Source organism: Sceloporus occidentalis, unplaced genomic scaffold (assembly GCF_023333645.1).
Source record: "Sceloporus occidentalis isolate IW3139 unplaced genomic scaffold, rSceOcc1.0.p SCAF_9, whole genome shotgun sequence".
Taxonomy (NCBI): Eukaryota; Metazoa; Chordata; class Lepidosauria; order Squamata; family Phrynosomatidae; genus Sceloporus; species Sceloporus occidentalis.
Window position 1 is genome coordinate 1224833 of NW_028316989.1, and position 570383 is coordinate 1795215.

Below are 570383 nucleotides of genomic sequence, written 5' to 3' on the forward strand. Positions count from 1 at the left end.
CCTGGTTGTCTAAAACAAACTAGACCTCCCTGAGCCTGTAACAGTCCTAGAAGGGGACCATTAACTGACCTGGCCCCATAGAGGTTCATAAGGTTCGCATTTGCTGGCCTTTTGAGCTAAAACGTAATGGAGGGCAGCCTTTCAAGATCCTGGGTGGTAATATCCTTTCTTGAATCAGTAATATCCCTTTCTTTTTTTGCATGAAAGTGAATGGTCCTCTGCTGATGCGCGGTGTTTATTGTCATTGCCCCAGTTGAGTATTGCCAAGGAGCTCCGGAAAAGGAGGTGGTTTGCCAATAGCCTAGCCTTGCAGCTGGATATGAGACATGGCCCCTTGGCACCAGACAGAAAAGAGCATTTTGCTTCCTTGCCTGAGCAGCTTTTCATCCAAACAGTGAAGTGCACAATATGGATAGTGGCAATGCATTTTAGGATGCCATACTCAGGGCAGCTGCCTTCACAGGAAAATTCTTATATCAGCAATGGGGAATGTCTTGTTCTTACATGAAATGTGAGAGAAGAGCGTCTAGGAGCATCAAACCCCCCTTACATGACCTGGCAAAAAAATGAGGAGTTTAGAGAAGAGAGATGAGACTCAAATGGAACCAAAATGTGTTTTGTCTGTTGCACAATGCCACTCCAGGTCTGTGACTCTTGTCCTGGGATCGGATTCGGTTGCATGTTAACAGTTCTTTCAGTTCTTTGCTATCTTGATCCATCTTTGCTGCTGGTGAAACGCTTTTAACAAGGTGTCGCTTTGTTCCAAGTTCCTGGAAGAAAACCGAACTCTGTATTACCAGTTTTGCTTGTGATTATTTTTGGCAAAATAACATCAGATGTGGTGAAATATCAGCAAAACACCTTTTGGGACAATATTCCTTTCTACAGATGGAAAGAATACAGAGATGCAGAGAGAGAGGCTAGATGGGCTTGGAAATGCAATGAGTTATGTAATTCAGCGCTCTCTCTCCAAATCCAGTGGAACAAACACCTTGTATTTACAGTTCTCTTGTGGTTTATTTTAAAGGGATGCCGGAACAAGGCAAATCCTGTTCCAACCATTGCATCAGCCACCGTTTCCTCTCCAGGAACTCTCCACGCGTCGATCAGATAACATCCAGCCATTGTTCTCGGCTCTTTCTCTGACGCAGGCGACACTTTGGGTGCTTGGCAGGTGTGTCTGTGGCTGGCCCAGGGGAGGGGGCCATACAGGACCTTTGAGCAAAGTAGCCCAGAGGTAAGGGTTCAGAACGTGGGGAGAAGCAGGGTCCGTAAAACAGGGGTCCATGTTTGTTCTGGGCTGGAGTGGGTCCACTGTCTTTCTCAGTGCAGAAGCCACCTGGAAGTAATACAGCTGAGGCTCAGTCCTGGCCCATCATGCCTTGTCTGTATAGGATGTGTGTCCGTCCCAGTCTTCAAGTCGGAAGCATTCATAGCAACAAAAACAACATGCAAGAACCAGACCTTCTCCACTGCTGCTGATGCTGCCAGGCTTTTCCTGCCTGGTTCAGATGGAAAGGTGCCCAGAGCAAGAGGCAGAAAGGCCTCTGCTGCTCATATCCAGCTGCGAAAGCGGCCTCTTGGCAAACCAGCCCCTTTTCCTGGGCACCTTGGCAACACTCAGCTGGGGCAAGGGCAATAAACACAACGTGGTTGTGGTTGTTGTGAGCTGCCTTTGAGCCAACCTGGCCTCATGGCCACTCTGTGGAGGAGGAGGAGGCATCATCTGCAAGACAAGGATCCTAATAGGCCTTCTCTCATAAAGGGACCCTTTCCTGCTTCTCTCTCTGAGAGGAGGACTGCGGGGCCTCCTCCTCCTCCTCCTCCTCTCTTTAATAGGAATCAATGGCGCTGGAGATGCTGCAGCTTCTTCCCAGCCATTCATTCCCCCTCACAAAGGGCCCTTGCCTGGTTCTCTTTTGAGAGGAGGGCCCTGGGGCCTGCCTTTCCCTCCGGGGCCCAGGCGGATGAGGATGCGGCGGACCCTGCTGCCACGTCCCCGGCCTGGGCGGGGAAGGCCAGCCTGAGAGGAGGAGGAGGAGGAGGCCCAATGGTAGGCCGCAGCTGGAGCCTGGGCCCCGCCTAGGCCGCGCCCCGCCTCTGACGCGCCTCGCCCGGCCCCGGCGCCCACGCGAGGCCCAGGACTGGGAGCGGGAGGAGGAGGGCCCTCGACACTCAGCCTCAGTCCGGCCCCCGAAGGAAGGAAGGAAGGAAGGAAGGAAGGAAGAAGGCAAGAAGCAGGCAGGCAGGCAAGAAGAAGGAGGAGGAGGAGGCAGAGGCACCATGTGCGGTGAGGGAAGGAAGGAAGGAGGGATGGATGGATGGAAGGAAGGAAGGAAGGAAGGAAGGAAGGAAGGAGAGGGGGATGGAGGGCTGAGGGGGGAAGGCTCCGGGGAAGGCATGGCCCTCAGCGGCCCTTCTTCTCCAGGGTTGTTTCCTTTAGAGATAGGGGAGCCCTGCACCAAAAGGAGGTCAGCAAGCCTTGGGTATTCCGCCTGGAGCCCATTGCCAGGCTGGGCATTGCAAAGGCGGGCCATTGTGATGGTTTTCCATATCATCATCATCATCATCATCATCATCATCATCATCATCATCATCGAGCATCTTTTATTTCTCCTTCAATCCTTAAGTCCCTGTCCCTGGTTCATAGGGAATGGAGAGGCGCCTTCAGCCTTGAGAAGAAGATAGTCATTGAGATACACAGTTATGATGTCTGTCTAATGTGTATAATAGACATGTACATATAATGTAACATATGCTATAAAACTATGTCCATTTAATTTCTAATATATAATATAATATATAACACAATATATTATAAAATTATGTGTAGTAAATATCTAATATGTCTACAATGTTATAACATTGTTTTATATATAATGCAATATATTGTAAGTTTATGTGTGTTTAGTATCTAATTGTCACAGTTGCTGTAATGAAATGCCTGTTCTCTGCCTGGATTTTTGGATTCTTCCAAGTTGTAGAAAAGGCAGGATATTATTATTATTATTATTATTATTATTATTAAGCATCTTTTATTTTTTAAATTAGAAGAGCTATGGTGGTTTTAAGTAGCCCCCCAGGCCTATGGAAAGATATATATATATGTATGTATGTATAGGTATAGGTATATATGTGTGTGTGTATATAGATAGATAAAATTACATACATTTAATATCTTTTCCATATTGATTTAATATCTTTTCTATATTAATATAATATCACTATATTAATGTCTAATTATAACAGTTACTGTAATTAAATGCCTGTTACATGTTTGGATTGTTGTATTCTGCCTTGAGTGTTGGCGAGATGATGATGATGATGATGATGAATCTTATTTAATTAGAAGCGCTCTTGTTGTTTGAAATGCCTGCCCCAGGGCTGTGGGAAACCTATCTAATCTAGATGTCTAGTGAATGGTCACAGTTGCTTTCCTTCAAGGGTTGTATCAGGTGTACAGAACAATAACACCCCAAATGCACAAAATACCATCAGCATTGTTGTTGTTGTTGTCGTTCTGTGCCTTCCAGTCGTTTCCTGCTAAAGGCGAATGCATCCTGGGGTTTTCGTGGCAAGAAGATGCATGCTGGGGATTTGTCCAGAGGAGGTTTGCCATTGCCTTCCCTTGAGGCTGAGAGTATGTGATTTGCCCACAGTCACTCGGTGGGTTTCATGGCTGAGCTGGGATTCGAACCCTGGTCTCCAGAGTCATAGTCCAACACTCATACCCCATCTTTTTATTAGAAGGGCTGCTGTCATTTCAAATCCCTGTGCCTATAAAGTATTGCAGCACCCCAAACCCACAAGACAGTGTGACACCTTTATGGGGCCAACCCAAACGCACAATATAAACCTTGCAAGCTTTTGAAGCTCCATTGGCTTCAATGTGCATTTGGGTTGGCCCCATAAAAATGTGGCTGTTTTGTGGATTTGGGATGTTGTTGCACTTTTCCCCTGATGCAGGCACTGAATGAGAGTAACTGTGACCATTAATGCGATATCTAGATTCTAGTCTAGATTAACGCCACAATTGATACAAACGCCAGGGCAGCCATGTTGGCCATATTCCCTTCCTGGCGGTTTATTTTTCCCATTTGCTCTCATTGCTGCTTCTCCCTCGCGTTTGAGAAAATTACAATATGTTAAATGGTCAGAAGTGTAATTGGTAGCAAGGAGTCAGTAGAGATAACGGCAGCGAGTGCGAAATTGGACTATGCAGATTATGATGGAATGGCAGGTAGAAAGGCAGGTTCTGCAGGTGAGGATTTTCTCTCCTTGAGGTTTAATGCCATCTGCCTTTGTCACATCTTGGGTTGAAGCTGAGAGTTCATGATGGAAAATGGAAGTGGCGCTTCTGGTCTGGGGGCTTTTGCCCCTTTTGTGACTCTTCCTATTGCTGCTTTTGCCTTCCATACACTGGGATTTTAGGGGGGGGGGAATAATGTTCATTTTAATACCATTTCCCCCTCTTTGTGTAATGTCTGTGTGCTGATTGTAAGTCATTTCTTTCTTTATCACAGAAGCAGGGAGCTATGGGTGGAAGCTGCTATTTAAATGTTCTTCCGCTACATCACAGAAGCTAGAAAAGGGAATGTTGAAAATGAGAAACATCCCAATTAAACATATAAAAGACAATGTATATATACAGTAAGGTTACAGATACCCACTTTTAAAAACAAATTTAACTATCTAGCTACCTTAGAGTTAGGTGTTCCCATTAGTCCTAGCCATTGTAGCTGATGATAAGTCATGATGGGAGATGCAGTTAAAACACTTTGAAGGCCACAAGTTCCCATCCTTGCTTTAGGGTTTGGATAGATTCAGGCCACAGGAAAAGAGACCTTGGGGTCTCTTCCAACTCCATGGTTCTAGATAAATATGGTGCAAGGTAGTTTGGCCCCAAAGTATTCCTTCATCATCCTTAGAATAAATCATTTTGTCCCCCCCCCTTTTTTTTTCTTCCTCCAAATGTTGTTGCAATGGAGCTTTATTCGGAGTACATTTTGTCTCCCATTTGAGAGCGTTCTGGAAAGCACAGTGAAGAGGAGCTCTAACCACAACTTGCTTGTATATATTTAATGTTGTGTGGATTTGACTCAGAAGAGGGAAAGTGGGGCATTGCTAAGAATAGAAGAGGCCATTGTTGCTAAAAATAGTGTCTTGTGATTAAAGTACAGTTGTGTCTTTTTCCAAATGCAATCCTTGGATGCGTGCAACTTGCAGAGTCTATGGCAAGGATGAGAATTGTGCACATTGGAAGTTGCATGAGGGTTTTTAGAGAACTGTTGCGTTCCTTTGGACTCACTGAACCCCCAAATTCCTTAGGACCCCCCACAAAACTTTCAACTAAAAAACCCACTAGCTTGGAGTCAAAAATACCTACATTAGAAGACTGTAGAATAGCCTTTACAACCTGCTGAAAATTGGGCTAAACGGCAATCAGAGGTAATGGAGTGTCACTTCCGCTCAGGCAAAATGGCAGCCACAGCCATGCTCTGCAACCTGCCAACCTCTGGAGTTGCCTGTCCCTATTCCATCGTATGTGGGTTTGGGCCTGTAGGGTCCATAGCCATCGCAGCCTCACTTTTATCTTTACAGTTCTATGTCTGAGCTGCTTTTCAGCTGATTCAGTATAATTCATCTCTTGTTCTCAACAGCCAAGATAGACAACTGGTGGCTGGGTTTTGTGTCGCCTCCTTCCCAAAGAATAGGATGCAGCGACCAGACAATCTCAGCAGCTGACTCTACGCTGGGTTTTTAGTTGAATGTGTGGATACTCTGAACCAGTGCGAACTCATTGCGGTGCAAAAGAGGAAACACATCCTACAGGGTTGTTTATTAACTGGTATAATGTAAACATCTGGGGATTACTGGCATTTTTGCAAGGTGAATTACGCACATAGGTGTTCATAGAGAAAATGCCAAGGGTTGGCTTTCTGGTTAAGGTGAGATGCCAGAACCCTTTCCTGTTTAGCAGAAAAGAGAGTGGAACTGTGAGCTTTTCTCAATAGGTAACTTATTCTGGTTATGAGCATACTCCTGGCATACATTAAAATCTAGATTGGAGTTAGATTAAACACAGGGAAAAGTGTCAGTGCATTTAATGTAAGAACTGAGATGAATTCTTCCCAACTGTTGCGATTTACGAAAACTGTTTTTTACTGTCTTAAATCATTCAGCAAAAGGATATTTATGGCAACTAACAAATCCAGAGAGTATCTCCTCCTCTTCATTTTGGCAACCAGGATTGGTCCCAGGTCTAATGTTTGTGGTATGTGGGTTTCTGTAATCTTTCCTCCTTTTTCTCACATTGCCCTTTCTTTGTTTCATTCTGTCATCTGATCATATCTTGATGTCAACTGCTTCATCCAGTTTAGTTGAGGTTGGGATGTGATCTTTAGTTCCCAATCCACTTCTTGGAACAGAGCTCTACCGCTTCTCCTCATCCCATTGAACAGTTTCTTGTTCAAGAAAAAGGAGGGCTATGCCACTTGTTTGGCTTCCAGATTAGATTACTAAACTAAACAAAACACAACCCACCTCTTTTTAATCTGTGTTCTAAAGAGCTGATTTGCAGTGAGAAATTAGCTTAGCCGTTATTGCTTCCCATGGCTGAGCATGTTTGCATTTCTAACTTATGGTTTTCTAGCAAGAGTGGTACCCAGATGTAAGATCATTTTTGTTATTCTTGTGTTATTCCTTCTTTTTATCTTGTCCCTAGCTGGAAGTGTGTCACTGAGACATCACTAACCACTGTGTACTACTTCTGTGATCTCAAAGAATAGCCATGTAATTTGCTTTTTGTGTGTGACAATCTTCTCCATCCCATTGACTCTATGTGTTTTCAGCCAACTCCCTTGACCCTTCACTATCAGTTGGATCTGATGGGACTTAATGTCCAAAACATCTGGAAGACGTTATGTTCCTCCATAAATTCCAAATCAACGCACTGGCTCTTATCTTCTTTATGTGAAAAGCTCCATAGAACAACACTCTGGTGACTGTGTGTATCATACGTATCCGGCATTTAAAGACCAAAGAGACTAGATGCACACTCAGTTGCCATTTGTAAAACTGTTAAAGCTGCATTGCTGTTAGTGCAAACATCTTATAAAACAGAATTGTCTTGCTGAAAAACCCATCAGGAAAGAAGATAGGAATGGGACTGAGACTAAGGTTAATCCTTGTAAGATCAGCAGTATACCATTCTTGTGTTGCTGAGTGCTTTCATCTAGTTTCCAACTTTTGGCGACCATCATGTTGTGTTTCTTTCTTGGCAAGATTTGTTCAGTGGGGTTTCCCTTCTTCCTCTGAGGCTGAGAGTGTGACTTGCCCAAAGTGGTGGGTTTCCATGACTGAGCGGAGATTTGAATCCTGGTCTCCAGAGCCATGGTCCAGTGCTCAGACTCCTAGCCCACAGTGGCTCTTATCATGCTATCTCTGGTTTGTAAATGCCCCATTTGTTCAGCCAACTATGGCAAGCAATGCTTTCTCCCAGGCCATTGGCCACAGAGTTTTGACTTGCCAAGTGTTGGCTCCTTTTAAAAGGTCAACTGATGAAATCTATATAGATCAATTCGTGAGAACTTGTGTTGTCTTGTGATCTCTGGGGGTTTGTTTGCAAAGTGACTTTATCAGAGTTTATATGTAGAAGAGGCACTGAGGTTATGGACTATGATCTGGTTATTCATCTGCTGAAAGACTGGATGTGTTTCCTTGTGCCCTATTTTAACTTTTCCACTTCCTCCTTTCCCTGTGCCTTTCAGCGCTATGCCATGAGTAAGTGCTCTTTGGAGTACAGAGTGTGCAATAAGATGATACAACTCTATGGTCAGTCATAGGCAAGAATCACACTTTCTGCAGACTGATGTACTTGTTCTGTTATTTAACGCGGTGGAAATATCAAATGGATCAGTAGTGTGTCCTGTGATGTAGAGGTCCGAGTCTTGGACTATGACTCTTGAGACCAGGGTTCAATTCCCAGTTTGGCCATGGAACCCACTGGGTGACCCTGGGCAAGTCACACTCTCTCAGCCTTCTCAGGGGAAGGCAATGGCAGACCTCCTCTGAACAAATCTTGCCAAGAACCTACCCATGATAGGTTCACTTTAGGGTCGCCATAAGTCGGAAATGACTTGAAGGCACACAACAACAACAACAACGATGTCTCTCCTGGGGCAAGATTGTTTGCTGCCAGAAGTGGTTTTGAGAGTTTTGAGGCTCAGTCTGGATTTGAGGATAACAGACCTCTGTCTTTGAAATCCAGAATGGCTTCAGTCACGGAGAGACAATTCTAATAGAAGCACTAAATTGAAACTGTTTAAAAAACATATTAAAACATAGTAAATGACGGCGGAGGGAAAGGGGGCTTTGCTTAGGACCCATGGCCATTTGTCTCTTTGTATTTGGTGGCTCTTGGACAACTTTTCCAGAGTAAAAAGGGTTTGCTTTGGTCGCTGGGGCAAAGTTTCCAACATTTTGCCTGTGATTAACTGGACATTTCCTTATTGACTGCAGTTGGTAACCTTTTCGTAATCCTGAAGGACTGGCATTTTAAGAATGATTCATCTAGCTTTTTGTCCTCCTCCTCCTTTATTTGTCTTCCTCTTGCCATTCCTTCCTTCTCATATACCTTGCAGTATGTTGCAAGAGGCTGTGAGTTATGATGCCCTTTAGTAGAGGGGTTCCTGCAAGGCAGAGGCCATTTTGAGCAGGCAGTGCTATTACTTTGGTAGCTTGTTTTATTGTGGCCGAGAAGTAGAAACAACAGTGTTGACTGTAGTTTGTTCTTTCTGAGTTTCACTGATAGCAAACCTTGATGTCTCCTACAAATGGTTGCATGTGTGTTTAAAAGGTGAAAACCAGAGAGATGCCATCAGTCATGGCATCTGAAAAATGGAGATCCCAGGCTTCCTCCTAAATGGTTTTGGTGGGAAGGTTATGCTGCGGAGAAAGCTTAGATTCTGCAATTGTGAGGGGCAGAAATTCGAAATCTTAGCTAGATTTTCTAGGACTAAATCAAAGATATTGAAAGACTACTGAGCTTAATAAACCAGTTCTACTTTGCAGAGTTTGAACAATATATTGGAATATGTAGAATAATAATAGTGATGATGATAGTGATGGTGGTGTTTTGTTTATTTTTTTAAAAAGGTAATACTTAAAGAGAGATGTTGCAAAAAAGGTAACCATGATCTTCCTGCGTGCGGCTTGTGATGTTCTGTACAAAGAAAGGATGCACCATACTAATGGATATTGTTACTATTCGTTAATGGATATAATGGATGTGGGAGCTGGTACTTTTGTTACAATGGGAAGTAAAATTCACCTAATCCAATTTCTCTTTCCATTTTAAATTGACCTCACAGGCATCTTTGCTTACCTGAACTACCATGTTCCTCGGACAAGACGGGAGATCCTGGAGACCCTTATTAAGGGTCTGCAGAGGCTGGAGTACAGAGGCTATGACTCTGCAGGTAAGTGGCTTCCCTCCTCATTGGCTTATTTTGACTTGTAAATGTGCTTTTGTGCGTAAGCTGACAAAAGTGCTCTCGGTGGCTGCATTCCCATGCTCTAAACCAGTGGTGCGAATCATGCTTCCCTCCAGCTGTTGTTGGCTGGCAAGTCCAAGAGCACCTGGAGGGCTGACAGCATGCTATAAACCATAGTTTAGAGTTATGCAGATTTCTGTATTGAATCTTAGGCTTAGTTTAGTCCCAAGTAGAGTAGAGCTTTTCAATCAGGGTAACTTAGGCAAGTGCTGTCTTCACAAATTTCCATTGGAACTAGCAAGTGGATTTAGGTCATTTCTGGCTTTGAAACTTTCAAGGCCGTTAATGTATATTCAGAGACTCTGTACTTTTATTCTAGAACGTGGAAAAAAATTATAGCTGTCATGTCCTTAGAAAGCTGGATTGTTAATGCTGTAGCTTCTTTGTGTGTACCTGTGTGATCCATTGTTCTTACAACTTTCTATGTGTTAAGGAGTTGGAATTGATGCCGGTAACGATAAAGATTGGGAGGCCAATGCTGGCAAAATTACGCTCATCAAGAAGAAGGGAAAAGTGAAGGCTTTGGATGAAGAAGTGAACAGTAAGTACCCCATCCTCTGCCTTTCTTCTTTTGGTAGTCTCAGTACCATTCAGGGGCCATCATGCAGTGTATTGTGAAATACACAGACACACACCTCCTTCCCATCATACGTTATATCCATAAGTGTTTTAAATGAGAATTTTGTTTCTTTTCCTGGTTTGTTTTAAAAATACAGTTCCCAAGGGAAAAATTGTTGGTGGAACAAGGACAGATCTCATCCACACACATAATCAGTTTAATGAATATAAGAAGCTTCTTGAGTATAAGAAGCTGCTCAAGAGGTTGCAACTGAGTCTTGTTCCTCTGTTTAAGGAAGAGCAGAAAGATGCTTGTGTGTCTTCAAGTCGTTTCTGAGTTATGGCGGCCCTAAGGCCAACCTATTGCAGGGGTTTTTTTGGGGGGAAGATTTGTTCAGAAGGGGTTTGTCTTTGCCTTCCTCTGAGGCTGAAAGAGTGATTTGCCCAAGGCCCCGTAATGGGTTTCCATGGCTGAGTGGTGATTCAAACCCTGATCTCCAGAGCTGTAATCCAACGCTCAGATCACTACACTGTGCTAGTCCTGATAGATGCTTACTTTATGAATTAAAACTCTTTTTTCTCCACGCAGAGCAACAAGACATGGACCTAGACATTGAGTTTGATGTGCATCTTGGCATTGCCCATACCCGATGGGCTACCCATGGCGAGCCCAGCCCTGTCAACAGCCACCCTCAGCGGTCAGATAAAAACAATGGTAAGACATGGTTGGGCTCAGAGTCATTTTGGGTCGTGTGATCCTTTGGGTCATTGCTGGTTCCTTGGTGCTTTTAAAGAATTCAGCCAGTCTGATGTACTAATCTCTCTTAAACACAGTGTGAGTAAGGAAGAGGCATAAGAAAGAATTCTCTGTGGTCTTACCATTTTTATTTAGGGGAGGGCTATTCACAGGCTTCAGAGACAAAAGAAAGCAACAGTCAGTTGCATGCTGGGAAACAGAATTTAAGCCTTGAGTCTTAAACAGAAATCCTTAATCTTTAACAACTAGCCAAAATTCCCTCTGCATGTGCATAATGCTTACACATCACGATACTTTTAAAATAGCCTTTTAAACAAGCACATCATTCCAGAATAATTACAGATTAAATCCTTCACAAATATACAGAAATTTTCAGCAAAGCTTAAATGTGAGTACTCCATGATTTGATACAAATCTGTGATTTGAGACACAGCTATGATCGCTATAACATTCTCCTCTTAGTAAGCATTACCCAATTTACAAGCATGGGTTATAATTCCTATTAATCTGCTGATACTGAGCTTTAATCTGTCAAATATTTTAATCCTGAAGAGTCGTCATGACCAAAGTCAAACTGCTTGCTACCTTGTGTATTGTTAATACAGTCTCTTTGACACGGACATCCATCCTTTCTGGTGTAGCTAGGACAGAAAGCAATTTGGAGTAATGGTCCGCAGGGAAGATGGCCTACATTTTCTCTTACATTAGTAAATTGAACTGTAAATGGGATAAAGTACATTAATATTACAGTTGGAGCCAGCCGATGTTATTAAACTTCTCTAAGTCAAGTAATCAAGCAGAAAAGGTACTTAAGTTGAGTATCTCCACGTTTATTGAATGAAACCATCCACATATCAGGTGCTAGTGATTTGTGATGCCAGCTTGACCATGCAAAGGATGTCTTGTCTCTGAGCAAATCACTTCTCTTCTGTCTTTTTAAATGCTCTTGGAACCATTTTATGATTTTTAGCTATAAATGTTTTTCAGAATTCATTGTTATCCACAATGGAATTATCACAAACTACAAGGATCTGAAGAAGTTCCTGGTAAGTAAGGTTCCTTCTGTTGTGGGTTAAACCTCTAACATGGTTATATCTGCTTATAGCTTTATCGCTGCAAAAATCATGTGTCCTTGGTAATTTTATTTCAGAAGTATAGATCTTTGGAGAGTAGCAAGAGAAATACAGTTGCACTTTAACTGGTTCGTCAGACAGCGTATAAATATCTCTTTTAAGAGCTAAGCTGCTCATAAGGCGCCAAAGGGGCAGTTAGTTGGTAAATTCCTGAGGACAGAACTATCGCTCTCTCTGTTTTGCAAAGTGTCTGAGGAACATAGGAAGCTCTTTACACGGAGTCAGCCCTGACTCCTTGTTGTTTTCACTAAATAGGTACAGCTTTTTTAGGGTTTTGGATTGAGGTCTTTGCTAGCCCTGCCTAGAAGTTGCTTAGATTGAAACAGGGACCTTGCATAGAAAGCAAGTACTTTACAACTGACCTATGTTGAGTCATTCTTTCATGTATGCAGATAGTGCTAAATAGTAATACGGCCCCCTGTATCCATAGATTCAATTATTCACAGCTTGAATACACACACACACACACACACACACACACACACACACATCCAAAAAGCAACCTTGATTTTGCCATTTTATGGAAGGGGTATCATTTTACTACACCATTGTATATAATGGGATTTGAGCATCCACAGATTTTGTTATCCATAGAGGGTCTTTAAACCAAACCGCAGTGGATACCAAGGGCCCGCTGCATTATAACTGTGTCAAAGATAATAGTTGGAAGAGACCCCAAGGGCCATCCAATCCAACCCTCTGCCGTTTTGCTACAGATTTCATCTACATTAAAATGCCTTCTTTGACTAAGTTGCAGTGGTCACAATGTGGCTCTTCAGATGTTGCTGAACTGCAGCTCCCATTAGTTTGACCCAGCAAAGCCAATGTTGAAGAATGCTGGCAGAAACACTTTGCCCACCCCTTTATTAAGTGGGTATTAGTTAGTAGTGTGTAATAACAATTAAGAATTTTCAGGCCCATTGATGAACAGACCTGTAGCAGATACTATTTGCACTTATGCTGATGCTTTCATTTTATGAATGTTTGATCGAAAGGGTTGTGTGTACTAAAGCATGGAGGAAAATCTTTTGCAAGAGAAACCTAGCAGGCCACAGTTCATGGTTTGCTAAATCGGTCATTGAAAACATGTACTTTTTAAAAGACTTCAGGTTTTGTCTGTGAAATAAAGACAAACATTTTTGCAAGGGACTTCAAAGGGAGGCTACAGCATGAAGCTACTTTTAGATTTTTATCAGCAAATTTATTTCCGTTCACTTTGGTCTGACGTGGATTTCTGGCCTCTGCTCCACCCGGTTGTTAAATAAAGATCCCGGAGCTGGAAGGATAGTTTTGCTACAGTAAATACTGGTGTGAGTGGGTCCCTTAGTTTGCACTACTCTTTAACTTTTCTCACTCCTGAGCTTCATCTGATAAAAGATGGTATCTAGTCCACAAAAGGTTATGCCACACTAAATGCATTCAAGTTATAGAAGTCTTTTTTCGAGGCTTGCAGCCACAGGCAATAGGTTTTGTCCTGGAATTTTTCATGTTCTCTAGGAGAAGACAGAAAAGATTTGAGCTAATTATGGCACTAAAATATGCACTGCATTGAATGTCCACTTTCTGTAGGCAATTAAGTTGGGACTATCTGGCTTTATGATGGCATCTGATGTTTTCCCTGTGCATGATGTCTTAAAACAATTGAAGTTGGGCCAGTGTTTAAAAAACTAGAGCTAATTGTGCAGAGTCTTGGGAGCGATGGTCATTTTTATGCAGATAGTAGGATGCACTTTTTCTCATTGAGTGTTGGCAGTATCGCTTCGGTTCCTATATGTGCTTTGCTTGCGTGATCCTCTTCTTCGCTCCGGCAGTAGTAGTAATTCTTCATTTTCTTTCAGGAAAGCAAAGGATACGAATTTGAGTCTGAGACTGATACAGAAACCATTGCTAAACTTGTCAAATATATGTATGACAATCGTGAAAGTGATGATATCAGCTTCACCACTTTGGTAGAAAGAGTCATCCAGCAGCTAGTAAGTCTATGTTTTAGTTTATTGTATTGTATTTTTGGTAAAAATCATAGGAGACTCTTTAAAAGTCAAGATTTTCCCCCGCCAAGCATGTTGCTATTTTCCATTAGTGGGGCTTCAGTACTTGTTCAGTTGATTATCAGTGTAAACCTGAGTTTCCTCTCTGGAGCTCCTTTTGTGAGCAAAGGGCCACTTAGTCCTGGCTGGTGAGGGCCAGGGTCAACTTGATGCTGGGTTGATGTCAGTTCAGGGAGGTCACCAACCTGGGGGTGATTTCATTGTTTAGTTTAGAGAATATCATGATTAATGGTGTATGTTTGTGTCATAACACACAACATACTCCTCCAGATACAAGCTTTTACATATATGATAGCCTTGTAAAGTGGAACTAACTCTCTCAACCTCAACCTGTGGAATACGTGGCCCCAAGGCATCAATCAGTGCATGTTGAGAAAGTGGCAAAGCCTGTGTTTCCTCTGTCTCTGCCAACTGCCATTAGCTCTCATAAGGCATGCTGTTCTTGACTGAAGGAGGAACTTGAGTCTTCTTAGCTCACTGTCTTGCTGCTATACATCCAGTATGTGGTTACTATCATGTAAATGTGCTGGTAACAGGCTTTCTAAATTCACACAGCATTTTGCATTGGTACGCATATGTGCATGTTCTTGGATCTTTTGATAATGCAACTAAAAAGTAAAACATATGTTTGCTTTTTTTTCCCCTTGCAAGGAAGGTGCATTTGCCCTTGTATTCAAAAGTGTTCACTATCCTGGTCAAGCAGTTGGTACCAGGTAAATATTATCCCTATGTAATGGTTTTTAAAGTATTTATTTATTTAGCTCAATATGCTCTTTTAACTGATGCTATGTGCTGTCTTATTTGTTGTTGTTCCTCACCTTGCTATCTTCAGGCCAATGTTACCTACTCTTTGTTGTATAAGCAGTACAATAAAGGGTAGGTAACACTGGGGTTAAAAAAACCCAGTTCAGGGCAGAGCAGGTGAATTTATGCGACTGAACAAATCATCTAAATCCAGAATATTGTGCCAATTCTTGGCTGTGCCGACACTTCAGTTACTGCACAGTGGTTGGCTGGGATGAGCTGTAGGTCTGACCAGTTGACCACTAAATAGAATTACTTACGCCGGAGCAGCGTCTGCATCAGTTAAGAGCTGGATGTCCTTTTTTATTTCCAGAAGGGGAAGCCCTTTGCTTATTGGAGTGCGGAGTGAGCACAAGCTTTCGACGGACCACATCCCAATCCTTTACAGAACAGGTAAATGCCAAATCTGCAGTCCCCTTTCCCCTTTCTGAGAAGCTTCGGCTGGAAAGAATGAGTTATATTTAACAACTTTAATTGGAATCAATTACTTCTGAGGATAGCAAGAATGTAACAAAGTCACATTTAAAAAGTAATGAATGAATGTGTAATGGTTTCCAGCTGTTTTTTCAAATTTGCTTTTAATGCGCACTTTTAGGGGCATTTGGAGGTGAATTTTCCAAGTTTCATGCCGTTCTGTCCTCAGTCTTAAATCCGTTTAAGATTTAAATCTCCTAAAAATATGTACGAGGCCAGCCTTTATTGAACTCTGAATCCTCCTGTTCCTGCAGAGCTGATGGGACTGTTTCCTTCTGTCCTCATAACAGCTCTTTCAGGCAGCTTAGGCCTAAGACTGTTGAGAGGTTTGAAGCCGAGTCTTTTCAGTTCTAGGGTATCTCTATCCATTGTGCTGGCTTCCTACCTTTGCTTGCCCCAATCTCTGTGTTATGATTTATTACAAGATCTTGCCCAGCAACAGCTGATAGTGCCAAAGTAGCCATTGTTGGTGTAGGAAGGTGTGTGAAAGAGATATCCCGGCTTTTGTTGTGTACCTGCGGTCCCCAGCATCACTGTTCATGACAGGGATACACTTCTCAGAACTTGAATGCTGCATGTTTTGGGAACCCTGTTAAGACAAACCTTTTGCTTGTTTCTACCTCCAATTTTTTAAAAAGAAATGAAGTTGATGTTGCTTTTGCTGAAGTTCCTCTTGTTTCGTGACTCTTTAAAATTACCTTTTCACATTACACTTTCAGCCACACAACCTATGGATCATTCTTTTGATGGAATATCCATAAAGCTGAAGGAAGGTGCCTGAGACATTATTCTTAATTCTACACATCCTCCTGCATCTAAAAACAATCAATAAAAATCAGTACTGCCATTTTGTTAAATATGTACCTTCTTTCTTTCCATTGAAGAAGATGAACAGACCTCAGACTGGCACCTTTTACAGTTAAGGCCGTTTACTCTGAAGGAGAAGTTTATGTGAATGTATACCCTGTTGTGGCCTAGATCTATTCCTGTGGCCACCAAGTTGTGTCATTCTGTGTGTTTGTGTATGTGTATAGCAACTGAGGTGTCGGACTCCATCTTGTTTCGTCAATGGAAAGAAAAGGCAACATGATAAAGAGATGGCAGGGCATGGGCAATATTTGCATGCAATAAGTGCTCAGGGATTTTTCACTGCTCTCTTTTTCTGATCTCTGTCTTTTTTCTGGTTTCTCTGTCTTCTGTTGATTTGTGCTAATTTAAAAAGAACATCTACACTTGAGGATGTTTGGGTTATTGGCGCAGTGGCTGTCTTTGGTTTAAAAGTCAGTATCAACATGAAAGCAAACTATTTAATACCAGCTGTTAGACTATATTTAACATTGGTGCAATCAGTTAATGACAATACTAACAATTTTCTAAGGTATAGTGGACACTCAGGGTCAAAAGGAGAAACATTTGGACTGGGGTGGACATCATGCAAAGAAATGCAAATGCAACTCTTTTCTTCCACTCCGGTTGCCTTGTGTCTTAGTGGCGCTCGCAGCTGATAGGGGCCTCTTCTGCATCAGAAATAATGTTGGAGACTCTACAACAGACCATTCAACTACCCTTCTCTCTAGGAAGTACGTTCCTCTCCCTCGCCTTCCCTAACTGGGTGCCCACCATGTGTTTTTGGAGTTTTAACTCTCACAATCCTCTGCTAGCATGGCCATTCCTGCCTGGGGATAGTCAGAGTTGTAGCACCGATGTGCAGAATGCCATCCTAAAGTGTGACTCATAAACCATGTAGTTCCATTTTTTTCAGCAGTGTTATTCAGGCTTTGAGGTAAATGTTTCAAGGATAATAGCCATACAGTGCACCCTTTTTTTATGCGGGGATCCGTTCCGGACCCCCCGTGTAAAAAAACCCGCGTATTCTCGAGCCCCATTGAAAATAATGGGGCTTGTGCATGGCTCAGTGCATGGCGGTGTCCCTCATTATCCTTAATGGGATGTGCCGCCCTGTGCACTCCTGCGGGCTCCCTGGCGGCTTTCAGTGCATGCTGAAAGCTGCGTATGGTGCATCCATGTATGACGTGGGCGCACTGTATAAGGTAGCTAGAATTAATGGCAAAGGTTCCATAAAGGAAAAAAGAAAGAAACACATTTGTGTTTTTTTTGAATGCCTGCCTGTCTATACCTGACTCAAGCTACTGACTTAAAATGAATGGCATCTGTTGCTTTCCATAAACATACTAAAATAATAATAATAATAATAATAATAATAATAATTCTAAATGTGTTAGAAATGTTCTACGTAAAGACCTAAACTTGTTTATGTTTGTTAAACAGTGCTCCCAACATCAGCTAGACTGTCACTTTCACATGTCTTCCCCTTCCCTACTGTCAAAATCCATGGAAAAGCCTACTGCACAAGTTGCATTGAAAAGCGATGGCATCAGTGTTGCTCTTGCACATTTCCTATTTGCTTTTAGTGAGACGGATGAAGTTCTGTGCCAGTGACATTTGGCAAGTAAAGTTTCATGTTGGTACTGTGACTTGGTGACTTTGGGTGAATTTCATCAAAGGAATGAGATGTGTTTATTTGCTATGGATTGGTGTGTGCTGTTGTGACAGCTCATTGAGCTTTCTCTCCTTGTAGGAAAGGACAAGAAGGGAAGTTGCAGCCTCTCCCGCGTGGACAGCACCACTTGCCTCTTTCCCGTTGAAGAGAAAGCAGTGGAATACTACTTTGCATCTGATGCTAGGTCTGTGGCACCTCCATAGTTGAAGAGAGTGGTCATGTGGCTTGCTTCCCATACTCCATGTTGAGATGATGTGCACTGGACTACAATTTCTGGCATGAGCCCTTGAGGGGGGAATACAGTATGAGCTCCATATTTGTGGGATCAATAACCGTGGTTTCACTTACCTGCATCAGGAAAAGAAAAGACTCTCTAGGCAGCTGGAGGTTTTCCAGCACAACTCTGTGGTCAACCTCTGGTGGAAGTTGACCATAGAGTCATGCGAGATGCTTAGAGAAATCACTTGTCTACGTATCTGGAGGTCCTCCAGTGTGACTTTGTGGTCAACTTCAGCAGAAAGAGAGTTTGCCACCTTCTGCAGTAAGTCAGGGGATGGATCACGGATACAGGGATTGTACTGTATATCCCAAGATGAGGATGTTAGCTCATGTAAACATTAAGTCTCGAGATAATTTATATATAAAAATACAAGACAGTATGTTTTGCACCACGGTCACTGGACTGTTCTCCATGGGCTATATGCCACATACTATAAACTCCCTGGAATTAATTCGATAAATTGAGTTTTTTACAAAAAGGTCTCTCCTCGGTGACTTTTTCCTTCTCACAAATGATAACTTGTGAATTTGTTCATAAGTGGAAACCTGGAGGAAAAGGATATAAACTGAACCCTTCTCAATTCTCTTACAGTGCAGTTATTGAACACACAAACAGAGTCATTTTCCTAGAAGATGACGATGTGGCTGCTGTGGTGGATGGCCGTCTTTCCATCCATCGCATCAAGCGCACGGCTGCGGATCACCCTGGGCGCGCTGTTCAGACCCTGCAGATGGAACTCCAGCAGATTATGAAGGGTCAGTAGTTGTGCTCTTTCATTAAACAGTCTTTCAGGGCTCCTATCCAGCTCCTTTGTACCTCTTCTTTGCTCTCCTGGGGGGAAGAATAGAAACCCACTGCCTTGCCCTACTATGTCCTTCCCCTCCCAGCTGTAGTTTCTTCTCTTAATTGCTGTCCAAATGTTTTAGCCAAGTAAGAGTTATTTCCTTGCAACCTGTCCATTGCGTTTCCTTTCCCAGTGCTTCCTTGCATTCATTATTCCTTCCAGTTAAATCAGGAAACCATGTCCTTTCACTTGGGAGTTAAGATTTAAGACTAGGGCTGAATGCTGAGCCAAGGCCTTCTTTTTATTTTAGCTCACCCCTCCCGCTGGTCCCCAAAAAAGACTCGGATTCGTTTTTTGGCTCCTACCTTTCTAACCAAGCCTTTTCCAACATGGTTCAGTCCTGAAATGTAAATGTCTATTAGTTGCTGATTTAAAAATCCCTTCTCATGAACTTCACTTCCAGAATACTTCTGCTTTCTCAAAAGACTCTGTCTTTTCCTCTTCACAGCCTCCTATGCTTGGAACTGCTTCCTAGAGCACCTTTCTTACTTCCTTCACAAAACCTAGTTTTTGGGAAGCCATTGCCACAACCTCCTAGTTTCCAAGCCAAGACATGCAACTGAAGCCAATGCACGTTCCTTCTCAATTTACATCTGCCTCCCATTCCTATATGGCCAATCTGTCTTGAAAGTTTTGTACTTAGACTTGTGGGACCTGCTCTCCTGTATTTTGTGATGTTCTTTGCATACTAATGGAGGCCGGGGGTGTAGAAGGGGAAAGAGAAGAAGGAGAAATAAGCATTCACTTTCAAATCTGCAAAAAATGTTTTTTAAAACAACAAGAACAATATTTAGTTGGAGCTGGACTAAGGCTGCAATGCCATGCACAGTTACCTAGGAGCAAGTTCCATTGAACGCAATGAAACGTGCTCTTAGGTAGGAATAAATAGATTTATGCTATAAATTATTGAACTTGGTTTCCACTAAGATTAGGGAAATTGTAATTTCCTGTTGAAATCTGTCATTAATTGAGACTGGAATTCAGTCAAGTCTTTGGGACTTCATTTTAACTGACACACATTTACTCAGAGGTAAGTCCTAGTTACTGCCAGTTTAGTTCCAGATAGTGTGCATAAGACTGGTCCAGTGTGCTCTTTGTCTTTGTTTTTAAAGGTAACTTCAGCTCCTTCATGCAAAAGGAAATTTTTGAACAGCCGGAATCTGTCGTTAACACCATGCGAGGAAGAGTCAACTTTGATGACTATACTGGTAACGCAAATGTTAGAAATGTTATTTCTGTGTGTGTCTCTGTCTTTGTGTCTTTGTATGTGCGTGACTGCATCTATACTTGGCTGAGCATGATGGCCTTTATCCACAGAGAAGATATGTAGCCTTTTCTGAAAGGTGAAGATAACAGTGCTTTTATAACCCAGCCCTTTGTGTTTATTTTTATAACAGTGAATCTTGGGGGCTTGAAAGATCACATTAAGGAGATCCAGAGATGTCGGCGTCTCATCCTTATTGCTTGTGGGACTAGTTATCATGCTGCAGTTGCAGTAAGTGTCTGGCTTTGCATACTGCAAACAGCATTTGTTCACATTTTGAATGAATATATCACACCCTTATGCTGGAATATATATATGTGTGTGTGTGTGTGTGTGTGAGAGAGAGAGAGGGGGGGCATGACACAGAGGGATACTATGATTTGTTGTTAGGGTGGATGTATAGACTCAGGGGCCCTTTTTAATATATCCAAATTATAGAATTATTTTTCTGTAGTAATTGTGCAAACCCACAAAGTGTTTCATGCCGTAACAAAAGCCATGCCGAGTTATCTTATGACAAATATGTTAGCCCTCAAGATGCCACAGAACATTTTGGTCTTCTGTCTAAGCAGATATACTTAAACAGTACTGCATTTTGACATTTTATTAAATTATTTGGCTTTGCACTGATAGCAAAGAGTCAGTGTCATCCTCTTCCCCTGCTTGCTTTTAAAATGACAGAGAGGTACAGTAAAAGGCCAGAGAAGAGCTCTCCCTTCAGCTGTGCCATGCTGCTTTAAAGTGTGAGAAATGTAATATTTTTGCTCTTTCTCTCTATTAAAAAACCAGACACGCCAGGTTCTGGAAGAGCTGACCGAATTGCCTGTCATGGTGGAACTTGCCAGTGACTTCTTGGACAGAAACACACCCGTCTTCAGAGATGACGTTTGCTTTTTCATCAGCCAGTCAGGTAGGGCCTTCCAACTGGAGAGCAATGCTCTTTAAGATCCTCTGTACAAATCTTTCTATGGCATGAAAGCTAAACACACACACACACACACACACACACACACTGGTATATTCTTTTCTGGACACTTAATCCCATAGACTTGTCAGATTAGCCTTATACATAGCAAACTCCACATAGAACATTTCCATGGTACAACTGTTCCCCGGCAAATCCTGCAATATTCTGAGCCCAGCCAGCCCTCCTAGGAGCACTCACCATCCTCTTAGTTGTAGGAACGGAGGGCACCCCCTGCTGACAGTCCTAGGTAAACCTAGTGAGTGATTTAGTATCTCTCTTGGGATTTATCATTATAGGCTGAGCATCCCCAAGATGGAAATCCAAAAGACCTCCCAAACCTGAAATGTTTTTGGAATCTTTTGAAAATGGACTTTGGAATATAAGTGGCATAGCACATACCTGTACTTTATTATCTGCAAGGCTGGAAGGAGGCACAGCTGGAGAGAGATGTGAGGATCTGTTGGTGGCAAGAGTTGTGGCTATGTGCCAAGCACTATGCTTGGTTTCCCACCATTTCAGAGATCCCTGCATCTCTCTTAATTGCAAATGATTTAAATCATTTAGAAACAGGTATTTTTAAATAGTTCTTTTCCAAATGTATGAAAGTAATTTTTACTTCAGTTAGGATAACTGCGTTAGTTAACTGCCACAAGAATAGTTTTAATTATTATGTAACTCCCTCCCACGCACACAAAGATACACACGTCCAGATACATCAGTTCATGCATCACTGCCATCAGGCTAAGATAGTTCTTCATACAGTGCACCACTAAAAACTCTGAATCCCATGATTTCAGTGCCATTTGCTACCCTTTGCTGAAGGATATAAAGGACACACAATGATGACATTTGCATAGTTTACTTGCTATATCCTTGCATGTTGTATCTTTCCAAAAAAAAGCTGTCCTATTTGGATATCACTTACTGCCTGCAGGTCTTCTTCTCAACAGATGGTTGTAGTTCTCAGTTCTCACTACATTTCTTCTGCTCTATTTAATTACATGATTTTTGTAGCACCTTCCTGCTCCTCAGAGATAAAAGAGCAGCTAGAAATCGTAAAATATAAACCTACAATGAGAGGTAAAACCTCATATTTATTGTTGTATTGTTGAATCTGTTCCTCATGGGGAGCAGAAGGCCCTTTGTCTGATTAGTTGCTGATTTGGTTGCTTCGGTCACCTTCAGGGCTGCAGTAGAGTACTCTTACTATAACCATGTCAGGGATGATGGGAGTTGTAGCTCTTCACCTCTGGCTCAAACTCACCACCTTGTTACGCACCGGCGCTGACCAGTTTTGGCCAGTGGTTAAAGCTTTGCTCTAAAGCAGCAGAGTTACAGAGAATAGGCTGAAGACCCTGACAAACTCTCCAAGCCTTCTCACTCTTGCTTCCACAGAAGTCTTCCCACTTCTTCAGGATCCAGCTGGCTCTTGTATCTTCACTCAAGACACCAGACAACTCAGTAGTCTTGTATAAAAGATCTACTTTATTCTACTATATACAGCTCCAAAACTATCCAACATAACTCAAATAATACCCAACTACTACCCACAAAACACACTGGGATTCATAGCCATTATTATAGTCCTTGGATCATACCACCCACTCTTGTCAGTTTCCACCCATCCACTCTCATTGGTTCTCTTGTTTCTACCCAGAATTAATGATTTCATCATCTCAGCCTTGACCACTTAACAATTCTCAGGTGTGTTCAATTATCCACTTTGCATTTCTGTCCTTGGCATTTAGGACTTGCTAATCACATTACCTTTTACACCTGTGTGGCTCTTAATTGCTTCTGCTGAGTCACCCTGACTCTCACATACATGTTTTATTTCATTCACTGTATGTCCCATGTTGCTTTTTCCTTAACATGCCCTCGTTTCTTGGCAGGAGAGACAGCAGACACGCTCATGGCTCTTCGGTATTGTAAGGAGAGAGGTGCCCTCACCGTGGGAATCACAAATACCGTTGGTAGCTCTATATCACGGGAGACAGACTGTGGGGTGCATATCAATGCAGGACCAGAGATCGGTGTGGCCAGCACAAAGGTGAGGATGTCTTGCATGCTCAGAAACCTTTGTGCTTTGCCTCAAGAGAGCTCAGGTTTTGTATCTAAACCAGATAATATAGATAGCCACATTTCATAATAGATTTATCTATTCTGAACATCATACATGGGTGCATTTAGAATTTGGAACTTATAAAATGAAGGAAATAGTTTTTTCTTTAAGGCCAGGTGTACAAAACAAAATAATTTATTGCAGCATATAGCCAGCAGAACAGAAAATAAATACTGTATTATGTTTCCATACATACACTACATACAATTAAAACTGCAACAGTAACTGGAGGAAGAAGTATGGGAAATGCATTAACTAAATGCTTAACAATATTCGCTCACCGGCAAAAATTGGGATGGAATGTGGAAGGTTATTTCACTGCCTATGATGCATCTGTGTCCTTGGGTTTATGTACAAAGAGGTTTGTGCTGCACTCTTCCAGGTTAGCTTTCAAAAGCTACCTTTACTGCTCTTGTGCCCCCCACCCCTTGGCCAGGTCCACTTGTTTTGATAAGCCATGTTTCTAGATTGCATTTTAAATTGCATCTAAGAATTTGAGCTTAGGCCAGCATTAAAGTATTAGGTGGGAAAGGTAATGTTGTTTTATTGCCAGCTGATATAAATATTAATCTGCTCCATTGGTCATGGAACATTCCTGACGCGTTGGCGGGTTGCCCAGTTTTCTCCTTGTTTCCTTGAGGAACCTTTTCCAGATGTCTGAGTCTGCCAGACTACAATGTCTTTGGTGTGGGGTTGAGTTTGTACCACCCTGCTGACCTGTGGGTTCAGTTCAGAGGAACTCCTGGGGATAGGGAATAGGTTTATTGCCTTGGTTTATTACCCCAGGGTGCCCTTCCACCAGCATTCAGGAGCTGGAGCATAAAAAGGAAACACTGCCTGGGGAGCAGGACCACAACCCAGTGGGGTTACTGCAGGAATGCAGGAGGGCAAGAACCATCCTACCTTTCAGGAAGAGGAGAGGACACAGTTGCCTCTCTGCCTAAATTTCCTGAAGGCATCAGATCCTGTCTGATCTTGTCTCTGGGTCTCACTTTGTCTTCTCTGCTCAGTTCCCTCTACTCTCTAACAGGCTCCATGATGAGACTTTTTCCCCTTGAGTTTCCTCAAGGAGATCAAACAATTTCCCTTTCTTCATCTTAGGGATTTTAAGGGGTCTTTAGCCAGCGGCCAGCCTTGGCCCAGAGCTGTGTGCTAAGGTAGCAGCTGCTTGCTGAGAAGAAAATGCAGTAATCCTAAATTAGCTACAATGGCATGACTTCACTTGTTGGTACAGGTGTGTCAGGGGTGTTTGTTGCACCAAAGGTCCAACATATTTCAGTCTTCATGCACCTCCCCTCTTTAAAAGAAAATATTTGTATTACTTCCCACAAGGCGAGTTAAAAACAACAGAATCCATTTGCCTGGAAAGTAAAAAGCCCATGAGGCTTTGGCGATTGAGCCACTCCATGGTTGAGCCCTGCCACTCTCTTGCAAAAATACCAGAAAATAGGAGTATTGAGAGTTCATAGGAAATGGGGAGGTGTGAATCAGGCAAACAGAGACTCTTTTCTTACTGCAAGGGTGGAGGATACATGGATCATCATATTACTGGCATCCAGCTGCCATGAGCCCTAACCAGCATGGTCAGTGGTTGGGGATGGTGGGAGTTGATGCCCAGAAGGTGCTAGGATGGTGCAGGTTGACTACTGTTAGAATGGGTTAAAGCAGCGTCTCTGAAGACAGCAACTTGATTTAAAGAGCAATTGTTCACTGTGGCTTTGTTGAAGCTCCACAGCAGGGGTCACCCCACATATCATTTAGAAGTCTTGTCATAGCCTGTGGAAAGACGTGTCATAAGGTGCCATCAGGAGGCAGCTCGAGTTGCTTGGTTGTCCTTTCCCTGGGACAAATTGAGGAGAAAGGCCAGCCTCTCTTAAGTATATGAGTGTGTGTGTGTGTTGTGTGTGTGTTCTACCTGCCTAGGTTTGTTTAGAACATTCAGCCAATCCTGCAGTCACTTTGCCCCATTTGGCTGCCTCCTGTTCCTCAAGGACACTTTGGTTCTTGTTAGTTTGGTGTGGGAGAGTGGCATGCGCTGACTGGTGTTTGGTGATGCTCTGAGACGCGACAAACACCAGTATTTAAAAGTTAGGGGGCAGGACTTCCTCCAGCTTGTGCTCCTGAAACTATTGGCGGGGTCCCAGACTGAACAGATGTTGTTCATTACATTCTTCTCCCACTTGAGATTACATTGCTGGAGAATGTAATCACCGTTCAGGATAAGAAACCGAAGTTAACTCAGACAGCACTTGCTTGGGAAAAGCTGCCTCTCTGGATAAACCCAAAGGGCAGCAAAAGGAAATAGGGACAGACCCTTGTCAGGCCATGGCCACTGGACCCAAAATTAGAAGCAGCCACTGGACTGTGTATTGTACTGTCTGTGCCCAGCGCTGCCATTTTGCTTATTTGTTTCTTTGACAGATTTTGTTGCTTTGATGGGATGGAATTTGTCCCTTTTTCACATGCAAATGTGGGCATGTATGTGTGCATGTTTTAAATTGTGCATACTACCTTACTGCATTTTCCCATGGACTAAGACTAAAGCCACTGCAGGCTGCACTAAAGAAAATAGGGATGTATATTGGTTGAAGAGCTTCAGATTCTTTTGAGGAGCTAAAAATGGACTCCTGGGGGTTGCATTCTTGGACTAAAGGAGGGGTAGGAATCTCAGGGGTTAGTAGGCTGCATTGTCCCTCCAGGGGACCTCAGAGGGCTCACCCCATTGGGAAAAAGAAGAGCCAGTTCACTTACTGATGTAGTTCAGGGTGGGCTCTTCTGAGGTTCCACTATCTAATGTGGGAAATGTAATCTCTTAGGATGCCTGTAACCTTAGCCCTGCCTTCCTGTAATGCTTCAAGCCATGTATCATAGAAAATGTTAAGTATTTTAGAAAAGCATGAAGATAAGTCATAGGGATGCTTCTTTCTTGCAGGCCTACACAAGCCAGTTCGTTTCACTCGTGATGTTTGCCCTCATGATGTGTGACGACAGAATTTCCATGCAAGAAAGACGGAAAGAAATAATGCGAGGCCTCAAGTTATTGCCAGGTATGTAGCATGTGCCACAGTGTCATGGACTTTGAAATTTGTTGGACACCAGGTTCCATGCCATACAGATCAAGCCTAGTAATTTTTGAAAGCAACAATTTTATCTTGGCTCCAAACTTGCAGTGAAGAGAATTTGAAGTTCAGCTGAATAGGACAAATGACATGGCCTTTTTGGTTGCAGCACCCAGATTGCACCGCTCCTTGCTTGGGAAGTCTGCTTTACCCTTTTGAACTGGTATTTTATTGCCAAGTTTTTCCAGTTCATCATAAGGTTTTTTTTATGCTTTAGCTGCTTGTGTATTTTATTCCCTTTTCATGTTAATGTGTTGATTTTATTATGTTTGAGAGTTGATGATGTAAGCCACTCCTGGACCCAAAAGGCAGGGTAAAAATGTCATTAGAAATAAATAGATGAGGTCTGTCTAGATGAAGCTGATCAAGTCTGAAATTGAAAACAGTCATATCTCCAAGAGAACAAAACATTTGTATTTAAACCACAACATCCACTGCACATTTCAGTGTCTTTAATTGAGACAATATGTGCAATATAAATAATATGTCCTAAAATATGCACTATTTTAAGGGTTGCAAGAACTGTTTTCACCATTCTCTTTGGAGGATTTGGGAAAGAAATCTTCTTTCCCTCTTCTTTAGTGCTAAAGAGTTGTAGTGCTAACCACTTACAATTTCAGTAGGTTGCATTTATCTTCTAAAGACCCCGAGTTGTGCAACTTTGCTAACACTTTTATAAATGCCACAGATGGAGTTATTCCAAATGTTTGTTAACTGGCTGCATTCCCACAAAATACAGAAGAGAGAAAGGTTGAGGGTTTTATGTCACAGGCAGCATGTTAACTCACATAGTTTAAATGCACGCAACTGGCTCCGCTAGCAAGCAGGAGGGATTAAAAGAATAAGAAATTTTCCAGGGCAGAAAGCTTTGCTTCAAACTCCAACTGTTGCCTGTTGTTGCTTTAATATTGGATCAATAAGCCAGCTTCTGACCCTGGATTGAAACTCAGGCTTGTTAGAGGAGAGACAAACCAGTTCAGAGTAAGCTTTTCTGTTGGGAGTGCAGATATCTGGTGACTATCACCTGCTCTCTACTGCTTTTTAACAGTAAGCCAGAATTCACAACAGTTCTGGCTTATCTTTACATGTGAAGTCAGCCCTTGCTTCAGTGGAGAAGCAGTAGACTGTATGTGTAATTGTATCTGTTTTGTATGTTGCCTCCTTGTTGCTGCTCATGGCAGACTTGATCAAAGAAGTGCTGAGCATGGACGATGAGATCCAGAAACTGGCTACAGAGCTTTACCACCAGAAGTCGGTCCTGATCATGGGCCGTGGCTATCACTATGCAACGTGCCTGGAAGGTGCGCTGGTAAGGGGCCTCTTTTTCCTCCCATCATAAATCCATGGCTTTCTGTGCGCCCCACAGCGCTGAGTGCCAAATCTGATACTGAGTACAAACAGTAGAGAAGAGGGGCATTTAAGAAGTATATTTTTAGCCCATTGAGGCTGTGAGAAAAGGGTGAGACAGGGAGCAGAACAGTGTGTGGGCAAAGCATCACAAGATGTTGAATCAAAAGGGGACCAAATAGGATTTCTTAAGTTCAGGAAAAAAGGGCACGTTTCATTTCAGACATAGAAAGCTAGTGATTTGCCAAGCTGTAAATGCAGCCAACCAGCCATCTCTGCAAAGTGTTCATAGGTAGAATTTGGCAGTCTCAAACAGACAGCAGCAATAAGAAGTTTTCTGCAGTGATTATCTCTAGTTTGAGGGTCTTAAATTGTTGTAGATCTGATTTAATACTGATCACCTCCATCCTACTGCATCTGACCATTGAAAAACCTATTCTGTTGCCCCCAGTTTCTAAGGTGTATCTCACATAGTTCATGATTGGAGGGTTGTAGTCCCAAAAAGTAACTTAAGCTCTGAACTTAACTATACATAGACTGGCCTTTACAGGAGCAGTAGTCTGATGTTTTCTTTTCCCCATTCTGCCTACTGAACATTGGAAATCAAAATGATCTTTCATGTCATCTTAGAAAAGCCTTGACATTTAGCCCCGACTGCCATTTCTCCTCTTCTTCCTTTCTGTATATTGTCTCAAACTCACTGTGTGTAGATCAGAAGAAGAAGAGGGCAATGGGGAGATGAAAGCACTGACACTGAGCCTTTATAAGCCAAGGTGAAATGCTGACGTTTAGTTGGCTTGGCTCATGGATTTCCTAATGAGAAGAATCTCTTATCTCTCCTGTGTCACACACATAGTGCCATATGCATACTTTCCCTAGAATCCCATGAAGTGCCCAGAACAGAAGGGAAGATCCATGCTTTTGGCAGGGACCATGTAGAGCCACACTTACATGCTGCCTTTTCTCTGTAGAAAATCAAAGAGATCACATATATGCATTCGGAGGGGATTCTAGCTGGTGAGCTGAAGCATGGACCCCTTGCGCTGGTGGACAAACTGATGCCCGTCATCATGATCATCATGAGGGACAACACATACGCCAAGTGCCAGAATGCACTGCAGCAAGTGATGGCGCGGCAGGTGAGTGGGAAGGAGACTTGTGCCACATCTATAATTTTGCCCTTAGCTGTCCCAGTTTTGAAGGCATGTAATGAAAATATGAATTCATGTGCTGAGTAGCACATGAGGGCTAGGAAGTATATAAAGTTTATTTTAAAAATGGATTTTTTTGAGGTGGTTTCAGATCTTATTTCTTGGTACATAGGGAGCTGGGCATCTTACATCCAAGTTGGCTCTGAAACATGCAAGCAAGACCCTTTTTTGCCAGTACTAAATTTATGTTAAATGAAATGCATATTTATTTTGGCTCTTAACATTTTTAAGAGGAAAAAGGGGAAGAATAAAGGGGCAAACCTCAACAGGTGCTGAAGGAAAAAAAGTGTGTTTTAAAAGAGGTATGCTCTTCCAAATAAAACAGACCATTTTCTTCAGCAGCTTTCGAGGTTTGCTGCTTTGCTTTTTGTTCTGAAGCTGTTCCCCAAGTCAATCTGACCAAGGACTAGGGAAACAGTGATGGCCGCCTAGATGTACGCTTCTTGATCCAGGCACACTGTTATGTTTGAGAAGACAAAGTGGCATCGAGGGAATGGAACAAGGCAAATATAACTTATCCTAGATGCAAGAGTTGTGTAAGAAATGGTAGAAACAGGGTTTCAGTCATTAAGTAAAGGTATTACAATGACTGCACCAATCTGCACTTTGGTTTCTTTAATTTAAACGGAGGAAGAGTTTGGAAGGTTGAGCGTCAGTGGGAATGTCAGGGGTCTTTCCTCTCAGTTTCTCCTCTTTCTCTTTGTGTGTTGTTTCGTGACATCTATGATCATTGCAGAATAGCGGTCTATAAATAAAATGTATTATTATTATTATTATTATTATTATCATCATCATCATCATCATCTGTGATTCTTGCAGGGGCGGCCTGTCATCATTTGCGATAAGGAGGATATTGAGACCATCAAAAACAATAAGCGGACAATCAAAGTCCCCCACTCTGTGGACTGTCTTCAGGGGATTCTGAGCGTTATCCCATTACAACTCCTGGCTTTCCACCTTGCAGTTCTCAGAGGATACGACGTAAGCACTGCACTTTGAAAATAACATTGTTTCCTTACTTACTTCTGAAGGCTTCTTCCTCTTGCTTATCCAGAGACGTGCGTGTGTTGCTTTCCACAAGAGTTAACCAAAGACTTGCAAAATGCAAGGGAATATACTATGTTTTCACAAATCACTTGCCCTTTCCCCCGTTCTTCTTCTTTAGGGGGCTTGAGTGCAAAGCATGTATGTATTTATTTAATTTATATCCTGCCTTTCCCTTAATGTGGGAACCAGTGCAGTCACAATACAAATTAAAACCAAATAAAGTTTTAAAAATGGGTAATAACAATAGGCAAAAAGCAAATAACTATATTGAAAATATTATTTTGAAACAAGTAAACAGGCAGTTGAAACATAATATGATATAAATGGAGCATGCCCAAATTAAAAGGCTTTCTTCAGTGGCCAGTTAACCATCAAAGGCCATGGCAAACAAAGAGACCTCTGTCCCATGCCTTGCTTAGCAGCTTCCGAACCAAGCTAATCCTGAGAAAGTAGTTAGGTCTTAAATCTATAGAGTTGGTCTATACACTGAAAGTTTCTTCACAGTCTTATTCTAGTGTCCTCTTTATTTAAGTTTATCTCCTTTTTCCCCCCAGGTTGACTTTCCAAGAAATCTGGCCAAATCTGTTACAGTCGAGTAGAACGTTCTGTCATTCATGTTTTGGCAGATGTCAGCAAGAGACTCTCTCTTTCTTTCTCCCTTTCTCTTTCGGTACTGGAAGATGTGGATTTTAAAAGACCTTCTCTTGATGAAATGCTATTCCATGTGTACAAGAATCTTTATAACTTGTCGCATTTGTGACTGTTAAATGTTGAAACCCATGGGCTATGTTGAAAGCGTTGTAAAGTGACGATCATTTCAAAATATGTGCTCTTCCTCTTTCAAATCATCCTTACCCCCTCCATCCATGATTGTTTTGGACCTCCCCAGGGCTAAGTCGCTTTTCCTGCAGGACATTCAGGAAGGTAAAACATAAAACATTTCCAGGAGGTTGCTGAGAAACAAGGTAGCTAGAGAAACCCGAAGAACCTTGGGCTGTGTTTCAATTAAGAAATCAGCCTTCTCCCACAGGGACCTACTTTGACTCATGCCAGAAGGTGGGATCCATCTAGAATTGGCTGGTTAAGGGGCTGTCTTGCATATAACCTGTACTCCTCCCAGCAATAAAGTCTGGTGCAATTTGTCCCAAAAAGCACCCTGGTGTAAGTCTCTTTGCTATGACTGGCCTTTCTCACCAGCTCCGTTCTATGTGGATCCATTACACCTTGAATGCACAAGCCCTTAGACTGATGCCTTTCCTTCATGCCTTTGGAACTGCACTTAAAATGCAATGCCAAAACAGGGAAGTGGCCCTACTTTGACTGTCCTGCAGTGTCTAGACTGAGATCAAGGGCCAGTTTTTGTCGCCTTTTGATGTGGTCAGGTTGCCATTTGTGGCGTTTGTAATGGGGAAATTAAACCAGGCTGCTGCCCAGACACACTGACCTCTGGCTTGCAAGGAGCCTCTCTCCCAGCCTCTTATCGCCATGGAGGGATGCAGTCAGAAAAGAAATTGGCAGCACAGTGGTTTCAACAGTTTTAAAAGTCAGCTGAGAATAGCTCCAGATTTACTTAGCAGAAAGAAAATGTTACCTTTGAGCTCTTATGTGGATTTGTGTGTGGAATGAGAGAACAGAGATTGGGCCTATTTGGTACAGTTGCCACTGTTACCTTCAAGCCCCTTTGCAGAACCAGGAGAAGGGCATGAAATCTCTATTTGCTGTGGGGCAACACTCTTCAATTAAGGCTCCTGGTTCCCGAAATGTATGAAGGCATACGCCTCAGCATGTTTCAAGTGTGAAAGAAGAGTGGGGACTATGCATCTCCCTCCACTGAATGCATGTAAAAATGATGGGGAGCCTGGCTGCTGTTTTGCCTCATCTGTGAAGTGAGAGTGTTTCTTTTCAGAGGGGCAGATGTTGGAACCAGTGCTGAGCCAAAAAGGGAGAGAGGTAAGGGCTGTCTCTTTGGAAGGGCTTTTGCCGACTGCCAAAAGCACCTTTGATAGTGGCATTGTGGGGCTGAGGCACACAATGCGGTGCCAGACAGAAGGGTGGAGAAAGGTTGTGTTGATAACAAGAGAAATCTGTTTCCGCCCTCCACTCATCTCTTTGCCTGTAAGGACAGCGCATGTTGTCCAAGTGCTGGAATCACTTAGTAGCTGAAAGAGAAAAGCTGTGAAGAAGTAAACAGGACAGGTAATTCTAGAACGGTTGAAGTTTCCTCAAAAGTATACCTTTTTTTGCCTTGTGAATGATCGGGGCAGGGATTTGGGCAATGCTGTATATAACCATTTCTCCCTCCTGTTCGCTGATGAGCTTGCAAGCAATATATTCAACAGCTAACTTGAATGAATGTGTCCCAGTTTTGAAGACAGACCTTTCTATACAGAGCTTTGTTCCCTGATAAGAAGTGAAATAGTCTGTGATCCTATGGCTGGGTTTGGACATTTGAAGACCGGATGGGGCCTGACCTTGCATGGGACTTGCACCTCATTTCCTTTTCTCCTCCAGTTGTTGAAGAAGCCAGGATCTGTCTCTTTGTCCTAGCAGCAGAGCCCAGGTTAGTATTACTGTCCTCTAGCTTTGAACAGAAAATATTACTAGAAGTAGAACAGTCTTGTCTTACATTTTTCTGCTAGGCTGATATTTGTAGGTAGTTAGGATGGCTACAGCTATTTCAAATTGTGCATAATCGAGGTTCTATGTCAAGAAGGGAACATGCAATATAAATGAAAACAGGACCAAAGAAGGGCTGTATGAAGGAGCTGCTAGGCCAAATGAATGCACTAGGATTGTACAGCTATGAAAACCATTGATGACGCAAAGAAAGCCAAAATCTAGATTTTTCTCAAGCTGTTCCCCGACTTTTTTGGTCAATAGCCATTGGAGTTAGAGGCAGTAGATAAGTATCCCTTGGAAAGGCTACTTCCATTGTAGTATTTCAAGAATGGAGGTATTGTGGGTCGTGCTATCCTTTAAAAGAAAAAAGATACAAAATTGTTGCTATACAGGGTATTGTATTATGCATCCTTATTTACTGTTTCCTTGGAATAAAAACAAGGTTGAATACAAGGGCAGTTTCCCCCAGCATCCTCACTAATAGGAGCCTAGCAGATGGAAGGACAATGAAACGAGGCTGCAGTGTGTCTTTGGTGCCCAAAAGCTTGGAGCACCCATGTTCACTTTCTCTTGCACTCAACTGTAAAACATTGCCTGTCACTCAGCTACAGTTTTAACTTAGCCATTCAGTTACAGTTGAATACAGGAGAGTGGTGAAATTCCATACTGTGTAGAAAAGCCTTCTTGCAAGGGTCTGTGTTACGGTCAAGATATGTAGGTCTTCCTCTCCTCTTGGTGGCGGTGGAAGGACATGTATCTGAATTGCCAGTAACACATTCTAAAGGGAAGGATGATGGTAGAAAGCATCACTCCCACTTTGGTTTGTGCTGCTGGAAGTGCATTGGACGTATCCGTCTGGTGGAATGTGTCCGGTACAGAACACATAGCAATACCTGTTCTGTACATGGCTGAAAGTGGCACCAGCGAATGGAGGAGGGATCTCAGCATCATTTCTATGCGCGATGCTCTTTTTATTAGCAGGACACACTGGTGTGGTCTTCATACTTTGGCTTAGGCCAATGTATTCTTAACTGCAAGTTGCCTTGTGTGTTCCCTGTCTCCTGAAGAAGAGTGACATAGCTGCTAAAGGCCTTTGCTTGAAGGAAGAAATGAGTGTCTGTCTGTGTGTGTGTGTCAGTGTGCGTGTGTAAAACTGGAACAATTTGGCAGATGTTAGTTGATCCTTGATCTGTTTTTCCTCCCTTTATGAGTGTACGTATCTACAGCTTGTCTTGGTTATGGGACCACTTTGTACTAGGGTTTTGTTTTGTGGCTGTGTGCTATACACAGTGCAAACTTTTATCATTTAGGTTGTCATTTCTTAGCTGTTTTTGTATCTTGCTCTTTGAATAAAAACAAATGCCCATGACTTACTATGACTTTGACTTTCCTTATCTCCAGGAACTGTGTTTAAATATCTCCAAATCATATTGCCTTTGCCAGGTTCTCTACCTACCAACTTCCCTCTTTTTTGATGGTCAGTCTTGAGACAAAGGTGAGAATATGAACCAGAATCTACCTTCATAGATTTCTCCGGCACATTTAGCAGCAGCAACCTGACTCTCTCAGAGTGAAAACAGCTGCAAAGGTGATCCTCTGATGGATGGCACTAAGAATGGTGTCTTTTGGGCAAAGAATAGGTTAGTGTGCTCAACCCAGAATGTGAAATGGGCTACCAACGTCATTGTTCACTGTTTCTGGCCCTTGTTGTTCCCTTCAAATTTTGGGACCAAAATGTTGAAGTGGTGCGCCTGGCAAAATGCTTCTCTTGGGGCACCCTGGCTCCCTCCCATTCTTCTGGCTAATAATGTCTGCTTTCTATCTCCTCGCCTGTGTTAAAATATGCTTCAACATATTTCAGTTTAACTATCTCAGGGCTTCTTCCAACTCCACTCTTTTCAGACACTGACTCCCCCAACTTAAGGTTTTTTCTATCCCAATGCTTCTTGCCTCCCTGCAGTTCCTCAATGTTTTCTGCAGCCACCTCTTCTTCACCGGTCTTTTATTCCCAACCAAACCAACTGTCTTCCCTCCCTTTAAAGATTGCCAAGTTCCTTGCAAGTGGTGCTGGGGATTTGGCCACCACAAAGACGCTTGGGCACAGAAGAGAGGCGATGCATTTCACCTCTTCTGTTGCAGAGCTTCTCCCCCATCCCTTTGTGAAGGCAACATACAAAACCAGAAGTCAGATCAGTTCTTTAATGACATCAAAATTGACAGGTTAATGGCTTATCTAAAAATTGACTCATGCAAAACAAGGCAAGGGCACAGAATAAGAGTTGTTTGCTGGCTAATCAGTTCTTCATCTCCTCCAGCAAAAGAAGCCAGATCTACCTGAGAGAAAGCTCTTTTCTTTTTTGCATCCTCTGATTGGTTGCTAATATTCCTTTCTCTCTTCTTCTTCCAGTTATTTTCCCCCCTATTTCCATCAATTGCAGATCAACCACAATTTTTATTATGCGCGATGTGTTTAACCACTGGTTCTTGCTATTGCTAGGATATCCATGATTTCAGAGGGTACCAAGGTAGTTCATTAAGTTTTGGTCAAGTCTTGATAGTAGTTCATCACAACTGAGTCATTTGATTCGATTTCTGTGCAGAGATTGTTTCATATAATTTTGTAGGTTTTCATCCCAGAAATTGCAGAAACGTCATAATGCCATCCAGCTGCTTCCATCTTCATCATTCTTTTTTTAATCTATAAAAACCCTTAAGTCTCTTTAGAAATAAATGACTAGGTTTGGAATAGTCACAATAATGAGTTCCAAGGACTTTTTCTATTAAGAGAAGATAACATACACAATACTATACAAGGAATGTAGTACGCCGGCCGGCTCAACCTCGCCGTTACACAACATTAATTGTCACTGAAAATTTGATCTAAATTTAAGGTATATGGACACAATCCAACCAAAATCCCCATTGGAGAATACTCATCCGATTCTGTTTTCTCCCATGGTTCCTGGGAAGTGTTTAGTGCTGTATAGAGTCCCTAAGATATTTTGGTGCCAAGATGGCTGCCCTTCCCTCATTAATCTAATGCCAGGACATAATCTCAAGGAATGTTCTGCATAATCCTAACCTCAAAGATTGGAGAACAGAACTTGGAACCTACCCGTTCCTAGGATGGGTATTTAAGACATCAGTCCCCAAAAGAGCACCAGTTTGCATAAAAGAATACACATTATTTAAACAGATTGGTACTCTATCAGAAATGAGGTCTTCTTGGTAGCCTTTTTGGGGGCAAGCCTGGAAAAGAGGACGTGTGTCCATTCTGATCGTCCTTATTCACTTCCATGTAGGCTGTGCAAGGGACCTTGCTACTGGATTGGATTGGATCTCTTATCTCCTAAAGTACATCCCAGGCTTGTGGGATCCACTTGGTTAGCCCTCTGAGGTCCACCGAGGGGTGTCTGGTACAAAACCCTTGGGAACTTAAGGCACCTCATGCATTTTGTTTTCAGCAACACAACTGAACTCACAACCTTGTCACACACATGCACTGTTTAGAACAGAAGCCTTTATGTGGCTGCTCTTCAACAATCGGAGCTTTACAAACCTGAGGATCTGTTGCTGAATGGCCAGAGATTTTACCCGTAGATCCCAACCTATCTTTTGCCTATTCTCTTCTCTCTTGAAACCTATCCCTTCTCCTCTTGCTCCCTGAAGGCTGCCAAGAAACATGACAATTGTGCAAAAGTACTGCTTTGCTGGATTCAGTCCACTACCCTTTCTTACCATCTTCAGAGGAAGCAGCTCCATAACTGCTGTCTGCAACCTTTCTTAATGGTTTAAACCAGGGGTGGGCAAAATATGGCCCTGGGACACATGGGTTCCCCAATCCTCCAAACTCCCAGACTGCCATTTTATTAGTCCCCAAAAGGATAACTTGCCTCTCCACAAGGTCTTCAGTTTGCAGCAGTTCACCTTTAAATTTAGGCTGCAGGGCTCCTCTATAGTGTTTATTTGGCCATTTGTTGCTTTGGTTTTGCAGCATTTTGGAGCCCGGTCCCTGCCGCCGCCGCCTTTGCCGACCCCTGGTTTAAGTGGAAAGTGTCCTTGTGATTGCAATTAATGCTCTGTAAAGAAGGTACTCGTCAGTACAGGAAAATATTCATACATTAATAAAAGCAATACAACCATAAAGGGGAAAAAATATAATAAAAACAAAACAAGCACAGCTTGATACAATAACATGCCATGAAATATCATTGGCTTTATAATAATTTACTACAACGTGAAAAAAAAACCCCGAAAAGATCTTTTTATCCACACAGGATAGGAAATGCTTCCACTTAAAATATGGCAAGCACGCAATAATAATATATACACCACAGATCTGGAATGTTCCTTTTAACTCATGTGCAGAGCATTTTAGGGTATGTCAAATAATAAGAATAAACTTGGCCTGATTTACACTTTTTAATTCCCTCCCTCTTCGTCCTCAGATTTTTATGGTTTGAATTTAGAGATGGGGAAAAACAAACCCTTTTTAATAACACCAGATACGTTTTTAAAAATGCTTTTATTTGCCTTCTGAGGTTCTTGTGCAATGGTTACTGAGCGACTATGAAAAAGTATTGCAATGTTCATTTCAAACTTTGGGGTACCTTCCTGGATCTGAAACGAGTAAAAACCTACTCCCAAATGGGTTGGGACATGAATCTCCAAAGCGTTTTTCCTTGTCAGAGCACCATTTCTTGGGATGTCCTTATGGCTAAACCCATCAAAGTAATCTGGGCCCATCTACCTCTATGGGGCTGGTAACAAAAGAGGAGGATGTCTTGGTAGATTGGGCTCCCCATCTTCCAAAGACACTAAAGTCTGTCCAGCCAGATTGCATCCAAACCCTGCACGTTGGAGACCAGGTCTTCTCTGACCATCCCAAAGTCAAAATTTGACAGAATGGACCACAACCTGCCACCCAAAACTGTGGATACATCTGGAGAAGGTGCATCCCAAAGCAATAACCCAAGCAATTCTTTTAATTTCCCACAGAGCCGCTTTGTTCTGCCTGCAGACAAAGTCACACTTGCTCTGGCTAGGATGGTGTGTGTGTGTGTGTGTGTGTGTGTGTGTGTGTGTGTGTGTATATATATATATATATATATATATATATATATATATATAGTGTGTGGGGAGGGGGGCAGAGACCTATGGTCCAAAGGCCACTGAATCTCTCTGGGTGGGTCAACTATTAATAAATGTCCCCCTTTGAAATAGCAGGACTTTGAGCACCAGGAATGTTACATTTTGCATCTTCTACTCAACTCTTCTTTGGAAAGCAACCTAGATGTGTTAAGCAGTGATCATAATAATCCCTTTTTACAGTTCCTACTTGGTTAAATGGGTGCAAGGGAAAACCACCTTAACATTTTGAGCTCAGGTACCTGCTGGCACCACCGCGACGGCACACGGCAATCTCCTTTAAAATGCCGCAGTTGCTTCTAAATTGCAGCCTGACACAGGCAGCTCCTGCGGTGGTTTTGAATGTTATAACATGAAGCAGAAAACCAAATAAAAACACAACCAGGTAAGAATGATCCTTCACCAATAATCTGCCCAGGCCTTTTGAAAAGCTGTCCAACTGACTCACACATCTATCTGCCCTTGAAGAAATGCACATGTTCCATCAACACCTATCTGAACGTCCCAAAGTCTTACAGCATCATGATTCTCCCAACTGTCCAAAAACAAACCATTTTGACCTGCTAATGAGTAGCTTTACCAACACTGTTACCACCCTTGTATTGTCTAAGACACAAGCATCATCCCACCAGGTGCAGCCTCTTTTGACAACACAATATGCTTAGGAAAGTCCATGTATGGCTGGTTTTTCTGCTGCATGGCGTAACATGCAAAAACACCCTTAACCAAACTTGGGACAGGTTCTTTATGGTCTCAGACCACTGAAGTGGCCAAGCCTACACAAGGCCATTGGGCAAGCTATGGTCACCCAGTCTGGCCAAAATCAAGGGCACAATGTGTGCCCAGGAGTCCTCTTTAGCTGCACCTTTTCTTGCTCACCAGGAACATCTCTGCCCAAAGACTCATCTTGTAAGGTTGCACTTTTAAGGACACAAGACAGTTGGCATTGAGCACTCCTCAGTCCCGCTGAGTTTATTTCAGTAAAAGCAGGTCAAGCATGAGCATGTAAAGGCACTGAAGTCTTTGGGCTATTTGGGCTACAACAACCTCCTTGCTATCTGAAAAAAAGACATTGGTCAGCCCAGTATAGGAATCTTACTTAACATATTCCTCTGAGATGCATTTAAAACAACGAAACAACAACAGAACTGAGCTACAAGAGTGGCATGAAAAGACTTTAAAATCAGAAGGCATAGTTGCGTTTGGGGGACAACTGATAACCAACTGTCACACAGAAGGCTTTTAAAGAACTTCCTTTTAAAGATTTGATGATTTTTAATCTACTGCTAACACCTAAGCCAGGTCCTCAGACATTTTACTACAGGTTTATGATGCACTGGAAAGGCAGATCAACTCCCAGTTGCAAAGGGGGGGGGGGGGGAAGTGAAAAATGAAATGCAACCAGTGCATTTCTTGGGCGACTGAAGCGTCACTGTAATTTTTGGTCTTGCCCCATGATCTGTAAAGTGGCACAGCTAAGAGATGGCATCTGCAAAGCCTTGCTGCTCTTTGAGACCAACTGCTGCAAAGCTTCCCTACCCACCCATCCCTTGATCTTCCAATGGAGGAATGAAATATTCATTGCTAAGTAAGTCCGATTATGGGTCTAGCTATCCTAAAAGTGTCTGGTCTATTCGCACCGCAAAGAGGTCTGTTCCAGCCCTTTCGCTGGTGACAGAAAGGTAGATTTTATGCATGCAAAGCATGAGCTTTAAAACCTAGCAGGGTTTTGTCCCCAGAGTTGCTCTCTGCTTGAAGCTATCTAGCCATGAAGACTCTTGCTTGCAAGGCTGGGTTTTGTGCCAAATGGAGATGCACAGCAGCTCTTAAGGGCAGGCACTCAATGGCTGAGGAGCAAAGGGAAAGGGAAAGGAACGCAAACCAATAAAAGGAGGAAAGTCTATCATTAAGCACATGTTGGAAGGTAGACTCTCATGCCATGCCAAAGCCAAAACATGCCAATTTCCCCCCTTTTTAACACAAACTCATGTCACTCTAATTTGCAGCTGTATCACAACACCCACCTTTCCCAACCATTTCTATTACTCTTTATAGTCACAATAATTCCTGCTCTGGAAATGGGAACCGAGGCATTTAGAGGCATCATCCCAACCACAAACTCAGTCCCAGAGTCTATCCATCTCTTTCTCTTTCTTGCTTCCTTCCTTCCTCTTCCAGAATTCCCTCCGAACACATTTAGGCTGAGACTTAACACATCCACAACATTTTTTTGTTTGAATCTGGATTGCCTAACTCATTCTAGACCCGTCTCACGCTACTCTTTGCAAGACCACTTTGGCTTCTACAAATCCAATGAAAAACTCTACATACATTGACACCGACATGCGAGGAAACGGTTTGTGAGAATCTGTTTGCCAACTCCTGCTATTGAAGGGAGTCTCCGAAGACTTTGTCCCTATGGAGAGGGGGGAAAGAAAGTGACCATTCAAGGCATCAGGCTCATTTTAACTCTGCTACACACAGAAAATTCGCTTGGATCATCATCTCTACAGTCCTTGGGTGTTGTTTCCAAAGGTAGTCAACAGCAAATGAATACCTGAACTTTACCCAAACTGATACACACACTTTTAAAATCCATTGAGAGCCTCTTGGGCCAGTTTACCTTCTTCCACTGATTCAGCCCCACTCTTGGTGGGTTCAGATGTTTGAGAAATCTCAAAGAACAACACACACTTCATCTCTGTTGTGTTGGCAAAGCTGGCATATCCTTGATGCACAATAAAAATGGTTCATTCCCACCCACCTCCTACCCTTTGCCATCCTGCAATCCTTCAGTCTCCCCTTGTCATGTGAGGAAATGGTGACAGCTTGGCCTCCCCATTCCACTCTGCTTTCTTCTTAAGGATGAAGCCCCAAAGTCTCCATTCCAAATGAGTCTTGGCTTTCCAGCATCTGCTTTTCCTTTCGGTCCATTGATAACGTAGTTCATCTCACCAGCTGCCTTCCTTGTGGCAACGCAACAAATCCAACAAATGTATACGATTACCTTGCATGGCGGGCAAGAAGACACCCGCAACAGTGTTCATGGGAATGCCCTCAGGTTTTAGCTACCAGGGTTTTGGTGCTTGTGGCTTTGGTCTCATCCAGACGCACAAGGATCCATTCTCAGTCTGAAGAGGAGGCAACTGAGTTGGTGACTGTTTCAACAAAAATGTGCAGAGAGGAACCACAGGTGATGGAGATGTTCCTTGACAACCTTTCTTAGATGGCATCCTCTTCCTTCTTTCCTTCCTTCCTTCCTTTGTGATAAATGGGAGCGATTCCTTTGTAATTGACCATGCCACCTGAGCATCCCAGTTGGCCAAAGAAGCATTTGGCTTAAAAAACAGGATTGGTTTGCTCATCCCGTCCCCCGGGGAAAGGTCTTGAGATTGCCTCCTTGGGACAATGAATACAGTACGGCTGAAAATGGCTGAGAAATGCTTCTGGGACAGAGAAAGAGGAAAAGAGAGAGAAGGAAAGGAGGGAAGAGAGAAGAAAGGGGGGCCTGACCTTTAGACGGAAGGGCGGGGAGGGGGACGGGAAGGGGGTGGGGCCCGGTTTGGGGGTGGGGCATGAGGCGGGGGCGGGAGGGGAGGCAGCGTGGAAGGAGGGGAGGGGGTGGGGGGCGTTGGGGAGCTGGGGGGTGGAGGGGTGTAGATGGGGGCCGGGGGTGGGGGGTTGTAAATGGGGGCCGGGGGCGGAGGCGGAGGCGGGTGGTAGGCATTGTTGAGCGGGTACTTTGGGGGCGCCTGGGAGGTCTTCACCCGGGTGAAATTAATGCAGCGGCCCTGGAAAGCAAACAGAAAGGAGAAGGTTACTTATGGAGTCATGGAATCATAGAACCGTAAGAGTTGGAAGAGACCCCAAGAGCCAACCAGTTCAGGAAGACCCCATCAATGTCCTCCCTGGGACATCCAGCCTCTGCTTAAAGACAGCATGCAAAGAAGGAGACTCCACCATGCTCCAAAGCAGTGGCAGCATCTTCCACGGCCAAAGAGCTCTTACGGTCCAGAAGTTGTTCCAAATTTCGAGGCGCAATCTCTTTTCCTGCACTCATGGAAGCACCCAACTTTAACAAAGATGGCTGGAGGCACGCCACAATTCTGCACAAGTGCAGGGAAAGGAAAACATGGCTCAGGAAGATGACCCTGCAAAAGAAGGATGACTTGGTGGCAAACACTCACCCCCATCGTATCAGTCTATCCAGAGACAGTTGGAAACCAAAGCATATACATGAGCACATTGGTAATCCTTTGTTCCTGGGTAGGCCAACCAGCCCCTTGCGTATCTTAGTTAGAATCACAGAATCGTAGAGTTGGAAGAGACCAAAGGGCCATCCAGTCCAAACCCATTCTGCCATGCAGGAATTCTCAATCAAAGCATACCCAACTGACACTTACTCTCTTTTATGTCTCTGCTTTCAGACAGTAGGATGCAAATTCATCCATAATAAATAAGGCAGTGGGAGAGATTCCACTTTTTCCGCCATGAGTCTCCCCATCCGCTCCCACACTCCAGATCTGATAGAGAGGGATTTGTCAAAGGACAGAAGAGATGAAGAAGGAAGCCTGAGTGGTTTCCCTCCAGCTACCTAGACAATGACAACACAATTGCTTGCGGCTTCGAAGGAGCAGCTGCCGCCGGAGACTGAATGTCTTCAGCCTGAGGGAAGATGAACTACTAGACAGACCTGAGAAGGATTTGGGCAGACTCCCAATTTGGTCTGCGCTGAATCAGGCTGCTTTTTGACTCTCTGAATTAAGGATGCAAAGAATACTCATTGCTGTACTCAGTGGGAAAGCGTCTCCGAACATTGGAAGACACTGTTCAGGAAATGCTCAATAACTCTGACATTATTACAGTATTTCATTTTGTTGTTGTTTCAAAAATTGTTTTTAGTGTGTAAACCCCCTTCCACCAATATTTTGTGCAATATACACTCCTTGATATCCTCCATTGCCCTATTTTTTAATTACACATCTGAGTTGGAGATTAATGGCAGCGTTTGCTGCCATCCCAAACTTGCAACGTCTTGGAAACCTTTTGGTCGGGGTACTGCTTGGCTGAAAAATTTTGGTTTGGGGGTTACATTAAGCCATTAATGGCCATATATACATGAGTCCCCAAACTTACAAGATGGTAAATTTGCCTTATGATCTTATAAACTAATCAGAATGTCAGCCTACAGAGAGAGTGTGTGTGTGTGTGTGTGTGTGTGTGTGTGTGTGTATATATATATATATATATATATATATATGGCAAGAGCTTAGTCCATCCTGGGAGCACCAAAAAGAAGCATGGATCCTCTCTACTCTTCCATCCATCCAGCCTTTAGGATGAGCATAAACAGTTAATGTCTGCTGGAATTTTCTATGTTCTTTGGCATCATTGCATTATCCTTTACATCCTTTATTACGTGCCCCTAAGTTTTACCCTCGACTTATCCACGTGTCATATCAAAATCCATAATTTTGGCTCCAAAACCTGCCCCCGGCTTATATATGGGGTCGACATATAGTCACATATATACAGTATGTTAGTTTGCTGGAATGTCTACACAGAGAGAGACCTCTCCATGCTGTTTTCCCTCGCCTTGGTTCTTGCAATGCAGCTCAAGCGGTTTTTGACTATAACTCCTGCAAAATTTATTTTCCTTATTTATATCTCCAGGCTTTTAATAACAAAAGGAGGGAGCAGCCAGGAGAAGGTCGGCCAGAAATAAATACCTCTTGGGTTTTTTTGTTCCTGGGGGAAAATATCTCAGCTGGGATTGTAAGGATGCTCTAGGGATAGTTTTGGCTGCTTCGGCTGGAACCCAAGCAGAGATCCTCAATCAAAATCCAATAAAACAAAACTTACGGGATACAATTCTCTTTGTGGTTTTTAGATCATGGAAATGGGGGGGGGGGGGGTGAACGGTTTGAAATGCTTTACACTTTTGAATCCATTTTAAACAAGAGGGTTGAGGAGCCAGAAAATGGCCTGGGCACATTAGGGCCAAGATCCTATTGGCATCTTACACCTGAATGGTTTTACTCATTGAAGTAGATGGATGTGGAACATCCGCATCAGCTCAAGGTTGGGGAACCTTCGGAGTTGCACATATGGAGCCCTTGTGCATGCATTGTGAAATAATAATAACAACAATAATAATAATATCCCCCCACCTTCCTCCCGGTACAGGGATTCAAGGAGGCTTAAAAACCTAAAACAGTCCAAGTTAAAACACTATAAATATGCAGCATACATATGGTGAAACATACATCATGCAATGTGAAGGTGAAGGCTTTCACGGCCGGCATCCATGGCTTTTTTGTGGGTTTTGGGGGCTATGTGGCCATGTTCTATAAGAGTTTATTCAGATGCAGGTGAAACGTCAGGAATAAACTCCAGTTTCCCCCCGGAAATGCCAGAATCCGAACTGGGATCTCCTAAATTAATGGCAGCCCTGGCCTTCTGCGAACTTTGCAGGAACACATGACAAGCGAGGCATCCAAGGCACACACAAGAGCGAGTGGAAGTGCAAACGCATCGGAAGAGGAAACGCAGAGAAGGTCCAGGGCCTGGAACCTTTCTAAGGAATTAATCTCGGACCTTGTTGCTTACTCCCATTTACGGCTGGCCTTTCCCCCTTTGTGCTTTTCGGAGAAAGCTTCAACCGCCGCTGTTTTAGGATCTGCTCCAACACTCACAGGCGCAGACAGAAGATGCGCTTGGTTTGGTACATTTGGGATGAAATAAAAAGTTTCATGGCTGGGCGGGGAATTGGACCCTGGTCTCCAGAATTGAAGTCCAGTACTCAAACCACTACACCACACTGTCTCTGAACTGAATATCTTATACTGAAGAAGAGCTTGGAGTGCATAATGCAGTTTGACACCACTCTCAAGTGCTGCAGCTCCATCCTATGGAATCCTGGGATTTGTAGTTTTACCAGGTCTAGACTTCTTTGCCCAAGAGTGCTGGTTCCTCACAAATCTACAAATCCCAGGATTCTGTAGGATGGAGACACAACAGTTAAATTGGCCACATTCCCACTTGCAAATAAACTGCTTTGCGATCCGAATCGATGGATCGGTTCGGCAGCAGAGCATGGCTCCCGCTACATTTGCCCCGATCGCATTTTTTTGTTGCAGAATGAAATAAAGTAGCCCACTTGTGGTTCACATTGGCCGCCTAATCGATTCAAAATGGACCCACTCCAGCTAGACAAAGATCCACATCTGGTTCACACTTGGGCAGAATCGATTTATCCAAAAAGACAATTTATCCAAAAATCAGCGTCAAAAAGATGCGGGTGAAGTGGATCTAGCGCATGGCTGCCCCTGAAGCAATTTGGCTCATGTGTGAATCATGGTCATTTAGACTGGTTCAAACCGATTCGCAATCTAGTTTAAAAGGTAGTGGGAATGAGGCCAAAGTAGTGTCAAACTGTGTTATTTCTCCAGTGTAGATGGCCCCTAAGGCTGCTTAGATGCTGGGAGTAAGCTCCCTTGGATCAAATGGGACTTACTTCTGAGCAGAACAGTCCAGGACTCAATGGCAAGTGAATGACACTGAGCAGCTTGCTAGCTAACAACAGCCACCAATAGCAAGATTTCCTTTTGGGCATCTTTTGTCCTGGCCAGGATGCTTTGCCAGCATGAAATAATTCTGTTTTAAACAAAAAAATTAAGGGAGGGAAGGGAAGTGGTAAACGCCGTTTTCTGACAGCTTTAAATTTCCCTTAAGGCCAAGTTTTGAGTAGAAGCACATTTTTACGGCTGGCTAGTAAATTCCTGAAAACGCTGTGTTTATCATGGAAAGGCGAGAGGCGGCTATAAAAGGCCACAAGCGGCAGCGCTCTAATTAAAAGCCCCTTCGTTCTCCAGCCTCTTAATGAGCTTGTTGTAATATTAGCAGAGGAGAGAGAAATGGAGTCAACCTCAAGGGCGGAGGAGAGAAAACTGGAGGAGGAGGAGAAGGGGAAACTCCTGCCGTTCAGACGATTATATATAAAAATAACCTCATTAATGCAAGTTTGCAAAGTCGCAAACCTCCTCGTCCCTTCAGCATGTGAGCCGACCGCAGGCGTCCCACGTGAGCCGCCCTCCTTGCGCATGATTGCAAGCAGCTGGGCCTGATGGGAGCCTTGGCCCATTCCCACATTCGACAACAATGGGAAAGAAACATTTCACAGACTCTTTCGGTTCTTCCGAATGAACCGGTTTCGCCCTTGGCTTTGCAATGCAAAAGCTGCAGCAATGGATAAACCTCTGCCCCATCTTGACCTAAGATGGTGGCCAGGATCTACAGGACGATTGCAACGATAAAACCAAGCAGTGTTTTCCCCCCATGGCTTTCTCCTCCGCCCCCACAGTCAGGCTTGCCAAGCTCTTTCTTTGTTTCTGCAGAGCAGCTGTTAATAAACAGGGTCCAAAGGGGACGCTCAATGCAATGGGATCATGCGGGGCACAGCCATTTCCCTGGTCAAACTTCTCAAAGTGCAATGGCTCCAAAGCGCCACTCAGAGTAGTAACAGCTGGCAGTTTGCATGCCACTGTGGGGAGGGTGAATCAGAGTCTTAGTATGAATTTACAGTCATAGAATGAGAAGAAAGGGCCATCCAGTCCAACCCCATTCTGCCATGCAGGAACTCATGATCAAAGCACCCCCAAGAGATGGCCATCCAGCCTCTGCTTTAAAACCTCCAAACTCAGAGGCAGCATCTTCCAATGTCAAACAGCTCTTACTGCCATATGTTGAGCTGGAATCTCTTTGCCTGTAGTTTGAATCCATTGCTCCATGTCCTACTCTCTGGAGCAGCAGAAAAGAAGCTTGATCCCTCCTCAATATGATATCCCTTCAAATATTTAAATAAGGCTATCATATCACCTCTTAACCGTCTCTCATTAAATACAACCGTGCCCCTTATATAAAATGGCAAAAAGTTTGCTTTTTGGAATGTACATATTTTGGGATACAGTTGCCCCTTTGAACTCACGGGGGATTTGTTCCAGACCCCCCCCCCAGGAGTTTGAAATCCTACACATATTCAAGCACCATAGGCTTGAATGGGGCATGTGCATGTGGGGCGCGTGCCATGGGGGTATGCCCGATTCAGGTTAATAGCAGTCACCCCTCCGCAGATTTCCAAGTCCGCACATTTCAACTCCGCAGACTTGGAGGGCTGACTGTATTTTCAACCTGTGGATGTTTGATATCCGCATCCCAACAAGGTTCACTTTCTGAGCCGTGCCAAGAGTCTGCCTTTGTTGGAGGAGAAGACATTCACGTAAAACTCTCTCTGAGCTGCTGACAGCCATTTCCAAGGCATGCGCCTGCGCTCTCCTCATTCCCGATCTCAGCCGGCTCCTAGAGGAAAATTTATGGGCCACTGAAGGATGAAGATTTTTTGTTTTCCAAAGAGAAATCTGATCTCTCCTTCCCAGGCAGCAAAATCTCCAGAACGCCTCCAGCAGGCCTCCTCTTTCCTGCCCAAAGGAATTGGGGGATTCTTGCTGTAGGTTTGGGTTGACGTCTATGGAAACTCCAGGTCATTGCTTGCAAAGCAAAGGCCTCGCTTGGTCAAAGGGAGGGAGAAGTTTTGTGGCACCTTTGAAGTTTTTGGCAATTTGCCCTCGGAAGGTTCCTCAGCTGGGGGCTGCTGTTTAAACTAATGCTCAGAAGGTTTAATTCTGTGTGTGTTGTTAGAAAATATGATTAATGACGGCCGAGGGATATTTGTGTCTGGGTACGTGGGAGACGGGGAGCTGGCAAGGGGTTTGCGCATGTTTCCATATGAACTCCTCTAAGGGTCTCAAGACGTTGGCTGAGATCCAATATCAGGGTTGTGTGGTGCAAATCTCTACATGTAGAATTGCATATTTATTGGGCCACACAACACCGGTGTTGAATGGCAACGATACACAACTGAACCAAGACACCAAATGTGCCACCAAAGGCACAGCCAAATGTTCATGTGGATTCATTCCAAACCACAAAAATAGGCACACAGGTGTATAATGCAATTAAACTATGCACAGCTATATATATCCCACCACTTCCATAAGGACCTGATGCATGTCCAAGATACCAACTGGATTCCATCTTTGTGCTTTGACACCGGACACTGGCCACCCCCAAACTGGAATTCTTTTATGAACTGGGATGAGATTCTATTATTATTATTATTATTATTATTATTATTATTATTAGGCAGACCTGAATACCAGGCCCAAATGTCTAACTTGAAAAGTGGGATAGAGGAAAAGGGGTTTAAAGGGAAGCAGAGGGATGCCAGCCAAAGGCAGACACTGAATACATTTGATTAACTCTCATGGTTCAAATCCTACAGAATCCTGGGATTTGAAGTTTGGGGGCAGACTTGGAATTTTCTACTATGAATTCAGGGAAGGAAAGCACAATGCCCTAGCAGAGGATCCTCAGTCCCTACTCAAGTAAAAAATACTAGATGGAACCGTGTCAGTTTTAATGGTACCAACTTGCTATACCTTTGCAATGCAGATACAATCTCAGCTCCTAACCCACAATGAATGAATGCTCAGGAATGAATGCACAATGAATGTATTTCTCAGTGAACTGGGAATCATTCAGCTGGAAGGACCTGCAAGTGTTCAACTTGATTCTGCCATGCAGGAATACACAACTGAACCACTTCTGGGCAATATCTATCCAGTCTTTCAAGACCTCCAAAGTACTAATGAAGCGGGCATAATCCCGCCGTGTTCTCTGCTCTGGCATTTCCCAATGTGGCACATCATGCCTTCTCACTTGGAAGGCAGTATGTGTGTAGGCAAAGCTCTCCAACTCAAACGGATGGGATTTTGCACCTTGGGGAGAAACAAGACTTCAAGAAATACAAATGGACCCTTGGATTGTCTGGATTGTGTCCGCTATTTGGAACATTTGTGTAGAATAAATGACTAAAGGAGGACTGTACCTTGTCTCCCGGTTGTGGCCGCATCACAGAAACTCGGTCGTAGCCTTTCCTCAGCAGAACCCAGAGGGCATCCAGTTTTCCCTGCAATGGACACAAACACACAGATAGTGCATAACAACAACAAACTTAACACTCTCACGCAGAGAGCTCTAGTTCCTCCCCAAAACTGCAGCATTCCATAGGATGTTGCCATTGCAGTTAATGGGGAATCATAGTGCTATAAGTATGTACAAAGAGGTTTAGAGCTTGAGAGAGAAACATGTATGCCTCCCTCGCAGCTCCTTGCTCTTTTCCCATGACTTTCAGAAGAAAACAGAGAAAGCAAAATAAGAAAACTATGTAAACATGCTTTACTTTGCATAATGTATACAAGCCATGGAATCCAGTCTTTGTTGGCAGAGAACCAGGGTTTTTTTTTTTTTTTTGGGGGGGGGGGGTTTGGCTTGTATTTTATAATAGCACAATTGTGATAATCACACAGCAACGCCACCATGGCAGCCTCAGTCCGTGAGGAAGGCTTTTGACAAGCGTATGGATTCCAGGTTCCCGAATTCATGCGCTTGAGGGACAATAAAGATACAATTAGTTAATGGTGTCGGAATGAGAGGTCGGAGCCAAGGCCTCACAGACTCTGGAGAGATTTCTGCATTCCTTTTGGCAACATGCACCATTTCTATCCAATTCTGATTTAAATTGGGCGGTGACACAACACACAATGCAAATTCTGGGCTTTAAAAAATGTGCAAATGTGCTGATGGGATCCAAAAGATGACACAAGCCATAGGCAGCCCCATCTGCTGTTGGGAGACACATACATGCGCTTCCTTCCTTCCTTCCTTCCTTCCTCGGTGGCTTCTTAAACCTTCCTGTCCCTCGAAATAAGCCAAGTATCAGCTCTAACAAAGGACACGCTTCCTTACACACAGCGCTCGGATTTGACATGCTGTCAGTTTGCATTTCTGGAGTGAACGGCTATGGGCAGATCGAGCCACACTGGGATTTTACTGTACATAGTTTTACATGGACTGAGAATGCTGCATACACCAAGAGGGATTTTTTGACCTGACACTTCAACAAAAAGAGACATGCAATAAGATGCTTTGTACTGAATCTGTATCCACACTACATTGCTGTATCAGTTTCATAGTACTTGAATGGGCTGCATTCTGGTGCATTTCTGTGTCCTCTCCACCCACCAAGCAGCTTCTTCATTTTCTTATATTTTCCTCTTCATCCCCTCTTTCCTTACTAATATGCAGCAGCTGGAGGGGTTTGCAACTGTCAAACACCTCCAGCTGCTGCCTATTAGTAAGGAAAGAAGCGACCAGGAGGAAAATATAAGAAAATGAAGACGCAGCTGGTCTTGGCTTGGAAAGGAAAGAAATAAGGGTGCAATCACCAAAAGCCCTCCCTTCAGCCACCATCTTGAGGGAGAGAGATTGTATTGTATTGTGTTTTTGTACTGTACACCGCTATGATCATTGCGGAATAGTGGTCTATAAATAAAATTTATTATTATTATTATTATTATTATTATTATTATTATTATTATTAAGAGTGTGGCCTCTTTTTCCCTCCCCTGAAAGCCTAGGGCAGCCACATCTTCATGGTCTGTATTGCCTCTCTTATCTAGTAAACAGCAGAAGCAGCAGTCAGAGAGCAGAGGGAGAGGTTTAAGCAAAGGGCACCCTGACCAAAAAGGGACATGCATGCACATAAGCCACACTTGCATATGCATATGTCACCAATCCATTCTATGGACCAGAGCAGAATTGCAAATAACTGGCATGGATCTTTCCTACTTCTGGCAGCAATTGACCTCCTCATTGCAAATTGGAAAGTCCACACAGTCAGTCTATACTCAATGTGGCACTATACCAGCCTCAGTGAGCCCTTCCTCTTCCTTTGCCTGCCCTGCTCTTCATTCAGAAAGTAAATAAAGGAGTGAAGGATGCCATTTTAGAAGCTGCAAGCAATGTACCTTAATTGGGGAGTACCACTTTTGGGGAGAAGAGGACCTCCGCATGTTGTTGCCAAGATTCCGGGGCTCTGGGAATTCATATTCTTGCTCTGGCATCTTGACTCTGGCATTCTTTGCTTTCTCCAACTTGGCTCCTTCTTCCGTGGATCCCTTTTCTCCCCAACGAACCTAGAGCAAGATGAAACAAGAAAACCTCAGACTGGGTAATGTAACTGAAGTCTATGCTGGCATGTCCAATACCTCCTTATGCAGTGGCTGTGTCAAGCTGTGTAAGAGCTTCTGGATGGTGCCTGACACAGCTCCATTTCCTGTGCGCCAAGTGGCCATTGACTGGTTGTGGGGCTGCCCTGGGAGGGCTCTCATGCATCGCCTTCTCCCTCCCATCCCAGTGACCAGACCTCCATGTAAGCACTCTGACAAAATGTCATGCTCAGTAGTGTCAAACTGGATCCCCCCCTCTGATGATATTCACCTTTGAGGATTCCTTGCCGAAGAAAACCTTATGAAATCCATGGATTTGCCATAAGTCAACATTTGACTTGATGGCACATGCAGACAGGCACAAACACAATGAAGAAACAACTAGGTAAAGAAAGGACTAGCCACCTTGGTCCACTTTCATTCTGCATTCTCCACTTAGGTCAGAAATACAGCATGCAATTCTTTGCATTGGCTGAGTGGCCCTGGCCTGAGCTGGGCAGCAGGACTGGAGCCCTGAATAAGTCTTTACCTGGGAAAGCCCCCTCTGGGTATCAATCTGCTCATCTGGACCCATTTTTGTTAGCTTGGAAGCCGTGGAGGTTGGCAGCTTCTGTGTTAGTGGGGCCTTGAATCTGGTGTGGGTTTCACTCTGAATTTCCTCAAGTTGCTAAACCCTGTTCTGCAAAATAGGTCCATCACTTTGGGCAGGTCCTTAAAGGTTTAGCATAAACCCTAGATTCATCGCCGCATCGAAGCGGAAGCCATCTGCTAACACTTCATAGAAGCTGGTCTTTGCCTTACCTCCATTCGCTTAATGCCCCCAACACCTCTTCCGCCATAGTAGGAAGCATCTACTGTGGGCCACTTCTTCTTGGGAAGACCATCATCATCTTCTTCCTACAGAGAGGAGAAGAATCACCAAAGATGTTTAAAGCTTCAGGTAACAGGAGATAAAGGAAGAACTAGCTGCAACTTGATAGAAACCTTTGCTAGAGCTCAGACATTACCTGTGCTTACCTGTTATCCCTATGCTGCCATCACCCTGCCCTTGCCTCACCTCTCTGGAAGAGGAGGACAATTCAGAGCAGTTGGAAACCCATTGGAAACATATACAAATGTAGTTGACTCATGCCTCTCAATCCCTTTGCATACTCTGTTCTGTGTTCAACTAGATCAGTGGTTCCCATACTGTGGTCCTCCAGATGTTTTGGGATTACAGCTCCCAAAATATCTGACTGTTGGCCAAGCTGGCTGCATCTTCTGGGATTTGAGGTCCAAAACACCTGGAGGACCAAAGTTTGGGAATCGCTGAATGACATGATGGCAAGAGAGAAGGAAGCAGAAAAGGACAGTTCTCAAGCCATTTGTGCACCACGGAGGCAAGGCAACGTCTCCATTTCCTAGTTTCCCTTAAGTACTAGAAAAAAGCTGCCAAGCTCCGCCAGAGACGCTCTGCCTGAATGTTTCTGCCGGGATTCATTTTTGCTTTTTTGCTTGAAACCTGGGACGAAAGCCATCCAAATATTTTCTCTCTGCCTTTCTCCCCGTCTCTCCGGCATCCCCTCCTCTCCCGGATTTGTTGCTGCGTAGGCCAGCTTTCGCACAACAGGAAATACCAAAGCTTAAGCAATTCTCTGCAAGGCCTTAAAAAGCCTCCCAAGCCATTTCAGAACTCCAGGCCGGGAGAGAAAAGGGATAGGCAAAGCCCAAGAAGCAGCAACAGTTGGGTCTAAAATGAAGACGAAAGGCAAATGCAAGAGACAGAACGTCACAACTGTCTCTTGAGAGGATGGACACCAGGCCTTTTACCTGTCACAGGTGGGGAAAGTGGCATGCTTAGACAAAGTCAGCTCTCATAGCAAAAGTTACTTGCTGGGCCCCAGTCCCTAAGGCATATTGCTTCATGGAGCAACTCTGGCCCTGTACAGACCGGCGAAAAGTGCACCATTGGCACACGTCCATTTACACGGCACATACCATGACAATGCCACTGTGGTACAGCGCCCAAACAGCGCAGTGTGGAAGAGGCATCATCATGGCACACCACTGCGCCTATGACGCTCCTTCCAGGATGCTCAAAAGAAGCTGCTTTTCACTGCTTCTTTTTGTGTCCTCTGGAGGCTGCAGTGTGCGGTTGTTGCATCCTCGATCCTGAGCGTTCATTGGTAATGCACTATGAACCAAGAGTGCATCCATACTACACAGTTGTAGAAATTCAATACCGCTTTAACTACCATTGCTCCATCCTGGGATTTGTAGTCTGGAGAGGGACTGAGAATTCTCTGCTAGGAGCCCTAAACCCTTCTCTGGAAATATAGCAGAAAATACTATGCTCTTAAACAAATGACTAAAGATGTGCAAATATATATGTCTTGCTCTGCTAGGATTCCCAGCAAAGCGGGTCAGAATGGCTTGTGACCATCATTCCTAATACAGCCCATTAGCCATGTATTCTTGCTACAGGGTGTGTTTCCCCCCAGTTCCAACAGTTCAAGAGAAAGCATTAAGCCAACAACGGACCACCAGGCTTAACTGGTGCAAACAGTATTCCAGTTTGGCACCTCACAAATAGCCCAGGCCTGCAATAAAGTTCCCTTCCATAAGCTTTGGCCCAGAAACAGGACCATAGTTTCCAGAAAAGTGCACTTAAGGATACTAGAAACAGCATCAATAACCTCAGAATCTAGTTAGAAAAAGAAGGGGAAAATCATCCATGGCTTTAGCCACATTTCTTTTTAAAATTAAAGATAGAAAACAATGTTTGCAGCCAGAATTCTCTCGTCATAATTTCTGGATCTCAAAACATCCAGAAAGCCTCCTCGGTCTCCAGTTACAAAATTTGGAGGCATCCGCATCTCACCCCTGACCTCAAGGAGCATCATAAGTTGGCAACACCAGAACCATTTTGGCTCCAGAGTCGTTTGCCACATACGGAAAAACTAGGAACAAAACAGACGAGGAAGGAATTTGGATTTCTGTTTTCCTCCTCTTTGCCATCTTTCAGTTGCCTGAATTCTACAAAATAAGAGTTATTCTAGTTAAAGGGATGTTGTTGGACTGCAAGTCCCCACAGGTTTAGCCAGCATAGCCACTGGTGAAGAGTGCTGGGAGTTGCAGTCCGACAATATCTGGAGAACACATGATTCCCCTCCAATCTAGGAAGCTTCAGGAGTTCATCCCTTCTGGTTCCCAGTTTTTTCCCTCTTTCTTTTCTGTGCCATGAAGTTGCAACCATGATACAGAAGTATTATGAAAGCTAAGATCTTGCGGCGGTGATGGTGGTAACTCAGTTCTAGACAAGATCCTGATGTGAAAAGATATATAATTGATTATTGAAGTTGGGATTCTCTGTGCCATGATCATAATTCCCATTTGTATGGTTGTGAAATCTGGACAGTAAAGAAAGCTGATAGGAAGGAAAATAAAACTCTTTTGAGTTATGGGGCTGGAGATAAAATCTGAAGATACCATGGACTGCTAAAAAGACCAATAAATGGGTCCTTGGGATCAAGCCCCAACTCTCCCTTAAAGCCAAGATGGCTCAAATGGGTCTGTCGTATTTTGGGCTTATCATGTGAAGAAGGCATAAGTCCCTAGAAAAGGCAATAATGCTTGGAAAGGTAGAAGGCAACAGGAAAAGAGGAAGCTTGTGTTACAGATGGGTAAGACTCCATCAAAGAAGCCAAAATGTCTGCAAGACCTGACTGTCTCTCATTCATGGGCAGTTAACAACAATTCTTTACCAAAAGCTCTGCTAGTGCAGATATATGAATGACACACAACAGTAGGTAAGAAGAAAAACCTTTAATGGGTCCAAATTCCACTTTCTGGCCTTTAGTGTACGTCTCAAGCTGGGCCCTGGAAACACTAAGCAGTGCGAGAAAGGCTCTCAGGTTTCAGTTCTGGCATCCAGAGACTGGAAATATGCTATTTAGCACACTCCTTCTCTCCACAGAAATTGTTCCAATAAAAGAGAGGTGGGAATCTGGCGGCTCTCCAGATATTGTTGAACTGCAGCTCCTAGCATTCCTCACCCGTGGCTATGCTGGCTCAGGGGAGGGTAGGAGCTATAGTCAATAACATCTGGAGGGCTTTAGGATTTCCACCCCTGCAATAGAGATATAGGCTTAGATTGTTGCCTCTCAATCTTTGGTTCTCCAGATGCTTTGGACATCAGCTTCCACAATCCCTGACTGCTGGCTAAGTTTCCTGGGGCTTTAGCAAGATGCAGTCCAAAACACCTGGAGGACCCAAGTTGCCCAACTAAGGCTGGAGAAGATGGAGGCTTGTACTGGAGTATGTAACTTTTAGGGACATTGCAGGAGGAGGCATCCAATACACATAAGAATAACTCGGGGTGCACCTACAACGAGGTATGTGCAGGGAATTGCAAAAGTCAGTAGTGTAGGAAATTGGAAAAACCAACCTCCCTCCTCCAACTCCAAGGTACTTTAGAGTGCATCAAGCATACTCTCTGAACATCTTTTGCACATGGGCTTGCTTTTCTGGGATGCCATCACTTTAACCATTTTTTGGGATGGAAGCACACAGGGCCATATGTGATAAAGCCCTTAGTCTCTGGAGCAGCAGAAAACAATCTGGCTCCATCCTGAATATGACATCCCTTCAAATATTTAAGCATGGCTGTCATATCACTTCTTAGCTTTCTCTTCTCCAAGCTAAACATCCCCAGCTCCCTAAACCTCTCCTTCGTGGGGCTTCATGGTTTCCAGGCCTTTGTTGGAGAGGATGCAAGCTTGCATTTTCTAAATCAACAACGAAATAACATACGTCCGATCCTCATCTTTGTGGGCCTTCACTTGGCTTTTCTCACAGTAACATTGGAGGTCCAGGCAAATCACCCGCAGCCCTTCCCTCAAATCCCTGACTCTGCTAGAAGCCTCCTTTCCTCTTGGCCTACCCACAAGAGTAGGGTTACTCTGGGGTTACTCAGAAAGCAGGAGGTTGAAGCATGTGCAACCAGGGGAGCTCTGCCCACACACTCGCTGCAAGCCACCAGAGAATTTGGGGATCATAATACATTTCCGGCTTGGCTGAGCTCTGACGCTTGCCCTCGGGTTTATTTTAACATCCTTGTCCATGAGATCTTCCAAGAGAACGAAAGGGAAACAATTTGGGGGGGAAAGATGAATAAACAAGGATCAAAGCTACGCCAAGCGCTTTGCAGCGGAGATGGGCGGCTGCCAAAACTTTGCAGATTTGGAAGCGCATGCAGGTGCCAGAGGTGTGCCTGGCCTTAATTTTCCAATGCTTATTAAAAGCCTTTAACAAATCAGATACTAAGGGTCAAGCGGGCTCTAAGTAAATGCATGCATTTATGGGGAAAGGAACATCCAAATCTGGCAAAAATGCCAGCGTCATACGAAAGTGTACCCACATACAGGAATGGGGAAAGCGCAGCCTCAAGGCCACATGTACCGCCCCTCAGGGCTGTTCTTCCAGACTGGTCTGGACTGGTAAAAAGGGGCAAACTGCCTCTTCTAGAAGCCTTCAAAAGAATCACTTCCCCTTTTAAATAAGTTGCAGGGCTCTCCTGCATTTTCCAGACTTAACAAAAAAGCTTTTCAAGCTAGAAGTAAACTTCTATCCACTTTAAGTGCTTTGAGGGAGGCATCTTTGATGACACGCATGGCTCCCCAAAAGTCTTGACTTTCATCCCCAGTTTGCCCAGTTCCTACCAACTAGAACTTCATATCTCTAATATCATCCTTTCCATTATGTTAAGGAAACTGTTTTGGTTTGCTTTCAAGGATATTTTTAATCTTCTCATATCCCTTTGACCAAAGGACACCATGGACAGATGCTTCTAACTTTTGTATGTTTTTGCATTAATTTTATAATATTTTAACTAAAAAATCCAATTGTTTTAAACATTTTATTGTGACATTTTAATAACGTTGTCATCTTGTGAGCCGCCTTGGGTCCCATTTTGGGAGAAAGGGGCCATAGAAGTGAAATAAATAAATAAAATTTAAAAGGTAGCAAACTTTCCCATTCCTTCAGTTTTTCCAAGAGCAGGAGGCAGTCCAAGAGTTCCCAAACTTTGGTCTTCCAAATTTTTCGACTTCAGCTTCCCTAATTCCTGAATGTTGGCTGGGGCTTCTGGGAGCTGAAGTTCAAAAACACCCAGCGGATCAAAGTTTGGGAAGCATTGCATCTGGTTTGCTAAGCCGGCATCTCTTGTTGGAGGTAATGATCACCTTTGCTGAATGATGAGGATGCCGAACCATGCTGCCAAGACCTTACAAAGTGTGTTTGCGTTGCTGTTAAGTGGGCAAAAGGGCCTCAGATGTAGGCATTATCCAATTATGGCTTGGCCCCACTGCCCTGTGGGCAAAATCCTGCCGACGCGAGACAAAAGCCTAAAGCGCAAGGAAAAAGAGACAGGTCACGAACTGGACGGTTTGTTTGTTGGAAGCAGCAGAGGAGCTTGGACCCAGGAGTCTAATGACCGGGAAGCTGGATTTCATCGCAGAAGGTTAACTTGAGTCTCACCCAGACCATAGTTTCCTAAGTAAACATGGACAATTCAGACTGCATCGAAAATCTGTTTGGTGTCACAGTTCAGAGCAACAGCTGTGGATTTTGGAGCAAAGAGGGAATCATATCTGCAAAATCCAGCATATAATCAAGGCATGACCTACGCAGATGGAACAGTATGCAGAGAGGTCTTTTTGCAGCACCTTTGAGACTAACCGAAAGAAAGAAGTTGGCAGCATGAGCTTTCCTAGACTTCAGTCTACTTCCTCAGATGCATTTGGTACAGATGAGTTGAACTTGGAAGCAGCTTTGACTATGTGCAAAACCATCATAAATAAATCCAAGCCGATAATTGCTTTAACTGATCAAAAATGGCACAAAGAGTGGCAGAAAACCAATATGGCACTTACCTCGCTGTCTTCCATTGGAGGTGGAGGTGGCTCCTTTATAATCTGGAAAGAAAGAAAGAAAGAAAGAAAGAAAGAAAGAAAGAAAGAAAGTTAATCCAGAACCAGGATCTATGAGAAACGGCCAAGCGAGGGGAGACTGCAGCAGTTTGCTTTTGCCTTGAGCCCATTGGGAAGATTCAGACCCATGTTATTTCTTGGGGGAAAATGAAATTAAAGGGGACATCTAAGACTCAGAAAGCATCTGATCTAAAGGTCACCTCAGGATGGTCATAAGGTGGAAATAGCTTCAAGGCACATAACAACAAGGACAAAATTGCAATGTGATGCTGCAGCAAAGAATGCTATCTTGGCAAATGCTATCTTAGCTTGCATTCATAGAACCACAGTTTCCAAGTTAAGGTAAGTAATAGACCTGTTATATTTTGCGCTAATCGGGCCTCATCTGGAGTCCTATGTTCAGTTCTGAGCACCTCATTTTAAGAAGGACAATGTTCCTGATGCAAAAACATGGAGACTTCTTGTTCTCTGCCTCCAAAGAGGCCTATGGCCTCACTGGAATGGATTCATATTGGATTGTAAGAGAGGGGTCCCTCTTGAGATGCAAATGGCCTTTAAATTCCCTGGACTTTGCAAATCCCCCTATTGCCGCATGCCTGCAAAAGATATCTTCCCCATCATAACATCCGACCACCATCTTGAAGGGGAGAGAGGCAGGCCAGCAACAACAGGCCTCGCCTGGAAGAAGAAAAGAGCCCTCCTTCCGACCACCATCTTGAAGGGGAGAGAGGATTTTTGTTTAATTGTATGAGATCGCTGATGTCACTGTTGATGTATTGTATTGCTTTGTGACATGTAGCTTGTATGTTGTGAACTGCTTTGATCTGGAGGAAAAGCGATATACAAATAAAAATATTATTATTATTATTATTATTATTATTATTATTATTAATCATCTTTATTAAGGACTGACACAACATGCAGGCATCTGACTAACATCTCCAATGGTCTTTTTTCCTCCTGTTTGGTTTATAACATCTTGCCTGATGAAGAAGAAGCCCATGGAGTTTCAAAAGCTTGCAACAAATATGTTAGCCAATAAAGGTATCACTGATGGGTTTTTGTTCCCACAAAAAACCATGTCATTCTGCCATTGCTTGGATGTGAGCTGAGATTGAGACCTTGATACTATTATGGCTGAGAAGCAACACTCCCCCCAAAATATGCAGAAATGGAGCCTGATGGTTGCTGCTGAGACAGCGGAGCCGATCCAAATCCAGGAGGTGTTGCCCCAAACTGTCTTCCCTGTTTAGCTTCAGCCGTCAGAGATGAAGTCCATTCCCAGGGATGGACCAAAGACTGAAAAGAAAGCCCATGCAAAGACCCAAGGAACTGAGCCTCCCTCCGGATGATCCGGGTGGGAATCTCAATGTAGGAACACAGCCACAATTGGTGCGTCTTTAGGGACGTTTTTGCACAGGACAAAAATTTCCCCGATAAATTACAAGCCTGAGGTTTCAATTCCACTGCGGATCTTCCACTCCGATTATTTCTCATGATTGAAACTTTTCCTTCCTTATTAACAAGAATGGTTTCCTCCTCCTCCTTCTCTCTCTTTTTGGAAAGCAACCTAATAGGTTTGAGAAACGACGCTGCGCTTGGTTTCCCCAGTTGGAAAACAGGGCTGTCAAAGAAAGTTGAACCTCATTATTTCCTCTGGAAGGATGGGGAAAAAGTGCACGTTGCGTTTTAATTGTTCCTTTGGGGTTTACAGCTGAGGGCTCTCCGGCTTCATTCCCAATATTAATCAAGAGCACTTTCCCCACTTTAGCACTTTTCGCTATTTTCTCCAAAACCTCAAGACCCCGAGAGTAAATGTCTGTTGTTATGTGGCTTTAAGTCAACCCTGACTTATGGCAACCTTCTCATAGGATTTTCTTGGGAAGATTTATTCAGAGGAGGAGGTTTTCCATGTGTGTGTGAAGGAGAAAACCCAGAAAGCGACCCTAAGGACTCAATAAAGCAGAGCCGTGTAGAAGAAAACAGTTTCCTAAGACACAGAATAATGTTGCAAGCTCCTAGTGACTGCAAGTTAAACTGAACATGTACCGAACAACCTTGAGCTATGTTCCAAAAGATCTTGACATGTTCTGCTGATGTGAGGCACATGCGCCAACATTTGACGGATGAAATGTGTGGCCAAACAACATCAAAGTGTGGTCAAAATGGCAAAAGTAATTAACGAAAGGGAAGGGACAAGCCAAGGGAGGCTGCAGCAGTTTGCTTTGGCCTGAGCCAACTGGGAAGGGACCTATTTCTTTCCCTCTGCTGTGTGAACCGTTTTTGCACTTTGAGCTCAGTTTGCAGCAACTGAAATAACCTGAGACACAGGAATAAAGGTTTCGGTGTGGTGTCACAACAAATTCCAATTCCCAGAATTCCATAGCATTGAGCCATGGCAATCAAAGTGGTGTCAAAGTGGATTATTTCTGCAGCGCAGATGCAGCCAAAGTCCCAATGTGAGGAATGGAGGAAGGACTTACCACGGTGCAGCAAAGTGGCCAGAACCACCAAAGGAGAGCCAAGGCCAGCAGGAGGAAAAGGATCAGCAGAGCCAGGGCCAGGATTGTTCCGTCGGACTGCAAAGACAGAAGTCAAAACAGGATTGAGTCAGTGTGGCCCAGTGGTTAGAGTCCTCGACCAAAACTGCATGCCTGGTGAGCATTTCAGAGATGAACACCAGGATATATCTGGTGAAACAATATCAGAGTGAAACCAAGATGGCTAAAGTTATGAACAAGGATGAATACACAAACTAGGTGGTTGTGCAGTGGTTTGCTTTTGCTTGAGCCTACAGGGAATTGCAAGATTCACCCCTTTCCTCTCCTCTCCACTGAGTTAACTGAGGGTTTTGTTTAATGCAAAGAATTATTCCTCCTCACATTCAAGGATGAAGGGTTTGCACCCCAAATTCATGTGAATGTAGCTCCCATTTCTTGCCAGGAGCCCCTGCCTTAAGCCTTTTCTCATCCCTAAAATGTGCCCTCAATGACTGATTTCACATCGCTTCCAAACTTCTTCTCAAGTATAGACTATCCGCTTCCAGCAACCAGCTAATATTTCTGAGCAATTCCTGACTGGTGTCATCAGGCTTTTGGGATCAGCTTGCAGGCAACATTCGGTTTGGCTCCGGTTCAGCTCTGAGGCTTTGGTTTTAGAGAGCCAGACAGTTAAAATAACAAGGCAAGGGGTGGAAATGCTGCTGAATGACCACTTTGGAAGGTTCCTCTGACACAAGATAGTCTTCAAGAGCCAGGCAGATCCTATCTCAGGGCAGAGGAAAGGAAGACCTGAAGGCGATTCCGTTCAGGTTCTCACCTCCATCCAGGTCCATTACTCAGCACTTGGAGAATGCCAGCTGAACAGGACCATGCGCACCATGCAACATACATGCATAAGAATGGGCTCACAGTTCACTCTCCCCAATGCACAGGAGTAGGAATACCCATAGGATCATACACTTGGGTCTCAAGGGCCATGGAAATATAGTCTGAACAGCAACTTTTCCAAGCCCTGGGCATCTTCCCATACAACACAATGAGCTCACAATCCACTCTCAGCAATGCACAGGGATAGGAATACTCATAGGATTATAGATTTGGAAGGGGTCTCAAGGACCATGGGAATGTAGCCTGAAAAGCATTTTTCCAATTGAAGAGCCATGGAAGTTAAAGTGATGTCAAACTGCTTTGTTGTTGCAGTGCGGAGCTGCCTATGTGTATTTCTATATGGTCTTAAAACACATGGCTTTCTGCCATCCTCTCAACCGGTCTGGAAAACAAATGTTTCCGAGCCACCAAGATCTCTCTCCATCTCTGGTTGTTTCCTCTTTACTCTAGGCTAAACATGTGCAATTCTCAAAAGCCTTCCTGCCAAACTATTTATCATCCTGGTAGGTTCCTTCTCAATCGTTTCCAATGGGTCGACGCTCCCCTTCGAACCCAGGACTAGAAAAGGGGAGACGCTCCAGATGAGGAGAGCCAGGGGCACATCTGTCTGATTCTTTGCATTATATTCTCTGCACAATCGGAGGAGAGGAAAAGTCGGTGCGACTCTCAACTCCCAGAATGTCATCCGCGAAAAGAGTGGAAGATGCCACAGCTGTTTTCAATTAAATACAAACTGCGCCGAACTACGGCAAAACATCAGCCGAAAACATCAGCTCCAGCTTTGAAGGGATTCTGAGCACCAATAAATGTCTAAAGCCTAGTCGCTATTACAATATATATACATCTCAACTTTCTTCTTTCTACTAACTTTTTTAAAAGGGCTGTTACTTTTAGGCAAACGTTTGGAATGGATCAGATATAGCAGACCACATCTGCTGATGTTGCATTGTTTTAAAAGCGTTTTTAAACATCTTTATCTTTTTAACTGGACTTTATTCTTTTAACATGCTTTAATGCTGTAATAATTCAGTTCTATGTTAATGTACCATTTTGGTATGCTTTTAATTGGGCTGGTTTTTTAATATTGTAAGCCGCCCTGGTTCCTAGTTTTGGGGAAAGGAGATGATGATGATGATGATGATGATGATAAGTGTTGCAAGATATCTTCAGTTGCCAAATGATTTCAATAAACTCATACAGCCCAAAGAACCTGGAATAACTCCAGACCTTTGAAATCCCAATACAAGAAAAGCTTGTTCACTAACTTTGCCAGAGTAAAAGATAAAAGAGTTAATAGAGAATTTGGGGATTTGTAGTTTGTTGTGGCACCAGAGCTCTCCGGCAGAGAAGGCAACATAGCTCACAAAACCACAAATCCCAGAATTCCACAGCATTGAGCCATGTCAGTTAAAGTGGTGTCAAACTGCATTAAAGTGGTGTCAAACTGTGGATGCAGCCACAGCAGGTAAACTTGCAGAAACTGCAAACTGAACATGAGTTGAAATCATTCTCTTTCTGCCAGAACATCTAAAAAAGGCCAAAGGCTTTGCTTAGAGGATTGACGCCAGCTGGAGAAAATACGACAACAACAGCAACTGGCAGACATCAGGGAGCATAAATCAGCTTTCTTAATGGGACATCTTGCAGGATACACATTGGAAGCATATTTTTTATGTAGTGCATTCAGTGCTTGTAAAAGAACTCTGGACTCCAAGAAGTGTCCTCTTCTTATTAGTGTTACTCAAAAGGATGCAAGTGATGTGCAAATAACTGACGGAGAGGCAGGTAGGGAGTCCAACCCCAACCAGAAGCTGAGACAGAAAGACGCAAAACCAGGATTGATGCCAAGGGTCATAACTCACATCAGCATTGCGCAAAAGCAGGGGCAAACTTCTCACATCCCTTATGACGGATTTCACTATTACAAGGTGGGTTTGGGGTGGGAGTTGGGTCGCCGCATGGTCCAAACAGAAGTCTAACCTCTCCCCAACATTGTTGCTACACACCTTCAAGTCAGCTCAAACATACGGCAACCCTCTCCAAGGATTTTCTTGGCCAGGTTTGTTCAGAGGATGTTTGCCATTGCCTCCATTTGAGACTTAAAGAATGGGGCTTGCCTAAGGTCACCAAGTTTCCAAGGCTGAGAGAGGATTCGAACTGGTTTCCTAGAGTCGTAGTCAAATATTCGTATCCCTGCACCATAATGGCCGGCTCTGGGAAATAATGGGCTGCAAATATATATATATTTTAGTGCATGCGCATGCTTCTCTATCTCTGCCTTATCTCCGGGACCAAGAAAGTCAAGACACTAGAAACTCATTGTAGCACCTTCATGTGTTCAAAGCAATTTAAACCTATCTGTAGCCTGTAAAAGATTGTAAAGAGATGCAACCAGCCGCAACGCTTAAAAATACAGCATTAGAAGGAATGCTTCCACATTTTGCCCAGAACAGAACTTGGAACCAGATCTAGGTTGGCAGAGGAGACGATGGCCAGAAAAAATAATCAAACCAATGCATTTTCATGATGTTTCGGTCTATTATTTTGAAGCCTACCAGACAGGAATTCTTCATGGATTCCTGAGGGTAATTTTGCTCTCTCTCTGCAGCATTGAAAGTGTTTGGCTATCATTTTTTAATCATATATATACATATATATATATGTACAGGCCTTTTTTCTTTTTTAAAAAAGAAGATAAAATATAACTAGAACAATCTGGCCTTATAAAAGGGAAATTAAAAACCCAGGACTCCCTGCTAGATGTAGACTCTGGCTTACTTTGATCCTTGGCTTTTCTTCTGGCTTCTGGAAGAGCAGCCAAGCTTGGCAGAAAGGAAGCGCATAAAATGCCTGCCATGCGGAGCCAAAAGAGAGAGAAGAGATATCCTGAACAGCCTTATCTACCTGGTGTACATTGCTCAGAGGTTGTGGATTTTATGGAAAATGATATCGAGCAGAACGGAAAAAATGATGATGGTGATGATGATGATACCAAACTATAGCCAGTTGCCCTCTGAGTACCTCCCATCGCCCCTCCATTATTAATGCCCATTAATGCACTTGGAAACCGAAATGGAAGGAACGCATGTTGCAGAAGGAGCCATTCAATACCTCCTTTGCCACACCTTCAAAAAGGGATATCCAGACATGTAGCTCCAGACCACGTGTGTGTGTGTGTGTGTGTGTGTGTGTGTGTGTGTGCAATTGTGCAATTCACTCACAGGTCTCCAGTGCCCGCTTAAACATCTCTTTGCATGTAGGCACTTGCTCACCTACTTTGCACTGACAGCTTCCCTGATGATAAATTTCAAGGGTGGTGCCCATTGCAGCAGACTTCATCAGGTTTTGCTCCCAGCGTTGCCACAACAGGGAAAAAACACACAGCTGCTTGCCTTCCTTCATGCTCTCTGCAAAATCTCGCTTTTAAATTCTCCTCCGTGTCGGGAGTCAGAGTTTCCACCAGCGGCCATAACAGCTGCGGACATCATTAAAAGCAAATGACGGGAGCGTTGGTCTTGGGTGCACCCATGCGCCCAGGGAAACTGCCAGTATTTGATCAAATGTCTCTTGTAGTGCATCTTCCCTGGAAAAGTGTTGAATTAAACCCACAACTGAAGCACCATCTGCATGAAGGTGTGAGATTGAATGGGTGACAATAAGCGTTTGCAAGGATCTTTGAAGCATTGCTTCCCATACGCTATCCAGACATTTATCCTTTCTTATTGGGTTGGTTCGCTTAGGTAAAGTTTTGAGACTCCCTTTCCCACTTTTTAATTACTATTATTAAATATGAATGTTATGTATGGTATTTTATACCACTTTCATTTCATGCTACTTTGTCAGATGTGTTTCTTTTATTTTAGTCCATTTTGCATTTTAAGCCACCTTGTCAAACTTTACCATATGCATCTATTGTATCTCTATTGATCCAATACAGAGAGAGGCGGGATACAAATCATTATTATTATTATTATTATTATCATTATTATTATTATCTCATGCCACTTTGTCAAATTTCACCTCATGCTAAAAACTGTCATCTTTCCTTTTATGCTGATCGATGACAATAACAATTTAATTGTATTTTATAATGTTGTTATTTAGTTTATAATGGCAGGGGGGGTAAGGGGATTATATAATTTTTTTATTTATATATGTTTTATATTTGTTATTGATGTATTTTATGATTGTAACCCCCCTCGATCCTTCTAGGGGAGTCCGGCTATTATTATTATTATTATTATTATTATTATTAGAACCAATGTTCAGCCAAATGCTGAAGGAATTCAAGGGGGGGGGCGTGCTGTAGACCCATTTAACCTGTATCTTTTTGGATAAATCGATTCTGCACAAGTGTGAACTAGATGCGGATCAGAATCGATTTAAATTTGCCCTTTGGTCGGCTGGAGCGGGTCCATTTTGAATCAATTCGTTTGTCAATGTGAGCCACAAGTGGGCTATTTTATTCCATTTTTCAGCAAGAAAATGCAATCGGGGCAAATGTAGCATGAACCACGCTGCAAAACCGATCCATTGATTTGGATCGCAAAGCGGTTTATTTGTAAGTGGGAATGCAGAACTTCTCTAGTGAACTGCGACAGACGCGGGCGATAGTCCCTTTTGCTTGAGGGGTGGGAGGTAGTCCCTATTGCCCTCCCCATTCCCTGGCCCCACAGACCTTGGCAGGTGCTGGGAAGACACTCCAGGTGTCAAGGGACAGAGGACACATCCTTGCACTCTTGTTCAAAACAAGGCATCCATGTGCATAAAGCATGCACATAGCACAAACACAATGATGGCTTGGAGTTTGAGAATAGAAGATGGGGGGATTTGGCTCCCAGATGTGGCGCACCTTCTCAGCTGGAAAGGCAGCTACTCCTCCAAGATGTCCTTCAGATGTGATTGTATTTCCTGACCGCATGCTCTCCAACCCAACCCAACCCAACCCAACCGCTGACCGTACCCTTGTTAAGACTGCAAATATACATAAAGTCTACAGTCACCAAACACCTAGTAGCTCGCTTCTACTTGAGCCTTATCAGCAGGAAGATGGCAATGGCGGATTGCAGACTTCGCGGCACGCCAGCATCCAGCTGACAGGGAGCGGGGAGAGTGCCATTTCTAGGTTATACAAATTGCCCCAAGCATTCCAAGCAACAGGGACGCGTCCAAGACTTGGAGCTACGAAAGTTATTGAAATACACATTTCATTCATTCTTTTCTTGTTTTGCCAGACGGGACGTGCTTCCCTTTTATCCGGAGAGGTACACAGTTCGTGAGGATTGTTTGCAAAGCAACAGGGACCAGGCAGGCATTCAGGAACAGGGCCAGTTAGCACTCCTGTTGCAAGCAAAGAATAATACCTCCCAGCTCATCCCATCTGAATTCTGGTTGGAGTCAGGGGCCTCATTCCCACAGACAGATAAACCGGTCTCCAATCTGAATCGATGGATTGATTCGACATCGGATCATGGTTCCCACTACATTTGCCCCATCGCACTTTCTGTCATGAAAAATGGCCCAGGCCAAGTGCATGAGGATGCTCCATGCGCCCAAACTTATTTTCTTTGCCCCGGCACTGATCTCTAGCAGTCAGAAGACCTCTCCACAAACTGCCTCCAAACCACTGGCAAGTCCTGACTCATGCTGAAGGAATCACTGAAATTAAAGCTGCTGTTTCCTCCTGGAAGAAAGGAAAGTCGTCTTCATCCTCGTGATGCAGGCAGGACATTGTTTCGGTGCGCCTTGTGTCTGTGTGTGTGTGTGTGCGTGCAGGGAAGAAAACCCACATTTATAAACACACACAACCCAGCATCAGGGCATCCAAGGAGCATTACATAAGTCCTGGTCCAGGATGTGATTCAGGCCCTTGGAGCAGCAACGCTTCCTTCTGCAGAGTTCAACATCTTCAGTCCATTCAGCTAAAAAGCCCTTTGGTAAACTAAGAGCCCATACAGACAGGCCAAATAAAGCTGCTTTCGGTCACTTTGGAGATATGCTGCTTAAATGATGCATGCATCCTAAGAGGCTGGAAGCCGCTCCAAAGCCATGCTCCAGTCCTAAGGACTGGAATGCAGCTTCTGGCCTCTTAAGGTGCACGTGTCATTTAAACAGTATACCTCCAAAGTGACCCAAAGCAGCTTTATTTGGCCTGTCTGTATGGGCCCTAAGTTACAAATTGCTGCAAAGCAAGGCTGGGCACTTGTGGGGGTCTAGGGGGGCTGCATTAGCCTCCTGGGAGACCTTGGAGGGCTGCACTCCTCCTTCAAAATATTTTCTTTGGACCAAATGCCCCTGAAAGCACCTTAGGACATGTAAAGAGCATTCCCTCCAAGTGTGAAGACCTCCTTGGAGCCCTTTTAGGCTTAGGAAAGGTCTGGACAGCAACAGGAGGTGAGTGGATGGCACTTTTTGTCCACCGCATCTTTACAAAAAGGGCCTCTCTTGGATCTAAATTGGATTGGAGCGTGTGGAAAAACCGACAGAAAAGAACCACAATCCCTCCAGAAGGCATTTTGGGATTGCAGGAACAAAAAATATCCCCCCCCCCAATTAAACTTATTTTGCTTTTTTTTTACCCCTAGCCTAGGGGATCTAGTGGGTCCCCCAAAATGGGTCTGGAGGCCACCTGCAACCAGTGGGGTACACCTTGCTCGCCCCTCTTTTAAAGGTAGAGGAACCTAAAGAACCATTTATACAGGACCAATTATTTGTATTGTATTGTATTGTATTAGAGTTGTATTTTATGCGTGCATTGGTTTTTATTATTGTATTACTGTATTGTAATTTATTGTGCCTACAGGAAAGGGCAGGATATAAATAAAAATATATTACTATTATTATTATTTTTATTATTATTAACCAGATTGCTCTCCTCTCTGCGCCTCCTCACCAAGAGAAGACTGTCAGCGGTCCATATCCACAAATTCTTTATCCATTGATTCAACCATCCATGGCTTGAAAATACTCCAAAAGATATAAATGCCAAAATGCAAACCTTGATTTTCCCATGAGGGGCACCATTTGACTCTGCCATTGCATTTAATGGCACTTGAGCATCTATATTTTGTTATCCAGGCGGGTCTTGGAATCAAACCCCAGCAGATAACCCAGGCCCCGCTGTATTTCAAACTGAAAAACACCCAAAGAAACCTAAAATGAAAAAGCCTGTCCCATTCTGTCCACAGGGTGCTGGGGGGAAAATTTTGCCATATCTTTGGACCTTTCCTGAACGGTGAGTCTCTACGCTGGGCTTTATGCTGAACTTGAAAGCAGAGATCCAGAGGGCCAGATATATTCTCTAGACAGGGATCTGCATTTGGGTTCTTCTATTAAATTCAATCTAAAGCACAGAGCTTTACCATTCCCAAAGACACTGCCACCATGTACAAGACTATTGAATCAATGCTGAATCTTCCCATACAAACAAATAACTCACCAGGAGAAAAACAATTATATTCTGAAACTTATTTTTCAAATTCGAGATGAAGGCCCAATCGTTCAGACCTCTCCAGGTGAAAGAATCTGGTACTTTAAGATAATGCGCAGAGGTTCGACTCTTGAGAGTTGCCGAAAGGTGTGGAGGAAGGCGCTTCCATGATCCCTTTTTCTATTCATAAAACGCAAAGAGGTTCCTATAGTTTCCATCCTTTAGTGTAAGCCTGGAAGGAATGCTAATCTGGTTGTTGTATCGAGTTTCTCCTAATGTTTATGAACTGATATTTTAAGTCGACAAGATAAAAGGAGGGAGTTTGGGAGACTGCAGTCAAGGAAAACAAATGCACTGTGTATTTATAGTGCTTTTGCAAAGCCAGGTCGGAGCACATGTTTTGCATCCAAAAGGTCCCAGGTTCAATCCCCGGCTGCTGCAGAAACGGATGGCATGGCTCCAATCTCAGAAACCATGGAAAGCCAGTCAGAGGAGACGATACAGAGCTAAATGGACCCAGAGCATGAAAAATGTGGGCTTTTGGACTACGAATCCCAAACTTTGCTCTCTTCATGAAGACAACATCACTAGTTGGCCAAGGCTAGGGATTTAAATAGTAATTGTACTATTTGTCTCCTCGCAATGAGAATGACACTGAAAACTGCTATTTTGGAAGACAGTTTCCTTTTGGATAACTATTCTGTTGAAGAACGACATATGTGTGTTTGCATAGAAAACAGCACTTTCCGTGCAGAAATGTTCTGCGCAAGAAACTTATGAGTGCCACTGAAAATGTATTTTCTGCTCACAAGATGCTCTTTTCTATGCAATGAACCCCTGTGCATTTTGAGTGCAAGATAATGTTAAAGATAGAAATGCAAAGGCTCTTGGCTATCTAAGATTCTCTCTCTTGGGTTTTCCTAACACATGAAAAACCAATCTTTAACCATCAAATCAGAAAATGTTCACACTCACTGGGCCCTGATCCAACCTGGCCTTTTTGGTTTCCCTCCTTCTGTTTTCAAGACAGCCCTAGTTTTATGATACATACATGGAGAGTTCTCCTCTGACAAGAGCAAGTTACCAGCAAAGCGCTTGCACTGGATTACGAAATGCTTCTCCAGAAGAGCAAAATGGTGATAGAACAGCCTCTCCGCTTTGGCAAGCACCACAGAAAGTGATGCGCATGGCAGGTCTGGAGACCAATGTGCATCAATCATGTCAAAGATGCTGGGGATGGCAATCTCTTTCCCTGAGATTTTTGAAAAAGAGAATGACGAGGCACACTTCAATTTTCTCTAATCCCTGGGAATTAACATTCGGGGGCGGCAGCCCTTCAGACCAGCCGCAAGAGTATTATATAACTTGGCCTCTTTCGGGAAGCCACAAGCCAGATTTTGTTGGACAGATCCAGAAAAGGACAAGGAGGAAGGAAGGTGGCCAGTTGAGAGGACTCTGGCTGTTGCCACTTGGACCAAACGTATCCTGATCTAAAGTACATTTGTAACAGCAGCTTGGACCATTTTGCCTTGCCAGACATCCATGTTTGGCTCAGAAGGTGATGATGGTTGTAATTATTAACTGTTATTTATACTTCCTCCTTTCCTTTCCTAAAAACAGGACCTAATGGGACTTCCCAATTATAACGTAATTTTTAAAAGCAACATTAAAATGGCAGCAAAATAACGACAAGAGAGCCAGTTTGGCGTAGAGGTTTGAGCGTCGACTCTGCAGACCAGAGTTTGAATCCCTGGTTCAACCATAGGAACCCATTGGGTGACCCATGGCAAGTCACATTCTCTCAGCCTCAGAGCAAGGCAATGGCAAACCACCTCTGAATAAACCTTGCCAAGAAAACCCCAGGATAAAGTCGCCTTAGGGTCCCCATAAGTCAGAAACGACTTGAAGGCACACAGTATGCACAAACTAATGACAACATAAAAACCACTTTGAAACATCCAAATTAAAATTTTACAAAAGGAGCTTTAAAAAGTGGATAATTAAAACAGTGCAGCATATTCTCACAAGCCCTATCTTTAACATCCTCCATCTCTCACAAGCCTGGCAGAATAAAAACAAAAGGACGGCAAGAAGAAGAGGGCCATTCCAGTCTCCCAAGGAAGGCAATCCCAGCCACCAAGAAGGCCCCGATTTGCAGGAAACTTACTATCTAACCTGGATCTAGGACAATCACCAGCCTAAATGCATGATGCGCAGCAGAGACAGGCTGAAGTGACCTCACAGACTGCAATGCCCATCAGTCTTACGACAGCATCACAAAGTTTAAAACTCTCATTCATTACTCTGTTGCCCACAAGAAACATTTCTTGTGGTTTCAGTGACACATTGAGGTGCATCAAAAATGGGCACAGTAAATTTTCTTTTAGGAGCCAGTGCCTTGTAGTGGTTTGAGCCTTGGACTACAATTCTCTAGATCAGGGTTCAATTCCCCACTCAGTCACCCCCAGAAAACCCTATGATAGATTCAATTTAGGGTTGCCATAAGTCGGAAATGACTTGAAGGCACACAACAACAACAAGGAGCACATTAGTCCTGGACTCTCCCTAGAAGCCAAAATGGCCCAACGGAGGCTTTTGTACTTTGGACATGGACTCATTAGGAAAAAATGATAACAGTTGACAAAGTGGAAAGACGTAGGAAAAGAGGAAGACTGCATTGCAGATGGATAGACTCAATTAATGCAAGACTTGGGCATGGCTCTGGATGGCTGGGTGACTTGGAGGTCTCCCATTCATAAGTCAAAGCTGTCTTGATGGCGTTTAACAGCAGCATGTTTGCTTATCATTCAGCCATTGATCAAATGAGTTTACTCCAGAGGGGACAAACCTATAGAATTCAGCCTATGACTTGGTAGGGTTTTAACCGATTCCGTTTATCTATATCTCACCGCAGGTTTAACAATTCCACTCCCAAAATGGCCTGGACCCCTTTTTATTTTGAAAACAGATCTGTAGAAATATCAGTAGAAACCAGATTTGTAGCTCTGGGAACAAGGTATGTTCCTTGGCTCAGAGAAATAACTCATCCCTCAAAGAAGGGGATAATCACATGCTATTTCAACATACGGCCAGATCTGAGAATGCAGAACGGTCGGCCTCTGCATGACCTTCATATTAAAGTTAATGGAGATCTTCACGGCTGCGCAAGGCAGCGGCATTCGCATGGAGGCTCTGAGGCCATGCTCAGCTCTTCCAAAGGATGCATTTATTTCTAAGCAAAGCACTTACACAGTGTGTGCTGGAGATGATGACGGAGCTGGAGATGAAACTCAGGCCGTCGTTCATGCTGACCTGAAGAGCCGCTTCCCTGGAAGGAAGGATGAAAAATAAAGTCAATATCCAGACTGACAGATGGTACCCACAAAATATCACCCTGGGCCTCATTCCCACTACCTTTTAAACCGGATTGCAAACCCTGGTTCGCACTTGAACCTGGGTTTGTTCATTTAATATCTACTTTGTGCATTTTTGGCTGCGCACGCGGCTCGCAGAGAGTGCCAAGGGAGAACGCAGCTCCCACACTTCACTGCTGATCCTTGACATTTAGGAACAAAATTGTAATTAACACAAAATATATAGTAAGAAGGGATGAAACATAGAAATGGGATGAGTAAAAGTTCTAATGAACTTACATGCCAACTTCTCGTAAGACAGGTGCAGGGCAGAGTAAGTAAGTATCCTCTACGACAAACGGTTTCTCATCTGGAAAGAGAAGCAGAAAAGGTGCAGATTGAGCCGGTGTGAGTTTGAGAACGCAATGTTTGCGGGTAATTTCAGCTCTGATAATGACAGCTTTAGCATTTCTATATTATTCTTTGGTGAAATTTCATTGATGTTTCCGTGAAATTAAAAGGAGGAATGAAAGATCCCAAGGGAAAACAGTGCATCCATCAAATCAAACGTCAGGAAGCTATAGTTCCTTCCAGAAGGCAACCTGAAAGAAAGTTTTATTTGCAAGCCAGAATCCTGTTGGTGACTTAAGCATGCGTAAGCTCCCATATTGAACTGTTTGGGCAAGTTACACTGTTAGATCCTCCAGCATTTCACAAATGAAAATGTGGACACATGCAGCCAAGCAACATCAGAGTTATGGCAAAAGCCATTATTGAGGGAGAAGACACAAGCTGCAGAGTTTGCTTTTGCCTGAGATGACTGGGAGGGCAAGATTCAACCCTTACCTTACTAAGTGCAAACTGCTTTTACATTTTGAGCCCAGTTTGCAACAACTGAAATAAGCAGAGGATAAAGGAGGAAAATGGGGTATTTGTGGGACCACAAACCATTAATTGGGAATGTCTCTCTAAATCAGGGCAGTTGGAGGGTAAGCGCTCTCTCAGCTTCAGAGGAAGGCAATGGCAAACCTCAGCTGCACCGATAAGTCATGCAGTTTGACACGGCTTTAACTGCCATGGCTCAATGCTATGGAATCCTGGGATTTGTAGTTTGTTGTGGCACTAGAGCTTTCAGGCAGAGGAGTGTTAAATATCTCACAAAATTGCAAATCCCAGAATTCCATAGTTAGTCAGAGTCAACAATAGCAGCATCAACCCCCCTATTTCTGCCTTTGCTGCTGCACTATATCTAGGGAGTGTCACATCTGCTGTTATGGGATACTCTGAGGCTATTGAATATATTGGGTTTATCTATATTTTGACTCACAGTTTAACAGTTTCTTCAAAGGGTCTCCTCTAGTTACAGCTAGCAGGCAAGACGCCAGTGTAGACCTTGCAACCAAAGGCACACAAGCCTCTGTACGGCCGGTGGGACTTGGCTTGACTATTTTAGCTTGGATGCTTTGCAGAAACAACGCCAGGCTCTGCAACTGCGTGCATGTCCTTCCACTTGGCCAGACAAGCCAATGCCACAAGAATTCCCTTTTTGAATGACACAAGGGGCAATCTTCCCTCTCTTTTGGGGCCGCTTCCACCCCTGATGAGTGCAAAGTGGGTCAGAATCATGTCTCTGCTTAAATGGTCTCAAAAGATAGATCTGTGGATCCCTAATGATCAGGGCAGGATTCTTTCCTCCCGGGGATAAAGCCCTGGCTGCGTTGCTACACGGTTTTCTCAAATTAAAACAGAGAGTTTCCACTCCAGTTGAAATGCAAACGGTGCTTGCAGGAATCTAGCAGCACTTTTGTGACTGATACATTTTATCATGAGCCCTTGCGGATATCAATCCACTTCCATTGCAATTACAGGTATGCTAGATTTGCAAGGCTGTGCTCAGTGGCTGCATCTACGCTGCAGAATTAATGCAGTTTAACCGGGTTTTAACTTTCATGGCTCCATGCTATGGCATCTTGGGATTTGTACTTTGCTGTGAAACCAGAGCTATCAGACAGAGAAGGCTAAACATCTCACAAAATGATAGATCCCAGAGTTGCATGGCATGGTGCCATGGCAGTTAAAGCCGTGCCAAACTGCACCATTTCTATAGTGCAGATGCAGCTAAGGTTTCATAGGATACAGAAAGACACAAATGCTGGAGGACCTAGAAAATGCCTAGAGAAATGTTCTCTCTCGGTCCTCCAGTCCTCAATGGTCAACTTCCACTGGAAGCAGACTATATAATCATTCTGGAGGACTTAGAAAATGACTAGAGAGGACACTTTGTCATTGATCTCACATTACCTGATGCTCTCCACCTTCCTATGAGATAACAATAATATAATAATAAATGTATTTATAAACCGCCTTTCCAAAAGATCAAGTTCTCATTCCAGATCAGTTCTCTAGTCTAGTAGATATCGGGGTCTTCACTCCGGAGGGGTTTGTCTATACTTCCCAATCATAGCACTTTCATATTCATATTATTGTTATTATGATGATTAACATTTATTTATAGAGTGCTGTAAAGTTTGCATATCACTGCTCCATTCAACAGATTCCTGAGATCAATGGTTTGATGAAGGATTTCGAATCCCTTATGGAGAGCTCCAGTGCCTCAGACTCAACAGAGGAGTCTATGTATCTCACAAATCTACAAATCCTAGGATTCCATAAAATGGAGCCGCAACAGATAAAACTGGAGTGAAAGTCATATTATGGTGGTATACAAATGCATCCAATTCCTCATTGTGAAGAGACTGTTGGTTGCCACGATCTTTCAAGCCAAATCCCATAAAAATTCAAGGCAAGTCTTGGGCCGAATTGGAAAAGATCATAATATCTTGTTAACCTTTTGGCCCTAACCCTCAGATTTTTCGTGAAGAGCAGCCTTAATCCCACCTCGGCCCCAAAAGCCTGCTTTTCATTTCCTCTGCATTACGTCCGACACGGCTGCCTTTTTCAGATTCCCTGTTTGTGTTTCTCAATGCGGTTACGCAGGAACCCAAAGCATCTTGTAGTAAACAGGTCTGGATGAAGACCAGCTGGGATGGAGTTGAGGGATGGTTCTGCTCAGAAGCACCAGGATCTGCCTTTGAGCATCCAGCCTTTGCGTGTCAAGAATAAAAACCCACATGTGACACGACAGTTTCCATTTCCTTTGTATGGAAGAGTTTCCCTCTGGGGCATTTGCGAATAACAGGACTACAAAGCATAGCTTGCAATTAAGTTATTAGTCCATGTTTTAAGAATCCTTACTAGCCCACCGACTCTCCCAAAAAACACAATGTGGCTGAGCTTCTTTGTCAGGATGGTATAGAGAAATCAGGATGGTATATAAATCCATAGGGAGAGGCGGGCTATAAATATATTATTATTATTATTATTATTATTATTATTATTATAGAAATCTCCAAATCTGGAATTATGCATTGATTACATAACCCTTTATTACATTTATATGCCATCTCACTACCATAAATTAAAACCAAGTATAGCCTATATGATATAAAAGCTTTTATTAAAGATGCTTGTGTGTTTATGCACCTTCATGTTGCCTGTTGACCTATGGCAACCCCGTGAATTTCATTGAATTTTCTTAGGCAAAATGCAATTTCATAGAGTGTTCTTAGGCAAGGAATCCTCAAAGGTGGTTTTGTCAATTGCTTCTTCAGAAATACCACCTGCAGCACCTGGTCTTCCCATCCATGGACTAAACAAAGCTGACCTTGCTTAGCTTCCAAGATTAGACAGGATTTGGTGCCTTCAGGTTATTTAAAGTATGTAACAAACTAATACACTAAATTCATATTAGCATTTTATAAATGAAAACCGGGACACATGTAGCCAAGCAATATCAGTGTGGTCAAGATGGCAAGCTATAAATGAGGAAAGCAGAAAAGGCTGCAGCAGTTTGCTTTTGCTTGAGCTCCTGGGAAGAACACAGTTCCTCCCCTCCGCTCTCCTTCTGCTGAGTAAACGAAGTGAAAACTACTTTTGGATTTGGAACTTGGTTTGCAGTAACTAAAGGTAGTTGAGGACAAACGGGGAAAGTGGGAGGATGGAAGAGAAACTGGGACATTTTATAACCAGCTGAGAAAGTGGGATGGCAGAAGATTGCACCCCACAATTGAGGCTGTTGAAGGAGTTGCAAATTAAAACCAATTTTACCCAAGTGTTGAATGGCAATGTTGTGCAACTGAGTCAATACTTGAACATGAAACCAATGGACCTCCAAATGAATATCTCATGCACATTGAGTGGTCCATGTTTGGTGCATCCACAATGCTTCTACATGTGCAGCTCCACTTGCACAACCTTGAACACAAGATCTGCATTGGACAAAAAATGCCCAACCACTTTCATGGCGGAATTTACACATTTGTAACAGGATTCTGAACATTTGGTAATCCTTTTGGATCCATGCCACAGATAAGCAAAGATTTCCTTAGCACTTTCTTTTCTCCTACAGAGTCCAGCCACTGCCCACCTTTTAAAGTCCTGGCACCACGAAAGCCACTGTAGGACAAGCCTGCATCCAAAAAGGTCCTTCAGACTCCAAGAAGCTTCCCTGAAACATCTCCTCTTGCTCCCAAATCCCTTCTTAGGCATTCCATCCATAATTCTACCATTATCTCAGTATTCTGCCCTCTGAGAAACTTGTAAATGCCATTCGCCTTCTCTGTGGTTGGCTCAGAAAGGCTGAGATCACTCTTAGGTGATGGGAACATGAGCATATTTTCTCCCCCGAGCAATGGAAACCGTTCCTGAGAACGTCAGCCTGGTTTACTTTATTTTTATATCCCCTCCTCTAAATGCTCTGGTGTCTTAAAAAGAAAAATTTAGCAACTTATTTTCTATGACTTAACCTGCACTTTGCAATCTATAGGGAGCTGGCGGAAAAGCAGCTTTGGATTGCTTCACATCTCCTTGATCGCAACCGTTCTCAAATAATTTTGCATTGGAAGCTTTGAGGCTTCTCCCATGGCATCCCAGGAAGCATATTCAGGGGGACCACATTGGCCACACAGAAAAATACGACCAAATTAAAAATCCACATGACAGTGATACATTTATGGGGCCAACTAAAAGTGGCAGAATGCAAAGATATAGCTGGTTAGTCTGTAAAATCAGTATGTAAAGAGATCTTGTAGCACCTTTGAGAAAGAAGCTGGCAGCATGAACTTTCATGACTTAAGTCTACGAAAGCTCATGTTGCCAACGTCTTTGTTTCTGTTAAGTCTCAAAGATGCTACAAGATCTCTTTGCATAAAAAGCACAAAACACATCATGCAATTGAGGCTGTCGTACTTTGGCCACATCTTGAGAAGGCAGGACTCATTAGGAAAGAGAATAATGCTAGAGAAGGTAGACTGTAGTAGAAAGAGAGGAGGACTGCATGCCAGTTGGATAGACTCAGGGGCTATATAGATTGCCCCTAAGGGGTGGCATGCAGCCACCTCTTTCCTGACCGGATCAGGGCTGCAGCAACCTCATGCCATGGCCACAACCTGGCACCTGGAGAGTGCAGAAAGGAGCTGCAAAAAGCTCTTCTTTGTGCCCTCAATGCCCCTTTGGCACTGCATCATGCATGTGCCATTATGGCACCATGAGTGCAGAGTCAGGGCACCCAGCATCAGGACGCTGTGCCCTGGCTCTGCCCACAGGCTGGCGCTTTCTGCCAGTCTGTATAGGGCCTCAGTTAGGGAGGTCATGGGCCTGAACTTGTAGGACCTGAGCAGAGCAGTGGAGGACGGAGGCCTTGGAGACGTCTCATCCACCATGAGTCTGGGATGACTCAAAGGCAGCTAACAACAACACCATGCAAGCTTTCAAAGCTCCACTGGCTCCATCAGGCAAAGATGTTAAAAGTCACATAAGAAAAGTGAGAATGTTAGAGTGACATGCCTATATTTTGTTCTCAGATGTGGCTTCTGTTGCCAGTTAAGATGGTCTGGAGGGATCTCAATGGGGACAAAGGGCATTAGTAACCTTTGCCATCTTGACCGCAGCCTGCTGTTATTTTGGCCACATAGGTCCTGGCTTTTGTCTGTGACATTGTTGAGGATATGGTCCTCTTTGTCAAAGTCATGACTCAAGACCTTGTGCTTCCACTTTGGGAGATATATTTCGCAAGTTGGCTGTTTGTCTCCCTTGCATTAAATCTGCTCTTCTTGGCAATCCCAAAGGGGCACGGATTTAGACGGAGCAGAGGGAGGGCAAGGAAAGAGTTGCTTTCTGGGCAAAACGCTTTTGCTTGGTCACAAACAAGAAATGCTTTTCTGGGTTTCTCCCTCCCTTCTTATGGACAAACAAAAGATTAGTTTGCACAATTCCATCTGACTGCTTCCTGGAAAACCATGTTGTGAAACCAAAACATTCATCTGAAATAGGGATGCCAGATTTTTCTCTCTTTTATTTTGGAAATGTTGGTAAACAGTGAAGAGAAGGGGACAGATTTGGCCTCAAAGGTTTAGGCATACTCAAAACTTGCTGTCTGATTCTCCTCTTTTTCCCTATGGCATACTCTAGGATAGTGGTTCCATAAACATTGGTCCTCCAGATGCTTTGGACTTCAGCTCCCAGAATCCCTGAATACTGGTCAAGCTAGGTAGGGCTTCTGGGAGCTGAAGTCCAAATGACCCGGAGGACCAAAATTTGGGAATCGCTGCTCTAGAGCAAGCAGAAGTCATGCAAGCCTCTCTAGGCTTTTGTTTTGGAAGAGAGATGGACAAGAGAGAAAGGAGAGTCACAGAGCATTTCCTTAGTAGCAAGCAAGGTCCCATTGGTGACACTGAGAAGTCCGTTCCATATAGGACCTGGGGAGGTTTTAACCAGGACTTTGGATAAGTTAATCATGTATGGGATGTACTGAACATGCCCTCCAACATTTGGACATATGGCGAAGATGGCTAGAATGATAAACAAGGAAGGAAAGACAAGCTAAGAGAGGCTGCTCCAGCTTGCTTTTGGCTGAACCCACAGGGAAAGCATTCTGCCCCTTCCTCTCCTCTCCTCCCATCTGCATTAACTGAGTGCAGACCACTTTTGCATTGGGAACCTGGTTTGCAGCAACTGAAGTAATAGAAAATAAATCAGGAGAGTTGGAGGTATGATAGGACCTGGCGGCACATGGCCAGATCTTGGAAAGACTGGGCTTGCACAGAATATTAGGTCTGTATAGTCTATTAGGACTGTATAGCACCTGGGGACTCCTGATCAGACACCAGAAAGTCTAGTCCTGTGCAGGATGTGGTTGATCCCAACCAGAGCTGGGGAGAGTTATTTCCTCCTGGCCATGCTGGCTGGTGAATTCTGGGCTGATAGTTCCAAAACCAGAACCTATCTTCACCCTGGTCCTCATTGACCTGTGGGCAGTATTCAGAGTAATACAGATTGAGCCTTCCTTGTAATGCAGACTTCCAATAGCGTCCATTGATTTGCTCTGCGTTGTTGTACACAGTTGCTAGGTAGATTTTCCAAAATTTGGTTCTGAATGGTAAAGCATATGTTTGATTCAGTGCCAGATTGCAGATGGAAAGTTGACATCTGGACTGGCACTGTGACATTAAAGAAACTGCCATCTTCAGTTCACTGATGCCTCCATTCTTGAAAACTGGGGAAGTTCTTCCTTCACTGATACATCTCTTCTTTCATAGAGACCCACTGTTTGCTTGTGAGAACCATTCAAAAAATATCCACATATTTCTCATATATATATATATATATATATATATATATATCCTCCTCTGAACAAATCTTGCCAAGAAGACCCCATGATAGGTTGACCTCAGAAGTGCCATAAGTTGGAAACCACTGGAAGGAACACAACACATATACACACACCTATGAAATCTAAAGCTAAAGCCTTCTCCATGCTCTACGATTGCATTTTCTTTCCATATTTCATTCAATTTGGAGGTGTGGGTGGGTTGAGCCTTGAATCTTTCCATTTCATTGGCTTCCTTGCCATCTTCGCTTGCTAATACAAGGCAAGCCGCCTGCGAAGGATACCTTGGAAATCTCCGCAGCATCCAGAAATGTTTGCTTATCCTGGCTCAGATATTTTTCCAGCTCTAAGCCATAGCAGCAGCACAGAATTTTCCCTTTCTTCTGAAAACCTTGTCTAAAAGAATACTTTTCTTTTCTTAAAAAACTGCTTTGAAGCTCCTTTTGTGGAGAAGAAAGAAAGCAGAAAGAAAGAGAAATTGGCACATTGTCCAAGCCAAAAAAACAAAACTATCTCCTACTTGAGATTCCATCAAATGAGACAGGAGTGCTTTGCTGATGCTGTAATGAAAACCACACTGAAACCAGGCCATAACATCCCAGCTTTGCTATAGATCAGCTTTGTGCATATTCCAGTCGCCAAAGCTCATTACGGCAGCATTTTTGTTGGATCCTTGAGAATCAAGTTGGGGAGAGGAAAGGATGGATGGATGGATGGATGGATGGATGGATGGATGGATGGATGGGAGGAGGGCTCATAATATGGACAGCTATGTCCCAGGGATAGCTGTTTCGGCAGATAGGGAAAGGAACTGTGGAAGAAACACGAAATCCTTCCTCTAATGGCTTCTTCCACTGCCCTGCCTGCTCTTTTTATTCCTCCCCTTTTCAAAATTGACAACACATGTGTTGTCTTCAGCAAAACTTTGGACACATTTCCATGTGGAACTAAGAAAGTAGTGCCATTACTGGAAGGAAAAAAGCCCTGCTGGACGTGGATCTGTGCCAAGCCTGGGTATTCCATAGACGGAGGTGGTTCCATTACTCTCTCAACCTCACTTGGCTATTCAACGCTTTCACCAATAAAGAGGATGAATGGAGGAACTGGAAGAGCTGAGAACCATCCTGGCATAGTGGCCTGAGCACCAGACTAGGACTCTGGGGACCAGGGTTCGAACCCTGCTCAGCCATGGAGTGACTATGGGCAAGCCTCTGCCAACCTCAGATGGCAAACCCCCTCTGAACAAATATTTCCAAGAAAACCCATGATAGTTTGCCTTAGGCTTTCCATAAGCTGGAAATGACAAGAAGGCATGCAATGGTAACAACACCAACCCTCAGACAGTGGATTACACACAAGAGAGGTGGGCAGCGGGAGATTCAAATCTATTGGTACATGGTTTTTTCATCCTCGGTGGATCGGGAAAGCTCTTCAATCTTCAACTGCTTTGAGCAACAGGGATCATTAAATTAGACTCATCGGCATAAATCCAATTGCAAGTCCCAACAATTGCAAGTCCCCCTTTGAATCAATGGGAACTTAGTAAGCTCCAAGTCTTTAAAAAATACCCTATTTTCTCCATGCTCCCTTCCCTCTCAATTGGATTGATCTAAATCTAAAAGGACGCCTGGCTATGCCTTATCTGCCTTTCATTTAATCAGATGCTGGAAAGGACTTGGCAAACAATGGAGCTATATACGGTCCACATAAGGTTCCCATCCATTCCTAATTGGCTTCAACTTTGCTTTTTAAACCAGTGGCAGCCAAGAAGAGTCGCGGCACCATTTCAGGAATGCAGCAACGGAGGTGGTGCTCCAAGGTTAATGCGCGCCAAGGGTTCAAAGACAACGCAAGAGAAAACTGTGCTCCTTCCTGGCAGGAAAACAACAGAGCCCAACATCTTCATGAGGAATACTTTTGACATCTTCCTGGAAAAAAGCAGAGGCTTTTGCAGGAGAGCATTCAGCAGCCTCCTAACAGGTCGCATTGCCCTTTCCGGCACTAAATTCTCTATCTAGATTTACACCCATTAAAGAAATATAATCTTCAAAGCCTGTGATCTCTCAACCTGGTTCTTCAGTTCTGCATTAAATCCCTGAAGTTTCTAGTGAGCTGGTTAGAAAGCAGCTTAGAGAATGCTGAATCCAGAGTTTCTCTTGGAAGAGAAGAGATGGTTAAGGGGTGACATGAGAGCCATGTTTAAAATTTGAAGGGCCCCACAACAAACTCCAACTCCCAGAATCCCATAGTCTTGAGCCAGGGCAGTTAATGCTGTGCCAAACTAGGTTATTTCTGCAGTGTGGATGCAGCCTATGTTCCTGATAATGGCAGAATCTACCTGGGAAAGGGTTATAATGAAACGAACCTTTGGCGATTCTATGATCTCACCTTGCTAAGAACATGGCTCCCTTAACCAGGGTTTGCACTGAATGCAGCAGACAGCTAGACTAAATAGTTTTGATTTATTCCAGACTCCTTGGCATTGTATTTTCTATCTACAGAGAGTTTTTAGCTTCATCTTCTCAATTGTTTCCCATTAGAATCACCCGGCATCAAATGGCTATCCTTGGTCACTGGATGCAAATGTCTCTATGGAAAGGGACTGCTGTTGGAGTAGGGCCAGGTGTCTTTTATTCGATTGTTAGAATTAAAAGGCTTTGTTGTGTTAGTCTGGATGTGTAAGCAAAGGGATCTTGCCACACCTTTGAGACAAGAAAGAAGTTAATTGCATTAATGTCCGTAGACTAAGCTTTCATAGACTTACTCAAGCTTACAAAAGCTTTTAGCTATTATTGCTTTGAATCAATTGCAAGCCACTTTGGATCCCATTTGGAGAGAAAGGCAGGATATAAGCACAATATATAAATATATATTTTGTCCAGTTTTGGGGCGGATGCTTTAATAATCTTCATATTAAATGGAAGGCAAGCTCTTGAACTGAAAGACAACTCTTGAATTTAAAGGTAAAGGAAGAATCAAAGCAAACTCTTGAACTCAATGAAAATATACAAGGGTTAGCTGTGTTGGCCATTTAGTAAATTCAAACAAAAACCCACCAAACAGTGATACCTTTATCAGCCAACATAAATGCACAATGCTTGCAACAAGTATGTTGTGCATTTCGGTCGGCCGATAAAGGTATCACTGTTTGGTGGATTCTTGCACTCAATGATAACTCTTGAATCCAAAGGCAAAGGAGGAAGCATGGCAAACTCTTGAACTCAAATATGTCTCTCAAATTCAAAGGCAAAAAGGCAACCAAGGCAAACCCTTGAAACAAGACTATCATGCGCTTCAGTCCTCAGCCTATTTGGTTTACCTGGAATGCGCTCACCCGCCTTGCATCCTTTTGCAGCTTTCATGTCGGTTTGCCTATATCAGCAAAATCATTCCCTTTTCCCACAAGAACTGCAGCCTTTGGCTTTCTTGGGTCCAGCTGTTTTATGGGGGGCCAATGCCACCACAGACGAAGCAGGCGCTTCCTTTGCTAAATGATTCATCCCAAATGTTATCCTTGGTCCCAAATTTGCTTGTTTTATTCTCTGCTTTGAGAAAGGAGCTTATTGGTTTTTCTTTCTCCTGGGGGACTGGGTCAAACTTTCCAAAAGTGCTCTTTGGTGGGATTATTGCCTTGAGTTGGACTTCTGTGGAATATATTTGCAGAGGCAGGACACTGCTTTCTGTGCAAAATATTGTGTTGTGGGTTTTTTTGCAAGGGAATTTTTCATTAAACTAATCCCACAATGTTGCAGCTCTCACAGTAGTTGATCATTAAAAGAAACAGCCCCAATCCTTCTTGAAAGGACACTGACTTCTAAGCGGCCATAAATCCAAAGTGCTACAGGGCAAAGTTTACAGTAAACCAGCTGCATCTTCAGGAAGTCGCTGCGATAAATCAAATATCTATCCAGAACATGATGTTATAATCTAAAAGCCAAGGTTCATTTTCCAGCCTCCAGAAGCCCTTCTGTAAACCCTTGCGGTTGCGGTGGCTCTTTGTCGTGGAGCGAAGGCTTACCCATGTTTACTGTTACTCAAGTACACATGACCAAGAGCATGAAACAGTGTGCAAGTTGCTATTCCGTGCGCAATTAAGGCCCAACCCCTTCTCTTTTAGGGCTTTTGTCTGATTTAAAGTACAGTCAGCTTTCCATACCTGCAACCACAGATTCCACCACCCAGGGCTAGAAAACATTTAGGGGAAAAATCCAAGAACCAAAACAACAACAACAACAACAACATTTATTTCTTACTCGCCTCTCCCCATTGATCGAGGCAGAAAACAACAACAAATCAACAATAAACATGAATTAAACCACATTATTTAAAGCATGTTAACAGCTTAAAAAGGCAAACAAGAAATACACAAATTATAATAATGGTAAGAAGACTGGCACTTTTCGACACCGCCAGCAACAACAGCAAAACAAAAAGCGTACTCCTTGCACAACATGCCAAGAAAACCCCATGATAAGGTTGCTATAAGTTGGAAAAACCTTGAAGGCACAACAACAGAAGCAACAAGCATTGGCTATTTATGACACAAAGAGGTTTGGTATGCGAAAGTGAGCCATTTTCTCCTCTTTACTTCCAAGAAGACTTGCTGAGGCTTGCTCCGTTTTATATCTAAATAGGCTTAAATTAAGTTAGACCTGCATTTCGCCTCCACCCAAACTGCCTTTGGCCCCACCTCAGCATGGAATGAAGGCCCAAGATCTCTTCCGAATCCAAATTTGTCCCTTGGATTCAAACATAAAAACCATCCAACCCAACCCAGCCCACCTCCAGTTTATGGCAAAGGTGGGTTTCTGATGTGGGATTTTGAAAAACAGTGCAAGATGGCACCATGGGCACATTCTAGCAGAAGGAGAAGCAATGGGCTGAAACTTAAAAAAGAGCAAGAAGTCCATGGATGACTCAAAGGAGCAATTAATTAGGCTACTAATTAACATGTCAAGACGCGGCATGCACAACCTGCCCATCGAGATAGCCTACTATTAGACAAGAATGTGCCAACCTCCAAGTGTATGCGCAGCCGCACACCAGCAGACTGGGTTCATTGGCTTTCCAACTGGGATCCACACTTTGAATCCTCTTCTCATTCAAGCTTTAAAGGAGGTATCCATGGTGCTGAACCTATTTTGGGGGTGGACTCTAAAGCCCAGAGCGGAGTCAATGCTTGTGGCAGCAATGTAGGCAGGAGTTGTTGTTGTTGTTGTTGTTGTTGTTGTTGCTATTACTACAACTACTACTATTAATACTACTACATTTGGCCCTCTGCATCCAATGTGTTGGATGGGGGCATGAGAAAGAGTCTTCTTGGCTGTGGCTTCCAAGTTGCCAAATTCCGCCATAGCATGGTGTAGTGGTTTGAGTGCCGGACTACGACTTTGGAGACCAGGGTTCAATTCCCCATTTGGCCATAAAACCCACTGGGTAACCTTGGGCAAGTGACATGCTCTCAGCCTCAGGGGAAGGCAATGGCAAAGCCTCCTTTGAACAAATCTTGCCAAGAAAACCCCATGACAGGTTTGCCTTAAGGTCTCCATAAATCAGAACTGACTTGAAGGCACACAACAACAACAACAACAACAACAACAACAACAACAAGGCTTAATTGGATAACTGTCTGGTGCCTTTTAGCTGGCAGGCAGACCTCTCTATCTAGTCAGGCCTATGGATCTTAGCTTATTTCAACAGAAATAAATACACAAGTCTCTGCCTTGATCCTGAAATTTCTCACACCCAAACTGTGGGCAACAGGAGGCCCAGAGCTCTCCTGCTTTCTGCAAGGATCCACTGTCAAAAACCCCATCTCCATAGACGTGAATGCTGAAGCGCAAGGCAAGTACCATTAGTCATTCAAAGAGTGAAGGAAGATTGACCAAACCACTTACTAAGTGTGACCGACTCATTGATCCTGAAGCTGCAAAGGACTCGGTCCACGTTGCGGGCATGACGAAAGCCATTCCCTGTGACCACAACCTGGAATGATTCTGAAAGCACAAAACAAAACAATGGGTTGCTTCTCACATTTCTTGCTTTCTATCTTTTTTATTATTTAAAACAAAGGTTAAGTGATGCAAAGGATGCTCTCCATCATAACAAATACATGCAAAGATATACACAAAAACATCTAGACCAGAAAACTCTCCTCAGATTTATTTCCATCTGATGGACATTAATGAAAGCTGGCATGTCAAGTCCAAGTGAGCCTGAGTAACTTTTCTAATAGAGTCAGCCCTCCATATCCACGGGTTTTTTATCCATGGGTTCAAGCATCCGCGGCTTAAAAATATTCCAAAAAATATATAAATTCCAATAAGCAGAACTTGCTTTTACCATTTTATATAAGGGACAACAATTGACATGCCATTGTATTTAATGGGACTTGAGCATCCATGGTTTTTGGTATCCATGGAGAGTCCTGGAACCAAACCCCAGTGGATAGCAAGCGGCCGCTGTACATTTTAATTTTAAATGTGTAACATTTTAAACTGGTTAATATTGTTTTTTTTTTAAGCTTTGTATCTACATTTTAAGGCTTTGGAATTGTACAGTGGGCTCTTGATATACACTAGGGTTTGGGTCCAGGACCCCCCATAGATACTGAAATCTGTGGATGCTCAAGTCCCATTATATGCATAGTAAAATGGTGTCCTTTATATAAAATAAGGGGGAAATCAAGGTTTGACTTTTAATAATTTCAAGCCATGGATGGCTAAAAACATGGATAAAGAATCTGTGGATATGGAGGGACAATTGTACTGTTTTAAATTTGTTGTTCGCGGCCTGGAGTCCCAGATTGGGAGAAAGGTGGGATGGTATACATTAAATACATTTTAAAAAACGATTAAGCAAGCAACCCAGGCTAACCTTGAAAAGTGCTGCCTCCGAAACTTGATATGCTTCCAGGAGGGGAACGGATGAGCATGTCTCGAATAGGAGACTATTGTAACTACATTGGTAGAAGCCAGTCTGTAAGTTACACTGACATTTACATGTCTGTGTATGGAAACACACGCCTCCGGCTAAGAGAGAAGAGCACTCCAGAAAGCAGAAATAAATGCACTCTGGTGTCATAGGCAGCTTCTACAGAGCAGCTGTGAGTTTTTGTCTCTGCCTGAGCACATGAAACTAGACAAAGAGAAGTAAACAGGCCGTCAAGGAGTGCGCTGTTATCACTTAAAATGTCTTTTGCAAGAAAAAAGTGACCCCGGTTTCTGCTGAATCTGCAGTTTCATTAGAAAGGACGCCCACTGGTCCCGGCCGCTCTCTAACACACGCCTCGGGGGAGATGCTCCGCTCCGAAGAATACAAGTTGACTCAGGAATCTGGGCTTGGCTCCAAGACTCTTTCTTTCATCCCAAAAGGATCAGCTGCGCACCAGCCAGGCAAATCCGTCCCCCTTCCCTCCGGCTGCTGAGCTCGTCCGCGGAAACATGCAACGGCACCAAAAGATGCTCCATCCATGTGAGAGAGATAGGACCAGGGCTAACCTTTGGACATGTCACTCGGTGCACATTTCACAGTTGGATGGCTGAGCATCCAGGAGAGCCGGCCGTTGTAGGGAGACAACAATGGGGGCCCTTCAAGGCAAAAATCCTTCCAGCCAGGTGTCAGGGAACTGGAAGAGCCAATCCTCTCTTGGTTTCTCCAACAAAAAAGCTCCAAATTTGCTGTTTCTGGACTCCCAAGTTGGGCAGACATATGGCCCTGTATATCCACTGATATTGCACTAGGACACATGTGCCCAAGAAACATCTGAGAGTGGTCAAGATGGCAAAAATATTAACAAGGAAGGTCAGACAAGCAAGGAGAGGCTGCAGCAGTTTGCTTTTGCCTGAGCCTAAAGGGAAGGGCCAGATTCTGCCCCTGCTCCTCTCCCCAATCCTGGGTTAATTGCATGCAAAGTACTTTTGCTCTTGGAACTCAGGCCTCATTCCCACTAGCTTTTAAATCGGATCACAATTCAGTTTGAACCAGTTCAGACAACCCTGGTTCCCACTTAAATTGATTCTCTGAAGTGATTTGGTGAGCGGGGGGCATGCACCAGACCCATTTAACCTGCACCGTTTTGACACTGATTTTTTTTCTGCATCTTTTCCACCAAATAGATTCAATGCAAGTGTGAACCGCAAGCGGATCAGAATCAATTCAAATTTGCCCTTTGGCCAGCTGGAGCCAAATCGTTTTAAATTGATTCATTCGTGACTGTGAACCACAAGTGGGTTATTTTGATGCCAGAAAATGCGATCAGGGCAAGTGTAGTATAAACCATCATCCAATGTCAAATCGATCCATTGATTCAGATCGTACACCGATTTCTCTTTAAATGGGAACGAGGCCCCAGTATGCAACAATTGGAATAATCTGGGACAATGGAGAAAAGTGGGACGTAGAGAGAAAAGCTGGGACATTTTAAAACCAGCTGAAAAAGTGGGACGGCAGAGGATTAATCTGGGTTGCCTTTGCCAAACTGGGACAGTTGAAGGGCATGGGGCCTGAGGCTCTATGTTTTCACTGCCCATACAGATGTGAAAAGAAGTTGCACAACTGGTTGTGCATGAGGCTGTGCAAACAATCCTGTAACTGATCGCACAAACGAAACCACAGCTATAGTTGGGCAAAGTGGACCAGAAAAGTTGTGTAGCCCATTGTAGACCTGCTTTGGCAACTGAATCTGTAATCACTTGGGCAACTGGTTGTGCAAACACTTGCCCAACCTCTTGCACACCTGCTTTGCACACACATTTTCAAAAAAACAAACACAACTGTGGTAGCAGGGATTTCCATTCCACTAGCTTAAAGTGAATTTGGCCAATGTTTTCACAGGGCCTCAATGTTTTTGGATGATGCAATGTGATCAAATATGGCCTAGGTGATGAAATGGGGAAGGAGACGGTGGGAAAATGGTCTTGCATGACAAAAATATCCAGCAAATAGGCATTCTTAAGCCTTACAGATGATGCTTGCTATTTCATAGCCTGTCTGACCTAAATGAAAAGACCGAACAACACTCCTAATATAGATCAACTTCATGTAAGCAGACATGAAACAAATGGAATTTCTGAGCATTTCTATGCCAAGTTGCATCTGGAAAATTTCCCAAGGAGAGCCGAAAGATGGCTGAAAGTCCAGCATCTGCCTTCCCATGGGGAATGAGAGAGAAACATAGGCTGCATCCACACTGGAGGAATAACCCAATTTGGCACCACTTTAATTGCCTTGGCTGCAGGCTATGGAATTCTGGGAGTTGGAGTTTGTTGTGGGGTCCAGAGCAGAGCTTTGCTTGTTGAAAAGGGCAAGGAAGGCTGGAAGGATCGACTTTAAACTCACCTCCTGCACAGATTCGGGAAGGTTCTGCAGCCAGAATTTCAATGCATGACTTTTTCAAGATCTAGAAAGAAAGAAATTGGTGTTGACATTTCTGGGCAACCTCAGCCAGTTCCAGATGGACCAACTCCAGATCACTATTCCAACTCCTTATTGGATTTTTTAGTTGAAAAAGTAGGAAAAACTGGAAGTGGCAATGGAAAAATATAAGAGGATTAACAACCCAAAGGTAACTTGGAATGGAATTGTTAGGGCCTAACGTGATCTTGCTTGGAAGCATCCCTTCAGGCTGAGAATATTTAGGTGATTTGATCCACCAAAATCACTCTGGAACTAAGGAAATTGCAATGCAAGAGAATTTGTGGGTGTACATCATTCACACATACTTTCAAAATGTTTTATTATTCATACATACTTTCAAAATCCAGTGCCTACAAAAGCTAAAAATCCTATGTAGGTGTGTAAAGAATACTCACAAAGGTGGGTTACAGACCGCCAAAAAGTGGCGGTCTGCTGCCGCCGCCGATTGCAGCATCCAGGAACTGCAGCAGCCAAACGGCGCGGTTCCTGAACGCTGCAAAGTTCGTGCTCCTTCCTGGGCCCTGGAAGAGACGCTGCAAGTGCCAAAGTGCGTACTCGTGGCGTCATTTCTGGGGTGTGACGTGCAGACGCAGCGCGTCCGCTATGTCAAGATGGCGGCGGCCGTGTGGAACGGCTGACGCCATTTCGTACGGACTCAGTCCATGCTAGGGTTAGGGGCGTCTGGAAGAGACACCCCTTTCTAACCCTAGCACAGACTGAGTCCGTCCTAGGGTGCCCATCTGCAACGAGCCAAAGTTTCTCATCCTCATCTCCGCACATTGAGACAATCTGTCAACAAAATGGCCAACTACTATACGCTTTTATTGCAATTTGGGACTTTTTGCCATAATGACAAATCAGAACTGTTGGAGGACATGCAACACAAGGAACCAAAGGAAAGGAAAGAGTGGCTTGGAAAGAAGAACGTCTCTCCCAATGAAGTTAGACAGATAAGTTGGGTGGCTTTTCCATACACCACAAACACACCATTATTTTTTTTGCTTGAAAAATCCCTTGCCAATCTCTCATTTCCAGCATCTGCCTTTGATACCTGCCTTCAACTGATGCAGATGGAGCTCTCAAAATGAAAACAGGCACCATATATCAGGGAACTGAAGAGAAGATAGATTCTCTGACCCACCGAAGGTCTAGTGATAAACGTGAAGCTTGGACGAAGAAGGCAGGAGAGGCATCCAGAGACAAGCAGGGGCTGTCAGAGTAAGAAAAGCAAGCAAAAGAGGAAAGAAAAAAGAAAGAAAGAGAAAGGAGTGGTTATAGAAATAAAGTTTAGAAAAAGAAGAGCATGAAACTTGCACAAAAGAGAAGAAGGCCAGCCCTTTGGAGCACAATGGCTGGATCAGAGTAGATGCAAGAAGACAAGCTCCGCTGGAGGTTGACCAGAGAGTTGAACTTAACTTCTCAAAGATGTTTCATTATGCTTCTGCAAATATTCCAGAATCCGAAAACCTCTGAAAACCACAAAATCTCCAAGATCCAAAACACTTGTGGTCCCAAGCATTTCACATAAGGGACACTCAGCTAGTATGCCTCATTCCCACTACCTTTTAAACTGGATTGCAATTCGGTTTGGATGTATTCAAATGGCCCTGGTTCCCACTGAAGCAGTTTGGCAAGGGAGGGGGCATGCACCAGACCCATTTAACTCGCGTCTTTTTGACACTGTTTTTTCCCATGTCTTTTTGGATAAAAGTGCAAGTGTGAACCAGATACGGATTGGAATCAATTTAAACTTGCCCTTTGGCCGGCTGGGAGCACGTCCATTTTGAATCGATTTATGCATGAATATGAACCACAAGTGGGTTATTTTTGAGGGGAAAGTGCAATCAGGGCAAATATAGTTGGAACCACGCTCCGCTGTGGAATTGATCCATTGATTCGGATTGCACACCGATTTGTTTGTAAGTGAGAATATGAGGCCAATGTTATTTGCTGCCACACAACGCCTTTTCCTTGCCTTCCCCAAAATCCTTCCACTCTGCGATTTAATAGCTTCAGGGTGACCCTTCTCTAACCTGTCTGCTGTTATGAACCGAGGCAGCAGCCAACCAACCCAGCCCTGGAAGCTCAGTCCGAGATTAAGCTGCCCCTTTTAAAACCTCCTAATTTATTGCATGCAAGAACCATCACAAAAGGCAAAAATGAAAGAGAAATAGCTCTGGAATCCATTAAGAGCAGCTGCAAGGAGCATGCAAGTCTGAGAACTAAATCTCTCTTACAATCTCACAGCACCTGACACCCCTGAGAGCCTTTGGCTCGTTCAGTCCAGCTTGCAAGGAAACTTAGGAGAGGGATCAGGTTTGTCTCAGGAGCAGGAAAAGCAAGGGTATTCCCCCCCCCCCCACAAATTGTGTTTTAAATGGTTGAAAAACAAGGTTTCTCAAGTGTCAGGAAAATCCTAGATGGGTGAGAATTTTCACAGTTCGTGACTTCTGCACAAACAAATGCACATAGGTTCTTGTTTGTGCAACAAATGGCACTTTGTGTACAGAAAACTAGTCTCCTGCACAGAAAACAAGCATTTTCTACACTGAAAATAACATTTTTGCAGGAAACAACGACCCATGTTTTCTATGCAGAAAATGCCATTTTCTATGATTTAAAAACAACCTTCGAGATGCAAATGGACTCTGGAAATAGTGCAGTTCTTAACATCTGTCCCGAAGGGCCAAGAAGGACACAGAATTTTGGAAACAAACATGCAGAGTTTGGTCAAAAAAGAAAGAAAAAGGATGGCGAGGAAGTCCATAAGGCTGGTGCCTACTCACAGTATTATTTTCTGGGCATGATTTTGGGTGGAGTGGAAACTCATGTCCAAACAAGTCCTAATGGAATGAACCCTGATGCTGAAATCGGACCACAATGTTGAATGTGCCATTTTCCACTTGGGACCAGAAAAACCACAGAAATCCAAGGCATCTCTAGCATCGCCTTGTAAAAGATGTTCTGCTCTTGCTAAACAGTTCCCTTGCATTGCACATCCGACAGAGCGCTTCTCCACTATCTGATGGCGCAAACTGGTATATTTCCCAGTGTGCCAGGGACTGGTACCTATGTTCTCCAGGTCACAACTATGTCCCCTCCAACAGCTCACACATGAACATCAAGTCATGGGTAAAGAAACGCCACCAGAGTGTAGTCAAGACTGAAAAGGTATAAATGAGGAAGACTAGACAGGCCAGGAAAGGCTACAGAAGATTGCTTTTGCCAGAGCTGAATGGGAAAGGCAAGGTTTTGCCTCATCCTCTCCTTTCCTCTTTGCTGCATTCACTGAGTGCAAAATGTTTTTGCAATTTGAACTCAGTTGGCAGCAATTGAAGACAAAGGAGGAAAGTAAGCAGAGAGGAGAGAGACTAGGACATTGTGTATTTAATATTCATTGTAACCCGCCTCGATCCGTAAGGAGAGGTGGGATATACATAAATATTTATTATTATTATTATTATTATTATTCATTAAAAAGCAACTGAAGAAGTGGACAACGGTGGGTTAACTGGGACTGTCCCATTTCCTATACCATTTTCCACTGGGCACCAGATAAAATCAAACAAACAGAAATTGTGACCTCCTTGTGATAGTCTCTTCTCTCTCGCTACACAATTCTCTGCCGTTGCACACACACATCATCTAACAGTACTTTCTAATATAGTAGAACAGCATTTCTCCCCCTTTGTGCCAGGGACTGGTACCATATTTGTGCCATTGACTCATTGCAAGCCAGAAGCTAATAGTTTGTGGACCTTCATCTGTCTATGGGTGCCCACTTTGAGTCCTGTAATAGATGCCCCTTCCATCCGCATCCTGCCATTCAGCTCAGACCCAGCTATTGCATTCCCCAAACACAGAGGCCTTCAGATATCAAAATACCGACAAATGCATCCAGTTCCCTCCTCCCTTTTGGCACCAACAATGCTGGGTTTTTCTTTGCTTTGCTTTTTGCAAAGTCATAAAATGAGCAGAGAGCTAAGTAATACTTACAGAGTCTATAATCCCCTGGAGAGCTTCAAAGCCATCATTCACGGGGAAGACGTGATCCTTGCTGTCAGCGATTCTGGCCAGCTGGGAACAAGAAGGAAAAGACGCAGAAACAGTTGGACAAGTGAGTAAGCAAGCAATGCCTTAAGGATGCCCCTTACACAAACTCTTGGTCCAGTAACAACAGCTGCAAACCACTTTGCCATTTCACCCACCTGCCATCTTGAATGGCCAGCAGCTGCTGACCTAACTATTAACTGATGGCACTACATGTTGGAAACACAGCCCAAAATCAGAACTTGGCCATGTTGCCAGGGGGATTCTGGGACCTGTAGTCCAAAGACAAAAAAGCCTTAATTTCCCCAACTTTTGTTACACATTCACAGAAAGGAGTAAAGAAGGTCGATCTTGCCAAACTGTACTGGCAGGGATTGTTTTGGTTGATGCCCAAAGTTCACCATTTGGACTTCATGGACTTCATGGACTTGCCCTGACTATCAGCCCCAGTTTTCTGGGCTTTGCACTTTGCAATTCAAAGTTTGGGAAGCATCACATTTTTTCATGCCAAGCCTTGACCTTTATTTTCAAAATGGAGCTTCTTCTTTCTTTGGCTACCCAACATTTCTACAAGTTTATTTAAAAGGAACTTTTGGGGGTGGGAGGGAATGCTAACAATTGCAGTTGAGGCTGAGTTACCTGCGTTTCATTGAAATCTTTCACGCCGACACAGTAGACAGTTGCCCCCAGCTCCCTGGATCGGTTTGCCTGAAAAGGAAGGATAAAGAATTGGTAGGGGCCCTGGCAGATTAAAAAATATGTGTTGTGTGTGTCTCCAAATACACTCCAAGCAACGTTATCTGTTGGCAAAGAAAAACAAGAGGGAAAATGCATTCTAAACCTGGGGAGAAATGAGATTTTTAACACATTGGTGTCACATTTCTGTCCTGGAATGCTGTTTGACAAGAGCGCTGCAACCTGTCCGACAGCCGTTTGACGTTTTCGTATCCATTTAACTACCATGGCTCCATCCCATTGAATCCTGGGATTTGCAGTTTGTCTGGGGGTGCATCTACACTGCAGAAATATTGCAGTTCAGCCCCACTTTAAGTGCCTCAGCTGCATCCTATGTAATCTTGGGATTTGTAGTTTCACAAGGTCTTTAGCCTTCTCTGCCAAAGTGTGCTGCTGCAGCACAAAACTACCAACCCCATGATTTTGTAGGATGGAGCCATGGCAGTTAAAGTGGTCTCAAAGTGCATTATTTATACAGTGTAGATGCACTTTGGGAATTGTTTGTGAGAGAGCAATAACCTACTCACTTGAACTATAATTCTCAAAGTATCCTCAGTTCTCTCTCTCCATATACACACACAATAAAGCTACCAAGATCTGCTTACAATGCAACAACTAAAACCTAACAAACCCAATTTGCACATATTGAAAGGTCCAGACATGAAAAGGGAAGCCAAAAAAAGGTGGACCTCTTTCTTTCTTGTTAATGCAGACTTCTTTCCCAACGCCCATATTTTACTATCACTCTTGCTTCTTGCAATTCTTATTGTTTTACTAGATTGCTTTGAGTTGTTGCTCGACACAAGCTGCTTTTCCATTTGGCGACATAAGGCTCCGCATCCTTCTCCCGCTGGAAAGATAAAATTTCGTCAGTCCAGCTCCACTTCCATCACAGCTAATGAATCACTCCAGCGTCTGGCCAAAAGGAATCCGGCTTTTTTGCACCGCCAGGGGATTGGATTCCATCAATTCTCCGCTACAACATCATCCTCGCTCTTGCGCAGATACCAAAAACCGGCCTTATTCAAGGATTAAGTTCCTGGAAGGAGCCAAGAAATGATATACACGATGGGATCAACTTCTCACCCAGTCACTCTGGGTTGGAATATGTCTTGCAAGAAGTATCAGCCTCAATCTTGCAAATTAGTCCCAAGGAGAGAGCCATCATGGTATAGTGGTTTGGGTCTTGGACTAGGACTCTAGAGACTAGGGTTCGAATCCTTGTCCAGCATGGAAACCCACTAGATGACACTGGCCAAGCCACTCTCTCTCAGCCTCAGAGGAAGGCAGTGGCAAATCTCCATCTTGCCATGGAAACTCTAAGATCGGGTAACCATGAGAGGCAACGTGGCACAGTGGTTCGATTGTTGGACTAGGACTCTTGAAGACCAAGGTTCAAGTCCATGTTTAGCCATGAAAACCCATTGGGTGAGCCTGGGTAAGTCACACTCTCTTCGCCTAAGAGGAAGGCAATGGCAAACTTGCTTTGGATAAGCAACATTGCCAACAAAACCCTACTTTCTAAAGAGTAATCAAGACATAGTGGTTTTAGTTTTGCACAGTAAGTCCAAAGGACTTGGGTTAGAATCCCCATTGGAAAGCCACTGGGCAACCTAGGTCAAGCCCCACTCTCCCTATGATATATTTTCCATAAATCAGAATAAGACTTGGAAACCCATAGCAACAAGAACAGGAGAGTAATAAAGAGGGCTGTGTGACTTCTCCTGTCGCAGCATTACGGACGGGAGGAGTACAGTAATGCTCCCAAATGCAATAACTGCTGGCTTTAACTCTCAACTCCACCCGCTGAAAGCAATATTAAATCCACGGAGCCAGAGCTTTGGGCCTGGGGCAGAGCCAGTTGCTTGGCTTAGGACTCAGGAATGAGAAATGAGTGGCCAAAATGGTGTCCTCCCCCTCCCAAACCAGAGAATGGTGCAAAACATTGTATTGCATGGACATATATCCAATGCGTTATAAGACAGTAAGTCTGGGAAGGAACCATCAACTGATAATGCAGGCAGAGGCATCTTCAGAGAATGGCTGGTGTGAAAGAAAGTGGGGTATATATACTGTGGGTTGAGTGTGTGTGTGTGTGTGTGTGTGTGTGTGTAGTCTTTATGTCCCTAGACACCTCTCATAGGATTTTATCACACGGGGAAAACTGGAAGGTTAACCCAATGTCAATCCGGGGTCATCCATGGTATTTCGTAAGAGAATATCAAACGACGTCAAAAGCAAATGGAAGGCAATCCAAACACAGTCGCGAGGCATCCCAGGAATAGCTACATTCAGAAAACTATCGTATTTGTAAATCCCTTTCCACTGCAAATTTGCAGTCAATTTGCATTTGTGTTAGTATGAACTGCTACTCAGAGGATGAGAAAACCCGTGGCTATTCTTTATAACCCCAGTCAACGGAAACTGCTACAGTTTCTTAAGAGTTGCAGTCCATTAGGACGTTAACGTTTCCAAACTTGGGTTATCGCTCTGGTCCAGTTTTGTCTTTCCCCAAATGCGAGGGGCTCATGCGCGCACAACAAAAGCCCCATCATACCTTTGACAGGTTTATCTGTCCGTAAGCTGAACTCCTGAGCCGTCAGACGGAGGTTTGCAACGTGTCTGGACAAGATTCCCTGGTTTGCCCAAATCCCTTGAAAGCCATCAAAGCCCCGCTGTCAGACTTGCTAAAAGAACGTGCCAATTTCGACCACCAGACAGGCAGAGCCAGACAGAGACAAATATCATATTTAAAGGTGCAAAGATACTGCAGCCAGACTCTCTTCCTCTCCCCCGAGACAAAATGAGAGAGATGAATTGAGTTGTCATAAGGAGGCATACTTTTGCTTTTCTGGAGAGAAAGCAAGTGTTGGCTTTATCTGCAAAGAGAAAGGTAACACAGTCGGTCCTCCATGTTTGTTGGTTTGATTTTGCAGATTTGGTTGCACACTTAAACAACTGGAAAGTGCTGCAAACATCATTTGCAAATGCTCCAGTCTCCCATGCCTTGGAAGTGCTTCATTTAGGGAATGGCCAGGGTTGCATCTGCATTGCAGAAACGATCCAGTTTTGACACCACTTTAACTTCCATGGCTCAATGCTGTGGAGTTCTGGGAACTGTAGTTTGTTGTGGCACCAGAGCTCTTGGACAGAGAATTCCATAGCACTGAACCTTGGCAGTTCAAGTGGAGTCAAACTGGATTATTTCTGCAATGCAGATACAACCCAGGTTGGAAAGGTAGGTTTTTGAGAGGCATAGATGGTTATTCATGACTGTAACCATGAATCCTGAGAGGTTACAAGACTGGAAGTGCACCAAATGATCTCCTAACTGCTACAAAAGATGACATCCAAACATAACAACAACAACAAACATCAACGAGGTTGTATCACTTTCATCTACTGTGGCTTCCTCCCGCCAGCCTCTCACCTCGCGTTCTGCGTATATGAAAAAGTCCTCATGCAGCTCTCCGTCCGTCAATGCAATGATGACGCTGGCTGTCCTATAACCTGAAAAGAGAGGAGGAAATTCCAGGAATTGGGTTAGCAGCCGGGGAAAGTAGGGTGGGATGTCAAAGACGGAATAGATAGCAAACAAAGACAGCATCCAGACCATTCTGCTCAACTGCAGGACAAGTTCCTAATCTCCGCAGGCTGCCTTTACCCAACACCAAAACTTGGAGGGTCACTTCAATCTCTTGTTTATTAATTTTTCAGGTCACTGGATATTTATCCTTGTTTTAGTGGTTCCCAACCTTTGGTCCTCCAGATATTTTGGACTTCAGCTCCCAGAATTCCTGACTGTTGCCCATGTTGGCTAGGGCTTCTGGGAGCTGAAGTCCAAACGCATGGAAGACCAAAGTTTGGGAGTCAGTGGATTAATATGTTCTCTCTGGGAATCTCTAGATCCTCCATGGTGACTCTATGGTCAATGTCCATCAGAGCTTACACTGGAGGATCTAGAGGTTCCTAGAGAGAACATTTCTCTAGGCATTTGTTGGTCCTCCATTGCAATTGTATGGTCATATCTGGTAGATGTGGACTGCAGTTGTGTGCTGGAGGATCTAGAGATTCCTAGAAAGAACACTATTCTAGGCATTTGTAGGTTCTCCGGTGCAATTGCATGGTCAATGTATGGTAGATGTTGACCACAGATGTGTGCTGGAGAACATCGAGAGTCCGCAGGTGTCACATCTCCCTCCAGAATTAGAAGTGATGGATGGACAGGAGAGGCTCCAGACAGCTGGCTGCCCTTTTCGGTGAGGCTCTGCATTGACTCCCAGGTCTACGTTGACCCTAGTTTGGCCTTTCCAGGGCTTTGGAAGAGTCATGAACCTTGGGTCCATTTGGGAGGCATCCCCATTGTGACAGAATTGCTCATAAAAGCACAAGCGCCAAACCTATGATCATCCAGATTGCAGCCTGCCGAGATTTGCTGCCAAAGTGCATTCTTATCGCAACAAGGCAGCGATCTTTATCTTTGCACGGCCCAGGCTTGTCCTCTGCAAAGAAGGCAGCCCTCCCAAAGCAAAACCCATTAAAGATAATTTGGACTCTCCGCAGTCAATCCAAAAGGCCTCTGCGGAGGATCCCGAAGCTGGCGTTCCCCTTTCCATCAAAAGCGGAATGCAATCTCAAAGACTTCTGTCTGAAGGAGAAGGGTGAAAAAGCACACCCAGAAACGGAGGAGAAACATGAAAGCCTCCATAGTCATTAGCCTCTTTAAACCATCTTAAAACTGTCAGTGAAATCCAAGCCATGTACACACAGAGAAAACATACACAATGCATATAGACACAGATAAAAGCCACAGACACACAGAGAAAAACAGCTGCGGAGTTAATTGACTAGATTTCTGGAGACGGTAAAAAATAAGGAATCTTATTCATTTGGGAAATTTTGCTGCATTTTTGGTTCTGTTCTGCTTTGGAAAAGAAAAGCATTGAGTTGAACCACCATTTTTGGGGTTGGTTTTCTTCAATTTTGGATCAAACAAGTAAAAATTCCAGCAGTTTTTTGAGAACTGTTTATTTTTTAAAAGGGGAAATAGACTTTCCATAATGTGATGAATTTTTATTTGTTGTTCTCTTCTTTTAAATGGTTTATGTCTTTCAGTTAGTATAAAGTTTATGATAGTTTGATGTTTATTTTAATCTGTTGTTTGTATATTGTTGTTTGTATATCAATTTTATATTAGATTCTATTTTCTAGAATGGACGCCACTGGCAGGTTAATTTTATTATTTTGTTTTATTCTATTCCATTTTATGTATATTGCTGTGTAAACATACAGTGTTTTATAAATAGAGTTTAATAATAATAATAATAATAATAATAATAATAATAATTTGATTGCTTTTTAACTTTTGTAGGCGGTGAATCTCCTAAATATATATATAAATCTTTGTTTGAGGCTGCAGAAATAATCCAGTTTGACACCACTTGAACTGCCATGCCTCGATGCTATGGGATTCTGGGAATTGCAGTTTATTGTGGCACCAGACAGGGAAGGCTAAATGTCTTGCAAAACTACAATTCCCAGAGTTCCATAGCATTGAGGCATGGCAGTTCAAATGGTGTCAAACTGGATTATTTCTGCAGTGTGGATGCAGCCTTAACTGGGGCAAGCCACCTTGGGTCCCAATCCAGGAAAAGGTCTTATGGTTTCCATGTTAGTAAGGTGGACAAATGCAAGGTCCATTACATTTCAGACTAAACCCAAAGGAGACCAGCATTGAACCCACTAACTCCCACTGATCTTAGTATAATGAGTGAAAAATCCCCCGAAATGATTCCCATCTGAATCACTTGATTCTCCAAAGATGCCAAAGCCACAGATGCTGGCAAAACATCTTCTAGGACATGGCCACAGAAAACCCACAAAAACTATGATTCCCATCTATTGAGCCATACGAATTTAGACTTACCTTGGACGTTTTCATGGTAAATTTGCTCACTTGCCTAAAAAAGAGAACCGGAGAGGACTGTTAGGGGTAAGCGCATCGTATTTAGAACACAACGCCTCCAGATTGCAAAGAACAGATTGAGAGACAGGGACATTTTGGAGTCATGAAAAGGGTGGCAAGACCGGGAATAAGCCTCCCCCTTGTATGCTTTGCTCTTATTTACCCTTTCAAATCCCTCATGCATGTAAGTGTCTCCTCCGGGAAGGACTTTCTGGAGCTCCTCTAAGCCCTGGCGGATCTGCTCCCTGTAAAGGCAGAAAACATGCCCTTCTGTTAGGAGAAAAACCCTGGATAACATTGGCATCTACAAGATTTCCACCCACGTCTCCCCAAATTAGGGCCGAAATGAATTTGCTCATCAATTGAGTTTTGAGATATCCAGGTTTGCATGTGCGCAGCGCCTCTTGGATAAATAAAGAATACTTTATTCAAGTCAACCAATGCTGCACAGAATGGATGTAAAAGAAATCTCTTCCTCGTATGACACAGGATCCGGACATAGGATTTTATCACACTGGGGCTAATTTCGGCATTAAAGAGAGATTAAAGCACGTTTAAAGCATCCTGCAAATAAAGCGAAAATGGCAAGCAGTTGCGCGAATGATTCTCACATGCAAATAAGGTGATATCCAGGTCAAGTTTAGCAACTGCATTGTGTACAATGGTCAATCTTCTTGTTAGCTGAATGCTCCACAGGCGACCCTTCAACCCAATAAAACCAGAAACCTAGCTCTGCTTTTGAGAAACAGATTGGTAGTTTCTCATTGCATCAGAGCTCTCTGACAGAGAAGGTTAAATATCTCACAAAACTACAAATTCCAGAATTCCATCGCATTGAGCCATGGCAGTTAAAGTGCTATCAAACTATATTATTTCTGCAGTGCAGATGCAACCCAAGAGAGGCAAATTATCCTAATTTGGGGGCAAAATAGGGTGGAACAAGGAGTCTGCAGGGCTTTGGGGACCACAAAACCAGCCTTTGTCCATCCTTGCTCCAGGTCAACATCATGCTATCTCCATGCACCTCCTTTTGCATCATCAACAGCAAATAGTATGAGCTGGATGACAGGCACTATAGATCCCACAAGCGCTCCCTAATCTCCATGCTGGGATTAGTTGGACTCAGCTGCCCTCTCTGCTTCCAACCCAATGTCAAGACAAAATGAGTTCATGGGAAAAGACTTTCCAAAGTCCTTGATAACCAGTTTAATCTTATATATATATATATTTTAAAAGCTGTCAAGGACACTGACAGATTGAAAACAGGCTGAATAGGGAGGGCTCAGTTGCTCTTCCTCTCGGCTGTGAAAACCGAGTCCAAAAGGCTGTAAAGGCCAGATAGTGCCTTTGTCGGTCCAGGCGCTTATCTCCGAATGAGCTCATGTGGTTGCTATCAACATGGGAACCCGATTGCCATGCACAGCTGCCACATGTGTGGCCCTCCACAAATCCTGGAGAAAGCAGAAACATGTTGACATGTTCCCATTCCCCGATCCCACAATATTAGCACAAACTGCTCATTCCCCAAATTAGAGATTCGCCATCACTCTCTATTCAGGGACTGTCCAACTCTCTTGTCTTAAAGACAAACTCAGAGCAGCTGAACAAATATTTGGGTGTGGAAGGTTTTAGGGACTCCCTGGGCTGGAATCATAACTGCATTTCAGCCATTGTTTTAAAATAGTTGGCCAGGAGACTATACCGAGGAGGAGGAGGTGACACAGCAGTTGTGCAAATGGTGCCTTATTCATGAATCTGAACTCTGTACAACTAAATATGCATTGGTTTCAGATGTGCACGTGGAATGCAAATCCATATCTAATGCTCAAGGCACAATAAGTGTAATTATGTGCAATGCACATGCACATTCAGTATCACTTCCATGGAAAACAGAATCAAAAGTGGAATACCACTCCCTCAACCATGAATGGAATATGGCCATTCCACATTGAACAAACATGTCCAATGTCTTTCACAGGAGAACTGACACATGCGGAAGAAGCCAACAGGATTCTGGTTATTTATAATCCACTCTATCATTGTACAGAGTAGCACCTTCCAAGATGGTTTATGTCAAACATAACTGAAACAATAAAACAGGAATGGAAATGAGCCGGGACAACCGTAGGGGAGATCAAGATCCAACACTGAACCAAAGCCAGAGGCTGAATGAAATAAGATTTAGCCAACGCTGAAATGCCATTAGGAAGGGATCCAGGCAGATCTAAAAGGATGGATGGAAAGCAAAAGAGCTCTAAGTAGAAAGTAGGCTAATAGTTTGGGTCCCATGTATTCATCTCAGGTCCTACCCACCCCTGCAATGTAGTCCTCAAGGACTTTGGTCAGACCTCACCTGGAAGACTATGTCCAGTTCTAAGCACCATCATTCAAAGGGGTTATTGACAATCTGGAGCATGCCCAACCAAAATGGTGGAAGGTCACCATAAAGCCCTCTGAGGAACATCTTAGGGATCCATGTTTAACATGGACAAAAGAAAGTTAAGGGATGATACGACAGCCCTGTTTAAATATTTGAAGGGATGTCATGTTGAGGATGGAGCAAGCTTGTTTTCTGCTGCTCCAGAGAATAGGACACAATGGAGTAATGGATGCAAGATCCAGGAAAAGAGATTCCACTTCAATGTTAGGAAGAACTTCCTGAGAGTAAGAGCTGTTTGAGAGTGGAAGACGCTGCCTTAGAAGGTGATGGCGTCTCCTTCTTTGGAGGTTTTCAAGCAAAGGCGTGATGGACATCTGTCACAAGGGGTGCTCTGATGTTGTATTCATGCATGACAGAAGTTGGACTGGATGGCTCTTGGGGGTCTCTTCCAACTCTAGGATTACTCTAAAGTTGACTTTGACCCTCATCCGGCTGAAAGGGAGTCTCAATCCTTAGTCTACAACAGAGGCAGACAATGTGGACTTCCAGTGGAAGCTGACTATAGAACCAAATTGGCAGACCTAGAAATGCCTAGAGAGAACATATTTTTGGAGGCCATGCATAGGGCAGGGACAGTAGAAAATACAGTACTCCATGTATAATCAAATGCATGAATGCTTAACCTGAAGATGTGGAGGGACAACTGTAATCTAAACTAAGAATTACCAGTTCTAGTCTCACTTAAACAGACCTTGCCTGCAGATAAATTCCCCAAATGAGCCCCTTTCCTCAGCCCTTTCCTCCTTATCTGCTCCAAGGAGAGTTGAGCTTACAAGGCTATTACGGATTACCGAGAGGATGGAAAAGGATGCTCTTTGCATGTGCTGTTCTTATAAAAGAAATGCTTCTGTTTTCAGACACCTCGTGTCCTGAATGGAAGCAGAGAAGAAAAGCAGACCCACCGCGACGAACGGGAAAACTCTGCTCTGAAGAAACACAGAGCCGGGCTTCATAACCAACCGATAAGATCGCCCTGATACTAAACACTCTGCATGGGGCCTGCTTCCCAAATGAATTCCTGGCTTTGCTAAAGTACTTGCCAAACAGAACAAGAAGCCATTCTGAGTTTTAAACTGAGCTGCAATTGACCAACACTGTGAGTTATTTGTGTACTTTCAAGGGATGCTGAAGATTAACACAAATGGCCCTTCTCAAATAACTGCATTTCATAGGTGTTGCGGAGGGACAGGAGCCATGAAAAGCTCAACAGAAGCATGGGAATTTTACTCTTTGGACTTGGGTTGTTGTTGTTGGATGCCTTCAAGTCATTTTCGACTTATGGTGACCCTATGGCAAACCTACCACAGGGTTTTCTTGGCCAGGCATATTGAGAGGAGGTTTGCCATGGTCCTCCTCTGAGGCTGAGAGAGTGCAACTTGGCCAAGGTGACCCAAAGGGTTTCCATGGCTGAGGAGGGATTCGAACCCTGGTCTCCGTTGTCCTAGTCCAACACTCAAACCACTGTACCATGCTGGCTCTCTCCTACTTGGCCATCCAGAAAAGTGGCCCCTGGTCTTGCGATACTTGCCCTTCCCATCTTAAGGAGATGCTGGCAAGCAGCTAATTTGTGAACTCTCTCCATACACATTTTATTTGCAGGGGGAAGATCCAAGGGCAGGGAATCCAAGAATGAGCCTCTACTGGGTCAATCCCTCCTATAGTAATGCTGTTCCTGTTCTGATTTGGACATCAGAATGGAAGAGGCAGGGTTGTTCCCAAGCAAACCAACCACACGGAGCTGGTTGCAACTCCAGTCGAAACAGAACTCTTCCCAGCTCCACTCCTTGTTCTCCTCTGGATGTGCAGATGTGCATTGGCGGATCCGGCAAACAGTCTGAAGACTCCATCTGCATAGGTACCAAAGGCTTTGGAAATATATATATGGAGTCTCCACATCAGCAGGCTGGTGGTCTGTGGATTTGACCACCTGCAAATCACCATGCCTTATATCATTCAATGGCAGTGCATGCACATGGATGCACTGATGGATCCATGCGCATGTCGCTGCCATTTAATAATATGTGGCTTGAGCACCTTTATATTTTGCCATCCATGGGGTGGGGGTGTGTGTCTCTGAACCAAACCACTGCAGATGGGAAGAGTCCACCGTATGCTAATGGAGAAAAGCTATACAAGAGGGTTAGGATTCAAAGATATAGCCATGTTAGCCAATGGAGAGAGATCTTGTAGCACCTTTGAGACTAACTGGAAGGAAGAAGTTGGCGGCATGTGCTTTCGTAAGGGTTAGGAGTTGGTAAAAGGAGTTGGTGTGCCATTACTTTAAAGCTAAGTTTTATATATTGCCTGCTTTTCTAGAGTCCTTGTAGTCCTCTCCTTAGACTCAAGACTAAACACTCAAGACTACATGTCCCATGTGTCTTAGCCAGCATAGCCAATGGTGAAGGAAGACAATGGGAGTTCCTGGTCAACAACAGCCTAGGAAGAGTTCGTGGGAAACCCAGACCAAAAAGAAAGGCACAGCCAAAAGGGAGGAATCTTGGAAGTCACAGGTCAACAATAACGCAGCCAATGGAAAGGGCCAAGGAAACCATCGCCAAAGGGATCATGGGAATTGCAGCAGGTCCAAGCCCTCAGGGCAGTTCACAAAATAAAGGTTAAACCCACAATAAACTACAAAATCATAATAAAAATTGCAAATGTGAAACAGATCTAGTCTGAAATCAATTAAAGCATCTGCAGAATAAAAGCAAATGAAATCAACAGCTGGAGAGAACCAAACTTCAAGGATCTGCAAAGCAGAACCACATTTTTAAAAAACATTTAAAGCCTAATTAATGGTGATGGTGATGATGGTGATGATGATGATGATGATGATGATGATGATGATGATGATGATGATGATGATACAGGCTTGTTTTGGCATCCGCTCATTCAGTCATTTTCCCACAAAGTTCAAACCGGTTTGTACTAAACAAAGTAACACAAAACACCCAGCAACGAACTTTAAGAGGAACTGGATCAATGCAATCAATTTTTTGAGAGAATGGAATGTAGATCTTACCATTTCAATACGTATATATTTTTGGAAAGTCCCACCCACCCTGGAATATATCAGCAAAAATAAGTATAATAAAAAACTGCAATGAAAACACAAGCAACCCAACTTTAAAAACAAAAAACAAAAAACAAAAACCAGTATTCATTTGACTACAAGTTTCTCAAATACACACCTTTTTGTATGCAACGTTCTCTTATCACAATTCTAGCGCAAACTGAGAAATGCACCACAAAACTTGGAAAATTGTGACATTTAAAAGAAGGAGGATATAAATCTGGGAAGGGTGAGTGAGACCACTTTCCTTCAGAAGCAATGAAACCTCCGCACCATCCCGAAGCATAAGGTATCTGGAAATGGTGGCAGCTGCGCCAATGGGACAGTGATATCTGCTCTGGTTTTTAGTCTGAACTTGAAAGACATCCTTTCTAGGTTAGGTGAAAACCTGGAGGGGATTAGCTGCCCCACTGGCATGGACTTCGCCGGCTGCCCCTGAATCCCCTGCCCTTTTTCATGCCTTCTTACCTGTCTTCAGTGAGTCTCATGAGAGTTGAGCCTCTGGTTGAGAAAACGATGAAGGACATCCTCAGCTGGGGGCTGGAGAAAGACAAAACACTCAAGCTAGGATCTATGCTCGGTTTTTCTAGGCCTGTTTATTGACTGGGACTCCACTATGAAGCGTCTGAAGAGACCAGGGGATCATTCACATTACATAGTTATAGCAATATGATTCCACTTTAGCTGTCATTTGGCAGAGATTGGCACAGACGCTGCCCCTTTCCGCCCCAGATGGACTGTGGCAACCAAAAGCCGTGGCCTTTTGGAGGCCTAAAAAGAACCCGCTCCCCGGAGAGTTCTTTTTAGGTCATGCGCAGGGTGTCACTGGTGCCCTCGTGGACCACGACGATGTTGACACGGCACGGTGCTGTTTGGGCACTGCGCCACACAGATGTCATCATGGCGTGCCCCATATGGATGTCACCATGATGACAGCCAAGGTGCTCAGTAGGGTTGTAAGCACTCAGCTCCCTGCGCATCCCTAGTTTGGGCTCAGGCCAGCACAAAGCGCCCATCTGTACCTCCTGTGTTACCTCCTATGGTCATCCATTTGGCGTTCAGGGAGAGGTATTTAGGATTCTCTGCCAGAGACCTCTTGTGTATCCTCAGACTACAAATCCCAGGATCCCATTACCATGGCAGTTATAGCGGTGCCAAACTGTCCTATTTCTGCAGTGCAGATGCAGCCTGTGTGAGCCTCAGTTCTAGTTGGAGAGCTGTGGATCTTTAACAAATACCCAACACATCACAAGGCCACAGTTCCCTTTAGGGAATCCCATGGGAGCAAATAAATGTTCTAAGTGTAGGACCAGAAACATCTCATGCTTTACACCAAGTTAAGACCATGGATAAATAATAAAGGCTAATACCCTCAAGGACTGTGATATGGGAATGGAGCAAGCTTGTTTTCTTATGTTCCAGAAGTCTGAACCTGAACCAGTGGAATCAAACTGGGAGAAAGGGAGATTCTGGCTAAATAAGAAGAGGGAGATCTTGATGGTAAGAGATGCTCAACAGTGGAAAGGATTCTCCTAGACTTTGCTTCATTGAAGGTTTTCCAACGTAAGTTGGATGCCATCTCCTAGGAGTGTTTTAACTGAGCATTTCTGCATTACAGAAGGGGTTGGATAGCCATTTGGGATCTTTCCCAACTCTATAATTCAACGAATCTATAACTCTACACCTCTCCCTTCCCCAAAGATTCCTCGATCATGAAAACAGACAGTGAGAAAAACTTTATTTTGGATTCCTTGGCCATTACCTCGAAACAAATCTTCGATGAAGCATTGAAATCAACACTCCATCGGCCCCAAGGATTTGAAGAAATTGCTCAATTTGTTTTCCCCAGTATGATGTTACTGAGAACCAAAAAGACTTGGATCAAGCCAAAAAGTGCTCAAGTCTCCTCTGGTGCAGATATGGAAACCCAAAGTAGGATCCTTATGCATGTTAACCTTTAAGTCAGAAACAGCCTCGAATCCCATTTTGAAAGAAGGGATACAAATCCACCAAATAAAATTAAAAATGAGTAAGGCAACCCCTCTGAATGAATAGCAGGGCGCTCTTAATGGCCGGAAACATGGTTAAGGCCAACAAAACCCACCTTAGTTTCACCCCGAATTTCTGCTATCAGCCAGCCATAATTCCTTACCTTATAAACTTGTGGGCCAGATGTTCCACGAAGTAGTAGATTTCGCTCCAGTGGTGCAGGACACTTCCTGACCTGGAAAATAAAATCATCCCAAGGAATATTGGTTTTAATCAGATAAATGTTTCAGTCGCTTCTATTTTTATTACAGTTCACTTCCTCTGGGCATCTGCAGAGATCATCATGGGCAAAGCTGATCAACTGTTTTAAAAATGGCCTTTTGTGCGCAGGTGAGGTTTGAGCGTGGGGTGTCCATCTTTCATGTGCTGCTTTGAAAGGCGCACGCAGATGGTCCATGCGCCAGGTAAACTCTTGGGGACTGTTCCTCAACATGAAGTTGGCTGTCCTGGACTTTTAATGGGACACATGGCCTAAATATCCCAAAGGCACTGGATCCCATCAGATCTTGGAAGCTAAGCAGGGTCAGCCCTGGTTAGTCCTTGGATAGGAGACTGCCATGCATACAAGGTGCTGGATAGCAATAAACATCACCCACAACATCAGTGGTGCATTTACTTATTCTTTCTTGTTCTTCTTCCAATGTGATATATACCATCCTATGCCACCAGTGCCTTTCTGCAGTTTACATTGGACAAACAGGACAGTCCCTATGGATATTGGGAATACATCCTCTGAAGATGCCAGCCACAGATGCTGGCGCAACGTCAGGAATAAAATATTCTAGTACATGGCCACAGAGCCCAAAAAACCCACAAAAACCTATGGATGCCATCCATGAAAGCCTTTGACTTGACTCTATGGTCAACGTCTTGTGGATGTTGGCCATAGAGCTCTGCTGGAGGGTTTAGAGACTCCTAGGAAGAACGCTTTTCTAGCCATTTGTAGGTCCTCCATCACAATTCTATAGTCAACCTCCGATGGATATTGACCACAGATGGAGGTTCCTAGATAGTGGTTTTCCCATTTTCATGGGGGGGGGGGGGGCAGGTCCTGTCTCCCTAATCCCAGAGAATATGAAGGGTCCACTGCGCTTGCGATCCCACTCCTGTGGTATAAATACGTTTAATACCACTCAGTACTGCATCCAAAGAAGAGAGTTGATATCTATGAAAGCTCTTGCTGAAATAAGAATGGATTAAAAATCCATTCTCCTTTTCATGCTGCAAGAGACTAACGCGGCTACTTCTTTGGAAACTCCAGTTCTCCTTTGCCGAACTTTGCTGCTGCAACTTTGGTTTCCGCTAGACTAAGGTCTTACGTTTTTGGTGGCTTGGAAGCGGACCTCCTCAGTTACACACCACTTTTTAAATTGGCCACATAAGTATATATCTTTCAGCTTCTTCTTCTTCTCTCTCTCTCTCTCTCTCTCTCCTTGGAACAAGTATCCCAACGTCTAAAATTACAGCGCCTTTTTTGTTGTTTCCGTGGGACCTCCTTCCCACACAACTCTTCACATAGAAAAGTGCTGCCACTGCTGCGACGGATGCCAACACCAACAACACAACGTTGGTTTCCCCCTTTGCAAAATGTGCCCTTCGGCCCATTCAGAAATCCCAAAACGAAAGGAAAGGAAAGCCAAAGGGAGCTTTTCAAACAAAAATCATATAAAAATGCAGTGATCCAGGACACTGAATTTAAAGCCTAAGGATGTATTTTGTTCACAGGAGGAAAGAATGGGAAAGAAATGGGATCCCAGCATAAAAAGCAAAACCCATTTGCTTGGTTCCACCTTTACCACTTGAAGACAACATTAAAAATGTAGAGCCTGAATGGAGAGTTGCATCTACACTGCAGAATTAATCTGGTTTGACCCACTTTAATTGCCATGGCTCAATGCTCTGGGATTCTGGGAATTGTAGTTTATTGTGGCACCGGATCAGGCACCAGTTAAAAGAGCATCAAACTGCATTATTTCTACACAGCAGATGCACCCTAAGTTTCGCTCACTGCAGTGCTTGAAATCTGAAGGAAAATGCCATTTGGGGGGCAGGATTCTTATCTGTGGCTGTTCAGGAGTCCTACGTGGCTGCAAAGCTGTATATGAATGCTTTGAATAATAAACCAATCAATAAATCAGTTCCTGGAAAGCGTGTGTTTCTCGCCACATGCAATGACTGGGAGAGCGTCCCTGGAAATCCGCCTCATTTCCAGGGACAGAGGATGAGGGAAACGTTGGCAGACCCCCATGACGGGCACAGTGCCATCCAGTTGCTCAGCCCAGCTTTGTTTTCAAGAAACCAGAAACCATGGCCAAAAAGAAAGCTCAGAACCACAGCTATAAAGCGGATAAGTCACCTAAAAATCAAAATGGAAGTCAAGGAAGGAAGGAAGGAAGGAAGGAAAGAAGATGAGGTAGGATGACAATGAGAAGAAAGAAAGAAAGAAAACAAGGAAATAAGGAAGGAGGGAAGGAAAACCATGAGGTAGGATGACAATGAAATGAAAGAGAGAAGTAAAGAAGGAAGATGAGATAGGATGACAATGAGAAGAAAGAAAGAAAGAAAACAAGGAAAGAAGAAAAATAAAAGAAAACACGAGGCAGGATGACAATAAGAAAGGAAGAAAGGAAGGAAGGAAGGAAGGAAGGAAGGAAGGAAGGAAGGAAGGAAGGAAAACATGAGGTAGGATGACAGGGAGATGGACAGATTGGCATGAACCAAAGGAAAACTGAATGCCGGCATTCATCCCAAGCTTCCCAGGATAGAGGCAGCACTGTTCATTTTGGCCTTGTAGCTCACAAAGCAGACTTCAAAGAGCGATAGGCAAGTGGCATCAAGGGGACATTTAACTCTGAAATGAGTCATGTGTAAATGTCACTAATGTGACATCGAAAATGGAACAGAACCACGGCAAAACTGCATTTCCTACAGTCTATGGCCCAAATCTGCTTAGTGAGTTATGGTAATGCAACTGGGGGCATGCACTGGCACAACTACTCTTTTGAGCATTGGGCAAAGAGGGATCCAATACACACTTGTGCCATGGCTTTTCTCCAGTGGCGCTCACCAGAGAAAGATCTGCCTTCATCTAGTTTGCTGTCCAGCAAAGTCTAAGCAGATCTTGTATCTTCCATCTGGTTGGGAAGGATGCTGGGCTTGGGTTTGGCATGGGCAATGCCCCATTTGCCCCACAAGAATACCATCCCTGATTAAATTCTTACTCTCTGTTGGAAGGGATGCATGCACCCTGAGTTTAGTGGCATGAAACTATACACTGTGGAGTAAAATGGCATTTTAATCCTCCTGCCATTGACCCTTTGACTCCACCGTTCATCATGTCCTCCTTCCCTGCTGACTGAGGATAGCCCTCCATGTGTCTGGTGCCATGACATAAATAAATACACACATACACTTCAAAAAGTAACTGAATAGTACAAATGCCAAGCAGTACCAGAAGTAATGTTAACAAGTTATTCTTTGCAACATCTCAATGGTTATCCTAATGAGCAATGGAAACAAGCTTAATTTAAAAGCAACTTTCCAAGCTCTGTGCAAATCCCTGCAGAGTCGATTCTGCAGAGCCATTTTTCAAAGGAGATGCCCTTTTCATTGAACAAATCCATCCATGACTTGACTTGAAGACACACAACAACAATCCTCTTTCCTACTCATAGGATGCAACCCAACAACCCCTCCAGAGTTGTGCAAATGGAGCAATGTGCTACGCCAGCACTATGTAACCTCCATGCAGAATAGCAACATCGAGCAACAAGGCAATGACTGGACACTGTGGTGCAATGCACAACTGCAATGTCCCACTGCGATGTGCAATGTGCAACTGCAATGCGCAGCGTTGCTGTATGTGCAAACCTTCTTCCGCTTCTGTCAGCAGAATGCGCCCATTGCAATGGGGCTAAGAATTTCCCTGAAGGCATAATAGGGTGACTTAAGGCATGCTTACGTTGCAAACTAACAGGATGTGGGCCACAGTTTGCGACTTGCCAGCACCTTCGTTCCTCGTGGGACCCTTGGGGACTCTGTCCAGGGTTGGAAAGCAGAGCCTTCTTAAGCCTCTTATGCAAACACCTTGGCATTGTGTCAACTCCAGGGTAAATATTGTGAGTAAGCATTTTGTAGCATCTCTGGATGCCATTAGCCAGAGAAAGCGGCAAAAGGGGGAAATGTGCATTTCATTAACTGGGAACAAAGAAAAAAGTGACTCAGAGTTAAAGGGGGGAGGAATCGAACCCGCTGTATACAGACCTTTTTTTGGGTCATTAAAAAAATTCACAACAAGGCACTTTCCAAGAGATTGAGCAAGTCGGGATTTATTTTGGAGCATCTGCTAGACCCCAAGGAGCCTTTTGGAAGAAAATTATGCAAGAAGAGGAATGTTTTCATCTACTGAGCGGAGAAAGGAAATTGAAAATGGTTTGGAAAGTGGCTTGAGAAAAGGATTCAAGGACACTAAAGTATCCGCCAAGGGACTAAATACCCAAAAGGCACCAGATCTGGCCTGATCTTGGGAGCTGAGAAGGGTCAGCCCTGGTTAATACTTGGATGGGAGACCAAGGCACCGTAGGGCTCTATTTCAGAGGAAGGAACTGGCAAAACCATCTCTGAGGACCCCTTGCCTAAGAAAACACTGAAAAATTCACAGAGTTTCCATAGATCAACATGCGCACTTGACCTACAGCACTTTATGAATAAAGTTTAATAATAATAATAATAATAATAATAATGGCAAATAATAGACATAACATTTGCTCTGGGGGTTTTTTTGGAGAGGTTTTAGGGGTGCATCTGCACTGTAGAAATAATGCAGTTTGACACCACTTTAAGTGCCGTGGCTCCATCCTATGAAATCCTGGGATTTGTAATTTGGCGAGGCACCAGCACTCTTGGACAGAAAAGGATTAAAGATATTGCAAAAACTACAAGTCCCAGGATTCCATAGGGATGGAGCTACAGTACTTTAAAAGTGGCATCAAACTGCATTGTTTCTACCGTGTAGATGCTCCCCAAACAAAACAGATCAACTCCCAGCGAAAGAAAGATGGGGTAACATCTCTCTTTCCGTTGCCAGCAGACTGGATGGCCCTTGCGGTCTCTTCCAACTCTATGATTCTATGATTCTAGGAACTTTCAAGAGTAATTCCATTTGGATGAACTAATTGAATTAATGGATTGATTTCAAAACTGCTACTTTCTTTTTTTTGGGACAGACTGCTATGCTTCTTTCTTCCCTTTGCTGGTGATGGGGTTTTTAGGCTGCATCCGCACTGCAGAAATAATCCAGTTTGGACCCACTTTGACTGCCATGGTTCAATGTTATGGAATTTGGGGAACTGTAGTTCGCTCTGGTGCCACAACGAATGACAGTTCCCAGAATTCCATAGCACTGGGCCATGGCAGTTAAAGTGGATTATGCCTGCAGTGCGGATGCAGTCGGCTTGGCTTTTAATTAACTAAAATCCCAATCATTAAGAACACCGGAAACATATTTAAGCAATCAATACATTGTGGTTCCTAGGGAAAACAAGAAGGACCTTTCCAAATAACTTCTCTGAGTTGCAAGAAATCATTAAGTGCAAAATTTTGTACAACCATGAAAAGAAGTTTGATTTAAGAGGTTTTCATACAATAGCTTTTGTATCTTCTGATGTGGTTTTAGACTGCTCTTAGCTAACTTTAAACCGTTTTGAATTTTGTATTGCAAGTTTCTTTTGTAAAATGTTGCTTCTCTCTTATGAGCACCAACTTGGGTCCCTTTCTGGGAGAAAGGCGGCATGCCAAACTATAAAATGAAAGTGAAATAAATATAGAAATAAATAAATATTCAGAAAGGTAAAGGTTTTCCCCTTGATGCGAACGTCTAGTCACAACCTTGGGTCCCTTTTTTGGAGGAAGACTGCATGCAAATGAAACCAATCGATCAAGATAAATAAATAAATACATATAAAACAGGTATAGGTTTCCGCCTTGACATGAATGTCTAGGTGCAACTTTGGGTCCCCTTCTGGGAGAAAGACCGCATGCAAATGAAAGATAGATAGATAGACATAAATAGATATAAAACAGGTAAAGCCTTAGGCATAATGTCTAAGCAGAACTTTGGATCCTTTTCTGGGAGGAAGGTGGCACACCAAATAAATAAATAAATATTTAAAAATTAATTAATTAATAACTATGAAGTAGTGTCTAAACCTCCCAACCAAGATCCAGTGGAGGAAGCAACCCAGCCAAGAGAGGAACCCACAAAAGCCCTGGAAGCCTGGGAAAGCCATTAGCAGCTCCTTGGCCCTTTCTCCAAATGCCTTTGGCTCCTGCAGCAGCTCCAGCAGCTCATAGACAAAGCCAGGCCAAGAAGACTTACTTGTCCAAAATGAAGTAGAGGTCAAAGCCTCCATAGCAGGCCGCCCCTCCGTTGTCCGGCCGGGTGCCTCCTTGGTGTCCATCGCAAGTGACCATCAAGTTGGCAACAAAGAAGCACTTCAAGGCCAGCTGGAAAACTTTCGCCTTCCCAAGGGCCATGGCTGGATCCAGGGATAGCTAGACATACAGCATGTCTATCGGTGCCTCCTTCCACCACTTGAGCCGGTTTCGCCTTCTTTCCAATAGACTTTATTTTAATACCATTTGGGGGGTCTTTCCCAGCAGAGACCAAATCCTTGCCCCTCAAAAAAGGGTAATACAAAGGAATGCAAACCAAAACAAAGGACCCTCCAAAAAAACAAAGTACCAATCCAAAGTCCAAGTGCAGAGATTTCAGATTGCAAAATTGCAAGATTGCAAAATTTGAGAATTGTATTCCACTCCTTTTCCTTTTCTCTTTGGCTTTTCTTTTTTCAAAGGGGTTCCTGGCCTCCTTGGCTTTGCCCCCCAAAAAGTTCCCCAAAGGACCCTCCGCAAAGCAAAAGGCAGCTTCCAGGCAAGAAGGGTTTTTCCTTTTCTGCTTGGCTAGGCTTTGCTTTGCCCCAGATTTTGGAGAATGTGGGAAGGATCATCTCTGGCTCTCTCTTCCCCCAACCAATAATTGCCTTTTCTCTTCTTGGAAGTGGTGGGTTCTGGTCTTGCTTCCCATCCAACTCAGTTGCAAGGCTTCCCTCTTGTGACGGAAAAGGAGAAAGCATCGGCCCTGGAGAAAGGTCTCCTGGTCCTCCATCACCAAAGTCCCAAAGGCCACCAAAAACACACACAAACAGAAAGCAACCCAAAAGAAAGTGCGGGGGGACAAACCCAGAAAAGTCCAGAAACCCCCTTCTGCATTTGGAAAATGTGGGGTTTTTAAATCTTATGGGCCCTTGTCAAGGATTTTCCTTGCAATTGAAAATTTTGCAATTGTATTCCACGCTAAAGGTTCTTTTATTCCTTTTCTGTTTGGCAAGGTGACAAGATACCCTCCTTTTCCAGGACAGGCCCAATGTTTCAGTCTTCTGACTGGGAAGAATTCCCAAACCTTGTCCATCTTAAAAAACATACATTTATATTTCTGCAAGTGTTTTGAGCTCCGATTTGGAAATGTCCTACCTTTTTCTAGAATGTCCTATACTCTACAGTGGCTTGTCCTTCTTTGCAGGTAGGCCATCTGGTCACCTTGTCCTCTAGGCTTTCAGGAGAGGCCATTCATCCTCTTTATTTGCCCAGAAAACATGCAGTTCATGGGACTTGTGGACCGTATTTACAATCCAGGGGCCCTATGCGGCCCCAAGGCCACAATTTGCCCATCCTTGTCCTGGGTCACCAAACACTTACAAAAGCTGACTGGGAGGGAAACATGAACTGATAACACAGACAGAGGCAGTAAACTACCAGCAGCTGGAAAGCCTCCTTGCCTGCAGGAGTCCATAGGAGAAAGGCATTGGTCAAGCGGTCCGAGTCAAGGCAGGCGACAAGAACCCAGGTCAATATGGTCCAAGGGTCCAGGAAGACCAAAGCATGCAATGCAAGACTCTGGAAACAGGTTTCAGGGATAGAAAAGTTGGACAGAAAACAGACCAGTTGCTTGCAGCCCTTGCCTTAGGCAGACTCCACTCTGAACTGGCCTGAGCCCAGCTGCTCTGAATCAGAGCTTTCCTCTCCTAATTTTGGACTTAGGTCCCAGCTGGTTCCTCTCCTTCATCAGCAACTGAGTCTTGCTTTTGTAAGCTAACGCACAGTGCAAGGGAAACAGCTTTCTGCTTACCTCTCCGCATGCCCTCAAATCACCTCAGTTGTAAAAGCATCTCTTTTTCTTGCCCTGGGAAAATCTGTTTGGCAAAAGGGTTCTTTGTACAACCATCTCCCTCTGGAAGGAGAACAGAAGTGCCACAAGATCATGCGGAGGGGCAAGCAGAAAGCGGCTTCTCTCTTGCATGTATGTATGTATTTATTTAGACTATTGCCTTTCTCCAAGGTGGCAAAAACATACCCAAAAAGTGCAACCATGCACAATGGCACTGTATGCACAACTCTGCTTCCACAACCTTGGGCTGAATGCATCCATTTTGGATCAGGCAAAAATGTCAGCCCATTCTGTAAGGGAATTTATTCATGAATAAGACACCAACTGGGTTTCGTTCCAAGCGTTTCCAAGTTTCTTAGCACAATCTCATTATTATTATTATTATTAATATAGCGTTGTAGATTTATGATTTATCATTAACATTCCAGTTTTTCCATTATCACTCCAGAAGGACTAGGCACCCCTCTGTTTGGTTTTTAACTTTTACAATCAAAACCTGGGAAAATTACTTTGGGGGGACTACAAATCCCAGAACCTCCTCAACCAAACACAGCCTAACCATTGCCTACAAGCTGTTTCCAAGCTTTTGGAATGAGAGTGTGGTGCAGTCCTAGGAAATTGGACCCAGAAATAAAAGCAAAACAGTGACCCCGAAATTATACCTATGCTCTTTCAAGGCTGACATTTCAATGGTTCATTGACTTCCAGAATTATCCTTTGTTAAAATGAAATTTCTTTAAATTTGTAGACTCCAAAACAATGGACACAAAACCATGCGGGGCTCAAGAGTGACACCAAGCGTCTCAAATAAGGTTTGCCACAGTTACCATAAATCATGAGTAAATGTCATGCAGTAGAGTTTGCACTTGGGTTGAGGATGTCGGTTCTTATCCCTTCTCTCCCCAAAACCTTAAACACCTTGTGCATTCTTGGATGGCGCATAACTATTTGCCAGTCCCTTCAATATACCACTTTCTTAGCTGGGTACATTGGCAGAAACAACTTGGTTGCACAATGCTGGTACTCAGGGAAATGGTGGCATAATGCAACCACCCCATAACTACATGAACAAAGGTTTACATCTAAGTTAAGTTATGACAACTATGTTATAAGCCCACAAACACGATGTAGGGGCTCATCCCCTTTTGTTGTGTGTGTGCATGTTCCCTGTCATTTATGTAATCCCATTATTTTCACATTGGCCTGTTACAGACTGCCAAAATAAAGCTGCTTCGGGTCTCTTTGGAGGTATGCTATTTAAATGATGCATGAATCCTAAGAATCCGGAAGCTGCACCAAAAGCTGCACTCCGGTGCTTAGGAATTGAGTGTGGCTTTGGTGTGACCTCCGAACTCTTAGGACCCATGCATCATTTAAATAGCATACCTCCAAAGAGACCTGAAGCAGCTTTATTTTGGCAGTCTGTAACAGGCCATTGTTTTCTTAGGAAAGAGATACTCGAAGGTGGTTTTGCCAGTTCTTTCCTCTGAAGTACCGCCTGCAGCACCAGGTATACCTTAGTGATTCCCCTTCCAAGGACTAACCAGGCCTGACTCTGCTTAGCTTCCAAATGCGCATGAGACCAGGTGCCTTCATGGTACTTAGGCCTTATTGTTATTGCTATTGTTACTCCCAACTTAGGTTGATCTTTGAAACAATTAGATTTACCTTCAGAGCCCATTCAACAATTAATTCAATAGGTCTACACAAGTTAAGGGAAGCCAATGTGGTCTAATAGTTTGAGCATTGGATTATGACTCTGGAGAGCAGGGTTCAAATTCCCACTCGGCTATGAAAAGCCGCCGCACTTCAGAGAAAATCACACTTAGGTTTGATTTTTTTTTAAATGGCAAAAAGTAAAAGGATGCAAAATTCCTGTCCCTTTAAAGGTAACTTTTGAAAGTCACTAGAAACCACCACTTGCCATATCAAGAATATAGTTTCATTATTTCTCATTTACATTCAAAGTACTTCCATTACACCATAGTTATGTCAATTATGTCGTCATCACCCAAGAAAGTTAAGTAGTTACAGGTAGGTAACTACACTACTTGCAATGTTAAAAGACAGACTTAAGAAGTGAATTTTGAAATCAGCGTCTCACAAAAGAAAAAACCCAACATCATCTTAATGTTTGATTGTGTATTACTGCATGGCAGAATGGGGTTAGACCGGAGTAATTTTGTGGTCTCTTCCAACTCTGTGATTCTATGATTCAGTTGCAAAGTGGAAATGTTTGGACTTCAGGTTTATCTCCGTCTCTTCCTTCTCCAAGACTTTGGTTACATCATGCACATGTTATACAAAGTCAAAATGGGAATCCAGGTTTAAGCCTAAACTTTAATGAAGCTATCCAAGGGATCAAACTTATTTGGGGGGTTGCATTCAGCCCTTAGGCTGTCTCCTTTAAAGTTCACATTAAAACTTCCCCTTGGCCTGGGAATATCTCCATAGTGTCAGCAGAGGTTGAGTAAACCAATGTCCAGGATTGCGGCCTTCATCTTGACCACTCCTTGAACGAAGGGAGAGAGCAGCCATTTTGAGTGGAGTGGCCACTTGTAATGCATTTGCCCGCCCAGAGAAATGCAACCCACCCTCTCCTTTGCATTGCCAACCAGGTTGTGTAGTGCTTGGCAAATGGTGTGGATGTGAGAAGTAGTTTTGACTTCACAAATCACAAGTGGTCATAGTTGGTGGAGCTGGTGTCGGCGAGGCAATAAATCTGCTCCGGGTCGTAGTGCAAACATTCATGGAGTTCTTACTGATGCTGTGGCGCAGGGGTTTGAGCACTGGACTATGGAGCTGTACAGATGGGCGGCATGCAGATGGATTTTTGGTACCACAGCAACTGCAAGCAGCAGCACTGATCCACTTTCTGGAGGGAGCAAAAAGAAGCCACCTCAAGCAGATCCCTGGAAGGGGCATCATAAGCACTGCGGCGCAATGTTAAGACACCCCTTCCACACTGCACCGTTTGGGTGCTGCGGTGGAGGTACGTCATCATGGCACATGCCATCTAGAAGGGCGCACACCAAAATGGCACCTGGACAGTGGTGTAAAGGGTTGGAGTGTGCAGATGCTCACTCAGCACACGGATTGGCACAAAGTGCCACCCTGTATATGACCCCTATTAATCTGGAGACCAGGTCTTGACCATGCAAAGCCACTGGGTGACCATGGATGAAGACACTTTCTCAGCCTCAGAGGATAGCTACCGCAAATCCCCTCTGAAGAAACGTGCCAAGAAAACCCAAGGATAGGGTCGCCTTAGGGTTGCCATAAGTCGGAAACGACTTGGGGGCACACAACAACACCAACATCTCCCAAATAAGTCCACCACCTTTGAAAGCTAATTTAAAGTTTGGAATAAACCCTGGAGCAGATTCATTGCCCGACTGAGGTGGAAGCTGTGAGTTGCCAATGGACACAAGTCGGATAAGTTTGGAACAGAAGATCATGCAGAAAAGGATGAAGTTGGGAGGCATACACCTGATCTTGGTTAGAAGAGGGAAACGCCTCCGCATAAATCCACATTCAGAATGAGCAGATTTAGCCCAGCGCAGGCCCTGCCTCCGACTAAAGGATGTGGCCCTAAAAGTGGAAAAAAGGTAAAATCAGTCGAGAACCCAAAACCACATTCCCTCAAAGCAGAACTCGGGAACCTGCCTTTAAAAGTCATTAATTACAATCCTAAATCCTCAGAGATAATGGAGTTTTCCCCATGAAGAAAAGGGATTTAGAACAGGGAAATCCTACAAAAGTGGGGTCGTTTTCACATGACGTTATGTGCATTGAGCATTAATGTGAAAATAAACCACACTGAAAGTGGACAAAATTGGCTGTTTTTTACTTTCGGGATTCTCCGAAAGTAAAAAATGACTGATTTTGTCCACTTTCTGTGCTGTTTATTTTGGCTTTAATGCTCAATGCCCACGATGTTATATGAAAATGATCCCGCTTTTGCAGGATTTCTCCTGGATTTAAATCTCGTTTTTGCATAGGATTTAGGCACTTAGCCTCCCATGTGATAGGATGCATCTACATTGTAGAAATAATGCAGTTTGACACCACTTTAAGTGCTGTAGCTGCATCCTATGAAATCCTGGGATTTGTAGTTTTACACGTTCCTTAGCCTTCTCTGCCAAAGAGTGTTGGTGCCTCACCAAACCACAAATCCCAGGATTCTGTAGGATCTCAATAAATTTGCATCAAAATCAACTTGAAGTCGCATAACAACAACAACGACAAAGGCTTCCCCATGGAATCAATAAAAATGGGTCAATTTCCCTTATTGGTAAGAATGGCAATACAATCCTGGACAAACTCACTTGGGTACTCCGTAGCCCAGTAGGTAGTTAGTCCTCCACAAATGGCTTGGCCCGGTCCTCCAAGTGCAGCCATATTTGTGACCATCTTGCGAGAAACCCCATAACTTCTGTGAAGGGAATGCAGCGGTTGCCCCTATACGATGGTACAGAATAAGCGTTATGGGGAAGCGGGGTCTTTGCAGGTTATATGCTGTTTTGATGATGCCTGTAAAGTGCCATGCAAATGTATGGTGCTATACAAATAAACAACAACATTAATAGCAGACTTAATGCAAGATGCAAAGGAATGATGTGAGGATGCATAGGGGAGGGAAAACCACTTGCTGTTGGATTTCGCCACACGGTGGAGCAGCTTGGAAAGAAAAGGGCATTGTTTCCTATGCTGCATCTGGACTGCACAAATAATGCCGTTTGACGCCGCTTTCACTGCCATGGCTCCATGCTATGGAAGTCTGGGATTTATAGTTTTGTGAGGTATTTAGCCTTCACTGTCAGAGAGCTCTGGTGCCACAACATGACAAATCCCAGGATTCCATAGCATGGAGCCATGGCACTGAAAGCAGTGTCAAACTGCATTATTTCTGCATGATGCCCATAAAGAACTTCTGGGGAGCAAAGGAGTTCTTGACTCGTTCCTGTCCATTTTGACAGGAGGAATCATTTTGCCAGGGGTTTATTTTATTCCCCATATTAATTAGAAGGCAGCTTATCTAATTATTATTAATTAATTAGATAAGGTGCCCTTTGGGTTTTTCCAACAGGGCTTAATCCAACAGCAATTCTTTACCTCTGGTACATACCTCCTGAGTCATTTGGTCAAGCTGTGAAATACTGGGAAAGGTGTGTGGGTTCATCCGGGACACGACGCATATCCTTTTGTAGGGCATGTGGTAGACGATGATGCCCTACAAGACAAATCATAAAATCTTAATACAGTAATAAAAGACTATCCCCAATAGCCGAAATCCTATGACTAGAGTAGACCCAATGAGTCCATAGGATTGTATTCACCAGTTCATTCAATGGGTCAATGGGGAAGTACAAAATCATTAATCAAAACCAACACATTAAATGTTTCGTTGCCCATGAACCCCATTGTGGGAGAAAGGCAGGATATAAATCCTTGTAATAAACACAATAAGTAAATAATACCTAAACTGACTGACTCCAAGATGGAGTTACTCATCTGACTATACATCTGGTTGCGTATTCAGATACACTGTAGTTTACACAGTGTTGCCATTCAACACAAAAAAGGTCACATAGCACACTCAACACATTACTCCACAGGCAGAGTTGTGCCATTGTGCGCATGGACGCACCTTCGGTTATGCACTTGGCTGCACATTTAGGTATGCGTTCACTTGCACCACTTTGCCATTCAACACAACGGTGGCGTAACACAACCAATGCATAACTCCATTGGTTTACAGCCAGACAACCCCAATGTAAGATCTCAGCCACAAGTCAGAAAACAAGGGCACAACAAAACTGGTTTTCTGGACGCTTACACTGTTGTAGTCAACAATGGCATTGCTGGAGTGTGCTCCGGAGTAAATATTGAAGGCAGCAACGTTGGTGTTGTGGTTGATGTTCACCGTCTGATAGACCGTCCCTCCGTCGTTCCCTTTGTTGATGAGTTGGATCGCCTGGAGACAAAGACCGAGAGTCAGGCTCCTAAAGATGGAGGCAAGCCAAGCCCACAGCGCATCATGCGGTCGGTTGCGGCTGTCAGTTCAATGCGTGCTGAGCAGAAAACAAGCAGATCTAAATGACCATGCATATTAAGCTTCCTTGTGCCGAATCAGACCATAAGTCCACCTAGATCAATCTGCACACTCTGCCTTGCCATGATCCCAGGCAGAGGTCTTCTAAACCGCTTGAGGTCCGTAGACCTTGTTATGGTCTCCAATTGAACCAGGAGAACCTAAATGCGAATCCCAAACAGGAGCAAAACCATAAAGGGAGAGAAAAGGGGATTTCAGGACACAGCGCTTAGTGGGACCAGCTCAGGAGTTAATACAAAATGGAGACTCTAGTCCAGAAATCCAAAGGCTAAGACTGGGGAAAGCAGATAGGAAAGAAAGGGATAGATCCAGTCAAATGTGTATCACTGAATGTCAAAGTCAGGATCATGCAAGCCATTGCATTTCCGCTTTCTAAACAGGGCTGTGAAAGCTGGCCAGAGAAGAAAATGGACAGGAAGGAAATCAGCTCAATGGAAACATGGTGCTGGAGGAGAATTTGATGGATAGTTTGGTGTTGTGTGCCTTCAAGTCACTTCTGACTTATGGGTCTTCTTATGGGTTTTTCTTGGTAGAATCATAAAACCCCATGATTGGTTTACCTTACCATAAATTGGAAATGACTTGAAGGCACACAACAACAATAACAGCAGCAGCAGCAGCAGCAACCTCAGATCTTCCAAAGAAACGTGGTTCACAGACAGATGCAAATCCCAGGCCTCTGTTTTTTGGAAGCAAAGCATTCATGAACACAGAGATGGAGATTAGGACTAAGAGCGAGTCAGAGGAGAAGCTGAACTGGTTACTTACATTACTTGCAAAAACAGAGTTTGTTAGAAGCTCCAGGAAGCCAAGTACCAGGATCTTCAAAGTGGAAGGAAAACAAAGAGATTAATGCAAGAGAGGTACACTTGAGACAACCTTTGTTTTTCATGGGGATGAAAATAATCCCTCACCACAAACACTGACTCTTTTTCATTTCCTGCCCGTCTACTTAGAGAGTACTTTTGCAAATGAATCTCTTTTATATTGGCAAACTGTGGGTGCAGTCACAATAAATAATCGTTGCGTGTTGATATCACTTTAACTGCTGTGGATCCTATCTATGGGATCCTGGTGTTTGTCCTCGCTGACGTTTGGTTCCAGGACCCCTTTTGGATACCATAATCCTTGGATACGGAAGTCCCATTATATACAATGGCATAGTAAAATGGCATCCTTTATACAAAATGACAAAATCAAAGTTTGAATATTTTAAATATTCAAACCCTAGAAGGTTGAATCCATGGACATGGAGGGCCAACCATAGAATTCATTTCTGGAGTTGTGCAAATGATAATTAAATCCATATCTGAGGAAGTTTACGTCAGAATGGACTCCACAGCTATTAGACACACATAACCCAAAAATGTTATCCCATAATTGACATTTGCAGCATATATAATTCATTTGAACTCTTTCAGGGTAAAAAAAAAAGCAAACTTGGGAAATATGCTTCTAAATCTATGACACAACAGCATTGTTGAAAAGCTCATGCCTTGAGTTAGGATTGGTTTAAGGTGACAGTATTGGCCACCAAGGGCTGCAGCCACACTGCAGAAATAAAGTGGTTTGATACCATTTTAACTTCCATGGCTGCATTGTATGAATTTGTAGTGTGTGGTGGCACCAGGGCTCTCTAAATATCACACAAAACGACAAATCCCAGGATTGCACAACACTGAGCCATGGCAGTGAAAGTAGCACCAATCTGCATTCTTTCTGCAGCGTAGATCCAGCCTTGGAGACTCACAACCAGCTCAACAACGAAATACCTTGGTCACTCTTTGGTTATCCCAGGGCAACCGCAACGACAAAACCTGACGCTACTATAGCATGAGTTGACCGCCGGAACAGGCGGATATACTCACCAGAGTCTTCATTTTGCCTCCGAAGTGGCATCCAGAACTGCCAAGAGACGCAAAGGCTCTGCCTGTGGCTGACCTTTATATACGGTGCTCATGAGAGGATCCAAAGCCATATAGTCTCTTCAAATATTTATTTTTCTCCTTTCGGGTCTGATGGGAAGCTCAGTCTTTGGGGCGATGGGAAAAGAGAGTTTAGAAAGCTAAATATTTTCTTTGCTCTGTATTTACTTATGAGGCTACTCTCAACCCATCCATCTTGCTGAGGCCAAACGTGGTGACTGAGGGAGGAGGAGGGTTCGCCCTGGTGGCATCCATAATGGTTTATCTTCCAACATCCCTCTTGACGCTGTTTTCTAACGCCTTCAAGATTCGATGGGAGGTTTATGACAAAACCTTCCAGGCGCCAAAGATGACAAGGAGCATGTGTGACATTTGTATACAGGTGCTCGGGGAATCAAGCAACCCATGGGCCAGATGTGGCCCAAGCCTGGTTTTATGGCCCAAGGCTGCCAGATCAACCTGTCCCCAGTTTCAGGTCAAAGATTAGAATTTGGTTTAGGAAGCAGCGATTCCTCTTTAGAGAGAGGTACAGCCCACATTCTTTATTTTAATAGAAAATCCACCTGCAAAAATGTCCCTCTTTCCAGAGTGACCAGGCATCCTCCTTTTCCAGGACATATCCTTCATTCACCCTCCTGTCCAGGAGGAATTCCAACATGACCTCCATTTTGAGCATGGCTAAGAAGCATACATTTACATTTGTATAGTTTTTCCTGTGGGTTTTTTGGGCTCTGTGGCCATGTCCTGGAAGGGATTATTCGTGATGTTTCGCATTCTCTGATCTGCCAGTCACAGATGTTGGCAAAGCGTCAGGAACATGCTTTTCTAGAACATGGCCACATAACCCGAAAACCCACAAAAAACTATGGATGCCGTCCGTAAACGTCTTCAAGTTCACATTACATTTGTATTTTCTTAGCTTTTATTTTGTACCGTCCTACATGTTTCTTGAAAGTCCTCCGTTGTGCGGTGCCTGTCACAGCCTGAAGGTGTGTCCTGGAGGCGATGACAAAAGAGGGCTCTTAATGGCACTCCGCCTGAGAAGCTCTTAGGCCATGCTCAGCCGCATAGGAGCTCAGCCAATGTGTACCAAACAGTGTTGACTCGGAGAAGAAAGAGAAGCGTTGAGGGGTTTGTCTTGGAGGCGTTGGCGTCCATTTGGGCGATTCCACTTCGCATGATCCTTACTAAAGCCTCCGGCAAATATTTGACAGAAGCGTCAGGCTTATTTCGATTAGTTGGCCATGCTTTCTCCGGCCCTCTCCTCTCTATTTTGGCCACCATTTCCCCCTGACTGAAACGGACCTGAGTGGTGTGGCATTTTGTTTTTAAAAATCTCTGTTAGTAGAAGATTGAAGGTTTTTCCCCCTAGTCTCTAACTACAGGGTTTTTCCTTAACACATATTTCTTTCTAATTGATCTTAGGTGCACATGCAATGCCAAATTGAACTGAAGATCCATGGGGTTGGATCCCATGTGCTTTTATTGTTGCAAAGCAACAACAACAAAAACTCTAGTTTGGAAAGATAAACATTCGCCAACAGTTATTCGATGGTCAGATCTCATTGCTTCAACTATTTGTTGTTGTTATTGTGTGCCTTCATGTCATTTCTGACTTATGGCGACCCAAAGGCGAAACTATCGTGGGGTTTTCTTGGGGAGATTTGTGCAGAGGAGGTTTGCCATTGCTTTCTCCTGAGGCTGAGAGAGTGTGACTTGATGGATATTTATGGCTGAGCTGGGAGTCAGCTTTGTCCAAAGGGTTGAGTTCTTTCTCCTGTATCCTGAATAGGGACAAAGGTTTCTTCTTGCACTACATGTTGACCAGCTCCTCTATGCAAGCTTGTTGTGGGGTTTTTTATTACCACCCAACACTTGTTTATGATGAATATTTAGGCTGCTTTCTCTGATCTGAATCCTATTGTGAGTCTCGGATAGAGGAAACCCATGGGATTTTCCTATGTGTTGGTTCACCACTCAGCAATAGGTCAATATTAGTTGGGAATAAGCTATAGGATGCAGGACTTTATTTGCAGGTTTTATATTTCTCTTCCCTTTGGCCTTGCTGAGAGATTAAAATCAGGCTGCATCCACTAATAATGCATATTATGGGATTTGTAGTTTGTTGTGGCACCAGAGCTGTCTGACGGAGAAGGCTAAATGACTCATGAAACAACAAATCCTACAATTTCATAGCATTGAGCCATTGCAATCAAAGTGGTGTCAAATTGCATTAATTCAGCAATGCAGATGCAACCTTATATTTGGTTGAGAAAAGGTTGTTTGTTGTGAGGCCTGTGGCAGTCTGCTTACCAATGCTGGGATGTTCAAGGCCTGTTGCAAAAGCCATCACTTCCTGGCACCGTTTGCCTTTTCCATTCCCCCCAAATGGGCAACCCCAGCATTTGCTTAAATATTTACCAACTGAGGCTGCAATCCATGCATCGAGTGAGACAGGATGGACTCCATGAAAACTTAATTCCCATAAAACTGCCTTAATCTTTAGGGCCATAAGACTCTGGCTGGCCTTTTGTGGGTGTGTTATGCGATCTTACGCAAGCGGATGGATATTTTTGCCCAATGCAGAAGAGCTGGGTTCAGTTCCAAGTCTGCAAAAGTGGAGTTGTGCATCGGGTGCTTTTGTCGACATGTGCTGCATATCAGATTGTGCCTTGAGACAAAAGGATTCAGTTGCCCTTGCATCATTTGGTTGTGACATATTACCCTGCATTGCACAATGAGCGCATAACTCCACATCCAGATTGATTGATTGATACTCCACTTTTCTCCTATGTAGGACCCAAAGTGGATTTAAGTTACACAATCCTAACATAAGAGGGTTGGCCTCTTTGTTTTACTTTTGCTGCAGTGGATTAGACCAGGCTGGATAGAAAGTTGACCAATAAACCATTGACACGGACTTGTTTATTCTAGGGACATTTTTAATCGGCAACCAGCCTCACACCTTTGCAATTTTTTTCTGCGCTCCAAGCACAACGAGAAAAAGACGGAGGACTAAATCCAAAGCCGGAAGAGATTTTGATCTGAGGGAGGGACAAATTGCCAGGCGGGAGAAGATGGGGTTTCCTAGTAATCGTATTGCTCTCCACAATAGTGGATCCCCAGAAGGCAGAGGATGTTTGCATTGAAGCAGGATCCGGAGTAGTAGACAAAGCTCTTCCCTGCAAAGAAAGACGTTGGGACAATGGTACAGATCAAACTAGTTTAATGGTACCAGTAGTAATAATGGTGAGCCAGTGTGGCATCAACGTTTGAGCCTTGGACTAGGACTCTGGAGACCAGGGTTCAAATCCCTGCTCAATCCTGGAAACCACTGTCATGCACTTTCAGCCTCAGAAGAAGACAAAGGCAAACCATTTCTGAACAAATCTTACCAAGACAACCTTACAATAGGATTGTCATAAGTCAGAAACAACTAGAAGGCACACATAATCAACAACAATTTCATACAGTGTCAAACTGCATTATTTCCACAGTGCAGATGCAGCCCAAGTTATACTTAGGGTACTAAGTATAACTTGGGCTGCATCTGCACTGTGGAAATAATGCTGTTTGACACCATTTTACTTGCCATGTCTCAATGCTATGAAATTCTGGGATTTGTAGTTTTGTGAAATGTTTGGCCTTCTCAGTCAGAGGGTTTTGGTGCCCAAATGAACTACAAATCCCAGGATCCCATAGTATTGAGCAATACCTTAAAGAAATGTCAAATTACATTATTTCTGAAGTGCAGGTGCAGCCTAAGTATGGATCCAACCCACTGAATGCAGGAAACCTACTCAACCAGATAACCATTCATTCAGTGGAAAGAGGGTCAGGATTGTTTCCAAGTGGGCTGCATTGTTGTGTGGCTAAGATGGAGATGCATCTGTAGTCCTGGAGCAGAAACAGCTCTGCTGAATTTTGGAAACACCTCTGAAAAAGGAAAGCGGGGCTCACCTTTCACTTCGTAAGCAGGGAAGGTCGGGATGCCTCTGCACAAGGCTTCGATGCTCTTCCCGTACGGCGTCAAGTCTGCGATCTTCTTGGAGGAGATCATATAAGTAATCTTGTGGTCAGGTTCTTTAGTGCTAGCCTTCTAAACACAAGGAAACAAGGAAGCCTGAGTTCATTTGGAGACCGGTGGAGATAGACCAAGAACAGAAACAAAAAAGCCAGCGGTCAACCGTCTGCACCAAAGGTCTTCTGGATGGACCTTACCTGTTTTTCTTTGATGGCTTGAGGAAGAGTGGTGACGTCTGGCATGATTTCTGGATTCATTTTGGCAACGATGCAGGACTTTGTGGACAGGAACCGGGTTGCAAGGTAGCCCTGTCCAAGCAAAATAGTCTGAGTCAGCCAGATATGACAGCTCCTCAAATGAAATTGTGAGAGCAAGGGCTCTGGGCCTTTCTGTTCTGTTTTCTCAGACAATTAATTCTTTCGAGGGGGGAGAGAATATTCTCATAGTTCAGTTTCGCTTGGCATGAACGTATTGGGTGGGAATCATGGGATTTGTAGCCCAACCCCATCTGGAAGGGTTTGGATTGCGAAAGACAGACTTAAAGAGCTTGGAGCTATGTGCAGAGCTTGGAGAAGTTACTCCTTAGACTACAAATCCCAGAATCCCCAGGTTATAGGAGCTGTAGTTCCAAAAAACCCTACGTTTTCCAAGCATGTATCCCTTGAGGCAGGGGTCCCTAGCATAGCCCTTGGCTCCCAAGCCCACAATAGCCCTTAAACCTTAACCACTCCCCACTTCTTAGTACTAAACCACTTTTTGTAGAATCCTAGATTTGGAGGAGACCCCAAGGGGCCATCCATCCCAAGCTTCTTCTGCCATACAAGAAGATACCATCCAAGCGCTCCCTGGGGCAAATGGCCATCCAGACTCCAAATAACCTCCAAAGAAGGAGACTCCAGCACCTTCCAGGGCAGCGTCTTCCACTTCCAAACAGCAATTTAAATACCCTGGGTTTCTTAAATATGATATTTGGGGGGGGGGGGGGTGTCCCTAACTCAATGCAACAAAAAGCCCCCATTTTCCAAGAGATGAGTAATACCACATCATTTCTGATAATTGTTGCAACAGCGTGGCTGCATTGCTGCAGAAGTGCAGAAAAACAGAAATTGCAATAGAGCTGAAGGAGAAAGAAGTCAGGTTTGGGATGGTTAATGTTGTCCGCACACAGTTGTCACTATTGTGGAGAAGGGACACCTGGGTTCTCCTATTGTCTGGAATTTGGTGGCTGCTTCTGCCAAACCCAAATGCAAGCCCCATATTGCATTGCAATGTTTTGTCTCCAAGCTCTGCACTTTGCCTAAGCTATGTGTAAATGTCACAAGTCCTGAAACTCAGGGTGATTCACAATTTGAGGAACGGAATGGAGAATGGCATTTACCGGAAGAACACCAGAAGTGAAAAATGGAAGGAAGAGCCCCCCAATCTCCACTTTTTTAAAATAAATAAATAGATGAAATAGTGTGCATGCTCCTTACGCTCTTGTAATCCCAAACAGTGTTCCAGGAGTGCCAGCCGTTGTTATCGTCCACGTTCACCACCTGCCTTTGGTTGTCAATGCTCACGGACTGATGGGTATGTCCGCCGACATTTCCTTGGTTCCTTTCATTGATATTCTTGGGTGGAAGAGGGTTAAAAAAACAAGAGAACACCAAGAAAATCAGAATTCAAGCGTCTGTAGGGCTGCTGCCACACTGGAGAATTAATCCAGTTTGACAGTGCTTTAACTGACATGCGGATGCAGAATCCATGGATATGTAGGATCCATTTCTGCAGTTGTGCAAATGCTAATGGGATTCATATCTGAAGACATCCAAGTCATAATGGACTCCACAGCTATTCTAAGTCATTAGACACATGCAACCCCAAAATCTGCCCCATAATTGGCATTTGCAGAAGATATAATTCATTTGAATCCTTTCAGGGGGGAAAAAAGCATTATCCTTGCAAACTTGGGAAATATACAATCTTATTGAGGAAATGCTTCTGAATCTGTGTTAAAGACACATCAGCATTGTTGAAATGCTCATGCATTGGGTTAGGATTGGTTTAAGGTGACAGTATTGGATGCCAAGGGCTGCAGCCATCCTACAGAAATAAAGCAGTTTGATACCACTTTAACTTCCATGGCTCCATTCTATGGATTTGTAGTTTGTGGTGGCACCAGAGCTATCTGACAGAGAGGGCTAAATATCTCACAGAACTACAAATCCCAGGATTCCATAGCATTGGGTCATGGCAGTCCAAGTGGTGTCAAACCGCATTATTTCTGCAGTGCAGATGCAGCCCTATCTCTTCGAATTTTTATTTTTAAAAATCTCTATACATGTTTGTTCTTAAAACACCAAAATATAAGGAAAGGTGGACTTGCAACAAAAAAGGAAAAAGTTGGTGCTACTTTCATTTCCGTATTTGGTTTTGAGAATGTTTCTAATATTAAATTTCATTCATTAATAAAAAAGGTGTCGAAGTTGCATACTGAAATGCTTTGATGGGATCAAGTGATTTAATAGGTTTTAAATACTTACAACGGAGGCCAAAGTCGGGGCCAGGAAGGCTCCCAGAATTGCGATGCTCAGGATCTGAAATGGATTCAAAGAGGGAAAATATTAGCATTAAATAAAACCCATTCATAGTTGCTGTTGTTGCCATATGCCTTCAAGTCATTTTGGCCAAGTGGGGATTCGAACCCTGGTCTCCAGAACACTGAAACTCCAGCACCCTCCATCATAGACAAAGATTAATTTTCCATTTTGGACCATTTGGATCATTTTTACTCATATTTTGGATTTATATTGTAATTGTAATTCTAATTTTATTTACGGTCTTTGACCAAAATATCTTAAAGTTATAAAAACATTGTCAATAAATGCGCTCTTGACATGCTGAAGAATTAAACAGGAATTAGTTTGTCATTTTTGTGGCACAGGAAAACTGTTTTCTCTGGTGAAAATAAACTTCCTAAACAGAAATAAAATGTTTGCAGGAAACCTTTCTGCACAGAAAATATGCGTTTTTGCACACAAAAAGGCCATGCGTCTTCCTCTGCAAAATAATTCCTATACAACACTTGGATATGTTCGAATACTGGGCACATACTGCAAAGAAATATTAATTTTCTCTTGCAATGGGGAGAGGACTACCATTATTATTATTATGAGGCTGAGAGAGTGTAATCAGATTATATAGCATCAGACCATATAGACTGCGTTCGCACTGTGGAAATAGCTCAGTTTGACACCGCTTTAACTGCCATGGCTCCATGCTATGGAAATCTGGGAAAGGTAGTTCGTTGTGGCTCTCTGACAGAGGAGGCCAAATGTCTCACCAAAATGCAATTCCCAGAATGCCATAGCACTGATCCATGGGTATTCAACATTGTTTTACTTCTGCAATGCAGATGCAACCATAGATTAACTGGTAACGATAACAGATGCAATATTGAAATTACTACTCAAAAGGAAAATTGTGTTCTTCCATAAAGATTGTCAAAGTACAACCCTCCATATGTTGTTGGACTACAGATCCCAGCATGACTGGCCATTGACTACGCTATCTAAAATGATGGGAGCTGCGGTGCAAAAACACCTGGAAGGATGCACTAAGTCTGTCCCTAATTCAGAGAAACCATGCACCATTTTCAGTAGAAGGAAGTCTGAAACACATTGCAGAAATAATCCAGTTTGAGACCACTTTACCTGCCCTGGCTCAATGCTAGGGGAGTCTGGAAACTATAGTTTTGTGTACTATGTAGCCTTCTCTGTCTGGTGCCACAATAAACTACAGTTCCCAGGATTCCCTGGCAGTGAACCAAGGCAGTTAAAGCAGTTTCAAACTGGATTATTTCTGCAGCGCGTTTTGGACCGTAGACCTTCGGACCATTAAAATCAGAGGCGTCTCATGTACTTACAATCAGCTTCATTTTGTTGCTGGAGGCGAGACTGAAGACCAGCCAAAGCCGAACCCTTCTGCTTTATATATGTGGATTTCCAAAATCTAGGTGCGGACGGGTCATTGAGATATGATGCCTTTATCGCATTGGAATTGTTTCCCCTTAAAGCTGGGGCAATATTCTTGGGGCAAGGAAAGCGGGTGACACCCTAAAGATAAGCCCCAGAGAACTAGTAAAAAGATATTGTTCGTTTACTTTCCGATAACGTTCGATTGCGCAGAAGGAATGAGCAAAAGGGTGTCATTAAAGGGTGTTATTACAAAATATCTCATTGGAGACCATTCCCAGAGGGTTCTCTGTGTTAGTCTTTCAGGTGTCACTGCTGGCACCTTTCAAAAAATCAGGGCAGAGTTTCATCCCTCAAAATAAATACAGCTTCAGTTACCGAAAGCAGGTTTGCAAAATGACGTTGGGATTCGATTTCAAGGCTCATATTGATCGGGTTGGGCACAAAATTAAAGGATTAAGCATTTTATGTTCCTTCTCAAACTCAGTGAAATGGTGTGAGCATTAGTCTTTTTAAAAATGAACTGATTTTAAAGGAAAAAGGAATTTAACAACCAGGTGGAATATCTTGGGTAAAATCAGGCCGCATCCGTACTACAGAAATAATCCAGTTTGACACCACTTTAAACTGTCATGGCTCAGTGTTGTAGGATTCTGGGAATCGTAGTTTGTTGTGGCGCCAGATGAGAAATCTGTACTTAGGACAACAGAAATGAATATGGAGAAACAGAACGGTTCCCAATTTTGGCAAAAGGTTCAGACAAGGCTACTACCTTTCACTCCATCTCTTTTATGCGGAAAATAGTATAAGAAAAGCAGGCCTGGAGACTGAAGAAAAAGGAGTGGAGATAGGAGAAAGGGACATCCATCTAAGATGTGTGGATGATGCCATACAACTAGCGGAGAACATCATATCCTTGGAACAAGGTCAAGGAAGGAAATGCAAAGGCAGGTTTACTGTTGAACATAAAGAAAACAAAAATAATGACTATGGAGGATCTACATGAATTCAACCCAGAAAATTGAAATAGTTAAAGAGTTCCTGTACCTTGGACCAAACGTTGATCAGGAAGAAGAGTGCAGTCAAGAAACCAGGAGAAGACTAGGACTTGGGAAGGGCAGCCATGGAAGAACCAGAAACGATCCTAAAGAGTAAAGATATGCAACTGAGTACTAAAGTTAGAATCCTTCAAGCCATCGTATTTCCCATCGCTATGTACGGACGCAAGAGCTGGGCAGTGAAGAAAGAAGATAGGAGGGAAACCAATTCATTGGAGATTATGTGGGGCTGGAGAAGAGAGCTGAGGATCCTGCAGATGGCCAGAAAGACCAACAAATGGGTCCTAGAGCAGATCAAGCTAGAAATCTCCCTGGAAGCCAAGATGACATTTGAGGTTGTCATGCTTTGTGCACATCATGAGAAGACACAGATCACTGGGCAAGACAATAGGAAAGGTGGAGGGAAGTGGTAGAAAGGGAGGAAGACCACATGGCAGATAGTGAGACTCAATGAGGGAGGGCACAGGTGTACCTTAGCAGAGGGGTTGAGGATAGGAGGTCTTGGAGGTGTCCCATCCATAGGGTTGCCATCAGTCACAGTTGACTTGAGAGCAATTAACTGCAACGTACACTTAGTTAAGTATACTTAATTTGGCACAACTTTACTTAACTCAATAGCATCTCATGACCCAGTTTGCCAATCCTAGTTTGTTGGGCATCATCAGCTGCAAGGGACGGAAGTCTGTTCTCCTGTCAATCCAAATAAAAGGGATAAAAGTAGGTTAGGAATGAATTAACGGCAGCAATTCCTCCTCCTCCTCCTCCGTCTGCTGCTGCGTTTGTAGAATATGGTTGCATCAAAATCACTTTTGCGCAGAAATTTGTGGCCTTCACGTCACCAGAAATGGGTGTCACACCACAACAGTGCATGCTATCACCTATACGTTTGCTTCTCCTCTGTTTTATCAGTGTACACCCTACTTATGTGAAGGTGTGGCGAGGAGAGATTGAAATGAATGGAGGAAACAAAATACTCACTCAAAGGGTTCATAGAGTCATAGAGTCCCAGAGTTGGGAGGGGACTCATGGGCTATAGAGTCCGATCCCTTGCTAAATGGAGAAACTCCAGCTAAAGCAGGGAGCTGTCCAGCCTCTTTAGGAAAGTGTCCAGAGAAGGAGACCATGCCATCTTTATAGGCAGCTGGTTCCATTGTTGAACCTACCATCAAAAAGTTACCTCTAATGTTCAATTAAAATCTACCCTCCTATTATTATTATTATTATTATTATTATTATTATTATAGTTTATTTCTATAGCACTGTAAATGTACACAGCGTTGTACATACAGATAATCAAATCAATAAAAATATAAAACCTGCCAATGTGTACAATCTACAAAACAGATATAAACAATAGGTAGTAGCAAACCTTGGTTTTCCATTTTATACAAGGGACACCATTTTGCTCTGCCATTGTATTTAATGGGACTTGAGTATCCACGGATTTTGTTATCTCCTGGAACCAAACCCCAGCGGATAACAAGGACCCACTCTACACTATGTCTCTTGCTTTATTGTGAGGAATTTTATTATGGGCAATTTTGAATAATAATAATAATAATAATAATAATAATAATAATAATATTATTATTTCTATCCCGCCTCTCCAATAAAATCGAAGCGGCTTACATCAATAAAACCACATGCACAATAAAATAATCCCACAACCGCCTCTTCCTTAAAATAATGTATCTTGACTGAAGCCCTAAATGTTTGGAGTCTATGTTTGGACCGTAAGAAATTACGAATGACTGTACACTATGGGCTATACAGTGGGGTGGAAAACATGTCTTGTTGTTGTTACGTACCTCCACATTGTTTCCAACTAATGGGTGCCCTAAGGAGAACCTATCACAAGGTTTTTGGTGAGCTGAGAGAGTGTGACCTGCCCACGGTTACCCAGTAGGTTTCCATGGCAGAGTAGGGATTCGAACTCAGGTCTCCAGAGTCACAGTCCAACACCCAAACCACTAAGCCACTCTAAATACCCCCCTTTTAGGGTATTTAAGTCTCTGGTGCTGATACCCTTTAATAAAATGTAAAAGTGCTAGAAAGACAGATGGAGCCTGCACAAAGGTTAACCCATATTTGCCAAATGACCAATTGGGCATTTTTCACGGCTGACGAATGCGCACTCCAGGTATCAGGCCACCTTTATCTGCCTGGTTCCCAAACCTGATAAAGGCGTTTGCTATGGCGTGTCCCACAGATACAGAGCCACCCAGCGCACTGGGCATGTTCCTGCGCAACGTTCCCCACACCTACGGGCAAGATATAAAAGTTGGGAGTCTCTGGGGTTTTATTCCATTTGCTCCGCGGCCTCTTCCTCTTATCTGAAAGAAAAATGAACAGACTTGTGAGTATCGTTTTTGGACACATTCTTCTTAGCAATCTTCCCCTCCAACAAAGTCTGCCATTTGCACTACTCCTTGTAAGAAAGTGCAGGAAAACTCTGGTGATAAATGAGATGATGCCCATGTATTATTATTTGCCATGGTAAGAAAAGGATGTTTTCCTTGCCCCAAATTTAATAGGAATGTCATGGGGACTATTCTTTTCTACAGGAGAAGAAATAAACAAACTCATTTCCATAACCAGAGAATGGGTTTTTGAAGGCAGTTGGTTGGTTCTTCTTTGTGAAACCCTTCCATTTCTATTTTTTACAATTTTAATTGTACATTTTAATTGTTGTTGTGTTTTATAAATGTCAGCTGCCTTGGGTCCCACTTTGGGAGAAAGGCGGGATAAATAATAATAATCAATAGGAATAAGACCACAGTAATACTTGGGGGTTGCTCTCTATGGAGTTCATGGCGATCAGGAGGAATGGATCAATACATTGATTTGTGACTTTTTCACACTTTCATTGCTCCTAATTTCCATTTGGATCTATGATATATTTTTTAAAATGTATTCACACATGAAAGTTTGCATTCAAGTATGTCCTTTAAAATGTATCTCTGAGTGCATTTTGCAACCAATATGCTTTTTTCTAGACGACTGTTATCCAAACGTATTGATTTTAAACTGCCGCTTGAATAAAGTGCTCTGTTGCAAAACTCAGAGCAGCTTCAATCCACAGTCTGTGCGGAAAATGCAGACAGTAGCCTGAATTATTGTTGTTGTTGTGTGCCTCCAAATTGTTCTGTGTTTAGTGTGCATTTTTTTCCCTGAACTGTCAAAATGCTAAGATTTTCCTAATTCCTGACACTCAAGAAACCCAGTTTTTGTCTATTTTCTACTCCTAATCTCCATGCAAAAGATGCTGCACATTCGCCGTTGTTATTTAAGTCTTTTGGAAAAGTAGCAGTTGATGGCCACCATTTCAGTGTGGCAGTGAATTTTATTATGGATATTTATTATGAATAATAATAATAATAATAATAATAATAATAATAATAATATATTATGAATAATAAAGGCTTAGCAAGAGCCATCATGGTGTAGCTGTTTGAATGTTGGAGTATAACGCTGGAGATCAGGGTTTGATTCCTTGCTCAGCCATGGAAACTTACATGGCTACTTGCACCCTCTCAGCCCCAGAAAACCCTAGGATAGGTTTGCCTTATGGTTGCCATAAGTTGGAAATGACTTGAAGGCACACAACAAACAAAGGCTTAGCACTGGGGACAGTTCCTTTAAAGATCAGACAAAAGTCCAGAGTGTATTATTATTAAGTCACCAGTTGCCATTCTTCTAGAAAGCAGCATTAAATAAAGCACTCCTGAAAAATGTCTATCCCACTTCTCTCCAAAGATCTCCAAAGATGGAGAGTGCACCATTCTCTCTTCCGCTCTTACTGTCAAGATGTTCATCCTAATGTTTGGAAAAAATGTCTTTTCTTGCAATTTGCATCCACCAATTTGGGTTCTAGTCTCTGGAGCAGCTGAATATAAGTTGGCTCCATCTTCTACATTACGTCTCTTCCTCTTTTTAGAGATGGCTATCATGTCACTTCTCCGTTTCTCCAAGCTAAACGTACCCAATATGAATGTTGTTGTTTCCTTTTCCAGGCTGTAATCATCACTCTGCTGGGATTCTTCTGGAGTCCAGCTTTTGCTTCTTACGAGGTAAAAATCAGAATCTCATTCTATCATGATATACATGTAAATAAATCCTGTAACTCCTTTAAGACCAATCTGAAAAAGAAATGTCTAGCATAAGGTCCAGCTCATTGGATGCATTGCAGATGAGCGCCTTTCATTAGCAGGTAAACATTTGTAATTAAGATCTCAAGCAATTCTTATCAATTATGGCTCTTATTCTGTCTCAATGGAATTTTCCATGCCTTTGTGCAGCCTTCATATTATGTCTTAGTTCAACGTAATTTTGTAGAGATTTGCTGATGAACCTCTCTGAATTCGATGAAAGTTAAAGTGAATTGTGCATTTCCAAAGCAAGCATGGAATTAAATCAAAGTATTATATATCCCCCTCTAGACTATTTGTATCCCACTCTTCAGTTATCCAATGTACAGAGGTGATGATGTAAATAAAATATCTACATATGCCTTTATGTACATCCAGGTTTACAGAATCCCGAGCCCCAGTGGTGATTTTATCCAGCAATCTGTGACCATTGACAATACCAACCAAGTAGCCAATATCCATGTCTATGGAGGACTCTGCTCTTCAGATACAATTTTCGACTACAAACATGTAAGTGTTCAACCCGACTGACATAGCTCAGTTAGAATCAAACTAGATAATACACTTGGGACATTTTTAGGAGCTCCTTCAAGTGATGAAAAACACCTCTTTGTCTTAGTTTGTGACTTCCCTCACCTCTGTATCTTGCATCTACCGTGCTTTGCTTTGTGATCAATCACTGGAATGCAAACGACAGGCTTAGTTTGCAAGTCTCAGAGCGGAAGGATTTGTCCCTGAGGAAGTCCCACTGCAGAAGAGAAAACAGATGGCTGGAAATACAGATTATTTCGACGTGACTCTTATTAATCTCTTTTCTGGGTGAATGACAGGGATACATTGCCACCCGCGTTTTCTCCCGACGCGCTTGCTTCATCTTGAAGATGGAAAAGGGTTATGTTCCACTGCTGCAAGAAATTGGACGGTTGGCATACGAGAAACAGGTAACTACAGCTTTCATTGGAGATGATATCAAATGTATGTGAGGTTTATGCTCTTGAAACTCTAAGGTCTTTGCCCTGAGGATTGGACAGGTTGAGTCTCCCTTATCCGAACTGCTTAGAACCAGGGGCATTTGGGATTTTGGGAACAGCTGTATTTGCAGATAGGTACATAATGAGATATTTGGAGACAGGACCCAAGTCTAAACACAAAATTCACTGATGTTTCATATATACCTTATGCACCTAGCATGAAGGTAATCTTATACAAGATTTTATACAGTAATTTTGTGCATGAAATAAAGTTTATATATGCGTTGAATCACTGGAAAGCAAAGTGGTCACTATCTCAGCCACATCAGGAATAAACTCTTCCAGAACATGGCCACATAGCCCAAAATAACCCCACAAAAAGCTATGGATGCCAGCCATGAAAGCCTTCGACTTCACATCTCAGCCACCCATGAAAAAAGCTTTGGGAATATGAAGTCGAAGGCTTTCATGGCCGGCACTTATCATTTTTTGTACTTCTCTGTACTGGGGCTGGTAGGAGCCATAGTCCAACAAACTGGAGAGAGTCGGCCATGAATAACATACAGCTTTTAAGATTGCTGCAAACTAATACATCTTCTTTGGAAACTGCATAGTTTTTTAAAGCATCTTGTCTCTTTTAGATGATGAAAGAGATGATATCTCCCCAAAATGTGTGGGTGGAATACGCACCCAGCGACTCCTTCTTTGGAAGCATTGGGGAATGGCTTAAGTTTGGAAGCTCCATTGAACAGCTCTGCCACGACGTCCCCGTTTACACAGTGAAAAGAGTGGAAAGTGAGTATTCACAATCCCAATCGAATCCAGATTTGTTTGGAGGCAGTGCTTTGGGGTCTTCAATGGGCCAAAGGTACAGTGGGAAGACAAATTCAACTCGAGACAGAAATGGCTCTGAAAAAAAGGATGACAGACCTTCTAGGGAAGTAACTGGAGGTCTCTGCAGCCAACACTGCAAATTTCTAGAAGTATGTATCTCCAAATCAGTGGCCTAAATCTTAACTGGGACCAGTGTGGTTCAAGTGTTGGACTAGGTCTCTCAGAGACTGGGTTCAAGTCCTCATTCAGCCTTGGAAACACAGTGGGTCACCTTGGGCTAGTCACATCCTCTCAGCCTAAGAGATCAAGGCAATGGTAAGAATTGCCATTGGACAAATCTCACCAAGAAAACCCTCAAATAGGACTGCAAGAGCTGATGGGGTTTAGTGGTTTGAATGTTAGAACAGAACTCCAGGAAGACCAGAATTGAATCCTTGCTCAGCCCTGGAAACCCAGTGAGTGCCCTTGGGCAATTCACACTCTCTGGGCCTCATAGAAAGGCAATTGAGTGCATCCTCTACATCGGTCTGGCCATGAAAACACCTAGACTAGAAGTAGACTGCAGCTGAGCCCTGATGCTCATTCTGCGTGGATGTGGAATGCTAACTGATGTTCACAACACATGGATGCACAATTCGTTTCGTATTCAGTTCCAACTTCAGCATCTCAGTTCAGTTTCTCAAGGGTTGTGTAGCACAATTAATGTGCAACACTGCATGTGGAGGTTGAAGCTACACAACCTGATGTAGCATATAATCCATTAAGAATAATTTCAAGCACCTGGTCGCACTTCCTTCCTTCCTTCCTTCCTTCCTTCCTTCCTTCCTTCCTTCCTTCTTAGAATAAACTCTTCCTATTTCTTATTTCCCACGTAGAAGGCTTCCATGTCAGCAGCTGTGCCAAAGCTGGAATCCTTGGCATTTTGGGCATTACCGTGTGCAGCAGTCTCAACGTTTAAACCTACTCCGCCAACTTCTCTGGGTTCTCTCCAATGAAGACGTTCTCGGTCTCTTTGCAAACAATCAGAAATGTCCAGTCTTCTCTCCTGGCTTCTTTGTGCTTCCCTTGACTGCTGCAACCCAAGAGCTGTTAATAAAGAAAAGCATTTCCCCCCCAAACCCCATGACTTTTGATTTTGCATATCATTGAGAAAAAGAAAAGCTTTCCATCCGTCCCATTTCATTTCATTTCATTATATGCCACCTTTCTCCTGGATTGAGACCTAAGGTTGCTCACAAAAAGAATCAGCTAAATGCAATACAATTTTAAAACACAATTAAAACCAGCACATTTAAAATAACATGTTAAAAACAATATAAAATCATTTAAACACATACATTTATTTCTAAAAAATAAAGCACCTTTTTTCTCATAAGAAACCTCTCTGCAAGCAATTATAGTCAATGTTCCACATTTGCAGCTTTAACTTTTGCAGATTTGATTATCATGTTCTCTCTAGGAATCTCAAAGTCCTCCAGCGCAACTCTGCCAAAAATTGACCATAGAGTTGTGCTGAAGGACCTAGAGATTCCTAGAGGAAACACTTCTGTAGGCATTTGTAGGTCCTCCAGTTCAATTCTATGGTCAACAGCCAGTAGATGTTGACCACAGAGTTGTGCCAGAGGACCTAGAGATTCCTAGAGGAAACACTTCTCTGGGCATTTGTAGGTCCTCCAGTTCAATTCTATGGTCAACAGCCAGTAGATGTTGACCACAGAGTTGTGCCAGAGGACCTAGAGATCCCTAGAGAGCTGTTCTCTCAAGTGGCTTTTTATTTGCAGTTTTTCCACTTTCACGGAGGTCCTGTGCCCCTAACTCCAGCAAATGTGTATTTAGGATTACAATGGAAAGCTCTTTTCAAATCTGAGTGGAAACCTGGAACAGAATCGGTACCCCACTGACATGGAAGCCAACCATTTCCACTGGGTCCAGGGCATATTTTCCCATTCCCTTTCAAGGGAGGTTTTTACTAGCTATACTCCTCCGCATGCTCCTGGAGTTTCAAGCAAGGAGAGCAGGGCTGGGGTTTTTGGTGACCATCTAGCCATGCTGCTGGGTGCCCTCGATGATAGACACAAGCAAACATGGACATAGATTTTTGTGGGTTTTTTGGGCTATGAGGCCATGTTCCAGAAGAGTTTTTTTCCTGATGTTTCGCCAGCATCTGTGGCTGGCATCTTCAGAGAATTCAAAGATGCCAACCACAGATGCTGGTGAAATATCAGGAATAAACACTTCTAGAACATGGTCTCATAGCCGAAAAACCCACAAAAAACTATGGATGCCAGCCACGAAAGCCTTTGACTTCACAAAACATGGCAATGTCCAAGCACAAATGACTGAGGTTGGTATATTTGGATCGGTGATTAAAATCCGGTACTCTGCAGATTACTCCCATCAGTCTCAAGTAGTGTGTTCAGAAGTCAGGAATTTTGGTACTTAGTCTTGCCAATCCTACATTTAAATCTGGGTCTTGGAGTGTGAGCACCAGCATTTTAAAGGGATGCTATACAGTCTGTTTCTGCCCAAAGGCAGTCTTTGGGGATCAGTGGTGTCACCCCACTAATAAGATTGTCATCTGGTGTGGTCTACACAACTCACACACCCCAAGGGATGTCCTTGTCAGACTCTATACAGGATTGAGGTCTCGGAGAGGTCCACCAACCAGGTTCCCTGCAGGATTTTAGAAGTTATAAGGTGTTTGTGTACATGTGAATGTGTGTGTGTGTGTGTGTGTGTGTGTGTGTGTGTGTGTGTGTGTGTATAAGCACTGGAGTGAAGCCTGGAATAGAAAAATGTCAGAAGCAAATAAAAGAAGCAGAAACTCAAGTTTCTCTAGGTTGGAGAATACTCACAGCTGGATGTTTTATGAAGTTTGGCACTGCATTGTTAAATCTTACTTCAACCTCCAAGATGAATAAAGAGCCATTCGCTTTTGTAAAGGGGTTTCTTTTTTATTAGCATTGCTTAGCCACCGGAGTTTTAACAAAGAAATGGGACTGTAGATGGTAAAATAGGTGCCTGGGGATTTGGCTTTGAAAGGGCCATTGTGGTGCAAATAGAGGAGGAGGAGAGAACCAGGAATGGTCTCTGGAAGGTGCCAAGTAGACAGGATGACTTCTTAGCAACTCCGAGTGTTGCCACAAAGATAGATGCCAAATAGGTGTAGGATCCCCACATTCACACAGCCTTGGCTCAGAAGATGGAGGCTTGCCCCTGTGAAGGGAGGGAGTGGAATCAGCAAACCTGCAAGAACCCTTCCAAATCAGGCCTATTATTTATTTATTTATTTATTTATTTATTTATTTACTTACTTACTTACTTACTCTCGGAGGTTAGGGATTTGCATGGACTTCCCCCACCAGCAAACTTTGAAAGCCACCTCTCATTCCCATTTTCCAAAATGCACCTGGGGTGCATACCCTTCACCTTTTCCAATTTGGCAAGGACAGTCCCCAATTAACTCTCTGCTGTACCACTTTTCCAATGCTTTTAAAATGTCCCGTTTCTTTCTCCACCTCCTCTCACTTCCTCCTTTGTCCTCAGTTTATTCCAGCTGCTGCAAATGGAGTTTAAATTGCAAAAGCAATTTGCATTTAGAGCGAAGGGGGAAGAATCTTGCACTTCCTAGGAGAGTCAGGCAAAAGCAAATGGCTGCAGCCTCTCCCGGCTTCTGTGTTCTTCCTTTTTAATATTTTTTCCCTGCTTGACCACAATCTGATGTTTATCCACATGTATCCTGGTTTAAACCTGGGGAATATATTTCTACAGGGTAGCTGCACCCCAGGAGTGGTATTTGGCAGGTTTAGTCTACTTGGAGAGGTAACGTTTGCCTGGGAAAACTGGGGTGTGTGTGTGTGTGGTGTATGAGAAGGCCCCACTCCACCCTCATTATATATATATATATATATATATATATATATATATATATATATACACACACACACACACACACACACACACACACACACACACACATATATTTCTGCCCAAAAAAGAAGAACAATTTACTCCCCCACCAACCTTGTTCCTGGGATGCATAGTAGGTGGGAACCGTCCCACAGAGCTGCTGAATGGCGCTTCCAAATTCAGCCACGTCTTGGATGTGGGTCTTGCCAACCAAGAATATTGAGTCGTAGGTCGGAGGGGTCCCTTTTCCCAGCTGCATCAGGATCAAAATGAGAGAGATTGTGGGCAGCAGGGAGGGACAGAAAGAGAGAAGGAGAAAAAGGAAGAGAAAATATTGACTGGAAGCCATGGGGCTGAAAAGACCCAGCACAAGAAAGCTGTTGGACTAGGACTCCAGGAGACCAGGGTTCAAATCCCCATTCGACCAGGGAATCCCATTGGCTTAGCTTGGACGATTCACACTCTTTTGAGGAAGGCGATGGCAAATCTTCTTGGAAGAAATCTGGCCAAGAAACCCAGTTATAGAGTTGCCTTAAGGTCATTTTAAATTGGAAACTATTGGGAGACACATAGCAGCAACAACTAAGACAACATGGGGATGAATAATCCTATTTTTTGGTGGGGTTTTCAGGTTATTCTAGAACATGGCCACATAGCCCAAAAACCCCATAAAAAAATATGAATGCCGGCCATTAAAGCCTTCGACTCCACAATAATCCTATTGTTTGCCCCAGCTAGAATGGACCCACTGAATCAGTAGGACATACCTATGGATTGGCTCACCATTCAACAATGGATTTGATGGGTCTCCTCTTGCTAGATCTATTGTAAACCATAGGATCGAGGCCATGGTGCTGAAGGTCAAGTATGATGAAACATGTGTTCAATGCTAGCATTTCTGCCTTCACTCTCTCAGTGTGAAATGTCCAAAGCATGCAAAAGGTACCTTGGGGTACTCTTGTTTCCCAAATCCCCCACCGGTCCTACCTGCATTGTCATTTGTAATTGTCAAAAAGCTAACATTTATATCATGAAAGTCAGAAGCCATGGGCTCTTCAGCCCAATTCTGCCTCCTTGGCTGCACACCTGGAATCACCTGTGGACCTCACCTGTATTGATGGCTTGCTTGTTAGAGCGGTTGTACGGCAGGGTTGGGAGATGTGTGGGATGCAGAAACTGTGGCTGTTGCCTGATTCATGAACAGATATTAAAGCAATGGGGGGTTGCCTTCCAAAGTTGCAAGCCCCTTACCTTCTCTTTAAAACTGTGGAGAACCTCCAGACTTGGAAATACCTCTAAATCCATGGTGGCTACCACACAAACTCTGCTTCGAAGCAGCCTTGTAGCAAAAAGGCCCTAGGAAACACAACAAAGTCAGCCTTCATCCCTCTGGCTCTGTACGGTTTCCTCTCCAATCTGTGAGCATTGGAGCATTATGCATTCTTAGATTTTGCCTATCGGTTTTACAGTTACCTTCTGGTAATCCCAGATTGCATCCCATCCGTTCCATTCACCGTAGTTGTGGATATTGGCGATTCGATGTTCTTGGTTGATATGCACACTCTGGTAGGTCTTGCTATCAAGAGTTCCTTGGTTGTCCATACTGGAAACCTAACAAGAACAAAGTAACAACACAACTAAATCCACAATAGATTGAATCCTACCAGTTAGGACCAACTGAAGTCCACTCAGCGACGGGTTAACACAGATAAACTCCATTGATTCGGTGATTGTAATCTAATTGGGACTAGCAATGGGATGCAGGCCAATAAAATGCAATATTAAACAGATATTTGTGCCAAAACAACTAAATTACAAAGAATTTTAAAATCACACCAGTGAGGAAATGTACAATAATTTCTGTTTACCTGGGAATGAATTAACTGCACATCTTCTTTCTGTCCCTAATTGATTCCCACCTGCTCTCCAATTCCTTCATCTCCACACCAAGAAAACTAGCTCCACCATCTAAATCTTGGGGTGTCAATTTTTCAACTTTTATAAATCAGAAGGAAGAATAGCCTTTCCCATCATCCCAACTTTGCCAAATGGTGACTTACCTTGCTGGCTGAAGGGCAGCCTAGAAAGGCTTCCAGAAACAGAGCCAAAGTGACCTGAAGGAGAAATCAATTGAGTCCATTAGTCAAAGGACATCTCAGAGACACAAATAAAATACAACAACCAGGAACTTTTTGATGTCTTATGCATGTATAAATTCCTCTATGGAAGCTGTTGGCTTGTGCATAAGATCCACATGGGTTCAAGGTTGTGGAAATTGGTTTGTACATGCAGAACCCTTGTGCATATGCAGAACATGCTCACGATGAGATGTGCATGAGATGCACACTGGGTTGTCCATTTGGTTTACACCCAGCACACATTCAGTTGCACAATGTTACCATTCAACATAAGGGTTGCATAACATAACCATTGAATGCAGATTTTACTCTACACAGTCCTGAGGTAGGATGCTGGCCAATATCTGCCTCTGATTCCTGATTGTGTAGAATAGGGGTGGGAATCATTCCTCTTTCCATTGGACTGCAAGGACCATTGGTCCTAACAGTCACAGTGAGGAATGCTGGAAGTTGCAGTCCAACAACATCTGGAGAGTCACATGATTCCCATGGTGGCAAAACAAAAGTACAGAGGATAAGAAGATGAGCATGCCCTTAGTTTCCCAGGTATGCGTATGGGCAACGTCTGCCCAAACATGTAACATGTGCCAAGCTGTGGGTTTTTTCCCCTAAGAAAAAAGAGTTTGGCATAAATCCAGAACTCATGGCCATTCATATAGCTAACACTAGTATGTGTCCCTACACACACACAAACACACATTTACCCTTCTTGCTCCATGCTTTGAGAGTAAAAATTATTTACTGCAGGCTTAAACATATCCATGCTCACAACAGAACCGCATTAGCAGATACCACTCAGAAAGAACATTATAGTTCATAAAAATATAGTTTTTTGTTGAATCTAGAACTAGTACTTACAAAGATCTTCATTATTTCCACTTGATGATGTTCCCCCCAAAATTCAGAAGAGAGAAATCTCTGACTTTATGTATAAATATATATAGGGTTGCCTATCAGCAGTTCCAAGGTCCAGAAAGATAGGCAAGATTTGCAGCACTTAAACTGCGCCAGGCGGGCATTTATCCCGGCAAAAAGTTCTTGGCAAATATTTAATGTTTTGTTTTAGACTCACTTTTAATCCAATCCTAAATAGAGCTATTCTCAAGTAAATTTCGTGGAGTAGAATGAAATGCACTATTGTGCACCAATAAAGTGGTTTAGTTGTGTTAATCAACCAATTGATTGGTTGTGGGCCTTAATCAAATGAAGTCACATTTACACCGGAATAGTTTTGGGGTTCATCAACACCATAGAAATAATGCAGTTTGATACCACTGTGGTGTGGCTCCATATTATGGTATCCTGGGATTTGTAGTTTTACACGGTATTTGGCCTTCTCTGCCAAAGTGTGCAAAACTACAAATCCCAAGATTTCATAATATGAAGCCATGGCAACTAAAGTGGTGTCACACCGCATTAATTCTGCAGCATGGCAGCACTGGTCATCAGTGCCACTAAGTACAGGAAAGTCTTTACAGACTTTATTTAAACGGGCAATTTAAGAAAACAACAACCCAGTTTGCAATCCCAGGAAACAAGGTATGAATCGCAGTTTCCGTAGCCATTGTTCCAGCATTTCTGTGGCTCATTGTTACAAGCCATTTATCTCTCTGGCCCTTCCCTTTAGCCTAACAAGAGAACACAGCGGGGATTATGTGTTTTAGAGATAATTTCTAGGCAGGAACAATCGGCTATCGTATCGGTACGATTGCTGGATATTTCAACAGGTGTGCCACAATCTGAACAAGGTGGAAGAACCCAGAAGAATCCTTAGCCATGGAACGGGGGATTGCAATCCCACCTGGGCGACGAGTAAAATTAAGTGGCAACTGTTTTGCCAGCCTCGGTGCCCTTGTTGTTGTTGATGTGTGCCTTCAAGTCATGTCTGATTTATGGGGACCCTAAGGCGAACCTATCAGCAAAATTTGTTCAGAGGAGATTTGCCATTGCCTTCCAACGAGGCTGAAAGAATGTGACTTGCCCAAAGTCACCCAGTTGGTTCCATGGCCAAACTGGGAATCGAACTCCGGTCACCAGTCATAGTTCAACACTCAAACCACTAAGCCAACCTTAATCCATCCTGCCTTGGACCAAACCAAGCTGTTGATAATGCCTTGGGTAGCTTTCCACTGCGGAGCGACTGCTGGTTCCCAGGTGAGATCAACCAACAGGTACTGCCTTGAAAACTAACACAGAAAATAGCCAGAAAGTTCAATATTTGAAGTGTGTTCTTTTCCCATCACAGCTGGGAAAGGGAGGGAACACACCATGAAGCTAGAAACACTAAAGGGAGTTTCTCCATGCACATTATTTTCCCTTAATGTGAGACAAAGGAAATCAGAATTCATATACAGTGGGACCTTGGTGGGGTTTGATTCCAGGAGCCTTTGTGGAAAACCAAATCCATGGGTGCTCAAGACCCATTAAATACAATGGTTTACCAAAATGGTGTCCCTCATATAAAGTGGCAAAATCAAGGATTGCTTTTAGGAGTGTGTGTGTGTGTGTGTGTGTGTGTGTGTGTGAATATTTTCAAGCCATGCACAGTTGAATCCATGGATGTGGAGGGGTTCCTGACAGTTGGACAGGAAAAATATGGGAATGTTTTTTGAATTATAGCAACAACTGAGACTGAGAAAGAAAGCTCTTAAGGCTTTCCAGGAGCATTTAGGACTTTATCACACCAGCCTGTTGTCCCACCACAATCATGCTAGTTTAAGAATGGAAGCATGGTGTTTAGGCATCCTTTCTTATCACACTTTTCTCCATAGTGTTTTGGTGATCCATGGTTGTCTGATCCATCTTCCTTACTGCCAAATGCTACCTTCTGGGAACAAGTGATCATGGCTGCATCACCCAAAACCCAGCTGTTGTGTGAATATGCACACAGCATCCAATTTCAGGAAGGTGTTGACCATCACAACTGTTGAGAGTTGGATGGGGAGAGAGGAGCAGAATCACAACCGTTCACACCATGTGAGGGAGGGACTGGGGATATGTCATGTATATTTTAATGTTGTAAGCCGCCTCGGTTGCGTTGTTCAGAGGGGCGGGGGATAATAATAATAATAATAATAATAATAATAATAATAATAATAATAATATGTCTTTGCTTGAGAAGCAGATCTGCAACAGCAGGAACCTATTTCACAAAGGAAGTCATGGAATAACCGATTGAGAGCCTAATGATGGGTTTTCCCCACAATGAAAAGGGGCAGATGGAAAAGGATGGAATGCAAGGCAGAGGCACAACGGACACAACATTGTGTGATAAATACCTTCCAAAGACGCTTTTATCATGCTAAAATCCCACTTTTATAGCCTTGTATGCAAAAGTCTTTAGAACCATAGCATCCTAGAGCTGGAAGGGGAGCTGGAAGAGCTGCAACTTCAGCCAGAGCATCCCCAGAAAGTAAGATTTGGAAAGAAACTTTTGCTGCTGCTTTCTGATAACATTTCAAAAGAATTAGTATTGGGGAGCCCCTCTCTGCCCTTCGTCCTGACGGATACTCACATTTCTATGTTCCTTTTAAAGAGGTGAAGCTCAGGCCCAGGACTTTGTGACTTCAGCATCTGGAGAGACCTCCAAAGTTTTGACAAAACTCTTCTTTGGAATGACAACACACTTCTATGGATGCTTCAGTCAAGTCTAAAGTTCTGGCTAGGCACTGTGGGAAGAGGAGAAATGTTGTCACCGCTCTTTCACAATCACAACTGAGTGTATCCCACTAGGGGGCAATAGAGGTATAAAGACAAATATTTATTGTTGATGTGTCCCTCCAATTCATTTTTGATTTATGGCAACACTAAGGTGAACATATCACACCATTTTCTTTGCAAGTTTCTTCACAGCGGGTTTGCCATTGTCATCCTCTACGGTTGAGAGAGTATGACTCGTGCAAGGTTACCCAGTGGGTTTTCATGTGCAAGCATGAAATTTATGTAGAGGTGCTAAAAAAGCCTGTTAGGGGATTGCAAAGATGCATATTGGGAAACCAGCAAGAATACCCAATGCACATCTGGGCTGATGTACACGATGTGTGTTTGTATTGGTGCACTTCAATAAATTACACACAGAGGGAGAAAAAAATGGAGAATAGGGTGATGAAATGGCCATAAAACATAAGCAGAACAGCCAACGGTTGTTCTATGCAAAGCTCTCATATTTGCAAAGACAAGTACACAACATTCACAATAACTGATAAGAAGACGCTCTTCCTATTTTAACATTTGCAGCAGGACAAAAATAAAAGCCGCTTACTAAACAACCCCAATCAGACAGGAAATACCAATGCTTGGAACGTTGCTTTTTTAACGTAATTTCTTACGCAATTCATTGCAAAGGCAGAATGGGGGGGGGGGGAAAGAATAATGATTGGTGTTGGGAAATATGGACACAGTTTGTTGCCTTTAAAAAAAAACCCAAATTTTTAGAGGTATGATCCTGCATAGTGCATGAAAGTGCAACCACTATATATATGCAACTCTGTGCTCTCCATTGCTAACATCATCTCACCCTGGAAGCACCTGCACCTTGCCAATGATAGGAAAAACCCATCAATAATGTCAACCCCCTCTGAACCAACCTTGCCAAGAAAACCCCATGATAGGTTAGCCTTAAGGTCGCCATATGTGGGAAACAACTTGAAGGCACACACCAACAACACTAACAACATGGTAGGGTATATACACACTTCCTTTCATTAATGCGATCATGGCAGGAATGGAGGGATGGGTGAAGAAGTCTTAAGCTTTTTGTGGGTTTTTCAGGCTCTGTGGCCATGTTCTATTCCTGACGTTTCACCAGCGTTTGTGGCTGGTATCTTCTGGTGGAACATCAAAAACAAACTCTTCTAGAACATGGCTACATAGCCTGAAAAACCCACAAAAAACTATGGATGCATGCCATGGAAGTCTTCGACTTCACAAAGTCCTAAGTGCTAGGATTCAGACCAGAAATACATTTCTCTGCCTGAATAATGCGCCACAGGGAAACACACAGGTATCCTGTCCTTCAGTGGCAACCCTGCAGACTCTCATGTTTGCCCTGGGAATCTTTTGAGGTGTCTGACACCAGCGCATTAGCGTGATGTCCCCAGGGGCATTACTTTGAGAGTGAGTCCAGGGCTCTCTGCCACCCCCAGGAGATAAGTCCAGGCCTTTCGCACCAGAGGCCTGCGGCTGGGCAGGGAGAAAGGTTGTTCCATGTACTCAACAAGATAAGCTGCCGTCAGCACCTCAAAACACACTTGCGCCTGCCAAGCAGGCTTCAGAAAAAGAAGATGGAGTGAGCAAGGAAGGATAAGTCCCCAGTGCATGCCTCCATCCAATGTGCTGATGACGATCTGCAACATGCAGGGTTAAGACTGTGCCCATTGAGGCATGAAAAAGGAGTAATTCTCATGGGTGCACTCACTTGTTCTTTGGTTAACTCCATTATGGATTTCACCAAAGAGCAGCACCCATGTAAGGCTGCATCCACACTGCAGAAACAATCCAGTTTCGCACCACTTTAACTTTAACTGCATTTAAAGCATCCCGCAAATAAAGCGAAAATTGTGAGTAATTGTGCGAATGATTATTGCACGCAATTGTGTAAATAAAGCAATATCAGAAGTGCATTGTCGCTGAAATCCTGAAAGTAAAAAGATGTGCATTAATGCTTCTTTGTAACCACTTTAATGGCGGGATTTGTGCGATGTTGTGTGAAATCATTTTGCACAATTATGTGTTTTTCCCCCAAGATATTAATGGGATAAACTCCTGCTCTCCTTCTTGTGATAAAGACCACAGAGCCATGTTTTTCTAGCTGATTTCTATTTGAACGACTAAGTTTTTTGTTGCATGAGCGGACAGTTCTCCACCACATAAAGGCTGCCATTAACCACCAGATCAGTTTGTTTCGAAGCCAAGCCAAAAAGCCAACCCTTCCAAGCAAGGCACACCCGACAAGCGGCTGAGAAGGAAGAAATGAAAGGGCACCGCCTTGCAAGGAGCACATTCAGAAAATTGCTTCTGGGACTTTTGCCTCTTGAGAGTTCACAGAGTTTTCTGCTGGAATTCTCATTAAGGATAAGAATGTCGGTCTTGAAATAGCTCCGCAGGCGAGAGGAATCAAGAAGGAGAAGTCAGAAATTTGCGAAAAGGATTTGGGGCCATCGCCTTGCTTCTGTCAATGTCATGGGAGACACTCTTTTCTCCTTATCTGACACCCAAAGGAATACCAAACTTGCAATGGAAGAAGGGGCTGACAAGGGAGAGAATTCCAAAAATGTCCAATGAGAACTGCCCTCCCCTTCGCTGGGCGCAAGAGTCGCCTTGTTCGGTTGCTCCAGAGATCTTGAATTAATGGCAAAGAGCGTAAGCGCACACCGCCACCAGCTTCACACTAGTTTCATGGGATGCACTAAGCCAGGCGATGCACATGAGCAAAGGTCTCAATGCCTCCACTTAGGTGCAAATATGTATTCATTGTTTACTTATTCCAAGCATTTTGTGCTCTGTTCTTCAGCCACAAAGACTCTCAAAGAAGAGCACAAATTGCAAATTTGATCGTTTGGTCCATTTTGAATCCTCTTGTGGGCAAAAGGCGGGCTATAAACCCTCAAAAAACTCCTCAATTTCTGCTTCTGAATGTGTTTTCTTAAACAGTGTGATTTGTACAGAAGGGATGTAACACTTCATGAACTTTGTTCCTGCATGCAGTGATGGAAATAGAGATTTTCTCTCAGCTGCAACAAAGTCCTTGAAAACAGTACAGTTTTCAGGGAATATTCAGTGTTCTGTACAAAGACAAACTTTTTTGTCATAATAAAACAGCATGCCATTTTCTGGGCATAAAACATGCTTCCTGCACGTAAAAAACATATCTTCTTCTCTGAAAACAACATGCCTGTGCAGAAAATGCTATTTCCAACACACATGTGGGTTTTCTAATGCAGAAAAGGCTGAAATGGCATAGATTCTCATTGCACATTGTGACAGGCAGTTTCCCAAAACCACTTTTCCCCCATCCATGGATAGACTATTTTCAAATGGCATTTCTGTCTTTATTCTTCAAGTCTTCCAAACCATCACTTCCCCAAGTTTGTCTCTATATGGCCTCCTCCACATTTGCTTGCTTGCTATGAGTATGGCCTGGACTAGCAGAAACATAATAGGACCAACCAAGGTCCACAGGTTTTGAGCAATCCACATGTTCAGTTCAAAATGGGAACAAATTGAACATGCATGGTTTTAAGAAATGGTCCTTTGAGCCAAAAAGAAGCAGAGGAAGGGAGAACAAGTTCTTCCGCAAAAGAAGAGAGAGAGAGAGAGAGAGAAAAAATGGCCCTGTGTCACAGCATCCCAATGGAGGAATGTTTACAAAATGCTCATTAAGAGAAAGGCGGACTGTGAGATAGCAACCGAAATCTGGTGAACAGCTTACACTAGAGGAGATAAGAGAGCGAAAGCGGCCATAGGAGACGCAGAAGCCATGGCCAATTACTGAGACCTAGATGAAGGGGGTGGGGAGGGACAAGAGAAGGGCGGGCGTCCGATCACAAGCTCCAAGCAAAGACTTTCCAAACTTGACAACTTGTCTGTGACACGCACCGTATATATCCTTCATGCGCGGGGATCAAGTAGTCACTTCAGACGACGCCAGAGCAAAACCTGGATGCTTGTGGCCATTTCAAAGGAAAGCCATGAGATCGACAGTCTTACCGATCTGGGCAGCTCTGTCTTTGCTGGTCCGCCTTGGAGGCTGCAGTCCCATCAGGGGTCTGGATGCGCAGGAAAATGTGGCATTCTTTGACGAACAGGACCCCATGCTCCAGAATTTGCTGAAGGCGCTCAACCTCTCCGACATCCCCCTCCAAGAGACGGCCAAGGTGGACCCTCCGGAATACATGTTGGAGCTCTACCACAGGTTTGCCATCGACAAGACCTCCATGCCCTCGGCCAACATTGTTAGGAGCTTCAAAAATGAAGGTAAGATGTGGAATCCTCTTGTCGAATGACTACATGAAGGCTGTGTTAGAGGAAAGCAAGATCGAAGAGACAATCTATTAGAAGAGTGACCCAGAAGCCATGCATTAAGTTGGCTCACTTGACATTTCAAGAACTATGCATCATATTGGCCCAGCTTGTTGGCTTCCACATGGTTAGTCGGAAACATTTGCTGGATTTTACAGGTAGAGTAGGTACCCTTAGTATCCGCCGGGGTTTGGTTCCCGGAGCCCCTGTGGATACCAAAATTTGTGGATGCACAAGTCCCATTAAATACAATGGCCTAGAAAAATGGTGTTCCTTATATACAATGGCAAAGTCAAGGTTTACTTGTTGGAATTTACATATTGTTTGAATATTTTCAAGCCGTGGGTGCTTGAATCCGTGGATAAGAAATCTGTGGATATGGAGGGCCCACTGTAATAGGGACACATTTGGTTATGAAATTATAACTCTGTGTGTGTGTGTCTGTGTCTTGGATACTTTGAAAATTGGGTAACTCTTTGGGCATCTCTGTGGACAAAAATCTATTATTTAAAACATCAGCAGCCATCTTCCTCATTCTTCAGACAGTAAACACAATGGGCATGATCCTTTTGGAAGCTGTTGTGCAAAACACAATTGTGGTGCCATGCCATTTCCACTGACTTCAGTGGATCTTCTGTTAGATTTTGTGCTGCAGAACTTCCAAATATGTTATGCTCATGGTTTATTTGTTGGAATTACTTCTTGTTGGTATATTTGTTGCTGTCAATTGTTACCAGCCTTTTGCATCACTACCATTTCTAGTTTATGAATATAGTTGGCATGTGTCTTAACTCAATGATTCCCAATCCAAAGGAGTCAATAGGTTGGCTAAACTGTAGGATCAGACAGTGTACTTTTTCCCTCCAGATTTCCATCTTTCAAACTTCCAATGTTCAATGAAAACATTTATTTCTACCAAGAAGACTATTACCTATCACCAAGGAGACAACTAAAATATGCCATATCTTTTTGATTTCTGTTGTGTGAAAACAAATCCAGTCTTCTTCACACTTTTAGCAGAACAGCTATACACACACACACAGAGAGAGAGCATTTATCTCTACAGTGATGTTTTCTGTGAGCAGCATAGGCACTGGTGGAGATTTTGTTATGATCTATACAGGATAAACTGCTTTTGCACTCCTGATACAAACTGATTTCGTTCTTGTCTGTGAGATAAGAGCATTATTCCACACAGATGAGTCTGGATAAATCAGTTAGGCGGACATGATGTGGGAGCTGCTATGAAGAATCTGTTCTTTACGCAAGAAGGGTGTGTCCTGCTTTAGCCACAACAACATGGTTCTGGCTTGGACCAAGAGTTTAGCGCACCATGCATGTCCCATAGAGTTTCGGTCCAAGACCTTGGATTTAAAGCTCATTTAGTAATCCATCACCCTGGATTTACCTTAGAAGGAAATGGTTTGTCTTTACTGACCTATGAATTGGACTAGTAAATGTTCCTATATTCATCCATCCATCCATCTACAGACACAAACTTTTATGTACCTGAGTTCCAAGTATATCTGGAGATAGATCTAAAATTCGAGTCCATTGTAGTTTCTAGGCCATGAAACCCTGACTGCAGCAGATCAACATATCTACCCCTCTGGAATATGAAATAAAAGCAGCATCTAATCCACTCCTGTATATTAAAGCCAGGACTTGCATCAGTAAATCCTAGTAGGTTTTGAATGACACTGTTCTCAAATTAGATCTGCCAAATGGTCATCGCCAGCAGCATACGCCTGTTTGATCCATGCCAAAGGCCAAGTCTACGCTGTACCTTGCTGTATTAGAGTCTTGCAACTTTTCTACCTTTCTGTTCTCTTTTCCTTTTCCCAAAATCATCATTTCACCAGTTTAGTGCCACATGTTGTTGTTGTCAACAGTCCTCAAGTCAACCTGAACTCATGGCAACCCTGTGAATGAGGCATCTCCAAGACCCCATATCCTCTATCCAGGTGTCTCTTATCAATATGAGCATCTGGTGTGCAGTTTTCCTCTCTTTCTGCTTCTCTCTGTTTTTCCCAGCATCATTGTCTTTTCCAGAGATTCATGCCTTCTCATGATGTAGCCAAAGTACAACAGCCTCAACTTGATCATCTTGGCTTCCAGGCAGATTACAGGCTTGATCTACTCTAGGACCCATTTGTTGGTCTTCTTGGCCTTCTATGGTATCCCCAGCACACTTCTCCAGCACCACATCTCCAATGAGTAGATTTTCTTTCTATCAGCTCTCACATCCGTACATGGCGATGGGGAATACAATGGCTTGGAGGAAACTAACTTTAGTATTCAGTGTTATGTCTTTGCAGTTTAGGATCTTGTCTAGTTCTTTCATAGTTGCCCTTCCCAATCCTAATGTGGCCGTCTCCGTTATGATCAATGCTTGATCCAAAGTATGGGAATTCTTGGATATTTCATAGAATTGTAGAATTATAGCTGGAAGGGGCCATATAGGCCATCTCATCTTGTTGTTGTGTGCCTTCAAATCATTTCTTTGATATGGCAACCATACGGCAAACACATCACAGGGTTTTCATGGCCAGATTTATTCAGAGGAGGGTCTGCATCACCATCTTAAATGAGAATTTCCTTTTTATGTTATTGTAACATCAAACTTCTTATTCATTTCCTTTGGCCATGGCTAAAACATATACCCCAAACAGTTCTGGTGTAAAAAATCAGCTTTGAGTTCAATATCAATTAGCCAAAGGCCTTTTAAAAAAGAAATATAGCACTCTCATTAAACTGCAACACTCAGTATACTTGAACGATAGTCAAACAGAACTTAATCTGGTTTAAATCTAAGACATGGAAGTGCCCTCTAAGCATAGATCTTCCTTACTTGGTGACCATATGAGGTAATATCTATTTATTCTTTAATTTTCAGAACGGCTATCGCAGCCCATTTACTTCAACGGCATACGGAGGTACCCTCTCCTTTTCAACGTGTCTATCCCTCACCATGAGAAGATCATCATGGCTGAGCTGAGGCTCTACACCTTGGTGGAGGAGGACCGGATGCTCTATGACAGCCTTGACAGGAAGGTCACCGTTTTTGAAGTGATGGAGAACGAACACAGAGGAGGAGGAGGAGGGGAAGAGGAGAGGAAAAGGAAAGTGCTGGCATCCAGACATATTTACAGCACGGACAACGAATGGAAAACATTTGAGGTCACGGAGGCCATCCGGAAGCACCATCACGCGCACTCCGCCACTCTTCGCCTGGAGGTGCAGATCGAGAACCGAGGAGGAGGAGGGGAACCCAACGGAAGAGGGAAAGTCGATATAGACATCAATGCGGAAACCAAGCATGAGCCTTTGCTAATTGTTTTCTCGGACGACCAAACCCACGCCAAGAAAGAAGGCAAGCACGAACTGAATGAGATGATTGAGCACGAGTGGATGCAAGACCTGGAGCACCTGGAGAACGCAGAGGACTATGACGCCAGCCCCAGGGAAGAGAACCTGCTCCAGATCAGGTCCAACATCATCTACGACTCGACGTCCCGGATCAGGAGGAATGCCAAGGGGAGCAGCTGCAAAAAGACTTCCCTCCACGTGGATTTCAAGGAGATTGGTTGGGACTCATGGATCATTGCTCCACAGGGGTACGATGCCTACCAGTGCAAGGGGGCATGCTCCTTCCCTTTGGATGACCACCTGGCCACCACCCATGCGCTGGCCCGGGCCCTGATCCACTTGAACAATCCCGAAAAGGCCACGCCGGCTTGCTGTGTGCCGACCAAGCTGGCTCCCATCTCTCTGCTGTACTTGGAAAAAGGGGTCGTCACCTTCAAGACAAAGTACGAAGACATGTCAGTAGCAGAATGCGGTTGCATATAGTAGTTGGTGGGGTCGCCGAGAGATTGCTGGTCTTTGGAGTACTTCGTTGCCCCGTCTGTAAATTTGTACAGTTTCCATTTGTACAGGTTCCATGAGCTTATTTAATGAAATGTGTACAGATAATATAGATGTGAGAAATATGCAGCAGCAGCATAGAGGAAGTGCGCTATGTTTCCATCCCCTTCGGCATTGGACCCTGGCCAGTCTGGGTCTTGGAGCAATTGCACAACCGAATATTAACAACTGGGCCCAGGGCTTATTGACAACTATACCCAATATCCCCATATACAGCAGGGTTATTCACTTCCTGAAAAAGAGACACATCTGCACTGCAGAAGTAATGCAGTTTGATACCGCTTTAACTGCCATGGCTCAATGCTATGAAATCCTAGGATTTGCAATTTGTTGTGGCACCTGAGCTCTCCAACAGAGAAGGCTAAATATCCCACTCAACTACAGATCCTAGCACTCCATATCAACGAGCCATGGCAATTAAAGCAGTGCCAATCTCCATTAATTCTACAATGTGGTTGTAGCTTAAGGAACAATTGGTTTCCAAAATGAATGGCGGAGGGCAGGTGCCATTGGTAGGAACACTGCGACCATGCCATGCATCTCTCATGGCAGGATTCCTGCACCTTCAATGGTCACATCAGAAGCAGAGCATTTTTTGAAAGTGTAGCTTATAATTTTGGGCTGGGAAAGAATGGATCAACCCAATCCTTTCTCCTATAGACTCTTGGTTAAAGCAACAAGGCTTTGCACTCTGCCTCCTCCTTTTCAAGATGACTGTAAGTTGTGCAACAGTGTTGTGTGCTACTGTATGGTCAATTTGGTGTGTCCCCCTGAAGAGTTAGTTGTCTTTTCCCCCCAAAGACAAGACATTAATCTAAAGAGTTTTGCTTTCTAATTGCTCACTTTGAAGGGATGCAATTCAAATCCTGGGGCCCATTTCATTTTGCAAGTGAGAACCACATTTTCTTGCACAAACTATCTACTCTGTGACTGTTGACAGAGTTAAGATCAACACAACAGCGGCTGGTCCCAATCTGGCTGCATCAATATCTTTGTTAGGATTCTGTTAAGGCCATGGGGAAGATAGTAACAGTGTGCTCAAAATCCCAATGGAATAATAACTCACCAAACAGAGAAAGACTATTTTTTCTCCTTTATGGTGGAGCTGTCAGTTCACAAGACCACCCTTTACCTTGCGCTCTCCACTTCAACAGTATACGACGGAGTCACATGTCATGTTTCCGCCACTCTTCTCCGACAAATCGTTGCGATAAGGAGGTGTCGGAGTCGAGAAACAATAGACCCGATGCTTTATTTATACTAAGCTGGAGATTTGTCAGATTCTTTGGAAAGTGTAATTGACACCGGCTCCGCTCCTGCTCTGGCTGCAACCGACTGTACTGTCCCCTGCCTCCATTTTACGCTTTTAAGGCAAGGCAATCTTCACTGCAAGAGATAAAGGACCTCTTTCTTTCGGAGGAGAAGGGACTAGATGCCTTCTTTTTTTGCAGGGAATCAACACCAAAGGCATTGTCAAGGGCTATCTCCAACCAACTTCGCCTTCAACCCTGCACTTACTATTTATTGATCTATTTATTGACTGTTGGCCTTGTAAGATAATGTAGAATACAAAACGGTTTTATTTTTGTGCTTCTCAGCAGAACGCATTAGGATATTCTTGTGTACTGAACCATATTGTGGATTGTATTGGGTACTTTCTTGGTTGTTCTCCTTGTATATATTTATCAACATGTTCTTTTTTTAAAAAAAATTAAGTGTAATATAAAATATAGTGACAGTCAATAGAGAGGCTTGTGTGCGTGTGTCTGTTTTGACTAGAGCCTTGAACTCATTGAAGAGAAATGAAATCTATGCACGCTTCCCTGGTTGATTTAATTGAAATCAAATTTATTTGAGTGGCTTCTCTGAAGGACTCTGCTTTAGTTATTTGAATCGCAGTTTAAATCACAAGTGAGGAAGGTTCTGTTTAAACATTATTTTTTGAGTAGAGGTACATTTAATATAACCTTAATATTCATTCAAGGGTGCAGGTTTCATTAGAAGGAAGATATTCAGTGATCAATTACTCTGAAATTTTTATGGAATCACTTACATTTATATTCCAGACTCCTACTTCTTGTTCAGATCTGCCTCTTCGCCACAAATCCTCTATTGGTTGACCTTCTCTGTCATTGCACTGGGAAAGATGGAAGGCCTGCAGATAGAGAGAGAGAAGAAAACAGTTAGATAGAAAGACAGACAAGTATGCATTTCTTACACACCACCAACAAAATAGGATCGGTCAGGATTATCTGCCATCTCCATATATTGCTGTTAACATATTTATAGGCCATAATTAGAAGTTCGTAGAATCACAGAAACATAGAATCATAGAAGAGACCACCAAGACCATCCAGTCCAACCCAATTCTGCCATGCAAGAATACACAAAGCACTCACTGTGACAAATGGCCATCCATTCTCTGTTTAAACACCTCTGAAGAAGGAGACTCCATCACACTCCAAGGCAGCATCTTCCGCTATCAAATAGCTCTTACCATCAAGAGGTTCTTCCTAATGTTTAGATGGAATCTCTTTTCCAGTAGTTTACATGTATTGCCCCAGGTCCTAGACCACAAATAAAACTCACAATATAATACATTTTATTAGGTTGTACATAGCCATGGGACTCTCTGTGGATTATAGGTGGATATTCTGATATCCCGCAACACATCTATCAATGGCAACTGACTGACATTAAGAAAGAACTAGCATGCTGAATATTTCACTAGTCTTCCTTACATTGTAAGAATATTATTTGCAACTGAAACACTCTTTCATTGGGGAAAGTGCTCGAAGCGTGTGCTTGTACCTGATCTATGAATCTATTCTGTACAGTCATCAAAGAAGCACTCCATAATAAGTGTCTGGAGATGCTCTCATGGTGTGTCAAGGAATAGCTGGCCAGGTACAATGAATTTATCACACCAACCTACAGTCCCACCACAATCGCGCTAGTTTAAGATCGGAAGCATACCAGTTTGGCATCATTTCTTATCACACTTTCCTCCATGATAGTGCTTTGGCAATGCATGGCTGCATGATCTGTTTTCTGCACTGCCTTGGGAAGCCAAGGTTGAGAGTCCATTGACAGGTTCATCTGCCAATGAAAAGGTGCACTAAAGTAACAAATGGATGGCAAGGCAGCAACCCTGGGACTTTACAGGACACAACGTCCTGTAATAAGTACCAGCCAAAGACACTTGTATCTTGCTAACATTCCACTTTTGTAGCCAGCGATAAAGTCCCAGGTGTGTTGGTTTGAATGATTTATGCAACTGACAAATACCCCAAGAGCGGTTTACAAATATTAAATTGTCGCAAATAAGGATGGATCGGCCAATTCAATACTGAGATCATAAAAAGAATTATGGTACAGCAGACCAAAGGACTATCTAGATCAAGATTGGAACGTATATTTTAATGTTATAAGCTGCCTTAATTGCAATGCGCAAAGAAGCGGGGTAATAATAATAATAAATAAATAACATTCTGCTCAATCATCTGAGAAACCCAACAGCAGAACATGAATGCAATTGCATGGTCCATTTTGCATTCCTCCCAAAAATGTTATGCAGAGGACACTGGAAGCCGCACTGAATAACATTTTGGGAGAAAGGCAGGATATAAATCCCATAAATAAATAAAAAAAACATTGCCTCGGATACTGGAAAATCCATGGATGCGGAATCCGTGACTATGGAGGACTGACTATATTATTCTCGGGTTTTTTCTTTTCTTTTAAGCTTTGCTCTCAGCCAGTCTGGGTCCCATGTTGAGAAAGAGGCCAGATATCATTTCAACCACTCAACCAATCCGTCCGTTTGCCCAGGATTAATTATAGGGCAAAAAGGTTGGGGAGAAGAGGTGCTGTTTTGATTTGGCTACCCCCAGATCTTCGATATCTTCTTTCCATTGCCGTTTCCAGCCCAAATGTCAGTGCCCTCTGTGCAGATGAGGTTAAGCAGGGCTGGGAAGGCAAGGAGGGTGTTGAAAGGCTCTCCGGGGAGCAAAACGGGGAGGTTTAAGTGTGGGGTCATCTCCCTTAATCCCTTAAGCACAGTAGCCCATTTGCAACCAACCACCGAACATTCCCAGCATCCATCGCTCCCAGGTTGATGTTGTCCTTTGCTGTGGCAACTCCTTATCTTGGCAGAGATTAGAGCATTTTCAAATCAGGACTTGCAAGGATTTATTGTGGGATCCATTTCCTGAGCTGTCACCACCAGCAGTGGCTAGAGCCAAGGCAAAGCTTCAAGTGGGAATTGCAACACGCACATTAAAATAAGGCAGTCCAGAGCAAAAAGCCTCCTATGGCATTGCCTAAATTTTAGATGCACTATCAATACAGTAATTGCAAATCTACATTGCCAACTCTACCCCTTTTGACACTTTCATACTACTATTCCCATTATCCTAAGCCAGCTCACAGTGTGCATCTATGCAATTTGACATTACTTTAAGTACTATAACTATGAAATCCTGGGATTTGTGGTTTTACAAGGTCTTTAGCCTTCTCTGCCAAAGAGGGCTGGTCCATCACCAGATCCCATCTGATCGTGGAAAGTAAGCTGGGTCAGCCCTGGTCCTAGTACTTGGATGGAAGAAGGAACTGGCAAAACCAACTCAGAGAATTCCTTACCTAGGAAAACCCTATAGAATCCACAGGGTCACCATAAGTGGATGGGCAACCTGAAGGCACATAGTATGTGACTTGCCCAAGATCACCTAATGAGTTTTTGTGGCTGAGCGAGGATTCGAACCCTGGTCTCCAGAGCTGTAGTCCAACACTCAAACCACTACACCTCGCTTAATACAATGCTGGAAATCCTGAAGAACCATTTCATTTAGGGAGAAGAATTCTTCTTTATAGGGTCAAGGGTCTCTTCTCCCACATAGCTATATCACTGTCTCACCATCACCTTCAATGGCACAGTCCGGGATGATGGGAACTGCAGTCCAACACACCCAGAGTGCAGTTAAATGGAGAAAGGCTGGTGTGAACCACTCTGGCGTCTTATTCCATTGCAAACGTCTGGCCCATTTAATTCAGCTCCTGAGGTCTTCCTCTTTAGCCTTGGAAGCAAGGGAAGACGTGCGCTACATGAATTCACACTCCCAGGCTCTCCATGGTTAGTTGTTGTGTTTCCCCCAACACATACAATTGGGTTCAACATTCTTGACTCCAGTCCAAGGTGGCTGGCAACCCACCCCTCACTGCACCCTCCCCAAGTTTCCAAACCTTCGTTTCCGAATGTACCCGAGGGTGTTGCTGACCTCAGAGCAACGGCAGCACTTGGTTGTAGCGGATCACAAGCGGAGCCTAATACTCAGCCTTATCTGGTCATTTCCAGCCAGGACGCTGTTCTGGAAGGATGCAGGAAACAGGCCTCCTTTTGGAAGAAGGTACAAACAGAACTGGAGGATTGAGAGAGATGCTAAAAGTCATGTAGTCTGACCCCTTGCCCAGCTAAAGCATTTTGGAGAGATGACCATCCAACCCCTGCTTAAAGATCTCCAAAAAGGAAAGTCCACTCTTTCCATCAGGAGAGCCTTCATAACATTATTCCAAAACCTCTTCTTACATATCGGTTGATTCTGGTCTTGTTCTTTGGTGCAACAGAAAACAAAGTTGTTTAATTGTCTACACATCAGCCCTTTAGATATTCATAGATACTGGCCAGAATCCTGTTAGGGACTTATTTCTTTGCATAGTTGCATTACATCCATATCCAGCAAAGGACTGATGATTCATAACTACCTAGCAAAGCTGGCAAAGTGACAGACGCGCAATTCGGGCACTTTTGCTTTTGCCCTATCTGCAATCCAGGAACTAGGTTTCTTTTTAATGCCTCTGCTAAGCTTGCTCTATCTTCTCTATCTTGCAGAAGCCTTGAAATACATACCAGGGAGAAAGGTTTCACCCGAAGGGCTTTTCCCCAAAGGGCTATTTTTCCATGTTTGGGGAGACTGCCTTTTTCTTCCTTGCAGGGAGACAATTCAAACCATTGCACAGGTTAGGAAAATCAAACCTCATGCATGCAGAAACAACTGGCCCAGTTTCCTTGGTGGGCTGAGGCTTGGGGAAGGTGCCACTTTGCGTACAGGACTATCATCTGTTACAGCTGGTGGGGCTTGTGAAAATCTGACTTATCGCGTGTAAAAGGACGGTGCGCCAGCTAGGCCCTTTTGACACCATTGTCTTGATAACAGGAACTGGGCACGAGGGCACAGGCGGCTCGGGTGGCCTCCGCTTGCCTTGCCATTGCTGCATCCAAAGATGCTATTTTCGGCCCGGCTGCTTTCTCAGGCCGAAGAACAGCTGGAACGAGGAGGAGAGGTGGCAAGGGCTTTGTCTTATTAAAGAAATTGGGACACACGTGAGGACGGATCTGGCACCACGTCCTGAGAACAAGCGCTGTTAATTTCCCCACCTTCCATTGCAACCTTTCCAATGTCTTCAAAAAGCCAAATGGGTGGGTTTATGGGGCACTGTATTTTATTGTATTTTAAAGTGTTTAACATTGTTGTAAGCCACCTCGATCTCATTGGAGAGGCGGGCTATTATTATTATTATTATTATTATTATTATTACTGCAATGTGGCAGCATTATTTTGCTGGGACGACACTGAACCTTTAATAAGTGGAGCCATGGGCACATATATAATCTCAACCTCCAAGTGAAGATTTTCAGCATAGAAACCTTGGTATTGAATCCATGCCAGGTTCTGGGCCAAATTTTAAAATGAGACGTCCAAATTGCTTGGCATCCAAAATAGGTTCAGCACCTTGGATGTTTCCTTGACATTCGAATTAAAACATGGAATGGATTCACTGCTCCACTGACATGGAGGTCACAGTCCTCCACTGCTTCCACACAGTTTTTCCAAGCAAATCCATCCACTTTGTCCAAACACAATAATAATTTATTAACATAGTTGTTTAAATTTTACGACTCGGGGGACCATGGGTCGATTCTGGCAAGAAGTCACACTCTCTCAGCCTCAATGGAAGGCAATGGCAAACCTCCTGTGACCAAATCTTGCCGAGAAAAGCCCAGGATAGGTTTGCCTTAGGGTTGCCATAAATCAAAAAACCTGAAGGCACACAATGTGGGGACATAGTAAAAGAATGAGCCATTGTGGTTGGAGTTTTGGATTCGGACCCTGGAGGGTTCAAGTCCACATCCAGCCATAGTAGCACTCTGGGGAAAGTCATACTCTTTCAGCCTCAGGGCAAGGCAATGGCAAGCCTTCTCTGAATTAATTTGTGCATGAAAGGTTTGGCGTTTGAAGCCTAGGAGTTTGTACTGTGAGGCCTGGTTTGGCATTTGAAGCCTAGGAGTTTATAGAGTGAGGCCTGGTTTGGGACTTGAGGCCTAGGAGTTTTTACTGTGAGGCCTGGTTTGCTGTTTGAAACCTAGGAGTTAATAGATTGAGGCCTGGTTTAGCGTTTGAAACCTAGGAGTTAGTAGATTGAGGCCTGGTTTGGGACTTGAAGCCTAGGAGTTAGTAGACTGAGGCCTGGTTTGGCATTTGAAGCCTAGGAGTTAGTAGACTGAGGCCTGGTTTGGCGTTTGAAGCCTAGGAGTTAGTAGATTGAGGCCTGGTTTGGGACTTGAAGCCTAGGAGTTAGTAGACTGAGGCCTGGTTTGGGACTTGAAGCCTAGGAGTTAGTAGACTGAGGCCTGGTTTGGCGTTTGAAGCCTAGGAGTTAGTAGATTGAGGCCTGGTTTGGGACTTGAAGCCTAGGAGTTAGTAGACTGAGGCCTGGTTTGGGACTTGAAGCCTAGGAGTTAGTAGACTGAGGCCTGGTTTGGCGTTTGAAACCTAGGAGTTAGTAGACTGAGGCCTGGTTTGGCGTTTGAAGCCTAGGAGTTAGTAGACTGAGGCCTGGTTTGGGACTTGAAGCCTAGGAGTTAGTAGACTGAGGCCTGGTTTGGCATTTGAAGCCTAGGAGTTAGTAGACTGAGGCCTGGTTTGGCGTTTGAAGCCTAGGAGTTAGTAGATTGAGGCCTGGTTTGGGACTTGAAGCCTAGGAGTTAGTAGACTGAGGCCTGGTTTGGGACTTGAAGCCTAGGAGTTAGTAGACTGAGGCCTGGTTTGGCGTTTGAAGCCTAGGAGTTAGTAGATTGAGGCCTGGTTTGGGACTTGAAGCCTAGGAGTTAGTAGACTGAGGCCTGGCTTGGGACTTGAAGCCTAGGAGTTAGTAGACTGAGGCCTGGTTTGGCGTTTGAAACCTAGGAGTTAGTAGACTGAGGCCTGGTTTGGCGTTTGAAACCTAGGAGTTAGTAGATTGAGGCCTGGTTTGGGACTTGAAGCCTAAGAGTTTTGTTATTATTATGTATATGGATTACGCTATTATTTCTTAGATTGTACTCCATGGGCAGGTTTTCTTTATCCATTTTATTGTCTGTATGTAAAGCGCTGTGTAAATCTACAACGCTATATAAATAAAGCACAATAATAGTTCGAAAACTATATGTATAAAAGTGACACTCCAAGACTTTTGGACAGTAACTTTGAAGAACTATGCTACGAAGACAGAGATCTGGCCTATAGCCACAGCAGCTGTGAGCGTTCACTGGGAAAAGAGGCACAAGGCGCACACAATACATCATGCTCGGAGGGCATGTTTTCATCTCGCCAGATGTTGTGGTGCATGTTTGAGGGAGGTCATTGCCCCAAAGCGATGGCCTCTCTCTAAATATAACCATTAGCAGCTCCATTTCCATGCTGACTTGACCTTCAGGCTGCAAAGCAAAGCTCCCTTTGCGCCTCGCCTTCTCACCAGCCCTGCAGACTTTTAAATGAGGAGCACAGAAAACCATTCAAGGAGGCGGGTTAGAAACCAGAACGATTTGACGCAAGTCTATCTACAAAGGAAATGAGGAGATTTCTAGTTTAGGCGAAAATATGGACACCAACGTGGCCTGGCCTCAGATCCTTTGGCAACTCATCCAGGCTGACTCCCATCATTTAAAAAATGTGCTACTGTTCTTTCCAGGAAAACATTTCAAACATGGAAACAGAACATACTTGTGGGACTTTCCACATCTGGGCAAGGAAATTGAAATGCACAAAGTTGAATGGGTGACACTTGGCTTGAAAGCAATACATGTGAAAAGGATCTAGGGCCTCATTCCCACTTACAAATAAAGCAGTTTATGATCCGAATTGTTGGATCGATTCGACATCGGAGCGTGGTTCACACCACATTTGCCCTGATCGCATTTTCTTGCTGCAAAATAAAACAAAACAACCCACTTGTGGTTCACATCGACAAACGAATCGATTCAAAATGGACCCGCTCTAGCCATTCAATTTAAATCGATTCCGATCCATGTCTGGTTCACACTCGCGCGGAATCAATTTATCCAAAAAGACACGGAAAATCAGTGTCAAACAGACGCGGGTTAAATGGATTTGGCGCATGGCACCCCTCTCAAGTGATTTTTCAAAACTTGCAGACCTTTTTGCGAACATTTTTCCACAAGAAAATGTTTTGTTTGCAAATATATTTTGTAGTTGGTTTTTTTGTTCAAACACAGTTTCTGCCAAATTCAGAATTTTTGGAGCTTTAGACATTTCTGAAGTTACATTGGAAATAGCTCTGTTTAAAAAAAAGCCTTGAGAGCATTACAGGCCACTGGGCTTTTTTTGTTCACAACAAAATGTCCATCAATTGAGCACCTTGAGATGTATATCCACTTTCTTCTGGTTGGATTTTATTGGGTGCTCCTTAGGTTTTGCTACCTTTGTCCTTGCTTGACTGCACAATTAAAACATGACACAGAAATAGCAATTTTACATGTCAAAACCACATGGCTAAAATTCTTACCAATGTCGTATTCTTCCCATCTAGGTTTCCCAGTCTCAGGAAACCCACTTTTCGACCAGGAAAAGAATATCATTTACATCCTTACCAACCATGTGTCCCAGTGTGATAATTCTGCAAAGGAAGAGCAGCCACCATGCAATGGCATGCCAACATTTCCCCAAATGGGAAACGGCTAGTTTAGACCCAGAGAGGCAATCCTTCTCTTCAGTTTTTTTTCGCGGACTGGATCATGGACTTCAAGGAGTCCTCTAGAAGCTTGTTTTTCTTCTCCATGTCATCCCTGGAAGACCTGATCTCCTGAAGCATCCGCTCCAACCCTGCAGATTTACTCCTTTCTTTCTCAGTCTCTTCTTTGAGCTTCACCACTTTCGCCCAGACTTCGTAGTTTTCCTTTTCAAGGCTGCAAAAGAAACAGAAAAAGGCATCAATAGTCCACTCTAATGAAATGAGGTGCATCTAATAATAATAATAATAATAATAATAATAATTTATATCCCGCCTCTCCGGTTCAATCGAGGTGGCTTACAGCATAGGCAAAAATACAATATAGAATAAAATCCATTATCCCTCCCTTACAATTGTGGAGCGCTCTCTCCATCCCAGATGCCCAGTTGGCACTAACACTGATTGCCACCAAATTGACTTCAATGTGGAAACCTACTTAGCTCAACAGGAGGCAGCAAGAGGGCTTTGGGTAACCTTAAACTGGGACTTTCAGCCTATGTATATCGGTTCCAAACTACAAGAACTCCAGAGTTCAAATGTAGTAAGCAAACATTCACAAAATTTATTGGGAGAGAGATAGTATGATTTAGTGGTTTGGGTGTTGGACTAGGATGGAGACCAGGGTTCAAATCTCTGCCATGGAAACCCATTGGGTGACACTGGGCACATCACATACTCTCAGCCCCTTTGTAAACCTTGTTTACAAAACCCTAAGAAAGGATGGCCCTTTTTGTTGGAGCCAGGGTATTGTAACGGTTTGAATTTAGGACTGGGACTCTAAGCCCTGCTGAGTAAATCTTGTCAAGGAAACTCTTGAAGAGAGTTGCCATAAGGTCAACCTGAAGTCACATTTAGTTGGAATTAGGATTGTTTCTGATGCAAATTTGGAACAGGGAGTTGCAAGGATGTCAAGTTTGAAAGACAAAGAGAACCAGATACCTCCTAATTTGCTCCTCATAGTCTTTTCTCTGTGCCTCCATCTCCTCTTTCAGCTCTACAATCATCTTCCTGAGTAACTCAGGGTCTTCTGGGTGGCAACCCTTGTCTTCAGGGTCAGGATCTGGATCCGTGGGACCATTTTGCCCAGGACTGACCGTTTCGCTCGGCTGAAAATCATCTCCTGGTTCCGCGCTTCCTTGAGGCAATGGACCCTCTCCCTCTTGAGTCTGTTTCTTGCTTTCCTGCACAGAACAGGTGGCATTTGACGCTTGAGGGAAATGCAAGAACTTGGAAAGCCCTTGTGACAATGTCCTCTTGTGTCCACCTCCGGAGGAAATAGGACCGGACTGGACCAGGGAAGATGTCGATGTCCAAAAGCTGCTGTTAAAAATGTCGTTTCTGGCTATGCTTTGGTCCCCTCGGTTGGACGAAACGTCCCCAAAACATTTCCGGTTGGGAAGGGTCTGAGTCCTTTTCCGAGTCTGGCTGTTCCAGGAGTCCATTGCCTCTTTGGGTCGGAGTTCCCCATTATCTTCTGCCAATGGATCTCTCCTGTCAGCCGGTTTGGAGCTGGAAGATTCTAGATCGTCTTTCTGAAAGCAAAATTGGAAACTGTATTGAGTATTTCATTTACCTCTTGTCTTTATTCATTCCAGTATGGGACCTAGGTAGCATAGATAGCTCAAACTCCTACACCACAATGGCTCTTTGTGTACGGAAGCTTACACTTCCATAAAACAACAACAGTGTGCCAGCCAATATATTTTCACAGGAATCAATATATTTAAACCCAATATATTTTCACAGGAATTGACATATTTCACCCCAAATCCCCATTTTCTGAGCAAGACAACAGGTGTAGTGGTTTGAGCATTGGACTACAACTCTAGAGACCAGGGCTCAAATTCCCGATTAGCCATAGAAACTCAACTTGAGTAAGTTACACTCTCTCAGCCTCAAAGGAAGACAAAGTCAAACCCCCTTTGGAACAAATCTTGCCAAGAAAACCCTGTGATACGTTCGCCTCAGGGGTGGTCCTAAGTTGGAAACGACTTGAAGGCACTTAATAGCAACCCATTTTCTGGCCCAAAATATGTTTTCTGTGCCAGAAAAGGCCAAATAATTTTTCCATAAAGGCCTCCTAAAGTATGAATAGTGCTCAAAAACTGTAAAGAAGCCCTTGCATTCTCACCGAGTGGAGAGAAAATGGATGAGGTTATTGAATGCAGGAATGAAAAATGAGCCAAGAGTTGCATCCCTAAGGGACACTCACCGCTTCCCAAAGGGTCCGAATCTCACTCCTGGATGTGAGTGGCGTTTGCACAGCATCCCAGCCGACCGTGTTACGTGGCACCGGAGATTTCTTGGAATCGTTCTTCTGGGGAGGTGGGGAAGGCGCCGTGTCTTTGGAAGGGGGAAAGAGCTTTTCATGCTCACTGATCATGGCTGTCATCACTTTCTGGATCTGTGGGGTACCTACAAAAAAGGACAACAACACAAGTCCACATTAAAGCGAAGAGGAGAGGGAGAAATCAAGCAGCAACTTTAAGACTAGCTGATTTGTATTTCAACATGTGGATATCAATTCAATTCCTCTGATATTAATATTAAAGTGATATTAAAGCCTTAGGTTATTAAGCATATCTATATTGTTATGGGAACGGGATAGACTGTAACAGAATGCAGGAACATGCAAATCATAACTCTCCTTCCAAGGGATCTCTTGCGCAGTTGCAGAGAATGCAGCAGAAGTTCTCTTTAATGCAAACAGGTTGTGCACACTTTGCTACAAAATATAGCACCCCTTTAAGCAACCACAAGCTCTGAAAAGCCTGCTTGAAGAAAGCCATGGCACCTTTCATGATGGTCACAGGATCCTCCATCTTGGGCCTGATGAGGTTGACGCCAAACACGGTCGCCAGGTTCTCCACGCTCATCTTGTTGGTTGTTGAACACAGCTGGATTTCATTCAGGAACCTGCCAGAAAGCAAGGGCAAAAAAGAAGGAAAAACTACTCTTACAAACTGATAGGATATATATTTAAAACACACACAACACACAACCTCCTAATATTGACCTGTGCAAAGTCTGGAAAAGTACTGTAAAATGTTTTGAAACTACAAGTCTAAAGGAGTTCCATCTCCCTAGATATGTCAGATAGAATAATCCTTTCATTTCACTGTGATCTGGAAAGAGACCCTTAGCTAAGATTCCTGTCTTAGTTTCCAAATAGGAAAATACATTTTCTTTGTCTATCTTTGTGTTTGAAGGACCAGCTGTGAGCAATTGTGGCTGGCACTTAATGCATAATGCCATTCCTGGGTGCCAGAAAACCCCAACCTTGATTTAGGTGCTTGATGGGGAAACAGGATGCAAGAAACACAAGTGAGAATTGCAACTGAATTGTTGCCATACAGAGTTCCCAAATTTAAAATGGCCAGCTATGGAGGAGGCATCAGTGAAGAACCTACCTGCAGATATAGCTGAGAAGGTTGTAATTGTCTTGGGGTAAGAGCGCCAGCTGCTTCGCCAACTGTTCATGGCCCTAGAAGAATATCAAGATGGATTTTCAACGGTCATTAAACATGTGTGCCAGAATAAAATATCATCAGCGTTGTATTTTGGCATTTCCTCCTGGCATTTTAGTGATATCTCCTGACACTTGTCTAATTTCTTTGACTAATCTCTTTATAGCTGTCGTTCCAAGTCCATCTGGAATGTGGTCCTCCTTTTCCCTTACTGTCTTCTACCTTACCAAGAATCATTCTCTTTTCTAGGGAGTCCTGTCTTCTCGTGATATGGCCAAAGTATAACAGTCACAGTTTAGTCACTCTGACAGCTTGATTCGCACTTAGACCTATTTATTTGTCTTTTTGGCACTCCAAGCTATCTGCAGAACTCTCCTCCAGCATCACATCTCAAATGAGCTTATTTTCTTCCTATTGGCTTTCTTTGGTGTCTTTTGGAGCTTTCACAACCATTCATTGAAATGGGAAATACAGTTGTCCTTCTGTAGCCATGGATTCTTTATCCATGGATTCAAGCATCCACATCTTGAAAACATTCCAAAAATATACAAATTCCCAAAAGCAAACCTTGATTTTGCCATTTAAATCAGGGACCCATCTTACTATAAGGGAACTATAGGGCAATATGGATTTTGATATCCACGGAGGTCCTGGAACCAAACCCCATTGGATATTTAAGGTTTGCCGTACAGTCGTATTGTGTCTTGGCTTATGCTTTTAATGCACTCTGTTGAATAGTGCTATCTATGTGCTAAATTTTTCAAACAAAATCCAAAATGGCATGCCCCTTCCTCACTTTATCCATCGCTCCATGAATACAGATCTTGGGGGAAAGTTGGAAGTGTGCCATCAATAGAGGATTTCATTGGGCCCATAAGCAGTCAGAGAAGGATAGGTTATCTAATACCTTGGCCTCATCAGCCGATAGAAGTTGTCCGCACAAAAGGAAGTCTTCGTATTGTGTACAAGGCACAACTGGTTCAGGAAGTTCCCGGAGATAAAGTTTGAGCAAAGAAGCCACTGTGTGAACATCAGTATCTCTGCAAAAGGAAAGGATGCATTAGGTGTGCATAGTATCCATAATGAGTTAGATGGAGAATAAGAGTTACATATCCATTTCCCCCTTCTTCATCAGATTAAAACGTAACTTGGGAAAAAGGGACCATTTTTTGGATTACAGTCTCTAGGAAGAAAACGACTGCCCAGCTGCTGTGCTGAACTTGCCGGAGCCTCCTTCCATAACCGTGAGAAAGATGCCACCTACTGGTCAAAGGAGGGCCTCTGTCCGTCGTCAAAGGCGTCCCGCAGCTGCTTCACAAGGTTGTCTTGGCCGGGGAGCCGGAAGATCCCTTCTTCCTTAAGGCCATGCGTCCTGATGAACTCCGCACATTTCTCAACCAATATGGGAACAGGATGCTGACCAAATCTCTGCTCGTAGATCATGGTTTCTACCAGCTGTTGGCCAAAAACCACTGCACCCAAAAAAAGAAGACGTACAAGAGAGAAAAACTAAGATAGGGTCTCAAAATGGTCATATCCTAGAAATGTAATATTTAAACTTCAGCTTGGAAACAACTACAGTGGGCCCTCCACATTCGCTGGGGTTAGGTTTGCAGGGTCCCAATGAGATAACACCTCTCTAGGAATCTCTAGGTCCTCCAGTGCAATTCTGTGGCCAATATTTGGCAGACGCTGACCATAAAATTGCTCTATTATTAGAGAAGTGTCTCCTCTAGGAATCTCTATGTTCTCCAGTGTGAGGAGAATGATCAACATTTGGCAGAGTTACATTGGAGGACCTAGAGGTTTGTAGGACTTTATCACACGGGAGGCAAGCGCTTGCATCCTATGACTAATTAAATCCTGTAAATATCCCATGAATATTCCGCAAGAGTGGGACTGTTTTCAAATGACGTTGTGCAACTCTGCCATTATTCTGGCATTATCCCATGAATAAGGCAGCTTTTTATTCACGGGAAAATTGAAAAGACTAAATGTTGTTCTTTCCAAATTTATTTTGGAGATTCGTCCACAGCTTATTGTCTTCTTTTGCACATTTTCTTTCCTGTGCACACAAAACCTGCTTTTGCACAGTTAGTCTCAAAGGTGCCACAAGATCTCTTTGCATACCATTTACTATTAATAACTTCCTAATATCTGGTTCAAGTCAGGATTAGAGGTAAAGGGTAGCCCTCCAATTGTCACTGGACTGAAACTCCTATCATCCACAGGCACCATAGCCCATGAGGAGGACTGTAGCCCAATATTAGTTCCTCAGCCCTGATTTAAACTGAGCTTCAGTCTACAGATTAGAGGCGAGATCTGAACCAGGGACCTGCCTCCTGGGATCCCACAACTCTGTCTCTTCATCCACAGCAGAAAGCATGCCAGCAGATTTCCGCTTATCTCAGTGCATTAGTGCAAAAGGCCATGATTTATAGTTTACTTTCAGGACTTGGCCGGTAGATTTCTCCCGCATGCAGAGAGTGAGTCTTGCTGCATTTTTCCTGCATTGCTGCAGCTTCAGGATTAAGGAGGTTTTGCACAGCAAAATCTCGGGGGGATGATTAGATGGGATCCAGAGAAGACAACACCGGTCCTAAAACTTTCACACACCAAACATGCAAGTTCTCACACATGTATAAGAAAGTGGTGGTACCTGTCCGTCGGGGCAGAGGTTTCCTCTTCCTGAACTCCCAGCAAAAGAACATCCCTAGAAGCGGAGAGCAGTAACACAGCTCCCAACCCTTCATCTGGAGCTCAGGAGGTCAAAGGATGGGCAGAGAAACCCACTTTCACCCAACAACTTCTTCTGAAAAGGACACCAGGAAAGTGATCCTCCTGAGCCTCCTTTATGCCTCTTTCCTCTCTCCAAAGTGGCATCCCTTTTGCACATGCTTTTCATTCAAGAACCTCAAAAGCCTGGTCAGCCCTTTCTATTTCAGGTCCAGTGGAAAGGAGGAACAGGGAGGGACTGGAGGGCTTGCGCACAACAGTCCACTTTACTGAGAGCAATCTGGGCTGCTTTTAGAGAGCCATCATAAACCTGTCAATGTGCAAGATTAATGGCTCCTTTCCCAGGCTCCTTGCTTCACATCTACGGCTCCCTTTCAAGCAGCAAATGCCGACTGGGAAAAAGAATAAGAGCTGCTCCTTTCCATGCCATTTCTTCATTTCTTTGGGCACTCGGCGAATAAAAGAGGCCTGTTCCGGGGGGGAAATTGGGCTGCGTGACCCGAGATTGCTCCTCGCTATGGGCCCCGAAATCACGGCACAGCCTTGAAAGGAGTTTTGATGCAACCGATTGCGTGGTTCTAATGTATACAGCTCTCTGCAAAAAGTTAACATGTTCGGTGGCAGGGAAACCAGAGGTTGAAGTTCTCTCCGCTGAAGTGCCACAGCATCCGTGGTTAAAATCCTGATCGCTCTTAATCCGAAAGCCCCACGCCTGCGATTCATTCAAGGCCCACAACAATGAGTGACTGGTAGATCCCCTTCTCAATGGACTCTTCATATAAGCGTCTGGGGAAGTCTGGGCCACCTGCCAGTATCAGGAACGTGCATCTCGGTGGCAACACATCAGGGCTCCCTACTTGTGTAAAGCACTACGATGGCCTCTCCTGGCCAGGACTAAACTCATTACAAACCATGTCTTTTCATTTTTAAGGTTCTCAGGGTGCTTCCAGGCTGGTTTACATAATTGTGAGTTCTCCCAATATGATTCCTTGGGTTTGCCAGTTGCAAAAAAAGCATGCACTCTCACTTAAAGAATAACCAACAGAAGATTTTTGGAAAGAATGGAGGCTGTTTATGGACTTTTTGAGCAAGAAGAATAGTAATGGTGAAATAATTTGGGGTTGGGGTACTATGGTAGAATTATAGAGGGCATGTTTACATCAACAGGAAAATTTATGTTCAGGTTACCCCAGTTTGCAGAACCCATAGACTTGTCTACATACACCGAGATGAATTTGAGAGACTTCCTGGGTGAACTTGGGCTAGTCACATTCTCTTAGAGGAAAGCAATGACAAACCTCTGGACAAATCTTACCAAGAAAACCACATAATAAGGTCAACCAAAACTGCCAGTTTTGCATTTCTATGGCTATTCATACAGTCTGATTATAAAGATTCTTCCTGGGCAACACTTCACTCCATGCATCTGAGGAAAGAGACCAAGTCTATGAAAGCTTATGTTCAACTTCTTTTGTATAGTTAGTCTGAAAAGTGCCAAAGATCCCTTTGCATAGGGTCAACCTAAGTTTGACTCAACTTGAAGTCACATAACAAGTTGTTAACAACATTCTTCTTTACCTCCCAATGAAGATCCCACTGCCCTGCGGAGGAATTTGACCCACTCCTCCATGTCAGTCTGGGAGCTGGCCATCAGGACGCAGGAGTCTTGCCCAGTTCGACTCTGGTCTGCTGAGATGCCAAAAAGAAGGGAGAGAGAAGGAAAATAAAAGATACATTCAAAGAGCAGGAGAAAATGCCAAGTATTGATTACTTTCTCTGCTAAGTAATATGTTTTCCCCAACAAGCTTTTATCTCTTTGAGAAGTACGGCAGAAGCTCACTAGAAGAGACTCCCACACCATTTCCAAACAGATAAATGCACTTCAATAGAGATAATGGGTGGCATCATGTTGTCAGGGGCTTGCACATGTGTAAGCTTCCTTACACATGTGGCTGGCCATTCCATAACATCTGTCTTCAGCTGAAAGTTTTGGAGGCTGAGCATGTGGTGCCACTGCACATGACACATGCAGATGTTCACTTAGCATTGCCATTGTGCATTTCCCATTTCTTTGCATCTGAACAGGGCTCCTCTGTGCTGCACAATACCAACTGAACCTGTTTTTCAGTGCCAGATGTAGCCAAAATTGTTCCAGACCCGACCTCTAATCTTTTCGTGCCACTAATTGCAACAAACCTGGGATGATTTCAAAGATAAACTTTCCAACTTCATCCAATGTGGCTCCCACTTCTTTGATGGTGCTGCCATGAAGTTGCACTAGACCCTGGGAGCAAAAAGTAGCAACAACTGTGAAACTGCCACTGAAACACAAATTATTATGGCTTGAATTCTATGGGATAATCCCAAACAGAGCAGCCAATGGCTCCCAACATATGTTCAAGTTTTTTAATTGAACATTTAACATTCATTCATTTAAGACGGCATAAACACATGAAACGATCCTACGCTGGATCAGGCAGAAGAAGGGGCAAGATTCTCAGAGGATTTTTATATCAATCCATGGCGAGAGGCAGGTAAAAAATAATAATAATATCTTTGTTTACTGTCTCTACTTAGTAATTTAGCATTTTGCATTGACTATAGAGGTATGTGATCAAAGATGATAGATAGATAGATAGATAGATAGATAGATAGATAGATAGATAGAATTTTGCACCAACTGTGGTAGTGAGTGTGCAATGGCTGACAGACAGGCAAAAAGACAGATGTCCTGTGTATTGTTGGCACATTATGGTAGACTTTGCAAAGTTAGCATCCCACTTGGAGAAGAACACTTTGTGAAACTGAAAGATATAGCGGCGTTGGTCTGGAAAATCAGTCTGCAAAGGGATATTTGTAGCACTTTTGAGACTGAAAGAAAGAAGTTGGTTGCATGAGCTTTCCTAGACTTGAGTCTACAAAAGCTCATACTACCAACTCCTCTCTTTCATTTAGTCTCGAAGGTACTATGAGATCCTTTGGACCCTCAGAGAAGTAGCTTACCACTTTCCCACATTAAAGCTGCAGCACCAGCCATTCTCAGCTATGGGCGTCATAACCAAATATGTGGGGCAAGGACTATGGGGAGAAATGTGTCGCAGCCACAGGAAGCCTTGTGGGCAAAGTCACAGAAGAGAGGAGGAGTGGTTGAAAGAAACTGGCCAAGGCAGAGCCATGTGGATGTGGGGAAAACTAATGAGAAGAAGAAGCGAAATCAGAAGAGAGGAACCAAATCAGGATGTAAAAGGAGGGTGGGGAGTCTGAAACACGGAGGCTTCAAGTCAATTGCAATGAGTTGTCCTTTCAGGGCATGGTTGCCAAGCTTTTAGAGTTCACTGCTCTTGTGCCTAATGCACAAGACAGTTGCTTTTTGGAATTTATACTTTTTTGGGAATATTTTCAAGTTGTGAATGCTTGAATCCATGGATAAGAAAATCCATGGATAAAGAGGGCCAACTGTATATGAATGAAAGCTTGGAATCTGGGGCAAACGATGATCCAAACTGGTACCAGTCTGCATGCCAAGAATCCAGGTAAAACCTGGCTATCCAGGCAATATGGCAACTCTAATCTAGGAGACCCATACAAAAGACGAATCCAGTCATTGTTTGTAGAAAAAGCACAGCCCAATTGCAGTAGGGAAGAAGGTGACAATAAGAGGATGAGGGCCACATTTGGCCCCAGGGCTTTACTTTGCCGATCCCTCCTCCAGTGTAAGAAGAAAAAGGAGTATAAACAAGGGGTAGGGATAATGCAATGTGGTTGACCCCAAGGAGGAGAGAGAAACTTGAGCATCCAAAAGCAGTGGGGAAAGTGGGATTGCGGAGGATTAACTGGGGCTGCCAACTGGGGACAGTGGGAGGATGGTGCCTCTCCTGTTACCTGTGGCTTGAGGTCGTCTTCATCCTTGAAGTAATACAGGTGTTGCCCTTTCAAGACAAAGTACCGCTGCTGCCAGTTTTTGACGATGGAGCGCTGCTTCTTCAACCATCCGGCTTTGAGGGGCCGCTCCAGTGTCTTGGAGGGAAAGAACCACGTGCCGCCGGAGCCCTTCGCTTCGACCGCCATCATGCTCTGAGAGCGAACTAAGGAGGGGGGAAATGGAGTCAACTTGAGCAAAAACGATTCTCGCCAAAGCAAAGGAACAGCTGGAGCAATGCAGCAAAGACTTAAAGGAGGGATCCCTTGGTCCCCAAGCGCCTTGCAAGCAGAAACAGATCCACCATTGCTTCTCCAAAGCAAAGCAAAAACGAAGGCGTCGAGAAAGAAAAATGGAGATCTTCTGACAGCTGGGCCCAAGTCGCATTTTTTTATTTTTAAAAGAAAGGAAATGATCAAGAGATTTGGCCGAATGGACTTCCTTTTTCCTGTGGGGGCGGCATCCTTTTGCAAGCAAGAAAAGAAACCAGAATGGCTCCCCAGGGGCTTTGAGACTTCGATACCGAAAGTGGGGACAAACAACTTTAGCCGGCTTTGGAGCCAAAGCAGCTCCTGGGGAAAAATAAATTGTGATAATACGTTAATATCCAAAAATTATAAATACCCGAATGGTTGAGAAACCTCACTGTCAGCCCCTCTTTTGTTCAAAGGGGAACGCAGCGTGTATTATTTCCAATCCTAAAAGCTGTGGTTGATTTGTTTATGAAGCCTCTGAAGCAACATCCTCTCTGGATGAAAACAGACTCATTATAATGAGAGCCAGCAACAGTGGCTTGACTGCTGGAGGCTTTCTTTTTTAATCCAAAACTAATCCCCACTCATTTTGACTGGTAGAAATCAAAGACACAGCCCCGTTAGTTTGGAAAATCAATCTGCAAAGGGATCTTGTAGCACCTTTGGGACTAAATGAGAGAAAAGAAGCCGATAGCATGAGCTTTTGTAGACTTGTGTCTACTTCTTCAGATGCAGGGAGTGGAAGCTGGCTGTGTGTGAGAAGGACAATTGAAATGCAAAACTTTGCAGCCCTGGAAATGAAGTGACAAGTTCAAGTTTTAACCATGGTTAGTGGAGGACAAAGGCCGGAGGAAGGATGTTGCCTAAAGCCAAGGAGAGTAGATAACCATAGGAATGGATATTGATAACCAAATAGAGATGTGATGAACTGGTCAAGGGTGCCCTTATGGGGATGAAGGGTTAGATAGTGTTGAAATGTGAGCCATGTGCCAAGAAACCATTATTTCTGTTCAACCCACGGTTGACAGACTGCAGTTTGTGGATATATTCCCATTCTGCCACTTCTCTTTCCAACCTTCCTTTGCAGGTCTTTTGTTGGTTCTCCTTGGCCACGGATTCTTTATCCACAGATTCAAGCATCAGCAGATTGAAAATACTTTGCCATTTTATATAAAGGACACCATTTTACCATGCCACTGTATTTAATAGGGCTTGAGCATCCACAGATTTTGTTATTCATGAAGGGTCCTGGAACCAAACCCCAGCAGATACTAAGGGCCCACTGAAGTAGTAGTAGTAGTAGTAATACCCTATTATACATAACAGGGTTTGAGCATCCATGGATTTTGGTATCCATTGAGGGTCCTAGAACCAAATCCCAGTGGACACCAAGAGCCTACTGGGGTAGTAGTAGTAGTAGAATAGTAATAATATCCCATTGTATATAATGGGGTTTGAGCATCTATGGATATTGTTATCCATGGGGCCCAGGAACCAAACCACAGTGGATACCAAGGGCCCACTGTAGTAGTAGCATTATTAATAATAGTAATAATACCCCATTGTATATAATGGGGTTTAAGCATCCATGGTTTTTTGTATCCACAGAGGTTCCTGGAACCAAACCCCAGTGGATACCAAGGGCCCACTGTAGTAGTAGTAATAGTAATAATAACAATAATACCACATTGTAAATAATAGGGTTTGAGCATCCATGGATTTGTTACCCACGGGAATCCTAGAACCAAACCCTAGTGGATACCACTATAGTAGCAGTAGTAATAATAGTAATAATACTGCATTGTATATAACAGGGTTTGAGCATCCATGGATTTTGGGGTCCAGAGGGTCCTAGAACCAAACCCCAGTAGATACCAAGGGCCCACTGTACTAGCAGCTATGCAGAGCCAGGGAATGTCCGCTGTGTTGCTCATTTGCAAAATTAATGAGCAATAAGAATAATAAAAAAGCTCCCTGTTAGAAGAATTGGAAGCAGAAACCCTCCAAATCTGCAATACTATCATATCTGGTGGCAGATGAGCAGAAATCACAGGGTTTGAGTGTGTCCCAAATAAGGAAACTCAGCACCAAAAGCGATCAGGAGATCTTGCACGCATGACTCCTCTGGGGCGACAGCCCTGTAGACAAATGTCTCTGGGTCAGTAGAGAAAGTTTGCATAGGGCACCAAGAAGGGGTTTCATTTTGGAGAGGTTATTATGAAACTTAAACGGTATGCCCAGGGCATTAAGAAGGAGCGGAGGTGGCAAGGAAGGAAGCGGTGACACACAGACAGATAGTGCTTAGTGCTGGACAAGGCCCAGAGGAAAGATCTGAGTTCAAGATCTCTTCCCACCCATGCATTTCCCTGGGTAGCTTTCTCCCCATATAACCTCTCTTTGCAAGAGGATTCTATGGGAGTCAAGGGGTAAGGGGTCGGGATAAAATAAAACGTAATAACGGCAGTACCTATTTTGGACATGTCCATCTTCAGGCTGAAGTCCCAGCTCCGCGGCAGCTTGAGAGACATCCCAGCTCCACCTGCGAGAAGAAGGTCTTTGTGGCCACGTCCGAATTACGGCTCTTGTTCACAAATCTCGCCGTTTGTGCGCAGCGGGTGATTTTTTAAAACACATTCTTCTCTGCTCACTTGGGGAAAGAAAAGGCAAGTCTCGTCGGTTTGCCACCAACTTCCTCTTCACCAGCGTGTGATCCTTCGTCGGAAACCCATAGAAGGACTTCTTTCTTTTAAGATATATATATATATATCTTGCTCTTCCAAATTTCGGTTCCTTTGGCGATTCCCTTAGTCCTCAGCAGCCTTTCAGGATGTTGCCAAGATGCAGAGTTTTGCATGCATTGTTGTTGTCATTTTACAGACCCAAATCCACTCTGAACACTACAATTTGCAGAACAGCCTGGTACTTCTGCCTTAATGCGCAAGGAAGTGGGCCTCCTCTTGGTGCAGATGATGTGGTTGCACACACACAAAGGCGCACCAAGCATTTCTGCCCATCTACCTACACTTCCAGGAAACAGCTAAAAAAAGTAGAAGGGTTTTCAGATTTGCAATGTCTCGGTTTTGTTTGGAGGCTGGTAACAAGGGGCTTTTGGCATGCATACCCTCCAACATTTCTTCTTCCTCCTCTTTTCCTCCTGCCTTCTGCTTTGAGTCTTTTCCTCTTTTCTAACAAACTATGCATCTCACATGAGGTCCAAAGGACAATGCTCTCTGTTTTAGTCATCTGGCCTTCACAGCATGATTTTTGTAGTGAGTTTGGCCTTTGCCAGAAGGCAGATGGGTTTTGGAGTCCTTGGCCAAACAGGAGCAGCTGTCCTGCGATACAGAAAGTGTGAACTTGGATTAATGACTTTGTTAAACACTTTTTCTTTTTTGTATTAGTGTGGCAATTTGAGGCTGGGAAAAGATATGAATGGTGAGAACGGACCATTGTGTTGTTGTGTGCTTTGATGTTGTGTGCATTCAATGCTGAAAGCCTAAAAGTCAATTGACCACACAACTGAAAATATTTTCCACGTTCCACGCTGCCCTGAAGAACAGTTTTGAAGAAATAAACGCCTACGCGCCCAATTATCGTAGATACATTTTTATTTAACAATAACATTACAGTATATAAATAGGGTAAAATACCTTTGTACAATATTTCACATTCTGACAGTCAAAAGAAAAAAAGAAAAGCAAAACCAGAGGCAAGCCTTCGGTGTCTTTGCGGTAACAATAAAAGGAAAATAAAAATAAAAATTGAAATAAAAAACACAATCCCACCGACGTCCCTCAGTCAAAAGCGACAACGCACAGAGGAAAAAGCGGATGGGGTGAAATGAACAAATGCATCAGATCTAAAGAAGAGGAACTGGGGTGGAGGAGGAGAAGGAAGGAAGAAAGAGACGTCACAACGACAACAGAAGCGTCAGCACAAAGTGTGTTTTCTGGAAAGGCTCGACACGCTAGGAGTTCACAATTCCTCACTGGCACGATGCCGGACACCAGTAATGGCCAGTCATGCCAGTCCTGAGCTACTGGGCACTCAACTGGGCACTCTTGCTAAGCTATTTTTTAATCCCTTCCAAATTTGAGAGAGCTGTTAGCAGAAGGAAATGTGGATGGGCAGCCCCAATATCAATGGAGAGGGAGGTACGGTATATCTGCTCCTGGTTTTAGTCTGAACTTTAAGGGAGCTGCAAAAGGTGCAGAAACTGTTCCCGCCATGAAAACACCATGGGTGCCTCCTTTAAAGCTTGGACTGGAACCCAGAGTGGATTCGACACCCGCTCCGGCCATAATTGCGGAGGCCAAGCAAGGAATCGGTCATCGAAAGCTGGTTATGGAATGTAGAAAGGGACAGAGCCCCTTTTGAGGAGCAATAGGACTTCCGCAAACAGTAAGAGTCAAGAGTTCCCTTGAGAAACCCATGAGAGTGTACCCCAAAAGTTGTCTTCAGGAGCAACAGGGCTTCTGCAAATAATAGGAGAGTAACAGTTCTTTTGAGAAACCTTATGAGAATGTACCCCCAAAGTTTTCTTTGGGACTCCTTTGGGTAACAATATGTCTTCTGCCAATAATGGGGGAGCAACAGTTTCCTTGAGAAACCCATGAGAGTGTACCCCAAAAGCTGCTTTCAGCACTGGCTTGGGGAGGAATATGACTTCTGTAGATAATAAGAGACTGTTTCCTTGAGAAACCCCTAAGAGTGTTCCCCAAAAGTTGTCTTTGGGGTCATCTCCTTCAAGCGCAGGCGAAAAAGGCAAAGGGGATTACAGCTGTCACGACTCCAGTTTAAAACCACTCCATAACTGCTACTAGGCAAAGCATGCATGGGGGGCTATTAATGGGGCAAAGATGACATTGGGTCAAACCCAACCCAGATTTCTGTATCTCTTTTTTCCATCACTGCTGCCCTGCTCTTTTCACCAACCTTTCAAATCCTATTAAAAACCCTGACCCACTCCACCGCAGCTCCCTTGAACTCAGGCCCCAACAAACACTACCCTGACACATCCTTTTGTCACCTTCGGTCCTCTTACTATGTCTCCCCCAAACCCTAGGAAGGTGAAATACTGCCCCATCTTTACAAGGGTATCTAGTTAATAGGAGTTTGATCCCATTTTAACTGAGGTGGTGGGATGTGTAGTTTGGGGAGGGACCTATAAACTTAGGGAAACTCCACTCTCTATCCAGGAGTGCGGACTACAACTCTCCAGCAGAAAATCCTAAATTCTCGTTCTCGTGTTTTGTGATTCGAACGCAGACCTTTCCAAAAGCTAACCAACCACATTCCTCTCTGGACTGTCCAAAAGTAAGGAACTAAAAGAAGGTCTTCAAAGAAAAACAATGCTGTCACTTAATGACCAAGAGCTGGGTTCAAATTCTAAATACTCATGAAATGAGCACTGATTTTTAAGTTGGGAGCCACACCAGCAATGCCTCTGAAACTGAGATGCTAGTATTTGGCTTGAATAATACAGGACCCAGGCACATTATCAATAAATTGCAAGTTCTGGTATCTGGCAGCAATTCTTCGGTCTTAATCCTGATCAATAGTGAAGCTGAAGTTATCCAGTGACTGAGAAAATACCTGCCAACCATGAATGACCAATGTCACCTTCCAAACACTGCGGGGAAAATACTATTGGGCAAAACTAATGGGCTTCAAAGGCTACTTCTTGAGACAATTATTCAAAAGTCTTAGGCAATGAGAAAAATCCATTTGCAGGTCATAAAGCTGAGTCAAAGTGACTTTAAATCACTTATTAAAACCCGAATTCTCTTGGGGAACCCCAACTTAGGCAGACTCACTAAATCAACAGTGAGTCAACTCATAACTGCAAATCACATTGACTCAATGGGTCTGACTTTAATTGGGTTGTCAATAGGATTCAGGCCTATGAAATATAGCAATGCTATAAAATTAAATAGACAGGGCTTAGCATATACAAGGTCAACAACTCTATCTCCATCCTGTGTTTGTCATTCTTATTACAATCCACCTCTTAGCCATATTAATTCCTTCATGCAACACATTCCCCTAATTCGGGCCCACTTGGCTTTTTGCAGTTTTTGCAAATCTTTGTATTGACTAACAACGGCTCCAATTTTTGTGTGGTGTTTGTGTGAAATGGAAGAACATACATATCCAAAAGCAAGGGAAATGTCATACAGAAATGAAAAACAAAACAAAACAAACAACTCCAACACAACAGTAACAAAACCAGTGCACCAGCTGAGTTTTGGGGGGAAAGGAGCGCACCTCTTGAATGCATGGCTGCTTCTGAGACTGATTTATTCCTTCCTCTGCCTCACTAATAAGGTTTCAGAGCTTTGCATCTTTGTGTTGGCATTAACCACGTGTTGCAAAGACCAGGTGCCCTTTTGCAACCAACTACACAAATACAGCACTATGGTTTTACTACCAACAGTCATGGCTGCATCCTATTGAATTCTTGGGATTGTAGTTCAGTGAGTCATTGGTGTCTTCCCCTCCTTGAACTGCCAATCCCAGTCTTCAATAGGATGGAGCCATGGGCATTAAAGCAGAATTGTAGGTAATGCTATCACTGTGTAGCATGAAAGTGAGTGAAGCTTGGGGATGCATCCTGCAAGAAGGTCCCCCCATATTGGCACTCATCTTGAGTCAATCATTGCAGGATGGAGTTGAACCCAGAGGAAGAGGCCCAAAATACATTTTACACACCAAGACATTCAGACCAATGGAAATTCCCCATTCCAAAATCGACTCCCTCGTTCCAAAAATGGTGGGACATTTTATTATTTTAGAAGAGGGCATACTATAAATATCTAGCACAGTGTCCCCATCCTCCTTCTTCTAGGCCTTTCAAAACTAAAAGGAAAACAGAACCCAACAGCAAGTGACAATTGTACTTCATATCCTCTTAGCTTCCTGCATTTCAGCGATCCACAAAGAGAGCAGATGGGATGCATGCATTTCCCTCTGGGTTGGAGCAGAGAGCAAATTCTACCCTTGTCTGCCTGGAATACTGTTGTCAGAGAATGGTGTCAGAACAGATGCTTGGAGACAAAACTACAGGACCCACCTTTCTTTGCAAGGACTGCAGGGGGTTCTGCTACTCCTTGCAAGTCCTGATTCCCAGCAATCCAGCTGACCCAGAAGTGAAGACTCCTGGCTCCCATTTTCCTTTGCAGACTTTGGGCCAACTGCTTACACAACCAGGAAGGAAAGCAAGTGAGCAAGCAACAGAACAACCCAGCCGTCCCTTAACATGTATGGGAATGCACTTAATGCCAAAGACTGATAAATGGCAAAAAGGCTGAAGGACGCTACATCTTATGTCCAGGTAAGTTGTGCACTGCATGGGGATGCAAGCAGAAGGAACCCCCTTTCATAGTGAGCTGGACACTAAATTTAAGCACCTGGTCTGGAATCCTTTGGATAAACTCTGTTGACATAGCTGGAGGTTAAGCCATCCTAAGTACTTTTGCCAGTGTTGCACTGTGGGGATCTCTTGCAGCTGACTGACAGCTGTCACTCTCCTGGACCTCTTCAGCAACCATGCACAAGGAGAATGATGCTCCGACAGAGGCAAATAGGGACCTGGCCTTGAATGCCATGACCCAGTACAGCCACTCCGTCAAATGCAACTTTGCTCTGCATTTGCCTACAGTGAAGGTGAAGCTGGGTTGGTGGAAAATGAGGCGCATTGTTTCACAGACCTGCACTACAGAGACTCAGTTCTAAATAGGTCTAGTTCTATGTTCTCCTCCTCTTCCTCCTCCACCGATGCTACCAAGAGAAAGCAGGATGAGACACATGCGGCTCTATCCACACAATGAGAGGCTGGAACAGAAAAACCAACTCTCAGATCTTCAGCGGAGGTTGGAGAGGATGCAACCAGGTTTCTTTCCTCCACGCCACAGTTCGTTCCAAACTCAGAGCTCTTGGTGGTTTCGCTGGATGCCACAGCCATACAGATACATATTTTTAAGAGGGCAAACCTTTTGGATAGAGAAGACGGAAGTGAGGGAGGCTTGTTACCATCCTAAATCAGGCAAGCTAAGAGAGGATTTGCTGGGAGAGGTGGGGTGGGATCTGGTGGTTGAAAGAGGGTCCGGGAGGCTTGCCCTTGCTCAGTCCCATCCTGACGCCAGCCTTCGATGCCTCCTACGCCTCCTCTGGACCGGACAACACCCCCTTGTCCACCAGGTGTGCTTTTAACGTGTTGAAGATGTTCAGCTGCTGATCTGGCCGCAGGGTCAGCAGCTGCTGGATGAGTTTGCTTGGGTTGGGACCCCTGCGACAAAGGAAAACATGATAGTTATGCCAGCAGAAAGAGGTAGCAGTCATTTCCACGCATCGTTCCCACATTCCACCCCAAACACACCAGCTTTCCCATCTCATTTCAGAAACTAAGCAGGCTCAGGCCTGGCTAGTATTTGGATTCACTAGGTCAGGGGTTCCCAACCTTTTTGACTCGCAGAGGCCTTGTTTCTATGGCCAAGCCCCTAAGAGGCCCACTCTATGTCTTACAAGTAAATGGTGTATAGGAGTATATATAGGAATATATTCTTAGTCTTTAATTTCATTCAATGCTTATTTCTTTCATTTTCCTGGAGCGATCGCAAAGCACTTGGGAAGCACAGGATGGGAACCCCTGCATTAGGGAATACCAAGTATCTCCCAGAAGGACTGAGTAAGAATCCTGCCTCAAATCCTAGAGAGCCATTGCAAAAGTCTTTCCAAGACCTTTTGGGCAAAGGAACTTGGTGCCTCATTTTAAGAAGGATATAGGAGTGGTCTAAGCACTGGACTACAGCACTGAGGGAAAAGGTTGAATCACCACTCAGCCACGAAAACCCACTGGGTGACCTTATTTATTTATTTATTTGGTATGACCTTAAGAAAATCATACTTTCTCAGCCTCAGAAGATAGTACAAACAAATCACCTCTGATCAAATCTTACCAAGTAAGCCCTGTGATAGGGTTGCTGTAAGTCAGAAACAATTGGAAGGCACACAACGACTTGGACAAAATTGCAGTGTGATGCATCAACAAAAATGGCAAATGCTACCTTAGCCTGCATTAGTAGAATCACAGTTTGCAAGTCGAGGGAAGTAATAGTCCCACAATATATTCCAAGCCAGGGCTTGGAGAAGACAGAAGAAGGGTGTCAGGGGGTGATAAAAAGGATACCAGCACCCCAGCCCTGGCACCAGCATAGGCTTTTCCTTTCTTTCAACAGAGCGTGCAAAATCAGCCTCAACTTTCCCCTCCCTGCTTTCATTTTAAGGGTTTTAGTTTTGCTCCGACGCTCATGCTCTAGCCAAGAGACACTTGAAAAGCTACCTGATGAAGCTGGCGATGTAGACGTTCACAAAGGTGGCCATCAAGTACTGACAGTCAAACCGGTCCATGATGCCGCCATGCCCCGGGATGGTGTTGGCAAAGTCCTGCGCAATAAGGTTTTTGTTAAAAACAGGACAGCCATTTTACAGAGGCAACCCAAACTTCAGTTTTTTGGTTCTTGCATCAACTTCAGTGTGGTGTTTGGCAGCTCCCTTGTCACTGAAGCAACGAATCCACTCCAGGCTCTAATTTAGATTTGAAAAGATGGAATACAATCTGGAATGGACTCAGTGCCCTGGTGACATGGAAGAAACACCCACAACTGGTAGGTTCTAATAGATGGGGGTAGCTTTGGAGATATTTTAACACCCATTTACTAACTGATCACTCCAAAAGGACCCCTCATCTAATGACTGTCTGCTTTCAGTCCCTTTGCACCTGTTTTGGGCACAAATTTTGGGAGCAAAAACATGGACATGGGGATGATTCCTGATAGAGACTTGCCATCGCTGCCATGGCATAGCAGGAGTGTGAAATCACGTGGCCTTCCAGATTATTGTATTATTTACTGTAACATTTATCTACATCCTGCCCTTTCCCCAATCTGGCTCTCAAAAGACTGAAACAGACACAGCTTTAAAACTCACATCAAACAAAAATGTTAAAATATACAGCTGTCCCTCCACATTTGTGGGTTAAGCGCTTGTGGATTTGATTATTTGCACATTACTGTATTTTGATCTGCCACCAAAAATATGTTCTCTCTAGGCATCTTTAGCTTCTCTACACCTCAGAAGTGATTAGTTCTCCCTGGTAAATCATGTTCCATTTACCTTCTTTCTTTAGACCGTTACATATCTATTTATTTTAAATATATATTTTAAGGGTTTTAGTTTTGCTATATATTTTATGAAATCTAAAATGTTTTCCCCACTTCTTGTTGTTTTAGCCCATGGCCTGCATTTAAAAAATAACAACAGCGCTCCCTTGTGTATGAATGGCAGGGAAGCAAGATCTATTACAGCAGAAGACACAATTGCGGCACTACCTTGATTACAAGCAAAATGGCTTCAATTAGCTGCATGCCGATAATTATCTTTTTGGATGGCCTTCCTTTCTGACGGCGTCTTACCTTGATTTTGAAAGCCCTTTTAAATCCGCTGGCAAAAAATCCTCCGAAGGGACCAATGAGAGATGCAAAAGTGGAGAGCGCAATGCTGTGAATCTGGAAGGGATACATGCGGACTGTTTTCTGGAGAGAGGAAAGAGGTGTAATTGTAAGTTCTGGAAGCAGGCTATCTCACATTGTTATAATATTATTACCACTGTCATCATCATTATTAATTTTATTTATTTATATCATGCTTTCCCCCTAATATATGGACATAAAGAGACTACCATGCTGGTAGAAACAAGAGTTTGGAAACATTCATCACGCTTACTGCATTTGGGTCTTAGGGATACCTACCCAGCCGATGACAGACTGAAGCACTAGTGGAATATTATATTCCTGAAGCTGAAAAAGCTCAGAAGGCTCACAGTCCACAGTGAAGCTGTTGCTGTCGTTGTTGAACTCCACGGGGCACACGAAGCATCTGTATCCGGACATGACGTAGGAAAGCTTGGTTGTTTGCGGGGGAGAAACAGAAGGATTAAGAGCTGAATTCCTTCCAGGGAACACTGATCTGCAAACACTCATCACGACCCATCAGATGGTCGGGACATTGGACCAGCACCAGGACAGCTCTGGGCATTATTCTCAATGTACCTCCCAGCCATATCCTTGGGAATGGCTTGGGAACTCCATACAGCTACTATTATCTTCAGCTCATCTTCTCATGGACTGTCGGTCCAACCTCAGTTTTTCCTCCCTTTCCATATCACCCAAACTCCCTCCAGGCACCTTGGTTATCTCCCCTTTGCATCAGGACTGGCCCACCATTTTCTGTTCTGCTCTTATAAAGAAAAGCCAGCATGAATGCTTACCAGGAGGCCAAAAACCACGGTGGCAAAGAAGCCTCCAATGAAACCTTCCCAAGTCTTCTTGGGGGACAGCTGCAGAAAGAGAGACAAGCAACAGCATTACAAGAAGGAAACTGCTGGAAGAACTATGGAAGTTGTCCTAGAGTCTATGAAATCTGGGCCCCTTTCAGTACGACACCCTTTCAAAGTGTTTTAAATATACACTGTAGTTGTACAGTATGAAGGACCTCTTGAGGTAGGAGAGAAATTCCAGCAATATAATATTAACGAAATACAAAACCATCATGGCACTTGCCTAAGACATCCCCACCTTCACCCCAAATTGCTGCTTTTGCTAGGTCCAGCATCAGTCCCTAACCTGATCCCCAAGGCTGCTTTCCTTTAAAGCCGTTTAATAATTTAATGGCTTGAACAAACCTTAATCAATGGGGTGCGTCCAAAGAAGAACCCAAACATGTAGGCCATGATGTCATTGCAGATGACACAGGAAATAGGAACAATAAACCTAGATGGCAACAGAGAAATCACTTTAAGGAGAGGTTGGGATTTACAAAGAGGCATGTTAGGCTCTCTGGCTGAATCGTGCATCAGAGAGAGAGCTGTGATTCAACCTGAGATCAGCTGCAATTGCTCCCTGAAAGATGTTGCTTTGGCCCTTGCATTAATGCATGCATTTGCACTGGCTGCCAAAGGGATTGGTAGCCAAGAGGCCCTGCTTCCAAACCAGCAAAACTCTTTTTTGGTATATTGCTTTTGGAAATTTACTTTTCAATATCTCAACAACCAGTACAAAGCTGAGACCAGAGGACCATTTGCAAAGGAAGTAGTTAAATTCTGGGAAGCAGATATTTTGACTTTTTTTAAAAAAAGAAAAGGATGTACAGGTTGAATCTCCCTTATCTGGAATTCCAAAATACTTCAAAACCCAAAATTGTCCACATGGGTGGCAGAGATAGTGACACTTTTACTTTCCGATGGTTCTGTCTTTCTGCTGAAGATGGAGCATCCAGCACCAAGGATGCTTAGGTAGCCATTGCTTCCTATTTTATGAGAATGCACACATTCAGGCATAGCAAAAACAGTGCAGAGAAGCCCTGAAATTTTTAGCAAGGACTTTCTCAAGCTGGCAATCTCCCCAGAGATCTTGTCATGCGGAAACCACCCACCACCGCCACCATCGCAGAAGGAGCATGAGTCAATGGGGACCCATGAGTCTGGAAGCCAATCCCTTCCACGGTTGCATCCCCATGCAAACCATGCCAAACCCTTCCTCCGCAGAAGCCCCTTCTCTCCACACAGCAGAAGTCTGCAAAGCGGTGGCACCAACTCACCAGATCATTCCTTCAAAGAGGTTGTGAATGATGAGGTGCGACTGGGTGACAACTATTAGCAAAGTCACATGGGTCCAGCCAAACTAGAAAGAGAGAACATGCAAATCCAGTTTGCAGGGAGGAAAAAAACAACCGCCCCACATTTCTCAAAGACAAGCCAAAATGCTGATTATGAATTTATGAGTGAGAGAGAGAGAAAGTGAGAGATAGACAGAAAGTTAAAAGGTTGGGGGAAATGACACACATGGTCAGGCTCAAAAATTTGGCATGCAGGTATGGGCACAAAACTGACGCGCGCGCGCACACACACACACAACCTTGGCTCTTTCTTGTAACAGAACCAGGGCACCGGAGAGCTATTCCCATGCCTTTGTGCAAAAGAAACTCTAATGAGCAGGACCAGAAGAGCCACAAAACCTCCAAGGCATTTGCACCCAAATATTTCAGGTTCGTGGGCAGTGAACTGGGTTTTAACAAGGACAACTGAGCAAAATTTGGAGCAGAGGAGGGAATCCTGTGGGCCTTTTGTGGCCCCAAGGGCTCCTTCCATTATGTCTATTTCTGGAAGCCTAGACAAGCAGCGATTTTACCTTAGAATGAGATAAAGTGAGATCTAAAATGAGATTCAAAAAAAGGATTTGCTTGCAGTGGCCAAGCAAGCGGAACTTAGGACACTCGCATTTTACCATACCATCCACATTGCCCCCCAAAAATGTAATGGGGTTTTAACTGTAAGGCCCTAAATGGTTGGGGCTGGGATGCTGGAAGGACTGCCTGCACTGATATGCATCTATTCCTAAACTCTGGTCCACCAGGCGTTTTGGACTTCAGCTCCCAGAACCCTCAGCCATCTTGGCCAATGGTTTGGGATTCTGGGAGTACAAAACATCTGGAAGGCTAGAATTTGGGAATCACTGCCTTAACAATAACAACAACAACAATAATAATAATAATTTTTATTTATATTTCCCGCTTCTCCAAAGATCGAAGTGGGATTACATCATATTAAAAATACAGTACAATACAAATATAAACTATAAAATAGTGGGCATGGCTCTTGGTCTGCTGCTAAGGACAGACTTGGCTGGCAGGCAAAGGAGACGGAGCCTTCTCTGCAGTGGCACCAGTCCCTGCAAAATTCCCTCACTGTTCTATGGCTCTCATCTGCTGACTGGTTTTAAACAGACTCTAAAGAAATGTTGTAGACATCTGCTTTTGTCTGACCACAATGGCTGCTGGATGCATGAGAAAGGCATCAGCCAAGCATGAGCTATGCTGCAATCCTAAATCCTGCCACGGATTTTACTTCTGATTTTGGGATGGAGAGTTTTTCAGATGGGTTGTTACTATGAATTTCATGTCTGAAGTCCAACAGGTTTTGTGACGGACGCTGTGGTGTCATGAACTACTATTTCTGAAAGGCAATATACTAATAATGCAAATTTTGATTTTCCCACCTTCTTTCCCAGTTTCCTTCTCTTCAGTTTAATTTTTTCTGGACACAGTGAATTTTAAGGAAAATGTTTCATCTTTTCCAAGCATTCGCTGCACATTTTTTCATGCATTCTGTACTTCCCAAGAGAAGGAAATCCATTTCACACACATCCAAATAAATTTGTGTATAGGTTCATGAGTATGTTTTATGGGATGAGGAGTCCATAACTAGATTCTCCAAGGAGATTGTGGAAGGGTTGAGAGGCAATGCATTACTCTGATCACAAAATGAAAGACAGGAAGGTTTTAAAAGATGTGTGTGTTTTTCTGAAACCAAGACGTGAATCGCCTTTTCACTTCCACATCTCTCTCTTTCTCTTTCTCTCTCTTTCACAAGCAATTAACTCTGAAAGCCCAAAATCCATTTGCTTAAGCTTACCATGTAGAACTGGAGCCGATAATGCTTTTTGACCAGACTCAACACAAACATGCAGAAACCTACAAAGGGGGGAAGGGAGAAGAGAGGATTAGCGGGGAAACGCAAGGGCAGACATTATATTTCCTTGCGCTCTGCTCATGCACAGACAATATTTTTCGGAGTCCCATTGGCATGCCTTCTTCAGAGGGGCTAGCATTGCTCTGTGCTTATTTCAATGATGCAATTCAAGTTTTTAAACTTCCTCACTTCTTGCAAAGGCAAGAATCACAGCACAAGGTGCAAACCTCACCACTGCCTCCCTTCCAGAACAAGGGAATGTGAGCAAAGCATTGTCCCTGAGCCACATGCCCTCCTTTCACCAGCAGGCATCTTTTATTTAAACAGGTTCTTAAAGATTAATTAATTGCAGGGAGATTTTTATAAAGGTGCGTGGGCTGTATTTCTTTAAACTTTACTGTTATTTCAGTCTTTTCAAAATTTAATGGCATTTCAATATGATGACTGTTTAATTATGCTTTAACTTTTTGTGATCAGGTATTTAGCAAGCCACCATCGGCTGCATATGTTGGGAGAAGCGTGGCTTATAAAATGAAATCAATATAATATAATAAGAGTACTCTGTAGATGTTTCTCTATCTTGCTTTTTAGCATTCTAACAGAGAAGTTCTGGCAGTTGGGGGAATTCGCAAGCCGCTCGTTCCAAGCACCAGAACATTCATGCTTAAAGAACATGAATCTATTTGGCATACCTGTCAAATAAAGGGCAAAGGAGATGAAGCGGTGGTATTTGCTAAGGATCCTCAAGGGCTCTTCCCGCTGGACCAGCGTGAAAAAGTAATCCGTCGCTGTTTCGCCGTAGAAGAAGTAGTTCACACAGAGAAGGAAGTACCTGGGGGAAAGGGGAAATAGACACACCTGCACTTTACTCATTCCTTTGCTTCACCTCTTCCATGAGCAAAACATAACCTCTTGCAAAACACCAATCTCTCTTTCTTTTGGGCCAAGATTTGTACTGAGGGTTTAAACCAACATTCAGCCAACAAGACAAAAGGATGGCTCAAATATAGAACATCCAAAGGCTTGGGAAAATGCTTTTCCTGCTTGAAGAATTTCCTCCTACAGATTGTGATTCTTTTTCTGGGAACAAATTCCAGAAGACTCTTAAATTATGAAAAAATAGTGCTGTTTTTATTTGTATTTCCCCCCACTTTTCACGGGGGTCCTGCCACCTTAACCCCAGTGAATGTGGAGGACCCAATGTAGAAACAAGTTTTAAAGGCAGCTGATGTGGTTGTGTTAACTAAAAGAGTCCCAAATCTGGCTCCCCTTACCAGCTGAGGGTCCTGAACCAGGGCAGTTCGTAAGAATGGTAAACGTTGTAGCCGATGGTGATGATCTCATGGAAACACTTGATCTGGACGCACATCACCTGCAAGGCCAAGACATCCCTTAAGACACTGTTTCTCACCCACTTTGCCTCAAGCATCTGCAGAATGGTTTGAATGGTTCAAGGTGTTTCATATACTTTCCTTTGCTCTTGCTGTCATCCTCCCAACAACAGCAACCAATAAGAGGGAGGGTAGGCGCACACAATGTGGCCTGTGGAACATCTTCAGCTCTTTTGTGGCCTCCCTCCAAAGGATGAAAACATGCAAAAATACCCCCATATCTCCACAAGCAAGAGAGAGCCAGAAAGGACTTACAATCATCATCAACACCATGGGTCCCAAGTAGATGATGATGAAGAAAAAGACGATCATGGCCAACGTCAGGATGCCTCTCACCCACCAGTTCTTCCATCTGCACCAGAAGGAGGAGAGGGTTAAAAGTTAGGAGTCTACACAAGGTGAAACAAGAGGGTTTCTTTGCTAATATCTCAACTGCTCCTCCACAATTTCCTTTTTCTTTTCTCTGAAACACAGTCTCTCTTGTGATGCAAGAATATGGCACTGGAAAGCTCAATGGCACAGTAACTCTGGGAATACATGCCACAGCCAATTCACTAACTGGATGAATTATTAAAGGCTTCTGAGATCTGTCCCTGATGGGAACATGGGAGAAAGGGTCTTCTTGATAGTTGCCCCCAAGTTGTGGAAGTCCCTTCCTAGAGAGTCTGGATTGGCATCCTTCCCTGTTCTCCTTCCAAAAATGGTGGAAGACTTTTTTGTTTCAGCAGATCTTTGAAAACCAATTACTTAGGAAAAAAGCCCTTGCAAAATGTGTTGCATTGTCAATTGGTTGTTCTGGAAGGAAGCAGCTCATAAAGGAGGCCATTCTGTTGCCTTGTTGTTGTTGTTGTTGTTATGTACCTTCAAGTCATGCCTGACTTATGGCAAACCTATTGTGGGTTTTTCTGGGCAGAATTTGATCAGTGGGGGTTGCTATTGCCTTTCTCTGAGGCTGACTGTGTGTGACTTGCCAGAAGTCACCCAGTAGGTTTCCATAGCAGAGCAGGGATTCGAACCCAGGTCTCCCAGTGTCTTAGTCCAACACTCAAACCACTGCACCATGCTGGCTCTCTCACAATGGCCCCACAGCGCTGCTATCTAGGGCAACGTTGAAAGGATCCAGAAAGCAGATCCATAAAATCCGACACCCAACCCCTTCCATTTTCAGGTCTAATGACTCTGAGAATTAGCAGAGAAGAGCAGAAGCTTTCCCTGCGGGAGTTTACACTCCAAGAACCCATTGCTTCAAAGACCAGCTCCCTGCAAGCATTCACAGGTCTGCAACAGTTTTCCTCAAGGGTGAGACACAGCTGCTATTTCTAGCCCCGGCTGCTTCTCGAAAAGAACACAGCACACAATCCCCAAGGCAGGGTCCATTTTGGAGGAACATCATGCTCCAAACGCTGCAGGAGAAGCGAAGGACGGGAGCAGATTAGACTGCAAACCCTTAGGGGACAGCACTGAAATGGCACCATGGGATCAGAGGAGATGGAAAAAGCAGCAAAGTGAAGCATGTAGCCCCAGGTTGGGAATCATGTGGCCCTTGAGCCCAACTGTAGCCCATGGGAGACTATGCAGTACTTGACCTCCTGGACTCTTCCATACCAAAAATTTGGCTGAAAAAAACTCTCCATTCAGCCATAAACAGCCTCTAGAGCAGAGATGCAGGACCCATGTTGCTGGACAAAATCTGCAAGGTTTGCAAAATAAAACGTGGGGAAGTTGGCAGTTGAAATACTGTTGGTTGCAACCTTAGCACCATCACTAACTGGCTTACCTCTCCTTCTCTGCTTAATGATAAATTGATGGATAGCTAGAGATACATCATCAACAGGAAGAAGAAATGGAGATTGTGGAAGAAGGCTTTGGTTGGGGTCCACACTACCTTGAGGACAGATTGGACAGGGCCCTGTTCAGGACCTCTGGAGTGTCATCCATTGGGGCGGCCGGAGCCACTTCGGACTTGCCCTCGCTGTCGGAAGCGGTTTCACCATCCACCTTGCTCTCCAGCTCCGAATCCTGAATGACAGAGAGAGAGAGAGAGAGAAAGGTTTGACCACAAAAAACAGTACGGAAGATGTAGGCTTCCACATTAGCTCTTCCAAATGAATAATATATATCTGCTCCTTGGTGGGATATTAGACAATCCAAGGCTGCACTGGTCAAACTCTGAAGCCAGCATATTACAACCTCCACTGTACTTATAAGGTTTAATTTTATATCTATATATTGAGATATATCTGCACTCTCTCATTATGAAGTCTGAATCCCCAATAACTTCCATGAAATCCTGGGATTTGCTGTTGGAGAGCATTCCCCAGTAAACACTATCATATACTAAAAATAAAACCCCACCACATCAATTGGGGGGCTAAAGAACTCTCTTTCTTCTTGCAAACATTAGGCTGGCAGCCATGTGAGCATGCATGGACCGACCTCATTCCCTAAGAATCACAAATATTCCTTGTTTATCAGCCAAAAAGATGGAAGGAGTTTCCTTCTTTGGAGGTTTTTTAACAGGGACTTGGATTGAATATTTCTGTACAGCAGAATGAGGTTGGATTGGATAGCTCTTGGGGGTCTCCTTCAACTCTAGGACTCTATGAAGGCACATGCCAATCCTGGCAATAAAACCTGGAAATAAATACAAATACCCCCCCCCCCCCAGCGATGTGTCCAAAGGCATCCTCAAGCCTTTGGGTGGAAGCAGTGGCAAGGAGCCAGAGGGTCATGCTAGCAGTGGGAAAGCCAAGTTCCTGGGACAGTGTATTTATAGCCCTTTCTATTGTCTCTGTGACCAAAAAAGAAACCATTTCCCGAGGGGAGCCAACAGTCCAAGTAAAAGCGGTCATGCTAGGGAGCAAATGTGCGCACATGAGCACAGGCGCGCATTGGGAATGGGAGAGCAAACCCAACCTGTCGTCCTTTGCAAATATTATGGGGCAGCCTGACTCAGTGGAAAAGATAATAATGCTCAGTAAAGGAGAAAGCTAAAGGAAAAGAGGAAAAGCGCACGGCAGATGGATCGATTCCACCAAGAAAGCTGCAGCTGCTCTGAGTTGCAAAGCTTGAGCAGAACAATTCATGACCTCTTGGAGGTCTCTCATTTAACTTGAAGGCACGTAACAGCAACCATTATCTATTATTATTGTTACTATTATTATTATTAGACATCCCATCAAATATTTATAGATGGCTACCATGTCATCTCTCAGTCTTTCCTTTCACAAGCTAAACATCCCCAGCTCTTTAAGTTGTTCCTCAAAAGATTAGGTTTCCAGGCTTTGGTCATCTTACGGTGCAAATCATTTCCAACTTATGGGGACCTGAAGGTGAACCTATCATGGGGCTTTCTTGGCACGATTTGTGCAGAAGAGGTTTGCTTGGTTAAGTCACTCTGTCAGCCTCAAGGGAAGGCCATGGCAAACCTCCTCTGAGCAAAGCTTGCCAAGAAAACCCCATGACAGGTCTGCCTTAGGGTCGTCATAAGTCGGAAATGACTCTAAGGCACTCAACAACAGCAGCCAAGGAAGACAAAGCCAAAGATGAAAGGTTTGGAGACTCTGCAGCAAGGGCTACTTGACTTCCAAAAACATTTGAGTTAATTGCAAGGGATGTGTGTTTGCTGGAGGAAAAGAAATGGGAAAGGACTGTGGAGCTGGCCCTCTCTCATCCCTTGGGCACATGGCAGCTGCCCCTTTGCAAATTGCCAGTTTGGGCAGCTGCTCAGAAAGGCTGGCTCTCCTCTCTCAGCATCACTGCTGTGTGGTACCCAGGTCCAAAGGGGGAGAGGTCGCCATGGCAACCGTCTCCTGCTGCATCGCCTTTTCTCACACACTCAGAGGCAGGGATGCTACACTGCTGCTTCCATCACTCCTGGCAATTCTTGTTCAAGCTCCGTGACCCTGTCTCCAACCCCCTCGACCCAAAAAAATCTGTCACGAATTGCGGTGCTGGAAAGAACCATAACAACCATCTTGTCCAACCCACTTCTACCATGCATGAATATGCAACTAAACCGATCCTGAACCAAGCCCGCCTAACCTCTCTTTTAAAGCTCTCCAAAGAAAGAGAACCTGGCTTATCAATATCCTTCTTGAATCGGACACACAATATTCCAATTGAGGTCTGAGCAAACCAGAATGGATTTGCATTACTACTTCCTTTGATCTGGAGGCTAGATTTCTGTTGATACAACTCAGAATTGCATTGATTATTTTGGCTGCAAATAAATAAATAAATAAATAAAAATCACATCAATGACTCATATTTAGCTGGTTTTCTATGAAGGCCCCAAGATCCGCTTTCAAGCCAAATGTCACCCATCCTACATCTGTCCATTTCATTTTTCCTGCCTAGTGATGCAGTAGGAACTTACATTCTCTCCCTGTTGTAATTCAATTTGTTAGTTTCTGACACATCTCTCCAACCTTGTCGAGGAGATTTTGAATTCGGATCCTGTCCTTTGGGGACATGGGCTTTCCAAGATAATTTAGCTATCCGTGAAAATTTAAAGATGATGGATTGTTTTTAAAAAGGAATTTAAATTAACCCCAGAAGCAGAGAGAGAGAGAGGCTTTCCTCCTGAAAATGGGCAGCTGAGTGGCAGAGGAACTGCTTCGGAGGAAAAGGCTCAAGATGCCAGCCTCCCAGGCATTGGACTCTTCATTAGCTTTCTCTTCCATGGAAGCAAGGAGTAACTTTAGCAATTTCCTTCTTGGTGCAAGAATGTCTTCAAAAACCTCAAAGAATTGGGACTCATTTGTACATGGAATAACTGTATAGCAGAGATCCAGCACAGTCTAGTGGTTTGAGTGCTGGACTGTGAATCTGAAGACCAGGGTTCAAATCCTTGCTCAGCCATGGAAACCCATTGGGTGACCTTGTGCAAGTCACACTCTCTCAGCCTCAGGGGAAGGCAATGGCAAACCTCCTCTGAACAAATCTGGCCAAGAAAGCCCCATTGCAGCTTCATCTTAGGGTTGCCATAAGTCAGAAACGACTTGAAGGCATGCAACAACAAGAGCCATTATCGCGCAGAGAACGGCATTTTTTTTGCATTTGCTGAAAATGCTGGTCTCTGTGGAAAAAATAATGTGCAAATTCTGCACAGAAGAAATTCCCAAAGAGAGCATCTTCTGCAGAGAAGAATAATACTTCTGCACAGAGTTTGCACAGAATAAATCCCAAACTACAAACAGTCGCCTTTTTCCTAGTTTGGGACTCAAGGTTGCTTATAACAGGGTTTTTTAAAAACATAGTTAAAAATTCACAAAATAGAGAAGTTAAAAAGCGATTAAATGATTTAAATGAAGCCCTAAAATTAAAAATCTAAGCCATAAGAAGCGCAAGAAAATTAGCAAATAGAAAATCCAGCGCATTGTACAAGGTCTGTCCCATCTAAACCATCAAAGGATGATCAAAACAGAAAAGTCTGGAGCTGTTTATGGAAAAGGAGGATGTCAGAAATAATTATTAATACAAAAATGAACATAAAGCTTGGTTTGGGCCGATGCATCCCTAAGATTTAAAAGTAAAAATGTTTGACATTTACCAAATGGGGATGGAGTGGAAACATGCCATATTCTTCTGTTGGCTGATAATCCCATTCAAAGTTATCACTTTCATTTGCAGAAAGAAATTAAAAACAGCCCTGAAATTAGACAACTCTAGGCCTATCTGTTTAGCACTTTCAGCCAAAGAAAACAAAAGGGAATTTCCTTATCTTATCTAAGTCGGTGCGTATTAACAACCCAAGAAGAGCCAACTCTGCAGACCTTTGGCAAGCCTTGCACAACTATGGACACGTTGGAAAGTTTGGATACAGACAACAAAACACACACAGATGGGGCTAAAGTTGTCTAAAAGGTGACCCTGCTCCATCTTCTCAGACAGAAAGTGATAAATAATACACAAAACAAAAGCATCCTCAACATCCAAAGTCAATGAGCAAACAATGCAATGCTGACCTTTGCATTAGTGCGCATATCATATTTAGTTTCATTATCGTTAGTTTTGTCTTGCAAAAGTGACATGGTTTATTTCTTGACTTTGCATGCTAACAATCCCCTTATTTTGCGTATTGTATTTGGGTTTGGTTGTTTTTAAACCAAATCCATCACAACATCATCTGAACACATTTGTTTTCTCTGCGCCTGGCTGAGTATTTTCCAGCAAAAGGAAGGAGGGGGGAAACTGTTCCAGCATTTCCATTTCTGTTGCCTTGTGTCTGACCAGCATCCTTTCATTGTGCGTGTCTGGAAAAACGCATGATGTTTTTAAGCTTACGCAGACCAGGGAAACAGGGACCGGGTCTCTTCCAACTTTATTTATACACACACACATATCAGGAGGAACAGAAACACAACCCCCTAAAAGGAAAAGCGTCCCCAGAATGCAGAGTTGGGATCCAATGTGAGTCTGGTTGCAAAAAGACAAACGGCACAATCCTGAATAAGAGAAACAACTGCAAGGCAGCCAAAGGGAAGGAAAATGCAGGCAGACATCAGATGTTTTAAAAGGGGCTCCTGCACCATTAAGTTTGGTCACAGCTGTGACAGAGGTCCAAAACGTACTGGAGAAATAACCCAGATTGAGCCGTCTCAAACCGGATTATTTCTGCAGTGTGTTTTGGACCAGAGTGAAAGTAACTGGAAGGGCAATGCAAATGTGACCTCAAAGACTTGCAAAACTAATAGTTGTGTGTGCATGCAGCAATTGTGCATGCTTACTGTTACAAGGCTGCGCATGCTTCACAGCTACATCGATGTGCTAAAATACTGGGCACACAAATCGACTTCTTGCAAATGCAGCTGTTAAGGTGAGAAAGGCAATGCTGGTCAAGAAGTAGTAACTTGAAAGCATACAGGAAGTGTCTTAGGAAATCCCAAAAGCACCGCAGAGGAGCGCAAAGGAAGATTTCTGCTCAGGCGTATTTCACCCTTGACTGGGACAGAAGCAGGAAACAAACACAAACACACAGACACAAAAAGTCCTCTTTTGGTGGATGCACAAAAGTACTGTCTCTGGAAATGACCAGATGAAAAAGAGAGAGTGACTTGCCCAGGGTCACCCAATGGGTTTCCATGGCCAAGCCGGGATTCAAACCCTGGTCTGTAAAGTCAGAGTCCAACAAACCACCATTCCACTTTGGATCTCCTTCACTGGAGGACTCTAAACGGAAGCTGGATGGGTCCCTCTCAGAGATGTTTGAGCCGTGGGTTCCTGCATAATATTTGGGATGGAGTAGATGGCCCTTGGGGTCCCCTATGACTGTATGGATGCCATGCTCCGATCCCCTAAAGAATTACAGAGCACACGGAGATTGTGAGACATTGATTTGCACAATCCGTAATGGATGAAACCACCCTGGAGTGCCTTTGTAGGAGCAGAACATATGAGATGCGTCACCCCAAATATTCCATGCTTCCATATAATGCACAGAGACGCTCGCTGGCTGTCTGTTTCCATGAAGGAGCAACCTTATTTCGGTTTAAACCTGGCTAATTTTAGTCGGTCACAAAGCAGATTAGAAAGGCCGAACCCCAGTAAGCCAATTTTAGAGCAAAACAAGCACTGCTAAATCCGTGCAAGAAGGCGGCAACGCCAGGCAAGGAGAGCTTCCCTTCCAAAGTGGCCTCCGCTTTTTGGACACACTTGCATCTGGAGACCCAAAGCCACGCAAGAGCTGGGCCAGGTCTAAATCCAGAGTGGACACGCTTCGAGAGCAAATTAAAACCTGGCGCTCAAGATGACTTTGAGACGGTCAGAGTAAATGAACGCCAAAAACAAACAGTGCACCAGGTTGGATCCATACTGCAGAAATAATCCACTTGGACACCCCTTTAACTGCCATGGCTCAACGTCATGGGATTCTGGAAACTGTCATTTTGTGAGCTATTTAGCCTTCTGTGTCAAGTGCCACAACGAACTACAAATCCCAAGATTTCATACAATTGTTGTGTGTCTTCAAGCCAGTACTGATTGTTCATTTTATGTTTATGTCTGTAGGGTGTGGCCCACAGGCTTGAATTACCTTTTATAGATCGCATGCTTTGTATTTTAACATTTTTTAAAATACATTCATTGCATTTGAGTGCAACACACTGTTTAAATAAAATTGCCGAGTGTCCATCTCCCCTAAACTTTTTGCTCATTCACCTTCAAGCCGTTTTCGACACGGTGACTCCATCATGGGGTTTTCTTGGCAAGATTTGTTCAGAGGAGGGTTGCCATTGCCTTCCTCTGAGGCTGAGAGAGTGTGACTTGCCCAAATGCATCTCTGTGGCTAAATAGGGATTCCAACCCTGGTTTCCCAGCATCCTAGTCCAAAACCACTATAGCCATATTCAGCAGTAGAGAACGATATTTGGAAGAGTCCAGAGCGACAAACGGAGCTCTTCCTCGGCTGATGCTCTGTTTGCTGTGAGTTATTTCGGGGGAAGCCCTGCCCTTTAAAGGGCTGCTTTCTCAAACCGGAAGACAGACGCTCGCATTCGAGGCTCCAACTCAATCCACAGAGGACTCATCACAATAAAGCCAAAGACACTGCACTTCTATGGCAAGAAATTAAGCATTTCTCTCTCTCCATAGAAATAAAAGGCTGCAAGGCCGCCCTTTCCACCAAGACTCCCAACTCCTGTCAAAGGGCTTCTGCAAAGCGCAGCTTCAAAGGCCATTGCCAAGCGGAAAAACCCTTTGTTTTTAATACACATTTAGAGGGAAAACAATCTTAGTAATGCCACCTTTGTCCCACAACTCCTTCTTTGGCTGAAATAATAGCAATGCTCAGACAATGAGGAATCCAAGTCAGCAAAACGCGAGGCTCCATTTCGCATCGAAAGAGCTGCCAGCCAAACCCTGAAGCCACTTTGAGCCATTGCCCCGCATTCATTGCAGTTTCCCAAGGGTCAGGCTCCAGAGGCATAACTGACTAAAGGCCACTGAAATTGATTTGAAGGGAACATTCATGGGACTTGGATTCAAAGGAAGGGATCACAAGGCTTTTTGGATGTTGCCGAACTACAGGTCCCAGCAGCCTCAGCCAGTGGTCAGGAATGATGGGAGGCGCAGTCCCACTATGACCAGGAATATAAAAATCCTCTAGTGCCCTTGCAATGCTGGGAAATGACTATCAAACCAGACATACCCAAAAGCAAGGCGTTGCTCTGGCTCTTTGATTTTGTCAGCCAAGCCATTAACAAAACAACCATTTCTTTCGCCAAATGCCATGAAGGCCTTCGGACTCCATCCGCAAAACAACCAAAGCCAAACCCATCAGTGCTCAAATGGAAATGCAACTGCGTTCGGCTAAAATTCGCTCTCAGCGGAACGCAAGAGGAGCAGTCCAACCTTAAACTTGGATTGCTGACCCAAAGTCACGCCAGCCGTGATAAAAGCAGCGTGGAAAAATCTCAGGAGACGTTTGGGCTCAGCGTCCGGACGGAGAAGATTCCGGAAAGATATACATTGCAAAAAGCAAACCTTGATTTTGCCGTTTCATGTAAGGGACGCCATTTCACTGCGCCGTCGCAAACAATGGGACTCAAGCATCCATGGATTTTGGTGTTTAGGGGCTCCTGGAAAGAAACCCCTGTGGATACCAAGGGTCCACTGTAATAATAATAATAATAGTAATAATAATAATAATACTATCCCAGTGTATATCATGGGACTTCAGCATCCAAACCTCAGCGGATACCAAGCACCCGTTATCAGATCAGATCAAGTTATAGGCCCCAGCGAAAGAACAACTCTCATCCTTTTATATCTATCAGATCGCAAGACTTGTTTTTCCATCCCCATAAAAATGTGTGCACTGCATTTGTTGTTACATAAGCATTTGTTTACACAACTGCCTCCGACACAGACGTTCTTGTGCATGTTCCATCTTCGCTGTGTGTTATTTGTATATTTCCCCGCTTATATGTATATACATTTGAGCCGCACACATTTCCAGCGGCATGCATGCTTTTGCATGGCCGAAATGACTCACAAGCCTTGCGGATGTGCCAATCCCAAGAGGCAAAAAAGGTGTGCTTTTGCTTCGTGACACACCTTGGGAGGTGCGACAAGACACAACGCTGGTGGGAATCTCAGAATCAAAGTCCCGGCCTTCAGGGCAAAAAGACACAACAGTTGTCTAGATGGCCTCTGCAAGGCATTTTATGCTGTGTTTTAATGGTCCTGAGAAAAGTTCCAATGCATTTCCAAAAGGCATCCAAAGCAGGAGGGAGGCAGGCAAAGGCAACCCACCCCTTAAAACAAATAGGGTTGCCAAAAATCACAAAATACACAACAACAACAACAACAACAACAACAACAACAGATACACCCCTCTTTTTGGAAGCAGTCTAACATCTGTCTTTTCAGATGCAAGTCCCACTGAATTGCATTTGTCTCATTCCTGAATATAGGACCGCACTCTTAGGTCCAAAACACACTGCGGAAATAATCCGGTTTGAGACTGCTTTAGCTGCCCTGGTTCAGTGCTAGGGAATGCTGGGAATTGTAGTCTATTGTGGCATCAGAGCTCTCTGACAGAGAAGGCTCAATGTCTCACGAAACTATAGTTCCCAGGATTCCCCAGCACTGAGCCAGAGAAGGTAAAGCGCTCTCAAAGTGGGTTATTTCTGCAGTGTGTTCTGGACCTTTACAGAAATAGATATAAGGCAGGCAGGCAGAGACCCATAGATGACAGCACTTGCCCACAGGGAAACCCTATAGGGAATCATTGGGGAATACTTGCCCATAGGGAAACCCTATAGGGAATCACTGGGGAATACTTGCCCATAGGGAAACCCTATAGGGAATCACTGGGGAATACTTGCCCATAGGGAAACCCTATAGGGAATCATTGGGGAATACTTGCCCATAGGGAAACCCTATAGGGAATCACTGGGGAATACTTGCCCATAGGGAAACCCTATAGGGAATCACTGGGGAATACTTGCCCATAGGGAAACCCTATAGGGAATCATTGGGGAATACTTGCCCATAGGGAAACCCTATAGGGAATCATTGGGGAATACTTGCCCATAGGGAAATCCTATAGGGAATCATTGGGGAATACTTGCCCATAGGGAAACCCTATAGGGAATCATTGGGGAATACTTGCCCATAGGGAAACCCTATAGGGAATCATTGGGGAATACTTGCCCATAGGGAAACCCTATAGGGAATCACTGGGGAATACTTGCCCATAGGGAAACCCTATAGGGAATCACTGGGGAATACTTGCCCATAGGGAAACCCTATAGGGAATCATTGGGGAATACTTGCCCATAGGGAAACCCTATAGGGAATCACTGGGGAATACTTGCCCATAGGGAAACCCTATAGGGAATCACTGGGGAATACTTGCCCATAGGGAAACCCTATAGGGAATCACTGGGGAATACTTGCCCATAGGGAAACCCTATAGGGAATCACTGGGGAATACTTGCCCATAGGGAAACCCTATAGGGAATCATTGGGGAATACTTGCCCATAGGGAAACCCTATAGGGAATCACTGGGGAATACTTGCCCATAGGGAAACCCTATAGGGAATCATTGGGGAATACTTGCCCATAGGGAAACCCTATAGGGAATCACTGGGGAATACTTGCCCATAGGGAAACCCTATAGGGAATCACTGGGGAATACTTGCCCATAGGGAAATCCTATAGGGAATCATTGGGGAATATTTGCCCATAGGGAAACCCTATAGGGAATCATTGGGGAATATTTGCCCATAGGGAAACCCTACTTTCCCATAGAAAATCATTGTGGATTACTGTCCCATAGAGAAACATTGGAGAATAGTTGCCCATAGGGACCCATTGGGAAATACCTGCCCAATGATTCCTTAAGGGTTCCCCAATGAATTCCCCAATGATTCCCTATGGACAAGGACTGCATTCTCTTATGACCCCCTATGGGCAAGTAGGGTCTCCCTATGGGCAACTCCTAACCCAGAGATATATACCTTGAGTCCCTGTATTGGGAGAAGAGCTGGATAGAATAAAGTACCATGATCATAGGAATAACACCCAAAGACCCTTTTAAAGGGAGGGAGCTCGGGGCTTCCTTGGGGGCTGGAAAGAAGGGCTTCGAGGGGATGCCCCTGGCCTCCCTTTCCAAGCCTCTTCGGCCAAGGGAAGCGCCCTTCCAAGGAGCCCTCTCTGCGGAACGGATGCGCTTCGACAGAGGAGCCTCAATGCCTCCCTGAAGAATGCCAGCGCATGGAGCCATTAAAGCGGTGTCAACGCGGATTATCTCTGCAGTGCGGATGCAAAGCCTTCCCAGCCCTTGCCTTCCATTGCATTGCATCGCACTGCATGCCTTACCTTCCCCTCCCGGGAGTCCTGCTGCTGCTGCTGCTGCCCCCCTTCGGCCTCTCGGCCCGTTCTCTGCCTCAGTTCGCTCATCTTGGGATGCCTCCGAAGGAAGGAAGGAGAAGGAAGCCACGCAGAGCCTTGCAACAAGGCGCCAGCGGCGGCGGCAGCAAGAGAGACAGACAGACAGCTCCTCACCAAGAAGCCAGGCCCGGGGATTAAGGCGGGGCCAAGGCACGTGAGCGGACCAATCGGAAGGCCAGGGCTCCCGGGGGCGGGGCCGGAACGGTTTCCCCGCCCTCCGCTGCGCACAGAGAGACGAATCGTATAGAGGGGAACCAGGCACTCCGAAGACGCGACTTCAGGGTATATTGTGACCCAGAGAGCTTCCCTCAAAGTAACACAAGGGAGAAACAATATATGTGTATATATATATATATATACACATATATCTATATCTATATATACACACATCAATATTATATGTATGCATATATAATATTATATACATATACACACAAACACATATACATATAGAATTATATGTGTGTGTACATGCATACATGTGTGTGTTTTATGGCTGGAGGATTCTGGGAGTTGAAGTCCCAAAAAGACAGACTCTTTGTAGGGGCACCAATAGTCTTTGGCAGAGGAAGGCTGGAGACTTTGCAAAACTACAAAGCCCAGGATTCCATGGGAGGAAGCTACAGCATTCAAAGCGCTGCCAAACTGCATTATTTCTACAATATAGACGCACCCCTGTAACTTCTCCAAGTTCAATGCATTGAGACAAGCCCAGGCAAGGCTCAGGAGTAGGGACAGCCTCCCCTTGAAGGCGATTGGACAATCCCAGTGCCCAAGAAGCGATGCTGGAAGGCGATTGGCTCAAACAGTGGTGACGTAATTGCGGGACCCTGGTGGAAAAGGCGCCATGGCGGGGAAAGAGGCTCGCGCATGCGCAGCAAGGCGCGCGCTGCTTCCTGTTTCCACGCCCACTTTGCAAGCGAGGCTGGCCATTGGCTCAGGGAAAGTGGGCGGGGCTATGAAGGCATAGGCGGTATAAAAGCGGCCGCTGTGCGCGCAGCTCCGCCAAAACTGTTTGCGAAAGGGAGGCGGTTGTTTGTGTGGCTGCGTCCTGTTTTGTTACCGTCTTTCTTTGGGCCACGATGTTCGAGGCGCGTCTGATCCAGGGCTCCCTGCTGAAGAAGGTGCTGGAGGCCCTGAAGGACCTGATCACGGAGGCCTGCTGGGACCTGGGCTCCGGCGGCATCAGCCTCCAGAGCATGGACTCCTCGCACGTCTCCCTCGTCCAGCTCACCATGCGCTCCGAGGGCTTCGACACTTACCGCTGCGACAGGAACATCGCCATGGGCGTCAACCTCGTCAGGTAAGAAGAGTTACAATGGTAAATAGTAACAATTAACGCTGTTTCTAGCTAATGAGGGCGGAGGCGGCGCTGGGGCTGTTCAACCATCCCTTCGCGCCCTTTTCCTCTCCGGTGATGACGTCACGAGAGAGGCCTTGGCGGGAAACCGAAAGGAGTAGGCGTGGCTTCAATTTACGCGCGCTCTCCCCTTTGTCCCCGCCCCTAGAAGCCGATTGGTCGCCTCCCGGGCCCTTTTTGCCTTAGCTCCCACCTGATTGGTCCTCCCGCTCCCCGTGGGCGTGGCTACGCTGTGGCTCTCTCTCTTTTAAAATGGAGGATGGAGGGCTTGGCGCCCTTTGAGCGAAAGAGCAGCGGTTTCCCAGAACTGTGGCTCTTTATGGCAATGTCGGACTTCAGCTCCCAGCATCCCAGGCGGTTGGCCCACATGGCTGAGGCCTCTGGGAAATGAAGTCCAAAGAGTGCTTTAAAGATTTGGAGACCATTCAGCTAAACAGTGGCATTTGCTTGGCCAGGTTGGTTCAGAGGGGACTTTTCCCCATTGCCTTCCCCAGAAGAGGCTGAGACAGTGTGACTGGCGCAAGGCTCCTCGGTGTTAATTAGCCCATATAAGAAAGATGTATCATCATCGCTGCTTCTTCAGAGCAGAGGTTGCCATTGCTGCCCTCTGAGGCTGAGAGAGTGTGACTAAACAGGGATTCAAACCCCGGCCTCCAGATTTGCAATCCAATGCTCAAACCATTACGCTGCTGAGTTCCATAGGGACCCATGAAATGAGTAAACCCTGGGGTTTGGGTTGCTAGAGGAGTTCAAATCCATAAAGCTGTACAGTATCCAACACCGTCCTGGAATGAGCCTTATCCTTGTCTTTCCCCCCTTTTCCAGTATGTCCAAAGTACTGAAGTGCGCTGGGAATGACGACATCATCACGCTGCGCGCAGAAGACAACGCCGACACGCTCGTCCTGGTCTTCGAAACACCAAGTAAGTGGCTGATAACCCTATTTGGGCACTCTTTATTTGCGGAAGTGCAACAGCTGAGAGTGTACCTTAACCTCCAGAGCTGAGGTTCTCAAGCCTTGGTCCCCAGGTGCTTTGGGTTTCGACCCCTGGAAGACCCAGCAAGCTTGATCAGTGCTGAGGGATTCTGGGAGCCGAGGTCAAAAGATGCGGAGGAGCAACGTTCGAGAACCTCCCTTCAGCAGAGGAAAATCAAGACTAGTTTTCGGAAAGCAGAAAACCACTCCTATTCCAGCTCCAAGCATCTCTCGCCCTCCCTGCGGTTTCCATTGGCCATTGGAGCAGAGGTTTGGCCATTTCCTCTGCCCTTTGCGAGCTGGGAGCTCCCCTTTTCTGGCTTAGCTTGAAGAGCCACTTTCAGACAGAGAAACATTAATGATAACCCTTGCCACCGTTCTCATTTTCTCTTAGATCAGGAGAAGGTTTCCGATTATGAAATGAAGTTAATGGATTTGGACGTAGAACAGCTTGGAATTCCGGTAGGTCTACTTTCAGAGCATCAAAGGCCATGTAATTAAATGAGTTAATGTAAAAATTGGCTGTTTTTATTAAAATCACACTGCTTTTCCTAACCAAGTATGCAGCTGATAGTCAGCCTTTGTAAAATGCCTCTCTTGACATTGCTTGAATTTAGAAGTTCAATGGTTCTCTTTTGCCCTTCCAGGAACAAGCGTACAGCTGCGTCGTGAAGATGCCCTCTGGCGAATTTGCGCGTATCTGCCGCGATCTCAGCCACATCGGGGACGCCGTCGTCATCTCTTGTACGAAAGACGGGGTCAAATTCTCTGCCACCGGAGAGCTTGGGAGCGGAAACGTCAAACTGTCCCAAACCAGCGATGTGGATAAAGAGGAGGAAGCTGTAAGTCGTGCAGTTTGAGGATTGAAGGGAGGCTTTTAATTACCAATTCAATTTCTCTACAGTCCCAGTTTCTCTCTCTCATGTCAAGGAAGCAGGATTTGAACTGCGCCTGATTCATTTGCTGGCGTTCCTTGTGAACTTTAGAAGCGGCATACAGTTCAATGCATGCTTCTTTTCCCTATTGCAGGTTACAATAGAGATGAATGAACCCGTGCAGTTGACGTTTGCTCTGAGATACTTGAACTTCTTCACCAAAGCCACCCCATTGTCTTCAACAGTTACGCTCAGCATGTCTGCGGATGTCCCTCTAGGTACGTGGAGGAATAGTACTAATAGTAGTAGTAGTTAAAATGTTAGTGAGAAGCTTTAATAATAATAATACACTTTATTTTTACCCTGCACCTCTGTCAAAAGACAATCGAGGCGGCTTACCATTTAAAAAATCCCTACAAAACCAATATCAATTAAATAGACAAAACAAGCAACGAGGCTATTGATTTATTTATGCTTTCTAAAAGGACCTGGATGTGATTAATCCTCCTGGGTTTTGTTGTCTTGCAGTTGTGGAGTACAAGATAGCCGACATGGGACACTTGAAATACTACTTGGCTCCAAAGATCGAGGATCAAGAAGAGTCTTAAGAGTTTGGGGGAGGAAAACGAGGTTTTGTGGAAGACCAGCCTGGGCTGAAGCCTTTTCGATCTCTGCACTTAGGGCCCATTTGTAGATACTTCTCTGTAAATACCTTTTTCGTTGGTTATGCAAATGCCTTTTCTCTGTCTTGTCTTTACTTTTTAGACCCTGTTTTTATTACTAAATGTTTACTCCGTTTTGTAGGAGAAGGGAGTATAATATTTAAAATGAATGACTTCCACAGTGATCTTTTTGCCGGGAGGCTGCTGTCGACTTCTAAAAAGTAATAATGTTGGGAGGAATCTTCTTTTAATGACTTTGTCTTGAAGCGGAAGCCTTCAGAAAAACGAACACTTGTTAATAAAGAATTGCTGAGTTTTCTTACCTTGTGTTTGCCTTGGTCTTCTTCAATGAAGGATGTATAATAAGCATTTTCAATTACTAAGCTGCTGCAATTGGGCAGCAGGAGTTTTAACAGTTAATGTTAATAACAATGAAGGCTGAGATGGTGTGACTTGCCCAAGGATTTCCATGGCTGAGCAGTGATTCGAACCCTGGTCTCTGGAGTCCTAGTCCAACACTCAAACCAGGACCAATGGTAACCCTTATTTAAAAATAAGAAGAACTTAAAAACGTAGCTGTAGAAAAAGTATGTAGAGAGACACTAGCGCCTTTGAGACTAACTGAAAGGAGTTGGCAGCATGAGCTTCCAATAGACTTGAATCTACTTCCTCAGATGCATATTGTGAGTTCAACACCAGCAAAAGGGCTCAGGTTTGCATCCTTTGTAGGTCCCTAAAATTAGTACCCAGCTTACACTTTGTAAATGGTTTAGGAGACACATAAATGGTATAGAAAGGCACCTGCTATTGCTGTATTACAAATACGAACTTGATATTCAGGATGCTGAAATGCTTGCATTGCCTACAAAGGGAAGCCCTTTGGGAAGCCAACCTTTAGCTAAGCCCCAAATTAATTCAGTGGAGCCTATTCTATGTAAGTGATTTTCACTCTTTTTCTTCAAATGTATTTTATTTTGTTAACGAGTGATTAGTTTTAATATTGCAATATTCTGTTTTTAAAGTCACTTTTGTGTGCTTTTAATGGCACTGCATTTAAAATGTCCCCATTGTCATGCAAAGGGTAGGAAAGAAAGATGGGCTGCAGGCAGCACCCCTTTATATTTGCTATAGATATATATTGCAAAAGCAGACGTTTGCAAATAAAGGGAAATGTTTGTTTGCAAAACAAGATTAAAGAGTTTACTATATTGAATGGGGAGGAAAGCTGGGCTGCAGTGCCCCATATATATATATATATATATATATACACATACACTTTTGCAAGCAAACCTTTTTCTTTATTTGTAAACATCTCCTTTTGTTGTGTGTGTGTATGTATGTATCTATGTATATGTATATATAAATCGCAAAAGGAGAGGTTTGCCAATAAAGGAAAAGCTTTTAGAGTTGAATGCATTGAATGGAAAGAAAGGTGGTCTGCAGCGCCTCCCGCGGCCGCGCGCAGAACAGCAGCCGAGGCTTTCCAGCGGAGGAAGGGGAGCGTTGACCCGGAAGCGCCTTTGGGCGAAGAAGAGTGTCAACTTCCGGGGTCAAGAGCCTTCTGCAGCTGGAGCAGGAGGGAGGGCAGCCTCTTCCTGGAAGGAAAGCATGAGCAGGTAGGAACTGGGACGCTGCACGTGGGAATGCGTGCATGGTGACACGTGTAGGAGGCTCATGCTTAGGGTTTGGGGAGCCTTCTTCGCAGCTGGGGCTAGGAACCGGAGGATTGAAGTTTGGCGCTTATTGGGAAGGGGATGAGCCATGCTTTAATAGCAACAGTAGGATTCATCATCATAGGAATGATCATGGATCGATAGAATAATAATAATAATAACAACAACAACAACATTATAGTAATCCAGGATTATTCCAGGGTTGGAAAAAGTGTGTCTGAATGAACAGGACTCTCCTTCTCTCTGTTTTCCTGAAAACTGGGGCAATGAGGGCCTTTTGGACTCCAACTCCCAGAATCCCCCAGCACTGGAAGCCAGGCTGGATGGCTGGGGATTCTGGGAGTTGGAGGGAAAAAAAGGTCTGCCCACCAAACTTCAGGGCACATCTTCCTTGTGGAACTAATGCCCTTTGGCCCCACTGGCATCCTCCAGAACCACAGAGCCCTAGATTTGGGAGAGACCCTGATCCAGTCCAGCTCACTCTTGCCATGCAGGAACTCCCCCTTAAAGCGTCCCTGGGACACAGGGCCCTTTAGCCTCTGTTTAAAGACCTCCAAAGCAGCATTTGCTTCCGCTGTCTAACGGCTCTGACTGCCATCCTGTTGAGCTGGAGCCTCTTTCCCTGTATCCATTGAGATGCTATCTCCTATTCCATCCTCCATATGGCACCCCTTCAAAGACCCAAACAGGCTCTCATCAGATCACCTCTTAGGACCACGGAGTAGGAAGAGACCCAAGGGCCACCCAGTCCATCCAGTTTTAGCCTCGACTTAGCCATGGCTCATATAAAAAGCCATACTTCTGGTCTCTAAACATGTCCTCAAGTTGCACATGAGGCTGATATATTGTTGAGTATATATGGCAATGATGATACAGTCGGCCCTGTATTATCCACAGATTCAAGCATCCACAGCCTGAAAAGACCTTAAAAACATACAAATCCCCATAGGGAAACCTTGATTTTGCCCTTTTATATAAGGGACCCCATTTTGCTATGCCATTATATTTAATGGGACCTGAGCATCCATGGATTTTGGGATCCACGGTGGGTCCTGGAACCAACCCCCAGCAGATACCAAGGGCCCTCTGTGTTTCCTATGGGCGTTCTGCTGTTAGTTTGCTCTTTACACAATGAAATAAAGGCAGGTGATTCATCAGACGGAGCCCTTGCAGGAAATGGGGAATTGGTGTGGGATGGAGGCGGCATTGGCTTCTCATGAGGAGTAACCCTTGGGCACTGCCAGTGCGTTGCCAAGCTTGAAGGCGTTGGGGGGCATGACGCAGCCTGTGTCTTTGTTTCTGGGAAGCCAGCCCACAGAACAAAAGGCTCTTGGTCCAACCTCTGTGGTTGCAGCCTTCGGTGCCATTTGCCGATGGCATGGAAACCACAAGGCTTCAGTTCCCCAAAGGATGGAATTGCAGGGCTTGCAGAGACACAACTCCAAAAAGGCCGAGATCAAAGTGGGTTGCACTATTTTGACAAAGAGATTCCGTCTCATGTTTTCTCCTTATCACTTGCTCCTGTGAGCTTCCTTTGTCTTATTCATTGCTTCAGCCCCTCTATTTTGGCTTCCAAAGGCTCAGAGGTTGACTGCAAGGACCACCAAGTCCAACCCCTTGGCCACATCTGGGTTCCTTTTCCTTGATGCCCATCATGTTGTTCTACACACTCTTCCCATCTTCTCAAGCATTGTCTATGTCCTTTTCCCAGACTGTAGGTGACTGCCGGAGAAGATGCCGTCCCGAACGAACCTGGCTGCTTCCATCCCAAGCAGCAAAGTCAAATATTCCAAGCTCGCTTGCACAGATGAAGGCTACATTGACCTGCAGGTAAAAGCCCAGAGCGGAAGGATGCTGGGGCCAGGTGCCAACTTTGCACATTCTAGTTAGGGTTAGGCCACCTTCCTTTGGCCTGCTTCTGTGACACTGCAAATCCCACCCACCAGAGACTCATTCCACACGGATTCTCTTCCTTTAGCATGTTTTGAGGAGGATGTCTTCTGAGTAGCAACAGCAACACTGGGAGCTGCTGACTCTCTGGCAGTTTTTCCTTTGAATATTGGAGAGAGAATAGGGTTTTTCCAGCTCTACTATGCTTGGGATTCCCATTGTGAAGTCAAAGGCTTTCATGGCCGGCATCCATACTTTTTTGTGAGTTTTTTGGGCTCTGCGGCCGTGTTCTAGAAGAAAAATGCCAGCCACAGATGCAGGCGAAACCTCAGGAATAAACCCTTCCAGAACACCGCCACAGAGCCCGAAAATACCACAAAAAACTATTCCCATTGTTGTTGTTGTTGTTGTTGTGTGCCTTCAAGTCATTTCCAACTTACAGCAACACTAAGGTGACCCTATTATAGGGTTTTCTTGGCAAGTTTTGTTCAGAGGAGGTTTGCCATTGCCTTCCTCTGAGACTGAGAGAGTGTGGCTTGCCCAAAGTCACCCAATGGGTTTCATGGCCAAGCTGGGAATCGAAGCCTGGTCTCCAGAGTCATATTCCAACATTCAATCCACTATGCCATGCCAAGGAAGCAAGCAACAGATTTGAGACATAGGCTTACAGAAATGATTCCTTGCGTCTAAACTCTCTTCTGGGTTTGTTTGTTTTTCCCTTTCCTTTCCTTTCTCTTCCTTCCTTTTTTAATTTCTTTTGTTGTTGTTCCTCCATTTTCTCTGTGTCTCTCAGGATGGAGCACAGGTTGGTCACCAGGAGGCAGCATTGCCATAGCATCTCTTTACTGTAGAGCGGTGATGGGCAGAAGGCAGAGTTTGTGGTGGTTGTTTGTGTCATTTATATTACTCAGTTTTTACACTTTGTAGTTTTTGTTCAATAAAAAATAATATAGAAAGAGGTTGAGTCTCCCTTATCCTTATTATTCCTTATTGGAATATTTGCATGTATTTAATGAAATGTTTTGGAGATGGGTCCCAAGTCTAAATATGAAATTCATTTCTGTTTCATATCCGCCTTTTACACATAGCCTGAAAGTAATTTTATACACATTTTTAATCATCATTTTGTGCAAGGAGCAACGTTTGTGTGCATTGAACCATTAGAAAGCAAAGGTGTCACACTGTCAGCCATCCATGTGGACAGTTTTGGATTTTGGAAGTCCAGATAAGGGAGACTCAAGCTGTATACAAAAAAGACAGTGTCCAGTTGCAGAGCACCATAGGACCTTGCTAATATTTGACCTCTCTTTCCTCTTCCTCTTCTGTTCCAGTTCAAGAAGAGCCCCCCCAAGATCCCCTACAAGGCCATTGCGCTGGCGACTGTCCTCTTCCTGATTGGCACCCTTCTCATTATCATTGGTGCCCTCCTCCTCACAGGATACATCAGCCAAGGAGTAAGTTGCCCAGTTCTCCTATAAAGGGAGGGCACCTTTGTCCTGGGTTTCTCAGACAAAAGTCTGCAGGTGTAGCCCTCAGAGCAAAAGCACACTCTTGGAGAATATACAGAATGCACTCAGTCTATGGAAGTGCTTCATATTAGAATTTGGAGGAGGCCTTTAGGAGTGTGGCAACTTGAGGATTACCAAGGTGCCTCCATTTTCTTCTCTTTTCAAGGAGCTCATAGCAGCTTTGCTTGGGTCCCCATGTCATCTTCCATCCATGTGTATATTCTGTGGGTATGTGCCTTTCATAGGGATGTGGTGGATTAGTGGTTAAGACGCCAGTTCTGACGATCGGAAGCTTGGCAGTTCGAGGCCCGAGTGCTCCATGATGGAGTGAACTCCTGTCACTTGTCCCAGCTTCTGCCAAACTAGCAGTTTGAAAGCATGGAAATGCAAGGAGATAAATAGATACCACTTCTCAGTGAGAAGGTAACAGTGTTGGGTGCAGCCATGCTGGCCACGTAGCCACCAGAGTCGTCTTCGGACAACACTACCATTTCAGACAGGCAGTTGCAGAGCATTGCAGGGGAAATTGTGATTCTCTTGACATGTCACTTCAAACACAGTGAGGTTGGTTCACACTTTCAGCTGCCAGCTACTGGGTATATGTTTAGGGACTCAACACACATGTGTGAAGCAGCTCTTACTCTTCTGTCTTCCAGGGAACAGATCGCGCAATCCCCGTCTTGATCATTGGGATCCTTGTCTTCCTGCCTGGCTTCTATCATTTGCGCATTGCTTATTTTGCGTCGAAAGGTTACAGGGGCTATTCCTACGATGACATTCCTGATTTTGATGACTAGAAGAGGGAAGAACATGGATCTTTCTTAAGAGGGTGCTATGCAACTTTTATCACCAACTGGCTCCAGGAGGAAGAGACTCAGCATAAAAGAGTCACATAACCTTGTCATTGGACAACAAAAAATTGCAGCTTTTGTCCAGTCTAGGGTTTGTTTGTTTTTTGCAGGTTTTTTTTCCTTGATGAATCACAAAATCACGTGAAGTAGCTCTTGTAAGCAGCTCTCAGGAGAAACCATTTCTCCTTTCAGAAGGGAAGTCCTTTGGGGCCACTGGTTTCCAGCTGTGCAAACCCAGAAGAATATGTGAGCGTGGGCCAGTATGATTGAGAAAAAGAAACTCAGGCTTTTAAATAACAGCCATCTTCTTCTTCTTTGACCTTTTTTTATGTCTAGCGCAGAACACCTGCAAAGATCAGCCTTGGAACAAATGACTTAAAATGAAACAATAGCAAAATCTGTCAAGGCAAATGGGAAAGTATTGGGTATCTGGTTGAAATTTAAAGAGTAGTGAGGGTGGTTTGAAACACTACATTTAACATTATATTTACCAACTGCTCTTTATCAAGACTTGGGTTTACTGTTAATGGCTTCTCCCAAAATCTTTGCAGAGTTCATTCAGGAAAAAGGCAAAGTTTTAGGTATTCCAAGGAAATCTGGCAAGGCTGTGAAGTGTGTGGTTTAATGCTCAGGCTGCAACCTAACAAGCCATGCCTGGTCAGGGTCCATTAGAAGAGAAAACAGCTTACTGTTTATCCTGCTCTGGAAATTGGTTTAGGGCAGATATAAAAAGTAAACGGTTACACACACAAAATGGCAAAATGCTGAAACATCCAGAAAACTAATTCCCTGGCTTAAAAAAGACTATGACCACATACCCAATGGCTTGAATTCTCTTGGTAGCCCCATATAGAATAAGCCAACCCCATCTACTCTAGTTGGTACCGCTGATGGCTTGCATTCTGTTATGATATATGCAGTTCTTTTTGGTGATGCTATTGTGGAGGTTGGCATCTTCCTCTACAATGACCAAAGTGCCCTGACTTACCTTTCAGTCACTGCAAGTCCTCCATGACCATTCAGTGGCTGGTGAAGATCAGGGGATTAGAGAAATGTCTGGCTATCTCCCTGTAGCCAGATGCAAAATGATGGTATCATCCACTGACATCCTGGATGGTCTCAGCAGATGTTGTCATTGGTCTGCATCTGCTACAGGGAGATAGCCAGATACTTTTCCAGACTCCCTCTCCACTTTCTTCCAGCCGCTGAGTGTTGTCTGGTGGAGATCCGCAGCAATGAAATGGAGTCCAGGGGAACTCTGAGTGAAGAGATGTAGCATAGTTCTGTCCCTGGGACAATTATGCTATACTGTGCTGTACAGGATGTCAACCAATATCTGTTCCCTGCTTCTCAAAACAATGTGCCCAAGAGGAGGAAAGCACTTCGCCAGATCATTGACCCCACTGATATGAAAAGGCAAAAGCAATACACTCAGTTGGCCTTCTGTCTGTGGCTGACAAAATGATAGTATCAACTAGTTGGAGGTTGCAAGCATAGGAGTGTGTCACTGTGTGTTCCCATGATAGATGATACTGTTCTTCAGGTTTCCACTGAAGTGGCCAGGCATCATTCTGGCTAAGCCCAGAACTGAACACAACCTTTGCTGTGAAGTCTGTTTTTGAAAGGTGAAACTGCAGTCTGGATCAGATTGTGAACTGCTGTGGCAAAGGTTCCTCCTTCTGGTCTCCCTCCGCTCCAGTATTGGGCTTTTCAGTGACCACAATTTGGTGAAACACAAGTGTTCAAAGATGCTTCTGTTGTGTATTCCGTCCGCTGGCTAAACACTATGCAATGTTAATGCGCTGTATATGTGCATACACATGAGCTCTTCATAGGCATTGATCTTTTGTTTTCAACATATATTCATCTCTTTAAGATTGCCAGTTTGTGGAGTGTTCAAGAGGGCACAAATAATGCCACGAGAAAGTAATTTGCAGTTGCAGAAATATGTATTTAATATGAATAAAGCACATAATGGTATTTTACCTTCATTTAACGTACTTCTTTCAAGCTGACACACTATGATGATGATGATAATAATGAAGAACTGTTGATTGTTTGGAAAAATCTATTGGGTGTTGTGGCCAGTGTTGGATGAGGTTAATTTGGATGGCTGTTGAACCAGAGAGAGGGCAGTGCTGGCAAAATTGCCTTTCTCCCAATGCAGGGTCCAAGGCAGATTAGAACGGGTTTCTTCAGCCATGTCTATTTGGCCACTGTCAGCCAGTGGATAGGTTGGATTGTGGGTCTGCCGAATCAACACAACCTCCACCTTGCTGAATCCATTAAAGCATCCTTATTCCTGTTTTCTGCACCTTCAGGAAGTAGAGGAGGACATAGGTTGCTCCTTTGCTGCATCATGCTGACCTATTTTCTTTCCCGTTCCAAATGCTGTCATCTTTCACCCATCTAATCTCAGGGCCAAGTTTCCAGACACTTCTGCATTACTGGCTGTAAAATTCATTGAGCAAAAACGGCTTCTGGAACTGGAGCTGGCAAAAAAAGCAAGCAGCCGATCACAGATGGATGAGTCAGTTGTCCCATCAGCATTTTGTGCCGGGATGCATAACTTTCGCTTCAGCAGAGGAATGACTCTGGGGAAAGTCGATCTTGAAGGTGAAACACTGGAAATGGGAGGGATGGGGCTGGGAAAGTGGTAAGAACTCATGCAGCATCTAGATGGGATTAAAATGCATCCACTTTTGCTTCTGTTTGCCACATGAAGAGGCGAGGAGGCTGCATTTGCTTCCATGTAGCTTCATTCTGAGCAAAGAGCATGAGCCATGGAGGTCTAATTACTGTTCTTATGTGACTGGCCATTAGTCAGATGGATCTTCGCTTGCCATTGAGTGGCTGAGAGACTCGTTGCTATATTTATAGCTTGTCTAGGGTTTTGTTTTTGCTTTGCATAAATATGGACATAAAGACCTGGAGGAAAGGCAGCGGTGACTTGGCACTCCATCCCTGTCTCTCCTAGTCCGATTTCAAGCCATGCCTCTGGCCTCTTTCCTTCTTGCCTTCCAGTGGTCCTTCTTTCTGAGGGCATGATGGGTAACATTTGCTGGAGCCTCTGCAACTGCCTGCCCTGTGGACTAAGGCTGTTAATGAGAAATGCAGACACTCCTAACGCAAGCGGAGGTTTTAATCTTTCACGGCGGGCTAATTTCTTACACATATGCCCCTTTAAACCTGTCAGCTACCAAGGAAAGACTTAAAATGCATGCACTTGAAGAAGTAAGGGCATCTGGCCTTTCCAAAACTGCAGGCAGGGTTATCTACTCACTTGTCTTGCCAATGGCAGCAGGAGGAGAGAATTGTCGGCCTTTTCCTGGTATAAAAGCGGAGCCCTGCATTCAAGGCGTTACGGATTTTACAGAAAAAGTAGAACTGGGAAATATTGTGGATTTTTTTCCCAGTGCTCTAGATAACGTTCTCTGATTTGGCACATTTGGTTTATAATATATCCAGGCCCCTTGAAAGCTTTGTGTGGAAATGATTTATTGGAATAGCATAAAGCAAAGAGCATATATTTAAGAAAAAATGATGGTACTTGGAAAAAATACAATTTTTAGGACATATACCTGAAAAGAACTGTAGCTGACATCTGCCTTAATTTCCAAACAGAAAAATGTGTTCTGTAGGGATATGCGAAAGCCAGTGTTGTGTAGTGGTTTAAGTACTGAACTACAATTCTGTAGACCAAGTTTGAATCTCTACTCAACCATGGATACTCACTGCATGACCGAGGGCAAGTCACATTCTCTCAGCTTCAGACAAAGGCAAAACCCCTCTGAACAAATTAATTGCAAGAAAACTCTGTCATAGGTTCGCCTTAGTTTTGTCGTAAGTTGGAAATGCCTTGAAGGCACACAACATGTGCGTGTATGTTTCCCAATGGCAAACCATGACTCACTGGTTGACACGTCATGCAAAATGCTTAAAGCCATAACCAGGAGCCACACTTAGGTCTCCAATTTTGGCCTGGAAACCTCAGGGCCTGAGATTATCCTGGACTAACACCTCTAACAGCACCTCAGCTAACTCTTGTTAGTACCGCACATATGAAGGCAATGCTAAGCCACCCTGTTGTGTCTCATACATATAAAATCCTATTATGAGTGAACAAAAAATAAAGCAAGCGCTGTTCCTGGACTCTTGTTAGAAATGTGGTAGGAAATTTGGGGGTGATGCGGGGTTGGAAAGAAGCATAGAGAGCAGAGGACCACTGGGGTACACTGGAAGCATGTATAACTAACTCATGGCTGCCTCTGAGTGATGGATGGCTTCCCTCCCTTTGCCAACAAGTCAGATAGGATGTGACAGCTCTGCTTCGCCACATCTCCAGGTCTGGGAGGACTTTTCACATCAGATTCTGCTCCGTCTAACCCAGCCTGACTGACAAAACAGCGGATCCACCGGCAGCACGTCTCTGGGTGCCTTTGCTTGCTTGATAAACTTACATCCCTGCACCTTTTACTTCCCCAGGAGTTCCCAGTGCAGCACGCAAGGCAAATACCATCTGGACTCAAACGGCCGCTCACTATTTTGCGCTATTTCAGTTGGCCTTAATTGGAGGCATTGCCCAGCTGTGGGTTTTGGCATTTTTCTGAAAGGCCAAGGTAGCTTCCTGTGCTTTTTGTGCGAAGAGGAAAAGGGCAACGCGTGTCCTGGGTAAAACATCTGAAATGCATCTTATCCTTGAGGACTGTTACACAGCTGCAAAAAAGGACCCATGGTACAGTCAGCATCCTTTGGATTTCCAGGCTGAATTGCAGATATAGTTCTATACAGTAGCATAGAGTTGCACACATGCCTTCGCTTTCTCACACTGACCAAGCCCAATAGATCTGCTTGTCCGGAAACGTTTTGTTGCCATTGTCATTGCAACATGCGAGTGTGTCAACCCATCAGACATAAACCCCTCTACTCCTCCAAATCCTCTAATCCAATTATTTATTGCAAATGCCTTAGCGCTCCCTGCTTTTCCTGTTTATGGTGCTGTCTTCTTCATCTGACCCGCTTGCTCTGTAGGGTCAAGGCAGTGCCGTCATGAGCAGAGTCTGCTATTGAACTGAAGGAATTATACCAGTGAGTCATTTTTATCAACGGAGCCAACCACGTCATCCTGGGGCTCTGATGTGCAACAGAAGGCGCTGTGTGTGCAAGAGCCGTTGTGTGCGCGTGTTTTGTACCAGAGCATTATCCAAAGGGATAATTGCATTGGGGAGAAAAGCAAAGGGGAGGCAAGAAAGCATGCGTCCTAACCTTTCAATTCAGTGCCTCCCTGCATTTTCCCTGGCTATAAAGTGGCAATGGCACATGTAGCCATCTCATAATTTATATTAATAAAGGCTAGTCAAGCTAGCACTAAAGGCTATAAACTGAGTATACAGCTTGAATGAATTACTTGGAATCTAATTAGAAAATCTGATTTAATTTTAACTCGGTTTTAATGGCACATTTCATTTTCCCCCCTTACCTACCTCTCCAAAACTTTGGGAGCAGGATGGATGGAGAGGTGGTTATTGTTATTCTGTTCCCCATCACCATTTTTGGATATGAGAGCTGGACAATAAAGAAGGTGGATAGGAAGAAAATAAATTCACTTGAATTTATTCATCCCCTCCTTATTCAGATTTATTCCTTATGAATAAATTCATCCCCTCCTTATGCAGATTTTTCAGGGGGGGAACCCAATTGTTCTTCATTAGGAGGAACTTTATTTCAGTCTTTAAATGCAATTTCTAAAACACTTGCTCACAGCAATCGGTGTGTTGACTCCAGTTCTGGTCCACCTGCAGAAGCCAGTCCTAGATGTCCCACATAATGCAAGAGAAGATCTACGGTCAGAGGCTGACTTCGTAAGATCAGGCATTTAGCAAATGGAGTGCGCTCATAGCAAAGATCGTTTATGTCTCTTCGATGGTGAGTTATTTTGCTCTAATGTAATTGAAGCCGCTCTTCCACTGAGCACTTTGCTGAACCCTGAAAAGCCTTTGTCATCCACAATATATCACCAGGAGGTTATGTTCACAAGTGAGTTGCGCCACTCTATTTAAAATCCTTTTTGAGAAGAAGAATTTAAATTCCCAATATGGAAAATGCCTCCCCCCCAACTTTAAATGGAGCATAGGAACGTGTTTAAATGCACATAATGACTTGGCAGGGACTGCTCCAGTGAATCCTCTGTCTTCCCTCTTTTCCGGTGGCTTTTAAAATGTCCTGGTTTCTCTCTCTTTTCACTTTTTATGAGGAAAAAAGCAGAACAGCAAAGATCTTGGATTAAAGGCTGTGGTTGCCGCATAAGCATGTGTGGTTTAGTGCATGCACCTTCGCACGAAAGGTCTACCCTAATGGGCAGAGCAAGTTCTATCGAATTAGGAACAAGGTAAGAAAAAGCACTTGTACTTTCATAGGAATCCAAAAGCCAGGCCAAGAATATGTGCCTCACCTGTCCAAAGAAATCTTGGCTTATTCCCAGCGTCTTCCCACAGTTTTTGCAAGGTTACTTTACTGGAAGGTCTCTTGTATTATCTCTTGTTATGAGAGATTCAAGGATGCTCCAAGGCTTGGCTCATTAAGAAAGGAATGGTTTCATCCATTTTGGGAAGGAACCTGTCAGCATGCCAATGCAGCCTCAGATTTGGCCATTAAAACATGTATATCCCACTCTCTGTCTAAAGACCTCAGGGCAGTATAAAGCAAAACCATTCCTATTTTTTAAAACAATGAAAACGATGTAAATTATTTTCAAAGCTATGAACATACTAAACAACTGAACACATTAAAAGGAGAGATTAAAACCAGTTAAAATAATTTAAAACAATTAAAAACCCTGCGCATAGGAAGGTTTGGGTAATACAAAATAGCTTTAATGAATCACCATCTTTTCACACTTCTAGAGGCTTACCTCTACCATTTTTAAACATTATTTTACTTTCATCATCTTAAATAAATCTACCTCCTTATTACTCGGTTTCTTTGCTTCATAGAGAGCATTAATTTTAAACCAGCACCTTGTTGTGGTATTTCTGATTTCTTGATATGGATGTGAAAGCTGGATAGTGAAGAAAGCTGATAGCAAAAAAGCAACTCCTTTGAAACTTGGCTGGAGGGAAATTCTACAGATACCAAGGACTGCCAAAAGACAAAGGGATCCAGGAGCAGATCAAGCCTTAACTCTCACTTGCCTTCAAAATGACTAACCTGAGGCTATCATTGTACTTTGGGTGGATCACAAGACAGCATGACTCATTAGAAAAGATGATAATGCTTGGAAAAGTACAAAGCCATAGGAAAAGAAGAGCTCCACAAGGCAGGTAGATTGAGTCCATGGCAGCCCTGAGTTTGCAAGACCTGTTCATAACCAGGTCTCTTGGGAATCTTTCATTCGGAGGGTTTTGTCCTAGGTCAAAGCTAATTTTGATGATGCTAAAGGACAACTTTGCTGTGGTGATTGTTCCTGGAATCTGAGGGTTGCTTTTGGTTTGGGACTCCTTGGAACTGAGAGCGCAAGGATTAGCATCTTGTGTCAAGAAACCTCAAAGGACATCTGTAAGGTCTGACTTGGACTGAATCAAGTTAGAAGATACAATGGTTGTCTACTTTGCAGGGTTGTGCCAATCTGGTATAGGCTTCACCTGCCAAGAGGAATGCCTTTGCTCTCCTGATTTGATGTCAGGTTTTCAAATGCTTGAAAATGGCAATACAGATTCTTAATCATTTTCATCCCAACTAGCACTGGCCTTTCTAGTTTTCACGCTTGCTTTTTTTGAAATGATTTCTATGGTAAACTGGATGTCAGACTACCTTCTCTCTTGCCATTTAAACCAGAAATAATGACTAAACAGAAATGTCCGATTTGGCAGGGACACTTCCCAATAATCCTATCATCCCACTATTTCCACTGCTTTAAAAATGTCCCAGTTTCTCTCTCCTCCTTGAGATCAAAAGTAGTTTGCACTGAATTATCTCGGCCGAGGGGAGAAGGGACAGGAATCTTGCACCTTCCCAGGAGATTTAGGCAAGCTGCTGCAGCCTCTCCCCATTAACCCCTTTTGGCATCTTCACCACACTCTGAGGTTGCAGGGCCACATGTCTCCTGGTTTGAATCTGTGAAATGTTGGAATGTGAAATGTTATGCAAATGCTTGTCCAAAAAAGAAAAAGTTCCTTCTGTGAATTTATATTGCTGGCACTGTCCACAGTATCACAACCCTGACCCCCTGCAGCCATGGCATTACAATTTATGGTTTTTTAAAATATCAGTAGAGAAGCAAAGGGCAAACAGTCTAGGCAACTGCAGGCCTAGACAGCTCATGACTCACCAAACTCAATGCGATAATCGAGTTGCTTGGAACCAGCTCAAGGTGACCAGATGTCCTCACCACAAAGGAGGACAAAGGGTTGCAAAATGTAGGACATTCAAGAAAAGACTGTAGGACATTACAGGGGGGAAAAAACAAAGGTCTCATATAAATATAAATTCGTGCTACTTAGTCGTGCTCAAAATGAAGGGCATTTTGGAATTCCTTCTGGCCAGAAGGCTGAAATGTAGAGCATGTCTTGGAAAAGGAGGATGTCTGGTCAACCTGGGAAAGAGCTCTCTCTCTATATATATATGTGTGTGTGTGTGTGTGTGTGTGTGGCATATATATAATGCCTTTTTGTCATGCTGCAGAAAGAGTTCATCAGAGCGACCAACAGCCTTTTCAGGACATACAAAGTTCAAGTTTTAGGGTACACTTTAATTTAGTGTCTTTTCATCACATCATTTTGCTTTAATGGGACTCAGTTGTTTCAAAGGTAATTATATTTCGGGGGGGGGGGGGGGGCTGTTGCTTCTCATAACTTCCGTCATTGAGGACACTGAGCATATCTGTTCAGTCCTAACTGGGAGGAACTGCAGACCATCCCGCAAAGACTGGAAAACATCTTAATGTGGAGCAAAAACCCACTGCTTTTCATAAACTTTCTTTACTAAAGAGGCATGTTAGAAATGCAGCCTTAGGGACACCCTGAGAAGGAAGAGTGACATTTGCACTGAATTTGGCTGCTGGCGCTTAGCAAGGATGTGGCCTGGAGCAGGTTCTGCCAATTCTTGGGATGGGTGGGGGAGAAGATACCATGGACAGAAGTTCAAAGAGCAGAAAAGCTTTCAGGGCAGGAAAGGAAATACCATAGACTAAGGGACAAGGAATTCAAGCACAAGTTCCCAGTCTCTTGTTATGCTAAAGCAATGTCTCTGCCTCACCTGGGATCTACCTCTGTGACCTTTTCCTATGATTTTCTTGGCAAGATTTATGCAGAGGAGGTTTGCTATTGCCTTTCATTTTGAGAGAGTATCAGGATTGATCCTCTGTCATCTCACTTTTCAGGTGCCTTTAAAATGTCTCCAGAGCGATAGTCCAATGCTCAAACCACTACACCACACTGACTCTCTAGTTTCCCTCTTCTAGTCTTTCTTCTTCTCCTCTAGTGTCTCTCTTCTCCCTCCAATTCCTCCCTTTGTCCTCACCTCAGTTGCTGGAACATGAGCCGGAAATGCAACAGTAATTTGCTCTTATTTAAGTTAGCATCAGGAGAGAGGAAGATGGGGCAGACTCTTGCCCTTCCCAGGAGGCTCAGGCAAAAGCAAACTGCTGCAGCCTCTCCTACCTTGTTTGTTCTTCCTCTTTAATGACGTTTGCCATCTTGACCACGCTCTGATGTCACAGGGCCACATCTGTCCCATTTGATCCATGAAATGTTGAAGGGTACGCTACCTGGGGCTGGGGCTGGTTGGCTGAGACACAAACACATCCACACAGAGACGTTAATTGGACTTGTTGGATGGCAAAGATTTCCTTAGAAACGCTGATATCTTACAGTCACATAAAACGGAGAAGTTGCTGGAAAGTCAAATTGATGTGGCAGCTGTTTTGTACAAATGCTAACAGAGCCCAACTTGCTCCATCATGATGTCCATGATGTTTAGAAAGAAACCTAGATGTGGTTTTGTAACTTTAATTGTACTTCTCTGGTTACGCAATCGTCAGCACTCTGCCGAAATCGGCGGCATTTACAGCCAAGTCAACATGTGCAGATAGAGAAGTATCATTTGCGAGGAATTAATCACGTATGGAGACACAACACTCCCTGAAAGAGACCTATCATTATGCCCACTTATCTAATCCAGTATTTCTGTTTTGCTTGTATTTATAGCGGGGAGAAACATCTGTTTCTTTCTGTCCATAAATCCAGCTACATTCTGATTTATCCCTAGCAATATGGTCTCATTCTTCCTCCCTATGGAAGCAGCTAAACTATTTTGAGGGGGCTTGAAAAAGCCATTTGACAACTACCCCAGAGTAACATTTTAGACAAAACTGCAATATTTCAAAGACTTAATTTTTTATTATAGTTTTTAAAATGTTTTCTTAAACAAAAGACCATATGAATTCATTTTGGATGAAGATGGTGGACTGAAAGAGATGTAAGTGTTGCAGATGGTTATAAAGTATGGAAACAGGACTTTACAAAAACATCTAACTTTTTTCTTTCCTCATATGCCATAATTCGAAAAGGAATGCAAAGAAAACCAAAAGTATACTCTAAAAAGCAACAATAGCACAGAAACATCAATGGGCCTGATTTGAGCAATACATTGGTTCAGACTAATGTGGCAAAATGTGAGCCAGAAGGTTTTGAAAATGTTGTGGGAAATGGTAAGCAGTGCATTTTCCTGGCACCTTTTTCACTAAGTAATTGCACCAGCTTTCAGTCCAGTAGTAGTAATTCTGTCATTGCTGCAAGTTCACTCTGGCATAAGGCTACCCACACATTAATCTTACCAATGAACTGTACATGGCATGTGAGAGGTGGTATTTGCATAAACGCGTGGTGTGGGTGTTCAAAATAACATTTCCCATAAAAGAACGCGGAGGTGCCGGCAGGGGAGAGCTCCTGAGCAATGGAAAACAAAGCACCTCCAGCCCCTGTGGTTGTTTAAATAGAAGCAAACAGCCAGGTTGTGTAGATTGCAAACAGGTAATGCAAAAATAGTAATCTGTTGAAATGTGCCTTAACTGTATTGTAGCTTTGAATAAACCAGCCCCACAGCAACTGACCTCTCTGGTAGAATCCTAGAGTTGGAAGAGACCCCAAGGTCCATTCCAAACCCATTCTGCCATGCAGGAATACACAATCCAAGAGCCTTGACCGATGGCTATCCAGCCCCTGTTTAACAACCTCCAAAGAAGGAGACTCTTATCCCCCTCAGAGGCAGCATCTTCCACTGCTGAACAGTTCTTACTGTCAGGAAGGTCTTCCTAATCTCTAGGTGGGATCTCTTTTCCTGCAGCTTGGGCAACATTGCTCCATGTCCTGTTCTCTGGAGCAGCAGAAAACAAGCTTGCTCCATTTTTAATATGACACCTTTCAAATATTTAAATATGACTATCATGTCCCCTCTTAACTGTTTCTTCTCCAGTCTAAACATACCCAGCTCCTTAAGTCACTCCTCATAGGGTTCAGTGGTTTCCAGGCCCCATCACCATTTCGGTTGTCTGGACACGCTCCAGCTTCTCAACAACTTTGTTGAACTGTGTTTGGCTATCTATCCTTCCTGGACTGGAAATGAAAGATCCAGGATTAGATCCAGCCTGGAGAGTCAAAAGAGTCTTCAAATGAACACTTCTCCCACTTTCCAGCTTCTGAGTCACTTTTAAAAACTTCTAATCATACAGAGAATTATGAACCTAACTGTTCTGGATTTCCCCAACAGCAGACTCTCCGATCCCTTGTATCATGCGACCCGATAATTCAAATCTCAGTCAACATCCAAAGGCAGTGATAAGACAGAGCATGGCATCTACTATTCAAAGTGCCCAAAGGCACAGGCCCTGATGTGTGTCTAAAGCTGATCTTTGGATCTCAGCAGAAAGTGGACTACCTTCTTGCTTTTATGGCCGATAAAAGTACTGTATGTGCCTTCAAGTCACTTGTCAACTGATGGTAAGTCCATGAATTTCATACACTGCTTTAGGCAAGGAGTAGTCAAGACAGTTTGCCAGTTGCCTTACTCTGAATATAGCCTGCAGCATGAGTATTCCTTGGCAGTCCCTTTTCCAAGTACTAAGAAAGCCTGACCCTGCTTAGCTTCCAAGATAAGGCAGGATCTAGTGACCTCGGAGTATTTAGGCAAGTATCTTGTAGTGTATGGAGAACCAGCATGGGGTAGTGCTTTGAGTGTTGGACTATGACTTTGGAGACCAAGGTTCAGGTCCCTGTTTGCTCACAAAAACTCACTGTGCGTTCTTAGGCAAGTCACAATCTCTCAGCCTCAGAAGAGGGCCATGGTGACAATCCCCTCTCAACCAATCTTGCCAAGTAAGCCTTGCAATGCGTTCACTTGAGGACCCTCATAAGCCAGAAACAACCTAAAGACACACACACAACAAATCTTGCCATCGTCAGTACTATTCATCCCATAGCTCTGGGTGATATAAACTCTGCCCCACAGATGTGGGGAGAGGGGGAACTGTCATGATAAAGCAGTGAAGAAATGTAGCCCGAAACATTCTAACTGGTCCAAAAGGTCACCCGCAATCTTTGTGGCTGAGCACAAGGCTTCGGATGGAGAGGCCTATGCTGTTCTGCTGAATCTGGCAAGGCTGCTCCTTCACAACTTCTATGTCCAAAGGCCTGGCCATGGGGATGTTTGGGGTGGGTCATCACACGAGGCTTTGCGTCCTTCTGTGCCGCATGTCCTGTAAACACATGTACATATCAAGTTATCATTCTCTGTGTTCTCCAGGCTCCTTGTATTTTTTCTCAGGCTGCGAGAAATCCAGTCCTTTTCTCTCTTTTCTGAAGGAGCTGAACAGCAACTACATACTGAACTGAGAGTGACTCCCTGCGTTTCAGGAGGTATTTATCCTGCTATGGCAGATCCACACTGGCGACTCTGACACAGCCCTCTGTGTGTTGTGTGCTTTCAAGTCCTTTCCGGCTTATGGCGACCCTAAGGCCAACCTAGGATGGGGTTGTTTTTGGCAGGGTTTGTTCCCATTGCCTTTTCTGAAGCTGAGAAAGTTTGACTATAAATAGCTAAGCGAAGATGCATCTGAGGAAGTTGGTTCAAGTCAAGGAAAGCTCCTGCTGCCAACTTCTTCCTTCCAGTGAGTCTCAAAGGTGCCTGTGCCATAAGATCCTTTGGTGCACTAAATATGAATATCAGGCAACCTTTGAAGGAAGGAAGAGGAGGAGTGAAAGGAGGGTTTTGCTGGAAGGTGTTTCAAAACACAAACAGCAACAAAGGGCCCAAACACACACTGCAGAACAATAATAACAGCCCAGTTTGAGGCCGCTTTAACTGCCCTGGCTCAGGGCTAGGGAATCCTGGGAGTTGTAGTTCTATTGTGGTGCCTGAGCTCTCTCTGGCAGAAGAGGCTCAAGGTCTCACTGGACAAGTTCCCAGAATCCCCTGGGCAGTTAAAGCGGTTTCAAACTGGATTATCATTTCTGCAGCCTGTTTGGGACCAAAGTGTCTCACACAGAACTCCAGTTCCCAGAATCCCCAGCACTGAGCCAGGCCTCTAAAGGTCCACATAGCCACACACTCCCTTAAATCGACTTTGTACCTGTTTTCTTTTCTTTTCTCCCCTCCATGTGTGTATATATATATATATATATATATATAAGCAACCCCACCCCTTTTTGGGCGACCTTTCGTAACTGCGGCTAAACTAGGGCCTGTGTTTGTAGCCTACAGAGAATGGAATAACTGTGATTTACAGATATCAGTGAAAACTGTTACTGTGATTTTAAAATACCTGTGATTCAAAACTGTGATTTCTGTGATCTGTACACTATGTTGGAGCTCAGTAGCAGAATGAATCACAGTCACTGAAAAAGTAGCAGTTCTGTGAAAATCAGAGTTTGGAGCTCAAGAGCAGAATGCGTGGCTGCATCCACACTGCAGAAATAATCCAGTTTCAATCACTTTCAGTGCCATGGGATTTGTAGTTTGTTGTGGCACCAGAGCTTGTTGTCAGGGAAGCCTAATGTCTCACTCACAAAACTACAGTTTCCAGAATTCCATAGATAGCACTGAGCCATGGCATTTAAAGTGGTGCCAAACTGGATTATTTCTGCAGTGTGGATGCAGCCACAGTCACTGAAAAAGTAGCAGTTCTGTGATTCTATTCCATTCTCCAGCCTATGGATAGTGATACCCTCCTCCTCCTCCTCTATGGAATCCTGGGATTTGCAGTTCGCACCAGAGAGAGAGAGAGAAGGAGAAATGTGTGAGAGGACTACATTTCCCAGGATTCCCTAGCATTGAGCCAGGGCGGCTGAAGCGGTGCCAAAGTGCATTAATGAATGAAGAGTCCAAAGGGAGGAGGAATGGATGCTGCTGAGGGCCTGAGGAGGGCCGAGTGAGGAGGGGGCTCTGTCATGGCGCCTCCCTCAGCGGCGGCGGCGGCGGCGGCCATCTTGTGAGGAGGGGCGGCCCTGCCTCCTCCTCCTCCTCCTCCTCCTGGGCCTGCCTTCCTCCTCCTCCTCCTCCTCCATGCCGCGGCCGGGGCTCCTGGTCGCCCGGGCTGCAGCCTTCTCCGCCTCAGACGCTGCCGCCGCCGCCACGGAGCACGAGGCCGAAGCGCCCGACGGAAGAAGGCCCTCCGCCGCCGCCGCCGCCATTTCCCCTCTTGGTTCCTAGCCATGGCTGCAGGTGAGGAGGAGGATCCTAAGGATGAGGATCTGAAGGACCTTAGCGGGAATAGCGGGGCATGGAGGGTCCTCCTCTCCCCTCGGGAGCCTTGGCTGCCCCTCTGCAGCAGCTCCGCACCTGGAAAGAAGCAAGCCAGGAAGGGCGCCTGGCCCCCCCGCAGCCATCAGGCAGCAGGGCTTGGCTTAGACCTAGCTCTGGGGCTCTGTGGAGATAGATAGATGTGTGTACACATATACAAATATATACCTATCTATATATATATGTGTGTGTCTCTCTCGAACGAACGAACGAACGAAGATTCAGGAAGGACTCAGCCTGATATTATATATATATATATATATATATATATATACATACATATACATATTTATCTCTCTCTGTGTATACATATGTATCTGTGTGTGTATCAAATATATACATATTTATCTCTCTATATATATGCAAATATATATGTGTGTTTCTGTATATATATATATATATATATGCAAATGTATACATATTTATATAAATATATCTGTATATATATAAATGTATGATATGTACATATTTATATCTCTGTGTGTGTACATATATAAAATATATACATATGTTTGTGTAATATGAATACAAATATATACATATATATGTGTGTGTGTTTATGTGTATATATACATGTATATATATGTGTGTGTGTATGTGTATGTGTGTGTGTGTATATATATATATATATATATATGTAAGTGTGTGTGTCTATGTCTTGGGTATGAATTTGCAGGACCTGAGCAGCGCAGTGGAGCATAGAGAGTCTTTGACAGGTTTGCCATGGGTCAAGATCCACAACAACAACAACAGCAATATTTATTATTATTATTATTATTATTATTATTATTATTATATCCCACCCTTCTCCCAATATAGGGACTCCAGATGGTGTGTGTGTGTGTGTGTGTGTGTGTGTGTGTGTGTGTATATATATATATATAGCCTTCTGGTGGGGGGAGAGGACCCCCGCCAGGTGAGTGTCCTCTGGGCCAGGTGGAAAAGGGTCAGCCATGACTGAGGAGGAGGAGGAGGAGGAGGAGGAGGACCCTCGCCATACAGCCGACTGAAGCCTTACAAAAGCTGCTGCTGCCTCAAAGGTGCTGCAAGGTCTCTCTACGGACTGATTCCACAGACTAACACACACACAACACTTACATAATCTCCTGAGAAGCCTCCCTTTCCATCCCTCCAGCATCCTCTCCTCCTCCCCCCCAACAGCCCTATATCTTTGTAAGCAAAAAGGAAGAACCCCCCCCCCCCCAGGTTTCCAAAAAGGGGCTGTATCAGTCTCTTTCCTTATAGAAGATCATGGGGAGAAGGGAGGAAAAGGGGGCTCAGGAGGGAAAGACCACCAGCAGCAGCAGCAGCAGCAGCCTTGGAGCCTAACTCCATCCATCCTGCCAAAGGGAAAGAGAGGGCCTAATACACTTATTTCTCTCCTCTTCCATGTCTTAGCCTTTCTCTCTCTTCCCAGCATCATCTGTTTGTCTGTCTATCCATCTGTATCTATCTGTCTGACTATCTATCATCTGTCAATATCTTTCTCTCTCATCTATCTATCCTCATTTCCCCCTCTCCATGTTTTAACCTTCCTTCCTATTCCTAGCATCATCTCTATCATCTGTCAATATCTATATATCTATCCACCCACCCATCTATCAATCACCTGCCAATAGCTGTCTACCCATCTGTCTGTCTGTCTATCTATCTATTTATCATCTCTCTCTCTCATCTATCTATCCTCATTTCCCCTCTCTCCATATTTTACCCTTCTTCCCTATTCTCAGAACCATCCTTCAATCAAGTCTGTCTGTCTATCTACTCTCTCTCTCTCTCTCTCATCCATCATTCCTCCTCTCCCTATTTTAGCCTTCCTCCCTCTTCCCATCATAATTTCTCCCCCTCTCCTATCTATCTATCTATCTATCTATCTATCTATCTGATTTCCCCCTCTCCATATCTTAGCCTCCCCCCTTCCCAGAACCACCCCCCTCTCTCTCTGTCATCTATCTATCTATCTATCTATCTATCTATCTATCTATCTCATGATTTCCCCCTCTCCATATCTTGGCCTCCCCACTTCCCAGAACCACCTCTATCTATCTATCTATCTATCTATCTATCTATCTATCTATCTGATTTCCCCTCCATATCTTAGCCTCCCCCTTCCCAGAACCATCTCTCTCTCTCTCTCTCTCTCTGTCATCTATCTATCTATCTATCTATCTATCTATCTATCTATCTATCTCATGATTTCCCCCTCTCCATATCTTGGCCTCCCCACTTCCCAGAACCACCTCTCTCTCTCTATCATCTATCTATCTATCTATCTATCTATCTATCTATCTATCTATCTGCAATGACCCCACTTACTCCCAAATACTTAGGGGTGTCTCTGTGTACGGAGGGGCAAAACAGCTCCTTTGCTGCTCTCTGCTTCCAGGAGTCCCCCTCTGTCCTCCATTCCCTCCCCTCATCTTTTCTTGCCTTTTTGGGGAGTATGTATCATTTTCTCTCCTCCTTTTTGAATGTAGGTCTCTTGCTTCCTCCCTGCTGCCCTGGGTCAAATGGTGTGCTTCCTTTGCTTTGTGTCCTTTGCACACTCCCTTCTTCCAAATACAACATAAATTGAGGGGGGCATTTTTACTGTCCTTTGGGTGGGCTTTATGGACCGTCAGGTGCAGTGCTGCAGGTGCTTCTCTTGCCCAGCTGTCACACCCCTCTCCGGATCTTCTTCTTCCCGGTGTGTCTTGGGGTGAGTGGTTTCCGTACATGGGAATACCCTCCTTCCCTCCGGTTGCCTTTTCTTCTCCTCTTCCCACGGATCAGATGCCATTCCCTCCTCTGCTCCCGGTGCCATGATCAGGGCAGCCTCCAGACCCACGGAGAGATATAAATAGAGATATATTTCCCTCTCATGGCGTGTCATATCCTTTCCGACAATATTTTCTGAGATAAGCAGATCCTTCGCTCGCTCGCCTTTCTTCTGACTTCCCTCCCCGCGATGTATAATTCTAGCTTTCTACTTTTAGCCACTCATGTCTTACACCCACAAGCACTTTGGGTCTATGCCGTTCATTATTAACGTTAACTCAGTGTCCCTGTATTTTAATAATGAGCTAAAACTGGCATCTCCTTTGAAAAAACCAAAACTGATCATTTTAACATCAACTCATGGATGCATTCCCCTCCTGTGATCCACCCTCCAGTTTCTCTGAGCATATATATGTATGTTACCTTGACCGTCTGATACATGTCTTGATAGCCTCTGATCAATGTCCTTTGCTCCCACGTTGTTTGTCTGTTAGTAGCATTTGGGCCGTTCCTTGGCTGATACAGGACTAAAAATCTAGTTTAACAACAGCAGGATTTTGACTTCCAAGTTGGCCATTGACAAGGGTAAGGGTATTGAAATGGGTTAGTGTGTTGGGAAACACAAAATGTGTCCCTACACACAGGAGAGCCTTTGGTGGGTGTGACGCCTCTGGTTCACTTGTGCATCCATTTTTCTTTGAAACAAAATGGGGGACAGGCATGTAAAGCTTGTAAATCAATTGAAGAATTGAGATTATTTCGCTCACAGTCATGGATGCCTTTCTCTGTCCGGTGCTTTTATCACGAGGCTGACGTGAAATTAATGCTGTTTTTCTTTCCCTCATCCCAGCATGTATTTCCTGTACACTTAAATAATCTTATCGGAGGAGAAGGAACTAAATTGGATCTCATTCAGAAATTGGCATAATTAAAGTCTCGGCTTGAATGTAATTCCTAAAAACTGAATGATATAGATACAGTTCTGTTGGTGTCGCTTCATTGAAACAATTGCTCCTAAGAGGCAATATACACACAGACAGGAATGCATATGTTCATTTGTTATCTTTTCGTTTTGCAACTCACATAGTAATTCCCTGCTCTTCAAAGATAAGCGCTTAACACAGCCTTGATCTGCTCCTAAGGCTTTCTTTTGCTTATGGCATCATAGTGAGGCAAGTAACTGATACAGAGGATATAAGGAGACTCTACGCAAGGTCTTTTGATAGGAACAAAATCCTGAGGCTAATGTAAAGCAGAGTAGGCAAGTCTGTAGTAAACATTCCTACTCTCTTCTTTAAACTGCTTTTTAAAGGATAGCAATTGAGGTTCCTTAAATGCATTGATATACAGGTCTTTCAGTGCAGGGCTAACCTGTGCTCTCATGTTCCAGAATGGCTATTTCATTGCTGTAGTATTCTCGCCTGGCAGTTCTTGAGCAGGTTTTTTTGTTCTATCTTTGCTAAATGCTGAGCCCCCTCCAGAAAAGCAAAGGCTGAAACAATAATCTGGGCTTGAATTTGCCTGGGATGACTGCAGTAATTCCTTCCCTTGTCAGAAACAATTGCATCCTCTTCCAAGGGAGCCAGATCTTCTCTGGTCAAAAGAGTTTTAGTTGTTGTTGTGAGCTGGCTTCAAGCTGACCTCGACTTATGAGGACCCACAATAATACTACGCAAGGCGGAGGATAGAAGAAGGGGAGGAACACTCAAGTGTGCCACAAGATCTCTTTATATGCTACATACTACATACTATAGTATTTGTTGGCCGCAGGGCTGGGGAGTAGTAGTGATTTTGGGGTTACTCCTTGTCCTACTCCTGAGTAAGATATTTTTTCTTAATGTTACTCCTACTCCTGTAAAAACCTCTTACTCCTTACTCCTTGTTCTTACTCCCCAACCCTGGGAGAAAGCCCTGATTGTTTTGCAAGGCTGGTGTGTGTGTGTAAGTGTCTCTCTTTGCCTCCCAGTCCCTTCCCCAGTGCAATGTAATAAAACTGTTTTTTGGTGTTTGTATATACCATATAATATATTTTGCTACTCCTTATCCCTACTCCAAAACCTCTTAATCCTTTACTCCTTACTCCTACTCCCCAGTCCTGGTTGGCAGTCTCTCATCCAGGTACTAACCAGGGTTGACCCTGCTTAGCTTCCAAGATCAGGTGGGATCTAGTGCCTTGAAGGTATTTAGAGGCAGCAGAGCAAATATCAGTAGAGTTGAAGCAGCTAACTAGTCCTTGGGAATTAACCAAGGCTCATTGGACACTTGGTGGGTCATGTCCTGCTGCACCTTGAAGCCCAACTAGTTTGTTTGTTGACAGTGTTGCTTTAGACTCATTTTTCTGAATGATCCTTTCCAGCAATACACAATGTGCAAAGAAAGAAAGAAAGGATTTTGGCCTTGTTAGGTCTGGCAATGACTAGCCTTGGCCTTAATGGCCTTGGCTGGAGAGCGGGGTATAAATAAATTATTATTATTATTATTATTAATCTAGCTGGTTAATTCCAATTATAGTAGACCAATTGAGCCTTGAAGTAACACATGGGTAAATCCTATTGATTTAATAGGTCTACTCCAGTCAGGATTAACTGTAGGATTCAGGCCATAGTGGGCAGGAAGATGAAGCAATGTATGCAAGCTGCAGAAAAGAGATTCCACTTCAACGTTAGGAAGAACTTCCTGAGAGTAAGGGCTGTTCAACAGTGGAACAAACTCCCTCAAAGTGTAGTGGAGTCTCCTTCCTTAGAGGTCTTCAAACAGAGGCTGGATGGCCATCTGTCAATGGGGATGCTTTGATTGTGATTTCCTGCATGGCAGAATGGGGTTGGACTGGATCAGGGCCCTTGCGGTCTTTTCCAACTCTATGATTCTATGACTTCCAATAATCCTTAAAACAAACTCAGTTTCGTAGCTGTTGAAGAAACATTTTGTTTCTTCTTATTGAGACAGTATATTTTGCAATCAACAGTGGCATTTGGTTTAACCATATATAAACAAAGGGATTTCCCAAGAAAAAAGGCAAGGAAGGGTGATGCTTGGATTTGTCTTTTCAACTCTAACTCAAAAGAATATAGAGGTACTACCTTAATGACAGCAATGAGTGCTCACCTTCGTATGCGCTCTTTAATGGCTATTGAAGGATGACAGTATTTACCAGAGTTTAGTACCAAATACTCAGAGCCTCTTGTCCCAATTTGTTCTTTCCTTTTGCCTAATAATGCCCAGTTGTAACTTCATTTAAACTGAATCCCAGGAGCATCACAAGCCATTGTAAGGTCTTCGGCATGTTGTTTTCAGCCAAAACCACTCTTCTCTTTGAATGCGTTTGGGCAAGGATTGATAGTGCCTAATAAAGAATCTGTGATGGAAAAACAAATGCTCACCAAGTTGATATATACTTTTTCTTCTCCTCAGAATCTGTGGGAAGACAATACTCACAATCAGCCTAAATATGGGAATATCCATCATGATGCAGTGAAAGGTAGGAATAAGATAAAAATGTTGGACACAGCCTTCAAAGCCAGGATGGGACATGGTTGCAATGCAACCATGGCTGGGTACAGACAGGCCTTGTGGCACATCTTGATGACATGCTAGGGTTGCCTTGGGGCATCGCTTACAGATGCTCTGCAACCCTAGCACGTCTTCCATACATCAAAATGGCGGTGCCCTGTACAGGTGGGCGCCACCGTTTTGATGCGACGGACGCCTAGCGACTGCACATTGTGGCATCATAATGATGTCACGAGTGCGCCATTGGTGCACTGGAGCGTCATTATGGCGCCGCAAAAAGAACCCGCTTTTTGCAGGTTCTTTTTGCTCTGCGAGGAAGCCGCACGGTTTGTCTGCTGCAGCTTCCTTTCGGAGCAAACCAGGGCGCCGGCAGACCGTCCTTTTTGGGCGTTCTGTACCAGGCCCATGTCTGGGTCAGAAAATCTCTCCAATTTTGGTAAAATATTTATAAAAACCCAGTCCAGTGATTTTGTGCTGAAACTGCAAAGTTGCAAGGACATTTACAGCAGTAAAGTTCATCTAGCCGCAGATTATTCTGACATTGCTCAGTTTACCCAATCGATCAATAGAGGCTTGTTAGGTTAAAAATTCCCCTAGTATGTTAACATGGCAACACAAATGGATCTGACGTTTCTAGTTTGGACTTTTGCGTCTTTGCTTCAGTTTCAGTTCCTAGTTTATCCTGACTTATTGTTGGGCCATTATGGTGTCTTAAATAATAATTTCCCAGGCCTTTGGCTTTCCCAGAGGTTGCATAAGTGTGGTCCCTAGTCCAGCCCATCGTTTTGCAAGCGCACAGACAATCCTCTCTCATTCTGTTGACTTAGTGAATCTGGTGGAAATTGACAGTTGCAGAGTGGATGATCTCCACTGTGATCTCAAGGCTCAAGCCTCTTGTGCAGCTGGTTGTATAACTGGGGTCCCACATACCCATATTTGCAGACAAATACAATGTGGTCGGATGTGTCAGTTGGCTAATCTTTTGCCCATGTTTTATTTATTAGATTTATACTTCACCTTTCTCTGAGTATCTTCCGCAGCCTTTCCCCAGCCTAGCTAAAAGATGGGTTTACAGAATCGGTTGAATTTAATTACAGAGATCTATAACATGCTTATAATTTGCCTATTTGGATGTGAGTCAAATACTGAAATTGGCATGTGCCTTTTGAAATATGCAAATACTGACAATGCTGTGTTAATTCAAATGTGCCATCTCAAAATGAAGTTCCTTGGCTTCTTAAGTAGGTTTCCGCATTGCAGACACCACTGAACACATCCTCCAGTGATGCTTTGAAATGCTTTTTGTACATTCAAGACGTCGTATAAAAACAATGTAAATTCTTTGATTCAAACCTGAAGCGTGATGATTCCTCAGCAAGTTAACTAGTTAATTGGTCCAAACCTACTTGGAATGGCTTCAGCCCCGGCTTTGCTCCGGTTAGCCAAATAATCTGCTGTTCCAGTGCCCCAAAGTGATCTTGCGAGCGTGGGTCTCTTTTAAACTGGATTAAATTGGATACAGATTAAAATCTTCCTCCTGGCAAGCACTTTGTATAGCATTATATCAGATGGGCATGAACTACATTTTGATACACTACTCATGAGCTTTAAATAGTTTTCATTGTAAATTGGAATGTAGCTCCATATATCTTACTGTATATTTGAAAACTTTATATTATTATTATTATTATTATTATAATCTACGTGTAGGTTGAATAACAGTGTATAAAAACACAATGCAAAATAAAGAAAAACGTCAGCCTTTCCTGCAGGATGGGCTTGGTTTTAATTCAAAACGATATATGTATAATTACCCTGGAAACAAAGCTAATACTGTATAAGTAATTGTTTTATATCAACTTTTCTGTTTTTTGTAATTCATGCCTTTTCTGAACAGGAATGCATACTGTGTGACTGCTGTAGCAATTACTGATTTGCAGCTATTGGTTTGCCTTTATTCTATCTAGGAACATATTCTGGTCATGCAGCCATTTGCTTTTTGCACTACACAGCGATAGGCTTGGTCTGGATGTGTCTCCTTTCTGTGATGAGGTTCTTTGGTTGTCATTTGAGACCAGGCTGTTCTTGTAAAAGGTGGCGGCAGGCTGTAGTGGTCAGAAACTAACACAAACCATGATTTAGTGTCTGAAATGTGTGTGTTTCTTCTCCTGTTTGAAAGGGGTGTGACTAAACAATGGGAGAATGTCTAGTTTTGTTTTAACTTCAAGTCTCTGAGATGCCAATATGAATCAGTTCCTGGCCTGGCTTGTATGCATCTGCTGCACTCTGGTTATTGGTGTGAAGACCTCCAAGGCTGCCTTTTGATGAGAAGAACTGAATTGTGGCTCTCCTTGTATAAATGATTCATGCTTATCTGTTGGGGAGTATTTAGTTATCTATCTGTTGTTTGGAAGAGCTGAAGATCTTTCAGTCTAGCTTTATATACAAGGACTGTTTGTTAAGTTTGTTTTGTTATTTGATTAACTTTCTGTATGATTTACCCGAGAGCAATCTCATCAGTCTTACAGGGAACACATGGAAGTGGGCATATTAGATGCTTAATGGATACTCAAAATATATTTGTATTCAGGTTGTCTTTCCTCAGATCTCTGTTTCTAACAATATCTGATATCTTTCTCCCACTATTTAGCCTTTTTTTGCCCATTACATGATTATCATATATGAGAAGATATAACCTACTGAATGTGAATGTGGAAAAGCTGCAATTAAAAAACAAACAAACAAACATGTTTTCTCCCTGAGAGGGCACCTCTCTAGGAATCTCTAGGTCCTCCAGCGCAACTCTGTGGTCAACATCTGCCAGAAGCTGACCATAGAATTGCACCAGAGGACCAACAAATTCCTAGAGAAGTGTTCTTGCTAGGAATGTCCAGGTCCTCCAACCTGACTTCTGGTGGACTTTGATCATAGAGTCATGTTGGAGGACCTAGAGATTCCTAGCGAGAACAAATTAACCAAATCCGTGAATAATCAAACCCGCAAAAGTCAAAACGTCAAATGTGGAAGGATGACTGTATCTCTAGTATGGCCATGCTGCTAGATCTCAGGTGCTATACTCACGAAATGGTCTTTGCGGTAGTGGGTCACCCTCTCATTAAAATAATCTGAATGATGGCGCCAAGCTTCTTAACAGTAGTAGAATAAGACTCAAATCAGCAGCGAGAGGATAGGTTTAGAAAGCAGCTTGGCTCCGGAAGGGATAGCTATAAATTACACTTACTGGATTCTGCCAGAGAGAGATTTATACTGATCTTCCATTCTTACTTCGTTCCACCCATCACTGCTCTCCTCTTTCAAATGTAAATGTATTCGGAAGCACAGGCGTAAATCTGGCAGTATTTATGAGTACCAATAACGCACTTATAAACTGTGTACAAGCCCCGGTGAAAAGAACAGGTGTTGTGCAAGGGCCTGATGGAGCTCATGCATCACGTTTATTTCTGCGTAATTTGCTCAGGAAGACTTCCTAGTGAATTGTGTGTGTCTCAGATCTGTGTCACCTGTATTACTTACCTTCGACGGTCGCCAAAATCCTCCGCTTGAGGCAGCTATCTTATTTTTATCTCGCAGTTCAGGGCTGCCCTTGTTGCAGGCCAAGCTTGCTGGAGTTGATCAAATGAAGGGAGATCTGTTATGCAAGCTCTTTCGTGACTATTTTGACTAAGAGACGCTCAGTCTCAAATCTGAGTTGTATAAGAAGAAAACACAAGTCGCACATTTCTTTTTTCATTTTTGGGGTATGTGTGTGTCTGTGTGTGTCTTGCTTTGGTTAAGCAAGATGCCTGTCCTTCCTTGAAGGGTGGAGGGCTTGCATAATCTTTCTGCAATGGGTCAGTGGCTCTGGCCTCAGTTTGAAAAGGTCTGATGTTTGTTCTTAGCCCCCCCCCCCCCAGGACAGAATCAGGGCTGCATGGTTCCCTCCCGATCAAGATCATTCTGGATGCATCCTTCATTGCTTCTGATAATTTGTGGCATCGAGGGGGGAAAAACCTAAGGCAGAAAGCCAGGCAGCTTATAGATGCTTGCATCCAAAGCCATGTTTGACCTTGGCAAAAGATAATGAATGGGTTCTGCTTGGAGCTCTTGCTTCAGCTACGGCTAAAAATGGACAACCATTGTGCAAGAGCGATGCCAGGTCAGACTCGGCAGAGGATGTTTAACATAGGCTTTGGGGGGATCTGCCAAATTCTGGGGAACCTGCGGTGCTTTTTTCAAGCTTTCTGCCTCAGATCTGTCACTTGATTCCCACTAGATTTCCTAGATTCCACGCAGACGCTTGTTTCCCCTCTCCGCCCTTCATTAAACTGAGCTTTCCTTTTAGCTTCACCTCTGCACACAGAAGTGACCAGCCAGCAGGTTGCTATGGTACTCCACCTTGCATTTAAACATAAGAAGGGCCCCACGTAATCTGAGCAAAGGTCCATCTAATCTAGCACCCTGGAAGAGCCAAGTGGGAGCTAAAACCCAGTAATCTGGCATATACCCCTTTCCACTGAGTTTGGCAGCTGGCATCTTGGCAGGGAAAGACACCTGGGTAGATCTGTAAGCAAAGTGATCTTGTAGCACCTTTGAGACTAACCGTGGAAAAGATGTTTTATCATAAGCTTTTGTAACTTGGTCTGCTTCCTCAGATGCAGGTAGACCTGTGCGATCCAACTTAGATGCTGTTGAGTGTTAATAGCTTTGGTGGCTGTTTTTCCAGGGTACGTTTCAACTTGTTCAGCCTGAAGATAAGGAATGGATTCATGGAGAGATGAGGCCAACTGCTTCAGTACTCAACTCTTTTCCCATCTTGGTTAAGAAGAGCGTTTAGAAGTGGACTGCTTGAGTAGTTAGCGGAAGTGATCATTAATAAATCCAACAAAACTCTACCACAACCCTAACACTTGAAGCACTGGAGGTCTTAGACTTGACTATGAATAGGCAATGGAAGGCGAACGGGAAGAGATGGGAATCCTCCATGGGGTGCACAGCCAACTTTGTTAACCAGCTTTGTTCTCTTGTTAAGCACCCTGAAAATGGATCGATAGGACTGGTCAGGTCAGAGTTGTGCTCTTTATAGTATAGAAAGTCTTTCTAAGCACCTGTGTAAATAGCGCATGGAGTTCAAGGGTGTGTAAACAGGAAGCAACTTTTGCACCTAAAAGATAATCTGAACTGAAAATTCAGTGCCTCCTAAGTGAGCCTTCTGCCTTGTATGAGTTGCTTTCTCATTATAAAACTTTATCATGTTTTACTATCTGTAATTATTTATCCACATTTTACAATTATAACCTACTATGAGGTAGAATAAATATGGGGATACCTTCCTTTTCTCTGATTTCAGAATCATAGGTCTGTGTTGTGGCCTGAAACCTGGCTGGACAAGTTCCAGCGACTGAAGAATATGTCTTTGTGGGCGTTATGTATTGCTTACTATGCTGTCATAAATCAAGTTGTAAATCTTATATATGTGTGTGTATCTTCAAAGTTATGGTGGCAGGTATTCTTTTGTGCGTTGGAACAGGGCAAAGGAATAAGGGGCCTCCAGTGGTTGTGTGCCTTTGGCTTTTCTAATGGCTGAATGAGAATCTTTCATCACGATGCCATTCTCCTAAAATGTAATTTGCATTCATTATGGCGCCGGCCCTGTATAATTATATGCTCAAGGGAATATGGAACCGACAACAAATTAAGTTCTCTTTGAGATGTTGATCTGGGAAGATGTGAGCACTTAGTTGTCTTGGTGTATTTTTCCCGAAAAAATGGAAGTTGGACGCAAGTCTGCGTACATGACTAAAATATGTTTACGCTACGGGTTAAATTCTCGAGTGGCGTGCTTTGGACAAGAAGTAAACAAATGGAGGGCTGTGTTTGTTCGGATTGTTCCCTGACGTTTTTGGCCTGTTTTGTGTGGTGCTCATTATCCTTGGATACTTTAAATGTGTCTCTCGTTTGAAAGTAAGTAAAACATCACGTACCCATAGAGACGCTTTCTCTCCCCTCCCCTGTTTCAGAGTTAAGATAATTGAAAGTTTGGTCCAGTCTGTTTGGTAAGAATGGTGAGTCTTGGGTGGGAGGCTAATGCCCATAACCCCTCCATTAAAATAAAACCAAATCCTTCCCATCTCTTGCATGTCCTAAAAAAGAAAAAAGAAACCATTCGAACGTGTTTTATATCGTCTGTGTTGAAAAACTTGCCCGAAAAACGTACCCTTGTCTCTTTAGTTTGGATGCACTCATTTGTCTCTCCAGCAGCAGAACTTCTTGCACCAAGGTTTTCAAAGTGCTTTTGTTTCCAAAAGTTAATGGATATGGATAGATCTTTCCATGATCAATCAAGGGTGAACATTCTTCACCTCCAATGATCACTTTGTTCTTTATTTTGTCTAGTGGATATATAACGTAGGGAGAAGCGCAGATGGAAGCTAGGTGGCACTATTGGATTGGATAGTTGGCCTTTAGAAGTCAAGGTTCAAACATGATTAAAAAAACAACAACGAAAACCCTCAATTAAAATCTGTGGATGCTCAAATAAAACTGAGCTGTCTCATTCTGTTACCATACCGAGATGAACACTGAGTCGCCTACAAAGGTTAGTGCTCCTTTTCCATTATTGCCGCCTTCGACAGAGAAGGTCAGTCTCAAAGCTTGCAAGACCTAGTTTGTTTTTCCCTTGAACCCTGAGAGCCTCTACCTTATAAGTGCTACCCAAAAAAGCTTTTTTCCTACAGTTGCCCTCCTCATTCACAGAATTTTTGGGGTTCCATCAGCTGCTGTTGTGTGCCTTCAAGTTGTTTCTGACTTATGGCGAACCTAAGGGGTTTTTCTTGGCAAGATTTGTTCAGAGGAGGTCTGCCATTGCCTTCCCCCGAGGAGGCTGAGAGAGTGTGACTTGCTCAGGGTCACTAAGTGGGATTCATGACCAAGCAGGGAATCAAATCCTGGTCTCCAGAGTCAAAGTCCAACGCTCAGACCTCTACTCCATGCTGGCTCTCTTCCATCTGATACCTCCTCCCATTTGTAATTATTCTGTTTTTCTCCATTTCTTACCAGGACCAAAAAAAAAAAAATCTGTTGAGTAAAATACAGAATAGCTGTCTTTGCTCTGGACACACCCCAGAATTATAAGATAACTCTCCGTCCATGAATAGTTTTGATGACCAAAAGTGAATAGAGCTCAGTCCTCCCACTCCTTATTACCCCCCATCCCTGGTTTTCCTATTCAGCAGAAGAATTTAGGTTTAGTTGTAGTGCAGCTAATTGAAGAGCTGGGAATCCATGCCAGAGATCCCCAGTTGATCTCAAGCCTTAGGGTGACCTATGGTTTCAACAGCTACCCTGATCAATTGAAGGAACAGAGGTATTTTCCAGTGGGGTGGGAGCTCTTCAAGTTTGGACACCTCCATGTTGAAGGACTTGGTTTAATCCTTCCCAGGTTTCTGTAGTACGTAAAGTTGCTCAGGATGCCTAGAACAATCCGTGATTTTAGTAAACCAATAGCATTTGCTAACAAGGAACTGAGCGTTATTGTGGTCACTGCAGTATTTACTTGGGGTTTTGTAGTTATGTCAGAGGCATTGTAGTTATGTGAGAGGCACCTTGTGACCATGTGGTTTGCCTTGGTATTTTTTTAGTAGTTGTGTAATATAAAAACACTTCCTCTGATTGGACAAAGTACAGTTATACAATGTCTTGAATATAAAATCCTTCATTACGACTCTGTTGTCATAGAATAAGCTCTACTTCAACCAGCCGCTAGCAAGGAAAGAAACGAAAGCGTTTTGCATAGGCTTCTGGTTTTTGTGCCGGTTTCTTGAGGTAAGGTAAATAACAGAATGAAGTTGCAAATGAATGGAAAATTCAGCTAGTGACATACTGACTCTAGTCTATATGCAGATGACATGCTAAGCTGAGCCTTCGATCTTTCAGATGAGGTTATTTACAAATGTTGATCTTGGAAATAATTGTCACTCCGCATATGATTGAATTTGGATAGCTTAGGTTTTTCTTCACTATTGTTGAGAACACTATCACTTCATTTGCTGTGCGATGTTAGGGAAACTTCATGCTCACTCTTTTTCTGTCTTTAATAGAGATAAAATAATACCGATTGAGGCTTAGAAATGGTTAAAGTACATGAAATGAACACCCTTTGTAAGATACTCAATTGGCGTTGCTAAGTTAAGAGTGCAAGGTGTCACTGTTGGATACAGATAGGATAATAAATGAGATCTGGGAGAAAAAAATCATTTTGAATATATGGGGGAAATGTTAACACTAAAAGAACAATACATTTTTAAACTACATTGACCTTAGGTTTCTCTGCAATGTTCTCTATAGAAGGAGGGTCATAAACTCTTAGGTTTCTTGAGACGGCACCAGTTGTAAAACCAAGTCTTACAACCGAGTGGCCAATTGTGATGCCTATGATCAGGTACAGTAGCTGCCTTTAAAAGAAATAAACCATAGATTTGTCATCATCAGTTTACCTTTTGTGATCCATGCAAACAAACTGAAAGAAGGATGCAGGTTGAGGATGAGCAAAGCCCTCTCTGCCAACGCTGCCAAGAGGTTTACAAAGAAAAGTAGGAAATTGCTCAAGCAGATTCTTTTTCAAACCATTTGATCGGAGGATGTTTAAACTGTTGGCACTGTGAAGTAATTGTGTGTACACACACTGCATTGCGATGCGTTGGAAATAGCCGTTTTTGCATGTCTGGAAAGGGACGGCCTTTTGCTAAGGCTGGAGCAGGGGACATCTCACCTAAGAGGTTTCTGAGAGGCATTTGACTGCTATAGATATACTGGCTTTATGGCATTCTGTCAGCTAAATATTTTGGGGTAGCCTTTTTATCATCCCATAAGGGACCCCAAGTATTTCTGTACCTGCCTCCTATCAAGACATGTAGTTAATAGAAACAACATAAGAAGGCTTTTTCAGGCTATCCACTCTGTCAGGATATTCACATTTTTGATCGCATGTTGACAGTGTTTGGTTTAAACTTTGGTCTATTGGTCAGGTAATATTTTTCTCCTGCTGTTTGTTTCTCTCCTTTTTAAATAGAGCCACAAGAAATCATAGGGATTATCTTCCAGTTTTGTACTTCAGAAATTTACTTTGTTGTATTTTAAGTTGCTCTGTTTTTGAACTAGAAAGGTGGGATATTCATACTGCTAATATATAAATAAATGTATAGTTGATAGAGTTAAAGGGCAACCCAGGATAGATGTACTACCTAGGCTCTGGTTGTAGCTAGACACTCCTCAGTCTACTTATGTCATGAACATTTGTTGAAAAGAGCATGGAATAGTGTGATGGGAAGCCTTAAAAAAGAAAAGTAACTTCACTGAAACTGTGGAAACAGCAGCTTTCAAAACAAGCATGACTTGACTTGGTTGGTCCCAAGTTACACTTGAAGATGGCTCTTGGATCTTGTTCAGGGACTGAGCCTTCATAAATTTCCATAGTCCAGCTTGGGCAATATTAATCTTAGGTCAGACAGTGTCCTCAGCAAGGGAGCATCTGGAATTGCACATAATATGTCAAGACTGTATTGTAATGTCTCTGTGTAAAATTGATAGTGGAGAGTTGTGAGACTTGTGTTTGCAATCCTTCAGGTGTTTCTTCTCAAACGCTGGAAGGGAAGATGCCGAGAGAGTGATAGTGAATGAACACACCTTCAGCAGGAGACCCAGTCCTTTGCTTCCTTGTCACTGGTATTCCCTTTCTTGATGCCTTGACAGATGAACTCAGATGAACCAGAGATGCATCCTTGCAGCCTTTTGAATCCTAGGCTCACTTCACATTATCTCTCTTTATAGGCAGCACCAGTCTGAGGGAAGCGGAGGCTTGTGTTGCTTCTCCAGTGAAGCTTTGCCTTTGGTCCTGGCCTTGTTACATCACTCCTGACACATCCAAACGTAGGGGATCATATCCCCCTTTTTGTGTTTCATGTACCCCCTTTTAAAATAAAGAATCATCCAGAAAGCTTTACAAATACAGTAATCGATTCACAACCCCCTTCCATTTCGCTTGACCTCCTGGCCCCTTAAGCTGGTCCTTCCTATTGCCCAAGTGCATTTCCTTGTTATGAAAAGAGTGTTTGAACTGGCTTTTCAGCTGGTTTCATTGACAGTCTGTGCTGCTAAAAATACTTTCTGTGTTTCAGCTTCCATGCGTTTTGACTCCAGTCTTCTGTGCGTGGAATTTTCCAGCGAAGAAGACTAGGGCTGTATGGCCAACAGCTGGGCTTAATCGGTGATGCTCCCAGGTTTCATGGAAGCATCTCTATGTGTGTCTCTCCTGCTAGAAGAAAACCAGACTCTCTTGGTGTTACGGACCTGGCTGGTGCTAAAAAAGACACTCAAGAGCTAATGTTCTGTAATGAGCCAGGCGTTGCCTTTTGCGCAGAACGGAGGCTCTGGGAAGCAGTGGCTCTGCCATCTCACCATCCTGGCTAATCCAGCCTTTGCCAGAGTCCTCTCATTATCTGCTTCACTTGTTTAGAATACTCAAAAGCCTTCTTGTTTTGCTAATCAGGACAGTCTGTGAATGACTTTCTAAATGTTCCTGGTCTGCTGGCCAAGCTAAACCGCTTTTGATGATCAGCGCAAGTTTCTTCTTGCCTTTCTCTTGTTTCAGTAGTCACTGTTGGTAACCAGTTTAGTCCCAGCCCACTCCCTTTCTCTATTGACTCTCTCTAAGAAGGTGTTTCAGAGTCCTAAGGACTCTACTTTCCTTATCAGTGTTTCTTCTTTCAGATTATTGAAATATAGTTCTGGAGCTTCTCTAGTTAGCTGGAAGTGTATGTCTGCTAACTAGACCTTCTGCTGTCATGAAAAGCAGAAGGGAAAGATAGAAGCTGTAATCTTGTAAGGATGGATTGTGTTAGGATCCTGTTAAGCTTGGCAAATTTTACTGTCCCTCTATGACAGGCTGTCACAACTTTTAAGCCACTAAGATGAGTGCAGTCCATAGATATCCATAGACACGATAGCCAGACAAGCGTTTGAAAAGTAATCTTATCTTGGATTCCCGGTGCAGCCTTGGTCAAGTGTCAAGAGCTGGAAGTTCATTGACCTGCTGGTGTGCTGCATTTGTAGAAATGCGCACATCTGGGGGAAGCCAGAAAAAAGTATGGGAGCATTACAATTTGAGAGCTGGGTTTCTTTTTCTCAGGTCTTTCTGTGCAACTGACTGCATTGTGCCTGCTTGATGCTTTGGAGAACTAGCAGAGAGAAAAAGTGGATGCTCTGTTTTTACACATCAGGTTCTGTGGAAATTTTGCATCTCAGATTGTATGGCCCATCCCTCTCTTGTTGAAGTATTTCTTGGCTGTTGTCTCCTTTGCTGTTTCTACTTTCAAATGGCTCTTTAATCATTCTTCCCAGGCAAGCTTTTGAGAGAACAGAGAAAACACTCCTTATTTTGTTGGGATTTTTCATGAGATTATCCAAGGGCTTATTTCTCATGGTGGTTTCTCAATGGCCATTCACTGCCTCTTACCTCAAGAATTTAGTTGGAAATGCCACCGACTTAGCTTTTGAGTTCATGCCAGTGAACATCGGTTTTAGACTCTTGATTGCCTTTTTAGAATAAATCCTCTTTAGCGTGCCTTTGGAATAAAGCATTTCCTTATTGCTATTTATGGCTTCGTGATTTATCATATGCTTTTTTCCCTGGGCTCCAGACCTGCTTTTGTTAGCTCCTTTCAACCTGCAGGTGTCTGTTGATAGGATTTCAGGGTTAAGCAGCCGAGTTCAGTTGCTGGCTGTCTGCCATGCTCTGGAGGCAAAGGAGGCTGGCATTGGCACTGCCTTGGTACGCCTCACTTCAAGGGGTAGCAAAAACCTGTACACAGAGTTGCTGTAACATATAAGAAGGAAAAGAGACAATTAGTTATAACCTTACTGTCTTTGGAGGGGGAATGATAAAGTGGGCCCTCCACATTCACTGAGGTTAGGGCTGCAGAACCCCCATGAATAAAAAACCACTGTCCTTTTTACCTAAGAGAACACCTCTCTAGGAATCTCCAGATCCTCTGGCGCAACTCTGTGGTCAACATCTGGCAGAAGCTGACCATAGAATCATGCTGGAGACCCTATCAATGCCTAGAGAAGTGTTTTCTCTTGGTCTTCCATTGTGATTTTATGGTCAGCCTCTGGCAGAGTAGGGCTGGAGGGCTTACAGATTCCTAGAGATAACACATTACTCAAATCTGTGAATAATCATATCTGCAAAAGTCAAAATTGCAAACATGGAGGGCCAGCTGCATTTACAAACCAAGGGACAAGCACCTTAGTAGCCCTCTCCTTTCTGAGGAATACTTTTTCATATCTTACTAAGGAGCCCAGGGAGTGCAATATTAACCTCATTTTGAGTTCATTGAAAGTGGGGCTGTCTGTGCCTTGGCACTCTAACCTTTGTGGGCATTGGAGCCGTTATTGCATAAAGATCGTAACTAGTCAAGTAGGAACAAGAAGTAAGAGACCATATCAAGAGATGCCAACAGCTCTGGGTGTTTTGCAAGTGGTAGCCCTTTAAAGGGCATGCTATAATTACAGGGTTGAAGCTGTCTGAAGAAGAACAACTGTGCAAACTTGAAGTCTATGCCCAAGTGTAACAGCTGCATATAAAACAAATAATGGAATGCTGCTTAGCCACTGGGGCTAGTTTGTATATTATAATTGCTCAGACCTGGGCTTGCATAGCTACTTTGTGTGGGAATTGAGTCAACCTTGTTCATTTCCAGAAGGCAAGATCTATGTGCATGTTCTTTCAAGTCACCTGTCGACTTATGGCAATCCCACAAATTGGATAGGGTTTTCTTAGGCAAGGAATCCTCAGAGGTGGTTTTGCCCATTCCTTCCTCTGAAATATAGCCTACAGCGCTTGGGATTGTTGGCGATCTCCCATCTGAACTAACCAGGACTGACGGTGCCTAGCTTCCAAGATCAGACAGGACCTGGTGCCTTTCTACACAGCTGTAATTTTTTATTCACCTGAAATATTCTCTGCTGCCTATATTTGATTTGTTCCATGGCATGAGTGAGACTAATTTTAAGTTGACATGTATATGTTATTTCATGTCTTTGGGCTTCAACCATATGATCTGTAGTTTTCTTCATCGATTCTAAATTCCATAGGAGAAAGCAATAGAGGAAGAAGGTGGAAGTGAGGGCAAACAGAGGAGAATGTGTTCATTTCAGCACTTAAGTTTATTTTTAGAAGGGAGTTAAGACTAAGCAGTTATGCCCAAATTGTCATGGGAAAAATGGGTGAAATATGGCTGAATAAAAACATTTCAGATTTCTGTGACTACCTTCAAAATGGGGTTTTTTGGGGGAGTTTCCAGCTGTTGAGGGTGTTTCCTGTTGGGAAATTTTGGATGAAATTCTGTGGTAATGAACTTGCCATAACTTTGACTCTCCATGAAGTACTTATGGATCTTTTGTGGGATTATATTGCAGACTGGTCTTTATTTCTTCCTTTTCAGACACCATCGGAGTGTTCTTTATTGGACCTAATGCTCCACAGTGAATGCCTGCGAAGTTCTTCTGACTTCTGAGGTGCTATCATTTTTAGGGAAAACTGATCTCCTGCCCTGATAACTTCGTGACCACGTCAATTTCCTCAACATCCCGGAAACAATGGGGATTGGCAAGAACACCACTTCTAAATCCGTAGAAGCTGGAAGTCCAACCGAGGGAAAATATGAGGATGAATCCAAGCATTCTACTTTCTTTACATTGCCAGTAAGTTCAAGGCTCTTTAAAAAGTTAAATTAGTTTTCTGGATTATTTGTGGGGTCCGTTTTGATGACCTAAAATGTCTGCTCCAGCATTACTAACTGGCACTTACAAGTGGTGTTGTATTATTTAGCCAGGTATATCTGGGAACCAGTTCTCCAAGGAGTGGCCCATAGTAAAATTGGAGGCCCAGTTCGCGCCGTTATTGTCAAGTATGTGCATTTTAATGTGGTGGAACTTTGAAATGGCATGAGTTGATAATGACCTGCCATATGCTTCCTCTGATGTCACAAACACTGTCTGGATTTTGCTTCCTTTGTACGCTTTGCTGTTACTCAGTTCTGGGGAAGAGGTTTATTGTGAAAGCTGTCTTGTTAAATTAAGTCTATTGAAAGAAAGTGCTAGATGTATTTTCAGTACAGAGCGGAGTTCAAGAGAAATGATGCTCATAATTCCTCTTATGAATTACTCCCTTTGTTCAGAAAAAGAGATTGGATTGCTCAAGTGAACAGGTTCTTATCTCACCAAGTGCCATTACTAGATAGAGTGGTGGTTTTAAACTATTGTGTGATGACATAAGATGGCTTTAAAGCACTGTACATCATTTGAGTTTGGCTCACTACCCCTCATGGAATATAATATAGAGTTAAGTAAGGTGAGGAAAAATGCAACCAAGGTGATGAAAAGGCTGGAACAATTCCCTGGTAAGGAAAAATTATGTGTAGTAGTAGTCTATCTTAGGGGGAAAAAAGGGGGCAAGGAAAGTATAATATGGTAGAGATACATGAACACCTTTACAGAGGGATTAGACAAATTCATGGCGGATAAGGTGATGACTACTAGTCATTGCGAACAAGGCATGATGGCTGTATATTACCTGCAGTATCATAGTCAGTATGCCTCAGAATACCATCTTCTGGGAAACATGAATAATAAGTGGCCATTGCATCAATTTCTTGCTTGCTGGCTTCCCAAGGGGCAGCTGGGTGGCTGCTGTGGTAAAAGGATCCCAACCTAGATATATTTTGGTTTGATCCAGCAGAAGCTCTTGATTTGGGCTTAAGAGGATGGCTTGATATTGGCCTGCTTCTAAGTAGAACCACAACCTTCTACACTACAGTCATGTTAGCCTGCTTCTAAATGCTAGGTTTGGGTTAGCATAGTCATGTTATGCTTCTCTCCTTCTCCTTAACACTCTAGTTTGTCTCTGAGCTCTTCTGGGGAAGACACCTCTTTCTCATGAAGCTGCTTTATTGCAGCTGATAAATTCACAGCTGTGCCTACAAATAATATGAAATGCTTTTCCTGGAAAAGTGCTTTTTAAAAACAAATTCTTCTTCTCCATTTGAAAGGTGCTGTAATGATGCTGGGTGGGCAGGGTATGGTCTGCAAGCCTCATGTAGCCTCCAAACCCTTTCGTGCATACCTTTCTCTCTGTTCTCCAGAGATTATGGGGTTTTTTCTTTAAAAAATGCTATCATGATTTGCACAATTGAGCCTTGTTCATATAGCCACATTGCCACTCACGTGTATTTAGGGATGTACTGGACAGCCCCTAACCCTAACTCCCCAATGTTGCCGATATGATATCTCTCCCCTCCTTGTATTTATATGTTGCAAATAGTGGAGACATCTGCAGCAGAGAAATCTCCTTATGTATCCTGCCTCTTTATGTATATGAGCATGTATAGATATGAATGCTCATATAGGCCTTTACGTATCAGCAAGACCTGGTTTCAGTGTCAGAATTATCTTTTGTGTATCTTCCAGTTTGCCAGCTATTCAAGAATTATATTTGTTTCTCATAAAATAATTCACGACTTAATAATGTTGCTGTGCTCCTTGCAGAGAATATAATTTAAATGCTTGCCCAAGCGGTTATTAGTTTAATACTCTAGGAACTGTACACATTCCTTTTTGTTTTCTTAGGTTGTAATAAATGGTGGCGCAACATCAACCGGTGATCAAGATACGGAAGACACAGAGCTGATGGCAATCTATACTACAGAAAATGGAATTGCAGAAAAGGTACTTTAGCGTTCTGGAGTAAATTAAAAATGGGTACTCCATCGCCAGAGGTGTGAATATCAGTGAGGATCTAAGACAGTCCCCTGCTAGCAAGTTGGTTTTTGTTGGAGGGGACTTTTCTGAGACTGTCAAGAAGATTGGATGAATTCTTGTAGTCTCTGGAGATGAGGAGTAAGAATGAAGAACTGAGATGAGCAGAGCTGTAAGAGAAGTGAAGATGCAGTCCTTTATTCTACCCCTTATTTTCTGGTTTATGGCAAGTAAAATAGTTATTGGGAAGATGGAAAGTGCTGGGGGACTGCTACCATTGATTGATTGATTGATTGATTGATTGATTGTTACCCACTTTTCTCCAAAGAAGGGATCCAAGGTAGCTGGATCAGCCACTTGGAAAGAGAACATATGGAACAGCATTGTTGAGGGCTGTTTGTGATGAACACAAAAACTGACTCACACAGGCTTGTTTCTTGTCTCTTGCTATTCTGTGATAGATGGGTTATTAAAACGGCCATTAAACATCTAGGAATAATACTGTCTTATCACATCAACAACATCCGTCGATGCTCAAGGCAAGACTTATCAAGGAATGCCCTTTGCAATTCACTAATCATTACTTTGATAACCTTTATAAGCAATCCTCAACAATGTCCTCTAACAAACAATGCCAGCAAAGCTGTTGCCTCTTGTTCTCTCTGTCTCTTCTCCTTCCTCCATTTTGGTATTTCCACTGGGTTTTGCCTTTGATTCCTGACATTCATGCCTTTGGTTAAGGCTCTATGGCCATGTCTCGGTTGTAGTAAAAGCTGTCTATACCTCTCCCCTATATTTTGCTTATAGAATGAATTCTGCTGCTTGTGTAGTTTTCCCATAAATGTGCTGAGTTTACATTGCCATGTTGGGATTTTGCTGAGTTGAGAAGTAGATAGCAGGTTTTATTTCATAGAACTTTTTTTTAAATGAACTTGTGTCTTTAGCATTTCCTTTTGCTATCACAATTTCAAACTTCCCCTTGCAAAAAAGAATCACACAGTCTTTAAAGTGAGGAGTGTGATGATCAGGATTCCCACAAGATCTGCAGCATTCAGAAAAGTGTCAACTTGCCACCCTCATCTTAGGTTATATGACAGATTACATTTCACCTTTTCTGTGTATATTGTACACATATCCAGAATTCTGAAATCCATAGTTCTCCAAAATCCAAAGCTTTTTGAGCTACAATACAAGTACCATATGCGTTTGTGAGGCTGGAGAGAGACACGAGGGTCTGTGTAATGGCAGGAGTACACACTTCCTGCCATTTCACAAATCCTCAGTCTTTCTGAAGCCTCATTGTGTCTCATTATGTATATGCAAATACAGATTTCAAAACCTGAACATGGAACACTTCTGGTTCCAAGCCTTTTGGTCAAGGGATACTCAGCCTGTAGTTTAGAAGAGCATTGCATGTTAAATTAGAGGGATGTTTGATGTGAAATGAATCCCCAGAAGTAGTTCTTTAAAAAAAAAATGAAGTTTTTTATGTTTTGAGCCATAATAATTTCCCAATAGATTTCAGGATTATGCTGCCTTTTACACAATTGAATGCCAAAGTAAACACTTTGATACTCAGCCTCACAGTATCAGCAGTTGTCTTCTTGCACAAAATCCCTTTTCCCCCCCTGCCAGAGTCTAGCTGTAAACACTAAGCTTATTCATGGAGGCGAAACGCCTGAGCATTTCTGTTCCTAATACCACCTTTGTTTCAGAGATTAATTTTGGCAGCCAGGGAGTTTGCCAAACACTGCCAGCCCCGGACCACCTAGATTACTTCCAAGATTGTAGATGGTAGCAATCATAAGGGGATTAAGTGGCTGCAGCATGCTTAACTAATAGGATGAAGTTATACAACTGGGTCACTGGGCTCTGGATTCCAAGATGTATTTTGACTTTATAATCTGTCTAATGTACTATTTTTCCCCCTTGGGTCTTCACTCTCTTAATTCATGGGGCTTGTGGGTAGGGCTGCTACCTCTAAGAGTGAAGACAAAGACATCCACCCTTTTCTCCATAGGATCATAGTGACTTATGTCATTTTTCCTTACATCGGTCTTGCACTTTCCAGTCCAGTATTGTGTCATCTCTGTCTGTTTAATGTCAGTGGGGCACCTTGGTCCTGGTTATGTGATGGGGGGGGGGAGATTTTCCACTGCTGTATTTGTGTGTGTGTGTGTTAAATATTTTTCCTGTTTTGGAAATGAATTGTTTTCATAAACTTCGCTGGTAACATAATGAATTATTACAGTACAGTTTAGACTGGACAGCTGGGAATGGATGCAATACTAATCAAAGTTGTAGTTAACTACTTCCAGGAGAGTTTGCCTAGGAAGTACAAGAATCCAAGTATTTTTAAGCAGGCTGGAATTAATATCTTAACAGTTTTCTGCCTACCCTAAGGAGAGTTTGAACTGTATAAATTGACACAAGTATTCCAGTAACATAAGTTCCACGTGAACTTATTTAAATATAACATTTCAAAAGACATTTTTTCCCTAAACAAATACTGAATTCCTACTGCTTCTCATGATTTATACAGCATGCAGAATTGATGTGATATGTTTTTATTTTAGACTGGTTTGCCAGTTTAATTTAAGCCCACGAGATCCGATACCTTCCACTGATGTAGAGTAGTAGGGGACTATGTATTTCCGAAAATCTCTGTCACTGCCCATGTCTTCACCCCCAAAAGATCCCTGATATGGCCACACTCCTCATATAGTGATATTCCAAGATTGCTAAGGAGGCATCTGTTTTTGAGGGTGAGTTCTTTGACTTGCCTTGTTCCAGCCTGGGCAGTCCTTAAAGGAGCAGATTGCAAAGGCTCTGTACATGCCTTCACACTGAATTGGCTAATAGTGCTGACTGCATTTTTCTTATGGCCTTTTGCTTCTCTTGCCTCCCTCCCTCATGGGTCTTTAAACTGAGGTGTGGGGCTGCATCCCACTTGTTCCTATTCTTTTACTCCCCATAAGATTCCCAGGTCCTAAAGTACTGATAATAAACCGCTGAAATAAAATACGCCTCGGAAAGGCTTCATAAGACACTCTATTTACATTGCCTTTATCGCCATTCTTATATAATAAGAATTATGGAGGCCGTGTTCTTGGAGGATTGTTTTACTTCTGTAATCTGAATTTGGCAGCTTTGGTCCATTTGTGTCCCGAGGCTTTGGGATGAGCCAAGCTAAACATTCAAAGAAAGAATCTTTACTAGCATGACACTCCTCTATCTTAATACTGTATGTTCTCTCCCCTCGCCCACACCTGAAAGGCTGTAGCCTTTAAACACATGCTGCATGCTCACGAGTTACTGCAGATTTTTAAGATAAGTGTTTCTTTTGAATGAAGTATTTGCACAGCCCTGTCCTGTTAACCATCACTCAGCCCTCGGTTCTGCTTTGCTGCTTCACTTCTCAGCAAGTTGGGACAGCTTCTAGCAGCTGTGGCTTCCCACTCAAGAAAGTCCTCATTCAGCCACACCTCGGTTCATCTTCGTGGTGAGAAGCAGAGAGGGGATGCTATGGGGAAAGAAATCTGAAGAGCTAGACTTCTGCAACCCCTCTTTGCTTTTGAGGATTGTGTCCTGGCATAGGGAGGAAAGGGGCCTCTCTCCCTGCAAAGATGGGGCACAGAAATAATCTGGTGCATCCTTTCATGTAAAGGGAGAACAGAGCTTCCCAAAATGTTCATTCTTATCATTCGTATTATGAGCTGTTTTCTACAGAGTCATGACGATTGCCTGCATCCCACTTAACGCATAGAGAACAGTTTGGGGGAGCCAGGGTTCATGCAGTTCCACTGGCATTGGCGGTAGTAGGTTGTCATTATATTTAAATCTGACTCTCTTATATATTATATTTACATTTTGCTTAGAAAACTTTAGGAGGGCAGGGTTGCTGTAAGGTAGAGTTGACACCAGTTTTAAACCCCCCCCAGAACAACAAGAATTAAAACTATTTCAAACTTCACTTTGGGCCCAAACATACAGGCCAAAATAAAGCTGCTTCGGGTCACTTTGGAGGTATGCTGTTTAAATGATGCGTGCTTCTCAAGAGGTCGGAAGCCACGCCAAAGCCATGCTCCAGTCCTAAGGGCTGGAGTGCAGTTTTGGTGCAGCTTCTGGCCTCTTAAGACACATGTGTTATTTAAGCAGCATACCACCAAAGTGACCCGAAGCAGCTTTATTTTGGCCTGTCTGTTCGGGCCCTTTGATAAAAATCAACAAAACAGCACATCATTAAAGGCCCATTTGCAACCCAAAAAGCCCTTCAGAACAGAAAATGGTTCACTTTCCAGTGGAAGGACAGTGAGATGAGAGCTGTCTTAGCCTCCCTGGACAGGGTTTCCAAAGCCAGGGAACAGCCACAAGAAAGGTTCTCTTTCTTATTCCTCCCAAACAAGCCTAGGAATGTGGTGGGACTATGAGAAGGGCCTCCTCCAAAAGTCTTGGTCCCAGGCAGACCCATGTAGGAGCCATGCTGGTGCGCAAGGATAAGTTGTGAGGTGCTGTGGCTGAAAGGACCACAGCTGTATGGAGCACTTGCATGAGTATTCCTACTACAGCAAATATAAATACAGTTGGCCCTTCTTATACACAGATTTTTTATACACGGATTTAAGCATACACGGTTTGAAAATGTTCCAAAAAAGTATAAATTTACCTTGATGTTCCATTTTTTATTAGGGACACCATTTTGCTATGTCATTATACTTAATGGGACTTGAGCATACACGGATTTTGTTATACACGGGGGATCTTGGAACCAAACCCCAGCGTATAACAAGGATCCACTGTATGCACAACTTTACTTTCTCTATTCCATTTTACAAAACGTAACATGCCCAGGGTGTACAGTACACTGCTATTAAATCGGTGCTGGGTTGGGAAATAGCTGTGTTGTTCGACTTTCATTATCCTCTGTGATATGAAGCACAGCACTGGCGCATTGAGAATGTGAGGTGATGTGGCACATTTAGAAAATGTGTCAGATGTGTGCCTTTGGGTCTCAGGAAATTGTCTTGTTCGAGAGCAGGATATTCAGCCTGACGCTAAGTATGGATTAATCGGAACGGAAGTTATATAAGTCCTTCTTTCTACAAGGTTCGAGACTGGTAAATTAAATTTGTCCTTTTTATGGACTGCTGCCAATAAAAAGTGTTAAATGGTGTTTTTGCTTTCGTACAGCTTTAATGCTTAGGTGATTCAAGTTGGCTGCTTATTAACAAAGATATAAAACTACCTCAGTGGAGACATATCCCAGTTTAGTTCTCTTGACTCCATCCTGCAATACGAGGTTGAAATCCTAATTTATACATGAGTATATCACTTCTGTGGATGCGGTGGACTGCCAAAATGACCTTGCAGATTAAGCCAGGACTCTCCCTAGAAGCCAAAATGGGCAAACGGAGACTGTCAGACTTGGCCCACATTATGGGATGACCTGATTAATTCAAAAAGATGATAATCCTTGTTAAAATGGGAGGCAGTAGGAGAAGCAAAAAAGATGCATGACTTTAAAATGGACTTAATGAAGAAAGCCATAGCTGCTCTGAGTCTGGAAGATCTGAGTAGGGCTGTTCATAACAGGATCTCTTGGGCTACATTTGTACTGCAGACGTAATCCGGTTTGACATCGCTTTAACTGCCACGGCTCAGTACACTTCCCAAAATTCCATATCATTGAACCATGGCAGTTAAAGCGGTGTCAGATGGGTTTATTTCTACAGAGCGGGTGCAGCCCAAGTGGGCTCTCATTCCTGGGGTTAACCATAAGGCAAAGCTGACTTGGCAGCTGTTAACAACTATTTATCACCTCCCTGGCTTCACTGCCTTTTGTCTTTCTCCCATTCCCTCTCCAAAAGGTGACTGTACTACTATCCACATTGCTCACAGTAAACAAGTGATGCACCAGTGTTTTACTACAGATGTAGTGATTGCGTACTCTTTTATTTACCCTTCCTTATCTGGCATCCATTGGAATAAGAAGAACAAAGCATTGAATTGGAGATGCCTCATGAACTCGAAGGAACACAGTCACTGTTGTGGTAGATACAAAGACAGATATTTAGTTGCTGATCTTTCACATTTGCTTCATGTAAATCCTATAGACACCTAAACTTCAATAGACTCAAGACAGTGTTGACTTTGGCTTTGTAAATTGTTACTAGGTCTTGTAAAGTGTCAGCCAGCTATCTTAGTTTTGTCTGCACCAGTGCTATTCCGATGGTTGGTCCATGAACTGGTGCTGGTCCATGAGCCCTTGGCTATCAGTCCATGGCACATTTCCAAATGCGGTACCAGGCCCTGGCACTTTGGAGTGGGGAGATCTGCCAGTCCTCTGCTTTTAAGAAACACTGCTCTATGCTACTGATATGACACCGGTTCTTCAGGGACTCATACAGGAAGGAGTAGTTCTCCATTCTGCTTGGATAGGCAAGGGATTGAATTTAGGTGTGTTCAAAGGCTGCACTGTTTCACTGAGGCCCCCTCCTGCCTTTCATTTATCTGTGTTTCAACCTTTGGCAGTTTTTGTACAGTGCTTTCAAATGCCAGTGAGGTCTAGATAGTGCTATCACATTCGCTCTGCCTATAGTGTGCATGGGCAGACTTTGCATCTCATTGTGCCTTGCCTGGATTCTCATATAGCCCTGATTTGAATCTCATTCAGTTGTGTACGTTGGGGGGGGGGGAACATACTCAGTTTCCAGTGTAGGAGCATAATAGTGAATTGTGAAATCTGGATCTCTTATACAAGTTTAGCTACTTTTTTTTCCATACCCATTATTGACTGGTGGGTGGTTTGGTGATCCTCCCCACTTCGTGCAAATGAATAGGTCATCCTAATCTTCATTTTGGCAGAATGTACAGTGGTTATATCACAAGAAGGGAATAATGTCTCATTTATCTTCCAGGGCTGGAGGTTGGTTATATGAAAGAGGGAGGCTGTGCATTTTCCTTGCATAGGTAGAGAAGCTGAAAGTAAAACGTTTTCCTTTTTGACCTTTCTTTCCTTCAAAACAGGACACAGCTGTCATGGAGGGTGTTCAGGTAAACCCATGGTGGATCGTGCTGAATTTGGTACCCCCGTTTGTTATTTTGAGTGATTCTTGATTTAATTCACTCCAATTTTGTTTTTGACAGAGTTCTCTGGCAGAGACACTAGATAGCAGTGGAAGTTCAGACACACAAAGGAACGACATGATCTACACAATTGAAGATGTTCCCCCCTGGTACCTCTGCATATTTTTGGGGTTACAGGTACAGTTAAAGCATACTGTGACAAAATATTTCGGCTTTCAGATTACTCTTGGTGAATAGTAATTAAAATTCAAAGGCTTCTCCTTTGATGTGTATTTTCAGGAACTTGGAAATGATCATTTTGGATCATTTAAATTGAAAGCTGCATAAGGTTTTAGTAAGAGCTATGGCATATAGAAAGGCATTTGCTCCCTAAATCAGATTTAATTGGTAATTACAATACATTAAACTTAAATATATGCTCTTGGGCTCCTTGAAATGACAGAAACAAACTCAAGGTAACAATATATACTGATTGCTAATAGACCACGTCTTTGTACTTGCAGCACTACTTGACCTGTTTCAGTGGGACTATAGCCGTGCCCTTCTTGCTAGCAGATGCCATGTGCGTTGGGTTTGACCAGTGGGCTACCAGCCAGCTGATTGGGACCATATTCTTCTGTGTTGGAATCACAACTTTGTTACAAACAACCTTTGGATGCAGGTGAGTTTAATGCTTACTATTTAGTAAGCTGCCTATCTAGTAGTATGCTTACTATTTAGCATTACCCCCCAAGCTACTTGTCATATCTGATTTTTCTTCTTGATGCTTTCCACATATTGTACAAGTATTCCCCAAATCTTCAGTCATCATTGAGAGTTATAGTGCAACACATCTGGGTAACTCTGGATTGGGGGAAGCATTGCTATATGTACTATAAAGAGTAAAGCCAGAGAAGAAGGAAGAAAAGCTTCCCAAATGCCAACAGTATATATTTATAAGTATATATTGTATGTACAGCGCTGTGTAAATTTACAGCACTTTATAAATAAAGGTTAATAATAATAATAATAATAATAATAATAATAATAATAATAATAATAATCCAAGCAGCAGACATCCATTTAGAAGTCTGTTTGGATTTGTTTTTTTGCAGCCCCTTTCCGAACAAGGTTTGTCCCCCTTCCTACTTCTTCCTAGCCATTTTATCATGATAGCAATGGACCCACAAGGGTTGGCAGCTGCTGATAAGGGTGCAATACAAGGGTCTAGTAAAAAGCCCCAAGTGCCCTGTCCCAAACAAGGCATATGAGCTTATAATCTTGAGTTGCACTTGCATAGGTGAAAGACAGGATTCTGGTCTTTATATTATGGGCAGATAATATGAATTATCTTGTGATTGTGCCTTTCTGAAATATATGTTTAACTCTCTCCACCTTCCTCATGTTCAAGAATTATATTTTAAGCACAGAATGATTTTGAATACCTTGAACCTTGGGGATTTGCTTGGGTGGGTGGTCCCTTCATTGATACAGGTCACAGCTCTTACATACTCTCATTGTGTTATTGTGGCCAGTTCATTATTGGTGACCGGCCTTCTCTTGGCAACAGGGTTTTTAGTATCTTTTGAGCATTCAGAAAATTGAGGTTTCGACCTAATAAGTATTATTCTGTACTTGACTAGCTTTTTTTAAATTTAAAAATTGATTTTCATCTTTATTCAAGATCCAAAGTATGGTGAGCAATGTTCTATATCCATACTCTTCCTGCGTGGAACAAGAATGAGAAACAAAGTGGAGAAATTGTTGTATTAAACTTGTGTCAGTTCCAGTTATTCCAGTAATTATAAATGTTGGAATCTTTTCCTCAAAAGTAGAATATATTTACCCATGAAACAGAATATTGGGTGGAGGAGAGTAGCTCAGTCGGATAAAGAACTCAAGCCAGTATAAATAACATTGTGAAGACAGTTGAAGAGAATCCTCCCAAGGAAAACCCCGAGCCTTGTGCAATAATTATCCAGGTTTCCTGAATTAAAGTCGAAGTGATCTGTTATCTGTTTTTTCTCTTTTATAAAATGCACTTTTGTCCTTTACTTTCTCTTTACCTGCCAAGAATACTTCTGCTTTTCCTTTCTTGAAATACAAAGGTGTAGGCCACTCTCCTTGGTTTTCTGGAAAGAAGATCATATTTATTATTCCTTGCAGATTGGCTAATGCTTTGTTCCTCTGCCTCTTTGAACTGGCCTGCCCTGCCATTAAAATGAACCAAACCCTAAAAATGTTTCTTCTCTAATCTGGAGTAGGTCAAAGTGTGCCAGATGCACACATAAAAGCCACCATAAAAAAGAAAGAAAGAAAGAAAGAAAGCTAGATGAAATTGTGCTGACTTCTGTGTTTCTCCTTGCAAAAATCCAGCCCTAAGTGTGGTTACAGCTCACTAGGAGTACCCAGACACTAAGATTTGCTAATTCACTTTAAGACCTCCTTTCAGACTTTGCCATTCTCGTCAGTGTTTGCATGATAAGTGGTGCAAAAGCAAACCAGGAATGGGAGCAATAAGAATTGCAGAGGTCCTCGCTGCACCAGATCTGCTGACCATGATTGAGAGATTGGAATACTGCATCTGAAACTATCCACAGTGATAGTATTTCCTCCCCTTTTTCTTCAAATCAATTTTACAGTGCTTTCAAACATCAAATTCCATTGTTACAAAAATACTGTTGGTTACCTGGAGTGGTTCTGGCAGCCTAGCATCCATTTGGATTCTAGGATTGAAGCACCAGCACCTTAAAGATCCGGAGGATGAACTCTCACAGTCTGGAAGGACCAAAGTAAAAGTTGAAGTTGCTCTGTATTGCATCAACTCTTTGAAGGAACTGCCACTGTAATTTTAAAGACTTAGTGTTCTTTCACAGTATGTCTGTGTGAGCACAATAATTTGCATTTCAGCTAGCTGAAGTAAGTGTTGAAATGTTAATTACTGCTTTTGCCAGCCAGATGATCTCATGATGTGCAGCGATGCAGATGCACATTAGCAGAATGTGAGGAATTTGAGAAAAGATGAGTTGTTGTATACTTGAGTCTTTATTTTTCCAGCTCTCTGTTTCACATGAAAGCCAAATATACTAATTAGCCCTGCATTTTATTATTATTAGCCCTGTATTCTATATGAAGTTAGGACAGCTTTCTGCTTGGGAAGGCAATATATAAATGCATTAAATACATTTTGCAGAGCAAAGTGCTTTAGTGTGTATATATGGAGCCTAGCTGAGGTTTTTAGAGTGGAACATGCTCTTAGAGCAGTTCATAGTAAAGTAACATTACTTGCCTGTCTCATTATATTAATATTATTTGAAGAATGTATCTGTTGATCTGATGCAAGAAAAATGGGCCAGTAGAATATTTCCATTTTACTGATGTTGCTTGTTGTTGTTGTGTGCCTTCAAGTCATGTCCAACTTATGGCGAACTTCCCTCTGAGGCTGAGAGTGTGTGACTTGAGTGAGGATTCGAACCCTGACCTCTCAGAGTCCTAGGCCAACAACACTCAAACCACCACACCACACTGGCTTATTTTATTGACGGGTTAATATAATTGAGAGGATGGTGTGTCCAGAGTCACTGCCTCAGTTAGTAGATAATCTGAGATGTGTATCTCTTCCTTGTTATTTCTCTTTACCTAAAATCTCTTGTAATCTTATCAAATACAAATACACCCAAGATGGCCCTTTTTTTCGACCTCTTAGAAAGATTTTTAGGCAAAGCATGATGTCGTTGCAAAAAGTGTAAGCCGTTTTCTCACCCTCCCTCCTCTTCTTCCCCCAGGTTACCTTTGTTCCAGGCCAGTGCATTTGCATTCTTGGCTCCTGCCAGAGCTATTCTCTCCTTGGACAAATGGAAATGTAATAACACAGGTGAGCAAACACCCTATTCAATGGACAGGGGAAAGTTATCCTAATTCTCTTTTTAAAAACAATTAGTGGTTGTGTTGAATTTTGAAAATCTGGGGGAAAGTTCTGTAGCCTCACCTGATTTTGGGATAACTCAGGGGCAGATCCTGCCCAATATGTGTCCAGTGTTGGGCTCTAGCAAAACTTGGCTGTAGCTAGTAAGTGAATGCCGGAAGAGGCGGGCTTCATGCTGGTGCTAAGAAGGGGTAATTCAGTATATGAAGACTGGCCAACTCATTTCAATCCCAGATTTTGATTTTTGTTTTGGACTAGTCTATCACAAGATTTAATTTTACAGAATAAAAAAGCGAACATCTGCTGTTGGCTGTGAGATGGGATGCATGAAGTCCCTTGGTTCAAAGGCAGTGCTGGAGGAGCGGTAGTGGAAGAAGACTGTCTTTTCATGTCCCAATTTTTCTTGCTTTCTCAAACCCATCAGGTTGCCCACTGTGGGAAACAGAATGGCAAACAATTAGTCTGGTCCAGCAGGGTTCTTGTTTAAGTTATTTTCACTTGGGTATTTTTAGGCAACATTTGTTTTGACAGATGTACTGGAATAAACCACAGTGGCCTTTGCAACTCTGGCTTGGCGTTATAGGGTAAGCTGCAGCAAGTCTTGGGCTGTGACCCTCTGTACCCTGCCCCTTCTGGTGCGACCATGAGAAGTTCGGTTTTTAAACTAACCACAATTTAGAATTATGTTCAAAGCCTAAAACTGTGGATAATCTTAGTTGTGATTAGTAAAGACAGGCTAGCTACCTAAACTGTGGGTTCACAGTGGCTTGTTTTCAGTACTCATTGTTTCAGACATCATGATAAGTCACATTTGGACTATAATGGAAGCAAAAGCTTTTTAATGCAAGGCATGCTTGAAGAGGAGTGGGGAGTGGATAAGCCTGACATTTGCTGTATCTGACTGTTGCAACACTTGACTAAACCGTTGTTTAGCGTTAAGTACATATACATTCATAAAGATCCTTTGACCCTAAGTTTCTTTTCTGAAAGACAGTCTTCCATTGTTTCTGTGTTGTTTACATGGTGTTTTGCAGAGTAGAAAGTGCTTCTATTGTTACTTGCTAGCCTCAACACCTTGAATACAAGTGTAGGTTAGTGTAACTTGGTCAGTTATAGATAATCAGGTAGATAATTATGGTGATGTCCAGGATATCTGTTAGAGCAAGCGAGTATAAAATATTGCAAAAGTGCTTTTGCTACTAATTGATATCTGTGAATGACAAGAGAGGAAGACCCAAACTGTTGCTTAAGAAGGCAGATTGATCAAATCCTGATGACTCAGGGCATCGTGCCTCAAGTTGCTTTGATGCATTCTTTGAATTAAAATCTCTATCTGGTTCCCAGGAAAGCCCAACTAGATTTCAAAGATGATTGTATGGAAACTATTCCTGAGCTGAAGGCTTATCATTAGATGCAAAGTGTATTAGGGTTCTTACACCTTGTCTTCCAAGTAGCCGCTCTCTGAGAGAAGCCGGTATTGTCCTCATTTTGCAGAGGGAGAAACAATGAAGGATAGTGGCTAATAGATAATGATACAGCTGCTTTCAGCTGCCTAAGCCCAGGGTTAAACTGAGATGTGGACTTTGGTACGTGTCCAGTCTTACACATATAGCCATCTTCTCAGGTTGGATGAAGTAGTTTGGCAGCATCTTAAGAATTAGTATCAGATGTGTGGGTTTCTCCCCTCCCTCCCCAAGTGTAGCTGGAAACCCTTTTGAAAAATACAAAACCTTGGAAAGAAATAATGCACCAACATTCTTTTTATCTTATTCAAGAAGACTGGTTTTGGGGGTTTTCTTTTGCTAAGTAAATGCAGCTGGACAGGAAATGCTCTTTTAAAAAACCTCAACATTTCCAAACATCCTTACATATTTGTAGCCATGGCCAAAGTTTTTCTACTTTGCAATTCAAAAATATTAAATATGTGGGGAGTGTGTTATAAATATTTCCCTGGTTGACTTGCCAGTCTTAAACTTCATGCCCAGCCGTTTGTGATATTTTACCTAGTTACTTCACAGTGCTCCATATCTTTTCCTCCAGCCATCTAATAGCAAGGGAGCAGGAACTTTTTACAGAGCCAGAGTGAACCACATTAAAATTTACGTACTTTCAGGAACTGGATGATGTCTGGTTATAGAATCAATTTTGTTCCTTTTGCATAGAAGTCTAGACTCTCACAGGCACAGATTACACTGAGCATGTATTATTATGTGTTAACTGCTGTGCATTAGGTCAAATAGTCTGACTAGATAGATCAGTCTGATTCCATTCCTTCATGCCTAAGGGGCTATGCCCTGATATGTGGAAATGACTCCGGAATCATAAATATAGACTTTTTTGTTTCTTGGAAGAACCCTTGTTCTGTCTTCCTTGACCACTTCTAACCTTCATGCAGCATCAGACAGGAACTGCTGTGGCTGTCTAGCCAGGAAAATTAATAGGCAACCCAGTTGGAGACATAATATGCAAACGTCACATTATTGGTCCTGTGAAGTCGTGCACATGCCAGCCTTAAGTAGATGTCGTCCGAAGTAAATGCTTGGAGTTAGCCACTCTGGTATATTGTGTGACAATAATGCTGAGCCCTGGAGGGATTAAAGTATCAGTGCAATGCTTACAGCCTGTTTCATTAACAGAAAAAAATGTGCTTCTATAATATGTGTGGAATAGGAAAAATGTGAACCAGAAGCAAGAGTGGGGTTGAATTTAAAAGATTAAATCATACCATATTGGGGTGGGTAAACCTGTCCATTGAAAATCTGAACAATTAACTCAAACCACCCAGAGTAAAAATGTTAAATACTGGGGGAAATAGTCCTGGCTACAAGAGGGGCCCATACGAATATCCATTTTGCCTGGGCCAGCGTTTCCAACAACAGCCAGCAACCATAACTTTTGGCCACTTCCAAACAGAGCATGCCCATGGGTGCAGGCGTCACCCTGCCTTTCTTCCTAGCAACTGTAAGTGGCTTTGTGGTCTTCTTTCTTTTTCAGGAAAAGATTGCCCAGGGTAGGTTTGCCTTAGGTCAACTCCTGGGGATTAGGTGGCTGCAGTGTCCTCTAGGGTCCTTAAGAAGTCCCCTGCAAAAAAAAAACCCAAACACAGCTTTTCTGCAATGCCATCAAACTTCTAGGTCACAATTACCTCTGTGGGCTTTTGAGGGCCAAAGAGTTTTGAAAGGCCTTGGGGCCATAAAAGCAACCTTCGGGGTGCACTTCCCCTACTCCTGCATTGAGTAAATTATCCAGTGTCATAGTTTTGGGTTTGCTGCTTCTTTTGTCCCTGTCTTGTTCTACATGGAATTTAGTGATGAAGGGTGGAATGGGAGAATTATTTATGCAAAATGTTGGTTTTTCCCCCCTTCCAAGGCATAACGGTTACAAATGGAACAACGGAGCTGCTGCATACCGAACATATCTGGTACCCAAGGATACGAGAGGTAACTCGCTTAGTGGATTCACTGCTGTTTCCTCTCCTTCAGTGGATGCTCCTCATCTGGATGGCTCACCACCTCTGAATTGTTAAAATGGTTGCCCTCTTACTTTGCTTCTTTTTTGAAAGTGGCTTTGTCTACATGTTCACACCATGCAGATTTTAACCTTCCATGTGTGTTCCTTTGTCACTGCAAAGCTACAAAAACCCAGGGAAGCGTATTACGCTGTTGGTGAAGGCATGCTGTCATAGCAGGGAGTTGGCATTCTCCATTTTGTGACATGCAAGTGCTTCTCGACACTCATAGCTAAAATAACTAATTAATTTTTAAAAAAAAACCCCCACTGGATTATCTTGCTCAACTGGGCATCCAACTGCTTTGCAAGAGAATAATCAGCACGTTGTCATTGTATTTTTGTTTCAGAATGCCATCTACAGTTGGGAGCACTGCCTAGCTTTCCCCAGATGATTTGTTTCCCATGCTCAGTTTCTCCTTCCCCTCTAATACCTAGTCTTTAGATGCCAATGTCCTTTATCCTTAAGAACCCAGGACACTTGTCTCACTACAGGGGAGGGAAACATTAGTATAGACCTCCCCCCCCAATTCACACGTGTGTCATGGAACTTTTCTCCCATCCCATTGTTTTGGGCTGCCAGTTGTTCCTCAATTTAAAACATCCCCTCTCTCTTCCCCATCTTCAAACCATAGCTCCATCCTGCCAAGAGGCCTGCAGCCAAGGGGGGGCTGGCAGTCTCCTGAGACCACTGCGCTGCTCTATGCCAGCTTCTAAAGAGCACGTGTGACCAAATGCATCATACACTCTGCCCCTAGGAGCTAAGAGCATCACCTCCGTGGCGCCACCAGCCCCTGCCGGTTCGATCTGAGAACTTTAAAGGTTAGCTTGGAACCCAGGTCTTCCTGTATGACAGTGTGATGTGCTATTGACACAACTGCCAGGCCAGTCTAATGACCCTGTTGTGTGTTTTAAACCAGAGCAACGTGCTTAAGCAGTAAGAGGAAGAGGAGGACGTTGATAACCATTCTATTGAACCGGCTTCTGTCGGTGTCATATAGAACGTACCTCTAAACTTCAGATATTCTTTCACCTGGAAAACTTACTGCATAAGCACCCAGTTGAATGACACATGCCATTGCCCAGTTCTGCTTAGTCAATGAAATCTTTGGCTTGCAGTTCATGGCCCATTCCAAACTCTGCACAGATACATAAATGAAAGCTTTTTTGTTTTTGCTTTAAAAAAAAATCTAATTGAGATATTTCTTTTTTCTCTGTGTTCAGATCCAAGGTGCTATTATCATGTCATCTTTGATAGAAGTGGTAATTGGGTTCTTGGGCCTGCCAGGAGCTCTCCTGAGATATATTGGGCCTCTGACGATTACGCCGACTGTGGCTCTCATTGGGCTCTCTGGCTTCCAGGCGGCGGGGGAGAGAGCGGGGAAACACTGGGGCATCGCCATGCTGTAAGTATGCCTTGCTTTTCCTTTCAGTGTTGATGCTTTTTAGTTCTCCCTGGATTAGCTGCCAGGGCCAGGCAGTGCAGAGCATTGCCTCTGATCCCCTTTATCTAGTATCCTAAATCGAGCCCAAGTGGGTAGCCCACATGGTGATGCCGCAGGGCTCCTCCGCTGATTTTAAAGTGCCTCTTTTTAAAGAGTGTGCTGCTTTCCAGATGCTTAACACTGCTAAAAACATTAGTAAGAGTAAAAACTGAAAGAGTAAGAAATAAACAACATCTGGATGAATGACTTCTTGAGGCCAGTGCAAAAAGGTTCTGCTTTGTGTAACTCCCTGAGTCAAAGGAGAGGGGCTTAGCCAGACCTCCTTTGCTAAAGTAGTTTTGGGAGAACTGGTGTGAATGCCTGCCCATCGCTGCGACCAAACACAACATTGTGCCCTTTTTGCCTGTGTTCTTTTTGGCAAGATTATTTTAAATGGATTGGTTAAGAATCATAGAGTTGGAAGGGGCTGCAACGGGCATCTACCCAACCCCTTCCATGAAGGGATAAACAATTACAGCACTCCTGAAATGTGGCTGTCCAGTCTCTGTTTAAAGACCTCCAAAGTCCACCACGCTCCAAGGCAGTCTATTGAACTATTAAAGAATATTTACAGTAAAGAAGTTCTTCCTATTGTTTAGATGGAATCTCATTGATTTGGTTCTAGTCTCTGGAGCATCAGAAAACAAGCTTGCTCCTACATGACTTCCTTTCAGATCTTTTAAAATAGCCATCATATCACCTCGCAGTATTCTATTTTACAAGCTAAACATAGCCAGTTTCCTAAGTCATTCCTCATAAAGCTTGGCTTCCAGACTTTTGATCACCTGGACATTTTTTAGCTTGTTAAAATCCTTCTTGAATTGTGGAACCCAGAATTGGACACAGGATTCCAGGTGAGGTCCGAACATAGGGGGACCTTTCTTGATCTGGACATTGGAAGGCTGCCATGCAAGAGAAGGTGGAGCAGACTTCTTCTCTGTTGCAGCAAAAGGCAGGATTTCCAGCTGAGGGTGGAAATGATGGGGATGTTTCTACTGGGCAAATGCCAGTAGAATATCAGAAGAAAAGCCATAGCAGTTGAGCTGTAGAAATGACGATGTGGGAGGCAGTAGGGTTTCCTTTACTGGAGCTATTTATGCAGAGGCTGGATGGTCTCCTGTCAGGGGTGCTGGGGCTGCATTTTGCACTGCAGAGTTTGCCTTGAAGGTTGACTGCATTGCTTGTAAGGTAGCTTCCAACTTTAAGATTTTGTGATAATTGCTAGGAATCACAAGTGTTTATTTTGACTCACATTTACTTGTTCTGTTAGCCAGTGATGAATGGATTAACCTATTTTTCACTTTCCCCTCCCTCTTCAGAACTATATTTCTAGTGCTGCTGTTTTCTCAGTATGCCCGGAACGTCAAATTCCCTTTACCCATCTACAAATCCAAAAAAGGATGGACTGCATACCGGTTGCAGCTCTTTAAAATGTTTCCTGTGAGTAATGGTTTGAGTTCTCAGTTTACTTGAGCTTTGAAATTGTAGGAGGCTGTAATTGATTTTTCTCCAACCATATCGCAAAACGGTTGCTGACGACAAAGTAACAGGATAGCACTGCTTCACAGTTGTGTCCTAAAGAGTTTCAGCCTTTTCAGGCAGTGTATTTCCTTAGAGTCCTAAGGCAATCTTGATGAACCTCGTGTTTATTGCAGAAACCAAAGCTGTCATCAGGGATTATTAAAAAAATGCGGTCTTTATGAAGACGGGCAGGATATAAATCAAATGGATAAAACTTCACTTCTGGGGCGACTGCCCACATAATTGGTTTTTTTAAAAGCTTGACTAAATCATTTTAGCTAGCAGGGCTCTGTCAATGGCTGTCTGCTCTAATAACTGAGTCATTTGGTGACGTTAAGGCAAACCTGTCACAGGGGTTTCTTGGAAAGATTTGTTCAGAGGAGATTAACCTTTGCCTTCCTCTGTGGCTGAGAGAGAGTGCTTTGCCCAAGTTCATGTAATGAGTTTCCATGGCCCAGTGCGGATTCAAATCCTGGTCTCCAGAGTCCTAATCCAGCTCTCAGACTACTACACCATGAACTTCTGTATTCAGAAGTAGTATACCTTTGGTGATTGTATGCAGAGAACTAGCAGGGGATAGCCACCTCCTTGGCTCAGCCCTGCTTGTGAGCTTCTTTTTTGGCTCATCTGTCTGTCCACAGCTGCATACAGTCTGCTGTCCTAGAAAGTATTTCTCATGCGATTTAGTGTATCAGTGCACCTCATCCGCCACATTGATATTGTTAATCGTCATCCATTGCCACAGGTGCTCTGCACATTATGCTACATCACCTTCCAAAAATCCCCTTTTTTATTCTTCAGTTTGTCCTTTGGGATGTACTGCCTTCGTTTTTTGTGAGTTAATCAGTATGCGGAATGTTTAGTGGATCCAAAAGATCAATAGCAATCTCTTAAGTGCTTCTTTGGAGACGTTCCTGGTTTGGGAAACTGTATGAAAGATTGCATTTAAAATGAGGAAGGTCTTTTTTAAAAAAAAAGAAAGAAAGAAAAGGTTTCTAAAGTTGCTGCTTTTTTGAAGAGTAGCTGATAGCATTCTGTTTTTAATTCGGATATTGTGCAGAGTTTGTAATCAGATTGTTTTTGAGCATGGGTATTTTTGTCGCCATATTCTAACTATTTTCCTCTGCCTCGCTGCAGATTATTCTTGCCATTCTGGTTTCCTGGCTGCTGTGCTTCATTTTCACGGTAACAGATGTCTTTCCACCTGATAACACTAAGTACGGATTCTATGCACGCACCGATGCTCGGCAAGGAGTACTTCTGGTAGCACCATGGTTCAAAGTCCCTTATCCATGTAAGTACATTTAGCAAGGATTCGTGGGTACTTGCATTTTGCATTTGAAGTGATTTCCCCTTAAGCTTTGCATTATCTCAGGCATATATTAATACCTTTCTTACTGCACTTTGCATAAGTTAGAAAAACAAACTACTCCCTCACTGGGAGTACCCAGGGTCTAAAAAGAAAGAATGAGAATAAAACTTTGGGTTTGTTCAGCTTTCATTGCCTTGTAGAGGTGAAATGGCACCAAATATTATCGAGCTTCTTCAAGAAACCAGGTTAAACTTAGATGATTGGGTCGATATTGATTTGGTAAGCAAGTGCCAAATGTTTTAATGGCTAGGGTCCTTTTGGTGATGTACAGGCACTGTGTGTCCTCCTTTTGAATGTTACAAAGGATGTATTCTATATCTCTTTGCACGATATCTACCTTTTAATCCCTCCAGCCATCTTTAAAGAGCCGGGATCCACTGCCATGAGTGTTTGGGGGCCTTGGGAATAATGAAACAAAGCGTCCCTTGAACTAAGAGACTTGGAAGCCATTTTGTTTTAAAAGAAATGAAGAGAATTCATTGTTTTTTGTCTTCACAGTTCAGTGGGGATTGCCCACAATTTCAGCTGCTGGTGTAATAGGAATGCTCAGTGCGGTGGTTGCTAGCATCATTGAATCAATTGGCGATTATTATGCCTGTGCAAGGTTATCTTGTGCTCCTCCTCCACCCATCCATGCAATAAACAGGTGAGCCTCCCAAAAAGACCTTGTTGCTTTTGCTCCCTATTTCTTCATTCCTGCCATTTGAGAACCATAAAGTCATAAATGCTCTTTGGCTGAGCTGGCCGATTTTGTTTTCTAAGATGTTGCATAATTTTTTTCTCTTTTCAATTACAGAGGTATTTTCATAGAAGGCCTTTCCTGTGTATTGGATGGAGTATTTGGTACTGGGAATGGATCTACTTCTTCTAGTCCTAACATTGGAGTCTTGGGAATTACAAAGGTACCAGATAGATGCAACCAAACGAGTGTCATGCTTTTAGCAGCACTTTTGAGATTAATCACAGTTGGAGGTTTCCACAAGGGTTCTTGAAGAGAGGAACTCAAGGGCAGAGTAGGATTAAAGTTGGAGTACAGTCTAATTGCTGGGGAAATGTTTGGGAAAGACATTACTCTTTCAATACATTTTGATGAACCATCTGTACTTACAGTCAGAGTAAAACTGTGCCATCCATTCAGAGTATGTTTTTGAGTCAAGTGGACATTTACAATAGGATGCTCATTCTAGCAGTGTATGTGAGATGCACACAACTGAAAAACCACTTGTAATCCTGTTCTTTTTGGTGTGGTATGTTCAGGAATGTCTTCAGGCCGGATAAATGAGAATGAATCAATGCAAAAAGTCCTTTTATAATAGCCCTAAAAGCTAACCTCACTTCAAATAGTTCATCAAAATTCACTGAAAGAGGAATGCCTTTTAAAAACATTTTTAATGTGCCTTCAAGTCACCTGTCAACATACGACAACCCCATGCATTTCATAGGGTTTTCTTAGGCAGGGAAGACTCAAAGGTGGTTTTTCCAGTTCCTCCCTCTGATAGTGAACCTACAATAATGAGTATTCCTTGATGACCTCCCATCCAAATACTCCTGCAACTTTAATCCAACTCTGCTCTTGAACAAGCCCTTATTTTATTCTTCTGTTTTGTACTTTAAATTGTAAACACTCCTCCAAGCCCACTTTGTCTGTGAGTGGGGCAAGCATCTCTTGAAAGACCCAGGTCTGCAGAGTTAAGCAAAGTCTGGTGCTTAATCACTCCTTATTCTCAATTAGGTTTGAAACTCTAAATGCAAACACTGCCATCTATTGGATGCATCTCTTTAAACTTTTAAGGGGGGAAATATTTAAAGAGTATGTACCTCTATTTTTCATGGCCTAATTTTACATTCTGTTAGGAAATATACACATATATGTGTACCCCCCAAATCCTAAAGGCTGAGGTTTCATACAGTGGTGTATTTAAAACCAAAGAGAGATGGGAAGAGAGAAAAAGAAAAGGAAGCTATCCAGAATGCATCAGAATTGAAATCCCATTTTCTGCCCTAGCTAAATACTCTCCCACTCCTTGATACTAAAAATCAGTTATTACATTAAAAAAAGGTGTGAGAGTGTACAATTGTTTGTTGGAAAGCAGTGACAGAAAGGAAAGGAGTCAAATAGGCTGTTGCCGGATTAGTACTATGACATGATCTCTGTATATAAGACATTTCTCAGCTGGCTGAAAAGGTTCAGGTTTTAGACAGTAAGTATACTTTCTGTTTTCTTAAGCTGAGGTCTGCCACCAATATATCACTTGGCACATTAATTTTGTTGTGTGCCTTCAAGTTGTTTTTGGTTTATGTAACCATAAAGCGAATCTGTCCTGTGGTTTTTGCTCAGAATAAATTGCCTTTGCCTTCTTCATAGATTTAATTATTTTTAAGCCAGAGAGTAACAATGCTAAATGTTAAGTGTTTTGATGGGGATTGGTGGAGGAGACAAATGATATCCAGACATTTGTAGATTTTTTTGGTGGTGGTGGTAAGGAGTAAAATGCTATTTATTGTATTGTAGTTAATGAAATAGGAGCATAAGCATTTTTAGTAACACATTTTTCTGTCTAGAAAGCAATCTTCTGTCTTGTCAGTGCAGGCTTCCTTTGTACTTGACCTTTCCCAGTTAATAGATAAAGGCTAAAACAATAAAGCAAGGAAGAGTTTTGTGAAAGAGGCCTTTGCTCCATGGACTGTGAGTGTCACATGGACTCTGATGCTTCTGCAAGAAACTGCCAGCACAAACCCTTTTTGAGAAGTGGATTGGGGCTTCTCCTGAGAAGCTTTGTCAGAGTTAAAGCGTCCTATTATTCAATTAGTGTAGCCTCAAGCAATGGACATTACTTTGCTTTATTCTGGTATTTTTTTTCCAATGCTGTTATGTAATGGTATAACAATAATCTTTTTGAACAAAAACTCCCTTAAGCCAAGATGTAAATGCCACATCTCACATTCAGCCGAGGTGCTAGGCATCAAGCCCTTTGATTTTAGTCAGCTTGCCTCAGTTGAATCCTGGGACCACAGGAGAACAGGACTCTGTCTGTAACCATTGAATTGTAGCTCCTGTGATCATATGATAAATGTAGCCATATGGATTTGGCCCAAAGAGATTTCTTTTAAGGGATGATACTTCAGGGTGATAGTGGTCATGAAGTAAGTCTGTTTCTACCAAATCGAATGAGAGGTAGTGGTTATGTTCTTACCAGTAATGGAGGTACTTATCCCTATCCTTAGTTTTCCATGTCCCCTGCTGAAACATCTTTAAAGTCTCTTAATTTTTTCTTCCCATTTGTGTGCTTTGTAGGTTGGGAGTCGAAGGGTTATTCAGTATGGGGCAGCTCTCATGCTATTGCTGGGAATGGTTGGCAAGTTCAGCGCTCTGTTTGCATCCCTCCCTGATCCGGTGCTTGGAGCTCTTTTCTGTACTCTTTTTGGTATGTAGTTTTTCTCCACATATATTTTGCAGTTGATGAAATGCAGAAAAGATGTAAAAGCACCTTGCATCCCCTCCCAGAGGAAAAAGGAGTTTGGGGATTTTAAAGAACTCAAATGCAGAGATGTACAACATCCAGCAGCTTACTAGCAGTGAGAAAGGGAGGTTTGGGACTTTAGAAAAGAAGAAACTAGCAAGATTTTGTTGACTAAATTTCAGAAACAAAAACCAGTTTCCAGTGATTCATTACTTTTGTGCATCAGTTTCATTTGAGGAAAAAAGTTAGAGGAAATTGGCACACACACCATCCTTCAAAAGCCTAATTGAACAGCTCTTAAGATTGATGGAGTGGTTGTCTCTGAAGCAGGTTTCGGAAGTATCAGGTGACATAGAAAAACAATGGGTTTCATATCAAACATGGGAGTGTAAAAGCACATGGGGCACATATGAAACGTAGCTTGTATTTACGTCTGCATTGGAACAACAAAAAAATTTTTAAGACACTGGTTAATGCACAGAAATATCTTTTGATCTGTTTGTAGCAAGTACCAAGATTGGGAAAGTTTTTTGAACTTCAAGATGTGCCATATTAAGTTTTCAGTGCTCCAGTGTAAACATAACTGTAGCTTCATCCCACATTTTTCATGTGCCAGTATGTAAAATAGGTCATAATATGATGGTGCTATTCAGACAGGAAAGCCTTCTGTAAAATATTAGTCTTTGAGTTATCACAGTATATTTAAGCATCATTCAGTGGACAGTCGTGTCTTAGTGTCTGCAAAAGTTTACATTGGCTTCTTCATGGATGGCTTTCTCTTCTTTTTTTCTTTTAGGGATGATTACAGCAGTTGGACTCTCTAACCTGCAATTCATAGATTTAAATTCTTCCCGCAACCTTTTTGTCCTGGGATTTTCCATTTTCTTTGGGTTAGTCCTTCCAAGTTATCTCCGACAAAATCCACTTGTTACAGGTATGATTTTCCCCCTTGGTCCTACCCTATTTATTAAATATATTCATGCTGAAACAATTGCTTTGGAATAGAATAAGTTCTGTGAAACATCTGTTCATCCATGTAGGAGTGGGTTTTGCAGAAATACCAATCTGGGCTCAGTCAACTGGTGTGATTAATCAGTTAAGCTTTGGCTGCACACTAAGGTTGTGCTTGCCATACTTGGGGCTCTCAAATGCTCCATAGGACAAACCAAGACTTCAGTTCCTCATCAAATTGTATTTAATGAAAAGTACCGTTCCAGAACATGGATCTTCCATGGTTTACTGTTTTTCAACTTGTTTGGGTATGGCAAGCAGAACTTTTGTTTGTCCTGTGCAAAGTTACCTAGCCCAGAAGATGACAGAGAATACCCTGTTGGGGTATTATTATGTTATTTATTATTATATTTATTTATATATTGGGACTCAAAGCATCTTATGCTTTAAAAGAATACAATTTAAAACATTCAAAAGTGAGCATTAAAATAGTTTTGCACTCAGTACTTTTCTAAGCGCTAAAGGACACAGAACAAATTCCGTCCTTGAGAAGCCGCATGATGTTTTACCGTGAGACACACACACTATTGTTGCCCTGGCTCTCTGTTGCTCATTTGATGGTTAGAGGTTTTTCTTTTCTAGCTCATTTAAGTGAAGATATAGGGGAATGAACCTGGAACTTTTGAGCCCTGTTTGGGAGAATTGTAGGATATAAATCCCACCAATGAATATATTCATTCGGCATTAAATTCATTCGGCTTTCAAAGCCATGTGCTTTAGCAATGAACTATGGTGCTTATGTGGTCTATAAAACCATGTGAAAAATAGTTTTATGGGGCCTGCCACCAAACTCTGTAAATAATCTGGGGAGAGCTTGCCTGCACCACGGATTTTTGTACAGTGTGTCCAAGTGCGGTGGAGTGGGAACATCTGTCAGGTGCTTGAGGTTGCCTGCTGAACTTGTAATGCATCAATATGACACCTCTTCCTTTTTAAAATCTGATTCTTTTTGCACCTCTCTCTCCTGTTCTTGTAGGAATAGCCAGCATCGATCAAGTACTCAATGTTCTACTCACTACGGCCATGTTTGTTGGGGGCTGCGTAGCCTTTATTTTAGACAACACAATCCCAGGTCAGTCATACCGCATGCTGCCCTTGGCCTCCTCTTGGCCTGCCCTCTTCCTCCCAAAGACAATGAAACACTTGAAGCAGAACTTCCACCATGACCTCACATTAACATCCCTCTGGGATGTGTGCTTCACTGAAACAGAAGGGAGCATAAAATAGGAGCATGGCATGGAAAAGAGTGTATTTCATTGGCATGGAAGGGAGTGCGCTACCTTTGCACAGTTTCCATTTACTTTATTGATGGAGTTCATGCATCAGGAGCTCCTGATAAAATGTGGGGCATTTTTGTGAATATAGTTGTACATATTTACACATTTTATGAGTAGGGACACTGCATCATTCTGTATGCTCACCGGATGGTGCCGCTGTTCATTTGCAGATGACAAATCAGAGACAAATGATCCCATCTCACTTGGCACCCTGTCTTCTTAATGAAAATGTGAAGGAAACTTAGGGGCTTCTGTCTCTAATGTTCATATCTTAATCTGAACTTTTCCTCGTTCCTTTTAAAACCCAGGAAGCCCTGAGGAGAGAGGAATCCGGAAATGGAAGAAAGGCGTGGGCAAAGGCAGCAAGGCCATCGATGGCATGGAAACGTATGACTTGCCTTTTGGCATGGAGGTGGTGAAGAAGTACAAATGCTTCACTTTCTTACCCATCAGCCCCACTTTCATGGGCTACACATGGAAGGGCCTCAGGAAAAGCAGCAACTGCCGGAATCCAGAGGAAGACTCTGAAGCGAACGTATAGCCCTGGCCAAAACCCGCGTCTAGTAGCTCTTCATTAACAGACACATCTGCAGTTCCTTGCTATTTTATCTTATTTTATTTTGTATATCTGCATTTTTATTCTGGAACCAGAGCCGAGACATATGATTAAAAAACATAGCTTTCCTATTGTGGATGGTGATTGCTATCTATAAGGTCTCTCTTTAGTTACACTATGTCTTTGGTTGGGTTTTTTTTTACAAAACAGTTACAGTTGTTTCTTCCTGATTTTTGGCACTGCTGCTGTTCTGCTGAAAATGGAAACCCAGGTCCCACTGGGAAGCTGCATGTCTGAAGGCGCAGAACTCAAACAAGCCGTAGCTTCTAGTGTTCCCTCTTCCAGCTGATACATTCCAGGTTTTGTTTATCTGTCTGTCAGTTTGGGGTTAATTTCTTTGGTGTCACTTGTTGATATGGTTCTGGCAGATTAGAGGAGAACTTCCCACACCAGACGGAGCTTTCCCAGAGTTCTCCAGTATCCAACATGGAAAGGCTGTTATGCCAAGGGTTGCCTTGGCGCAAGAAGTGACATGGATCTGGAGTGCTTAGAGATGAGGCAGAGCAAGGTGGGACATCTCAGCCTTTAGCTGCCATGTCCTTCAACCAAAATAAAGCCTAAGCTATCCATTGTCTTGTTGCACCTGCAAGTTAGTCCTTATACATACATACATATTTAGATATATATATATATATATATTTAGTCATAACAATATTTATTAAGCGCCAATGGATTATTTAAATTAAATGGTCAGCTTGTCTCTGTACTTGTGCCAGTCTGTTTCCAGACGCTTCTGCCAGTCCCCAAAGTGGCCTAGGTTTGGTCGTTGCCTTTTTGTTTTCCTCGCCTTCGTTTTTTTCCTGAGCTGGATGCAGGGCCTGTTTAAAAATGGGAGAGAGAGAGACTCTATGGATGGCATCCCTTTCCACCAGATGGTTTAACGGGTATTGGAGGCTCCCTGTGGGTGCCATTCAGACTCTTTATTTTTGTTCCTGTACAAGTCTTGGCTCTGGCATTAAGTGGCTGTTGACTCTCATCATGCATCCATAATTATAAGACTTTATTCCTGTTTAATGTTCTCACTGTTGGGAGTTAGTTTTTAGATACGAGCGTTTCCTTCTCCTCTCCTTTTTTATTTCCCTGTCCCCTCTCCTGCCCCTAATGCGGTCCGGAAGGTTTTCTTTCTTTTCAAGCTGTGGAAAGTTTTGTCAAAGAGGCATTAGGGGTAAGTGTTCTCTCAAGGCCAGTATGCTCTTTTTAAGGTGCTGCTTTTGTGTTTTGTACGTCATTTTGTAAAACAAAGCAGATACTGTAAATTGCTGGTCAGTTTCTCAAGTCTGGCTACTAGAAAGAGGCACAAAAAACAGCCCTTGTTTGTCTCTGAGGCTATTGCGGATGAGATGAGGAAAGGTGAGGGATCAGTATTGAACGGTGAAAAAGACAACAAGTGTAGCTATTGGTGGCTGTTCCTGCCATTTCTGCAGCATTTTCCTTGTGTAGCTTTTTCACCTTGAGCCAATTCCCACTTTCTGGAGGTCTTTCGTTGGTTTTTGCTGCCTTGGGATCCAACCAGGTACCATAGAAACCACCAAAAAACATTGATCCCCCCCTTTTTAAAAAAGGGATTGCATCAGGGCTGATAGTCAGCCATTTCAGAACCTGAGAAGTCCTGTGCCCTTGAGGAATATAGGACACTAAGGCTATGGTCCTATGCAACCTTTCCTAGAAAGTAAGTCCTATTCAAAGGCAGAGGAGCGCACTGTAAAGCTGCATCCCTAAACATGCTTTATTGGGATTAAGCTCCCTTGAACAAAGTGGGACTTACCTCTGAGTAAACTTGCAAAGGATGGAGCTGCCTGCATGTTCTCCACCTAGTATTTTATGAGCAACCAAAGAAAAGGCAGGTGGAAAGTAACACATCCGTGTACGAATGGCAGTTGTAATGATAAGGGATGCCAAAGCCCATTTGTTCTGCATACATTAGAGAAGCAACAGTTGTGCATTCATATAATATTGGCAGAGTTAGCAGCGTGTTCTTGTTTCGGTCATGGTCAGCCTCTTTATTTTTCCCTTTTCTTATGCTAAAGTGTCAGTTGCTTGTTAAAGCAGAAATGAAATGTCAGTAAACCTGATGCACTACAGTCTTGTTTCCTTCAGGAGGCTTAAACAGAAGTGGATTGTGCTCAGCACAGTAACCAAGAAATGTGGCAGGCCACACCGCTTGTAAGACACATGTGTCTTGAGCACTTTACTGTTAGTGGTGACATCTGTGAGAACATAAAACCCTTGGACTCCCCTTTATTGCACAACCTTTTTTCCTGAATCTAGGAGGCAGTTCATACATCCCACAGATGCGAGGCAAGAAAATGTTCATTTGATGCGCTTGCCTAGTCTCATCTCTGCTTAATGTGCGCTCAGGTGAGAAGTCCTGTTTTTGTGAGGCCCTTCATCCCCAAACGTAAGATGGTAAAAGATGTTAAAAAATGGTTTCCTAGGATCTTGGCTAACTTGGAAGTCTTTCTTCTGACTCAGCTCTGCCTAGCTAATAATAGATAGCCGAAAGCTGTTGGATGAAATGTTTGCTGGAGGCTTGCAGCATTTACAAAACACAGTCTGGTTTACCAAATGCTTCCGGCACAAAAACCCTGAGTTAACTTTGCCTTTCCAAGTGGTAAAAGCCAAGGCCTTGTCTTTTGTGGAAACAGCCACAAAAGGGTATTCTCCCTGTTTTTAGGGAAAGGTTTTAATAGCCTGCATGCTGGGTTGTGGGTCTGAGAACGCCTGGGACATGAGCCATTTCTGCAGTTGTGGTGTAAATATCATGAAAGACGCTTCTTTGTCTTGAGAAAAGAGAATGCTTTTCTTTCCTTTTTGGTGTGTATGTGTGCACATAGATTGCAAACTGTGTGACTGTTAGAAACAGCCCATCTCTTGTAGCAAAGCAGAAGAGGACAATTTGGTTATCATTTTCAGAGGGGCAAAAAGAAAGACAAAGTGTGATCTGCACAAGTGCTATGAAAAACAAAAGAGCACAGTGCTGCTCTTGCATTGCTCCCATTCATTTCAAGGTCTTGAATAGGTGAATTTCTGGCAAACAGTGCTCTGGGCTCATTTGTTGGAAAGAGTCTAAAGCAGTTGAAGCACCAAAACCTCAGGCCTTGGTGCTTGTCGTTTGTGAAGAAGAATTTAGCGCATTCATTTCTCTGAGCATCATGTGTGAATCTTACTGATGGTGTCTAGGATGAAGGATGGAGGTCTCTTGGGCAGCATATGAACCTCAGCTGCTGACGGAGGAGTTTTAAATGTTTGTATGCTGCGTTCCAAACGGAAAGCAATATCTTGGGAAAGTGGAGAGCAGAAAGGTTGCACTCTTATAGTTGTCCCTTGGCTGTGAGCAATCCTGAAATTTGTGAACCTTGCTTTTATATGTAGATATATAGGACGGTGCTGTTAGGTGCATGCATCCTAGCTGGAAGAGAGCAAAAACAAGGCTGTGAAGTTTTGAACTGTTTCTTTACCTGTAGCCATGGCTTTCCTATCATCTAAATTTTAACAATGCGGTCTTGGAGAGAACACCTAAAGGGGAGGAAAATCACTGACAATTTTCAGTTAGGAGAAGCAAAAATGTGTGACAGATGTTACTGCGTCCTGTCAGAGATATATAAATGTAGGCAAAGCAAAATAATTTGAGAGCTTTTGTATTTAAAATAAAAATTATGTTGATTTTTGTTGTTGTTGTCGTCGCTGTTGTTGTTAAATTAAGTACTCTGGCGAAAGATGTTTGAATGTGTCTTATAAAATAATGATGCCTCTTGAATTTATATTTAATTGTTAATTTTATCTGCGATCGATAAAAAGAAAACAAAACAATGTATTAATCAGAATAAGCTGCATCAGGGAAGGCGTTTTTAAATTTACACAGTCCATTTGTTTTACACCGTTTAATACAAACTTTCAATACGGCAAACTTTGTACATGAATATTGCAGTATTTTACTTCCATAGAGTTAAACATGGAGGGGAAAAATAAGTAATGAAATAAATAACAACACCCAACAAGTAACATTTCCTCCCAGGATAAAGAGATATCACAGGCGTCCTGGGCGGGAGTGATATGATTGTCATGACAATGTCATGTGTTAGAATTTCTTCATTGACGAATAATTGCTAGCGATTGTGTATACTTTATTTACCCATGCTTGTGTTCTTCAGTGGAAAAGAGGGAGAGGGTTCTAGGTCTCCTCTCTCTTCAGACCATTGGTACTGGCAGTGTAGCTTTAGTGTTTGCGACAGAAGGTCTGGTCCAAACCCAAGACAAGGGTTGATTCTGGCTACTGTTACGGAGCAGCAGAGGGAGATCCTGACCCATAGGATGCGGTTCATGGGGAGGTTCTCTGATGCGAGCCGCATCTGGAGCAAGTGGGAGCTACTGTACCTTTGCAAAGCCCTTGTAGATGTATGTGTATGACTTGTGAAGAGGAATTCTTTATGCATTGAGCCATGTCTTGCTGAGTTTGGTTGTGTTGAGGATTAGAAAGATTTGCCAGCTGGATGTCAAGATTTGTGCAGTCAGACCAAAACAAACATGTCAGCTTCTCACAAGTGGCACTGGCCCAGTCCTGAGCTTCTCCCATCAGTCAAGTGCCAAACTCTAACGGTGTAACAACAGGCTGCTTCCCATGTTGTGGATTAAAGTGATTGGCGATCTCAGACACAAAGGCCATGGACCCCCTTTGCTCCACCTCGCTTTCACCCCAGTCCTGGCCATCCTTTGGCTATGAATGGAGATCCTTGGCAAGGCACAAAAAAGTTGCTGAGGGGATCGGAGGAGCGGAAGAAAGATCACAGTGGTGCAAAGCCGCTGGTTTAGAGATGATAGCTGAAGCTGAGCCCACTTGGCCTCCTAAAGTGTGTTTTCCTTATATGGGAACACTGTTGTAAAGCCCCTTCCTAGTTGTGTTGCTTTTGCCGACCTAGGAAAAGGATGGCCCAAACCTGCTGTGAAAGCTCACCCGAGAGAGTGTGAAAAGTTGCACACGCAGATGGGGATTCTTGATCATCTCACCAACTGATTTTCAGTTTGGACCTCCTTTTTCTTCAGAAAGGATATGCAGCTTACCAGAGTTCATCTGTCTGCCCTTGTTTATATACAGAGGCAGAATCCCACAAGTGGTTCCCCTCTCGGAGCCATGCACCCATCTTTAAGCAAGCTGAGACATGTTCGGTGTTGCCAAATGTGGTGGTGGCTGAATAGACACTACAGATCCTCTTGCTGAACCAGGTTCTTCTCCTCTTCAAACCAACCCTTTCACATCTTTGGGTTCTACTCCGTTCCAGATGCCTTCAACTACACCCCCCACCATCCCCAGCTATAGCATGGTTGTGGTTATGCTAGAGATGCTGGGAGTTGTAGTCAACATATCTGGGAAGCCCTTGTATGAGAAGGGAGCCACTTTAAGCCACAATGTGGGGACGCAGCCCTTTGCCGTTGGACGAGTGCCTCCATTCCAGAGTGATGCAACTCACAACGCCTCAATATGCATGACAGACCGGCACAAAATGTTTCTTCCCTACCTACCCCTGTCCCACTTTTGTTCTTCAGTGGCCTTCTTGAACCAATTCAAAGATATAGCTGCGTTAGTCTGTAGAATCAGTGTGGAGAGAGATCTTGTAGCACCTTTGAGACTCACTGAAAGAAAGAAGTTGGCAGCATGAGCTTTTTTAGTCTTAAGCCAACTTTCTCAGATACATTTGGATCTGAACTTAGGAATGCATCTGAGGAAGTTGACTGAAGCCTAGGAAAACTCATGCTGCCAACTTCTTTCTTTCAATGAGTCTCAAAGGTACTACAAGATCTCTCTCCATACTTCTTGAACCAAAATAACCCACCGTTGAACAACACTAAAGAGGAGATGTGGGGAGCCACAAGTCCCATATATAATATATGCTCACCGTTTCTCATTTGTTTTATTTATTTTATTGCATGGTGCATGTTGCATATCTAGAGGATCTCATGCCACTTTCTTGGATGGAGGATGACGGTTGTTGTGCCGGAGGCTTCATATTTCACCGTGTGAATCCTTTGCCTTGTGTGTCTTGTAAGGAGGCCACGCGTTGAGCTTGCGTTTAGCTTCTGCCTCTTGGTTTCTTTACCCTTTGATAATAGTGCTGGGCCGCTTTTTAAGTATTGAGAATTCATCTTCCGCAACATCCGAAACATTCCTGTCGAGTTACGATTTTAATTGTAGCTGTGATTAGTCATCAGTACATATTTGATAGCAGAGAAGTCCCATGTGTGTATAGTCTGGCATCTTTCCGAGTGAACCATCTCACCGCCGATTCAAACTGTTGTGCGTTTTCCTTTCCTTTCCTGTTCTTTTTGGAGATGAGGGGGTGTCCTCTTCATAACAACCTTTAGATGTAACAAACCTTTTGACTTTTATTTGTTCGTTTGTTTTTAGTCCGTGGGGATAAAGAATACCTTTTTTATTTTATTATTATGATTTTCATGAGGTTTTCGTGAACGACTTTGCACCGCAATCTCATGTTACCAAGTTCAGGATGGGGTTTGTTTTTTGTTTTCCTTCTCTTTTCTTTCTTTCTTTCTTTTTCTTTTCTTTTCTTTTTTTTTTTTTTTTTGAGATGTGTAATTCTTTTATTGAGATTTTTATGGATTTTGTTGTGTTTTGTCGGAGGGTGTTTGTTTTTTTTCTAACAATTGCTTTATTAAATGTTGAAATATTTAAGAAATATGTAATATTTGGACCAGATGTTGTGAATAATAGTAGATAATAAAAGCTATTTTATTCTGTATTTTTAAAAGCTGTTCAGTATAAATAAAAGGTGACATAGATGCAACTTTGCAACTGGATCACGGTGGTTATTTTTTATTGTATTTTATGTTTCAGATGCTTAAGAGTCTGTATTAAAACCTTGATTCCCAGCTGTCTTCTCAAAGCCTTATGATCCCAAAATGGCAGATGAGAGAGATATTGAGTGATTCCTCCAGCCGTGAGCTCTTCTAAAGTAACCCTTTTAAGACATATACGTAGAGTATTTATACCCCATATAGTCATATATAACACACATTCTCACAAAAGCTCCTTGGGTTGGCATGGATTGTTGCCTCTCTGTCTACTTACTCTATTCTTTTGGGGGCTGAAGCCATTTCTTGGATCTTCACTCACGCTGATCCAAATATTGTTTTAAAGTAGCTCCTTTTCTATCGTTGTCCCGGGCGAACCTTCTCCTCTGCATTTTTTAAAGACACTCTTTTTATGGTGCATGCACTTTATTTCATTGATGCATTTTAGCACTAAAGCTCTTCCTAAACATTTTTGAAAGAGGAGGAAAAGAGAAGGGACCGCTCTTACGATCGGAATTAAAAAGAAAGGTAGAACCGGTGGTTCTGGGAATACCCAGAAAATGACGGCAATAACATTATTTGGGTATTTATAAAAAGAACTTTGAAAATTATAGTAATTAATGCTGCTGCCTCGGGACATGTTTGCCCCATCTGTGGAAAAACCCTTTATTGTTTCAATGGAGCAGAGACTTCCTCCTCCTTTCCAATACCTGCGTATTTCAGTACCTTGGACAGTGAGATATGGCAAAGGCAGGACTTCAGTGTTGTGCCACATCCGACTCTCACAACTCATAGGTTTAGGACCTCAGCTGTTGTCCCCTGGCCAGTGAAAATGTGACTGGCCTTTGAAGCGTCACGTCTACTGAACAAACTAACATGGAAACATAACTTCTTCCTGTGCTTTAAACCTTCCAAGACAAATGACAACTTGATGCTGGTGTTCTTTTTCCCTATTGGAAATATATGATGGCTGAAACTTTATTATTCTCCGTCTATCTGAGAACCAGCATGGTATAAAGGTTTGAGTCTTGGGCTATGGTTTTGGAAACCAGGCTTCAAATTCACGCTGAGCCACGAAACCCACTGGATCACCTTGGGCAAGTCCCACTCTCTCAGCCTCAGAGGATGGCAATGGCAATGGAAACCTCCCTTTGAAGAAACTTGCTTATGGCAACTTTAGGGTTGCCATAAGCCAGAAATGACTTGAAGGCACACAGCATCTATAAACAAATCAGCCTGTCATCCATCCACCCATCTGTTTTTCAAGTGAAGAAACTGGGCCACAATATATCCTCAGCTGGAATATGATGTTCAGTTCTGGGTGCCTTGTTTTAAGAAGGACATAGGGAATTTGGAGCAGGTTCAGAGAAAGGGAACAAGGATGGTTAAGAGGGATGGAAAACAAAACCTACAAGAGGCTGAAGGAGCTGGGCATGTCCAGCTTGGCAAAGAGAAGACGGAGGGCGACATGCTTGCAGTTCGTCAATATTTCAACAAGGGGCTGAACAACAGGGAAGGGTGCGGGTTTGTTCTCCGCTGCCCCAGAAGGTAAGACCAGGCCTAATGGTCCAAAACATAAGAGTAGATTTTGGTTGAACATTTCCAACTCTTGGACTCTCTTTGTCGTTTCCCCCTTTTGTTGTTCCGATGAAGGGCTCCTTATCCAAAGCACCACACGGGGGCAGCTTTGCAACGCAGATGTAATCTCATCTTTTCCAGAAGCACATTGCTTGGCTCTTGAGCGCATTCTCTGGGTTCCTAAACACTTTCTTGGTCTGTGACTGATTTGGTTGCAGCTATTTATTTCCAAAAAACATCAAATCAGTAAAATGTCAGACACAAAACCCAAACAGACAGATGGCTTCACAAAATTCTTTTTGACGCCCAAGAAATAGATGCCAGGTTAGAGCAAAGAGGGAAAGTGTGTGCAAGGTAGTGGTTTAGGTGCTGGACTACAATTCCGGAGACCAAGGTTTGAATCCTGTAGGATGGAGCCATGGCAGTTAAAGTGGTCTCAAACTGCATAATTTCTACAGTGTAAATGCACCCTGATGTGACCCACATTGCTCTCCAGGCCACATCTGGTGGCAATGTGTGTCCCTTTGTTTTTTGTTGCACTGCAATGCCCATCATCCCTTGCCGTTGCCAACAGTGCTGTTGAGGGCTAGTGGAAGTTGTAGTCCAACAAGAACAAGGGTCCAGGAACCCCCTGATTTCTGATTTGGGGATCAGATGACTGTTGTGCCTTGTTTCTGTGTCCTTCTCTTGCCCTCCTGCCTTTCGGTTTATTTTTCTTTTATACAAAGGCGTTGCATAATATTTTACTGCAGCTGGAATTTATTCTGTTTATGACATTTCTACCAGGCCTTTCCCTGAAAACAAAGAGAAATGTGCATCCCAGGCCAGCCGTCAACTTCACTAGCTGATTCGAAACAAATTAAAGCAAGATTAAAAGTAAATTAAAAGCAGATTAAGGCAGTGAAAAACAGCGGAGGCCATACAACCGTAAGCGCCACATTGCGAAGTGTGCAGTTTGGGCAATTCTTCCGCAGATCTTGGTTACAAACAAGTCGAGTTTGGGGAACTGTTCCTGTTTTTGTATCTTTTCTTATTTGAAAGCAAATGTCTAGCCCCTTGTGAGATGGAAGAAGTCCATGGACAGGGCAATGTGGGCTGTTTTTTGGAGGATACTGGAGGATATTGCACATCTTTTCTTGTTTCAAAGCAAGTGTCTAGCTCCTTGCCAGATGAAGCCCAACGGTAGGAGGCACACAGTGCAAAGCAATGTGGGCTGCTTCTGCGGATGCTGGGAGTTGCAATCCATCTTTCATCTTTTTCCTTGTTTCAAAGCAGGTTTCCAACTCCTTTGGAGAGGAAGAAGTCCCTTGGCAGGGCAATGCAGGTGGCTTTCCTGGATGCTGGGAGTTGCAATCCGTTTGTCACCTCTCCTTTCAATGCAGGTGGCTTTCCTGGATGTTGGGAGTTGCAATCCATTTGTCACCTCTCCTTTCAATGCAGGTGGCGTTCCTGGATGCTGGGAGTTGCAATCCATTTCTCCTAAGTTCCTACCTCCTTGCAGCCCTTTGGGCAGGGCAATACCTGATGCTTTGGTGGATGGTGGGCATTGCAACCCTCTTTCCTTTTCCTTGCAAAGCCTTGCTCCCTCCCAGCCAGCTGCTCTTGCATTGTCCTTCTGGAGCCCCCCCCCCCCTTTGCCTGGCCCTTCTCCTCCTCCAATGAGAGCCCAGGATCCCGAGGCGGGGGCAGGAAGGAGCCCAGCCATTGGCCCAGCTTCCCTCCAAAGGCGGTGGCTCTGGTGCCCCCCCCCCCTTCTCTCTGTGTGTCTCTTTCTCTTTCCTTTGGATGGAGCTCCGGAGGGCTCCCTTCTGCGCTGGATCTGAACCCAGGACCCTTGCGCAGCCATTGCCACCAATACTCCGAGCATCGCAAGGTAAGGCTATCCACTGCGCCCCACAAGCAAACCCTCTAGACTTTGCAAAACAAAAGGGCTAAGGATCGGGGTCCCTACTTTGGGGTTTGCAAGAATTAAGGTCCCTCTTTGGGATTTGTAAGTATCAGGTCCTTACTTTGGGCTTTGAAAGATTTCTGGGAGGGATCCTGTCTCCTAGCCTCCCTCCTACCTTGACCTTCTTTTTTGGGGGAGGCCTTTCTCCTCCTTCAGCCTCCCCCTCTCAACCTGACTTGGAAAAGAAAGGCCAAGTGTGTGTCTTGGGGGGCAAACCCTTGGTACCTTTGAATCCTGGCATCCTAAGAGCTGGAAGGGTCCCCCAGAAGCCATCCAAGCCAACCCTCTGCTCAGTGCAGGAGATCCAGCTGGAGCATCCCCAAAAGCTAGGCTTCCAGCCTCTTTCTGGTTAAATGTGGAGGTGTGGGTCCTGCAGAGAAAAAGGGTCACTTGGGTTAGAAACCACTGAAATGTTCATCTCCAGGAATCTTTCTTGGGGGAGAAAAAAGTCCTTTCTGTAGTGGTTGAGGATGATGGAGAGTGTAGTACTCTTCAGAGAGGCCTCCTCAAACATCCTTCCCATCCCTTGACTTTTGGAATAGGTTTTGGGACTCTGGAGAGTACATGGGAGAAGAGGCTAGTGGTGAGAGTCACAGGCTTTGTGGCGTTGCTGTGTGTTGCATGCCTCCAAGTTGTGTCCAACTTATGGCAACCCAAAGGCGAACTGATCCTGGGATTTTCTTGGCCAGATTTATTCAGAGGAAGTTTGCCCTTGCCTTTCTCTGAGGCTGAGAGAGTGAGATGGCAATGGTAGCCATATATAGATATATAGTCTTTGGAGATATATGGTCTCTGGAGGGCCCAGCCAAGTTGGGGAAGGTTTCTGAGTGCTTTTCATACTTGCTTTTTCTTCTGTCTCTTTGCCTCTGACTTTCAAGTTCTGCTGAAGCAAGAGAGGAAGCAGAAGCATATCTTTACACCATTTGATCATTTTTGAAGATGGTGCAATACTCTTCCCTCTTCCTTTTCTGCAAAAGCTACAGCCTCCGAAACCGTTTCTTCTGCGGTCGATGGTGATGTCTCCTTCTCTTGCCGTCCGCTTAATCTCTTGCCATAAGATCTGATCTTCATCCAGACAACATCTGGAGCCTCACATCGCTTTGTACTCTGAGCCTGCCTTGACTTAATACCATTGATTTAACCATCCAAGGCCTTTATTTATTGCCTCCTGACCCACCGGAGCAAGGCATGATGGACAAAAACACTTTAAAACCTTACATTTGTTGTCGCTTTGTGCCTCCGAGTCATTTCCAGTTTATGGCAGCCCTATCGTGGGATTTTCTGGGCAAGATTTGTTCATAGGCCTTCCAATGAAGCTGAGAGAGTGTGACTTGGCCAAGGTCCCCCAATGGGTTTCCATGTCCGAACAAGGATTTGAACCCTGGTCTCCAGAGTCTTAACGCTCAAACCACTACACCACACCGGCTAGTTAAATCCAAATTATATGGAAACAGTTCAAACTCCTCTATAAAAGTAGTTCCAAAACCAGGCATTTGTTGCATGCCTTTAAGTTGTTTCCGACTTATAGCGACTCTATAGTGGGCTTTTTGTGGCCAGATTTGTTCAGAGAGGGGTTTGTCCTTGCCAGCCTCTGAGGCTGAGAGAGTGTGACTTGCCCTGAGCAGGGATTCGAACCCTGGTCTCTATCTATCATAGTTTTCCTCTGTGCAATGTTGGAACAGTTGCAAAACTGGGTCAGGGATTGAAGAGAATAAAGGGGGATTTGTGCACAAAAGGAGGTTTTTCTTTTAGGGTTTAAAACAGACCAATTTCAGCAAAGCCCCAAAGTTTTCAAGTCGGGATGAAGCGTCCTCAAGGCCTTTCTTATCTGAAAGAAGCCTGTTGCATCCGAAGGCAAACAATGAGGGAGAGGGTCTTGCAAAACCAGCCCTGGGAACCGAGGAGACACTTTGGGTGAAACAGTAACTCACTTCTCCTTGTTGCACAACAATGGAAACCTTTCAACTTTCTGGGATTTCAGATAACAAAAGTGATGTTTGTGGCCTTGCGTCGGATTGGGGGAGAAAAAATGGAGGGAGCAAGGCACTGTTTTTCATGCTCTGTCTTCAAGACTATCACACTGGGGCAGATTTTGACATTAAAGAGGGATTTAAGCGCATTGAAACCATCCTGCAAATGAAGCGGAAATGGCAAGTAATTGCACAAATGATTATCACATGCAATTGCGCAAATAAAGTGATATCAGAAATGCATTGTCACTGGACTCCCAAAAGTAAAAAAGTTGCATGTGAAGATGCCATTTGGAGCCCTGTAATGAGAAGCCCTGGTTAAATTAATGAGATAAGTTTTCTATTTTCCCCATCTCCAAGGTTAGTGTAGATGTGCCCACTTTGGAACAATAGGGCTTCTTTTTGCTCAGTGGACCATGTTTGGTTTAGCATCATTAGGGCTGCCATAGATCTTCGGTCTGGGGTTGAACTATTCTTCCAAAGAAATGAATAACGATTCCTCTGTCTTCCCAGGGTTCCAGCGCTTTTGCCATAATTGGTTTCGTGGCACGATTTAACAGCCATCCCTTGTTTATTTCATGACCTTCCGGTCTCGCCTTTTGCCCATCACTCAACCTTGGGGGCAAAATTGGGCATTCCTAGCAAAAAACCATAAGTATTCCCATGAGCCTCCCCTTTGGTCCCCAAATTTCTAGCATCGCAGTAACTTAAAACTTCAGCTGAGCTTTTCAAAATGGAAGGAATGACCAAAAGGGAAAGCTAAGGCTGCAAACAGAAGGTTCCTAGGCATCCGTTTTTCCCCGTGTTTCTGCTATGCTAGAAATTTGGAGACGAAAGGAAACTTTCCTGGGGGAGGCTGAAGGATCCTTCGTGGGAATTTTAGAGTTTAACTAGTTAGCTACATAACTTGCTTGTTATTGTTGTGTGTCTTCAAGTCATTTTTTGGAGTTATGGTGACCCTATGGAGTTTTCTGCTTGCCAAGAAAACCCCACGATAGTTTTGCCTTAGGGTCACCATAATGACCATTCGTGCAATGACCAGTCGCACAATTCTAGCCATTTTTGCTTTATTTGTGGGATGCTTTAAAAGAGCTTTAATCTCTCTTCAATGCCAGCATCAGCCCCAGTGTGATAAACTTCTTAAACAACATGCTGTGCTGGCATCCATAAATTGCTAGTCTTTGTTATTGTGGCTGCGACTGTTTATACGTCTACCTGTCTAAATAATACAACTCTGTTTTCTACAAAATCTGTGCTTTCTATTTTCAGCGGTTGTTTTTCCATGTTGCTTCTCAGGTGGCAGTAAATGAGAGAGATGTGGCTAGACAGCATTGGTCGCATCAGTCTGCAACATGCTGCCATCTCTGCCTTATGATACAGCTTTATCATCAAGTTGGTAGTTAATGGCAATAAAGAGCACCTCATCTTTTCCACAATGCAGAAGTAAAGCAGTTTGATAACGCTTTAACTGCCATGCCTCCATCCTGTGGAATCCTGGGATGTGTAGTTCGGTGTGGTATTGAGCCTGGTACTGTCAGAGAGGTTTGGTGCCTCACAAAACTACAAATCTTCTGTAGGATAGAGTCATTGCAGTCGTAGTGGTGTAGTGGTCTGAGTGTTGGACTAGGACTCTGGAGACCAGGGTTCGAATCCCAGCTTAGTCCTGAAATGCACTGGGTGACCTTGCACAAGTGTCACTCTCTCAGCCTCAGAGGATGGCAATGCAAAACCCCCTCTGAACAAACCTTGCCAAGAAAACCCTATGATAGATTCACTTTAGGGTTGCTGTAAGTCAGAAATGACAACAGCACCATATAAGCAATAGGAACCTGAATGGCCGGATCCAAAGGCAGCCATAACCAAAACACATCTTGCTTTCATTTCATATAATCACTCTCAGGGGACCACTGACGCCTCCCTTCCCCCCAAAGACCCCCATAATCCAAACTAAAAATATCTTTAAACCATTTTCCTGATCCCAAGAAACCCATCTGTTCTGCAAAACTAGCAGCTGCTACCCAGATGAAAACAGCCACGCATGGTCAGCCTAATCAAGACCTGCCCTCCAGGGCACATGGGACCCATGCGCTGAGCAATCCTAGGCCAGCAGGAGGGCAAAAAACTAGGACTGTCTATTGACAAATAGCACACATGCTTCAAAGAATCCTTTTGTGGTGGCTGCCTTTTAGCAATTTGTCTATAAAATGGGACCTGGGAAGAAGAGGCTTCCTCTTATTTTGATGTCTGAGAGTGTTCACATTGCACACAGTTGCAGCCGTTTGTACTTGGGGTGCACCTACTCAGTGGAAATAATGCAGTTTGGCACCACTTTAATTGCCATGGCTTCATCCTACAGAGTTGTGGGGCTTGTAGTTTTGTTGGGCACCAGCACCTTTTGGCAAAGAAGGTTTGGCGCCTGGATCACCGCATTACGAAATGCGGCTGGGGAATTGCATGAGGGTCATGGTTTGTCCACCTGCGTGGGAGACAAAAGGAAAAGCCTGGACTATTGTCAAGGAGGCAAAAGGGCTCTCTTTGCTTCAGCAGCCTTGCAGGCGTTCCAGCTGTCCCTGGAATGCATTCATTTTCAGGCTTCATTGTCCCTCTTTGGTTTGCCATCCACCTAAAAGCCTCCCCTTTTGGAGCTGCTCCATTTGCAGCTGTAGAGCTCTCTATCAGCTCAATCCTAGAAGGTCAAAGCAGACATGAAGGTGAATGCTTCGGCCCTGCGATTAGCGTGGCTAACCTGTTTCCCCTCTCGAAACAGTGGGATGCCCTCAGAAATGTTTGCTTTGGTTGGCAAACTGAGCTCCCACTTACTTTCTGACGACAAATCTCAAAGCAAAACTCACTAAAAGAAAGATACGGATGTGGCAACAATCACATGTTATGACAGAGACATTTGGGGGGGTTTACCCTCAACAGAGGAGCACCATAGTCTGTCTTCTTCATCCTCATCCCCATCATCTTCCATCTTCCTTTCTCTCTCCCTCTATTCATTTCTTTATCCCTTGTTCCTCTGCAACCAAGTCTGCTCCCATTAAGGAGATGGATGGCCCTGTCTCTCAGCCAACAGGGGAGCTGATGATGAATGGAAGGAAGGAAAGGAATTTGGCAAGGAGAAATAGAAAGATCCCTGATAAGAAAGATGGAGCACACTGAAGCCGAGGAGGGGAACCCAGCAGGAAGGGGAAAAGACATATTCATGTGATCATCTGGGAAGGGAAAAGAGTTGTAAGTTTGCCACCTGATGTTGTGCTACAAAAGGGTGGTGCCCTATCCGTGGGTAGCTGTGTTGGCCATGTGGCAAAGTACAATAACATACAAAATCCTCCAAACAGAGGTACCTTTATTGGGCCAAACCAAATGCACAGAATACATGTCGCAAGCTTTCGAAGCTTCACTGACGCCTTCACCAGGCAAAGATATTAGTCCTAAGCCTGCATGTTGTCAAGACGTGGTCTTTAAACAGAGATTGAATGGGCATCTTTTGTGCTTTGGTTATGTATTGCATAGCAGGGGGTTGGACTAGGTGGCCCTTGTGGTCCCTCTTCCGGCTTTTTCATTCTCTGAGTTGCTGTTCATGTTGGCTGCTGGGAGTGGGGCAGGCATCTTGTCTTTCGCTTCAGGCCCCAGACTCTCTTGTTTGGCCCTGACATCTCCAAAGGCTCAGACAGGAGGAAACGCGTTCTTCAGTGGCTGTGAAATTTGCATTGCAGGGGCGGTTATGAAACCGAGAAGAGGAAGGGGAAAAAGGATCAGGAAGCGTGGAACTTGGGCAGCCATTCTGTTGGTGGCTTGTGATATTCTTAGTGCTTCTGTTCTGCTTTTCTCCCCATCCCCACCCTCCTTTCGGAGAACAATGCAAGGCGGATGTGTTGCTGCCTTTACACTTCTGCGTTTCCTGCTGTGCGTCTTTCAAAATAACAGCTGTCTGTCTGGGGGACACCTGTGGTGTTGCTAAAGCCAAACCAGCCTCCAACTGCAGGAGATTAGAGACGGAGCTTGTACTGCATCTGGAGAAGTGGGTTTATGTTCACCCAAGATGGCCTGCTGAGTTTTCATGTCTTCCAGGTCACCGAATCAGTAGCTCTAATCACTCTGCAACATTGTCTTTCTCACTGCCTTTTCTTTCTTTAAATGCAGTCCTCATGTCCCAATGAATGACTTTTCACAAGAATGGACTACATCGGAGATGCCTCCTTGGTCCCGTGCAGCCAAGACAAATACATCTCCAAGTAAGTAAACTAGAGTGTGGCCTAGATTATATTGTTGGCATAGGTTCACTATGGTATGCATTAACTCTGGTGCTGCAGAATTGGGACAGAAGTCCAATCTTGTCATGCCTCCCTTGAGAGTTCAGCTGGTGGAGATGGAGCAGGTGTTGGATCCCTGGAGGACGGCTGTGCCAAGCTCTTGGGGCTGCATCTGGTGGTAACCCATTCTCAGTGTGCACCTTTCTGAATCTCTTTCCACTTGAACCCTTTCAGAACTGAACTACTGTTACACTTGAAGACATACAACCTGTACTATGAAGGCCAAAACTTGCAGCTGCGACATCGAGAGGTAAGAGGGAAACTCCCCAGAGTCAGATGGGAGAGAGGATGAGATGCAAGACCCGGGTGCTGTGTACTGCATGGGCAACTGCATATTGTCTAGGGCCCAGGTCTATGTCCTTAAGGCTTTCTGGGCATTACAGGTCCTTCGTAAAATTATAAAAATAGTGGAAGTGGCCAGAAGAAATGTCTGGGTTTTTAAATTCGGGAAAAGGAAAACTGCTACTCCTGGAAATTTCTTCAGAGCGCAGCTCAGGGCCCTGGACTTGATCTTGTTGCTGTGATTGTGTGCCTTCAAGTTGTTTCCGACTTATGGTGACCCAAAGGTGATCATGTCACAGTTTGTTTCTGGGGCTGAGAGGGAATAATAATAATAATAATAATAATAATGATGATGATGATGATGATAATAATAATAATAATAATAATAATAATAATAATAATAAATTATTAAGATCAGGGTTCACATCCTCACTTAACCATGGAAACCCACCTTAGGCAAGTTATACTCTCTCAGGAAAAGTTAATGGCAAACCTCTTTGGAATAAATCAAAGGCCCAATGACAGATTTGCCTTAGGGATGCCATAAATCAGAAATGACTTGAATGCACACAACAACAATCTGCTGAAACAATACTCCTGTGCAAAGACCATGGAGGTCTTTGTACAGCATCCTTGCAGCTGGGCAGTTTTGGGGGCCATTCAACAGAATGTCTTTCCTTCTCTCCCTGCAGGAAGAAGGGGAGTTCATTGTGGAAGGCTTGCTCAACATCTCCTGGGGTTTACGCCGGCCGATCCGACTGCAGATGCAGGACGACAACCAGCGCATCCGCCCCCCGCCTTCCTCTTCCTCCTGGCATTCGGGCTGCAACCTGGGAGCGCATGGGTTGGTACAAACATGACTGCTCTTTACTTCTCATAGCTCATACTCTCTGAGAGGCACACTGTGTAGGCTGCTGGATTCCATGTCCGTTTACCTGCTCTGTATTTTAGTCTGAACTTTTCCAAGGCCCTGGAGCAGAGATAGTCTGAAGGGGAAAAGGCTAAGCAAAAGTGAGGAGAAGGAGTGGATGTGAGGATGAGGACTGAATGAACAGAAAGGGGAAAAAATGAGAGAGGAAAAGAGTGTCTTCCTAAATGTTTTAAGAATTAGAATTAGGGTTGGTTCTGGAGGTTGGTGCTGGATTTGAGTCCTGCCTTTACAACTTGAATGGCAATAGTTTTTTGTGGGTTTTTTGGGCTCTGTGGCCATGTTCTAGAAGAGTTTATTCCTGATGTTTCACCTGTATCTGTGGCTGGCATCTTCAGAAAATGGCTATCCTTGGCCCAGAAAGGAAAGAGCAGAGGGTTTGAGCATTGGACTATGACTTTGGAGTCCAGGGTTCAATTTCCCGCTTACAAATTTGTAAGCAAATTACATTCTCTCAGCCTCAGAGGAAGGCAAAAGCGAATCCTTTCTGAACAAATCTTGCCAAAGGAACTCCATGATAGGATCACCATAAACAGGAAAAGACTTGAAGGTATACAACATCAATCAAAGTCAAGTAAAACTTACTGAATTGGCTGGCATTCCTAGTAATAATCCCTTCCATCAGACCACACTTTGGGAGACATGGAGAAAACCTGATTCTTGAGTTGCAAGCCCTGACTTTTTGTGTTTTGTCTCTTTTGATGCTTAGGTCAGTCCTAAAGCCCACAACCTTACCAGACATTCAGGTCACGGATGCCGAACCCTCCTCGGATGGTGATGGAACCGATGGTGGAACCGGTAAGGATGGAGAGATGTTGGCAACGGGGTACAAAACAGAGGGCAAAAGGAGTTGGCACTCAATTCGCTGGAGCTGGAAGAGGAGTGGGGTGGATTCTTGCCCTTCCCAGTTGGGTCAGGCAAATGCAAGAAGCTGCATCCTCTCCTAACTTGTCTGTTTTTCCTTATGAAGACCTTTTGCCATCTTGGCTACACTCTGATGTTGCTTGGCTGCACATGTGTCCTGGCTTTTACCTTTGAAATGTTGGTGGCTATGCATTTGCACTATGTAACTGGTGAAGCTAGTGTGCAGTAGTGGTTTGAATGTTGGACTACATCTCCGGAGACCAGGGTTTGAATCCCTGCTCAGCCACAGAAACCCGTGGGCAAGTCGCACTCTCTCAGCCTCAGAAGGAGGCAAAAGCAAACCACTCCTGAACAAATCTCGCCCAAAAAATAAACTCACGATAGGTTCACCTTAGGGTCGCCGTACATTGGAAATGACTTGAAGGCACACCACAACAACAACTGATGGAGAAGAACTCAGTGTATATACTCCCTTCCGTACTGGAGGCCATATATTTCAGCATCCCAATTGCTGGGATGTGCAAAAAGGGGCTGTTTTCCTGGCTGTTAGGCTTCTCAGTGGCATCTGTTATGGGGTTAACTGTGGGAAACAGGATGTTGCATTGGGGCTTTCAGTCCGATCCAGCAGGGCTCCTCTTAGGAGTTCATTTCGCACGTGACCAGCCTGAAAAACAAAACACATGTCCACTGCATCGTGTGAGTTTTGATTCTTCTTTCTTTTCACCCTTGGCAACGCCAGCCCTCTTCTCTTTCCAAAAGCCACAAGAGGAGTCATTGTTAAGCAGAGTTGCCATGGAGAAATCAACATTTCCATAATGGGCTTACTCTCCCTCCCTGCGTCCCTCCGAGAAACATCAGCCTTCCTGTGGAAGAAGAGAGGAGAGATTTTGCCCTTTGAAGGCTTTCTCATCTGAAAGTGAATAGAAATCAGTCCGACCATTCTAGATCCAAGCTGTCCTATCTGTGCATGCGCTGAGAGATTCACCCATGCGCGCAATGAGAAATTCAAAGCACGTGAGGCAGTGAGTTTCTTTCTCTGTGGTGCAAACTTTTGAGGTGCATAGGACTCTTCTCTTGCAGGCTGAGCAAAAAGCATCCAGGTGTATAGAAACATGCAACGCCATCGTGAGCACTCCATCACAGTTTCCTATTTGTCCCTTTCCTGTTGAAGTCAATGTTATAAATGAGATTATTCTCCCAGGAACTTGAATTAGGGCAAAATAAGAGTAAGAGTGGATTGCTATGGGTACAATTACTGAAAAATTAAGTTCTTGCTCTGTGTGTGTGTGTGTGTGTGTGTGTGTGTGTGTGTGTCACAAACCACCCCTTTCCATCTCTTTGCTGACACAGGTGTCCATTTCTTTTGCCAAGAATATTCAATAGCTATATGATTTTTGCTGTGCCAGGTTGCAGGCCCCAATAAGCCCGGTGAATGTCTATTTGGATATTTAAAATAACCAGCGACTTTGGGTATCTTGAATCTCTTTATGCATCCAGGTTCTTTAAACACAGCTTTCTCCCCTCCTCCAAAACTCCTTTCCAGATGACCAAGACCTCAAAGCCCAGCAAGAAGATGCTCCTCAGCTGATGCGCACAAGGAGTGACGTCGGAGTGCGTCGCAGAGGAAACCTCCGCACCCCCAGTGAACAGCGGCGGATCAAGCGCCACCGCTTCTCCATCAACGGCCATTTCTACAACCACAAAGTGAGCCTTCCCTTTTCCCCTCCTCTCCATCGATTCTCTATCAGTGGCCATTTCTACAATAAAGTTGTGCATGAAACAAAGTTGGTGTACACTGAACCATCAGAAAGCAAAAGTGTCACTCTTCAGCCATCCATGTGGACAAGATTTTGGAATATTTTGGATTTTGGGATTCCAGATAAGGGAGACTCAACCTGTCTATGATATGAATATTAATTGTTGATCAATCTTCAAAAGTCTATATTTCTTTGCAGCCTTGTCACTGGATCATTGGCTACATTTTCACTTTCTTTCCCCAGTTTTAGTCCCTACAAACATAGGCATGGCTTATTGGGCTTGCTTTCCAAATGCGTGGCTAATACAACTCTCTGCAACTCACGAATCCTCCTGTCTCCTTTTTCTTTCTCCCTCCCCAGTCCCTACAATCATTCCATATTCTGATAAGTTTTTCTGCTTTCCCCCAGACATCGGTTTTCACGCCGGCTTATGGCTCCATCACAAATGTCCGGATCAACAGCACCATGACCACCCCCCAAGTGCTGAAGCTCTTGCTCAACAAGTTCAAGGCAGGTTTGGTGTTCATTCTTAATTTTTTGTTTTGGGCAACACTCTTCTGATTTTGGAAGTAAAGCAGGGTCAGCCCTGTTCAGTACTTGGGTGGGAGACCAACAATGAATATCAGGCGCTGTAAGGCTATATTTCAGAGAAAGGAACTGGCAAAACCACCTCAGAGGGCTCCTTGTGTGTATACACACATGTGTATGTGTGTGTGTGTGTGTGCGCACACACATGCCTTTAAGTCACCTGTTGACTTATGGCAGCCCCATGAATTTCATGTTTTTCTTAGACAAGGGATCTATAGAGGTGGTTTTGCCCATTGCTTCCCCTGAAATAAGAATACCCTACAAAGTGCATGGCGTTGCCATAAGTTGACTGGCGACTTGAAGGCACCTACTCACACACACACACACACACACACATATGTGGGCAAAAGTGCATGGAAATGATCTCTGCTCTCTTTTTCTTTTCTTTCATATTTTCAGATTGAAAACTCAGCAGAAGAATTTGCGTTGTACATTGTTCACACCAGCGGAGGTGAGTGAGTAGGCTGCTAGTAGTGGTCTGGGTTGAGTAGAACAACGGTTTATTGAGCTGAGAACCTACAAGTCCATGGGTCACATCAGATCTGGGCTACCAATTCACAGTATGTGTGTTTGGGGAGTCAGGTTGTTTCCATATCCTCCACTTCACTTTCTGACATCTAACTAGACCTGCTTCTGGAGGACCACATTTGGGTCACCCCAATGGGGAGCTTTCTTGAATGATTTAGATTTATTTGCTCTTGCTCCAAATATTGGTGACACTGTTCCCTGCGGATGAAGGTGCAGAATGCATCGAAGGGACCCCTGATTCTTGTCTTCTTCTGCTCCTCATCCTTCTCCTTGTATGCAGAAAAACAGAAACTGAAGGCCACCGATTACCCGTTGATCGCGCGGATTCTGCAGGGACCGTGCGAACAGGTTTGCAAGGTTTTCCTGATGGAGAAGGACCAGGTGGAGGAAATCACGTATGATGTGAGTCATTGGACTACTAAAGTTTGCAGGAGAGGTCTACCGAGGTGCCTTGGCACCTGCCATTTTTAATTCCTTCCAGCCATAGGGCAACATGGGAGGGGTGGGATACTGCTTCTGGTTGGGGTCCTGCCATTGCAAGGAGATGAGCCATTTTGATTTCTTGGATGAGTCACATAGGTGCATTACAAACACACCTATAGTATGTATCCAGTATGTACTAGGGTTAGGAAGGGGCGTCACTTCCTGACGCCCCTAACTCTAGTACGGACTGGGTCTGTACAAAATGGTGGCGCCCGTCACACGGGGGCTGCCATTTTGACGTTGTGGACGCATAGTGTCCGGACGTCGTGCGGCGGAAGTGACACCGCGAATGCATGACTAGTGCCTCGTGGCGCCACTTCCAGGCCACAGAAAGAAGCGCCATTTCGGTGCTTCTTTCTTGCTACGCCCGGGAACCATGTGGTTTGGCCACTGCGGTTCCTGGACGCAGCAACCGGCAGCAGCGTAAGACCGCCCGTTTTGGGCGGTCTGTAATGCGCCATACTCTCAGGCCCAGAAAACACTGTGATAAATTTGCTTTAAGGTCACCAAAAACCAGAAACCATTGGAAAGCATACTACAACAAAGGATAAGCCTCCATTTCCTTTCCTGCCACACCAGACCAGAACCTCATTTCCAGTTTTCTGATTTTGGCCATTTGAGGCCCATTGGTTTTAGCATTTATTCCATTGTTATTCCTTGACCCCTGACATTTGAGGCTTCTCCTCTTTTGGTTTTGGTCATCCTGCTCCCCCTTGACTTATGGATCAAGCCTCAGGGTGCATCTACACTGTAATAATAATAATAATAATAATAATAATAATAATAATAATAATTTATTTTTATCCCGCCTCTCCAACAAGATCGAAGCAGCTTACAATCACAATAAAACTCCTGCAATATAAATAAATCCCGCTATTCCCTGCTTCCTTACATATAAAACCTAACAATACCAACATAACAATAATAACATGTAAGTTAAATCATTAAAACACTTAATTAAAACGATCCGCAATGGGATCGTTGGGACCATAGCAATAATGCAGCTTGACACACCACTTGTAAGTGCTCTTCATTCTATGAAATCCTGGGAGTTGGAGTTTTATAAGGTCTTTAGCTCTTTGTGCCAAAGAGTGCTGGTGCTTCACCAAACTACAAATCCCAGGACTCTGTACAATGGAACCAAAGTAGGTTCTGTGGCCCTTGATCTCTCCAGTCTTCCCAGTTCACCTTTTCTGGGCTTCTCCCAGAAGTGAGTTTACTACCTTGCTCCCTTTTTATATGAAAGGCAGAAGTGGGTTTTGGCTTGGTTATGGATCTGTGGGTCTCCCTCCCATTCTGGGACAGTTTTGTCCAATTGTGCACCCGCACAAGACAAAACATTGACTGCCAGATGTGCTGCGCTTGTGTTGCACAGAGAGGTGAGATATAATAATAATAATAATAATTATTATTATTATTATTGTCCACACCAATTGTTCTTGGATGAAAACAGCATGGCGAACCTATTCTCGGGAGTTGTGTGCGTCTTGCAGGAACGTCAATTCCTCTTTTGCTTGTGTCCCACCTTCCCAGGTCGCACAATATATCAAATTTGAAATGCCAGTCCTGAAAAGCTTCATCCAGAAACTCAAAGAGGAAGAAGACCGCGAAGTGAAGAAATTACGGCGCAAGTAAGTCCATCTTTTTCTGGGTGTCAAGAACAGGGTTTTATAGTCCTCCGGAAACAAAGGCTTCTGGTACTCAAGGCTTACCATTTCATGAGTATTGCAAAACGTGAGTATCCATCCATCCATCCATCCATCCATCCATCCATCCATCCAATTATCTAGAGATAGAGATAGATAGATAGATAGATAGATAGATAGATAGATAGATAGATAGATGTTAAATATTGTGTGTGTGTGTATTGTACACCACTTTGAAATCTTTGGATCTTTGTCAATTATAGGTATTCATACATTTATTTTATTTTATTTTTGTCCCGCCTTTCTCCCAAAAAGGGACCCAAGGCAGCTCACAGTATAAAAACACATTAAAACAACAGTTTTAAAAACAATTAAAATTGCCTAATTAAAACAGAAAAAAAATTAAAACCAATAAACGTTTTCCTTGCAGGTATTCGCGCCTTCGCGCCATGATTGAGCAGCGGCTGGGCGAGATCTGCAAAGGCCCAGCCGCCATCTGAAGCGCTTGCTTTCCAGAAAGGGACGGAGCCTGGAGAAGAGAGATACTCGTTGTTGAATCTCTGTTTACGCGAAGAATGCAAAGCTTGTTCTTCCTCCCTGGAACTAAACTTGAACCCAGAACCAGCCTGGAGCCCACTGCCTTCCTTTCCTCCCTGGTTACTGAAGGTGAACTCAATGCAACTCCTGCCTATAGGAGAAGTATACCTCTAAGCCCCAGACAGACGTCCGTCTTGGGTCCTCCTGGCTGGCTTCCCTAAAAGATAAACTTTTAGATTAATCCATCAATTTTTACATTCTTACTGCTTTATTAAAATAGGTGACTGTGGGCAAGTCACACTCTCTCAGCCTCAGGGGAAGGCAATGGCAAACCTCCTCGAAACACATCTTGCCACCATGATAGGTTTGTCTTAGACTTGGAGTCAGAAATGACTTGAAGCAACCACAAAGTTGGCTCGAATTATGACTTTATTCTTTGGGCGGTAGCACACAAGAGGAGTTATTTGCAACAAAGGTAGTCTTTCGAACCCGCTGCCTGACTTAGCAATAACAAATGTCGATCTAAGAGGGAAGTATTAAGCTCCTGACCTGCTTTGCTGGCATAGCTTTGCCCTGGCACTCTCTGCCCACCTAACCAACCTTTTCCCCTACCCATTCCAGCAGCTGCATCCAGTTACTTTTTTGGGAGGTCTAGGTCATCCCTCGACTTGGGCTTAGCCCTCTTGTCTACCTCTTCTTGCCGCTTTGGCCCTTCCTTCCTCTTCCTCTTGTTTTTCCAAGCGACGCTGACCCATGACATTTTGCTGCCTGAGGCTTATGCTCATCATTGCATTATACCCAAAGCCGGTCCTCTGTATCCACAAATTCCTTATCCATGAATTCAAGCACCCACGTCTTGAAAATATATATATATATATATATATATATATATATATATATTCTGAGCACATTTAATGGACTGGAGCCTCATTCCCACTTACAGATAAATTGGTCTCCAATCCAAATCGATTCGAAATCGGAGCATGGTTCCCACTACATTTGCCCCGGTCGCATTATCTGGCATGGAATCAAATCATAATAACCCACTAATGGTTCCCATTCACAGTTAATTGATTCAAAATGATTCGCTTCCAGCCAGCCAAAGAGGAAATTTGAATCGATTCCGATGCGGTTCTGGTTCCTACTTGCGCAAATGTGATTTATCGAAAGAGAAGTGAAAAAACCCAGCGTCAAAAAGATGTGGGTTAAATGGGTCTAGAGCATGGCCTCCCTTTTGGAATTGCTTCAGTGATTCAGATTAAGTGGGAACCATGGTCGTTTATACAGCTTTGAACCGAATCACGAACCGGTTTAAAAGGTAGTGGGAATGAGGCTTGGGAAGCATCCCACCAACAAAAGTGGGTTTTGGTTCCTGCTGCACAATTGCGACATAGTTTTATCTTTCTCTTCTAGCTAAACCCCTTCTCTAGATGTCTTCACATCTAAATTGCACTAGATTAATTATAGCTATATTTTGCGTGTTGTTGGGTCTTTTTGAAAAGCGAATCCGAATCTCCGACTTTTTCCCTCTCCTGTTTCGTATTGCTCTATATGCCAAAAATCACATGTCCAGGAAAGCAACAGCAATAATTTATACAAGTGGTGTTATTGTGTGGATGTTTTTTGGAAAGGTGTGAAAAGCAGAGCCCCGCTGTGTGTCTTTCGAGGGAAGTGTTTGTGGGCCAAATAGCACAAACCGACTCGCAATGGCGACTCTTGTCTGTACAGTTTTGGTTGCATTCCTTCTCGAGTTTATAGCTCTTCTTCACAATTTCCTTCTACATGTCTTTATTTAATACAATTCTGTAACAGCTCAGTATATAATATGAAGCACATGCAACTAGATTATTTTGTTTTAATTAAAAGCACTTTGTGGATAGAAATGCAACTGCGATCCCTGAGTCTTAATTGCTAGAAGGGATGAGATAAGGATATAGGTAAGTGTAGAATTTGGCGCAAGTCCTGAAATGTTGCAAGGTTTGGGGTTAAATAAACAGGCACTAAATCATTTTATTGGAGGTGAACTATGAGATCTATCTTAGAATTTGGAAGCCAAGATTTATGACTAATATTGTTAAGTCAGGAGCTAATAATAATAATTGGCATATAGACGCCAGGAGCTAATATTTAATATTGCAACTCCTTGCTTTTATTGGTAAGCAGAACTCTGCAAAGTTTCGCTTGAAAATAACGTAATGAAAGGAATAGCAGAAATTTTTGGCCATTTGTATAATGTAAAATACAGACAGAATGGCTGTCAATCAGTTGTCACTTATGTGTGTATGATAATGTTACGTTTTCTAATGACTCACGTTCACAAGGTCACCATAAATCAATGGCCTTTGAGGTCTCCTCCAACTTTATGATTTTATAAGTTGAATTCGATAACATCACAAAGAGGATCAGCAAACTGAGATGACTTATGTCATAAAATCCCCAAAAATAGCTTTGTATGCTTGTGTGTTTTTTGCCCCCAATGGTGGCTGGGACATCAATGGAGGCAAACAATAGCATGGTGTGACCCTCCAAGTCATGGAGCATGTGCACCCCTGGCTTCATGCGCACCTTGTGTTGCAACACACAGTGATCTGTCAGGCTTTTGATCAATCCCTGGGCCTGTTGCATGTCCAGGAGGAATGGAGATGGACTTTCTGAAGGCCATTCAGAGCCTATTGACTCCGGTGGGCTGTGTTTTGGCCTCGTGGTGTTTCCCATTATGAGCCCAATGGTCCAGCAGAGAAACAATGCGCTGCCTGCTCCAGTTATCTGAGTCAGGTGATGGGGCTTTTCATGCTTTTGTTCTCCGCTGGAGAGGGACTTCTCTTTGTCGTTTTCTGTCCTTCTGTCCTCGGACATCGCATGCCGGGGGATGAGGACTCTCCGCAGCATCTCTTAGGCAGTTTCCACCCGAGGATCCCCTTCTGTTGGTGGTTGCTCCGAAGAGGAGGTAAGTGAGGTTGACTTCTTTAACTACTAGGGATTGCAGACAAGGGTTTTTCTGGCTTTGCTTGGCAGCTTTGTTGGGATGCTTTGCTTGCAAACAGCTTTCCGAACGAGTTTTTTTCTGGGAACAGTATTACCTTTGACCATAATAATCAGAGTGATGTAGTGGTTTGAGCATTGGACTATGACTCTGGAGAGCAGGGTTCGAATCTCCGCTTGGCTATCATAGAACCATAGAGTTGGCAGACTATGACTCTGGAGAGCAGGGTTCAAAAATCTGCTTGGCTATCATAGAATTGGAAGAGACCCCCCAAGAGCCATCCAGTCTAACCCCTCTTCCATGCAGGAACTCACAGTCATAGCACCCTCGAGAGATGACTATCCAGCCTTTGTTTAAAGATCTCCAAAGGAGATCATGAAACCCACTGGGTAACCCTGGGCAAGTCACACTCTCTCAGCCTCAGAATATGGTGGCAATGGCAAACCCCCTCTGAACAAATCTTGCCAAGAAGACCCCAGGATAGGTTCACCATCAGTTGGAAATGACTCTAGGTCTTAAGGTCGCCATAAGATGAAAATGACTCAAAGCCCCACAACAACAAGATAGCAATCAATGCAAAAAAATAGTAGAGAATAACAACAACAACAAAAAAGGAAGAGCAATAAGATAAAGGAAATAAAAGCAAAGTTCAACCCCAAAATCAGAATGTTATGTGACAGAAGCAGAAACATACTGCAAGACCAAGAAGAAATTGCTGGATGCAATATAAGAAAAGTTCCTCTCCAAAACCAGGTGTATTCCAACGGTTAACAGGGGTTTTTTGTACCTGCACCCCTGCTTTTTTAATTTAGATAATGTACTGTGAAATTGCCAAATATTATTCCATGGATCTTAAGGATCCCTTAAGAAAGTGATCTTAAAACTGCTGGAGAGTGCCAGCCTGGTGCAGTGCTTTGAGCTTTGGACTTTGGGAGACCAAAGTTCGAATTCCTCAAACTCTCTTATCCTCAGAGAATGGCCTTAGCAAACATTCCCCTACGAATGCAGCTTGCCAAGAAAACCCAGTCTTTTCAGCAATAATGTGGAGTACAGATTCCACCGAAACATTAGGAAGAACCTCCTGATGGTAAGAGCTGTTCCAGAGCGGAGGACTCTGAGCCTTGGGGCATGGAGGAGTCTCCGTTTTGGGGGTTTTCAAACAGATGTTGGATGGTCCTTGGGAGGGTCCCTTCCCAGGTCTGTGATTCTATGACCCTAGTGGTTACAGGGGTCCAAAAGACTAGGGTTCGAATCTCCGCTCAGCCATGGAAACCCACTGGGTGGCCTTGAGCAAGTCAATGTTAATGTTAAACCTCTTCTGATGAAATCTTGCCAAGAAAACCCTGCGATAAGGTCACTTTGAGTTGCCTCAAAGGCAACTAATAGCAACAACAAATGTCTGACATGACTGAGCATCTCTGATCTCCTTCCATGTTGCACTCTTTCTCCATCCCACTTTTCTTCCTCCATCTTTTTGTGGCTGCAAAATGTGTGTGTGTATCATTGTTTTTCTTTCCTGGGACTCAAATGTTTCCATGAAGTGGTTATGTCAGCAGCACAGAGTATGTGTGTTTGTCCCCCATGAGTGCGTATGCATGGGTGTGCGCATGTGCATATGTGCACGAGGAGCGATAACTCAGCAGTTCCCAAGGCTTTTGTTCAGCTCTGGTTCCCAGAAAGTTCTGCCTTGTCATGAGAGCCCCTGATGTGCTTTTGTCTGGGCCTTTCTGCTCACAAAGAGCTGCCTTGGAGAGCTGCCAACTGGCAGCAAAGCCTCCATTCTCCCTGAAAATCCAGTTCTTAAGCTATTAACCATCAAAGTCCAGATTCTATTAAGACAGAGTCAGGCAAAGTGCAGTCTGTAGGCCATGGCTGGTCCCAAAATGCAACCTCTGAAGCCTTGCAAGCTGTCTAAAGTCCCCAGACCCACTTTTTTAATGTTCGGATTTTCAAGCATTTTCTGGTCTGAAAACTAGCCCAAAGCATCTAAAACCAGGCTTAAATGCAGTACTTTACATTCCTGGCCCCAAAACCTCCCCCCCCCCCCCAAAAAAAAAAATCCCTGGGGTAAATGGCCGCCAGAAGTAACATGACTTTTCTTCTGGCACACTGGAGTTGATCACACAAAGGAGATTGGGAGCTTATCCCACGGATATGAATGCATTTGGAAGGGACCACACTGGGCATGAGCACAGATGGCTTAAAGCAGGACTGGCATTTGGGGAGCTTGTTTTGGGACCAGGACTGTCTGGTGGGATGGGGATAATCCTTCCCTTGCCTCACCTGCCATTTGGGCTATGGAAAGTTTTGGAGGGTTCCAGAGTTTCCAGTCTGCTCAGCCCCCATCTCTCATCCCCATCTTTCTATTCCAGGATCATCACCATGAGGAAGACCTGGGCCACCTGGACCTGGATCTTCATGCTCCTGGTGGCCCTTTTCAGTGAAGTCGCCTTTGGCCGCAGAGGCGGAGGTCGAGGGGGCAGCAGCAGCAAAGGACGAGGGTCCGGGACTTCTTCTTCATCAGCTTCCCGTGGCGGTTTCCATGCCCTGCCAAGGAAGAGCACCAGCAGCGGCCAAAGCCAACCGGGCGGCTCCAGCGGCAGCAGCGGTCGTGGGGCAAAGATGGCAGGGGCAGCTGCAGTTGGGGCTGCGGTGGGCTATGGCCTCAGCTCCCTTGGCAGACCCCGCTATTCCCGGGGAGGAGGGTACGGCTCCTCGTCGGCCAGCAAACCAGTGGCCCAGCCTGGCTTCCAGAACCCCAACTGGTCCGACCCCATGATGGAAAGCGAGGTCTACAGCCAAGCGTCCAAGGAGCCCTGTGGGGTGACCCTCCTCACCTTCTCCCCTGTGATCTGTGGGGTCACCTACCTGCTTGCCCAGGGCTGAGTCTGATGAAAGACTCAAGATGAAGGAGAAGACGGCGGAGAGGAGTCGCCGATCGTTCTTTGCTTTGCTTTTGCTGTGAAGGCTGATGCTTGCTGGGGATGATGGGAAACTCCATTGAGAGGGACCCACCAAAAGCCACGACCTTTCCAAGGAGTTTATCACATGAAGGAGATTGGGAGTTTATCCCATGAATATCCCGGGAAAATTCACATGAAACGATTTCACACGGTGTCGCACAAAACCCACCATTAAAGTGGTCACAATTAACGCGTATCTTTCTACTTTCAGGATTTCAGTGACAATGCATTTCCAATATCACTTTATTTGCGCAATTGCATGTGATAATCATTCACACAATTCCTCACCATTTTTGCTTTATTTGCAGGATGCTTTGAATGCACTTTAATCTCTCTTTAATGCTGAAATCTGTAAGGGAGCCAGATGGGGTTTCTCAAGATCAGGAAGCGCATGGCTTGAAACTGGCTGTGCAAATCTCGGCTTATTTCATGTTTGCATGAAGCACTTAAAAAAAGTTTTATACCCATTGAGTGAAATTATGAAATCTGCACAGTTTTAGGACACATTTGGAGACTTAGGTTTACAAGAACAAATACAATTGGAATTATTTATGAGATGCATAAACTGCCTTTGGGGATAAATCCTCCCCGAGGAGCACTAAGAAACTGGGCGAGACGCTGGCCTTTTGGAAGCTTATTTGCAATATTTGCTCTCTTGCAAGGTAGAGGAGGAAGCTTCATAAGTATTGGTATTCCTTTAATACTTTTTGTTTGCTGTTTTAAAGGCTGGAAATGATTGAGCAACAAAGCAATAATGAAAAAGGCTCCTTCTGCTCTGCGATCTGCAATAAATATGTAAGGATGCAAGCTTTCTCTTGATTGACTCTTGGCCTCTTCTCTTGCTCCTCTTTTCAAAAGTGGTAATAGCTCAGTAATCAATCAATCAATTAATCCAATCAATCAATCATTGCCTTTCTCCCAATATGGAACAAGGTGGATCACAATATAAGTTTGTTTGTTTTAAAATCTACAGGTGGCATGGAAACCGTGTAGCCCTCTTGATGATTTTGGATTGCATCTCCTAACATTCCCCAGTTTTGGCTATGCCAGGTAGGGCTGATGGGAGTTGCAGTCCAATAAGACTAGCTGGAAGGATGCCTGATTCCCATCCCTGATCGACCGGTTCTTCTGATCCAGCTCTGATCGTTGCAAGCTTTATACCGTAATAAAATGACGCTGCTCACGATGATTAATTCAAATGCATTTATTTTGAAGGAACTTGCAATGGGAGTCCTATGACTACAGTACAGCGAGGCATGGAAATCCTATGTACAAGGTTGCCCTCTGCTGACACAAAGAGGCAGATCTCAACACATTTCAGGCAGGAAAAAAGGTGATAGGTGATATCTCTTTGGGTAGATTTGCTCCTTTTTATTTTTTAATATGTCCCTGCTAGATAGAAATGCAAGCATGTCAGAGAAAAAATGGCTAGGTTAGGCCCTTTCTTTCTTGCACATAATGTGCTGCATGGACTTTGCTTGCCCTCATTTGGTATGGAAAAAAAATTACAGTTGGCCTCCCACTTCTGAGTTTTGGGGGTTTGGTTATTGACGGATTTGATCAATATGTTCTCTCTAGGAATCTCTAGGTCCTCCAGCGTAATTTCTGGTGGATGTTGACCATAGAGTCCTTCTGGAAAGACTAGAGATTGCTAGAAAGTACACTTCTCTAGTCATTTGTATTCTGTGACCCTGCCCCCCCCCCCGAAATGTTTGTATGCCTATTGTCCCATTGAGACCAGTCTCTTTGACCTGTCCATTGCCTCCCAATGAGTGCTATCCATTTCCCCTGGTGTTTTCCCAAACTTTCTGCATGCCAAGAAGAGAGAATCCCTTTTAGGAAAGATGCTGCCCTTCCATCTGTTATTCCCTGTCCTTTGGGACAGTGTGGCTGCCACATTGCATTAGTGCAAACAGGGCTCCTATTTGTATTTACTTATTTAAGCACTCTCGTGTTTTCCTTTTCTCCAGCCAGATGCGATCTTAACCCGAAGAAGCAGAAAGGTGTGAAGAAGGGAGTGTCAGGATTGCTGTGCAAACATTGTCCATAGGCTGCTGGGCTGACCAGTAAGGAGGAAAAGGCTGCCAACTGGGAAGTCCATCAGTCTCTTGCAATGGAGAGATACTGGAGATCCAGCAGCCAGGGAACAGGACGACACAGGTATAAAAGTTGAGGCAATAGCCAGGAAGGGCAAGAAGCAGTTTTTGGAGTGGAGGATTTGTCCTCTCCAGTTTTGGAAGGCTGCTATGGAAGGAGGCAAGGGCAGAAGGAGAAGGGAGAGCCAGCAACTTGCCCAAGAAGCAAAGATTTTCTTGCTTCCTGAGCTCCAGCTTTGCCTTCTTCCAAAGTCCTAGAGCAGCGGTTCCCAAATTTTTGTCTTTCAGATGTTTTAGACTTCAGCTCCCAGAATTCCTGATCATTGACCATTGACTTTGGCTTCGGGAAGTTGAAGTCCAAAACACCTGGAAGACCAAAGTTTGGTCATCACTGTTCCAGACAGTTGGAGGAGACTCCTCTCTGGAGCTTATCACACGGGGCGAATGCCGTCCAGAAATTCATTCAAACTGAAAACAACCCACATTTGCAGATTGTTTTTCATATGACTTTCGCGGTTAATCCAAACAGAAAGCTGAAAAAAACCCCTCATTTGTGGGATGTTTTTCAGACAATGTTTGCATGAAAGAGAAATAATGTGAAAGTAAGCTGAATGTAAAGTCATCCAAACCAACCCCTTTTTTACATTTGCTAAATTCTGAAAGTACAAAGGAGCTTTCCGTTTGGATTAATTTCGCATTATTTTTCTTTCATGCCACGCATCTGACAAACAGATATTAAAATCCCATTTCTGCACGGGTTTTTACCAATTCTCCCTCCGTGTGATAAACTCCAGAGTATTAACAAGGGCCAGTCTACTATTCTTTGAAAGACTCTGCAGCCCAAATCTGGCCTCTGTGGTAGCTTATATCAAGACAGAGAGACCAATCTGGAATGGAAAATAACCCATTCTGCAGATATTTTGGGACGGCTTCTTCTCGATTGCATAGCCAAAAAGCAGCTTCTTTCCTCCCACCCCACACTTTCCCAAAGGCTCACGCTGCCCAGGTCCTAGCTAGAGACATTAATAGAGTCTGCAACCAAAGGAAGCTCAAGCCTTATGCCTCCTGCATTTATGCTTCCCATTAATGCTCAAAGCTCTGCTTGGTCTGGATCTTCACTAAGTTGGCTGTGCAACCCAAACTGGAGCAAACCCCACAGCAAAGCCACTCAGGAAAGGTCCATGGAGACATGATTCCTGGTCCGTCTGGGTGAGAACCATCAGGGACATGGAAATGTATCTTCTGCCATGAGCCTGCAAGGCAGAAAGGGAAACATGAGGAGTGGTCTCCTGAGCCTCTTCCTCTGTATAAAAAGGGCAAGCAATGGCAGCAGTGCCTATTCTTGAGGGTCAAACAGAACATCTCCTGCTGCCTCCTTGATAATGTTGTCCCCGTCTCACCCCAAGTTGTCCCTCCTTCCCTTGGAAAGGTCTTTGGATCCCTAAAGTTTCAATGCGCTATTTGATGTGGCTACCTTGGTATCTTGGTATCAGTGCATTTAAGGGTTGCATGGTGCCTCCAAGGCCTGAATGCCACACAGTTCTCACCCTTACTGTAGATAGACCTGGTCCTTGTTCACAACTGTCTAATGTCCTTCTTCACAACTCACCTTTCTAAGCCCAGAAGATGGGGACATGGCTGCAGAGGATGTTAAGTGTGGTTCCCAAGCTGGATCGATCCACCAAGGCTCTAAGGTGCATGCCTTCCTCCTTCTGTGGAAGAGACCTGAAGGATGACTTAGCCTGTGCCAGAAGTCAAAGACAGAGCCTTCTTAGTCTGGAAAGATCAGTCTGCAAAGGAATCTTGTAGCACCTTTGAGACTAACTGAAAGAAAGAAGCTGGGAGCATGAGCTTTCCTAGAGTCTACTCCAAGCAGGCTGAGTGCGAGAATAGCAATAGAAGCGCAAAACCTCTGAGTATGGAGATGAGGTGACAAGTCTACAAAAGGGCGTACTACCAGCTTCTTTCTTTCAGTTACCCTCAAAGTCGCTACAAGATCCCTTTATATATCTATGCAAGAAGGCAAGAGAGATGGGACTATTCTGCCTTTCTGCATGAGATGAATCCCATGAAACTGGGCTGGGGATCATGCAGCTTCCAGATATTGCAAATCCCAACATTGGCTATATTGGCTAGGGCTGATGGGAGCTGCAGTCCAACAACAAATAGAAGGAAGCACAACTCCTGACCCAGCCAGACTGGACTGGACCTCTCTTAAGTAGCTCCATCAGCTTTTGAGAGCCATGTGATCCCCACCTTTATATTAGAATATATGCTTTGTGCACATATGATCTCATAGATGTCTATTCCTCAGTTATCTGCAGAGTACTTACTACCTTTTTACTACTGGAGTACCTTCTTACTATTAGAACCAATATCTTTCATAGTTGGCCAGGTTGCAGTTCTTACCTGGAATTCATTGAAGATATTGTCCAGTCCTTGCACTTTCTCCTTATCCATCCTTGTGATGTAACAGGCGTCTCCATGCCAAGGTTTATAGCCAATCAACAGCTATGTGTAGACAGAGAGTTTGCAATTTAATCTGCTTTGCCTAAGTATACATTTTGTGAACCAAGTTCAACATGTGAAGAGATGGAGAACTTCTTTTCAAGTTGATATGAAACAAGGAAGGTGATAACTCCTGTAAAGCTATCAGTGCCTTGGATAGCTCTTGCAAAGTCTGGACCAACATCCAGAATGGATTGACTTCCCCATTGATACCAAAGACAACAACCACCACTTTGAGGGCAGTCCTTTGAGAGGAAAGTTTGTATTCCAAACTTTCTCCACATTCAACACTTTGGAGTTAACATCATGATTCACTATAGGTCAGTTTCAACACCTGGAAAAGTTCCTTTAATTTGAACATCAGTACCCAGAATCCATGGACACCTCAGCCACAAACCCCCCAAATGTTCAGCCTGCACTATAGGCACCTGTTCTTGTTTCTCACCTTATTAAAGTCATAAGTGACTGCAGCAGGGCCACGGATTCCATCATCCACCTGGAAGGTGGCCACTTCTTCCATATCTGTGGGCAGATCCAGCCAAGACTCTTTCCCTCCATGGCCTTCAATGGTCATTTGCAAAACCTATGAATGCAGTAACAGAAAGAGGCCATGGTGCAAGGGATTGCCCTTATTTTCAGCAGCCATCGCTGCAGGGCTAGCAATCCCTGCAGTGAGAGAAAGCACACCACTACAGGGACAGAATGCAACATACGACAAGGGACAGAAGTAATCCCAAGGCATTAAAACAGGGGTTACCACACTTTGGAGTTACTACACTGTTGCAGGAGAGGGGAGTGTTGGATGATGTGCAAAGGACTACAGAATTTTTTGTTGTTGTTGTTAACTGCCATCGAGTCAATTTCAACCCATGGCAACCCTGTGGATGAGACATCTCCAAGACTCCCTGTCCTCCACTGCTTTGCTTAGGTCCTGCAAATTCATACCCATGACTATAGGGTTCAACTATCTAGCATGTGGTCTTCCTCTCTTTCTACTTCCCTTCACCTTTCCTAGGATTATTATCTTTTCCAGTGAGTCATTCTTTCTCATGACTTGGCCAAAGTATTGCAGCCTCAGTTTAGTCATCTTGGCTTCCAGGGAGATTTTTGGCTCTGCAATAGGACCCCTTTGTTGGTCTTTTTGGCTGTCCATAGAATAGAATAGCACCATCCAAAAAGAGATATATGCATGTGTGCTTACATGTGCACACATCGCTAATGGTAGTCTGGCCACCGAATCCTGCTGATCAGGCCCACCACTAGCATGGAAACATTTGCCCAAGAAGTGTCCCCCAGCCACAGCTGAGCATCCTTGCCTGTTCTACTCACCGTCTCGGTATGCGCCTGGGTGACATACAACCCCATCAGGAGTACTCCCACAATGATCACCACAATAAGGACGACGACAATCAAAATGATCAGGACTCGCTTGATGTGAATTGGGCAGCCGGGTAGCTTGGGCAAACGGCAGAGAAGTTTGGGCAGATTGCAGGGCAGGCAGCAGCACATCCGGCAGCAAGTGCCACAACCAGGGCAGCAGCAACAGCCTGGGCAGGAACCGCACCCGGGGCAGCAACCGCCGCATCCAGGACAGCAGCCTCCGCAGCCAGGGCAGCCGCCTCCAAGGCCAGGTATTGATGGACAGCTGTCGCAACAGCCGCAACAGTTGCAGCAGCTGCAGCAGCCGCAACAAGGGCAGCAGCCAGGTTCTGGAGGTTCTGGGGGACGATGGTCCTATGGAGGGAGAGAAAATGGAAGAGCAGAGAGAGAAATCATCTCTTGTAGCAGGAAAGAAGCAAGAAAGCCACTGGCTGGTGAGAGAAAGACAGTCTGTAGAGTAGCCTGTAGAGCAGTGGACTTCTTGTTGCGTGTCTTCAAGTCATTTCCAACTTATGGCGAACCTATGATGGGGTGTTCTTGGCAAGATTTGCTCATAGGGGGTTTGCCATTGCTTTCCCCTGAGGCTGAGAGACTGTGACTTGCCCAAGATCACCCCATGGGTTTCATGGCCAAGCTGGGAGTCAGACCCTGGTCTCCTGAATTGTAGTCCAACACTCAAACTACTACACCATGCTGGCTCTCCATGTAGTGGACTACAAGCCCTATCCTCCTGGGTTTTCTCTGCCATTGGTTGATTCCCCAGCTTCTTGACCTCTAGACTGCTCAGTACCCTTGTGGCTTCTCTCTTCTCCCAGTGAATGAAGGCAATGATATAGCACTAGTTTTTTGTCTACAAATAAGGTGGGCCCAGGTGCCATTTTTCTTTCTGGGAACCAAGTGGGAGGTGATGATGGCACATGGACTGTCAAAATTACCCCCCCCCCCCAGATGTGGCAAAAATTGAATGAACCCAAAGTCAGAAGTGTCCAGAGGTCCTCTTTTAGTTTTACAGGAACAAACATTAAAGAAATAAACTAATCAAACCATGCCTTTGCAACCAAGGTGTTGTACACAGAGGTAGTGCACATTGTGCAATGAACTTTTGCTGGTGTACTTGTTTGGTTACACAAGAGAAATGGGATTTTGGTTTATGGGTCCTAACCGCTCCATTTCGTTCTGTGCTTATTTAAAATGACACCCAGAAATCTGGCCAAGGAAAAAGAAATGAAGAAAAGGAATTGTGTCCAAACAGGGAGAAGGACTCACCATCACCGTCAGTGGTTCTTGAAGCAGCATCTGCTTTGTGACGACTTCCATCTCCTCCTCCTTCTCCATGGTCCAAAGTGTTGCTGCGTTTCTGCCCTTGCTGCCAACTAGTTCTCCGAATGGAGGGTGCCAGGTATTAATATAGCTATATATACATCCACGGAGCCCAGGTAACATGGCATTTCTCCATCTCATTGGCTCAGTGACGCCTTCTGGATAGAAGCCAGGAATGCCCCTTTGCTTTTGTTACCTTTGAGGAGTCGTTTCTCCACCTGAGCTCCCCACAGCCATCATTGCCAACTTCTCAAGAGGTCTTGGCTCTGAAACTGAGGACACTTGTCCCCGGAAAGGCAAGCCTTGTTGGCCAGAAGTTGGCAAACACTGGTCACCTGAGAATCCTTATGACAAGAGGAGATTTTTGGACTATGAAAGTGGTCATGTTCCCTCCCCTTAAGCACCTGCTTCTCCAGGAGAATGAAATGGTTCACAGTAACCTGAGAATCAGTCTTGCCTTATGGGGACCTTCATGCCAGCTGCGTAGGTCAGGGATTGTCTTTTTGGTGCCACTTCCAATAAGGAAGCCAATTCTGAATATTGGGCACTCCAATCAATCAATCAATCAATCAATCAATCAATCAATCAATCAATCAAAGCCTAGGGCACTCCATTCAATGAGCAATTCATCTAAGAAAGCCAGTGTATTGTAGTGGTTTGAGTGCTGGACCAGGAGTATGAGAGACCAGGGTTCAAATCCCTGCTGAACCATGATCCACTGGGTGACTTTGGGCAAGATGTACTCTCTCAGCCTCAGAGGAATCATGGCATCATAGGGTTGGAAGAGACCCCAAGGGCCCTGATCCAGTCCAACCCCATTCTGCCATGCAGGAACTTGCAATCAAAGCATCCCTGACAGATGGCCATCTAGCCTCTGTTTAAAGACCTCCAAAGACAGAGACTCCTCCACTCTCCAAGGGAGTCTATTCCTCTGTCAAACAGTTGTTTTGGATTATAATTCCCTGTAGCTATGCTATTGGGGCATTTCTGGGAGTTGTAGTCATAAAAAGCAACATCTCCAAGCTTGGCTCACATGGCTTCACATTTTCCTTGGCTCTATCTTACTTTAACCTTGTACCCAATGTCTGATCGTTCCTTTCCTTTCCTTTCCAAAGACACCAAGTTCTTTATTGCAATTCTGTCACCAAAGAGCTGCGTCATTTAATTTGTCTCAGCATCCTGAAGGGGAATTTGCATGTTAAGCTGAGAGAGTAGTGGGTTTATCATGGATTTATCCTGGCTGATGGACTAGGCATTCAATAGAAACTATTTCACACGCTGGAAAATGGGGACAATGAATGTGGCAGGTGCCTCCTCTGTCAGTAGAGTGGAGAATCTGCTCCGGGTTTTACTCTGACATTTAAAAGAGGGATCCAACATGCTAAGCCAAAGAGGTTTGACACTTACTATTTTAAAACTTGGAAGCCACCAGCTTCCATTGTCAAGCTCACCTTTGCCTTGACAGTTTAATGGCTGCTTCTTTTCTCACACTTTGACTTTGCAACCACAACCTTAATGGAGCCCCACTAAAAGCCACCCATAATGGCCCTTGAGGCGTCAGGTGCATTCCAGGGGACTTGAAGAGCCATTTTCTCCCCAAGTTCCCACCTCAAGGGTTCAAAGAAGTATTTGCTTTCCTGACACTTTAAGCCACTGTCCTTAGAAAGGTACAACTGGATCCCTGTGCGTTCTTTTCCCCAAGTGTGCTTCTGCCAGGCCCTTGACAGCATTGTTTTCTGGCCTGACGCTATTCTCTCTTTGCTTTGGCAGATGTGACTTTTTAAGGGGGAAGTCAATATAGCCCTCGAGGAGATCTTTGTCTTCGGTTGGGGGTCTTTATGAAACCCCAGCTGTGTCAACAACACTTCAGTGCACCTTCTCCTCTTTTCTATGGCATGTTTCCTCAGTCACACAACAGAAAGAAGGGTTGAGTTGGGCAAGGGCTCCACTGAAACAGTGAAGATGATGATGGTGGAAGAGCGGTTTCCATCCATTCTCAGCATGCCTTATGACTTGGACATCTATATCATGACAGTGTAATGCTTGTTCTTAGTTGTGGTAAAGAACATATGAAGATCCTTATTGGATCAGACCACAGGTCTGTTTAGATCAGTGGTTATCAAACTTTGTTCATCCAAATGTTTTGGACTTCAGCTCTCAGATTTTCTGACTATTGACCAACCTGGCTGGGACTTCTAGGAGTTGGAGTCCAAAACACCTGGAGGACCAAAAGTTGGGATCCAGACCAACGTTGTCTTCTCACAGTGACCAGTCAGAAGGACACAAAAAGCCTGCTACAGACTGAGTCCCCATTATCCAAAATGCTTGGAACAAGAAAGGTTTTGGATTCTGGATTTTTTAAAAATATCTATTTTGGGATATTTCCTTATACACAATGAGAGATCTTGGTGATGGGACCCAAGTCTAAGCATGAAATTCATTTACGTTTCCTATATACCTTATACACATAGCCTGAAGGTATGTGTTTAAAGGGTTTGAATCCCCGGTCGGCTATGGAAAATGACCACTGAGTGACTTTGGCCAAGGGTCACTCTCTCAGCCTCGGAGAGGAGGCAAAAGCAACTCCCTCTGAACAAATTTGGCCAAGAAAATGCCACAATAGGGTTGCCTTAGGGTCAGCGTAAGTCAGAAATGACTTGAAGGTACATAACAACAGCAACAAGATGTCATAATTATGGCCAAGCAAACCATAATGTCTCTGGACATTCTCTCCTTGCCTATGCTGGAGGTGGTCTGTCATTTTACACATCTGGGCACTCAGGGGGCATAAAAATGGACATTGCCAGAGGCTGGACCCACAGTCTTTGGCAAAGTGGCCATTGATAGGCATTCTCCTACGGTAGTGAGCCCACCAGCACTGCCTTCCAGAACTCAGTGATGGGCAAACACTGGGGGTCTTAAAGCTTTTATTTCGGTATTCCAGTATATTCTTGCTGCATTGCATTCTGGGAAATTAAAATGGCAACTGGTTCTCATCCCCAGCCACTTGGTATAAGGGGCATCCCAGGGCAGGCATGAGTCCACCAGAGATCCCTGCCGGAATGTGGAGCCATGGCCATTGCCCAGGGATGCTGTGTGTCGATGCCAGACCTGAAGGTGCCAGTGGAAGGCTCTTGGGGGTGATGTCTGTAAGCTTACATCTGCATGTTTGTGGCCTTTCCCCTTACAGTAAGTACCAAATGTATAATTAAAAGAAGGAAAAGGAATCCAGAGGTTGTTCCATGTGGTGGGCTATGTGTGACAACTTATGAATTGAACAGCTTGCCCTCTTCATCAGTTTCTATCCCCAGAAGGAGGCTCAGCAACAAATGGTTCAGTCATAAGGAGCCCAGGTTAAATGCCAGTACTGCAGCCACAAGGTTGTGAATTTGATCCCAGGGCTCCAAGCTTGACTCAGCCTTTCATAGGTTGGTAAAAAAAAATAACCAGCTTGTTGGGGCCAATTGGCTTACAGATTGTAAACCACTTAAAGAGTGCTGAGTTCACTATGAAGCGGTATAGAAATGTAAATGCTATTGCAATCATTTGGCTTTGTCCAGCAACAATCACCAAGTTGGAGTGAAATCTTATTTCCAATCTCTGTGCCCTGTTCTTTTAGGAGTGATGCTTTCCTGACATGTGCAATGCAGCAAAGGAAGGATGGAGATGCGGGAGAGAAAGGCTGAAACAACAACAGGAAAGTAACAGCCGTGGGGAGCACTTTGGGTGCATATACACAGTGGAAATAATTTGACCCCATTGAGAGCCAGGTCTGCCACCTTCTCCATTTGCCTGCTCTTTGTGCCATACTCCAGACAGACCAGGAGTCTAGGAAGGGGGCATGGCAGCTCCTGATCATTAGCACAATTGTTGGGGTGTGAAAGCACAGACCATAGTTCAATGCGTTGTAAATTATGCATGTGGCCTGGATTTCACCTTTGTCAGCAGTGCATTGTGAACAGCTCTTGCATACTGACAAAACGCTGCTCTTTTGCACCCAGCAGCAAACTGAAGGGACATCTATCATGTTTTGAAAAAGAAAGTGGGTATCCTCTGGATTTCAGGTGTTCTAGTTTTCAGGCAGTAACTGCAGGTCCTGAATGGATAACTTGGAAAGTGGGAAGATAATTGCCATCTATATAATTTCTTCTTAAATCCTGTGATCCATTCAGTGGAAGTTGGTAGCTCCTACTCTTTGGAGCAGCAAATGACCCTGTGTTTAGTTTAAAACTGAAAGGAACCCTATGCAGTGCTTGATCCTATTCCGGAAATATATTGAGCCCCATGGATGGATGGATGGATATATGGGTGTATGTGTGTGTTTGTGTTTATGACAACCCCATGAGTTTCAAAGGGTTTGTAAAACACCAAATCCCAGTATTACACAGAATGGAGCTACAGCACTTAAAGTGATGCCAAATGCCATTATTTCTACAGTGGAGATGGACCTTAGGAAGAGCAAATATTTGATAGTGATATGAAGCATCCCGCTCGCCCTGCACACAGTCACTCAAATTGCATTTCTACACATTGTTTTTTTATTATGGATTTAACAAGCAGTATTAGAAAAGATAAGAAAAATCACAGCTGCAGATCATTACAATGGATACAAAAATCTGCCTGGGTGATTTAATCGGCTGCTGAATCTGAACAGGGTCAGTCTGAGAGTTGTACAAAAAGGTAATACAACAGTAAATCAGGTCTGTTTTCTTCCATTGCTCTGAATTCTTGATAGACTTCAGATTCATTCCACACTCCTGGTTCAGAGCCATGTGTGCAAATGACAGACCGAAAGATCAAATCCCATTCCCTTGCAGAAACAGAACTTTTTGCACACCTAGGACTAATGTATTTGGAAGACGTTTGCAAGATATCTGACATAGGAACCTTAGGATGCTTTTTGGTGTTTAAATAGAGGAGCATTCAAATAATGCATCTTTCATCCCCAGCCTGAACATTAGAGACTCTTGTAACAAATGGGATCACTGATCCATTTGGCTCAAGAACGATCCCCAAGGCTGCTTTTTGCATCTCCTGGCCTTCCTCCTCTGATCTGCTCCACCGCATGTTCTTTTTAGGAAGAAGAAGAAGAAGCCAACTTCTGTTCCTAGAAGCTTCCTGCAGCAGCGATCATGCGATAAAGCAAAGTACAAGGCTTTTCCAGCCCACCCAAATGACACTGGACACTGGGTTATTTGCAATTTCATTTTCCAACCCCCTTTCTGCATTTTGGGGACTGCTACAGCCTGAAGTGGGTCCTGAGGGCTAGAAAATTGCCCTTGCCCCAATGCCCAGATTGTGCCCATCTATGTCATTGTTATTCACTTATCACAATGGTTGTTAAAATTTTCAGATGGGGGACTTTCCCAGCTGTGGGATTTGAACTCAGGACCATCGAAGCACTGAGCAGCAGCTGAGTGACAATTGGGCCCCTCAGCAAAACTCTGGCACATGCTACCCAAGTGCTGGCATTATGGTTTTCTTTGCGGGGAGAAATCTGAGAAGGGGTTGACAGTTCAGTTTGTACCTAGAAGCAAGATTGGAGTGTTTTGTTTAAAAATCCCCAAAAGCTTTCTCCATGTTTCTGTGTGTTTTAGGAGTAAGGCACCTGAAGGCTTGTTCCAGGAAAGTAACTCTCTTTTGGATGGCATGATTTTGTTGTTGGAAGTTCTGTCGATGGAGCTTGCGGAGGAGTTCAGTTTGGTTCGTAGCCTTGATGGCCGCTGGCCCTATTTATCGGCCATCTCTCCATTAAGCCCAGTAGATGGGGACGCTGCTGCAGAGGATGTTAATGGTGGTGCCCAGCAAGGAACGGTCAGCCAGAGGCTCAGGGTGGCCTTCCATCATCTCCTCCTCGCCTTGTTGGAAAGGTGGCATGATAGGCTTCATCTATAAGAAAGGTCAGCGAAGAGATAAAGAAACAGGTACTTACTTACTCCTCTAAGGATTCTTCCAGTGGGAGCAAATGTTCCAGAAAGTGCAGGACTTCTCATTGTTTTTCATTTGTCTGCTTGTTTGGACAGCCACACAACTTTTCTGTTGCCCCAAGCCATTTTCTAGCAATTCCCAGATTTTCATTTTGAAGCTGCCCCAAGTCCCAAGTTTGGAGAAAAGATGGAATATGAATCATGGAAGACTGACATCCTCCTTAACAGTCCCAATATCATAAGTTGGATTTATCAGCCTTATCGCATTATTAAACAAAACTGGCAAGCAAATAAAGAGACATGCGTTCCCCCCCCTCATGTTGTTCTCTTCCAGTTGTGAAATAAAGGGTTGTAAAAGTGGCATAAAAGTGTCCCATTTGCTAAGCTGAAATAATTTGTTCGGCAAAAATGACGCTTTTGCCATGCTCTCCCAGGCTTTGACAACCTGAAGAGAATGAGAGTCAGGTGGAGGGAGGAAAAATGCGTCTTTTCATTTGCTTGCCAGGTTTGTTTAATAATACGATAAGGCTCTATAACTGCCTAACTTGCTGGGGATTCACATTTATGCTCATGAATGACTGGAAGTGACCCCCAAAACTGGAGATTGAGGCACTGGGAAATGACGTCTGCAGGATTTTCCCAGTCACAAGATCCCTTGAGACAAGCAATTGTGACATACCCTCCAGCCACCTCAATTTGGCAGGGACAGCTGGACAGACAACAAGAAGAACAAGAGAGGCCAGAAATAGCTATCCCATCGTGTAAATTTGTGTCCCCTGGCCCCAAATTCAAGAAAGGACTGCCCAGCCCACCAAACCGCAGCACCGTTTCTGTGCCCAGCCCTCTCCTCGTCTCACCTGGACTTCTTGGAACACCTTGACCACAGCGTCCAAGCTTTGGATGTCCTCCTTATCCATTCGGGTGAGGTAGCAGGACTGTCCTCTTGGCCAGGATCGATAGCCAATCACCAGCTGCGTAAAGACAAAACTGGGACTAAATGGGGTTGTGGAGTGTAAAACTTTGCATACAGAGTTGCACTGCACTGACTGCACCAGCTGTAAAATGGGAAGAATTACTCATTCTCCCGTTACTATCTGTAAATGACTCACTGCAGGTACAGTTGGCCCACCAGATCCACAGATTCCTTGTCCATGGATTCAACTATCCATGCCTTGAAAATATTCCAAAAAGATATAAATTCCAAAAAACCAATCTTGATTTTGCTGTTTTATATAAGGGACACCATTTTTAATACCCCTTTGTATTTAATGGCACTTGAGCATCTAAAGATTTTGGTATCCACAGCAAGTCCTGGAAGCAGGGCTGGGGAGTATTGGTGATTTTGGGGTTATTCCATGTCCTACTCTGGAGTAAGATTTCCCCCCCTTAATGTTACTCTTACTCCTGTAAAAACCTCTTACTCTTTACTCCTTACTCCTACTCCCCCGCCTTGTCTAGAAGTAAACCCCAGTGGATACCAAGGCCCACTGTATAACCAAGCCAAAAGACTACACAGCACTATCCAAATGGAGAAAGCATGATACCTGAAGCTCTGGAACCAGGAGGACCAGAAACCCATTCTCAAAGTGAGAGCTTCCAGTCCTAAACAGGCTTCAGAGAAAGAGCTCTGCAACAGCTGTGATAAGCATAAAACCCTACAAGATTTTCATTGGGAAGCAGTGAACCCCATGCTTACGTTACTGAAGTCGTACACCACCGTTGCAGAAGCGTTGGCCTCGACGTGGACGTGGAAGGTTGCCAGCCTCTCCTTCCGGCTCATGGAAAGGTGCTGCGGGGAGCCTTTGCCATCCAACCCTTGGATTGTCATCTGCAGGACCTACAAAGCAAAAGAGGAGAACAGTAGCATCAGTAGCATACAGGAAAAGAGATTCCACCTGAACATTAGGAGGAACTTCCTGACAGTAAGGGCTGTTCGACAGTGGAATGCACTTCCTCGGAAGGTGATAGAGTCTCCTTCGTTGGAGGTCTTTAAGCAGAGGCTGGATGGCCATCTGTCGGGGATGCTTTGATTTGGATTTCCTGCATGGCAGGGGGTTGGACTGGATGGCCCTAGTGGTCTCTTCCAACTCTACGATTCTATGATTCTATGATTCTATATGTGGATGTAAATAATTATTATACTTGCAATGGTACAAAAAGTCCAGAATTGTTCTTTCCTGAAGAAGAGCACTGAGGAGGTTGCAGTGGATTAACAAATATAGACCTAAGCTGCATCTGCACAGGAGAATTAATGTGGTTTGACACCACTTTACCTGTCCTGGCTCCATCCTATGTTAATGGACTAGGACTTAACTCTTTGAGGTCTTTACCTCCAACAAAAGTAAGACTACAATGATGAGTTTTACCTAAACAGCACCTAAAAGTTTTCCCAGATGTAACAGTACAGGGACTTGTTGAGAACTTCTATGTTCTCTGCCCAAGAAAGGACCAATTAATAAATAGAAAAGGAAGTTCTATTTTTCTGTTGTTAATGGAGCTGAAATGTTCGCATTTGTCTTTTATTGTCCTTTGTCCCTGGTCCCACCATGGCCAAAAAGGATGTTCAATAGGGAGTCAGTTTAGGCTTCAGGAAGGAAAATAGTCATGGCATTTTTGGGGGCATATGTGCATGACCATGTAGTTGACTCACCATCTTAGGAGATGGCCTCCTACTACACTTACCGTCTCCGTGTGCTTCTCCGTGATGTGCAACCCCATCAATAGGAAGCCCAGGACAACCAAGACGATCACGACCACAACTACGACGATGATCAGGGGCTTCTTGCAAGGGAGTCCAGGGAGCCGGGGGGATGCTGAGTAGACCTGTGGCGGCAGCAAAGAACCAAGGAAAGGCAAAAAGGATGCAGATCTTCATAGGTCTCACGTATGAGTACACGCTAAATCTCCCATATCTGAAATGCTTGGGCCTAGAAATGTTTTGGATTTTAGAATGTTTGCATATACATAATGAGATCTCGTGGATATGGGACCCAAGTTAAACATGACATTCATCCTACATCTTACAGCCTGTGTCTTCAGACTACATGCTGAACCAATGCTGGTTTGAGCTGTTTTCAGGTACCCTTAGGCTCCCATTAGGAAACTGTATAAAGGAATACAGTACTAGATACCTCCTTGTCTAATGTCCAGTAAAATACTTAATGCTGTTGCCAGGAAGAGCATCCCAGCAAGACTGACCTGGCCCATGGGGTGCCATCCGTTGGGACGTTCTCCTACACAACCCTCTATGCAATGAAGAGGAGCTAAGGAAATGCCCAGAGAGTCTCTCTTCCTGCAAGCTGGCCCATGCTAAACAAACAAAGGGCTGAAGCATCAGAAACGTTGTGGGCTGCATTGGCTCTCTCTGTTTCTCCGGCTAATCCCTCCCCATGGATTCCATTGCAGCCATTACCTTCAGGAGCAAAAAATCTCTCCCCGAGGAAGGAGCGAGACTCACCGGTGGTGCATCAGCCATCAGAGCCTCTTTGCTGGTGCTGCCGCCAGCCTCCATCTTGTGATAGACCTCCATGTTGCCACTCAGCTGCCCTTGCTGCAGTCTTGCTCTCCGACAGCAAGAAAGTCCTTCCTTATATAAACAGTGTGCCACACCTTGGCCGGTGAGTGTCCCAGGTGATGTGCCAGCTGCTCCTTGGTTGCTTTCCAACTCCTCTTGGCTGGTAGCCAAGTTTTACCTTTGTCTTTAAAAAAGTAATTGATGAATCAAACAAGTCTTCATTGAAGTTTTGGATGAGTGCCTCGGAGTCAAGTCAAGAAACTCTTGAGAAAAGCATGCTCATCACCACAAGGGCCTCTCCGGAGTCAAAGGGCCTCTTGTTCTCCTGAAAGCCAAAGTCAACTTCTTCTCCAAGGTGCAATGTGTTCTTTTATCAGGACTTCCTTTCATTAGTGCAGAGAGAAGGTTCTTGAGATGTTCAGAGAAAGAAGGCAATGGAAACCTGTTTCTTTTCTAGGTCGTGGGAAACAGAACAGAGAGCGTATTGAGGTTGGGAGATGCCCAGTTCACCATGGTCCCTGGGTTGGGAGATCAGCCAGCCCTGCAGATGTTGTTGGACTGCAACTCCCAGCAACTCCTGCCAGCATAGCCAATGGGGAAGAATGGTGGGAGATCCAATCCAACAATATCCAACATAAGAGCCTGTCCAGTTTATAGAGATCATCTGAGGAGGGATTTTTCTCAGTCCCACCGCCTTCACAGGCACATTTGGGAAGGACAAGGGAAAGGGCCTTCTTGGTAGCTGCTCCCAGGCTATGGCCCTCCCTGCCACAAGGGAATAGGCTGACCCCCTTCCTTCTCTCCATTGACCGGCAGGTAAGACCTTTTAATTTATAGATGGATTTGGATACTGAGTGACTATGTGAGAAGGTCTTTCAGTAGTGTGAGGGTGTTTCATTTTTAAAATGGTTCTTGATATATTTTTAATTCATCATATATTGTTTGGCCATGGAAACCCACCAGCTGATCTTGGGCAAGAGCAAGGCAATGGCAAGCCTCCCCTGAACAAATCTTGCCAAGAAAACCTTGTGATAGGTTTCCCTTTAGGGTTGCCATAAGCTTGCAATGACTTTAAGGCACACAACGGCAACAACAATACTTTTAAGTAGTAATATCCATTTTGAATTCATGGTGCGTGTGGTGTGCCTTCAAGTCATTTCCAACTAATGGTGACCCTAAGCTGAACCTATCACAGGCTTTCCTTGGCAAGTTTCATCAGAGGGGGTTTGCCATTGCCATCCTCTGGGGCTGAGAGAGTGTGACTTGCTTGAGGTCACCCACTGAGTTCTCCAGAGTTGTAGTCCAATGCTCAAACCATGATATGTGCCACCTTGGGAAATCAATCAGTCAATAAATTCAGAGAAATCAATCAACTGATCAATCAATCATTATCTGGAGAGGCACATGATCCTCAGCCTTGCGACAGGAGTTCTGAGAGGTATACCAGATGCTTTGTTGGAGATTTCCTTCGTTCATTGCATAAAATGGTTGGCACTCTTCTAGGTTCAGAGCCACTCAGAATGGCTTCACAAACACCAGTCCATCTCCTCCTCCTCCTCCTCCTCTTCCTCACACTTTGCTCTTTGTTGTCTGGAACACAGCTGTGCCTGGAACGAGAGTTGTTTGTGGCCGTGCCACACGCAGCAATCGCAGCTCGTGCCCGCTGTCCATTGTCTGAAAACAACATGAACCCCCCAAGGAGCAAGGCATGAAAGGATGAGTTGCACCAGGCAGGCGATGGAACAGTCTGGACAACAAGAAGAAAAGGCCCAAGGTGTGGTGAATTAATTCATATTCCCATGGCTGCTACTAGAGTGCCCAGATCCCAGAATCACCTGGGCTCTCTTCTCCAGACAGGGAGGAATCTCCAGCCAAGAGCATGGTCCCAAAAGCGTACATTCCCAAGTCGGTATTAGACTTGATTTTTTTAAAAAATAAATGAATTGCACCCTCTGAGCAACTACGGTTTATGCTTAATCTGCAACATCACTAAGGGCTGCTGCTTTTCACATCACCGGGATCCATCCCTTGGTCTCAGATTTTTGCCTTGAAATCCCAGGGCAACCTTGAGAGAAGCGGCCAGAAAAATGATGCTCCAGAGAGTCTGGAGACATTGGGGGCCAAAAAGCAGCCTCATGGGACCACATTAGGGTTGTCAGGTGTAATAAGGGACACATCTATTGAAATTCTCTCTTCTACACTATTACAGGTACAGGGACCTTGTCCTTGATTTCACTTGGCAAGCCTAGATCCCACTTTGCCCACCTATGGCTTATTCCATCAACATGTCCAAAAAAGTGAACTGCAATCTACAAAAGTTCCTGCTAGAATAAATCTGGCATTTTTCAAGGTGCCACCAGAACTCCTATTTTGGATTTTCCTGTTGTCTAGCCAGTGCGGTGTAGTGGTTTGTGTGTTGGATTATGACTGGAAACCGGGTTCGATTCCCTGCTTAGCCATGAAACCCACTGAGTGATGTTGGGCAAGTCACATGCTCCCAGCATTTGGGGAAGGCAATGGCAAACCTCCTGAGGATGAGAGTGTGTGACTTGCCCAGTGGCTTTCCATGGCCTAGGTGGGAATCAAACATTGCTCTCCAGAGTTGTAGTCCAAAGCTCAAACCACAGCGTCACCCTGGTTCTCTAAGGGTCACCTTAGGGTCTCCATAAGTCAGAAATCAAGTACATCTTCAAGTACATCAACACCAACGAAAAGCATCGGCACCCCAAGTGGCTGCTTGGATTGCATGGCAGGGTCCCAATGCATGCCCTGCATGGACGATTTGCCACTGGCTCTGGGGCCTCTGCAGATGGACTCAGAGATGCTCCAGCCTGCTGTGCTCTCCTTCATGTGCCGCCTGCCTTTTGTTCCCACCCCAGGGACAATCCCACAGCTGGGCCACCCCCTTAGCCATGCTTTCATCACCCTCCCTGCTGGTCTGCCACTGGTCCTTGCTTTCTTTCTTGCTCTCTTTCCCTCCTCCCCATCCGTCATGCCAGGCGTGGAGGAGGGCAGCTTTCTGCAGAGCTGAAAGAGACAGCAATCTGCCAGTTTGGCTTCAGAGGCAGGCAGAGAAAACACTCAGGCACTGAGGAAGAGAAGGAGACCAGCTGAAAGCATCTCCTTTTGCTGCCTTTGGGACCATAACCTGCTTCTTCTTCTCTCTGGAGTAATTTAACAGGGGTCTCCAAATCTTGGTTTGGAAACAGCCATGGCTGAGATGCCTTTCTCCCTGGTGCAGCTCCTTCTCCTCTGCTTGCTAGGCCTGGCCTGCCTTTGGTTGCCTCTGGCTGCCTCTCGGAGACCCCCACGGCCTCCACCGTGCCCCCCGAGCTGCTCTTGCACCCGGGACACCGCCTTCTGCGTGGACTCCAAGGCCATCCCCAAGAACCTACCTCGAGATGTCATCTCACTGTAAGTGACACGGGTGGGATGTGCTCCAAAGGGCGAAGGTGGGCAAGCTCTCTATAGCTTTCTCTCTTGGGGAGCAGGTATCACTACCTAGCAACTAAACATCCCCAGAATGTGTGTGTGTGTGTTAAAGATGAGACAGGGGTCCAAGATTGTCAAGCAAGGCATGATGAGTTTTGCTCATTTGCAGATGGGCTTTGATGTCCGAATCACATCCCCTATGGTTTTTGTTTTTAAAAGCCTTCATGTAAAAATAACACACTCCTGTGTGTGTCTCTCTGTGTCTAACATTCCCTCCCCCCCTCTCTCTCTCTGTGTATAGAGTGTCCCCTCCCCATTTCATTCCTAGGAAGGCTCAATTGCCATAGCAATCCCAGTCTCTTTCGTGCTGTGTTTGAGGGTCTTTCAAAGCATGCTTGTGATTGATCCTCCTTGCAATATATAGATTTATTATGATCAACTGATCAAACATCACAAACATAAATCAACAAACAAACTCTTTGCAAGAGTTCATGTCCCCCAGTGCATTGGTCCAATTTTGGGCTGGGAGATGGGTGGATTCAGCCCATTATAATAGGGGGATCGCCTCAACTCTCCATTGTGGGATATATTTTAGCATCTATCAGGGATCAAAGCAAGGAACTGAACCTAGCCAACTGAGGGACCAGTTAGAGTGCAAATGCAAAAAGGGAGTGTAAGGCCAACAAGCGGAGAAATGGGTCAAGATTAATGGGCGAATCTGTGTGAATGTCTTAGAGGAGCAAAGGGGCAAAGGGTTTGGAGAAACATAGGGTCTTTCAGTGGATGAAAGCCCTTTTGCTGGCATTATACTGCAGCTGGTGATGGTTGGTTTGCACCTACAGAAAGGGAAGAGGTCCTTCAAGATGCTCAGGTGAATACAGCATTTTGCATGAAAAGGCCATAGGCAAGGTTTCGGGTGGATTCACGCTTGTAGCTAAACCACCTTTTCTCTCTGGGGAGCAAGACTTCTCTGCTTTCAGTGCTGTTGACTGAACAGCTGGATCCATGAACCTGCTTGAGGCCATCCCCAAATTTCTCTCCATGGTTTGGAGACCAGGGGCATGTGCTCATGCTTAGCTTCACTGGTGGCTGCTGTATCCATAAGCTGGTGGTGAATTTTTTATCCCCCAAAATGAAGGACTTGGAGTAACTGGATCTCTTTGGAAGAGGTCAAGTTCAGCACGTTGGGATAGCGCCTTTAAAGTTCAGAGGAAAATCCAGAATGGAGTCACTGCCTCATTGGCATGGGAGACACAAGCCGCCACATTATGACATGTCTTGATGGGGCAGCATCACCAAACTACAAATCCCAGGATTCCACAGAGTTCTCTAGCTGATTATTCTAAGTACCCTCCCGGAACTACACATCCCAGGATTCCACAAATTGCAGCCATGGCAGTTAAAGTGGAATCAAAGTGCTATAAATGCATAGCATGGAAGACCAGTAGTCTATCCCCCTGAATTATAATTCCCAAGGTCTCTTGGCTGAGTCCTCAGTCCCTCATCTCAGGGTGTTTTGGGAACCTTAGTTCAGGGCGTGGATTAGATCTCTCTAGCAGAGGATGCTAAATCCCTCCCCAAACTACAAATCCCAGGATGTCTGTCTGTAGGGTGCAGCCAAGACAGTTAAAGTACTATTGGAGTACTGTAACTGGGCAGTGCAGTTCCCAGTTTGTAGGACGCTTGCTTTTGGCATTTCCCTGGTGCTTTCTGCCAGCCTGGTCTGTCCGAAGGCCAACCTCAGTATCTGCATTGATTTGTTTAAGTGGTTTCCCGGCCCTTTTGCAACCAGCCGCTGTTAATCACGGCAAATGGAGAGATCTTTAAATACATCCTTTCTGCCCAGGGACTGCCAGGTTGCTATTGTTCTTGAGCCACGTTCAGTTCAAATGGGTGAAAACAGTGGCCTGTTACAGACAGCCAAAATAAAGCTGCTTCGAGTCACTTTGGAGATATGGTATTTCAATGATGCATGAGTCCTAAGAGTCTGGAAGCTTCACCAAAGCTGCACTCCAGTCCTTAGGACTGGAGTGTGGCTTTGGTGCGGCCTTTGGACTCTTAGGACGCATGTATCATTGAAATACCGTACCTCCAAAGTGACTCGAAGCAGCTTTATTTTGGCTGTCTGTAACAGGCCAGTGGGATCTTACATAAATTACAGCTTGGGTCTCCCTTATCTGACATGCATGGGACCAGAAACATTTGGGATTTTGGAATTGTTTCTCTGGGTTTTTGGAATATTTGCATCTGCATAATGAGGTCTCTTGGAAACGAGACCCAAATCTAAACTCAAAATTTATTTGTTTTTAGTATATGCCTTGTACACATAGCCTGAATGTCATTTTATGCATAATATTTTAAATAATGTTGTGCATGAAACAAAGTTTGTGTACACTAACCCATCATAAAGCAAAGATGTCACAGTCTCAGCCACTCATGTAGACAATTGTGGATTTTGGAGTATTTGGGATTTCAGAATTCCAGATAAGGGAACTCAAACTGTATAGGGAAAGTAATGAAATTTAATAAATTATAATAATAATTATAATAATTATTATTTTTAGTTTTCTATAATCAGCCTCAAAGGCAAAGACAAACCCTTTTGAACAAATCTGGCCAAGAAAGCGGCCAAACTACAAATCCCAGCATCCCTTAGCATTGAGCCATGGCACTTAAAGCAGTGTCAAGCTGCATTAATTCTGTAGTGTAGATGCGCCCCCAGACAGCCATTGAGATGTTGCAATGCCAAGCTTTGCCCAGGCTGGCTAGGGCTGCTGGGACATGCAGTCCAGAGGTGCTGTATTAACCCTCTATGCATAACCAATACTCTATTTATCTGGTTGCTAGATGTTCCCTCCGGACATTTTGTGGGCATCTGATCTACAGCCTGCGCCGTCAGCCTTTTGTGATGTCAAAGCGCATCCTCCTGCCAGGATATCTCTGATCATCTCTTTTTACTTCTCTCATCTCCTTGCAGGACCCTGATAAATGCGCACTTCAGTGAAATCAAAGAAGCTTCCTTCGCTCACCTTCCGTTCTTGCAGTTCCTGTACGTCTGCCTGCCTCTTTGTCTGGCTCTGGGGGTGTCTGGGGCCGAAGCAGACCTTGCTTTTGCCATTTTAATATAAGGGACCCCATTTCACTACCCCACTGAAGAGAATGGAACTTGAGCATCCATGGATTTTGGTATCCAGAGGGGGCCCTGGAACCAAACTCAATCAGATACAGATCAGTCGTAAATACACCCTCCTTTGCTATTTAAAATATAGTAATGCTAGCAAAGAGTGGGCAAAGTGCAGCCTATTGATTCCATCAGGCCTTTGGGACCCTCAAGTGCAGCCCCTGAAGCTCATCCAAACCCCCACAGACTAAAGAAATAATTTAAAAATAGGCCAGTTTTCCCAAATTTATTTGGCCCCCGAACCATCCAAAATAAGCCCAAACCATTATTTGCTTTCCCTGACCCACAGTGTCAGACACCCTCCTTTTCCAGGACATGTCCTCCATTTCAACCTTCTGTCCAGGAGGCATTCCAAAAAGTCCTCCATTTGCAGCCTGGCATAGGAGCTTATTGCACCCAGGCTGGTTTTGACATTAAAGAGAGATTAAAGCGCATTTAAAGCATCCCGCAAATGAAGCAGAAATGGCAAGTAATTGCATGAATGATTATTGTGCGCAATTGCGCAAATAAAGTGATATCGGAAATGCATTGTTGCTGAAATCCTGAAAGTAAAAACATGTGCGTTGATGCTTCTTTGTAAACCACTTTAATGGCAGGTTTTGTGGGACATCATGTGAAATAGTTACACATAATTACGAAATTTTTCTGGGACATCCACAGGACAAACTTTGTGTGATAAACTCCTAAGAAGCATGAACTTAGATTCCTATGAGTGTTTTCAGCTTTTCTTTTGTAATGTCCTCCGTGTTTTGGTGCCTTGTCCTCCTTTTGCAGTCACCCTGCAAAGGACCCTCCAAAGCTCCCAGAACCTCCTCACAAAGGAAATCTTTTAAAATGTGCTGAAAATTGGTCAAAAATTGCATCACTTTGGGCATGCCAAAATGGTGCAGCCCATTGGGTGAGCGAAGTTTGGAAAAACGCCCCCCCATTCCCTGCCCAGTTGCCCACCCCTGCCCTAAATGAGCAGCCCCTATTAGCATCCTATCTCACCAATTCTAATCATGTGCCTTTTTTCTTTGCAGGTTGTTGAACTCCAACAAGTTCACCATGATCCATGACAATGCCTTCATGGGGCTCTCGCACCTGCAGTACCTGTATGGATGCATGCATGCATGCATGGGGTTGCTCTTCTTGGGGTCCCAGTTTTAGGGCAGAGGCAGGTGGCAGAATAGCTATCAGGGGGAGGCAGAGGTGGAATTGGGGCAAGTATGACAGTGGAGCTTGTGCATCTATCCCATGCCATTTGGGGGGTCTTTCCACTCCCCGAAACTTTGAATCAAAAGGATTTATCTATGTATTGACTCACCTTGCAACAATGGCCTCATTCCCACTTACAAAAAAAGCTGTTTGCAATTCGAATTGATGGATCGATTCAACAGCAGAGCATGGTTCCCACTACATTTGCCCCACATGTTTCCCTGTAAAACAACCCACATTGACGAATGAATTGGTTCAAAATGGACCCTCTGCAGCCGGTCGAAGGGCAAATTTAAATTGATTCTGATCCGCATCTGGTTCACACTTGCATGGAATCGATTTAGCCAAAAAGATGTGGAAAACATCAGCGTCAAAAAGACGTCGGTTAAATGGACCTAGCACATGCCCCCCCTCTCCGAATCGCTTCATTGAATTGATTCAAGTGGGAAGCAGGGTCATTTGAATTGATTCAAACCGATTTGTGATCTGGTTTAAAAGGTAATGGGAATCAGGCCAACGAATGGAGTAGTTGGGGCTGACGTATATTTATGTATGTATTTATTTATGATTTTCACAGAGCTCAAAAAACCTTTTTGAGCAGCATCCTGGCCTGATCAATGTTAAAAAGCATTTGCCTTGTTTTCCCTCTGCAGGTTCATAGAGAACAACGAAATCCAAGCCCTATCGAAAAACACCTTCCGTGGACTCAAATCCCTGACGCACCTGTGAGTTATGCCTTGCACATAAACACATGTTGCAGGTCTGGGTAAAGTGGGCCTTGCATGTACCTGAGAAGCTAATATTGCTAGGATAGGAAGATTCAGGTATCTCCGTAACCAGAAATGCGGGATACCAGACTTGGGTTTTCTAATTCCATAAGGGTTCGTATTGACAGTGGTGAGGAAGGTTGGTCTTTGCAATCCAACTGAAGCTGGATGTACGTTTTCCCACCTGCCACTGAATACACTTGGGTGAAAAAGGTGAACATTTGCATGTTTCAATCCCCATGAAAAAAAATTATGTTGTGTTCCTTCCTTCTATGAACTCATTTCAAAAACAAAGGAGAGAAAATATTTAGCACAACACCTGGAACATTACTTTGATGGCGTTTCAAATGTACAAATTTTCACCTTTTGCTGGATAACCTAACAGCTCAACATCTCTTTCTTCTTTTATTTCAGGTCTTTGGCCAACAACAATCTACAGACGTTGCCAAGGGATCTCTTGAAGCCCTTAGACATCCTCAGTGACTTGTAAGGTTTCTTTTTTCTTCGTTGTTGCTATAAATCTTTGGGAGGTTTTGGAGAGGAGATAGGGTGGTGATGGATTGCAATTGCCTGGTGATCTCTACTGCATTGCAACCCACTGCATCCCACAGGTTTATGACAAGGCAGAACAACATCACAAAAAAGAATGGGCCTTTATAGCCAAAGATGATTTGCAGACTCAGCAATTGAGGTGTGAAGGACTTGGAGAAAATGGAGAATCCTAGAGTCTTGAAATTGGAAGAGACTCCAAATCATTTTTGTCTAGGCCTGGTATGCAAGGATACAGGACCAAAGCCCTCCTGAAAGATGCCCACCCAACCTCTGCTCAGGGGGGCAGTGAATCCAGGTTATGATTAGCTTTAATTGAGGTTTCCAAGGGTTTGGACCTATTTGGTGGAAATTGTTCAGCACCTTTAAGGTGCTAAAATATAGAGAGGATTCATCACCCCATCAAGATGGGATCCACCAGCCACCATTGAGGTCTAAGCTTCTATTTCCATAGTGAGGTCAAGTTTGGAACCAGGCTTCCAGTATCTGCTTTGGGATTGCACTGAAAGGAAGGACTCCATGTGCTGAGTGGTTATTCCTGCATTGTCTGCCTCCAACAGAGACCTCCGTGGCAATGCCCTGATTTGTGACTGCAACACCAAGTGGCTGGTAGAGTGGATGGAAAGCACCAACACCAGCGTCCCAGCCATCTTCTGTGGAGGTCCCCCGCGGTACCAAGGCCAGAAGATCCGGGAACTGCCACTCAAGGAATTTGACTGCGTCACGACTGGTAGGCAATGGCTAGGATTTACAAGACCTTTTTGGAAATGGGATTTTAAGCAGAAATGTCTATGATGAGTAAGCGCCAAAGATGCTGCATCAGGAGAAGATAGATTTCTGGCATTTATTTGCATTACTGAGTCTTATGTCATCTATTTCCTCTTTCCTTTCATAAAAAAAAAAAATCTGGCTTCTAATCCATAGAGCATTGAAGATTCATTTGCAGACATCTTCTGCAAAGGGCTCCAGAGTTGGGCGATTAACATTTCTCCTTTACCTTCTACATTTGCAGGTCACACTTTCCTTGCTGTCACATCTGTGTGGTTGCCATATCAGTGGAGCATTAAATCCATGCCAGTTTTGATTCCATATTTTAAAGGGGATTTCCAAGGGGCATTTCCCAGAGTAGGGATGCCTCTACACTGTAGAAACAGTGCAGTTTGACACCACTTTAAGTCCTGTAGCTCCATCCTATGGATTCCTGGGATTTGGAGCTTTACAAACAGTGCTGGTGCCTCACAAATTGCAGGATTATGTACAATGGAGCCATGGCAGTTAAAGTAGTGTTAAAGTATATTGTTTCTCCAGAGCAAAGATGCATCCTAGGTTCAGCATCTTGGATAGTTTCTTTAAAGTTTAGACTGTTTGGGAAATGCCAGTTCTCAGCCAGCTGAGGTTTTATGGGTGATGAACAGAAACTGATGGACGGACAATGTCTCTCTGGCTTTTTCCCACATCAGATTTTGTCGTGCATCAGGTCCTGCCTTTCCAGTCTGTGTCTGCAGAGCCCTTCTTGTATGCCAGCGATCTCTATGTGGCTTTGGCCCAGCCTAGCTCCAGCAGCTGTGCCATCCTCAAGTGGGATTACGTTGAGCGCAAGTTGCGGGATTTTGACCGTATCCCCGGTAAGGAACAATCACTGAACCTAATGGGACACCCATAATTGTTAGGGAGAATGTGCTTAGCTCTAGAGATGTACAATTTCAGAAAATTCTGAAGCCTTGAGGGGGGAAAAGCCAGGGCTGAGATCCTGTTTTGAGAGATGCAGCTACAATGATAGAGCTCCAATTCTTCCTTCAAAATCCAATCTTTGAAGCTAGACTGTCCCCCCCCCCCGCCCCACAAAAAAGAAGGGTTTCCAAAATGGGGCATTGGGTGATTATGTATCCAGCCCTCTGATGTCTCTGGCTTTTCCATTTTAGCCCATTCAGCTGTCTATTGTAAGCCGATCGTAGCCGAGTCCCAGCTGTACGTCGTAGTGGCCCAACTTTTCGGAGGCTCCTATATTTACCGCTGGGACACCAACATCGACAAGTTCATCAAGATCCAAGACATCGACAGCCAGAAGATCCGCAAGCCCAACGACATTGAGGCCTTCCAGATCGAAGGCGAATGGTTCTTCGTCATTGCTGACAGCTCCAAGGCTGGTTCCACCAGCCTCTACCGCTGGAACCAGAATGGCTTCTATCCCCACCAAGATTTGCACTCATGGCACCGGGACACGGATGTGGAGTATGTGGAGATCGATGGCAAGCCCCGGCTGATCATCTCCAGCAGCTCCCAGGCCCCCATCATCTACCAGTGGAATCAGGCCCAGAAACAGTTCATCCACTTGGGCGACGTGGCGGAGGTGATGGATGTCCAAATGGTCAAGCATTTCCGGATCAAGAGGGACAACTACTTGTGTCTGAGCCGCTACATTGGGGACTCCAAGGTGGTCAAGTGGGAGGGCCAGCGCTTCACGGAGGTGCAGACCCTGCCTTCCCGGGGATCCATGGTCATGGAGCCTTTTCGAGTAGCTCAGCGCCAGTACATGGCCCTGGGCAGTGACTTCTCCTTTACCCACATCTACCTGTGGGACGAAGAGAAGCAGAGGTTCAACAAATTCCAGGAACTCTCCGTCCAAGCCCCACGCGCTTTCCGCCCCATCCCTTTAGAGGACATGAATATCCTGCTGGCCCCAAGCTTCAAGGGGAACACTCTGGTTTACAAGCATATTGTGGTAGACCTCAGCTTGTAAGCAAGTGGGACATTGCCCTTCCTTGCACCCCACTAGACACCCCCCGTTCTTCCACGAAAGGTGTCCTCCTGCATCGAATGGCACCTTGGCACTATAACTGCTTGGAGCAAGGCTGCTTACTCACTGTCCTCCCCGAATCCCTTCCACTTGTATATCAGGGGTAGTCTTAATGATGGGGCCAATGGAACACTGCCAGCCTAATCTACAACACCTTTGCAAGGGAGACCTTGCAAAGGAGTAGGCTGGGTAACACAGTAGATGGAGTGGGCTCCATCTCAAGTGACCCCTTGGTTAAGCCTTTGGGGACTTTGCCTCCCAGATCCCAATGTGCATCAGCAACCACCTTCTCTTTATGATGCACAGTCTTCTGCACTGTATGAAACTGACCGAATATCCGTGCTCTCTCCTTGTTGGCTTGGCTGTGTATGCAACAGCACCCTGCTCGATGCCTCCGTGTTTTTGCACTACAGACTGTGTTTTCTTGGTCGAACCGTGTTCAGATCTTGCTGCCCAAATTTGAGCTGTGGAATATCTGCACCATCGCAGCCAGTGCTTGGAAAGGTTACATTTTTTTAGTCTCAACGCATTTCCCCAGTTAGTAAGGATGGTGACTATGCTGGCTGAGAAGGTTGTGGAAGTCATAGGCCGAAAAAGTAACTTCTCCAAGCTTTGCCGATACCTGGTTGGACAACCTTGACATCGGCACAGATGGATTTTGGAAGTGATCCCTTGAAACAGCATTTGGGGATTCACAGGCCTGGATTCCATTAACAGTGAAATTGATTGTGTCCTTAAAGTGCATCCACAGCAGACGTTTATTCTGGAATGGACACTTTTTGCTCACTCACTTTCGCAGGAAATCTACACAACAGTGTCACCAAAGCTTTCATCGTCTGTCCTTTCCCCCACATGCATCCTCTCTGTTTCCTTGCAGACCTTCATAAAATCTGAGGACTTTTATCACACAAGGCTGCCAAAGCAGAATTACAGCAGGACAGTAGCATCTGTGGCCATACCTTATCACACAACATTGTGTCCTGTAGCTGCTTCGTCTTCCATCCATTCCTGGATGAGTCCTTTTCATTGATGGAAAAACCCATCAATGCCTTCCAATCATGCTGCTTTCCCACTATTGATTAACTTGTGATAAGTTCTTTCTGCTGCAATTCCAATATGCAGGCAGTTATATGATGCAAGCGGGCATGACTCTGCTCCTCTGCCCTTTCCTCCTTTCCATTTGCAAACAAGATGTTTTTCTCTCCCCCAAGTTATTTTCTTTTTTCTTTTTATTTAATCAATTGCTGTGGCTGTGCAATTGAAAAGTTAAAAATACAGGGCAAAAGACATCCAAGGAAGGTCACAGGGAAGGAAAGTAGGGCTACAAAGGCTGGCATGGAGAAGATAGAGCCTAGGACCATAGCAGCACCATGAAGAGCTGTGTGAAAACGTCTGTCTCCAACCCAGTATGTTTGTGTTTCCTACACTAATGGGATTGTGGCATCTTAGCAGCCTGGTGTGATAAAGTCCTGTCTGTTTTGGAGAAGGAATTAAAAGAGCAGTGGGGATGCCACAGTCCAAAGCACTTGATGACACTGTGCCACAATCCTGTCCCGAAAGCAACATGGTTCTGATGTGTGCAGTGGTGTTTTGGATGCATGCTCTCTATGGCTTCCCCCTTTCACATCAACACACCTTCACAACCACCTTTCCAGTCACTGCCATTTTAGGAAAACCCTTTCCCCCCAAAAAAATCACGTTTTAATTTGTTCTAAACATTTTTTCACTGACATCAGCAATGATCAAAATAACGACTCAATGGCACTTAAATAATAAATAAGGGGTAAATTAACTCGTGTGTATGGGTGTGTATGTGCAAATTAAACACTGTTTTAATGTTCACCCCTGTGACTTGACTTGTGAGATGGAAACCCCATTACGTTCACTAGGATTACACACAGGTAAATATGTACAGAACTGTCACCAGGCTGCAACCTTATGAATGCTTGACCTAGGATTAAATCCCATTAAACTCAATGGGGCTTCCATAGCTCCCATATCAAATGGAGGCAATGAGTCTATTCTAGGTCTTCATTAGCTTTGAAGCTCTTGGAAGCTGAATCTATTTAGGAATCAAGTCCAGAAATGTGAAGAACCCCCTCAAAGGTAAATTGGTGTAATCGGTGTAAAGAATAAAACTGGTTGTTAGGTTTCCTGAAACAACCCTAAATGTACTGGGAGCAGGATATCAGGATAGTGGTGGCAGATGGCTTCCATATCATTCTGGGCTTCTGAATTCTAAAGGCGCTTTTCCAGGTACTAAACCCTATCCTTCCAAACTAGTTCAACACCTTAGATAGCTCATTTTACATTTGGTTTCACTACTCCAGTGAATTATTATTTTTCATTGTTGCATACAGGGGATAACTAGTTGAAAATGTGCATCCCAAGTGTGTGAGCTATTGCCTGTCTGGTTGGACTGGCATTGAAGGAACGTATGCATTTTGTACAGCGCAGCTCCTGATAGTCAGAAATTGCAGCAGCCAGAGGACTCCAGAAGGTGGTGCCAGATCCACACTTGCGAGGAACTTGGTATAATGAATGGAGGTGGCAACTCCTCTTCATTTTTACAAGCTGGATTGAAGGGACCCTTCCTTATTTATGAAACAAACACCTGCCTAAGTGCCCAAAAGGCACCCGATCCTGTCTCATATTGGAAGCTAAGCAGCTTCATCCAAGGTTAATACTTGCAATGGAGACCATCAACAAATCCCAAGTGCTGGGGGCTCTATTCCAGGCAAAACCATCTCTGAGGATTCCTTGAATAAGAAAACTCTATGAAATTCACAGGGCTGCTATAAGTCAGCAGGTGACTTGAAGGCAGTTAAAGTGGTGCCAAACTGGGTTATTTCTCCAGTGTGGATGCAGCCCTGGTCCAAAGACCTTTGGCTGCACTCCATCCTTCTGGAAGTCCCAGTTCTGCCCTCTGCTGAACAGGAAGAATTTGAGGTATTCAGAAGAGGCATCCTGGCATAACATCCACTTCCATATTATTAAGTAGGTGAAATTTTAATTTTATTTATACATAATGCATTTTTCCTCCTACAAGAGCTTGCAAAATAGTCATAGCTGCATCCGATCATTAACGCATGATAGTGTGGTGGCATATATCAAGACTTGCAGAAGCTTCCTGCACCTGCTTTAATATTCCAGTCTTCAACCTGAGTCCCATTGCCACAGTTGTTAGCTCCAACTGGACACAATCCATTGAATCACCAGGGAGCTTAAATGCCAATACTGCAACCACAACGTTGTGAGTTTGATCCCAGGGAGGGTTACAAGGTTGACTTAATCTTCCATCCTTTCGTTGGTCGGTAAAATGAGTCCCCAGCTTGTTGGGGGCAATTGGATTTGCATTGCAAAGCAATTTATTTATAAGTGGGAATGCGGCCCAGGAAAGAAGCTGCATTGGCCATAGCCATCACACAACAACACAATGCTGCTTTCCATACATTGCTTACTAACTTTATTTGGAGTCTCTTTTCCTCGCTCCTAGTTGCGGCTGCCTCTAACCTACAGAGGAAGCCAAAGAGCTGCAGAGGAAGAAACAAGGAAAACAACCACCAGGTCTTTTAAGGTTGGTTCCAAAAATGGACTGGATGTGAAATGTAAGTGATGCTCTTTCCGTGCCACAGAAATAGCAAAGCAATGAGGCAGAAACATGCTATAGTTTAGGGCTCTGAGGAATCCTAGCTAGTTGATGTCTGAAAGCACAAGGAGGAATATAGCTAAGTAATAATGGATCATTATGTAGAGCATCTGCGATCGGAAAAGAGATGCGCAAGAGCCACAGACAAAGGATTATAAAAGTGCGTTGTGGCTCAGATCCACACGGCTGAGCACTTACTATGACCCACCATTGCACAGTGATAGTCTCCCTTATTATTATTATTATTATTTCCTCCTCTTCAAAAAATAGGGGTTGAGGAACTGACTATGGCTACTCTCAATGGACATTTGGTTCTTATTAGTTTCCATACTGCTCTCTTGAGGCATTCAGAGTTTTCTCAGTTTCTCATCTATAAAACTAGTACTGACCAGACATGTCCTACATTCCAGCCTTCTGTCTAGGAGGAAATTCAAAATGCCCCCCATTTTGAACATAACTATGAAGCATGCCTTTACATTTCTACTACTGCTTTTAGCTTTTATCTCATCATGGCCTACATTTTGTGGTGCCTTGTCCTTCTTTGTGGTTAGGATAACTGGTTACTCTCCTTATGCATTCGAGACCAAGGGCCTCTATAGATGGGCAGCTCAATGCTACCCCTTTGAGCCCCAGATGGAGGCCGGGGCAACCACACACTGCAGCCTCTGGAAGGAGCAAAAAGGGGCTTCTTTTTGCAACCTGGAAAGGGCTTCATAAGTGCCGCGGCACGGCATCATGAGCCCCTTCTGCGTGGCACCATTTGGGTGCTGCACCCAGCATGTGTCATCATGGCACGCACCGTGTGGATGGGCACGCACCATGATGGTGGCCAGCACTAGTGCACGTAGAGCCCCCAAGTTGCTTTTGCCAGTGATGGCTCCATCTCACATGTGCTGTCTATGACTGTAATAAATTATCATTATTGTTGTTGTTGTTGTTGTTGACTCCATCTCACTAGGTGAAACTGTCTAGGCAGGCATTCAGCCGGAAGCCTCTCATGGTTCATCAGAGCTTTTCTCCTGCAAGTCTGTGCTAGCATTCAGGAATGCCGAAAAGTCTCACCTGCCTTTTTCTCCTCCAGCTGCCACACCAAAAGGCTTCCATTTATAGGCTGCAGCTGGGCAAGGCAATCCTGTTTTGCATAGGCAAGAGATCTCTGTCCTTCCCTTGACTTGCCTGGGTTGCTCAGGGCCACCAAAGAAAAGAGTCACCCAAACCCTAATCCATACAGTATATCATATCTGTTTCTTGAGAAAGATGTGTTTTGAAAAGGTGCAGAGTTCTGGGCATGTATATCTAATAAACAGATTTCTAGCTTTCTCATAACTGCAGTTTAGTATATTAGGCCTACAGTTTAATAAATGTCTGGTTAAAGACTAGTACTTTTCAGCTCCGAATGGTCCTTTTTGGATTTGACTGCCGAATGGCCACATTTGCTGAATATTGCATTTGCACTGCCGGATTTTGCTTTAGCGCGAGGTCAGCCCCGGGCCAAAATCCAATAATACATTTCCCCAGACAACCTTTCCATAGAAACAGAAGTCAAAGCTATATAAAAACATCTTTTTATTATGATTTGATTGTGTTCCTTCTTGGTCAATTTGACCTATAAACCAGAACAGAGTAGAGAGATAAATCTTTATCGTTTCTCATGAGGAGGTATAACTCTTCCAGTTTTCTCCCCGACGTGGGATAACATTAATATGGCTGCGTATCCTGAATTGTTTCATGAAGTTATTCCAGGCATGGTTTTCTTTATGCATGAGAGTCATGGTTTTGTGCAAACCCTTTGCAATTTGCATGCAAAGAACACAAAGATTCTATAAATTCAAGGAAGGGGAATGTTTGTGCAAAAATTATGCATTTTATTAGTGTTTTATTGACTGTATTTCTATACTATTGTATCATTTTTATTGATGTAATCCCGCCTCGATCCTTGGGAGAGGCAGGAAATATAAATAAACATTTATTATTATTATTATTATTATTATTATTATTATTATTATATTTTTTGTAGAAAATCTGCCACCTTTCCATAAAAACACCTGCATTTTTGTTAACAGGTTTTGCATTAAAAATGTTTTGCTTTTCTTATATTGAGCAATATGAAGCATTTTGCATTGGGAGGCATAGTCCCCAGGAGATGGCTTTCTCTGCTTCCTTTTCTCTCTCTATACATACTTTAAAAGAAGAAACAAACTCCATCTCAGAGCAAGAGGAATGCCATTTCGTATGTCATAGTAAGGAACATAAGACCAGATGTTGGAATCATTACTTTTTTGGAGCTTCTGTAACCTCCAAGCCGACATGACTGGGTTGGTGAAAGGAAAATAATATCAGTGAAAATCCTATGTCAGCTATTTAGTTAAATATGCCTAACTGTTGTTGTGTGCCTTCAAGTCATTTCTGACTTATGGTGACCCTAAGGTGAATGTATCATGATGTTTTCTTAGCAGAATTTCTTCAGAGGGGGATTGACTTTGCTTTCTTCTGAGGCAGAGAGAAAGTGACTTGCCTAAAGTCATCCAATGGGTTTCCATGGCTGAGTGGGAATTCACACCCTGGACTCCCAGCGTCTTAGTCCAACACTCAAATCACAGTACTGCACTGGTAACTAGCGATCATGAAAATGGAATAGTCATCAATGAATAATATAGGTACCTGTTTTGTATTCACATGCATTTGCCACATGCATTTGCACATGGAGAAACTGAGCATTGGTGGCAGGGAAGGGGTTGTGTGGCATTGTGCACATACCTATGGGTTCCCCAAATCCCACATTGGGTATCCTCCACCTTCTGTGTGGTGAGAGGTGCACCCATGAGAATGACACCGGGAGCCATATAGGGATGACAGCCATCCTAAAGACAACATTACACACCCGCCATGCCAGTGTAATGGCTTGCAAGCCAGTTGCCACATCTTATCTCTCATGCTTCCGTTGCACCGAGTCGACATGCCACACGTGCCTGGTGGCACAGAGGGTCAGACAGAGGCAGCGTCAGTTGTTGTTGTTGCTATTATTATTATTACTACTACTACTACTACTATTTCTTGCCTGCCTCTCCCCATGGATCAAGGCGGGGAACAACAACTCTGCTGGGTGTGCATTCAGATGAACGAACCATGATGGTCACCATCATGGTTCGTTCATCCAAATGCACACCCAGCAGAGTTGTTGTTCCCCGCCTTGATCCATGGGGAGAGGCAGGCAAGAAATAGTAGTAATAGTAGTAATAGCAACAACAACAACTGGCGCTGCCTCTGTCTGACCCTCTGTGCCACCAGGCACATGTGTGGCATGCCGACTCGGTGCAGCGGAAGCGTGAGAGATAAGATGTGGCGACTGGGTTGCAAGCCACTCCTGGGAAAGTGCTTCCTCCCCTTGACTCTTTCCTCGGCTCCTCCACCCATTTGGCCTGCCTCACCCCATTTCCATCCCACATACAGGAAAGCAAAGAGGAGGAGGAGGAGAAGGCCTCTGTCTCTGAGAGGCACCAAACTAGTCCAGCCGGTTTGGGGCCTTTTTTGATTTTCCCTGCGCAGAGGCACCGCGGCTGCAGACGGGGCAGATCAGCTGGAAAAAGAAGGCGCAGCGACACCCCATAGAAAAGCAACAATGCCCCCTTTCCCTTCTGTCCCCTGCTTTGCAAGCTGGGCTTTGGAGCAGTGAGAAGACAGGACCTTTCTGAGGGAAGATCGGCCAAAATCCTGGGTCTCATTGCTTTTCCAGAGCCTCCTCGGTTGGTGCAACATTGGTGACTGAGGCCCATTTCAAGTCAAGACTTCTGCAATGGGGTATCTGCTGTTCTTCTTCACTTTGGCTTTGGTCTTCCCGGATCCTGCCCAGCTCCAGCCGTGTTCCTCTGAGAGCCCTTCCTTGGTCCTCCGGTTTGAGGATGTGGGGGCTGACCAGCGGATTCTGGCCCATCATAGATCCCCCGGTGCCATGGACCCTCTCTATAGCCTGGTCCAGAGCTACCTGGATGTGGTCCAGCAGAACTCTTTCCCTACAGGTAAGTCAATGGTTTTGTTCCCATGTTATGGACCAGGGATAGTCCCCAGTGGCTAGGAAGCCAACCAACCCAGCATTAGATTTTTGTGGGTTTTTCGGGCTCTGTGGCCATGTTCTGGAAGAGTTTATTCCTGACGTTTCGCCAGCATCTGTGGATGGCATCTTCAAAGCCATCATTGACCAAAGTTAGGTGATCTTCCTTCTTGTTCTGGGGGAGATTATACCATTCCTCCAGCCTTTTCTGGTTAATTCTCTCTGTTTTTCTTCACACTTAGGTTTTGTCTGTTGTTTTCTTGTTTGGCGACGCGCATCCTGTGTATTTTTATCCTTTCTATTTTCTAATCTGCACCTCGTTGAACTGAATCTGGATAAACAGTAAAGGGACTTTGCATGACAGCTGTAGGGATGGCTTTCTGGAATTGTAAGTTCTTTTTTGGAATTAAAAGGAAACTAAACTCAAACAAAACAACAAACAAAGAAAAATCCTAATCTTATCCAGACAATTAAATCAATAAATAAGAATCCAAAACTTCCATCGAGTGCCTTATTCAGCCTATAACTCCCTTGAAGAAACAGTTTCACTGGCTACTGGTCCATTCCTGGCTGCAACCTACAAAGGCCTATGGATTATTTGTACTTCTAGAATGCAAGGAAGGCAGCAAAGGACTCATGCTGCATCTACACTGTCATAATATATAGCAGTTTGACACTATTTAAACTATAGTTTTTAGTGGGGTTTTTTGGGCAATGTGGCCATGTTCTAGGAGAGTTTATTCCTGACGTTTCGCCTGCATCTGTGGCTGGCATTTTCATGGCCACATAGCCCCAAAAACCCACAAAAATCTATGGATGCCAGCCATGAAAGCCTTCGACTTCACAGTGGAGTTTGACTCCACTTTAAGTTATGTAGCTCCATCCGAACAATTCTTGGGGTTTCAGAGGAAGGCAATGGGAAACCACCTCTGAGCATCCCTCATTTAAGAAAATCCTATGAAATTCTGTTTTAGAGAGCTCCGGTGCCGCAACAAACTGCAAATCCCAGGCTGGCAGCATGAGCTTTCGTAAGGTCTACTTCCTCAGATGCTTTAGTCTCAAAGGTGCTACAAGATCTCTTTAGATACTGATTTTGCAGACTAACACAGCTATATCTTTGAATCCAACAAATCCCAGGATTCCATGGGATGGAGCTATGGCTGTTAAAACCGTGTCAAACTACATTAATCCTGCAGTGGTTGAAAGTTAAAGAGACAAAATAGGGACAAAATGGCTGGTGAGTTTTGTAGAAGCAAAGAATTGGCTTCCTGCTCTTTCATCACCTCCAGGAGACATTTAAAAGGCTGGAGACGAAAGCGCTTTCCTTTGGAGGGAGCAGTTCATTTAAGATGTTTTATTTAAGAAGTTATTTTAAAATCAATTTTGTAGAAGTCTGCAAAGCTGCTGCTGAACCAGCCATTTAGCTTGATACAGAGAGGAGAAACATATGCATTTAAGGGATGGGGGCTGGTTTTGTGACAATATGTTTAAATATTCTGCAAGTACCGGTAGTTTGTCTTGTTCCCCAGATCTCTTGAGGGACGCCTTGAAGGACCCACCTTCTGCTAGCACTTCTCAGGTGAGAGACGTCGGAAAGAGAAACCGTCACTGTGAAGGGGGAATAAAACCAGCCATTTTGCAGGATCCATGTTGGATATCAATACTCAATGCAAGTTGGGCAAATGTAGGAGACTGGAAGCTGCATTAACCCACTGCAGAATGAAAGCAGTCTGACACCACTTTAACTGCCATGACTTATCTTACCAAATCCTGGGATCTGTAGTTTGGTGAGGTACCAGACAGACCAGGCTCAATACATCACCAAACTACAAATCCCAAGATTGTGTAGAATGAAGCCGTGTCAGTTAAAGTGGTGCCAAACTGCATCATTTCTACAGTGTAGATGCTCCCCCAGAGAGATTGCTCAAGAGGCTGGGTTCTCCCTTTCCCTTTGGAGAGGGAAATTTGAAATATCCTATGGCCTCTTAGATGTCCTTTTAGGAACTATAAGATTGCAATCAAAGGCCAGAATTCTGTTGCTGGTGTAACCCCTGCTTAAGAAATGTAGGCTTTTGCAACATTCTAGGGCTACTAGAAATGAAAGGAGGTGGATTCTGGGGGCATAGAGTTGAATGACTTGGTGACTTTTGGCTTCCTTACTCTCCAGATCCTCCAGTATCAAACAGGATACATAATCTGTGCCACGATAGCAGTTGTCTATTTTGTGTCCGTACCCATGATCGGGCTGAGCATCTGCTGCTGCCGGCGGCGCAGGCGCTGCGGTGGGCGCATCAAGGCCTACCGCCGTTCCCTCATCTGCAAACGCAACCTCCTCATGCTGTGCCTCCTCCTCACCACTCTTTTCAAACTGTAAGTAAGGAGCAGAAAATGCGACTTGTACCCTCCAATTGTCCCAGTTTGGCAGGAACAGTCCCGATTAATCCTCTGCCATTCCACTTTTTCAGCTGCTTCTAAAATGTCCCAGTTTCTCTCTCCTTCTCCTCCTTTGTCCTCAGCTTCCTTCTATTGCTGCAAACTAAGTTCAAAGTGCAGTAAGTCTCAGTAAGGAAGAAGCATGCTGCTGCAGTCCCCTGCTTTATGCATGCTTCCTCCTTCATAACTTTTGCCGTTGTGAGCACACTTTGATGTTGCTTGACCACATGTGTCCCAGGTCTCACCTTTCTCCAGGTTATGCCTCTACCAAAAGCATCAGGACAGGGAATAAAAGTCTGTTTAATGCCTGGTAATAGGAGGGAAAGAGTGGACCATCTTGAGGTGGCTGGTGGCTTCCAGGTTGGTGGGTTCATGGATCTATTCCAGGTTCTCTGAACTTTATCCACTGTCCTGATCCCTATATGGTCTGGGCCTCTGTGCATGTGCAAAGCCAGTTTAGAGGGATCCCTTGTGCTCTGCTATTTCCTGCAGGGCTGGCATTATCTGTGCTTTTGCAGCCAATCAGAAGGTGAAGGAAGAGATGGAACCGGGCACCCGAGATGCGCTGCACACCCTCCAGGCTGTGAGGCACCATGTGAATGGCATCCCACAGGTGAGCGGATGATACTCCTTGCCTCTTCCCTCTGAGCTAGGAGAGCAGACAAGTTATTCTTGCAAGGGTGTGTTGTCCCTAACAGCCAGATGTTCAGGGGCATGGGCATGGGATTATGGCTGTTAAAAATGGCAGTAGGGTGCCTAAAGAAGCCCTAGGACCTCTAAGCTACTTCTGAGAGTCCCGTTCTTCTTGTCAAGCAAGTCAGAAAGGGGTTCCATTTATTTTGACAGCAATGCCCTGCCATCCCTAGCTAATGCTCATGATGGCTGCATACCCTCCCAGTGTCCCCACATGCCTTGAAGTGTGCGTGTGTGCGTGCGTGTGTGTGTGTGTGGTGGGCCCTTGGTATCTGCTGGAGTTTGGTTCCAGGACCTCAAAACCATGGATACTCAAGTCCCATGAAATACAATGGGGCAGTAAAATCGTGTCCTTTATATAAAATGGCAAAATCAAAGTTTGTTTTTTGGAATATATATGGTTGAATCTGTAGATAAAGAATCTATGGATGTGGAGGGCTGACTGTATATATATTCTGCATTTGTTAGACATAGTGTTTCAGATTTGAAATGTATGTTCTGTGCAGTTGTGGTCAGTGCATAATAATATCACCAGGGCTACCTTTGCCACATCACTTTTGCGAAATCATTAGGGCCTGCCTTCTGTGGCACTGCCATGGCTTGTCTCTACTCTGAAATTTTAGGGCCTGAGGTGCTCCTGACCTAGCAATATGATGGATTTTTTTAATCTCTCCAATCTGAATGTCGGACTAGAACTCTAGGAGACTAGGGTTCAAGTCCTTGCTCGGTCTTGGAAACCTTCTAGGTGGCCTTGGGTACATCTCATTCTTTCAGAGGAAGGCAAAAGCAACCCCCGTCCTCTGAACAAATCTTGCCAAGAAAGCCCTGAGTGATAGTGTCTCCTTAGAATTGCCCAAAGTTGGACATGACTTGAAGGCACACAACAACCACCAGACTGTGCTGCATGCTGTGGTGAGTCAGTCACAAGCTTTGATGCAGAGTTGTCCTCCCCCTCCTTGGTCTTCTGCTGCTATTAATGGAGGAGATATTGCCTCTTGCAAAACTTGACATTGCTGGCTTTGGCCACCCTTCCATCTGGCATCTGCTGCGACTGTTGCAGTCAGGCTCCTCAAAGTCTTTCGTGAGTTAATGCGAGCCGGCAGGCGGGTGTCCTCCGAGACACAAATCCAGGGCACTCCGAAAGCAGCATGCCGCTGCTGTCTGTGATGTGTGCCCTTTGCGAATGCAGGGAAGAGGCAGAGGAATAGCTCTGTGGGTTGCCCAGAGTGGAAAACAGGCCCCTTGCGGTGGAGCACACTGCCATGGCAAACATTGCTCCTCCAGAAGTGGGAAAATGGAGGAGGCAGCTCAGAGTTAAGCTGTGTGTATATGTGTGTGTGTGTGTTGTGGATGTGGATCTTTTCTAAAAGCTGTAGCATTGTGAATACAACAGTTTCCTTCTCCTCTCTTCTTCCACAGGGAGTTCAGAGGGCAGTGGATCAGTTTGCCGTTCCCAAAGAGCAAATTCTCCACGACTTGAACAGTGAGTTTTGCCCTCCCCGGGCATGTCTCCGAATCACTTCACACATTGGGACTTTTAGATACGTATCTCGAATACCTGTAAGGTGTACCTCCAAAACATGCACGGTATACGTGCAACAACTTTGCATAGAGGCAGATGCAGCTGTCAGGGCATTCGGATTAAGTTTGGCTTCTTCTTCAGTAAAGATTTCATACAGATTGCATGGGAAACAAAGTTTCATGTGGGGAAAATATCAGCCGGAGTGGGGGAATTTAATCTGGACCCTATCAAGGATTGGGGAGTATTACATTCCTTTTCTCCTCCTCCTTTCCAAAGTATGTTTGCTATTTATGTATTTACTCACCCACACATACATACCCACACCCACATCCATACACATATACATGCATTAATGTGTGCATGTATTTCTGATGAATTTAGGATTCAGCGTTGTATTTAAAGCCATGCGTAGCTTAGCTGTAGGTGGCAACCTGAGGTTTGCCATTGCAAAATGTGCATCATGGCTTTTGATTCCTTATCTAGCCATACTGGCTCAAGGATTCTGGAAAAATGTAGTCAAAACCATAACCAGAAAATAGAGGAATGTGATGGGAGAGATATGTGGATGAAAAGGACTTACCTTTCCTAAAAGGTGATGCCAGGTTTGCCAGGCCAGTTCCTAACATCTGATAAATTACCAGGCGGCAGGGGAGTAGGACACGTTTTTCTACTGAAGCTGCCTCTGGCTTCCAAGGTTTCTGCAGACAAGGCTCATTGGGCCACACAGGTTTTCAAGAGGCCCAGTTCATTAATCTAGAAATATGCTTTTGGACGGGAAAGCTAAGGTCCCTGTGATAGCAAATAAAGCCCATGTCTGTTGGCACAGATGACAGAGGTCTGTGCATGTAGCAACAGGCATTTTGTTAAAGTGAAATGATGGAAATTGGACCCTAGAAACCCCCAAGTCTGACAGATCTTGGCTTTATGCTTTGCAGATGTTGGCTGGAGCATTGGCAGCACCATCCAGTTGGTGCTCAAGGGGACGGTATATTCTGCCATGGCGGCTATGAAGGGCAGAGTGCAAGGTAAGGGAAAGACTTCTTTCCTGTGGTTATGTTTCATTTTTATTGTTTCTTCCCCCCCGAAATAATAACTGGAACTGCACAGAGCAACCTCCGGTGACTTGTGCTATAAGCCGTTTTCAAAAAGATAGCCATCTTAGCCTGTTCCAATATAAAAAGGCTAACTGGTTTATTTTAGCACAAGCTTTCATGGATTGTGATCCGCTTCTTCTGGAGCCTTGGTGCAGGAGTGGCCAGAGGCTCCCATGTCAGTGAAATGGTGAATCCGCCACCAATGGCTTTAACCCAGGCTTCAAAATTGCTATCCAAAGGGCTGAACTCCAGCCCCAAATAGACTCCATAACTTGGACTTGAGAGCCAGTGATGTATAGTGGTTTGAGTATTGCATTTAGACACTGGGAGGCCAGGGTTCAGATCCTTGCTTGGCCATGGAAATCCACTGGGTTATTTTGGACAAGTCACACTCTCTCAGCCTCAGAGGATGGCAAAGGCAAACCTTCTGTGAACAAGTCTTCCCAAGAAAATCTGTTATAAGTTTGCCTTAAGGTTGCCATAAGATGAAAATGACTTGAAGGCACACAATAACAACTGCCATAGACAGCTCCTTTCAAGAGAGTGAAACTTGTACTTATATCATGAGAGCAACCATTTGCCACAGCATTAGCCTTTAAGCCACAAGTATTTAAGCACAGGTGCCTATATGTGAGTCTTGGATCACTGTGTAATGGGACAGAAAAGATGCAGATTATGACACTGGCCTTTCTTCTTGTCCCCTTCCTTTTTTAATTCTTTCACATACTCACACATTCAGTTGACTGAAACACCTTGGTTAATGGTTCAGAGAGTCATCCAATGGAAACATCAGAGGATGTTAAGAATGGCGTTGAAGGGAGGGAAGCCACATGAATGAAAAAGGTCCTGCAAATATTTTGTAGGTAAAATGTACCAGACTGTTTTCTGGAGTATATCATTCTTTTTTAGAACCTGAAATTCCATCTCTCCTTCAGATCCGGTTTTATAGCAAGTTCCCAGCTTCTTTTGCTTTTGGGTTTGTCCCCAGCCTTAAGCAAAATGCACACTTCATTTGCTTGGTAGAAAAACGAATGAGAATGATTTGCGCAGCACAAAGCAGCCGCGGGTGTATTTGCCAAGTGCAGACTTGTTGCAGCGGTTCACAGAGACAGAAGCATACCCAAAGTCTGACCTTTCTCTTTAAGACCTCCAGAACTCACTGCACCATTTACAGACTCTCAACACAACCGTCCGGGCGCTGATCCGGTACCAAGGTGATCTGGAACCGGCGCTGAAAGATCGGAAGCGAAGCATCACTTCCCTTCTGCACCATCCGCAGTGCGCCTACTGCCTTAGCGTCCTGAGCAGAGCAGAGAGCTTGGAGCTGGGTGCCAACTACAGGAAAGTAAGTCCGCCAAAGGTTGCTCCAGGACAGGGACTCTTACTCCAACCTAAAGTCTCCTTTGAAAGGCAGTCTGCTGTCTGGTCTTCCTCTGAAATGGAGGAAGGTATCTTTGTGCAGGTTCAATACACTGTCACAGGTAACAAACCCTCTACAGGTAACATGCTCACAATTCTCATTAATGTGTCTCCCAGAAGGGTCTTTCGGTAGCATAGCTTTATTATCACACTAGAGAGATCCTGAATCAAAACGGGATTTAAACTAGATTTAAATTTTTAAAAAATCTGCAAATGAGGGACGTTTATCAGCCGCTGCCGCTGTTAAAGTGAAATAACGCACAGTTAAACTGAAAGTAAAACAGAGAAAAACGGCAGCTTTTGGCTTTCGGAACTTCCTGAAAGTAGAAAGCTTCCATTTTTCTCTCTTTTACATTCAGTTTAACTTTGTGTTATTTCACTTTGGGGGTCATTTTGTGTGATAAACTTCCCACATTTGCAGTCTTTTTAAAAATCTAAATCTCTCTTAAATCCTGTTTTTCTTTGGGATCTCCCTAGTATGATAAACGCTTTTCACATGCTTTTAAACTTGGCCCCACCACCAACTCCAGCTTCCAGACTTCCATAGCTTTGAGCCAGGGCAGTTAAAGTGGTTTCTCTCCAGTGCGGATGCAGCCTCTGTTGGGATTTATAATGAGGCGCAAGCCTTCACACGCCACAGTCACTTACCACTCCATGCAATTTGGACAGAAGCCTCCGGTTAATCACATTTCAGCAGCAGAAGGATGCTAAAGTGCCTGGCTAGGATCCAACATGAGTGCACAGCTCAACTAGATAGTGAGAGATTCTGGGATTGATTTAAAGTGAAATGTCACCCTCCAGTTTGGACAAAGGCTGTGCAATATACATCTCGGAATAGGTCAGTCCTACTATTTTTGCAACCCAGATGGCAGGTTTCTCCCCTCCATGGTGCAAATGGCAGCTCTGGAGTGTGTGTTCATATGCTGCTATCTTCCTTTAGGTGCCTTCAGTCGAAAGAGTTTTGAAAACTTTGCATGGACTCCCCAAAGCCAATTTCACCGAAATGATTCACCAGGTAAGCAATGAAGAAATTTTGGTGGGCAGGAGGGACGTCTGCTCCCCTTTAAACAAAATTCACACCTGATCTAACTTTGGGGTGCTAAACCTTGGTTTCGACCCTTCTAGGCCAACAGGACTTTTAACTCCATCCCACAACTGACCGGAAAAAAGATGGAAGAGGTTGTTAGAGGTGCGTAAAACTAAGGATCCAACATCTTCTCTCCAGTGATAATTGGTCTAGTTTAATTCAAAACTTGGCTCTGAATCTGTTGTTACTGAACCACGGTCTATGTGTTCCTGAACTTCAACCGCCGCTTGCGATGTGTGAGCTCACAACAGTGTTATTGTCACCACTGTCCTTACAGACCTCAAGGCGGAGATAGAGAAAGCCGCAAGAAAAATCCAGTCCATTGCAGATGGTTTCCCGATCTTAGATCACACACGGCCGATGAATGATGCTCTGGTCAAAGCGGAGAACAGCAGCCGGCCTTACTTGAAGGAAGTGAAGCATTACGAAAGATACAGGTAAAAGAGAGCTCAGGTGTGCCTAGAACTTCATCGGGGGCCAATTGGGTTGGAAGAGCCTCTACCATTGATTTCCCTTTCTTCCAGCCTGGCAGGAAAGGAGAGGCAAAAGGAGGGCATAGATTTTGGTGTCAAAGGGGGGATTTGGTTGCTGTAGGGGACATGTGTCCTCTGGTCCATACTGAAGCTCTCCAAGGGCCTCATGTGGCTTTGTAGCTTGTGAGTCACTCATGTATGACCTAGAAAGCTTGCACCCCATAGAGAAGATAATATTTACAGCAGGGGTGAGCAACAATGTGGAGCCCAGGGGCCACTTTCTCTCCAGAGTCATTTATGGACTACTGTCCTTCATGTTGCATGTTAAAGACTATAAAGTACTTTTGGGTTGGAAATTGTGGGACAGCATCTTCTCATAGGAGATTATCACACTGGGGTGGGACTCGGTCAGGAGCAAAGCAGATTGCTCTCCCATCCTTATCCAATCCTTATTCCATCCTTATCATGATTGCATAAAAGCGTTTCAGATACATCACACTTTGTCCTGTCATTAAAGTGGAATTGTATTAATTCCACTTCAATGATGGGGCAATGACAGGATAAGTGGGACATCATGTGAAAGTCTTTCACGCGACTGTGGTCAATTATGGTTCAATGACAGGACAATGACCAGATAAGTGGGACATTGTCTGAAAATCTTTTTGTGATCATACAATAATGATGGGAAAAGGATGGGGCAAGGATGTCCATTTCCCTGTGTGCCATAGCCTGGCATATAAACTGAGCTGAGATGTGAATCCAGGTTTCTAGGTAGTAGATATGCATTTGATTCCCCCCCCCCCCCCCCTCAATTGGTTTTTGGTGTTCAGCCATAAGCCCTGGCTCATCTCCATGGCTATTCCAAGCCTCATTTTTGGTGTCTCCTTCAGGTGGATCGTAGGTGTCATTGCATGTACAGTCATCCTACTGATCGTTTTCTGCAATCTCCTGGGACTTGCGCTGGGCACTTATGGGCTGGCAGTACGGGAAGATCCCAGCGACTATGAAAGCAGGGGAGAAGCTGGAGCCAAACTCCTCTTGACGTAAGACTGATTCTTAGATGCGTTGGATCACTGCAGCAAGGTGGCTTCCAAACTATATGGTGGCATATCTTGTGGGGATGATTCATGAACTTATGAAGATAATGCAATGCATGAGTGGGGAGGTGGGTCATTCTCCATTCCATTTTGGATCATTTTATTTGGGAAGAGCGAAGCTAGGGATTAAAGACCTGGGCGGTGATGTAGCAACTGGCCATTGTCCCCGATCACTGTTCTCCTTCCTTCTTCCAGCGGTGTTGGCTTCAGCTTCCTCTTCTCTTGGATCTTGATTCTCTTGGTCTTCGGCACTTTCCTGGTCGGTGGAAACGTCCAGACCTTGCTGTGCAAGCACTGGGCCAACCAGGAGATTTACAAGGTACATATTTCCCTTCAGATACTGAAACAGAGCTATCATGTCCCACCCACCCCCCCTAACCTTCTCTTCTCCAGGCTAAACTTACCCAGCTCCCTAAGCTGCTCCTCAGTCTTGATAGTTGCCAGATCTTTCACCATTTTTGTCACCCTCTTCCAGACACACAAAAGTGTTGGCAGAGCCCTTGCGGAGGTATAAGAAATCTCTACAAACAGTCAGAGTAGAATGAATGGGCCTGACAACTATTGAAACCCAGCAGAACCCAAGACACTAATCTGCAAGGGTTCTTGCTTCTCCAGACCATTCTGGAAGAAGCCCAGGACTCCTGTTGCCGCATGGCAGGGCTTCGCCTCTCCCTTTGCTCTGCATTCCTCTGTGTGTCATCCAGAATCTGCGTGATCCAATTAGCCGATCCCCTGGCCCTTTCCCTTCCTTCACCCTCGGGCACAACTGGTGCCCAAGGACTGTGCCAATGCATTAATTAAAATCTCATCAAATAACAATTAACATTTGATCTTCATTTAGAACGGAAGTGCCTGTCACCGCAGTCTGACAACTGTACTTCAACTCAAGCATGGCAGGACAAAAGCAAAGGCCAAGGAAGAGGCTAACAGGGGTTTTGGCTATTTAAAAAACTATAACTCCTGGGGTGCAGGAACTGATGTTGGCTTATTGTTGTTTGCTCAGTTCAGAAAAACCCTCCATGCTTCAAAAAATACGGGAGAAAGGCAATAGAAACTGGAGTTAAGAAATTAGAAGACTTTCATGGAAGGACAGTTGTGAATGAATGGAGCCATGCTACAGAATTAATCCAGTTTGATACAACTTTAGCTGCCATGACTCCATCCTACAGAATCCTGGGATTTGTAGTTTTGTGAGGCCCCAGAGCTTTCTGACAGAATACCACACCAGACTACAAATCCCAGGATCCTGTAGGATGGAGCCATGGCAGTGAATGTGATGTCAAACTGCTTTACTTCTGTAGTGTTGACAGACTGTTGGAGATCTCTTATTCATTGGGTCACTGACCTGATGGCATGTAAGAAGAAGAGCAACAATAACACTAATATGTAGTGGCTACCAAAACAGAAATATTAATTAAAATGCTAAAATTACTATTTTGGCTTCCACCTTGTCCAGCTGCTTTGAACGAAAGTGTGCTGCATCTGGACTGTTCATTGCAGAAGATGGAATATCCCTAAAATGGATGAATGTCTTGTCTTCTGCCTGAGAGTTCACAAGATGTGAAGGTTTTAAATCTATATGTCTGGACAGTCTTCCCTCCCCAGTTCCCTTCTGATCTGATGGCATGCCTCTGACAACAAATGTGATGCCTCTTTTGGTGTGAACACTTTCACAGGTGTGCAAAACATTCCCCCAGACGGAGTGTGTTGGTGCATTCCTGAAACTTTGCATCATCCTTTTGAGTCATGCTGTGGGGGAGGAATTAGGTCAAAGCCAGATGAAGAACAGTTTTTGGGCTGGAGTTTTGCAGGAGAGTGACTCACCGCAATGGTGTGAAATTCATGGGCTGGCAAAAGCAAATGTGCAGATTAGATGCTGCTGAGAAAGGTGACCACACCTGGCTCAGGTGAAGAGAGCATCAAGTGGACAACATGCACCTTCTAGATGATGTTGGACTGCAACTCCTATTAAGCCAAGGTGGAATGATAGCAATTGCAAACCAGCCACATATGTAGGGGCACATGTTTCCCATTCTAGACATAGGCAGGGATACACATGCTCTAGGTGCACGAAGATACCATTTTGAGCTCCTCTGATCTCCTACAATAACCTTTGGTTCTAGACCCTGAAACATGGCACTCAGTTCTCCTTTTCTTTAGTGCATCCAAGAATCTCTGCCTTGTCTCTCTACAAAGATTTTTCTCTGCAAGCGTTAACTCAGTGATTCCCAAACTCTGGTTCACTAGGTCTTTGGACTTCAGCTCCCAGAAACCCCAACCATCTTGGCCAATGGTCTGGGATTCTGGGAGCTGAAGTCCAAAATGTCTGAGTTTGGGAATCACTGTATTTTAACTGGAAACCTTGAGGCTCTCCCACACTTGCGGAAACCAGTCGCTCATGTGGATGGTGCCACTTTGTCTGTACTGGCATCCATAACAATAAAATAATTTCTCCATCAGTAAATAGAATTGCGCTATATGCTTGGCATGGCTGAGATTCCACAACAAGGAGATGGAGTATGACTGATTCTCATGGAGTATAACTTACTCTGACGTACCTTGCTGATGAATTACAGTGCCAAATGTGCATACATGCACACCTACATGCACAGTTTGCATCCATGCAGAATGCACACATCAATGCACACTTAGCTGTGCACATGCATGCACAATGTGCCCCACAATGAGCAATCAATGCACACCAAAAGTATGAAGAAGGAGGAATGCAATGTGCAGAAAGGAAATGTCCATGAATCTTGTGTTGCAGAAGTCTGCCATACCCAGTGCTTCTAATATTTGACAACTTTGGTATACTCAAGAACTGAAGTTTCTTTTGTAGGAAGTGTATAGTTTTTGCGCATTCCCTAATTTCATGCACACATCACTTCTGTAAACTTGAACTGAATAAGACTTTTCTGCATTGGACAAAAATGTCCACCTGTTTGTGTAGGGGAACCTCTGCACATGTAAGACAGCAACAGGATTTGGAAAGTTGAAGGCTTTCATGGCTGGCATCCATAGATTTTTGTGGGTTTTTCGGGGTATGTGGGCCATGTTCTAAAAGAGTTTATTCCTGGTGTTTTGCCAGCATCTGTGGCTGGCATCTTCAGAGAACAGGATTTGGCTCTTTCTTTCTCATATCCTTTCACAGAATCACCTTTGCTTTCCATTTTTTCCTCCTCGACCAGCACCACCAGGTTCTCTTTGGCCTAGCAGAACCAACCAGAGCACCATTCCTAGCAATCATTCTTCCAGCGCTGACATAAACCACGATTCCATGTCCCATTTTGTTCCTTTTTCCAATCTGTAGTTTATCGACACACCGGGCAACCTGCCTCCTTCCATGAACATCTCTCAGCACCTGGGCCTGAAGAAGAATCTCAACATAACTACTGCTTACCAGTGAGTATCTTCTGGTTGGGCTGCGCATGAGGAAATGATCTTTCCCCTAAGATTTTTAAACTGTTGGCTTCATGGCTGAGCTGTAACCTAACCCTCAAACCACTATGCCATGCTGGTTTGCTATGGGACGTTAGAAAATGCCCAAAGTAAAATTGCATTCCCCCTTTCCTTTCCCTTTCAGGCAATGCAAGAATGGGGCAGGTTTCTGGGAAGTTCTGCACCTGGAAGACAGGTATAATCTTAATGAGCATCTCAGTATTGCCAAGGTAAGACTTGGGTGTGGTTTCCCTTGTGGGTTTGTGTTTGTTTGGCTTTGCGTTGCTTTGCTGATCTTGCTTTTCTTCATCTCTTCTACTTCTCTGCTCAACAAGGACTGATTCACTGCAAGAGTGCCAAATAAAGTCTCCATCATGGGAGGATTTAGGGCATGCGGCTGGAAGGCTTTGCTCATTTGCTTCTCAAAGGAAACACAAGTAATTACAGCAATTGTCTTCCCGCTGCAAGAAAGTCTGTGAAAAATGGTCCAGGGTTGGAAGAGCATCCACAGCTCTGCACAGAATTCATGCGTAGGTCTTTCCCCCTGGAAAACAGCATTTTCTATGCAGGCATTTTTCAGTAAAGGATATACATTGAAACTCTGTTTCCTGTATAGAAAAATCTTATTTTCTGTCCAAAACAGCAAAGTCAGAATTTTGCATTAAGTACTCAATTGCCTAATTTTTGATGCTGAAGGGGGGAAAATTAAGCCAGTTTTCAAATGTTTTTGCATCACTACCCCAATCTCTCCTAAGAAACTTTTGGTCCTCTGGATGTTTTGGTCTAAAGCCTTGCTCATCTCTGGTTGGAGCGTCTGGGACTTGAAGTCCAAAAGACCTGGGGAGGGAGGTGGGGACTCTGGTCCTTGCTCCAGATGGTCAGAAACCTCCCAGTGATCCCTCTAAACCTCCCAGTTCTCCCAACAGCTGCCAAAGCCACCCATGAAGAAAGCCTTTTGGGTGTCTCCCAGTGCATCTGCTACTCAAATGACTTCCCTGTTTTGCTGCAAATCCTGTTTTTTGGGTCCCACCTTCCTTCTCCTTCACTGCTGTTGCATCACAGTAGATGCCTGATGGAGAGCCAGCATGGTGCAGTGCTTTGAATGTTGGACTGTGACTCTGGCTGCATTCCCACTTGCAAATAAATCGCTTTGCAATCCAAATCGATGGGTCAGTTTGGGAGTGGAGTGTGGTGTTTTTCCTCCACAGAACAATCCCGTCATAATACTTCATGATGTCTGAATGCAAGGACAAAACTTCAGAGTTGTATTTGTTATCTCCCACAGCAGAGGAAAAACTGTTGCCATCATTTCTCCTGACATGAAGGGGCAAAAGGGTTGAGGATTTACAACTGTAGTTGCATGGTCAATGTATCTTCCAGGGACTTTTCCTATGCAATCCCAAAGTAGGATCTCAACCAAAGATTCCTAGATCTTTTGGGGATCCTCTTTGCTCCTCTTTGCTTCTTGGAAAAAAAGAAGCAAAGGATAGCCGGTGGTGGTTCAAGTGGGCAAACTTGAGGCTGGGGTCCTTGCTTATTTGCCTGCACCTGCCTTGCTATTACTCTTTGGAATTAAAGTCCTTTGGTGACCTTTCTGCTTTCTTGTCTTTTTTGCTCCAGTACACCACAGAGTTTCAGAAACGTCTTGCCCATTTCCACACCCGCTTTGAAGAGATCGTCTTGTTGAATGCAGAAGGGAGAAAGGACCTGGAGACCTTCAGAGACAGCCAGATTGACCAGATAGACTATGCAGCTTTTGCAGCAGAGGTGGGATGGGATGGATGCTCTCTGAGTGTCTCTTCAGTTGCAAACAATTCAACCAGTTGGTGGTGGACAAAGCCAGGGATGGGCAACTGTGGCCAGTCTGCCCTGCAACCCTCTAGTCCAGTGATTCCCAAACTATGGCCTTCCAGGTGGCTTGGACTTCAGATCCCAGAATCACAAAACATTGCCCAAGATAGCTGTGGCTTCTGGGAACTCATGTCCAAAACACCTAGTGGACCAAGTTTAGAAATCAATGCTCTAGTTAGCCGCACCATCATGCTTTGGCATACTGGCAGTGTCACATCCTTTCCACTCACCATTTTGACTGGTTTTCATCTGGTTTTGTTTTGTTTTGTTCTTTTTCCAAGGGTTGCTGAAATGTTTTCAAGGAAGCGGATGAAAGAACTGTTGCATTTGTCTAGAATTCAGAGACTTTGTTAGTCTGGAATATCTATATGCAAAGGGATCTTGGAGACTAACTGGGTGAAAGATGTAGCACTAACTTTCATAGACTTTGGTCTACTTCCTCAAACGCATGAAGTGAACTGCTGCCCAGGAAGGGCCTTTATGATGAATAGCCATAGAAATGCAAACCTTTGTTTCCTCCTGCCTTTGTCCCTTAATGACCATCATTGTTAAAACTGGACTTGTCATCTCATCACCATACCCACAAGTTTTGCAAGTGGAACTCCACCCCATGCGCTGTATAATCTGCCCTGTATGCTCAGGTCATTTACTCCAGTCGACCAGGAATAGGTTGGCAACTGTCAGCCAGAGGATGTTTTCTTCAGCTGCCCCCGAATTGTGGGATGACCTTCCGGAAGAGATCTGCCAGCTGAATATGCTGCCAGGATTGAAAACACCATTAAAAGTCAGTCTCTTCCGGCAGGCTGATCCAGATGATTTTTTAAAATGGTGAATTCAGATTATGAATTTTTAATGTGGGTTGCTTTAAAATGTGTATGCCTTATGTATCCGTTTAAACTGTTGCATGTTTTAATTACTGTGTTTTAATTGTTGTTGTGCATTGTTGATTTGTTCTTGTTCCCTACCTGGATTCATGGGGGGAGAAGGGTATGAAAATCATCATCATCATCATCATCATCATCATCATCATCATTGTCATCATCATCAGGAAGTAGACTCAAGTTTATGAAAGCTCATGCTCAAACTTCTCTTTTTTAGTTAGTCTCAAAGGTGCTGCAAGATCCCTTTGCATATTGATTTTCCAGACCAACACGCCTACGTCTTTAAATGACAGATCTTTTGGATAACTTCAAAGGATCACTCTGGGCTCCTGAACCTATTTGGGGGCTAAATTTAAACCTGGATTAATTGCCCCAATGACCTGGGAGCAACCACAGACAAAATGCACCATAGCCTCCTGTCCTCAGTATGCAATGCTCAACATCTTCATCCTCCTGCATTTGTAAAAGATGCTCACCGGAGAACGGAGCCAAGAGACTTCAACAAAACGTACTGCTTTCTATTCTAATGCATGCAAGTATAGTGCTGCATTGTTTCAAGTGATTTATTTCTGTTCCAACCAGACCTGCTTGATGTGAAAACCTCAAATGGGGAACCATTATTTCTTTGGTTTCTCCCACGCTATGCGCATGCAAGGCAAGGGAATGAACACCTTCAGCATTGCAAAAAGCAATGCTTTTGAAGATGGAGAATAGCGCAATGGTTGGGAGACTAGGCTATGAATCAGGAGGATGTTCCCTTATTCCAATTTTACCTTTGCCATAAACTCTCTGGGTAGCCTTGGTCAAGCCATTCTCTTCCAGCCTCCATATTAATATGATCATATTAAGTCATTTTACAGGGAGAGTTGAAGATTGCTGGGACAACGGATACAAAAATGTTTTAAACACCTGAAAGCAATGCTGTAAAGATACCAAAGGTAACTGCGACATATCTTTTTTCTCTCCCTCCAGATACGCAATCCCGTGGTGCAAACAAATGTGGAAGGTTTGGCCGGAGACTTAGAGAGACTAAGCACGGTTCAGGTAGGAGCCAGAGGGAAATTTTGGATCTGATTTCCGCTGGGTTACTTACATGGGGAGGAGATGTTTAGGGTTGCCAGGGCAGGACTATGCCAGGCCTTGAGATTTCAGGGCCCAAACCTCAAAGCCAGGGAGGATTCCTTGTCACCGGAGGCAGGCAAAAGCAAGCTGCTGCTGCTTTTCCTAGCCAGTATGTTCTTCCACATTAATAACATTTGGCATCTTGCCCACCCTTCCATGTTGTTTGGGCATTATTTTCATCTGGGTCCTGGTCAGGGTGACTAGATGTCATAACCAGACAGGAGGACAAGGCAGCATAAATGCAGGGCATTCCAGGAAAATGTAGAGTGTGACAACATTAAAAGCTAAAAACATCAATATAAATATAAATGCATGCCTCTTTGTCATGCTCAAAATGGAGAACATTTTGGAATTTCTCCCAAGCAGCAGGTTGAAATGGGTGACATTTCTTGGGAAAGGAGGATGTCTGGTCACCCTGGCCCTGGTTTCCATCTGTGAAATATTTAAGGGTATGATGTCCATTGGCAGAATGTGTTCCAAATCTCCCCTCACATGAGATCTTGGTGTCCCTTACAGAGTGACCGAACGCTGGCAGAGCGGCTGGCAGATGAAGCCAAGAAGCTGAAAAAGATTCAGAATATGACTGTCCTTATGATGGAAGTCCTGGTTGTAAGTGTGTGCCATAACAAACCAAGGAACCCATAGCTGTAGCCCAGTTGCGGATGTCCTATGCTTCCAGGGTTTAACCGCAGGGAGAGGCAGGAAATATACATAAAAATTATTATTATTATTATTATTATTATTATTATTATTATTAACCTAAGGATGGCTTGAACCACTCTGAGTCTGCACTGCAGAAATAATGCAGTTTGACACCACTTTACCTGCATTATTTCTGCAGTGCAGATGCAGCCGGAGACACATTGCTCAGCTCACTGGAATTCTTTTCTTCCTTGAAAGGTCTTAGAAAGTGTATCTGAGTAGGGCTTACCTATTTTTTGCCCCAGATTTAGCTCTAGGCAAATAACTGTTGGCTTCTGAGGTGCAAAATCAAACTGATGTTGCTGGCGGCCTCTGATGCTCCAAAGGCCAATTAGGGTTTGTACATAAATGCATAAATAAGTAAAGTGTTATTGCTCCATCCTATGAAAGCCTGGGGTTGCTAGTTTTGTGACATATTTGGGGGGGGGGATAATGTAAGCTGCCTTGGGTCCCTTTCCGAGAGAAAGGTGGAATAATAATAATAATAATAATAATAATAATAATAATAATAATAATAATGTTCACCTGAATTGTTATCTTGCAGGAAAAGCTGAAAGAAAGCATCCAGTTCTTATCAACAATGGCTCTCGACCTCCAGGTATTGGTATTGTTGGCTTTTAGTTTTAAGCTTCTTCTTCATTGAAACTGAAACAGGACTGAAGTTGCATCCGCCCTGAAGAAATAATGCAGTTTGACACCATTTTAACTTTCATGGCTGAATGCGATGGAATTCTGGGATTTGAAGTTTTGTGGTGCACCAGACTTCTCTGACAGGGAAGGCTAAACATCTTTCCAAATTACAAACCCCAGCATTGCCTAGCAGTGAGCCATGGGAATTAAAGTGGTGTCAAACTGCCTTATTTCTGCAGTGTGGAAGTAGCTGGAGAGAGCCACTGTTTCTGGGCCATCTATGTAGCCAAGTGCCATTCCATGCCAAGCTCCCTTTAATTGCTTGGGGAGACTAGGCCAGTTTCAACCTGTGATCCCAGTCCAAATTGATTTGTCTACTGATTAAATTAAATTAAAGCTGGCAAACCCAAACATGATTATGCCTAATAAATAACTCATGCACATCATGTGCAGTGGAGATAACTTACCAACAAGCATGCTTAAGTCTGCAGCCTTAGTAATGAACAGTTGATAGGTCATGATGTGCAGCACAGCCAACTTCAGCATAAATCTTGCTTTGGCTCTCTGTTGGTGCTGGCTGAAGTCCCTGGTTTCCAAATGTTGTAGACTTGGGCTATGATCCTGCATGGTCAGACGTAGCTATGATGATGGACTTCAGTCACTGTGGCTATTTTGGCTGATGCCATGGCTTGAAAAACTATCAGTATCTCTTAAATTAAGCAATGTCCCAAATCTAGCTAAAAAACCACATTGATATGGCCTTGGGGTCGCCATAAGTTGGGAATGATTTGGAGGCACACAACAACAAAGCCCATCTTATGATCTCATAAGATTGAACCGGATGCCAGCCTTGGTTTCTCTCTCCTTCCCTCACTTCCATGCCTTCATGTGCAGCAACGTGGGCTGTGCATGAGGACTAGCCATGCCACTCACTACTATGCATTGAATTCCTATAATGAAACAGGGACTGTTGCTTTTCAGACCTCACATCTCTGCCTAAAATGCATGCAGTGTCAATTCTGTTTTTCCTCTTGGACCCCTTGTTCATCTTTAATTGGTCATTTAGGGATTTTCAGCAAGCCCTTCCAGTAGCGTCATCCTTCCGGGGCTTTAGCTATGGCAAAATAATGAAGCATAATGCACACTCCAGCCTGCGCATCTTGCAAATTGATTCATTAACTGGAATGGTTGGCTTGGGGGAATGGAAGCCACGGCTGGGCCATAATTAGAAGGAGATGGAAAACTCCTTTCCTACGAAAGATTAGGGAAGAGGTTATGCATTCCCTATACATAGATGTCAAATGTGGTGTGCATTTTGCAAACAGAAACCCTTTCCATGTACATAGTGCAGTGCGAAGCATATATAGACCCCTTCAGTTAGAGTATTCATTGATTCTTTTCATCTCACCAGCTCCCACTAGCATGCTCACCTCTCATACTCATGGCCTATTTAAGGTAGAATGGCGCACAAGTGTCCAAGTGCTGTAAAATGTCCCTAATATCATCCTCATTGTGGCCAATTTGCAGCCGGCCAAGTGGGGTCAAGGATATGAATCTTGCTATCGTATCACACCAGAGGTTTCCATAGCTACATATTGCAGGGATTGGAAAGCGGACAGCGCACAAGAGTGACCATTTTCAGCGACAGACCCGCAGTCCTTGTGACTTTTCCTCTCTGCTTGAGATGCTACACGTCTCATCTGTCTGCACCCTTCCAGTTACTTACTGAGCTCTTTCCTCTGTTCTCCACCAGGACCTCATAAACAGCACCGAATCCCAGATTGGCCATGCTGAGACCATTATCCCTTTAGAGTCTCAGAAGATCCTGAGACAGGTGAGTAAAAAGAAAGAGATGCTAGAATTAGGGTAATACCTGGGACTGGACCAGTTGGACTCTGGAGACCAGGGTATGAACCCCTGCTCCGCCATGAAAACTTCTGGGTGATCCAGGGCAAATGTCACTCTCTCTGCCTCAGAGGTTGGCAATGGCAAACCTTCTCAGAAGAAACTAGCCAAGAATGACAGGTGTGCCTTAGTGCGTGGCCACAAGTTGGAAACGACTTGAAAGCACACAATGCCTTTGCAATGGTCACTGCAAAAAGAGCTGTTCAGCAACTCCGTCTGCAACAACCTCTCGAACATGTAATATCTTGCAATTGGGTCATTGCAAGGAAAGAAGGGCAGAGAGAATGAAAGAGAGGGATGGACGGAGAGGAGATTCTATCCTCTTCAAAAATAGAACAGTACAATCTCCATCTCCATTTTTCCCCCTCCAGGAGCTGAGTTGCTTCGAAAGGAAAGAGATGGGCTACATTTCCCAGTACCTGAATTGGCTGAGGAGTGTGGTAGGTATTGGCTCCTTTCATTCAGCCTCTGTGTGCTGCCTTTGCAATGGGAGGTCTAGTGTGGAGTTCCCAGAGGAGTGCATGAGACACCACTTGTACAATGCCAGAAGACAGAAATGCACAGCAAGGAGAGATGTCATTGATGTCAGATGAATGCAACAGTAGTCAGGAAAGGCTTTGCTCATTGGGAGTGGTGAAATACATTCAGCAATACCTGCCTTGAAAACAATACACATGAAAAAGGCCTAGGGATTCATCTACACTGCAATTTGATGCCACTTTTCCTGTAGGATGGAGCCATGTCAGTTAAAGTACTGTCAAACTGCATTATTTTGACAGTGTCGATGCAGTCTGGGTGCTTTGTTGCCTTCCTGCAACCAAAAACAAAGCCCAGGTCCAGTTGTATGTATCTTCACTGATCCTTTCATACTTTGGCCTTTCCAGCCAAGTTTATGCAACAACTTCTTTTGCAGTTAGTTTCAACGATGCCACAAGATCCCTTTGCATACTCATATTCCAGACTAACCCAGCTAAGTCTCTGAATTCTCTTTCATAATTGTTTAATTCAAATTAATTATACAAAAAGCAATTATCTTTTTTCCCTCTAGTTAACTGAGGACGTTGCTTCATGCCAGCCTTTCTCCACCGCTCTGGACAACGGCCGAGTGATCTTGTGCGACCGCATTACAGATGCTTGGGTCAGTCCTCCTCCAAACCATTCCTCTCTGTAACAGACACAGAAGGGCTATTAAGTCCAATTTTTTCTTGCCGCTTTCCTCCTTAGCCCTTGACCAGTCTATTTCCAACCCAAACGGGAAAAACCTCTTCTTAATACTGCAGAATCTCGTGAGGGAGTGTCCCATTGTACACACACAGTGCGACTAATATTTGAGGAAACATGCCCAACATTGCATTGCTGGAGAGCTCCCTTGTGCACCAGGTTGCATCTGCACTGCAGAATTAACGCAGTTTGGCACTGCTTGAACTGCCATGGGCCCATGCTATGCGATTCTGGGATCTGCACTTTTGTGAGACGTTTAACCTTCTCTGTCGGAGAGCTCTGGTGCCACAATAAACTACAATTCCTAGAATCCCGTAGCATTGAGCCATGGCAATTAAAGCGGTGTTAAAGCAGCATTATTTCTGCAGTGCAGATGCAGCATCCGTCTTCCTTCCCTTTCCTTGCAATTGCATGGAGGGGGTGTGCAGACTTGCGGGAGCCAGAAACGCTTCCAGTGTCGCAACTGGAGTTGTGCTAACTTTGACTCTAAAGCAGGCCTGGGCTTGCCTTCTCTCTGGTCTGCTGTCTGGCAAGTTTAGCCCGAGTGTCTTTCTTTTGGGCTGCTGCTGTGACTTTATGATTCAATGGAGGATAGGGAAACGTTTTGGAAGGGCACATCCCCTCCTCTTGCTGTGCCTCCGTTTGGTCCCCATCCGTGTTTAAGGAGAAGATTCTCACATGGGACTCCCTTGTCTTTGTATTGGCTTCCAGAATGCCTTCTGGTTCAGTCTGGGCGGCTGCACCTTCTTCCTCATCCCCAGCATCTTCTTTGCCATCAAGACCACCAAACATTTTCGTCCCATCAGGCACCGACTTGTGTAAGTGGTGGGGCAAGGGCATGAGATGGATGCGAGGTGTGGGTGGTTTCATGCTTTATATGGGGCAGAATCCCGTTGTCATCTGTGCATACCTTGCTCTATGAAAATGGAGCCGTGGCAATTAAAGCGGTGTCCAAATGCATTGATTCTGCAGTGTAGATGCAGCCCTGGTCAATTGAAGGAGCTAATGGGATTTTCAGTTGTGCAGAAGTGTTGCAGGAGTTGAATTTACCAGTTGGGTGGCAGCACCTACTTCTCTTAGTAGTTTTCTCCCATGCTCTTTTTAGTTCTACTGGATCAGAGGAAACCTACCCCTTCCACATCCCCCGCGTAACGTCTCTGCGGCTGTAGGAAGCCTCTGCGTCCAGATATCCAGGTAAATTTTCTTTGATTTTCCTTAAATGTATGGGATTCCTGGCTTGGCTGAGCATGAACACTTTCCCCTTTCTATCATTGCAAGGCTGGGAGTCATAGGTGGCTCTCCAGAGGTGGTTGGACTGCAGCTCCCAGCAGCCCCAATCTGCATAGCCAGTAGTGAGGGGATGCTGGGTGTTGTAATTCAGTGATATCTGCACGGCTTTGTCCTAGGAGGTCATCATTAACAAGCTGCCAAAACTAAAGTAGCTTTTAGATGACTTGGGCACCAAGAATACTGGAGCCAACAGCCTCCATTATCCCCTGTTACTTACTCTTCAAAAAATAAAGGGTGAGGGATTGCCTACATGAGGACTCTCAATGGACATTTGATTCTTAGTAGTTTATGGTGCTGCTCTCTTGAGACCTTTGGAATGTTCTTAATTTCTTATATTCAATATATATATTCAAATATCTCCAGTGCATGTAGCCCAGAGTGAGCAGCCACCCTCCTTTTCCAGGACATGTCCTCCATTTCAGGAGGAATTCCAAAATGTCCTCTATTTTAGCATACCTAAGACACATGCATTTCCATTTCTATGAGTGCTTTTAGCTTTTATTTGGTTAAGTCCTCCATTTTTCTTGACTTTTTGCAGTCTCTCGTCCTCCTTTGCAATTGGGGCATCTGGTCACCCTGATGTAACACACATAAGCATTTAGGTATTTGGGGTGTACAGTATCTACATTGCAGAATTAAAGCAGTGGGGCCTCCCCCCAATTGCTAACCATGATTTTATTCCTTTGTAGAGATTTCCTTGGGAGAGTGCCTGGATCCCTCCAAGGCTGGCCTTCCTTCTCCGCCGCTGATATATCTTGAGACTGAGCTTTCAGGAAGAAGACTTCTCTTGGACTCAGAACCTATTCTCCTGTCATCATTATTCCCTTCCTCAGGGATTTTGCTTTGGCTGAAAGTGTCCCTTCCTGGAATGAATGAATAAATATGTCAGTGATGGCAAGACAGATCCTGTCCACGCATCCTCCTGATTTTCATGCATCTTGACAGATCCTGTCTAGGCCTTGAATATTGAAAAAGATTGAAATTTGGGGGCCTTGTTTCACCCCCATCGTCTCCATTCAATGTATGGACTCTGCCACCAAGGATCTAACTCCATGAACACGCTTCATGCAAGAAACCAGAAATATCTTCTTGAAAACGATCAGCACAGGAGCACATCCTTTGCTGGAACTGAATTAATAGCCTAAGTACAATAACACTCAAAATATATCAAACAGTGCTACCTTTATTGGATCAACCAAAATTCACAAAATGCAGGATGCAAGCTCTCGAAGCTCCACTGCTTTCTTCATCAGGAAAAGGTGTTAAAATCCTATAGGGGAAAGGAAAAGCATGATGATATGCGAGTCGCAGACCTGCATTTTGCAGGATGCTGTTGTTGTTGTTTTCCATTTAGATGCTATGGAGGGATATCCATGGAGGCAGAGGCCATTCTTTCTGTCTGCATTGTTTTTGAGAGAACGAGTCTTAAAATCCAGAAAGTAAAATTTTAATTTCCATTAACAACACAAAAAGGTGGTTCCTTTGAAATCCAGGCTGCCTTTGTCCTTTCCAAGGCACTTTCTTAGGCAGAAAACATTGCATTTCTCAAGAAGTCTCTGCTGTTGCATTTGGAAGATTTTTAGGTGCACAAATGCAGTCCCAGTTAAAGGAAGTTTTACCTTTGTTGCAGATAGAAACCTCAAAGAATTATGTCCCAGTTCTTTGGTTCCCTCTTTAGGATTCTCCTATTGCAACTAAAATGTGGTATCTTTGAATCCAGAGTTTATATCCAGCCATGTTGGCCATACAGCAAAGTACAATAACATCCCAAATCCATAAACAGCAATAACTATATTGGGCCAAGCAAAATGCACAAAGGTTTTAACTTCTGTGTCCTCTCCAGATCCACCTCCCTTCTCCATAACTATGGCATGAATATGGGGATATATGTGGAGAAGGCATAGCAAGGCAAATGTATGGAAATGCTAGCTAGGTGAGAGGCTCTAGGGGCTGTGAGGCATGGGTTATGCGCATGCACAGGTTGAATCCTGCTTTTCCTTCTGGTCCCTTGCACAGAAGCCTGTCTTCAAATGTGCTAAGTCTCCCGAGGGTTAATCTGGTGATATAATCTGTGTTCATATTTCTGCTTTTGCAGGATTAGAGGATAAAACGTAAATGGCGCTAAGAACCAGGCAGAGGAGGTGTTCAGCCGAGCAAAGCAGTGCTTCATTCAGAAAATATCCTGAGATATAGAAAAGAATGTGATTAAACAGGGAAAAGAAGAAGAAGAGAGGAGCGTCTTTGTAAAATATTATAAGGGGCCTGAGAGCTACATGGAGAAAACAGCCAAAGCTGCGTCTCGTTTCTGTTCACATCATATTTTTCCTTCCAGAGATGAACTGTGAAAATTGGATAACATGAGAATCACTATTTCTGAGTGTAACTTACAAACCAATGCGGTGTGTGTTTTAGTCTAGGACTCTGGGAGACCAGGGTTCAAATCCTTGCTCAGCCACAAAACCTCCTTCGGTGGCCTTGCACAAGTCACACTCTCTCAGCCTCAGAGGAAGCCTCAGTGGCAAAAACTTCCATGGAGAAATCTTGCCAAGAAAAGAACAGCTGGCATAATGTAGTAGTTTGAGTGTTGGACTAAAATGCCGGAGAGACCAGGGTTCAAATCCCTGCTCCGTCAAAGGAACCCACTGTACAAGTCGCACCGTCTCAGAAGAAGGCAACAGCAAAATGAAGAAACTTCGCCTCCAAGAAGCCTCACAATAGGTTTGCCTTAATAACAACAACAGCAACAGCAACCTTCATTCTGCTTTTTGCATCTGACAAAGTGCTTTGGTGGGATTTTCCCAGTGAGTCAAAACTTCTGAAGTATGTTTGCTCCTAAATCAAAAGCGGTATATAATATATAATATATCCCTTCTCTGAAAGGGGAGCCAAGATCCCACGTCGAAGTAAAGTGTCATTTAATACTCCTGTGGTTACATGACAGTTTCTTAATGCCACCTTCTTAGTAAATGGAGATAGTGAGGCTGTCATGGGCATCTGGATGCATAATGTGCAGATATTTGTTATGCACAAACACATTTGATGTGCAAGTGTGTGCAGCCATGCAACTCCACTTTCACAACCGTGAACCAGACAACAATGTGCAACTGCTTCCATAGGAAAACTTGCAACTGTTTCTAACAGACTAATAGGATTCTGCCCTACTTTTAGGAGAGAAAAAACGATCTGTCTCCAGTCTGAATGTTTCTAGAACACCAATAAGTCACACTAGGCTTGACAACATGTTTAATGCATCTCTCTTAAACCTTCTGAGTACAGTCATGTTTTGATAACTTCCCGCATTTTAATCCGACCTCCATTTTCTCTGGCGGGAGCGAATCTGGCAAAAGCTGTAACGTGTCAAAGGTTTCAGTTCACTTTGCTATAATCTGATGGAGCTTTTTATCAAGTGGCATTTTTCTAGTTGGAGAATTCAATGTGTGTCTCTGTGTGTAAGTGTGTTTCTCTCTAGCCATCTGTGAAAGCGCCTTACCGCTTATTCCAAAGAACGTTTTTTAGAAAGCCGAATGGAGAGGAAAACTAAATTACCAATTAACAATAGCCCTGCGCTGATGGAAGATCCAGAAAAAGGGCAGCGGAAGAGAAAACATTTTCCTCGCTTCTGAAAGGTCTGCTCCTTCCAGTCCGTCTCATTTGTGGGTTTGACAAATGGATGATGCCTTGTAACAATCTGGGCAGTGCCTCTCTTTTATTTGGAAGGAAAGTGTGCTTCGATTATTGCTCTCACCTTAAAACAGCTTAGCTTTAATCGATCTCTCTTCAACACCTCTGCTCTTAATTCCTGTTAAATCTCTGTTTTGCACAGAGGTCTCCATGAAAGTGGTCTTTACTTTTGCTTCTGCGACAACTCCCAGAATACTTCATCAGGCCACTTCTCTCTCTGTCCTCAAATCATTCTTCAGAAATCCAATGTTTTCCATTAATCCTTTCTTTTGTTCAGCTTCTCATTCATCCCCTTCAATTGAAATAATAATAATAATAATTTTCTGGTCTTCTGCCTTGGTCACCATTTCCCTCTCCTCCATTTGCCTTCCTCATTGCTGAAGCTTCGGCTGCATCCGCGCTGCAGAAATAATCCACTTTGGCACCACTTTAACTGCCATGGCTCAGTGCTATGGGATCCTAGGAACTCTTGTGAGCCTTCTCTATCAGAGACCCCTTGTGCCGCAACAAACTACAATTCCCATTATTCAGTAGCATTGAGCTTTGGCAGTTCAAGTGGTGTCAAACTGCCGTGTGGATGCAACCTTCGATTGCAAACTCCATGATCCAAAGAACTGGTTATCCTGCCTGGTTATGTGAAATTGTTCTGTTCTATAGAAGCATGCTTTCCTCACAGTGCTTGACCGCACCAATATACCAGTTTGATCCCACTTTAACTTTCATGAATTTCTCCTATGCGTCTGAGGAAGTAGACTCAAGTCTGCAAAAGCTCATGTTACCAACTTCTTTCTTAGTCTCAAAGGTGCTGCAAGATCCCTTTGCATACTGATTTTCCAGACTAACATGGCTATTATGTCTATCATGGGGTTTTCTTGCGAAGATTTGTTCAGAGGAGGTTTGCCATTGCCTTCTTCTGAGGCTGAGAGAGTGTGACTTTGCCCAAGGTCTCCCAGTGGGTTTCATGGCTGAGCAGAGAATCAAACCCTGCTCTCCAGAGTCATAGTCCAGCACTCAAGCCACTATGCGGCATTGGATCTCATCGTTTTAGGACATTTCAAATAATGTCCGCCGTGGGACAACAAGGTATGGATGGCGATATCCACTGCATTATTTATTCTGGGGCTCGAAAGAATGTTCTCTTTGGAGCCGATCTTCTCGTAAGCAGGGCCTGAGTTGGGAAGGAAGACCTGCAGGCAGAGTCCATCTGTATCATCATTCCCCTCCGCAGCCGCCCACTCCTGGCTTCTCAGCTTGGGGACGATGGCTGCCTTAAAGTCTCCCTTCCGGTGGCAGATGTGCGTTGAGGCGACAGCTGTCACATCCAATGTCCCCACTCCTGAGTTGTCCTTTTCTCAGGCTGACTGGTAGATGCACAGAATCAGTCTGAGCGTGGCTGTTTCTCCAGCATTACATTGAAACTTGTTGGCATTTCATTAAGGAAAACCAGCTCTGCAAATTGCCAGTGGAGGAGGAGGAGGAGGAGGAGGAGGAGGAGGAGGAGGAGTGGGTCATGCCATGATGGGGTTTTCTCCACAAGGTTTATTCCAAGGAAATTTGCCTTTGCTTCTTCTTAGGCTGGGAAAAGGTGACTTGCCTAAGGTCATCCAGTTGGTTTCTATAACCAAGTAGGAGTCCACTACATCGCGCTCCAAGGCACTGCAATGCAAATGCAATGCATCACACTCCACTGCAATGTATCCCACCATGCTACATCCCACTGCATGCACTCCAACGCACTGCCCTGCAAAGTATTGCACTCCATCACAATGTACTCCACCACACTACATTACACTGCATTACACTCTGCCACACCGCAATGCACTGCACCACATTGCACCACATTTCATTACACCCCACTGAACAGCACCACACTGCATTACACCGCACCATATTGCATTGTACTCCACTGCATTGTACTGCACTGCATCACACTCCACCACACTCCACCATACTGCAGTGCACTGCACTGCAATGCACTCCACGAGACTGCACTGCACTGTATTGCATCACACTACCACACACTGCATCACACTGCAAGGGAATGCATCACACTCCAAGTGCACTGTACCACACTGCACAGCATTATACTGCATTGCATAACATTGCACCTCACTGCATCAGACCTCAACCCCACTCTGTACTGCATCTGTAGAAGTGCATTTTTATCCATGAAAGCTCTTGCTGAAATAAAAACCAGGTGGCCTTAAAGGTGCTGCCACATTCCCCTTTTTCTTACCCCTTCCCTTCTTCCTTTATATTCTTTTCCTCCAGTGGGCTGTAGATATTGATTTATTAGCTATTGATTTATTAGCTACTTCCATCCTCTTGATCAGTTTGCAATGCGATACCAAATATTAAAACATGCTTTGAATGATAGGTTCCACAAAACTGGGTATATGAGACAAGATCTGGAGAATGCCATACAGAAAGCAAAGCCTGGAGGAAACCATTTCTCTGCGGCCACATTTTAAAAGTCTTTGCCAGACAAGGCTGAGTTTTAATCAGCATTATATCCTCAGAGACATTGTTTGACGAGGAGAGTATTTGGAAGTTATCTAATAGGAGGATTACCCTTCAGTGTACCTTTCAGTATGCAATTTCGCAAAGCATATGACATGAGAACCGGTATTAAATATGAATGTACATTTAATTTCAGAGTTTAAAGGATGCTCTCCTAATATCCCATGCATTTAACCAATGAGTAATGTTCCAAACTGTACAGATACAAGGCCTGAATCCAATTGCTAGTCCCCAAATGAGTCAATCTGTGGAATCGGCTGCTGGATGGCGAAGCAACACTTACGTAAGTCCCACTGATGGGATTTAAATGGGTCTACTTTACTTGGGACTATTTTTAATTGGATTTAGACTAATGTTGTGTACGCCAATATAGGAAACGGTTATCCGTTCATTTTAAGCGCACGCAAAATAGCTGAAAGGAATCCCTGTGATCAGATTAAAGAGCTCTAAATTAAAATCGTCTTTGATCACTTTGTAAAAGGAGAGAGGAGGGAAGGAAGGAAGGAAGGAAGGATAATGTCCTGGACAGAAACAGGTAGCTATCCAGCCTCTTTCTGAAAACATCCAGAGAAGGAGAGTCCACTGTCTCTGAAGGCAATTGGCTCCATTGCAGAAATGGAACCTGCAAAAATGACGTTCAATTGAAATCTACTCTCCTGTAACCTCCAACCGTTAGACCTGATCTTACCCAGGTCACTTTAGGGTTGCCATACATTGGAGACGACTTGAAAGCATACAACAGCAACGACAAGAAGACAAATGCAGTCTTTCAGATAGTCTGGTCCCAAGCTATCCAGGGCTTTCTTATTCCTAAGGAGTGCTCCGAATTGGGCTGTTGCTTCTCAAAGGATGCTCTGCTCGGTTCATTATCATAATGAGGCCTTTGACGCGGAATGGAACGGCGGTGCAAAAGAGGCCTTGTTGGAGAACCGACCGTCTCCCTGTTTGGAGATAAGAGAGAGAGCTTGGATCTGTCTCAGCTGTTTTACATGTTTGTTTAAAAACCAAGGGCGGTGTGTTTATGAGCTCCATTCCAGCCTGATGCCAGGCAATCTGTTCTGCAAAAGGGAAAGAATGCAACTGGGCAAAAGACGCAAATGGGTTTCAGATAAAGATGGGATATAGAAAGAGCCCACATCCATACCTGTTCAGACTGCCTTTCTAATCCAGGTTGAGGCTGAGAGAGTATGGCTTGCCCCAAGTCACCTAGTGGGTTTTGTGACAGAGCTGGGATTCAAACCCTGGTCTCCAGAGTCATAGCCCAATACCCAAACCATTACGCCATGCAGACCTCTACCTCCACATTAACCCCAATGCCTCTATTTTTCCTTTATGCAAACCCAATGGTGGGCACAACACATTGCTGTGCTAGAAAAGCAGGTCCGGTCTCTGGATGCTTGGGCCTCAGAAAAGTAGCAGATCCCATGTCAGTGGGGTGACCAATCCACTTTGGGTTTTAGCTGGAGCATTAAAGGATTTGCCCAGAGGAAAGGATGAAGAGGGAACATAAAGCGCATGTCATACTGTATCTTACTGTAAGAAATATTAAAATTATCAGTAATATTTGGATTTGGGGTTTGGTTTGTGTGACAATAAAAAGGGGGTGAGTATGATTTATGAAACAGAGGAGAGATATAGATGAAGGGGGGAAAGTCTGTATAAAAGAAAGAACAATATGGAAGTTAAAGAAGAGACTGTATCGATGTGAAAACAACTGTAGGAATTTGTGTGTGATGTCAGCTGATATGATAATTTCATTAAAAAAATAAAATAGAGTTCCAGCTAAAACCCAAAGCAGATTCCATGTCAGTGAGGCGACTGATCCGCTTTGGGTTTTAGCTGGAACATTAAAGGAACTGTCCAGAGCATTGAACATTTTTGTGCAGACCTTTAACCCCTCCAAAAATGTTCAACTCTCTGGACAGCTCCTTTAAAGTTCCAGCCAAAACCCAAAGCGGATGGGTCACTGACATGGGAGCCACTACTTTCCCAAGGCCCAGGCGTCCAGAGAGTGGACCTGCTTTCTAGCACTGTGTTGCAAGATGTCTTGCGCCACTGCAGCAACAAACCCCTTGGGTTGGCATGAAGGAAGGGTGGAGGCATTGAGGTTGGCATTTTAAGATGAAAAGAGAGAAAGAAGGGGAAAATAGAGGAAAAGAAAAGCAGAGAGAAAGAGGGGGGACACACAAACACACACACACACACAAAACCGCTGTGGGTAGAGTTGCTATGGAAACTGGCAGCCTGTAGGCTGGCATGTTGCCTGACACCGAGATGGAAAAACAGTTCAAAGGTAAAACTTGGCACAGGGATGTTGCCTTTTGTCAGAGATGTTTCCAGGAGGACAAAAGCAGCTGGCAGTAGCACCTTGGTAGTGCCAGTTCCCTGCGTCGCCTTTTCTTCCTCCATCTCACCCAGTGGCTTGCAAGGCTGACCTGGCAAGAGGAGACAGAAGAAGCAACAGTGGGCACCATTGGCATTGTGCAGTAGGCCAAGGAAGGAAGGAAGGAGGGAAGCAGGGAAAGAAGGACATCTCGACCCAGAGGTGGAATCCACAAAGTGCCCGCTGCAACCCATCCATCCATTTCCCATCTGGAGATGTTTGACGATATGGTGAGTAAATGTTATGCATGAGCAAAACCCTGTAGTTGGAACTGTGTATACAGATGGAGCCTCCTTTATCCAACAAACTTAAAACCAGAAGTGTGTTGGGGATTTTGGATTCTGGAATACTTGCACATACATCATGAGATCATTCGGAGATGGGCTCCAAATCTAAACACAAAATTTATGTTTCTTGCACAACCTATATATGTACTCTTATATAACTTTGTGCATGAGATGCAGAACCATAGGAAAGCAAAAGTGTCACTGTCTCAGCCACGCATGAACAAAGCTTTGGATTTTGGAGCATTTGAGGTTTGGGAATTTTGGACAAGGGAGACTCAACATGTACCATGTATTTTAAATAATTGTGCGCATGAAACAAAGTTTGTGTATAGTGACCCATCATAAAGCAAAGGTGTCACTATCTCAGCTACCTATGGAAAAAGTTTTGAACTTTGAAGCATTTGGGGTTTTTGGAATTTTGGACAAGGGAGACTCAACCTATACAATATTTGTAATAATTGTGTGCAGGAAACAAAGTTTGTGCAAAGTAACCCATCAGAAAGCAAAGGTGTCCCTGTCTCAGCCATGCATGAACAAGTTTTGGTTTTTGGAGGATTTCAGATAAGGGAGCCATGAAAGAAAGGTGCTGGGTAAAACCAATGTTTCGGGTTTGGCGGGTAAATTCCACTCTTCTATAACTGGTTCTGGGTATCTTACTTGCAATTGCACTGCATCATGGTTTTGTTAGTCTTAAAAATGGAATAGGTTGTGTGTCTTTTGCACTTGTATGTGTCACCGGTGGCAGCTTCCATATCAACAGTACGGCGAATCTGTTCTAGTTTGTAATCCAAACCTTTAAGAAAATTTCCTAGATGTGGAACCCTCACCGCACAAAAGTGTCAGTTCCTTGGATAACTCCTTTAAAGTTTGGACTGAGACCCAGAGCAGACTCACCACCGCACTGGCATGGAAACTGCTAGCTCCCATTGTATTTTGCAGGTGAGAATGCAGATGGCTTAACTGGGATGGCATGGGGCTCTCTTGTTCAAACGCTCTTAATCATGTTTGATTAGAGTCACTGTTTCTATTGATGTTATTGGATTTGCTGTATGGCCGACCTCTGAATGTTTCTTGCCAGCTTCGCCCTCCTTTTTGCAAGATCCCAAGAAGTTAGCATTTCTGCATGTAGGGCAGGTGAAATGCTTCTCGTCTCCCATGCAGAGGCATTTAAGGACATGTAGAGGGAACATTAGAAAAGCACATTGCAGCTCTGTGTCACATGCTGCAAATGTTGAGGTCTGTCTTGAACAATGACAGCATCTAGCCAGCCAATTATGTTTTATGTATAGTACCTTGAAACCAAAAGAACCAGGGCAGCCTTGGCTTTTAAACTGGAAGAGAGCAGGGGAGTAAATGAATTCACATGGTTTGCAAATGGCCTCTTCAGCAGGAACATACCCTAAAGCTGTCCTGATTTGGATAGCCCCAATTATGCCTCTTTTAAGTTGTTTTTAAAATGCCCCAGTTTCTCTCTCCTCTTTCTACTTTGCCCTCTGCTTATTTCAGTTGCTGCAAAAGTGCAAAAGTAGTTGGCACTCATAGTTTTGTTGTGGGTTTTTTGGGCGATGTGACCATGTTCTAGAAGAGTTTATTCACTGGCATCGTCAGAGAACGCTGGCATGGAAGTGATTATATACCCCACTTTCTTCTATGCCAGCATTCTCTGAAAATGCCAGCCACAGATACTGGCAAAACGTCAGGAATAAACTCTTCCACAGCATGGCCACATTGCCCGAAAAACCCACAACAAAACTATGGATGCTGGCCATGAAAGCCTTCGACTTCACAGTTTGCACTTGGTTAGCTCAGAAGAAGAGCAAAGGAATGGGTACAGATTGCATGGAGGGCACATTGGATTGCGATGTGCATTGATCTTGGATATGAAGACAGAGGCATTAAAGTCTGTATTTTCAGTGTACAATTCTCTCTGGAAACCCTGTTTTCCAAATTATCAGAGGCCTGGATCATGGCTTGTGGTCTTGTGCTTCCAGTAAAGGGAATCTAGCGGAGCTCCTCATGCGCTCAGTGCTCACATGTTTCCAAACAACATGTGCCAAACGGGGACCAAAACCACAAAGCTGTTCAAAAGCTGTCAGGGGAAAAGACATTTGCTGGGAGAGAAAACAAATGAAGCATCAGAACTAGGAAGGAAAGGACAGACAAAAATAGTTTCGCTGGAATAGTTGCCCCGACAAAGTGTCAGGGCTGAGATTTTCATGTCTGGAAGAAAGAGAAGAGAGACCTTTGAAATGCAGAAAGCGTGTCTCTTGCCAGTCAGATCAGGAAACGCGGCACCTTTTTCATCTCTGCATCTAGCTAGAAAATGGCAACGGAGATGCGGATCCATTCCAAAAAGTACCAGAGTTTGTATACTTGTGTACCTTGAGGTCATTTCTGACTTCTGGAGACTCTAAAGTGACCCTCTGGCAGGGTTTTCCTGGCAAGACTTTTTCAGAGATGTTTGCCCTCTGAAGAAGGCCTGAGGCTGAGAGAGTGTGACTTACCCAAAGTCACCCAATGGGTTTCCATGACTGAGTGGGAATTCAAATCCTGGTCTCTGGAGTCTGAGTCCAGCATGGCTAGTAGTACCTTCAAGTCTACCTCATTGTAGGGTTTTCCTGGCAAGAGGTCATGAATGGAGGTTTGCCATTGCCTTCCCCTGAAGTTGAGAGAGTGTGACTTGCCAAAGTTTTCATGGCTGAGAAGGGATTCCAACCCTGGTCTCTCAGAGGAATCCTAGTCACTATACTATACCATACCATTTCTCTGTAGAGCAAAGGGAAGAAAGGTAAGGAAGACAAGGGGAAGGGGAAGAAAGATTAAGGTTGCCATAAACCAGAATTGAGGGGGCTTCTGGTGGCCAGAAGAAGTGAATTGAAGGCATCCGACAGTGTTGGTCATGAAAGACTATCAAGACTCCAAAGCATGGGAGCTGCGCCAGTATTTCTCCTCCTGTGTTCTTAACAATGGAGTCCTGCCCTTGGAGTGATTTTGAAGAAGAGAAAGAGGGAAAAGAAGGGGAAGAGGAGCAAAAAAGGAGGAGGAAGAAGAGGAAGAAGGGAGGGAAGAGGAAGAGAGAGAAGAAGAGGAAATGGAGGAAAAGGAGGAAGAAGAGAGAAGGAAAAGGAAAAAGAGGAGGAGGAAGAGAGGAGAAAGATGAAGAAAAGGAGGAAGTGGCTGAGCCTGGGGCACTTGCTGGCAAGGTTTCCCATTGCTAGTGATGCTTGTCTTTTTGCCTAGGCCTGAATGATCCTTGACTGAAGAGGGATGGAGGGAGCTCTTTCCAGGCCGACTGTCAGGGCCCCCGATGGAGGGACTCAACAGCTGCAGCAGGTGCTGGGAACAGGGCTCTTGGGAGTGGATCTCTCTCCATCTCTCCATTTGCCAGATGACCCTCAGTGTCCCTTTGAACTCTCTGCTGCTATTGATCCTATTTATTATATAATACAAGGATGTAACCCTCGACTATTTAATCCTTGCATTCAGGGATATCTGATGACACCAGGATTTCCCTGGCTGCAGAAGAAAGATGAACATCCATCTTCACTATTCGCCCTGTAGAAAAAGACATAGAAAAAGACATGGCCAGAAAAAGGGGTTTTCTGCACATCAGTTGGATGTACATTAGAGTCCCTTCCAACTTTGTTAGTTCCTCTGGGAGCCTGCATCTTCCTTCCTCCGAAGCAGAGGCGCCTTGGTGGTCCGAGGGCGTTGGCAACCCAGGCTCAGCAGCATCAGGAGCAGCACTGGAGCGGAGGGAGTTAAGGGCAGGCGCGGGCAGGCGCAGGCGGGCGGCGCTGGGCTTGGCATCTCAGCAGCAGCATTAGCATCAGCAGTAGCCTCAGATGCCAGCTGGGCAGAGAAGGCGGAGGGCCAGGGGGAAGCGGCGGTGCCCGCGGTTACATCACGCCCAGCGCCGGGCCAAGAAGGCAGGCACAGCCCCCGGGCAGCCTCTCCAAGACAGCAGCCATGCAGGTAACACTGGGGCAGCAGGGAAAGGGCAGGGGGTGACACCTTCCAGAGTGCCCAGGGAGAGTGCCAAGATGCCCAGGGAGAGTGCCCAGGAAGAGTGCCAAGAGAGTGCCAAGATGCCCAGGGAAAGTGCCCAGGAAGAGTGCCAAGGGAGACCCAAGATGCCCAGACAGAGTACCCGGGAAGGGTCCCAAGATGCCCAGGGAAAATGCCCAGGGAGAGTGCTCAGGAAGGCTCCCAAGATGCCCAGGGAGAGTCCCAAGATGCCCAAGGAAAGTGCCAAGATGTCCAGAGAGAGTGCTCAGGAAGGGGCTCAAGATGCCCAGGGAGAGTGCCCAGAGAGGGTCCCAATGCCAGGGAGAGTACCAACAAACCCAGGGAGAGTGTCAATCTGCCCAGCCAAGGAAAGGCCGGAGGAAGGAAGGAAAGTTTGTGCACTTGGTCTTGTGGGAGAGAACTACCTGATGAGGAACCCTAGGGGAGATGATGATGATGATGATTGATGATGATTGAGCAGAACTCCCTGAGAGAATTGGTGCCACACTCCAAAATGCCAAGAAAGATGCCCAAGGAGAGCCAGATGCCGGAAAGGCTGGAGAAGGAAAGTTTGCACTCTTGGCTTCTGGTTTCTTTCCTCTGGGAGAGGATTTGGGGGTTTTTTTTGAGGGGGGAGAAGCAGACGACCCTATAATGAACTCCAGGAATAATAATAATAATAAGTTTTGATTCCATGGCACTTCTTGTGAATGCATTTAGGTTTTTCACCTTACAATAAGCTGGCAGCCCAGTTGCTTTCAACTTAATAATATTGCAAGATATTGATTTTGCAACAGGCCTGCAAGGCTGCTCCTTTCCACATTGGAGTGTCTGAATTTTGCACCCTTTCCAGCCTGCACTACAACTCCCATCCTCACCAACCCTGGGCCATGCTAGCTGTTGTCAATGGAGGTTGTAGTCCAGCACAGCTGGAGGGAGATAGGTTGGAGGAAAGCAGGCTGCAATAGTTGCAGCAGCTGCAATCTCCAATTCAGGTGGCCTGTGCCACATGCTCAGTCAATGGCCTCAGGAAGGAAGTGACAGACCCCAAGACTGACCTACCTGGCAGGGCTGTTGTAATGATTACTGTGACAATGACGGTGAAGTTCTCCCTTGAAGGTGTATATGCAACCATTGTGACGTTTTGTTAACATGAGCATTGACTTCAGAGACTGGTGGGCGACTGTGCCAGGCTCAGGCCATGGGCTGTGGATATCAGCTGGGCTGAATGGCAGCTCCCAGCATTCCTCACCATTGCCTGGGTTGGCCAGGGCTGTTGGGAGATAGAGTCCGGCAACATTTGGAGGGCTGCTTGATTCTTCCTATCCTGGATTCAAGATTCGGGTCAGAATCAGGCTGGCCACCCCAGTGGGCAAACATGGGGGTAAGCCATGCCGCTGTCCCAAAACAGTGCCCCAAATCATCTCCTTTTTGTCTTCAACAAATCCCAGAGAGGAGGTCGAAGATAAAATGGGAAGTGAAAGGGTGAAATGATGAGGGAAAGGGTTGCATTAGAGGGAAGGAAAGAGCATGATGGGGGAACCTCTCCTGAGAGCAGGGTGCACTATGGGCTTTGTAGTGGAGGCAGAAGTCGGAGGCAACAAACACCAACTTTGAGGGCTTCCCTATCTCTGCCAAGCTTCTTGGTGCTCTGTGGATCTCCAAGAGACCTGCTAGCATTTGCATCTGAGGAAGTAGATTTACAAAAACTCATGCTGCCAACTTCTTTCTTTCAGTTACTTTCAGTTAGTCTCTGCTACAAGATCTCAGTCTGTAAAATCAGTATGCAGTGATCTTTGAATTCTAAACGGAGGCTCTCATACTTTGAATATATCATGAGACAACAGGACTCATTGGGGAAGATGATGAGAATGCTGAATGGAAGGTGGTCGAAAAAGCGGGAGACCACACTATGGTTGATGCTGCCAAGGAGGCCACAAGTCTGAGTTTGCAAGACCTGTTGATGCAGGATCTCTTGGACTAGAACGATCTCTTGGACAGACCTCTTGCACAAGGGTTGGCCATAAGTCGGAGCCAACTTGCAGGCCAAGGACAGCAGCAGAAGCAAAGCTTTTGTGGACTGCTGCTCAATTCAGCAGGTGCATTTGCCCAGCAAAAAGGCACTGAAAAGGCAACTCGTAATGGGGATGTGAATTATCCACTTTAGCCCACTTTCTCCCCCCTCTTGCCTCTGATGCCCCACTTTGGCGGTTCCTTTTCTCCATCTCTTCTGTTTCTGGCATCCCTCTCCAAAGCTTCCTATTAACCCCTGGCCCTGGGCTCCACTATCTCCCTCCCATTCCCTGCTGGTGCTGCTCTTCTTGTGCCAATCCTGTGCCAGCGACTGAAGCTTTTCTTATCTCAAAGAACAGCTGCCAGCGAAGGGCAGCTGCAGTGCCAATGACCCCCCCCCCCTTTTCTTTTCTGCCTGGAAGGACAACTTCTCTTTCAAGCACAGAAGGCACACAGAGAGAGAGAGAGAGAGAATTTGGGGAGAGATGCTTTTCATATATTCCTTATTGTCAGTGGTAGAAAGAAGAAGAGTGGTAGAAGACCTAGCCGTGTTAGTCTGGAAAATCATTATGCAGAGGGATCTTGTAGCCCCTTTGAGACTAACTGAAAGAAAGAAGTTGGTAACATGAGCTTTCATAGTGTTGAGTCTAAAACCTCAGATGTACATCATGCTTTCTGGTGGTGCACTTAAAATAGGTATGCAAAGGGATCTTGCAGCATCTTTGAGACGATGGAAGAAAAAAGTTGGTAGCATGAGCTTTCATAGACTTGAGCTTAATTCCTCAGATGCATTTAGTGGAGTGGAAGGCCCAGGGACAGACCTATATAACAGTTTGTATGGGAAAACATCCATGGGAATGCAAACCTTAGTGGATATGGAGATGCACTAGTCACCGCATCTCCATGCCCACAGTTTTTTGCATTCCTATGGACATGAGCCTACATCCTCCACCAAATGCATCTGAGGAAGTAGGCTCAAGTCTACAAAAGCTCATGCTTCCAACTTCTGGCTTTCAGTTGGCCTCAAAGCTGGTGCAAGATCTCTTTGCATACCTATTTTAAGTGGACGCCAAAAAGCATGATGTGCACATGTACATGCACTCAGGTGCCATGCAAGTTCACTTGCCAGGCAGCATGCAAATGGCTAGAGGTCCATGGTTGCTACCAGACGGACCCAAGTTTGTTGTTGCCCACAGTGGAAACTGGCAACTCTGTCGAGGATCTTGTTTGCAGGTCAAAGCGAATCAGAGTTTTCTGTCAGCCTGAATTTTTGTCGAGAAAAAGTTTTCAACTGCAAAGAGTCTCTTTAGGTCAGAGCCCTTCTTGCCAGCGAATAGAATAAAATAGAATAATACGGTCATAGACCAGCACAGATAAGAAGGCGATACAGAATAAGAGAAGGGGAAAACACAGGTGGAGAAGAGTATTTAAAATATCCTTCCAGATTTCACAGTATAGCAAGACAAGATTGGTCCCAGTGGAGGTCATTGTCTGGCAAATTTTAACTGCAGCTGCACAGAATCTGGCAGCATTATGTGTTGTATCAGTGCTGATGTCTGAAAGCATCAGGCAAGTGTAAAATTGACCGCTCTGTCCTTGGTATTGTGCATGCCCTTGCCCGTATTTTTGGACATCCAAGAAACACAGATCCTTTGACCATTTGGGAATATTTGCAAAGATTCCTCCCATCACTGTCCTGAGGAGACAGGACCATCTCTAGTCACTTGCAGCCAAGTCCCAAATGCCACCAACTCCTGTGTGAGGGCACCCCTTCCTTGTGCAAACCTTTCTCCGGTAGCTTGGTCCCTCCGGTGAGAAAGATTGCTCTGTTGTGCTGAGAAATGGATTATCAACCTTGTGACATCTCCAGGGCAGCTTTTATGACGAGCGACAAGTGTGTCGGATGGAGCTAAGAAGGGATTAGGAGCGCCATCCCCCACCATTGCCCAGGACAAGTCCCTTGGTGCAAACTCGGCTAAGCAGAAAGGACAGCGTTTTGAACTGTGTGGCATTTTAAAAAATTAATTGCAAGCATTAAAGAGCGTAAGAAAAAATAAGTCACTGGGTTAAAATGTTGGCGGAGGTTGCTTGCATGGGGAAACTTTCGGTTGAGTCTCATTACTTTTAGGTTGACTTACACTTGGCATAAAGAGAGCTGGCGTGGCAAAGTGGTTTGAGGGTTGACTCCAGAGACCAGGGTTTGATTCCCAGCTCAGCCATGAAACCATTGGGTCATACTCTCTCAGCCTCAGAGGAAGGCAAGGGAAAACCACCTCTGAACAAATCTTGCCTAGATTTAGGGTCACCATAAGTTGGAAAATGAAGGCACACAGCAACAGCAAATAGGACTTTTTAAAGAATGTTTTCAATGGGAGGGAGAAAGTGCTGGCTGGTGGTAAATCCAATACTAAGTTTTGGAGAGCTTGAATGATGCTCTCCATAGTGCTGGATGCGTTTTAAAGCCAGCAATGGATTCATCACTCCTCTGAAACAACTGGAGGGGAAAATGAAAGAGAAAGTCTGGAGGGAGAAGAGCATGAAAGCTAAAAACCCTTCTCTTAACCAAACTAAGGGGACTAGGAGAAGGTGGAGGGAAACTGGTTCATTTGTCCATGTAGACATGCCCTCTGTCTCACTTGCAAAAGTTAGGCTCTGTTAAATAAGGCTGTCTGCCAGGCTTGCTTGATGCTGTTCTTGTTGTGTGCCTTCAAGTTGTTTCTGACTTATGGCGACCCTAAGATGAATCTGTCATGGCATTTTCTTGGCAAGATTTGTTCAGAGGAGTTTTGTCATTGCCTTCCCCTGAGGCTGAGAGAGTGTGACTTGCCCAAGGTCGCCCAGTGGGTTTACCTGGCCGAGCCAGGATTCGAACCCTGGTCCAACACTCAAACCACTGCACCATGCAGGCTTGCTTAGCAAAAGGAAAATGAGCCAAGTGGAGGGAAGCCTCAGCCAGAAATGGCCCCCCATTTGTCAAAAGAAACTAAGCCCAAAAGGAACGTCAGTGCCAATCCAATCAGATGCGCAATAGCTCACCCACTTGGGATGCACATTTTCAGCCATTTAATCCTGCATGCAACAATGGATAATTTCCATATTTTAATCCCACTGTGGGAATCAGGGCTTTGGCGCTGCATTATGAAGGGAGGTCACAGCAAAGGTGGGGAGAACTGGTTTAAATGGCCCATGTAGACCTGCCCAGTGGGATTTCTTCCTCTGCAAGGTCCTCTGGGTGCGGGCAAAGTGGGCTGGTGAACTGCTCAGTTTATGCCTAGTGCATTAATTCCTCTGCTTGAGAGAACCACTGCCCTCTCTCACATTCCCCAACAGAACATGGGAAATCCATTAGCTTACGAGGCACTTTCTTCCAAGACTTGTCTGCAATTGGTTTGGATTGTTTGAGAAAAATATATCACACTGCATTGGTGAACTGAAAGGTGTGTATGTGTATCTCTGCAAACTTACCTTCTTCTCCATTATGGAGTCAGGATTTAAAGTCTGTGTCCTAAGGGGTTTTCCATTTCAAAATGGCAAAAGAGGCCAACAGACTTCAGGGTGTTTCTGTCTTGGAGCATTCCCACAATGTGACACTTCTGTATTTGTTGTTCTTGTTATTGTTGTGTGCCTTCAAGTCGTATCTGACTTACGGTGACCCAAAGGTGAAATTATCATAGGGTTTTCTTGGCAAGATTTGTTTAGAGGAAGTTTGCCTTTCCCTGAGGCTGAGAGAGAATGATTTGTCCAAGATTATCCAGTGGATTTAATGGCCAAACTGGGTACTGAACCCTGGATCTCCAGAGTTATAGTCCAGCTCTCAAACCATTATGCCAAGCTGCAAGAAATACTGAAGTCTACCTACAAGAGAGAAATAATGCAATCCTATTCATGTCCTAAACATGAATAAATTCCATTGCAGAAGCAGTTGTACATTTTGTGTGTTTTCTTGCATTCACAGGATTTTGTTCACTGCTTTCAGGCATCAATTGCACCCCAAAAATTGGTTGCTTGGGGGGCTTTTGGGATACTGCAAAAGTGGGTTACAGTGGCCAGTTGTGGCCTGCAGACCCTATCTTCCCACCCTGTTTTACAGCTTAGATATCTTTAAACTACTGTTTAATTCACAGAGTGGGCGTTGTGTCGATGGTCACACTTTAACAAATCTGCGTTTGTGAACTAATTAACAAATGTGAAATCAACATCCATGTTAGGCCACAAGGGAAAGAACCTGAGTTATACCTAAATTATGATTCAGGAGTTTCACATTGGAGTCTTCCCTTGGAAGTCTCTTCATCCAAGAAGCAGATCAGCAGCAATTGGGTGTCTGGAAATGCTGAAATGTCTCTCTCCAATTTTTCATCCTTGCCCTTGCTGCTGTCAAACTGGTATCCAAATACTCCTTTGCCTGGTGCATTTTTTATACAGGAGGATTCCTGTGGGAGCTATAAGGTCCTCATTGACCTCTCCCTTATTACAGATCATCATAACCCAAGCAAGATGGATCTGAAGCAGAACTGGCACAAGGACGGTACCTTCTTCATGTTACAACCAGCTCTGCCAAGATCGCTTTGCAAAGTAGCACTTGCATCTTTGCCAACCTAGTGCAGGGTTTGAGTTCCAGGACTCCTGGGTCCTTCTGTAGAGTTTTATCCAGGTTTAAGTGCCCATGTGGCCAATATCTATCGCAAAGGCTCTAGCGGCACACTAGTCTTGACATATATACAAGCCATTGGCCCTTTCTCCTCCCTCCGTCCTGCTCCGAGTTATTCCTTCCATCCTTTAATCGCATAAAGCAAAGTGCAGATCTCTGCTGGGCTATACAGCTCATGCTGCCTTGTAACCAGTTAAGGCTCAAAAGCTCTTTGAAATCCCTTGAAAGAGAAGAACCAAACCTTGCCAAGTTTTTTTTTAATGTAAAGCTTAACCTACATTTCCTTTCCTCATTGCACAATGCGGATTGCTCTTTGTATGGCTTTTTGACTCCAATGGGAACAATCGTCTCCTTTTTCCTCCAGGACATTCTTTTATGTCTGTCTTTCTGGACACACACAGACCATCCCTTCTTCCTTGCCTTTGCCGAGATCATCTTTCCAAGCTTCTTTTCCAGAAAGTGCCCCCCTTCCTCTTGCCATTAGCTGAGAATGGAAGCCATGGAGAGCAAACGCAGAATCGGAAAGGAGAGAAATGGGTCATTGATGCCAAGAATCCAGTTCCCTCTTCCAGGCTACATCTGTTCTCCAAGTGATTCTGGATCCCTTTATTGGAAAGAGAATTTAATGGAAAGATGGGAATGTGGTCTGAAACAACCACCTGGCAAGGTGATTCCTAAAAATATCAGGTATTCTTGTGGCCTGAAGACTGGTTTCCCATTTCTTCATTTCCCAACCGTCTGTTGCTTTAAAGCAGTGGTCCCCAAACTGTGCCCTTTAAGAGATTTTGGACTTCAGTGCACAGAAGCCTCAGCCATGTTGGTCAATAGTCTGGGATTCTGGGAGCCGAAGTCCAAAATCCCTTAAACAGCACAGTTTGGGGACCACTGCAAGTTTAAAGGACCATACATTTCCATTCCTGACTATATGATCACTCTTGTGTCCTTTGAAGAAAAGGCTTAGAGCAGTAAGAGCTAACCAAGTGCCTATCTGGAAGCACCTTTAGCCAGACAATCTGTGGCTTTTTGCAGAACATGAGCCTTGGTCCTGGGTTTGTGTGTCAGCGCAGCTCCTTCGTGAAACAGGTGCGCTAGCCAGCAACAACAAGCCCAACGCCAATGAATAATGAAAAGCCCATGAATGTGGAAAACAAAAGGGGAGCTGCTCTGCATTACTGATGCACAGGAGGAGAAAGAACATGTCAGAGGAGACAATAGGGACCCGTGTCCTTACTGACTGTCAGGGGTGGGCACTTTGGGAAGGTCTGGCAGCCAACTTGCCAGCTGGTGTTTTATGCTTGCCTGCGTTCCCCCTACAGAAGCAATTCGACCCTTTTGTTTGATGTGCATTCACTTCAAATTTAGGGAAGCGGAGTTGTACATGAATGTGCATGGGGCATGGGTGTGTGCATGCATTGCATGTGGATATGCCTCTCTGCACTTCGCATGCAGCTGTCCCTCTCAAAATAAAAGGTGGTCTGAAGGGGCCAGTGGGCTCCAAAAATTCATTGAATTGCAATCCCACATCCCCGCAACATAGCGTAAAATGCCTGCACATGGAGACACAGCCTGTGAGGATAACACAACCCACAAGCACAGCACAGCCCTCCTTCTTAATAACTTTTGCCATCTTGACCACACTCTGATGTTGCTTGCCAACTATGTTTTAGCTTTGAAACATTGGAGGGTATGAGACCCAGCATGATGTAGTCATTTGAGTGTTGGATTGTGACTCTGGAGACCAGGGTTCAAATCCTGGCTTGGCCATGAAACCCACTGGGTGACCTTGGGCAAGTCACACTCTCTCAGCCTCAGGAGAAGGCAATGGCAAACCTCCTCTGAACAAATCTTGCCAAGAAGACCCCAGGATAGGGTTGCCTTAGGGTTGCCATAAATTGGCAATGTCACAACTTATTGTGTCATTGCCTGGGGAGGCATTGCACTTAGCCCACCCCTTGCTAATCTCCCCTCTGCAGACAAAATGGTGATGGTCACATTCATGCAGTCCATTAGAGACAAAACCCATATCCCTGGTTCTGAGGCTTTCTACCCTCCATCCCTCCTACATTCAACTTTCTGCACCATTCTTCAAATGTTCTTTTTTCCCTGTCCTCCTTCTTACATTAAGAAGTAATGTAGAACAACCCATTGTTTCCTCTCCCTTGCTCATTCGGTAACACAATATATTTCGCTGGCATGGAAACAGGGAAGCGAGCCCCTGAGGGCTTTTGTTCGCGAGGTGCCAAGCCAAGGGACCACTTTCAAAAGAAAACAAAGGACCGAAAGGGGTTTCTGCCCGCCACCCACCAATGTTCCCGCATGCCTTCAGACAATTTCTGCAACCGAACCTGAGAGTTTTCTGCAGCCTTCAACCTCCTGTCCAATTTGAGAAGAGCCCCCAAAATGCATAAATTGTGTTTTAAAAATATAACATGCACTATAGTCTGAAAAGGGATCCAGCAATTACTCATGGAAATAATATGGCCGTTGCCGGTTCCACAGAAGTAAATGAGCTGGCTAGGTGTGGGATGTGAACTGAAAGTGAATAAATGCATCTGCTAAAAATAAAAAAGGGCATATATTTGTTCAAAGTGCATTGCAAACACTGATGTGCACCTCCCTCTGCACCTCTCTGAGAGCTGAGCTTGCACTCCCAGCTTTTGGAAAAGCGCAGTTCCCTGAATGCCAAACCACTTCCAAGAGTTAAATCGTCCACTGAGTCTCCATACGCCAGAATCCAGGACGCGCCAAACACACTCTGTGGCCTATTTTGGAGTGAGATACACAAGAGGAGTGAGTGAAAGGCATTGAGCTGGCTTGCAAAAGCAATTCACCTTTGGATGCAAACTGGTGGGTGCCATGTCAGCGGGGCAGTGGTTCCACACCAAGTTTTAGGTCAGTTTTGCAATACAGGGAGGCTAGATGCATTCTGCAAGAAGACGAGATGCTTCCATGTGCAGTTTTCAAGCTCATGCACCTACCTAAACCACAAGAGTGGCTCAGGGCCAAAACTCACTGCGGAAATCATCCACTTTCTTTGAGGCCGCTTTAACTGCCCTGGCTAAGTGCTAGAAAATCCTAGGAATTGTAGATTGTGGTGGCACCTGAGCTCTCTGATAGAGATAAATGTCTGACAAAACTAGAGTTCCCAGCATTCCCAAGCATTGAGCCAGGGCAGTTAAAGTGGTCATTTCATTTTTAAAAACTGCAGCTTAACATAGAGGCAGCTTTGTCAACACCCAAAAGAGAGTCTCAAAGTCAACCCATATCTTTGCTGGTTGCATTGCAATCTCATGCCACAAGTCAACAAATGCTGCTCCAATTCTGTCAGAAGATCAAGAAGGTATGATTCTGGAAGGCAAGGGAACATCTGGCAAATCTAGGCCTCTGTTTTTGCTCCTGGATTCTTGTAATTACCCTTCCCATTTTCTCACACTTTCTGCTATTTTCCACTATTAAAACCCACAAAACAGTGATTCCTTTATTGGCCAACCAACATGCACAAAGTACACGTTGCAAGCTTTTAAACACCTTTGCCGGGTGAAGAAGCCAGTGGAGTTTCAAAAGCTTGCAATGCGTATTCTGTGCATTTTTGGCTTGCCAATAACGATATAACTGTTTGGTGGATTTGGGATGTTATTGTACTTTAGGGTTTTTTGTGGGTTTTTCAGGCTATGTGGCCATGTTCTGGAAGAGGTTTTTTCCTGATGTTTCACCAGCATCTGTGGCTGGCATCTTCAGAGAATGCTTATATTTTGGGGGGTCTGAACCCAAAAAGACATTCACGACTTTGGATAGTTTTAAACTTCAGATTAAAATCTGGGGCAGATTGACAGCCTGCCTGAACTACTTGGTGGGAAGGTAGAGAGGTTCTCACATGTTTCAAGGGTCCATCAACCCAGAAGGTGCCGAAAACCATTGCTCTAAGGTGTCTCTTTTCTCCTCTGTTTTAGGATGAGAGCAAAGAGACGGACGGCAGCCTTTTGGGCGATCCTGGCCAGACTTCCCCTGGAAGGAAGGAGAATGCAAAATGGCAGAGGCCACGGCTTACGCGCAGAGCTTTGATGAAATGCTGCCTGGTGAAATGGATCCTCTCCAGCGCTGCTCCCCAGGGATCAGGTAAGGAGCAAGATGGGACCCACAGGATTACCAATGGCTCAGTCGATGTTGTTGCTTCAGATCTTTCACAGGAGGAAAAAGGAACTCTACACTTCCTATTTGGCCAAACTCACTCCCTGAATCTCCTGGTGCTTCTCTTTATCATCACCGTTCCCTGCTTTACTGGCATTATAGAGTCAAAATGCATGGGGTCCTCTCAATGGACTTGCAAAAGGAATCCATGTGCGAAGATTATGGTGCTGCTCTCTACTGCACTTCATTTCTGATTTCAATGTAGTCATATATTTAATTGCTGTGCCACCACTCTTAAAATAGGTCTCACCCGTGCAGAAGGTGGAGTCCTGGTTTGGGGATTTGTAGTTTAATCCGGTCCTCTTCGTGTGGTTCCCTGGGTTGAGAATTTCAGGTGTGAAGGGACTCTTGTTGCCAGAACAGCAAAGCTGGGCCATCAGATATTTCATGTAAGAAATCTCTCCCTTCTTCCCTAACCATCTTCCAGTCCGTCCGTCCATTTGTCCATCTGTCATGGCTCAGTGCTATGGAATTCTGGGATCTGTCATTTCAGTCATAATTTATTATGGTCCATAGACCTAAACATTCAGGCATTCAGCCAAGATGTACAAATTCTCAAAATCCCCCACAATAAAACAAGAGTCAAGGAAGTTCCTAAATCTAACTCTATCCAACTCGGACTCTAGAGGTTTGCAATCTTTTAGCCTTCTTTGTCAGAGAAGGCCAAAACAAACAGCAAATCCCAGGATTCCATAGGATGGAGGCATGCCAGTCAAAGCAGTACCAAACTGCATTAATTCTGCCATATGGCAGTTGCAAAGTTAGTTTCCGTACCATGGAGAGCTCCCATTAAACCTGGAGCCACTCTATGGATTTATTTCCCCAAAGTCTTGGAGCCACCAGCCTCCTTTGCTCCAAATAGGTGCTCCAAGTAGGTTTTCCCAGGTTCTAGGGATGGCTCTAGAACCTGGGAAAACCTACATCTTGCAATCATGTTGGACTACAACTTCCAGGATCATATAGGATTCTGGGCATGGTAGTTTTGGTCTAAGGAGGAAACCCTAGGAATGATTGCTGGAAACCTGCCTCCCTCTCGTGGCCAGACTTTGAAAGGGCTTCTATTATTAGTGCTTTGTCTGGAGTACAATTGATTTCTTAGCAAAAATCATTCACTGGCTTGCAGTACCGGTTCAGCAACCAAGCAAATCTAACCCAGGAGTACCCTTTGTATCCGATGGGTGAGGCTACTACCTTTGTACCGTCTCTGCTCCTAGGTCTTTAATACAGAAACATGCAGGAATTGACCTTTTTTGCTCTGCACCCCATCTCTCCTCATAGGAGAACCCCACTTACTAATGGTGCCTGTTCCAAAGGCATGGCAAGAGGACCAAGTTATTACTGTTTCTCAGCAAAAGCTCATGGGGACTGTGTCCAGTGTCATTGCAAACTATGAAACTCCACCATCACTACTCCGTGAGCGAAATTCAAAAGCCTTGGCCCTACCTCAGGGGTGTGCAGTGTGCGTTTTTGCATGTGGAATCGGATATTGCTTGCATTATGCAAGCTATGTGTTGAATGTTAATGTTGCCCCGTGGGATGCCTGGCGGACTGTGCAACCAGATGTACAGCTGAATGCAAATGTATATTTGCATGCGGAACCACACCAGCGCACGTGATGCAGACGTTTGCGTAGAGGACAAAAGTAGCCAAACACTTCCATGGGAGACCTTTTTGTATGTTCAAGGCACCAACAGAATCCCAGCCCTTAAGTCTGGGAAAGGAAGAAGGATTTTCAAAGCAGCCACAATTGGCTAACACTTCAGTGTAAGCGATGAATGCTGCTACACTGAAGAAATAAAACAGTCTGAATGAGGCACCATCAACAGCTCTGTTCGGATTTTGCAGATTCAGGGCCATGGCTTTCTTGCTGCGCGGAAAACAATTTTCTGTCCAGAAAACTATTCTTTGCACAAAATCTCTACTTTTGCCGAAAAAGTCTTGAACTATGAGGGTTCTCATCCATCCTGAATCCTCCTTGTTGGGTTTTCTAAGCATGCAGGAAACCCCTTTTTCACCTGGGGTTTGAATATTTGGGAATATACCATGGCAGGATAAATAGGAGATACAGAGCTACCCAGTCCTTCCTCATAAGGCTTGGTTTCTAGGCCTTTCAGCATGTCGGCTGCCCTCTTCTGGACAACTTCTAGCATATCAATCTCTTTCTTGGATTAGTCAAAGGCATAGCCATAGTTAGTCTGGAAAATCAGTCTGCAAAGGGATCTTGTGGCACCTTTGAGACCAACTGGAAGAAAGAAGTTGGCAGCATGAGCTTTCCTAGACTTCAGCCAACTTGCATGCATCTGAGGAAAGAGGCTGAAGTCTACAAAAGTTTATGCTACCAACTTCTTTCTTTCAGTTGGTCTCAAAGGTGCTACAAGATTCCTTGGATTATGGTATCCAGTACAATGTTCCAGGTGAGGTCTGAACAAAGCAGAAAGGAGTGATATTATTATTATTATCATTATTATCATTATCATTATTATTATTATTATTATTATTACGCTTGGTGTGGAAACTATACTTCTGTCAATGCATCCTAGAATTGCATTGGCCTTTTCTGCTGCTGTGTCACATTGTTGGCTCAGATTTTTCTTGCAGTCTACTAAGAAGGAACTCCTTTCACTCATTGTTGGTTATGTGATACCAGAGGCCAATAGCATTTTGCCTGATCCAACAACAACAACAACTATTATTATTATTATTATTATTATTATTATTATTATTATTATTATTACCATCATCATCATCGTTTCTTCCCTGCCTATGGATCAAGGCAAGTAACAAGAGATAAATATATAGCAACAATTAGGTACACAACACAGTTAAAAACATGAACGCCAATTAAACTACTAGTAAAAAGAGCATTAGCATCAGTCTAAAATCATGCATTTTAAAAGCAATCACTTCATAATTTAAAAACGTGTAATTTAATTTATCAAGGCTCAGACTCTGTTTTATTTCTTAATCTGAGCAAACTGTGCCTTGAAGAGGAGCAAACATCTAACCATTTGCCTCTTAATCCTCTTCCAAACTGTCTGGACTTGTCTATTGTGTCAGAGAGAAGAAAACAGAGAAAGCGTATCCATAGGTATTAATGTGATTTATTGGGCGAGACTTGCAAAGGTCTTTCGAAAGCACATGCCCAGCATAAATACAGCCTGGGTCTCCAGCTCTGACAACTTTGTATTTGCGTACTTGAACAGCTGTAATGAGCATCATTTGCATCGCATTGCCACAAACGTTGCCTCTGCTTGTAAACTACAGGTGGAGGACACATTGAATTTAATCCAAGGTGACAGGTTACTATTCCTCATTATGGAGTTAGACCCTCCAAAAAACATTACCAAATGCACTTAGAAAACATCAGAGTCTGGGAAATATGACCATTTGGTATTATTTAGGCTTCCCTTGGGTGGTTTCTGCCGCATACATCTTTTACTATCATGAGGATTGGAAATTTATTTTATAAGAATCTGTGTGTGTTTTTGAGCAAGTATTAAAACTGTGTGTGCCTCACTCCTGGGCACATTTGGAATTGTTTTGTCAATTTGGATAACATCCTTGCAACTTTCAGTCGAAGGGTAAAAGCCTGTTCAACCTTTCTCAACCTGGAGCTCTCCTGCTGTGCTGGACTACAACTCCCACCATCCCCACAATCTGGGGATTATGAGAGCTGAAGTCCAGTCTACCTGGAGCTTGCAGAAGGTTGTGTTATGGAATAGCAAACCTTTGCCCAATGTCCACCATGTTGGCATATGCCAGCCATTTAGACCAGCAAAAGGGCCCAAGCTCGACTCAGGCTTGCATCCTTCCGAGGAGGGAGCTAAAATGAGTACCCAGACTGTTGGGGGCAAATTAGCTTCCTTGCTAATTAGCTTACTTGCTGTTCACCGCTATGATCTTTGGAATAGCGGTATATAAATAAAACAAATTATTAATTATTATTATCAAAAAATGGGGGATGCTAGCCATCTTGAGAGCCATCCCTTCTCTTGCAGCAGCCTGATAATCCGATGTTTAGCTGATGAAGCTTTATGGCCACGCTGAAAAAAGGTACCCTTTAGCAAATAGATGAATAAATGAGGCATCCTCCTGTCCATGCGGCGCTTGCACTTCTCTCTGCAGATGCTTCCGTCTTGTTTTTCAGGAAGAAACCCAACCTCAGTTTTTCTTGGATGCTGGCGTTCAATTTCGCAGGCCGAAGCAGGAGGAATCAGATGCATAAGTTTTATCACGGATACATTTCCTCTGGGAATATAGTCTCTTCCTCCTATGAGATGTGCAAGCCAAGCTATTTATCTGGGGAAGGGATGGAAAGAAGGACAAGAAATCTTACTGACCAGAGACCACTGGCAGCTGCCATGTTGTTTGGGCAGAGAATCCACTCCAGGTTTTTTTATCTGAACCAGTGGTTCCCTAATGTTGGCCATCCAGGTGTTTTGGACTTCAACTTCCAGTTGGGCCAAAAGTCAGGAAATCTGGGAGCTGACGTCCCAAACAGCCGGAGGACCAAAGTTTGGGCACCATTGGTCCAAGGTGTGGAACTCCATCCCCAGAGCCTTGGATAGCTCCTTTAAAATTCATATTAATGCCCAGAAGAGGGTCACCATCCCACCAACGTAGAAGCCACTGGCCACCGCTACAGGAGACAAGAGGCGAAAGGAAGCTTCATCTCCTTTTGAACTGAATTGTTCTTCCAAAAAGAAAGAGGAGAGCCAGGGGGCTTTAGGGATTGCCTTGGGGGCTCCTCATGCAGAGGGCAGGGATGTGGGCAGGTGCCCTGGACTCAGGCTCCCAGCTTCAGGGATTTGTCCACGCAGCTGTTTATTGAGCAAATGGACTTTTGGTGGTTGTTTCCGATAGTGCTGGAAGTCCTCTGAACCCCTTTGTGTCGGAGTGAGGCTGCAGTATGACAAAGGCAGAAAAAAGGGGCTGTATCAGGTCAGGGCAGAACGCAGTCTTGGCACAGCTTGAAAGCAGTCACAGGATGATTTAAGCATGCCCCGCCGCACGGGAAAAGTCAGCGGTGTGGACTTGTGAGACATGTCAAAAAAACAAGAGAACAGCTTCTGTGAATCCATCCCCAGAGTGGGCTTATTAGCCCTGCATAGGAGGCAAGGACCCACATGTCCCAGAGCAAACCAAAATGCTGATACACCACCTACAAAATTAAAGGCTCCTTCTGATCAGCCCAGAGTACCTGTTCCCAGGTGAGGCTCCTTGCTGTCTCTCTGCATGAGCCCCTGCTCTGGCCCTGCTTCCTTCCTTCAGCCATCTCTGCAGAAGGACCCAGGTTCAGATCCCAGCAGCATCTCCAAGTAGGGCTAGGAGGGAATCCTGCTTGTAACCCGAGAGATACACAACCAGAAGGTCCCAGGCTGAATCTCTGGGATTCCTTGGTACAGAGGTAAGCTAAGGACAAAGGAAGGAGTTGGAAGGAAGAGAGAAACATTTAAAAGCAGCTGAGAAAGTGGGATGCAGGGGATTCAATGGGGCCATCTCTGCCAGACTGGGGCCATTTGAAGGCATGAGAGTCACTGCCCTGCAGGAGACACACTTTACAAATAAGGACTTGAAAATGCATTCTCTGAAGATGCCAGCCACAGATGCTGGCAAAACGTCAGGAATAAACTCTTCTAGAACATGGCCACAGAGCCTGAAAACCCCATGCCGGCCATGAAAGCCTTCGACTTCACATTTGAAAATGTGTTTGTAAATTGGATTTTCAAGTTTGAGAGCCATTTTAGATGTTTCTTTGGAGAGGTCTCCCAGCCCTACTTTGGATGCAGATATTCCCAGGTCCACTTCTCCTGTTCTTAAAGGAACTTTGAGAAGGACCTCGGCCTGATGGGAGCCCTGAAAATACCAGCCAGATCAGGCAAAACTGAACTAGACGGGGCCAGTTCTGTAACTCAGCATAAGACGGAGATCATGCGAAGAAGAGAGAGGACTAGTTTGGCACAGTGTGTGTGTGTGTGTGTGTGTGTGTGTGTGTGTGTGTGTATGCGTTCTTGTGGCCAGATGGCATATACGGCTACAGCAGGCAGAACAGCAGATGGCCACCAAGTCTTGAGATGCTCAGCAGAGGAGAATGTTCCCAGTCGAGGAGACCTGGGTTGCTGGGGTTGCACTGGTGCAAGGAGTTGATGCTGAAGTTGCACGAGAGAGTGAACGCAGGAAAACAATGATATGACATGTTGACAGGACTCTGAGGGTTAAACGGAATGGAGAACCTTCTTTTCCTCTCCTCCCTCCACCTCTTCTCCCTGGAGACCCACAGGGCTTGAGTTTGAGTTACGTGGTAAGCAGATCCTAGCAGAAGCAGGGACGGAGGGACCCAGGGGCTCACAAAGACCACACTGACCCTGCTACCAATGGGCACAAAGGCAGCCCAGCTTGAACACTTCTGGAGTCCTTGGCCACCGGGAGCTGGTCTAAAGGAGGAAAGACAGGCCCAAAACTGGGTGTTGCACCCATAGGAAGAGAGAGTTTGCAACCGACCAGAGGTTGGTGTAGGGAAATGGAGAGCAGCCAGCTAGAGAAAATCCAAGTTTGGGAGCAACCTGGGCAGAGAGGGAAAGAGACCCGGCGAGGCAGTCAAGCGGAGCAAGAGGGAAAGCGTCTGCAGGTGGAAAGAAGGTCAGCGCAGCACCAGGCAGAAGCACAGCTCTCTCCCCAGAAAGCCACGGCCGTTGTGCAAAGAGAAGAGCGAGAAGCTCAGGCGGAAGGGAAGGCGAGGCGGCAAGGGAGGCCTCCGGAGCCACCGAAGCACGACGGGATGTCCCTGAACGGGGAGCCAAAGCTGTCAGGGAAACCCGTCCACTACCTGGAGGTGCGCCTCCAGATCCGTGACTATCGGCACACTTGCAAGAAGCAGCTCTACAACCTCATCAGCTGCTTCGTCCGCTTCCTCTCCGGGAACCTGTCCTCCGAAGGTAAGCCGGGGCAGAGACTGGCACTGGGTTTCGTTGGAGCTTTTATTTCCATTGGCTGGATGGAATTTTTGGTGTCACGTAGTGGAGTGTTTCCTAGTCAAAACTCCCAGGGTCATTTTGTGTCGAAACAGATGTACGTTCCCCCGGGCATTCCAGATTTGTCACCTATGCATAGTCCATCTTCCATTGGCTTTTTATGATAACTTGCAGAGGCATCTTAAACCATGATTGTGTTGGCTTGAGAGGAAATGGCATGGTGTTCCATAGGAAATATATTGCTGAGGATTGCAGGCTGAATGGGCCAGTCCTAAATACATTTTTCATGCAACCCTGCAAACTCTGCAGTGTGTATTTTCGGGTGTGCATGCATGATAAAGTTGCTCTCTAATCCAGAGCATGTTTGCACATGGATGGAGTGGCAGAACGGAAGGCCAAACAGGCCATCAGCGCTAGGCCCCCTTCTCTCCATGCCTTCGCACTTGTCTTGTTGGCGGTCATTTTGCACTTTCTCAGGATCTCAGAGACTCCTTTGCATCCAGCTGGGTCATAGTCAAAAATGATGCTTCAGTATGCAGGTAGTTGAACAAACGGCAGTATTGGGTTACTGCATTCCCAGCTTCCATAAAACCAACTCCATTTGGGTGGAGTGTGTATCAAGGTGGGAAACCAGTACAAATATACAAAAGTTAAAAGCATAATTAAAACCTACCCGCTCAGTAAAAACAATCCTGAATTAGGGAGCACTGGTGCTGCAGCAATTCAATGCCAGTACTGCAGCCACAAGGTTCTGAGTTCGATCCCAGGCAGGGCTCCACGGCTGACTCAGTCTTTCATAGATTGGTAAAACGAGTACCCAATTTGTTGGGGGCAATTGGCTTACAGATTGTAAACCACTTAAAGCAGCGGTTCTCAACCTGTGGGTCGAGACCGCTTTGGGGGTTGAATGACCCTTTCACAGGGGTTGCCTAAGACTATTGGAAAACACATATTTCCGAGGGTCTTAGGAACTGAGACCATTGGTTGGGGGTCACCACAACATGGGGAACTGTATTAAAGGGTTGTGGCATTAGGAAGGTTGAGAACCACTGACTTAGAGTGTGCTGAGTTTACTGATAAGTGGTATAGAAATGTAAATGCTATTGCTATTTATCAAAGGCCTGCTTAAATAAAAATGTCTTGGCTTGCTGGCGAAAAGCAAGCAAGGAGGGTGCCAGGCTAGCTTCCCATGGAAGGGCATTTAAGAGGATGGGAGCAACCACCAAGAAGGCTGTTTCTCATATCTGCACCAAGCTTGCTTGTTGTTTTGGTGGGACTAAGAAAAAGCCTTTTCCTGAAGATCTTAGGGCTCTGGATGGTTCATATGGGGAGATATGGTATGAAGGCTCCAAGATCCTGGCCATCTCCCCACCTTTCCCTTCTCCCCAATTCACTCGCTGCTCTGGACCTCAACTTTGGCCTTAGCGTCTGAGGCTAGACAGAGCCCTCTTTTGAAGATGATGCTCCAGCTTTGGATTTGCTCCTCTGAGCAGAGTATTGGGACCATTGCTAATGGATTCATCCCTTCCAACTGACTGCTTGCAGACTCTCCTTTCCGGGTCCTTGATGGAGTCTTTGCAAATTAGGAATGTAAATGTTCAGCTAAATGTAAAACCCCTCGAGAGTGAGTTGGGGTGAACCATTTCCAAAGTTTTCTCCCTGCTGCGGACAAAGTGAACATTTCTGCAGAGGTCTTGTCCTGTATCCACACTTCTCAGATAGTGTCAGGAAATTATCCTTCACAGAAATACAGTTGTTGTTTTTGCATGACAATTACAGCTTTTTGCATGGAAAAAGAACCCCACTGTTTCCAGATGGCCATGTGTTGGTGATGCTTTGAAATAAGCCATGTTCAAATGGTGCCTTACAATCCTGGCTCCTGGAGGTCTCTCCATCATAGGGTCACCATCGGTCAAATGGCAAATAACACCAACAACAACATTACCAACCTTCAGGAGTTTATCCAAAGCCTTAAAAATATACTCTTTTATTCACAGTGGTTATACTAGTTCTTTGCAATGATAGTTTTGGCCCCAATTGGTAAACCTGTAATGAGAAATTTCTGTATACCTTGCACCCAGGCAATTGCAAAACTAAGCAAAGCATCAGTTGAAGTCAAAGGCAAACTGTGCTTCATATATTCTTTTAAACTCTTATTCAGATGGAAACTCTCTAGGATTTTCCTGTCTGTGTTTGAAAACCAACCAACTTCATTCTTGCTTTCTGAATAAGTGTCTGATTCTGAATACAGGCATCTTTTCAATTATATGTGTTTCCAAATCCTGCAGTAGAAATCCTGGAGTACAGGTCTTGCCTGAAGATACAACACTGCAAACTTTTAGACGTGTATCTTAGGATAAAAATGTGCATTTGGTGATAAAAATGGGTACAAAATGCACATTTTTAGGATAAACCACACAAAATGCATTATTTAGGATAGAAAAAGCAGTCGAAATGCATATTTAACGAAGTATTTAATTTAGAAATTCCATGCAGGCTTTTAAATTAAAAAGGTACAAAGTTAAGTGGAAACAGGACAGAAGGGTTCATGAATGAACACAAAAAGTACCAACACAGTTGTTGTTGTTGTATGCCTTCAAGCCATTTCTGAGTTATGGCAACCCTAAGGCGAAACGATTGTGGGGTGTTCCTGGCAGAATTTGTTCCCAGTGCATTATATTCTTGCTCTCTGAGGCTGAGAGAGTGCGCCTGGCCCAAGGTCATCCAGTGGGTTTATATGGCTGAGCTGGGATTCAAACCCTGGTCTCCAGAGTCATAGTCCACGCTGACTCTCTCACTATACATAAAGCCCTCCCAAACATGTGAAAAGGACCCCACAAGCACCCCAGAAACATGTATGACCCCCCCCCCCAAATGCCTCCATTTCCTTCTGCAATCCCTCCCAAAATGGAAGCAGGGAGTGATATGGTGTTGCCATTTTGAGAAGGACCATAGAGGAAACCAGAGGCATGGAGGTTTGCTGGAATGCAGACCATAGCAGGGTTTGGGGGAAACAGATGTTGTTTGCAGTTGTCCATCCTTGTAGTATCCAGTCCGCCTCATAGGAAGGTACCTTCTGTGCCATGGCATCCTCCAGAGCGCCGCAATGGTTGCAGCCATGTGCAAAGGAGGGTTAGTCATTTTTCTGAGTCATGCCCACATTATGCCCGGTGACTCATGCTGTTGCGATGGTCTGAAGCAGAAGGTGCTCCCCAGCTCTGGTGCCCATGGGCAGCCGGTGAAGGTAAAGACCAGCACAAAAGCGATGATCGGATCTTTGCGCTTGGCTAAGTCTCTGCAGTGGCAAGGGCAGCTAGGAATGGTAGCAATCCAGGTCAAGGTGGTGCCATCGGAAGCGCTGGAGCACTCAGGAGCGGAAGACGCACCTCGGCGCTTGCTGCCGGCTGCAACCTTTCCGTGTGCCTTTGCAATCTTTCATCGCAGTCCCTTCCGACAATTGCTTTTGCTCCAAAGCCGTGGCTCCAAAGCATAAATGTCAGAAACATAAACTGAACATCTAGTCTCGGAAAGAGATAGACAGAGAGATAGGAGATAGGCTCTGAAGTCCTTGGGGCTGTGAATCTAGTCTGGGTTTTAGTGAACTTTGAAAGTGCTGAGAAACTTTACTTAGCCAAAAGAGTTGCAGCGTGGTTGTTAACTGTGGCTGGCTACCAGGAACACACAATTCCCTTGTTGCAACAGCTTCATTGGTTGCAGAGTGGTACAGAGTGGCACTATTGCTTCCCTTGATCTAGACACCATACTCCTACAATTGTATTGGCCTTTTTAGCTGCCGCATCACACTCTTGGCTCACGTTCAGCTTGTGGTCTACTAAGACCGCTAGATCCCTTTCACATGTACTGTAGTCAAGCCAAGTGTCACCCATCCTATATTTGTGCATTTTATTTCTCTCTCTCTCTAAGTGTAGTACCTTGCATTTCTTATAAAATGAATAGGAAAGAAGCTGTGCAAATAAGCGCAGGGCCACTGAAAATGTTCCTTGCCTCAAGCATCCCTGATTTGAAGGATTGCTAGGGGAGTTTGACAGCTCCATTCTCAAAATGGGTGCAGGGAATCCTCTCTGGGTTTTAGTTGGAAGCCTTGAACAACTATCCAAGGTATTGCATCTCATGCCCAAAGTTGGTTCAGCAACCTTAGAACCAGGTTGCCATAACTCAGAGTGAACTCAAGACACATCACAACCACAACAACATATGGGTGCATACACAGATACACACATACATTCACACAGTGATGTCTGGTGTCTCCCATATCATCGGGCCAGTAAATTTGTTTTGGATACTAGTCCCAACTTTAAAAGATCTCTCCAAGCTGTAGGCTTTAGCCCAATCTTCAAAGTAGCTATCCAAAGCTCTGAATTAAATTTTTCATGCATTTGAAATTAAAAAGGTACAAAGTTAATCAGAAACAGGATGGAATGGACTCATAAATGGAAACACACAGGACTGACATGCATCTGAAGAAGTAGGTTGAAGTCTACAAAATCTCATGCCCCTAGCTTCTTTCTTTCATTTAGTCTCAAAGGTGCTACAAGATCCCTTGGCATACTGATATTCCAGACTAACGCAGCTATATCTTTAAATAGGACTGACACAATTGTTGTCGTCTGCCTTCAAGTTGTTTCCAAGGGATTTTTCTGGGGCTGAGAGTATGGGACTCACCCAAGGTGGGTTCCCATGGCCAAGTAAGGAATCGAACGCTGATCTCCCATAACCGTAATGCAGTGCTCAAACTACTATGCCATGCTAGCTCTCTATCTTCCCAAAATTGGTGCGGAGCTCTGGGTAGGTCCTTTAAAGTTTTGACTCGATCCTGGAGTGGATTCACTGCCCTCGGATATGGGAGCAGAATTGCTTTACGGTTACGGAAAGGTGAAGGACGAATTGTGGGGACTCGGCTGTCACAGGAGGAAGCGAAGTGACCCAGATGAGACACATAAGCAGCTCCAGTGGGTTGGAAAAATGCAAGGGAAGCAGAAATGCTCGCAATGCCCTCCTGGCATTCACTTGGCGTCCTTCTAAAGTTAGCTCCTTGCTGGAGCAAAGGAGTCTTCCTTTGGCTTGTTCCTTGTTTGCTCCAAAATAATGCAAGACCCAACCGTTTGCAGAGTCCGCTTTTAACGAACAATCCTCATTAGCCCTTGGCGCTCCGAAGAAGCAATTAGCATCCCTGTCTATTATTCCCGGTCTCCTCCGTCTCCTTTCAAAAAATGCATATTCATGTTTTCGTCCCTTTTCCTCATCCGCCCAGAACTTGCTAATTTATTACGATGGCTGGGTCCCAAAAGTTTTATGAACCGTCCCTCTATTGCTAGGGCCTTGCGTCTGGGGTTTAACATATATTCCTCTTGGCAGCGGGAACCGTGCAGAACAAAAGGTTGTCCTATCTCCCGGCTTACGGTGCCTGCCAGAGAAGTCAATAAGTGAATTATCTCGGGTCATCCAGCAAATTAACTCTAGCAAAGAGAGAATAGAGAGACATCAGAGAGAGTTTAATAACGCAGAAGAGCCCTCTAGTGTTCCAACTCTGTACCAGGAAAGACTGAAGGCAGGACAGAAGAACAATGGGCCTCTCCTACTAGCGGCCCTTGTTGACAGATACACTGCTTCTAGATATGGAGGTTCCATATAGTTTACATGGACTGTCACCCTCTCTGACCCTTTGAATATCGCATTTTCCAGCATGTCAGTTTCATGCTTGGGTCCCATGCTTAGAAATAGTTATTCACTGAATGAGAGAGCCAGCATGGTGTAGTGGTTTCAGTGTTGGACTATGACTCTGGAGACCAGGGTTCAAATCCTGACATGGCCATGTAAACCCATTGGGTAACCCTGGGCAAGTCACTCTCTCTCAGCCTCAGAGGATGGCCAGGGCAACCTTCCTCTGAAGAAACTGGCCAAGAAAACCCTATGATAGGTTCGCCATAAGTCAGAATTGGGTTTAATCTTGGAAGCTGGAGCATAAATAGCTGGCTATTGAATGAGGAGAGAAACCTTTACACATGCTCAAGGGATCGCTTCCCTTCCTGAAGTGTGCCCTGGGACACTACAATAAGGTTCACTGGCTCAGGTGAAATCTTCTTCCAAACGTTGGGACATTTTGGTAGGTTTAAATTGGGTGGAGTGAGAATCGTGTGACTCTGCAGATTTGATTTTATTGCCTATAATTCCCATCAGCCGTAATCAGCAGAGCTACTGGTCAGGGATTATGGGCATTGCAGATGAAAACAAACCTGGATGGCCATTCCATGGAGAGGTACTTCAGCAAGAATGATAAGAGGGCAACCGGGTTGGAGAAGGCTGGAGTACTCTTGTTCCATCATCCCTCTTTTGGCAAGGCTCCCCCAAAGATTGCATAACTCTGTTGCAAAGTTATTTTTACCAGCGGTGAGCACAATGCGCACTTCGCAACCTAACAAAATAAAACCTCCAGACCAACCTCCGTGGCGCATGGCACACTTATAACAAGCTCCATGTAAACACCTTTGGCGCAAACATGCAAAGAGGCCATGTTGTAAATGCAGCCGTTTTGTGCGCTCAAGCCAGGCTGGCCTGCTCTTTGCTCATTTCGCTCTTTATGGAAGCAATGAATAATTTTAGCAATTTTCTTCCGACCAGAAGAAAGGCTTCAAAGACTCCAGTTTTCGGTGCTTCTCTGCTGCCTCTCTAGTTTTCGCAGGTTATGACTTGCTTTGTGCAAAAATTCACATCTGGGTTTTTTTGTACAGGAAACACAATTTTCTATGCCCTTTCTGAACAGAATATATATGTTCTGCACAGAAAATGTTGTTCTCACCACACACAAAAACCACGTGTGACTTTTGCACAGTTAGTTCCCAACCGCATCCTTTTCTGCATCTGTATCTGGCATCTTCAGAAGCATCTTCAAACATTTTCTGGTCCTTTTGCTAACTGTTGTCGCCACGAGAGGGAGCATTGCAATGCTACATTCGGTCATTTCCAAAGTTTGCTCCTCCAGATGTTTTCGACTTCAGCTCCCAGAATTCCCCAACTGGGCTGGGGCTTCTGGGAGCCGAAGTCCAAAAGTCTAAAAGACCAAGTTTGGGAAATTGCTATATTCACTGCTTTTTCTATTTATCCCCTTTCCCAGGACATCCTGGGAAGTTTAAATTTGTGGGAAAGGGTATTTAGGGAGCAGGGATAATGTATATAGAATTATGCTTTAGATATGCTCCATAGTGCTCAATATGCTGAAAAGGATAGCAGGTTGTTTAGAGGTTCCTTCAGAAGTAAGCTGCAATGCGCCAAAATAGCTGCCCAGTCAGTCACTTGGTGCATGTCATGAAACCCAGTACAATTGGTGGGAAAACGTTTCAGACTTGGAGAGGGGTGGTCTGGGTTCAAATTTTGTAGCGTGAACTGGAGGCAATTGGACATTTATTACTCATAACAATTGGCTTGGCCCATTGACTATCCTGAGTGCAACTAAGCCATAGCCCAACCAATTTTGTTTATTCAACATGACCTTTCCTGATATTGGGGCCCTTCTGATCCAGCAATGCATTTGCCCCCCTGCACCAAAGCTATTCCTCCAGCCCCATGAATGATGTGGGGATGACGGAAAGGACTTTCAGACCCACTTTTCTTTTGCTCACGTTAAAATTCAGCATTAAAAGTCAGCAGAGCAGGACCATATGCTCCCTGTATGGATTTTACTTTCTTTCTTTCACTATTTCTCACTTCAGTTCTGCACTGGCTGTCACTCCTTTCCTGCTTGAAAAGAGGTCTTGATCTATAAAGGATGATTAAACTCAACCTTCCTAATGCCACAACCCTTTAATACAGTTCCTCAAGTTGTGGTGACCCCCAACCATAAAATTATTTTATTTTTGTCTCGGTCTCTAAGACCTTTGGAAATATGTGTTTTTCTGATGGTCTTAGGCGACCCCTGTGAAAGAGTCGTTTGACCCTAAAGAGGTCGCAACCCATAGGTTGAGAACCGCTGCCCTACACATATACAGGCATGCAAACATAGGCAAAAGTATTGGGCAAAGGGGAGTGTTTTGGGGAGGGAAGAAGAAAGGAAAAGGTGTGCACCCTTCCATCCGTAACAATGCTTTTTGCTCAAATGTGAAAGACGGCAGACCTCAGCCCCACGGAGCCCCAAACCCCGCTGCCTTGGCGCATGCTGTTTATTGAGCGTCCGTGTTAAGTACATGCTTGGCTCCCTCCCAGGGACACGGCTAAACACACAACCGTAAACTCAAATAAATATCTGGGGCCATTAAAATGGCAGCGAGATGAGGGCCAGATTGATTGCCTTCGATTGCTCTTTCCCACAGTGGAATAATACCTGCTTACTCATGCTTTATTAAAAACAGCCTCTTTCCTTTCTCGGCCCTTAATAATTCATGCTTCTAATTGTGTAGAGATGCAAACTTTCAGAGGCTCACCGAGTGATGCTCGCTACACTCTCCCTTTATCCATCCATCCATCACTTCTTTCTGTTGGTCCTCTACTGACAACTCTCACTCTGCAGTTCCTTTACCGACCCCTTTCCCACCAGACCCAGAGATTTCCCCCGTGGCCCCAGATCTCTCTGTTTGCATTTGGTGGTTCCCCTCCCCTCCAAAAAATCCGATCTGGGCCCTGACTCTGCACATCGGGTTCCTGCAGGGCTGAAATAACCCTCTCTCCAATTTCGCTTAAACATGCAACTTGCTAACAAATTGAGTTAAGAGGCTTTCACGAGAGCATCGCCTGTGATGGATGAGTCCAGGCATTGCCTTAAGAAGAAGTTTCAGGAGCCCAGGGAGAAAGGAAGGCCAGGAGGCAACAACCACAAAAACCTTTCCTTCTGCTGAAGACGAAGCCCCTTTTGGGAAGGGTTTCAAGAGCCGATGGGGCATTTCCGACTCCCAGGGTTGTATTTTGTTGCTGTGTGCTTTCAAGTTGTTTCCAACTTAGCCAACACTCAGGTGAACCTGTTGCAGGGTTTTCTGGGGCTGAGAGGGTGCGACGTGCCCCACGGGATTCCATGGTTGAGTAGGGATTTGAACCCTGACCTCCAGAGTCGTAGCCCAACACTCAAACCACTACACCATGCTGGCTCTTACTGGTGTATCCACACTACACAATCATGATGCTTCGGTGCTACATCAATCCCGATGCCACAGGTGCATCCTGTGGGATCCTGGGATTTGTATTTCTAGGAGGGAATTCATCGGCACAGAGGTCTCATAGCATCATAGAGTTAGAAGACAGGGCCATCCAATCCAACTCCATTCTGCCATGCAGGAAGACACCATCAAAGCACTCCCAACAGATGGTCATCCAGCCTCTGCTTAAAAACGCTCCCAAGAAGGAGACCCCAGCACTCTCCAAGGCAGTGCCAAGGTAAGGTCTTCCACTGTTGAACAGCTCTTACTGTCAGGACATTCCTCCTAATGTCTAGCTGGAATCACTTTTCTTGTAGTTTGAATCTGTTGCTCCGTAGCAGCAGAAAACAAGCTTGCTCCAGCCTCAACATGACATCCCTTCAAATATTTAAACAGGGCTATCATATCACCTCTTACCCTTCTCTTCTCCAGACTAAACATACCCAGCTCTCTAAGTCTCTCCTCATAGGGCTTCATGGTTTTCAAACCCTTCACCATTTTGGTCTCCCTCCTCTGGAAACCCACCAGCTTCTCAACAGCCTTCTTGAATTATGGTACTCAGAACTGGATCTAATATTCCAGCTGAGATCTGACCAAAGCAGCACATAACTGCAATGAATTGAATTCTAATGTCGTTTCACAGAGCAGACTAGAAATCTTAAATCCATTCCCGGGAATTTGTAGGGTGGGGACCCATGACAGTTAAAAGAGGAGCAACCTGCCATACATAGGCAACTTGGGAAGACCACAGGGCCATCTGCCCCTGTAAGTCCTACAAAGGTATGGCATGGCATAATGGTTTGAGTGTTGGACTACGGCTCTGGAGACCAGGGTTCAATTCCCAGTTTGGCCGTGAAACCCACTGGACAAGTCACATACTTTGAGCCTCAGGGGAAGGCAATGGCAAACCTCCTCTGAACAAATCTTGCCAAAAAAAAAACCCATGATAGGCTTGCCATAGCGTTGCCATAAGTTGGAAAGGACTTGAAGGCACCAAACAACAACATATATAGGGGAAAACAAAGAGTCTTGTGGCACCTGTAAGTATGATTTATTTCCGCATTTGCCTGCAGTTGAAGAAGGGGGCAGCAGTGTTGAAATATGTTGATTAAAAATCCAATCAGTGAATACAGATTTGTTCATACTGCATGCAAAAATGGCTATCTATTCAGTTCAGTTGGATCCTACACACCAAACAAGAGCTTCTCACCATTGCAAACCAACCAATTTTTTGAAACCTGCCCTGGCTTCTTTCCAGACTTCTATAAACAATTTCTGTGCTGGTCTATCTTGCTTCGAAACAACTCTCTCCGTTGGTCGGTGCCTTTATTAAGACCATCTGAAAGACCACAAAAATGTAAAAGCATCGGACTAATGGCAGGGCTATCCATGGCTGTGCCTCCAGCTGTTTTTAGCTCATGGGCTGCCTATTGGAACAAACCCAAAAATACCGAGACTAACTGAAAGTCAACACTGCTGTCTTCCTTCTTCTTCTTCCCTTACTCAGTTCCTCCATCTCTATCTCTGATGATTCTCAGTTTCAATGAATTCTTCTCAGGTCGAATTTACTCCTTATACCAAGGGCTGCCAAAGTGTGGCATTTGGCCTCCATGCCATTTTGGTGGACCCAAGGGTCCCCAAGGGGTCAAAACAAAATTGTAACCTCTTTTGCCTCCAAATACATAGTGGTTTGAGTGTTGGACCAGGACTCTGGGAGACCAGAGTTTGAATCCCTGCTCAGCCATGGAAACCCAGTTGATCAACCTGATTCAGTCACACTCTCTCAGCTTCAGAGTGAAAACCATGACAAGCCTCTTAGGAAGAAATCTGGCCAAGAAATCCCCATAATAATAGGGTAACCCCATGTCAAAGTTGATTTGAAGGCACATAGCGACAAACTAAGACCTGGCCTTTATTACGTTACAGTTACATCCAGTGTGCTGTTGCACTCCTAGAACTAGGAGCCACTGCAGTATATGGACTAGGGCTGGGAGACCAGGGTTCGAATCCCCGCTCAGCCATGGAAGCCCACTGGATGCCCTTGGGTGAGTCACACACTCTCAGCCTCAGAAAGAGGCAAGGGCAATCCTCTTCTGAATAAATCTTGTCTAGAAAGCCCTCTTGCAACTTGCCTGGTGTCCCATGACCCTAAAATAATAAAAATTGTCCATGGCAGGGAGATGGGAAGAGGGATTGGAGGTCTTTAAACAGAGGCTGGATGGCTATCTGTCGGGGATGCTGTGATTGAGAGTTCCTGCATGGCAGGGGGGTTGGACTGGATGGCTCTTGTGGTGTCTTCCAATTCTATAATTCTATGATTGAAGGGGTCCCCCACTCCCAAAAATTCCTCTTCCCCGCTTTCTCCTTCCTTGTCTCCCTGCCTTCTGTCTTCCATTTCCTTTCACAGGGTTTTCTGGGGGGATCCAAAATGGTCCAGGGCTGCAAAAACAGCCTTCTTGTTGTTGGGAAGAGATAAGACCGATTAGCATCTCAGTCGCGTCCCGCTGACTCCCCTGTCTTGTCTGTTTTAATAATCTTAACTGTATTGTTTTACTGTTATTGCCTATTGCTGTGATTTATTGGTTATTATGGTGGGTGGGTGGGTTTATGGGGCATTGTATTTTAATGTTATTTAATATTATGGTAAGCCGCCTCGATCTAATTGGAGAGGCGGGGAATAGATAAATTTATTATTATTATTATTATTATTATTGGAAGAAGGAAAGATTCCGGAGGTCTCGGCATTATTTCAGGCGTCCTGGGAAGAGTAAGAAGGTGAACCAGCGAAGGGCAGGCAGCAGCAATTGGAAGGAGACGCTTTTGGAGCCGGTTCAGCTAATTATCGGAGCTGTACACAGCTTGCCCAAAAGGCCCAGCCTTCACAGCTTTTTAATGATCCGTAGACCATCCTTGTAAATCATTCCGCCTCCCATTCCTGCAGCTGAGTTTTCTCTGAAGGCAGCAAAGGGCAGGTTGCAACCACTCTTCCCTGTTTCCCAAAGGCAAAGAGAGACACAACTCCGTTGGGGTGCGATTGCTGGCGGCTTCTGGGTCCCAGGAGCAGCGGAGCCATTCTAGGTTTTAGACAACTTTAAAGGGGCCAAAAATAGTCTGGAACAAAAACTTTCCCTTTAAAGGGAATTATTTCTAACAAAGAGATGGCTGGAAACCTTTTGGTTAGTCCCACCAAGTCGACTGTTGCATGGTGTACCAACACATAGGTAAATCCCATACCCTCATTTGTCCAATTCAGAGTAGAGATTCAGGTCAAGATCCTACTCTGGAGTTGTGTAGTGCAGGGATGCATCTACACTGTAGAAGTAATGCAGTTTGACACCACTTTAACTGCCGTGGCTCCATCATAAGAATCCTGGGATTTGTTTATGAGACACCTGGACTCTTTGGCAGAGAAGGCTAAAGGCCTTGTGAAACGCAGGATGGAGCTACAGCACTTGTCAAAGAGCATTATTTCTACAGTGCAGACGTATCCAAAGTCGCACCACGCAGTGTTGCACATTAATTGTACCATGCAACTCTCGTGTTCAAATGCAATATTGCACAACTAAACCAAGATGGGTTTAATGCAGAACTCAATGCACATCTGCATACACAATGGCACTGTGTGCACATCTCTGCTTCTGCAGCCTTCAACTGCATACAGCTGTTCTACATTGGGCAAAAATGTCCAACAGCTTCTAGGAAGATCTGGACTAAACAGGGAGTTTTTAAAAGGTCTTTCAGGAGGGATATACAGTATCCCAGGTTCAGTGCTGAATGGGCTGGACATTGTCTGGACTATTCACACCAAACTCAGTCTTTGGGCACTACATTATCCAGACTCCACACAAAGAAGATGGAGAGAGGCCAGTTTCCTTGGCCCATACAGACAGGACCTAAGTAAAAAGTCTGTAGTCATCCATTCAAATTGAATCCATAATCTGTTGTCACACTCACTGAATTATAGCTTTGCTTTCTGGATAAAAAGAAAGATAGGGAAAGAGAAGCAGAGGAAAACATTTGACATCTGAGGTCAAGCATAATAAATATGACAAACACTGGTTAGCGGTTGTGTATTACTTTGTCTTGCAGCAAATGATGCATATTTTTGACTAGGGGCTAAACTGCATGATATTTTATTCTTTGCATCTTATGGAGATGCTGGGAATTGGCAGACACTTGGTTCACAATCCAACACTCCTAACTCTGTGTCAATTTATGGCCTCTTGTTTTTAAATCCAGTGATCTTGCTTCCTTGCCCTTGGAAAGAGAGTCAGCTTTCTGTAGTTGTCTGGATGTTGGACTAGGACTTTGGAGAACAGAGTTCGAATCCTTACTTGGCCATGGAAAGCTGCTGGGAAACCTTATGCAACTAAGCCACATACTCTCAGCTTCGGAGGAAGGCAAACGCAAACCCCCTCTGAATAAATCTTTCCAAGAAAATCCTGTGGCTTTAAGGGCTCCATAAGTCAGTGGTCCAAAACACACTGCAGAAATAATCCAGTTTGGGACTGCTTTAACTGCCCTGGCTCAATGCAAGGGAATTGTGGGAACTGTAGTTTTGTGAGACATTTAGCCTTCTCTATCAGAGAGCTCTGGAGCTACAATAAACTATAATTCCCAAGATTCCCTAGCACTGAACCAGGGCATTTAAAGCAGTCTCATACAGGATTATTTCTGCAGTGTGTTTTGGACCGTTGTCCATGTGAACAATATGGACAGTAGCAAATATCTACCCGTGAAGAAAAAACATTTGGAGACTATTAATCATCAAAATCTACACTGGAGAGCTTAATCTTGCTATAATGACAGGGAAAAGCAGATCTAACGCAGAGACTGTGTATCTCCATGAAATGCTCCTCTGTCCATCCTTCTTGCGCCTCCCTGCCATAATAGTTGGAAAAGCGCAACACCCTCAAAGACCCGTCGAAGCGAATGGAGTAAAGAGCCAAAGGGATTCCTCTGGGTTGTTGGCTGCCTCCTTGCCCTGTGGGCTGCTTGTGCCGCGTGCCAGTCTGACCTGTGGCCGCAACCTTGTGCCTTTGCCAGTAAATTGCGGTGAAGGAAAGGAACATTCAATAGGGGCATGTGTGTGTGTTTGTGTATGTGTTGAAGGAGGAAAAAGGAAAGCCATTCAGTCCACATCTTTTCAAGAGCGCTCTCTTTCCGTCTCTCCACTTGCTTTCTCATGTAGCAGAGTTCAGCAAAAACTAACCGCCATTGCTTTGCCCATCTCTTGGGCTCCAGGTTCATTTTCTTCCTTGTTTTTCCTTCATGGCAGAAGCTGGTTGTTTTATATATAAATATATAGGGGATTATATAATTTATATATAGGGCGTAAGTGTGTTGGAGGGCTTAAATACTCTAAAGTTACCATATGCTCTTGGAAGCTAACCAGGGTCAGCCCTGGTTAGTCCTTGGATGGGAGACCACCAACAAATACCAGGTGCTGTAGAAATAATGCAGTTCGACACCACTTTAACTGCCATGGCTTCATCCTACAGGACCCTGGGATTGGTAATTTGGTGAGGCCCCAGCACTCTTTAGCGGAGAAGGCAAAAGACCTTGTAAAACTCCAAATCCCAGGATTCCATAGGATGGAACTACAGCACATCAAGTGCGGTGAAACTGCACTATTTCTACAGTGTAGGCGCACCCTCAAATATCAGCTTCTTAGAACCCTAGCTCAGGTTTGGGATGAATGTGATGCCACATTTTGGTCCCATAGTTTAGCTGGATAGCAATGGGGGGAGATTCCTGCAACCACCATTTTGTCTGTTAGGATAGGAACTTGGCCAAACAGCGGTAGGAAGCCCTTCTTGGCTGGTAGTAAATGCCCCAACGGTTGCTCTGCTCCAGCCCTAAGCCACCTGTCTTGCAAAACTTTCTTTTGCTTCTTCCATTCATTACTTTTCATTAGAATACATTTCTGCTGACTATTGTTAGCAAAAAAACAAGCCAACACCTTTTAGTGTTTGGAGTTTGGTGACCGACGGGACTGTTTCAGGGTTGGAGGTCCCAGCAACCCAAATGGTTGTCAAAAGCCATCCATTAAACCCATTGGCCATCCTCAGCTAATGCGCCAAGGGCTGGAAAGCAAGCGGGCTTAAAGCTTTTATCCATTTAAATGTCTTTAATATTTTACATTGAGAGAAATAAGGATCAATGACTTGTTTCTAGAGTGGTGTTTTTATGGAGAAACTGGTCAACTTTCCTTCCACTAGGAAGGCCCTCTTCCATGCTCCCACCAAAGGCACCTATGGCAATGCCACTGCTGTGCATCCAGCCACACTGTGCATGATCCGAACCCTCACTCCTGAAGACCACTGGGACAGTTCATTCAAAGTTTGGATTACAATTCAGATTAGACTCACTGACCCGCTGGCATGGGACCCACCAGCCAGCACTGGCCAGAAAGGAAATAGTGGTGGGAGACTGCATGTGCATACATATATATACACTTACAAGTATATGTGTATGTGTGCATGAGAGAGGGAGGGATAGAGGTTGGCATAGTCTACTGTGGGCTTGCACATACAGCAATGCTGTGCATTGTAGATGTGCATCACTGTTGCACATTGCATTTTCACATGGCACATTGCGCACTGAGGTTGTGCATTGTGTTTGCACACTTCACAATGGCACTCAGTCATTGACATGCATTGCGCAGTGCTTCTACTCTGCATGGAGGTTGCATAGCATAGCTTATCCCGATATGGGGATATTTATGTGAAAGTAACTTTGTCACTCATACATATTATTGTTGCTTAGCCCCAACCAGAACCAACATCTTGAATCAATTGCTGGATGGAAAGTTAACATACTTGTAAATCCAATGGAGCTGATGTTAGATATACTAGACCTTTGGCATGTGAAACTTGTGCTCTGTTATTGTAATACAGCACCTTCCCAGAATCTATGCTTTCCATTTTGCAGTGTGCGGATATCCTGTGAAACTACCCGTCACATGATTTCGCATTAGGAAAGGTTTCCTTATTTTCATGGAAGGAAAGGATTTTGCTTTTTTAAAAAATGAACCGAATTTTGTGGCGTCTTGTTCAGCAAATCTCCATGTTTGCTGAAGTTAGGATCAGGCTTGTCTCCCGCTCGAGTCATTCAGCACTTAAAATGAATAATTAAAAAACCACTGCATAATAGAAGTAGATAAGGGGCATAAACCTTCCAAGGCCCAGGACAGGAGCCAAAGTTCCCTTCTCTCTGGAGTGTCAGTGACTGAGGGTTTTCCCCTTTACATTTATCCCGATGAAAGCAAAATTCATGTTACGGAGGTCTGTCTGTCCGACTTAAAACTACAACCTCTTTGGTCTCTCTTTTCTTTCCTACAAATGGATGGTGTACAGCTGAGTGGAATATGCGCACGTGTGCGTCTGTGTGCATGTGTTTTAGAGAGCTGGCATCCTGTTATTGTCGTCATGTGCCTACAAGTCATTTCTGACTTACGGTGGCACTAAGGTGAACCTATTATGGGATTTTCTTGGCAAGGTTTGTTCAGAGGAGGTTTTGCCATTGCCTTCCCCTGAGGCTGAGAAAGTGTGGCTTGCCCAAAATCACAACATTTAGAAGGAACCTCTTGACAATAAGAGTAGTTTGGCAAAAGAACCCATTGCCTAGAGTTCGGTCCCCTTCTCCGGAGGTCTTCAAAAATAGGACGGACAACTAGCTACCTGCTGGGCATCGGCCGATGCAAGAATGTTTGAAAACAGAAAGTTCTAAACCTTGTTGTTGTTGTTGTTGCAACTGGCTTGTCTGTTGTTTTGAATGCTCACTTTTGTCCACCAATTTTTGAGCGAGGGGTGGGGGGTGGGGGGAAGGAAGTCTTTTTGCCCAAGAAGCAGCATAAGAACCACCAAAAATAATAGAACATATCCTAACGTAATGGAACGACACAGAGCATATCACGCTAGAACATAACATAATGTTAGACAGCACAACATGGCATGACATGCGGTGTTCATCTCCTCTCAGAGTTTCATCTGCTAGTTTAGTCTGGGGGGGGGAGCAAAGTGTGACCCCAAGGCTTTTTTCATGGCCCTTGAACCCTCCAAGAAGGCTCTTTTTCCTTTTAGCCAGGGGAACATCCATCTGTTGTGCTCTTCCCTTGAGGCTAAGCAAATGAAGCCAACTGGCATATGCAAATCCCATGTATAGCTGTGTGCGATGCCAAGCACCCAGCCTGCTGTCCATCAGGTGAGCACACTCTCTGCCTTGTTCCATGGGTGCCAGGCTGGACCACAGTGCCATCGTCACCATGGCGATCCATCCTCTCCTGCATCCTGGGCTGCCTCCCCAGAAAAGCAGAAAAAGAGAGACTCTCAAGTCTCCACACTCCTCCTTCCCTCCTTCTTTCTCTTCTCTTCCCTTCCCTCCCTCTCTCCTTTTCTCAGGGTGGGGGCTGATATTTTATAGCTGCCCTTGCAGCCAATGGCATTGCAGACGGCTGAGATGCCAGCACCCGAGCGATGCTCTCCTCTCGGCTGGCGGTGCATTGCAGGGCACGGGGGATGCCCCTCAGGAACTCCTCCAGCTGACCCCTGCCACCTCCAGAGGACCAAGCTGGCATCCCTGCCTTTGCCTGGCTGGAAAGTTTTTAGTAATGCCACTCTCTGCAGAAGAAGAAACAGCAGCTGCTGAGCTGGGAACTTGGAACAGCTTGGGAAGTTTTGCCCACCAAGTTTTAAAAGTTTGAGGTTTGTTTGGGGCTGGAGCGTTTCCTTTCCTTCATGATCCAAAGCAGCCCTGAGAAGACCCTCTTGGGTGCGGCTGCCAACTCCACTGCCACCGGTGCCACCTTGCTTCTGCCCCCTCCTTCTTGCTCGCTGGCATCCCTGCTGCCCTGCGCCACCCCTATGGGGCAGACCTGAAGAAGGAAGCCTTGGTCCTCTTAGCCTCTGTAATGTGAAGAGCCTGGAAGATGTGAGCCTGCAAGGCTGGCAGGAGCAGAGAGAAGGGCACTGGCTCTCCTCGGCCGTGGATGGACTGCTGCTCCTTGGCTTTCCAGGGGAGCTGAGCTGGCCCTTGGGGACTGGGGGGGCTGCAAGTCACATGCCCCCAGAACTGCGCTGCTGCGGCTGCTGGACACTGGTGGGCCATGGCGATCCAGGGCATGGAACTGTGTGCCATGGCAGTGGTCATCATCCTTTTCATCACCGTCCTCAAACAGTTTGGGATCCTGGAGCCCATGTCTATGGAAGGTAACTACAAAACCCATCTATTGCAGCCCCCATCCTTCTATTGCACCTATTACCTTCCTCTCCTCTCTGTCTCTCCCATCCACCAACATCCTCCCCAGGGACAAAGGCAAATACTTGGCTGTCTTCAGCAAATGTAATGCTGTAAGATTTAGCAGAACTTTCTCCCCATCCTTTTATTTCTTTCTGGGTGACTGCTTGATAGAACCAAGTGTCCATATTGGGATGGTCCAGGGTGATTCTGGGACCAAGACTCTGTCCTGGGGGAAATTCCATGGGTCTTCCAAAATGCCAACAAGTAAAGAACCAAGGAAATGAACTTGGAAATGTCCAAAATCCACCTCTGGCTTGGAAAACTTGGTGCTTTTGAAATGTTAAACAGGTCAAGGAGCCCCGAAAAATGAATGACTGCTCTTGGATAGTTCCAGGAGAAGCAACTGGCCTCTTTCTTTTTCTTATGGCTGTTGTTATTATTGTGTGTCTTCAAGTTGTTTCTGACTTATGGTGACCCTATGTTATGGTGGTTGTTGAGTGCCTTTAGATCATTTCTGACCTATGGCGACCCTAAAGCAAATCTGTCAAAGGTTTTTCTTGGCAAATTTCTTGAAGGGGGGGTGCCATTGCCATCCTCTGAGGGTGAGAGAGTGTGACTTGCCTAAGGTCACCCAGTGGGTTTCCATGGCCAAGCCAGGATGCGAACCCTGGCCTCTAGAGTCCAATGTTCAAACCACTACGCCATGTTGGCTTTAAGGACAATCTACCATGGGGTATTCTTGGTGAGATTTGTTCAGAGGAGGTTTGCCATTGCCTTCCCCTGAAGCTGAGAGAGTGTGACTTGTCCAAGGGCACCTAGTGGGTTTCATAGCTAAGGAAAGAGAAATTTAAAGGAGAAGTAGAGGGTTATCAAAACAGTCTTGGGGTCCTCTTGCAGCCCCACTTTGCCTACCTTGGAATAAATTGAAGTTCTGTCAGTTCTTCACTGCGGAGACCATTCCCGTATCCCCAAGTCGCTGCTCTTCCTTCAGTGTTTTGGAAAGATGTTTCTGAGATCAAGGAATCCCCTCCTCCCATGGGATCCCTGTCCGCTTTGCTGGGATCTCCTGCTGAGGAAGAAGAGGAGAAAAGCTCCTTGCAAAGTCGTTTAGTGGTTCTTTCCTTCCTGCAGACGCCACAGTGGCTGACGGCCAAGTTTTCTGGAAAAGCATCTTCTTTTACCTCCCCAGCGTCCGAACAAGAACAAGAACAACAAGACATTCTTTTTTATAAAGAATAGGATTAACAATGATTCACACAGTAGTCTTGGGTGCATCCCATATCTCCTTCTTTGGGGAGAATATTAAATAAGAATACAGAGAGCAGGAGGTGTTTAAAGGGCAGGTTGCTGTCAAAAGCTATGGTGGGAAGACCAGCTTTACAGATGCATTAGATGGAGACCTTGGGAAAGAGGAGGCATACTGGGGAATTAAAACAAGCTGGGAAGCTGATCCAAAGTTGAGGGGGAGATGTTTGCAGCATCCATGATGGAATTAAGCAGGTCCAGTTTTGCTCTGTAACCAGTTGTTGTTGCTGTTGTGTGCCTTCCAGTTATTTCCGATGTATGGCAACCCTAAGGAGACCCTATCATGGGGTTTTCTTGGCAAGCTTTCTTCAGGGGGGTTTACCTTTGCCTTCCTCTGATGCTGAGAAAGTGTGACTTGTTCAATGTCACCCAGTGGGTTTCCTTGGCTGAGCAAATGGGGATTTGAACCCTGGTTGCCAGAGTTGTAGTCTGACACTCAAAGCACACTGGCATTGTCTGTAACCAGAGGAAGGGAGAATACCTGGGAATCGGCTATGAAGCCCTGAACAGAAGAGCCAGATAATAATTGTTATGGATCCAACTAAACCCTCCTGTGAACATCTCCCTTGGCATCTCATCCTCCGCACTTTGTAAATGCAGGTGTTCTTCTGTTGGCCAGAAGAGCTGAAGGGCTGGAGCTCAGCTCTGCAAGCCCTGCTTTGAATGCAGACGATTTCAGGCTCAGTCACAGTCCTAAGGAGCTCTACCTGTCCATCAGAGGAGACCAAGGATGGGCAACTGCAGTGATCCCAGGGCCATGAAGTAGCTGGGAGTCTACTTTTGATTTGGAAAGTGGCATCATTTGTAATGTTAAAGAGGGCCAGAAAGCCCAGGTACCTATTTGAACTGGCCCTCCAAAGTCAGCCTCTCTTTTTGGCCAGAGGAAAAAAAAACTATCAGGGGATATTGGGAAGGGTCAAGAGTCAAATTATTATCCTTATTGTGTTCAGAATTCAAATGCATAGCCATGTTAGTCTGGAAAGTCACTATGGAAAGGGATCTTGTAGCACCTTTGAGACTAACTGAAAGAAAGGAGTTGGTAGCTTGAGCTTTCCTAGACTTGAGCCTACTTACATCTGATGAAGTAGGCTCAAGTCTAGGAAAGCTCATACTGCCAACTTCCTTCTTTCAGTTAGTCTCAAAGGTGCTACAAGATCCCTTTCCATAGTGTCTCCAAGGTGCTACAAGATCACTTTGCATGTGTGTCTCCGTGAGCAAAGAGGTGCCCCTTTGAGTCTCTTGCCTCTTGGCACACAGGTTGCCCGGTTAGCTCCTCACGTCTCCTTGGGAATCTCCCCGGATGTATTCCACCATTCTGCCCTTGTGTACCTGGTAAAAACCAGCAACGGTAGCAGAAGCATCAGTAACCACAAAGTCATCTTAGCAGCCAATGATAAAATATTAACCAAGGAGGAAAACCTGTCTTAAATCAGGAAACCAAATCCCTTTCCAGGACCCCTCAAGGGCAGCAAGTATCTCCCCGGCTTCTCCTCCTCCGCACCATGGCAAAGGCCCAACTGGGCCCAGGAGGAAGAGGAGGAGACGGCGGAGGGGAAAGTGGAAGAAAGCCAGAGAATAAAAGACAACCCCCCAATGTGTCTGCCCACAAGCCCCTCTGGGTGGAAGGGAGACCTGTGTGCGAGGAGATACCCCTGAGCTGTGGCATCCCAATGGCTGAATCAGTACCTTTGCCCATGGCTCTGGGCAGCTTCGGAGCTGCACCAACTGTTTTCATCGTAATAAAAACCAAGAGCATAGTTGCTGCATCATGTCCCAGCCATGCTCCGACCTTGCTCTAGGGGACAATCTCATGCTGCATCTCAGTCCTTTGCTTTTATTCTATTTCATTTTATTTTTAAAATCCTAATCATAATAAATCTGCCAGGCAGAGATGCCGTAGGGTAAGGCAAGGCAATGCCGGTGGAGTTTGGATACAGTGCTGTGTTGATAAGTCAGTGGGATGGGAAAGAATGCAAACCCTCACTTGAATGCATGCAGCTGTGTTGGCCATTTTGCAAATCCAAACCAAAATCCACCAAAGGCATCACTGTTTGGTGGACTTTGCTTGAATGGTGTAAGAATTGTGTGCCTGAATTGGAGAGAAAAATATCCACCCAGCCTGGCATCCGGTTTCTATCAGTGGTCAGCCAAATTTTGGCATGAAGAAAGGCAACAAAAAGCAGGAAGGAATGTCCATCCCGAATTGATTACTTCCACACCAGTGACTCAAGCCTTAAATTGGCTTAACTCCTGTTGCACCAACAGTTGTACTTTCTCAGACTCAGAAGAAGGGCAGTATATAGTTGGCACAAGTGGGTCTGGCACTTGCCCTGGGTTTCACAAGCAGTTGCACTTTCCCCAAAATCAGGAGGTACCTTCTAATGTTTAGATGGAATCTCTGTTCCTGTAGCTTGCATCCACTGCGCCATTGTGTCCTATTCTCTGGAGCAGCAGAAAACAAGCTTGCTCCATCCTCAATATGATATCCGTTCAAATATTTAAACATGGCTTTTGTGTCCCTAAGATGCTCCTCTTGTTCATAGGAGACAGAGGCTGGAGGCCTCCTGGCCATTAATTCATTCTCAGGCCCAGGTCCTCTGGAGAAAAAAAAACCAAAACCTTGCATGGTCATCCACTTCCTCCTCTTTTTAATACATCTAGGAAGATGTGAATTAAAGTGAATTTAGCCTTACCTTTCACTTCCTCTTGGGAAGGCCTGGGCCATCAAGGTTGCCACTCTTGGCTCCAGCGCAGTCCCTGGCAAAAGGGAAAGGGGAGAAAATGATTGTGCAATTAGAAAGTGGAGAACAAATTCTGTTGACAGTGCAGGAGATGCATTAGGATCTTGTTCATCCTCTCATGGCTGGGTTGGTCCTGCAGACATTGCAGGCTTAATCATCCACAAAAGTCTTTCCCTGGGACCTTGAGTCAAGCTTTCTCTGACAAGCGAACAACTGCAGATGACTTTCTCTGGCTCTGATTTCATCCTTTGTTTTACTTCTGGAGAATTGACAGAGCAGGGAAGGGGATCTGAACTGACTTTGTGTCTGGCAGACCCATGGGTCTCTAGTTCAGACTGCCTCTCTCCGTTCCATAACATTTCTCAGATGGAAGCTGTTGCAAGGAATGGCCTTTGCGCTCCTTCTGAAGACTCCCTCCTCTGTTGATGTGGCAGTGAATCTGCACTGTAGAATTAATGCAGTTTGACATCACTTTAACTGCTGTGGCTCCATGCGATGGACTTCTGGGATTCGTAGTTTTGGGGAGATATTTGGGCTTCTCTATCAGAGAGCTCTGGTGCCAGAACAAACTACAAATCCCAGGATTTCATAAGATGGAGCCATGGCAGTTAAAGTGATATCAAACTGCATTGATTTTGTGACAACAGAAAGGTGCACAACAACAAAAAGACACTACCAAATTTGCAAAGGTGGAGTCCAATGGCCATGCTTTCACCCCTGCTTTCGTCCACCAATTGGTGTGTGCATGAGTTCATCCGGAGAGATTGCTGTGCACATGGAAGTTTGCACCAGAACCCACAAACACACACAAATTGTGACACCAATTTGAGCATACTGCAGTATGAACAGCCATAGCTTAGAGCCCTGCATCCTAACAGTTGTCCCACAGTTAATGCCTCCTTAAAACAGTTCTGCCTTGTTGCTCCAATTGATGGGTTGTGATGAGTTGTGACGTCAGCAACACAATTACCCGCCACAGGTTGCAGTTCAGTGTTTGTGGTGTGCCCCTCCAGACATCTAGAATGTCCTTTCTGGCAAAAGTTATTTTAAACATTTTTGCCCACATTCAGGAATGACTTTAAGAAGTTCATTGAGCATGAAAAAATAATAATGAAAAAGTGCGCGGGAATGACGCGGCTCGGGTAATTTTGATTTCCACGAGGACAACAGGCTTAACCACCCCTGTCTTATTAGGGGCGAGGGAATTGGAGAAAATGGATCGAAAGGGATTGCGTTGCTAAAGCTGTCACTTTCACACAAGGAGAGGTTCTCTAATGGAGTCGCAGGGAGCGCATCAAGGTTAAAGCCCTTTTTCCTATGGAGGAAGTGAAGGGAAAAGAAATGACAAAACAGCATTGTCTGGACAATCTCTCTGGCTTCGAAACACGCATGATTCAGGTCGCAGAGATGCCAGGCTTGGGGGATAAAACGAAACACAACTTTGTAACTTGGAGATGGTTCTTGGTGCATAGAGAATGTCTGTACGGATGCTGTGTATGCTCAGCTCTGGGCCCACACCAAACTCCAACTCCCAGAATTCCATAGCCTTAAGCCAAGGCAGTTAAAACGGGGCCAAACTGGATTTTTTCACCAGTGTGGATGCAGGAAGTTCTCCTCCACCATTTTCCTTAACCTGAATGGGAACTGTGCAAGCGCATGGCGGTTCACTCTTAATGGAGCACAAACCCAGCAACCTATTCTTTAGCCACCAAAGATGCCAGGCAGGTTATAAACGTTACAGAAACGATGTTTAGGAGACAATCCTGAAACCATATCCTTTGTGGTATACCCTTAGGAGAATGCATTTGGAAATAAAAGGTTGAAAGGTAAATGGGCTGCAGTCCATGAAAGCTCATGCTATAATAAATTTGCAAGTCTTTATGGTGCCACAGGACTCTTTGCCATTTTATAGTTGCTATAAAAGCCTGTTTTAAAATGTGGTTGTGGTTAGAGCACAAAGCAAAGAGTGCCGGCTCCTAAATGAAAGGAAAGAGGTGGTACTATGTGCAGCCATGTTGCACAGCTGTGACTAAACCCTCTTGAGTCCATCTAAACTGTAGAAATGGTGCTCCATTCCAGAGAGTCCTGGGATTTGTAGTTTGAGGCACTCTTTGGCAGAGAAAGCTAAAGACGTGGTAAAACCACAAATTCCAGGATTCCATAGGATGGAGCTGCAGCACTTAAAATGGTGGCAAACCGCATTATTTCTACAGTGTAGATGCACCCTCATACTCAAAAGGGGTGTTTTGACTAAAGATGCACCCTGAATGTTACCCTCTTTGCAAAATCAGAACCAAACCTATTTGCAATTGTTTTTTCTCTTGGCCTTTTGCAGACAGCAGCGATAGCGAGTTGGAGCTTTCCACCATCCGGCATCAGCCAGAAGGACTGGACCAGCTCCAGCTTGTGACCAAATTCACCAAGAAAGAGCTACAATCCCTCTACAGAGGCTTCAAAAACGTGAGTCAGAGGCTCCTACTCTGTTAGTTGTGAGACTTGAGAGCCAGCATGGCATAGTAGTTTGAGTAGGCAATGGCAAAGCTCCTCTGAACCAATCTTGCCAAGAAAACCACGTGGATACGTTCACCTTAGGGTCACCATAAGTCGGAAATGAATGAATGAATGAATGAATGAATGAATGAATGAATGAATCTTTATTTGTATACCGCTATTCCAATGATCACAGCGGTTTACAATCAGTTAAAATATGACAACAGCAAATCCAATAAAAGAAATCCCCCCACATTAAGCAATAAAATACAACAATAAAAATATCCATCATTCAATCACCTTTTAAAACCATTAAAACTAATAACAGCAATAACCCCAAAGACATCCATTACCTTACAATTACAACAGCATAAAGGAGAAGAGTGGAATTAAGGGACATGGGGGAAAGCAAGGCGGAAAAAATGAGTCTTTAGGTTTTTCCTAAAAGACTCTAGGGAGACTTGAAGGCACACAAGAATAAGAAGTTAGAAGTATCGCCACTGCTTTGCATTCCCATTTGTGGACATGGCACTATTGCTGTGACCACAAATGACCCTGAAGCTCATGTTTAAAGCCATCCATCCAGAGTAATGGAAACTTGTGCTGCTGGTGAGCAAAACATTGCAGGATGCTTGCTCACAAGAGGAGGAGGATGGTGTCACCATGCAGCACCTTGCTCTCCAGCAGCAAAGAGGGGATGCTCACATCAGATAGTCTGTTACCCATCGGCAGCACATACCTCCATCACTTTGGATGGCCAATCAGTTATTTAAGGTGGATTTCGGGGTTTAGACCCAAAGCAAGTCACACTCTCTTAGTCTCAGAAGATGGCAATGGCAAACCATCAACAGCCATAGTTAAAACGGAACTTTCCACCTCATCACCATTCCCACAAGTTTGCATTTCTATGGCTATTCATACAGTCGGATTATAAAGGTCCTTCTGGGCACCAGTTCATTCCATGCATCTGAGGAAGGAGACCAGGTCTACAAAAGCTTAGGCTACAACTGCTTTCCCATAGATAGTCTTCAATGTGCTACAAGATCCCTTTGCCTGCAGAGTATTTCTTGTGCAACTGTCTTACACTCAGACAAATACTTTTTTGTATAGCATAGCTTCAGGGCCTATCTGCCCCATTCAGTTCCATGGGTCTTTAATTGCCATTGCCTGTAATTCTTGGCTTCTCAGAGGCTACCGAAATAAAATATCCTTAAACACATTGTTTCCCCAACCGGTGGTCATCCATTTCTTGGTCCCAGTGCTCCTCTGCTCCTACTTGGGGACCATCCCAGAACTGACTGATGAATCGACACTCAACTCTGCTTTTTAGAGCCGCTCTTTCATGTTCCAGCTCCTTCGGCTCTGCTGAATGGAGAAGGGTTGGCACTTGTTTCCGAATGCATTAATTCAGCATCCGGCTGCTGTTTGCAGAGGAGTGACAAATCTTTTATCATGAGATTCTTTTAATCGTTTCCAAGTGTAAAACCAACCTTCTTTAATCCGGAAGGGTATCTTCGGCTACTTCAACTCAGTTCACACTCAGGCAGGGTCCTGGCCGAGAGCTTTTAGGGTTGAGAGGTTTTTTAAAGGGACAGTTGTGTGAAGCAAGAGGGTCCTTAAGGGTCTCCTGGGCAGTGTTGCCAGCACTGGCAGCTGGTTGGTCCCATGCCAATGGGGCAGAGAATCCGTCCTAGGCCTGGACACTGCAGTTGGCTCAGTCTTGTTGGTGCCCCAGAGATGAATATGGGGGCGAGATGAAGAGCAGAAGATGGAGTGAATAGCAGAAGTTTTGGGGCAAAGCTGAAAAGAGCCTGCCTTCTCCACCTGAGATCTTAGTCCTTTCCAAGGAGATCCAAGACTGCAGGTGAAATCCTGAGACTTGGCAACCTTGGGCAGCTACCAGAAGCAAAGTTTACTAGCCTTTTTCCTGTACATTTAACAGCTGCCCGGTGTGCAGAAGTTTAGCAAATGGGAGCTTTTCCCATCACTTTATAAATAAATAAGTACAGCCTATTGCCAGGAAAAAGTTCCACCAGCTTGATGTTTCTGTGTGTCAAGCTGTTGTTAAAGGCGCAGGGGCAGGAAAAAAGCAAACAGTGGCAACTCTTTCAGGAAATGGAGAAACATGGTGGAGTCTGGAGAGCAAAGAACAGGGACAGGACTTGCAGCTCTTTCCTTTGTGCAAGAAAAAGCACTTATAGCTGCAACCGTTTCCAAAAATGTTGTAAAGGATCCCAGGAGGCAAAAGGGAAAAGCCCTGGGAGATGCAGGCAACCCATTGTCTGTACTTTCCCAAGGCTTGTCAAAGAAGCTTTGTAGGTTCAACATGGTGGACCAGTCAAGGACATCAGTCAAAACCAAAAGCAACGGGGTCATTGTGGGTTTGGATTTCTTTTGCCGATATGAGCTAGGGTCTTGTTTGGTGCTTGCTCTGAAGTGGGGGATGTGACCTCCATGTGCCTTGCCTTTCCAGGAATGTCCCAGCGGCCGGGTGGACGAGGAGACCTTCAAGGTGATCTATGCGCAGTTCTTCCCCCAGGGAGGTGAGTCTTGGTTTGGGGGCTACAACAAATGTGACCCTACCATTGGGCTGGGAAGGCCAGGGCCTGCCATGGCTACCATTGGAGCTTCCTTCTGCCAGCCATCTTAGGAAGCCCATTTCTACGTCCTTCCCTTGGGCTACTGGCCACTCGGCTTTTCATTTGGGGGCACAATACATCTCCACAGTTCTTTGAATGGGAAGAAGGGTGGTCCAACTATTATCAGAGGCCGATGGATGTGGTGGCAGATGGTGACCAGGAAGGACAGGGAGGTTGCCGACCAATGTCTCCCCCTACAAGGAGTAGGTAGGGCGATGGTAGCCCACCTTCTCCTGCCGTTGCCTTTGCAGATGCCACCATGTATGCCCACTTCCTCTTCAACGCCTTTGATGTCGACCGGAACGGAGCCATCTGTTTTGAGGTAAACATACCTTTTCCCATTCCTTGGACTGCTGCTCTGGACTGTGCCCTTTAATCCTTTGGAAGGGTCAAATTAGGAAGCTGGAGAAGAGTTTTGCAAGGCAGCTGGACGTACTTGGAGCAGCTTCGCTTTCCATGACTGTGTCCTGATGGTTATTTTGTCTGAATGGCTTCCTTTGGATGACAAATCTGCCAAACCTGTCCATTGGAGGCAAAAGTTGAAGGAGTGAGCCAAAGAGTGAACCTGCTTTCAACACTCAGGGGTTGGAAAATTAGTGTTTGATGGCGTCTCACACGTTTTTCCCCGGGAAAGCCAGTCTCTCTGTGTCTTTCCTTTCTGCAGGATTTTGTTGTCGGCCTCTCCATCCTTCTGCGTGGGACGGTGCATGAGAAACTCAGCTGGGCCTTCAACCTCTACGACATCAACAAGGACGGCTACATCACCAAGGAGGTACCTGGCAAGAGCTGTGCACATGAGTGGATGGGAAGGGTCTCAGGTGCAATTCATTTTCAAGATGTACCTTCAGATGTTTGGACCAATCCTCTTTCTCAGGGGCTCACTCTTTCCATCGGTTATGTTACTTGTCACTTGCAACCCAGTTTATTTTGTCCCAATCTTTGCCTTTGGAAGGATTCAGATCAGACGGACAGTGATTTTTTTTACAGCTCCCAGACTTCCCATCCATCTTGGGGGTATTTTGCAAGTAATAGTCCAAAAGTCTACCAGGGGGATTCTAGAAGTAGTAGTCCAAACTGGGGATTCTGGGAGTTGTAATCAAAAAATCGATCTGAAGAATCTGGGAGTTGTAATATAAAAATGGGTAGGTAGGTGGATGGATGGATGTAGGCCTTTTCCCTCCCAGTGCCATTGGACTATAAGTCCCAGCAGCCCCAGCAAAGGAGAAGCTGGCTGACCCCAGCTCCCAGTCTGCTCTAAACGCTTTGCTCTCCTTCTCTCCCAGGAGATGTTGGCAATCATGAAGTCCATCTATGACATGATGGGACGCTACACCTACCCAATCTTGAGGGAAGATGCTCCAATTGAGCATGTGGAGAAGTTCTTCCAGGTAGGAGGAGAGGCGAGGGGAGGGCATCAGCTAGCAAAGAGAGGGACTAAGGGGCAGACGTGGTGGGTTTCTTGCCCAAAGAGATAGTCCATATACTCCAGTTACACGTGGATGGAGGAAAAAAGCGAACATGTCGGAGCAGGAACAGCAGACAAGATGATGTCAGGGGCCATAAACTACAGGCAGCAAAAACTGCAGAGTAGACATGGCCAAAGGTGGGTTGCCTAATTCTCCCTGGCTCTCTGCATAGCATTTTCGACTGCCTAGTGAGCTACTTTGCATCTAAAGATCAAATGGGATTTTTACAGAAGAGCTCCCCCAACTGGTGAAAGATGTCTGTTTGCCATGGCACAAATTTCCCCCTCACTTGCGTATCTTGCATTCGGCATGCTTTGTTTTGTAATTGGTTGTTACAAGGTAAAAAGGAGTTGAGTTTGATCTAGTTACTGGGGCTTACATTTCTGAGGAACTCCTGTTATGGGAGGAAAGACAGCTTTCATCACAGCAAATATGTATTCCCCTTAACATCTAGTTTGACCGCAGGCTTACAAAAGATTTTTAGCTGACCCAAAAAAGGTAGGAAGAAAACAATCCAGGGGTTACAAAAGAAGGAAGCTGTTTGGGTTGCTGGTGGGGAGCTGCATGCATCTATGACAATCCTTGCAAAAACTCAGGGTCACGGGAAGAGAAGGGAGTGCATTTGCTGACGTTGGCCTAGGCACCCGCCATTCAAAGAAGGCGTTCTGCATTTCAGAAAATGGACAAAAACCAGGACGGCGTGGTCACCATCGAAGAGTTCCTAGAGACTTGCCAAACGGTGAGCTTGCATTGGGTGCTCCAGAATCTTACATTTCTATTTTAAATGTGACTTTGAAAAGAAGTGTTTAAAGAAGCTTTTCTCTTGATGGGATACAGCCAAGTAAGGAATGCTCCCATATAAGCCACCGAAAGAAGAAAAGTTGGAGTTGATCGAATTTTGTTTCCTGTGTAGGTATGCAGATGTCTTTCTCGTTGTGCGCCCTCAAGTTATTTCTGGTTTATGGCAACCCTTAGATAAACCTATCATAGGGCTTTCTTGCAAAATTTATTCCGAGGGGTTTGCCTTTGCCTTCCTTTGAGGCTGAGAGCATGTGAGTTTCCGAAAGTCACCCAATGGGTTTCATGGCTGAGCAGTACTACAGGTTGCTTTTGCTCCTTAACGTAGATTAGAAATGTTGGCTCTGGCTAATTTCATTTATCGCTTGGTGGACACAGTTTGGGCATTACGCTGTTGTTGATGAACGCCGTTCACATTTCCCATTGGAAAATTCAGTCTTCAGTCATTGCATCTCTCTGTCTCTTTCCTTTCAGGATGAGAACATCATGAACTCCATGCAGCTGTTTGAAAATGTCATTTAGGACGCTGGGGAACCGTCCGCCTCGTCTCTCCTGACCCACCTTGGCCTCCTGCACTTGGACCCAGCGTCCAACTTTCCTCTGAAGCACACACACACCTCTCTCCCAGAAAGAGCAAGGAAAACAGCAAACAAAATCAACCAAAAACTCTTTTTTTATACTCAAAGTGGGGGGTGGGGGGTGGGAGGGGAAGACCAAAACCATCCGGACGAGATGCCATTTGCACGGTTTGCAAGACTTGCTGGATTCTCACGGTTGAGCATCTAAGGACAGGAAGGACGAAGGAAGAAAAGAGGCCGGAGACCATGAATGTTGGTGAGGTAGGGCTCACATGAGAAAGCGTGGAAAAACGTGTTTCAGGGTTATTCTTTTTAATGAGTAACACTCCTTCCTCCCTTCCTCATTTATTAAACTTGGGTCCTGAAGCATCTGATTCTTCATTACATGACAAAGGAAATTGATCTCTCCCTTGCAGAGAGCAAGAGGGCTCTTGCCTGCCTCCTTTTCATTCCGGAGGGAGATGCTCCAGCAGAACTTTTGATTCAGATCTGGTTCTCGTTTTGCCAACACTTAACCTCATCCATGATCCCTTATGCCTACTAGATGGGTCCTTGCCTTCTCCAGAATGCCCCCGGACCATTAATCCATCGAATGGGGTCCCAGTGCATTGCATGTTTCCCCATGCGCCTGGACCAGGCATGTGCTCAGTTGGTCCTTTTGAAATCTTTGCCACAGGGCTGCTCCATGCCAACATTGCTCCTGATGGCCTTGTTCCATTCGGGTACCAATTCTGGGACTCAGCATCGCGTGCGCCTCAATGGTTTGGTTGCCAGTTGGATCTGCATGGCTGCACAATTGCAGACTAGTCCCTTCTAAGTGACTCTGTTGCTGACATCCATTTTGGCTGTTTACATTAGCAGGACTTTGCTGTAGACAGATGCTCATGGACACTGGAAGAAGAACCATCTCAGTCTTAAATGCTTCAGGATGCATCCATGCTATGCAGCTAAGGTACTTTGGTACTTTGACTGTCATGGTTCCATTCTACTGAATCCTGGGATTTGTAGTTCATTGGCAGCCAGAAAACTCTATTGCTGTCATTCAGGGGAATGGAGGAAAGAATGTAAGTACATCCCCAAATGATCCATTCCAGGAGTCCATATGATGGTACCATGGCAGTTAAAGCAATACAGAGCTGCCATGAATGCGCAGTGTGGACACAGCCTTAGTCACATATTTGGCAGTGGACACGATGCTCTTCCTCGCCATTTTTTATCCTTACAACAACCCTGGGAGGTAGGTCCACACCAAGAGCAGGTGGTTGGCCAAAGTCACCTGGTCGGGTTTGTAACTCAGCCAGGACTAAATCCAATACACTACCCAACTGGCTCTTTCCCAGATTGACTTGTCTGTCCAGCAAAAAGAAAAACCCATTGCATTTGGAGAGGGAAAGTTCTGGTGACCAGTCAATATGGCGCAGAGGCTTGTCTGGTCAACAAGTCTTCTAAGGCACACTCACTCAGTTGACACCAGTTGCTAAGTCTTTCCCTTGCCTTGCGTGGCCTGAACATGTACATTGTGGGGGGTGTTGCAAAAGCACATCAATGATGAGGAAGAGGCTGCCCTGCAGAGAATTTGGGCTTTGCATTGCTGGCTTTCTTGTCCCCTTAAGCAGCTCCAAGACCACAAACCAGGCTCCATGCATCTGCCCCATTCCCTTATCGCTCCATAGCTCTTCAACAACCTGCCTTCTGGTTCTTGGGGAGAATTCTATCATTGCTTTCGGAATTAAGGTGCGCACCATTATTCCCCACTGTTTTCCATTTTCTTTTCTTTCTGCCACATCAGACTCATAGTCTGGAGGGATTTAAACCATGATGTAAAAAGGACAAAGAGAAAGAATATTTTTTGATGGACTCACTTACTGATTGCTTTTTAAGGTGTGGTTTTAATTGTCTGCTAATGATGTCTATCAGTAAATTACAAAGGAGGGGGGAAAAGAACCAAACTGAATGTGGAGCCAATGCTACGGATTTGCAGAAGGCTGCATTAATGGAGAATGGCAGCTCAAACATTAGAGACAATGTTCTAGAGACAAGATCTAGTCGTTCAGGTGTGTACAAAGGACAGATGTACTAAACCAGGTGGGGAGGATTTCATATGCACTTCTGTGAAACCCCTGCCCTGTGCCATAGACCCCAAATGTGACTGGACCTGGCCTTTGGAAGAGGACCTGCTCCCACCCTTGTTCTTGCATTTACAACAACCCAGCCAAGGTTTCAGGTTTATCTCCTCTGGGTCTTCTCCAAACTGATAACAGCTGGATCACACATCCAAGCTTTCCTTTCCTTTACTAAGCTAAAAATGTGGCTCCGTCCTTTACGACCCGCTTCCTGAATTCTTCTCAGGATCGTGTAAGTTTGCACTAGGGAGACAATCTCTTTGTAAATTCCATTCTCATGCGCAGGGATGCAAACATGTTAACCTTTTTTTCCTTCCCGCTGTGCGAAATCCCTCGAAAAACCTGCGCAGTCCAGGATATATTCCGTGAAAATCTAAGCGTAGAATTTCTTATGAAGGCAGTTTTAAAAAGAGGGATCCCAGATTGGCCGCTTTGGGCTGCGTCTGCATTGCAGAACTGATGCAGTTTGACATTGCTTAAACTGCCATGGCTCCATGTGATGAAATCCTGGGATGTGTAGCTTCAGGAGGTATATCGCCTTCTCTGCCGGAGAGCTCTGGTGCCACATCAAACTACAAATCCCGGGATTCCATGGCAGTTAAAGCAGTGCCAAACTGCATTGTTTCTGCAGTGCAGATGCAACCTTGCTTAACTAAGTACTTAGTTAATTAAGTTAAATACTTAAGGCCCCATCCCACTACAAAATAAATCATTTTTGGAGTCGAATCGATGACGCGGTTTAGTTCACGCTATTCGAGTCTTCGATTTACCTACCCATTTCAGTTCAATCCACTTCACATTCAGTGCTTCCGGACTCGAGTCACATACAATACTCACCTAAGGAAGGGCTGCATGCCTGGCACTCGCCTTTTCCTCCGGCCTCCTCTTCGGAGCCTCCTTTCACAGCACAACCAACCGGGGAGACTGGCGCTGGCCCTCGTCCGCTGTAAGGACTTGAGAGTCCCTCACTGTATATTTTAATAAAATAAACATGATAAAAAAGACAAAGGAGTTTCTGCTCATTATGTTTCCTGTCTGGACAAGCATCGGGAAGCATCGGGGAGAGTGGAAAGGACACCTTTGGAAAAGGGGGGCAAGTCACACTCTCTCAGCCTCAAGGAAAGGCAACAGCAAAACTCTGAACAAATCTTGCCGAGAAAACCCCGTGACAGGGTTGCCTTAGGATTGCCATGAGCTGGAAATGACTTGAAGACACACAACACACACACACACACACTCAGTATCTAGGACACACATCTCAAAGGAGTCGGGACTAGGCTCCAAGGGACTCATTCCTGGCTCTCCAGCCCTCCTGGGGCTGCATTCAAACACATTTCCCAAATCCCAATACTAGCCACAGGAGGGCTGCCCATGCAGCGATGGCTCTTATCCGGATAAGATCTTAGCCAGCTGCTCTTTGGCGATGAGGCCACAAGAGGGCGCCGGAGAGAGAGAGAGAGAGAGAGAGAGAGAGAAACGGGAGCCTGGAGGGAAGAAGCCGCCCTTTCTGCTGCCGCCAGAGGGCGCTCCAGGACAACAGGAAAGGGGAGGCGCCCTTAGCGAGTGCAGCGACTGAGTTTGGGACTACAATTCCCATCACCCCCAACCGACCCACATGCCCATGGCCCTGGAGGAGGGCTCAGGCATTCTGGGAATGTCCAGAAAGGGGCTTGAGGGGGCCAAGGGCCCAGACAGGCTGCAGGGAGACCTCCCCCAACCTCTGCATGGTCTGGGGATGATGCCACAGGTTCGCCAAGAGCAATGGTTCCTAAACACTGATCCTCCAGATTTTTGGACTCCAACTCCCAGACGTCCTTTCTATTGGCCAAGCTGGCTGGGGCTTCTGGGAGCTGAAGTCCAAAACATCTGGAGGACCAAAGGCTGGGGAAATTAAAATTCAAATGTCATCATATCAGTCATTTTTGAAGCTCCCAGTCTTTCAGGAAAGTCTCTGGCAACCTTTTCATTCCAACCAAAGCCGCTATTTCGTCCATTTCGACTACAATGGCCAGGGAACCATAGAGAAGGGAGACTCTGTGGTTCAGGGCCTGGGCCACTCTAGCCCTCACCTCTATGGTGCTCCATAGAGATAGCAATGAAGAAAACATGTGGCTCCTTGAAATGCAAATTCAGCCTAAAATAATAATCGCAGCAGTTTGCAACTCTCAGCGGACTGCATCTCCACTGCAAAATGGCATCCCCTCTACTTTTTTATAGTCTCTGCCTTTGCCTCCTCTTCTCCCTGATTGGCTGCTGCAGCATGCCTGCCGCAATGCCCCATGGGAGTTGTAGTTCCTCTGTTCCCTTCTTTAAAAGGCTGATGCATCACTGAGCTTCCAGAGAGCGAAGGGCATTGGCTGCAAACAGCTGTTTTGCAAAGCAGCCCCAGCCTGCAAAAGATTGGAAACCTTGCAAAGGAGAGCCCAGGTTTAGTCCACATATTTACTTTCCTTTGGTTGCATTGCTGTCTTGTTGCCTTTCTTTCCTCCAAGGAGCTGAAGGTGGCACAAAGGGGGCTGCTTTCCTTCCCTTGGGGGTCCCCAAACAACCCTACCTTGCAGGGCTGTTGTGAAGACTTGGTAAGAATGCAACAGCTATTGTTATGCCAGGCAGATAGCTTCTCTTCTGTAGCAGGAATGATTATTGCAAAATTGTAGCCTTGTTAGTCTGGAGTATAAGTACAGGTTGAATCTCCCTTCTTAGGAGCTCCAAAATCCCAAATAGCTTTGTTTCGTGCACAAAATTATACAACATTTATGCACCCTTGTTTTGAACAATGTTGTGCATGAAACACATGTTTAAATTTTGTATGCTGCATTTAAAAAACAACAACACTTTTTACTGCTTTAATTGGATTGTTTTAATTGTTGCATTTAAAAAAAAAATGCCCCTTTAAAATATTCTAGGAAATTAAGGAGATGCTTGTTTAATTCGTGACGATGGAAGAAGGTTATTCTTTCCTTTTCTTAAATCGCTGCCCAAAATGAGGGCATCAAGAAGCCCTTCAAAACCAATCCAGGAAAGTAACTACAATAGAAGCTGTTACTCATAGGAGTAAAAGATCACTACTCTTTACTTAATTATATCTTTGCAACTGCCCAAAGTGATTACATTAAAGTGCTCTTAAAAATCAATTCAGCAAAGCAACTAGAAGCTGTTACTCATGACAATAAATTAACTTTGCTCTTGAATAAGACATATCCTTGTTTCAAAGAGTGGTGCAGTGGTTTGAGCATTGGACCCTGGAGACCAGGGTTCGAATCAGCCATGTATACCCAATGGGGGACTTTGGGCAAGTCACACTCTCTCAGCCTCAAGGCAAGGCAATGGCAAACTCCTATGAACAAATCCTGCCAAGAAAACCCCATGACAGGTCGGCCTTAGGGTCGCCATAAGTTGGAAATGACTTGAGGGCACACAAGAACACAAAAGGACCAAGTTACCTCCAAGACCTCCTGTTCTCTTCCCAAGTGGCCACCATCTCTGTTCACTTTCAGGTTTGGATGCCGGTCCCATTGCAGAGAGCCCTTCTGGTGGGTCTCAGCGGGGCACATCTGGGGAGCCACAGCTGGCGGCGTTTGGGGTCCAGGGGGGTTTCCCGTCTCTGCGGTGGAGCCATGAGGCTGGTCCAGTTCCACGCCAAGGACTCAGCGGCCGAGCCTCGGATCGGTCTGGAGGAGAAAGACGGAGGAGACGTGGTGGACCTCAACGCTTTCGACCCATCTTTGCCCAGGACCATGCGGGCATTTCTGGAGGCAGGAGAGGTGGCACTCGCAGTGGCTAAAAGGTAAGCAGAAACCTCCAGGAAGGCTGTAAATAACTTTTTAAATGCCAAATATCTCACAGAACTACACTTTTTAATCCTTGATATAAATAAGTTTTTAAAAATGTTATGGCCATCCCAAGTTGGCAGCCATCATGACGTCTTGTGGCAGTGGGTTCCATAGTGTAACTATGCATTGTGTGAAATCCTCTTGAAGACCACCATCCCTGCCTGCCTTTTCCCATCCGCAGAGCGCGGGAGTCTGGCCAGCATCACCTGCCCCGTTCCCAAGTGACCCTCAGGGCTCCCATCACAAACCCAGACAAGGTGATCTGCGTTGGGATGAACTATGTGGACCATTGCCTGGAGCAGAACGTGAAGATCCCCAAGGAGCCCATCATCTTCAGCAAGTTCTCCAGCTCCATCGTGGGACCCTTCGACCAGATCCTCCACCCGGAAGAGAGCAGCGTAAGGAGACAACCAAAGTGCCGTCCTGTTCTGGTGCCAATGGAGAGGCTCAGAGATGCCTGTTTTCTCTGAAGATGCCAGCCACAGATGCTGGCGAAACATCAGGAAAGAACTCTTCTAGAACATGGCCTCATAGCCTGAAAACCTACTAAAACCTATGCCTGTTTTGCCTTCCAGGAAGTGGACTGGGAAGTGGAGCTTGCCTTTGTCATTGGGAAGAAAGGGAAGCACATCCAGGTAACGCAGAAAAGGGGGGGAGGCTGGAAACAATGTATTGAAAAGATATTTTGTTTTTTTTATTTCATATTTTCCATGCTTTTTATTTTGGCGCCCTTCTCCTGGAGTGGGACTTTCCAGATGTTGCTGGAGTGGAAGTCCCAGGACCCCGAGCGCATCTTGGGGAATACTGGGAGTTGCAGTCCAACAACACTAAGAAACGCTTTCTGGAACCTCCTGAAAGTAAAAGTGTCATTTTGATCCACTTTCCATTTGCTTTCTTTTTGCGTTACTGCTTGGTACAAATGCATCTGAAAAATGCATTTTTCATTTTTCTGCTTTTAAAATCTCATTTCTGAGCAGGATTCATCTAGTGTGATAAGGCTTTTGGAAGGTGGCAAGATTCACATTTCTGCCCTCAAAGCAACATGTTTTGGATGGTGTTATTTTTAACATTGACAGACATGATAGTTCTGTCTTTATTTCCTGAACCCCAGGAGTCGGATGCCATGGACCACGTCGCGGGGTTTACCGTTGCCCACGATGTGAGCGCCCGGGACTGGCAGATGAAAAGGAACGGAAAGCAGTGGCTTCTGGGGAAAACCTTCGACACCTTTTGCCCGCTGGGTCCCGCTCTTGTCACCAAGGACGCTGTGTCAGGTTTGAACTTGCAAACCCTGCTTTTTGTCGCCTCTTCATTTTGCACCCTTGAAATGAGGAGGCGGCAGCCTTGGTCTTGCTTTGTCTTGCTACACATCTCCTGCACTGACTCTTTGTGGTCTCAGTGTTGTGGGAACATCACATTTTTCCTGTCACATTACTGGTGCAAATAAAACAACAACGGGGCTCTGCATGTGTCCGTCTACACAAACCCAAACTTTGGTGCTTACCCTTGAGAGCCAATGTATTAAAAATATTTTTTAATGTTCAGTTAGGGTCTCAAAATTTGATCCTCTCTTTTGAAGCCTTGGATCATTCCAAATGTTCAGTCTTGTCTGCATGGGTGAAAAACCCCATCCTTACCCCAACACCATTGCTACTCGAGTGCACAAATGGCAGCTTCCAGTGAAATACCACGGGTTTCCCCCATTGACCCAACTTTGTCCCCAAGTTGGCAAAGTCACAGATTTTGTTATCCACGGAGGGTCCAGGAATCAAACCGCAGCGGATAACAAGGACCCACTGTATTGTGTTAAAAGGCCTTTATCTAGAACTATCCCTGTTCTCCTATGGGAGGTTCCACCGGGTCCTACATCTCTCTCGTTCCTTCCTTCCTTAGATCCGCACAACCTGGGAATCCGCTGCCGTGTGAATGGAGAGCTGGTCCAGAACAGCAACACCAACCAGATGATCTTCAAGACAGAGGCACTGGTCGCATGGGTCTCCCAGTAAGTGCCACCCTCCTCACCGTTTTCCCAAAGCATGGTTTTCTTTCTCTTTTTCCTTTCTGTGAATGCTTAAGAAAGCAGACCGCAGGACAGGACAGGTCCAGAAGCCAGCCATTTAAAGCCATTTTCTGGTTTAATAAAGAGCCAGTGTGATGCAGATGTCTGAGCATTGGATTATGACTCTGGAGACCAGAGTTCACTTCCTTGCTTGGCCATGAAACCCACTGGGTGATACCTTGGGCACATCATACTGTCTCAGCTTCAAGAGAAGGCAATGGCAAGCCTCTCTTGTTAAGAGGACCCCATGAGAGGGTTGCCATAAGTCGGACATGACTTGAAGGCACACAACAACGAGCAAATCCAAGAAAACACTTCTGTGTTTAAAGCCAAACTGCAAACATGTATCATAGGCCCATTCTGGTTCCGACTAACCAACAAGAGCTGGGCCTTAGAAGTTGGCCAGTCCCAAACTTTGGAGCTCCAGATATTTTGGACTTCAGCTCCCAGAACTCCTGTTGGCCAAGGTAGCTGGGGCTTCTGGGAGTTGAAGTCGAAAACACCTGTAGGAACAAAGAAAGATGTATGTAGAGGAACAAAATAATGAATTATACTCTACTGTGGAAATGTGGGCCATGTCCTGGAAATATAGGATGCATATTGGAAATGTAGCATAGGTCCTACAATTGTACACGTCCCAGCAATGTAGGACATGTCCGGGAAATGCGTTGGCCATTGAGACCATAGACCTTCTTCTTATTAACTTAAGTCTGGGGGTATGTGGCAAAGTTTACCTGAACTCTACACAATCCTGTGTCAGTGGTTACACTTTTTCCTGGCCAAAGTGGCACTGAGTCAAGATGGGTAAAGGCAGAGATCCTACCTGTAGTAGGCAGAATGTAACGCTTTGCCTGTGCAGTTTTGTGTGCTCTGCTTGCCTTTGCAATTGTCAAGACCCTTGCTAAGCCATAGACTCTGCTGGATTGTGTTTTTGGCAGGTTTGTCACTTTGTACCCAGGCGATGTCTTCCTCACGGGGACTCCACCGGGTGTTGGGGTTTTCCGAAAGCCACCCATCTTCCTCAAGGTAAGTGCTGTTCCCAGTTGAATTACAGGTTGTCCTCCTTAAGCCCCTTGCCTTGGAATCCTGGTTTTAAAAACTGGAAAGTGACACAAGGGACTGAAAAACATGGGGCTGGAGGAGCAGAGCAAGATTCACATGTGCAACCCTTTCCCCACTTCTATAGTCTGTTAACTGGACGAACAGTTTTGGCTTGGTGCACATGAGTGCCCAATGTCCCTATTAGTCTCTATGGGCACACCAGATGCCTCCATTAGCTTTGTATAGTTTTAACATATTTGGAGTGAGGGGATTGGAGCCGGAGGCTTACGCCTATTGCTGTTCTCCCACCGCACAGAAAGGAGACGAAGTGGAGTGTGAAATCGATCAACTGGGAACCATCCGAAACAAGGTGGCATGAAGATGTCTTGCTCCGTCGCTTCAGGAGGTGGCTGGTTAGTTGCTGCACAGCTATGACTACAAAAATGGACTGCTTTTGTTGATTCCAATTGCAAGCACAGATTAAAGAAATTTTAGAATTAAGTTCCTTGGAATAGGCACCGATGAGATTCCTCCTGTCAAGAATCACTAGAAACTTGGTAGTTCCTGCAATATTTGATGGGGAAAAGTGAGTGTGTGCAGATGTGCACTTTACTGTTGTGCCTTTTCATCTTCTGAATGCACATTAACAGGAAGATGTTTGTCTGCAGTGCAGAACTTCTGTGTGGGAGACTTCCCCTTTAAACTCTCTAGATTGTTGAATCAGAATAAAAGCAACTATTAATCTCATATTGGAGCCTAACTTGTAAATACTGTTATTTTATATTGGAAGCTCCAGCATGGAGTTTCTAACCCGTGGTTTGAAGGTTCTTCATTGACCAAGACCTGTGCAAAGATGGGCACATCCTACACTAGTCAAGGTTCTTTGAACAGTTGCACAGATGCAACTTCTAAGCATGGAAATGCTGTGCTGGAATAGGCTGTAAATTGGAATAAATTGACTGTGAAAAAATCTGTAAGGGGAGCAGAGAGAGGGGTATGGAGAACCTCTCCGGAGAACAAGATAGGATCCAGAGAAGTCTCCGTCAAACCACACAGTTATAGTATTCTAATACCAACTCTCATGGCTGCATCCTATGGAAACTTGGGATCTGTAGAATTCTCTGCCTGAGAGCACTAGTGCATCACCAAACTACAAAGCCCTAGCAGTTACATTGGCATGAAAGTGCTCAGAATGTCTCAAGTCTGGTATGGTCCATGTTCGAATTTGAACAGAAGTTTTTTGAGGTGAGTCTGTTGCACCTTAAAATGGCACAAGTGAATGTTAGAGATTCTGATATCTAGCAACACGTATTTCTTGACCTTATACACTCCTTATGTTTCAAGTCAGATTTTTATGCCCTGGTTTTATCTCTTTGATTTTTAGAGCATGCTTTAGATCTAGACATACAAAGCCATTTGCACCGGACAAACAGATCTCTCACAACATTGCATTTCTAAACATTTTCTATTGCCAAAATAGCTGTTTAGAAAAGGAAATGACAACTCACACATACAAACACATCCTCCTGAGCTTCCCATAAACTTAAGAGTTCTCCATCACTTTGACAATAACTCCATGCTGTTTGTATTTTAAACAAGTATTTCCATCACAGTGGAATGGTATTGAAACCATGCTTTTTGAAACCAGAACAATATTTATCCATATCAGTTTAGTAGGAATAAGCTAGTATTTGTACAAATGGACTTTGAAACACTACTGTACACAATGGCACAGGCCAGGCCGGCATGCTGAAGTCAACAGTTAACAATTCAAAGTTATTAAACATTACTGGTTTTATTATATTAGCTTTGCAATGCCACACCTGCAGCAATAAAGGTTCCTGGGGTAGGATGCATTGAAAACAGCAAAACAAGAAGTCGTAGAACAAGTCATCCCTATTCCTAATCGTCAGATGCTCATGGATTTTATTCTTTTAAACTCAAACTCGAGACAAGTGCTCTTTAAGCAACATTTCTACCTTTCAAATTCCCAAAAGGATCATGGCCCTGGCAAGGTAACTATCAAAACTGGGTGGGGAGGGATGCATTTAATGGCACCCCTCAACTACTCCTTGCAAGTGTCCTTTTTTGGAGCCTAGTTGTAGATAAATTGACGGATGAATTTCTCCAATTTCTCTTGGTTCTCTTTGGCAGCAAAGGTTTCAGAGAGGTGGAGAGTGGCTTCCTTTTGCCCTGGGACTTCTCTTATCACCTGGAAAAAGAAAACCAAGAGCAGGGGGGAAAACAACTCAAAAGCTATGAGCATCCCTGGATGGGAACCCTTACGCTTGCAATTTACTTTTAAAAACTGGCTTTAATTCTGTTATTAAATGGCATGGATGGCATCACATGTAGTTTGGATCTAAGGGGATGAAGTTTCACGCTCACACAAACAGTGTGTGTGTTTTACTGATACATGTTTTGACTTGATTGTTTGTGTTTTAGCTTTTGTATTCTGTACGCTTTTGACAACGTTTCCGTTCGTCGTAAGCTGCTTTGAGTCCCAATCTGGGGAAAACGGTGGGATAGAACTAAATGTAGCAATGATGACATGGAATAGGAGATCCTAGAAAATGGCTATGATGGCATCTTCCAATCTGGAAAGCATGGTGGATGGGGGAAGCACATGCAATGCAACTTACCCCCAATTCTTTATAGATCTGGATGGAGATTGCGGTTAGAGTCATGTTGGCACATTCTGGAAAATAATGAAAAGAAGCTTTAAGAGAGAAGCCCCGGTGAAAGTAGAGACTGTGCGTGACAAGTACCTCCATACACTCCCAGATGACTTAGGGTTCATTTACACTGTATAAATCATGCACAAGTCCTTCCAGTTCCCCCTCCGTTTTGCAGTTTGCCAGCCTGCCATAGTGGTTTGAGTACTGCACTAGGATTCTGGAAGACCAGGGTTCAAATCCCACTCTGTCACAGAAACCTACTAGGAGACCCACTTGGGCAAGTCGGAGCTTCTTGTCTTTCCTCCTAACCCCAACCTTCAACACTCCTTTTCTGTCTCTGTGGACAACATCTCCATTCAACCGGTCCAGCAAGCCCGCAGTCTTGGCTTTATCTTTGACTCTTCTCTGTCGTGTATCCCTCAGATCCAGACCACAGCCAAGGCTTGTAGATTCTTTTTGTACAATATTGCCAAAATCCGACCATATCTCTCCGCCTCTACTGCCAAGATCCTGGTCCATGCCCTAGTGGTCTCACGACTTGATTACTGTAATGTCCTCCTGGCTGGTCTTCCTTTTTCTCACCTCCGTCCCTTAATCTCTGTCCAGCATTCAGCTGCACGCATTATCACTTCCACCCACCGCTCTGACCACATCTCTCCTGTGTTGGCATCCCTTCACTGGCTCCCTCTCCCTTTCCGCATTCAGTATAAGCTCCTGCTGTCGACATTCAAAGCCCTCCATGGACTGGCCCCTCCTTACTTATCAGACCTTCTTTCTCCTCACCTTCCCACCAGGGCCCTCCGTTCTGGTAGTCAAGGGTTCCTGTCTCAGCCCAGGATTTCCTCTGCCCCATCTCGGATTCGCCCCTTTTCACTTGCTGCCCCTCACTCCTGGAACCTTCTTCCTCCACAAGCAAGAGCCATCACTTCTTTAACCAGCTTCAAAACGGAGCTGAAAACCATCCTGTTCAGAGAAGCCTTCCCAGGCATCGCATAATTGTCGCTTACTATCTGATGTTCTGTTGTTGGCTGTTTATCGATCCATTTCCTGTATTGCTATGTACTGTATATGTATTTTCCTACTTGTGAGTATGTATTTTCCCTGGATAATGATTAACCTTCCATTCTGGAGCCAAGCCCTCCCTCCAGTCCATCTGCCTTGGTCCAGGCCTCGGAGGTTGAGAGGAACTGCTGGACCTCTTACCCTTTCCCGTCACCACTCCCTTCTCCTTCTGTGTCATGTCTTTTTAGATTGTAAGCCTGAGGGCAGGGAACCGTCTAACTAAAAAGATTGCATGTACAGCGCTGTGTAAATTTACAGCGCTTCATAAATAAAGGTTAATAATAATAATAATAATAAGTCTCACTCCTCTTAGCCTTAGAGGAAGCCAATTGCAAGCTACATCTTGCCACAATGCCCTTGGGATAGAGTCGCCATAAGTCAATGCCAATTTTAAGGCAAATTAACAACAGGCTTTTAAAAAAATGCTTGTTAAGTGCTTTCATGTAATGAACAGCATTATCTAGTTAGTTGTTCACAGAACCATTGAATTGGGAGAGACCACAAAGGTCAGCCAAACCAACCTCATGCCACGCAGGAATACACAGTCAAAGACTTCAAGTTTCCAACTTATGGCAACCATAAGGTGAAGCTATTGTGGGGTTTTCTTGGCAGAATTTGTTCAGAGGAGGTATTTGACAGTGGAATATATTGCCTCAGAGTCTACTGGGGTCTTCTATAGAGCTTTTTAAACAGAGGCTGGATGGCCATCAGTTGGGAGTGCTTGGATTGTATATTCCTGCATTGCAAGGGTTGGATTGGATGGCGCTTGGGGTCTCTTTCAGATCCTATGCTCTTGCCTTCGAGGCTGAAAGACTGTGGCTTGTCCAAGGTTACCCAGTGGGTTGCTATGGCTGACTAGGGATTCGAACCCTGCTCTCCAGAGCTGTAGTCCAACACTCAAAGCACAACACTATGAGTCCACCTTGAGTCCTATGTTGGGAGAAAGGCAGGATGTAAGAAAATAAAATAATAATGATGATGATGGCTCTAGTTTGGTCCTTAAAAATTCCAGTCACACCCCAAAGCCCTCCTTCCTAAATTTTCCCTGGGCAAGTTTGCCAGTGCTGCTGACATAGCCTTACTCTTCTGCTTTTGCGAAGGTGCTGCAGAGGCCAGACTTTCTGCATTTAATCTGTTGCATCTCTTTTAAATTAGGCCCATGCGCCTAGAGGGGCTTTCAGTGACTGAAGTATCTTTTTTTAAAATATATACTGTATAATAAATATTTCTCAAGACGAACAAAAAGCATGACCGGAAACACAAAAAGATACCTCAATAGATCCACACGTAACAGACAGACAGGCAAAGGCCAGGATCACTCAAAGTGCCTGTCCAGACCCAGCCATGACAAGCTGGAGGCTGCTTGCTTTGATCTGCTGTCACAGCTATCAATAAAATAAAAGGAGACCATATTCCCCGGGAGGCGACAACGCTTTCTTGATTCTGTACATGTCGTTTTTGGAAAGAGCTGAATTCCAGACTCAATTGTACCAATACTGAGAGGCAATATGGTGTAGTGGTTTGAGTGAGGCTTAGGAGATCAGGGTTCGAATCCTTGCTCAACCACAGAAACCCACTGGGCAAGTCACACTCTCTCAGCCTCTGAGGAACGTAATGGCAAACAGCTTTAAAATACCTTTAGGGTATTTTAGGCCCCAAGATTTGTTAAATCCAGCCACAAAGGGCCAAATTAGGATTAAGGAATACATTTAGACTTGTAACAGTATTCATTTCACTCTCTATTTTTGACCAAAAGCATTGAATTGAAGCACAGGAACCCCAGATGTGAAAGCAGGTGCCCATTGGGCCATGCCCTCTCCAGCAAGCTCAGAATAGCCACAGCAATAGCAGTTTTGTTTATAGCATCTTTCATCTGCCACAATACAAATGAAGTGAAATTTCAATGAGGGACTTCCTAAACCCAAGCTCAGTTTCGCCCACTGCATGACTGAAGCTCTGCAAGGAGAACATTGTGGCCATTTAATCTTCCCTGGTCCCACTATGGACTCACCAAAGGAACAGTCCTCTCTTGCCTTCCTCACCAAGAACTGATGCAGGCCTTCCAGGTACTGGGACTCTGTAGGGGGGATAGATGGCAATATGTGATTCGAAGAGGTGGCCATCGAAGTAGAAGAAACCACACACCAGTCTTACAACACAGGTTTACAATACAGGACATGGCTCCTGAGGAATAGCAGATCCTGGATCAGGAATATCTTTGTTATTATGTACCTTCAAGTCAACTTTGGCTTATCCATCAAGAGGATTCCAGCCACATGATTTTTAAAATGCCTTAAGTGCAAGCCTTCTCCAAGGATTTCTAAGGGATACTCATGGCTGCAAAGAGTCACGTAAATCAAGGGACGCTGCACTGAGACCTACCTGGCTGAGGGTCCTTCAGGTCTCCCAGAAAGGCAGCAGCTCTATCCAAGGTCTTCAGGAGAGGACTCAGAAGACAACAGATGAACACAAAGAAGGTGCAGCTACTTTCCTGCTGGTTCACCTGGTGCAGAAAAGAAGAATAGTCAAGGACTGGGGGACCTCCAAATGGCAATTGCATAGGTTCTGCAAAGAAAACACTGAAAATCCATCCTGGATTGCAAAAGCCTGAACATTGGTACAAATAATAATAATAACAGCAATAATAATAATAGGTGGAGGGGCTTTGGCGGGGGGATGCTAGGAAAAGGGTTCAGGGACTGCAAATTGGGGCCCAAGAGCCAAAAGCAGCCCATGGTTCACACCTTGGCCTTCTGCTGAACTAACATATTTGTATAGTTTTTAATATGTATTGTTTTTCAATATGTTGTAGGCTGCGTCTTTAGAGGTCGAATCTTCCTTATCCAAAATTCCAAAATCCTCTTAAAAACCAAAACTTTCTTCATGGGTGGTTGAGATAGGGACACCTTTGCTTTCTGATGGTGTACAATGTACGCAAACTTTGTTTCATGGGAAAAATTATTAAAAACATACTAATATATAACATTACATTCAGAGCACGTGTATATGATGCATACAAAACATAAATGAGTTTTGCGTTTAGACCTGGTCTTCATTTGCAAGATAGCTGAGTGGGCCCTTGCTACCTGCTGGGGTTTGGTGCCAAGACGGGATGCTCAAGTCCCAATTAAATACAGTGGCATGGTAAAATTGTGTCCCTTATATAAAATGGCAAAATCAAGGTTTGCTTTCTAGAATGTATGTTTTTAAAAAATCTGTGGATAAGGAATCTATGGGTACAGAGGGTTGACTATATCCCAAAATCTAAAGTAAATTGAAATCTAACATGCTTCTGATCCTAAGCATTTTGGATATGGGAGACTCAATCTATATTGGGAGAAAGGCAATATGATGATGATGATGATGATGATGATGATGATGATGATGATGGGCAGTAAGGCTTCCTGTGCTATGGACCACCTCCTGCATCACAGATAAAGCTTACTGTATAGCAATGATGTGGGTCATTTTTTAGTACCAAAGTCTTGGAGAGGCCCAGAATAGCAGCAGGTTCCAACTCAGAACATGTCTGACTAACGAAAAGAAGAAGAGGGGAAAAGGAGGAGGAAGAAAAGGAAAAACAGCCATTTCTGGCCACATCTTGTGCACGTGTGTTGTGTATCCCACAAGATGGAAATGGTAGGGAAACTTTGCATGCACACTGAGAAACAACAGCTTCCTTGCATCCATGAGAGGGCACTCTCTTTCCAGAAGTTCAAGCGCTGTTGGATGGGATGGAGAAGGAAAAGGGAAGAGTCAGGCTAAATCTGGTGCCCAAGGAGGGAGTTAAGAGCAAAGGACCCGTCTTGACTTGAACCTGTAATTGCAGAGAAGAACTTTGCTCCCCTTTCCAAAGAATGCCGAAGAAATGTTCGGAGCTGCAGCCCACACAGCTGGCATTTGAAGAGACAGGTTGTGAACTCGGGAGGTGTCACATGTGAGCACCGAGAAACAAAGGAAGCAGGAATTTATATGCTAATTTGATGTTCCCTTTTTGTACAATGGGGATGAGGAAGGAAGGCGGCCTCCCTTGGTGCTGTGGCTTCCTTCCCACATGAAGCCCGGCCAAGAAAGAGGGGGATCTGCAGAGCTGCAGGGAAGAAGCGTGACAGCTCAGGAACCCGGGGTTTTCCATACCCCACAGAGACCCCAATTGCAAAGCACTAGGGCTATGAAGTTCTCATGTGGCCCCAGGGAGACCCCTAACCCAGATGGATGTTGTAATGCAAGGTGGGCAACTATGGGAACAGCAGGTTGCAGTAGCTCTGCTGGAGACTTTTTGAGACTTGCATACCCTTTGGGGGAAAAAATCCAAAAATTATTTTGCCCCCATGTGGCCCTAAATGCCCCCCAAAGGGGGCATTTCCACCACATTTTTTGCCCCCTGAGCCATTTTAGACCCAGGAGAAAGCATTTTTTACCCCAAGAAATGGTCCCAGGTTACTACCTGCACACTTCTTGCCTCTCCTGATACCAAAATCCATGGACATTCAAGTCCCATTAAATATAATGGCATTTTGCAATGATGGTCCTTATATCCAATAGCAAAATCAAGGTTTGCTTTTTGGAATTTGTATTTTTTTAAAAAAATAATTTCAAGTTATGGTTTTTTTTGGAATTTCTCTCTTTTTGGAATATTTTCAAGCTGAGGATGGTGGAGTCCCTCATTGCTGAATCCATGGATATGGATGGCGAACTTGGAAATACTCTGCTAGAGAGCTCATGGGCTGTAGTGCCTGTTAGGTGGGCCAGAGCTCTTTAAGAAGAGATTTCCCCATCCCTCACCAAAACCAGAATTCCCCAGATCCCACAGGATGGAGCCAGGACCATTAAAGGGGGCTCAGGGTGGCATAGGACCCCACCGTACTTTGAAACACTGCTTCCCAGCATCATCCCCGTAGTCGCTGTCACTGTCGCCAAAGTCATCCGTCGCCTTGAAGCGCTTGCGAGACGTGTCACACACCAAGACGTCGCTGGGCACCTGAATGAAAGGCGAAAGAGTGGTCCAGCCAGAGAATCAGATGCAATTTGCCTCCACAACCCACAAGGCCCAGACTAGCAATTCCCAGATGTTGGGCTGGAATACAATAATGTACTGAAAAATAGCTGTTGGGAACCCTAAGTCTTGGCTACAAAATCAGGTATCTTAATAGCACCTTTCCGTATGAGAACCAGCATGCCATATTGGTTTGAGCATTGGCTTATGACTCTGGAGGAACATGGAGCAGCATGGTAACTTTGGGGGGGGGAAACTGAACCATTGAACCCGTACCAATGCAAAATAACCCAACTCCAAGAGAGCTTGCCTGCTGCCAACTATGTATGAGTGACTAGTCTGGCCTTACCTCTCTCTAAAACAGAGAGTGATTTTCCTATGAAGGGACAGGATTGTTGCTCTGGCACACTCTCAAAATAATATTTGGAAGTAGGCTTAAGTCTACAAAAGTTTATGCTGCCAACTTCTTTCTTTCAATGAGTCTCAAAGGTGCTGCAAGATCTCTCTACATACTCAGCAATCGGAAGTCTGGGATGCTAGGTCCAGATGCACCAAGATATTTATGCCGCAAAAGGGAGTGATATCCCTATGGGGCTGTGTTTTGATTTTGGATTTCTCCGTTCCCCAACCACTACCCACCCCATACTTTCCAAGGAAAAGCTTACCTCCTCAGCTACTAGCAACCCACACAGGATCAGCTTGTCGACGGCAGCCTGGCAGTAGGAATATATAGATTCACAAGGCTGGGAGAAAGCAAAGAAATCAATACTCCTTACAAGTTGGAAAGGGCTTTGCCATCTATACCAAGATGCACAGCTGGGTCACAGCCCTCATCTTCCCTGGCAGGCATGCTGGTATTCAAATGTACCAAATGGCATTTCTAAAATGTGCCAACGATAATGCCATCTCCCCAGTTGCCACCACCACTAACCACTACTTCCAGCAGGCCCACCCAGTCCATTTTCAATCATGACCTTTTTATTGTATATGTGCTCTTATGAACATATCTTTTTAAAATATCTTTATTCAAAATAACAAAATACACAAGCACACAAGAATTAAATTCACATCTAAATCGTCATAAAAACATATAAGCATTCTCTTCCATACTTATAACCTCATTCTAACCCCATTTAAAATATAATCATTCAACCATTAAAATCATAAGATTCTGTTTGATTGTATGAGTGCGTTTTAACGGTTTTATTGCATTGCACTTGAACTGTGGGTTTATGTGATTTTAATTGTGTTTTCTATTTTAACATGCTGTATCCTGCTGCCTCGAGCCTTGAGGAGAAGCAGGAAAGAAAGAAAATAATAATAATAATAATAATAATAATAATAATAATAATACAATCCTCCTCCTCAATTTGAAAATTTACCAGGCTATGTTGATTTGATTTTTGCTCATTGATTACTAAAATTCTCTCTAAGAATTTAGGAAACAGGGAGGCATTGCTCATATATTTGGCAAATCGATAAAAAACCAGCAGCGCCAGGAGAAGCACCAGCAAACCATTGGAGAGGAGGTGAGATTAATTTAACCCACAGCAAAATGTGGCAATGATAGGCAGCTGCCTTACCATCACTGCCTTGAGTCCCTATATTGGGAGAAAGGAGGGATATAAGAAAACAACAACAACCACCACATATTACAACAGGTAAAGGGGGGATTTGGGGCCAGAATACCCAGGGTGTGTGTGTGTGTGTGTGTGTGTGTGTGTGTGTGTGTGTGTGTGTGTTAGTCTGGAGTATTCTGGCAAGTTCAGACAAATCCCAAGACTGGCCTACCTGGCCTTTCTAGTCTTCTGGTGCACTTTCAAAATTGCAGGTTAGAAGAGAAAGGTGGGCACCTTACCTGGCACAGGAGGAAATCTCTTTGCAAGAGCTGGGCCAGCAAGAGGGTCTTTTTATGGAGTTCCTCCTGGACCAGCAACACGTCCCTGAGCTGCTCAGGGCTTCCAAGGAAAGGGAGAAGCTCCATCAGGAGGGCATTGATGGCACAGCCTGCAAAGGGACAACAAGCAGACCCACCCTGCAGTCAGGGCAAGAGGCTCCTGAGATGAACAGACACTTTGTGCTTCAGTACAACAACATCCCAAATCCACCAAACAGTGATACCTTTATTGAGCCAACCAAATTGCACAAAATACATGATACAAGCTCCCAGAGTTCTGCTGGCTTCATCATCAAGCAAAAGTGTTAAAAATCATACAGGATAAAGCTTTCCAAATGCAGCACCACAGAGACTTCCTGAGCAATTCAATATTCTCTGCCCAAGAAGGGGGTGGGTAGCTTTCCCACAGGTTAGAAGTAACCTGGATCTCAAAAGAGGTTTCTTTTTGTGTGGCTAATGGAATTTAAATTTTACTCCTTGGACTTTAATACATGCATATATAATTTTACTGACTTATTTCCTGACTCTGTTGCTTGGTTATTATAGCGGTTATAACAGCATGATCCCACTGTAACTGACATGGCTTTGTAGTTCCATGAAGAACTTAGAATTCCCCTGAACTACAAGATTAGAGCGCACTGGCAGAGAATTCAAATCATTGTTGCTGTTGTGTGCCTTCAAGTCATTTTGGACTTATGGCAACCGTATCACAGGGTTTTCTTGACAAGATTTGTTCAGAGGAGGTTTGCCACTGCCTTCCCCAAAGCTGAGAGAAGGTCACCCAGTCGGTTTCACGGCTGAGCTGGGAATCGAACCCACATTCCAACCATCACACTATTCCAGCTTTTCACCAATTCCAAGATTTCATAAGATGGAGCCACAGCAGTTAAAGCTTTATCAAAGCACTATAACTGTGCAATGTGAATACAAACCAGCCTTGTAGAAAAGTGCGGGTATGATTGAATTCAAGTCCAGATACTGCAGACAGTTGAATCCACTAGCCACAGCTTTGCAAACATCACCCCAATGCCTCTCTCACCCCTTGACCAACAGCATACAAGACCTCTTGACCAAAGTTTGTGAACCTCGGCACTCACCCGCCAGAGATTCCTGGATGAAGACAGGGAGGAGGGCGGCACTGTGTTGGCTCAGCTCTGTCACAGCTGCCTCTGTCTTTTTGGGGGTCACTAGCACATCCCCCACTGAGAGGTGTTGGATGGTGATGCAGCGTCGCAGCAAAATGAGAGCATGCCTCACTACATTGCGCACCTGCCCTGAGAAACCCACATCGTAATAATGCAGCAAGATCTCCTCCGTGAGCCAGGCAAAGTCCTGCATCAGTCGGGAAAGGAGGACGCCCTGGACAGAGAGGTGCAGAAAAGCCAAGAAAATACAATGTGGGCTATTAGTGGATTTAAAAAAAAAGGAATAAAGATCCTCAAATTCAAAATCCCCTTCGATGCAGAAAACATTTTTGCACAAAACCTTTATTTTCTGGGCAGAAATTTTATTTTCTGCACAGAAAACGCTGCTTGCATTCACAACTCATTTTGTGGCATGCTCATTTTCTGCATGGAAAACGATGTTCTCTGCACAGAGAACTTGTTTTCTGCATAGAAAATGCCATCTTCTGGGCACCCCTCCCACAAACCCCACACATATTTTTCACACAGCTAAGTCCTGAATGATGAAGATTCTCTATGTCAGGGGGGTTTCCTGCTACTCCAGAAACCCAGTTCTGATCATTTATTAATACATTCTTTCCACTGCTCCTTCCCACACTTTTTCTCATCCTTACCTCTTGGTGCTTGTGCAGCAGAAGGGCAGCCATAATCTCCGCAGCCATGATGGCAGAGCAAGACACGCCAGCTAAGAGAGAAAGGTCAGTGTTAGCTGCTGATGCCTAAGTGTTCATCTACATTTGCCAGAATGCTCAGGGCAGTCCTTGGAGTATCCTGGCCCCAAATCCTCCTTTTACCTGCTGCAGGTTTTCAAAGGGCCGTTGCCTCCCAATGCAGACCCAATGCAAGCTGGTCAGTCCAGTGCTATGGGTGCAGATCACGCTGGGCATCTCATTCTGACCTCAGAGCGAGTCACGCTGGCGCAAAACTTTTATTTTCTGCATTGAAATGTTTATTTTTGCACAGGAAATGCTGTTTGCATTTTGTGAAATGTTCATTTTCTGCATGGAAAATGATGTTCTCTACACCAAGAACTTGTCTTCTGTTCAGAAAATGCCATGTTCAGGGCATCCCCTACACACGAACCACCCACATATTTAGTTTTTTGTGGTTTTTTCGGGCTATGAGACCATGTTCTAGAAGATTTCCCCCAAAACCCCACAAAAAGCCTTCGACTTCACACCCACATATTTTTTCACACAAAATTAAGTCCTGAATGGTGAAGATTCCCCCCGATAAGTTAATGGAGCGCAAAGCACTTTTGTACTTTGGACTCATTTTGGAGCAAACGAAGTGAGCTGAGGACAAAGAGGGAAGCGTGAGAAGGAGAGAGAGAGCCAGCAAGACATTTCAAAAGTAGCCGAAAAAGTGGGATGGCAGAGGACTAACCAAGACTGTTCCTGCCTAATAGGGACAGTTGGAGGCTATGGCGCATGATAGAAGCAATAGTTCGTACAGCTGGAAGGTATGAGATTAAGGAAGATTGCAGTATCTCAAAGTAGCCTGCAAAGCCTGAGTTCTCCAAGCCCACAGAATGAGAACCGCAGCTTGCTAAGCCCACCTGCCTGCAGGGAAAAGAAAATGCTAAGCCCAGTGGCCACATCTGGCTTGGAGGAAGGGATGGGCGATCAGATGGCTCCCCCAAGCAAAGGGAAAATGGAAGCCCTGAGCTAGAGGAAGATGAAAGCCAAGCACTCACTTCCCAGCGGAGAGCAACATGAAAGACTTGCTCCCTCCCTGGGAAGGTTCAGAGCTCCATCGCTCTCAGCCTTTCATTCCTGGCTGTCTACATAGTCCTCTTTTCACCTGGATTTCCCCCAAAAGGCAGAACCAGAGGAAGGGGGCAACAGACAAGGGAGGGCACCCAGCTTCAAAAAGGGATCAGTGGCAGAGCCCCTCCGGCTGCTCCTCACATTTAGGAAACAGTGGCGGCGGTGGCGGCAGCAGAGCGTTCAGTGACAACCTGCAACTCTCTTTTGCTCAAAGGTCACCAGCAAAAAGAGTCAAAAACAAAAGCCAAATTGTGGCTTTGTGTTGTGTTCTTTCTGATAGGAGTTGAAAGGGAATTTGCCTCTCCTGTTCTTGCAAAGTTTGCTGTCTCTGCGCAGCAACATCAAACCTTACTTATTTCTTTAGATGCGTGGTACAATGCTGTGGCCTAGGAGCATGAATGCGCCTTTGCTTTTTAGAGACTAAATGCAGACTATTACTTTTGTTTCTATTGAATTTTCTTAACTTCCACCCAACTTTCTAGTTTATTTAGGTCCTTTCAAATTCTCTTCCTATTTTCCAATGTGTTAGCCATCCTTCCCAGTTTTGTGTTACATGCAAAGCTGATAAGGATTGTGAAGTCAAAGGCTTTCATGGCTGGCATCCATAGTTTTTTGTGGGTTTTTCGGACCATATAGCCCTGGAAGTTTCATCTGAACAAACAGGGGAAGGATTATCAGAGTTCTGAATATTGCATTAACAGAACAGATACAGGGAGGTTATGTCAGATGGGAGATAGATGATCCTCCCTCCACAACTGCCTAAGTTGCTGAAGACATTGCTTGCATTGGGTCAGTTTCTACCCCTTGCTTCCCTTTACAAGTGAAACTCAGGCTTTTCCTAGGCAAAGTTTTCTTCTTCCCAGATCATAAAACAGAGAGGGAGGAAGAACATACGTGTGTGAGCCATTTTCAGAAAGTCACGCAGCCGATGCATTAGCATAGACAGCACAGTTCAGGAACGATATTAAAATAGCGGATAATTGGAAAGTTACATTCACACTTGAGAGAACAGCAATAAACGGAGGGGGAAAAACACACCTTGACATGTGAGCCACATCTTTTATGCAACCTGGGAGGCTGCGGCTGTGTGGAATTAAATAAACCAAAGGCGATTTGCTTCTTGGTGGAATTTATCTGCGATTTGTTTGGTAAGGTGGAAGGCAGTAGGAAACATTGGTACAGGAGGATTAGCTCCAAACGAAATGAATCCACGAGTTTGCAAGAATTGAGGTGAACTGCTGATAACCGGAGGATTTGAGATCTTTCCTTTGCAAGGTTGCCATAGGTTGCAGCCCAGTCAATGGCACATAATACAAAGTTCAAGGCTATAGGAAAGGAAGAATACCACGATATAGATGGACTGACTCAGTCAAGGCCATGTCCTCGAGTTTGGAAGACCTGAGCAGGGCTGTTCTCAGCAGGATCTCTTTGGAAGTTTCTCATTCATAAGGACACCATAAAGTCAAAGTCTTCTTGATGGCATGTAACAACAACACCATTATAGTTGCTCATCCCTGTCTTAGCACTCATTTCAGGTTCTGTTACTTAATATGTCTTTGATTCATCTCTGTTTTTCCCAATACAGCTCTTTTTAGTTCAGAGTTGTTATTAACTGCCCTCGAGTCAACCTCAACTCATGGCAACTCTATGGATGAGATATCTCCAAGACCCCCTTGTCTTGGAGGTGTCTGCTCTTTGCACTTTAGGATCTTGTCCATTTCTTTCATAGCTGCCCTTCCCAATCCCAGCCTTCTTCTAATTTCTTGACGGTAGTCTCCATTCTGGGCATAAACTGTCACTGACATTTTATCTAGGGTTCATGTACATAGATGCTAGGTTTCATCTAGTTCAGCAGTTCTCAACCTGTGGGTTGCAACCCCTTTGGGGGTGAGACCACCTTTTCACAGGGGTCGCCTAAGACCATCAGAAAACACATATTTCCAATGGTCTTAGGAAGCGAGACATCACAATTTTATGGCTGGGGGTCACCACAACATGAGGAACTGTATTAAAGGGTCGCGGCATTAGGAAGAATGAGAACCACTGATCTAGTTGTATCTGATGAAGTGGAAGGAGTCCATTAAAGCTATACTGAAATATACAGGTTGAGTCTTCGTTGTCTGAAATGCTTGGGACCAGAAGTCCAAACAGGGCCCACTCCGACCACTTCTGCCTCCCGCTCTCAGTGCCAAAGCCACATCTGCAGCTCTTGCCGTTTCCTCAACCAGCCTGACAGAGCAAGAAACAAACAGCTTGCCCGTGGGCGTCTGTCTGCAGGATGTCCGTGGTCCTGACAAAGAAGCGGTCTCCTTCTCTGTGCCTCCGAAACGCAGACAGGGCCCCAGATGGTGCATCAGCCAAACGAGCAGCGCACACAGCCAGCAGCCACATGCACCATGAACAGCACAACAGAAAGACACTGGAGACAAAATGTGCCAGGGCCGGGGTTAAGCAGGGAACCCCCTCCCTACACATTACTGTTTGTTAAGTAATTGTGTATGTGTGCGTGAGAGAGAAATTAACTACAGTTGGCCCTTCATTTTCACGGGGATCCGTTCTGGATCACCCCACAAATACAGAAACTCATGCATATTCAAGCCCCATAGGCTTGAGTGGGGCATGCGCACCATTGAAAATAACGGAGGTCGCCCCTCTGCGGATTTTGAGGTCTTGGATCTCAGATCCATGAGTTAGGAGGGGTGACTGTACATCCTTCTGGGATCTAGGACAAACTTGGGAGAAGCACTGTTGGTTTGCTTGTTAATCACACACATACACAAACATTTATATACGTATATAAGTTTTAGATACGTACAGAAACAGCACTTCTGACAAGTTTGCTCTGGATCCCAGAAGGATGCGGTTAATCGTGTTTTTGTTTTTTTCCTCAGAGTGATTAACGGAATTTTATAAACGAATTAACAAAACGCTTTGGCTTCTGCTTTGTTCACTCATTAAAAATAAGAGTGAGCTGATCCAAGTTGGCAGCTTAGAACGCTACTTTGAATGGGCTGTTAAACATGATGGAATACAGGCACAAAAACACATATGGAGACAGAGGCCTGAACCTGTTTAAATGGTAAATCGTTGCACCTGGAGGTTCCCAGAAGAGGTCATTTCCCCGCATTTTGGGGCCATGACGTTTCCAGGACAGACCATTTCCCCTCCTTTTGCTTTTGGGTCTAGATAGTCAGAAACAATTGAGGGTCACAAAAAAAAGTTTGGTCATTTTGCCTTCTCCTCCCTTCACCTTGGCCATTTACCTCTTCTCTCATACATTATAAATCAAGCAAGATTTACCAGCCTAGGAATTTCCACTGACATCCTTCCAAAAGTTATGCATCCGCTCCGGACAAAGAAAGCACCTACCGATCAAAGAGTGCAGGCTCAGGTTGTCAACCAAGATTTCTTGCTTGGCTCCTTCGTCCTGGAAGCCTGTTGGCCAATGCTGCAGCTTCTCACAATCCATCTTGCTGGAACTAACAAACAGGACAGGGAAAGACGGGTAAGTAAGGGACCCGTTTTAAAATTAGCATTGCAAGTACAGTGGACCCTTGTTATACGCTGGGGTTTGGTTCCAAGATCCCTCGTGTATAACAAAATCCGTGTATGCTCAAGTCCCATTAAATATAATGACATAGCAAAATGGTGTCCCTTCTAAAAAATGGAAAATCAAAGTTTGATATTTGACATTTATACTCTTTTTGAACATTTTCAAACCGTGTATGCTTGAATCCGTGTATTAAAAAATCCATGTATAAGAAGGGCTGACTGTATTGCATTCCCCACCACCAGAATTTAATACAGGGAGAGATTTGAATTTGGTCCTCGTCCAGCACTTTAACCTCTATACACAAAAATCCTGGAAAAGATCCAGTGGCATAGTGGTTTGAGCATTGGTATTCAATGCCCAGCTCAGCGATGAAACCTACTGGGTGACCTTGGGCAAGTCACACTCTCTCAGCCTCAGGAAAGGCAATGGCAAACCTCCTCTGAACAAGCCTTGCCAAGAAAGCCCCAGAATAGGTTCACCATAAGTTGGAAACGACTTGAAAGTACAAAACAACACTAGCAGTGTGGAGTAATCATAAATGTACAAATGCCAAATACAGTGGATCCTTGTTATACGCTGGGGTATGGTTCCAAGATCCCCCGTGTATAACAAAATCTGTGTATGCTCAAGTCCCATTAAGTATAATGACATAGCAAAATGGTGTCCCTAATAAAAAATGGAACATCAAGGTAAATTTATACTTTTTTGGAACATTTTCAAACCGTGTATGCTTGAATCCGTGTATAAAAAATCTGTGTATAAGAAGGGCCGACTGTATAAGACAAAAGTTTAAATTTAAGTCAACCTAGATTTTTGGGGTTGATATTTTTTTACTAAAAATTCTAGACTTTTGCACAAGTAACCACCTAATTCTTTGGAACTAACCAGTTGCAAAAAGGGCTAATAGTTGCCTCATCTTCATTCTTCGAGGACAAAGTCCACAGAATCGCTTGCTGACAAACCCAGCTTCTAAAAATAATTTCAGTTTCCTTGTAAGAGTAATACTGAAGGTGAAATTTGGCTTCAACATCGCTTAACATCTGGGGTCATGGGATAATAGGCTACCGCAATTCCAGAGCATTGTTACCTTTTGCCAAGTATTTCTGGTAGGAGAAGTTCCTTCAAGTGTCTTCCGATGCATTTCTTTCTGGAGAGGTTGTTGGTGACATACTCCTAGGACGAAAGGAATATAAGTAAGTTTAAAAAGGCCACCCATTCCAAGAGAATAGCAATTCTGGGCTTACGCTCCCAGAAACCTCACACAGATTAGCTAATAATCAAGGAAACTGGGAGCTGAAGTTGAAAACTTGTGGAGGACCAAATGTTGAGATCAACTGCTGTAGAGTAGGAACATGAATAGTGTAGCCCTCTGATGTCATTAGACTGCAGCTCCCATTAGCCCCAGTCAACAAAGACAAGGATGAAGAATACTGGGAGCTGCAGTCCAAGAGATCCCGGAGGGCCATACAATACCCGCTCTTGCTGAGAGATTAACGCATTGAAAGTATCTCACTAACAAAGCAAAAATGGCAAGTAATTGCATGATTATCACATGCAATTGCACAAATAAAATGATATTGGAAATGCATCGTCACTGAAATCCCCAAAGTAAAAAGGTGCGCATTAATGCTTCTTTGGGACCGCTTTAATGGCGGGTTTTGTGTGACGTCGTGTGAAATCGTTACACATAATTACACGATTTTTCACGGATATTCATGGGATAAACTCCCAATCTCCTTTGTGTGATAAACTCCTATGATTCTATGAATTCTGAAGTGGAAAACCTCCATACTTGCAAAGAGACAGGTTGAGCAAAATCAATCCGGACGCAGCCCAGTCGGCGATATACGGCTCGGCAGACGGTCCAGAGGGACGTCCAGAGACTAATCGTCTGAGCAGGACTCTGGCAAAACAAAATGAACATTAAAGGTGTTGAGCGTTGCTGGAGGGAGCTTACTCTGTCTTAATTTAGTCTGTCTGCAGAGCCAAAGGTGGAGAAATGGACTGCGCTGCTTTCGGCCGTGGGTGGGCAAACACCTTTTAAAATGTTCCTGTTAAAAAAAAGCACCAGCAAATCTGCCCTCCCTATTAAGTACAATCTTTTTTCAAATTTATGAGTTTACTTCCAGAAAAAAACAAGACAAAAGGAGAGGCAGAAATAGACCACCGCAACACAAAAAGATGGCATTGCATTTTGGAAAAACTCTGGTGCTACCATCAGTCGTTCAGCCCAGTCTAAATAGATTTTTCTTCCCTCGCTTGCAAGTAAACCATTCTAGATTTTCAATATCTAAAATATCAATGATTCAGTACTAATTTTTTGCAACACATTGATGAAACTCCAGGGTTCACAGGAAGTCAGATGAATTTACAAAAATGAATGGTTACCATACCTCAATAAACATCTCTGGCTCATTCTCTCCTTTGAGAAACTTAAACTTTGTATTATTCATTTCCCCCCACTCTTTGTTGCTTCAATTTATATTGCGAGCTGCCTTGGGTCCCATATGGGAAGAAAGCCAGATTATAAATTAAATAAATATGTAATAATACATGCATACAGAAATGCATACAAATAAACTTTACACTTGGTTATTCATTTTCCATTTCATATCAGACCCCTCCAGCATGAGAAATGATCTACTTCCTCAGCATCTTTGCACATTTAGGCTTTCATCATTCCCAATACTGATCATAGGATGGGTACAAGGTATTTATGATGTAAATTTGGATTGTATAATAAAAACTCATGTAGAAGAGGATCAGAGATTCTAGCCTAGGCTCATTCCTTGGTGTGTGCATTTTGTTGTTGTTGTGGTTGTTGTTGTGTGCTTTCAACTCATTTCCAGTTTATGGCAATCCTAAAATGAATCTGTCACAGGGTTTTTTTTTTTGGCAAGATTTCTTCAGAGGAGGTTTGCCCTTTCTTTCCTCTGAGGAGGAGAAAGTGTGACTTGCTCAACATCAAGTGCTGGAGGCTCTATTTCAGAGGAAGGAACTTGCAAACCACTTCTGAAGCTTGCTTTCCTAAGAAAATTGGAAATTCATGTGGCCGCCATAAGTCAACAGGCCGCACAATCCATCCATCACACTTGAATATTGGTAAGAAGGAACCATAAACCTATGAAAACAAATATGAAAACTCTCGCAACCTCCTGGCACATTTACCCCATCTGATGGGGGGAGGGGGGGTACAAAAATTTATTCTCAGACTTCATCCGGACCCGGCCACCGCAGTTCTTACCTCTTGTCCCCTGTGACCCAAATCAGGAGCCACATCATAGGAGACTCCAACCGGCACAACCAAAACATTGGGAATGGTGCCACTGTGGAAAGCATGGACTACCAGACTCAGCCATTCCTTGCTGGAGGCAGAGAGCTGCAACACTCCAGAGAAGGTTTCTTCCAAGAAGATCAAGAGAGGCTGTCTGCTCTTCAGCAGTTCCCCAACATACTGTTGGGATAGAAGAAAACAGACAAATGATGGCATCAGGTACAAGCATCCCTTTCCTGGGCTGCAGAAGAACCAAGTGAGGAAGCAGAGAAATCTCCTTTAAAAAATAATACTCTCTATTTACAAAGCATTGACCCCAAAATACCTGAGTTGACTTATCCAGGGATCAATATAAGTATTGTACTTTAATTCTTATTAAAAAGGAATCATACCCTGTAAAAGGCAAGAGTATCATCTGTCCTGGAAGCACTGACTCCCCTCTACTCTCTCATCCATCCAGCCTTTAGGATGAAAACAAACTGTTATGTCTGCCAGAATTTTGTAAGTTCTTTGACATTGTTTTCCTTTGCTTCATCCTTTAGATTCTTTATTGCATAGGCTTCACCCTCGACTTATTCATGGCTCATATCAAAATCCATAATTTTGGCCCCAAAACTTGCCCTTGACTCATACACGAGGTCAATTTATAGTCGAGTATATACGCTAATTAAGCCACATTAAATTTTTATTTACATTCAAATGGGATCTCAGTTGCATACAATAATATTCCAGTTAAGATGGCATGGAGGTTCAGAACAACACCAACAACATCTTGACAAAATGCAGGTCGGTGACTAACACAGTCATATGTCTTTTGTTTTTTTGTGGGTTTTTCGGGCTATGTGGCCATGTTCTAGAAGAGTTTGTTTCAGAGATCTTCTCTGAAGATACCAGCCACAGGTGCTGGTAAAACATCAGAAACAAACTCTTCTAGAACATGGCCATATAGCCCCAAAACACCCACAAAAAACTATGGGTGCTGGCCACGAAAGCCTTCGACTTCACATATTTCTCTCCCACCCCCGTCTCCAAATTTTGCACTGAATAAGTCCCAAATTAAAAATAGTCCCCAAAGCCTTTTGTAGTTTTCAAAGACTTTCGTACAGCGGGGTCAAAATTCCTAAAATTTCTCACTGCTCCCTTCAAAAACAAAATAAGCAAAGAATTTCATCTCCATCTAAGGGCCTGATCTAAACTAGAGGAGGGCATTAGCCATAGCAGCTGAATTCCATTTTCAGAAGCAGTACATTTGCAGGGTCAGGTTCATCCCTTTCTGGTTGCCTCCCAGAGAAATCTCAACAGCTGCTTTTTGAGTACGAGTTGGACTTTCCCTCCAGCGTTGTATTACACCCAGCTCTGGGAGCAAGCCTTCATCACTTAATGGCCAAGCAAATGGGAAGGAAAACACCTGATCCATTAAATTGAAGTGATGGAGAACTTGCAACAACACACGCAACCCGGGGAGCCCACCAATGTGCAGCTGAGATGGAGCAGCCTGTTGCCGCATGGAAGCTGCCAACATCCGCGAGGCTCTGAAGCGCAGCGGAAGTCTTGGCTGCTGCTAATGCTGTGAGTGGGTAGCTCTGTTTGTGCAGCTTTCTCCAAGGTGTCTGGCAGAGAAGGAGGAAATTATAACCACAATTTACAAATGCAATTATCATTTTCTGGCTGAGGCAGAGAGCCTCGTCGGGGCTCCAGGTCCGCTTCCCCCAGTCAAAGCAAAAAGGATCAAGCTGTCTTTTTATGCTTTGCCGAAGAAGGCAACGCATGAAAAACAGCACTGGACGCTTGGACAAGAGGCAAACTGGAGGGAAAGCGAGCGCTTTCTTTCTCTGCCTGCTTCCCGATGAATGCCCCGGGCATCAAGACAAAGTGCGCATCTATCCTGACTTTTTGTTCTTAACTTTTTTTTTAATGTGTGGAAAGAAGAGAAAAGGAAATGTGGGGAAACATGACAGAGTTATAAATGGAGGGCAATGGTGCCTAGATGGGAAAGTAATCTTGTAGCACCTTTGAGACTACCCGAAAGAAAGAAATTGGCCACATAGATGGGAAAGTGTTGCCCATGGGCCACATGCAGTCCTCAGGACTCTGCAGTGTGTGTGTGTGTGTGTGTGTACTTTTCCCCTTCCCAAAATGCCCGCTGGAGAGCTAACCACCTATTTGGCCATGTCTTTACACACACAAATCCAACTAAATTTAAGCCCAGAAGGAATTTATGCCCAGAGTAGAAGGACAAGCCTGGGAAGAGCCAACCGATCAGAGACTTTAGAATGAGGAGCTAAGGGAGAAAGGATATAAAAGTGAGGCTGGTCTGTTAAACAGTCAAATAGGGCCAGGCAGAAATAGAGGAAGAGCCCAGGGCAGACAGGAATGGATTCAATCCGGAGAAGATCAAATGGGATAGAGCCAGAGGCAATCGCCCAAGCCGTTATATTCCCCATCACCATGTACAGATGCGAGAGCTGGACAGTGAAGAAAGCCAAATAAAACATTTGAGATGTGGTGCTGGAGAAGAAGACTGAGGATACCTTGGACAGCCAAGAAAACAAGCAAATGAGTCCTAGAACAGATCAAGCCTGGAAGCCAAGATGATGAAAATGAAGCTGTCCTATGTTGGCCATATCATGAGAAGGCATGACTCAATGAAAAGACCATAATGCTAGGAAAGGTGGAGGGATGTAGGAAAAGAGGAAGACCACATGCAAGATGGATGGACTCTATTAAGGAGGCCACGGGTGTGAATTTGCAGGACCTGGAGATGTCTCATCCACAGGGTCACCATGGATTGGGGTCAACTTGAAGGCAGCCAACAACAGCAACAGGGGCAAGCAGGAATGGATTAAGCCCTGAGAAGGTCCTGAGATGCTACAGAGGAGTAGCAGAGACAAATCCATTCGCACGGGGGAGCCGGAGCTTTCGACATGGCTTGTATCCTTCATAAACCAGGTCCTGAGAACTGTGAGCCTTCCCCAAGAGACAGGGAGAGAAAGCTGGAACAAATCCTAAACAAATGGACAGAGAAGCGGAATTGCTGGGCCTTGTTCTCTCCTTTAGCAGCAAACCATGGAGCCAGCCCTAGCCTCTCTCAACCCCAAGGGAGCTGCTGGCTGCGAAAGGAGAGATAAGCAGAGATTAGCCTCCAGTTTGCTCCGTCTCTCCCTGAGGATGTGTTAGAGGTGTCCACCATCCGGAGTCAGCCTCAGGGTTAAAGGAGATCTTGTCATGGATCTCCCACGATGCGTCGCCTGAAGTCCTTTTCTTTGCCTGAAACTACCATACATATAAACACACACCTGGCTGGAAAGAGTTTACTAATGGATGGGAAAACCCTATGACAAACCTACCATGGGGTTTTCTTGGCACGGTTTGTTCAGAAGAGGTTTGTCATTGCCTTCCCCTGAGGCTGAGAGAGTGTGACTTGCAATAAAGATGTACTTAATGCCAACCCCCCAAAAAACCCAATTTCACATTAAGAGCGCTGTACTTTCTGCATCTTCCTCTTGTTTCTTTTTTCTATAGATACTCATGTTTTTTGGCACTATCCATCATTAGTGCTATATAAATGAAGCATAATAATAATAATAATAATAATAATAATAATAATAATACCTAGTAAGAGCAAAGCAAAGCTATGGCAGCCACTGTGCACTCACAACCAACATTTATCTGCATTCCGCACTCTTCCCAAAACAAAATGATCAACTTACTGAAGCTACAACCGCTTTGGAGAGTGTTCCCTGTTTGCCATCCTGTGTCTGCTCCACTCCTTCGGGAAGAAACACACCTCCTAAGTGAGTCAACATTGCCCTGAAGAAAGAAGAATAAGGAAGTTAATTTTTAAAAAAGCAAGGGTAGCTACATTCATCCAGTATGGGATCATGGTTTGAGCGCTGGACTAGGATGCTGGGAGACCTGAGTTCAAATTCTTCTCTGCTCAGCCATGGAAACCACACTCCCTCAAGCCTCAGAGGAAGGCAATGGCAAAGCAAACCTGGAGAAATCTGGCCAAGAAATCTGGCCAACTTCTTAATTTGCCTTCTGTTTAATTAAAACAAATGAAATAGTTGAAATGCACAGGCCTCTTGGAACGCTAGTGTGCTCACAGTAGTTATACATTCAGCCACTTTGCATCTGCCCTGACAATAGCTGTTTAGTGATGGTGGACTTTGGGCAGTTGGTGGTAGGTTTGGATGAAGAAAACCATGCGCGATGATCTCACCAAGTGAGATCTGAAATGCACCCCATAAATCCAATGTTAAGATTTAAAAAGTAATGTCTCCTACACAGACTTTATGAGGTCATTTAGAAGAGCCCTACATTTGGAGGCGGTGAGTGAGATTTAGCATGTGAGATCCCCACAAATAAAGGGGGTTCAGCTGGGAGAAGGAGAAGTCCTTGTTGAGATGAAAAAGTAGGATAGCTACATTCCTAAAGAGGAAGATGAAACGTCACAGGTCTCCATCCTCTTTGAGGTTTTACAACTGTGCAGACAGAGAGGCCAGTTCTCATTGTCCATGGCTGTAAGGTGACTGAGAACAAAATCTGAAAATAAAGTTTTCCTTTTCTATTTGCAACCAAAAAATACCACCTTTGGAGGTCCAAGTAATCACTTTGCTATATGCCAAAAAACCCAAAAACAAAACCCAAACCCACTGTTCTGTTTGTGCATCCTCTGCATCCAAAAACACACTGTGAAAGAAGGAGTGGGTTTTGTTCTGTGAGACATTGTTTAGCACCCTACGAATCTCCCATGCTGTTTTTTAAATACATAAATGAAAGGACTCTTCTCTCTCCCAGTTTGGACGATTAGCTTGAAAACATGAAGGTGGAGGCTCCCAAAAATCTTAGAAGCTGAAAAGAAAAGCTTAACATGTCTCCCAGCTGTCAGGGAGGATCACTTTTAGTGCTATGTGAGGTAGCAGAAGCAAAACAAAAAAGGCAGGATTGTGAACTCTTTGCAAGGTAAATCATCAAGTATATCTGAAACTTTCTACCTTTTTTGATTTGCAATGTATGCAGAGTCTGGGATGGGGAGAGTCCTAATCCGTCCACCTGGAAAGCTAAAAATTCTCCAGGCTCATTGTCGGAAGAACATATTATGCAAATCTCCGCAAATTATTAAAATATTGTTATTTAACCAGTCTTATGAAATTTGGTTCATTTAGACACAAACGCTACTCCGCGTCGGCAGAAGAAGTAAAAGCTTTTTCAAGACAGAACCACCCACGCTAATTGCAAAAGAGGGAAAAAGAGAGAGAAAGAGCAGAAGGGAAGCTTCTGCAAGGAGTCAAACCAGCAGCAAACCGAGTGAAAGAAATCCAAAGTGGGAAAGGCCAGGTTTGCCAATGCTAGCCATGGCAGAACTTTTTCAATCGCCACTTTCATCCTGACAAATGCCGGAGATCCTCACTTCACATACAAGGAGGCGTAGCTACTCAGAGGTGGTGGATTAGGGCATTACCCCCTCACTAAGGTTTCTGCACTTCTCACCATGAAATTTTCCTTTCTAGCATTGCAAACTGTGAGACACTATTTGCTGTGTTCACGTTCCCTTGGTCGCTCCTCCTGCCCCTTATCTTTGGATGCCTAAACAGTGTTTCCAAATACTCATGCAAAGTTTGAAGTTACTGCAATGCTAGAAATTTGGAAACTGAAAGAAAAATGGGAAGGAGGGGGTTAGAAATCTTATTTGTAGGAATAATGCCCTCATTCCCCCTCTGCTAACTCTTGACTTAACCATAAATTATATCAAAATCCATAATTTTGGCCCTTCGACTAACACACGAAGTTGACTTATACACAAGTATATACAGTAGTTATCAAGGGGGGGGGGGGTAAAATCCCTACAAAGATGGTGAATAGCTCATTTCCTAAGAGTGAAAGTCCCACTTACCTGTACTTTGGGGTGAAGGCTTTGCAGTCCCAAGCTACTCTGGGCATGGCAAAACCCTGAGAGACTAGGAGGAATGGGATCAAAAGCCCATCCAGGTGCGACTTATGTGTTGATAGAAAGACCATTGGAACATCAGGCTAGAGATGGGGAAAACGTGCACAACAGAGATTAATTTCTAGTGATGGCAAAAATACAGGATTTACTGAAAGGGATCCAGAGTAAATGTTTCACATAAACAGAAGAACCACCCCAATGCTTCTCCTAACATCAAATAAGAGGTCGATAGGCAACCTGAAGGCACAGGCACGCACACACACACATTTTTAATTGCTGTCAATCAATCAATCAATCACTATTTTTACTCTGTCCTTTGTCCCAAAGTGGTACTCAACGAAGCTTACAGGATAAAGAGAAATACATGTAAAATTACATATTGCTAAAAATATGGATTTAAAAGCATAGGCTAAAGACAGTACAGCACTAAAACAGAAAACCTATTACACAAAACAGTTTCCCAAATGCCTGGTGGAATATATAGAAAAGTCCTCACTGGACAGAAAAAAGAAAGCAGGAGGCAACCATCCTGGCCTCCCTAGGAAGGGAGTTCCAAGTCTAGGGCAATGGGTCCCAAAGTTTGGTCCCTTTCCCCACCTTCCTGAAGGGTCACCAACACGCTTTTGCCAGGAGAGCTGCCCTCCTCTCAGAAAGCCAACATTACTTACCACCTGCGCAGCTTTGCGCACCATTTCCAGCTGCCCTTTGTGGACTATCACATTGAGGAACATCTGGTTTAGGAGCTTCAGCAGAGCCCAGTGGCAAAGCCTGAAGGAAGGAAGGCCAAAAGAAATGAAAAAAAGGAAAGAAAAGGAAGGAAGGAAGGAAGGAAGGAAGGAAGGAAGGAAGGAAGGAGAAGGAGGAAGAGATGGAGAAATGGAAAATAACAAAGAAAGGGAAAGAGAACGAAAAAAGGAAAAGAGCTGGATGAGGAAACCTTGAGTAACAAGAGCCTGCCCACTTCACTAGTAATTCCTAAGAGGCCTTTGTTAGCAAGGGCAGATAACCGAGTGGGAGCACAAGGGGAACTGCCTCCCTGCAAGTATTCTCTCCATAACAGCACATCAAAATATTTCTCTGTAGCAGGCATTTTTGGGCATGTTTGTATGTTTTAGGAAGGCTGCTTTGTGTAAAAATCACCCATAAAACAAGCAATTTTTTTAAAAACCAAAAATTTGGGGATCAGAAGGATTTAGAGACTGCAACGAAAGGGTCCAGAGGAGGGCACATGGGCTGCAGGACATACTTTCCATATCCCTGCTCTATAGGGATAGGGGGACTTGGTGGTCTCTCGCTCATAGGATCACCATAAGTCAAAGCTGACTTGACAGCAGTTAACAACAACAGTGTGACTCCTGCCTCAGACACTGGCGCATGAGGATATAAACCAAATACTTTGTGCATTGCACTGTGGCACTCAAAACACATGCCACCTTCCAAAACACATACCAAGAAACCCTAGCAGGTCTCACTCTGCCTGCAGAAGAATGCTGAGACCCAAAGGATATTGGAAGCAGCACTGAAATTATATCTATTTTATAGCTAGTGATCTACTGCACAGGACTTCTAGTCTACAGAAAGGGATCGCCACCCCAGCCTATCCCGATCTTTAGTGAAGACACAATTCCCAAATCCAAGGTTTAGACTGATGCCTCTTGCCATTCAACGCCAGATCCCTCCAGGACCACACTGCTGCCTTTATACACTCTTCACAGCACCAACTCTTTTGAAAAACAAAGGAAAGAAATTAGCCGAAGCCTGTACAAAGACGTTAGATTTGTCTCTCACACGTACTTGCGCGCAAAGAATTGGTTCCCCATCATCACCCTCTGCCCACACAGTCCCTGTTTTCTCGGAAAGCGCCAGGGAAAGAGCGCCGCTGAGCTCATCAGCGGTTCTTCCAAGCTAACTGCATCCGCACTGCCTTTGCTGTCCCCTAATAGTTCCTAACGTGTGTTAATTTGAAGCTGATGAAAGGTGTTGGGTTAATAAGAACCCTCTCCTCATCGGCAAGTTTCAAAGCACTTCTCGAGGGATGCTGAACCGTGATTATCGCTCCCTCTCTCAATCCAATTTTCAAAAAATTGAATTTTCTGTAGCACAGGATAGACTTAGCCAAGGAGCGGATGTACAAAGGGCCATGTAAAGGGTTATTTCTATGTTCACATGTGCGTGGTTTTAAATTGTCTTAAACCACAAAAGGATAATTGACAAGAAGGTAAAGGGAATTTCTCCCCCTGCATTCCCCCAATGGGCCACACCTTTGTCTTTCAATGCACCAGAAGTAACACTGGATCCCTTCTGGCCACCATTTTGGTTGCAGTTTTGGAAAACATTGGGGGGTCTGGAGGGGGTGAAATAAACTGGCAGATCTGAAGCCAATTTTAAGCGAATTCAGCTGGTTTGGAGGTGAAAAATTGTCCAAAAATCATGGAAAAAATAAATTAAGAGTTTTTTGGGGGGCTGCCCAGAGGTTCCCTCTGCTCCCCCCATTTTAAACTGTTTCAACTAATTTTAAAAACATTTTCTGTAGCAAACTGTTTCATATGCTTTTTCCACTGTTTACAATTATTCTTATTTGAAATTGTTTGAACAGCTTAAATTGATTTTGTTGCATGTCATTCTGAGATACAGGACAGGATATAAATGTTTAAATAAGGATATAAATTATACAATACAGTTATTGGGAAGGGGACATCAAAATGCATCTGCGGAAGTAGACTTAAGTCTACAAAAGCTCATGTTGCCAACTTCTTCCTTTAGTTAGTCTCAAAGGTGCTACAAGATCTCTCAACCCACTTATCAGATGACATGTGGGATTTGTTTTAAAAATGGATTCCAATAAATAAAGCCCATCTCCCAACCAAGTCCTGGCCCATAAGTTGCCCATTTAGTCTACATGAATGCTTCATTAATTCCCCCATTTTCGGTACATGCAAGATGACCAGCATGACAAAAACATAAGCAGCCCTGTATGTTTGCTGACTCTGGCTGGAACATTTTTCCAAGCCACTGAAAGATTCATGATCATCTATGTCTCTCTACCATGAAGTTGTCAAAGACATTTCAGGGAACAATACCACTAAGAGGCCCAGCAGTAATTGTTGACCAACGAACTGAAATATTACACCACGGATGACATTCAGACATCTCTATTCACAGTGCTGCCATCCCTTTTCTTTCATAACCGCAGAACAAGGCTCTTCAGCTCTTCCATTTCATCCCTGCTAGGATGCCTAATCCTATATACATTCAACCTATACAATGAGGAAATCAAAATAGTAAAACAGTCCCTGTACCTTGGATCAAACATCATTCAGGATGGAGACTGCAGTCAAGAAAGCAAAAGACGACTAGGGATGGGAAGGGCAGCCATAAAAGAACTAGATAAGTTCCTAAAGGGCAAAGATAGACAACTGAGCACTAAAGTTAGACTCATCCAAGTCACTGTATTCCCCATCTCTATGTATGGATGTGAGAGCTGGACAGTGAAGCAAGTGGACAAGAAAATCAATTCATTTGAGATGTGGTACTGGAGAAGAGTGCTGGGGATGCTGTGGACTGCCAAAAAAGACAAACAAATGGATCCAGGAACATATCAAGACTGAATTCTCCCTGAAAGCCAAGATGATCAGACTGAGGCTATCGTACTTTGGACACATCGTGTGAAGGCCAAAACCACTGGAAAAGACAATAATACTAGCAAAGGTGGAGGGATGTAGAAAGAGAGGAATGGATAGACTCTATTCGGGAGGTCACAGGTATGAATTTGCAGGACCTGAGCAGAGCAGTGGAGGGCAGAAGGACATGGTGATGTCTCCATCCACAGGGTCACCATGAGTTGGGGTCAACTCAAAGGCAGTCAACAACAAACGACAAAAGGATGCCCAGTGCAGATGCATTTGAATGACTCAAAAATACAATTTCACCCTGGGAGGGAATCAAGTTCTTCATACCTCAACAGAAAAGGAGAGAGAGAGGCTTGTATCTGGCAAAGGATCCTGTGGATTTCCTTGGTCCACTGGGCTACAGATATGCTGGCCGTTGGGGAATCCCCTTCGCCCCGAGGCACCGTCTGACACACAATATCTTGTACTCTAGAAAAAAGGGGAAAGAGCGTCAGCAAAAACCTTTTGGCAAGACACTCAACGAAAGTCCCAGGGTTAAAGGCACTGCAAAGTCCAAATGCTTTACAATTAAATTACTGAGAATATTCCCATTTCTGCATTCTTGAGCTGGCAGCTCAGCAAAAGTGTGGTGTTGCTGAGAGTGGAAAAACACACCTTAGGAATGACAAGAAAACGACCACAAACTCTTGTGTTATACGTGTGTGTGTGTGTGTGTGTGTGTGTGTGACCGTCTTTCACAGTACACAATTATACAACTTTGATCCCATTTTAACTGCCATGGCTTTATCCTCTGGAATCTTGATGTTCCTATTATGTGCCGAGAAGTCTGGCAACCATATCTTAATTTTCAATTACAACCTAAACACCCTCAAGGCAACCGATCCCATCTGATACTCCAGGCGAACACAGTGAATAAACTCACTGCCTTGCAAGTTTCTGAAGGACTGCATAAAACAGTAGACCAGAGAAGACAATGAAGAAAAGGAAATGGACCTATGGACCATGGGAAACAGTAGCTCACTATCAACAATTTGAAAGACCTCTTATCATCACACAATGGATGAATTTGTCAATGCTTCTCAGTTTAAAACAATAACTTATAGAAGTTTATATCCTAAATTTTTGTTGTTGTGCACTTCCAGGTCATTTCTGACTTATGGTGACCCTAAGGCGAACCTATCAGGGGGTTTTCTTGGCAAGATTTGTTCAGAGGAGGTTTGCCTTCACCTTCCTCAGAGGCTGAGAGTATGTAACTTGTCCAAATTTATCCACTAAGTTCCCATGGGCGTGCTGGGATTTGAACCTTGGCCTCCAGAGTCATAGTCCAATGCTCAAACCATGACACCATGCTGGAGCTCCTTGCATTAACAGATGTTAATGCTCTTGCATTATTAGATCTTAACAATAAACCTATAGTGCTAAGACTGTACAAAGTTTTTTTTTAATTTTAAAGCTACTCTCCCACTTCCTCTGGTGCATTAACCATCCACAAGGGACACAATCCCTATTTCAAAAGCATTTTCTGTGTCACTTGTCAAAAAACGCCCTCGGTCTCCAAGAAGATCCCAAAGGCTTTGCCTGAACAAGCTCCTCTTTTGTGTGCAAGAGAGGGAGGCTCAACCTGTGCACTATCTTGAGATCCTCAGATGAAGGGCAGAATATGAATATGAATATGTATATGTGTATATATATATATATATATATATATATATATATATATAAAACAAATAAACAAATAATCTAAACTCAGCAACCAGACATCAAAGGAAGGCTTGCAAATAGTTGATACAGTTGAGATGGCCAATTGTCAGAGGTTAGGGGACCATATTATCCCCCAGGGAACCTTCAAAGGCCAAACCCTCTTGCACCCCCCAAAAAAGTTGTCTGAATTGCCCCCCCTAACATGACCTTAGAAGATTTGGGAGCAAATTAACCACATTTTGGGCCCTCTCTAGGTTGTTTTCCTTCCAGGTTACCTTCCCGATAGAAAAGAAAATGCCTTCCTTAGACCAGAAGCAGTGGTTCCCAAACACTGGTCAGATGTTTTGGACTCCAACTCCCATAATTCTGACTGTTGGCCAAGTTGGCTGGAGTTTCTGAGAGTTGAAGCCCAGAGCAAATGGAGGACCAAAGAATGGAAACCATGGGCCTAGAACAGTGGTTCCCAAGCACTAGTCACCCAGATGTTTTGGACTTCAACGTCCAAAGTTGGCTCGAGCTTCTGGGAGTTGAAGTCTGCAACAAATGGAGGACCAAAGGCTGGAAACCTTTGGTTCCCAAACAGTGGTCACCCAGATGTTTTGGACTGGCCGGGAAAACCAATGTTTGGGAGCCACTGATCGAGAGAAAGCCTCAAAGGACAGCACAATGCACTCCATGGGCCATACTTTCCCTGTCCTTGTTATGAAGGAATAAAGAGCAAGGAAACCAGGTCGGGGGGAATGGTGGAAGAGGAACAAAGTGGTAAATAGGTGCAGATGGACACCAGCAGACAGGAGGAGACTGCTTGCCTATTAATGGGAACAAGCCCTTTCTACAACGCCTGGCTTGGCAGTATCACAGCAACTCAGCTGAACCATCGCCTGGTGTAATTCATTATTTTCACATCAACACCAGGGGAACACAGGGTCCGCCGAGCAGATGGGGAAACAGATGTGCAGACATATCGAGTGCACTGAGATCGCAAAGCAAACACAAGAGGAGAACAAAGGGACTCCGCGTTTCCAAAACCTCTGCCTTTACGGCCTTTGCAAAGCCATGACACATCATAGCGTTCTAGGGCATCTCCAGTCTACAAACCTCAGGATAGCACAGGATCCAGTCATGGCAGTTTAAGTGGTATTAAAGTGTTATAACTGTGTAGTGTGAGAGAAATTGCAGTCCTCCCCAGCAGGGCTGCTTCTATGTTACCTATCAGGTAACCTTGGGCAAGTCACACTCTCTCAGCCTCACAGGATGGCAATGGCATACCCCCTTTGAACAAATCTTGCCAAGAAACCCCCAGCAGATCTGGTTCAGGGCTGCCACAAATCAAAAACGACTTGATGGTACACAACAACAACAAAAAAAACTGACAATCAAAGACTACTAGCTGTGAACCCTACACAACCTCCAGGCTCAGAGGCAACATGACTGAATAATTTTTCTGAATATAAAAGTAAGGAGGTTTTTGGTCTGACCAGCAGGGCTCCTTTCTTCCTATGAGGTTAAAATCTATATTAGGAGCTATATCTATGGACCTGGGTGGCTATTATTCTGGATCAATTAAGATAATTTGAGTGGATGAGACTCTGAGGACTTCTTGGGAAAGGTGATAAAAATTGTTTTGGAATCCCCTGTATTTTAGGAATGGAGAAGATGGCGCATTATTGCTCAAGTCAGGGTAAAGATGGATGTGATGATCTCAGTAGAGATCAGCAGCAGTTTCTCCACTCCCAGTTGCTTTTCTCATGAATACATCTAATGTCTCGTTCTGTTCCTTGCATTTCCGGCAGATTTCTTTCATTCTTTTTGTTCAGTCGTAACTGGTACATTTAGAAATCCATCCTTCACACTGCAATGTCTCCTGAACATACTGGGGGGGGGGGGGGGATACTGATCCTAGTTTTATGACAATGCAGGTACATTTTGTCTAAAGCACAGTGTCAGTCTAACTCCTACGCCAACCAATAAAAATCTGCTCTTTTACTTTTTGCTAACTTTTGGGGGAATTTTCTGGAGAGGTAGGACAAGGACAGCATGCACATCCAGTTTGTCAATATCCCTCTTCACTTGTGACGAGTCTAGAAACTGCACTTCTCTTTAGCCGTACATGTTCATTGCAATATAACTACAAGTGTCCCCTAAAAGCACCAGATCTCATCTGATCTTAGAAGTTATGCAGGGTCAGCCCTGGTTAGTAGTTGGATCGGGGACTGCCAATGAATTCAAGGTGCTCTGGGCTCTACTTCAGTGTGTGATGGTGTGCCTTTAAGGTGTTCTCGACTTATGGCAACCCTAAGGCAACCCTATCATGGGATTTTCTTGGCAAGATTTGTTCGGAGGAGGTTTGCCATTGCCTTGCCCTGAGGCTGAGAGCATGCAACTTGCCCAGGAACTGCCAAAACCACCTCTGAGTATCCCTTGCCTGAGGAAACCTTTGCTTCGAGTCCCACGGTCACTGCTTCACCAATTTATTGCACCTTGACCAAGCTTCATGTGCTCCATAAATAGACCTTAAATATAAAATGTAAACACAGATGTAGCTGGCTGTTATCAACCTTGGCACTGATAAGGAACCTCTCCCTCTGCTAGCAGGATGTAATGTAATACAACTTAATATATGTGCCTTCAGGTCTCCTTTCAACTTATGGTGACCCATGCATGGGTTTTGCCATTACCTTCCTGGTGGCCTTCCTTGCAAGAACTAGCCAGGCCAGATCTTGCTTGGCTTTGGAGGCTGATCAGGATCAGATCTCTTTAGGGCATTTAAGCAGAAAAAGAAGTCCCCCTCACGTTCCCAAAAACTATGAACTCATCATAGCTTCTATAAACCCAGGTCTATTAAGATATCTAGGATATATAACCACCATCTATAAGAGCTTTCCTTTGTGTTGACCTCAACATCTTGTCTGAGAACCTGAAAACCCCATGTAGCATCCAGCGTCGATCAGGGGATCACCTACACTTGCGACAAAAATTCAATGGGAGGAAAATGAAGACATGGTCTTTTTTATGCTCCTTCTTCTGTTTGATCTAATTTGTACATTCAGTGACTTTGATCTAATCTGCACAGGAGAAACAATGCAGTTTGACACCGCTTTAACTGCCATGGTTCAATGCCATGGAGTTTTAGGATTTGTAGTTTTGTGAGATAGTTAGCCTCCTCTGTCGGAGAGCAATAGTGTCACAAAACACGACAAATCCCAGAACTCCATGGCACTGAGTGGTGTGTTCTCTGACCCTAAGTTGAGCACAACCCAAGTAGTGACCAGGCCCTCCAGATCATGACAGGGGCCTAGAAAAATACCTCTTGCTGCCCAAGATTTTTTTCTGGAGGTCTCCAGTGGTTTCGGCACAAACCTTCCAGTCGCACACTGCAAGGATATAGCAGAGTCTCCTCACCAGCCAGCCTCTGTACCTGCGGCAGAGAAAGGTCACAGAAGTAAGAGCAGAACATCCATCTTGGAGGTAATGAAGTCAAGTAGTCGAAAATAGTCACTAATGTGCTCTCTGAAGGAGTACATTGACACATCAAAGTGTTCCATCAGAAAAAGAAAGTAAAACACCAGGAGGGGGGAATATTTGCATTTGGGTCTTTCTGTGTAAAAAACAATTATTTTTTTTTGCACAGAAGTATTTGCACCCATCTAATTGCACCCAATTGATGTTTGCAACCATCAATGTTTCACAAAACTGTCCCTGAATGCTATATATATGTGTTGTTATTCTTGTGTTCCTTCAAGTCATCCCTGACCGATGGAGACCCTAGTGCTGAAAGTGGGTTTCCATGCCTGAGCAGGGAATCGACCCTCAATGCTTAACCCACTATACTACACTGGCTCTATCTCTGTATTTAATTTATTATTTTGGAGTATTCTCACATTCGCCATTCTTCTCTCATCCTTCACTGATGTGGCTGGAAGGACTCCAGCCAGGTTTAGTTTCACCTTCCACAATCCCTGGCTTATCATTAGGTAAGGGCCAGAAATTGTGGCTTGAAATAAATTCTAGTTTGTTGGGGGAAAGCCAGCAGCTAAGACTTTCTCCGTAGTCTCTAGAACAATCTCATTTTTAATTTGAAAGAATACAGTCACTGAAAATCTGCAGCGGAATTATGCTCTGGGAGGGTTTTTTTTGGTTCCCTAAACATAAAAGTCTACCAAATTGTCTGCTGGCTTTCCAACAGCTGCCAACCAGGCTGCAAAACTTTAAAAAGGAGGATATTAACGCTGCCTTTTTCCCCTGGCTGCCTTCCCAGAGCATCCAATATCAGAGATTCCCTGCCATGCCATACAAGAGGACTGGAGGACGGCTGCTTGACAGATCTCTTCTTCACAAAATGTGTCCAACGCTTTCTAAAATGAAATAATTTAGCTGCCATCTCCACAAAAGAAGCCTGTCTCTCAATTCAAGCCAGGAAGCTTACCAGCAGAGCACAAAGGAGATACGCATAGTCTTTCAGAGCTATACATGTTTTGTTATAATCTAAGAGAGAACTTTTACAAAATGACGCATAGATGAATTTGACTCCATCAAGGAGTAAATAATAAATGCTGGAAAGGCAATGCACACGAAGGTGCCTTCTGCCACATGCGCTGCACTTGCGATAAAGCAAAGATTTATTGGAGAAACATACAGCGGCTAATGCAGCCCATTTGGAAACATAAGATTGCATTTAAACCATAATTCTTTTTAACTGGGTATACTAAAGAGAGCTATAAAGATAGTAATTTTAAACCTGTTCACTATATGATATTAGCTGCCAGGCTGTTCTATGCTCAGAACTGGAAGACAAATGTTATTCCATCCAATGAAGATTGGATTATCGAAGTTGGCAGAGATGGGCAAGCTTTCAACATTCATGAAAGAGAAATCCTTGGATAATTTTCTAAAAGATTGGGACTTTTTCTGCTTTATTTGAAGAAGAAAGAAAAAAAAGATGATTACGCTTGCAGAACGGGACATTTGAAACTTTTAAGATGTTTGCAATATTAGAACAGAAGCGGATTTCTAGTAATACAGTAGATAGAGAGGTTTACTATATCTTGCTTTAAAATATCCCTAAGTCAATTTTAGTTAGGTTGTTGGCTGTTTTGTTTAGCTTAGCTTGATTCAGTTTAAGTAAATGTTTGGTTTAGGTTTTTAAATGGGGGTGAGTGAAGAGGAATTAGGTTTTATTTTAGATTCTTAGATTTATTTGTTATTTTTGTTGTGTAGAGGCGTGGGTGTCGTTTGATTGGTAGTTTTGCTTGTGTTTTAAAAGCTAATTTTTAAGAGTTCTATAGGTTTACATGTCAAATATAAGTTTTCTCGTGCAATGGATGCCATGCAGGGCTGCTCTTGAAAGGTTTGCCAACAATTGCTGGTGAAAAATACTGCAATAAAAAATAGCTTCTGGTGCTTGCTTCTCTGCCCATAACAAAGCAGACTTGTTAAAATGCATTATTGGCTTCTGTGATGTGCTTCTGGGGGCAATTCAAGGCATTATGTTATAAACCCCCAAATAGTTTTGAACCAGGATATTTTCAGGAGTCCCTCTCCCTACATATGAACATGCCCCACAAAGCCATCTTCAAAAACCCTGCTCTGTTTTCTGCTGCCCAAAGAAGTGAAACGTATTTGCTGGGGATGGGGAATAAAATATCTTTGGTTTTATTGCACTAAGGATAAAACCACTATGGACTCCCCGCACAAAACCAACCCTCTCTGTTTTGACTTTAAAAGGGTTTGCTGCCGTTATTCATGCCTTCCTCTTGTTTCCAACTTATGGTGACCCTAAAGCACATGGGGTTTTCTTGGCAAAGGTTTGCCATGGCCATCTTCTCAGGCTGAGATTGTACCTTGCCCAAAGTCACCCAGTGGGTTTCCATGGCCAAGCTGGGATTCGAACCCTGGTCTCCAGAGCCCTAATCCAACACTCAAACCATTACACCACGCTAGGACTAAATCACTGTTTAGCATTACAGAGATGGAACTTAGTTTGTGAGTTCCCCCCACCTCTTTGGTACAACTTGAAGGAGACTGAGCGCTTTCACCTTCTTATGATTTACAGCAGTTTGCCCTTAAATTAGGGTGCTAAACCATAGTTACTCTTAAATACCGCTTTCGGCTTCACTTATTAGTGTCTCAAACTGATTTTCCCCTCCAACTGTCCATTCTCAACTGAGCAGTTTGTACAAATCGGACATCGCACTAAACCGCATTTGCAGCGCATGGGCCCCCAATGTTTAAAAAGCCCAGTCGAACCCAATCCTGCTGGGGTGTGATTTCTCTGTATTTATGCAGCCTTGAAGACTTTCTAAATTGCGTTGCGAGTTCATTGTTAAGCTGCCTTTTCAGAATTCAAAGGCTATGTGGGGATGCTTTTATAAACAAGCAAACACAACTCTTGTTGTACCAAATGAACAGAACCTTCTTTTGGTATCCGAGTGCCGTGTTTTGCTTCTCTGCTAATAAAAGATAATTTGCAAACGCTCAAAACGTCGACTGTTTCTAAACAAATAAATAGCATTCCAAAAGGCAACTGCAAGGGAATACAAGGTTGCATGATTTAGATTGAAAACGCATAATACGGTTAACAGATGCTGGTCTTTGGCACAGGTTTCCTTGCCCCTTGAAAATGATTTATAGAGCCAGATTAGATGGTACCCACCGTTCCCTTCTTTTATTTTTTGCTCCGCTGCCTTCCTTCCTTGCCCACCATTTTGGGAAAAAGACCATGAATTTTCTGCTTTTGCTGTGATATCAATCAAGGGCTTTCTCTCCTCCCCGCTGTTTCTAACACTTAGCACTTTAGGGATTTCAGTTTTCAAAGAACGTCACCAACCACAATTAAAGTAATTAGGAATCAGAGTAATGAGAATAAAGTCTTTAATCCTCACACAACTCCTAGGAGGCAAAAAAGCTTTGTTATCTACCATTTTAATTTGGAAGGAATGTATTGAGGGGGGGGGTGTATTTTGCAATTGGAAGAGGAAAAAGCCAGGAAAACCAAGACACAGACAGAGTAAATGACTAGCCCAAAGTTACACAGCACTAGCCCAAGATGTTTTAGTAGGAAACAGCGGTCACCCCCTTCATTGTTGTTGTGTGCCTTCAAGTCTTTTCCGACTTAGGAAGACCCTAAGGCGACCCCATCATGGGGTTTTCGTGGCCGTTTTTTGTTCAGAGAGGGTTTGACATTGTCTTCCCCTGAGGCTGAGAGTCTGTGACATGTCCAAGGTCACCCACTGGGTTTCATGGCCAAACTGGGAACACTGGTCACCAGAGTTGTGGTCCAGTGCTCACACCACTATGACATGCTGCAAAATCTACCACAGAGTTCTCTTGCACAAGCCCTATTGAAACAATGCAGGAACAGCAAAATAGCAGTGCTACCATCCATTTAGTTATATATATAAACAGGTGAACTTTCCGATGGATGGGACGGACCTGTCTCTCAAGTTTAGTGCTACTATCAAGACCCAAAGTGTGCCAGAGTTAGATGCAGTTCCACAGAGCAGAGAAAATGGCTCCCCAAAGGCAAAGGTTTGCTTGACTGTCTTTGTTCATTTCGTACAGTTTTATAAGCTAGGCAGTGATCTCCACACTGTCAGTTTAGTTCAAGAAATATTTCAGCCCTGGCAATGTGGCGCTTACACCAAAACACGAGCCCAGGGCGAAATGCAATGCCAGAGGGGGATTCCTAGAAGTTTCAGCATTCCTTAAAATTCCAGGCTGTTCCTACACATGCCACTGAATATTGCATTGCACCACCACAAGAATGGGATGGAGACGGCTGCCAAGTATGGCATCCTCAATGCATTACAGGAGGAATTTATACCTGGAACAGAAGATCACAGCAACAGAGCAGCCCAGTATGTCTTGGCATGTTTGGAAAAAGTGGTCATAAGAAAGAGTGGCGTTTGGCATCCTCTCTCCTGGCAACTTTCTGCCCACGTTCACGTTAAGACAGGCAACCATCCAGGCTTGCCCCCTGGGAATCCCTCTGCCAGCCCCAATATCTCCCAAAAGAATTGTTTTAAAATTCCTTGACCCCAAATCTCCCTTAAGGGCTGGAAGAAGGTTTCACCACATTTTCAGCACCCTCAAGAGCCCATTCATGCCCAGGACAGTCCTTCTTTAAACAGAAAAGGTCCCAGTTCACTGGGTTTTGTTAAAGGCCAAAAACATGACCCCAGAGGGATTTTAAGGGGACTTGTGGGTGCCTCCAAACTTTCCGCATCTTGGCTTACCTGGTGTTTTCTTCTGTTATCTTGATGACATTGCAAAATCCCAGAGAGGTCAGGCGCTTGTGGAAAAAGGATTCCTACAAACAGAAAGAGGACAAGCTTTATGTCAAGCAGTTTCCCTGCTTTTCTTTTCCATCACCGTTCAGCATATTAAAGGATAAACAGCAGCCAGAAATGCTTAAAAGAAACTGACTGATTGATAGATTGATTGATTACGGGAATAGGTGCGTCAAATAGCTATGTTTAGAAGTGCGAGGGGTTCTCTCTGTGGGTCCCCTTCTTTTCTACTGGTGAGCTGAAAGGGACCCCTTGGGACCACCTTTTCTCTACAGAACTCGCCGCCATCACCCAAAGACTGAATTATCCCACCTTGAGTGGTAAAACGTTAATATTGTTTCTGATTTCCACACTGATTGATTGATTGATTGATTTCCTCATTGATTGACTGATCAATTGATTTGGGGAACAGAGGTGTCAAACAGCCATGGTTGGTGGTGAATTGATTGGTGACTGATTGATTGATTCATTGACCACCTAGCATGGCTTTTTGACACCTCAACTCCCCCAATCAATCAATCAATTGATTGATTGATATGGGGGTAGAGATGTCAAGTGGCAATGTTTGGTGGTGATTTGAGTGAACTTTCACTGTTTTCGTGAGGCTTTTCAGCCAACACTTGTTCTTAAAACACTTTTTTAAAGTGGGGTCTGAGGGCTTTGGGTACAAAAGGTGTTTGGGTACCCCAAAACAGACCCCTGGGCTTTATTTTCCCTAGTTTAGCAATCACTGGCCAAAAGGCACCCAATGAAATGAAAATAAAACCAAACCTTCTCGCTCCAACTCTTCCCCATCACCTCCTTACCCAGCTTTTTGGGGTGCATCTTTGGCAACAGCGCCCAGTAAATGGACGATATTTGCCCCAGAAGGGCATCACCAGCTCCATCTTGAAGCCCAAGTCTACAGGCGAGGGTTGCGTCTGCAAAAAGGCAAAAAAAGGGGCATTTTTAAGTATTCAATGTATAGTTGTTGTTCTTTTTCAAATACCTGCGTACTTTTTCCAACTAGGAAGAGTGCATTCCCTTAAGCATACATGCTTTAGTAGATATTTTAAGTATTCAATATCCATGCTTTTCAAGGTTTTCATATCCATTTCAAAACCAAATGCATTTTTCGCTGCAAGCGGAGGGTGGAGATAAGTGGGTCTTTTGCAGCCATTGTCGAGCAAATTGACAATTAATTGTGAGATATTTTCAACGCTCTTATCGGTGGTCAGAGTCCTGCGCAGTCCCTTGAACTAACCAACAGAAATTGCCACAACCAACAAAACTGTTCAAAATAAGCAAACTAAAGTGTTTTGTGAAATAAAGAAATGAATAAATGTTTCCTTGTTTTTGCACTGCATATGTTTGTTATTCCATCCTTTGGTAGGAAGGGCATTATAAATAAACATTGCAATTGTTGTTTGGTGCATCAACACTAGAAATAATAATAATAATAATAATAATAAATTAATAATGCAATTACTAATGCAATTTGACACCACTTAAGATGCAATCCCAGGATTTGTAGTTTTGCAAGGTTTTCAGCCTCTTCTGTCAAAAGGTGCTGTTGCATCACCAAACTACAAGTCCCAGGACTCTGTAGGATGGAGCCATGGCAGTATCAAACTGCATTATTTCCACAGTCCTCCCTGGCCTCGCATCGGGAGGCATGGAGACGCACTATCCATGACGCTGCAGCCATCTTCGAAAGCTCACATTGAACGAGCCTCGAAGAGAAACGACAACGCAGAAAGAACCGCAACCTGGAAACATCACCCAAGGAGACTTTCTGCTGTGCTTTCTGCAACCGGACCTGTTTATCCCGAATTGGCCTTTTTAGTCACCAACGCGCTTGTACAAAGCACGGGATGAGTCCTTCCTGAACCTTCGTTCGCGAAGTAAAGCCAGAGAGAGAGAGAGAGAGATTTCCACAGTGCAGATGCACCAACGTTGTTGTTATTCCAGATACCTTTCTTCCTCCCAGTGCAAATAAATAAATAAAATCCACGTACGTTTATCGGTGGGCTGCTTTTGTTCCTAAAGTTGTAACCCGACGAACCTCCGTAAAACAGAGCCATGGCTTTGCTTGAATCTTGAGCAAAAAATCAGATGCAAGGTATCTTCCGCAATCCTGGGTTCAAACAAGACAGGATTACGAAATTAAATGCAGGATTATGAAATTAAATGCAGGATTATATAATTAAATGCAAGATTATAAAATTAAATGCAGCACAACTTCAAGAACTTGCAGATATAGCAAAAAAAGTAGCTAGAACAATAATGACTAGAAAATATATATATATATATATATATATATATATATATATAGTGTGTGTGTGTGTACATATATAAAAATGTGTATATGTATATATGTATGTGTGTATACGTATGTGTGATATAGATAGATAGATAGACAGACAGACAGATAGATAGATAATTTGATTTAATGGGTATATAGTACACAGTACACAATACACATATTACAGTTTGAGACTGCTTTAATTGCCCTGGCTCAGTGCTAGGGAATCCTGGGAATTGTAGTTTATTGTGGCCCCAGAGCTCTCTGACAGAGAAGGCTCAATGTCTCACAAAAGACTACAGTTCCCAGAATTCCATAGCACTGAGCCAGGGAAGTTAAAGCAGTCTCAAACTGGGTTATTTCTGCAGTGTGTTTTGGACCCAGTACTGAAGTGTGTGTTTTCCTTACGTATTGCATGCTAACAGGCTTCAATTTGTAATTTATAATCCTATAAAAGAGCATTCAAGACATCCAGTCTCTTCTGGCTCAGAAGTTATCCAGATGATTTTTAAATTGTGAATTTTTAAATGATGAATTTTAAATGGTTTTAATACGCACACATCTTAACTCAATAACAAATCTTGTGTTACATCTTACTTGACAGCAAATAAAAAACTAGTTTGTAGTGTGTCTGAGGCCTGGTTTGAAGGTTTGGCAACTTGGGACCTGAGGCCTAAAATGGCGTACAAAGCCTATGACAGGTTGAATTTCCCTCATAAGGAATTCTGAAATCCTAAAACACTCCCAAATTCAAAACTTTTTTCCTCATGGGTGGCTGAGACAGTGACGCCTTTGCTTTCTGACAGCGCAATGTACACAAACTTTTGTTTCACACACCAATTTATAAAATATTGTACACAATTCATGTAGATGTTGAGGGGAGAAAACCTATACAAAACATAGTTCCCTTTAACAAAAATGGGAGGTTTATACAACCCAGGAGCCTAACCCAAAGGAATACATCTAATATCATTGGGAATTTTTTTATATATATATATGTGTGTGTGTTTGTGTGTGTGTGTGTGTGTATATATATATATATATAATATGTCTGTATTTGTGTGTGTGTATATATAGTGTATTTATATATATGTGTGTGTGCATATATATAAATGTGTGCGTGTATATATATATATGTAATAATAATAATATGTGTATATATATATATATATATATATATGTAATATGTGTGTGTGTCTGTGTGTACATATATATATAAATATGTGTGCATATGTATGTATCTGCCTGGGTTTGTGTTTGTAGAAAGCATGGACAAGTCCTTCCTGAATCTTTGTTTGCGAAGTAAAGCCAAGTATGTATGTATATGTATATATGTGTGTGTGTACATATACCACAAATTATGCAATCGAGTTTCCCGCATTTGGGGAAATCACAGGGGTCAGCACACCTGGAGTGCAATATATATGTTTGCATACATATGTGTGTGTGTATGTGTTCTATTTTTTAAAATCTAAAATGGGATTTTTAATTTCCTTCTACCATAAAACTGTTTGCAAAAATAAAGAACGATTCCATTGCGGGGCAGAAATTTTACGTCACCGAATAGTTCTACAACTGGAAATTTCCTCCAAATGGAGAAAAGACGCTGAATCCTCAGCATCCTCCATCTCCTCTTTTTTGCTCTACTGAAGCTTACACATTGTCTACTTTTCCTTTGCCTTGCTTACTCAGGACTTCTTTGCATTTTCTGCTATCTAACCCATGCCTCCAAGGAATCTGGCTCAATGTTGTCAAATTCAGTGCTATGGAAGATTAAAGGTCTCCCAAAAACTATATTTCCAAGAATCCCATGATAGCATTGAGCAATGGCCTTTGGAGTGGTTTCAAACTGCTTTCTTTCTACATTTATGACATTTATGCAAGCTTGTAACCCACAGAGTTCCTCTCTGTTTGGTCTCGTTGTTTCCTAATTAAATTGTTTTGCTTTCCTCTTAGCTACAATTTTGTTTTAAAATCCTTCTGTTACTATTGTTTGCTGCCTGCCTGGGGCTGGGCCCAATTTTGGGCAGCAAGGCAGGAGGACATGAATCCCTCACAGCACATGAATAATTAAAACCTACAGTTCAGCATCTAAAAAATATAGTAATGGGCAGGTTTCTAACATTTCCAGAGCCATCCTTTGCATGCAAAAAAATAAAATCTCAACTCTGCTTTGTCTTTGCTCCCATTTGACAGCAGACAGAAGTGAAACTCGCAACTATAAATGACTTATAAAAGCAAAAATGTGATTATATTCAATATTGGAAAGAGGGAGCTGCAAACTGCAGTGTTGTGTGCCATTGGAGCACATGTATTCTCATTCTTTTCCATCTGAGACCTAGGAAAGAAGTTGGAAAGAGAAACAACAACTAGTAAACAATGCACAACATCAATTAAAACATGAACTGAAACATGCAAGAGTTTAAAAGGACAAATTAAGACACACACATTCTAAAACAATCTGCATTTAAAATCATCTGACTAAGTCTGCCGGAAGAGACTGGTCTTTAATACTGTTTTAAATTTGGCAGCACATTAAGTTGTCAGATCTCTGGTTCTATGACTATTTGTCATAATTTTGAGCATGAAACCAAATTTGCATGCACTGAATTATCAGAAAGCAAAGGCAACACTATCTCAGCCGCCCATGTGGACCATTTTGGATTTTAGAGTATTTTGGATTTTGGGATTCCGGATAAGGGAAATTCATCTTTTACATAATGAGTTATATCTCAGGGATGGGACACAAGTCCAAAAAGACAACATTCACTTATGTTTCGTATACACCTTATGCATATCGCCTGAAGGTAATTTTATATAGAATATTTTGAATAATTTTGTGCACAAAACAAAGTTTGTGTACTTTGAACTCTCAGAAAGCAAAGGTGTCACTCTCTCTCAACCACCCATGAAAAAAGCTCAGTTTTCGTAAAAACAAGAAGGATATGATGATACTAAAGATATAAATGTTTTGATGTATTAATAATATATTGGTGTATATTGACTGGGGAACGAAAGTCTCACCCTGCGCACTTCTGCAGCTATTGCATAGCATCCTATTTTATAATTATTTTCGACTGAAGTTTGATTTTGCTCTGTCACTCCTTGGCGGAAATCTCCTGCATTCATTCATTCATTTGGGGTTTCTGTCATGAGGGTTATAAGCTTAGGGTTCCGACAGTAGTGGGTTTAGTGTTATAATGGGTTAATGGAATATATTAGAACAGTGATGGTGAACCTTTTAGAGGCCGAGTGCCCAAACTGCAACCCAAAACCCACTTATTTATTGCAAAGTGCCAGGTCCCTCTGGCTTTCTAGTAACAAACTCTGGCAAACTCTGTGCTGGGGTGATGGCACATGTGCCCACAGAGAGGGCTCTGAGTGCCACCTCTGGCATGCGTGCCATAGGTTTGCCATCACTGTACTAGAATGCGGTAGACTAATTGTTAGACTCTGTGCTTGCATGTTAGGACTGGAATGCTAGGGAGTTACCCTGTGATGGGAGGGGGAACTGAAATAGAAAGTGCCTATTGCTTACAGGATGTGAATGTGTTCAGTATACTTTAATATGCTGCTATTATATTTCTAGATGCTGCTATATATGTTGGGTTGTGGGATGATGGGGCTTATAGTTCTGCTCGATTATACTATAGGCCGTTAAGGTGGAATATAGAGTCTAGTTGTGGCTTAAGGCTTTATGCTTCAAGGTCCCAGGTGCAGTGGGGAGATAACGCCGGGTGGGAACTTAATTGTTTTGAGAGTTTGCCAAAGATCCCGGACTGAAGGACATTACACCATTGAGGAGGAGATTCCTCACTGAACAGGAAAGAGTTATCCAATATAAACCATATGTTACTGTACATTTCCATTCCTGACAAGTGATATATATTCCTGTTGTATATATCACTTTTTTCAATAAAGCTGTTGCTTTCAAAGCACAGTCGTTTGTTGGAAGAGGGGGCCTACAATCAGGAGCCTGACACTCCTGGCCTCGACCCATTAAAAGTCTATGGAGCTAGAGTTCGAGATGCTTTTCCCCCAATATCCTCTATGAAAAAGAAAAAGACAGGAGGAAATTCACTATCGTTCTTCTGAAAAGGAAGCAAGGGAAGCGGACGATGTGCAGAATGCCAGAATTTCTCATTTCCATCCCGTTGATCTCGCTTGTTAAGGATTCCAGATTTGTCCTACGCTTCCCATCGCTGCTTCAAAAAATACCATGAAATCTATATTGTTTGGAATATTTAAGACTCCGGGGGGTTTCAGAAAGATCCGACTCGGTGCATTTTAACAACTTTTCGGAGGCAACTTGTGTCGAAGAGAGAGGGCTCTGCCCAGGTTCAAAAAGGTCTTGGCTTCTCCATTAAAATTAACGCATCCGTCGGGAGTCAATTACAATAGGATTCGGAGGGCAATATTTGGCCAGGCTAGCTGGAGTCACAAAACCCAGAAAGCACAACTTTGCTAAAGTTGAGCGCATGCATCTCAACGCAATAGAATTAAACTTTTAGATGCAGCCCAAGAAGATGGAGATCAGTGGGACTTCAACATGGCAACTTGGAAAAGGGTCATAATCATATAGCAAGACCTTTATTATGCCATGCATGCAGCATTATCTGTTCCTACTTATCATCTTAACAGGGAGAAGTGTAGGATGCTACACTTGGGCAGTAAAAAATAAAATGCACAGATACAGGAGGGGTAATACCTGTCTTGACAGCCGTACAGTCAACCCTCTATATCTACAGATTCTTTAGCCACATCTATGGCTTCAAAACATTACAAAAATATATAGGGAACCCTCGATTTTACAGTTTGCATATAAGAGACACCATTTTACCGTCCCATTGTATTTAATGGGACTTGAGCATCCAGGGATTTTGGTACCTATGGCGGGTCCTGGAACCAAACCCCAGTGGATACCATGGACCCACTGTAATCATCATCATCATCATCCAGTTTATTTTATAGGATTTGAGCATCAATGGATTTTGGTACGCATGGCGGGACCTGGGACCAAACCACGGTGGATACCAAAGGACCATTATAATAATAACAACAACAATAATAATCCATTGTATTTTATAGGACTTGAGCATCTATGGATTTTGGTACCCATTGTGGGACCTGGAACTAAACCACAGCGGATACCAAGGGCCCACTGTAGTAGTAATAATAATATATTGTTTTTATAGGATTTGAGTATCCACAGATTTTGGTACCAAACCACAGCGGATACCAAGGGACCACTGTAATTATCATCATCATCATCCTTTGTATTTCATGGGCTTTGAGCATCCATGGATTTTGGTACCCACAGCATGCCCTTCAAACCAAACCCTGAATGCCAAGGACCCACTGTACCTGTGTTTTTGACTTTTGATATTAATCATGTTTATTTTTTTAACCTTTCTAATCACTGTTTTTACATCTTATCTTTTGTAAAATTATTGCAATCCGCCTTGAATCCCATTTGTGGGAGAAAGGCGGGATATAAAACCCTTGAAATAAAGAAATAAAATTAAAATGTGAAAAGGATCTAGCAGTGGAGTTTGACTTGGAGGTACACACAACAACAACAAAACCCACTTATGTCACACCTCTCTCCCAATAATGGAGGCAGCTAAGAACATTTTAAACTACTATCCAGGTTAAAAAATAAGAATAAAACACATTGCAAAAGTTAAATCCCTTCCTCAAAACAACGATCAAACCTTCTCTCTTGACTTTCCCCTACTTGGGCTTTGCAAACTTTCCAACTTTTATCAGTAGCTCCTATGCCTGGGAAAACCATCCCCACCTACATTTGTACACGTGTTTGCACGTGTGAATGGGTGCACAGGGCTTTTGCAAACTTCCTAACCCAACACATACACGTATAATGCACAGTATACACACCTGCAATCTTGAGTACACACGTGCAAAGTTGGCGTGGCAATGCTGCATGCAAACAGTGCAAAACCCCAGGAATCATCTCCTCCTCTGCAAACACACCTCTCCCTTAAAATACGTGTCTGAATAGGGCCAAAGTGGGGAGGGGAATAAAGTGGTGGGAGGGGGAAGAATTATTGCTTTCCCTTTCTCTTTGCTTCTATGGCACTGACTTACCTGGGAGAAGAAGCCACACAACAACCATAATGAACCCAAAACACCTCCCTGCAAATTCTCTCCAAGGGTGAGTCTGTACTACACAGCTGCAACCAGTTCTACCCCGCTTTAACTGATTTTTAACTCCCTCCTGAGGACTCCTGGGCCTTAGGTTCATCAGCATATTCTTAAAGGGGTATGAAACTGGTCAATATCTTTTTCCTTTCTTTGGCCTGTTAAAGCTGCTTCAGGTCTCTCTGGAGGGATGCTGTTTAAATGATGCATGCATCCTAAGAATCCGGAAGCTGCACCAAAGCTGCCCTCCAGTGCTTAGGAATGCAGGGTGGCTTTGGCGCAACCTCCGGACTCTTAGGACCCATGCGTCATTTAAATAGCATACCTCCAAAGAGACCCCAAGCAGCTTTATTTTGGCAGTCTGTAACAGGCCTTTGTTTCTTGCAGATGAGAGAGTGTGACTTGCCTGATGTCATCTACTGGGTTTCCATGGCTGAGCAGAGATTCGAACCCTGGTCTCCAAAGTCATAGTCCAGCACTCAAACCACTGCTACCTCTCCCCCTACTAATATCCAGATCTGATATTGTTGCTCATTTCCGCTCTCCGTATTGCTCCCCATCTATTTCCTTTCAGGTATCTGCTAAGCCTTTTGCAAATATTAATTAAGCCTGTGACTAATTATTATTTCTATCACTTGAAGCCCCTGGAGAACCCAGGAATCGTCAGCCTCGCAACCAGCCTCGGGCATGAATTAATGCGCTGCCCGAAAGAACCGAGGAATAAACCCATTTAATATGTGCCCCCAGGCAGAGCGTTTGCTCCTGTGTCTCATTTCCAAGAAAGGTTTCGGAGGCTAAAGTAACAAGATAATAAATTCTCTTTTTTCCCCCTTTTTAGAAGAAAACCTTATTTCCCAGAATTGTGGGAAGGTGTATTTTTTTGCAAAAATGCAACTTCCAAGGCTTTTAAGTCTTGGATACCTGAAGGCCAATAAAACACATTTGTCTCTTGGTCGGACAGAATGCTTTTTCTTCTGCAGATCTATCCAGTCCTAAATTTCCTTAAATTAACTTAATACCAGCAATATTTCAAAAGAAGGAAACAACCTCTGAGTATTCCTTGCCTGAGAAAATCCATTGTAACTCATGGGGTTGCCATATAGCGACAAATCCAAATGCAGGTGTTCTGAAATCCAGGGGGAAACATCCTAAATGCTTCTGGCCTTAAACAGTTTGGATAAGAGAGATGCAACCTGTAATTTAAGCAGAGGAGCCTGAAGTCCTGGGAAAGTGAGGATGGGGCCAAGGCAGTAAAAGTGGTATCAAACTGCATTATCTCTGCAGTGGGGATGAGACCCAGGCCTCCAGAGTTGTGGCCCAATGCACAGAGGGGTCCCATTTCTGCACAGATCTGATCCGATTTACCAACAAAGTTGTTATACTAAAGCTAATTTCACAGGGATCGATAGCACCACTTTCAAGCAAAGGCCTTTCGGAAACCGGGGAGCGAGCATCGCAGTCCCATTTCTTTTTGAAGTCGACAGAAAAGTTATTGACTTTAGCAAATGCTCGATCAAGCCTTCCAACTCCGGGGCAAGCAAACGTTTTAAGGAATAAAAGTCTTTATCTCGAAACCCTGGGGATCAAGTTTGTTCAGTGACCCTTTTAAAGCATCTTTCTTTTTCTTTTTCGTGTTGTTTTTGTTCCGACAAGCAAACGTTATTTTAGGAAGGAATGCGGTTATTTAATTAAGGATGGAAAGAAAATGACTTAGAAGTATTGACACATCACTAGGAGAGAGACGGCACTTTTCAAATGGCCAGAAAGGCAAGGGTTGGCTTTCCCTGTCCACTTTTTTTGCACAAGCCAGGGTTGGTGTTTTAAGAAATGAAATGAAATGAAATAAAGACCTCGGCAGCATTTTTGGTGCCAAGTTCCGAAGAACAAATCTCTTACAAGTTCAAGGAAGCTTTAAAAACAGGATATTGGGAGAAGTGCTGATGCAGGAGTTGCCCACAACACAAACACAACTCCCAGCATCAAGTTTTCTGAACAAAAAAGCAGGAAAGGAAAATTTTCTTCACCTCCAGATGGAGGGAAAGGAGATGGAGCAAGAAGCAAATGGAAGGGGCGCATGATGTATCACAGCCAGCTCTCGAAATACTACTGCAGAGCTAGCTGCGTTGGCTATATTGCAAAGTAGAATAGCATCCAAAATCAACAGAAGCGTGGATTTTGGGGCTATGTCCTTGAATCCCACTATGAAAGAGTGATAACCTTTATGGGGCACACTGAAATGCACAAAATACGTGGTGCATGCATTCAAAGCATCATTGGTTTCTCCATCAGGCAAAAGTGTCACAAATCATGGCTGTATTGTGTGCCTTCAAGTCATTTCTGATTTATGGTGATCCTACGGTTTTGGGGTTTGCAAGATTTGTTCAGAGGAGGTTTGCCATTGCCTTGCCCTGAGGCTGAGAACATGTTCCCCAATAATGGGGGGAAATACAATGAAGTTAGTCACAGACCCTCATTTTGCAAAGATCTGCTTGGTGTTGTTCTGAGTTAAGATGCTACAGAGGGATATTTATGGAGGCAGGCCACTGAGAGGCAAGCATTTAAAAGCCCAGCGAATAGAATTAAATATTCCAAATTTGAGATGTTTTCTGCTAGTAGTCTGGTGTCATCCACACATCTTGGATTGCTGATGTTCCTTCCTCCTGTCTTCATCCCTCTTTCTGAATATAAACCTGCTTTTGGTATGGTATTTTCTGCATCCGAGTTGAACAAACTGGGTGATAAAATGCCACCTTGCCCAATCCCTTTTGCCAAAATTGGGAACTATTCTGTTTCTCCATATTCTGTTCTAACAGTTTCCTCTTGTCCTCAGTACAGATTTCTCATCAGGACTATCAGATGTGGTGGCATTCCCATGCCTTTGCCATCCATAGTCCCATGCCTAGCCTTCTGATTCCTTCACTCCCTGTCCTCTTCCTGCCTCATTCGTTTTCCTCTCCTTTCCCCATTCCCTTCTTTTCTGCATCTTCTCCTCTCCAAATGGGATGAGGGTGGAGGATAGCAGTTGGAAGTGTCCCAGTTATTCTTTTCTCTCCATTCTTTATGCTTTCCAATGGCCAAGGCCAATTCTGGGCTAGTGGCGCCTCTTGGGTCTCTTGTCTCCTCGCCTTTGGGTCAAGAGGTCCTCCTCTGGCCTTGTTCTCAAGCATTCCTGTCTTCAGACGTGGCGTCTCAAGGGTGCCATAAACCCATAACTTCCTGGCGAGAGCCCCTTCGCCTCTAGGAGTTTGATGGGGGCCATTAATTTCTTCACCCTTGCCTCCTGTCTGCTCCTCTTTACAATCTGCATGGACGCCTCTGCTGCTGAAATCCACCTTTTTGTAGCCGCAGCAGGGTCCTCTGCTGCAAAGCCCTCTGATTTCAGTGGGCCTTGACCCACATAGGATGGGAGCCACTGTGTGGGTTTGTGCATGGGTTTTCATGTCTCTTGTCAACTTATGGAGACCCCACAAGGGATGCTCAGAGGTGGTTTGGCCAGTTTCTTCCTCTGAAATAGAGCCTACAGCATAACTGGGATACATCGGTAGTCTGTCATCCAAGTACTAACCAGGGCTGCACCTGCTTAGCTTCCAAGATCAAACAGCATTTGGTGCCTTTAGGGTATTTAGGATGTGTGTATGTGTTCAAACTCCCTATCAACTTATGGTAACCCCATTAATTTCAGAAGGTTTTCTTAGGTAAGGAATCCTCAGAGGTAGTTTGGTCCGGTTCCTTGTCAAACTGGATTATTTCTGCAGTGCGGACACAGCCTAAGGTGGTGCTCACCCATGCCCTTGCTAGAGCAATCTCTAGAAAACCCTTGGATCATTGCAATATGATGTTGCCATCAGAGAGAGAAAGTTGCAATGCTCTCTTTCGCAATTGCAGAAAAACTACACAGTATTGTTGCCTTTCCTATTGTAGCATCTCCCTTAATTCAAGGCAAGGAAATCCAGAACTCTCTTCCAGTGTTCAAGTTTTAAAAACTGGGATTGTTTTCTCCTTCTCCTGCCCACCGAAGAGATTGCATCTAAAGTGAGCGGTTGGCTCTGACAAGATTATTTCTCCCCCCTTTTTTGTGTGTTAAAAAGTACATTACGTAAGAAATTTGCTTCTTTCCAAAAAAGCCACTGATATGAAGGCAAGAAATGGAATTTGGAAAGGGAGGAAAAGAAATTAAGAAAAATAGGAGGGTGTCTCGAAAACAAACAGATTGGAGCAATAATAAAAAAACAGAGAGGGAGAAGTTTCTGGGTTTTATATTGTTATTTTTTTCTTCTTCCTTTTCTTTCACTGGTTCAGATTTAGAGAAGGTAATGCTATCAAAATAAGGCAGCAATTTAGCAGCCAGCGCAAAGAGGCGTTTTAAGCATCTTGTGGGATGGGATTGAAATGCCTTCTCTTAAGTGCTGCTGAGAACTTGTCTTGGAAAAAGAAGGAAGGAAGGAAGGAAGGAAGGAAGGAAGGAAGGAAGGAAGGAGACTATGGCCAGCCCAACTTATTCTCTGTGTTTGGGGACAGGGAAGGAAGGTTGGGAAAGATGGTTTAGGAAAGCAGGGACTGAATTCATTCCAAAATTCAGTTTGTATTCCCAGGAAGGGTATAAAAGAAAAGAATCCTAAAAGCATTGCAAACTTGACCAAATAGTATCATTATTAGAACATACACTTTTCACACACACATCCCTCTCCCAGGCTTACTATTCAACGTGAAGAAAGCAAAAATAACAACTGCGGGGGATTTACATGAATTAAATCGAGATGACGAGGAAATTGAAATAATGCCTTCCCATACCTTGGATCAGTCATTGATCAGAGTAAAGACTGCTGTCAAGAAATTAGAAAACGTCTAGGACTGGAAAATGCAGTTATGAAAGAATTAGATGAGATAAAACTGAATGCTAAAGTCGGGATCATCCAAGCCGTCGTATTCCCCATTGTCATATACAGATGCAAGAGCTGGACAGTGAAGAAAGTGGATAGGAAGACAATTAATTCATTTGAGATGGGGTTCTGGAGGAGAATGCTGTGGATACAAACAAATGGGTCCTTGGACAGATCAAGCCTGAAATCTCCCCAGAAAAGCAAGATGATCAAGCTGAGGCTATCCTACTTTGGACCCATCACGAGAAGGCAGGATTCACTAGAAAAGGCAATGATGCTGGGAAAGGTGGAGGGCAGTAGGAAGAGGGAATAAATACATACCCAGGTGGTTAGACACATTCAAGGAGGACACAGGTTTGAGCTTGTAGGACCTGGTTAAGCCTTCTCAACCTTCCTAGTGCCGCGGCCCTTTAATACAGTTCCTCATGTTGTGGTGACCCCCAACCAATGGTCTTGGTTCCTAAAACCATGGGAAATATGTGCTTTTCTATTAGGCGACCCCTGTGAGAGGGTTGTTTGACCCTCAAAGGGGTTGTGACCCACAGGTTGAGAACTGCTGGGTTAAGGACAGGGGGACTTGGAGGTGTCTCATTCATGGGGTCACCATGAGTCAAAGTCAACTTGAAGGCAGCTAACAACAACAGTCCCAACTTACCTCCCACAGCTCTATCCCATGGACTCCTGAGATCTATGGTTTGGAGAGGGACTAATGTCCACCTTTGAACTCCATCACTAGAGCTCTCTAGCAGTATTCACCAAATACCTACAAATGCCAGGATCCTATAGTAAGGAGCCATAGCAATTAAAATTGTTAGCTGTTGTTGCATGTCTCCTAGTCAACTCTGATTTATGGCAACCCTATCACAAGGTTTTCTTGGCGAGATTGGTTCAGAGGAGGTTTGCCATTGCCTTGGTTAATGTCAGGTTTCATGGCTGAGTGGAGGATCAAACCCCGATCTCCAGAGTCCTAGTCCAACACCCAAACGACTATACCACACTAATTGTGTAGTGCAGATACACCCTTTGCATTGGAAACCATGGGAAGATGCCACTGCCACAGATGCTGGTGAAACATCAGGAATAAACTCTTCTAGAACATTGGCCACATTGCCCGAAAAACCCACAAAAAGCTAAGCATGTGGCTGTTTAGAAAATTCTGTCCTCTCCAAAAAGTAGAGAAGAACTTCAGATGAAATGAGAGCATCGCTCACATAAAGCCTGAAAAGGAAGAGACAAATTAATTGAGACATCATCACCCAGCTAATGAAGTTTGGGAACCTGATTGCTGTTTTTGACAGATTAATTCTGCTTTCTCCTCCTCGCTTGGGCCCATACCTTGCCTGGCGGTCTCTATTGTTCTCCTCTGAGCAGCGCATTGTTTCAGCATGATGGCAAAATAGGGCTCCATGGCTTTGTGCATTGACAGGATGAAAGGGGGAAACAAAGGAAGGAAAAGTCAGAGAAAAAGAGAGGAACAATAGTCAGGCCCCATCCTGCCTTTTAGGGGGGTTGAATCATCCCCAGCTGGGTGGGCTGCATTCATGCTCACCTGAAAAACCCCACAGATACACTCACTGGGTTCATATCAATGTCAGGTACAATGTAAGGCATGATGCATGAGCTGAAGCTCCTTGATCAAACCCACAAACAAAAATCCATTAGTGATACCTTTGTTGGCCAACAGAAATGCTCAATAGACTTGTTGCTCCATCAGAAGTCCATGGAACTTCAAAAGCTTGCAAAAATCCATTAGTGACACCTTTATTGGCCAATCGAAATGCGCAATAGACTTGTTGTAAGCTCCATGGGTTTCTTCATCAGAAGCCCGTGGGGCTTCAAAAGCTACCAACAAGTCTATTGTGCATTTTGGTTGGCCAATAAAGGTGCCACTAATGGATTTTTGTTTGTGGATTTGTTAAACAGACAACACAGCAACCCTTGTGTATCTCTTTGATCAAAATACACATCGTTGTATGTTCTTTGGGACAGAGATCTACTTGTTCATATTAATCCAGGGAAAGTTTGGGAGAATTAATTTATGCTGAGTTCCTGTGCAGTAGTTGCATGCAGTGATTCCCAAACTTTGGTCATCCAACTGTTTTGGATTTATGTGGCGCGAATGTCATACCTCAAGCAGCTGCAATTTTTTGGAAATGTCCACAATTCCTATAGTGCAATTCTATATTTCTGAGGAAGGAACCACCTCTGAGGATTCCTTGCCTAAGAAAACCCTATGAAATATATGGGGTTGCTATAAGGGGACTTGAAAGCACATAGACATGATAGGAATTGCACTATTGAATTTTGGACATTTCCAAAAAAATATGCCAGCATAAATCCGCATCACCATTCCAGCCTTAATACTCTTTAAACATTTTGTCCTCTTGCCTTCATCAACTTTCAGATGCCTGTTTCAGCTGGAAGGATTTTGGATGCCTTGGCATGGGAAGCCCCAGCTGCTGCCGAAGTTACTCTGCTCAGTTTACTCTATGGAGAAGGACGCAAAGAACTCAGTCCTTTGTATCAGAAACTCAGATGGACGAAAAAGTCATTTCAACTTTCGCAGGATGCATCGAGGCTAAGGCCCTTCGAGTTGTGTTTTTCTCCCTCCGAAGTGGCTCCTTTTCCCTGGAGTGTATCATCGTATTCACCGGCTGTTTAAATGAATTTTTATAGCCTTATAAATCTGCAGAATTGGGGGCAGTGGAGAAATGCAGAGGTTAAAAACAACGTTACTGCCTCCTTTGCTTTTCCCAGACTCATGTTCGAAGGATGGGTCCCGTCACCCACGCCTTCTGTCTTACTCTGTTATTAGCTAATTAGGTAATTAAACCTCCCCAACTTTGTGGAAATTGAACATCATTGTGGTTGAACTTTTAAAATAGTATATCGGTGGTGGGTGGGTGCAGTATCATCCCCAAATGCAACCCACGGACTCGACTTTTGTGGTTCCAGAAAGACTTCCATTCCACCCTCCCCAAAAAAAGGCTTTTTAAAAATTTCAGTAAGATTTTGAGATTCTTATACAATTGTGAAAGACGAAGAGAGGATGGGTAGGATGGGTATATAAGTACTTTAGAATAAAGGGCAGCCTCACAAATGCAAAGACTGGTTCAAATCAGAGGTGGATGGACTGCTAGAGAAAACTATATATCAACTTTTTGGAAGAGTATTTTTCAATATAGAACCGCTCTATTAGAAATCCAAACGAAAGGTGACCTACAATGGGAGTAGAGGGGTTTTATATTGGGAAAAAAAGTTACAAAGCTTTGGTCGCTGTTACTACTGACATGCAGATTTAATCGGAGAAAAAGCTTGGATGCTGGCTTATGCATGTAAACTATATATTGTTAAATAATATCTGCTTTGTTGCTGATATTAAGGGACATGTAATAAAGATATGTTTAAAAAGTTTTTTTAAAAATTTCAGTAATATTTTGAGATATATATGCTTTAAAATGATCTCTAAATGTGTGGAAATGCACAAAAATACCTGCTATCCTACTTTGTTTTTGTCCTATTTAGCTTGGATGACCCAGAATTCCAGTTTAAATGCAAGAGGCTGAATGTGACCGTTCCAAAGGATCTTACTTTATTCCAAAGGATCTTATCATCATCATCATCATCATCATCATTATCATTATTATTTTAGGGATATCCAAAGGATATTTAGAGCCAGGACAGAAACCACACATCCAACTAAATCCCAGAATCATATAGAGTTGGAAGAGACATACTAACAGAGTGGGGAGGAAAAGTGGGTACTATTCTTGAGTTGTTCCCAACTTTTCCTTTACTACCGGTCGAGAGTACAATGATGTTGTCAACGTATCATCCCCAGATGAGTGGTTAGTAGGTGGACATTTTAAAGATAATTTGTTCAAGTCAGAAGATAAAGACGTGGGGATGAATCCAAGGTGTGTAGGCGGTGCGCTCAGGAGAGAGCTGTGGAGGAAATGCTCAGAAAATGCTCAACTTATTACCTGTTCCAGGTTGCTTTAAAAAGGCACTTTGAATTCATTGTGCAGCAACTGAAGGAACTGGGACCTTTGTAAGCGCTGAGAAAGTGGGAAGACGTTAAGTTATTCTGGTTTGTCTGCCAAATCGGGGCGAAGTGACTCGCCCAACGCCTCTCTTTGGGATTCTTTTTGGGGCCAGCGTCTAATAGAGCTGCCACAAAGAGGACACTAAAGCTCCAGATTTGCTGTTCCATCATTGTACAAAGGAAAGCCCATGCCCTGCACATCCCTAGCTAAAATTAAGCCCTGCTTTGTTTGCATAGCAAAGGTTGAAAGCCAGCCAAAATATGGAAAGGCCTGGCATGCTCAGTTTGCAATATGTTTTGCTTCACGAAAAAGAAGGGGGAAGGGGGAACAATCCCAAGATGTATGTTATATTTAACAAGGCTGTTTATTTTAATTCTCCCGGGGAGTTCAAAGTCCAGGAGGCTAAAAACACAGCCTGAAGGAAACATGTGCTGCTGTCAGTCTTTTCGGGGAAGACTTTAAAAGAAAAATATTAGGAATAAAAATATATATAAATCAGCATTTGTAGTTAAAATATCCACTTCCATTTTTCATCCCCTGATCCTTTATGCCATGGATTTTCAGGATCGGAGAGGAAGGATGGAGGAGAGAGTTGGCATGTCCAGATTTTATTTTTATTCTTTAGCCCTTTGGAATGAACAGCAACACATTAAATACTTCGCATGGAGCAAAAGGTATATTTACATTTTACTCTCAAGTAAAGAGACCAAGGCTCAATACAGTCTGGACCTTTCTCTTTCTCTGGCTTCATCTGCACTGCAGAAATAATGGTGTTTGAAACCAGGCATGTAGTGTCATTGTGCATGGTTCCACAATGGACAGTTTTATGAACTGTGAATGGTTGCACAGTGTGTGTGTGCATGTGTCTGTGCACAATTGGTACATTCTTTTGCAGTGGCGTACCTAGTATATTTGGCACCCAGTGCAAATCATTATTACACCTGGTGCAAATCCTCCATTGAACAGCCTTTCTTGAGTTGGTGGAGCTGTTGTCTTGGTGGCAAAAGGTAGGAGATTTGTAGTTTTCTCGTGGGTTTTTCAGGCTATGTGGCCATGTTTTAGAAGACTTTATTCATGATGTTTTGCCAGCATCTGTGGCTGGCATCTTCAGAAGGCATCTTTCTCTGAAGATGCCAGTGAAAGGCCAGGAACAAACTCTTCTAGAACATGGCCGCATAGTCTGAAAAACCCACAAAAAAACATGGATGCCGGCCATGAAACCTTCAACTTCACGTAAGACATTTGCTTTCTCACCGGCCAGCAAAACCACAAAACCCGGTGTGATCTGCACCCTCCGCACTCCCTTAGTGGCACCCTTGTTCCGTTGTGCAATTCACTATGGAGGCAGTAGTGTGCAACTGAGTTAAACTCGTGCAATCTCATCTAACACTTCTCTGTTTCCCCTCCGTTGTGTCCTGCGCCACCATGCACACGAACAATAGTGCAGAGCAGGTTGTCAATACACTCTTTTTGTTCTTAGAAACAACCTGCTTCTAGGTGGGTCTGAATTTTGTTTGGTTCTTTTAAACAGCAACCCAGGAGTTAATGGCGGATGCCGGTGAGCGAGCGAGCGAGCGAGCAAGAGAGCATGCTGTGAGCGCAGCAAGGCAGCTGCCTGAAAGGAGCTGATAGAGCGGCTGTCAGGAGATGCTGACAGGCTCCCAGGCTGAGGAGTAATAATACTTGCCCATTCTTCACCGCTGATAACAACAGCAACAGAAAATGCTCTGCTTGGAGAGCCAAGTGGTTTGGGGATGACTCAGTGCGTCCTTGGCACAGCCCAGGAGCATTGACTCTTTGTACCCTGAATATGGGCAATCCAGCTGCCCATACTTCAGGGTACAGGGCAGAGTGCAGAGGAGCCTGGGATTGATGTACCCAAAGTTAATCCCATTAGTAATTCCAACTAGATGAACCCATTATTTTTCCATACTTCTGGGTACAAAACAATGCCCATCTGCCCATGAAGCAAGGTACAAAAGAGAGTGAGATTGTTGTACCCAAATATTAATCCTGTTGGTAATTCCAGCTAGAGGAACCCATTATTTTCTCATATATCAGAGTACCGAGAGATGATGCCCATCTGCCCATGAAGCAGAGTGCAAATGAGACTGAGATTGTTGTAGCCAAAGATCAATCCTGTTGGTAATTCCAGCTAGAAGAACCCATCATTTCCCCATACTTCAGGGTACAGAGACAGACACCTCTGCCCATAAGCAGAGTTCCAGCAGAGATCTTGGCCCAGATACTCAGGGCCTGGAATGGTCCTGAACTGGCAACCCTAATAGGAGTGGCCTTCCAGATGCTGTTTGACTACAAAGCTCAACATCCCTCCACATGGGCTCTGCTGGGAACTGTACTCCAAAAACACAAGGAGAACGCTTGGATTCCCACCTCTGCATTGTTATTGTTGTTGTTGTGTGCATTTGAGTCATTTCCAACTTATGGTGACCCTAGGGCAAACCTTGTCATGGGGATTTCTTGGCAAGATTTGTCCAGAGGAGGTTTGCCTGAGGCTGAGAGAGTGTGACTTGCCCAGGATCACTGAGTGGGTTTCATGGCCAAATTGGGAATTGAACCTGGTCTCCAGAGTCGAAGTCCAACTCTCAAACTACTACGCCGCACTGGCTCTGTTACCTTTGCATGATAAGAAGACAGTCTGAACTCTCTCTCTGTATCTGCCGCTGCACCACTCTGTGCCATGTCTGATAAGCACCACCAACTTCCACTGCTTTAAAACGGTTGCGCCTCACACCTTCAGGGGGACTGATACCATCTTCCAGGATGATGTGAAGAAGATGACACATCTGAAATCCTAGTTTAAAGGATGGACCGAGCAACAGATGGCTCTCTTAGGCCTGGGAACCAAGCCGCAGTGGAATTGCAGCTTGGCTGTAGCATTACAACATTTGGGAAGCTGTCAGTGGGGCTCTATTTTGGTAGGAAAGCCATCACAGATGATGATGATGATGATGATGATGATGATGATGATGATGATGATGCAGGCTGGGAAGTGACAGCCATTTCCTTATACGGCTGCTGAAAAAGAGGCTTGGTTCATGACTAAATAGACTTTGTGGAGGAGTCCTACCTAAGAGGCGTCAGTGATTTCCTTCCACACGTTTATCAGCTCAGGCTGGATCTTATATTTGTAACCCTATGCCAAAACAGCTCAGACTTACAGCCCTTGCCAAACGTTACGGGATCCCTCCTCTTCCTCCTCCTCTTCTTCTCTTCCTTCCTTCCTTCCTTCCTTTCCTCCTCTTCCTTTGTTTCTTCTTCTTCCTCCTCCTCTTTTTCTTCTTTTTCTTCCTCTGCCTCCTCTTCCTCTTCTTCCTCCCTCTCATCCTCCTCATCTTCTTTTTCCTCTTCTTCCTCCTCCACTTCTTCTCTTCCTCGTTCCCCTTCTCCTCCAAATCCCAGAGAGATTTATGGGGAGTTGGCAGCTGAAGGCGTTCTCGAACTCAGTTGCCTTTGGCTACGTAACCAAACAGATGAACTTCGGTTCTTGAGACAAATGCTTCCAAACAGAACATGGCATACCGTTTTCCAAGGCAACAGTGCTTGAACTGGGTGGAAGGCCGCCGCGCTGCGCTGTGATGTCACACAGATTTTCCACGCCAAATCCCCAGAGCTGCGCTACATTGGGTTGCAAGTATATTTTTGCTGAGAACAATGACATTGAAAACAAACATTGAAAAGCAGCATGAAAGATCAAGACCCACAAATTCAATGCCTCTGGGCAAGGGAAAGAAAAACATAACCCATTGTGCTTCTAGTGATGATAGGTGCCCTGGGAGCAATTCCAAAAGGACTGACCAAATAGCTGAAGGATTGCTATACAGGATCATATCATGCTATTTGGAACATGCTACATTATCAAACGATAACTCACCGATCCCTAGATTCTTGGAGAGAATGCAATTCATTGATGGCCCAAAGAGCTAGCATGCTATAATGGTTTGAGTGTTGGACTGTGACTTTGGAGACTAGGGTTCGAGTCCACACTTTGGCCGCATCATGAGAAGACATGGATCATTGGAAAAGACAATGCTGCTGGAGAACATAGTTGAGGTTGACTTGAAGGCAGTTAACAACAATGATAACAAAAGAGAGAAGGAAGGAAGGAAGACAAAAGTCACTCTGGACAGCATGCCTCCCAAACAGCCCTTCCCTTCTGCTCTCTGCTGTTTCTAAACACCTTGTCAGCCCAATTTCTCCCTCCATACATACTGCACATCTTGCATAATATTTGCATTGGCCAGCAACCACAACTTTATTATTATCATCTCAATACGTCTGATGAGATGGAGAAAAACAATGTCGGACGGACGGTGCCGGCCTGGGAATGCTGGTCACGTCCCGGCCTCCCTCCTTCTTCAAAGTCAGAGACCAAATTGGAGAGCATCTAAAGCCCTTTGCTTTGGCCCTTAATGAGTTCTCCAAAGCTGCTTTGCCTCCTTCCCTCTCCGATCTTTCCTTTTTGCAAACCCAGCACCCATCACTCGCTCCTAATCTATTTGTCTCTTAATCTCCTACTGACAAGCTAATGATTTCCTCCCCCTTAGAACTGGGTTTTCCTTTTGATGCAGAAGTGTCTTTTGATAGCCAACCAACGCCAAAGAGCCGGGCCTGGGTTTCTGCACGCTTTTGTTTCTCATTTGATGAAGTTGGATCCTTTCTTTGCACATGCAAAAAGACCAGAAAGAGAGAGAAGTGGGTAGTCATCAGAAGTGTACCTGAGTTAAGAAAAGAGGTGGGATGTCCTTATGTTAGGCTTCTCTGATCTCAGGACCTCTGTCATCTTCTCCATCTTCGGGACAAGGAGGAGGAATCCCAGGGTGACAGCACTGTCTTGAAAAGTGTGTGTCTATAGATAGATTTTTTGTCATTTGTTAGACTTGATGATCCTTTCACACTATGCAATTATAGTGGCATGAATTATAGAGTTAGTCTGCATTGGAGGGAATCCTATAGTTTGGAGTGGCACTGGATCTCTCCAGATAGAGTTGACAGAAGTCTTGAAGACTTCTGTTTTGAAGGACCCAATCCTTTCTTGCAGTCGCCCAAGCCTCCAGGATAACCCCTTTGACACCAAGGTGAAAGATATGAGCCAGCAGGGCATAGAGGTTTGAATGCTGGACCACAGGTTTGGAGACCAGGGTTCGATTCCCCGCTTGGCCATGGAAACCAACTAGGCGCCTTTGGGCAAGTCATAGGCTCTCAGCCTCAAAGGAAGGCAATGGCAAACCTCCTCTGGAGAAATCTTACCAAGAAAACCCCATGATAGGGTTGCCTTAGGGTCACCATAAATCAGAAACAACTTCAAGGCACACAACGACAATGCACAAAATTGGAACAAAACCCACACCCAACTTGCTTGCTTTTTCCTAAACATACAGGGAAGGGCAAGATTCCTCTTCCTCTCCCCTCTCTCTCCTCTTTGCTGATTTAAATGAGTGCAAGCTACTTTTGCATTTAGGACTCAGTTTGCATTATTTGAAGTGGGCATTTTAAGACTGGTACATTTTAAGAGCAACTGAAGATTAAACTGTAGTTTTGGGGGGATTTTTCAGGCTTTGTGGCCATGCTTTGGAAGACTTTATCCCTGACGTTTTGCGTTCATCTGTGGCTGGCATCTTCAGAGGTCAGGATGGTTTTTGCCAAATTGGGACAATTGGAGGGTATGGAGGTCTCAGGTTTTGGACCTGAGATTTCTGGGCCTGGGATTGGTCTTCTTAACCTAGTAATCTCATGTACAACAAGGAAATGGAATGTAACTTTATAGTCAATTGCACCATGTAGCTTCATTAGTAGCTTGCAATATTTCGTGAACAAAGTTGCCGGCGCAATGGGATTGAGTCTGCAACTCCACTTTTGCAGCCTTCGACCGAATATAAATGTTCCACATCGTGGGGCAAAATCGTCCATCTCCTTCTGTAAGGGAGCTTGCCCAGGCATTAGATACCAACAGGATTCTGACCATGCACAATTATTAAATATGTAAAACTGACCAACCTGAAGAATTAATTAGCTCTTTGGCCGATAGTGATTTTCACAGCTGGGAATAGAAGCACCTCTCTTTTTCTGCATTAATGCAGTAGAAAAGTAAGCGAAGGCATTTTCATGCATTACCAAGAATTAAAAGCAAAACAGGAGGAGAGGAAACGGAGATTATAATATGTTTATGCTGATGCCAGCAGTCCCTTCGCTTTGCCTTGGCCTTCTGATATTTAGCTTCCAGACCGAGTGAGTTTTCACTGACGTGGGTTATTTGCAAGAGGTAAAAAAGGAAAAGCATCGACTAATTACATATTTGCAAATATTCCTGGGGCAAAATATAGATTCTTTCGAAAACAAAACAAAACAATACCTTCCAGCGTTTCAGGTGAGAAAGTGCTTACCTCCTTGGAAACAAAGGCTCCCTTTTGAACCTATTGAAAAATATGACCGGGGAAAAATAAAAATAAGAATGACATATTAGACTCACAGTTGGCTGGTTTCTAATCCACCGGCACTTAAGCGACCGAGCGGAAATCTGCGCTGGTAATCCACCCACCAGGAAAGATGAACGGCCCTTCAGAAATAATAGATGTCCCCAGGATCCAGGCTTCGCTTTCAGAATTTGGTTGGATTGTACCCTCCTGGAACCAGAAGCCACTGTTTTGTGTTGTATAAATGGTTGGAAAAGTGCTTGAATAGGCAACTTATTCAGACTGCGGATCCTACAAATCCCAGGCTGATGTGGCCATTGGGCATGTTGTCTTTCGGATTCTGGAACTGGTAGTCCCCAAAAGCCAACATTTGCACACAGCTGCGAGATTATGGGGCTGCATCCACATTGCAGAAATAATCCAGTTTGACACCACTTTGACATGGCTCAGTGCTATGGGATTCTGGAGTTCGTACTTTGTTGTGGCACCAGAGTGCTCTAACCAGAAAAAGTACAATTCCCATTAGTTCATAGCACTGAGCCATGGTAGTTAAAGCAGTGTCAAACTGGATTGTTTCTGCAGTGCGGATGAAGCCTTAGTAGACCAAGGAGCCCCTAGACTCTTATCTTTATGGTCTCTGAAGCCCTCCCAACCCCTCCAAGGCCCTCCAATTCTCCCCAGTTTTTAAATTCATTGCGATTTGCAGGGTATTTCTAAGTCCAAACCATGCAGATATTTTGCCATTTTAGATAAGGGACACTATTCTACTATGCCATTGTAAACAATGGGACTTGAATGAAGGATCGGAAGGGACATTGCAGCACTAGTACACACTTTGCCCAACCCTGGTGTTAAGTCAACACTTACGTAAATCCCATTGATTCACTGGCACTACTCTGCTTGGGACTAGAAAACTGATTTAAACTTTTATATATGAAATGTATCTTCCAATTGTGTGCGTTCTGTTGTGTTGTATTGTGTGCATTCAAGTCATTTCTGACTTATGGTGGCCCTAAGGTGAACCTATCATGGGGTTTTCTTGGAAAGATTTGTGCAGAGGAGGTTTGCCATGGCCTTCCTCTGAGGCTGAGAGAGTGTGACTTGCCTAAGGTCACCCAATGGGTTGCATGGCTGAGCAAGGACTCGAACCATTACGCCATTCTGGCTCTTATCTTACACCTTCAATTGTAATAAAATTTAACTCTAGTTACTACTTCTTTGATGGGCTTGATGGTTTGGTGCATCCTTCCTTAAGCCATTTCTCATCAGTCTTTCATTCCTTGCACCCGCCTTAGTAATGGCTCCTAAACCGGTGCGCTATTCCCCACGAAATTCTCTCTAAATCCAAACCGAAGCGCCCAAATTGCCATCACCCAAATTGCAAGCGACAGACACAGCTCCTGGCACCCGCTTTGCCGCTTTAAAATTGGCCAAGGAGACACGCTAGGCGAATCTTGGCCAGGAAGAAAATGCCTTGCACCTCCGCTAATGTGTCATAAAAGCTCATTTCACACGGCTGGGTCCTTTGGAAAGTGAAGATAAGATACGTCGGCGTCTCAGGCGCAAATAATGTTAAGATTATTAAACTCAGTGTGTTCCTAAAATAGAGGTTAATAGGAAATAGAGACCTAAAAAGGATTTAATATCCCAGCCAAGCTTGCCAGGCTAAAGCAAGGAAACCTATCATCTGATATTTCGGCTATTTTGCAGCAATTAAGTTGTCTTCTCCTTGATTTCCGTTCCCTGGATTGTGCCATTTCAGCCGCCCAACAATGCCCTGTCTGGACAAAAATCGTGTTATTAAACCCAAGGAAGCGTTATCCATGAAAGGTGGGATTACCAAAAGCTCTGGTTTGTAAGGCCGAGCAGCATTATTTCTACAGTGTAGATGCACCCTTTGTGTAGCAGCGCATGGGAAAAGGAAGGCAGAATGTCATTGCAGAAATGAAACAGATGCACACTTTAATTTGGAGATTTATCTGAACAAATCTCCTTTTGTCAAGTGAAATTCAGGAGAAGGAGCATGTGAGGAAGAGCAGAACAAAGGCTGCATAATCTGGTTTGACACCGCTTTAACTGCTGTGGCTCAATGCTATGAGATTCTGGGATTTGTAGTTTTGTGAGGCCACAGTTCTCCGAATCCCATAGCACTGAGCCATGGCAGTAAAAGTGGTGTCAAACCAGGTTATTTCTGCATGACTCTGGAGACCAGGGTTCAAATCCTGGCTTGGGCATGGAAACCCACTGAGTGACTTTGGGCAAGTCACACTCTCTCAGCTTCAAAGGATGGCAATATAAATAAACCATATTATCATTATTATTAATGGCAAAGTGCCTCTGAAGAAACATGCCAAGAAAACCCCGTGATAGGTTTGCTGGAAAAGGCTTCAAGGCGCACAACAACAGTGACCACCACAACAAAATGTTTTTATCCTGCCCTTTTATCATGAGTTCCCAGGCTGTCAACCGGATACAACACAAACAATGTTAAATCATTTCAAATCACAACCAATAAACAAGAGAAAACATCTCAAACAAGGGGGTCCCATCGCTGATGCGACGTCTTTTCCTGCAGACCAAACAGAAACCAGCTGTTTGAAACAGCACATGTTGTCACCTAATGATGTGCCTTGTGCCGGACGTAACTTATTTTTGGAGAGCAATTGGCCTGGCTTAACAGCTGTAGTAGCCCAGTGCTAATAGAGCGTATTAACTGAGCAAATTGTGAACTGTGTACACAACTGAAGAATCAGCATTCGGGTTCAAGGCGGAGGCTTGCTAATGCCCAGGACCTTGATGGATGACTGTCAAGAGCAGCAATGGAAAGGAACATGTTCCCAGCTGGACCAGTTTTTTAAGTGAGTTTTGCAGCCTGGAAAGGTTGGTTACAATGCAGTGATGACAACCTTTCCAAATATGAGTCTGAGGATGTGTCCATCAAGATGGAGGCATATTACAAAAAAGAAAATGCAGTGTGCCATTGGTGTCCGCTGGCATTTGCTTTCAGGGACCCCCATGGATACCAAAATCCATGGATGCTCAAATCCTATTTATAAAGTCAGCCCTCCTTATCCACTGGTTTTTTATGGATTCAAGCATCCATGGTTTGAAAATATTTTTAAAATAGATACATTCCAAAAAGCAAACCTTGATTTTGCCGTTTTATGCAAGGGCATATTGTGCCATTATTTTTAATGGGACTTGAGCATCCACAGAGTTTGGATGCTGGAACCAAACACCAGCGAATACCAAGGGTACGTGATATACAATGGTGTAATAAAATGCTATTCCTTATACAAAAGGTTTGCATCTTTTTAAAATATTTACAAGCCGTGGGTCCTTGAATCCGTGGATTAAAAAATCTGTGGATACAGAGAGCTAAGTGTATATCTAAATAAAGTCCATAAAGCTGCCAGAGTCTCCCAGGGATAGAAAATTCGCCCCAGCTCTGCTGCAGTTGCTCACTCTGTCCTTCTAATTTAATCATATTTTCTCAGGTATCTCAAGGAAAATAGCCCAGAAGTGTTTTTCTGCTGGAGACGGAGGATCGAGATGCTACTGCAGTCCCTGGATAAGTGTCGGGTCAGCAGAGGAATGAACAAGAGACCTTCCGCTTTTGCAAACAGGGCCTTTGCCATGTCCTCCGACTTGGATCTGTGGAAGATTTTCAACCCCGAATCCCAGGAGAGAGGAGAGGAAATGGTTTCTGCACACAAACAGGGAAGCAGGGAACTCCTTGGAGACAAATGACACATCATTGCAAACAAATGCGCGCAATGAAGCCTTGCAGATTCTTATATTAACGTGAAAAGCGACTTCTGGAAGATGTCGGCCTGAGTAAAGATGGTGCTAAGAGCTGCTGAGAGAGCCAGCATGGTGCAGTGGTTTGAGTGTTGGACTACAGGCTGCATCCACACCCCACAGCCATGGCTAGTAAAGTGGTGCCAACCGGGATTATTTTTGCAGTGCGGAAGCGGCCCAAGACTATGGAGAGTGTGTGTGTATTGTGTGCAGTCATGTTGTTTCCAACGTATGGCAACCCTAAGGAGAACCTCTCATGGGGCTTTCTTGGCACGATTTGCTCAAAGGAGGTTTGCCACTGCCTTCCCCTGAGGCTGAGATAGTGTGCCTTGCCTAAGGTCACTCAATGGGTTTCATGGTCAAGTAAGAATCAAACCCTGGTCTCTAGAGCATAGACCAACACTCAAACCATTATATCACACTGGTTCTTGGACCAGAGTTCAAATCCCATCTCAGCCATAGAAAGCCACTGGTTGACCTTTGGCAAGTCATACTCTCTCAAGCCTCAAAAGCAAAAGCAACCTGGCCCCTGAACATACCTTACCAAGAAAACCCCATTATAGGTTTACCTTAGGATCATCATAAGTAAAAAATGACTTGGAGGCACACATGTGCTTTCTTTTCAGACCCAAACTCAATAGTGTATCCATCAATCCATTGCTACAGAAGCCACCATTTTGACTACTCCTTATAGTCAAATATGCCATTTCGACTGTACTTTCTGCACCATAGAAACACATATTTTGCCGATGCAAAAGGCCTGGGAATGTACCAACTCTGCCGAGGCCAAGAAATGACCCACAGTAGCTTTTAGTTAGCTAAACAAAGATAGAAAACACAGTGGCACAACCAAACCCACTAACTTTGGTTATTGCGCTACAGGAACACAAAGGATGCCAGGTTGGCATTGAAATGATTATCTGGGATTGTAACAAAGTGGGTGGGAGAGAAAATGCGTTCCCTCCCCACCCCGATCTTGGAAAAAAGAACCCCTTTAAGATCCCTTTTCTTCAATAATAAGGCAATTCTGTTCCACTTAAACCCAGGAGACAAACAAACAGCACAAGAGAGATCAGCGTGACGCTTTGCAGCGCCAACCCTCTGCTTAGAGTCAATGAGTTAACAATCCTCCAAAAGTCAAAACGGCTGAAAGCAGGAACAAAACCATCCCAGGAGCTGAAATGGGGAGGTTAATCTTGGCATGGGGAAATATGGGGGGGATTTTCTATGGGGACATGACTTCTGGCCGTTTCTTATATGCGTTGGAAAGAGTACGGAGCTGGGTTTCCCTATTCTGCTCCCAAAAAGTCCCAATGAATCATTTTTTGTGGGTTTTTCAGGCGATGTGGCCATGTTCTAGAAGAGTTTATGCCTGACGTTTCGCCAGCATCTGAAGATCTAAAATCTCCCAGTTTCTCTCGGCTTACTCCGATTTCAAGTGCTAAACTACTTTGCATTCAGTTAACTCAGCCGGGAGGAGAGGAGGGGAGGAATTTTGCTTGCTCTTCCCAATAGACCCAGGCAAAAGCAAACTGCTGCAGTCTCCCTTAGCTTGTCTGTTTTTCCTCCTTCACAACTTTTGCCATCTTGGTCAGATTCTGGCGTTGCATGGCCACATGGGTCCTGGGTTTCCATCTGCAAATCTCTCTTCTTGGAATTAGAATCCATTGGTTCCCATTATAATCTATGGAGCAGGCGGTGGAGTATTGCTCTTCCCAGTAGGTTCAGGCAAAAGCAAACTACTGTAGGCAAAAGCAAACTGAGCTCCCAACCTGAATGTTTTTCCCCATTAAGATATTATATATATGTGTGTGTGTGTGTGTGTGTGTGTGTGTAATATATTGATTGGCCACATGTGTCCCAGTTTCCATCTGAAACGTTGCAGGCTATGGATATAGTCAAAGTAGATCCTAGCAAAGACATTCTCCGTTAGCCGCTATTTCTAGCAGGTAATGGTGCTTGGGGACTTATGGTCCTCATAGCAACACTGACATCATTTACATTCTGTGTTAATTCCTTCATTTTCTTGGGGTGAGGAGGGGCGAAAAGCAGCAATAGAAACACCATTTTAAAAAGCACCTTTTCTGATGTATAAATGCTGATTTTATGTTTTTTAATGCAGATGCTAATAACGGGCTCTTATTGATCGGACTGACTGTCAGCCCTATGGAAAGCGTCAGTCTCTCTGCGAGACAGAGATGCGCGTGGCTCTCCCCCGTACGGCGTGTGAAAAATCTCATTTTCAGTGGAAATAAATCTGTAATTGGACAGGTGACTCCGTCATTTAATGTGCATTTAAAAAGAAATAAATCAGAAACATCCATTTGTCAGGGGGAGATGGTAATATATGCCTCTGCAAGTGTTTAGCTAAGTATTCTTCTTTTGCAAATGTTCCCCCGCTTAAATCTGCAATTCGCTCTGATGCACAAAAGGCATTTGCTTAAAGTGTCAAGAGCTTCAGAGACCCAATAATGATTTCTTCTCTTTTCTAGAGCCTTCGGATGGATTCATGGTTCATCAGAAAAGGCTTTGCATTCTCTTAAGTCGCCTGCTACCTAAACATTGTTCGGCTCAACGGGGGCCAAACTCCTTTACCGTCCTTTTTGAAAGGAAGATCCCTCGGGAGGCAAGAAACCTTGATGAATCTGGTGTCCATCTCGCTTTCATTATCTATTTTCTCCCCAGATTCGTTGCAACGGATGAAAAGTGAGCCTTGAAAAGGTATTTTTAAAAATGCCACTGTCTCTCTTTTTTCACACATATACACATCCAGAACCAAAACAAAACAATGTACCTTTGGAGAAACGCAAGAAGAAAGAAGAAGGAATCCAAAGGGGAAAAAAGAGATCTTCAAACATGAACCCCAGCTCAGGTGAAAGGAAATAAAAATCTTTAATCTGAGAGTTTTTTAAGCTGGGAGTAATAAGGAACAGGGAAAAAGAGGAGCTTTTGCATTTGTCAGATGTGCAGAATGGTCTGGAGACTGGGACGGTTTGCTGTTGTTGTGTGTCTTCAAGTCGTTTCCGACTTATGGCGACCCTAAGGCGACCAAATCATGGGGTTTTCTTGGCAAGGTTTGTTCGGAGGAGGTTTGCCATGGCCTTCCTCTGAGGCTGAGAGAGTGTCACCCTTTCAGCCTGCACCAGATGCTAATACACATTATGTGCACCTCTTAGCAGTTGTCTAACCCTTTGACATGGGGAAAAGTGGATTCCTCAGAAGTTTGTAGGAAAGTGAAGCCTCTCCTTCCAGAAGAAAAGCAGTTGGCTGAGGGATCCATCAGAATCCCATTAATCTTAAGTCAAAGCTGATTTGATGGCACGTCGGAACCAGGACCACAACCTTGGGCCGCTCCCATAAAACCCAGAGCAGCATTTGTAAAACCCAGTACGAATTTGCTGCTCTGCAGTAATAGTGCCACTTGCTACCTCTGATCCCCAACAGCACCCTTTCCTCCTCTCCTTATAGCATAGAGAAACTTCTCCGGTGCACCTGCGCAAGAGACCTTTGCCACATAGTTATTGCTCAGGAAAGGTAAGTTCAGATGAATCGTCAGCTGTCAGTGTGCAGCTTTCCCGTTCACCTGTCTGAGTAACATCCCCTTTGGAAGCCTTTTAGAAAGATGAAGCACAAGATACGCCTGGCGTGATCAGTAAAACTAGCTTATCCTGCACCGGATAATGCACCATATCCCAATGAGGGACATAAGAAGATTTCAGGAGGACACAGTGCTTGTCTAACCGCACCCCGCAGCCTCCAAAAAAGCATCATAGGATGCCCAAGCACAGGCTGATTTCTTCTCAAAGAGCTGGATCAAAAAGAGCCACAGCCCTCCGATTCCATATGAAGGCAATGGGATCAAAATAATCGCGATAATCATATTTCCAGAACAGGTCCGCCAGGCTTCAAGGAACTGAGCATCATTGCTTCCTCAATGTTTCTTTGCTTTAGCATGGCCAAGGTGGGCTCAATTTCTCACCCAATGTTCATGCAATGCAAACAACGGCCCCCGAAAATCGTATGCCGCCACTTTAACCCAAATATCAATACATTCCTGGCTATACTATTCTCTGAGATTTGGTACCCTGAGTTCTCAGTTGCTTACAGTGCTCTGAATCCTTTTCTGTGCTTCTGCTTGAAAATCGTTCCGTTTTTGGGTATTGCATGGCCCATGGGCCACATGTGGGTCCCGGCTCTCATTTTTGTGGCCCCTTAAGTATTAGTTTCAGGCAATGTTTGCCCCCAAAGCATGCAGAAAACCCATCCAAATGCTTGCCTTGATAAACTAAACAATTGGGCAGAAAGTAATAGAACGCCATTCGACAGAGATAATTTCTAAATTCCCCATTCGCGAAAACCAAGCGCACACTTATAGGATGCAGGATACTTGGCTTAGCAGCAGGACATTTGAAAGAGACCTTGGGATTATGGTTGATCATAAACTGAACATGCGCCACCCAAGAAGGCGCATGATATTTTAGTTGCTTTTGCAGGAGAACGAAGGCATGCCCAAGGTACCGCTTCAGTTCCATCCAACATGCGCCTCCGTCGCAAATCCCACCTTTCAGTTTGTGTTCCTACAAAATTGGATGTGGCTTTCTTCCAGACTTATTATTATTATTATTATTATTATTATTATTTCAAAAATATGCTCAAGGGAACTTCATTAGCAAAGAACAAAACTTGGGGATTATGGTCACCAGGCAGTTTATAGCTGTTTGAGCTTAAAAAGACTCTCTTGACACCGTTTGCCGCTGATAAGTAATTAAGTGCAAACACTTCTAATATTAGATGTGCGCTTAATTCCCAAGACGTTTCAGGGAGGCAAGTTTCCCTGGAATTTGCAAAAGGGAATTTGCAATCTCCTACCTTTCTCCAACAGAAATATTATTTTTTCAATATAGTGGAGTTATACCGAAGGGTCCCAGATGGTCCCAAATTCTGTAAGAACAGCAAAAAAACCTCTTGCCAGATTTATAATTAGTTCCCAATAGCGTGAAACCCATGCCATTCATGCCCAGATTTCAGCCTCAAGATGTATTTTAATTGCAAAAACTAAATATCTGAGGCAGATTAGGTGACATTTGGGGATACCTTCCTGGCTGTTTCTTGCAATCCCATTGGACACCCAGGAAAGAGTCGGAAGAAATGGATCCGCACTACACATTTATAACAGTTTGGGATTGCTCTTTAGTTGCTGTGTCTTGGGATTTGTAGTAAAGTCTTGGGATTTGTTGCTCCAGGAGGATCTCTGGTCCACTCCTTTGAACTACAGCGCTATACATACAGCTAAAATAGTAACAATATTGTTTTTTAATCATTACCTCTCATAGAACCCCTTCGGTTTCAGGGAACCCTGGCTGAGAAACCCTGCTATAGGCAGTTTATTAATATTTTAACCTTAACTTTTGGTAGGCGGTTTTACTTGGATCTCTTTTTATTCAGTGAATTACATTCATTGCCAAAAGGAAAAAACAGAATACAGGTAAAGTGATTGACTGACTGATAGATTGATTGATTGACACACAGTCAACATCTTCCCGGAATAGTAAATAGGGAAGGGCCAGCGCTATATAAATAAAGGATAATAGTAATAATAATAATAATAATAATAATAATAATAATGATAATAATGGCCAGTTTTGAAAATGTCTTTCAATTAAAACATACCACCTAAAAACACAATCAAACATCTTCGCTTCATTTCTCTACAATATATTACAATATACATACAACCAATGCACAGCTCGTCCCTCGACCTTCTTTACGTCCAAATTGATCCGGTTCTTCTCTGTGTGGTTACTTTCTTCTTTACCGCCAATGTTATATCTTTGGGGGTTTCTTATTCTTTTATATTTACATATATTTAATAGTGTAGAGAGAAATAACATTTCATTTCCCCCCCTGAAAATTTCAGCACATGGGTGAAATGCTAAAGGCACCAGTAGTAGTGCATCGCATGTCGGTGGGCAAATCTACAGCGCTATCTAAACAAAGCATAATAATAATAATAATAATAATAGTAATAGTAATAATGGGGTAAGCATTGCTCCTTTAAATTTCAGAATATAACCTGGGGCGGATTTGCCCCCGTCGCCAAGATGGAACCTACTCATGACCCCTTGATATAGGAGTGGATATGTTTTGACCTATTAATCAAAACACTATTCAAAATAGCCTTCTTTTTTATCTGCTCCTGTCTTAATTTTTATCTGGGTTGCATTGTATTATCACTGACGCCTGTTGGTTATTTTTCCATTTCCATTTTTTAATGGAAGGACACGGTGTAAATGTAACCGATGAAGTGGGAGAATGAACCCAAAGGCCTTCGCGGATTGAGGGTAAAGCAAGGCCAGGTCATCGGTGCGACTGGCGGAGAGGAACGACGGTGCCATTACTATTTCCTCTTAATGAGCTTCTCCCAAGTGCTGCAGTTTACAATTTTGTATTTCAAGGAGTAAATAATATACAAGCGGAAAAGGCGATAACCCTAGGTCAAGGGGAAGGGAAAAATTATTACTGTCTCCCTAGAAGCACATCCTCCAACTCTGACTTGGAGACCATTTTTGGTCAAAGCTAGCAAAGAAAGCCCAAAATGTTCTGCTTTTCTCCATTTAAGTTGGTAGAGATCGGCTCTTCTGCGGACGTGCAACTGGATGAGACTTGCAAGCGATAAGTGACTGCTTGGCACAGGTCCTTTGGTGCAGATTAATCACAATTCTGCAAGGGGAAAATGCCAAAAATAGGTCTTCCAGGACAAGATAAAACCCAACAATGAGAAGATAGGAGTGGATCCCTGGCCTTTGGCTTCCAAACTGGGAGGACTCCCTGAAGCTAAAGGACATCTCATCCTGTAAGAAACAACATGAGCCTATAGGTTAATTTAGTTCATTGGCTCAACTATGAATGAAGCTGCTATTGCTAACTCCATGGTAAGCTGGAGACGGTGACCTTTTGGACAGCAAGACTATGTTGTTGTTGTTGCTGCTGCTGCTAGGTACCAGCCATGGCAGTTCAAGTGGTGTCAAACCGCATTAATTCTGCAGTGCAGATGAGGTCTCGGGCACGCGTTGAGAATTTCTGCCTCCCTTTCCCTTGTAAAACGGAGCTTGGTTTGGAGTGTTCTCTAGCAGGCTTGTTCAAATGGAACAATCCCTTGCATCAAACCATTTTGCATCAATTGAATTCAACCAATTGTATGCAAAATGACAAGAAAGGAGATTGCATTTAAGGTTAGGAAGAGCTTCCTGACTGTGAGAGGTGTTAGAAAGTGGAATGGACTGCCTTTGGCAAAGCAGGAGAGTGGACTTTAAACAGAAGTCTTTCAGGAATTGTACATTTTGGCCTGGCAATGGGTTGGATTAGATGCCCCTTGGGGTCCCTTCCAGCTCTAAGAATTTATTTACCCATCTCCCTTGCATTTCCCCCTTTTCTTTTTCATTGGGATCCATGCCATTCAATTGTCTTGGCTTTGGCTCTGTTCCTCCGGGTGGAGATGAGCATGGTATTTTTGTCGCCGTTCTTTTAATAACCTTTCATTTCCGCTTTCCTTTGCCTCTGGATCCACGCTTTATGTAATGAATCATGACTAAGACACCATTGGGTGTCCCTTTAATATATATATATATATATATATATATATATAATTTAATAAGTTGGCAACTGAGCCAAAGTTCTCACTGGTTTCCCTTGATCCAAGATCAAGCCTCTCGATTCACTTATTTATTTTTTAATCTCTTCAAACGAGTGCTTAGCTTGCTTTCCTGTTAATATTAGATCTTTTAAATAGATACACACACATATCCTTATTTGCTGTCAAACCAGTGAACATCCATTCCTTTTTCCTTCTCTTTTTAAGGCAAGGTGGGGAACCAAATAAAGCCAGATGGGTTACCGAATCAAAGCTGGGTGAAGTTCATTTTGGGGCACCCCAACTCTCACAATCGCCAGCATAAGTCATGCTATGCATGCAGGGCCAAAAAGTCACTTTACACAATGGATGTATTCTACTGAGAGCAGCAGAAGTGAAGTTGTGCAGACAGTGTGTTCATCTATGCCTTACCTTTGCAAGCAGATATAGCCGTGTTAGTCTGTAGAATAGTATGTAGAGAGTTCTTGTAGCATCTTTGAGACGCTGGAAGCATGAGCTTTTGTAGACATGGGCCCCATACAGACAGGCCAAAATAAAGCTGCTTTGGGTCACTTTGGAGGTATGGTGTTTCAATGATGCATGCGTCCTAAGAGTCCAGAAGCTGCACCAAAGCTGCGCTCCAGTCCTTTGATGCGGCTTCCGGACTCTTCGGACGCATGCATCATTTTAACAGCATACCTCCAAAGTGACTTGAAGCATCTTTATTTTGGCTTGTCTGTATGGGGCCTAAGTCTACTTCCTCAGATGCATCCGAATGCACCTGAGGAAAGTAAACTTTAGCCTACAAAAGCTCATGCTGCCAACTAGTTAGTCTCAAAGGTGCTACAAGAGCTCTCTACTTACCTTTGCAAGCTGTGCATTGTGCACTGCGGTTGTACATCCCACACTTTGCATTGGTTGCAGTTGTTCATCCTATCCTTTGCATTGTGTTTCTGCATCCTATACCTCGCATTCGGGTTGTGTATCTTATCCTTTGCATTGTGGTTGTACATCCAACACTTTGCATTGTGGTTGTGCATCCTTTCTTTTGCATTCCAGTTGTGCTTCCTCTCCCCTATTGTGCATCGTATATATTGCATTTATGGTTGTGCATCTTATCCTTGGCATTGTGAAAGGTGGACTTTGGACAAGTAGGATGCCGTACTATTTGAGAAGAGGATTCAGGACACTGTTTTTCCTAAAACATGGGAGCCACCAGCCATGAGAAGCTCTGGTCTAAAAGGTTTAAATCAGGAAGCTCTTTGTTGTATTTGCTTGGCGACACTTCAGCAAATGCCAGAACTGGTCAGCCTGACACGGCATGCGATGTTTGGATGTCCTTTTCTTTTCATTGGTGTGCCTGCTTGATTCGCTGGTTTTAAATCCTCAGTCCAAGCAATTTGGTTCTTTATTCCCAGAACTGTTAAACACCCAAAGAAAGGAGGCATTTTATTAGTGCTCCCAAGTAAGGGAAAGTGTGTGTTTGTGGTGGGGTCATGGCCTGACCCAAGACATTGCAGCAAAGGACAAGACAATGCCTCCTTCACCCAACTCCGGTGTCTCCTAAACATAAAGAAACTGAGTGATAGCTATAGTGTATTTGCACGAATGAATGAATGCATCTTTGGTCCAACCCACACTGCAGAAATAATCCATTTTGAGACCGCTTTAACTGCCCCGGCTCAATGCTAGGGGTTCTAGGACCTGTACTTTTGTGAGACATTGAGCCTTCTTTGTTAGAGAGTTGTTAGTGCCACAATAAACTACATTTCCCAGGATTCCCTAGCACTGAGCCAAGGCAGCTAAAGTAGTCTCAAAACTCAATTATTTCTGCAGTGTGGATTGGTCCTTTATTATGACCAAAGACCAGCACAATAGTTTATTTAACACTGGGAACAGTGCTCCAAAAAAGGGAGCTTTTCCATTCCCCAGCCACAACCACAGATGACTTCTCCCAAGTTCAACACAAACCATCCCAAAACCTTTAAAAAACCTTTATTCTGTGAGGTTTGTGTATTTCTCATCCCCAACAATGCTACGAAAATCGTCGTCGCCATCATCTGCATTGGTGTTTTACTGAAAAGACTTCCAAGCTCCATGCACCTGAAATCGTATGTGGAAATCGTGCAAACTCTTGCCTAGCAGCTGTGCGATCTCCGCTCAGGTAGTGCATGTTCCCTTGCCTTGCCATCGTAACCCCGGCGCACTGTTTTTTCCTCTCTGCTCCTGAAAAGCCATGCTTTGAATATACAAACGCCAGAGGGGTTAGAATGAATAAATGCATCATGGAAAAGCGAACGGGGTTCTGGGGGCAAACAGAAGGCGCGAGCGAGATGCGGAAGACAGCTGGGTCGAGTCTTCCATATGAACACGGCACAATTGAGACGGAAGGTGGGGTGTGTGTTTTTTTCCTGGAAAAAGAGCATAAATAGTGTTCCTGCCAGTCGGGAGCCAGGGGTCTGTCGCACGGATCCATCCACGTCTCCTCCGTGGGCCGCAAATGGCCCACATCATGTTTTGGTGGCCCAGAGGCCTTGACAGCAACACCTTCCATGAACAGGATGGAAACATTCAAAAAAGTAAACCTTGATTTTGCCCTTTTATATGTTTGTGTGTATGCTCAAAAGTTTCCATTGAGTTTTATGACCGAGCAGGGAATCGAACCCTGGTCCTAGTCCAACACGCAAACCACTATGCCACACTGGCTCTCTACTTACATCCGTTCTCGGCGGTACTAGTGTTTTGCTATCCAGAGTCTGCTTACTATACAACAGGCAATGTAATTTCCTCCGCTAACTCCTATCCAAAGTGCAACGAGCAGAAAAACCCATTCCCCGCGGAGCAGACCGGATAGGCAAATAAGTAATTGAGAAAGCAAAGCAAAAGGAATGGGATCTCTCCCGGCACGATTGTAATGCATTTAATCACAACAGCAACCGCATCTTGACGCACAGACTTAATTCTGCCTCCTTATTGCTGTATTGGATTACCTGAATAATCCCTGTGTGGTCTTGGTATTTGGGGTTCTTTTTAAAAAGAAGAAATCAAACTCCCCCCAAAAGAAAACGATGCTACAACCACTTCAGCAATATAATTATTCCTGCATCGTCATTCATGAAATGCATGAAGGTAGCTCACACATTAAGGCAATGACATTTATATTTATATGTAGCCACACTGCAGCATTGAAGCAGTCTGATACCACTTTTAACGGCCACAACGCCAGTTGACAGACTCCTGGGATTTGCAGTTCGTGTAAGAAAATGTAAGTTTCCCAAGGCTTCAGCCTTTGGCAAGGGAACAAAAAAAGATTTAAATGTCATAAAATGTCAAAGACTTTAAATTAGCAGAGTTGCAGAAATGTGCTTTTGTCTAAATATGCTTCCCTAAGGACTGAGACCGACTCCAAAAACAACACAAGTAGCTTGTAGTTCAAAACAAAAGTTTACTAATGGCTCCTATCTATCTATCTATCTATCTATCTATCTATCTATCTATCTCTAGAAGCTATAGATAGCTAGTGAATAGTTCAGGTTAAGAAGAAATCCCTATCTATCTAAGGAGTGGAAAAGAGAATGCCCCAAATCTTCCAACAATTTGGTAAGACACCAGGGCTTTCCAACAAACCAGGCTGAATATCTCTCCGCACGCCCCTAGCGATGCCCCTGGGGTGGATCCCATGCTGAAGAAGGGAAATTAATTAGTTAATTAATTAGTTAATTATGTAATTCTCATTGGACTTGACCAACCCCAGATGCACCTGGAGGGAGTTTTCTTTGTGGGAAACCACCCATGTTTGCCACTCTCTCCTTGCAACCTGAAATGGCACGGACTAAGAAAATACCTAAACCCAAACTCATAGGATCCTGCCAAATGTATGTGCCAACCTGGAAAGAATAATCATTGTGATTTTTGTTTTTTTGGCTTCCCCCCAAAGTAAACTCAGCCGAGGGGGTATTCAAAGAGAAAACGTATAATCCGAGAAGACATCCCTTTCCTCTCCGACGCCGTCTATCGCGCGCCGGCTTGTTAAGGCGAATTGCATTTCATTTTAATTGCATTGCAAGGAGCAGGTCACATTTCTGTGTTTACCCCTGTTGCAGCGAGCCTTAAAAGTTAATTGAGTTTTCATCGCCCGCCTTCTCTAGATCAATACCGGCGTCCCGGTTGGCTGCCATCTCCGACAGGCGGGAGGATATTAATCTCCGTGGTAACGGGGTTGATTGACAGGTGGCAGAAGGGGACCTGTCAGTCTGGGGAAGGCGCTGGGTGGCTGGCATCACTTCTGGTCCAAGGACCGTCCAGTTCTGCAAATCTGCACTTTAATAATGTCCGACGGTGCATTGGCCACCCCAGTTGTAGACATAGTCTACACTCCTGGGAAGAAATGCAGCTTTGCGTTGCATTTTCCTGCTCCACATATTGACCCCATATTGATTTTATTAATGCTTTACACATTAAGGTGAGATCTATATAGTCAGCCGTCCATATCCACGGATCCCTTATCAAGCATCCACAGCTTGGAAAAATTTGAAAAAGATATTATATTGATTATATTATATTGAATGGGACCTGAAATCCATGGATGGGGTCCTGGAACCAAACCCAGCGGATACCAAGGATACCCCACTCACTTCCATGCCAGCATCCTCCAAAGATGCCAAAGCCACAGATGCTGGCGAAATGCCATGAATAAAATCTTCCAGAACATGGCCACATAGCTCCCAAAACCCACAAAAAACCCCTATGGATGCTGAAAAGTTTTGCAGGAACAGGAACCTCATGACAGGCTGGAGCTCAGCACTTGAAAATGCCACACTGATCTGGTTCTATCAATGATCATCTGGGGGGAAAATATTCAGAAATTCAAACTACAACCCTGCAAACTGGCAATTTACAATGCATAAAGACTCACTTTTGATTGACAGTGACAAAAGCATGCTCAGATTTTTGGGAAGCCAGGCCAAGAGCCCCTTTTTTGTGTGTATTGACAGAAGGGCCCTGGCAGGATGGCACCCTGGAAGTCCAAAGGACCAGACAAGAGGTGCATAAGAAACAAGGTAATTCAATTGCCTGGCAATCAAGTGTGTATCTGTGTGTTTGTGGGCAGAGAAGGAGAGGATCAGAGATGCCCAGAGGGGAAAAGACTCCCTTGGAAATTACCTCCTGAGATAATGCTATTTTCTTTTCTCCAGACATCGGTGGCATGATTCGGGCTAGACCCCAGGAGCTATTACTGTACTCTCCGCTCAGCTCCACAACCTGCAAAGGGAGGAGGCCTGCAAAGAGGTCTCTGTTTGAAGACCGGCCTGTTAGCAAATGCCTGGCTCTGTGGGGTCAAACGTGGAGACCTTCCTTGCAGGATGCCCTGCAGGCCAGCCTCAGTTCAGTCGATAGCTGGGTGAGTCACTGAACTCCTGGCCCCAGACCTTTCATCCTTCATCTTCGGATGGAGCATCCCTCGAGGGATTGGTACCCGACTGCCCTGTGCATCATCCTTGTCTTAATGAATAGCGATTGTGGTTGAAGAGGAGGCAAGGGTTGGGAAGAAGCACATGGATCTCCCGTTCGCCTCTAGAAAGTTCATTGCTGTCTGATCTGGGTACTTTGGGTAGATAGTTGAACTTTCGGTCGCTTTTAATTGTGTATTGGCAACGCAGCCCATGAGTGCCTTTCTGAATCATTTCACAAATGGCCTAAGAGGGACGGATGCCATATGCCGCTTTAAGAGGAAGGGGACAAGGGTCTAAGCGTCAGTCCCAACATGAGCAAACTCAGTGAATCGAGTGAAGTAAGAGATAGGTCCTGAAAGCTAAGAGCCTGGGGTGATACTAACCTGGTAACCCTAAATCAAATGGGTATAACAGCTGAAATTCAGCCCAACCTCTATAAATGCAAGGCTACTGGAGGCCAGATGCCATCTGTTCCTTTATCAGCCGCAGGAGGTTGTGAAATAGATGCTGTTGTACAGAAAGGATGCACAGCAGCCACATCATGGCCTTACCCCAAAAATTAGATAGATAGATAGATGATAGATAGATAGATAGATAGATAGATAGATAGATAGATAGAGAACATCACTCCCTCTTGGATCAGTGATTCCCAAACCACAACAAGATTGATTTTAAAAGCCAGTGATTTCCCCTTGCCAACCCTAAGGCAAAGCCCACTGACGCAAGAGAGCCATTGGTTGCTCAGTTAAATCTCCCTCCACGTCCCAGTGGATCCCAACCCTCTCCATTCTTTCTCCAGGAAAACAGATCTCCTGTGCAATGCTAAGTCATGGAAAAACATGCTCCCTTGGTATTTGGCTCACATTTGAAAGAGGTCATGTCGCCTTTGGACTGGGACCAGCCTTGGAGATCAAGGCAATGCCTCAAACATGGCATCAGGAGGGAGAGGATTTCTGTCGAATTATTTTTTCATCTTCATCTTGAGGAGCAAGGAGGGAGTAAACACTCCTACTAAACTAATAAACAAAAGGCATAGAAAAATAGGTCAGTTGCAAATGCACACCTTGGAAAATGAGGCATTCTTTGGGGGATAGATATAGCTCGGAACTGCTTCCTTCCTTTCTTTATCATCCTGTGCCTGTAACCAATGCCCCAGAACATGGAGCAAAACTTTCTGAGTTACACCAAATTCAAGGTTTGCCCTGCATAGATAGATAGATAGATAGATAGATAGATAGATAGATAGACAGACAGACAGACAGACAAATAGATAGATCAAGCACAGGCATCCTAAACCACCTTTTCTTTTATGTAACTTTACATATACTTAGCCAAGTAGCAGAGATACTGTACTAAGATAGCCTATCAATAAATTGCAAAGATGCATATCAGGAGACTGGCAAGAGCGCCTGATGTGCACTGGTGCCCAATGTGCATCGATGCACAGTGTGCATTGGGTGCTTTGACAGCTCTGCTACATAGAAATATTAAAGCAGCTTTCTACTGGATACAAATGTTATGAAAATGCCCAATTCTAATTCTAACAAATGTCAACCCACTTATGGAGACACAACCCTGATACAGTATTCCAGTCTGCATTTTCAGTTATGAATTAATACACTGGAGGGAAGGGGGGGGGGGGGCGATAACATTGGTCCTCAGCATAAAACACTAGCTGAAAAGAGTAAATATAAAAGCGATCACATCAAAATGTCTTTTGCTCAGTCTCCCTCCTGCAATTGCTATGCCAGGCTTCTCCAGAAATGCAGTGCCTTCTTGGAAGGATAGAAGTAGCTTCCAAAATGCCAGATATAGCCTGCCACTGGAGCTTGTCTTTACTGTTGTAAGGGTCATGCAGGGTGGGCATGATGGGATCTGTAATCCAATGTCTTTGGAGGGCACCTGCTTGGGGAATGTTGCCTTCAATCATCAATACATTTGCTTTGAGGTTTTTGTTGCATGCCCTCCAACTTTTCACAGATGAAAACCAGGACATTTGTATCCTGGAAGCGTCAAAGTGTGGCCAAGATGGCCAAAGTTAATATTGAGGGAGAACAGACAAGCTAGAAGAGGCTGCAGCAGTTTGCTTTTGTTTGAATCTACTGGGAAGGGGAGGATTCTGCTAAAGTTAATGGAGTGCAAATGACTTCTGCATTTTGAACTCAGTTTGCAGCAACTGAAATAAGCTGAGGACAAAAGGGGAAAGTGGAGGAAGAGAGAGAAACAGGGATATTTTTAAAGCAGCTGAAAAAGTGGGGCAACAAAGGATGAATGTGGACTTCCCTTGCCAAACTGGGACAGTTGGAGGGTATGTTGCCGACCTTCCTCTGTCCCCATTGCTCTACCCCATAAATCATTTGCAGAAGTAGTTTTCCCATCAGAAATCTTTACTGCTGAAAGGAATAGCTCTCCTCTTTTGGGTCTTCTTGCCAAGTTCCTAAAAGCATCGGTGGTTTTGGAGAGCTGACACCGGCCTTCCCAGCAAACGTTTCTTATCAAACTAGATGGGAGATCTTTGAGCAAGCAAACACATTTGGATGGCAGTGATGCATCCTTCCTTCCACAAATGCAATCATTTTCATTTAAAAGAGTCCAGATCCAGGCTTAGTCATGCTTTGAAAGTAGACTTGTTGAAATCGCTGGGGGGAAAGAAAGCGAACGTATTTTATAGCAACGATGCTAACTTGGCATACGTCCTTCTGCAGTTTTGATTTTAAGAGACTCAAAAAGTAGACTTGTTGAAATCAATGGGAGGAGTGAGTCACGACTTAAGCAAAGCGCCATTGATTTACTTTAAGAATCGCTGAATCTGGATCCAGCCCAGGGAAAAGGAATGGGGCCTCTTCTGTTTGCAAATATTCCCCACCGCAATCTTTGACCACTCCGGGATTCAGACCGAACTTTAAAGGAGAAGTCCAGCGCATCTTCAGCAGAGAGCCATCATGGCATTGTGGTTTGAGCATGGACTTGGATTTTGGAGACCAGGGTTCGAATCTTTGCTTGGCCATGGAAACCCATTTGGAGACCTTGGGAAAGTCACACTCTCTCAGCCTCAGAGGATGGCAATGGAAAATCCCCTCTGAAGAAATCTTGCCAAGAAAACCCCATGGTCACCTGCCATAGGTCTGAAACAACTTGAAGGCACACAACAACAACAACAACAACAACAACAACAACGGCAATAAAGGTTCTAGCCAAGGTCCCTGGCCTTCTTTAAAGTTATGATCATGAGTAGATTGACTGTTCCATTGACACAGAATGACCAGTTTGCAACCATGAGAAGCGATAGTGGAAGGGAAGCCCTGCAAGAAGTATTTTTAAATGAAAAATTGCATCCAATTCCTATTTTCAATATTGTTGTGATGCTCATCATCATCCTCATCCTCAAGGGAAAATTCCCAAACTTTGGTCCACCAGGTGTTTTGGACTTCACATCCCAGAAGCCCCATGAAACCTAGCCAACGATCAGGAATTTGGGGGAGCTGAAGTCCAAAACATCGGTAGGACGAAATTTTGGATCTCAGGATGGTTTACAATGCAAACTTACTGAAAATGTCTTAAACAGCTGGAATATTAAACAATCCAAATAATGCAAGTCAGCTAAGAACACGTCAAACAATTCAATGAGCTGAAACAGATTGAAGCAGTTAAAGCAGTGTAGAGCTATGTAGTCTCTCTGTGTGCGTTTCTTCTATGACCTGTTTGCCTCCCTTGTCTTTTTCACTTTTATCCTGCGATAAATCAGGAGAGCCTCTTTGTGTAACTTCACTTCAATAGCAGTCTGGGGTATAGATAAAACAACATACTCGCTCCATGCGGCTTTCGAAGATATATTTCTCCAAATAGGATGGGGACTGCAGCGGAGCTATCAATCTCCTTGAAGTTCTCTTTATCGGAGAGCAGAATTGGAAATGTTGCCTTATTGCACTACGGCTTCCAAAATGTTTCAGTCAGCATGGCTACAAAAAAATCTAAGTACAGTGGACTCTTGGTTCCAGGACCCCCAATGGATCCCAAAATCTAGGGATGCTCAAGTCTCATTAAATACATTGGCATAGTAAACTGGCATCCATTATATAAAATGGCAAAACCAAGGTTTGCTTTTTGGGGGTTTTAAAATTTGGGGTATTTTCAAGTCATGGATGGTGGAATTGCTGGATGCAGAATCTGTAGAAATGAAGGACCAATGGTAGCTGGGTTCTGAGATCCTGAGAGATGTAATCCAAAAAGGCATTTTCACAGTGTGATGCGGCACCTTAAAAAGCCAATGCAATTCTAGGCTGAATCAATGGACGCATAGTGTCTAGATCGAGGGAAGTGATAGTATCGCTCTATTCTGCTTTGGCCAGCCCTCACTTGGAATAATCCTGTATCCAGTTCTTGGTCACCACAATTCAAAAAGGATGTGGAGAAACGGGAGCCATGTGTCCAAAGGAGGGCCACCAAAATGGCGAAGGGTCTGGAAACCATGCCTTGTGAGGAGCGACTTAAGTAGCGGGGTATGCTTTGCCTGGAGAAGAGATGGCTAAGAGGTGATATAATAGCCCTGTTTAAATATTGGAAGGGGTCCCATATTGAGGATGGAACAAGCTTGTTTTCTGCTGCTCCAGAGAATAGGACACAATGGAGCAATGGATGCAAGTTGCAGGAGCAGAGATCCCACCTCAACATTAGGAGGAACGTCATGATGGTAAAAGCTGTTTGGAGGGCTTTAAACAGAGGCTGGAAGGTCGTATGTCGGGGATGCTTTGATTGAGAGTTCTTGCATGGCAGAATGGAGTCCGAATGGATGGCCCTTGAAGTCTCTTCCAATTCTAGGAGTCTATGAAAGACATATATTTGCATGCATGACAGAAGGCGGGAAAGTGGCACAAACATGGCCATGTGGCTGAAAATAATGTGGGGGACTGGAGATGTGGACGGCCCTTTTGCATCAAAGTGAGTTTCAGATGTGTCTGGCTGATGTGGCCCTGAGTTATGGATGTGTGTGCCACATATATCCTGCAAATCCCAAGAGATGCTCAGCTGGGCCTTGGTAAGCTTAAACCAAATTCGCAAAAGCACCACTTTCAAAAGGAGAACAATGTTGGCAGGCTGCAGAGGAAGCCTGTTTCCTCGTAAAACAAAGATCTGCTGCATCTCTGTGTGCGACCATTTCACTTTCTTACTGGACGCCAGGGAGAAAACAAGAGGAGTCATTTCTTGAAAAGATAAGGAGGGAAAAAAATAGCTGGGGCTGCAGTAGTTCCTCCTTTGCTCTTCTTTATCATAGCCTAGCCTTGGCTTTCTTAATGTTATCATCTTCTTTTCTGCTATCTTCTTTTCTGAGAATAAATGGGAGGAGAGGGGCAGAGGAAGATAGCAAACCACTCTTTTTCTTTTTGCTTTTCTGTGTAAGTCACACCATTTTTCTGCAACTGGATTGTACTGGGCTGACTTACAGCCTAGAACATGGGGGACCCTTTTTCAATGGGGTGGGATTCACTTGAAAATATTCTGTCTATATATGTTTCAGCATACCCAAAGGTAAAGGGAATGCTGGGAGTTACAGTCCAGCAACATCTGGCAGGCTGTGCGATTCCCATTTTGCAGGCAGGATTCCCTTCTGAAGAGGAAGCATCGGAGAGGCCAACATCATCATTACTGCATAGGCTTCAATTAGCAGGAACTGTCTCAATGAATCCTCTGCCTTCCCACTTTCTCAGCTGCTTTTAAAATGTCCCAGTTTCTGTCTCCTCCTGCTTTCCTCCTTTGTCCCCAGCTTACATCAGTTGCTACAAATGGGGTTCAAAATGGGAAAGTAACGTGCATTCAGTTAACTCAGCTGGGAGGAAAGGAGAAGATGGGGCAGGCTCTTGCTCTTCCCAGTACGTTCTGGCCAAAGCAAAATGCTAGCTTGTCTATTCTTGCTCAGCAATAACTTGTGCCATCTTGGCTACACTCTGATATTGCTTGGCCACATGTGTTGTGGTTATCATCTGTAAAATATTGGAAGATAGCATGGCATAGTAGTTTGAGTGTAGGACTCTGGAGAGCAGGGTTCGATTCCCCACTCCGCCACATAAATGCACTGAGCGACCTTAGGTGAGTCACACCTTCTCAGCCCCAGAAAAACCCATGATAGGTTTGCTTTAGGGTCTCCGTCAAGTGGAAATGACTTGAAGGCACACAACGCTCACGAAAGCCGCTTGGACCTTGCATAAGGAGAAAGTAGGGGGTATGAATTAAATCAAACTAACAAAATGAAGCTATAGCCGCTTGCAAACTACATCCCCTGCTCCCATCTCTTGGGAAGAAAGGCTATCCTCTCCCACTTTGCCGGCTCCGGTTCTTTCCCATCAAAAAATTAAACTGATTGCGGCAACGGCACAGACAATAAAGAAACCGGAGCTCTATAAATGAAGCCAATATATTTATGGGTTGGCCCAGGCCGAATTTAATATCTGTGTGTGTTTACACTCAGCAGCGGAGAGGGAACAGAGCAGGTAACTGATGCTTATCTTCTCTGACGCGAATGGCTTGGCCCCAAACAGCAGGAGCGATGTGTCCATTGTATAACAAACACAGACACAGAGAGAGAGACACACACGTGGGAGATGCACACCAGTCGGACAGCTTTCTAACAATTGTTTAAGAGGGGGAATAAAGATATGAGATTGCATGGTGCAGTGGTTTGCGCATTGAACTATGACTCTGGAGACCAGGCTTTGAATCCTGGCTCATTTATGGAAACCCGTTTGGCCAAGTCACACTCTCTCAGCCTCAGTGGAAGGCAAGAGCAAACCTCTGAACAAATCTTAAGAAAACCCCACCATAGGTTTGCCTTAGGGTCGCCATAAGTCAGAAACCACTTGAAGGCACACAGGAACAACAAACCCACCTTACAGGGTCGTCGTAATGTGAACGAGAGCGATGGCGTGATGTGGAGAACTCCGGCGACGTTTGAAGTGCGCCGCAAACACCAGATGTCATTCTCAGGCAGACAAAACCATTAAAAATTAAAGGCTGGTGTTCTGATTTAATTCCATTCTGTTTAAAAGTTAATGGTTTGGTGCCTCTTCATCTGCAACTCTTCCTTATAGATTCTGCCCCCTCTCTAAGCAGAATTTGGAGGAGACGTTGGAAGGAGGCAATTAGCACCTTTTCGGGAAGAAATCCCGCCTGCAAGGATGGGCGCCTTATGCGCGACCCTCATCGCATCACGCAGCCACACCTGAGAAGTTTCAAATTTGCAACTCTCTGCCATTCTTTGCAATTATAGCTGCCCAGTGAAGAGAAACAACCAACTATAGATAAGGGGGGAGTTTTGGCAATAGGAAGTCCAATTTTGCAGGTGCCTTTTCTTCTCTGCTGAAGGAAGGATTTGTCTTTTAGTCTTTCAGGAGCATCCAAGACCCTGAGGCTGAAGGGCCCAAACCGGACACTTAAGGACACAGACACTTAAGTCACAGACACTTAAGTCACAGACTTCAAGGGCCCGAAAAGATAGGCCAAAATAAAGCTGCTTCGGGTCACTTTGGAAGTGTGGTGCTTAAATGACGCACGCGTCCTAAGAGGCTGGAAGTTGCACCAAAGCCACACTGTAGTCCTAAGGACTGGAGCGCAGCTTTGGTGCAGCTTCTGGCCTCTTAAGATGTGCGTGTCATTAAACGGCATACCTCCAAAGTTAAGCAAAGCAGCTTTATTTTGCCCTGTCTGTTCGGGCCCCAACCCTCCTGGTTTTGCAGAGACAGTCCCCAATTAATCCTCTGCTTTCCCACTTTTTCAGCTGCTTTTAAAACATCCCAGTTTCTCTCTCCTCCTCTCACTTTCCCTTCCTTGTCCTCAACTTGCTTCAGTTGCTGCAAATAACTGCAACAGATAAACTTGTCCTCTGCTCCTCTGGCTTTCCACCAGCCACAAAATGGATGGATTCAAGGGTGGGGAGGTGTGAGCTACAGCTAAGAAAAGGCAGTTTGGGGAAGAGGTTGGGTGGGAGGTTATCTTAGCTCCGTCTCGAAACTACAACTCCCATTGCAGGAGTGTGGCCATCTTGCTTGGGGCTGCAGAACGGAAAACGTATTTCTTCTTTCTTCTTCCCCTGCTTCCTGTACCTTTTTGTCAGAGGCCATGCTGCAAATCGATCGTGAAATTAAGCAGGACTCTTGGGGATATTTATATCTTCCCAAAGCACTTTGGTAGCAATGCTGGGAGATAACCGTATTAACCTCCAAGGCCCCCAGGCAAATGAAAGCAAGGGTGGGCAGAAGGTTTTGTGGTTTGTTTTCCTTCGTTTCAGACACAGAGCCTTTGGAAAGAGAGCATTATATAAAAGGTACACAAACATGCGCTCACAGGTCACTCTGCACTTTGACTGGCCGCCTGGGTAGCATTTGCAGGTCATGCAACGCGACAAAGGGATCAGATCATGGTTGGGGTTGGTTGTGCTCTTGCAGAGCACATGGGAAAGCTTTCTTTCTTTCTTTCTTTCTTTCTTTCTTTCTTTCTTTCTTTTTGGATGACAACCTCCAAAACCAAAAGGTCGACTCGAAAGCTGAGCAGAAAAAAGAAACAAACTGTTGCTAATTTGTGAGAGGCAAAACCCAGCTGTCCTCCTATTAGTTTCTCTGTTGGAACCAAGAAGTTTGGGGACCTGGGATAGAAAATCAAATTGGGACCCATTTTGGTCTCTTTCGTTAACAGTGTAACATGAAACGCAATGGCTGAGTTTCAGCATCAGGGTTGCATCTGATGGCAATTCATGGCTCCCACATTGGCACAGCTGAGGATCCACTCCAGAGAAAAAGTGGCTCCTATTTTGATTTTTCATTCAGATGTCTTGGTTCAGCCCCAACAGGAAACTGTACAGGAGGGCTGTTGTTTTTGGCCTCTTACAAATTCAGGCTTTGGAAGGAACTCTCCATGATGTTGAAACTTCTCTCTAAACATGTGAACACCTTGGACAGTTCCAGTCCAACCCTCATATCTACATGGGATCCATTCCCATGGTTATCATGGATGAACAGAAACCATGGTTAACCAATATTGCCTGCAGAAGTTGACCACAGAGCCATGCTGGAGGGCCTCCAGATGCCTAGAGAGATGGTCTCGCTAGGCATCTGGAGGTCATCCAGTGGGACTCTATGGTCAATATCCAGTGGAGGTTGACCATTGAGTTGTGCTGGAGGACCTCCAGATGTCCAGATAGACCCTTTTTCTTCCAGGTGTGGGTAAGCAAAACTGTGGTTACCGATCCCATGAATATGAGGATTGAACTGTATTTAACCCTGGAATGGATTCACTGTTTGGTTGATGATCATGGATTCATCACTTATCACATATATAACGTTTAAATAACCACCAGTCTAGGGTCCCCAGATTTCAGGACCTTGCCCTGAGTCTCTTGGGCTTTTTTCTCAAGGCAATGGTGAAGAATCTCAGACTAAGAGCGCTGCCTTAAAATATATGTGTATATATGTGCATGCATGCATGTACTTGGGTATATGTATCTCCTCCTTTGTCAGACTAGGTGCTTTTTTATTAGGCATCCTTTGTACAAGTGTGGTTGTTGCTTAAGCCATCATACGTAATGGCATCAATAGCCCCCTTGTAACGTCACCAGGGCTCACATTACAAGGGATCATCCCCAAATTTTGGTGCCGAAATCTCAGGGCCTGGGATAGCTATGATCTGGTAGCCCCCCAAAAAACAGCAACATTTGACCAGCAAACATGAACTAAAGAGGCTACAAATCTCTCTTCTGTCCATAGCAGCTGAGCTGCAGTAGTCCGCATCTGTGAACACAACCATTTAGTGTTATCAAGAGTTGAAGAAAGTGCAGAAAGCCACGTTGCAGGCCATCCAACAATAACAAACCTCAGGGATTAAACATATTTATCTGTTAGAGAAAGCTTCCAGGGCAGTAATCTCTCTTCATTACGGCTGACAAGAGGCTACCATCAGGACAGAAGGCAGAGAAAGGAAATGGTTGGGGGGGGGGGTGGCAGGCAAGGTTGCATTGGATTGCCCTGTTTAACTTTTACGCCAGACATATCATACGTAAAGCAGGATTAGACTCGGAGGACAGAGGCGTGCAAACTGGAGGAAGGAACACCAGCAGTTTAAGCTATGCAGATGACACCATGCTCCTCACTACTTGGAAGGATTCTTGAAGAAAGCCAAGCAAGGAAGTGCAAAGGCACCTTTACAGTTGAACGTTAACAAAAATCGTGAAATGATTTCACACGATGTCACACCAAACCCATTGTTAAAGTGGTCACAAAGAAGCACTGGCATCTTTTTACTTTTGGGATTTTAGCAACAATGCATTTTCGATAGCGCTTTCTCTGCGCAATTGCGTGTGATAATCATTCGCACAGTTATGCGCCATTTTTGGCTTTCTTTGGAGGATGCTTTAAATGCGCTTTAATCTCTCGTTAATGCCAAAATTAGCCCCAGTGTGATTGATAAACCCCTTATAGGGCCTGAATGTGAATGCATGAACTGCGGACAAGGAATGATCGGATGATAAATAGGGCAGGAAGGTAGAAAGGTATGGAGGGAAAGAGACGATGGAAACAGGTTTCCAGTTCCAACTATACTTTTACAATGGATTGTTAATATGTTGTCATGACAACAGATGTACCATTTAGAGTAATTATTGGTGAACAACACAACAGCCATGAAACAAGGAGAGATAAAAGGTTGGGGAGAGAGTTGTTATTCATAGCTAAAGCATTTTCTGGATTAAACATCTCTGTTGTGTTTTTTATTCAGCATCACTAAGATGGGGCAGCGAACTAAAAACAAGCCCAGGGCCCATAAGAGCAAAGCGGCACTGACTTGTGTTCAGATGGAAACATATAGGCTGCATCCACACCGGAGAAATAACCCGGTTTGGCACCGCTTTTCAGCATCCTGGCTCAAGGCTATGGAATTCTGGGAGATGGAGTTTGTTGAGCAAGTCAGAAAGTTGAAACTTTTAACCTGGAAATCGAATCACGTTTGTGTTCCCAGCATGCTGTTTTTATGATGCTTTGACTTATCGGCGGTGGGGCATATTCGCTCTAGATTAATTACAAGATGATAAGCGGGGAATTTATTCCCCCGTGGAATTTGGACAAAAGCAACAAGGCATGCTGGGGAGGGGAACGCAATCTGTCGGACACAATGACAATTCGGAAAGATAAGACGGGGCTGTTCTTTATCGCTCTCTTTCTCTTTGTCTATTTTTCTACACTGAATTCCCTTTCTGATCAGAAAGCCAATTCTCCCAGAGCAGAAGAGTCCAAGGAGGCTGAACGATGCTGTTATCCTCCTGAAAAGTGGAGATTACCAGCAAGGTTTGGAATCAGATATATCACTGGGGAGTCCTGTCCAGATTATAGCTGAAACAGTGCCAAAGAAACAAGACAGAGATACAGTATTTTCTGGGGATCCCCACCCCAATGTCAACAGACATATACTATACACACACAAAAACACACACACACACATATATATCTGTGAGTGTTTGAGTGTTGGGCTACAACTCTGGAGACCAGGGTTCAATTCCCTGCTGGGCCATGAAACTCACTTGCTCTCAGCCTCAAGGGAGGGCAATGGCAAACCTCCTCTGAACAAATCTTGCAAAGCAAACCCCAAAATAGGGTCGCTTTAGGGTTGACATAAGTCCGAAAGCACTCAGCGTCAGAAGACCCAAGCGTAAGCCCAAGACATGGCAGTATCTGGCCAAGGAGCGTGCAATTGCAATATATATGTTGATGGAAGGGATATTGGCAACTCTAGCTGTGACCCTCAGGAATGAATCTGCACACCCAGCCTCTCTCTCAGCCGTCTCTGGGATTGCAAAATTAAGAGATGTGAGTGTCATTAGTAACATTGCCGTCCTCTTTCACATGCCCTCTGCTCCACATAGAGTAAACCTGGACCACTTCCCAGCTCAGCCGACCGGAGGACTTCATGTCCTCCCCAGGCTCTTGAAAATGGGACTTTTTCCTTTTTGGCCTCTCGAAGCTTCAAGTGGGAAAAAAGGCTGGGCAAGTAATAACCCACATTGAGGCTCAGAGACTTATGTAACATCAGGGTTCACCCGCGCATTTGCCCTCAGAGCACTCAGATCATGGCTAGTTATTGAACCTGGAAATGCTTCAGCTGCTGTGCTGCAACTCACACCCTAAAACACCCTCACATCTTGGGGCCTAAGTGGTTACAAACAATGAGATGGCCGAGATCCTGTCTTAAAGGCACATTGTGAAAATTTGTCATCACAGGGGGACACCTCAGTTGCACAACCAAATGTGCCCCATGCACTGATGGGCAATGCACAATGTGCAACCATGCAAACAATTTGCAGTGTGCAAAGGTGAACGATGCATAGTTCCACTAATGTAAAATTCAGAGGGATGTCAATGTTCAGGACTGACCAAAAAAGTAGAACCATATGCATAAGGGAATGTATGCACACCTACAGTGTTGGACTATGACTCTGGAGACCCATACTAAGGGTCCACTGCATTCAATGGGTCTACTCTCATTGAGACTAATGATACAGGAATGGGAATTGTGCAGCCCTCCAAATGTGGCTGGACTGCAATTCCCAGCAGCTCTTGTCAGCATAGTTAATGTTGAACTTTTCTAGGAGCTGCTGTTTCTTGTCTGTCTCCAAGAGATGCATGATTCCTAGGCTAGTATCTGGAGCCCATTATCTTCTCAAATTTTGCAACATCTTCAGCTTGAGCAACAGGGTAACAAGGGTTGACACGGACGATCCTGCGCATGATCCACAGGACTGAACTGGTGGGTTATCTGGCGTTCTTTCGACCTACAAGGCTGAGTAGCTCATTAAGCGTTTGCAAGAAGTCCTGCAGACGTGCTTCAGATCAGCAGGGTCTGAAGCCCTCCAGATGAGAGCTTGGAGCCAAGATTTCCAGCTTGCTAGCATCTTCCAGAAAGGACAAGGAGACAAGGTTGGAGACAGAAATATGAGAGGGTACATAACTGGGCAGCGGAAAGGAGGGTAATGCTTTCCAAAAGTTCAGTGAACGTACTCACGTTCTTGAAGACGTGGTGGAAAAGTTAGGCGAAGGAGGATGGGGTGGAACTGTAGCCAAGGGTCCGTTTAGGGGAATTTTATTATTATTGTTATTAGCTCAAATATTGCAAGAGGGGGGCCTGCTACGACAGCCCTTGCAGAATCGTCTCCCGATATGTATACGGAGTAGACCAGGGTATCCCAATAAATGGAGCTGAGACAGACTTCTAGAATTAATAACCAATTTATTTATAAGGGGAAATAACACATACGATTCACTAGCACACACACACACATACAAGGCTCAGGAAAAGCATAGGTTAGCATGGAATAGGATTTTAGGCATCACTGGGGTGATACGTACCAGAATGTAGACTCCCTCCAGGAATCCAAATGGAATATGATGAGGATGGCATGAGGCTCAGCCATGGAATGACTGGCCAGGAGTCCGGAGCCAGGAGCCAGGTCAGGGTTCAAGGGGACAGAGCTTCCCCCTGACATCCAGACTGGCCCAGTGAACAGGCAAATCTGATGATATTTGTAGGCAAAATCTTGCCTCTGGCAAAGGTGCTTGATGGTGAGAACAAAGGTGTTGAATTACTTGCTTTTCACCTGGATGTCCCTGTCTGATTGTCTTAGTGGTCTTAAGCTGCTCGGACAACAGACCCTGGGGAGGGGGCAAGAGCCTCAGGCAAGGCAAACATTTGCTCTTCCTGGTCCTATGATAATCCTCTTATGCGACTCTCTAGATATGATGATGTGGGTGCCCCTCAGGGGTGTGTGTACATGTTCTCATGCCTTGCTGGCAATGGTGGACAGGCTGTTAGAGTTCATCTAGGGGTCATTAAGGGTTATCATTTATATCAAAATTTATATGGAGCAGCATGGGTAACAGAACCACGACCCAGAAAGAGCTCCACCTAAATTCCTGGGAAAACAGAGAGAAAAAAGGGGAAAGGAAGAAGCAGAGACTGCAGAACTGGAGAAATGAGGACAGATAACAGAAGGCAACGTAGCTCTAAGGCCTTTATTTATTATGTATCAGCCGAGAATCTCCATCAAGGTTGCATTGTGCAGAGATCTCTGGTTGCTGGGTTATCACTAGCCGGGTGTAGCAACTGTACTGTGCATCCTCTGCGTTGAATGTTGCCAAATCCAATGCACAAGAGCACCACACGCACATGCATCTGCGACATTGTACTGCATGGGGCCGCTCTGTATAGAGATGGACAGAATATTCAAACATACTTTTTTAAAAAAGCCAAGGAGAATAAGCAGTTTGCTTTTGCCTGAATTTTTTGGGAAAGAAGTCAAATTTGCTTTTTTGCACTTTTGCACTTTGAGCTCTGTTTACAGGAACTGATATAAGCTGAGGAGAAAGGGAAGAAGTGGGAGGAGGAGGGAGAAACCAGGACGTTTTAAAAGCAGCTGAAAAATGGGACGGCAGAAGATTCACCGGGGCTGTCCCTGCCAAATCGGGCATCGGATAGTTCCCGACAGAAGGAAACTTGAAGATGGCTAAAATGAGTCCAGTCATAGAAAAGGAAGCCTGTTTCAAAGGAAAACAAGCTGATGGTGTTTGCTCTGCTGCTCCAGTGCTCTCCAGTTTCCAATGGCCTCGAATCATGGTTGTTTCCTGGCGTTAATAAAGTGGCTATTGGAAATGTTATTACTCCAAGCATGTATTTATAGACACTGGGGGCAAAAAACGCAGCAGGTATTAAGTATTCTTCAGGACGCTCTTTGTATTGTAGCCAGTGGATGGGAAACCAACTCTGCTTTTAAATGTAGCAGAACATAATAAAGGGAGTAGCAAGGAAAAGGGAGAAGCCTCTTCATGCCAGGTTTATTATTGACTACTATCATGTCCAGTTTGCAGGGACAGTCTCCCCAATTAATCCTCTATCTTCCCAGTTTTTCAGCCCCTGCAAATAGGGACGGTTGGAGTGGAAGACATGACAGTAGTCAACAATGATCCTTGGATGAGGAGGGCTGGTGCTTCTCCCTTTCCCTTGCTTTTAAAATGGCCCAGTTACTCTCTTCCTTGGTCTTCAACTTACTTCATTTGCTGCAAACTGAGTTCAGAGGCCAAAAAGAGTTTGCACACAATTAATTCAGCAGAGGAGGGTGCAATCTTATCCTTCCCAGTTGGCTCAGGCAAAAGCAAACTGCTGCAGCCTGTGTGGGTTCCTCCTTAGTGATAACCTTTACAGTCTTGATCACCCTCCGATGTTGCTTGGATGCATGTGTCCCTGTTTCCATCTGCAAAATGCTGCAGGCGGATACATTAAAGCACTCTGCCCTTGAAGGCATCAGAAGCTCCAGCGACTGCAAACTGTAAATCCCAAACTATGGTCTGCTTCTGGGTGCTTTTAAGAGGCCAGTCCCGAATCTCAACAGGATTGGCTTCCGGTTTTGTTTCTGAGCCAATTTCAAATTGCCAGTTTTGATCTCCAGTTTTATTAATTTATATAATCTCCTTTAATGCGGAGGCGGCGGCTGCACATTTACCTTCATTATTCTATTTTAAAATGTTTTAACTGAGCATTTTGCAATGAACCGCTTATTTAATCTTTTTTTTAAAAGCCCCTTTGTACTCTAAATTGTTTTAGCTGCACTCCATTTTAAACTATGTGTAAGTGGCCTTGCATCCCACAATGGGGATAAGGTGGTATAGAAAGGAAAGGATATATTACAATAAGGATAAGATAAAATTTAGAGCCAGCGTGATATAGTGTTTGGACTAGGACTCTGGAGACCAGGATTTGAATCCAATCTCGGCTATGGAAACCCACTTGGGCAAGTCACACACTCTCAGCCTCAGAGGCAAAAACCTCTCTGGAGAAACTTGCCAAGAAAAACCCAAGATAGGTCATCCATAAGTCAGAAATGTATTGACACACAATGGCAAAATAAAATAGCAAAGGTGTGTTGGGGAGACAGCTAGGACTGGTCATTGGTTTTCAGTGGCCACATCATCACTTTGCACATGTGCAGAAGCACTGTCCCATTAGTCTGCCAGAGGTTGGGGAAAATGCTTTTGGGTACTATAACCCCCAGAAACACTTGTAGCAGTACCCCAAACCCACTTCCCCCAACCTCTGAATGAGTCCTTCAGCCTCGCATTGGGTGCTAATACACATGAAATGGCAGTCCTCTAGCTCTCTGACATGGGGAAAAGGGGATTCCTCAGAGGTCTGTGGGAAACGGGAGCCTCTCTTTCCAGAGGAAAAGCAGTCGTCCAAGGGATCCATCCGAAGCCTTGCAAGATGTGTGGGAAGCAGCTGGAGGCATGGAGAACAAATCCCCAAAGGGTCTGACGTTGCACACCAAAAAGCACCCTCTTCCCAGCTTTAACTCCTTTGCGGAAAGCCAGGCGTATTTCATCAAGCCTCCTCTCCTTGTCTCTGCTTCTTTCCCTCCATCCCAGACAGGCTCCTCCAGCTTTCTTAGATGCAAACCTTGAATTTTGCACCCACTTCAAATTTACACCAAAGTTTTGCAGTTGTCCCCTGGAACCCTTTATTCAAAATAAACTCAGGACCTTTTAAGTTCGGACTAATACCCAGAAAGAACCAACATGGTCGCTCTCCTCTGGACCCAGCATATGTCACTCAAATAAGAATAAAAAAGCAAAGGCTCGCACAGACTCAGTCTTTTTTCAGACAGTGCCCTTGCCCTGAGATTCTTCCTCTACATCTCGGAACCATAGATGTAGAGAAGGAAAGAAGCAGAGAAAGAATCATTTCCAGCAACCATCGCTCTGGTCCCTGAAGACTCTGGCCTTTTGATTTTTTGAGTCGAAGCGATGAAGTGATTTAGCGCCGAATAGATGTTCGCACTAGTCAAAGTGCGACCGAATCTGCCTATTTCAATTTACTCCGCTTCGTGTTCACATTCATTGCTAGGATCGAATCAAAATGGAGTTGCGTCACAGGGAACCGAATCCAATCGACGGCACGTTCACACTTGTTGCTCTGAATCGATTCATTAAAAAAGATGCAGGGAATGCCGCACAATCAGAAAAACCGTTTTAACTGGGTTTAATGCTGTGCCACCCCCCCCCCCCCAGAAAACTGTTCCAGAAATTCGGTGCAAGTGCAAACAGTGGCCCTTTAAAAGGGTGCATGATGTAGTGCGAATGAGGCCTCTGACTTTTCCTTTTTTGAGGATTTCACCTAGACCCTTCCCAGCCTCGTAAGTCGCCTGGATCTGCCAAGGTGGAGCTGCTTGCTTAAGCATTTAGCTTGTGGCTTTTTTCAGCGCTTGGAGAGCTAGGCATACATTATCTCAGGAACCATTTCCATGGCTCCCTGAGGATCGAAAGCTACCCATTAAGTTGGAGTGATGTGATAGGAAGTCCCCGTGTAATTTTCTTCTTGGAAAAACAGCCTCACGTGGGAGGAGGGCGTTTAGCATTTGGTGCCTACGAGGTTTTCTATTTGGCTTTTCTCTCTTTGTGTCGAATCGCAGCTTTTGAAATGGGGAGGGGGGTTAGCCAAGTGTCTCTAGGATGGTGGCAAAGAAGAATGGCATCTCTGCCCAAATCTCGGCATTGATCCATATGGATGGATTGCACAACTACTTGTGCAAGAAGAAAAGATCCCTTGCACTCTACACAGTTGCATCTTGACTCTCCTTTATCCCACATTCAGAAATCCAAAATCCAAAACCTTTTTCATGGGTGGCTGAGACAGCGACGCCTTTGCTCTCCGATGGCTTGGCATGCTCAAACTTTATTTCATGAACAACATTATTTTTAAAAGTTAAGTATAAAATGACCTTCAAGCCATGGATATAAAGTGTATATGAAAGATAAACAAATTTCATGTTTAGGCTTGGGTTCCATCTCCAAGAGCCCCCTTTTGACAGATTGCACCAGGGATTCGGCGCAAGTGCGAACAAGGGCCATGTAAACCACTTCAAACCGTTTTGCAAACCGGTTTATGAGTAGTGGGAATGGGACCCTAGTCCCCAGCTCAGACCTTAAATAGCCCTGAGTCGGGAGATAACCAGGTACCATCTTGATGACAAGTTGGAGAATAACTCTGGATCTGGAGTTTTCCAAAGGCTCATCAGTGGTTAATCCTATAAATAACTTTGTCTTGACCGTGGAAACATTTTGTTCCTTTGAAAACAACACAGCATTATGATTTCTGCAGCCTCCTTCTCAGCTCTGAGCCCTCACTGCTCTCTCTTCCCACGTTGGGTTGCTGTCAAGAGTTGTTTACCCAGAATGAGTGTCCTTATCTCTAAATAAATAGCAAGGCCCCCAGAAACCTTCTGCAATGTGTCGAGGAAGGAGTCCGGTTGAAAGCTCCTTGGCTAACCTCAAGGAGGGTCATCCACCAGCCTCTCATTCCTGCCTCTCTTCTCTTTCTCTACAGGGGTTGCCATCCTTAGCATCACACCAGGCAGAAATCCAACAGGTTGATCCTTTCTCTATCCCCTGGATTTCTGCCTGATGCTCCGAAAGCAGCTGGGTCTCATGTTGTTCAGGTTTTAAAGGCACCTTGCGAAGAACAGCATCTATGGGTGATGCAACCTTTAGCTGGCTTCTCCCGAGGAGTATACCTTGAAGGCACACAACAACAACAACAACAACAACAACAACAACATAGTTGGATAAGAACCTTTTCTAGGAATGTGATTGTGGCATCAAAGGCACCAAATCCTGTCTGATCTTGGAAACAAAGCAGAGTCAGCCCTGGCTAGTCCTTGGATGGGAGACTGCCAACAAATACCAGGTGATGCAAGCTCAATTTCAGAAGAAGGAACTGGCCAAACCACCTCTGAGGATTCATTGCCCAAGAAAACCTTGAGACAGGATGATGGTGATGATGATGATGATGAAATAATAATAATAATAGACACACTGAGGAGGAGCACAATTGTTGCTGTGTCTGTTGGCATTGTTCCTTGGCAAATCCAGGCTCCATCTTCCCAAGCCTTAAATCCCATGGCAACTATATTTGGAGCTCCTGAATGCAAGTCATGTTCAGGGAATATAAATATGTTTTTCTTTCTTTCCTTCTTTCTTTTTAAATGTCTTTCCCCTTCAATAAATTGCTCTTCTGCATACAACATTATCCATTCAATTCGGCTGCACCGCTGAGACATTCATGGCTACAGAGAGTCGAGCGGCGCCCAACACTGACCCAAATGAAGGCCCCACATGGAGCTATTGCAAAATCTCTTTCATTCTTAAAATAGCTTCTGGGACGTCTTTATTTTTATTTATTTTATTTTTGTTAAACCCCATTCTGTGCATACAACGGGAGCGGAAGAGAAATCCATTTCATTGACTGCGCAAAAGAGTGCCCATTGTGTCACCCCCAAAAACTGAATGTTTTCCAAGACATGAGGAGTTGGTTTAAGAGAAGGGCAGAGGGTTGTTTTGGTGGCACACGCCACTTCGCATTTCTAGCCATTGGACTCTTCATTTTGGATGACACCCCACAGTTGTCCACCATTGCTTTGTCCTCCAAACTGTCCTCCATGTGGGTATGCAAAGCATGCAAAAGGATCTTGTAACACCTTTGGACTAAAGGCCCATACAGACAGGCCAAAATAAAGCTGCTTCGGGTCACTTTGGCGGTATGCTGTTTAAATGACACACATCTCTTAAGAGGCCAAAAGACCTGAAGATGCCAGCCACAGATGCTGGCAAAACATCAGGAATAAACTCATCTAGAACATGGCCACATAGCCCGAAAAACCCACAAAAAGCTATGGATGCCGTCTATGAAATCCTTCAACTTCACCCCAGTCCCTGGTGTTTGTAAGCAAGCCTGGGAAAGGTGACTTGTGTTTGAGATATTGGAGATGTTCCTATTAGATTATCATGAGCCAGAGAGATTCCAGTGCCCATAAGGCATTATATCTCACACTACCAGGACAGCAAGGCAGTGGCAGCATTGCCTTCATGTTCAGCGCATAGAATCATTGTGTTAGAAATTAGGAGGGTTATCTGCAAAATTTATCTAATCACCTTCCATGGCCACTTCAGTCCACCTCTGTGCCACAACTTGTGGATTTGCTCCTAAACCCCTTTGCCCAGACTATGCCACTCAGGGTTGCCAACTTTTCTGACAGCTGTGATTTCTAAACATTTCCAGAAAATGCAACAGTTAGCAGGGAAGGAGAACATTAATCTCTAGAAGGCCTGCAAAGATGCACTTACAAATCCCTACTAGTCAAGCCTCTGCAGAGTCCAGCAGAAAAGTTGGCAACCCAGGGAGCAGAAGACAGGCACTTGGCGACTTAATCTTCTCACATAATTCAGGGGAAGTTTGCTTAAAGTAAACACATTCCTGTTGTTGTTTTTCCTAAGCGCAGAACCATGGGGATGTTTTGGTTCAGAATTGCTCAGCGTTTTGGCACCGACAACGAACTCCTTTGCTTACGCTGCTTGGCATTTATTCCGCGGCAAAAAAACCCTGAAAATCCTTTTGCAAAAACCCTCTGTATTTTTGTGATGGGAAGGTTGCTTTCCAAAAGTGCATCCAAGATCTGGGAAAGCACAGAGCTGCCCGGCCCACTGCAGTTGGCTCCAAACATCGCGCTTTGGAAGAGCATCGCATACTTCTGATTTTGCCACAAATATGTTTGAGATCCCAGAGCGGAAATTATTTCCCAACTGTTTATAGCGATCTGATCTTATCATTCAGTATAAATCTAATTTAGGAGGTGAGGGAAGGAAGTGAGAGATACAAACACATATGCATGCACGGCTGCTTTTGTATGCCTTAGCAAATGTTTGAGCGCTGCCAACTTGTAAGATCTAGGGTACATTTGTCTTTCTTCCAACCATAGCTGTTGTTATTGTTGTGGCTCAAATCATAAAATTGTAACATTGGAAGGGAATCCCAGGGATCATCCAGTGGTTTCCAAACTTTGGTCCACCAGATGTTTTGGACTTCAGTTCCCATTATTCCTGATAGCCATGTTGGGTTTCTGGGAGTTGAAGTCCAAAACAGCTGGAGGACCAAAGTTTGGGAATCACCGAACCAACTCTTTGCCATGCAGCAACTCACATTGACCTCTGTTCCAAACCCAAGAGTCCTCCATCTTTCAAGGTAGGCAGTTCCACCCTGAGGAAGTTCTTCCTAAATCTGACCTACTAAAGTTGACTTGTTTGTTCGCGAGGTTGTTTTCTGCTACTCCGGAAAGTAAGGGCACATCTACACTGAAGGAATAATGCGGTTTGACACCACTTTAACTGCCATGGCTCCATCCTATGGCATCCTGTAATCAGTAGTTTGGTGCGGTGCAATCTTTCTTTGGCTGATGAGGCTAAAGACCTTGCAAAGGATTCCATAGGATGGAGCTGCGGCACTTTAAAGTGGTGTCAAAATGCATTATTTCTACCATGTAGACACATCCTAGAACACGAACCAACTGACTCAAATTACAAGAAAAGCGATTCCACCTAAATGTTAGGAAGATCTAATTTTTTTACTGTAAAACCTGTGTTAACAGTGGAATCGATTGCCATGGGAAATGGGGGACTCTCCCACTTTGCAGATCCTTCAACAGAGGTTGGTTGTGCATCTCTTGGGCGAATTGTAGTTGCATCTACTTGCATGGCAGAGGGTTGGATTAGATGGCCCTTATAGTCTTAATCTGGAACCACTGTTATCCTTGACATATCTGCAAGTTCTGAGAAAAACTACTTTCAGTACTTCTCAGGCTATCTGATATGGAGAATTGGCTTTCCCCACCACCACCACCACCCTCTCTTTGGGTATTTAAATCAGATTATCGTGTCACTTCTCAGTCTTCTCTATGCTAAGCATACCCAGCTCCCTCATCCATTTGTCCTAAGACTTGTTTTCCAGACCTCTGACCATCTTGGTCACCTTCATCTGGATGCATTCCAGCTGTGAGCCTAAAAGTGTATATGAAACATACATGAATTTCACGTTTAGACGTGGGCCCCATCTCCAAGATATCTTATCATTTATATACCAATATTCCAAAATCCCAAACGCTTCTGGTCCCAAGCATCTCAGATAAGAGAGACTCAATCTGTATTGCACTCCTGTCGATGCAGCCAAGAACTGCATCTTCTTTTTAAGCGATTGCATTACACAATCTTGGGATTTGTAGTACGGAGAGGGATGCTCCCAAACTATCATTCTCAAATGACCAACAAGCAGGGTGAGCAGACATCCTCCTTTACCAGGACATGTCCTAAATCTCACCTTTCTGTCCAGGAAGAATTCCAAAAAGTCCTCCATTTTGAGCATGACCAAGAATTTACATTTATATGAGTGTTTTCGGCTTTTATGGTGCCACGTCCTCCATTTTTCTCGAGCGCCGTACATTTTGTGCTGCCTTGTCCTCCTTTGCGGAGATGGCACCTGGTCACCCTGCCCACCAGGAAAGAGACTGAGGATTAAAACACATTGTGTCTGGAGTGTAGACAGGCAACAGACCCCCATAATCTTCCTTATTTGCGCAATTGGGTATGCCAAGCAAAAAAGTATATACCATACACACTCGACTATAAGTCGCCCTCATATTGACCCGTGGATAAGTCGACTCAGGCTCCTTGGGTCCATTGTGAAACCTAAATTTCTAGACTTATACATGAGTATATTCAGTAATTCCAGGTGAGTTGAAACCCCCCTTCCAATAACCTGCTTTGTTGTTGTTGGTTTTTCCCACCGAGGATGGAAGCTGATAAACCCAAACCTCAACATTCATCAGCCGTTGACAAGTCCCGAATCAAGATATAGATATGGCCTTATCTGTTTGAAACTTCCCACCCACACAAACACATCAAACCACCAGCAGCTTCCAAGGCTCAGCAATGTAAGATTCATGAAATGCTGGGGGAAAAGAATTAAATGCATTTATTTCTAAAGCAGTGTGGTGAACTCAGGCCTGGGGACCAGGGTTCGAATCCTTGCTCGGCCATGGAAACCCAAGTCACATTCTCTCAGCCTCATAGGGTTGCAAAGGCAAACCCCCTCTGAACAAATCTCGCAATAGGGCTGTAACAGGGCTGCCATAAGAAATGACTTGAAGGCATACAACCACCACCATTTTTATAGGGTGGGAAAAAGAAGAGAGATTTGGAAAAGGTTTGCTGTCCAAATTTAGTTGTTTTTGGAACTTAAAGGAGAAGGGAAGATAATGAAACAAAACCCATGCGGCCAAATCACACAGAGATAAAAGAGCCTCGGAGAGAAGGAGTACTTAGCAAATGGATCTATTCTGGTGCGCATTGGGAGAGAAAAGCATTTCAGGAAATTGGCTCCTTCAATTTTTCCCCTTAATGAGCCATAGAAAGAAGAAGCAAAAACTAGAAGGGGAAAAATGCAGACAAATCTCTTTTCTCATCCCAACAGCAAATAAAATAATAATAAATTCTAGTTTTATTTCTGTCTTCGCAATTTCAGCAGATGCCAACGTTCAACGGGGAAACGTTCTGGAATATGGATTGCCAACATTGGCTCAGTGACTCAGGTTGCCAAGTTCTTCCCAGGAGGGCTCCACTGTCTCTAACATCCGCACTAGACTTGCTTTTTTTGCCTTCAACCCCAGCTTTGCAGAGAGGCAGCATAGTGTAGTGGTTTGAGTGTTGCACTGTGACTTTGGAGAGCAGGGTTTGAATTCCAGCTCAGGCACGAAAGCCACTTAGGTAAGTCACACTCTCTCAGCCTCACCATAAGTTGGAAACAACTCAAAGGCGAACAATACCACACGCATCCAGGATGGATTTAAGACACTCTGGTCTGATCTGCACTGCAGAAAGAATGCAGTTTGACACTGCTTTTAACTGCTGTGACTCAGTATTAAGGAATCCTGGGATTTATAGTTAGTAGTAGTAGTTGTTGTTGTTGTAGTTGTGGCACCAGAGCTCTCTGACAGAGAAGACTAAATACCTCTTGTGTTGGAATTGTCATATCTCCCCATTTCTGTGCATATAGCAACCTTGCTGCAATAGTCATATATTGCAGTATTCTTCTACATTTCTTCTCAATTTGAACATCCCTGGAGTATATTATCTCTGAACATGCAGGCTCCATCCAATTATAACCGCTGACAACTGAACTATCATCTGAGGCTGCATCTGCACTGCAGAATTAATGCAGTTTGATACCGCTTTAACTGCCCTGGCTGCATGCTACTGAATCCTGGGATTTCTAGGTCATTGTGGCACAAGAACTCTCTGACCAAGAATATCTCAGACCTACAAATCTCAGAATTGCATTGGTTAAAGTTAAAGCAGTGTCAAACTGCATTATTTCTGTAGTACAGATGCAGCCCCAGATAGAGCTCTGTCTTCCAAAGCAAGGAAGGAGAAACAGATGTTTCCCACTACAGTTTCCATATCCAATGCCATATCCTCCAACATTTCTCAGATGAAAACTGGGCCACATGTGGCCAAGCAACATCAGAGTATGGCCAAGACAGGATGAAATTGTTCATGAGGAAAAACGTACAAGTTAGGAGAGGATGCAACAGTTTGCTTTTGCTTGAGCCAACTGGGAAAAAGAAGAATCTATTCTTCTCTTCTTCCATTTGCTGCGTTAATGAATTGCAAACTACTTATGCATTTTGAACTCAGTTTGCAGCAACTTGAGTAAGCTGAGGACGAAGGCAGAAAGCAGGAGGAGGAGGAGGAGAAAAACCAGGACGTTTGAAAAGCAGCTGAAAAAGTGGGATGGCAGGGGTATAATTAGGATTGTCCCTGCTAAACTGGGACTGAATTGGGGTTATGCTGCAATTCACATTTGCTGGTTGGGTTCAAAATATTGGAAAGGCTACACCAAAATATCCTCGCTCTAGATCAGAAATATGTAGATAGTTGGATTGGACCTTCTGCCTCACACACCAAGCTTCGGAAAGTTACTTTTTGGGATTGCAACCCCCAGAATCCCCCACCTAGAGATGTCCTAGTAATTCTTGACCTACTCTCATCCCAAAACATTATGCGAAGACTATAACTCCCAGAATCCTCCAGACAGCACAAATATTTTAGCAAAGGTGATTTGGGTAGCTGTATCTAACGGCGAGTAGAGCGGTTTGAGTGTTGGGCTACGACTCTGGAGACCAGGGTTCAAGGCACACAACAACAACAACAATAGCCAAAAGGCACCTGATCCTGCCTGATCTTGCAAGCTAAACAGGCTCAGCCCTGGTTAGTCCTTGGATGGGAGACTGCCAATAAATACCAGGATGCTGGAGGCTGTATTTCAGAGGAAGGAACTGGCAAAACCACCTCTAAGGATGCCTTGCTGAAGAAAACCCTCTAGGAAAATAATGGGGTTTGTCTTAAGTCGACAGGTGACTTGAAGGCACATGCATACAATATTTAATTTTTCCAAGATCTAGAAAGTGTATATTTGTGCAAAGCAAGCTGTTCCTATGAATATAGGTGCACACCAGCTTGGATTTTTCTCTCTCATCAGACGGCAATGTTAAATACTAATAAAATGCATCAAGAAGCCAGCTGATGCTTCGTCTCAATGTGTTTGGAGGGGTACACACTCTTGCGCATGCATACACAACTCCAACCAAATCTGCACAAAGACTTTGGTGTGTTATCTGTTGGGACTCAAGAAGCAGTGAAATAAGGAACCATAGAAACAACTGTGGTTTAGTTTCTCTGCCTTTAACCACAGCCACGAATGCAGAAAGATAGCAGCTACAGCTTTTCCTGACGTTGAACCAAAATGGTGAATAAGAAAGGCTGCTGTTAAAGGAATGGGAGCAGGGCTTGCATTTAAATATCAAAATAATAATAATAATAATAATAATTATTATTATTATTATTTTCATTTGTCCAAAGCTGGCAGTAACGCAATGCACCCGACAGCAAAAGTTTAGTTCCAATGTCCCTTTGGAAATGCAACCTTCAGGCGACTTTCGCTTCCAGCCCTTTAACAGCAGCCTGATGTGCAAGTTACTTAATTTCCCCAATAATTCCTATATGTCACTTTTTCTATTAAAGGCAGAGGAGCGATCCATTTTATTCTGGCGACTGAATTGGGATCAGATCAATTTCATTTGTCCCTGAAAAAGAGAATTTTCTACCTTATTCCTGAGCAGCAAAAGGGAGGGAGAGAGAGAAGAGTGGTCTTTGGGAAAACATATTCATATTTTACAGATATAAAAGTGACAGGTTTGTTTGAGGCCTTAACTGGAACGGATGGCTTTATCCGAACAAACTCAGTGGGCAGCACAGATAACATTGGAGAGCTGCCAGCCAAAGGAAGGTGGCAGCGTTGTTGTCGTTGTGTGTTTCTTCTGTGCCTTAAACAACATTTTGATATGCAGCATTTAGCACCTGAAGCTTTTCCCAGCATGGAGATGGAGAACAAATAAGCCACATTATCTGCACCTCGAACAGCTGCTAATGGCACAGCGACAGCCTCCCTTTGCAAACTTGGCAGCCCTCAATCGTATCTCAAGAAGAAAGTTTCCATTGAGCCAAAGAACCAGTCAGAAGATTATTATTTTTGCCAATGGCACATTGTCTTTTAGTGAAAAAATACTTTGCCAGAAAATACATACATATGCGCATGTGTGTGCATTGGTATCTCTAACCGCATGTGCGCACACACACACACACACACACACACACAAACCAACATACACACACTCAGGAGCTGAAGCAAAATCCACATTTCCCAAAGGGCCATTTTCTCTCCAGCACTCACCTTGCCTCCCTTCTCTTTGCAGACACACAAGCCAACCAATAAATAGAAATGTTGTGGTCTGTTCTTTCAATAGCCCTCTATGGGAGTCACTGCGCATCCGGAGGGTCTCCCGCCCCCCGCCCCTCGTTCTCAGGCCGTCTGAGTCTCACCAGGCCGTCTGAGTCCACTGCCTGCAAAGAATCTTCCGGAAGGCCTTGCGAAAGTCCTGGTTGAAGATGGTATAGATGACCGGGTTCAAGGAGCTATTGCAGTAGCCAATCCAGAAGAAAAACTTGAAGGTGCTGTCGGGGATCGGGCAGCGTTTGGCCGAACAAACGGCCCGGAGGCTGTAGAGGAAGAAGAAAGGGAACCAGCAGATGACAAAGACGCCGATCACCACGGCCAAGACGAAGGTGAACCGCTTCTCCCGGTTGAGGTGGGTCTTCCTCTTCCAAGGATTAGCACTGAGGGTCTTCACTCGCCTCACCAGCAGAATCTCCCCTCTGGCGGTGGCCAAGGTGTCCATGACCGGAGGGCAACTCTCAGGAGGTCCATTGCCCCTCTTGACACTGCCATGGGGTGAGTTGTCCTGTTGGCTGGACCCCGATGATGGCTTCTTCTCAGGCGGAGAATGGGAAGGGCTGACTGGTTCAGTCTCCTTGACCTCCTGGCTCACGAGGGAAAACTTTTCAGTTGAGCGAGTCACTGGTGGGTCATCTTCTTGGATGGGTACCTGATGCCCGTTGGGTTCTCCTTCTCCTGGCATCTTCAGTTGGTCCTGCTTGGGGGAGGTTTCGCTGGACGGACCGACTTTGATTTGGGGTACCCCTTTTTCTGCCTCGGCTTTGGGCTTCTTAGGGTTAGCCCCTTTCCGGCTCCGACGCTTGGCGATAAAGTAGATCCTGATGTAGACCAAGATCATGATGAGACAAGGAGCAAAGAAGGAGCAGGTGCTGGAGGAAAGGATGTACCACGGCTGTTCATTGAGTTCACACCTCTTGGCATCCTCTTTGGTGTTGTTCGGGTTCTCATTGAGGACCAATGGAGGCAGAGATATCAGCGCCGCTATCAACCAGACCACCAGGATGGTGCATTTGATCCTCCGTGGCGTCCTCTTGGAGTTGTATTCGATGGCTTGGCTGACGGACCAGTACCGGTCCAGGCTGATGGCACAGAGGTGCACTATGGAGGCAGTGCAGAAGAGGACATCCAAAGCCAGGTAGGCCTTGCACCAGATCTTATCAAAGTACCAATAGCCCATCAGCTCATTGGCCAGGGAGAAGGGGATGATGAGGGTAGCCACCAGGATGTCTGCAGCCGCCAGAGACACCAAGAAGAGGTTCTGAGGGGCTTTCAGAGACCGGCTGGTCAGCACGGCAATGATCACCAGGACGTTGCCAAAGATGGTGAAGAGGATGAGGAAAGTGGTGACGGCAGCAATGGCAGCAGTGGCTTGGATGTTGTAGCCTTCATGGCCACCCATGACGGCCATGGTCATTTTGAAGGGATCCAACCAAGGTAGCTCACTTGCTCAGCTTCATATGAAGAGGTCTGGCCGAGCCAAAGTCCCCATTTCTATGACCCAGAGAAAGAGAAAGAGGTCTGAGAGAGAAAAGCCAAGGTATTGCTTCCAACACTTTGTGCATGCACTGGGAACTTGGCATCAGGAAAACTTGCTGTCCCAGCTGGACTGCCAAACTGTGCATGCAGCTGTTAAATAATCCGCTGCTAATTCAAAGCACCACTCCCTTTGGTCCAGCGCTGCAAAGCCACATCCATCTCCTTCTGGTCTTTTGTCCCTTCTGACATGGCTCCATCCAAACAGCTTGGGATTTTTATTCCATCAACTCCTCTCTCTTGCTGGGAAAGTCGAGAACATCTATTTGCAGTGCCTTGGCTGTGCTCTGGCTCTCCTTTTCTCTTCTCTTTCTCTGCCGGCTGCATGGATGGACAGACCCATCCTCTCCATGCCTTTTGAGAGGAGCTGCAGGAGGAGTTGGGGTTTTTCTCTCCACTCTGAAATCTCTGACGTTTGTGATGTCAGGCAATTTTTTTCCCTCCCCAAGTCTGGGAGGGGAGAGGAAAGAGGAGGTGAAGTGCAGAGGATGGACACAAGTGCACAAAACACACAGTTCAGCAGCAGCAAGCAAGCAAGCAACCCCAGCCGCCTCTCCGAGAAGAAGCCACTCACCTCTGGCCAACCTGGCCCTTCCGACTTCAGTCTCTCAACTTCTGCCAGGGGAGCATCACTCATTTGCCACCAGCGCCTGGGTTTGGTGTGTTTCTTCTCTGTGCAGGTTGCTCTGTAACTAAATTATAGGATGACTCAGAAGAAGCCAGCTTTCTCCTTCCTTGCAGCACTGCTGCTGTGCTGAGTTGTGTTTCTTCTTTTTCTCCTGAAAACTTTGATTTTGGGGGAGATGCGATCAGATCTAGGGGGAGGGGATGTCCATTCTTCTCTCCTTCTCACCTTTAAAGGCCAGAGAGAGCTAACACAAACGTAAAGAAGGAGCATCTTTTCCTATAGAATGGGGTAAGAGCGTGGCATGCTGGCTCCCAGGTTGGATCCTGGCTCCAATTCAACACAGCCTTGTCTGGTTTTGAAATGGAAATGGGAGTAATGCAAATCCCAAGTGCTCTTGATTCTCTGTGGCTCTGGAGGAAAAACTAGCCAACTTTGGGGTAAATTTGGAAGCACAGCTGCTTGGCCTCCTGACAGTCCCACAATTGAGGCAGCAAAAACAGTCCTGACAGCTGTCATTTTCTGCCAAGAGCACTCTTTTGTCCAGCCAAAGGCTCTTCATTGCTCTGCCATTCCCACACCACTTCCAAAGGGTCTTGTGTGTTTCTTGCACACCTTCAACTTGTTGACTAACTAACATATTGTCCCAGCTAACTAACAAAGTCCCAGGGCTCTAATCCCTGCAAGGCCTGCTTCCACTTCCTCTCCCTAAAGAGAAGAGGGTCGAGTTGCCTCAGTCCTGCAAACCTCCAGCATCACATCCAAAGAGGAATGGGACCCCAGCTTCTGGGGGGGGAGTGGGTATAAATAAAGTGAAGAGAAAGGGAAAAGGAAGAGGGGGAAGGAGAAGAGAGAGGAAAGGAAGAGGAAGAAGAAGAAGAGGAGGAGGAAGAGGGGGAAAAAGAAGAAAGATGAGAAGAAGAGAGAGAAGAGGGAGAGGGAGAGGGAGAAGAAAGGATTAAGAAGAGGAGGAGGAGGAAAAAGAGGAGGGTGAGAAGGAAGAGAAGAGGAAGAAGAAAATGAAGGGAGGAGAAAGGAAGAGGAGGAAAAAAGAGGTGTTAAGGGCACAAATGAACAGGAGGGTGGAGGGAGGCTTTGGGCTCATGAAAAAGAAGCAAGAGAGACAGTGGTAGGGAGAAATGAGGAGGTGAAGAAGAGAGGGAGGACAAGATGGAGAGAATCAGAGGCAAATCCCTAGGACTTTCCAGGGGCGGCCCATGGCTCCCATGATACCAATGGAGTGATGCATCTGACCTTTAGAAGCGCTGTCCAAGGTGGGGAACCTGTTTTGAGGCCTGTGATTTTGTTGGATCCTGAGGTTCAGCTCCTTGAAAGGCTCCCTTAAACTTCGGACTGAAACCCAGGATGGATTGACTGCTCCCAGTGAGACAGACCCACCTGCGGCTGCCAAAGGAACCTGCCGCCAGCAACAGCAAAGACCCTGCTGTGGCATGGAAGAGACGACAAAACCTTTGGGGTGCAGGTGGAAGACGCCTTGGTTTCTGATGCCCTTTTGAGTTCTCTTTCGAATTCTTCCATGCTGCGAAGAAACACGCAAACATACAGATCATGCAAAGTGCAGCTGCCGAAAACAAACATTGCTATTCACCGCCATTGTTTCTCGATAGCAACACATGTGCGTCTGTATAAGACGGTTTATAAGAAGAATTAAACCGCTGGGGAGAAAAATTACAGGGAAGAGCTATCTGTGCGCTCTCCTTGTGCTAACTGCTATCAAATGCACAATAGAAGGGGATGTTTATTTACGAGACAAAAGTCATAATTTTTCAGGAGCGAGGGAAGAAGCAAGCAGCCCCTTCTTCCTACTCACAAAGTGAATTATTCATGGTATTAGAAATCCTCCAGATCCAGAATCTCTGGCTGCAACTCAACACCGTTGGGCTTTGTTTTTGCTTAGAGCCACTTTTGCCCATCCAGCCAAAAGCAACGGCCGAGGGAGAAAACGTGGAAATCTGGTAGTCATCACCCTTAAAGGCTCCCAGAGGAACTGAAGTGGATTTGGGCTAAGTGCTCTTCAAGTCCAGATAACGAAAGGAGAGTCTCTGCCCTAGACAGCTTCCAGTAAGAAATGGAGCCAGCAAAGAGAAAGGAATGAATGGAGTTAACATTCCCAAAATCGAGAGAGACACATCTCCTGGGCCTAGGCCTATCCTCTTCGTCTCACTCTATATGTTTCGGCAACAGATATTTTGGAGAAGAGAAACTCCTCTCCATTGCAGGCTTTCAAACCTTTTCTGCCTTTTGCAGAAGCAAAGGGAGCCTGAATGCCTCCATTAAGGTGCTTGCGAGGGTGTTTGCCTGCCAATTGTGATGGCTTTCCCCTTGTGGCAACACTCAGCTTCATTTTGCAGCAAAACGTCTGGCTCCGAACTCCAGAGAAGCTGCTCCTTGGCATCAGGGTTGTAGCAATGGAGGGCAGGGATGAAGGCCTGGCTCCCCAGATGAAATGTTTCCACATATTTCTAGCATTGGCCACCATTCTGGATCAAAATAGAGGCTCCTCCATTTCCTGCATGGTGGCTGCGCGATCCGAATCAATCCGACAGCTTACTCACACTATGCGGATCATTGTGGTTCTCCAAAAAAGAACCACTAAGGGATCTGGTGCCAAATGCACCAGTTTAAATGGGCATTTCAGTTGCCCCCACCCCCAAACTGCACCAAGTACAATCAGTGCAAGTCTGAATGACAGGGAGGGAAATAAGCTGGTTTCCAAACCGGGTTATTTTGTAGTGTGAATGGGGCTCACGAAGAGCAGTCACTCAACCCCTTAAGACTTAACTGGAATGACAGCCCCTTCTACTTACCTAGTAGGGGACACCTTTTGGGGTCTTTTTTCCCCAAATGAAAAAGAAAACTCCCAGAAGAGACCCTGGCCACACATCCCCCAATATTTGGCAATATAAAATGATGATGATGATGATGATGATGATGATGATGATGATGATGATGATGATGATGATGAATGTGGGGCTACAAATCCCCCATGTTGTCTGGAGGTTATGGGGAGGTGTCATCTCAAAAAGTAACTTTGCCACCTTCTAATTTAACCTCATTGCAGCTAATGACTAGGAAAACTTCATATATCCCTTTTTCAAAAGGAAGGAAAGGAAAGTTTGCATGCAATGGCTAAGCGCAAGACACGCTTGCCCTCTGCTGGTCCAGGATTGTACAAGTCCAATTTATTGATGTATACTTTTGATAACATTTTGGTACAGGCAAACCTCAGTTGACAAAGCCTCTGGCAGAGAAGTTACTTTAAACCCCCCTCCCCCCAAAACACCCTTCCATGCCCATCCAGCCCTTTTCTTCCTTGTTCTCTGTCTAACTGCAGGTTTCTCTGCAGCTTTGGCATTGGGAGGGTGAGGAAGGAGGGCTGAAGACACACAGACTTTGACAACTGGCCATACCTCTGCCGTAAATAGTGCAATGAATTTCTTCCCCAACAACCACAACCACCCAAATGGTGCTGCAGCAAGGCCCTCACTTTTAACCATCTGAGGTCCTGCAAGGCAATCCAGGGGCACTTGGATCTTCAAGAGATGCAGCAAGAAGTTCTTCTTCTTCCTTCTCAAGCCCCCATCCTTGCTCTGCTCCCAGCTGCACAAATCCTTCTCAAAGGGACAGAAGAAAGGCCAGACCACTTTCATTGTCCTTTGCTTGACCACCTGGTTATTTCTATCCTGTTTTGCAACAGGAGGAAGGTTTTGAAGCAGAGCCAGTGCTTTGGACTTTAACTGTGGCTTCAGTTGGCTCCTCCATTTGATTTTCTACAAGAGTAGCCCCATCCTTTTGTCCCATAAAAGGATTGCCAAGACGTACTTTGAACAACCCTGGAGCAAGTGTGTGGTGTGTGAGCCTAGTAGGAACAGCCAACAATTTTCTAAGCATGTGCTCCCTTGGGAATGTTGCCCTCCCCTTCAGTTCCCTAGGAGTGTAATGCCCAGCATTAAATAGCATCATTTCTAGCAAAGACCTCTTGGCACCACGATGAAGGTAGCCAGGTTTGTCTACAGAGGGGTTCATGCTTTGCTCTGGCTTCCTGATCTTCAGATCGTTCCTGGTCCTCTTCTCTAGCTTCACTGCAATTTGAGTCTCAGCAGCTTTCTTGGATGGTTCAGAAGAAGGGTTAAGGAGCCCTCTATTTCCCATCCTTACCCAGATCCTCTTGGCAGAAGGAAATTCACGGTGACCATACGCTCCTTTGTGTTGGGTTGCATTCAACATAGAGAACTTTGACCAAATGCTAGGTTCAGCTGGGCCAAGAGTTTGGCTGTGTGCCTGCGAAATTCCTGGGGTCACAGCAACTTTTGCAGCAAACCCCATGCCTTCTGAGTTCATCTGTAAAGGAAATGTAGTCTCCATCTCCTCAGCACCAAGAGGATTCTGGGCACAAAGAAGAAAATGTGTTTCTGTTTCTCCATGAATTGGGTGAGAAGTCACAGAAGCACCAGAGTGGAGATTACTAATGGTACCAGCAGAGCTAGGCATGGACTTTTTCTCCTCATGGGCAGCTGTGGATTCTTCTGCATCCTCAATGGAACTGGGATAAGTCAATGGAGATGGAGGTCTACCACCTATGATGGTGGTTCCTGCCATGCCAGGACCATTTTGTCCAGAACCCTTTGGTTCAATGCTTGTATATGTGGCAATAGTTGCACCTTCAGAGATATATATTCCACTTTTCTTTGTAAGATTCTTCCCTTTCTCTTCCACAAGCGCCTTTGTGACCTTAGGTCCAGAAGTTAGCCAACTAGTTTCCTCTAGATGCTCCATGTCACTTTGATGGTCAGGTTGGAGTTCTGGAGATGTGGTCCCCTCTATGTGTTCCTGATGGGATCCCAGGCTGGACGCTTCAGTAGAGAGCATCCTGTAGGGCCCAGTTGATGTTGCTCTACTAGCATCAGCCTCCATTGCCACATGTCCCCATCTCTTGGAAGTGGCCTTTTTGGAACCAATTGATGGAATTGTCTGGCTTTCCCAAGACTCTAGAGGCAAGTGAGTCAAAAAGGCTGTTGCAGTGCCCTCTGCAGTAGCCTTTCCTGTAGATGGCTGACTTTCCTTTGGGGAATGACTTCCAGTGGATGCCTCCAGGTAGTTCTTGGGAGACTCCAGGGATCCAGTGGTTGGGAGTAAGGGTTTCCCTTCAGTAGAGACATGAGGCAATGATGTGGGTTGCACTCCTAGGGCAGGAGACCGTGCACCGCTTTGCTCATTTCTGACTTCCTGAGCAAGGGTTGCAACCCAGTTTATCCTGTGGAGGACAGTCTCCTCTGTAGCATTTACTGGCTCAGCAGGTCTCCCTTCTGCAGAGATCACTTCAGTGGGCAGAGAAGCAATGTGGGTTTTAGTGGCTGGTTCAAGAGACTGTGGAGATGGGCTGTCAGCGTTCATTGCTGATTCTGTTCCCCATGAAAGAGAAGACCTCTGGGATCCTTTCTGAATTGGCTTGCTAAAAACCATGACAGAAGAGAAATGGGAGGCACCAACACTCCTTGTCGGAGCAGTTCCTTGACCATGTGCTTCAGTCTTCTCTGGTGTCCTGTTATGTGGCAGTGTATTCATTCTTGCAGATGAAGTCTCTTCTTTATCGAGGGCTGTGTAATTTCCCACTTTGTTTCTCTCACGCGCACTGCTAGATGGACTCACCCAACTGAGAGTGGTACTCCTTTCTCTCACTGGTGGAGATATCTCTTCCAAAGGGGAGCCATGTTCCTTGGTTTCAAGTCCTGGACTTCCTCCACCAGTAGGTCCCAGTTTCAAGAGTGGAGAGACCCCACTCTTGCTGGTCTGCCCCGCGGGTGAAGGCTTCTTTGCAGCGAGAGAACCAGATAGTTTTCCCCCACAGAGTCTCAAAGCTACTGTTGTCTCCTGCCTTGGATTCCTGGTTTGTACCCAAACTTTCCCTTCTCCAGGGATGACAGTTTCTATGGAAAGTGTAGGAGATGGCTGCCATTGAGTTCCTGCCAGCTGCTGCCCAGCTTGGATGGGCATTTGGCTACTAAATGGTTCAGCAGAAAACAGTCTCCACAGAGTGGACCTTCTGTGGGCCTTGGTTTCTCTGGTAGGTCCAGTTCCAAGTTCTTCCCCATGGCTCAAGCCAATCGTTTGCTCCATTGTCGGCCTTCCTATTGATGTAATGGAAGCTGTTTCTAAGGCAGGTTCTGATGCTTCTCCTTGCACCGCCACAGGTGTTGCCTGTCTTGTAGTGAGCACACTGAGGCCATAACCTCTGGTATGACTTGGTGGTGACCATGAAGCTCTGGGCCTCTGCCCAACTGTTCTAGGTTGAAAAGGTCTCTCTGTGGGATGTGTAGCCTGGTTGCTTTCCGTCACCAAAGAATCCATTTTCCATGAGACAGATGCTTGGCTTGACCACTCTGAGTGCGCAGCCCCCATCTCAGACTCAGTGACAGGAGCAGTTAGATAGGAAAATGGTTCCATTTCTGTAGAGAGCTCTGCAGAGCTGCTTCCTGAGATAGTTTCCTCCTTCAGCCTTGATGGAGCAAATTGGCCTGTAACTGCAGACCGAGGGACGGATGAGGTCCCAGAAGTTGTCCAACCAAGGTGGCTTTCTTGAGCCTCTGCACTTCCAGGAGGCAAAGCTGCTACACTAGGGAACACATTGTGATCCTCTTTGTATTCCCCATACTCTTTCCTGCTGGTAGTGGACCATAGGTAAACTAGTGTACTCTGTTCCTTGCTTTGGAAACCTTCTACTTCCCGACCCTCCATTCCAGTCTGGTTAAGAATGGTAGTAGAGCTGGCTGGGCTTTGTGATTCAGCATCCAAGGTTTCTCCTTCCCCATGTCCCATGACACCGGAGGCCAAAGTTGTGCTCTTTGGGGACAGCATCCTGTATGACATGCTTGTTATTTCAGTCTCAACATTTCCGATCGTCAATGACACAGAAGCAAGGTTGCTACTTTCGTTTCCAGGAATGCTTACAGTCTGATGGAACATGGGCTGGTTCCCCACCACAGAGAAATTGGGGATCTCCGTTGGCCTTGGAGAGCCATTTGCACGCCCAGGTTCACCACTTTGTGTTATCGGTGCACTACTCATCCCCAAAGCAGTAGGCAGGACTCCAGTAGGCTTTTGGTGTGCAACTTCTGTCATCTCAAAGAGCTCAGCACCAGCCCCTTTCTGGCCAGGCTTCACTGTAGCTCCCTGGACCGTCTCTGTTGGGAAAGGATCTGGGCCTTTGGTCAGAAAGGAAAGAGGAAACTCTGTCTCAAGAGTAGCCCTTGTCCTTGCTTCTTGCTCTTTTAGAAGGTAGGTCTCCTTGGAGCTTGGAGACTGCCTTCTCAGCTCCCTGGCACTACTGTTGGGGTTTTTCAGAGAGATCTTCTGGGCAATGCTGACCACCTTTGTAGGCTCCATTTCCCTGGATTGGTTTGTGTGTGGCATCTCTGCTGTGGCTCCTACAAACTCCCCACTTTCTTCTGCTTTGCTAGAAGTCTCTGGGGACACTGTGCTTTGTTTTTGCATTTCTGCTCCAGATGCCCACGCTCTTTGTGTCTTGGTTTCTAGAGCTGTTGTGCCTTTACCAACAACAGTCCTGCTGGAGGATATGGTAGCTCCCGGAGTTTCTCTGGCAGAGGTTTTGGTATAAGGACTCCAGGCAGTTGAGTTTTCGGCTTGGCTTTCAGTGGAATAAGGCTGAGTTGCAATCGGAATGAAATCCATCATTTTCTCTTTGACAGCTCTCCCAGCAGATGTTTCTGAAGGCAAAAGTAGAATGGATTAGAAGACCTTTCCACCCAGTTAGTCTGGCTCCTAGCCCTATGAGCTAGTATCAGAGTCAATGAGGCTTCTTCACACATGATTAAGTTGTGCCTCAGCTGAAACATGCATACACACCCTCCAACATTTCACAGGTGAAAACCGGGACACATGTGGTCATGCAACATCAGTGTTACTGAGGAGGAAGAACACAAGCTAGAGGAGGCTGCAGCAGTTTGCTTCTGCCTGAGCCTACTGGGAAGAGCCAGATTCTACCTTCGCTTCTCCTCTCCTGTCTGCTGAGTTAATAGATTTCAAACTATTTTTGTAATATGAACTCAGTTTGCAGCAACCGAAGTGAACTAAAGAGGGAACATGGAAGGAGGAGAGAGAAACTGAAAGCAACTGAAAAGCAGAATGACAGAGGCGTCACTGGAACTTCTCAGTAGGATCAGACAAAAGCAAACTGCTGCACTCCTAAGCTGTGTGTGCTTCCAAATTCATAACTTTTGCCAACTTGATCACACGTCATGACATGTGCTGAGTGTAACAGCCTTGTGTTTGTCGTTTTGGCCTCTGGGGAGAGTTCAAAGTTGATTTACTCTTGAACCCATTTCGTTATTTATTTGGCAGTCCCTACGATTCATAGAACTAATCATGACTTCCACAAAGAAACTGCAAAAGTTTTATTCTTAACTGCTTGTACAAGTTTATCACTTCTGAAGTTATCAACCAAACCTCAGTGTTTCAGAAGTCCTGCTTGTCCCATCATGGCCAATGCCTTACCTGGTTGAGCTGCAACCTGAGAACACTTGTAGAGCTTGTTGACTCTGGCGATGTCCGACTGGCTTAGGTTCCACCTTTGACCAAGGTAAATGTCTGGGTTGGAAAGTGGGATTATGGTGGGTAGACCAGTCATGCTGAAGGCATTCCTAAAAGGGGCAGATAAATGATCTGGCTGTAAAATAACCCACCAGTGCTGCAGAAAGTAACATGAACCAGTTGGGAGTAACAAACCAATAGTCCTGTATGAAGCTTTAGATATCTTGTGCAAAGTTCCAGTCTTTGCAAGGGCCAACAATGTTGCACAATGGTGTGAGTTGGATATAACACCATCATAAGTCACTAACAAGATGCCAGTTTGCATCTGCCCTTGCAGACAATAGGAATTTCTCCTTTGACAGTGAAGTATCTGCACAAGTAGAGTCATCCTCACCAGTAATACTTTATGAAAACCTTTGTGCTTGAAACCCCCGTGACACTTTTTGGCAGGCTTGCTTACCGGCTGTAGTGCATAACAGATGAATAATCGTAATCCCCCAGCATGTTGGTATTCCAGGACTTCAAGAAGTTCATCTCAAAACCTGAGGATGGTAATTGAAGAGGGTTGTCCATCTTGAGCATAGGAGCAAATTCACAAATGCAACAACACTCTTAGACAGGAGCAGAGGTATAGTGGAGCCATGGTTTGCAGGGTTGCAAAACTCGGGGAATTTTGACTAGCAGGGACTACAGCATCATTGACCAGCACCACCCTTGAATTTAGCTGGAATCCCTGCCATAGCTGAAAGGGAGACTGATTTCCCCAGCAATGACATATTGTCATCCACTCTCCTTGTGACCTCGGGCAAATCCAAAAGCTATAGGGCTTTACAGCTGATGAGGGCCTTCTTGTCAAGGTTGACCACTGGACCACTGGACAGAACTGGCTGGGAGAGCAGGAGGAAGATGTACCGGTCAAGATTTCATTCCAGGAGATGCTGATGTATTTGTCGCGGTCGGCCCTCGAGTGCTCATGCCAGAAGCCCAAGACGTGCATGAATTCGTGCAGAGCCACCCCCTTCCCTTTCTGGAGGCAAGCCGGAGCCAGGGACACCACCTGCATCCCACCAACGCGTCCAACGCTGGAGAAGCAGCTGGAATGGGGAGAAAGAGGAAGAGATTGATGGAGAAGATTATTGCAACCAGGGAAAGAAAAACCCTCGTCTCTCCCGCAAGAGCCAACGTTCGCAGGTGGCCTGCCTGCTTAGATCACAGGCTGCTTGCATCTCCTGCTGTAGGACAGCCAACGGGACATAAAATGGAGTTTAAAAATTAAAGAATGAAAAACAGGCAAAACATACTTTGCAAAAAACGAATGAACGAGATTGAAAGGGGGAGGTAGAGAGAGAGAGAGAGAGAGAGATGTTTTCACTTAACTCTTTACAACAAAGGTGGGCAAAATTCCAGCTTTGCCATTGAAATCCCAGGGCCTGGGATACGCTCTGACCTCCCATCCCTTGCTGTACACTTTTCCATTCCTTCCCCAACCAGACCAATTCTCCAAGCCATGACTAACCCAGAGAGTGGGACAATGGAGACAAAATCCCTCTGGTAGGAGTAAGGGATAAATCGGACACAGGTGAGCCTTGCAAAATCTTCAAATGCTTCCTTGATGATTGTCAAGCTGGACTGATCTGGAGGGGGAGGTAAGGAACAGACATTAGCAAAATGCAGGGTGCTCAAAGCAGTACTGTTCCCCCCCCCCCCGAAAGACAAGGAGCATTTGGTAGTGTTCATCTTATTTTTGATATCATTTATCAAACACCAGATATTGAAGCAGGCAGCGGTGGCAGGGGACTCCTACGTCAGTAAGGCTGTGAATCCATTCCAGGGTTTGGCTAGCTGTAAAGGATTTTGCTATCCATAGGGCTCCTGGAACCAAACCCCAGCAGATAACAAGGGCCCACAGTATATGTTTTGCATTGTGTGTGTGTGTGTGCGCGCACACACACACACACATATAGCATTCTATATGTAGCATATGCTTTGAATATATTATTCTGTTCATACTATCCCATTTGTTTTTGGTACTTCTGGTGCTTTCTCTATAAACTAATCTTCGCCAGCTCAGAGTCTGGCAAGACGAAAAACCAAAGCCAATGGGACATTTTGTGCATTTTGGTTGTCCAAATAAAGGTACCACTATTTTGTGGATTTTGGATGAAAAACCAATGGAGGGATTCGATAGACTTTGCCTCCATCGCCAGCCCCCTTGATAGATTTTGTTCTGTCTGAACTGGAAAGGCTGGTCTGGATCCCTTAGCTACTTGCAAGAGCTTGTCTCTTCTACCAGCGTTGACCCTAAATGGCTTCCATAATTTTGTTCCTTACTGTATCTGTAGGAAATCACATATGGGATTTGGACAATTCCTCTCTTCTTTGGCCACCTTGGATTGGCAGAGGAAAACAGCCTGAAGGGACTCTAGATGAGAGAGAGAAAGAAGGAAGGGATGAACGCCAGCCGGTGCCAATTTCATACCAATCCTCCCATCCACAAGATTCATTTCAGGAGTTTGGCGTGATTCAACTCTGGTTAGGGCTGGAAAACATGTGCTTTGTAGAATAAAAGGCCCCTGTGATTCTCTCTCAGCCTCAGAGGGTGGCAATGGGAAATCCCCTCTGAAGAAACTGGCCAAGAAAACCCCATGGTAGGGTCGGCCTAAGTCAGAAACAACTTGAAGGCACACAACAACATGTTCTCTTGTGACTCACCAACTTGATGATATCCCCCTCCATCAGGAAGCTACTCTCCGGTGCCTCTGGGAGAATCAGCCCTAGAAAAGGAGAAAACATGTGATTGCAATCCGGGGGAAGCCACTTCACAGTCATTTGGGAGAGAAATTTGGGATGCAACCAGAGCAACATGGCTCAGAAAAGCTGTCGTCGTCACTCCAGTTATTGCTCCTAGGAGTATAGCTATGGGAGGAGAGGGCAAAATGGGAGCATTCCCCCTGAAAATAAGAATCGTGGAATTTTTCATCACTCCCTAAATGTCTAGTATTGCGTTAACATCAAATTTCGGAAGATCCTGTAGAAGTTCAATTTATGCATTCAAAGAAAAGATCATAATCTAGTGGGCTCATAAAGGGAGATAGCTATCCTTCAAATAGTCTGTATCCAAGCCACAAAAACCTACCCAGATTGATGTCAAGGATGTCATCAGGTGGCTCTGCAGCTTCATCCAAGTCGTTCTCTTCAGCATCCTCCACATGGAAAGTGTCTCCACGACCATAAACAAAGGGGACTGAAAAGACACGCACACACACACACACAAAGGGGTGAATACTCCATCATGCTCCTTCATCAAGAACCAGGAGGAGTCTAGCCATAAAGGACACCACCTTTTTTGTCTATATAGTCCAAGACTGTCTACTCTGGTTAGCAGCAGGACTCAAACAAAGAAGTATCCATGCTATACTGTTATAGCAATTGTGTGTGTGTTGTGTGCTTTTGAGTCGTTTCCAACTTATGGTGACCCTATCACAGGGTTTTCTTGCCAAGTTTCTTCATAGGGGGTTTGCCATTGCCATCCTCTGAGGCTGGGAGCATATGACTTGCCCAAGGTCACCCAATGGGTTTTCACGGCTGAACTGGGATTCAAATCCCGCTCCCCAGAGTCACAATCCAATGCTCAAATCACTACACCACATTGGCTGTCCTATAGCAATTGCATCCCACTTTAATTGCCACGGTTCCATCATATGGAATCCGAGAATTTGTCGTTTGGTGGCGAACACCTAGAAAGTCTCTGAATATAACTTGCCTAAGAAAGCCCTAAGAAATTCATGGGGTTGCCACAAATCAACACGCAATTCAAAGGTGCATACACACTATAGTTGACAAATGCCAGTCTCCACCACAAGAGGACAGGCTTGCACATAATATATATATATATATCAAGTAAGTATCAGACCTCAAGTTAATTTTAACCACTTTCTTCAAAGGGCTTTGCCCAATTTTCCAATAACCTGTACCACAACCCTACTTATTACCAAGCTTGGAGAAGTTGCACTTTTGTACTATGGATTACTTCGGGGAGCTGTAGCCCAAAACAGCAACTTTTAATGTCTTCCTGGAGGCAATAAATCCTGAGCAACCCTTACCTGAAAGTAGCCCAAGGAGCCCTATTGACACGGACCAGATGCCAAGGGATACAGCCATAGCTGAGGAGCCAGCCTTAAGGCCCTGGCTGTTGCCAAACCTATGAAACTGCTACAGAAAAAAAATAAGAGATCCACAAGAAAAGGGCCCTTTGGAGCCCTTTATAGAGTACAGGTGAAGCAGACACACCTGGATGAAGCCTCTCCATTAGGAAGCCAGTTTAACTCTTTGAGGGGTGAAGGCTTCCTAGGTCTGCAGGCGGTCAATTCAACCAAAGGAAGCTGAATGAAGTTTGGGAGTTTGGAACAAGGCCTGCCAGGTCAGGACTATGCCAGTCTAGTAGGCGATTTCTTGGCCAAAACTTGAGGCCAAGGGATGACCCTTATGCATGGTATATTGAGGATGCTATTCAAATAAATAATCTGCAGTGCAGAAATAATGCAGTTCGGCACCACTTTAATTGCCATGGCTCAGTGCTATGGAATCCTGGGGGGTTGTATTGTGCTGCAGCAGTGAAAGTGCTGTCAAAGTGCATTATTTCTGTAGTGCAGATTAGATCTAAGGAAGAGAAAGTAACTTGCGATGGGAACTGAGGCACTGTAGCCAAGGAATGGAGTGGCACACAAAATCCAAAAGTGTTTAAAAATCATAAAGTGAATTCATAATCCTGCAACTTACCAGCAGCCTGATTTAAAATAATAATAATAATAGTAATAATAATAGTAATAAAGTCCACTCTTTAATTCTCCATAATTCAAAATAGTTACCTTGTTGTATCTCTTGGCCTGTGGTGCAAACCATACTCTCTGCTCATCCACCTTGTTGTCACCGCAACACTCACAACAGGACCAAAGGCAGCAACCACAGGAACCAACATTTTACAAGCTATTTCCTTCCTTTTTGCAAAGGACCAAGTATTTGTAAGCAAATTACGCTTGAGTACTGGGCTAGGCTGTTTGGGGCTGATGGGAATCAGAGTATCATGACATCCGAAGGGCTGCAACTAGTGCCTACCTTGCTGGAAAATATGTGCACCGTGGTCTTTTTTGGCTACTAGAAATATATTGATGCATAGTATGAAAGGGGAGAGTTTGGTCCCAAAGGATCTTGTGCGTGATGCTGGTTCATGCGTAACCTGGATATCGTGGGAGTAAACCTGAATGTGGCACAGTTACATTTAGGGCCTTGCGTTGGTGCCCAGAAACGAATGAGTGCTTAGTTCTGCTCATGACATATGTGCTCTTTGGGATGTGTGGGCTGAGATGAAGCCAGGAGGGCTAAATTTAGTGTAAAGGGAACATTTCTGGCTGTGTGGGTGAGTCACTGGCATAGCGAGAGACGTAGCGCATGGTATTTCTCAAGACCCAACATCAGTTGAAAGGGAAGTGAGCGAAGGGTCTAGACTTACATTGTTTCACAAACTCTGGTCCTCTGGATTTTTGGACTTCAGCCCCCTACATCTTTCCATTTTTTCCTAGCATTAATATATTTTCCAACTCGTTGTGCCTTCTTATGATGTGGCCAAAGTACAACAACCACAGCTTTATCATCTTGGATTCCAGGCTTGAACTATTTTAGGACCTATTTGTTGGTCTTCTTTAGGCTGTCCTTGGCATCCTCCCAAGGGTTGCATTGTGTAGAACCAAGCGAAGAAAATCAAAATGCACACAGTCCCATAGCTACAACTTTAGTCTTCACAACATTGTTGGTTTACTTGCAAGAGTAATCCTGCCACTCTAGCTAGTGATACTGAGCTATGCAAGTCCAAAACCGGGCAAGAAGACTCAGGAGACCAAAATTAAATATAAAATTAGTTTTATTGCCACAGGTGATAATAATAATAAATATAAAGTGCAAAAAGAAGAAGAGACATTTCCAGTTGAGGTTGGTCAAGAAAGAGGTTCACTGAATAGCACATACAAAGGACATATTGCTTCAAATACGAAGCCTGTGGCATGGCAGGGAATGGGGAAGATGGAAAGGAGAAAGAGGGGCTTGGGCCCAATCCACCAGCAAAGAATTGCCCTACACAAACCTCATGGAAACAAATTAGAGGTGCCTAAGGCAACCGCAGAGTGAATTGTACCCTTTCGGTAAAGTTAAGGCAACACCCCAAGGGAAAACTGGGGTTCTTTGGCTGCAACGGGCATTGCCTGTTGTCAGTGCATTCAGAAAAGAGGATCCCTCCTCACCAACGAAGGAGGACACATGCCCACTTCCAGGCTATTTCCACCTGGGGCTACAATGCGCACAAGACTTTCACAGCATACATATATATAGGTACGGAGGGACCGTTTCATCAACAACAGATGAATCGGCCGACCTGTGTAAGGCTGGGGACCACAGGTCATCAGTTCAGATTTCTGGAACACAAGGGGGGCATCATCACTTCATCCTGATAGCACCACTTTGTCACGGCACTGTCCTCAAGGATACTGTGATTTGGGGATGCTATGGTCCACTCCAGTGTAGGTCAACTCTCCATCCTTGGGCGATCTTGGCAAGATCTATTTCGGACTAGATTTACCATTGCTTTCTTCTAAGGTCCAGAAGGTGCAACTTGCCCAAGATCACCCATAGGTTTCCATGGCTGTGTTGAGATTCAAACCCACACTGGCTCTCAGTAGTTTTGAGAAGCATTTGACATTCCCTGCTAGAAAGCTCTAGTAAGAAAAGGGGAGAGCTCTCCAGCAGAGCAATCCCCAAATGAAAAACCCCAGGACTCCATCGGATGTAGCCAACATAAACTAAAATATAGAATTGCTGTAACTGTATAGTGTAGATGGATTCAGTGGCTGGTTTACTCCAATTCAAGTTTTAATTCTGGGTTACTGTTGATCTGAGGACATTCAACACTAAAATGGTTAAACCACCATTGGCTTCCTTTGTCATGACCAGTTTTGCCTCCGACTTTTGTCTCGCCAAGTCTCTAAAGCGTCAGTCTGATGCCAAAAGGCAGAGAGGAATGCTTTAGAATGAAGTGGGCTCTTGGCATCTGTGGATACTCAAGTCCCATTAAATACAATGGTGTCCCTTATATAAAGTGGCAAAATCAAGGTTCACTTTTTGGAATTTATATAGTTTAAAAGTATTTTCAACCTGTGGATGGTTGAACCCATGGATAAAGAATCCATTGATAGGGAGGGATGACTGTTCATTAAAAGTCTGTCCCCAAGTCCTACGGATGATCACTTGGCTAAGAAGCCAAAAGGACTAGAAAGAAACCGTGTTGTGTCTGTTAGATGGGAAGCAGGGAGACACTACAACTGGGCTGCTTTAGCCAGAGCAATTTTTCACCTTCATTCCAGACAAGTTCACAACTGGAATGAGAATGCCTACCCCTCCCAGCAGAAACAAAAGAGCTGCAACTTCATGCCAAGAATGCTACAGCTGCAAGGAGGATCCAGTCCAGCAATGCAACAGCACCAGCAAACTTCGGGGCAAATGTCTTGCACACTATACAACTATAAAGCTATGATTCCACTTATTACCATGGATGAATCCTAAGGAATCCCTGGGATTTGCACTTTCCGTGAGGCACTGGAACTCTCCAAAGTGCGAGTTCTAGGATTTTACATGATTGAAGTGGAATTATAGCAATATAATTGTGTGTAGCGTGGAAGGGCCCCAGCTCAAAGCTGAAGAAATACATGGTCTGGATTCCTTTTTACAGTCAAGGCTGGAGAGAACCAGCCTTCAAATCATTCACCAAAGAGATCAAGACCGCTAGACAGCCCTTGAATGTTCTTCAGGACCAACTTCAACTCTTTTTCTCAGCGATTCTCTGCCAAGGTTTAGTGCAACTGAAGAAATCTCTGTAGATTGACGCACCATTGTCCCAGGTTACAGCACCCCATTGGGAATGTAAACAGGAACACCGTCTGAGTCTCTGGGAAGAGAGGCGGCTATGTTGTCTTCTCCTCCTCCTGGCTGGCTTTGTAGGACAGCATGAGGTTGCCACTGGGCTAGTGGCACAGGACCTCCGTCTCAAACTGCAGGAGCTGCCCCATGAAGCCAAAGTTGGGGGAGATGACCCCCCGCCGCTGCTTGACAAAGTCAAAGGCCTCCTCCAGCCGCACCCGGCGGCTCTGGATCAGGTAGGCAAGGCAAATGGTAGCCGAGCGGGAAATCCCGGCCTGGCAGTGGACCAGCACCCGGCCGTTCCCGTTCTTCACAGAATCTGCAGGAGGAAAACAAACAGAGAAGAGACCCTTAAGAGACAGGATTCAAAGGTATAGCCATGTTAGACTGCAAAATCAGTATGCAAAGAGATCTTGTAGCACCTTTGAGACTAACTGAAAGAAAGAAGTTGGCAGCAGGAGCTTTCATAGGCTTAAGTCTCCTTCCTCAGATGCATTCGAGGAAGTAAACTGAAGTCTATGAAAGCTCTGAATATCACTGAGTATCAAAGAAGCCTTACCAATGAAGTTAATGGCTTCCTGGAACCAGACACTGATCTCGGCCATCTGGCTGTCCTCCACTGGGATGCTCTTGTAGAGGAACTGGCCCTCAAAGTAGTTTGGGCAGCTGGACGAGACGTTGAGCACCGCCGTGATGCCCAAAGACTCCAGAACCTCCCGGTTGGAAGAGTGGAAGCAGCTGCCCAGGTAGAGGAAGGGCAAGATCTCTACTGGCCCACCCTGCAGGGAGGGAAAGAAGAAAAGAACGATCCATTAGACATGATCAAGGCAGCAAAGATCTCCCTCTTCAAGGCCAGGAAAAGAACCAGTAGCAGAGCCAAGGGGCTCACCGCCATTTGCTGTTGAACCCTGGTCTCCAGAGTCATAGTCCAGCGCTGAGACCACGTTGCCACACTGGCTCCAGTAGGTTTAAAATGTTTTAAATGAGAGTTTAATAAGATTTTTATTTTAAAAATGTTATCTTTAAACCGTGGTTCCAGCCCAAGTCAGGAAGATTGGCTAACTAAATGAAATGGGTTGCTGGAATGGGCAAACTGACAATGTGAACGAAAGAGGAATCTGCAGGGGCTTCTTCAAATTGGCCCCAGACCTAAGTGGACTTTGTTTCCCCCTTTTGGTAGGGAAGGGCATTGCAGGTTAGAGAGGCAAATGCCCCAAATGGCAAACTGTAAGGAAAGGAGCAAGTGGGAAGGATTTTCTAAGGATGCCTGACCTTCTCTGTTTCAGAGAAACAAGAGTCTTTCTCTTCCCCTCTAACTAGCTCTTCAAAAAGCTGCAGCGACTGCATGAAAATTGGCAGCGATGGAGATTAAGATTAAAAGGGATGGATTAGATTCATCAGACCCGGGGAAAGGAGGGGGTGGGATGCTTCCGATAGTAATTTGGTAATACTCGGGTGGCTCAGGGCTAATGCCATCGGCCTTTGGACTAAAATACCAAAGCGGCTGATGGGGCCGCACTGACCCAGACCAGCAGTAATGCTCCATGATCTTCTGTTGAGACAAGAGATTCTTCAACACGGCTAAAGACGACCCGGGTTTAATATTAACAAGGGATTAAGTTCAGGGATGGCTAATGGGTGGCCCTGACAGGACACTCCATTAAGTGAATTCAACACTTAGGTGAAATTGGGCAAGTCACACTCTCTCAGCCTCAGGGGAAGGCAATGCCAAACCTCCTCTGAACAAATCTTACCCCCCCAAATCCCATGATTGTTTGCCTTAGAGTTGCCATAAGTTGGACCCAACTTGAAGGCGCACAACAACCAATTAATTTAGGAGTCCTTTTTCATTTCAAAATTATATAGATCCGGTGAGCAAGACTAAAAAGGAAAATGTTAAAGATGGGTTATCTTCCTAAACAAAACCTTTGTTTAACAAACTCTCATGCTTCCTCTGCGAACCTCTGTTGCAAAGCTGGTAATATGCAATTATTATTATTATTTTGTCAAAAATTGATTAAAATCAGCTGATTGGTCCAAAGGCAGAGGATGAGTTGAGTCACCAAAAACAAATCCAAGCTGGCAACTCCTAGAGTTAGTCCAAAGCCTGAGGGACAGGTGGACAAACTCCACTAGGAAATGCAAACTCCTTCCTAACCATCTGCGGTGTCACACCGGGAGTAATTTCCCATGTGTGCCGTGATGTCTAGACAACGCCAATTAAAAGGGACGGACTCTTAAATGCTGAGAAATGTCTATTTGGAGATATATGGGCACACCAAGAAGACCTTTAGCTTCTTACCAGTTTGGTGCCAAATTCACACTGAATGGAAGTCAAAGGAAGGGGCCTTCTTGGTGGCCGCTCCCAGAGTTTGCAATTCCCTCCCCAAAGAGACCAGCTTGGCCTCATCCTTGCTCTCCTTCCGGTTCCATTTTAAAACGTTTTACAAACTATTCAAGATAGGTTCCTAATGCTGATTTTGAAGTATTTAAAGGGTCTGTATACACATTGGGTGCCCTTGGGCAAGTCACACTCTCTCAGCCTTGGAGGACAGCAACGGCAAATCCACTGAAGAAACTTGCCAAGAAAACCCCAAGATAGGTTCGCCTTAAGAGTCACCATAAGTTGGAAACAACTTGAAGGCACACAACGCAATCCGCAAGCCGTTAAAAAAATTGTTCTTAATGCATTTTAATAATCATTTCAATCTCTGATTCTTTAATTGTATACTTTCAGTTTAATTCTGTAGGGTTTTTTATTTGTACTGTTTGAAAATATTGGTATCTTATTGAGAGAATAAGGAGCTATAGTGCTTTGAGCATTAGATTTATGGAGACCAGGGTTTGGAATTCAATTCAATTAAATGTTGAATTATTAAATTTTAAAAAGTAATTTCAATTAGCAATTACATTCTGAACGAACTGGTTTTCAATGTATTGTATTTTGGAGCAATGGTTTCAGAGTCACTCTATGACTCTGGAAACCCAATGACTTTGGGCAAGTCACACTCTCTCAGCCTCAGAGGAAGGCAATGGCAAACAAAATAAGATTATGCTTAATCATAGCAATGCAAACCTACCTGGTCGTAGGAAGGGGTCATGGCTTCCGTTGCTTTGTCTTCAGGGCTTCTCAGGAGCGGAGGAGGAGAGGCGTTCAGAGGCGTTGGCGCCGTGGAGCACAATTCGGGGAAATTCGCTTGGAAATTTTCAAACCCACCTAGAAAACAGATATTGGGAAAAGGAGACCTTTGAGCACATTTGGGCTGAGAATAAACAACTGGCAACTAGGCATAAAACCCTGGTGTTTGGAGAGATTAAGGCCGTTCAGAAGAAGAGATGCTACTAGAAGTTATTGACGGAGCTTAATGTTTAAGTTTTGTTTTAACGTTGGATTCCCCTCCAAGGCAGACTAGCTGAAGGCTCTTGAGTCCCAGCTGGGGGATTTGGGGCTCTGTAGTCCAAAAGAGAGAGCAAGGCAAGAGAAGAACCAAAGAGGGCAGTCTGGGGCTTGTTGGGCTTGTGGTTCACGGGATGCCTAGGGGATGCTGGGAGCTGCTGCTGTTCCCCCAAAACACGATGGCTAGCAGATTCTGTGAGTTGCAGTGCCCCCAAAAAGGATGGCTGGGGATGCTGGGAGTTGCAGTCCCCCCAAAAGGAGGCTTAGGGGGTTCTGGGAGTTGCAGTCGCCCCAAAAAGGATGCCATGGGGATGCTGGGAGTTGCAGTCCCCCCAAAAAAGGATGCCTAGGGGATGCTGGGAGTTGCAGTCCCCCCCAAAAAGGACGCCTAGGGGATGCTGGGAGTTGCAATCCGAAGCCTTACCTGTGAGGAGGTAGAGGTGTGAGGTGCCCGCCCTCTCCTCCGTGAGGAGGGCGTCGAGGAGGATCCTGGCCAGGCCGTCGGGGCGCAGAGTGGCGATCCCATCCTCCCCTGCTCCGGCCGCAGCCTCGTCGAGGACCACCAGGTGCTGGATCTCCCCTCTGCGGAGCCTGGCCAGGAGGGCCCTGTCCGGCAGGATGCCCTCCAGGCTGAGCCTGCTGCTGCTCCTGCCCCGGGATCGCCTCCTCCGGAGCAGCCCGTTCCAAGGCACCGGCCTCGAGGCCAAGAGGTGCCCCTGGCAGAAGGACAGGAAGGGCCGGCAGTCCAGCACCAGCGTCCGGGCGCTGGCCTCCGGGTCCCGCAGCAGGAAGGCCAGGCCCCCGGCCTCCAAGGGCAGCACCTCTTCCAGCACCATCCTGGGAAAAGACAAGAGGCTTCTTCACACGATCAACCAGACACGCGTTCTGCTCGGCAGCTCTACTTCTCGCTCTAGCCAACTCTGCCCTCCCATTGGACGACGCCGGGTTAAATAGGCCGCCAAGCCCCGCCCCGGAGTGCCATATATGGAGATGTGCGTCACAAAGAAGGGAACTCCCTCCTCGGTTGGGGGACTGCCTCCTCACGTGCATCAAAAGGAGGGGAGCCCAGGAGGGATGGGGGGGATATATATATATATATATATATATATATATATATAGAGAGAGAGAGAGAGAGAGAGAGAGAGAGAGGTTGTGTGTGTGTGTGTGTATATATATATATATTGTGTATGTATCTGTATATATATATATATACACACACACAACCTATATATATATAGCTTTTTGTGTATAAAATATATAATGTGTGCGTGTATATATATATATATATATATATACACACACACACACAGAGCTTACATATATATATATACTGTGTGTGTGTGTATATATATATATATGAATATCTACATACAAATATATATATCTATGCAAAAAGCTGTAAATATATTTTGTGTGTGTGTATATATATATATATATATATACAAAAAGCTATATATATGTGGTATATATATATGTGTGTGTGTGTGTGTGTAGCTTTTGTGCATATATATTTGTTTTTATATAGAAACAAAATATATATTGCATCCACTCCAAAACTTCAAACTACTGGCTCCCAGATATATAAGGTTTCAGGCTTATCTGTGCCAACAAACAAACAAATAAATAAACAAACACACCTGTTCAGATTCCTTTTAAATGTCAAATAACAATGTCTGTCTGCTGTGCTGCTCCTCAAAGGGCTTGGGGCTTTCCAGACTACACTTGCCTTTTGATAATTACAACAACAACAACAACAACAACAACATAATAATAATAATAATATATTTATTTATTTATATCCCTCCTCTCCAATTGGATCAAGGCGGCTTGCAACATTAAAACAGCATTAAAATACATTACAATACAAAATAGTGATTAATATCCTAAAAGCCTTATAACCTAAAATCCCACCCGCCCTCAAGTTCAAAATGACATTTCACACCAAATGCATCTAAAATCAGTTCATAGGAGTGGATAGGCCTGTGATACAAAAAGCATCTTGTGTCTCTCTTTCTCATCATCTCAGTCAGCAGCTCCTTTTCAGGAGCATCGATGCAGCTGCCAAGGCGCCACGATCAATTGATGGAGAAACTCATGGGAACCCATTTGCTTGATCCCTCATTTTAGTTCTTGATCAGTCATTTCTAGCTCCATCGTTGCCACTGCGGTTGCAAACATGTTTTGGGGTTTGTTGTCAGTTTGGTTGTTTGAAACTCTCCCCACCAACCAGGGACTGAACCAGAATGCTGGAGGAGACATGGATATATTATCGACCGATTGAACCTTTGGTGATCTGTGGTCCACAACTGTGAGCAAACGAAATACGGCAATACAACCCCATCTTGTCTACTGGGCCAAGTTGTTGAGAGACAAGTTGATATAGGTAGGGGATGCAAGCAAATTTAGCACCGTTTTGTACCCAGTCTTATCAGGATGACCTACCATGGCCAATCAGGGCATTATGTCTCCTTTCCTCACATACATCAGTTGCCTGATTTATTAGCACATGTCTAAATGAAATGAAATGGTTCCATGGGCCCTTGGTATCCTCTGGGGTTTGGTTCCAAGGACCTTCAATGGATACCAAAATCTGAATGCTCAAGTCCTATTAAATACAATGGTGGTGGTGGTTATTATTATTATGTACAGTGGGCCCTTGGTATCCTCTGGGGTTTGGTTCCAAGGACCTTCAATGGATAACAAGTGGATGCTCAAATCCTATTAAATACAATGGTGGTGGTGGTTATTATTATTATTGTGTACAATGGACCCTTGGTATCCGCTGAAGTCATAGATACCAAAATCTGTGGATGCTCAAGTCATATTAAATGCAATGGTTGTTCTTCTTGTTGTTGTTCTCATTGCTGCTGCTGTTGTTGATATTGCTATTATTGCTGCTATTATTATTATTATTATTATTATTATTATTATTATTATGTATAGCGGACCCTTGGTATCTGCTGGGGTTTGGTTCTAAGGACCCTCCATAGATACCAAAATCTGTGGATGCTCAAGTCCTATAAAATACAATGGCTCTTGTTCTTGTTGTTGTTGCTGCTGCTGTTGTTATGTACAGTGAGCCCTTGGTATCCGTTGTGGTTTGGTTCCAAGGACCCTCTATGGATACCAGAATTCATAGATGCTCAAGTCCCATTAGATCCAATGAAGTAATCAAATGGTGTCCCTTATATAAAATGACAAAGTCAGAGCTTTCCGAAACGGTGTGGCTCTGCCTGGCATCAGCAGAGGGTGCTCCAGTTGCTGGGTGACTAAAGATGCCACAACAGAGATGCCTTGGAAGAGAACTGGTGCAAGAAGACAAGTGGTGCAACATGATCCTATAGATACTGGTTATAAAATGAGTGTCGGTGGTGACAGTGCGTGACGTTACATTCCTCTGAATCTGGCCACTGTTAGGGTTCTCTGTGCAGCTGTCGCAATGAAACAAAGAAGGAAACAGGCCAATTTGGAGGAGCATTTAGAAAAGGAGCAAAGGCTGGAGTGAGGCCAAATGCAGTTGGCTGGGGCTCAGGAGCAATTCCAAAACTTAAGACCTCCTTTCTGTAAAGAGCCCAGGGAAGGGCGAGAAATCATGGCTATGGCTGGCTTGTTGCTGTTGCTGTGTGCCTTTAAGTCGTTTCCAACTTATGGTGATCCTAAAGTGAACCTATCATAGGGTTTTCTTGGCAAGATTTCTTCAGAGGAGCTTTGCCATTGCCATCCTCTGAAGCTGAGAGAGTGTGACTTGCCCAGGGTCAACCCAGTGGGTTGATATGGCCGAGCCAGGATTTGAACCCTGGTCTCCAGAGTCCTAACCTGGCTC

The 570383-nt window shown here is 44.2% G+C and overlaps 24 protein-coding genes and 1 pseudogene across 45 annotated transcripts; 12 read left to right on the forward strand and 13 right to left on the reverse strand.

The window, feature by feature from the left end:
• Positions 1–1864: 1864 nt before the first annotated feature.
• LOC149306669 (glutamine--fructose-6-phosphate aminotransferase [isomerizing] 1) lies at positions 1865–34038 on the forward strand. The gene is made up of 19 exons (XM_089537334.1): positions 1865–2290; positions 9372–9479; positions 9988–10095; positions 10702–10827; positions 11857–11915; positions 13841–13975; positions 14702–14763; positions 15168–15247; positions 17928–18033; positions 18721–18884; positions 20086–20181; positions 20371–20468; positions 21027–21147; positions 23097–23254; positions 26259–26373; positions 27627–27754; positions 28764–28931; positions 29823–29984; positions 30605–34038. Exons 1-19 carry the CDS (start codon positions 2284–2286, stop codon positions 30647–30649), a joined length of 2046 nt encoding a protein of 681 aa, XP_089393460.1. The 5' UTR covers positions 1865–2283; the 3' UTR covers positions 30650–34038.
• A 6547-nt stretch (positions 34039–40585) lies between these two features.
• Positions 40586–114520, reverse strand: LOC149306670 (anthrax toxin receptor 1-like). The gene is made up of 18 exons (XM_089537424.1): positions 113915–114520; positions 107642–107713; positions 105958–106029; positions 100140–100221; positions 99938–99971; positions 97442–97521; positions 93916–93984; positions 93223–93303; positions 89149–89209; positions 85707–85805; positions 72384–72453; positions 71980–72058; positions 60396–60491; positions 57856–57897; positions 51746–51841; positions 50744–50911; positions 48763–48843; positions 40586–41608 (listed from the first exon to the last, which is right to left on the reverse strand). The coding sequence occupies exons 1-18, from the start codon at positions 114070–114072 to the stop codon at positions 41333–41335; spliced, it is 1716 nt and encodes a 571-aa protein (XP_089393550.1). The 5' UTR covers positions 114073–114520; the 3' UTR covers positions 40586–41332.
• A 4346-nt stretch (positions 114521–118866) lies between these two features.
• LOC149306671 (gastrokine-1-like) lies at positions 118867–123902 on the reverse strand. Its single transcript, XM_089539310.1, has 6 exons — positions 123746–123902; positions 122646–122699; positions 121602–121739; positions 120891–120995; positions 120091–120223; positions 118867–119353 (listed from the first exon to the last, which is right to left on the reverse strand). The coding sequence occupies exons 1-6, from the start codon at positions 123755–123757 to the stop codon at positions 119262–119264; spliced, it is 534 nt and encodes a 177-aa protein (XP_089395436.1). The 5' UTR covers positions 123758–123902; the 3' UTR covers positions 118867–119261.
• Positions 123903–126768: 2866 nt separating this feature from the next.
• On the reverse strand, positions 126769–133360 carry LOC149306672 (gastrokine-1-like). The gene is made up of 7 exons (XM_089538177.1): positions 133313–133360; positions 132830–132883; positions 130352–130405; positions 129302–129439; positions 128024–128134; positions 127763–127901; positions 126769–126984 (listed from the first exon to the last, which is right to left on the reverse strand). The coding sequence occupies exons 1-7, from the start codon at positions 133358–133360 to the stop codon at positions 126890–126892; spliced, it is 639 nt and encodes a 212-aa protein (XP_089394303.1). The 3' UTR covers positions 126769–126889.
• Positions 133361–133433: 73 nt separating this feature from the next.
• Positions 133434–166652, reverse strand: LOC149306673 (gastrokine-1-like). Of its 3 annotated transcripts, none has more exons than XM_089537715.1 (9): positions 165532–166652; positions 158840–158941; positions 148355–148508; positions 144763–144816; positions 144176–144313; positions 143954–144058; positions 142817–142955; positions 135106–135173; positions 133434–133530 (listed from the first exon to the last, which is right to left on the reverse strand). In XM_089537715.1, the coding sequence occupies exons 5-9, from the start codon at positions 144302–144304 to the stop codon at positions 133447–133449; spliced, it is 525 nt and encodes a 174-aa protein (XP_089393841.1). In that variant the 5' UTR covers positions 144305–144313; positions 144763–144816; positions 148355–148508; positions 158840–158941; positions 165532–166652; the 3' UTR covers positions 133434–133446. The 3 variants fall into 3 exon arrangements, 2 of the variants coding, with proteins under 2 accessions (XP_089393841.1, XP_089393842.1); XR_016282293.1 differs by lacking the exons at positions 133434–133530; positions 135106–135173 and adding exons at positions 136826–136979; positions 141649–142009; XM_089537716.1 differs by lacking the exons at positions 133434–133530; positions 135106–135173 and adding an exon at positions 136826–136979.
• On the forward strand, positions 137355–139757 carry GKN2 (gastrokine 2). The gene is made up of 4 exons (XM_089537442.1): positions 137355–137498; positions 137819–137929; positions 138601–138754; positions 139669–139757. Exons 1-4 carry the CDS (start codon positions 137355–137357, stop codon positions 139749–139751), a joined length of 492 nt encoding a protein of 163 aa, XP_089393568.1. The 3' UTR covers positions 139752–139757.
• LOC149306675 (bone morphogenetic protein 10-like) lies at positions 152529–156711 on the forward strand. Its single transcript, XM_089538178.1, has 2 exons — positions 152529–152814; positions 155756–156711. Exons 1-2 carry the CDS (start codon positions 152529–152531, stop codon positions 156709–156711), a joined length of 1242 nt encoding a protein of 413 aa, XP_089394304.1.
• A 76-nt stretch (positions 166653–166728) lies between the features above and the next one.
• Positions 166729–180005, reverse strand: ARHGAP25 (Rho GTPase activating protein 25). Its single transcript, XM_089537711.1, has 11 exons — positions 179695–180005; positions 176937–177139; positions 175251–175338; positions 174633–174743; positions 171583–171790; positions 171226–171358; positions 170262–170335; positions 169646–169767; positions 169064–169266; positions 167791–168383; positions 166729–167026 (listed from the first exon to the last, which is right to left on the reverse strand). The coding sequence occupies exons 1-11, from the start codon at positions 179753–179755 to the stop codon at positions 166831–166833; spliced, it is 1992 nt and encodes a 663-aa protein (XP_089393837.1). The 5' UTR covers positions 179756–180005; the 3' UTR covers positions 166729–166830.
• An 812-nt stretch (positions 180006–180817) lies between these two features.
• LOC149306677 (phosphatidate cytidylyltransferase 2) lies at positions 180818–205673 on the reverse strand. Of its 2 annotated transcripts, XM_089537712.1 has the most exons (13): positions 205531–205673; positions 195088–195221; positions 193458–193554; positions 193086–193183; positions 192504–192643; positions 191755–191813; positions 189882–189964; positions 188968–189055; positions 188554–188622; positions 188036–188188; positions 187700–187819; positions 186568–186671; positions 180818–185514 (listed from the first exon to the last, which is right to left on the reverse strand). In XM_089537712.1, the coding sequence occupies exons 1-13, from the start codon at positions 205609–205611 to the stop codon at positions 185385–185387; spliced, it is 1356 nt and encodes a 451-aa protein (XP_089393838.1). In that variant the 5' UTR covers positions 205612–205673; the 3' UTR covers positions 180818–185384. The 2 variants fall into 2 exon arrangements, with proteins under 2 accessions (XP_089393838.1, XP_089393840.1); XM_089537714.1 differs by lacking the exons at positions 195088–195221; positions 205531–205673 and adding an exon at positions 194980–195076.
• Positions 205674–206621: 948 nt separating this feature from the next.
• Positions 206622–209797, forward strand: LOC149306678 (DNA sliding clamp PCNA). The gene is made up of 6 exons (XM_089537546.1): positions 206622–206905; positions 207788–207885; positions 208333–208400; positions 208586–208780; positions 208968–209091; positions 209342–209797. The coding sequence occupies exons 1-6, from the start codon at positions 206685–206687 to the stop codon at positions 209419–209421; spliced, it is 786 nt and encodes a 261-aa protein (XP_089393672.1). The 5' UTR covers positions 206622–206684; the 3' UTR covers positions 209422–209797.
• Positions 209798–211026: 1229 nt separating this feature from the next.
• Positions 211027–217370, forward strand: LOC149306679 (transmembrane protein 230). The gene is made up of 4 exons (XM_089538274.1): positions 211027–211091; positions 212860–212978; positions 214370–214492; positions 215203–217370. The coding sequence occupies exons 2-4, from the start codon at positions 212883–212885 to the stop codon at positions 215341–215343; spliced, it is 360 nt and encodes a 119-aa protein (XP_089394400.1). The 5' UTR covers positions 211027–211091; positions 212860–212882; the 3' UTR covers positions 215344–217370.
• Positions 217371–229935: 12565 nt separating this feature from the next.
• LOC149306680 (solute carrier family 23 member 2) lies at positions 229936–284313 on the forward strand. Of its 3 annotated transcripts, XM_089539149.1 has the most exons (17): positions 229936–230109; positions 236356–236422; positions 249954–250212; positions 252136–252234; positions 259411–259527; positions 259854–260011; positions 263115–263203; positions 266624–266694; positions 267986–268167; positions 269565–269685; positions 270904–271060; positions 271637–271784; positions 271935–272040; positions 274434–274563; positions 275396–275533; positions 276587–276682; positions 277196–284313. In XM_089539149.1, the coding sequence occupies exons 3-17, from the start codon at positions 250108–250110 to the stop codon at positions 277426–277428; spliced, it is 1950 nt and encodes a 649-aa protein (XP_089395275.1). In that variant the 5' UTR covers positions 229936–230109; positions 236356–236422; positions 249954–250107; the 3' UTR covers positions 277429–284313. The 3 variants fall into 3 exon arrangements, with proteins under 3 accessions (XP_089395275.1, XP_089395276.1, XP_089395277.1); XM_089539150.1 differs by lacking the exon at positions 236356–236422; XM_089539151.1 differs by lacking the exons at positions 229936–230109; positions 236356–236422 and adding an exon at positions 244227–244275.
• A 3346-nt stretch (positions 284314–287659) lies between these two features.
• On the forward strand, positions 287660–303808 carry RASSF2 (Ras association domain family member 2). The gene is made up of 11 exons (XM_089537542.1): positions 287660–287758; positions 293950–294041; positions 294294–294369; positions 295094–295245; positions 296039–296127; positions 297737–297897; positions 298359–298460; positions 298938–298989; positions 299347–299468; positions 301083–301180; positions 301626–303808. Exons 2-11 carry the CDS (start codon positions 293983–293985, stop codon positions 301693–301695), a joined length of 981 nt encoding a protein of 326 aa, XP_089393668.1. The 5' UTR covers positions 287660–287758; positions 293950–293982; the 3' UTR covers positions 301696–303808.
• Positions 303809–303997: 189 nt separating this feature from the next.
• LOC149306682 (uncharacterized) lies at positions 303998–308847 on the forward strand. The gene is made up of 2 exons (XM_089537545.1): positions 303998–304679; positions 307088–308847. The coding sequence occupies exon 2, from the start codon at positions 307098–307100 to the stop codon at positions 307599–307601; it is 504 nt and encodes a 167-aa protein (XP_089393671.1). The 5' UTR covers positions 303998–304679; positions 307088–307097; the 3' UTR covers positions 307602–308847.
• Positions 308848–308867: 20 nt separating this feature from the next.
• LOC149306683 (surfactant protein C-like) lies at positions 308868–315063 on the reverse strand. Of its 2 annotated transcripts, none has more exons than XM_089537544.1 (6): positions 314929–315063; positions 313612–314016; positions 312728–312865; positions 312184–312285; positions 311384–311486; positions 308868–311027 (listed from the first exon to the last, which is right to left on the reverse strand). In XM_089537544.1, the coding sequence occupies exons 1-5, from the start codon at positions 314995–314997 to the stop codon at positions 311388–311390; spliced, it is 813 nt and encodes a 270-aa protein (XP_089393670.1). In that variant the 5' UTR covers positions 314998–315063; the 3' UTR covers positions 308868–311027; positions 311384–311387. The 2 variants fall into 2 exon arrangements, with proteins under 2 accessions (XP_089393670.1, XP_089393669.1); XM_089537543.1 differs by having other exon boundaries at positions 311384–311516; positions 314929–315062.
• A 4434-nt stretch (positions 315064–319497) lies between these two features.
• On the reverse strand, positions 319498–324473 carry LOC149306684 (surfactant protein C-like). Of its 2 annotated transcripts, none has more exons than XM_089537552.1 (5): positions 324367–324473; positions 323592–323732; positions 322606–322746; positions 321767–321880; positions 319498–320871 (listed from the first exon to the last, which is right to left on the reverse strand). In XM_089537552.1, the coding sequence occupies exons 1-5, from the start codon at positions 324436–324438 to the stop codon at positions 320734–320736; spliced, it is 606 nt and encodes a 201-aa protein (XP_089393678.1). In that variant the 5' UTR covers positions 324439–324473; the 3' UTR covers positions 319498–320733. The 2 variants fall into 2 exon arrangements, with proteins under 2 accessions (XP_089393678.1, XP_089393677.1); XM_089537551.1 differs by having other exon boundaries at positions 324322–324473.
• A 351-nt stretch (positions 324474–324824) lies between these two features.
• On the forward strand, positions 324825–341899 carry LGI3 (leucine rich repeat LGI family member 3). Of its 3 annotated transcripts, XM_089537547.1 has the most exons (10): positions 324825–325239; positions 326025–326197; positions 327687–327837; positions 330833–330904; positions 332059–332130; positions 332887–332958; positions 333415–333486; positions 334110–334279; positions 335010–335174; positions 335472–341899. In XM_089537547.1, the coding sequence occupies exons 2-10, from the start codon at positions 326140–326142 to the stop codon at positions 336287–336289; spliced, it is 1650 nt and encodes a 549-aa protein (XP_089393673.1). In that variant the 5' UTR covers positions 324825–325239; positions 326025–326139; the 3' UTR covers positions 336290–341899. The 3 variants fall into 3 exon arrangements, with proteins under 3 accessions (XP_089393673.1, XP_089393674.1, XP_089393675.1); XM_089537548.1 differs by lacking the exon at positions 327687–327837; XM_089537549.1 differs by lacking the exons at positions 326025–326197; positions 327687–327837.
• A 1622-nt stretch (positions 341900–343521) lies between these two features.
• On the forward strand, positions 343522–371809 carry PROM2 (prominin 2). Its single transcript, XM_089537677.1, has 24 exons — positions 343522–344011; positions 345573–345622; positions 346211–346413; positions 346969–347089; positions 348589–348652; positions 349627–349716; positions 350931–351130; positions 352145–352219; positions 352330–352393; positions 352569–352728; positions 353655–353807; positions 354057–354180; positions 357172–357263; positions 357445–357529; positions 358920–359066; positions 361004–361075; positions 361670–361762; positions 362400–362453; positions 364239–364319; positions 364762–364830; positions 365439–365528; positions 366323–366429; positions 366717–366805; positions 367591–371809. The coding sequence occupies exons 1-23, from the start codon at positions 343789–343791 to the stop codon at positions 366778–366780; spliced, it is 2481 nt and encodes an 826-aa protein (XP_089393803.1). The 5' UTR covers positions 343522–343788; the 3' UTR covers positions 366781–366805; positions 367591–371809.
• A 3501-nt stretch (positions 371810–375310) lies between these two features.
• Positions 375311–428363, forward strand: KCNIP3 (potassium voltage-gated channel interacting protein 3). 4 transcript variants are annotated; one of them, XM_089537438.1, is made up of 9 exons: positions 375311–375715; positions 390392–390557; positions 422362–422486; positions 424990–425059; positions 425407–425477; positions 425820–425927; positions 426439–426543; positions 427298–427360; positions 427894–428363. In XM_089537438.1, exons 1-9 carry the CDS (start codon positions 375701–375703, stop codon positions 427939–427941), a joined length of 771 nt encoding a protein of 256 aa, XP_089393564.1. In that variant the 5' UTR covers positions 375311–375700; the 3' UTR covers positions 427942–428363. The 4 variants fall into 4 exon arrangements, with proteins under 4 accessions (XP_089393564.1, XP_089393565.1, XP_089393563.1 ...); XM_089537439.1 differs by lacking the exon at positions 375311–375715 and adding an exon at positions 379625–379747; XM_089537436.1 differs by lacking the exons at positions 375311–375715; positions 390392–390557 and adding an exon at positions 396963–397564.
• Positions 428364–432437: 4074 nt separating this feature from the next.
• On the forward strand, positions 432438–437790 carry LOC149306688 (oxaloacetate tautomerase fahd2, mitochondrial-like). The gene is made up of 8 exons (XM_089537638.1): positions 432438–432547; positions 433618–433907; positions 434135–434351; positions 434529–434588; positions 435065–435227; positions 435847–435955; positions 436951–437038; positions 437370–437790. Exons 2-8 carry the CDS (start codon positions 433624–433626, stop codon positions 437430–437432), a joined length of 984 nt encoding a protein of 327 aa, XP_089393764.1. The 5' UTR covers positions 432438–432547; positions 433618–433623; the 3' UTR covers positions 437433–437790.
• Positions 437791–438829: 1039 nt separating this feature from the next.
• On the reverse strand, positions 438830–485523 carry GPAT2 (glycerol-3-phosphate acyltransferase 2, mitochondrial). 10 transcript variants are annotated; one of them, XM_089537691.1, is made up of 22 exons: positions 485427–485523; positions 479032–479150; positions 477841–477954; positions 476981–477054; positions 472054–472164; positions 467373–467513; positions 464085–464184; positions 463363–463499; positions 461177–461276; positions 457437–457646; positions 455985–456095; positions 455280–455365; positions 454009–454118; positions 449485–449555; positions 448784–449045; positions 447648–447796; positions 446455–446532; positions 445661–445774; positions 443176–443296; positions 442805–442870; positions 439696–439751; positions 438830–439265 (listed from the first exon to the last, which is right to left on the reverse strand). In XM_089537691.1, the coding sequence occupies exons 2-22, from the start codon at positions 479095–479097 to the stop codon at positions 439149–439151; spliced, it is 2394 nt and encodes a 797-aa protein (XP_089393817.1). In that variant the 5' UTR covers positions 479098–479150; positions 485427–485523; the 3' UTR covers positions 438830–439148. The 10 variants fall into 10 exon arrangements, with proteins under 10 accessions (XP_089393817.1, XP_089393818.1, XP_089393822.1 ...); XM_089537692.1 differs by lacking the exon at positions 485427–485523 and adding an exon at positions 485217–485334; XM_089537696.1 differs by lacking the exon at positions 485427–485523 and adding an exon at positions 481007–481175.
• A 58679-nt stretch (positions 485524–544202) lies between these two features.
• Positions 544203–546357, reverse strand: ADRA2B (adrenoceptor alpha 2B). Its single transcript, XM_089538131.1, has one exon. It carries the CDS (start codon positions 545887–545889, stop codon positions 544558–544560), a length of 1332 nt encoding a protein of 443 aa, XP_089394257.1. The 5' UTR covers positions 545890–546357; the 3' UTR covers positions 544203–544557.
• Positions 545915–551568, reverse strand: LOC149306691 (uncharacterized; annotated as a pseudogene).
• Positions 551569–552037: 469 nt separating this feature from the next.
• Positions 552038–559362, reverse strand: ASTL (astacin like metalloendopeptidase). The gene is made up of 10 exons (XM_089538179.1): positions 559305–559362; positions 558338–558445; positions 557914–557975; positions 557533–557623; positions 556718–556835; positions 556114–556295; positions 555662–555743; positions 555166–555311; positions 552304–554378; positions 552038–552106 (listed from the first exon to the last, which is right to left on the reverse strand). Exons 1-10 carry the CDS (start codon positions 559360–559362, stop codon positions 552038–552040), a joined length of 2991 nt encoding a protein of 996 aa, XP_089394305.1.
• A 1738-nt stretch (positions 559363–561100) lies between these two features.
• Positions 561101–567463, reverse strand: DUSP2 (dual specificity phosphatase 2). The gene is made up of 4 exons (XM_089538034.1): positions 566985–567463; positions 566244–566380; positions 563723–563942; positions 561101–563482 (listed from the first exon to the last, which is right to left on the reverse strand). Exons 1-4 carry the CDS (start codon positions 567394–567396, stop codon positions 563268–563270), a joined length of 984 nt encoding a protein of 327 aa, XP_089394160.1. The 5' UTR covers positions 567397–567463; the 3' UTR covers positions 561101–563267.
• Between the last annotated feature and the right edge of the window lie 2920 nt (positions 567464–570383).

Bases quoted from the DNA above. Each gene is read 5' to 3' on its own strand.
- LOC149306669 (XM_089537334.1), top strand. The intron at 9,480-9,987 runs GTAAGTGGCTTC...CTATGTGTTAAG, and splicing joins CAGAGGCTATGACTCTGCAG to GAGTTGGAATTGATGCCGGT. The intron at 14,764-15,167 runs GTAAATATTATC...TTTTATTTCCAG, and splicing joins GGTCAAGCAGTTGGTACCAG to AAGGGGAAGCCCTTTGCTTA.
- LOC149306670 (XM_089537424.1), bottom strand. From the start codon at position 114,072: ATGGCCCTTGGGAAGGCGAAAGTTTTCCAGCTGGCCTTGAAGTGCTTC. The intron at 99,972-100,139 runs GTAAATAAGAGC...TCTCTTTTTTAG, and splicing joins TGCATGAGGGATTTGAAAGG to GCAAGTGAGCAAATTTACCA. The intron at 72,059-72,383 runs GTAAGTTCATTA...CCTTCCTTCCAG, and splicing joins GTCTTACGAGAAGTTGGCAT to GGAAGCGGCTCTTCAGGTCA.
- LOC149306671 (XM_089539310.1), bottom strand. The intron at 120,996-121,601 runs GTAAGCGTCCAG...TTTGTCTTGTAG, and splicing joins CCATTGTTGACTACAACAGT to GGCATCATCGTCTACCACAT. The intron at 119,354-120,090 runs GTGAGTTTGTCC...TTCCACTTTTAG, and splicing joins CTGGGCTACGGAGTACCCAA to GGCCACATCCTTTAGTCGGA.
- LOC149306672 (XM_089538177.1), bottom strand. From the start codon at position 133,360: ATGGATGGGACACCTCCAAGACCTCCTATCCTCAACCCCTCTGCTAAG. The intron at 132,884-133,312 runs GTACACCTGTGC...CCCAAGTCCTAG, and splicing joins TCCTCAACCCCTCTGCTAAG to TCTTCTCCTGGTTTCTTGAC. The intron at 130,406-132,829 runs GTACAGGAACTC...AATCCATTTCAG, and splicing joins TGATCAACGTTTGGTCCAAG to ATCCTGAGCATCGCAATTCT.
- GKN2 (XM_089537442.1), top strand. From the start codon at position 137,355: ATGTACATCCAGGTTTACAGAATCCCGAGCCCCAGTGGTGATTTTATC. The intron at 137,499-137,818 runs GTAAGTGTTCAA...GGTGAATGACAG, and splicing joins CAATTTTCGACTACAAACAT to GGATACATTGCCACCCGCGT. The intron at 138,755-139,668 runs GTGAGTATTCAC...TTTCCCACGTAG, and splicing joins CACAGTGAAAAGAGTGGAAA to AAGGCTTCCATGTCAGCAGC.
- LOC149306673 (XM_089537715.1), bottom strand. From the start codon at position 144,304: ATGGACAACCAAGGAACTCTTGATAGCAAGACCTACCAGAGTGTGCAT. The intron at 144,059-144,175 runs GTAACTGTAAAA...TGTGTTTCCTAG, and splicing joins CAATCTGGGATTACCAGAAG to GGCCTTTTTGCTACAAGGCT. The intron at 142,956-143,953 runs GTAAGGGGCTTG...ATCCTGATGCAG, and splicing joins TCCACAGTTTTAAAGAGAAG to CTGGGAAAAGGGACCCCTCC.
- LOC149306675 (XM_089538178.1), top strand. From the start codon at position 152,529: ATGAGATCGACAGTCTTACCGATCTGGGCAGCTCTGTCTTTGCTGGTC. The intron at 152,815-155,755 runs GTAAGATGTGGA...TTTAATTTTCAG, and splicing joins TAGGAGCTTCAAAAATGAAG to AACGGCTATCGCAGCCCATT.
- ARHGAP25 (XM_089537711.1), bottom strand. From the start codon at position 179,755: ATGTCTCTCAAGCTGCCGCGGAGCTGGGACTTCAGCCTGAAGATGGAC. The intron at 171,791-174,632 runs GTAAAGAAGAAT...TTTTGGGTGCAG, and splicing joins AGTGGGATCTTCATTGGGAG to TGGTTTTTGGCCAACAGCTG. The intron at 169,267-169,645 runs GTGCCATGGCTT...CCTTTTTTGTAG, and splicing joins TCCTGTGACCATCATGAAAG to GTACCCCACAGATCCAGAAA.
- LOC149306677 (XM_089537712.1), bottom strand. From the start codon at position 205,611: ATGAGCGAACTGAGGCAGAGAACGGGCCGAGAGGCCGAAGGGGGGCAG. The intron at 187,820-188,035 runs GTAGGTATCCCT...TCCTCTCTCCAG, and splicing joins TTCAGTCTGTCATCGGCTGG to AAAACAGTCCGCATGTATCC. The intron at 185,515-186,567 runs GTAGCTTTTCAA...CCTTTGTCGCAG, and splicing joins TACATCGCCAGCTTCATCAG to GGGTCCCAACCCAAGCAAAC.
- LOC149306678 (XM_089537546.1), top strand. From the start codon at position 206,685: ATGTTCGAGGCGCGTCTGATCCAGGGCTCCCTGCTGAAGAAGGTGCTG. The intron at 208,401-208,585 runs GTAGGTCTACTT...TTGCCCTTCCAG, and splicing joins TAGAACAGCTTGGAATTCCG to GAACAAGCGTACAGCTGCGT. The intron at 208,781-208,967 runs GTAAGTCGTGCA...TCCCTATTGCAG, and splicing joins TGGATAAAGAGGAGGAAGCT to GTTACAATAGAGATGAATGA.
- LOC149306679 (XM_089538274.1), top strand. From the start codon at position 212,883: ATGCCGTCCCGAACGAACCTGGCTGCTTCCATCCCAAGCAGCAAAGTC. The intron at 212,979-214,369 runs GTAAAAGCCCAG...CTTCTGTTCCAG, and splicing joins AAGGCTACATTGACCTGCAG to TTCAAGAAGAGCCCCCCCAA. The intron at 214,493-215,202 runs GTAAGTTGCCCA...TCTGTCTTCCAG, and splicing joins CAGGATACATCAGCCAAGGA to GGAACAGATCGCGCAATCCC.
- LOC149306680 (XM_089539149.1), top strand. From the start codon at position 250,108: ATGGGGATTGGCAAGAACACCACTTCTAAATCCGTAGAAGCTGGAAGT. The intron at 250,213-252,135 runs GTAAGTTCAAGG...TTGTTTTCTTAG, and splicing joins CTACTTTCTTTACATTGCCA to GTTGTAATAAATGGTGGCGC. The intron at 269,686-270,903 runs GTGAGTAATGGT...GCCTCGCTGCAG, and splicing joins AGCTCTTTAAAATGTTTCCT to ATTATTCTTGCCATTCTGGT.
- RASSF2 (XM_089537542.1), top strand. From the start codon at position 293,983: ATGGACTACATCGGAGATGCCTCCTTGGTCCCGTGCAGCCAAGACAAA. The intron at 296,128-297,736 runs GTAAGGATGGAG...ACTCCTTTCCAG, and splicing joins TGGAACCGATGGTGGAACCG to ATGACCAAGACCTCAAAGCC. The intron at 299,469-301,082 runs GTGAGTCATTGG...CCACCTTCCCAG, and splicing joins TGGAGGAAATCACGTATGAT to GTCGCACAATATATCAAATT.
- LOC149306682 (XM_089537545.1), top strand. From the start codon at position 307,098: ATGAGGAAGACCTGGGCCACCTGGACCTGGATCTTCATGCTCCTGGTG.
- LOC149306683 (XM_089537543.1), bottom strand. From the start codon at position 314,997: ATGGAGAAGGAGGAGGAGATGGAAGTCGTCACAAAGCAGATGCTGCTT. The intron at 312,286-312,727 runs GTGAGAAACAAG...GTCTACACATAG, and splicing joins TCACTTATGACTTTAATAAG to CTGTTGATTGGCTATAAACC. The intron at 311,517-312,183 runs GTAAGAACTGCA...CTTCTGGCACAG, and splicing joins ATATCTTCAATGAATTCCAG to GCTAAGTCATCCTTCAGGTC.
- LOC149306684 (XM_089537551.1), bottom strand. From the start codon at position 324,438: ATGGAGGTCTATCACAAGATGGAGGCTGGCGGCAGCACCAGCAAAGAG. The intron at 322,747-323,591 runs GTAAGTGTAGTA...TTTGCTTTGTAG, and splicing joins CGGAGAAGCACACGGAGACG to GTCCTGCAGATGACAATCCA. The intron at 320,872-321,766 runs GTGAGACGAGGA...CCTTTCTTATAG, and splicing joins AGGTGTTCCAAGAAGTCCAG to ATGAAGCCTATCATGCCACC.
- LGI3 (XM_089537547.1), top strand. From the start codon at position 326,140: ATGAGTTGCACCAGGCAGGCGATGGAACAGTCTGGACAACAAGAAGAA. The intron at 326,198-327,686 runs GTGTGGTGAATT...TCTGCTTGCTAG, and splicing joins ACAAGAAGAAAAGGCCCAAG to GCCTGGCCTGCCTTTGGTTG. The intron at 335,175-335,471 runs GTAAGGAACAAT...TTTCCATTTTAG, and splicing joins GGATTTTGACCGTATCCCCG to CCCATTCAGCTGTCTATTGT.
- PROM2 (XM_089537677.1), top strand. From the start codon at position 343,789: ATGGGGTATCTGCTGTTCTTCTTCACTTTGGCTTTGGTCTTCCCGGAT. The intron at 357,530-358,919 runs GTAAGACTTGGG...TTTTTGCTCCAG, and splicing joins AGCATCTCAGTATTGCCAAG to TACACCACAGAGTTTCAGAA. The intron at 364,320-364,761 runs GTGAGTAAAAAG...TTCCCCCTCCAG, and splicing joins CTCAGAAGATCCTGAGACAG to GAGCTGAGTTGCTTCGAAAG.
- KCNIP3 (XM_089537436.1), top strand. From the start codon at position 397,150: ATGGAGAGCAGCCAGCTAGAGAAAATCCAAGTTTGGGAGCAACCTGGG. The intron at 425,060-425,406 runs GTGAGTCTTGGT...TTGCCTTTGCAG, and splicing joins GCAGTTCTTCCCCCAGGGAG to ATGCCACCATGTATGCCCAC. The intron at 427,361-427,893 runs GTGAGCTTGCAT...CTTTCCTTTCAG, and splicing joins TCCTAGAGACTTGCCAAACG to GATGAGAACATCATGAACTC.
- LOC149306688 (XM_089537638.1), top strand. From the start codon at position 433,624: ATGCCGGTCCCATTGCAGAGAGCCCTTCTGGTGGGTCTCAGCGGGGCA. The intron at 434,352-434,528 runs GTAAGGAGACAA...TTTGCCTTCCAG, and splicing joins TCCACCCGGAAGAGAGCAGC to GAAGTGGACTGGGAAGTGGA. The intron at 435,956-436,950 runs GTAAGTGCCACC...TGTTTTTGGCAG, and splicing joins CTGGTCGCATGGGTCTCCCA to GTTTGTCACTTTGTACCCAG.
- GPAT2 (XM_089537691.1), bottom strand. From the start codon at position 479,097: ATGGCTCTGTTTTACGGAGGTTCGTCGGGTTACAACTTTAGGAACAAA. The intron at 464,185-467,372 runs GTATGAAGAACT...TCCTTCCTTCAG, and splicing joins CTCTCTCCTTTTCTGTTGAG to GCTTTGCCACTGGGCTCTGC. The intron at 439,266-439,695 runs GTAAGTTGCATT...TTCTTTTTCCAG, and splicing joins AGATCTATAAAGAATTGGGG to GTGATAAGAGAAGTCCCAGG.
- ADRA2B (XM_089538131.1), bottom strand. From the start codon at position 545,889: ATGACCATGGCCGTCATGGGTGGCCATGAAGGCTACAACATCCAAGCC.
- ASTL (XM_089538179.1), bottom strand. From the start codon at position 559,362: ATGGCTGTATCCCTTGGCATCTGGTCCGTGTCAATAGGGCTCCTTGGG. The intron at 557,624-557,913 runs GTGAGTCACAAG...TCTCTCATCTAG, and splicing joins AGGGGGATATCATCAAGTTG to AGTCCCTTCAGGCTGTTTTC. The intron at 556,296-556,717 runs GTTAGTCATGGC...TCCCCATTCCAG, and splicing joins TCCATTGTCCCACTCTCTGG to CTGCTTCTCCAGCGTTGGAC.
- DUSP2 (XM_089538034.1), bottom strand. From the start codon at position 567,396: ATGGTGCTGGAAGAGGTGCTGCCCTTGGAGGCCGGGGGCCTGGCCTTC. The intron at 566,381-566,984 runs GTAAGGCTTCGG...TCTGTTTTCTAG, and splicing joins ACACCTCTACCTCCTCACAG to GTGGGTTTGAAAATTTCCAA. The intron at 563,483-563,722 runs GTAAGGCTTCTT...TTCCTCCTGCAG, and splicing joins GGAAGCCATTAACTTCATTG to ATTCTGTGAAGAACGGGAAC.